We start from the raw sequence: 439,702 nt of genomic DNA, 5'->3' as shown, positions 1-439,702 counted from the left end.
CAACCAGTTGCGAACGAGGCTGTTGTTAAATTCGCAACGTTCGTCATCTGTTGAATTGAGTGCCGTGGTCTTTGCTCTTGGTTCCTGTCGGCACGCTCCTCCATCCTCTCGTTCCCTCTTGAATTTTGATGGGCGACGATTATTGATGCGGACGCCGCCGGATGCGAAAGCAAATTGAGTTACCTTGCCCACGTGTCCTCTCAATTTACCGCCCGGCTCCCAGGTGGCCTCCCCGCTGAAAGGACGGACGTCAACACGGACGACAAACTTTGCCAATAACCAACCCATTCATGGACGCAAAAATAAAAAAGGGCGTCAGCGTTGCTCGCAATGTTACTGGTGGTCACGTTCAATTTTTTAAAACATTAAATCTCTACTGGGAAATAAAAATGTTGTTTGGACCAAAAAATTGGCTGCCGAGGTGCACTGGAAAATGAGACATTATGACGTCATCAATGTGTTGATGTTGAGGCCGTAAATCACCACTGTTGACCTGATTTTCAGACTATAGCCAGTTTTTGTTGCAAATTTTGAGATAAAACATAAATATGCTAAAATAAATTCAGGACAATAGTCGAATAATCTTAATAATTAACTATCTAAACACAAGTAATTGACATTTTCTAAGTGATACCCGGCTTGTATGAGCTTTTAGTAAATTTTCTAATATGTATTTTTCAAGTATATGACAAGTAGTGAAAAAATCTGTGCATCGTATTTCATCGTTGCCTAGAGCCCCAGTGGTTGATTTTACAACGTAGTTTCAGCTTTTTCACGAATACAAGCCAAACTTATTAGAGAATTCAACAAAACCCAGGCTCAAAATTAAAATAAAAATATTTTAACAGGTGAACATTCCTTGAGTTGCTTCCTTTTCAACTTTCAACTGCTACATTTTTCTTCGTTTTTTCCATCTATTTCCTTAATTTTAGATTTGGGAAATTAAATCAAAGCATCTAACCAAAACCATTTCTGTTAAAAAGACAAATTCACGAGATGCCGATAAAAAGTTATCCCTAAATAAGTTATTAAATTAAATTTTAGATAAGTCACCTAACGAAACCTTAAAAAATACAAAAAATGTCCATTCCGAAGTGTTTTGAATAATAGATAAAGACATTTAAGCGTTGATTAATAATATGTATTAATTTGAAGTTATCATTCCAATTATGGAATGATGCTCGGGCCAATAAAGTATGACGTAAAAATATTGAAAAACGTCTTAATTGTTGGTAGATGCCAATGAAAGCAGAAGCAAGCGACGTTGTCAAAACTGTCAGCAGAAATTAAATGCAGCTTCCTCGAATCCTCGGTGCGCAGCGAGCTGCATTTAATATAATTTCTCCTGACAAAAATTTATTATTTGGAGGTGGAAATTAATTTTAAATTTTCTAGTACGATCAAGAAATTAAAATTTAAATGAACCTTAGAAATGGCCTTGCTACAATTGCTACTGTTATTCGTATCTTTGCACAATATATTAAAATTTTCATTTCTTGATGGTTCAGAATATCCACCTTCAACCATTTTTAACTCGGATTTATTAATTCTTTTCGAATTGCTCATTTACAACAGTGATGTAAACTTGAATGGTGAAAAATATCGTTCCCCTCATGCAACCATTAAATCGGCATTACGACAAAGAGGATGGAAGAAAGAGCCGCGAGCAACCAGAATAATTGGACCACTGTAAGAGTCGCAAGGGAAAGAAAGGCCAATTACTGAGCCGACGTCGCGGCCGCTGCTGCACTCGGCGAATCGATACCAATTACGAATTTAATCGCGCGTTGGTGGAGCAAAAAGCTTTTGGATTGCGTTAAAATTGCAGATTGAGTCGGCTCATTGCGGATCGCCAGGCAATAACTTGTGCATAGGTAAATCGACACGGGTCGATTCGCGTTCGCTGGCTCGCCGCTTCGTCGACAGATGTCGTGTGGAGCCTGGTTGCGCTGCACCACTTTTCGCCCTGGACCACCCGGCTCTTTTCATTCGCGAATACTGCTCTTCACTGCTCGGCCCTGCTGCCCTCGAAATTCAGCTATACGCCTGTTGATGAGAGGATGACAATTTAAAATTTGTTTAATTTAAGGCAGATTGTTATCCTCACTAGGCGCCGCTAATATGTGCTGCAATGACCATCTCCAAGTATCGATTTTCTGAGGCAAGTGGAGGCCTGTTGTGAAAAACAGCCTGCAGGCTCTTTTTGACCTCTTCGACTTTCATTAGTGGGGATAAACAGCCCCAACGAAAACACAGGGCTACTCTTGCAGTAAATAATAATATCGCTTAATGAGATCTTCTTGTCCCCTTGCACAGACGGTTTGTTGGTTTCTGGCGAAAGAGGAACTGCGGTGGATGCTCAAGTTGCCTTAGTAAAATTATCATCATTTAACAGACAGTCGTCCTTATATAAATTCGTGAATATATGTTGTGGAATTTATTAATCAAAGAATTTAGACCTAAATTAAATTTAATCTTGTCATTTTTTAAAATATATTAATACATATAAGACGTGATCTTTGCCCTTTTATATAGACAAATTAAAATTGTGTGTATCACTAAAATTAATAAAAGTTGCCCTTTGCAGCTAAAAAGAACCAGCTAATAATTATTGATTAAAAATAGCTTGACTCGAAAATATTTTTTTATTACATAAAAATCTTTCGTTTTTTAATTTTATTTAATTAATTTTATTTTCAAATTATCATCGTCTTATATTTAAACTTAATTTGTATTTTAAATACAGTAAAACTTATTTCTCACGATATTTTTCTTAAAATTTTAACTAATAAAAAAGGAACTGCCAATAGAGAAGTTACTGTATTATTTCTATAATTTCAATAACTAAAATAATTTGTTAATAGTTAGAACATGTTTGTTACATTTAAAACAATATCATTACATAATCATTACAAACTTTTCATTTAAAACATTCTGATAAACAAATTTTGTTAGATCAAATTTTTTATCTCTCCTGAAAATGTCTCCTTCTGTGTTCAGCCGCGTGTCGGAAGGCACTGCAGCGGAAAAAAGCGAAAGAATGAAAAAGATTTGGGCCAAGTGCAAGAGGCCACACAAAAATTCTCCTTTCGTTTGGCTGTCCAGAGCGTGTTGCTGCTCTTTTTTCCCCCAGACGCCACCGACAACACCTTATATTAAATTCTTGAGGCCGCGTTGACGTGGGTTCTTGAAAAGAGTTCCATAGATTTGGCAAAAGAGTTGCCGGTTGGCTCTTGTCGGAAATCTCTTGTGCCCGCTCACGGCGGCTCCTTCATGCCCGCGCGCGCACCGGTACCAGCAGAGGAAGTTGCTGGTTGCACTCCACATGGGCGGAAGAGCGGAGGGAAACGGCGAGCCGCTGCTCTGTGCCCGTCCATTTCTGCACGCCGACAACAAACAAATACTACTGTGATATTTATAGGATAGACTTTTTTCTTTACCTCCAATCGTTGCGAGACTATAAACTGAGCTCAAATCATGCAATTTTAAGTCATCTGAGCGTTCATTAGAATCGTTTAAATCAGCTAAAAAGTCTGTGACCTGTAAAAAATATGAATATCTTTCTCAAAAGTAAAAAAATCGACCTGTAGTTACAAATAAAACACGTCTAAAATTCACAGCACTAAATATAACACTCGATGCGCGGCTCTCGCCCTGGGAAAATAAAAGGATTTATATATGCTCCCAAAGGAACCACTCGTAGAATTTTCATTATTGAAATATATATAAATTCTGCGGTCTCTTTGCCAGAGCCAAGTTGTTGAGCTCTTTGTTCGGCGCGGCGGCAACAACAAGAAGCTGCAGCAGCAGAGAAATTCCACGGCTTTTCTCGCGCTTGCAGCTTGCTTTCGTCTAGGGAAAAGAGGAAATCATAAAAAGGGCCGGCAGCTACGAAGCAACGAGCGAGCGAGCGCACCTTCGCCGCCTGGAGAAATTCTCATTTTGCAAAGGCAACTCATTATTCGGGTCGGCCTTTTTTCCGACGATAGTCAGGGGAGCCAGCCGACCGGCGTTTTATTCTCAGCCCACCCCGCGCCTTATTGCCTGCGACCTGTGAACGCGCGCAATTCGGCGGTGAAGGCGCAAACGGCCGCTTTTTTCCTTCCTTCCTTGTCCGCATGAATCCAGACAATTGTTTGGACATCGCAGAAGGTTGCACGCTGGCGTCTAGAATCCACTCATTTAAATTTCATTAAAAGCAAACGAGCCGGTTCTGTTTGCACATTAGAGCTGTCGGCCGACGTCCTTGTATGGAGCACTTTTATGTTGTTTGCAGCCGGAAACAATGGCATGTTTGGCTTTGGGGTTTTGATGCGCTCACGACGAGCTAACATTGCTGCAGATCTCCTTTATTATAATTTTATTGTGCTATTATTTGCTCAGTTACTTACACTCAGCTCTCCCTCTTAAAAAATTAGGTCAGCACTAACGAGGCTTTTTATTTGTTTAATGTCATTAGAGGCCGTCGACGATGAGGGTATAATTATATTTATTTTTAAAGAAGCTGAAAACTTAGTGCAGCAATTATATTTTAACGCTATTAAAAACAACTTAATGATCCGAACGTGAACCCCCTTTTAAAATTTACCATCAACCCTCAGAATACACTTAAGACAAAAGGATTAATAAAATATGTATATCTCTTTAAATTGAAGTTTTCAAATAAATCGGCGCTTGGTTGTTTGTTGTTTTTGATGGTTTTGTCTCCAAATGAAGCATTAGATGATGTTAAATTAGGACCAAAAATGTTCTAAGAGTTCTTTGCATGTGCTTAATTGGGCGTACAAACGTAAATCAGGCGTACAGGAAAAATATACCTTCTATAATTCTGAACTCTGGATAAATTTTCATTGCTCATTAATTCAAAGTTAAAACTTTGAAAACTGCCAGCGTTTAGATTTGCGGAGTTAATATTATCATTGCCAAACAGGGTGAAGCTAAATATTTGGTAATGGCCATAAATCAAGCTTTCGCCAATTTGCGGTGCGTGCAGTTCAGTTACGCTGTTTGAAATTTCGGCTCAAAGCCGCAAAAGCGTGTAAGTCCCTAATGATGCCCTCGGCAAACATCACTCATCCATCCGAGCTATTTTCGGGCTGCTGTGCTAGGCCAATTTTAGCACAGCTGCGCATTTCGCGCTTTTGGGAATACAATTAATGAGCATGCAGCCGAGCACTCGGAATATGTCGGCACTTTCCCAAAACGGCGCCAGGCGGGAATGTGCAGCCGAGACACACCCTTTCAGTGTCAGACGACACGGGGCCCGTAATTAATCGCGAGCCGCGGCAATATTGGTCAAAAGCAGCGTCATTACAGCAATTTATGCTTGGCACGCGTAAATCACTCAAATGCCCTCTCGCAAGCAACGCAAACAATCGAGTCAGCACTGAAACGCCGCTACCCTCGATCTCGTATTCTGTTGTTGCGCGCTGTGTACTAATTCTGATTCGCTTTCTGTTGCAGGTAAGTCGGAGCCATTAAGCCGGATGTAATCGGCTCTGCTCCTCGGCAGCAGTGGCAGGGGGAGTTTGCGTCTGCATCTTGCCGACTAATTTGCGTGCTGCGTGTCAATGCCCCGAAACTGCGAATTAATCCTTCCGCGTGGTTTCACCCTGCTGTGAGCGTGTTTTAATTGCACCTGCCGCTAAGGTAGATGCCATTCCACGCTCGAGTGTATACATTTCGGGCCTTTTTGCCGCTTTTAATTAGTGAGCTACCAACGGACATGTCGATGAAACGGACCGGGGGAGCCGGTATCGGTTTTAATTTCCAGCTCTGATTTGTTTTTCACAGGCGGTGCATGTTAATGGAAACGAAACGCGCTAAATTGGAATCTAAACTGATTGATACGGTGCGTGCCTGTTGATGGAGAAGCGCACAAACAGCTCGCCGAGATGGGCAAACAGACTGTTTGTTTTAAACGCACGCTATATTTGCGGCGTGCATGCGGATCAGCAGGTTAATTAATCGAAATGTTCGGCGTGTTTGGTTGGTGCACATAAATACGCTTTGCTTAACCCGCAAATAATCTAGTTATGAATAAATACACAGAGTTGTCCATTCTGGAGCTTCGAAGTACTGTGTTTTCCACCTAATTTTGATAAATATATTTTTTAAATTTCTTCAGGAAATGAGGCATTTGACAAAATTTTTAAATTAATGTTGTTTGGACTCTTCAGGATAAGCTTAAAAAATTTAAACCTTTCCGAAACATTCCAAATTTTCAACACGTCGTAACTTTTCAAAAAACTCCGACTTTTTAACACCAAACCTTTTTGGAATCAGCTCGTTTAGAAGAAGTGTTAATTTTTTACATTTTGGGAAACTTTTTTTTTAATTTTTAATTGGCAGGAGCTTAAATAACGCGCAGCAAAAATGGCTCTTAGGAAAGGTTTGATTTTTTCAGGAGATGTTACCAAAGATCCAAGCTTAATTTCGAGTGTCCTGAAATTTTTTTCTAGTTGCTTAAATTTTTGAGAAATCATGTCAACGTTTCGCAGGAATTTGTCCGGGAAAGTGGCATGTGTATTAAAATTTCTAACGATATTGCAAAGATTGGAGATTCCATAGTTTCCTATTAAAGCTGGTGTGAATTTCGCTGTTAGTGTTAATTAGTTATTGCTTGACATTCATCAAGATATCCCTAACAACGTTACGTTACGTGAATTGCCTTTTTTGTCTTTTTGACTGTGAAGCGTGCTGTCTAATTAGCAAGTTTTGGCGGCAGCAAAAATGGTTCGCACGCAGCCGTGGAGAAGCTGCGTGGGCCGGCGCCCCCTGCAAAAACAGCCTCACCGGAGCACTGCTAATTGAATTGCTAATGATTTTTGGAGCAACATCTTAATTTGCTACGGGTCACTTGGTGCAGCGGCTCCACATCGACGCAAGTAAAACACAGAGAGCGGTTGTTTGTTTTCTCGCAGGCACCATGTGCGTGTTTATTTAACATAACCGACGAAATGGGCTCATTCGCTCACTCCTCCGATGATGGAATGCGAAAACGCTCACATACTTATTCACTTACTCAGTTGAATTTGGTCGACAAACACTCCGTTTGAGACGACAGCGCGCCGCTTGCTTTCCTATTTATTCTATGCTCGCTAGGCGACACATATTGATCCACTCCATATGCCCGGAAAATCAGACTTGCAGAATAGTAGTTCCTCAGATGTGGCACTACATGAGGAGAGAGAGTGGGAAAAATAACACCGCAGTCTCGGAGAAACTGAAAACAGAAATTCGTGCCTGCAGCAAGCATGTGGGGTGCCATACTTTATCCTAACTGACTAATCCGAAACTATGCATGTGTCTTCATGACAATTTCATAAAAAATGATTTTTAGCGTTTGTATTTAAATGTGTTCCAAAATTCTCTATGATTTGATTTTCATCTGAATTAAGCAAAAAGTATTTTTAAAACGAGTTTGAAATTTTCAATCGTATTCCTCAAAGTCCAGTAAACCAAATTGTTACAAAGTCATGTAAAAATTCCACATCATAAAATCTTCACAAATTAAATCGTTTTACATCCCTAGAGTTTTCTTGTTAACATTTTTGTAATTTTTCTCCGCCATGCTTTCCATCACAAAAGAGTCTCACACGCAAAATTAAGAAACAATAAATGAATAAATACTCCTTTGCAGAGTAGAATTTTTGTAGAGTGTCACATAATTTGTCATTTGAAAATTTATTTATTTAACCTTTATCTCATTATATTTTTGTTAACCTTTGCTTGGAGTGGAAAGTTAATTCAATAAAAAACAACTAGTTAGTCGAATAAAAAGTAGACATGTTAGTTGAACAAATAACAATTTAAACGAAGGAACGTTGTTTACTTATCACAAAAAATACAAGTTTTCTTCCAACGCCACTCATTTTGCAATCAATCATGCGTTTTTTTCAGTTAAATTACTTAATTTTTTGGGCTTTTTGATGCGATCAGGTAAATCGAATTAAGAAAAATTTGACATGAAAATTGAGAAATTTATTTAGGGCATGAGGTAGGCACCCACGACGTCCACATCATGTAGCGGACTGACGAGATACATTTTGTCACTTCTCAATGGCGAAACGCTCTTATAGGAGAGGGAGGCTTGCGTAATTTCGTGTGGAGAGCGCTCGCTAAGCTTCCGGTTTTGCAGACGAGCGCTCACTTCTTCATCCGTTCTTTCACAGTCAAATTCGCCTCTTTATGCTTGCGTCATGTGCTGCCGAGAGAGGCAAGCAACCGACAACCGACCCTTTAATCTCTATGCACACACACGTTTTCGTTTTTAATTAAAGCGCCTGGGCTTTGCATGTAGCTTATAATATGCATTCGTTTCAAATTCACGCATCAAAATTTTCGCAAGGATTAATCTTTCATGCTACTTGGGCAAAATTAATTAAATATCGTTCACGCGTGAATGTATGTGCCGACGAAAAAAGCCAGCTCCGCGCCCAAAAGCTGCTTTTTATTTATTTTTATTTTCTGCGGCGAGGCTTAGCAAAAAATTTCGTGCCGTGGATTGTTATTTACCGCCAGCGAGCCATTTTTCTTTTCGATCGAGCGGTTCGACGAGTGAGTGAGCGATAATGTGTGGCGTTCGCGATGTAAATTCATTCAAATCCCGGGGGAATAACTGCGATTTACTTTTGCTGAAATCCGGTTCCGGATCGGCGAGGGGAAATAAATATATCGCCGTGCGCGTAGTCGGTTCGGCTCAGGGAAAAGGAGGAGCGCTGCTCGCTAATGTCGCCATCTTTGCGTCTGTCGCGGAAAAAAGAGACTGGATATATTGGCCTATTTTCCAATAAATTCAATAATCCTCCTTTGCGGAGTCAGCCATGCACACCGGCCGGATACAGAGGGAGAAAGAAAGGCCTAATAAAGCCGAATGCTCTTGCTCTCCGTTTATTTTGCCGGGTTCCGCGAGCTAGAAATAATCAGGCGAGTTTGTGAATGGCGGCGGCGCTTAATGAGGCGATTCTTGCTGCCAGATTTTTAATGTTGTTTGCGCGCAGGGCAAAAAATAAGAAAGTTTGGCACTGCTGCAGAATCCATCACTTTCGTGTTTCGTTCTTGAGCACTTTATTTTCATCTCATCATCGTTCCCTTTCATGTGGCGTCTGCGTCGGAGAAAAAGACGCGCCTCTCATTTCCTCCTTCAAGATGCAATGAGTTCACGGCGCAGCTTTTAGCGCCTATTTGGTGCAATCAGCGGATTCTTTGTGTAGGGAGAGAGTGTGTAATCTCCCCGCGTTCCAATTTATGATAAAACGCAGACTTGCCTCTGAAAACTTTGCCCGGCTCTGAGAGCATGATGTGCGTTTCTTTCAATTCAAGGGAAACAAGCTCGGTGCGCAAAGTTTCCGCGGTTTTGAACGAAGCAACGCTCACTGGCCACTTCGCCAAACTCCAGGACTTCAAAATTAGTTTCTAATGCGCGGGGAGAAAATTGGTGTAATTTTGAACTCGGGGCTGACTGAAATCGTTTGGGACGTACTTAGCGGTGTTTGTATAGCTGGAAATGGAGCTGAGGCTATCACTCAGAGGCTTTCATCTTCCTTATCATGAAATGAAGTTGAAAAATCTAATCTGTTCAATTAAGCTGGAAATTTTGTACAAAAGGGAGCCTCTAGAGGCGACCTATTTTGAAGTTTACAGTTTTTTCCCCAAAACTGAAACTTTTTCCCTCTGTTTGAAAAATTCTGAATTTAATAGATTCTAAAATCGCATGAAATTGGCAAAAATTAACCTATTATAAAATCCGTTAAACGTAGTAAGGATATTCAACACTAACTCTATCATTAAATGGGTTGGAAAATTTAAGATGGTTGTTGTTTAATGTATTTGGAGCTTGAAAGCCGGAGTTGTGGAGCAGACTATTACAGTATATTTGCTCATTTCTTTTACATTCGAAACATCAAACAATGTCGTTAACTAGATTTGATGGAACTTGAGTCGAGGTCAATTGATTAATTTAACTTTAGTAGTGTTGCAATTTTGAAACGTATTACTATTTCGATTTGGAATATAGTTTACAACAAAGGTTAATGTCACAATAAGATATATCAAAAGGGATTATTTATTTGATTAATTGGAATTTGATATCGGTAATTAATTTGGTGTCATAATTGATAGTTCTGTAGCTCCAGCTCCACATAGATGTGAGATTGCCAATTTCCTATCAATTATTTCTTACTAATAATACCAAATTTTCAATAGTTAACTTTTTAATCAAGCTTTTCGCTTCTATTTTGAGCTTCATGTTCTAATTCTGATGGTTAAACGAGAAAATTTAGATTGTTTTCGAAGTAAATAAATTCATCGCAATTCACCAATTTGGAAAGTCTTCATTGTTTGAAGCTTTAAATCAGACATGCAGCATAAACAGTCTCAAACCGAATGATAACCAAAAGAACCAAGTCCGTTTTTATTTACTTCTCCATAGAAAAAATAAAACGTTCTCTCAGGAAATCCTAGCCGGAAAGCTTCTCCAAAAGTGAGTTCACCTTTCTGCCACAGGCCCCAAAGGCCATTTTTAGTGCGAAATGAAGGTGGTCGCATCCATCTGAGCGCCACTTAAACGTCTTCTCGGTGCCGTCATTTTTTACAACACGATGTAACTAATCACTTTGGGCTGGGTAAAAGCGCACTTGCCGCTGGATTTTTCATTAGCTGCCGACCGAGATGAAGGGAGATTACGTGGTAAATAATGAGATGCACTCGATCAAGAGACGAAAAAAGCGTCGTCCATTGTGCCCGACGACGGCTTCTCGGTTGCATTGTTTTGTCGCTGCAGCCGGCGAGTCCGCCCGCCGAGTCGGGCCCGATCTCGACGGATCCATTTCTCACGCGGGCCGACGTATAGGTCGGTAATACATCTCGCGCTGCCAGCGTAATGCCTCGTTTCATACGGTTAAGCCGGCTGCGCGCCATAAATAAATATACAGGCACACGGATGGAGATAAGATACACTCGCACTGCACGGCAGATGTGCAAAATCACACGTCTGCACGAGCGGTGCCTGCCTGCCTGCGCGAATTATTTATTACTCCGGCGGCCGCATCATCAATCACGGGCGAAAAGCTTCGTCTTCTTCGCGCATGGAAAAATAAGCGCCGAACACACTTCAGCGGCGCAATTAAAAGATGATGCGGAACATGAATCGCGTTATTAAAAGGTTACCCGTGTTTTTCTTTGCAAAGTTGGCTGCAGCGGCAACGCATTTGACGGCAATCTGCGCCAACTGATGCCGCACAATAACTCGGCGCTCCCCAGAATGCGGCAAATGAGGCGAGGCGAAGCACTCCTCGTTATTAATGTCAACAGAGAAATCGAAGCTTGCTACAGCTCTACTTTGCCGCTCCCAGTTTTAATCATAATGAATTGTTTGCCTCTGCCCTACGCTCACAAAGCTGAAAGCTCGTATTGAATGGAAAAGATAAAGTTGAGCATTGAATTCCGTGCAATTAATTTGAAACTTGATATTGAAATACCTCGTCAGATCGTCCTGGTGCCTAAACAACCAAACTCAATTTTCCTTGTTGCAAGAAAAGGGCAACAATCATTTTGAGTGTTTGTTGAGCAATGCGCAATTTTACCGGCACCAGGACGAAAATAGCCTTTAATTGTTTCATAATTCATTCAATCATGTATGATGTGTAATAAAACGCATCAATGTTTTCTATTCTTAACATCCACATTTGAGAGTTGATATTTGCCCCAGCTCAATCAGTCTTTCTGCGCATTTGTAATGAGTTCTTGTAGTGTTTATTTTCAAAATTGCGCCAAGAAAAAAACACGTGGTATATAAAATAAATAAATAAATCTAGGATATCATGATAGTTAAGTAGATTTAATGATAAAATTGGAAAAAACATTGTCTATTAATTAGCAGAATAACTCACATCAGACATGTTCATAATGGTGAGTAAATGTGCTTTATTTTTCATTTTTTTTTTCATGAAGCTAACCTTAAAAATGGTGAATATAAAACCCACGACTTTTTCAACCAATTTGACTTAATCGACTCAAAATTCCTTCAATTTATTCATGGATGTGTCATGTGCGAAAACCCAGCCACTTTTTATCGGAAAGAATCCCCTTTTCTTCTCACAAGGGTGGGTTTTACCATTCGTGCGGCCGCCTGCCAAACAGTGCCTCCTGAAATGGAACGGAGCGACGCTGCCGCGTTCTCACGCTGTGCGAGCGCCTGCAGCTTCGGCTGTTATGCAGCCCGCGCGACCCGTTTGCCGTGCGGGAAGAGGGCCACTGTTTTCGCAGGCGCTTTCCTTTGAAAGCAGCACTTTCTTCCGCAGAATTTCCAAACACAGGCACCGTTGGTTGAACAACAATTTCTGCTGGCTTGGTTGGTTGCAAGGGAGGGTTTGGCAAAAGGGTAGGGGCAGACAGTCGACACAAAATACTGTCCAGTGGAGTTTTAACCATTTTATTTGATACGGCTAAAAATAGGATTCTGTACTTGAAAATTATATTCATATTCCTCCAACAGTTCTTTTATAGAGAAACGTTATTCTTTTGTTTGAAAGTTCCATCTTTTGCCCTTCATGATAGGCCCAAAATCGTTCTTTGATGTCAAATTACCAAAAAACCCTTTATGAACATTTTTTACGAAGTGCTTGTTTTATCTTTTACCTTGTTAAAACCACTTATCCTTCACGCTTTTCCATTAGTGGTATTTTAATTTTTTTTACCGTGTTGATGACCTTTTTCCAACTCCAGAATAAACAGGGGTTTGATTAGTATTTTCCATTTTCCATGTCTTCGTGAATAAAGTAAAATTACTGAACAGCCTTAATTACAAAAGCCATTGATCTATTTTTTGCTAAAAAAATTGTAAAAAATAGAAAAAATTCCCATCACCTGGAAAAACCAACCATTTTTTTTTTTGAAAAACCGGCCGTGCAAAAACCTGCACGGAAATTGTGCGAACTCTATTGGCAGGGAGGGCTTTTTAAAAAGACGAGCCATTGTGCCGATTCGGCATGGCCAATTTCCTCGCCGCGCTCGGCACATACAAAACAGGCCCTTAAGTGATTCGCGCCTTTCTTCGCACGCATTGACAGACCCTTTTCCTCCTCCGAGCGAGAACGAAGGAATGAACGAACTCAATCCGAGGAAAGTGTCTAAGTTTGCGCAAAGGTGAACTCGAGCGAAAAGGCGGCGGCAGTTGGCTGCCGACATTAATGTGCCGTCATAAAATTTAGTTGGCAAGTATCAATATTCCCCCGCAGCCGGCGCGGCGGCAGCCAGCCAGGCAGCCCCGAGTTGGCCAAGTTAAAACTTTGAATACTTATAAGCGTTAAAGGGCACTCGTTCCTTCTCTGTAATTTGTCTTGCGCACTCTCGAGAGGCAGAGTTTGTCCTCTCGACACACAGGAGAAGGTCGCGCGGGCTATCTCTGTGTCTACACACGAAACTTTTCAAATCGAAAACCCGCCGCCGCAAAGTAGCACTAGAGTAAAAGACGAGGACTTACTCGCAAAACTTGTTATCCGCACGGCTTACCATGATAATGCCTCTTCGCGCGAGGCCGATCGCGGATTAAAACGTTTTCGCCGGATCGAATTAGCGCCAATTTTAATTTAAACGCGCACGTGCACGCACGCGCATGCCACGCTATGATAATGAAAGAAATAAGCCTCCGAAAATTGGAGCACGCTCGCCGAGCAAATGCATTAAAATGGGCGGAAAAATTAATTGAGTCAGCGAAACACGCAGCTCGTGCGTCACAGGCTAAAAATGTTCTTTATTAAAATTTTACCCGGCGAAAAAAATTGGAGCCTGCTGTAAACGGTTTCGCAGAAAGAGTTTTTATCATTGTTTCCACAAGGAGATTACCTCGCCAAAAGTAAGTAGTGTAAACTCGCTTTTTGCCGAGTGAAAGTTCAGTTTGTTATTCTTTACACGGAAATATTGTGAACAAAATTATGAGAAAAAATGAAAGGAGGTCAAATTAGTGGGAATCCTTTTAAAATAGTTCGAACCATAACCAAAGGCTTAGTAACTCTGTCAGTTAGGATTAGAGAAGATTTGGCATTGACATTGTTTGCAAAAACGACAAATCCGTGTTTGTCCACCGTGCAATTTTCGAAAACGAAAAATTTTTATTCAAGCTCAAACATGCATAGGGAATACTTTTAAGAGGCTTTTTAAGTTATTAAATTTTGTATTATTCTTGGGTAATTTTTAATATTTTATAAGCCACGAAAGACACTCAGACTCATTAAGGAAATTATTGCGTGACCTTAGATTTGGTGTTCTTTCAGAGGAAAACAATTTACGCCAAATTTTTTCAATTGGGCCACAAGCAAATGAGACAACTTGCGTTGGATGTGCAAAAACAATCGATTTTAAATCAAAATATCTTATTATTTAAATTGGCGTCGCAGCTCAAATTAATCTATTTATCAATCGATTTTGTGGAGAATGATATTTAAATAATCAGTTTAAAAAAAAACGTTCACAACATTTATTTTGCGAAGTACCATCAGTAACATACAGCAACATGTATGTTTCATTTTTTGGTGGGCTTGTTCCCCGGAAAATTGGAAAGACGCAAAGTTAGAGAATATCGTAATGATTGACGTTTTTCAGAGATTTTCTACTAATATCCTGATGCGATCATCGATTTACTGGTTTAGCGGAAGTAACTAAATTTCAAAATGCGTCAAAAAGCTCATGGTTTGTTCTCATTTGAGCAGTAACATAAATAAAATTTTATAATCGGTTTTGTGCATCCCTAGAATTTTTTTGCCGCAAAAATCTCCTTAATTAACTCTAATAAAACTCTGAATTATAAGTCTAATGAGCGGCAATGTAAAAAAACTGCGTCTTTATCTTACTTTAAATGTGTTTTCGTTTCCCTCCGAAAATCCCATCAGACTTTTTCGCATAAAAAACAACAGGATCGTAAACTCCGGGGCGAAACATCAAGTTTTCCGTGAAAAGGTGGATCAAGAGCACTTTATGCTCTGGCAATCAACATTGCTGAGCAGCGTTTGATGTGTATTCGGCTGCTCGATTTACGCCGGCAGATAAGACTGCAAATTTGGCCGAAATTCTCTGCTGTGGCCGGCCGGCTGGGGGTGGCTTTGACTTTTTTATGCTGCGGCGATGAGGACGGCTCTTCCGCTCTCTCGCCCTGGTAATAAAATGCAGTCGCTTTCCCGCCCGATTTTATGCGCGTGCCGGGCCGAGATAGATAGGAAACACCGACCGACTGCCGCATTCGACAACAATGGGGTGAAAATGGCTGGGTTGGCCGCTGCCGCCGCCGCTGCTGTGAATAAAAAATGTGTCAGTCAGAGAGTGGAAACGCGAAGATGGCTGCTTTTTGTGTGAAATCCCCGACTGAGCAGGTGTTTACCGAAAAGACTCGGCGGCTTTTGCCAAGAAACTGTTTTATTAAAGCCGCCTGCAGCCGGAATGGGATTTACTGATGGTGGCGGCGTTAAAAAATAAATATACGTCAATGCGGGGTAAAAAAAAACGCCGGATTGGCGAGCAAAATGGAGGAAAAAAAGGGATGAAGCGGACGAGTTTTTGTTGCAGAAAATGCGTATAGCCGGGCGCACGCAGTCATGCAGCAATACAATTCTCGCGCGCCGCCTCCCGATTTCGACGGGGACCTTTGCTTCGGCAAATAAAATAAATAACTCGGTTGCGCGCTCTTGCGTGAGAGGCAATCCGTGCCTGCAGGCGCGCAAAATGAAAAACTGTCACCGAAATCATCACTCTGCGAAATTTACAGCCTAAATTCCAGTCGCCCGCTCGCAGCGAGACGAAATTAATTCGCGCTCTATCTCGTTGCAATGCGGGCAGCCGGGCGAATCGCAGATTTGATTGGGTTACGCACTACACAGGCGAGACTAGACGATGATCGTTTCCTCGCCTGCTCGGATTGCATTGAAATCGGTAATTGCGTGATATGCTTGATGGATATTTGCGGCGTGGGTTGATACCACGGGTCGCATCATACCTTAAATAATTACGGACATTTTGCCCCACTATTCTCGCAGGGTTTGACCAAAATTCACCACTTGTTGGAAACGAACCAGTCCTGTGAGTTCTTAATGAGTCATTGGCCATTCTCCCAGCAAAAGTCTAAAAAATAGGAAATTTTCTGGAAAGTATGTACATTTTTTATGGTGAGAATAAACAAGCAACCATCGATCAATTATTTGTCTTGAAAAGTATAAAAATATAAAATATCACCCCGATTGAATGGAAACTGGCTTCAAAATTAGATTTTGAATGATTCCTCATGTTAAATCCCATAAGGATTTTTAACCTTACAACTTGAAAACTCCATAACAAATTCCCCTGGGGATATTTCTTACCTCGTTGGAAACTTCGTAATTTCAATAATTTCGCAAAAAACTTCAGAGCGAAAAGCTCAATGCTGGCTTCAAAGAACAAATATGCGTATCTCGTTGTTTTGATACGTGCAATGAATACTTTCCTTTTTTAATTTTAGCTTTTGCCCAGCCTAAGCTACTTGTTTCTCCATTCTACTTGCTGCAAATTTTACCAACATTCACGATTTTGAGCAAACATTGATTTTTCTCAGGCCAATGGGAATTTTTCTCGTAAAATAACCAAAAACCCGTTTGCTCTTCGCCGAATCAGCACCCACCTGTCGAAGTTTGCCTAATGTGGAAACTGGCAGCTCGGATGTTTTCCAGGAATAAATTATCCATCAACGCCAATCAAGCTTGTAGGAGCAAAAACTGGAGCGACGTGCGTACATTTTTTTTCCTTTCGGCCAAGTGCGTATGTTCATCCAAAGTTAATGAACGGCAGGGTGCAGAGGGCGGGCGGGTGGCCGTGTGCTGGCGGGTTTTTGTATAATTGAGGCGGCGCGCGCGATCGGCATGGAATGGCGCAAACAGCAGCTCGGGTGGAGTCGGGCTCGACCGGTGTGCAGCATCCCTTGGTACAGCGCGCAGCTCGCAGGCCCGGCATCTCTCTCTCTTTCTCTCTCTCTCTCTTCTCCTCAGTGGATGCTTGTCGGTGTGCAGTGATGGTCGCCTAAGCACCAGGGGCTGCGTGCACGTGGCGGCTCAAACCCACCCACACTTCAGTGTTAGCACAAAGATGGATTCTCTGGAGCGAGTGGTCAACTCGGCGCCGCGCGTCCCGGCCCTGCCGTCGCCCGACGACGACGAGTCGGCCGCCGACGCCGAGGTCAGGGCCGCGGCGCGTCGAGTCACCTCGCTGACGCGCGGCGCCGCCTTGCCGACGGCCAACGACTGTCGCGTCTTCCTCTCGAGGGCCAACGGCGCCTCCCCGGGCGACTTCAGTCTGGCGCCCAAGCGGCCAGTGCTCTCCGGCTTCCTCGGCGGGGGGCCCAAGAACAAACACCTCAGCGGCCAGTTCTGCCTCGGAGGAGACACCATGGAGGGCATCATCCAGTGTCTCGTCTTCCTCAAGGCCTTCTCGGTGCGTAGCTGCAAAAATGCTTAAAAAAACACCATTAAATTTTTTTAATTAAATCATTGGCAGGGTAGGAAAAAATGCATTACACTGCTGGAAACCGTTTTATTTTCTTACCAATTTCAGGGACTTGAATTTTCCCTGTTTATAAGACCTTAACAACGCTATTTTTTATTCGTTTGATTCATCGGAAAGTGTGCGCAGAATCCTTATTCTCATTGTCAGATGTTTGTTATCATGCACAAGACCAAAAACTTAGTACTCACAGGGGGACCCCCATACATTCCACCTTTTAAAACACTTTTAGGTACAAACGTTTTTTTATGTAAACATGAACCGCCAGTTGAATTTTTCTATATAATCATTTTTGAGCTCCGGAGGTCACTGAAAATTTTGGAAAATTCAAAATCACTTTAAAAGTTTTTAATCGTAATGTTTTGTGGTTTATGGACTCCCCTTGCTTGACGAGTCAAATCGATTGATGGGTAAACTTTGACTTTCCAATAAACTATTATAATCATTTAATATAAGTCACTTTGCGCATATTAAGGATCATACAAATTTAAAATTATATTGAAAACTCGTATATATTTTTAATGCTTAGAAATTTGGTATATTTTGATTGATAATTAATTTTTAATATAAACAAATTTATTTATATAATATATGTTCTTCTAATGATACAAAAAAACTTAAAATTCAGGAAGTTTTCCTTGTCGAAGGATCGAAATAGTACAACTCATGAGTCCTGATTTATTGGTCTTTAAATGTGTACACCATGTTATTTCTACTGAGTGGATCGTAATGACGAGGAAGAAGTAGAATTTCTCTTCTTTGAAATTGCTTCTCAATCAGGGGGGAAATTGTTGTTCTTGGGTGATTTTGATGTTCGAAAAGACTGTTTTTTCGCATTTTTATTAGCACGTTCATTAAGAAAATGCAGTCAATCGTTTTCAAAGGATGGCAGGGAAAGGCTATCTGCAGTAACGTTAGTTTACGGTTTTTAAATTTAAAGTCCCAACTTTTTGCGCTTATTTTGACAGTCTCCTCCTCCTAACTTTTTTTGTTTAGTTTAATTTATCCAGCATGCAAAATATTTGTCCGGAGCTGTTTTGTAGTTTGCAGCGCCACGCTTTGGGTGAACGCATGCAAGACATGCTCTACAAATTGCCCTGCTGGGTACGCGGCTGCTACTAGTTCGAAATTGTGACAAACTTTGTTGGGAGGCAAACTTTGTCCGGAGTTAAACGGCACGACGCAGTTTTGGCGCGAAATTTTCGGCCGGTTTATTTCTGATAGCATCTCGTTCTTGAGGAGCAATTTTTTCCTGCAGAGAAATAAATGTCACGCCTTTCAAAGGCACTTTTAATCATGGATTATTGTTTCTTTGCACTGACGCAGCAGCAGTAGCTTTTTAACGTGCAAAAAGAATGGAAATTAATATTTCACCTGGGGGAAAACGTCTGAAAGAGGCTGCGAGAGCACTGCTGCCGGTTTTTGTTGTTGCGCATGGAAGGAGCACTGCCACGTCGAGACGGCAGGCAAGGCATTCTTGCCCAAGATGAAAAATTGCTTTTCTCTCTCGTCAGAACGAAAACTGCGTAGCGGCGCAGGCGGGCAATCAGAACCCCTTAAAGCCGTTGTGTAAAGATGTTACAAGAATACTCAATTAAGGAACGGCCTAAATAACATCACATCGGCGAGAGAGAGAGAGAGAGAGAGAGAGAGAGCGCTGCTCAGAGCGGAGAGGTCGATATACGTACGCATGCTAAAGCGGACCTCCTCCGCCGAAATTGCAGCAATGATGAAAGGTCTGGCGAATAAACAGGCCTCCGAAATTAAGAGCCACTTTAAAAAAAATATCCGCAGCATTATGGGAGAAAAGCCAACTGAAGATCCAATCTTGCAAAAGTGATGCGGAACAGCTGATGAACATCTTTTGTAATGAACCTGCTTCTTTGCTGGCTCTGTAGTATATCTGCAATCAACTTGAAAGAGTGCAGAATCAAGAGTTTCTTTTACTTCATTTTTTTTCTATGAAAAAATTACGCTACCGGCATCAATTGGCAGCATTAGACAACATATCGTAAAACTGTTCGAGAACCCCAGGTATTTTAGTTGTAGAAAATAAATATGTTTATTTTTGAACATAAAAAGGTCCATACAATTTTACAAATTTTTTGGCTGGTGCTAAAAAAAAGTCGGAAAAAACCAAAGCAGATTAGACCAAGGAAAAAACATTTTTGAACGTTCTGTTTCACTTCATTTTTGTTCTTTTCTCGATCTAGCTCACTCCACCTCCACAGTCTTGGTATTACATAATTAGAAGTTAAAGCAAAATTTCAATAAGTTTCTTACTAAATTGGTTCGTTTGTTCAGTGTCAAAATATTTTACATTCAACTAACAAGATTATTTATAATTTTAACTACATAATGACACATAAGATTCCAAATTTAGAATACATCACTCGCAGTACGTTTATGCTTCTCACAAAATATTTTTAAAACGTTGATTCTTGTAAATTTTTAAACTTTTTGGCTACTCACGAAGGCCAGAATTGCAATTTTAAAATTTATTGCATTGTCCTCACATATTCAAATATTATATTTTCTGTTACAGCTGGATATTTACAAGGTACCATTTAGAACACGTCACAGTATCTTGATTAAAACTTTCATTGATTTTTTTTTTCATTTTTAACATAAGGCACACAAATAGCTTCTTCAACGAATTTTACTCTTCTATTTGCCGAACTTTCGCCGAAAGTTTATTGTTTATTCTTGGAATCACCTCCTTATCACTTTGCTCTCTAATTTTAAGCCAATATTTTCCTTCAGTTACACAGAAAAACATTATTTATCTTAAGATATTAGTAAAAAACGGTCGATCGAGTAATATTATGAAGCTTTCATCTTGTTTGTGATTTCCTGGTAGGCTCTACTTTTCCAAGCTCCAATTATCCGGATCTGAATGTAATTTATGAAGCCCTATATTGACACTGACTGTGATATTTTTAATTTGAGATAACATTATTACGTCATTGCCGATCTGCGGAAAAGAAGTGCCCTGGAAAAGCTTGACTCCTGTTTGATGTTGCATAACTCGGCGCATGCTGAAAATAGTCTTTTCTGCCTCAGTCCGTCTATTTTCCCTCCATCAAACAGTCGGAGTGACTATGGCTGAGGTCACATTCATTTGATGCGGAAAATCCCGGCTACTCGGAAATGGCAGGCCTGATTTATCGACCAAATATTCAAATGGCGCTCCCCGCAAAGCACATACACACACACACACACACAGATACCTGCGCGCACAACTTTTTCCGCAGGCATTTGCATAAGCACGCGTATGGAAATCTTTCGGCCTTTCGTCCGGTCAAACGAGATCAATTAACGGCTGAGCGGGCGTCGGCTGGTTTAATCTTCGTTACTCTCACGCGGCTGCCTCCACTGTGTGGAATTCTTCACGCGCACAATATTTCACGCCATAAACGTTGACGCGAAAATTAGTTTAGGAAGTGTGTGCATCGTGTTGAACTAATGGTTTTCAGTATACACACACTCTATACATCGGCCGCGATCAATTTATTGTAAAGCGGCCTGGGATGGTGTCACATCGCGTTGACAGCGCGCGGCCCGAAAATTATTGCCGCCGGCACGGGCACACTCCACAGCCGCCATGTACATGTGGGTGGGCTCGTGCTGCATTCTTTGTAGTAGTGCAAATTGTAAAAAACGTCCAGCTTTTTGAGCTAACCCGCTGAATTTTGCTCGGCAACAACAACTGCACGCTCCATTGGTTTTTATGCGACTTGCATGTTGTTACAGGCAAGCAAAATATTTTCTCTCTGCATGCTGTGAATAAGTGAGCACCTATCTCTCTTTATATTTTTTTTAAACTGGGGAGGCGATAAAGTTACAAACTAGCAGGCATGAATGAAAATATTGTCGCAGTACAAATTTAAAATCAAATGTTTGATGCATTTAAAAGCTATTACAATCAAATTTTATCGGGTCAGTGGGCAAAATTGGCATATAAATTAGGCCATATTAGGGAAGAGTGCTTTCAATTCATTTCGCTGAACCCGATCAAACTAATCCAATATTCATAGTGCCGTAGGATTAGGTCAAACGTCACGGCTGATAATTTTGGTTTCTAATTAATTTTTAAAATGGTTATGGTGTTTTAAATCTTACAAAATGTGCTTTAAAGTTGTCTCTCGACACGAATATTACGTTTTAACTTCTGTAAAAATTTAGAGGTGGTATTATAGTTTAGTTCTAAAGTTTAATTTCCAAAATATTGTCACCGTGAAATTTCGGGTTATATCAATCAGAATGTGCAAAAACTGCACACCGTTAGATTCATTTTGACCTCCACTGACTGAACGCATGAAATGTTTAAGGGCTACGGGACATCTCATAACCCCAATAAACCCCCTTGCTAATATTTAATATATAAAAACGTCCTAATTAATCACATTCATTCACCGCCTAAAATATTGATAATCATCCGAAACTCAACCATAAAATTAATGTTTTACGTAAATAATTCAAAAGGATTAAAAAGTTCAAAGTTTTTAGTTTATTACTTTTTTTCCAGGGGGTTGAAATTAGGTAATATAGTGGTGGATTGTAGAGTAAACAGCCATTTTTGGGGTGAAAACTCTACAAACTCGTGTTGCTAACGCAAAAGGGCTTGGAGTTAATAGTGTGGAAAGTTCATAAGCACGCAAAAACATTTAACGTACCTTACCAGCACGGTGTAAATGCAGAGATAAACTCTAGTACGCGTGTAGACAAACACACGCAAACCAAATAAAACTAATTCCGTAAGCAACTATGATTTTGATATGAAGATTTTCCATCGATGCTAAAGCGGCGAGGATAAGGGGGAAGGTGTCAATATTTGGTCAATGGCACGGATTGGTTTTCACGCAGTTTGCTCCTGCGGTGCGAAACCTCTCAAGAAGCCAATCTGTTGAGCCCACACACCGATCTGCCGGACGAGACTTTATTATGCAATGTGGAATTCCGGCAATCTATCATTCGTTGTGTTCAATGCGAAAACACTTTCTGTGTATAATGCCAGTCAAAAATTGTATTTTCTTTTCTTTTTTCTGTGCCAACGTACAGTCACATGGTGAGTGCTTTTCCGGCTCCGAGACGACAGCTTTTTGCTGCAAAGCGATCGATATCTTTCGATATTGATAAGAACGGCGGAAAGAGACTCGCGACCACTTACGAGAAGAAAGTTAAATTGCTCCACGCAGCCCCGTAATGCATCATAGGGCTCGCAACGGGAGTGTGACAGGTGCGCCATCCACGCGTTGCTAATTGATGCACCACCGCCACGCCACACATTTGGGCGAAATTCCCAAAAGACTCGTTTGTTACCAACGCCAGGCCAAATTGTTTTCGTATTACTCGATACTGCTCTTAGCGCGGCGCGTAATCACGCGGCATTAATCATATTCAGCAGTGCCGCACCATTTTTGTACCAAAGGGAGAAAAACATCCTCGCCGCCGCTGCCGACACCGTCAGCAGCAACACAACAAAAATGAATAATGATGCACTTTCATGGCTTTCGCTTCCTGAACATAAATCTATCCACTGGAAATGAACGAATCGCCCTCGTTTTAGCTAAAGGCGAAAGAGAGATCTTCATAAATGGTCGGGTCAAATAACTTTGAATGCGAAATATATCTTTTCTCGCGGCAAAGCTCGTCAATTTTTGCAAGCGTTTTATTTAAAAGAAATAAATCTGCTATGTAGATGAAATTTTGACTACTCCAACTGCAAATTTAAGATTTTCACAGGGAAATATGGAAAATAAATTCATTTCTTGCCCAAGAAATGAGTAAAAATTAAGTGGTAGAAACAGTAAAAAAACCAGTGGGGAAAACCGGATGGTGAGAAAATGAAATCCTAATTTCTGTAAGGTTACAAATCGGCTAATCAAGCGATGAGCACTTTATTATGTGTGTTATATGTTTAACGTAAAATCTTTTTCACAGAGGGGAAATTTACCTCATATTTTGCACACGAAATAAAATATAAAAATAAAAATAATTGCCATTAAATCGTTTAATTTTCTAAGAAATTAGACAAAATATGACACTTACCTAGTAGTACTTGGTCCTGATTTGATTATTGCGTATTATATAGAGATGAACTATTGCTATATTCTACACACATTACATTTAATGGAATTGTCAAGAGATAAAAATTAGATTAATTTTTGTTCTGTAAAGAAACACTTTTATAATTTATTGAACTAATTTTTAAAAATCAAGATATTTAGGAAACAGCTCAACGAGGCCATCCAAATTTTCATTGAAATTGTGTTTTAAAACCATTTAGTCAACTTAAAAACTTGACGATAAATCTTCCTTTTTCCGGATTTGATCGTGGAAATGCGGAACAAATAAAAGTTTTGAAGCGTTTTCCAAAATGAGATGAATGTTTGACTAAACTTTCCGTCGACACTCGTTGTTTCTATTTACTCAGAGGATTAACTGTAATTTTCATTTCGTCATTAAACAGCAGTCGGCGGATGGCTTTTCTCCCACTTTAAGCCGTCTTTCTGTCTCTCTGGCGTGTCATAGAGAAAATCAAAACGCGGCGAGCGGCGTTGTCGTCGCAAATTCGCAAAAGTTTTGTTTGAGGCGAAAACAGCAACTTGGTGGAGCGGCGGCGAGCGCAGATAATAGCGGCGCGGCGCATCGCGAGGAATAGGTTTTTGCACAATAACACACACACACGCCGAGCAAAGTTGGCCCTTTTATGGACCCTCTCTTTCAAAGCAAACATTTGCCATCGCGACGACTATATGACGACGACACGCGCGCTACCTAACTCGGCGTATACATACTCATGTATGTACACCACGTATGTGTGGGGTGGCGTAAAAGCGGGTTGAAAGGAGCGTGCAAGATGGTGCACAAAGCCATCAGCAGGTACCAAACACAATCAGCGCGAGAGGGCCACGCAAAGTCAATAATTATTTTCTGCCCAGCGCCTCTCACGGGGTCGAGAAGGCGATGCGGGCTGACATATTTTCCGCTTAGCACCCAAGAGATTCGCTCTGCCGCTTTCATTCAAGAAGCCGCGTCGCCGCCAGCTGACTGAAACGGCTAATTTTTTAGCAAAATGTTGACAAAGCTGTTCAGGTTGGGCTGTCTGAACCACTAATTTAACATTCGTCCGCAAACAGCACGCGTCACATGAGCGGAAATCCTTGTGATGTTTTGACTTTCTTTTTTGTTGGCAGTGGTATAAGAATTTAATATAAATCGTCAGAGGTTTACGACCTCTTCCTTCCTCTGGATGCAATTTTATCGGAATGTTTGTTTCACAAATAGTAGGGGTTCGTAAACTTTATTACTTGGGTTGCGAATTTTATGCGGATATTCGGGACAGAAAAGCCGACTATATTTAGACTTTTTTGGCCTCAGCGACAATTTTTGCTCATTTCCCAATGAATTTCAAGGTGTTGCAATACACGGTTATGGCTTTTAAAGATGTCAAGGTCAAATGCAGATGATTTACAGGTGAATTGCGATGAAAATTAATCAAATTCGAGAGTTATTCTGGGGCCCAAACATTTACCAATTCAACTGGATCAAAATTAGAAAATGTGTCGATATAAAATTAAATTTTCTGGTCAAATTTGGCTAATAGAAGAACTGACAATATTTGATTGACATAGTGCTATCGTTTCTTGAGGGTCGAATTCGGTTGAACAGCCAAATTACTCGTTCAACTATTCAATAAGACATGACGAAAATCGTGAAAAACGTAAAATCTTTGCGGATATTATTCTGACCCTAGCCAAAAGTAAACAAAAGAACGCCGGTGACCAATCAAAGAAGGGCTTGACAAAGTGCTAGCCTAAGTAATATCGAGACTGCAGCGACACAGCGACAGGCAGCTCAAGCGAATGAAGCGACGTGGCAGGTTTGAGGCAGGTCAACCAACATTGTCGCTTCCGCTGGCTGTCACTATGTTGCTGCCGTTGCTGCCTTCTCGATCTAAATAAAGCCAGTTCTATCAAAGTGCCAATGCCAATCAGAGATCCGCTCGCCTTTCTGATTGGTTGCCGGCGTTCTTGTGGCCTATTTTGCTAGGTTCAGACGAAAACCACTGAAGTAATGGTTTTTACGTTTTTGACATTTTGCGGCTCATCGTGTCGAATTGTGGACCGAGGGATTCGGCTACCCAACCTAATTTAACCCTCAGGAATCGATAAACACAGTCAAAATTTAAAATTCCATTGCTTTGTACTTTAAGGTTATTATCAGACTTCCCTGGTGATTTAGACAGATTTCGGCAGCTATATGGAGGGCTTAAGACAGTTTTAAGAGCGGCACAAAAGGACTAAAATTTTCGGATTCGCGCTAATTTGATGATAAGAAATAATTCAGACGCGAAAATTTTTCGATCGACTAAAATTCTCAACCCAATTTTTAGTCTGCGTCAATGCTGCGCACGGAGCTCTGCTTTGAGATATTATCCAAAATTGGCATTTGGGATATGGAGTTTCGTCGTAAACATCAGGCTCAGGCAGTGTTTACACTTGAAGACAAAGTTTCAACCCCGTACGGCAGCTTTTTTCTTGGTAGCGAGTTAGTTAGCTGGTGTACATAGACAACTACATAAACTTTTAATTAGACTGTGTGAAATTTTTCCAGCGCCAACTCGATCAGTAGGTAACTTGCTCGGAGCACACAGGATTATTTCCACGTCTTGCGCCATAGGGCTTGCCGTTTTTATTTGACGGTAAGCAAAAAGAGAAGAAAGTCCTGGCGGCAAATCAGTCGACCGATTCGCACAGCAGCAGCAGCCGCCGTGGGTGTAATTAAAGTTTCGCCGCTCGTCTGCAGCATGGAAAATTAGTTTCCTTTGTGCCTCCACCGCCGCGCCGTTCTCAGATTTATGCACAAATCCGCGGCCGCCTTTGATCTAATCTGTGCTTGAGAGCTTCGCGCATAAATAAGCGAGCGACCAGCCACCAAAGGGGCAATATATACGCCGGCAAATTGAATTTTATCTTTAATTTGATCTTGTCAAATTCGATGATTACACTGTGATGCTCGTGTGCAAATTCCGCGCGCCTTGTTTCATTACTCCTAGCCTTTGTTGCTCAGGAATTGTTTGAGAAAGTTCACAATTTGCTGTTCCTGGAACGTCGTAAATGAGCAGTGAAGCGTGCTCCGTGGGTTCTCGGATGCAAAGATAATTTGCAACGGAACAATGGCTTACAGATTGAGGAAACAGATTCGTAACTCGCCCCTTGGACTATAAAATTAATTTAATGGCCCTCAAGGGACCATTTCATAGTTGATTTAAATTCAAAGCAGTAAATGACTTTGGTGGTGCTTTGAAGTACTTACTGCTGAGCTTTAATTGCATCTTTCTGTTTGATATTTTCTACCGTCGCTCCATTCAAGAACAAGAAAAATTGTTTAAATTTGTATTTCATTTCATATTTTCATTTTAATTTTTTCATTTTAATTGAATGGTTTAAAATCAAACAATAGAGTTTTGTAAATGAAGTAAAAAAGTGATATAGTTTAAACTAATGCAGTAAATTTCATCCCGCTCAAAAATAATTGTAATCAAGAAAAAATCAGGCAAAAAAAATTTTTTTGCGGCCGAAATAATTGATTTCTTGAGAGGTAAGTTGGTACTGGGAAAATAGTTGATTTTAACATTTGCTCAAGTTGTTTCAAAATCCATAATAAGTGCTCACTTGAGTCTAATATATTGTAGTCCATTGCATTGTAACACATATCTGAAAAAAATAAAAGCGCAAAGGAAATTGGTGCAATCAGAGTTAAGTATTTTCGCTTCCTCTGAGAATTATTTTGCGAGTTTGCTATTTTCGGCGACCCCTCTGTTTGGTATGCAAAGCGGAATCTGAGTATGAAAATAAAAGCCTTTTTAACTGGCAAATTGGAGCCCAAAATCCGGAAGTCGAATTATAAACTCCCCGAACTCTGGCTCCTGGCTCGGTGCCAAAACGAAATTTTAAATTCCGCCGTAATAAGGCATAAAGAGAGCATTTGCATGAAATTTTACGAGACGAAGAAACGAACGACGTCCGTTGCCTCCAGCTGCCCCCTCGTGTCGCCAGCTTTCTCCCTCAGCATCGACGATGACGACGACAAACGCACGCTGGATCGCAGCCTGGCGGTGCCGTCGGGGTAATTTGCATGGTTATGAGTTTTCAATGAGAATTGCAATCTTCTGTGGCCCGAACGCTCTCGAGTGGCTTGGACAGCACGGCCCGGGTTCGAAATTCGGAGGAAACGGTCGCTTTCTCGCACGTGTCGACCCGGTCGTACATTATTATCACGTGCAATCAGCCGGAATGATATTTCCATGCGATTTCACGCCGTTTTTCACTGCTCCGAATCAATCAATAGACGGGCGCCGCGAAATTCGGAATAACTCATCGCGTCATTAGTAAATGGTTCGTCAAATTGCTTAAAACCGACTTTCCTTTTTCCGCGAAATACGGTGGGGTGAATTTGGGGTTTGAAGTTACCCACGGTATTTTTTTCGAAGAAATAAAGCAAAGCGAAGCACAATATTTGTTAAAAAAAGGAATTGATGGAATTTTCCCCTGATTTTCCTGAAAAACCATATAAATGCGCAAATAAGGTTGCTCAAACCTAATTAAATAGAGAAGTGGCTGAAAATATTATCGGTAAGAATTCTTAAAATTTTATGTAAGTGAAATATTAAAATAAAATTTTTACTTTTAAAAACAGATTTGATGCGAAAATACCACTGACGCCACTGACACAAAATTGTTTATTGACTCCAAAACTTTTGACAAGTGCAAAGTTAAAGTGGGATTAAACAACAAATAAGAAGTAACTTCTCGATAAAATGCTTTTAATCCGTTTCTTTATTTTGAAATGTTGTAAGCGTCTTAAATGTATTAATTAAATACCAAATTATTATATAACAGCGAAACGAAAATGTTTTCCAAATTTTCGAAACGTGTAAAATGGTGTCATTCTGGTTTTTAATCCTCCCAATATATCTGGTCATTCCAAGAAAAAATCTAGGCAACGGTCCACCTATCCTTTTGTCACATCCAGGAGTAAATGGAATCACGACTAATGAAAACATAATCTTTACTCTGGCATGCAATCAGATTTGCAAGGGATTGTGCGAAACAAACTGGCAATTCAATCAGGAAATGTTTTATTCATATCGACCCCACGGATGGCAAAGTTTGCTGCGAGGCGGTAACAACCAAAACAGCAGTTTTAATGCGCAGAGAAGCAGTGGGGCCAGCGGTGGGTGGTTGTCAGAGAGAGCGAGAGAACGCGGCGGCGAATGACCTCGAGCTATCTCGGCCAAGGAGCTGGAGAAGCTCCAATTGTCATCGCGCGAAATCTTGGCTGCGGCAGCCAAAAGTCTGTCCGTCCGAACGATCGACCCCCTGGTGCACCCTCCCACCCCCGCTTCTCGGCCGGCAGGCCGGTGTTATTGAAAGCCGCTCTCTGCTGGTAAACGCGAGGCGGGCGGGCGACTGCTCATTTATTTTGGCCCGCAAACGGAAATCGGCTCTCGGGCTCTTTACGTCCGCATTATCAGCGAGAACGGCTCGATATTATTCCGTGTAATGGAATTACGGCAAGGGAGTCGCAGCCGGCTCACTCGCAGGTTATTCGCTTCATGCCGAGCGCGCTTTTGCGCGCTTTTTATTGCGCCCGGGTCGTCCCGAGCCGGCCGGTGAGTGTGTGTCGTGTGTGAACCTCGCCAAAACACCGCCGACGCAACTCGTCTGGCTCTGGCACTTTACTCTTTTTTTATTGTCGCGTCTAACTAGAGACGCATGCTATGTGCCGCACAACGAGAAGACTATACGCTACACGCGTCGATCTGCTGATGAGGAAACCTATTAACCGGATTAAAAAGCAATTAGGATCGGTTTATTAGCAGAATCAAACGTGCAAAGTTCCTTTTATAAAAAAGGGAGCATGGTAATTGTTAAAGTTGTTAGTAAAACGAACAAATCTTGTTTGTGCTCTTTAAGAATGTGCAACAATATGACAGTTGATTTGATGTATTATCGGTATCAAATAATACGTTAACTGACGCTTTTCTCTTTTGCAGTGTCGAAAAATTGATTCTTTTATGCAGAAAATTGCACAACGAAAAGATTAGAAGAATAAACATGCAATTTTTTTAGCCAGTTAAGCCACACTTCAAACCGTGTAAAAACAGTCTAAATTAGTCCAAAGAAAAGAGCAGTACTTAAGAAAATTACATTTTCATCGAAATTATCGAATAAAAACTTTAGATTTTTTTCGTAAAAGTTCCATTTTAATTGAGAATTGTACAAATTTGGCTTAAATGACGTATCTATAAACTGCCTACATCCGACATCAGATTTTTAACTTTGGCAATAGGCTATAGTAGTTAATAATAAAAAAATTATCTACATTTTTTTTTTTTTACTAACGTTCTCTAAATTTAACTGCAGAGTGAAAAGAAAATCAATATTCTACTTGCCATCACAATATTTAATCCAATGATTTTCTGAAAAAAAAAATCAAAATTCAATTAGGAAAAGATAAAACTTCTTGCTCCACTGATGTTTCCTGTTTCAATATTATTTTCATCAGGAAAATCACAACTGGTTGAACAATTTTCATAAAATAATACGCGAATATTCCTCTCCTGTACGAGTGACAGCACGCCAGATATGCTTTTTGTGCGTCCAATTCCAACTGTGCGGCGAAGATTGAGTGGAAAAAGCTTTCAAAATGTTGTTTTCCGCCAGATTAACTTTTGCAGAGTGGCGTCAGGCTAATGGACGCGAATCGCTCGCCGAATTTCCGCGTGCATACATTTCGCCCGTAAATGGACGGTTGACCGTCACAACGATTCATCAATCGCGCCGAAATTCTGGATTAAACCGCAAAAGGTGAATCGAAAATTGAAAATAAAGCAGGAGGCCCGGGCGGCGAAATGAAAAACAGGCGAGCTGCACATGATTCAGACCTGCCTGCTGGCCTGCCGGACTGCCGGCCGGCGCATAACTCGAAATGAAACTTGATGACAAGAGTAGCTACTGTGTGCCGCTGCTACATGATGATGGTACAGCGCAGGAAAGAGCCCGAGTAACCATGGTTACCGCCGTATCAGCGCAATATTATGTAGGCAGCGAGGTGTTCCATTAGATCATGCGGGAAATCGATCAGATGTGTACTCTTAAACCGAGTGAGGAGTGCGCCTCGCCGCGCCGTTTGTTCTCGACAATTATTTCGCAGCTTTTCGCGACACTTGTGACAGCAGCTATCGAATCATCAACGCCGCGCGCGCTAACAATGGCGACGCGTTCGCTGATGAGACTTTTTATCATCAAAAGAGTACCGTGATGGAGGACGCAATTTCCAGCCGTGCCGTTTGAATCGTTGCAAAGTGAAAAAAGATTTGCTAAACAATGAGCACTCCCGTGCCGATTGATTTCCGATAAAGTGTATCATCGCGATAGGGTTGGACTATTTTTTTGTGTATGTCTGATTTAATTTTTTACACCAATCACGAATCATTGCTTTTTAACACTCGTGTGCCACATTTAAACCTGCACAAATCGCTCTTAAACCAACCTTAAAAACGAAAATATGCTAATAATCGTTCACTCTTTTGATGAGATCAATTATTTTCTTTCATAAATCCAATTTTCAAATGATTTTGAACTATTTTTTTGCACTTATTGTTTGTCATCTATATAATAGTAGAAAAATAAAAGAGATTCTTAGAAAATTTTCGAGCTTCTCTAATTTAATTTTTGTCGCGCATTTCCGCGATCGCATCGGTCCTTTTACCGAAAAATATGATATCACCATGTTTAATAAAAAAATTTGATGGTTAATTAAAGAGTTGATTCGAAGAGACAAATTTAGCCAAACGAGAGGTGCGTGTGTGTATAATATAAACTCTATAACTGTCTAAAAATAGTCGTCACATAAAAAACCGTCGTAAAATCCCAATCTTAGCCATCGATATTCAAATAATGCATTGCCACGAGACAGACGGAATTGAACCCAGCTGCTGGAATTGTGTCATCAGATGGCTGTGCACACAAACACATCATGCTCCTCGGTCTGTGCACGTCTCTCGGGGAAAACACCTTGAAGCTGATGCGATCCCTCGCACAGACGCGGCCATATCTCACCGGTATGGTGATTGAGCCGAGTGCTGCTCCCCAGGGTGAATCGACCTTTTGAATTACTGCTGAACACCCGTCCGCTCCACCGCCTGTCCCGGAATAAATGACGGTGCGGTGATAGCCGTAGACAGGTGGTATTTGTCCACGAATTTAATCATTTTTCGTGCGAGAGGGAGAAGTTATTTCCTGAAACACTTAAAGCAATTAATGGAAAATTATTTTGTTAATTTTGTGTCTATCCACGTTCTTAAATGATAAAATCAACAAATAATAAGACCTCGATTTAGAGGAAAATATGATGAGCATCCAAACAATACATATTTATTTTGAATACTTAATTGGTCACGCAGGGATATTTGACGTCATAAGATGGTTCCATGACTGATGGAAGCTCAGAAAAAATTATTGACTCTAACATTCACAGCTCCGATTGTGATCATTAAATTTGTAGTTTTCTTTCCCGTTAAGAAAATTTTGTTAAGCTATTCAAAAGACATGTTTAAGCGCCAATAATAATGTTTTCATCCCTGAAAACGCCGATTTTTAAGCCAAAATAAAAACGAGTAAAATAATAAATCCTAAAAATTATGGTAGAAGATGTTCCTGTTGCTAACACCGATTTTTTTTTGCATAAATGAAACAACATAGGCAACGAAATAAAACAAAAATGAGGCTAAAAGTTGTCATTGACTGAATTGATACCTTGACGTCATAATGAACCGTCTGCTTGCTTTTTTGTCCTGCTGGGCTCGTTTATTTACTCCGCTCGTTCCAACAACGTTTCCATTTTTAGATTTTCCTGCTGCCCTAAAACATTTTCACCGTTCATACCTCCTTCAAAAGCAGAATGAAACCAACTGCACTCGTTTTGCCACGCAAAAAGAACTTTTCCTCCAGCAGGTCCGTCAAGAATATTCTCTTCGCGGAGTCATTTTTCCCTCTTATCGCCTTTCTCCAACAGCAAACGGTCGGAAAAGCACGCTACTTGAGCAGAAAAAAATCAACCCGTTCGACAAGGAAGGCCCGCCCATGCAACATTTCTCACAGGAAAAATTTAATTTTCCAACTTTGAAGTGACAAGGCGCGCGCTATTCTCAATGGAAGCCCGAGTTGGATGGCGGAGAGCTATATAGTAGTCTGGCCTCTCTCGCTCGCTCTCTCAACGGCGTATAGAGAGAGAGCGAGCGCATATTTCAAAGGGGGAAAAGTTAAATTTAATTAACTGAGCCGAGCGGCGAACGAACAAAGGCGACGTGGAAAAGAAGAGGTAGAAGAATACAGTACTTGACATGTGTAATGCAACACACAGTGCGCCACTTCTGCCTGCGCTGAGCACGAGCACCGGCTGCACAATCCGCCGAGAATGGCCGACGATTCATTAACGTGTCAATTTCGGGCTAAACGCACACGGACCCGCCGGGAGTTGTCAGCCGCGCGGTTAGCCCGAATTCCATCTGCTCTGCCTTGTGTCAGGACGCAAACGTCGGGCTTATGCATTTTGCAAACAGCATTGTGCCAGCTTATCTAACCGAACGCAGCGTTTTTAAGCCCGGCCAGAAAGAATGCCGCTTGCCGCCACCAACGACCGAAATAAATAAAAAAGGACAGAAAGAGGAATGGCTTGTTTGCTCTGTGTGTTGCAGTTTGAATTAATCTGCCGGATGAAATGATGAGTCCGCTGCCGCGCTCAAGGGCCGCTTTCGTTTCGCTCGTTCTGCGTTGCAAATGGAAATGGGTAGCGAAGAATCGGTTTGTGTTTTTAGCTCGTTTGAAAACGCGGTACACTTGTGCTGGCTCACGTTAGAGTCCTCGTCATTGTGGGCTTAGTTCAGACTCATTACTCGTGAAAATAGAGAACTCGGTTGGCGTTTAGTGCTGCACAGATTTTGTCCTCTTTTGGATACACATATAATCTGTAAAAGAATAAAGAATTTTAAACGTGTATGACTGTTTTTGGACGCTAAATTTAAATGTGAGTTTTAAAGGACCTATTTTTAAAGTGATCGTTGGGCTGCCCTCCTTCGTTGCTCATTCTAATTAAACCAAACAATCCTCAAGAAACAACAATCTCTTTGACGCTCTCTTTGTCCCAGCGCTTGATGACAAACACAACGACTGACTCCGAAAGTTCCAGAGGTTTTTAGCTGAAAACATACTTTTTTGTCATTGATGTCCTTGAACCATTTAAGAGTCCTAAAATAATTGGGATATATATGCTGAAGTGTTGTAATAAAATTTGCTTAATCTCGACAGTCACTAATTATAATATTCGTTTTGTTTCAGGTAAGCCAAAGCTATCATCTATTCTTTTTTGAAAGAAGTAGCGCCTCAGAAAGTGAGTTTCCGATTCAGTAAACAAAGTGGTAAGAAAAAACAAACGCACCTTTCATGCTACGACTAAAAACGATGAAATTTTACGAAATTTAAATCAACTGTTATGTAATGGTTCCGCGTAAACAGATTAAGCTATCTAGGCTAAATTGAATCATTTAATCTGGCGTAATGGAAGACGTGTTTGAACTTTGGTTTAGCTCGTTTACTCAGGCATTACTCAAAAAGTGCATTAACGAGACGCGATCCCCGCAGTTTCCAGGGTTTAAGTTACAATCTGCTCCGCTTTTACGACCTATTCCCCTGCTCAGATGTTTCATTTAAGCGCATGCACTCGCTTCTGCGCTGATGCTTATTAGACCATGAAAGCGAACTCTTATATTTATGAAAAAAGTTCTTCTCGGCGCGTGTTTTGTGATATGAAAAACGCAAAATACACTCGACTCCCATTTATTTATTAAAGCAGCTATACGAGGGCTTGCGTTTCTCTTGATTTGCGTGAGTGTTTCAAGCAGGAGTCGGTGGAGAGGGAAGGCTGCGGTTTTTGCTCGCAAAACCATTCCGTGTGCATACACACAGGGCGTTTTTTTCACAGTGCTCCTGCCGCTGCACTGCATCAAGGCAAACCGAGTGTGTCATTATACGAGCAGACGCGGATAATCGCGGCGCAGGGACTACCGAATAAAAGGCCGCCGCCACCGCCACAAGGGACGCCCGCCCGCCATGAATATGCACACGGATAAATATTTAGGCATAAATACATAGAGGCTCGCCAAAGCGGCCCATTGTGAGCGGCACGCGTGCTGAATTATTAATCCGCGCGCACCATTCAAGCTGCCGCCGTTTTGTGTACATGCACTCGCGAAAAAATCGTGTGCTGCACCCCAGCCAGCCAGCCACTCAGCGCGCTTCGAGTGTGTATCCAGACGACGAGACGCGTGTACACTGCAAGCTGCACTCGCAGAATTCTTTTCTCCCCTTCCAGGCCTGGCTTGCTGAGACAGAGCGTGCTTTCCAGCCACCTTTTGCACTTCCAATCTTGAAAATGGAGCCACCATTGTCCCGGAAAAAATTATTTATTACTTTATAAGATAAAAATATTTTTTCACTACATAACATTTTTTAAATGTTGCATGCCCAAAATTTATTTTTTCGTCAGGTAAATTATGTTTATTATTCAAAGCATCATAAAAATTCGTGTTCGGGTCCTATCACCACGACATAATTTTGGAATTTGATTAATTTGATAAAATTAATAATGCTCTACTTAAAAAGCGTAAAAATACGTCAAACGAATACATTTAGAAAAATTTTCAACACTAAAAACAATTAAAAATACATTTTTTACGTTTTGATTATGCATGCGAACCCATTGAAATTTAAGTTTAATGTGTTGACTGGCATAGGCTACGTTGCAAATTTTTCTTGCTCTTTGCTTTAGATTTTCACCCCCTATGCTGCAGTTAGTAGTTAAATCGCTCTGGTGAGGTTCACTGCCTGAAGCAAATTTGAAATTCTATCTCATATCGTATTAACACTCAATCAACCGAACGTTCTAACTTTACAATTACCTTAAATATAATCTTGTCAAGCCACATTTATCTATTATTAAAGAGTCCTCACACACCTATTAATATTGACTCAAAGAAAATTAAAGTGTCAAATCTAAATTTATTGGCTATTCAACAGATTCTATTCACAGAGTGGAGATTTATTTATGTAAAAAGTCGCCAACAGATAGCATGACCGTTCATTTAGAATTTTGGGTACTGATTTAGTCTGAAATTCTGTAAACCAAGATTGGTTCAGCCTATCGCGGTAGATTTTTTTTCAAAATTGACTTTTTAGGTATCTACCGCGATTTCCCCAATTTTTGAGTAGTATAATTTCTTCTACATAAAGTGGATATTTATTCAGGTGCTTGAAAAGTTTTATCTATTTAGAAGTTTTCCTCTTTTAATCTCCTAACCTTGTGGATTCGAAGAAAGCGAGCCTGATATTTGATATTACGGCATCAGAAGGAGATGTGGGATGAGGGTGGGTGCGCACAAGAGAAGAGAGAGCTATGCGGCCAGGTGAAGCAACAATAACAAACAATTCCATTATCCGCGCACTCCGCTCCTCCGAGTTTGCTTTTTGCTCTCGAGCTCCGCTCACTCTCTGGCTCAGCATGTGAGTGTGTCTGTGCCCAGACAATTTTCCCCCTTCCGCCCCCGATCACCCCGCGTGCCCGCTCGCTGCGGCTTGAAGCGCGGCGAACGTACACATACAGTAGCTTCCAAAGTTTGGCTATACCTGAGCCGGAACTAAAATTCCACAACGGGCCACTGCACGTGCAAGTTTTAATGGAATGCGAGAGGAAATGAGCCAGAGAGAGAAAGCGCTGGAAATAGGTTTTAAGCAGATTTTTCCTCCGACGCCATTGTTTTGCCAATTATGTTGCAAACTTATTTAATTAAGACGAAACTCTGCTTGGTAATCAGAAATTCAATGACGCCCAGCTACTGGTAAATGTTAATATCACAAATTCTGGAATTTCATTGAAGCAGAGGTTAATTTTTACCGAGGATTAAAAACTTTACATTAAAAAATACGAAAGCAAGTTTAAGTTAAAATTGAAATTAATAATTTCCAAATTGGGAATACATACGCATCACTGTTTTCTCTCCCCCCAATTAGAACAAAGTGCTGTTAAAAAAGAATTACCAATTATTTTTGAATTAAGTGAGAAACAGAACCATTCTACCACTAAGTCGTCAGTCATTTCACCCACGTATTTTCTCACGACATTAGTCAAAGTATCCGTTGTCATGAATAAATTCGTGTCGCTGACACAGGAGGCGCGGTGTTTTGAAAAATTAGATCCCTCGCAGCCACTCCTTGCCACTTTCGCATAAATCATTCACGAAGTAACTTTCCGTTCGGCACCCGTGCTCCCCCGCCCATGAATTATTTTTATTGCCAGAGCCGCGATTGTAATTTAATTCGGCGACACGTCGGCTCACTTGCAGGAGCTCCACCTGTCATTCCAATTTGACACTCGCGTTGCTCGCCAATAATTTATGGCATTTGATTCTGCCGCTCCGCCTCTCGTTCTTCCGTGCAGCGCGAGTGAGTGGAGGCGTCGCAGCCAGAGATGCAGCCAGAGATGAGGACATGCAGATTAACCTGTCACTTGCAACACCAATCTTCCCTCAACAATAACACAACAACAACTTGCTTGACTGACTCTTGCTTGCTGTCCTCCTCTCTCATTTCCCGTTCTTGCCCCTCGGGATGGTTAGCAGTTAATTTTTTTCCTTGCAATCTCAAGAAAAAAGTCAAGACGCTCGGGAACTTTGGAAATGACAGCATATTTTTAAAAATACTTCTACCTTTTGTGCAAGACAACAGACAGAATATCCTGATGAAAGGGAAGAAAAATGTTTTCATGAATTAACGGAATTAACCTTGTGTAGCGTTTTTAAAGATATATTATTTGAAAAGGAGCATTCAGATCTTGATATTGTCTTTGAAATATAACTTGCAAGGTATTTCAAAAGAATTAACGTTTCCTCGGCAACACTTTTCTTTGTTGAAGAAACAACTAAGTTAATTCGACCAATTTCCTAGCCGTTTTTCTCATTAATTAAGAATTATCGCTCATTCATAACTGCGTCTTTTTGTTTCTCTACGTGCCAGTTTGCAAACTCACAAAAGCCGCAGCAACCTTTGCGCTACAAAGCTCGCAGCAGGGCAGAGAGTTATTTCTAAAGGCATTCAGACCGCGTTTTGCCTGAATGAAGTCTACCCAGCAGCGTTATTCGCAGAAATCTCATTAGCAAAAGTCTTTTCCAGCCTCGCGTCTCGCGGAAAGCGACCGCCGACTGCTCATTTTTCACCAGAAAATTTCTGTTTACCCGGCCGTCATCGACACGAGTTGCAGATGCATTATGATTTTCGCCATCAATTTGTCAAAATCACGTCTCCGGCGGTGCGTGGCTAATAATCACCTCACTCGATGCTGCTGCTGCTGTGGCGGCGGCGAAAACAGATTTTCCGCACAAATGAAAAGCAAACAGTCGGTGCGCGCGCCGGAGAATAAACACGGCGTTTTAATTGAATCCGCAGGTGAAATATGATGCGCGTAATGGAAAAATTTAGGACGACGTGCGTGCGAGAAGCAACACCGGCGCCGCCTGCCTGCCTGCTGGGCGGCCGGGCGAGGTCGTAAATTGCGGCATTGTAATTAGCGGAAGGGTTGCATTATAAATTACAGGGCAGACGTGAGCCAAGTGGTTAGACGATTATTTTTTCATTTAATTTACCGAGCTATTGTTTATTGTGAGCCAAAAACGACCCACGGCTTGACAAGAAAGTCGAAAAGTGGCGCCGGTTGGCGCCGATTATTAAACCCGCACCGTAAATTACTGCGGACGCGACCCAGTCCGCCAGATGCCGCGGTTTCTTGCTGCCAGACTGCTGCTACCACTGCAGATTCCATTCTCGCAATCTCAGCATCGTGCCAGGAATGATAGACGAGTTGTCCCTGCGGTTTCTTTTGAAGGATTGTTTGTTTCATTTCCAGCTTTGCTTTCCAACCAGGTTACTTTCATATACACCCGAAGCCCCGGTTCTAGCTGCTCTCATTGTCAGGGCTTTGATCTTCTTAATCTCACAGTTGACTGAGAATGGGGTAAGGAAATTTTCAATTTTACCCAATCAGTAGAGCAACAAAAAATGAACGATGGATTGATTTTTTTAATTCTTATTGATTTATTTCCCTTTCTTTTTTAAATACAAAGCTGGCATCGAATCGTATTTTGTGCTGTGCACAAAATGCAGGAATTAGAATCCACAAACGAACAAGATATAATTGGTGTGCAGCGAACAGAAAAAAATTTTCTTTTCAGAAATTGGTATGAAAAGCAATTATTTAAAAAATAAGCTGCTTTCCTCATTTTTGTATTCAATCGAAGGGGCCTACGTTATTTGAAAATCAAAGAAAACGGGGAAAGGTTTCCACTTGCCCGACTCCGATGCCCGTTTCATCAGCGAGCGCTCAGCTCACAAAAACCGCACCTTCCTCCCACTCACTCCATCGAAATTATTCAGGCAACCGCGAAAATCTGCATACCGCCGCTGCTGGCGAATCTCGAAAAATGTGATTATGCGCGGAAGGTAAATTCGGACCAGTGCGGGTTAAACTGATTCGGTGACACCCACCTGCAGATGCGCATATTTTAGCGTGAAATTGAATGTCGGGCGGAGGGAAAATTGCAGCACCGGGGGCGGGCAGCCAACAAGTCGAGCGGGGAGAGCGAACTAGCGAGCGAGAGATATTTTGTTAGAGCTGTTTCGAGATTGATAGCCCGAGGCTAGGCACAGAGCGAGTGCCGCACAGATGCAAGCGAGCCGCCAATTCGATCTCGGCTTCACGACTACGAGCCACTTGATTTCAATATCTCACGTTTGCATGATACAAACTCGCCTGTCGCACGACCGCAACCTAATTTCACTGCGAACATGTGGATTCCCTGCCCGGCTTGATATTAAATTTTGGGCCAACGCGTTTGCTGATTTTGCATGAGTGGAGGTCTACAAAATTAAAATCGTCAGCAGCCTGGAAAGTTCCATGGAGTTATGGAGTTCATTCTCTCTCTAACAATTGAGTTGGAATATACCGAATAACTAAAATTCAATTTTGACAGCGCTATTCAATTGCTGAGGGTTGAATTAGGTTAGGCAGCTGAATCACTCTGTCGAAAATATGACACTTCGTGCCCACAATCTGTGGAAAATGTAAAAAACCTATACTTTAGCGCCTTTTGACCTGAACTGAAAAAAGTATTACAAGATCGACACTGAGCAATCAGAGAGGGAGCTGTTTTTTATTGTATTTTTGACGTAAAGCTCTGGCAAAAGATCGGGCGCTAGCGACACAGCGACAGCCAGCGGAAACGACAAAGTTGGCTGACCAGCCTTGTCATCCGATCTGCGGGCAGTGCTACGTCAAAGAGCCCCTTTCCTTCTCTGATTGGTCGCTAGCATTCTTGTGGATTTTTTTTCTGGGTTTCATTTCAAACAACTATAGAAACGGTTATTAAGCACGTCGTGTTAAATTGTCCACCCAAGTGATTCGGCTGCCTAATTGCCTATCCTAATTTGACCCCTAGGAATCGATTGGCACTGTCAAAAATGAAATTGCAGTGCTACTTTGTAACTTGCAAATGGATGGAGGTGCCTTCTGTTGTTGGCTTTGAGCAAATCACCATATGCATCGAATTTTATACATATCTATATTTCCCTCATATCCACTCAGATATTTATGCATCATTCCGGCTCTTGAACGAGCATCGGAATGGCTTCTGAAGCCTCTAAATTATCATAGGTCAATATAAAGGGGATAATAATACTGCAGATCTTCATCATTCCGACGGAAATGGTAGCAAACTGGAACCGTTCCAAAAATCGTTCCAAGGACGAGAGAGAAAAATAGTAGATTGCGGCGCCCATTATGCAAAAATGCAGGTAGCTTACGAGAGTGAAACTGCAGGTGTGTCGCCAGAATATTGGAAAACGCCGCTCTCGGAGTGGGCAGCGAGCGGTGATTGGTGGTGCACACCGAGGGTGGCGTTTGAGTTATTACCTTTAGCACCCCGGCAGCAGCGGCGATGTGCCGTTATCGACGGAGTGATTGTGCACGTCGTTCCGCCCGCGCCGCTCCCGCTGCTGCGCTGCAATTTGCACAAATACCAATCACATGCACATCTCATGCATAAAAACGAGAGGCAGCTGTTGCACACCACGTCGCATCATTTGCATGCCGAGCGAGCACACTTAATTGCTTGCCAAACAAAATCTGCATATGCCATCGGGTTTTTGCGTCGATATACAATACTATTTTAGCTCTTTGCGCAAACACAGCAGCTCTCACAAAGCTATTAGTGAGCAAATTTACTGTGAATTTGTGGACGTTACCATGGTGAAATGAGGAGTGCACTCAAAAGTTAATCTCTTTTTCACAGTACGAGAGGACAATTAAATTTCCATGGGAACGGACGGAGATATTGGAAATGATGAAATGAGAATGTTTGCGCAAGAGGTATTAAAGTATAAAGTTATATACCAAATTTTATACCTATCTAGACATGGATCGAGGGATTGTTTTTTCCTCCATAAATCTGATCGTATCAAGGATGGCTCTTAAATTACGATTTTTTTCACTCAATATCTTCTATAGATTTGCCACTAAAGTGGAGTGCTGAATCTTTCTTCACGGGGTGGACGAAAATATCGACAAGTTCGTACATTGGGAAAGTCATTTGCGTTAAAAGCTGTCAACAGATGGCTCCACCGTTCATTTACAATTTTTCGGGAACTCTCTGATTTGAGATTTATTCCTTTTGCTGTGCATTCTTTACGTAAAAAGGTGTCATCTGAATGCTGGAAACCAAAATCGGTTCAGCACGTCAAATGAAAACCTTTTACGTCTAAAATGCAGAGTTGCAGGATAGAATTTGAAATTGCATTGCAAATTATCTTAAAATTATAAATGAGCTGTGGCGCCAACTTTTGGCAACTTTTAACACAAAGAACTTTCCCAATAAGGGCAATTTATTTTGGAACAAGCTCAATTAATATTCTGAACTCTGATGCGGCCGATTTTACCGACTGGAATGCTCTAAACTAAAAGAAAAACATCAAGTTTAAAACAAAACTTGACTTTTTTTTATTTCTTGGGCGTTTCAAGTGTCCAATGAAAAATTGCAAATACTCGGCACGTAGCCTAAAGTTTAAATTGGCACCAGAAGTTGTCCCCCGGTGGTGCGGAATTGAAAAATTGTCGTGCAGGGCACATAGCGGTGGCAACCTGCTGATTTGATTAGCGGCCCCCGCCCGGTAATAAGACATTTGGGTATTCAAGGCAGGATTCGGCCTCATTTTAGTGCGAGGGGATGCGACCGACACTCACTCTCTCGGCTCACTCGGTGAGGGTGGCTCAGGAAGTGCTGGCTGCAAAATCTCATAGCCTCAAATGTAATCAAGATGAGGAGGAGGAGAAGAGAGAGAGAGCGAGATACCCTCTCTCGTCCGCCCCCCGTGAGTGTGTGAGCCTCCAACTCTTTCGCTCTCGAGACGGATAAAACTAACATATAGTCCGTCCTTTGTCTCGCAGCAGCTTTGCCAGCTTGATATGAGAAACGCGAGGAATGGTGGAGATTTGCAACTCGTGTATGTGACACTCTGGATTTATAAGAGAGGAATTTTATTATTGCAGACGTCACCGAGAAAGCTGCTGCTTGTCCTACTTACTATTAATAACTCCCTGCTACTGTGCACAGAATGTTTTGAAATGATTCTATTTTAGTCATACTTACACATAGTTTGAAGAAAAAACAGCCAGTTGACAAAGTGTTTTTTTTTCTTTTTCAGAAATAACCATATTTTTCTACTGAGACTTATAAAAATAGAAAAGCTTATTTTTTTACAATCGGTGTCACATTAAGAACATTTTCATCTAGTCAAACTCCTATTTATAATTTCTATGTCCTACCTGAGAATCCCGGAAACAATATAAACGGAAAAATTACCTAAACACTTGACAAGAATTTTAAAACTGCATTGTTTTTTATTTTGCAAACGGCTCTACTTTTTTAAATAATCACTTAATGACGTTCTTAGATATCAATGGTTTTTTTACAGAGACATAGTTTTCCAGCTCAAAATGTTTTACTCATAAATTTGAAATTAATATTAGTTACACATGCAATTTAAAATACATACATACTTAAATAATGCCCAGAAATGGCATTAATATGATAGAAATCAGTTTAATTATCAACAGATAAAATTTGTTGTACTTAATGCTAAATAATTGGAAGCTTCCAGAATTTTAACAAAAATTACATTAATAGCTATTGCCTTGAAAAACTAGATTTTCTTGCTGTTTTTTTTTCCTGAGAAACAAAACGACAATTCTGCACGCCGTTTGCTAACATTCTGTTCCTGTTGGCCAAATATAGATACAGCCGGAAATAAAAGACATTCCATTTTTCAGTAGAGAGCTGCGAGGAGTTGCAACACTTCCTCCCATTTTCTATTTCCAGCAGCACAGGGAAATGTCTGGGGCACAATAACATTTGCATGCATTTTCATCAGGCGGAGTGTGTTTTTTTGCGCCGCACTACGCTTGGTTGGTGGGTGGGTGGGTGGGTGGGTGGACGTGTGTATGTGTGCGCCAACCAACTCTCCGCCGATGCGAAACAGATGATGGCAACCGAGCAAAAAGCCCCATACATACACTCACTCGTGATAGCAGCCGATTGATTATATTGACCGAACCAACGCCGCCCGGCAGCTTCCCTTTCCATTGTCGAGAAACTTTTGCGAGAGCTGCCGCCCTCGCTCTCTTTCCCTCATTAACATTTTATGTCGGATCCCTGCTCTCTCTCACTTTTCAGGGTTTGCAGTTTTTTCTGCCCGGATTTACCACGTTTTTTTTACCGAAAAAAGCGAGTTTGCCAAACTAAAGAAATTTTTGTTCTAAACTTATTTTTTGTCCTACCAATAAAGTGGGTAAATTGAAAGATTTGAAACTAATTTCGAAAAGGTGTAAGAGATAATGAAATAAAAAATCAATGCGTAAATCTGTTGATAAAAACGTAAAATTACTGTCAGTTAAATAACTTTTTTCAAGTTTTGACCGTGAAAAGTGGGATAAACTCGCATTTATAAAGTGACCTTTTGATAAAACGCTCTAAAACAATTATATTTTTAGTAATTTTAGCGTCTTAAATGTATGCAAAAAGATACAAAATTATTTATTTACTCTGAAACGATTTTTCAGATCGTGAAAAAGTTAGATTGCTATATAGAGTCCAAAAACTGCTAAAAAAGAAATTTGTTATTTCTGGTATAAAACACTGGACAGTTTTTATACCTCTTTTCAAGCCCTGTATTTTTTATGAGATCTAAATGTTCGAGTGTATATAAACAAAAAAGCTGCGATGAGTGCTCAAGACGACTCTGACTTTTTGACACCGGCTCGATTATGCTTTATTAATTTCCCCCTCGCAAAGTTTGCGCCAAACTTTGCGTCCCGAAAAACAAGCCACTTTTGCCGGGGCTTGAATGGCAGTTAGCCATGTTCATCAATTTCGGTCTTCTCTTCTTTCTCAAGAAGCGAACTTGTAAACACGGCATATGGAGTTTGGACAAGGAGGAAGCTCTTCTTTAAAGCAGGCTGTTTTTTTTCTTTTTGGCAAAACAACGCCCACCCTAAAGACTCCATCGAAAGCGAGTTTGGCCTCGTTATTGCCTCAGACGAAGGGGGTTTGCTTTTGCTTGGTGCTCGGCCAGAAACAAAAAGAAAAGGCCGACTGCGCGCAGGTACACGCAGCGAGGGGGACGTTGCAGCCGCGCACCAACAGTCATTACACTTGACGAATGCCCACTCGTCGGCTGGAATTAACGAGATATCGACTTTCCACTTTTTCATCTCTCGGCCGACGGACCCCTCGCTCGCATCGCCTCCCGCTGCCAATTCAATTTCACGCAAGCAAGCAAGCAACCCTTTCCGCGTGCAGTATAGACACGAGTCGAATTTAATTCACGTACTGCGGTCCATTTGCCGCGTTCGAATTCCGGCTTAACAGCGGGAAAAGATCAATCAGCAAACTTACCTTGGCGCGGTAGACGAGGGTTCCGCAGCACCAAATTTATTTCGCCTGTCGTTAACATCGGCCCCAGACGCCCTGGATTACATCTAAACTTTTTCGATTTGAGCACTATTAAGATTTATATTTTCCGAATTTATTACACTTTGCAACTTTGCGCTCAACTTTTGCCTCAAGGTGGCGCCATCGGTGGTAACACTGAAGTATTGCACCATTTGTTCTGGAATTTCAAGCTCGGCACAGAGCGACGGAATGTTTCATTATCTCACTTGAAAAGAAGCTTAAACTGTCAAACCTCCATGCGGCCAGTCTTAGTCCTAACTTGAAATTATCTCGTAACAAAGAATTTCAAGTATTTTAAATCAAACTTTTACTTTCAAAACGACATTTCCAGAAATGATCTAGGACCATATATTTTTAACCTCGCTGCCAAGCACATCCCATGGGCTATGAGCTCACTGGGTGCGGATACAATGGGGCCCAAGCGGCTGCAAAAGTGCTTGGGCCCAAGCTAAATAAAAAAATGGTTATCAATCTAAAGCAAGAGCAGTTTTCAAAATAAATGAAAAAATTAAGAAAAAATATCTGGTTTTTATGTTCAGATTCTTAATTCCTGGAATAATATTCTGATTTGCCAACCATGAACCCTTAAAAACAAATTTTCCCTCTAAAAATGTCTAAAACCGTAAATTTTTACAGCAAAAAGTCAAAATTCTTATTTAGCTTTTTTAAAGACCAGTTCTTGCGAAATTTTCAGTAAGATTTTCCTTTCAAAACATTAATTAAAGCCAAAGCTTTTTCAACAAAAAATAAAAATAAAACGCTTCCCCTACCTGGATGAGTCAACCATGTTGACTCATAAAAATGTTTGCATATTCAGTTTTACTGTTCGGTGCAGTTCTTGCTTTCAGCATAATAAAATCAATTTTACGAGACAGAAGAGCTGTACATTCGCACTCTGATCCTAAAAGCATCATTTAAACGGGTGTAGTACTGCTCAGAAACTTCTAACTTTAGCTAACACGATTTACAATTCAATCGCTAGAACGGCACCTGGAAATTGCAGTAATTTATATGTTTAAATCCACCAAACGAATCAACACGGCAAACAGGAGAAATTCAATTTACTCCGTGTGCAGCCAGAAACTTTAGAGTGCGAAGGAGCACTATTTGCCAAAGCGGATTGTAAACACAGCCGACGAAGTAGTTTGCGCTGAAAAACTTTGCGAGGGAGAGAGAGAAAGAGAGAGAGAGAGAGAGCAATTTAAGTGAATCACGGACTGCACAAAGCAACAACACTCGACGAGTTATATCTCTCAATTTTCCCTCCGTCACAAAACTTGCACGATATCAACGGCGAGAGAGATTGTTTTCACTGCGGGAACATTAAACGAAGGAGAGAGAGAGAATGACGCAATGCTTGCGGATGTGGGAGGCTGCGTAAGGAGCTTGTCAAGGCGAAATTTCTCTCCTCACGGTTGCCTGATCGCCTGATGAATGTAATAAACAATTAATAAAATGTTCTGTTCATTTTCCACTTCATTTAGCGGCGGCGACGGCAACGGCGTAGCGTCTCGTGTGCCTTTATAAACTTTCAGGCCGCCTGCGCCGCTTATTAAATTTGAGACCCTCAACGAAAATATGGTAGCAAAGGCATCGTTTCCCCAAAGAAAGGAACAAGAGAAGAGAGAGAAAGGTCTCTGAAGACGTGATATTAAATTTGTATGTATTGCAGCAACCCCATTGTGGCGGTGGGACGCAATTTCTTTCGACGAAGGGTCTCGTTTTTTCCTGTTGCGTGTAAGGCGATTTCGTATATTATATTCTCGTAATTGTAGACTTGAACTGTCTGCTTCACCCTCCCGATGGACTTAAAATTATTAATCTCTATTGAATTGGGTCATTAGAGAAAAAATAATCACAGCAGATTCTTTTAAACAAATATAGTGTGCTACCGGATTGAGTTCAATCAGTATTGCTACGTTCGTTTAGTGCAAAATTTGCTATCAAAATAGTGATGTGCAAAATTATTTTTACTGGGACTGATATGTTTTTTGGGCCATGAAATGAGTATAAATCATGAGTTTTAAGCTTTTTGACGAATTATTAAATTAGATCCTTATGACCAAGAAATTGATAATTTAATCTGGATTTTGTTACATTTACAATTTACATTTAGAAACAAATAATGAAATTTATTTCAATAGCCAATGTCTCAGATGGAGTAAACATATCCTTCTCTGCAGTGTTTAATTTTTCTCCATAGGTGTGTCATTTGGTTTTTTAAAATTACTTTTCTTCTCAATTTAAAACAGCCTGAAAAAGCTGCCTTTTTCCGGTTTAGGTACCCCCTCCTTTTTGCAACGTTTCAAAAAGAGAAATGAGCACGGGGAAAAAGAAGGCTGAGCACAAGAGCAGATGATTTCCGTCCTCATAACCGTCGGAAAATTAGCATTCATGCGTTAATTCATTCATTTAGTCATTCAAATTGGACAGCGAGAAGGGGAGAGCGGTGCGATGCTGACCCGGCCTAATTATCTGTCAGTCAGCAGCGCGGCGAGAGGAGGGAACACGAAATAATTTCGCATCCAGCACTGCCTTTAACATAAACAACAGCTGGTGGAGAGTAAATAAATCACTGCACGAGAGCGGCTTCCCTTTTACCCTCTCGTCACATCGCTTCATATCTGCATAAAATATTCCTCGGGAGCAGCAGAGATATTACAGCAGCAGTGTGTGTGTGAGTGCGCGCCGCACCAGGCGAAATCTAGTTAAACGCGAAGAAAGGAGAACCTTGCCTTGCGCTCCGGCAACGGGGTGAATGTATAATGTTATGGGACGCTGAATACGAAAGCGAGAGAGAGAGATAGAGAGAGAGAGAGAGAAGGGCATCTGCCGCCCATTATTTCGCACACGCTACTTTTTGTCGCACGCCGCAATGATTTACTCACTTAGTCTCGCGTCTTACTTAATAAATTGTGCCCTGGTCGCGGGGGAAAAGCTGACTGGGCTGCTGCAACCAACCTATTGCACAGCAGCTTTGTGCGTGGCTGTTGAAGCGTGCATTTCTGCTTCTCTCTCGGTCTCAGTGCGGACGGTGAACTCCTCTCAAGATGCACAACTGCAGCAGTCTCTTTGAACAAATTGTCGCTCTGGCACTTTACTGCACTTGAGAGTACGTGATTTTTTTCTTTCCTCGCAAGTCGATTTCCTTCTTTTATTCTCGGCTGGTTTTAATATTTTGCTGCTGGAAATAATTTTTCCATCTATCGGAGGAAATGGAGTTTTCACTCAAACGTCGAGGCTTGGCAGAAGCATTGAAAGTGGAAGAATAATTGATGTCTGGATTCTACACTCGTCGCCAGATTTCAATAAAAGGAATTAACGACGGCTAGGGATGTGGATTTTAGACGGTCGACTGCATGGTCGAGAAGGTGCAAACCAGCAAGTAGACAGCTTTCGCAATCCTCCTCAATCCGCATGGACTTGGCATTGCAACAACCAAATTGAGGCGCAAATCCGCCTGCACTCCACCCTCAAAACATCGCTCGGATTCTAATATTTCAAATTCACGCGAAGCATGCTCTCAACAATGGCTTATTTACGATTAAACTGACTATTTTGCGCAAAAAACGGTGTACAAATATCCCGATAAAATTCGTCTAAAATTCACAGCCCTAAAACGGGTTTCTCGTCTGGGCGGAAAAGTCAAGTCAATGCATTTTTCATTAGCAAGAATTTGCACAGAAATTATTTGAATGATGATCTCTGCGGAGTCGAGGCAGATGCCGTAACTTTTTTCAATTCAATTTTCTGCATAAATCACCGACCCGACGAAAACAAAGTTTGCCGACTTAATTGGAAGCTGGTGGAAAAATGTCAACGCCATTGTGGAGGCGGCGCCGGGCGACTTTTGACGCTTGCTGTGCTCAAGATGTTTCCGAAGACAATGCGGCAGTTATTGTGGAGGTAAATGCGCCTCGTTTGAATGGATTTCCACATGAATAACTTTTAATTAGATTAATTCTCATCTCACAACAAGTCGAAAATGCCTGCGAGACACGCCCCCCACGCAGCGAAATTATTATCGATCATCATCATCATCAGAGCCACAGGCCAAAGTGGGTGCAAACTTTTAAGGGCGTGCAGGCAAGACGCGGCTGCCTTCCCTCTTTGCAATTCAATAAAAGTTGTTCGCTCTCGCACTCGCTTCGTTCGCGGTGCCAGCATATTATATTGGTTTGTTAGCACGACGAGCATTTAGAAAGCGCTCTTCTCGCAAAATACACTTTCTTGCGCGGGCTGCGAGAAAAAGGAGCGGATATTCCTTCCCCCTTTGGATACAATTCAGCCAGCGTGAGTCGAATCAGTGCACACGCTGCAAAATGGATCGTCTGGCTCTTTGATGTGGAGCCGGCAGCTCCCTGCTTTTAGTTTTTGTTTGATATAATTAATCCTCCTTTCATCCCGCCAATATTCAGGCAAAACTGAAGCCGCAGATTGAATTAGGGACGAGCCAGCCGGCTTACACACAATTTGCTCTGGACTAACCGTCTCGTGCGGAAAAATAGCGGCTTTTGCTTTTGTCGCGGCAAACTAGCCGCCTTTTAGCCATCATTGATCTAAATCGCCCGGTGAATAGGCCAAATAAACCTAAATGTTTTTTTTTCATTTTTGCAAACCAAAATGATAATCAACGAGTCTTTATGAAGAAATGACAGAGGGAAAATTTTAAGGCTTCATAGTCAGAAGGTGTAATTTGCTGGGAAATGTGCGTGGGTCGTTTTGTAACTCGAAGATTTCGTAGTGCTTCTTGAATCGCGTTTCAACGCTGCAGCAATGCGACACTGAAGACATCAACTTGTTTCGCAATACTTTATACCAGATTGCACTTTTTATTAAGTCACGGATAGAATTCCACTTAAAGGGTCAAGGTGGAAACTGCAACTTCTGGCACGTGCCTCGATCGAATGAACTAAAAGTGGGATTTATAGCAATTTTTGCCCACGTCAAACTTTAAAAAACCCAAATATTTTCAGGTATGAACAGCAAATTAAAAAGGATTCAGATATTTCAACTAAAACACATTGCCCTAAGAATAAAGCATTACTTGTACTGCCTGAAAATAAACACTCCAACTCTCACGAGGACCGCTAAAATTTGGCTGCTAGTGTTATCCTGTTAAAAAAGGGTGCTTTTGTGATTTTGCTTGCGTCAATGGTCACGATGGCGAGAGAGTGTCCAAAACTGGTGCCTCTGATTGAATTACTGCGACACAACCAATTTCCTGCGACGCGGAGCGTGTACATACACATTTAGTAATTAACCGCGAGTGCGCGCGGCGTCGATTTACAATCAGTTGAAATATTCAGCGTGCTTTGAGCAACAGCGTGTTGCGCAAACACTTGACCCTCCCGGCCGCGCGCACGTGTTCAAATTTATGGAATGGCATATATTATGCAAAGTGGATTGGCACTCGATCCTGTTTTCAGATCAGAGCCGACGCGCGCGCGTGCAATAAAGTGGTTAATGCTGCATTAAGTCCTGATCGCTCGCCATTTAGCTAATACACGGCCGACGAGCTGCATCGATCGCCGCGTGTGCCGCGTGACAGCCGCCGAGAGAGAGAATGAGAGAACGGTCGGAGGGCGAAAGAGGTAATGCGATGCGCCCGCCGTCATGAAAGCATCGCGCCGACAAAATAATATACTCATGAGTTGCCCGCCGCCGCGCCAGCGTAAATTGATGCGTCGCGTGCAGCGGCTCCGCAAACACTCGCGCCATTATTACTACGGGGTTGGGATTTTAAGTCGACTTTTTTCTCTGCGTCTGATTTTCTGTTAGCACGAATTGCACAATTTGGAGATTTAAGAGCCACTCTAAATCACTTGCGAAGCTTTGAAAACGCGGCAGATAGTATCATATTGTTGGTGCAATCATTTTTTTTTAAATTAGGTTATTTTGTAATATTTTATTGATTAATGATAACAATTCTTTTTTCATCATGGTATTGAAAATTTCAAGATGTAAAAAATATGAAAATAAGTGCCTAACGAAATGAGAAAATTTCTTCCTAGATTGTACTGCCAATAAACAAATAATTGAAAAAATATGCAAAGACAATTTTTATAAAATTGATATATAGCTCAAGATAATATAAATAGAAGCTAAAGTATCATGCAAAAAGAACTGCAAAAATCCTGAAAATGTGGTATTTCTAGCATAAAAATGGTAAACACCGTTTGAAACAATCTAAATGCAGCAAAAAACCGTGTAAAATACTCAACCCTAAATTATTACACACTCACCAGTTGTTGCCGGCGGGCAGGGAAAATGCTCGAACCTGTTCGCTCTCAGCGCTGTAAAATTGGAATGAAACAGGCCAAATGGGATCATAATCCAATTTCGTCGCGATTTTAACGGCCTCGTAAAAGCAGTTTTCGAAGCCATACTCGTTTTTTTTGTGTGTAATTCCCGCAATTTGCTCGAGTACCGCACACGTGTGACAACCGGAGTTTTACTTTGGCTTGTCACGGAATTCTGTTTAAACCGAGCTCTTTTATTAGTTCCACTCGGCAGCCAAAAAGCAAAAAGCAGCAACCTTTTCAAACACGCACGCTTGAATGTGGGCAAAAAATCCCTTCCGCCTCCATGCAAACGCTCGATTTATGAGTTGTATTCGCAGAGATTGCGAAATTTCTTTGGCGACTTTTTCATAAACTCATGCGCACGTACAAACTGCAGAACGACCGCATGAATTTTTAGTCCATGATATGTGGAAAAGCGGAAATCCCCGTTTTAAAACTTATTAAATAAGGGAGGAAAAATGAGACTCTTTTCAGAAGAGTGCATTTCCTGAGCAAGAATATTTTTAAAACAAAATACGACGTATAATTTTCCAGCTTCCTTGAAATAATGCAAGACCGAAATTTATTTTTTACTTCTCATCAAATGTCCATCAATAATTTGTAGCAAATTTCAATGAAAATAGAAAATTTGTAATCTTCATCCCTGTTACCCTTACTACCAGGTTTACAGTTTAAGTTTATATAAATTTTAATTTTTTTCTTTCTCAAAAATGACACTTTCTAGATTATTTTTTGTTGTTCAAAAAAATCAACATGTTAATTCCTAAAACAATTTCATCCCCTATTTTTCACACAAACAAGGGTGGACGAAATGACAGATTAATTTTGGACACAAATGTTTTTCCCTCCACAAGTGTTTCTACCCCTAGTCCTGACGGACAATTTTATCCCGCTCGGAAGCTGCAAAAAAATGCGAGAAAATATGAATTCTGCGCTGCCGCCGCTCTTGGCATAGCTGAAAAAAGTGAATTTAATACAATACAAAAAAAGCTGACAGGTTCAACTTGATATTGCTGCTTGTCATCCCTGCGACGCGGCGTAGAGCTTGGGCTCTTTCCATGCACCGCCACCGCGCAGCTCTCTCCCTTCTCATTATTTTTTTTTCATCTCTCGCTCTACAACTGACACGACCATGTTATGTGCGGCACTTCACAAGCAAGCGAAAGCGAGCACGCGCAAACACGCTCCAGCGAAATGGGCTCGAGCGCGTATTTGGAACTCGGAATCCCTTTTTGCAATCAAATAGGGATGAAGTAGCTTTGCAAGTTGCAACTGCTATCTGTTTACTCGGCCCTTTTGCCTCTTAAGAGAAGCGGCGTGCAATCAGAAACGCCGATTAGGGAATTTCCTGCCTAAAACGGCCCGTTTTGTGCTGGGAAAAAGGGGCCGAGAATTTTTTTCCATTTCGTCGCTGTCGCACACGCTAAACTCGGCTACCTGTAGCAAATCATATTCGTCGCCCGGCTGCCCGCCCGCCTGCACTGCCTTTGCTGTTGGGTCGCACCCTTTTTATTCTCTCGGGCATGATAATCAACATACAAAAAAAAGATAGAAAGAAAGGCAAGCAAGCAACGCACTGCACGCTCGCGCTGGAAAAAGTTATCTTTTCCTTGATATATATTCAATTCACGTGATCAGGATGGAGAGGCAGGACAGCTACTCGGACTGAATTTTTATTCACTGCGCCGGCTTGCCTCGTTCTTCACCGGTGGCATATTTGCTGCTGCAAAAGTGGAGGCGCGCCGAAGGCACGGTGGTCCGCTACTTCTTCTTCTTCTTTTCTGCTCCGTTTTATTTTATGTGCGGCGAAACAGCCAAATAATATTGTTGGAGAAGAGAGCACGTTAAGATTCCGCGCACAAAATTGACCTGCCAACGCAAACGAACTGACAATGAGGTGAAATCTCGCGAGCAAGATTTTTTGCTATTGATGCAACGCGAAAGGGGCACCCGAAGCGTTTTGAATAATTTGCTCGGGAGGTTACAAGTTTATTTCACACGCTACATAACATTTTTTAAATATCAAACTTATCCATGCAACGTAACAATATTTACCGAACGAGAAGGAAGTGAAGAATTTGAGCAACCCAATGGTTTTTTTATTTTTTTCCGATCTTTTTATCGTTTCGGGACTTCAATCCTGGAAATGAAAGTAGTTTTAACCAGACTCAAATTGGCTTAAAATTTCAAAAACGTTTGTAAACTGGTTGTAAACCCATGTATAAGTGCAATTTTTGGCTTCAAATGTGGAGTTTTTAGCCAAACATGATGTGTTTTACGGTCTGATTTTTTGCGCGCACGAAAGTAAGTTTTATTGCAAATTTTTAGTCAGTTTTATTCCTTTGTTTGAGAAATAAAATAATACAACTGCATAGATTCTTTCTTGACTCATAGCTTTATCTAATAAACAAGATGTTATAATACCTTAAGGCTCATAATAATTACTGAAGGATAAAAAATTCCCTTTTCTGCTTCTCAAATTGTGATCAAACTCGTCAGGTTTTTTTTATTTTGCTGGGTTTCCAAGTCGTATTCATTCTTGAAAAAATGAATTCCAAAGTAGTGAAAATTGAAGATACTCCCTAAAGAGGGCAATTTACCGTGTGCACAAACAACTGTAAAATCAAATAAAAAAACTTTAAAAAATGACTAATTATATACTCTAGAAAATAAGTCTTTAGAGTTCATTTTTTTCTGCTCAAAAGTCCGTCTAACTTTACAGCCCTAATTAGGACTACTCATCATAAAAAATACCGTCCTGATCCATTTTCAAACCAAATTTGTTCATTTCGACTCAACTATGAGGGTACCATTACACGCTGTTTTAACTCGTTCAATTCACGCAGATGAATAACTAATAAGAAATCCTAATGAGTTTTTTATTCAGTCAGCAGTCGCTATTGACTGAAATTTTCCGCGAAGTGAAAAGTAATAAGTGCAACGCTGCGGCGAGGAAAAGCGTCGCAGGCAACTTCATTATCATGAATAGCGTGCAGTCAACAGCTCGTTAGTTAATTGCGTTTGTAAAGAAAGCTGTGGCAGCAGCAGCAGCTCGTTTTTTTTCCAGCGACCCTTTCTTTCTGGCATTACTATCATCAAAATAATTATTCAAACGCCGCGAGTCAGAAGTGTGCGCGAATTGGCGTGATTACCGCCTCGTTGGGCCGCGCACCAATTAATCAGAAGAAATTATTAATGAAATCGACAGCAGCTCAAACGAGCCGTGCTTTTTGCCAATCGCCGGCTTAATTAATCCGCAGGAACGCAAACGAGCCGCGGTGTGCAGCCGTCGGCGGCGGGCGAACGACCGCACGAATCGCTCTGGTCGATACAGATGAGATAAATTTGCTCTGCTGCTGCTTCTTCCTGCGCGAAACTTCTCAAGACTTGCCTGCCTGGCTGCCGTCGTGCTTGTTTGGCACCGGAGTGGCTCGAGATAAGGGCCGCCATAATGTGTGCAAGGTGAATAGGTTTCAAGTTTTCACGGCTCGAGTGAGTGATATCGCACTTGTGGCGCTTCGTGTGTCTCGTCGACACGAACTCGCGGCGAGAACAGCACGCGCTGCAGTACAGACACGAAAGGGAGAAGGCAACTCCCTGCACTTTGCAACACACCCGATCTGCATAAACTTGTTTGCATGAATTTGACAAACGTTTCCACCCTTCTGATTGGGGTGTGCGAAGTTTTTGCTTTCTCCCCTTCCTCACACATTAGTAAATTTTACATGTTTTGACTGTGACGAATTTTTTACAAAAAGATTTCTTGAGAATTTTGTGGAAAATGAGAATTTAATTATTAATGGAATGTTGAAAAAAATCGATCATATCAGTTAATGTCTTAGCATATAATCATCTGCTTAATAATCAATTTTATGTTTATGGAGAGTAATTTAAAAAAAAAAGTTAGTAAACATTCAAAATTTTGTTCATTTCTTTCGCTAAGTACCACCAGTAAAATTCGGCCACATGTTTCTTTTACACTTAAAACGATGAATAATTAACGCGAGTTAACCGTTGGAAAATACTCAATAGCAATGAAAATTCAATGGAATTTTTCTTATCGAAATGAAGCGATTAATTAATCTGGAAATTTAACGTTTTAACGAGATTTCCAACTTCCTCAGAAAAAAATAATCGATGATCGGTTTTGCACAACCCTAACCACGAAGCTTCTGAAAAACGGAACAAAATGCAGATTTTTCCAAGCTTTGTCTTGATTTTGTTAAGTTTACACATAAACTTTCGCAGATATTTATATTCAATCCCAATAGCGCTGTACAATATGCTGACTGATATTATTACATCGACCGGTTCGTCAAGCGTTATTTATTTTCAATGGCAAACATTTACACAATAAATTTCATTTCTAGTGCTCGCATCAACTGCGCGCAGAGAAGTTTGGGCGAACAGCGTTTCGCTTCTCCGTGCTGTTATCGCGGTTGACGTCGAGTGCAAAAAATAAATAGGCTCTCTAGCGCAGCGCGCGCGGCATACAAATTCGCGAGGCACTTGAACAAAGAGTGAGCCACGCAGTGCGCGCTGCCCTCGCGCGTGACGCCTAAAATTTGCATATCGTCGTCGTCGAATTCGCATCTGACTACAGGTGGGGAGCGCGCTAACGTGGGTGTGGGTGCCGATCAATTTTTGATGAGGCCGAGCCAAGTAGCAAGTAAGAAATAAGAAGTACATATCCGCGGGCTGACAGGGCGGAAAAGTCGCACTAAAAGCCTCCATTTTTCCGACTGTCGCTGTGATTTTGCCCGTTTTAATGCCGGCGGCCCACCAGGGAGCGCAGCCCGGCCTTGTTTGAATGCATTATTCAGAGCGTATTTCGCGCTGTCGTAAAAAGAGAACAGCAGCAGCCTAAAGAGAAGCGAAATAATAAATTTTCGTCGCGCTGTGCTTACTTATTTGCTCTCCGACCGAGTACATTCTCTCGCAGCCAGATTGAAATACGCCGACCCCATCGGAGGAAACTGCCGCTTTAATCGTCTTTTAGCACTCGCCAATCTGCAATTCATGAACGGGGCCCCGCGTTCGAATTCCAATTCACTCAACGCCTGTTAAAAAGCCACTTGTTTTGTGTTTCCTGCGGCTAGCTGTATTGTTCTCTTCGCTAGTGATGAGTTCCAAAACTATTCAAAGTGATTTGATGGTTGGAATTAGAATTAAATTGAATTTCTGTTTTTCGTAGAGGTTGTTTATCCTACAGAGGGCCAAGCAGCAATGAAAGTTCAGAATTTAACACATTCTTAAGTGAAAAATTTTTCATTACGAGAAAACTCCAAGGCACAAATTAAAATTAGATAATTACTCATCATTCGAAAAGCACGAGAAATGTTCAAAATTTAAATTGATTACTAACAAAGGTTTGGCTTGAAATAGCACTGTAATCTCTTTTTTACAGTACCAATAGATTCCTGAAGATCGAATTAAGTTTGGCAGCTGAATCAGTTGAAGAAAAATTCCATACTGAAATCACACAGTATTTATAGCTTTGCAAGATTTTGCATTTAAATATTTTTACATAATTGGTATTAATTATGAATTAATGTTTTATTCATAAAATAGGGCTCTATACTGTGAAGCCGAAACCTGTTATAAAGAAAGATTAAAAGGGGGAAGTTTTAAAGCAACGAGGATGAATTCCGTTTTAATTATAAGATGAAACAACCAACCTCAAGTGTCGACATTATTTTAACTAAGATTATCTTACATTTGCAATTATTTTTGTTTTCAAAACGTTCGTGTTTCAAATGGATTATCCATTTAAATTGAGTTAAAGTATTGTGCAAACAGTTAGAAATTGCTTACAATTGATGTTCCCAAGGAGACATTATACATCTAGTCAGTTGTATAAATTTCACAGGCCTTTAGTCTTTCGCCTAGTCTCACGGGTCCGATGGAAATTATGACTGGGGTTGCCTTGTTGTGTTCTTGCTCGATAAGAGTGCGAAAGGGCTGACCGACCGAGGCGGTTGGGTCTGACAAGTCGCAAGCGGTGCCCACAACGCACTTTGCCTATGCTAACACAGCGCAGACCAAATTGCAAAGGTAAATAGAAAGCCCTCGCTTCGAGATGAGAATAGAAGAGATGCAACTTGTCGCTCCGACCCTTGTATGCTTGCTGTGCTGCCTCGGAATAAACAACACGCACACAGGCCGGCGCTTTCGCAGATAGAGAGAGAGAGAGAGAGAGAGAGAGCGAGAGAGAGAGAGAGAGAGAGAGAGAGAGAGAGAGAGAGAGAGAGAGAGAGAGAGAGAGAGAGAAACACGCCCTTTCGTATTTGCGGACCCGAAAACTCGTCTGTCAAAGGACTCATTCTTGCTCGTGCAAACGGGATAATATTGTCGGAATGCTGACGCGATTCGATGCCCGAAATTCGTTCCAGCTCAAGGGGACTTCACAAGAAGCATTCGGCCTTGGATTAGCCGAGGGTCAAAGTTATGCAACCGGTGCGACACGCCTGTGTACTCGGGTTGCATACCCGGCCAAAAACTTGGAGCTCAGTTTCAATAGGAGATTCTGTTTCAGCTGGGCAGCCAAGTGGGTCCTTTAACGCTAACAAGACCGATTATAAGTCTGTTAGTGAGTGTGTTTAGTTTAATGCTAGCCCCGTTCAAGCATTTACTGAGAATAATTGAGTAGAAGATTTCAGTAGTTTTGGTGAAAAACGGCGAAATTCCTAACTATGTTTCCGATAGTTATGGAACTCGGACTTTTGGTAATTTCCATATCAAACATAAAGAGAGTAAATCGGGTAAGAAATCTTTTTAGCAATTGAATGCTACTGTAATATGCATAACTTCGAGAGATCTTGATCACCGAAGAGTTTACAATTAAATGTTAAGAAAATGTGAAAACGACGATCAATATCGCTAAATTTTTATCGGTCAAAATAAAATATAAATATTATTTTAACCACAAAAGAAGTAGATTCAGTTGTTAATAATTGGCCAGTAAGAAAAAAAGCTAAATAGCATACTTCAAGCTTGATAAACTGCTACCTTAACGTAAAAATCACAACTCAACTAAAATACGTTAAATGTCAATTGTGTTGAAAACATTTATAATTCTTCATGAGAAGCTAAAAATTCTGAAAATTAGAGAACATTTAGTTGGATTTTTTTGTAATCAGCCTCTACGTAAATGCTGGAAAAGCGAGTGGTTAGGACATAATGACTTCATCACTGGTCAGCGTGGCAAAAATTATGATTTTTTAACTTATGGATTTTCGTTTGCTGTTCAAGCTTTCTGAACCAACCAATCGTTACAGGAATAACAGATATGGCGTACCCTGAACAACGGCGGCCATGACACTGATGTCGCTACTATATGGCCGCTATTCTTTGTCCAGTGCATGACGGCTCACGCGGCGGTCGGTTCCAAAAATCCAACGGTACTCTCATTTTCGCATATCAAATTATGTGTATGTATTTTCAACATCCACATCCAATAGTTGCTTGTTTCTGGAATATCAGTCCTGACCTTTCAAGCGGAGTAATTACATTTGTGTGTGCTTCTCAAAGTTTCTGACCTTAAGTAAGAGCGACAGAGCTTATTATACACATCAAGGAAAGCGGTGCTAACAATTAATTTGTTTGACGCGTTCCCATCTCAGTTGGTTGCGGGCGGCTGCAGAGACGGAAATCCAACGCAAACTTTGACCTTTGCGAGAGGAAAAAGTTGCCGATACACAGAACACATTGTCTCGCAACTCGCAACACACCTCGGGCCCTCGCGAGCAGCGGCATTACAAATTTATTTGCATGTCGCAACACATCAAAGCGAAACACGTTTGCACTTTTGCACGGGACGCACGCTGAGCCGAAGGGCGCCGACCTAGAACGCCGCCTGCGCTCAGGGGGGTCGACCGGATTTCTGCTTTTGACTCGGTTTTTCATTGCCGCTGGTTGTTTCCGAGTGTCAGCGAGCGCGGCTTGTTTGTCCAACTTTTGTGCAGAAGCTGCTGGCCTTGCTTTGTTTTGCTCTGTTATGTCGTAATTGACCTTTTTCCTGGGCCGGCTTCAAAGGCCCGCTGCCGCCGCCGCCGCTGCTGTCGTGCTCACAAAAGGGCGAAAAAATCTTGTTGGGCTGCCGGCGCCACCGGACTTTCAATAACTCGAGTGTGTGATTGAGGACGAGTCTTTCTGCCTGTCTCTCCCGCTCTCTCTCTCTCTGTCTCCATACAAAGTACGATGATTGCCTGTTTCTGCGCACAAAGCCAGCAAGCCGTCTGGGCCCCACACTCTTCGCGGGCCGCTCCACATACCGCATCCCTTCAGAAGAAAAGCAATGTTGCTGGTTGCCAATTTTTTCTTTCTATGCGTGGCTCTCGCAGCTTCTTTCCTGTTCTTATCTCCAAATTCTGCTTTTCCTCCTTCGCGTTTTTTTTCAGGGAATTTTGACAAAAGGATTTGCTTTTTTTAGTAAAACATTTGGCACAAAAAATAAATCCACCTATAGAAAGTTATTTTTATTTTGGTAACAGCTACGATTAAAATTACGAAGTTAGAAATAAAATTGGGAATTTTAGACATTGTCGAGAAATAGTACTGTAGTGGTTGCGGAGCCGAGCTCCCATTCCTTTTTCATTTTTAGCCTAGGGTATTGTTATTCATGATTGTTAGAAATTCGTTAATGCAACAGAGAGAGAGATTTTTAATTTAAATTAGTTTTCGCCGGACACACGAGCCAACAAGTCGCATCTTAAGAGTTCCGAGCGTTTAGTTGTGAAGGACCCGGCTCAATCGGATAAATTCTTTTCTAATTTTAAATTGTTCTTCAAGACGAATCTCTTAAAATTGTCAATTCTAAAGTCGTTTATCAATTTTGTTTAAAGGTCCTTGTAAACTGTTAGACTAAGTCGCCAAGTGACTGACGTTTATAAACAGAAGAATTCGTTGAAAATCCCGCAAGGTTTAATTTCCACCTACTACCCTTGAAACTGTTTCAAACCCACTTAAGACGGTTGTTATCTATCTTTCTGGTCCATTTCCTGACTCTAAAATCACGTTTCAAGTTATAGCAATTCATTTTTGTTTGCAAAATATGTTTTTAGGTCAATTTCAGCCAGGGTTCGCCAATTTTGCAGTGGGCACAAATGCACCACTGATTTTTTTGCGTAATAAACATCTAAAATTAAATATTTACGATCTGCTGTAAAAATGCACACATGTGTTTCGGAAAACTCAGCTTTAGAAGAAAAAGATACATTTTCCGAAATGAGAGTTGCAAAATCTTTTATATCAAAGATGCAAATAAGGTACAGCTCTAACGCAAGGGAGGATTGAGCCGAAAGCAATTTAAAATAAAATCAAACTTTCGGAGGCAATCAATATCGACGTTTCTGCGAACGTGGTCGTTCTCAAAGTGATCGACCACTCTGGGATTTGCATGGGCAAAAAGAGCGGCGGCCGAAATAACCTATCCTTGCGAAGTGACGGTCGACTGGTCAAATGCGAGAATAAAAGGCGCATTATCGACGCATTCTGCTGCGTGGGGGTCAACGCGGCGCCGGCTCTCTCTTTAGTGCGGCTCGGCGCACACGACCCCTCAACAGGCAATCAAAAATTCCCCGATCGAGTCGGCCGACTGATCGGGAAACGCAACCCCCTAAAGTGCACGGCTCGCTGCATAATTCTTCTTTGTCCCCCCCGCGTGCGGTTTCCCGGCTGATCGGATGAAAGTGTTTCAAGTGTTAATAAAGAAAGAAAAGCAAGGTCTTGTTCCTTCCGCTCCTTGTGTTTGTTTGTTTTTCCTTCCAGAGCACCATCGTTTTTGCTCGTTGTTTTGACATTACCGATTTGGACGGTTAATGAGACAACAGGGATGATCATGAAACTGTCGTTTTCGGTGGACGCCGGAAATTGGATTTTGATTAAAGGAAATTGATTTTCTCATAAAATTGCGCTCTTTTTTAAATAAATGCTAAGAGATTATTCTCAAACATATGCAACAAGTCAACAACGGCAGAAAAAATATTAAAAATAGTTTTGAATCAAATTTTCTTAAATTTAAGATTTTTAAATAAAAAAAATCACTCACATTGCCAATATAATGACTAAATAAAATAAGCACAGTGCCCAGTGTCATCTTAAAGTGTACTCAATAATGATTTTATAGTATGAAATAGAAAAACCATGCTCTTAAATTCTAAACTTTTCTTGAAAGGAGAGGGAAAGGGTACACCCTTGATTGCACTCTTTACATAATTATTCAAATACCGCTAGTGCAGTTTCAAACCTACTTTATTTTCGAACTGAGTAGCAAATGATAAAGAAAGTGGTCTCCAACCACCACAATTCGTATGCTGCAATCGCGGAGGCATATTTTAATGACGTGTCTTTAAACGCAATGCACCGCAGGGTAAAAGAGAAAGCACCTTGCTTTACAAGAGAATACTAGAGGGCGTGTTGCAGTAACATCTGCTCAGACTCACAGTAGGAAAACAAGCATTGCACGTCCAGCGTGACAGATTTATGCACCGTTTCAATTTGTTCTTTCAAGTAGACCAATTAAAAGTTGTTTTCGCACGAACGCAGCCGCTCTACTTTTTCTTCCTGCCTTGTTTGATCTCACTTGGAGGATGGGCTGCAGCTGCTGTTTGCCTGCTTGCGAGCGAGGCAAGTCTCATTTGCCAAGCGAAATCCAGTGAAACAATGGCTCTGGCGTGCGGCAGCGGCAAAAATGGTGGTGCGTCTAATGAGAGGCTGCTGGTTGTCACGGAGAATCTCTCGGCGCTGGCAAATGTCAACAGGGTGGCGCAATCAGAGGGCGAAATAAAGAATTCCAGCAGTGACACACGACGACGACGACGACGTCGTCGAGAGTTGTGCTGGATGCCGGAGGTTTCTGCTCAAGAAATGCTGCTTTTCCGCGCAGTTGATGCGGCGGTAAAATTGAACCATAAAGAGAGAGCGCAACGGCATCTGATGGCGGCACCCACTGCTCCCCGACGCGCGCGCGGATGCAGCAATTTAATTTCATTTCGCCCTGCTGCCTCCAGTGTGACGAGACGCGAGATTAAATTACCCGCGCGCCGACAATGAGATAAGATTTTCGGCTCTTAACGCTGGAATCCTCTTCAAGTGACGCTCTTTGCACGACGACGTCAGCTTTTTTCCCTTTTTTTCCATCGCCATCGCCACCCCCACGCCTGGCCAGATGGGCAAGGCAGAAAAAAGTTTCATTATCCTCGCTGCTGCCTGGAGTTCGTCATCGCTGAGTTTGTTATGCACGGAAAACTTGGCATTTTTCACGACCAGCCGCTTGTTTATGTCACTTGTAATGCCAAACAGCCGACGACTTTGTACCCTCATTGCGGAAATTAAATAAAGTGGATCCGCCAGCAACGTACAAGTAAATTTGTCTCCTTGCGAAAAATGGCCGTCCCGACAGTTCGCTCCTCTAACAAGGAAACTCTAAGGATGCTTTTCTGCTTCAATTTTCAGAATTAGTAGGATTAGTAATTTTTTCCAACACAGTAAAATTTTGTAAATGAAATACTTCAAGTCTACAAACAAAATTATCCTAAATTGAATAAGATAAAGTCACTTATTTTTAAAAATTGTTGTCGATTTTTCTAATCACTTTATTTTCGAATCGAAATATTTGGTCCAAATCACGCCAGGCTACACGAATTAAAAAAATCATCGCCATCAGACACGTAGCATCCTAAGAGTTTCTTTTTCAGCTTTTAGATTGGATTTAAAAATGTCGGAAAAATTGCTACCTTCTAAAAACGTGAACGCTCAAGAATGCAATATATTTAGAATAAGACCGAAAAACACATTTGCTTTAATTATCCGATGCCACCCACTAAAGTTGAAATAGATTGTTGTGTTAAATTTAAAGTTAGAACTTTTAAAACAATGCTAAAATCTTATTTTTAGGGGAATACTAAATGTTAAATTAGATTTAAAAAAGATGTACAACAGAAGCACTTGTAATTAAATTCGTTAGTTTATAATTGGTGTTAGACGGAAATAAATTGGTGTGTAAGAGAGAATTTTATCCTGCAATTTTTCCTCTGCAAGAGCAGCTCTTTAAATCCCGTCTGTATCTCTTTGTTTCTAATTAGAAGCCATAGGGGAAAGGTTTTTTTATTTTATCAGATGTGCAGCGGTTCTTTTGCGTAAGCGCTGCAAAGGTCAGGGAGAAGCTCGCTCGCTTTCGTTAGTTAATGAGTCGGAGGCAGTTGAAAAATGCCTTGGAACAGACGCGACCCGGCTCATTTTGATTAATTAGCCGCATTATTCAAGCGCGCCGCGAAAAGGCCCGGCCGGTGGACGGAGATGTAGTTGCCGCCGCTCTGATAAATTGTTATTTCATGCCGCAAACAACCGCCGCCCAATGGCCGTTTAATACATTTGTGCGCCAACGTTTGCTGACCGTCTGCGGCTGGATCAGACAAGTTTGCGCGAATTTCGTTCGGACTCAAAAAGCTCCAGCCGCACATTAACATCGCGGTGCTCGATCAATATTATCAGGGCTACATTCAATATTCACCTGAAGCATTTTCATTAATAGAAACGGTGGGTAATTTATTCATTAAAAAAGCTGTTAAATTTAAATAAATGAACACACAAGAAATTTTTGATTTTATTACACCTCTTGTTGCAAATTTTGAACTAGGAATGCGCATATACAAAAAACCTTTGCTCAAATTATTTTAATCGGTGTCTTGGCACAAAATAATCTGTTTAGTTATCGTTTTTGAGGGGATGAATCATTGGTTAACGATCAATTGGTAAATGTTAAAAATTTTATTTATTTTGTCAAGTACCATAAAATATACATCTGTGTGAATCTTTTCCACTGAAAAAGATATACATTTGATTTCAACGAATTATAACCTTGGAAAAATTACTGAATTTTTGATACCGAAATAACGTCTGCAGAATTTACCTGCTATATCAGTGATTACTGGAACAGGGCATAACTTGCGGGAATTGTGATATAATCGAATCTCACAATTCGTCAAAAAGCTTGAAAATTACTATATATTTCTCATTTAATGGCCCAAACATCAAAGTGGTCACAGTAAAGTAATCTGCACATTTCCCTTCCTTTCTTTCGGTTTATTCTAGTGGAAAAATGATTTTATTAGCCAGAGTGGTTATCATTTTTTTTAGGTTTTAAAGTGGTTTGCAATTTTTAGATTGATGGAAATTGAGTTTTGTTAAAAAAAGTTAAATCACTAAACAAATAGTCTGCAAACGATGAATGGCTTAGAACTGAAATATCGACCAATGTACAATTTTTATTGAAAATATCTTACTGGAATTTTACAGAGGGGGAAACTAAAACTAATTATTTCAATTTTATAAGTAGCTTTACTTTTCTTAAAAGGAAAATTTCTTATTATTCCGAAAGAACCAGAGCAGTTATTGAAAGCATATTGAGAATTGAAGTGATTTTTAAAAATACATACGTATTTAATGCAGAGATTTACATTTTTAAACATTTTAGATGGGGTTTGAGCGCTTTAGAGGATTTATCTTTAAAATTCAACGTGATTCATAATCGTACCCAATTTACACTAAAAGATAAATCAGCAAAAAATTCAGAGCCAAAAAATAATGACTACCCACAACCAATGTCCTGCCCACGCATTCCCTTTAGGGCTTTTTTTGCAAAAATTGGCAGTGGATGCAGGGCTGTAAAATTAGTATTTACCAGCAGTCGGCCATTTGAGCGAACGGATACACAATGCGAGCAAATAAATAGATAATTATAACTGGCACTCGTAAAGGGCAAAGTCAAACAATCGCAAATGTTTCCAATCTCGCGACCTGCTCGTTTTAATTATTGCTGAACAACGCATTCAGCGCGCCCGGCACCGGGGCAGCATTTTGTCGGGGCAAATTATGTGCATATATAAATCGGTGGTGAGCGGCTCACTGCATAAATATTGACGTATCGCAGGCCAGGGTATTGATTCAATTTGCATGTGCGGCCGCACACAACAATCGGAAGATTATCGGCCAAAACAGACGCTCGCGCTGGCTGGGCACAAAGGCAAATAAATATCAGCGGGGCTAAGTCTGTGAGACAAGTGATGCGTGACAAATTGCGCGATTCTGCGCTCGTGAATATGCAGAAAGAAGCTGCTTCCTTCCTTCCTTCCCTCTCCCTGAAAAACTAACTCCGCGGCTCCGATCGTGTTCGGCATCAATTTTCTGCGAGCGAAGAGCGGTAGCAGGCTTTTTCTCTTTCTCCGCCGTATATATCTTTAAGATAATGCAGGTCGGGCGAAATGAAGATCAACCCTCGGATTCGTTTATAATGGCTGTGCCTTGCGTCTTCCAGGAAAAGCTGCTTTGGCCTCTCTTGCAAACACGCGTAAGCACAAATATAAAGTGGATTTGTGAAGGATGGAAAATGTGCCAGCAAAGCTCTTATCGTGAAGTAAACCAAGTTTGCGCATAATTTTAAATTGCCGATGAAGGGTTCCGTCGGCGAAAAGTTCAATTCAGTCCTGTGCTCGAGCTTTGCTAATTGTTTGAAATGGAGAGGAAATTTAGCGTAGGAAAGTAGCAAAATTTCATTTTAAACTGTCTACTCGAGTAATTTTTTTATTTCCATTCTAAAAATCAGAAATACTTACCAACTTCTAACCTGGTGCCTCTGCAAGTTTCAAGTAATATGTATAAATAAACAATCCGACAGTAATCACTCATTTTATTCATCATACCAATCTGAAATCGAAATATATTTTTGCCTGTCAAAAATACCCGGCTTTGACGCTTTTAATCAAAAACAGTAATGCAGAGCATTATGTCCGCGGATTGATCCCAAACAAATGGAAACAATCCCCTTTTCAACCTCGTTTCATTTCTGTTTCAGCTGGTCGGAGGCGAATTCGACATGGAACTCAACTTTGTGATCCAGGACGCGCAGAACATCCGCCACATGCTGGAGCTTCTGGACCACTGCCCGCCCAGCTTGCAGGTTTGTTCCGATCTGTTTGCCTCCGCATGTCGTGCGTCAAATCAGCCGGGGCTGCAGCGTGGTCAAAGTTGTAAAACGCCTTTGGCCGCCCCGATTGGCCGCCCACCGCAGGATCCGCGAATTAATAATGAGATTAATGAGACCTGCCGTCCGGCGTCGCGTACCCTCTTGAATATTGTATCGTGCGTGCCGCATGCACGCCGCTGCTCTTTGACGGCGGAAATAATTCATGTTTGCGGACCGAAAGTTTCTCTTGCCCGGCCACCGCAACCGGGACAAAAGGTGGACGAAAACACACTATACTCTGCAGTTTTTCCCCCCGAACGTTTAGGAGTGTTTTATTATATTTTAAATTACTTTTACTTCAACCTTAAATTCTTAGTTTTGAAAGTGAAATCAAGCTTTTTAACTATATTGTTCGGGCAATTTAACAAAGTGTGAAAGCACAGTATTAAAGTAAAAATTGCTGACTCATTCGACATTTTGTAATTTTTTTAATATACCTTTTTCTTAGTCACAGTTTTTCAATTTATTATTGATTATTAGCAAAATTTTCAAAAGTTTTAGCTAGCTTATGCTACAATTGCCTAATTTTTCTCTTGTGATATAAAAAGTGTTTGACATTTTGCCACTAGAAAATTAATACAAAATATTAACAACCTTTTCAATTCAATTAGCAAGTCCACTCGCTGCTCTCATCATAGAATTGTTCAAATAATGATACACCTCGGTGATCAATCAGGCGTGAAATGCTATCAGAGAGCGACGCGTTTCCTGCGCGTGTTAATTTAATTAGCGGCCAGAGCGTGTTAGACGGTCTCGCGATTGATTCAGAGCTTGCGCTGATTGTGCGCGAGCTTTGGTCGTGGCGCCAGACCTGATTGAATTTTGTTGTCAATGCACAAAGGACTGGAATCGAGCACGAGCGCGCGCAAGTTCGGTCTTTGCGCCAATTGGGTCGGAAAATTAGATCCGGCGACAGAGATTTGTCCGAGTTTACTGTCAACTTTTGTGCGCACGAATCCGTTTCATCGGCGCAGCGAAACTTTCGACTACAAGTTTAATCCGGGTTTTTCGCTTTGTTTGACGGAACTTTGCAAAATTCAATCAGCCTCGATAGGAGTCGAGGGCCTCGTTTTTGCGTGTGTGTTGTAAGTTGTAAGCCAGCGCCCGGCCTGCTATTTTTGCTGTAAAAAAGACAGGCTCTGATATGCCGAGTCAATATCCTCTCTGCCTCTCCATGTTAAAGCCCAGTTGTTGACCAAAAAATGGTGGTGACAGCGTTGGCTACAGCAGCAGCGTGGGGACTGGGGACTCTCTCTAGCTGCGGCTAATTCGATTGTGGTTTTTATACTGAAGAAAGTAGCTTTTCGCCTTGAGGCAATTTCGGACGTGCACAACTTTGTCTCTCCGTGCGGTTCGTTTATTTGGCCTGTGCGCGTAAAATTATTAGGCAGCCCGGCCAAGGTGCCACGGACGGGGATTAATCACGCGCCACTACCGCTTATTACATACCCTTTCTCGCCCCGGCTTTGAGGTCCTGGCCAGCAAAATTATGTTCGAATTTCCTAAACTTGTTTGCATCGACCCAACTCGCACTAGGAAAGACATAGGAGACGCTTCTCGATCGCTCAAAACTTTTGCCTGCAACTTTACCCAAAGTTTCAACAAGTAGAAATTTACGGATTTCTGTGAACAGTTTTGAATTCAAGGAAAGATTACGAAGAGAATTGGGATGTTGGGACGATCAACTATTTTTTATGCTTCTACACACCTAATGAGTACGAATCAAGTACGTAATTTTTAGGCTTGCGTCCAAAGTAGTCTTAATTTACTATGAGGCATTGCGAAAGAAAAAACCATATTGCTACGAAATTCATAAACTCAACTCACTACAATTGATTTTATTCCAATTAAGATTTATCTACCGAAAATCCTCTTTGGAGGAGTCTTTTGAGACTTTCGGCAGTCGTTGGTAGCGTAAACAGTTGAAAATTCTAATTTGGCATCCGAGTGGACGTGCGCAATTGCTTGTAAGAGAAACAGAAATAAGAAGAAACGGATATCGAAGGGATAATTTCGCAAATTTTCACCCCCATTGGTTTTTACACGCCGTGAAATTCCCCAATATAACACGCAAGCTCGAGCACGATTTTTTTTCGGCCTAAATCCGTGAGGCTGAGAGCAAGGAGCAGGCTGAAGGCAATTTCGCCTTTGTTCGGGGGGCGAGGAATGGGCGCCAGCCAAGCATTGTCGACGGCGCACCAAAGGAATTCTGCAGCAGCAGCGACGGCGGTGTGCATTACAATGCCTGCGCGATTTCGCCCCATAAATAATGACATTTAATGACTATAATGACACACACTTGATGATAATAGGCGGGTGGGCTGCCGGGCGAGCGGGAGATGTGAGAGGCACCGACCGACAGCGACGGTTTGACGACATACTGCCATTCTGCGAGCACCCATGCGATCCTTAACCCCGGTCTGCGTATTAATTCCAGTCGCCGTCGCACGACAGCAGCTGCTGGTCCGCCAACGCCACCGCCGCTGCCGCCGCGGAGGCTGAGGATCCAATTTTACGGCTGGTCCTTTACGAGGCGGCGCGTGCGGTCAGCCAATTGAAACTACGCCCTAATCGAGTTTCCGCAGGCTCTTTTTCGTGAATAATTTGATTTATTTACGTCCGCAGAGAGGATTTGTTTGGAATTTGATAAAACCCGGCCGGCATCTTCCGCGCTGTGTCTTGCACCCGCGAGCGTGTTGCAAATTAATATTTATAAGCCGGCGAGAATTTTGAATTCATGGAGTGAACCGCGCGTGGCTGAGAGACGCGGAATAATAATTTACGACTACCGACTCGCACAGCCGAGTTAAATTATCATCTCGCGGTCTCTGGTGCCGGCACGCGGATGAAGGGGTGAATTTTTAATGGCGCCGCGCGCAACATCACTCTCTTTAATGCGGCGGTTAATTTCATATTCTGCGAATTCGCGGTGCCACCGGCGCACAAAGTTGCCTCCTCACTTGACCTGATCTAAATTTGATCCGAGCGCTCGCAAGGGAAAAAGTTTCTCTCGTAAAAGATTATTTATTCCAGCAGCTCGGTCGCTCCGTGGGGCACGCATGCAGATGCAGTCACAGCAGCAGCAGCTTCGAGGGTCTCGCACGTCGACATAAATAGAGGGATGAAAATAAAGCCAACAAGGGATGAAGCATTACGCTCGTCGAGTGGAATATAAAAATATATACACACACACACTCTGCACGCGCGAACAACGGCGAGAAATAGTGCTCGAGCAGCGAGCGGCAAAAACGCCTTCACGTGCCCATCACTCATGGCGCGGGAGTAGAAAGGGCCCGCGATTCTGACGTTCATTGTGCCCACCGAAAAGATGGCTCTGCGCACTCTGCTTTTTTGCCCCCTCCGAAAAGCTAAACTGAACGCCAGGATTTTTCGTACACAGGGAAAAAGCTGGTGACAAATTATTAACGCCCATAGTCGGTTTTTACAAAAGCATGCTTTTATCGTTCCGGTCTACATTCTAGGCCTGGAGAGTCTTTCCCACCACTGTCCACTTTCCTCGCGATGGCTTGCCAGGGCTCGAGTCCGGCTCGACAGTTGACGAACGGGCCGCACAGACGGCTTCCGCTCCCACTGCGTCTTCGGCCTGGAGAGCCGGTCCACCCAAGAGTTCCGCGAGGACATCCGCACTTCGCTTTTCTTCCAAGGAGCCGGCTTTGCTACGAACCTCCTCACCATCGGAATGGAAACTCTGGACCGGCGGATTCTGTGCCTGGACAGCCGCTCCCACCAGGGAATGCTGTCGTTTCTGACCAACCAGTTTCGCCGAACTGGTGGAAATTCGAATTTTATCTTTCGCTTGGAAGACTCAGGCCGAGAGATTTTAGTTTTAACAGATTTCGCCGGCTCATCCACTATTTCACTTATGCTGATCGACATTTCGTGCTCTGTTTCAACTTCTGATAATAATGTACTGTTTAGTTGGATCTCGATTTCACTCTCTTCCTCCTTCAAAGTCTGTTCCTCTGCACTTTGGTCCAACACAAGTTCGTCTAAATTCTCAGCAGTCTTCCAATCCTCATTATCAGTGGATGGTTCGTTTTCAACGGTCTCCTCTTTAAAAATTTTGTTCAATTTTGTGTCTGAAGTCACCAGTGACTAGTTGGGAAATTCCTTGCAATTAGTGTTCTGAGCCACAAACCGATAGAGCCACCGTTCATTTACAAATTTTGGTGCTTCCGCAGTTATTTCAGATTAAATGCTGCTAATTAAATGTTATTCTTGGCGTAAAAAGATTTCATTTGTCACACTGACAACCAAAATAGGTTCAGCCAATTGCGGCACAAAACAAAAAAAAATCATTTTTCACAACAAAATGTCTGCCGCCGCGATGGGCTGAATCGATTTTGGTTTCCAGCGCGACAAATTATTTTTTTTCACCAAGAATATGCAGTAGTAGGGTTAAATATTAAAATTTAAAATGGACGGTGATGGCATCTGTGAACACTAAAGAATTTTATATTTGATAAATTACATTTCATACCTTTTACTTCTAAATTCGTCAAAATGACTTCTTTCTTTTCCTCATTATCAGATTCAAGTGACTCAAGAAGTTCGTCTAGACCAGTCAGGGTTTCATTGTGGTCTAATACCCCATTATGAACTTCATTTTCGTCTATTAAAACTCCCTCTATGTCATCTTCTCCCTCGCTCTCCTGCTGTGTCTCTTCCTCCTCTTCAACTTCATCTCTCTCCTCCTCAACTTCATCTCTCTCCTTCTCAGCTTCATCTCTCTCCTTCTCAGCTTCATAGTATTTCTCCTCCGCCTCGCCCTCATTCTCCTGCTCTTCTCCTTCTTCCTCCTTGACCTCTTCTCCCTCATCCTCCCTTAAATTCTCGATAATCGGATGGTCTAAATCATCCTCGGTATCCTCTAAGTCCAAGTCTGGAAAACTCAGGTCACTATGAGATTCTTCCTCCAATGTACTGTTGGCTCTTTCGCATTCTTCTGACAAGCTCATTAGCTCCTCTAAAAGAGAAAGGACGTTCTGTTCAAAATCCTGCACCGGGTCCGTCTCCTCACTATGCCGGACCGCGACCCACCGGCGCTTTTTCTCCTCCTCCTTCTCCGTGCTCTTCAGCATGTCCAGGTACTTGGCGCAAATCTGCTTCTTGTTGATTCGCCTTCTCATTGGCAGCGCGCTCAGCCGGTTGCCAGACTCAACGCAGTGCGCCGCACTCAAGCCGACTCGAGGCTCGGTGAGCTGCATCCCCTTGGGCCGCCGCCGCCTCTTGTGCTCGCAAAGCCGGCGGTCGTAGTCGAGCATCCTGGCCGCCGTCTCGGCCGATTTTGCCAAGCCAACTGGCCCAGGTGGCTTGCAAAGCCAGCGCGGCGGCACGTAGCACAGCCTCTCCCACCACCTGTGCGCCTTGGGGTCCAAAAACTTGACCGGCACCCAGTACTCATTCATGCGGCAGCCGACTGCTATCGCGGGGCGTCCGTTTTCCTTGATGCCCACGTTGGCCAAAACGTCGAGCGTCTGCACTGAGGCCAATCGAGGTGCTCGAGGCGGGTTCACCACCCGCACCGCCATTGCTTGGTCCAACTCGATCTTTTTTCGGCGCTTGCGACAGCACGCTGACATGTCGGCGTAATTTTGCATTATAATTTTTGGTTCCACATCTTAATTCAATGAAGAATGACCAAAATACAACTTAAGCAATTAATCTTGTAATTTTAACATTAATTGTTGTTTTAGCAATTGTTCGTTATTGGAGCTTTAAACAAGCCAAAAATTTACAATAATATGCATTGTTGTCTCTAGCAAGTGATCCATTTGGAGAATCGAGCAAAAATTCAAATAAGGATCAAGTATGTAACAATTAAATTTTAGACTACTCAGCAAAATTGCTCTGTAAAATTAAAACGCTTGTCCATGACATTTTCTTGATTTCGATTCCTCTGGTTGCGATCAATCCAACAATGAGGTGAATTTTCCTATCTGGTTAAATAAATTATATATGATGTGCTCGCTGACAGTGCTCGCTGATTTATCAGCATGAAAACTGAAGCCGATTTACAACGAATTTTAAGCGGTGAAAAACTGAATTGCTTATTTACTCGGCATAGAGAATTAGCTCTGGATGGTCAGCTCTAATAGTGAAAATTAAACATGGACGTGTATTTCTTCTCCGGTTTAATTTTAAACGGCTCGGAGAAAATTTTACGCTCTTCCCAATATTTTAGGAAAAGACAAATGCTTTTTCAGCATTTTGCAGAGCAAACCAACTTAAGGTTGTTCCCAGAAATTAAATTAATGGCTGAGTTGGCTAGCAGCACCAACGTTTCCATAGCGATCCCAGAGAGCTCGTCCAGCCCAGGAGCTATATTTAATTATCTCCTATAATTCTGCTTTATGAAGCAGTAGTAGAATGAATTGATTTAAAAAAAATCGCTTTGGTACGAGTACAATTAGTGCTTGTTAGCAAAAAAAATTGTAGACTCATGCAGCAATAATTCTCTTGTCTAGCTAATGGATTTCGATCTGATTTAACATACGCGCAAAAAGTGCAACTCAAGCAATATGGAGGGCACGGGTGCTTTTTATTGTTACAGCGAAATGCGTATTGCCAGTGAAATTGATGGGATGTGGTAGTTTTTTTCAGTAGATTGGAAAATTCCACTCGCTCGCTGGGTTGTCAAGGATATGCGGTGTTGACAGCCTTTCAAAACTCACTCGAAAATTCGTTTTCCAAGTGCAGACAGCCTGCCACTCTAATTAGCTTAATTGCATCGCGCACTGTTGCATACATGATGTTGTGTGCGATTGCACTTGAGCGTTGCTAATTTCATACATCATGCTTGCACTGGAAAATAATCAGCCGTACTTGGGTCTGCCGCTGTAATTAGTCAAAGGCACCCAGCTAATCCGGTCCGCTCAAGTGGAGGATTTTTCAATACGTGATTTTAATTCGCTCATTGAAAATTTCTATGGATGTGATGATCGATTGTGCTCAATAGATTTTTTGCATTCAAGTTGATATTTTCCACCCCAAAAATTGATTTTTGTCTGTTTTAAGTCAGTATAATTATATTTCCTGCATTAAATATCAATTTTACTACGAAGATATATAAATTTAGTTCCTTCAACAAGAGCCCATCGATATTCATATTTAAAAAAATACGTATCTTAGAGCACGAAAATGTAGAAAAATACCCACAAATTATTTTTAAAAATTCGGTTTAAAATTCTCAACCCTTGAAACATCCAATGCGTGTGTTGTGGAGGTAATAATAATAAAACAGCTCCGTTTTATCCATCCTGTGCCTGGGGATGTTTGTTTTGCGTAATGGACGGATTTCGCCCGCGCCCAAGGCTTTTTATTGGCGACAACCGGCACAAAAACACACCCAGAAGCTGCTGCTGGGAAAAGTTATGCAAGCTCCCATTCCAATATTTGGCGTCATAAATTATTTATCGAGCGACCGCAGGACGGGGCCCGCTTGTAATTACACAGGAGCACAGAGAGAGCATTTGTCTCGCTTGCGGCCGCGTGTGTGTTCGCCCGCGCCGCAAGGGACTAATGAAGCCGCATTTTAAATAACCAGCCTAATTGCCCTCGCACATACTATATTCGTCCTCTGGCGTATTGTTATTAAAACGCTCGACTCGAGTCAAAAAGGACAACGACGATTCTATTTGAATCGTGCCGCTCGCGCTAATTGGGCGCCGAAGCGTCCGACCCACCCGCCTTGGGTCAATAGCGTGTCGCCGCACTAAAGGGCTGAATTATTTGCCGACTGATTATTAATGACTGCATTAAATCGAGGTGGTCCGCCAATGGCGCCGGACCGCGCGCCTGCGGTGTTCCTGCCACTGCTGCTGCCGCCGCCGCCGTAATCAACCCTGGCTGCTTGCAGGGGTTTGCCTGCCTGCTTGCGCTGCAAATTGCTCGGCAAACATTTTGCTACACCGGCTGGGTTGTTGGCCGCTCAGACGTTATGCATGCATTTTACGCGCATTGCTCGCTATTTTCACCGGTCAATTTCATCCCCGTGCCGATCAGTTGAGGTTTCCTTTTGCACTCTTGCATTTCCACTTCGCATTTTTTTTTTAATTTTGTGCTATAGGGAATAGGCCAAGTTAATAATTTTTAATAAGTAAGATTACATGTCAATTTGTAATTTTTCAGAAATATTTTGCTACTTTTCCTAGCGAAAAGCTCTTCAAAATAAAATTTTTAAATAAAGAAAACTGCGAATTGGGTTTGTAGACCAATTATTCACATATTTTATAATGTGTCATTTTATTGATAATTTAGACATAGAGTTCCTGTTGCTAAGAAATTTAGTGCGTGTGTCAGCTGCTAGTGTGTTTCTTTTTTCTTGATCATAATTCGATAGACTGAATCTTCAGCTACGAGTTGAGACCAAACAATCAGTTTTCCGCTCATCAGAGCAGAATGTAAGCGATTTATCATGGGTGAAGAAAGGCGTTCGGCAACTCTTCGAAGACCGCCTCTCTCGTTTTTAAGCTCTCTGCATAGAGTTCATTGAAAAACTGACGGTTAAATTAAAAAAAAACCGCATTTATTTTAATTTTCATTTGGTGAAAATTTCATTTGAATGATTGAGCAAAGTCTACTTATCCTGTGACAAAACTCGTTCCGAGTAAGGAACTTGGTTGGCCAGAAATTCCAGTTGACATTAAACCCCGAGATCGCACATTGTTGGGGCAAACCAAGCATTTGTTCATTTCGTGCGGACGCAACAAGGTCTCCGAAATCAGTGCCGCTGCGGTGCAGAGACTGCGAGGATTCTCCGCAAGCAAGCAAGCAAGCGACGGTGGCGTGTGCACCCCCTTTGGTTTGATTACTGTCCACCCCTGCTGCTTCTCTATTATTCGCGCGGCTGGAACTGCGAGCGGCGTGGTTTTGTGTTGATGTGATATTATGTCAACACGACGGACGGAACACAGATGCAGCCGCAATATATCTGGAGCCGCAATCATCGTTGAAAGCCGCACAAGGGAGCGTTGGCCGGCCGACTCAAACACACACACACCCGCCTCAAACAACATGCATGCGGCAGTCAACTTGTGCAAATAACGCGCCGCTCCTAATAATCCAACTTTATCTTCGCCCACGCTGCCGACGGGTTGCGAGATTTCATGTGCGCCGGCCGGGAAATTGAGTGCCTGGCATGATTTGAAATCGGATCGACCAACTCCACCGCCAAGTTGCGTGCGTCACAAACACTCAATTTGCGTAAATTAGACGCAGTGCTTGTGCTTAAAGTTTGGGCTGAAATTACGATGGTTCTCTCAAACCTAAAATACGAACAACGGTTACCTAGAACATTGCTTTTATTTTCACTTGAGCAAGAGTCACTTCTGAGAAATGCGTAACTCGATAGGTATGCCATGTGAGTAGGTAAAAAGGATTATCTTCTAATCTGAGTTTGCCTTGGCAAGAATGCTAAAGAAGTCAGAGAACTTGGGGTTAGCTTCCTAAAATTAATAACAAAATGGTGTAAGCATTTAACCATTAGTGTGCCTAGCCTTTGAAAATTATTATAACTTTGATGATAAAAACTGCCAGTGCTAAAAAGCGATAAAAATGATGTGACAAAAATTATGTGCAAAATCAAATCATTGTTAAGAAAATAAATGATTTATTTGATCTGCCAGTCTCTGGAGGTGAAAATCTAAAAACAACTCGCTGGTGATAAGACAGTCAGGCCTTAATTTATATGGAAAACTCCCTTCTGACCAAAAGAAGCTGCTTCTTATCAAAATTTAATGTTTCTTACAATTTGTTTGAGCGTTTCTCCGCGAAGTGATGAGGTTATAATTGTTTTAAGTGCTCTAAGCAATTTTTAAAAGCAGAATTAGTGCTGTGGAGATTACCAAGTGATGTGAAAACTACAACAGTGATACGCAAGAGTAAATAGGGAAATTGAAAAGTCGCAATTTGCGAGATGCGGTACGGACGGATTTTTTTCGATATGAATAACTCGTGTTTACACACAGGCACGCTCGGATTGAATATTCAAATACGGTCTTGCGCAGGAATTCATTTGCAAGCTTGCATATGCAAAAATTTCCGCTTGGCAAAAGAAATACTGTCACACGCGTCGCGCAAAGAGAAAAAGAGAAGGAGCGGTGGAAAAACGCGTGGTTGCGGAGCGACCGCGCGCGCTCGAACAAAGCGAAAGCGCTTTGCATGTCGGAACGAGGTAGCCGCAAATTATTTTCCGAGAAATGTACTTGGCTAAAGAGTTGCCGACGCGGTGGCGTCGTCCCTTTTAATATTTCAAATTGTATCTCGACAAAGGTGCTGGAGAGGCTCTCGCTCGGGATTGATGACAGTCGTCGGTGAGATTAAAAATCTCCTCTGCGCCGAGCGAGCGAGTTTGTTTGTTTCGACGCGTCCATACCCCTCCTCGGGTGGTAAAAAACGCCAGCAAGGCGAACTAATCTTGGGCCTGGCTTTGTGTGCGCGTGCGGGCATTAAAAAGCGGGTCTCGAAATATATATCGCGAGGGAAAGGCTGCGCCTACCGGACAGCAGCCACAAAGAACCACCGCACCGACTGACTTTTCGCCCGACTTTGCCGTTAATGAGAGGCCCATTTTTTCTTTTCTGCTCGTTATATTAAAAATCCGCACGGCTCTCTGTGGCATGAGCATTGGTCTCGTTCACTCGCACGGCGCGGATGAACTTGTCGGCTTTCACAAAAGGTTTCCGGCAAGCTGGATTATCCCGCAAAAGTGGACGTTTTCCAAAATGCCTCTAACGGCGCAGCGCGTTCGTTAATGGGAATATGGGGCGTAAAAGCGGCATATAAGTGATTTCATTTTCACCCCGACCTTCCGCATGTATCAAAGCCTCAAAATTGAACGAAACATAATCAATTTGGGGGATGGCAGAGCAGTCAACTGAATTCAAACCAAAACATTAAGCCAGAAACAATTAATTTTGAAGTGAATAAACAGTTATCACTGAATGGAATTAATCCAGTAAGGAAGCATGATATTATCATGAATCAATATGCTACGTTATGCATTGATTTTAAATTTCCTTGAAAATGTAGAAATTCTGCCTCTGTTGCGCATGACTGTTTAAAAACTTGCTTTAAAGAATATCTTTAAAGGGCATTAATAAGCAATATTTTTCATTAGAGGCTCTTACAATTAAGTGGTCCATTGAAATTACTGGATTGTGGATTATAACTCAGCAATTACAAAAATCGTAAAAATGATCCTTCAAAGTTTTGCAGTTCAGATTCACTTTAATACAATTCTATTCAATGGAATGTATGACTCTCAAACGGTAAACAAGCTTCGAGCCGAATTTATCATCATCTGAGTTCCGAGAAATTCGGCTTGATGTAAATTGCCCATCTTCGTCATGTCTAAAAATAAATCCAATTTGATGGTTGGCATTAAGTGTGTGCGTCGCAAATTCATTTTTCAATCGTTCTGTGTGTCACCCAGATGAGTGGAGTCTGCTTTTGACAGAAGAGTTTAGTCTTCAAACACGAACCTGAAGTGGCTTTACATATTTCATACACCGTCTGATTCGCTATTTTCCTTTGGTGGAACTCGTAAGTCCCTATCTGAAATTGATTTTGTCAAAAGTCTCGTAATAAGCGGCTTTTGTGCGTCTCAAAGCATCCACTCTGTGGAAACTTAATACTTTCCTGACACATCGTAGGATAAAATATTCATCCAGCTTGATCCCGTCGCTCGGGCTCAACAGACGCTTCAACTTGCAGCTCGCGTTTTATCTCCTTCCAGCGCGCGTGTGTGTATAAATTTTGCAGCATTCCGCGCACATGTGCGTTTCCTTTGGCTCGAAAAGGAGCGAAAATAAAAGCCAGCCTTTCTTGAGCTCTAATTTCTGCTAAAAGATACGCCCGCTCGCTCCAACCACCCACCTTTATGACTGCAAAGATGCTCGTTCTTTTAAGTCTCGTTTTTACCATGCATCCGCCGGGGAAAAGAAAGAAAGCGGCAGCGGCTTTCTCGCAAATTAACCCTGAAAACGCGGACCGAGTCGGATTGGCTGATTAAAAGTTAATCTCTTGGAAATATGTTCGCGAGTTAATTCAAGAACAAAGCCCTCTGTATGCTGAACTGCCTCCGATACAAATGGAAATGAAGCCCATTGTGCGATGTTATCGATTCGCGCGCGGGGCTTTGTCGGGCTTGTGGTGCGAGAGCAGGAAAGAAACCACCCTGACCGTGTCAGCCAAAATCCCTTTGTCTGAATACGAGGCAAATTGAAAATATGAAACGCGTACGCCACAGGTAAAACATGCATAATGAGATGCTTCTTGCATTGCTAATCAACGTGCGTGCTCATGAGTGGAAAGGAGCCTTTTGAAGATTCGACACATTTTCAGCCAGTGGCGTAAATATCACATAAATTGAATTTTCACGGTTATGGGAGTAAATTTCAGTAAATGCGTTGCTGGGACTCATATTTACGCGGTTAAATTTATTCGAATCTATTCCATTTCTGAAATCGAATCTTTCTCTAGCAAAGGATTTCTTTATAATGGTAAGTTGTAGTTTTTGATGAATTTATTTATTTCAATTACAGTTCATAGATGCGAATAAGATTTCCAGGTGATTTATTTAACTAAAAAGTGTTTATAGCGAGTTTTGGAGCTTCTATGAAGTAACTAATCAAATGCGTTGAAGTGCTTTTATTAAATCTTGATGATTTTAATAGTTATACAGTATATTCGACGAGGCAAAGTGACCAAGGTTTTGTTTTACTCGTCTAGAAACCAAAATTTACAATAACAGTAATATTGGTTCGATTTTAAAAATTCGAAACCCCTGCGAATCGACTACTGAACTTGATTTACACCTGGGGGTATAGCTACACGAGTAAAATAAATTCACTGCACCAACTAAAACCTAAGAGTTTCTTCGTGAGTTCTCCCGCTAGAGTGTATTTGAAACTTGCAAGCTATATAAATTGAAAGAGTCTTTTTCAAATTCATTGCCCGGCACATTTCCTTTCGCGTGATTTACGAGTGGTGCAATCGATAAATTCGGGTGGAATGCTCTGCTCTCTTCGGCTTACACATCCTCCCAAAGCGCCAATCTAATTCCAGGAAGCTTGAAATCCGAGTCAGCACTACCTCGAGAGGGAGAAGCAGGAGCTGCCCACCAATTTGGGCCGACTTAAACGCCACTGCAAGAGTGTGGTGCCGCGCCCCCCGTCAGCCCAATTTATTCACCGCGCCGTAATTCAGTCCGCGGGCGAGAAAAAGTCGAGCCGAATATGTATCATTTTTTATTAGTTTCCTAAGAAAGGAGCACCGGCTCGATTTCGCCGGGAGGAGGGAAAGTTTCGCTCGCTCAGGGTCGATTAGGCACCAAGATTTTCCAACGAAGAAAGATGTTAAGAAATAAAAAAGAAAATTAGAACCTTATCCACGGAAGCTTTTTATTTCTACGTTGAAACAATCGTCCGTTCGAATTTTGAGAGAATCGTGCTAAAATATCAACTTTATATTTTAGATTACCTGATCTTGCAATCGCCACAGGAATATCACATGAACCATTCCAAACGATGCATTAAACGGTCTTAAACTGTAAAAATCGTCTAAAATCCATTTTAAACTCAAAGTTTGATTTGATTTTTTTTTCTGTAGATAAGGAAAAAAGGATATCAACTGCCTCGGTTATTTCTATTGATTTTAGTTTTTTTCTAATCTAGGACACTTAAGTCTTTTAATTTCAGATGCATACCTGTGTTTCAAATAATATCAATCGTTTCAGGACCACATTTAATCCGTTCTGGATTGAAGTTTTAAAAAATAACTGAAATAATGTTAAATTGGGAAGTACACTTTCTGATTCAGATACTCTTTTATTTTTTTAAGCCAAATATGTACAGGGGTGGCTCTTAAAATGCGTCAGGTATGGCCTTTTTTGCTCTTTGTTTAAATATTGTCGACTAATGGTGTTTTCATTCCACATTTAATCCTTCTGACATACATGACATGTAAATAATTCATCAAATAGATATATCATAATCCCATTGTAAATGTGTAAATACGTGTTGAAACGAGTGGCACAGATGACGTTGGTTCCCAGATAGATAAACTTGGTCAGCATTTATCACTAGTAACGCTGATTTTGTGAGTTTGTGTGTGTCATTTAATAGTATCACAGCGCATCGCACGTAGTAACGTGGCATGAAAATCAAAATTCTCGTGCACTGGAGGTGCACATCAATTACCTTTAAAGACCGATCAAATTTCGGTCTGAGAAAATTGCAACCCCTGGCGCTACAGCGACGCTTTTTGCCGACGAACATAATTGCCGGACAAGCCCGGAGCAAAAAGTTTTGCCGGGGTGTAATTATCAATGTGATTGAACTTCTTGCACGCAGGACTGGCCTGGAGTGCTTTTTGTTGCCGGCGACGCGCACCTGCAGGGAATTAAACAGTTGCCACACAATTTATCGACTGAGCGAGCGAGAGCTGTGCGCGATTAAACAAGCAAGCAAGTAGTTCCTGTCGAGCCCTCCAAGTAACTTTGCCTAAACAAACAATAATAATGCACATCGGATTTTGCTCTCCTCCAGCGCGCGAGAGCAAACACAATGTGACGCAACTTTTAATGAATTCGAGCAGCTTTTTGTCTCTGCTCTCTGCAGAAAGCGCTTTTAAATAATTTCACACGGCAACGGCTCCCAAGCAGCTTCTGCTGGGAAATTGGAGATTTATTGAAATGCTTTGTTGCGGAAAGTTGCGCTTCGAGCCAGATGACAAGGCATGGAAAATACAATTTCCTGTTGTTCGTCATGACTCGCAATATGATGAAAGTCAGAGGATGAACTCGTTGCTGCTCTTACACAAAAAAAAACATATAAAAACGTTTTTCAAAAAGCTGAAATATATTTTCTTGGAAAGCTGTGACTTTCTTATCAATCAATAGAGAAATAGTTAAAAAAGCTTTGTTCTTTTCGGTTACCAGTTTAAGGAAAAAAATCATTTTTTTCAGAATTTTAAAAAACAAACCACCAACCAGTTCGTCTCATGAAAAATCAAACAAAAATTCATCTAATTTCAATCTGATATTTTGTAGAACTTTATACATCGCTAAAATTTCTGAATTTAAAAATGTTGATCTCTTCAATCTATTTAGAATTATCAGTGAGATTTATCGTACACAATAAGGGATTTTTATGATTTGGAAAAGCATGGTAAAAGTTCGTGATACTCCCTTAATTTGCCAACAAAATATTATTTACGGGATATTGCATGCAGAACTTTAGCAGTTTGAAGAAATGTTTTTATTTTTCTAAGTTAGTATTCATAAAATATTTCATATTGGCTGTTTCAAAGTTATTAACTTGCTGGTAAATACGAGTCATTTTTTAGAACGGATTTTCCGGAAAATGGGGAGAGGAAAAATGTTTTCAGCATATCTTAAATATTTCACATTATACCAGCTTTTGGAATTTGCAAAGATTTTCGCTCCAGAGCTTTCATAGCCACTGAGTTATAATTTAGAATGCTAAACTTGTACCCCTTACGTAATTAGATAATCTGAAGCAGCTAACAATTTTCAACTTAACTTAGCAGCCGTAGAAAGAGATTTGAGATTTAAACGACTCGAAAACTGAGAATCGTGGAAAACTTCCTTTGGCCAATTTTTATTTTGTTTCCAAGAGCTCTAAAATTTGTAAAAACATAATCATATAATATATGAGACTAATTTGTTGAAAAATATTTTTACGATTCTTTCATAAATTCAATTTCAATCTCTTAATTCAGAAAAAGTAACGTTCCTCACTTCTCCTAGCAATGATAAAATCCTGACTAGCGTGTTAAATTACCCGAAAACGGGGTCACGTGTGTCCCAGCTTGACTACTTTTCCAAGTAAAATTGAATAGTATTCGGGGGAGGGTCGGCGAGCTGTAGTAATTCAGCAACAGGTTCAATAAAGTTCACTCAACGTCGACGGAGAATTTTACGATCGGCATTACGCAGGCGGCGGCAGTGGCGGGGGAGCATGCAAGGCTGATCGAGCCCCGAGACGCCAGCAAGGGCGGGGGGCAAAAATTAAATTTGGCCGCTGCAGGCGCTCGCGCCGTCTTGTTTGCAATTTCCTGCAAATAAGCTGTGATTCCTTATCTGATTTCCATTAAGGAAATTTTGTTTGCCGCCACCGCCACCGAGTGAAACACAGCGCCGGCTGCAGATAAAAAGTTGTCGGTGCGTTAGGCAAAGTTATAATTATCTCGTTTTTCTCTATGTAGATTTCATTGTGCGCCGCCGCCTCCTCTCCATTTAGCGCAGCGAGTGAGAGAGTTTTGAAAACTACATAACTCGGGCGAGCGTATTACGTACAAAAATGAATGGCGTCCTGGGATTATGTGAAATAAAATATCGCCGACAGTACTTAAAACTAATTCCGCCCATTTTTCTGCTCCGCTTAACGAGCAAGAGAGAGAGAGAGAGAGAGAGAGAGAGAGAGAGAGAGAGAGAGAGAGAGAGAGAGAGAGAGCGAGAGAGAAAGAGAGAAGGAGAGAGCGGGTGGTTTGAGGCCGAAATGAAAGAAGAAGCGGTGAGCTTCGGAATGAAAAGCAAAGTTGGTCGTCGGCCGGATTTTCTCCTCACGAGGTGACAACTTGATGCGATAAACGCGCTGGCTCTCTCTCCACTCACTCACTCACTCACTCTGCTCTCATATCGCTCGCCAGCTCTTTCCAAGTTGATAATAATGACGGGGTGGGTCGGTTGGCAGCTCGTGTAGCCGCCGAGAGCGTGCGTGTAGATTAATTTGCATTTAGCCCCTTAATCGGCCGGCAAAATGAAAAGACGAGAAGCCCGTTCTCCCGCTCGCTCTGCCAACCGTCGCCCGCAGGGACGACGCTTAAAACTGAGCAGAATTCGCATCAATTCAACGCACCCCGTTGTGCCCCGCAGTGATTAATAATGTGGCACCTCTCGCATCCAGCCGCAAAACCAGTCGTTTAATGCTTTCAGATGTGGATCGGGCGAGCCGTCATTTAGATCAACCCTTTTGCGTCGGGGAATTCATCTCCGTACCGATTAATTTTACAGGAAGCTGTCGAAACCGCAGAATGCGGGTAAAGTGTGTGCGTTAGTTCTGGTTCGCGCAGACAAATTGGTCCCCTTCCTTTGTGCAAATTCAAATCGCATCACTCCCAAAGACAGCTCAATTAATTTTCTGGTTTTCTTTAAAACTGAACCAAAATTCCCACCTATTTTGTATGAATTACTTCACTTAAATATAAAAACCATTTTTTGACAGCCTAAATATTAATATTTGTTGATGTTTTTTGCCCACGATTTATGAAAAGTATGTTTAAACAATTGGAGAAAAATTCCCAGTCTGGAAGGAGAAATTTCCATATTTCAATTAAATAGTCGTTCAGTTATTCTAGATTCACTAACAATCAGTAGCATCTTCAGTTGAAGAATATCGAGTGCGAGGGTATATTAACATTTCTCCGTCAAGAAGAGTCGTTATATGAATCATTCAACCTGCAATATGAGCTCTGCGCTGCGCAATATAGAATTCAAGCACCCGTAATTGTGCATGATCTAATTGAATTGAAAAAGAGCACGAATGCAGTAAGGTGGATCCAAACGGAGCAAGTAGCAACGCGTCGAATAATCGATGCGCATGCATACCATGCGATGCAAATCGCATCAAACGTACCGCCCAAGCAAACGTGCTAATCAAGGCTCGTGCACCGAGCAATTTGCTGCGATGCGGCTACGCAAAGAGGACGGCCTAATTGCAGCGGAATGTACGCCAACGCGTCGTCATGGCGACGGCTCTTCCTTTGCATCGGTCAACCCTTTGAGTATCGAGATTCGATTATTCTCTACCGCAGGGCGGGACTTCATCCTAAATGAGTCATCCCTTAGTTTATTTATTTGGCCCAAAGCTTAAGTAAAATTTTGAAATTATCTTATAATTGTCAGGTTTAAAAACAAATTAACAATTTCGTAGAACTTTCATCATAAAACGTCTAGCGAAAATTCTAATTTTAACATAGAGTTCACGTGCAATAAATATATATTGCAGTCCTATAAAGTCATCGCGGAAGGAATGATTGGGTGTTCTCGCTGTTTAACTACTCCCGTGTCAGCATGAATCGCAATTCGTCATGAGTCAGGCAGTGCTAGATTGAAACGCGTGTCGCTTTTGCGACAAGAGGTTTGTTCGTTTTCTGCTCAGGCTTGATTCTTCGCATTGAATGCTCGAGGAACTTTTGATACAAAGTAAGCCGCTTTGCAACTCCGGTTACGCCTGACAGCGTTTATGTGCAGCAGTGATGGCGGACGATATTATTAGATCCTTTTTACCAGATATGTCAAAGCACAAATTGCGCTGGAACTTTTTTCACCTCGCTAGTTGCGTTTCTATTGACTTTTCACGTTCCAGAGTTATCAACGCAGCATTGAACTTCCAATCTAAAATATCAAGTTTTAATTGTATGGGCGGAATAAGGTTGTCGTATAACCAACAGAAATACACACTTGTTTGGGCATTAATGTGAAAATCTTGTTTCTAATTAAGTTTTGCAGTATTTTGGTATCCAATGCTGGAAAATCGGATGGAATTAAAAATCCTACTGTTGGGCAAAAAGCTGATAAAATCTTCTAGCTTTTCATTTTGATGAAACTTCTATGTAAATTTCGTTATTTGTTAAAAAAAATATTATTTGAAAATTAGGTTGTTTTTTATAAACATTTTTCAGAGTGGAAATAATATTTTAAAGTGCAATCAATAAATGAAAAAAAACTCGAATGGGAAAAATTATGAAAACCAGTAATGAAGAAAAACTCCAAATGATGCGTGCAATTTTTTATTTGAAGCAATAGCTTTAATTAATGTCATCCTTTGATAATTTTTAAATTTGTTTTTTCAATAAATTCAACGTATTGAAGTTTACCTTTATAATAAAAATTGTATATGATTATTTACCTCTTCTCTAATTATGGACGTCGACATTGATTCACGCGAGTTGCGCTAACTCTAATTTTCGAGCGAAATTTGATTACCGTTTCCAATTTCACGGGCGACCGACTCACAGCTCTTTGAATGGAAAAGAGAATTTCATTAATGCCTGAAAGCTGGAAATTTGCAAAATGATCGTGCACGGATGGAAATTGGCGACTGACATTATGGGCTTAAACTCGTTAGAGTGCTATTGACGGGCGTAAAGCAATTTAGCGACATAGAAATCGCTTTCCTCCGATTTGCTTCAGCATCAATACTTTAAATTTGAGAATTTCCTTACTGGCAAGCATACGCAATGTCCAAATAGACGATTGGCCATTTTTTTCCTTATCTTTTGCGGGATTATCTACTGAGCACAAATCATGCAATTTTAATTGAACCCATTCAAACCTTTGTAAATTGTCTAAATCGACAAAAAAATCAGCGAATTTTTCGGTACTATTGCTGAAATAATGTCAGATCTACTAATGTTTCTTCTCTTCACTTCAAAGATTTCTACCCTTTGAAAGGAATGTCTCTGCTTCATTCGAGGAAGTATGGAGAGAATGTTGATAAATTCCCCCTGCTTTTTATTTCCGTCTCGCTCTTTTTGATCAATCACTTTTCGCGTCGCGAACTCATTAATATCGCCTCCGCCAAACTCGCATCGAAACGCAATCAGTTCAATCTAGAGGCGTGAAAGATGAAAGAGAATATGGAGCAAGACACTTGTCGAGAGAGTATCGGCGGGGAGCAAAAAGCAGCAGCGACGCAAGAGCAGCAGCTTCGTCTGGTAACGACTTGACGACTAGCTGTTGTGTTTGCCTTTTGCCAGCCGTCGTGGCACTACGAAATTATCGCTTAATTTTCTCGGCGCGCCAGCCATTCGTTGGCGGCGTTAGTTTGTTTTCCAACTACTAACTCCTTTATTACTCGGCCGCTCGAGCGGCAAATTTGCATCTCTCTGCTCTGGCTGGGTGTTCATGTATGTGTTCCCTCTCTCTGCTCTGCGTGCTAAAGGAGAGAGAGGAAGAGCTGCTGCCCACGGTAATAACACGGACAATAAAAAGCCCTCTTTCCCCTCGAAGCCGCACTCGCCCCCGCCTGCCCGCAACAACTGCGCGCGTGCACGACTTTTAATCTTAATAATGCAACGGGGGACTTTCCGTGTTGAACACGCGCGAAATTCGTAATTCGGGCTTAGAGTGTCGGGCTCTATTAACCGGCGGTCCTCGCAAAATATGCCTCTTTAGCCTCCGCTGCCGTGAATAATGATGAAAATACATTCATCTACCCTCGCCCTCGCAAATTTCTTGTTTGTGATGTTTAATCTACTAAACAACAAATATTCTTCCTTTTTTAGTCGAAGGACTTCCAATTAATAAGAAATTAGACAAGCTAGATACCTGCAGGCTCATATATGGGCCACAATTAAACAGAGCGTTTTTATTTTTTAGGAAGAGTTAAACCTAAAAAGAACCAATTGAATTAAAAAATTACTTTTTATCGTATGTATTTAAAATTATCATGAAGATCTTCCAAAATATGCAACTTGTTTTTTTTATTTTGGGCGTCCTCGCATTAACTGCTTGACGTATTTAGTTTTATTTTATGTTTTTTATTAATTTTTAAGTGACATTAACATATTAAAAAACAGCTTTTAAGTCTAGAAATGAAAGACCTTTTGCAAATCGTACCAAATATGTATAAGTTCATTTCTTTTTATCGCGTATCAAGCATAATAAGAGCCTTCAAAACTCACCCAATTGTGCACACTGGTCAACAACCAATCAGAATGCTCGATAATAGAGTTGATCTGAGCATTGTTTATCTAAATTAATTTAATAAACACTGAAAGTTTACAACTAGGTATAAGGTTTGATCTTAGTTTGCATTGTTTAAAACAATAATCTCCTTAATTTCAATCGACTATGTATTCCTAATGCTTTGCATTTTCATATTTAATTGTTTTGCTACAACAATGATGTATTGTATTTTCCTACACAACCCAAATCACAGCCATTGCTGCGTGGCCGAACGTAATACTTGATGCGTGCTTTGTGCATTTTTGGCTACAACGTTTCCCTGTGATAATATTTTCATAGCATACATACAGCTCGGATTGTTTTTATTCCATTAAATTCAGGATTTTTCCACATCAGCAGCTCGCACAGCAATTTCAATTTTTCCCTATCAGCCAAGCCAGGCTACAAATTCCCGCCGAGCAGCGTATATACGCGGGGACAAATTTCATTTGGGCGTGCTCTCGCACCAATCTGGAGCCGGCTGGGGCCCGAAATTACGAGTGGCATCAATAATTTAAACGTAACGCCAAGATAACGGCCCGCGGAGCGCAAGGTTAAATTCGGCGAGCTACGTGTTTCGCTTGCTCGATAAGCGAGTGAGTGGCTGCTGCTGCTGCAGCAGCACCAGCACCAGCGGAGCAGGGAGGCTGAGTGCTCTCGCTCGCTCGCTCGCATCTGGTAGAGAGAGCAAGCAACTTTCGCTTCCTCCCCGTGTGCGAGCTATTAGATTAAAGCCAGAGCTAATGTATAACTTCTGAGCCTTATTGTGCCGCTCCTCGCTACCTTGCCACTTTATCTTGCGCTATTTATACATGCGATGGATGGAGGACTGCCGCTGCTGCTGCCGTAATTAAATCATGTGCACGAAAATCAGCACGCTCGCCGCCGAGAGCAGAACACACACAGAGCAGGGTCGACGGGTTTGCCATTGTCGCTCAGATGAACTTATTGCGGTTTATGCCTTTCTACGAGCTAAAGAAACGAGACACCCCCGTAATGGAAAAGGGAAACTAATTATCCTCGGCGCAAACCAGATTAAAAATGGCGTCGCAGGGAAATCACGTTACGCGATAATGCGTCTCCGGAAATAAAACTGGTCTCTCGGCACGGCAAAGTGCCTCTTGTGCAGCTATTTATAGCTTCTCGGGCACAATATTGACTTCCGAGAAAAAAAATAATGATCATGACGAGGTTTGTATAGAGCTTACCCGCTTTTTGTCAATCGAGAGCCACTCAATTATTCAAACTTGGTTTTATTTGCTTGCTATGGCATGGAGAAAGAAGGCTTTTAACAGCGGAATTCCCAGTGAACAAACGCTCATTTCAGCTGCACAAATATTTTCTGAAGGTAACGCACGATGAATTTTACATGAGCTTCAGGATATGGAATACTTGATATTTATTTCCAACTAAATATTCTGAAGAAACAGTTGAAAGGGCTAAAATACTGCAACATTTATTTCTTATTGTATTTTATTTCTTATTGTAACAGTTTAAGTTTCGGTTTTAGCTCAGCTGTCTTAAACCTTTATTTTTAAATTAAAATTATTTTACGAATAACATTATGTGCGTGGGATGTAAGTATGAAAGAATTGCAGCCCCTATTTTATAGCACCTCATTGTCAAAATTCTATATTTTTTTCATAAATCACTTTAATCTTGATTTTACTCACAAGAAGTAAAATGCAGATGTACGTTGGCGCCATTATTCAGCCCAATAATATCAATTTATCCTGCATGAAAATTATTTATGCGTTTGACATCCGTCTCCGGGCAAACAAATCAGGCAGCCATGCACAAATCTGCTTTTCAGACATGCCAACAAATCCGGCTAACATTTTTCCGGTTCTAATGGAGAACGAAATAAACAGGCAAGTCGTGTGTTTGTATGCGCGTTGTCAAAAGCACGCGGCGGCGCGGGCGACGGAGATACGATTGAAGGCAAACAATCCGTCAAACCGGCTCGCAAATGTATAAAAGAACAGCTGTTGGAGCGCGGCGAGAAAAAATAGCGCGCGGGCGAGATATGAATCGTGGCTGGCGAAATGTCTTCTCTCCTTTTTCAGAGGCCCTCTCCTCGTCTTGATGATGAGCAAATATTTTGAGAGCGCCATGTTACGACGCGCTGAATGAGAGAACGGCTGCGCCACTCGTTCTGTTTATAAAACAGCTGCGCCGAAACTGGGGAAAGAATGAAAGGAGGGCTGCGTGAGTCCTGAAAACACACAAAACCGTCGCTCGCTGCTCCTTGACGCACTTGACCATCGCATAAATCTGCTTAGCGACTCGAGATGTGTCAATTCTCGCACAAAAGAGAGAACTTGGGGCCGGGTCGACGACGTGCACGCGTTTTTGTGCAAAAGATAGCGCGCGGTGAGGAGACGTTCTAGAAAGTGTACATTTTCAGACGCTGCCCGTTATTTCAAAGAGATGATTAGATGAATAAAATGAGCTGGTCAAAAAATACAGACAAATATTTATGCTAATTTGTATGGCTGTGAATTTAAGACGGTCAACTCTTTTTTTCTGAGCATTATTATCCTGGAATAATCAATTGAGCTTGTACCATGCAGTAAACCACTCTTGAATTCGTTTTAAACTGCAAAAATATTGGTTTAATAACTTCAAAATTGGCTTAATGTCCGAAGAAAAATGAATAATTATGTTTCGCATCAGAAAAAGTTCCTCACAATTTAATTTTTTGTGGGGTTTTTAGCCAAAATGATTATTGGATCGGTTTTCTAAAATTAAATAAATCTAAATGAACGAGTTGAGAGGATTTTTGAGTTCATCTTTTGTCGTAGCAAGCAACGTGTTTAGAGTGCCAAAGTGCAGATTTGCTGCCTCTCGCTGATGGCGTCATTACAAAAATTGCTCCCGCGGGCGTGTTAATGGGCAGCGCAAAGGCGTCATTCATTTTCGAAATGGATGTAAAATAATTAATTCTAGATGCAAATGCGGCGCTGTTGCTCGGGCACGGAGTAATCTGATTAGCAGGGACAACAACGCTGCAGGGACAGCGTAGGCATTTTGCCGGTCACGTAGGACGAGCTGGTTGCATAGCCAACGAACGCCTGCCAGCAAATGTACACTCCTCGCGTCTCGCTTTAATTTTATTTAAAAATCGGCGGAGCGAGCTAGCGAGGAAAAAGTTGTCGACTACCACAACGGGAAAATTGAAAAAATATTTTGTTGAAAAAAAAAACACAAAACAAGAGCCGGGCTCTATGAATTATGGCAGGGGCAGGCGCCGTGCGAGCGGAAAAGAGGGTTTTTGCGAGCAAAAGGGTCAAATGAAAAATAAACAGCGCACGCTTTTGTCTCGCGTAGCGCGCCGGGCAAATTGCACACAAAAGATGAGCATCCATCCGGGCCCTTTCAGCAGACGACGAGACTTCCAGTCCCGAGAGTGGCAAACTGACGCATGTGTGTGTGTGTGCGAGTGCGTATACCTGCGCGAACCACTGGCGTCCCTCGGCTCGCCCACTCGTCAAAAGCTTCCTCTGCACGCGGCTTTAATTTGGTTAAAGCAGCGAGATGTCATATTTAATTAAAAACTCGGTGCGCGCGCGTGGATTCAATTACATTTTAATCACGCATTCCGCGCCCGCGGAGAAGCCGAGAGGCGCGGCACCATCTTGCTTTTCGCAGCTGCAGTCCCGAGTTGACTATTTTTTATCGCCTCCCCTCACCGTTTCCAATTTGGGAACTCGGAGGATCTTCTCGGAGACGCGCGAGGAATGCTAATTTCGGCTCTTGAAAAAAAACAAGGCAGGCCGTGGAACGTCTTCATGCTTAAATTTGTTCACCACCAAAATCCACTGCATGAGGAATTAATTTTCATGCCAGCCGTTGACGCTTGTAAATTTAATTAAGCTCTTTAAGCAAAAAAAAAAATTATTGTGGAGCAAGCACTAGATGAAAATTAGGTTGGGAGACCGGTCAATGCAATGTGACGTCATCATTGCTCCAGGGAGTCGAGATTTAAGTTGTGGCTGAAAATATCCTTGTTCTTAATAAAAAAGGTTCTTTCTAAACTTCAGTTTTGCTTGATTTCCCTTCTTTTTATTGCATAGCTATTTGTATTAATTTCAGCAGATTTCAGCAAATTTTATACAAAAATTAACGGCTGTCACTTGCGTTTTCGATTTTTCTCGCCTTTCCCTTCTGGCGAAAATATTACAGTTTTCAAGAAGGAAGCAATGCTCGCCGCTTGATTAACATAATATGCAACGTGTTTAGCTCAGTTTCTCAGAAATTTAAGCTCGTTCCAAATTTTCAAAGCACATTTAGGTTAAAATTATTTTTCAGCTAATATCCATCTAAAATAATTTCAACATGTTTTCCGCCATCTGCGTTTTCTAACGATCGCAATATTTGCACAAATTGTCTTTTCCGATCCGTCGGCGAAGTAACATTTGCATTACGCGACGTGTTCATCTGCATGTGCGTGATTAAAACGACGTGTTTGTCTCCTCCAATATGCAAATCGCTCCATGCCTCACTGTGCAAGTGGGCCGTAGAGGGGGTTGGGGGCTGAGGGTGAGGCCGAGGCGCAATTATGCATGCGAGTGCACGCTCGTTCCGTGCGCTCTTCCTGCGAAACAACTCTCTCTCCGTCCGGTGTAAATAAATTTCGCTGCCACTTTTTCACGATGCGGAGGAGTAAATTCCACTCGTAAAACGTACACTCGCGGAAGCCGTTAAATGCACGGGGATCCTCTTTTAGTCGCCGAATTAGAAAAGTACGAAAGCTGCAGGAGCGAGGGGAAGTATCGGACTGCATTTTCCTCAGTACTCTGGACATTTGCCAAGTAAACTGGCTCAGTCGAGTTTTATTGATTTTATTAAAGCAACACTAGCTCCGTGAAATTTTATTGGATATCAGCCGCAAAATTATTTTCCCTTTAACAGTATTGAAATCACGAGTTAAATAAATGTTTAAAAACAAGAAGTTTCATGGGGTAATACATCTCTAAATAAAATAAGAAACTTTTAAAAGATAGGACGGCCAGTATAAAAATAATTAAAAAAAAACAAGCAGGGATGTTAATAAAAAATTTGATTAAGCTCTGATTTGTATGTATGGGAAAAAATATAAAGACGGAACTACTCTGAAGAATTCATAGCCGAGTTTCTCTCAATTCACGGTTTGAGGATTTTTTGCTGGAATTTCATCAGAGAAAAACGAATGATTTCAGCTTCCGCTAGGCTGTATTTTTCGTGTTGCTTAAAAGTAAGCCGTAAAAGTCGCTCGAAAAATATCATATGTCTGCAGGGAGAGCTTTCCCCGAAAAAACTAATTTGATTAGAACACTACTGCGCATCAGCCGTGTTCTAAATCTGATACATATTTTTGGGTCTGACTGACATTCAGCCGTACCCTTTAACAGTGCCAAAAATGTATTTTTCGGCTCAAAATCATTGTTCTGCTTCCAGTAAAGCTGTTTATTGATTTGCATTGATCTATTTACTGGTTTTGCAGAGAACTGATTTAAAAAAGTTTATAATCTAATAAACTCGTATTGAATTGATGGCTGAAAATTGGATTGTGTTTTATTTCTAAAAAGTCTCCTTTCAACCAAAAATCAATAAAATGTTTCATGAGCGAGAGAAGGAAAAAAGGAATGAAACAAACAAACCGCCGGAAATAAAAAGGATTCGCAGCAAAACCACAATTAATTTGCTTGAGTATTTTTATTTGCCAAATACACACGTCGCTGTCGTGACACGGACCGAGACAAATCCGGCGCGCTTACCTCCACATCCTCCCTTTTCGTGGCGTTTGCGGCGACCCCGTTCCCAGTCTTTGTGTGCGTCTCGGGGCAAAGGTGGCGTGATATTTTACAGCGTCGGAGGTTTAGCACGGAAAGGTGTTAGGCCTGCCGCCGGGAAAAACACATAAAATCCATCGCGGGAGCGACAAAAGCCACCCCCGCGCCACACACCTTTTAAAATCTTCGCTCGCCCGCCTATCTCGCGTTGAAATATGCGCGAGCCGAGGGACTTTCCCGCTCGCTCTCTCTACGTGTACACGCAATTTCGCGCGCGCTTATCGGCTGATGCAGCGGCGCAGGCAATAAATATGCCAAATATGCCGGCTCGCCTCGTCCAACAACCTGTCCCAGCCTGTCGACGGTGATTGATTTCGCCTACCTGAGTCGTTTGCGCAAGCATCCGCCGTCGCAAAGCCGGCCGGAACCGCCGCCAACAATATCAATATACCGCGCGCCGCTTTTCTTTATTATTTCGCTCGTTTCCAAAGCTAAATATCCTGTCGAGCCGATTTCTTTTATGTGCCAAAGAAATCGCTTCTCTAAAAGAGCACAAAGTTGAATAGCAACCTGATTCGCTCTGCGGGCTTGGGATTCAATTAATTTATCTTCCTCTGAAACTAGCACAAAAACGTTGTTTATTCTTTTGGTTGGTTCGTGTATTTCTAAGAATTGTTCTTGAAAAGAAAATTGAGATTTTTCTTTATCCGATATTACTGATTTTTTTACTGCCAATAAAAATCCATGTTTCTAATTTAAAGTAGAGCAGTACTCTGAAATCTTTGGCTTGAACTCATTCATATTTTCAGTAGGCTTGAACAGCATCAATTTCACCCCCCCCCCTCTTTACCCCTTTTTGTTAGAAATATCGGTGCCAGTTGGATCATAGTATTGGTTGACAAAAACTACGAAAGGAAATGTTTCTAAATAAAATGCGTATATACTACCAGTTAATTAAAACTTGTAAATATACCTGATTGATTTTCACGCTAAATAAATTTGAAAATATTTGTTTTATCTGACAAGTTAAAACACAAAATTCCTAAAAGCCTTTTGTATGTTTTACGTCAAACGTGGTCCAGACTTCTATCCCCCTCTGAATTTATCGATGCCGTGGAGTTTAAATTTAATAGTTAGAGCCTGTAAAAGTGGTTACCGTGGTATTCATTAAATTTTCCAATTTAATTCATCGTAATTTAAAACCGTTGGCTAGCACAAATTTGAAACACGCTCAGAGTGAAATTCCACGATGAAATGCTTCGGACCCCAAAGCGAAAATTCGGTTTTGTATGTTTATCGTTGTGTTAGTTTGGGTATATAGATGGAATAATAATGAGAGCATCTCATCCTCTTTTCCGCTTGTAGCCTCTAAAATGTTTATTTTACGCGGCGGGAAAAACCAGAAAATCATGGAAATGTATGCGGTGGCTATTGCATCATTATTTGTTTATTTTTTTCTCTCCGTTAGCAGAGGAAAATAGCAATAACAAGCGTCTGGAATCGAGTTTTCGCGTTCGTATAGCAGCCGCTATTTTTATTTTGGCGACGAAAAAGAAATTCTCACCACATGCCGGATAAATTTTTGAGGCAGTGTAGCAGAAAAAGGTATCTTGGCAAGAGAGGGAACCCTTTTTGTAATACGCTTTTCCCGTCGCGCTTGTCGATAACAACTGCTAGCCTACCGCGAATATTATCACAATTTTATCTCCGATATGCGCACGACTGTAGAAAAATCTGAAAAATCCAATAAGCGGGAAAAATGTGACGTGGAAAACCCAAATGCCACTCTTCTGCTTCAACTTTTGACGCATAAATTTCATACAGGAAACCTCAAAGAGAACGGGTTAAGTAGGGCTCTAAAATTTGATGATCGGCTATTTTTTCTAAGTTTCCAGTCCTAAAAGTATCTGACACGTTTTGAATATTCATTAAATTAAATTTGTCAAAATTACCAATTTTATTTTAGAGAAAATGTTTTCCCTTGTTTCATTTATGGAAACTAACAAAAATTCATTTTTTTATATTTTGGACAAAATAATCAATTTAAAATGGTTGAAAATACAACTTTTCTGCCACAATGAAATATGAAAATCATATTTTTAAACTGTCTCAATTTCGCAGCAGTAGCAAAAAGTAATTTTCAAATATTTGCCCAAAGCCTCTTCATTTTAATTGCGACTCGACATGAAAAGCCGGCTTGTAGTGGTGGAAAGAAAGTTTTGCCGAGCCGCACCTTTGTACAGAAAGAGAAAGTGCTGATGAATGAGAAAAACTGTGCCCACGGGAGGCAAAGGACTCGAGAACACTAATGGGAAAATCTCCCTGCAAAAATCGATCGGCGTCCCAATCACGTCCCCGATGGATTTAGCGCGCCGTTCGTAAAAATGAGGAGAACTCCTTTCGTCCATAAACGAGTTTGGTGCTCGGTGGCTGGCTGGCTGGCGTGTGTTCGTGTTCGCCGCCTCATCAACAAATGGCACGTCAGTTGGCCTCGCCGAGGCAGCCGCAGAAAGCGCGAAAAGAGGGGCTGCCGTAGGTTGACATCCAACTTTGCAACAATTATCGATCCGCACGGTCGTCAATAGTGCGTGACCCGAGCATCGCTCAAAATACCGGACATCCAGAAGGGGGTGGGCAAAAATTCGCTGCCAAAAGTTTCTTTTCTTTTGTTTCGCGCTGAATCGGCCATCAAAAACTATTTCATCACGTAATTGACGGGGCGGAGACGCGACCGACGATTTTCTCGCCTTTGTTCGCCCCAACGCCCTTGTTAATGTACAATAATAATACGCCTTTTTGTGTCCGTGTGCACGGGCGTGGAGAGATATTTAAATCAACCAATGAAGAGGAAATTAAAGAGAGAAATTGGAGTGACAATATTGCGAGTTTATTAAATTTAATTTTTGCAGCACATAATTTTATGAAATTTTCGTCGTTGAAAATAAGATCAGCTTTTACGTTAAAAAAATTCGCTGGTAAAAAGAGTTCGGGGTAGTTCATTTTGGCCTTTGTTTCCATTTAAATGATAAAAATAGCTTCACAAAGATGAGTAAAAATCGACTAAATAAAGGCGTCTTTTTCTGTCAAAACCTCCCCAACCAGTGTTCCTTATTTATCTTTATTTTTTTCATGTTTGATATTTTTGACTTCTCGACAACCTTCCAAAATGAGAAAAACCTCTTCCGATCCATTTGATTTTCCACCAAATTAAGTTCTCATTTAAATTAAAAATCTGCTCTCTGCAGGAACAAAAACTGTTTCTGAAATACCCCAGTTTCCGTCGTTGAGACTAATGCAATTCGCCACAAAAAGAGAAAACCGTCTGTCCCGCCGGTGATGCAGTGAAATATCGGCGGGCTGGCTGCCGCTCTGCCGAAATCGCTCGCGGCGCCCAACTTCTTATTTCCGCTTCTTTCCGCCATTGGGGCTCGTAATTTTTTACCGTTCGGCCGTCATTTCTCCCGTTCATTCTTTCTTTTCCGCCATGAGCGATTTTTTTCTATTTAATCGGGGGTAGCAACCCCCGGCCCATTAGTGCTCTACGCGCAGCAAATCAGCCGGGCAGGCAGCGCGTGTTTGCCTCCTTCGCCACGTTCGAACATGACCGGGCATAAAATTTCATCGCGCGCGCGTATATATAATTTGGTCCAAGAAGCGTGGGCGGGCAGGCTCTCTCTCTCTCTCTCTCTCTCTCTCTCTCTCTCTCTCTCTCTCTCTCTCTCTCTCTCTATCTATCTATCTATCTCTCTCTTTCTCTTTCTCTTTCTCCGCTCACTCAACGCAGCTCAATCGAATTTCGCTTCTGCCGCCGCCGCTGCTGCGCGCCGACTTAATTAACTAGAGTGATTCCGGCCCCGCGCGCACCACGGATTATTTTGCACTGCTCCTCCACGAAACTTGGCCGGCCACGCAATTTATGGAATCAACCGGTGCACGGCCCCGCTTGCCAGCTGATTTATACGGAATAAACAAAAGTTTTCACAGCACTCGAGCAAGAAGTTTGCATTTTGTTTGCGAGCTGGAACGGCCCAAGTTCTCTCTCTCTATTTTTTAACAAAGGGTTGAGAGTTTTGAGAAATATTCTCAGCACGGCAAAAAGCCAGTCTTCTCTGGTTTCTCAGGATAGTTTCTTTCATCTCCGGTTTTTCCCGACACATTTTACCTTATTTTAAAAATAAATTTGTCAGCTTGTAATTTCTGACTTTTTTCCTCCGTTCTGAAATTGCAAAACGATCTCATGATATTTTATTAGAAAAACACCGATAAAACGTAAAGAGCAGGCTCGCAAAAGCTCACATAAAGTTTTGTTGGGTCGATATTTAAGGCCTAGAGCCCATAAATTTTGTTGTTCGATTACATCAAGATGGGGTTTTTTATGTTTAAAGTTAATCATGAAGTTCTTGTAGTTTTGATCCTGTAAAGACTCAGGATTTGTTAGTAATAACACTGCTCTTCCTCTAAAGCAGCTTTTATGATTTTTTCTAACAACTCGCTTGTTATTCTGAGGGACGGACGATGTGCAGAAATAATCGATTTTTACTCAAAATAGTCATTTATTTTAATCCAGAGGTCACCCAAAAGTGGTATAGTATGTTAAATTAGGAAAATATTCAATTTTGGTAGATAATCAGTTAATTCTATTCTGTTTGTTTCTCCATAATAGGTCAAACAAACAGTTATTGAACGGTTTAAATTTTATTTATGTTACCAAGTAATATTACGCGTGTTTCTTTTCACACAAAACGATAAATAATCACTTGCTTCGAGTTTGCTGTTCGAACATTGGCCTTTTTTAATTTTTGATATTGAAGCAACGTTTGCAGAATTCTCTGAAGAAAATTGACGGTTTTACCGAGACTTTCAGCTAAAATCCTGATAAGTTGATCGATTTGTTGTTTATGTAGATACATAAAATCTATTTCAAAATACGTCAAAAAACTTACAAACTCGTGATTCGAGTTTCGAGTGCTCATTTGACGGTCCAAAAAACATCATTTCACATTCCTAGTTACAATTTTAACGCTTCAAAATATAAAAAGTGTAGAGGAAAACGTCCTCTGAGTGATTTCATTTTATGTTTTGTGGATAAAGCTTAAAATCTCTAAATTATTGCGTTTGAAATATTTTGATAGTTCTTTTGTCATTGAACGAACGCCAAATATGGCAAAAGACTGATTGAGCTTAATCCTCCAATTGCTCCAAATTCAAATTATATATAATACCAAGACTGTGCAAGCTTGGTGCAGAAATCATCAACATATAATGCTAACCTGTAGTCAAATTTTAGAACTGGAAATTGATGTTTAAGCTTGGCTCAATTTATTCTCAACTTGACATAAAAGCGAGCGACACTTTTCCGGGTAAGTGTGTCAGCTCTGGTGACACTGTAACTCGCACCAACGTGCCTCCGGGCTAATTAATTCAAATTAAATTAATAAGTTGGAAGCGGCGCCGGGGTACACGCTTTCCATTTTAATGCTAACAGCAAGAAGTCTGCCGGTCGAAATAAAACTTTGAAAATGCATGGCTGACTGGCTGGCTGCCGGAGACGCCGAGACTTGCCGGTAATTGCGAAGCGAGCGCAAATATTTGGCCGGAATAATAACGAGAAGCTAGCTTTGATTAATCAAACTCGCTCGGCGCAGCGGCATTAATATTTGTCCCTCTCTTTCTGTCCGTTTGGCCCAAAACTCGTAACTTTATGTGTGTGTTTGTGTGTTACAGGCTGAGATCTGGAGCGTGTTCATCGCCATCCTGCGCAAGAGCGTGCGCAACCTTCAGGCGTGCACCGACGTCGGACTAATCGAGCACGTGCTGATCCGGCTGAGTCGTGCCGAAACCGTGGTCGCAGGTGAGACTCACACTGTTTGTACGCCTTCGAGGGTAGGAAAAAGCGAGCGACTGCGGTGAACCCGCCCGCCAGTTGCGGCCACCCGCTCAAAACTAACTTCTCCACCCCGACGAATGGATAACTAGACTCACGCGTTTGTAGTCAAAGAAGCCGTTTGGAGTGAAATTTTGCCACCCCTTTCCGTCTACAATATGAATAAAATGTCGTTAAAATTAAACTTATCGTATAGGAAATTATTTTTCCATGCTTAAAACTCCAGTGTAATAATTGCAGCCGATAATTTGATGGGGTTTAAAAGTTTCTATCACTGTAAAATTTATTTCAAATTTTAAATTTGTCACTGTGGTCGATTGAGGTTCATCTCATTTAATTCAAACTGACAACTTCGTTTCAACCATTCGTAAAAGCATACATTTTCTTTTCTTGAAAAAAAAGTTTCTTTTCTTGAAAATTTTTACCCCTAGGCATTTCTTAACAGCATGCAATTCCAGGGACGCCTAAATCAAAGTGGCAAAATGATCAAAGGAGCCGCGGCCCATTTGAAGATAAAATTACTCGAACAGTGCCGATTGGCGTCGTGCGCTCTTTTCTTTTCCTTATTTGCCTAAAGAGGTCGTGGCTGCTGATTGTGATTACTTTGAACTCGGGGCTGTGGTGACGCGGGGCGTGGGTGGCGATGGCGATCGATTTCCAATCAGCTGTTGCGACCCGAAATTAGCACCCACGCGGCGTACCTCACGAACGGATTCCGCAAACTTTTTGCGCGGCAGGAATGCACAACAATGTGTTTCTCTCCCGCTGCGTTCTAATCTCTCTCTTGGGCGAGTGAGTGAGTGGGAGAGAGGGCTAGGGCTGCCCACGCAGCCGATTGTTATCAACACTTGTATTGCAATCAACAGGCCGGCCTTTAATTAGATTTATTTCCCCCCTCGTGCTCCGGTGCTCGAGATAAGAGACGCTTTTGGCAGCGCATTTACAATGGCCATAGGGCCCCGTCATTCCACCGCAAACATCCAAACCCTCTCGGTTTCGCCAATTACACTGGACACGCCGCAAATTCTGTTAGTTTATTGAATGTAAATTTTGCCTTTCGCAATCAAAACTATGATTAATTCGCAGACCCTCATCCTCCATCTTTGCTTTGTTGTGGTATCATCCCCGACAAACTCTATGCTGCATTTCAAAACCAATGATAGTAGGAATTTCGCAAGCCCTTTTGTGTGCCTAGTTTTATTTTTAGAACTTAGTCACTGTCCAAACTACCAAATTTAAATAATTTATTTGCCTTTCCAGTAATTCAGGGAGACTAAAGTTTAACGTATAATTTAAAAAAATTCGATTTAATTCAATTTAATTTAATGAAATGTAATGATAATGAACAAATTTGCGTTGATTATAAAAATCTGACCTCTCTAAGATTTAAGCCTTTCAAATTTTGTGTGATTTTGCAATAAATTTTGGTAAAAATCCTATCATCTGGAAAAATCTGTGTATTTATTTACTAATTTTTTCGGAAAAACAGCTTTGGAGAAACCTGGACCGACAATAACGGAAATCTGAGAAAAAATACAGTTTATATTTTTTTTATCAAAATAGCCTCTGTGTGTCAGTTTAAAAAATAATAATAATAAATATATTTCGGGAACAAGGAAACATCAAGAAGTCCATAAATTTATTTTTTCAGGATTTCTCATTAAAAATCGCAATTAATAATGCAAAAAAATCTTCCGATTGAATGTGCTGCAAAGAAGGAATGAACAAGAAATAATTAACTGCTCCTGTTGTATAAATCCTATAAAAGCTCTTTATGAATCTTTAACAAAGCACCATTTTTCCTCCCTTACCTCGCTGAATGCATGATATTTCTGCTGCTCGAACGTAGCGATTAAAGTTTCTCAATAATTCACCGTGGTTTTCATTACCAGTGCAATGTTGCGCGAGATAGGAAACGTAATTAACTGTCTGCTATTCTGGTCCCGATGCCGCGGTTAATTGAACTCTGAGGTCGAGGGTCTCTTATAACAGCGAATCCAATTAAGGCGCGTGTTGTGTTGTTTTAACAAGTCTCGCTGTTTCAGATCTGCTGATTGAAATGCTCGGCGTTTTGGCCAGCTACAGCATCACCGTGAAAGAGCTCAAATTGCTGTTCGGTGCCATGAAGGCAGCTAACGGCAAATGGGTGAGTTAATTACACGCTTCTTCGCTAACTTTTTCCCCCGCTGCCACTTCGAAAGCCACTCTGCTCGAATTTCCGTTAATTATATATTTTCACTGTCCTTTTCACACTTTCAAGTTCGTAACAACTTTGGAGGAGCCGCATAAAGGAAAATTTACCGAAGGCTTTGATTTTTTTTCTAGTCGAGCAGAAAATATAATAGCCACCTTTTCTCGAGGAAGAAAAATGCTAGAGTCTTTAAATATTATTTAACAAATTTAATTTAAAATTGCTTTTGAGAGGCACGAAAACCGAGGAAACCTCATTAGTTTGCAATTGGTTATAATTTTAAGAAAATTTCAGGATTCATAGGGATACGTAACCCTTTCCCAATTTAATTATAATATAGCATTCTGTGTTCTACATCAGGAGCCCAAGACTTAATTAACATAAATTACAAAAACGGCCCAGAACTTTTAACGTTTAAACTGGTGATTTTTTATTTGCACAGGTTTGTTACTTTTTAAACCAATTAACGTTGAGAAATAGACCTCTCCGGTGTAAATTGTTCTGTTTTGTCCAGAGCTTTTGAGACCAAGAATTTTTTAATGTTGAACATTTAAATAACCTGAATAAGAAATTTAAATCCACTTTAAATTCACTTTAAAATATAGAGTATTTTACGTCGACATTTTTTCTAGTAAAATGACTTCAAGACTGAGTCAATATTGTGCTTACTGATTTTGTTTACTAGATCACACAAACCTAAGAGAAATTTGAGCAATTTTAAATTTCATTATTATAAGGTATTTAACAAATCTCCCGGAAAAATGTAATTAAATCTGTGAGAATCAGTTAACAACGATAATTTCACGCATGTCCATTTCGCTTGCAGCCGAGACACTCCGCAAAGCTGCTCAACGTCCTACGACAAATGCCGCACAGGACGGGCCCAGATGTCTTTTTCAGTTTCCCAGGTCGCAAAGGATCGGTAAGCTCGAGTCGCAGTTGCCGGCGAGTGTGGATTAATCAAGTGCGTGGTGCTTCGCAGGCGATCGTCCTTCCCCCTCTCGCGCGCTGGCCTTACGAGAACGGTTTCACCTTCACCACTTGGTTCAGACTGGATCCAATCAACTCGGTGAACATCGAGAGGGAGAAACCATACCTTTACTGGTGCGCATTACGTTTTTTCTATCCTCGTCCTCGTCTTCTTGTCTAACACAACTTTTTTTCCTTTTCCAGCTTTAAAAACAGCAAGGGCGTGGGTTACTCGGCCCACTTTGTAGGCAACTGTTTAGTGCTCACGTCGATGAAAGTAAAGGGTAAGGGCTTCCAGCACTGCGTCAAGTACGAGTTCCAACCCAGAAAGGTGAGAATTCCACGTGTTGATTCGTTTTTTAACACCGCGCTGCTCCGCTGGCACGGAAAATTCAACAAAGCGCGTTGGAAATACTGCAGCGCGGCACAGCGATAGAATGCATTTGAGTTTTACATTCTGCTAAACAATGGCAGTAAATTCATTGCCTTTTGTGAGTGGAGAATTGAATCGTTAATCTCGTGCATATTTCATCGTGATTGCAGTGGTACATGATCGCCGTCGTGTACATTTACAACCGCTGGACAAAGAGTGAAATCAAGTGCTTCGTCAACGGCCAGCTAGCGTCCAGCACCGAAATGGCGTGGTTCGTGTCTACAAACGAGGTGAGTGAGAAATAAAAATAAAGATAAAACTCGGTTGTAACCATGAGGCTGGAACAGCTACTGACCCTTTATTTAGGTGTTTTCTCTCCCTCTTTTCGGGAAACAGTAAACGTGTATAGTTAAATCTTGTAGAATTGTGTATTTTTAAACATTAAGTCGTCTTTAACTTGATTTTTCTTCATTTAGTGTGCTTTTGCTACTTTAATTTAATTTTGAATATAAACCAACAAGAATTTTTGGCATTTAATAGATTTTGGAGCCTCATTTAATGCTCAATTACATATCTCATTTGTTGAAACCCAAATTAAAATTTTTACACGCAGAATAAAAATCTGAAATCGCTGTGAAAGTACTAGAAAATTTTAAATGAACGATGATGTCCTCTATTGGTGGCTCCGAATACTAATGATTTTCACAACTGGTGAATTGAATGCAAAATTTTATCCTACGTTAATTGTTACTAGTTAATCCATATTTTTCTTGTCACTCAATTTTAAAGATTTATGTTTGCACAAAATGACGTTTGAAGGACTATTTAAACTTAAAAAAATTTTATCAGCAAAGAAAATATTAACTTTTTGCTTGAATGCAATCACAATTGCAGCCTTTCGACAAGTGCTACATCGGTGCGACGCCAGAGCTGGACGAGGAACGTGTGTTTTGCGGTCAGATGTCGGCCATCTACCTTTTCGGGGAGGCTTTGACCACGCACCAGGTGTGCGCCATGCATCGGCTTGGACCCGGCTACAAAGTAAGCCTTCGGGATTAATCCTCAGCTCTCGGTATGCACATAAGAACTGCTTCCCTCTGTTGCAGAGCCAGTTCAGGTTTGACAACGAATGCTATTTAAACCTCCCAGACAATCACAAAAGGGTGAGTTTGGACGATGAGATTTCTGTAGATAGTGCTGCAAGCATGACTCCTGAGTTCAACCTTTTCACTGTAAGATTTTGTTTCATTTTTATATTTTTCACTTTACTTGTGAATTTTAAACTGTTTGTTTTACTTTTAGGCAGCGTTTTTACCCACAATTTCAACTTGGTATTCGCACTTTCCGAAAACAAAATTCAGTCATTTCTATTTTAATACAATTTTTAATTGATTTTAACGATATCAATGGATTTTTTAATAAAACTTCATGTTTTTTTAAGTTGATAACGAAAGAAAATAAACCTAAGTGTTGTTCGAATTTTCCCAAGATGTATTTCCAAGTCTTTATTTCATAAATTCCCCTGTACGAGAAATCGGAAAATTGAAATTTACATGTTTGTGTTGAAGTGTTTTTTATATTTTTCCTACTTTTCCTACGTGCAAACTTGAAATTTTATCAAAAACTGGCTTGAGCTAGACAAAATGTACTTATTTCCTGTCATTTTTTGAGAAATTAAATACCCAATTCCATGTATCATTTTTTCCTGTCTATATATTAAGTGTTTTACGTTTTTTTTTTAATTTATTCCTTCTAGGCAATTGCACTTTGATGTAGCAGCGTCGCTCATTTTCTCTTAAATTTCAATATTGATTCGATTACCTCGTCTCACAGGTTCTTTACGACGGCAAGCTATCGAGCGCAATAGTTTTCATGTACAACCCAGTGGCGACGGACAGCCAGCTCTGCCTGCAGTCGGCGCCAAAGGGCAACCCAGCTTATTTTGTTCACACGCCACACGCCCTTATGCTACAGGTACGTTACATACAATCTGGCGTAATTTTCTTTGAGGACCCGTCGAGAAAATCACTGTGCTAATGAATCGTCATTACTTGTGGCTGTGTGTGTGTGTTCGCAGGATGTCAAAGCGGTCGTCACACATTCCATTCACAGCACCCTCAACTCCATAGGCGGCATTCAAGTACTGTTTCCGCTCTTCTCTCAGCTCGATCTTCCCTATGACGGAGGGCCCAATTCAGCTGAATGCAAGAAAGACCCTAATTTGTGGTAAGTGATGCGCGGAAAGGAGGAAGATGCTGTGCTGGCACACTACAATGTTCTTTGAGTGCACTCTGCCTGCTTGTTTCTAATTAGTTGAGACAGTATTTATCAATGCCCTACGCGCAACTGCAATTTTTATATTCGCTTTGATTTATTTTTATAAGATATGTTGAAAATCTTAGTCACACATAATTCAAATTTAACTTGCTTCTTCAAAAAGTTCAAAACTCGAAATTAAGTTGACTTGACAGTCCCAAAATCTATAGAACTTCATAGAAACCAAAACGGTTTGAAAGGGGGTCGATGGTTGGCATCCCATAAAACCACAGCCTATCAGGGTTGAGAAGACAAATCCAACAGTTGGTCGTATTTGTGACAAGTGGAAGCCGAGATAAGCAATCAAAAGGATTCTTCATGTGGAAAATTATCGTGTTTTCCAATGTGAGAGGCAGAGACCGACGAAAAACGCTATTGCGAATTTATCCAGGCCTATAGGGCTTCTAATTACCCTATACGACAAAAAATTGAAAAAGGTTTTGCCTTCTTTGTTTTAAATTTTGTCGTCGAAAATTTAAATTTTGAGAATAGTATATTTTTAGACGATTTTGACAGTTTTTAGTGTCAACAACGAAATGGTTGGGACTAAAAAGTTGCATAGTATGGTGAAAATCTTTTTGGTTTATCTCCATAAAGAGCCCAGATATAGCCAGGTATTTTTTTTTTTAATTCTGAAAATTCTGGTACTCTGAAAAGTATATTAAAAATTTTATCAGCGGACACCTTTTATAACCTAAAAAATATCTGAAAATCACTATTGGGTCCGTTCTACATAAATTATTAACAATTTGTTTCGTGGAAAGACCCTTTTGTGATTTCTGACGGTGCTGAATTGGAACGAATAAAAAATTTCAGTGCTAAACTGCTCGGCTTCATCTGTCACTTGGTGGAAACGTCGCAGACCGTCCAGCAGCACATGATCCAGAACCGCGGCTTCCTGGTGATCAGCTTCATGCTGCAGAAGGCGTCGCGTGAGCACCTGACCAACGAGGTGCTGAGCTCATTCCTGGCGCTCACCAAGCACCTGGTCACCTGCCTCTCGGGGCACAGTGAGTTGATGCTCAAACAGGTGAGTCGATTCTACTCCGAGCTGCGGTGGTGTCCAATTTTTCACTTATGCTGTGCACGTCCAAAAACGCTTCAAAAGCATGCCCGGAATTCTGAGTTGGGCGGAAAACACGCCTTTTTGGTTCAATGATTTGCACTTCAACACGTTCAGTTGGTTACCAGTAGTTAGTCCCATTAAATCTAGCCAGTGGACACTTGCAAGCTATTGCCACGCAGTTGTTTTGCTTCTCGTTCCTCACGTGGCAGCTGCTGGACCACGTGCTCTTCAACCCTGCCCTCTGGATCTACACACCGGTGCCTGTGCAAACTCGACTCTACTCGTACCTGGCCACCGAGTTCCTCGCCGACACGCAGATCTACTCGAACGTGCGCCGCGTCTCAACCGTCCTGCAAACCATGCACACCTTAAAGTACTACTACTGGGTGGTCAACCCCAGAGCCAAAAGCGGCATCACCCCCAAAGGCCTTGGTAATTATAACCCTCCTGAAAAGTTTCTCTTCCTTTTTCTTTCAATCTTGGAAATGAAAGATTTTTTATTGTTATATGGAATTTTAGATGAGTTTTTCTGGGCTAGAAACCTTCTAACACAGCCAAAAACCATCCAAAATCGTGTCTATAATACTTGTGAAGCAAAGCCGTTGGCTCGCATTGTTCAAGCGCATGCTATGTGAGAATTTGAGCTTTGTTAAGGGTCGAGAGCGGGTTTAAATATGCCTAAATTTGATTCTCTTGCATGGCATGGCAATGACGATTCCAATTTGGGAGGATTGCGAAAGCTCTCCGACTCGCTACTTGCTGGCTTGAACCTTTCCAGCATGTGTGAAATAATTTCACGGGGCGAATGTCTAGCGTTTCAATAAGAAGACCCTGGTGCGTGGGCAGTAACACGAGCTAGTCCTTTATTTCTCTGCAATGGATTTCCTCCACTGAGGCCCGTGAGCCCATTATATTCGTTCACGATGTTTTTGGAACGTGGAGTTATTTGCTTAAAGGTTGTCGCCAATCTCAAAAGAGAAAAAAATCGGAAATTGATTTATTATATGCCAAAATTTAATTACTCAAGAACCGCCGTTTCTTTCCATGTCCTCAAACAATTTTTCACTTTGACTGCTGCTAACGGAACATTTTTTTCGATTGCAGATGGTCCTCGTCCGCAGCAAAAGGACATTTTGGCCATCAGAGCGTACATTCTGCTCTTCCTGAAGCAGCTGATCATGATCGGCAACGGCGTGAAAGACGACGAGCTGCAGAGCATCCTGAACTATCTGACCACAATGCACGAGGTAGACCGCAACGCTGCGATCGCCACTGCAGCTTTGATAGTAATAATTGATTTCCCAGGATGAGAATTTACACGACGTGCTGCAAATGCTGATTTCCCTGATGTCGGAGCACCCTTCCTCGATGGTGCCAGCCTTTGACGTGAAGCAGGGAGTGCGCACAGTTTTCAAACTGCTGGCTTCCGAGAGTCAGTTGATACGCCTCCAGTCACTGAAGCTGCTCGGATTTTTCCTCAGCAGAAGCACGCATAAGTATGAGAAAGTTTTGCTTTTAAGACTGCCTCTGAGCTGATTAATCACTGCAGGAGAAAATACGATGTGATGAGCCCTCACAATTTATACACACTGCTTGCCGAAAGACTGCTACTAAATGAAGAGACTTTAACATTACCAACTTATAATGTGCTCTACGAGGTAAACTTTTCCTCTGTCTCTTAGTGTTACAAAATAACTCGCAATAATTCTAGATACTGACGGAGCACATTAGCCAGCAAATTCTTTACACCCGTCACCCCGAACCAGAATCGCACTACAGACTAGAAAATCCAAGTAATATTTTCCCCTCTGTTGAATTCAAAACCTAACTGAGCAAAATTTTTGCAGTGATCTTGAAAGTTGTAGCTACCCTGATAAGACAGTCAAAGCAGACGGAGAACCTGCAGGACGTGAAAAAGTTGTTCCTCTCAGACATGACTCTGCTCTGCAACAACAACCGAGAGAATCGACGAACTGTGCTGCAGATGTCAGTGTGGCAGGTAAGGCTAACAGAGCACAATTAATATAAGAATCGGTGTTCGGTGAAGTGCGGACGATTAATACATTTTTTAAATGATTTTTTGCTATCTATCTTACACAAAATTTGAGAAACATGTAAAAATAGGAAATAAATTGATTTTCAGAATGTGATAATAGTTATATAAAGCCTTATAACTATGAAACAAAATTAAGGAAAAATTTGAGGTTTTTCTGAAAATATCAAAAATGACCCGCCGCTTGATTTGTCTCATTAATTGTTGTTTATTACCAAAATTTAATACAAATTGAGATAAACTGCATTTTCAAATGGATTATTTTAAATTTTGAACATTATCTTCAAATTCCCACAAATCTCAAGGAGGGTTTCATGCTTAAGGTCATTTCTGATTAAAAAATGATAACAAATAAAAACAGATTAGCTATGATCAGTATCCAGTTAAAACCCATACTTTTTTTTCACACAGGAATGGCTGATTGCCATGGCGTACATCCACCCGAAGAACACTGAGGAGCAGAAAGTGTCTGACATGGTGTACTCGCTGTTCCGCATGCTGCTGCACCACGCGATAAAGCACGAGTACGGTGGCTGGCGAGTGTGGGTTGACACGCTTGCCATCGTTCACTCGAAAGTCTCCTATGAAGAGTTCAAGCTGCAGTTCGCGCAAATGTACGAGCACTATGAGCGGCAGCGATCGGACAACATCACCGACCCAGCCGTGCGGCAGATGCGTCCGATCAGCACCATCTCTGGATGGGAGCAGCAGGCAGTCAACGGCTACCAGAGCTCACCGTCGCTGCCCGACGAGACGCGTGCAATCGATCAGGACAAAGAGCAGCAGCAGGAGCCAGACCCGTCACAGGAGTGCCACTGTGACCTGGGCGAGAACGCTGACGACCTGGCCAAATACCAACAGCAGGCCATGAAAATCATCGACGACAAGCAGAGTGACTTCCCAATCGATTTTGTCAAGCCCGGCGAGGGGGCCGAAGCGAAGGAGGAGGTTCTAGGTGGAGGCACCAGCACCGAGTCGCTCATCGGCAGCGGAGAGAAGTCGTCCGAGTCGCCGGTGAGCAGCCAGTCGCCGCAGAAGGAGCCCGGCACGCCCTCGACCGAGACAGAGACAGAGGAGAGCCCCATGAAGGCCGAGGAAAGTCCCGAAAAGTCTGAAGAAGGTCCCGAGAAGGTTGAAGAGGGTCCTGAGAAGGTTGAAGAGGGTCCCGAGAAGGTTGAAGAGGGTTCTGAGAAGGTTGAAGAGGGTTCTGAGAAGGTTGAAGAGGTCTCCGAGACGGTTGAAGAAGGTCTAGAGAAGGTCAAGGAAAGTCTCGAGAAGGTAGAGGATGGTGCTGAGTCTTCGAGTATAAAGGAGGAAATTCCTGAGAGTGTGGATGTCGAAAAGACTGTTGAAAAGGAGGATGAAGTCTCAATTGGAAAGGAGGAGAAAATTGAGACAAGTGAAAGTTTTGAAGATGCGATTGGAGAGCTGAAGGAAAATCCAAAAATCGAGGAACCAGAGGTGCAAACAGAAGTCAAGGAACCTAAGGAAAAGACAGAAGTTCAAGAACCTGAGACCACCCTTGAAGAAAAGAAGGAAGAGGAAGAAATTAAAGAGCCAGAAGTAATAATTAAAGAAGCAGAGGAAACCAAAGCAGAAGCAGCAGAGACACCAGAGCCTGCTGAACCTGAAAAGGTGGAAGAAGAATTGACTACGACACCATCCCCAGAGAGCTCGTCACCGCCCCCGAGTGCAGAGCCACCTGCCGAGGACGCAGGGGAGGTTCCCACTTCACCTACACCGTTGCCTGAGTCGAACCAAGTGCCAAATTCTGATGATCCCAGCTGTGATACGTGTAATAACCAGGACGCGGTGGTGCCCAGTTTACCCTCACCCAATAGTGATCTTGTTTTGCCGCCAAAAACAGTAGTGCTGCAGAAGGAGCCGTCAGTGGAGGAGAATCAAAACGAAACGCCAGAAAAGGAGTTGGTCAGTGTGCTGAGCATCGACGAGCCGGCCAAGGATGAATCGGTGAAGCGTTCTCCACAGAAGCGCCCGCACAGCTCGTCGACCGCCACCCAGGTCGATCCGGTTCACTTTGGTAAGAATTCCCAGCCTTATTTTATTTCAAAATCCTTCAACAGCGGGTGGCGCTTTCAGATTCTAAGCGCTCAAAGTCGGGATCCTCAACCGGCTCGAACAAGGGCCAAGGCGGCCGAACGATGTTTAGTCCTGGACCAACCCGACCTCCATTCCGTATTCCTGAGTTTAAGTGGTCGTACATCCATCAGCGGCTCTTGTCGGATGTGCTCTTCTCGCTGGAGACTGACATTCAAGTTTGGAGAAGGTAACGTAGATTTCTTGAATTGAATTAGTCCACATTTGTCAAAAATTCACATTAAACAATTTTACCAAAATATTTGAATATCAAATGAGTTTAATGTAGTTTTGGTGATGTCTTGTTTGAAAAATTTCATCAACAACCACAATTTTAATGAGTTTAAAAAAATGTATCCTAACTTATAATGCTAATTTAATTCATTTTAAAATTATGCCAAGTTCTCTAATTTAATTTTGAGCACAATAATAGCAATAATATTTTGTTCTTCATTTCCAGTCACTCAACCAAATCTGTCCTGGACTTTGTCAATAGCGGCGAAAACGCAATTTTTGTGGTCAATACGGTGCACCTGATTTCACAGCTGGCTGACAACTTGATAATCGCTTGCGGCGGCCTCTTGCCACTGCTAGCTTCCGCAACCTCACCAAATGTGAGTCTCCATTAGCTACTTGATTTCTGACTCTATTTTTTTTGACTTTGTGCAGAGTGAACTGGATGTGATTGAGCCGACGCAAGGAATGCCTGTCGAAGTTGCGGTGTCCTTCCTGCAGAGGCTGGTGAACATGGCCGACGTGCTCATTTTCGCAAGCTCCCTTAACTTTGGAGAGCTGGAGGCTGAGAAAAATATGTCCAGCGGTGGCATCCTCAGGCAGTGTCTCAGATTGGTATGTTAAAAAACCTTTTTCAAAAAACGAAGGATTTCGATTGTATTTTCCATCTTGTACAAAAGTATAAAATAGAGAATTTTGTACTTAGTGTATTATATTTCATAGTTTTTTTTAGTTTTTTTGGTTTTTAAATTTCCTTAACAATTTTACAAATGATGTCTACAGAGCATTTTTTTCTTTTGCAGTCATTATTCACTTTACACTTCATTAAAGAAGTCCAATTTCGTGCCAAGCTTGATGCATTTTTAAATTCAAATTGAGCCATGTAATATTTTACCAAAATTTTCAATCAAACTTTTTCTAACTGAGGTTACAATCATATTTATCTCTCTATTTAAATTACCAGGTCTGCACATGTGCGGTGAGGAACTGCCTGGAGTGCAAGGAGAGGAGCCGGCCAAGCATTGCCAACGCGTCCTCGTCATCTCTGCCCGCTGGCAGCAAGACGGCGCACCTGCATTCACTGGTGCGCGGTCAGAACTCACCAAAGATCTCCGCCTTCAAGAGCATGGCCGAGAGTCTGAACTCGGTCGGCAGTCCTGTGAAGGACCCTGAAAAGCTGCTGCAGGACATGGACGTGAACCGGCTGCGCGCAGTCATTTACAGAGACGTGGTAGGGTCGAAACTTTGAAGGCCGTGCCAGCTTTGATTTAATTTTGGTGGATTTTTGAAGGCTCAATTTAGACCCTTTTTTATTTTTTTAGTGTCTCTTGGGAATTGCGAAATTCCTCTTCTATTTTCATTTTAGGCTATTTTAAATGAGGAGTTTGTTTGCAATTAATTGTTCCCGTTTTATTTTACCAGAGGGATATTTTCAACCTTCAATGAAACCATTAAAGATATTGGAGCTGTGATTATATATATTATTGTATCTCTGTTGTCTTGATTCCCCTCATTTCTGACGAGCGAAATTGCAGGAGGAGACGAAGCAAGCGCAGTTCCTCTCATTGGCCATCGTCTACTTTATTTCGGTGCTGATGGTGTCCAAGTACCGGGACATCCTGGAGCCGCCTACGACTCCTCCGACGCCAAGCCCGGCGCCCCTGCGAAGCAACGGCACCAGCTCGCACCACCTGCACTCGCACTCGTCGCCAGGTGAGCCCTCCTTTTCTGAGATCGGTACGCACTCTCACGCTCCATAAAAAGGTTCTAAATCAAAACTCGCCTGCTCCTTTTGTGGCCTAACACACAGCATGTCGACTGCTGATTTGCGAAATGTAGCATGCTGGTTGTAACATTTTCAACGTTGCAGATAGAGTTTTGATTTGGAAAATAAAACTCATTAACTAACTATAGAAATCAGTCAGTGGTTTCATAAAACAACCTGAACTGTCTCGATAACAATAATCTTAGCTTTTCACTAATAGATCTTGGAGTATGTTAGATTTTTATGCTCTTCTCTCGTCAGTGTACCGAAAACGATCTCTTGGTCTCAATGTCATTTTATTAAAACTGGTGTACGTTGTGTCCACAATGCGACAGAGTGCGGCGGGCGCTCGGGACGTCCCCTCTTCCCCCAGTGGTCGCACCACGTCCACCCCCAGTTCCTGCCCCCTCATCCCCACCCCCACCAGCCGCCCCCGTCCCGCTCCCATTCTAGACAATACCTGCGAAACCACACAAAACTGCCCCCTCACATGCGGCACACTTATCGAAACAACAATCGCGGGACAGGTAAAAATACCAACAGCTGGATACATAATAATTGATAGCAAAAAAATCTGTTCCTCTTTATATTTGCATTTTGATGTTTTGACTTCTTATTGGTTTTCTCCAGTCTGCTGAGCATTTAGACCCTCCCTTGAGCATTCAGACCATGAATCTCCTCGTTTCTAGCATGGGAAACTGTGTACAGATGTGTTTTTTTCACTCCAGTGTGGTCGTCTGTTGGAAATTCATTTTCGTTGTGTTTTCCTCTATATTTTTTTTAAAGTGGATAAGTTCTGCAAAATTCTCTGAGAAAATCGGCTTCATACTAATCAGTTTGCTCAATGATCAAGTGGCAAACACTGTCTCCGTATTGAATATCACGATTTATCACGCCAGGAGGAAATTTAGCTTCTAATCCACGCACCATTAAATATATCGCAACTAGAGGAATTGAAATCAAGCTAAGTGAAAAATCATTCACAAATCGTTACTTATTCCGAGATATCTGTTGAATTCTGAAATTGAATATAATAATCCGTTTTATTATTAATATTCTAACTAACAATGATTATCTGTTAAGTATAGTCAGGAATTCAAATTAATTGCATGTATCAATCCACTTTAAAATACGTTTTACTGAAAAATCGATGCCCCCTGCATTTATATTATTATTTATCTCTAGTTTTGCATGCTATACTCAGAAACATTGAAAATATACATTAATGTGTGAAAACTCTTAGCGTTTTGACTATCCGTTTTTTTAATGCATTTCATGGAAATTTTAAGAGCCAACCCATATAAGCATGGATGCCGTTTTTGCAAGTTGTCTTTGCGTGTTTGCAAAGAGTGCATAGGTTTTAAAATTGAATTATTCCAGGAGCGATTCACGGAGAGGACTGCGCTGAAGACAGTGAATATGAAGTCATCGTGGTCGATGAAAACAACTCTTCTGTTCTAGATCACGAGTCGTCAGTTGCTTCCTCCATCAAGGTAAAATCAAATTAAAAGTGTAAAAAGCTTTTGTTTGTTGTCATAAAAAACTTCTCCTTTCTTGCATGCTTTTCTTTCAATGTGTAAATTTTTCTGGCATTTTGTAACAATATATTGCACCAATTATAAAAACACTTATTAAAGATTGCATAAATAATCTGCTTGTTTTTTACATTAAAAATAATTTTTGACTTGGTGCAATATTTCTTGTTTGTTATATTTTCTCATTTAACAAAGCATCTGTGAGCCTACTAACAATCTTCGCTCTTTGGTGCATTGGTCTTGTAGGCTAGAGGGCGTTCGGGATCTGCTCATATTGCTCCCATTGCTCACACGTATGATGTAGACTTGCCAGAAAGCGTGCGATATGCTCCAATGAGACCTCGTACTCTGTCTCAACCATTCGAGGTATGCCTGGAGCTAATTTCTGTCTTCAAAGGACTCCTCATTGAATTAAAATTTGTCATTGCTCCCGTTATTTTTTGCATTAAGTGAAATTAGGAGTTGATGCGTATCAGCAATAATTTAAACCTGGAACTGTATAATCTTCAAATAAATAGAAGAATGTCCTGAATTAAAAAAGAACGACCAAAAATACCAACCAAATGACTTATAAAAATAGCACGCAGAATAAATTTTTTTTAAATCCTAAGGGTTGTCAGGAACATCAGGGCGTTTTCGGAGCGCCTTGATGACTTCCACAGGGTTGAATGGCATGTAATCTGAAAGCTTCCAATAATGTACAGAAGTAATTTCAGGGGAATAAACACTTAACTCCATTGCGCATTGAGGTACAAACAACAAAATGCTTTGAAATTTTACATTTTTCAAGGTACAAAAAAGGGGTTGAAGGGTTGGCACTCTTTTACTACTTTTAGGCTATCTAGGGTAGATTCAAGTTGACGCTAGTCTATCGGTGTAAGGTTTTCGAAAATCTGACAATTAGAAGCTAAGATTTGGGCTTATAAACATTTTTTGTAAATCCGAAAAAGCACCAATTTTGTTTTAGTTTTTAACAAATAAACGATATTCCAGATTTGATCTAATCCAACAAGATAGCAAAATATCAAAATTAAAAATTAAATAAATTTATTTTCAAATTAGAGTTCAATTTCGAAAATTTTATTTTAGTTAACTTGACCTTTGACCTACCACTTTTTGGTCATTCGAAAAGGTGTTCCACTGGACGAGATGAGTTCAACGTGTGCGAATTTTTGTTATACGACTACTTTAAACCGATTTAAAGAAATCTTAATAATTTCCAAACTGGAAATTAAAGTGCCAGTACAGCCCGCATATGCGGGAAAGTCTCATCAGTAAAAACAGTTCATCTATAGATCGTCAGACACCTGCCAGAACAATGTGCCTTTCCTATACACGCTATACATAAGCTTGTGTTATAAAATCATCAAAAATATCCGTGTCCTGTAAATTAATTTAATTTTTGCAAGAAATAACAATGAGAAGTCCTTGAATCTTGTAATTAACTTAGTGTTGCTCTATGTAAATAAGTTAAGCTTGCCTTTGTTTCGAAAAAACGGACAAAATAAATCCTGATCCCTCGCAGAGTGTGGACCCTGCTGAGGAGACAAACTGCAACGTGCCGGAGCAGATTCCGACCGAGCTGACGACGCCAGCGCAGCCGCTGGAGCTAATCGGCCAGCAGCAGGTGGAGGAGAGCTGGACCGACGTGAACCTGAACGAGGACAGCGACGCGCTGAACCGCGAGGACCACCACAACATGCACAACTTCTCGCACTCTAACGAGCTAACAGAGCCGGCGGTGTGTGAGCGTGGGGACAAGATGACCGCTGAGATCTCAGTGGTCAGGGTGGTGCCCAACAGTCCGGACGCGTCCATGATGCCGTCGTCGGCGCGGCCCGAGGAGCTGCCCATCAAGAGTCTGGTCAACACAGACAACCTGCCAGTGCCTACGCCGTCGAGGGAGGCCAGTCTCACGCAGAAGCTGGAGACAGCGCTCAGCTCGGTCTGTCCCCTCCTCAGGGAGATCATGGTCGACTTTGCGCCCTTCCTCTCCAAGACTCTCGTCGGCTCGCACGGCCAAGAGCTCCTCATGGAGGGAAAAGGTAGATTTCAGATAAAATATCTTGTTATATTTTCTAACGTTCCATTTTTTACAAATACAACCAGATTTTTTTCAACAGTTTTTGGAATAAATTAACATTATTTTGAAGGATTGATAAATTTTGAAAACATTTTTGTTTTTGATGCAATTTTTTTTTAACTTGGTATATATGATCTTACACTCCTATAAGACTCTTATAAATTAAAAAATTGACGAAGAGCATTTTTTCGAGAGGTCAAACTGATGTGCTATGCCACTTTCCATTAGTTAAATTTTCTAAATTAAAGCAAAGGTGATTTTTAAATATATTACTCTTCCAACTCTAAATAATTTTCCTGACAATATTTTCAGCCACTTAAATTACATATATTTTTGCGGTATTAATTTAACTTTATTATTATTTTTAGGTTTGACGACTTTCAAGAACAGCAACTCTGTGGTGGAGCTGGTCATGCTTCTGTGCTCGCAAGAATGGCAGAACTCGCTTCAAAAACACGCCGGCCTGGCTTTCATCGAGCTCATCAACGAGGGTCGGCTCTTGTCTCACGCCATGAAGGACCACATTGTCCGTGTGGCGAACGAAGCCGAGTTTATCCTCAACAGGATGCGTGCTGACGATGTCTTGAAACACGCTGACTTTGAGGTATAGCTTATTTAGATTTTTTTAATTCAATGTAAAATTAAATTTTCGTTTTTCAGTCGCAATGTGCTCAGACGCAAGTGGACAGGCGCGAAGAGGAAAAAATGTGCGACCACCTGATCACTGCCGCCAGACGCAGAGATAATGTCATCGCCAGCAGGCTGCTAGAGAAGGTCATCAACATTTTGTCCAACAAGCACGGCGCCTGGGGATTCATGGATCCGAAACAAGCTAGGTAGAAAAACTGAGAAAAATGAGTTGAATTCACATTATTTTTGCATTTTATCCAAGACAATGTAACATTTTGTCAACTTTTGGTTAGGTTTTAATTTTTTATCATGGTTTCAAATAATGGTTTCTATGGAAATTTGTTTCCATGCTAAGTGTGTGTTTTTTCGTGAGGAACGTCATCACTTTTTCTCTTTGAGAAATTATCCAACCTCTCAATTTTCAATCACAGGCAAAATGAATATTGGAAGCTGGACGTTTGGGAGGACGACGCGAGGCGCAGAAAGCGTCTGGTGCACAACCCATTGGGCTCCAGCCACCCTGAAGCCACGCTCAAGGCTGCAATCGAGCACGGTGCCCCAGAAGACGCGATTCTGCAAGCCAGGGAGGAGTTCCACGCTCACCTCGCCGTCTCCAGGTCGCAGCAGCAAGCGTTAACCTCATCCGACTTGCTTGATGACTCGGAGTTAGCTGCTGATGATAGAGACCTGGACTGTGATCTCACTGGTACGATTATTTTCTGTTAGTTAGCAAAATATTGACATAAAATCAAAGAAATTTGTGCTCAATAACCAATCATGCGTGGTTGATTTTTCACCTGTGTGCAAACCATGAGATTGAAATTTATTAACTAACTCGGCAGAAAAATAGTGGTAACTGCAGCTTTAAAAATAATTTAGAAAAATTAATCAAACTGTCTGAGTAATTAAATAAGGCCTACATACTGTTTGCTATATAATTTGAAAAGCACTAAATCATTCTGAACCTGAACTCTTCTAAGATTTAAATGTATTGATTGTTATATAGATTTTTTCATTTTTTCTCATAGCTCGAGACAATTTTTCAGCCCAGCAACTAATGTTACTTTTAATAATAATTTCAATTTCTTGATGCTTATCTGCGCCGAGTGTAAATCATTCTGTTTTAATGCCCTTTGACAGGCCCCATCAACATAAGCACCAAGGCGAAATTGATTGCTCCCGGCATCACTGCTGCCGGCATGGTCTCCATCACCAGCACCGAGCTGTACTTCGAGGTGGACGAGGACGACCCTGAGTTCAAGAAGCTGGACGTCGAGGTGAGTACAGCCCGCTCTTTCTATTATTTGTTTTGGTCGGCGGAACGCAATCTGCCAAAAGGCTAATAGGGCCGGGACCAAAGCAATTTGAATATTTAATTAAGCAGCCGCGCAGAGAAAAGGGCTACTTGTAATTAAGAGTTGGGCGGTCGCCACAAAGAACGAAGGCACCGGCGCCGCTTGAATTCCAGAAGCCCTGAACACTGCTCGTTGTAATTATGTTTTCGGCAATCGCTCTTTGCCGCGTTTCCCGACTGAGAGTGCGTTTTGGAGTCGTGGAATTTCAAATAAAGATCAGTGCAACACCTGCAATACATTTTGATATAAAGAAAAGGAAAATAACAGAGTGGTAAATAATATTTTGGATCCTGTCTTTAACAAATTTTACTAAAAGAAATCGAGAATAATTAATTTTTGACTAAATCATGTTAAGAAAGATTTTATTAGTTTTTACGTGTGGTCCGTCAGGCTCTAATAGCCATTAGAAAATATGGATCGTCGTGTAAAATTCACAGCTCTGATTGTGAGTGATACTTTGTGGTCCATTAAGCAGGAGCAAGACGTAGAGCTGTGCCCGTAAAAATAAAAATCGAGAGGGTGGGCACGTCGGTTTGCGCCCACGTGCGAAAAAGGCGAAGGTGGGACTAACTCTGCAGGCCGCAGGGAACTCCGCATTTTGAGTGTACAGCGTACGTTTTAATGTCCAATTAAAGGGGAAAAGAGTCGGCTGGCTGCTTGGAAATATTATTTTAATATGACTTGCTGCGCGTCGGACGCACCGATCAACTCGACACTTTACGGCCGCGAATTTCGATGCTGACAAGTGGAGCTAATAAACTCATTAGGCATGTAAGAATCCACGCACACCTCGCCGGAAAGTGGAGCAACTCGCTGAAATATTGGTCATAAACGTTGCTGCCCCGTTGGAAAAATAAAATAAAAAAATACAAACTGCCGCGGATCGAGCGAGGCGCGTATTCCCTCTTTTTATTGCGAATTCGGTACATAATTTATTGCTGGCAGATAAAATCTTCATCGTTTATTACGTGGTTTTTCGCATAATTCTCGTCCCGAACGTTTATTTACACATGTTGGCTGAAAAGCAAAATTGATTCTTAAACGATGTTGGTCCAACTCTATGCAGATGGCTCTTGTAAAATTTGATTTACGGCCGTATCAGCCTAAAGGTAGAGCTGCTTTTTTAATGTGCGCGTGTGTGTGTGTTTGTTTAAGCAAAGACTCCCCACTGACTCAGGTCGGGTACCTGTACCTGGCCCGGGCAGTGACGTAACCGAGACGGGAGAGCAAGCGCGCCTATCTCGCCACTCTCTCGTAAAGCGTCATCATTTATGGGCAGCCAGCATCCTTTTCCCTCCGACTGCTGACCCCTGATATCGATCTAAGACAAAGTATCAGGTTCGAATTGAAATTAATACCCTCGTGGAGACGGGAACATGGCCAGAGGATTATGTGGCGCAGGGGGAATTCGGAAAATTCAATTTATTCTGTCGACAAATTTGTTCATCATTCAATTAGACAGAGCAACCAAGCTAGAAAAGTGAGGCAATTAATTTGAATGCTGCTAATGAGTTTCGACTGTTTTCCTAACGCGGAAAAATCCTTTCAGTTTAAAAAATGAAGAGGAATTGTTCTTTATTTTTTCTTTTATAACAGAAGAAATGGTTGATTAGAGCTTTTAATGTATGGCAGCTGATTCGACTTCGGAATTAACTGGATTTAAAAAGGTTAAAAAGTTGTTCAATGAATAAAATGTTTCTTTAAAAAGAAAGACTATTTTTTCTAGAGTAAACTCGTCTTGGAGCGTTTAAGGGCTGATAATTTGGACAAACTTGTAAGGGCGAGTAAATTCGAATTTATTATACATACAGAAAATTATAACTGTTTAAGAATCACTGTTTTAAGATGAATAAACAACAAGGTGATCATTCTCCAAAATTTAATGGAGTTCTAATAATTCAAATTGATGATCATTCTTTTAAAAATTCCTCAAGAGAATCGATAAAATAAAAGTGCATGACCTTGTTGAGAGGAATGTCCAAATGGCGAGATGCACAGGGTCTGATTCACCCGCGAGCACAGAGAGAAAATCAATCAAAGAATTGGACATTAGCCGCTGCTGGCCACGCATTAAATCCTAACAAGCAGACGCGGACGCGGTTAGAAGCGCTGAGACTGCTGAGAGCGATATTTGCCCCGATAATAATTGGCCGCGCGGCTCATTAGCGAAATTGAAACATTCATAATCAAGTGCGGCGCGGCTGAACAAACGAACTGTCGGCGGCCGATGAGTTATTCCCGCGCCGGGCGGCTGATATGAAACGAACGAAATAATTGATCGGTTTCTCCGTTTCCCGTCGGCGTGCTGGCTGTGTCGACGCGGACGCGCCACGCCCCTCGTTCGGCCAGCGCAACTCTTTGAACACGCGGCGGCGGTGGCCAATTATCGGAAACCCTGCTGGGTGCTGGGCCGATCCGCGCCCGACAGACGCTGCCCGCCGCTCGGATATTCGTGGAATGATGTCGATATGGCGCCAATTGCATTCCCATGGGCCCACACTCGATAATAATTATTCACGTGTGCGCCTCTTCTCCTGATTTGAACTCTTGTGTGAAGGTCGCGCACGTGAGTTTGGGCCGCATTCTTTCGAAGGCAGCCACTTTTTTACGCTGATCTAAATGTTTGCATTTATTTTCTCCCCGTGATTTCTCACCGCAACTGCCGACTGCTGGCGCCACCAGCCATTTTTACGCTTCATGCTCTGAATTCTTCCTCTTGTTAAAACAAATAACAAAGTTTTTGACTCGCCATATTAATAAATCATGCGAGGAAAGATGCAAAAATCGATAATTAAACCCTCAATTTTCTTTCTAAGTTGCGTCAAATTAAATAAACAAAAATATCCTGATTGCGGAGAGCTATAGCAGCTTGATTCTGCTAACAAAGCCATTTTCTATTCAAGAAAAAAAGGGTCAATCAAACGCGTACCTTCCAGTCTTATCTATCAATGCTGCCTTTTTATGGTGATACAAACAAAGCACAATCGAAATATCCTGGGCCCTTGGTTTGATCGCCAGAAAACAGACGTTTTAATGGTCCACAATTTGGGTGATGGGCCACATTTTTCACCTCGGCACGGCCGCAACCGCGTTCACAATGCACGCGCGAGCTGTGAACTTTTCTTCTCCAGCAGGTAGCGAACGTGAGTTATATGTTTCGGCCACTGACAAATGAGGCGCAATTATAACCAAACGGCAGCTCACTCTCTTGGTGTGTAACAAATGTCGGAATTATGAGCGAGCGGGAATATTAGTTTTTCCTCCGCGATCTGCTCATGCATAATTCCTATCTCTGAAATATCGGAAGGGGGCGCAAGACGAGTGTGTGTGTTTTCGGTGGAGTGGCAAAAAGTGCTCGCCGGCAGCATCTGCTCGATGAATAAAATACTACTATGTGGCCGGTTGGGTAAATAAAATATACAAAATATATAATCGACCGTCTGGCCTGCGAGCCAAGAATGCAGACCTTCTGAATACGAAAATTACGTTATTTGCACACAGAAGCAAGCACAACAAAGAAAAAATTTTCACGCAATACAACAGGACATTTTCTTTCTCTTTTGTATTTCATGTAAATATACATTTGCTCGTTTATTCTTGCTTCCATTTTGCAGTAAAATAAATCAGGAATATTTAAATGAAAAAGGAAACTAAATTTCTAGATGGATGAGGAAAATATTTCGTCGTATACAATCTTGGAAAATTTCCTTTTTAATTTCTTAAAATTCTTATACCAGTCTAGTCTTTATTAAATAAATTCTCTTTTGAGGATAAAATTGAAATATCAACTTCATTTTTACCAACAATATTTAATTTAAAAATCTTACATAATTTATTTTGTTCTAACTATGTATAAACATGCAAGAATCCACAACAGTTAAAGAGCTATTAATTTAATTTATTTCTTGTGCTCAACACTATCTCAAAACTGTTTAAACAGAATAAATGTTGAACTTTTTTTAAAGAGGATTGGAACTTGACGAGAGGAATCAAAGCCTTGCCAAGAAAATATATGGTCAATCTCTGGAAATTTTAGAGAAAATTGGCAAATTTCTGAATTTCAAATGTAGCTAGGTCCTGTTTTAATTATTGGGCGTTGCAGAAAAAATTTGATCAAATGCTAATATATATAATATCAAAAAAATCAGTTGTTTCCCTGTATCAATCAGCCTTAACATATGATTGACTAAAGTATAAACTTTTAAACCTGACACATTCATTGTAAAAATTATTTTGAATAAAGGCGTGTTCCAAATAAGTCTTGAAAATGCTATGTTTGAAGAACAAAATGCAGATCACATGGTGATAGATGCAATCAGCTGGATTAAACTCGCATAAATCAAAGCATTTACCAGCCTCGAATTATTATTTCCCGCGACGTTCACCGATACGCGATGCATCTCAGTCAGTCGAAAAATAAACATGCGCCCCGTGAAAAGCAATAAATTACTCTTTAGAGATGCGGAGAGAGTTTATAAAATCAGTATGCTAATAAATAACGCAGGATGCCTCAAAAATACCCATATTCATGCAGCGTGTGTGTGTGTGTGTGTGTTATCATACAAAAGAATTACACAGTGTTTGTGGCGTCGCGCCACGCCCCCGGTATAAAATAACACTGGACCCCCCAACCTGTGATTACAGTCCAAGTCAGCAATCAGTGCCACCTTAATAAAGGGCCCTCATACATCACTTCAACTCGATTCTCGCCAGCCATTTTCCTGCTCGCGCTCTCTCCGCGTAATTAGATTTATTGCTGTGTAAATAGAATGTCAACACACTGCTCGCTCTACGCCAGAGTTACAACAAAATCAGTAATATTTAATTGTTAATTATGTTTTATTTTAAAAATGTTGATCTAAATCATGGAATTTAATTCTGTTATTAATTAAGCAGTGTTTTCTTTGAGGTAATTGTTTTTCAATTTTAAACCAACCTGAATTTAAAATTTAACAATATTTGTGCCTGGATTCAGCAATTATCTACTTTATAAGGGAAATAAAAGAAAAGAATGAGTTTCCCAATGACATGAAAGCAATAACTCTTTCACATTTCAGAATTAATTAATAAAGTAACCATTTCAGACATTTAGAAATTCTCTTTGAAATGCAACTCGTCAAATCAGCACCGTTGAGAGCTAAAATTCCATCACGACGCCACTTCAATCCCAATTTTCTGCTTTGTTCTTATTGTAATTAATTTTTCCTCTTCATATTTGTTCTATATTTCTGTTTTAAATGCTACCAAAAGCCTCTTTATTTTTTCAGCAAATTTCATCTTATGTCTTTTTAAATAAACATTTCTATTGCTTGAAAAAATATGCGGCCGTGCTTTAGTGACTGTACTTGGCAAAATAAATACATTTTTTACGTTAACTAACTAATAATTTACCAAATTTCCAGCTAAAGAATAAATAATTAAACATAATATTTTGTGCTAAGACTCACCGATTAAAATACCCGACAATTTTAAATAAAATTCGATTATTTTTTCACGTCCATTGAAAAATCCTGTTACAGGATCCGAAAACGCACAAACAGAATAAATGAAATTAAAAAAGGTCTTGAATAATACGACTCATATTTAAATTAAGTTAAAAGACCAGAATAAAAATGCAGGCTTGTGCTCAAACGCCCCGCCCTTTGGACGGAAAATTTCAAAGTCCGATCGGAAGCTGACCTTTTTGCCAAAGGTATATAATTTACAGTGTGCCCGCCGTCTGCAGCGGCAGCAACTGTTGTTTCGGAGCTGCATAATTCCGAGGAGCTCGCTTTTATTGCCAGTTTTATTTCAATACAATGGACGAAGAACAATTAGCCGTGCGGTCGAACGTTTTATTTCGTTCTCTTCTTTGTACGACACAAGGGAACAATAAATACAGCGGCGGTCAATTTAAGAATCGGCTGCGCGGCTAAGCGATCGTTATTCGATTTGGAAATAATGTGGAGCCGTCAGTGTGTGTGCGTATAATGAGCGCGTATATAAATAATAAAATATCGCAATAAAAGAAGTTTACGCGCAATAAAATTAACATAAAATTGTACTTAGCGATTGATAGAAGAGAACAAGTTTGCGTTTTGGCCGCTTTTAATGGACATCCGAGCGACAGCGCCGGAGATAGATGCGAAATTATTTTAAAACGCCCATTTATCACCGCGCGACGACGTCCTCTCGATTCGCAAACACGCCCTGCACGCGGAATGTGTGCGGCGGCGAAAATTAAACTCTGCGTCTGCTGAAACACCATGAGATGTGTATCAACAACAAGAAATCCAGTCATGGAAAATAAACTTGACTAATTTGTATGCATTTATTCTAAAAAGAAATTCAATTTCTTAAAGTGTGGGACATTTTATGCCTTATTAAGGGATAGGAATAAAATTCCTCGCGTCGGAAATTTATATTAATTGTAAAACAGTTTCAGACTGCATCTTGTATACTTTATTGCACATAACCATAAATATTTATTTTCGCTTTCGAGTTTAATGTCGCCCGGCATCGATTTATTTAATTTCACGCGAGCCTTTTAAGATAAACGGCGAGAGTGGGCTCCTCTCTCGTGGTTTTCAGCACCCGAGCGCTCGTTTTATTCTCTCCTGCAGCTTTAATCTATGTCCCCGGTCAAAATACATCAAAATACTCTTTCAACAAGGCATTATAATAATTTCCAGGCAATTCAGATAAGACTTAATGTCGGTAATATCTTGTAGCTCGGCCGTCGTATTGACAAGGCGGCACCTCTCTTCTCCAGTGCTGTGAGAGTTCAAAAGCCTCGAAAATTATGTCATTAAGAGAGCCTCCTCGAGCCGCGCCGCAAAAACAGCACCCACAGCGAGCAGGATCTTCTGCTATGTAACAGAGAGGGAAAAGCATAGAGTGTTGAACGCGAAATCGAAGGAAAAAAATCAACAAGCGTTTCAAATGCTGCCTTACTTAATAACACGGCTACTCGTCACTTTGCTCGACGCTGAATACGCTCGCACACCTTGCAGCTATAACGCGAGCAGCAGGGAAAATTGTTTTCCAGCAAGCCTCTCATTAAGCTTTCAGCACCACCTGATGTATGAAACAAAATTGCCGGAGCACACGTTTTGTTTTGTTTGCACAATGTGTGGGCGGGAAGAGAATTGGAGTGCAAAGCTCATCTAACGTCCTTATTATTAAGAGAAACTATACATATTAAGAAGTGTATGTTTTATTAAACCATTATATATATTTTAGACATAAATTTAAATGAATTATGAATATTTAACATTTTAATTTTGATTTATATACAGTTATATTTTATTTGAAAATATCTCAATCATTTAAAATTAAAAATTCCCCTATATTTTGAAAGTTTTTAAGTGTTCGGTTATATCCGTTAAACCAGAAAATCAACCATTTAATCAACATTTGGATCTAACAATAAGCTGATAATTTCTGTAAGAATGTACAATTTTTCGATTTTCTTGTGCTTTTTTCGATAAGTGCCACACTTTTATTTTTAGAGGAATCATCCCCCTCATTGAAAATTCCCGCGAATTGCGCCCTCTTACAGTTCACATAAAATCCTGTGGACCTTTTTCGATATACAAAAATTTCGAAAAAAATAAGTCATTTTTCCAAAGGTTAATTTTGTAATGACTGTTCTTAATGGAAAGAAATATGCAGTTATGTTTTTCAGATATGTTTGGCTAAATAAATCAACTTTTGAAGCTTTACTAACTGTTTATTTACCTTTTATTATCATCAAAGTTGACTATTAAACATATTATTTTGTACGTAGTCACGGGTGAAGTACAATAAACTATTTTTAATAAAAATCGATCATTTTAACGTCCTCAATTATCTGCCTCAAAATAGTAATTAATTGAGCTCTTTTTTAAACAAAAAAGGCAGAGCGTAGAATTGTAAACAACAAATCTTATTTTACTAATTAATTATTAATTTCTAGAAAATTTCGAGTGAAGTTTGAGGAATGAATAAGATGGAATAATTGAGCGAAGGCGGAGCAGCATGTGCTGGGAAAGGCACTGACATTCGGGTGGCGGTGCAAAATAGCCGCCACTGCTGCTGCTGCTGGAAATTGAAAAGGCGAGTTAATTTCCATCCGAGTTAATTTCCAGCACGCACGCACGGCAATTGTGTCAGAAACAATTGGTGCAGGAGGAGTGGCACGCTCCCTGCGCGTTTGTTTAGAAGAGCACGGCGGCCGGCGGCCGACGGAAAAATATAGTACACAAAATATATTTATAGTGTGTGTGTGTGCCGATCGCCTTGTACAGTGCGCGCCGCACGTTAATTACACCGCGCGAGAGAGTGAAATAGGGCCTTTCTCGCGTATCAGGCACGTCATCGGCCTATCAACACCGGCCGGCCATCCCTAACTAGCAATTAGAAGCCGCGCGGCCTAATGTTGCTGCTGCTTTTTTCGTGCAACCAGCTACACGTCTATACCAACGTGTGCATTTGATACGCGCAGATTATCAGCCCATAAATTAAAAAACGCTTAATTTATTTGAATAAACACTATAGAGATCGATATTAAACCGGAACGGCGTTCCTTTCAGTCTGTAGCAGACTGATAAATTATTATTATGTATTCAATATTGGAATATTTTTTAGTATCTGGTTCGCAGATTAATATTTATGGTAGGATATTTATATATTTGTTGCGAACCAAAAATATGCAATTCATCCAATACAGTGGTAACTGAAAATCAGTTTTAATCTATCTAATTTTAAGATGTTTAAATAGTTTGTTTTAATTGACAACGACGGCCACTTTCATTTTCAAATAATGTTAAAAATTTAGAAAATAATACCGTATTTTAAATTTGTTATAAATAAAACCTTTTATACTTTTACGTCACTAAATATTAATAATGAGTTGCAATAATCAGGAAATGAAATATTATTCAATTTTGAAAAGAGTTAGGATATCTTTGGAAATTTCTTGGCACACCGTTTAGTTTTTAATTTAAGTAAGAGCAAAATTGCAATATAATACTCTTAAATGATCTAGAAAAAATTAGAATATGTAAAAACCAGACAAAATCTACGATAGAATTGAGGGAATTATTTTTTTACATTTAAAAAATCTCAATTGATATATTTATGTCACTAAATAAGTGAATAATTTCACCCAAAATGATCAGGAAATTCCTCAATTGAAAATAAATTATTCTCTGCTCGTCAATATCAGCTCTGGTGCGAGTAAAAATTTGAATACAGAACGCAGTTGTTTTAATCACACACTGCTTTAAAAATATGCAAATTGTGCGACCAACAACATTTGCAATTTATATTATTCTAGTAGGCAGAGCTGGGTAATTGAAAAGACCGAAAATTGAATTAAGCAGCGAGATTCTCAGCGAAATTGCGTTGACGAAACGAGAGAGCAATTAGAAAATAAATCATCGCCGTGCTGCGTTGTAATTACAGGGCTGGCCGTTAATCGCTGATAAACGCGGCAGTTTTGATTTTGATTGACAAATATGGTGAAGCGCAATAACGTGGAAAGAGGCATGCGGAGAAAGGGAAAAACAAACACACACACTGAGTGTAGCGTGTTATTACGGTAATCACTTACATATCGTGATCCTGCGAGCGTAGCCTGCAATTATCTCTTCGCCAGCAGATGAGTTATGAAAGCTGCTTTAAAATGAGAGGAAAAAATCTCCATTTAAGTGGCCGCGCGCTGGATTTATTTGAACAGCGCTTGCATATGATGCCCGAAAGCTGGAGGAGGGAAGGTTATCACACGTTTGCCAGACGCGGCCGCCGGACCACCTAGGAAACTATCATCTCTGCTCGTCCGCCGGACAGATCCGAGACGCGCCGGAATATAAATTGCCCACTAATGCAATTAATTTTTTCAGCCAGCATAAGAACAATGGGCAGAAACCAAAATGACACTCGACACGCTCGTTTGCTCGCCAGCAACGTCGCAACTCGGGTCGCCGTCAATTAATAAAATTTTACTCTTCAAAGTACATTGAAGTGAACAAAGGTGCATCAACAGAAAACAAATGTTTTTGCGAAAATATTAATGATATTAATGGTAAAATTTCCTTTTAAAAATCTGTATCACGTCGGAAATGTACACACTCTTTTATACATTAGTTATTATTATCGACAGGAGTTAATTTAAAAATATTTAATTCTTCTTTCATCATAAATCCGTAATATATCAAAATGCTCATAATTTTTAAAATTAATAGATAAAAGTTGATCTGAGATTGGTGTCATGATACCAAAAATATTCATAACATTAAAATCTTGATAGAATTTATAAAAAAATTAACAGCTTCATTGGCTAATAGTTAATTTAACTCGTAGAACTGTGCAAATGTTCCTTCCGTTGGTGAAATTTCGATAATATTATAGTTTGAGCAAAATAAAATATTAAATAAATGTGCTTAATCTTAAATTAAATAATTTCGAAACAAAATTAAACACTTTGATCTCTTGTCTTTTCAATCCCTGGCGGGCTGCGAATTTCAAGCTCCTCTTTTAATTCAGGACGCGGAGCCGAGCGAAATTTGAAGGCACTGGCAATTAATTTAAATGTATTCTCATTATATGCAGAGAATAACCGGATTACATAAACAGCAGGCTCAGAGAGAAGTCTGTCTCACGTGCTGGCAGGCAGCTTGCTGCCCATCTCTCCTCAGGTATTCTCTCTGGGCCAGGAAGCAGCAGCTTTTTCAATTCGTGCTCTCTCTCCTCATTCATTCAGAAGACGAGCGAGCGAGCAGGGAGGCTGCGCGCGAGATAATTTATTCCACAATAATAACAACCTTAGAGCAAATAAATTTTGATTGCTGTTGCGCATTGTCAGAATCTCTCAGCGTCGCTCTTGCGCGGTGCCCCGCGGAGCTCAGAAATTGCTCGCGCGCACGGCGATTCAATTCAACCTGCACTTTATTTTATTATTTTTCAATGAGCCGACACTAAATAATTAAAAGGCAGAAATTGAAAAAAAAAATTGAATGCTGCAGATGCAGATTGATTTGCTGGAGGATGATGTTTAGTTGTCACTGCAATTGAAAATTATTATCGTTTAGCGATGAAAGCTTCCAAAATTTGACTTAAGTTTTGTTTTTATTTTGTGTAAAGGATAATAGGTCCTACATTGAATGAGCTATTTTTACCGTAGATCATATGACCAGGAATGAAATAATTCCAAAAATTAATTATACTGTAAAACCAATTTTGTTACCATCTCTCTGCGCCATTTTTTTTAACAATATTTCTATGCTGGTTAAAAATCTTGTAAAAAATCTGATTCCATCTAGATTTTTAATTTCCTTTTTCAGCACCGTAAAAATTATGCTACTGGTCTAGACTTCATTTCATTTTAACACCCTTGCGAATGAAATTGGAGTTTATTCCTCGTTTTATAAGAATAAAAAAAATTCAATTGAAACTTTTGATTAAATTTGCAGCTCTTTATTTTTAAGCTTCTAAGATTTGGCTGTGAAAAAAATTAAAAGAGCATACAAGGCATTTTTTTATATTTATATCAGTTTGAAGTTTTCGAATTTTAATTAAACGTGTCTTTAGCACTCCTCACATTTATTTGGTGAGCTGCGCAGAATTTGAGAAGCACAGGCGACGCAGAAAGCTATTAGGCTTGTCAAACCAGGTTTCATTTTCCGTCGTCAACAAACATTTTCTCTGCGGTCGGACCAGCGGACACTTCTTTTTATTGCCACTTGCTCTGGCAACCTCTTAACGAGCTCTCGAGCGCGCTGTACAAAAATAAACCCTCAACTTTATCACCTGGTCTTTAATTGAGTACTTACGCGACTGCATTGTGACGCTTTTTAATTGCGATTCAATTGCGAACCTGCGCCGAGCTGTTGAATTGTGACTGGAAATTGAATGAGGGCGCCGAAGAAGAATAGCTGCGCGAGTTTTCGTGTTTATTCAAATTTTTATTATATGTTGACATGCGACGATATGGCACACAAGGCGTTTCGTTTAATTTATGTATTCGCAGTATGCGGTACAAGCGGGAAGAGCCTTTTTGGGTTGCGTTTCCCATTGTTAATATAATTTAGTGGCGCAAACGCGAACGCACATTCGGGATATTTTATTTATTCAAAGGCTTGCTTCAAATATTTTGCGTTGGCCGCCGCCGGATTTCTCCGATCTAAAGTAGATTGCAACACTGAAATAAAATACAAAAAACTCCTCCCCTATTATTCTAGTGCTTCCCACATCAATTTTCCTATGGTTCAAGAGCGTACAATTCCGGGTTTTTAACACGAGCTTTTAATAAAAAGTAAACCAATTTGAAATATTTTTAATTATTAAAAATTTTAAAAAGCAAAAAAATATCATTTCTGAATTGACCACGATTTTTTTGCATACTCGAAAACAAATTTTCAGACGCAGATTTTGCCTACAAGACTAACGGTTCGTTAATCCGCTTTAATGAATAGCCCAAAACAAGTCACGCATTCATTTTATGGAGTGCTGTGTTTTTGTGGCGCGTTTAAAAAATCGTCCCATCAGAGCGTGCGGCGGTGGGGGAAGCGAGTGTCTCCGCGCCGGGTCCTGAGAAAGAGATACTTTCGGAGACAAGAGATGCTTTGCCCGGTGATAAATTAGTTTTCCTAACATCTAAAACAATTCAAAGGCCATGTTTTAAATTGCCCGAACGCGCAGGCGACAACCGAGAGTGTACCATAAAAAATTACCTGCGCCCAGACTACACCCTCAAGTCGAAAATAAAATCTCCTGCAGCAAAAAACCACGCAAATTTTATTGTTGATCTGATTAATAATTTTTAATATCATCAATTCCTTAATGATTTAAAAACTACGATTTTTTTTAAGTATTTAGTATTAATTTTTTTAGAATTCCAAATAAAAAATATTTTTAACGCCTTTAAATCTGTCCTTCTAGAAGCTTTTGTTCATCTCTCTATTAAAAAAATAAATTAAGTCTGGATATTCATAATTTAAATAGTTTAAAAATACTCTTCTCTTTATGCTTTTTCTGTCTAAATTTTTGAATCTGAAATTCCATCGCAGAGCTAGGAAAAAGAATTTAAACAAATACCAACAGTTCTAATAATTTTCCGATGTTCACTAGCGATAGAATTTTGACCACCAGGGTGGCGCCGGCGATCAAATTGCCGAGTAAATAAAGGCGATTGGGGGCCGAATGGATTTAATGAACGATGAAGAGTTAGAGTTGGCCGGACTCAGGTAAGTGATATCGGCAGGGAAATGGAGAAACAAAGGGGGGTCGACCGGTTGGCGCCGCCACCAACCCGTGCAGCTGGATTCACCTTGCCGGGTGACCGCGCGGCTGGCCCCCTGTCGCTTTTCCGTCTGCGGCGATCATTTTTGGCTACCTATCGAGTGATTTACCTGGGAAAAAACGTTTAATATGCAGGATCTGAACCGATAAACGACGCTGCTCACCACCAGAACGTGATTTTTAAAGAGAGGAAAATTCTTTTGTTAAATAGGACTTCGAAAAAATTAAAGTTTTACCCGTTCTTCCCTTTCAAAAACACCATTGGATGTTAATTTACTGTCCAAAAACTTAAAAAAAAAATTTTTGAGCAAATTCGAAGTCCAAAAATAGGTTAAAAATATATTAATGCCGCAAAAAAGTAGTTGTAAATTTTATTCTTAAACGTATATGTTAATTTATAAGAGCATACCTGCTTTTCTCAAGAAAGGGAATATGCCAGAAGCGAAAAAAATAGAAAATTCACATTATAATCCAGGAGTAAAATGTCATGCTATTTTTTTATTTTGGGTTGGACTAAGGTTTGGCCTTGTCAGTCCGTGATCTTTTGCAGTGCAGTGTCCAATATAATATTTTTTCACTCAATTTTTGATTTCCCGAAACTTAAACTGTTTTACATGCCTTAATTTCATTTTCAAAAGTTTTAGCTGCTATATTCATTACAGAAGCATCTCTTTTCAAATGTTTCGAGTTTTTCTTCCGGATGTATCGTAATTGGAGGTGCTCTTCGATCGCTGGGTGTGCTAGGTCAATTAAAAGTTTACAAGGCGTCCATCGTCAGGGTGCCCAGTTAAATTTACTCCGATGAAAGCCATTACTTATGTAATAAAAAGGCTTAGCGAGTTAACGCGGCGCATTGGGAGCCTATAGTGCCAGCATGGCCCACATCAGAAAACCAAACTGATTCTAATCTCGCGTGGCTCTCACCGAAAAATTTATTTTTTCCTGCTCTCGCGCTCATCTCCGCCTGTGTCTCTTTTGTGTGCTTTTCAGCTGCGATCGACCAGCACAGATAAGCACTAAGTTTTATGACAAACTTGTCCTCTGCCCGCTCGCTGCCTGCCATTCGCCGACCGGCCGGCGAGATTTATTTGTTTTGACCGGCAGACGAAAAGCGGCGAAAAAAGCAGCCGGGATTTTTTTTTCTTTTAATTTTTAATGAGAACGGCTTACACGCACTCCTGAGAGAAACGTTCGGTTTGTAATCATTTTAATAAGGAGCCGCGCGTTGCTCGCTTGAGTGGCAGATGAGTAATTGAATCTAGGCACAAGTGTGTCCGCCCCATTCCGACCTGCGTCCTGCTGGGCGCGCGCATTTTTCTTTCTCCTTCACCTTGCGTACGCGCCACTCGGAAATGTGTGTCTGTGTGAATTATTTATTTTCTTACTCCACTCGTATATAAGTAATTCGGCGCAAATTGCCACCGTGTGTTCGAGTGAAAAATCGCCGACCCAAGTCTATTTGGCTTGAACCCCATTTGTCCGTCAGCCTAGCTGTGCACGCGGACTCATGAGAAATTTAACCTTTGCAGCCATTCAAGCCACTCCAGCTGTTAGTTTAGACAAATCTGAATTTAAAAAATGAATAAATTAAATAACGAACTCTGGGATTTTAAAATAACTAAACAAAGAACCCCCGCATACACCTTTTGAATTTAAAAGTAATTTTTATGTACACTTTTGTGATATGAATATTTGAACCACCATTCACGACCCGTGACATTTTTCGTCACAAACACGTATTTAGACCAACAATAATAGGAAGCTGATTTCACCCCTAAACACAGTATTAGACCAACCCGAAATAATTCCCTTTTGATCCAAATTAAACGTGATTGCCCGTCGTTACGTATCCTTGCACACTTCCGCTTCCGCTGCACTTTGTGAAACCCGTAGAGATGGAGCAATGCATTTCTTGCTTATGCAAAAGTGTCGACACAAGCGTCCGCCCGGTTGCATACACTCGTCGACGGGCGTCCGTCCGCGTGGTCGTGTTTGGTCGCTGATTAGCATATTAATAGAGTTGCGAGGCAGCAGAGTGCAGCGTCATTTGTGCACGCTCCGTGTGATCTTTCATTTCACGCCGGGATGAATAAGATGTCACTCTCCTCGAACACGGCTCATTGCTCCGCTCTCTCCTGCGAGTTGGAACAGCGCACCCCGAAGTAAGCCACCCCCTGGACGCACAAACACGCATCACCCCTCGTTCACAATGGATAAAAGTCATTCCAATCACATTAGAAATTTGAATTTGTCAGTTGGTGTTTCTGCTGGTTGTGTTATTGTTTAAAATATTTGGCTATATTTTAGACAAATTGGTTACAGGATGGAGAGGTTTGTCTTTAATTTATATAAAATTGGGAAGCAAGCTAAAATTTTTCCCACGTTGCCGTTTAGATTTATGAGAAAATCGGCACCAAAGTTTGCTTGATAATCAAGCGGCAAGCACTGTATCTCCTAATTAAAATTCACGATTTATTTCGCTGGGAGGGAAATTTAGCTCGAAATCAAGCGCAAAAATAATTGCTTTACGAGACATTTATTTTAATTACCACTTAACAGTAATTATTTCGTTTCCAAATTAAATCCCATTGAGATTAACATCCAGTCCTTCCTTTTTCGTCCTTTGAAGGCGGTAAAAGCAGAACAAAAAATACATTTCTCGTGTATTTTTTTAGTGCCAATGAAGCGATTTGACGCAGTTGTCGACGCGTCATAATTGGCTGTTGGCAACCATGCTGTTAAGGCAATATCACCATTTATAATAATAGTTGTGCCGTGCCGCGCGGCGGCCGCGAGTGTTGATTATGGGGCAGTCATGGTTCCTGCAGAGTGAGTTCCTTCTTTGTGCGACCGACATCAAAGGCATAGCCGCTGCTGCCACCGCGTATTTATTAGCCACTCCTCGAACTCTTTCTTCCACGCCCTCCTGCGACACCTTTCATAAAATTGTCGCCACAACAAAACACGATGACATTTTCATTTTGTAAAATCCAATGACGTTTTGTTTGAAAGTTTTTGCTATTTGTTTAATTTTTTTAATTTTTTCACCACGAAAAATATACATAATCTTGCCTCAATATCATTTAGAAAAGTTACTTTCAAGTCCAGCGAGTCCAGCCAATTAATTAGACTAAAGCAGTTTTGAGTTTAAACTAAAAATAGTTTTGAAGAAAGTGGAAAAAGATATATAAATATATCCAAGAGAAGAGTTAACCATTTTTTAACCTAGCTGTCTTTTTCACTTCATTTTTGTTTCTGAATTTTTCTAAATCACGAGATAGCTACTTCTTTACAGTTTTAGAATTAGAAGCTAGAGCAAAATTTTTGGTTCTCTTACAGGATTAAGTTCAATCAATCTTGTACCATATTTGTGCGTATGTTCAGTGCCAAAATTACCATCAAAATATCTTACATTTAATTAACTTGATTTTTAAACTATATTAAATTGAAAGAGATCCCTTACAGTATATTGTCTATGCTTTTCAAAACTATCAATTTATTTTTGTTCTTTTGCCGAGGAACATTTTCGTGAAAATTAAAACAAATATATTCAGTCAGTGCCAGAATGACGCCAAGAGGCGGCGTCTTGAAACACCCAAAAGCCCGTCTAGTTTTTCCTCTCGAGCGGTTTTCTTCTCTTCTCTTCCTTGGATGGAGAGAGAGACCTTGTCCACGAGAGTGCACATTTTACGGGCAGATAAGATCTGGTATGTGTCGTGATAGAGGCCGCGGTGTAATTATTATTCCAGCACCAGTCATGCAAACACATTTTCATACGCGACATAATCTGATTATGAATCAGATCTCGGAGACAGAGGACCGCGCGACCGACCCACCGACAGAAGATGGCCCATTATTCATGTGGCGAGCAAAGAGAGCGCCTCGGCCAGCTGGAAGTAATGCGAAAAGTGAAGTAAATAAATCACGAGTACGCCGCCTGCGGTCAAAGCCATTAAATTAGAACTAAACCGATCACTTGTTTGTTTATTTTGAAAAGACTCATTTCAGCTCTCGACAAACACACATTGAGATGAAATACGACACACTCTGGACGTGTGTGTTGCACTTTGAAACGGAAAGCAAACATAAAGTCAGCTTTTTAAATGTAATTAATGGCGCAATTAATATGTCCATTGTAGAGAGATTTGCTCTCGCTGTGTTAGAGCGTATCAAATGTTTCCGCCATAAATTACATAAGCTCGTTGGTACGCAAGTAATGCGGCGGATGATCTGCGGGTTTTGCGGTATTTTCGATTCGCTGTCGGTTTATTTACGTATCACAGCCAACCAGCATGCACTGCACACCGTACGAATACTCTGTTGCAAAATATTTTTTTTCTCCTCTGCAGCGTGCGTGCCGAGAAGATAAAATGCGCAGCAGAAGGGGACCTTTCGTCTGCATCTGAAACGTTAAAATGTAAAAATCGAGGATAATCTTTCGACGGTTTGGCTTGGCGACGCGATTGGTAGCGACGTGTGTTGCGAAGCGTAATTTCTAAGGCGGTCGTGTTTCATTTTTTATTCCTTGTATGTACGTGGCTCAGTCAGCGCCAACAGATTTTCGCCTGCTCCTTTCTTCTTGCGGCACCGCATTAAAACCTTAAACACACACGCGGCTCGGAATTAAGCTGAAATTGAGAAATCTATATACCGCTCCTTACAAAGATACGTGCGCAGGTGTTTTAATCTGTGGAAGAGTTCTTTCCACGAGGAATGTTTTTTATATATTTATTTGAGGTGCGAAATATTATTTGGATTTAGCGTCAGATTTATAGTCATGTGCAAAACTGACGAATATTTTTCTGTGACTGTTATGATGTTCGGTCAATCAAATGAATACGAATCATGAGTTTTTAGGCTTTTCGACTCATTGGAAAATCTATCTCTACTGCAAAACCAGGTAAATCGATCATTTTAGCTGAAAATCTGTGTTAAAACGTAAAATTGTACGATTTCCACGCTTTGTAATACGTACCACGCCTTTAGGGTGGTCTTCAAAATGTCCTTACGATCGGAATAGGACATTTTGAAGACCACCTTTGCGTGGAGAAACGGAACTTAATTTTTTTTTAATTGGACGGGATAACCATGCCCTCATTTTAAAATTCCCGCGAGTTACGCCCTCTTCCAGTGGTCGTGTTTTTTGTTATAAAAATATCCAAAATTAAAAAAATCAATTATTTTTCCATGTTTTAGCCATATTCCTGCTTATAGTGTGTGAAAGAAATCCACCTTAATTTAGCGCTGCTTTTGCGCCAGCTTTTACTTTTTCATATTATAGGCACAATAGCATTCGAAATGAATTATGTTCGCGTTAATCTGCATTTTTTATTATATTCATGTGATTTAAATTTTATACATTGAAAGAGAAACACGCGCGGCAGTAATTTGCTGTGGTTACTTTGCAAAATAAATAAAATTTTGAATGTAAACTCATACTGTTCATTATCCAATTATACACCATTAAATCTGTTACTAAACAGATTATTTTGTGGCAAGACACGCATTAAAATATTTTATTGTTTTGAGTAAATTAGCACATTCTTGCTGACAGATTAATAATAAAAATTGGAGAAGGAATTGACAATTCTTTCTCGATATAAATTTATAAGAAATTAAAATATGGGTTTATCTAAAATAACGTAAATTTCTCTTTTTCCTGTTGTTTTGACTTTGCTCCTGTCAAAATTTTCGATTGAACGCCCAAGTTTGCATCTGTGCTGAAGTTTAATTCCATCGAATGTAATTTATATAAAGTGAAATTTTCAAAGGTTTCTTGCTTTTACAACGTTGAATTGTTCGAGGTAGGATGGAATATTGGGTTTTGGACGAAAAATCGCAAATTGGCCGGGATAATGGCGACGCAGAAGACATAATCATAAAGCCCACGTCGTGCGCGCATAATTCAGCACGCAGCGTAATCAAATAAATAACGCGGAGAGAATAAAATTTCTGGGAAAACGCCTGGGCAGCTCGTTTTCGGATGAGTAAGCGACGAGCGGACGGACTAACTAAGTTGGGGAAAATTCGTCGTGTTGGGTCGTCTGCTCAAAAACAATACTCTCACAGCGGGCTGGCCGGAGATGATCGCGGTTGTGGCGCATAAAACAAGCTGCGAGAGGGCTCCACCTCGAGAGAAAGAGAGACTCACTCGCGCCTTGTGGGAATATAAAATAAAATTTCATGTCACACTGCTGCGCGCCGCGCCGTGCTCATGCGAACTGAGCCAGCGAACGCGCCGAGGAAAAAATTTAATACCAATAAATTACACGGGCAATGAGACGTGTGTCGTCGTAAATATTTTAATTTATCCCCGCATTGTAATTATAGAATTGGCCTTTTTATCTTTTATTTTGACGTTATCACACGCGGCAACTCGGCAGTTTTATTGTTTGCTCAAAATCGGCGCCGCATTCCGCTTACTTTTTCGCCCGCTCTCCTCATTAGCCGTCGCGGAATTTTCAAGCAAACAAGTCCGAATTTCATCCGCGATCGTGATGCCGCTGAGATTAGTGGCCGCGTGTTGGTTTTTTATATTATTCAATCGAGTGATTGATGATTGTAATGACTCTCGACGTCTGAACACGTTCATCGCGCAGGATTCCTTTCAATTTTCACCTGTCATGAGAAAATTTGTAAAACAGCCGCGCCAATTGTGAGAAAATTTCACCATTCCTCCATATTTATTTTTATTTTTTGGATCTCCGAACCATCTGGCGGTAATGCGTTTTATTTTATCTTCCCATGCATCGTTTTTCTTTTCAGCCAAAGGACAAAACGAATCCTTTCCATACACAAATCCACTCGCTGATAAAAGTCTGGAAAGAAAGGCGCGGGGGATTATTTGCAGGAGCTATAGCGTGTAATCTGGCCGTGCGCGCACATTTCCAAGGGGTGGATGGACGGGTAATTACGGCTGATGTAACCTGAGACAACATGCAATGCCCCAGCACACTAAACAAAGAGCCTTTAGCTTGCAGCTCTTGTTGTTTCCCCCTTTGTGCTCTCCGAGTTCATAGTTCACACCAACAGACATTACTTTCGCGGCAGCAAAAATTCTTTTAAATTAAAAATAAAATTAAGACAGGAACTATTCGGATTAGATAAGTTAAGATTAAAATAAGAAAATGTTTTTGAGGATTATATATTTGTTTAGAGTAAAATCCCAAACACATAAAAATACTTGCTAAGCCCGAAATTTTGTCCTGAAATTTTCTTGATGTGTTTTAAATTAATGAATTTTTTGGAATGAAGCGAAATAAAATTTGAAAAAGGATCATAATTATAACAAACGCATTTCGTCGGAAGAGGAAGAAGTTCAGGGCTATTAGTCAAAATTGAATTCCCTCCTGGTGGCGCAGTGGGGACCGAAACGCATTTCGGGGTGCACGCAGAAATTGGAAATGCAATATTTCCACTCGAAAGATCACGCCGCCCCATGATTCATGGGTTCTGCTTAGGATTACACGCGAGTAATATGCGACTGCCGCTGGTATGTTTTTTTTATCCACCCACCCTACCACCCCCAGCGCACATAGTTACTTCGGGGGACGTGGGGAAAGTGCAACCCTCGCGGCGCGACAGCAGCTCTAAACATGCATTAAGTGGACGTTGATTAAGATAGAGATGTTGAGAGAGAAATAAAGCAAAACACTAATACAGAACAAATCAAATTACTTCCACCAAGTGCCACTTTGAAAATATATTGTTCTGTCCGAGTGAGTGCGAGGGTGGCGGCGAATTTTCCGACAAATGTTTGCATTCGATTGGAATAGAAATCTGGCCCCAAAATTGTTTCCATTGTAGAGTTTCAATCTATATTTCTCCCTTGAAGTTCAAATATTCACGATTGGCAAAATCTTGTTTAGTTGGCAGCAAATTTGGACATTTATTTCATTTTTTTAATCTCTGCTCAGCTTTGAACTCACCTGGTCCCAATAACCCCGCTTAGCGAATAACATGGGGCCTGAGTGGACGCGAGTAGAGCGATCAGCATACGACCTGTTTTCGATCAGGCATGTTCTGAAAATTTCTTCCATAGACGAAGTGGGACCTTCAATCTTATTTAGTTGGGGACAAAAATGCCCAAAAGAGACCCGCTTTATGAAGTGATCGGAATGGACTTTTTGTTAAATTTATTTGAACGCACTAGTTATCTGTAGCTTTCTATAAACATGCCTTTTGACATCTGTCAATCAAGGAAATCGAAATGGATTAATATTGGTCCTGCTTGTTGCATCTGGAGAGTAATGTAATTTTTTTAAACTGCGGGAACTGTGCAGTTCATTGTTATCATATCAAAATTGATTCTAATTATTGAATAGTTTCGAATATGCCCCAGGTGCCAATCCCGGGTTGATCTAGATAAAAACCCTGTGGATTCAATGTTAAGTCTCCCTATTCACGCCGCGGAGGATTGGCACCCAGGGTAATTGATCAATCTTCCTCTACCTGTAAAAGCAATGCTATTAGCATACGTATTTACAGTTTTGCTGTCCCGTGTTTTACCCGAAATTTGAAAGCCTGAAAACTTAAAAAAGCTGTTTCTGCGATAATAGTTACCAAATACGTTTAATGTTTTTGTAATCGAGCTTGATCAAGAATCCTGAGTGAATGAATGTATGCCTCTTACGCTTGTATTAAGTGTCGGTGTGGAGAGAAGCACTCCAGCTGCCCTTAAAAATTAGCGGCATTAAGCGGGGGCAATCTGGTTCGATAATGCGAGTTAAGTGATTAAAGCGAGCGTCTTGCTTGCATCGGCGTCCGGAGCGGCGCGATTCCCCGGCGACTGGCTGGCTGGCTTTTTATGAGGCCATGTGTGCATCGAATTAAAGAGCGCGCGCGGCAGCCGAGTCCCAGAGGCCGAGTTTGCCGCCCTCGCACTCACCAGAGTTATTTCCTACAGCACTCGCTGTTATTTCCCCCGGGAGTACTTACTTTTTACTTAACTCCTACTTACCGACCGACAGACATGCGACCAAGAAAATATTATGTCGTTAGATTGGTTAAATGATAAAATATGCATAGGCGAAAAACATGTTTCAATAATATAAAGAGCAGCATGTGTGTGTGCGGCTTTTGTTCCTACTCGAATCGTAAACTAACCTTTGATTCATACACGACGCCTCTTTTGCTACTTATTATTAAATTCATATACAAGCGGATAGGGCGGTATTATTGGATTGCTATTAATACTCTCTCATTTGTATGCTTAATCGCTTTGGCAAGGGGACAGGAAAAGTGAGTAGGACAGCCAGTTATATCAGACAGACATGCAAGCCGTGCGCCAATTGATTTTTTTTAGCCAAAACACTCCAAACTGGATTAAAATCGTGCTGAAGAGCAAATTCATCAGTCAAGTTTTGATCAAATTTGTTGCAATTTTTACAAGTCATCGGTTCACGTAGCGATCCGATTACTTCCGTTGCCATGACAATAGTCAACCGTTTTAATAATTAAAATGAACTCTGAGACAAAAATGACGTTACACAAAAAGTTAAAAAGGTCTCCTATTCTTGCATTAATCTATTTTATATTTTGCAACACTAATTTCGTTTATACATATAGACACACAAGTATATTTTTTATTTATAAATACCTTCAAGAAATTATCATCAAATATCATTTTACAGTTCGTTACATTTTAATTTGAATTATAAAGTTTCGACCAATATTGTAAAAATCATACAATATTAATTCATCACACTATATATGCTCGCGACTTTGTCACGATTGCTTTTTTTAAACTCTTTTGTTTGCACTGCGATCCGATTTTCGCCGACGCCATTATTCAGCCGTGTACGTCTGATTAATTAAAATAATTAAATCTCGCGTGTGCGTTGCGCGCTTGGCACCGCCATTAATTCGTGAGCACGTATATACACATGCAGCGTGTGTTGGTAATTTTATCAGCTGCGTCAGCAATTGCAGCTATATTTCACCCCGTTTGTATATACGTGAACGATCGCTGGTTGCGTTTTCTCTTTCGATTAGCCTGCTAATCCATAAGGCTCGCTGGCTGGCTGGACACGAGAAAGAAACGACGCCGGATAATAATGAGTGATGAGAGAGGAAAGAGAATCCTGCTTCGACGAATATAATTTTCCTCCCCGCTGCTCCCGGCTGCGTTAATATTTGATGTCCCTCGTAATGAATCTTTGATGCAAACAACTTACTTCGCCTTCATTTTTTATTTACCTGTCTCGCCCGCGCACACGGTTTATGCGCTTAATGGGGGATGAAAAATTGCAGAAGGCACTTAAGGAAATCGGTTAATCGACACACTTTGTGCGCCTGCAGAGGCTGCTGCATTTTCCTCCCACAAAAAAAAAATGAGAAGGAAAAATGTGAGCTTGCTTGTAAACAAAATTTAGAAGTCAGGAAAAAATTCATAACTAGCCAATAAATATTCAAAAGTATAGTTTTTTTTTCAATAATTGTTTAAATATTATATTTGAAAATTGCTTCGAAGTACTAGGGAATAAGGAATTAATCAAAATTAGGCATTTTAAACACAAACCATTTTGAGAAATAACCACAAATTTCAGAATACCAGCAAAAGCACTAATTATTTTAATTCAAAAACCGAACCGGGCATTTTTGAATTCAGGGATTCCTGTTATCGGAGTGTGTTTATGTCAAGAAAAAGATAAAATGTAAATTCTGACACCGGCTCTCTGTAGTTTATTATACCGGCTATGAGAAATTGCCAGTTCTCGCTATTACCATTTCCCATCCATAAAACAGCTTGGCTCGCGAGATTTGACGAGGGGGCGTTGCGTATACGCGCGTGTCATAATAATTCCTGTGCGCTGAAACAAAGAACAATAGTAACTTGTTCGATAATGGGCCTTTTTCTGGCTTGTATCTATATGCGGTATAAACTATCCACGCAGGCAGCGAGAGATACGCACCTGCCACCCGAGAGCTCTCAAATTTATAGTACACACCGTTCGTCTGGTGTGTTTCTGGGCCATTAAGACTTTTATTGGCCATTACCAACAAGATCCAAACATTTATTTTAATATGATAAAAGCAGCAGCAGCAGCAGCCATCACTTGAGCTGCTGCTGATATCGCTGCTTCGTCGCCGTTAAGTGGATCACCTAAATTTTCACACTAATTGCAATAAAACGCCGTGTTTTAAAGCTGCACGCGGAGGGGAAAAACGGCGGCCTTCGCTCGGCGATGAATAATTAATTAAGCAAGTTTGTGCGCCGAGCAGAGTTAAGTGAGCAAACGGCAGCGTGAGAATAATTGCTGCCGCAGCTCGTCTTAATGTTTTTCTTAAGAGAATGAGAGGCGAGACGAGATCGACAGTTTGTTTGAGTTATGGTGGTCGTTTTCCAAATGAGCTCTCGCGCCGTAACTCCTCTCTGTGAATTATTGTCCGAATGAGAAACTCCTCTGAAGCTCATTTTGCATTAATCGACCGTTCGCAACACGATGAAAATTTATATTAGTAATTAAACAACCGCATCAGAGGCTTTTAATTTAATAAATAAAAGAGAAAATGAGGTTTAATAGCATTTAATCCTCGTAGTATTTTCTCACGTTTCAACTTTGTTGTTTGAATAAGGAAAATAATATGCGACGTCTGATAAAGATTGAGCAACCGCAATTTCCGTTCTCAGCGAATAAATTACACTCTTGTTAAGAATTGATAATCAAATTTCAGCAGTCAATCGATATATTACTATTTTTTTGGAGCACAGGTGGAAATGAAAAGCCGTCTTGCATTTCCGCCGAGTGTTCTTAAAATTGGAGCAAACACCGCTGCTTTCGCACACTAATCCGCTCTCCCCCCGACCAATTATCAACAATTAACATCATCCAGCAGTGCGTAGACCCGCTTATATGTTTCAATAAAAATGCCCTCAGCACATAAACGTCCCGAAAATTTCGAGCTGCAGCCCTTTTCCCTTCGAAGGAAACCATAATTTACCACGCTCTTTATAAGACGGGTGGATTTGAGAAACGAAAACATACTGTCAGTCCATTTTGAAAACAGCTGCCGCAGCGCGTATATATTCCCGGGCGTGGAATTTGTCATTGTGCCTCTTAACTCGCGGGCGTTTAATGTCGCTGAGCCGAGCAGAGGTCTAATTTTCGTGCTGCTCGCCTTGTCAAAGCATTTTTGAAATATTTGTGCCAGCCAACGGCAAGGCTAAGTTTTGGAGGGAGGAAAAAACGCGAGCGGAAAGGGCTGCCGACGCGCCCCTTTGGTGTCTGCGAGCACCACATAAAAAGCACGGCACTGGGAAATTAATAAAAATGATCGCGCCTAACTTTTAATGGGCCAAGTATAGCTGCAGCAGGAAATAAATTTCGACGTTGCTCGTAAAACACAGCACTTTTACCGCACGACGTGTTCCGAAGAAAAAAGTGACGAATTTATATCAGCAGTTTTGTTAGTTTTATACTTCGTGTGTGGGAATTTTCTTTTTGATGATGGGGGAAATTCAAAGTTTAATCGGCTTCCATAGCAGAGCCAACTTTAATTTTGTTACTTGATGAAAAAGTTATTCCACGCAGGGCTGTGAATTTTAGACAGGATTTCAATTCACACGTAAATGGGGGAGGTTTTAAAAGATGAATTTTCTTGAAAATTCTTATTTTTAAGTAATTAAATTTACGTAAAAATGTTAATTTTATAAAAATAGAGAGACACGACATACAGGAAGAAGTCAATCAAAACTAAGAACGGACCAAAAATGCTCTTTTCAGTTTTACTTGGGATTTTATTTTGAATATATGGTATCAGTATTTTTGTAATCTACATTTAAAAGAGGAGAATATAAATTTTTATTTAACAAATAAATAGCTAGACGCAGTTTAAAAAAAATATTTTAGTTTTTTAAGATCTAAAAATTAAACAATATAAATACAATAATAAATTCGGACCGGTAATTCTGGAAGACAAAAAAATCCTGAAGTTTCACTAAAGCATTCTGCATTTTTTCACGGATTTTAAATTGATTGAAATGGCTTCAGACTTTTTAGCTGAACTGAGCAGTGTTAGATGGTTTTAATTATGGCCCCAGAGTTCAAACTTGCATGATTGGAAACGCAGAACACAATTTGAATGCTTTAATTTTTTGCTGCACTGGCGCAGAAAAGACTTATTAGTAGAAAAAATTGGAGCACACGCCCAACTTTGGCTGTATATATCTGCGGCGATTACCGCTCTCTCGCACCCTCACTCTCTCGCTCTTAGGTAACATGCAACCAACCGTGGAGCCGAAGGTGGCGCCTTATCAGTCACCAGAGTGAGTGGTGGAGTGTCGCAAATGTCGTAATTTTTCTTGTCGAGTCCGCCTTTGTTCGTCGTTCTCCTCCCGCTGAGCTTGGCTTTGTTTTGAGAATGTGTATACATATTCGCGTGCAGAGCGGTCGGAAAAACTTATTTGAACAAACGCTCCAATTTTCTTGACGAGATGATGGCTATTATATTATGGTCTATTTGGCCCCGGCGCCGCGTGATTTAAGCGCGTTACATATACGCGTGTTGTTATTTTAAGCGAATCACCGCGGCTGTCCAATAAGTTGAGAAGCTCGGCCGCTTTTGTTTTAAAAGGTTTCATGCTCGTAAAATAAACAGCGACAGCACGCGGCGGCTCGAGAGAGGGAAGGAAAAAACGGGCCGCTCGCTCGCGAGGGCTTCCTTTGGAATAACATTAAGGAAATTTATTATTTCATTGGTTTCAATACATAACTTAAGAGCCACCGTGATATACATTCATACAAATTCAATGCATCACACGCAAGCGAACCGAATAAATATTTTTCGTAGATGCAAATAACACAACACGCGCCTAACGAAATGAACCCAGCTCCCTGTCATAACAAGGAACCACAATAATTCTATTTCACCAAACGAAGCAATCGCGGGTTGAGTTGACAGCTATTGTATATTGTACACCCTGTGTGTCAAAGTCGCTGATCCTCTGTCAATATCCTTTTGAACTTTTTCATTTTTATATATTTTCGTGTTTGTGAGGCCGGAAAAGCGAGCGCCTAAGTTAATTAGTATATCAGCAGGCGGCAAGAGGGATGCTGTGTGTGTGCTCTACTATAATTTGAATTTACGGCTTCGCTCACTCGCAATGGGGGTGTAGATCTCTTCCGCAACTGCCGCGTCGCCCCTGCCGGCTCCTAAAGTCGTCCGTCCGTGTATATTTCTTACCCTCGCCATGCCACTGCTGCCTGCCGGTAGTGCCGCTGTGCTGTTGATTAGATTCGCTGCCGCACGCTTTGATATGCATGAAAATTGCTGCGTCCGACTAACCCTGAGGATGACTAATGCGATTGCACGCACCCTTTTACGCTTCTAATTAATTGCACCGCTTCTCAATAACTGTCACGCCGCGTTCAATCATCATAAATCTGCTGCTCGTTGTATTTCGTTTACGAAAATTAAAAACAAGCACTGAATAGGGAGATGCAAAATCACTGAAAAGTAATTAAAATGGAAAGATTGACTGAAAAATCTCAATTTCTAGGCTGGTGGTTTTTGACTTGAAATTTAAATTTGACAGCCAAAACATTTACATAATTATTTAGTAGAACTGATTGAAATGAGAAGATAATCAAGCGATTTGCAGCCCACGAGGAAAATAATGTAACTATTAACCAAAAAGAAAACTCGCTGGCGGAAGTCATATGATCAGCATTAAAATCGGATATTTAAATATATCATTGTAATCAAAATTCAAAAACTAACCAACAGATCTATTTATTTATAGTTTTAACTTAAAATTGAATTTTCTGGAGTTAGAAGGAAAAATCACGATGAGCTGGCTCCAGCATTAACATTACCTTAAGGGTGCATTCAACACATTGCAAAACATGCAAGTCCATCAATGTTATATCTGGGCGTATGGTTTTTAAATAATTAAGCGGGCTTAGAAAAGTCAGAGTGAAGTGCGAGGAGAAGCTCATTCCAGCAGCGGGCAACCGGTGCCAGCGCGCCCGTGTAACAATTGAACGCGTGCAGCGGCTGAAAGCTTGCTACGCCTATAATGATTTTCGCTCCTATTTAAATTGATTGAGAAAGGTGTGTGCAATTCTAAATTTAAAAGCGAAATTTGATCTTTTAAGAAGTATGACTCTTAGTCATCTATTTTATTCTGCTTTAATTTACGAGACACATAACTATATATGCGAGTATTATAATCATAGTTGTCACAAAGAAAAAACTAATCATTAAATCAGTCGCTATATTGTTCATTTTAAAAATGTTCGATGTTAACAAACACTGTACAAAAGGATTCGTATTTCATAAGGAAAGATCACAAAATGCTCTAAAGTCGACTTGCTCGGCATCTTTAAATATTTTTCATAATAAAATCAAGCTATAATAGGAGAGAATTGTATATATCTCCTCTCTGCGCGGTGAGACGGGGGCTCTACGTTACCTTCTGGTACGTGTACGCGTGAGTCTTTCTCGTCCACACACACTGCTCACTTTCGGGACATTCGCGCGATGTACATATAGACAGACAATCGAACTGAAAACAACAACTGTCCTCTCTCACAATGTCCGCACAATCACTAAATTTGGGGCTAAATTTGGGAAAAAGTGTCTCTGCGCGGGGCAGCGACTCACAGCTTTTCGAGGGAGCGCGAGTTGGTGAGCAGCTCGCGTGTGAGGCGCCACGCCTGCTTGGCCGCGTTCTCCAGCGAGCTGGGTGACTTGCCCTTGAAGAGGTCGAGGTTGGGCAGGAAATAGTGCGGACAACGGCGACACTGCAGACACGAGATGAGCTGCAGGAAGATGCCGTTGATGCGGTCGCCGAGGCAGCTCTCGTCCCACTCGATCTCCCGCGGGTGCTTCTCGCACTCGTACAGCAGCAGCGTCTTCATGTGGTATGAGGTGACCGGGTTGCCCGGCAAATCGAGGTGCCGGTCGCGCAGGGTCTTGAGCGTGCTGAGGCACTTGCGTCTGCAGCCGCCCTGCAGCAGCCGGTTCTCGGCCTCGGTGAAGCTGAGCACCCAGGCGTCGCCCTCCATGGCCGACTGCTTGCCCTGCATGGCCACGCACTCCTTGGACAGCAGGTCGAAGCCCTCGGTCTTCACCTCGGCCACCAAGTTGGGGTGCGGCCACGGGATGTGCGGAATGGGCCAGTGGGCCGCACTCCGCGGCCACACGCCCGAACATTTGAACGCCGGCGTGATCTGCACCACGTACCGCTCCCTGATGCGCAGCTTCACCTCCGTCGTGTCCGCGATCATCTTGACCGAGTCGCGGTAGCTGCACTTGTCGCACGCCTGCGCCACCAGCGTCTGGAAGCGCGACCTGATCTTCCTGGCCGATAGATAGCCGGACGCCGTGATGAACTCGACCCAGAGGGACATGGAACGCTTGCGGCCGTCGCTCAGCTTGAGCACCGCGCAGCCCGGTAACGTTCCGTCGTCCACGAAGTTGAACACGCCCATTTGGTTGAGGTAGAGCACCACCTCGAATTCGTTGGGCGACACCACGTCCAGGCCCTCGTAGCGGCCGTTGCACTCGGTCAGGCTGCTGATGAAGCGCGGCTCCTGCACCTCCACCTCTTTCAGCACGTCCTGCACCACCTTACACACCTCGCGGATCGTCTTGGCCACGAGGGCCTTGCGGGCGTGCACCCGCTCACCGTAGTACTTGTTCAGCTGGTACATCATCTTGGACTGCGCCGTCATCATGTCCGAGGGCACCAACATTGCTGCTCCTGCCAGCACACCTTCCGACACGCTTGCCGGACCACACTCGAATGCCGGCGCCGGCCGCCCTGCTGCCCGCAGCTCCGCTCTGACGTCACCGCGCCGGCCATTGGCAGACGCTGGCTCCGCCTCGCGCTTTTAAGCCGTTCGATACGGCGCCGCCCCGCCGCGCCGATTTGCGACTCGCGCACGCACTGCAGCCTTCAAATCAATCTCGGCGCCCCTTGGTGCTTTATGCGTTATTTTATTTTCTGTCCCGCGAGCACCACCGAGCGCTCTTCCTGGCGCACTCTGCGGTTTTTCCTCCTCGCTCCGAATAACTCCAGGGCTGTATATTTATGGGACTACACGCAAATAAAGTTATTATAACAAGGGCTGTACTTAAAAGTTTTGTTTAATTAACCAATGCTTGCTGTTAATTTAGTTTTTATTATTAATTTGTAATAAAAGTAACAACATTCATTACTTATGTGTAATTTTAAATTATCATACATATTTAAAAAAAAGAAAAAGTGAGAATCCTTATGGGGAGATTTTAATCATAAATTTATATTATCGTCCGAAACAGCTGTTGTATGGTATGAGAGCGTAAGATATTATTTTTTATACGAATTTATCAATTTTTAGCCTTCCATTCCTTGAGAGGAGCCATTAAAGTCATTTATTAAAATACTTTTTAATGTCTTATCCCAAGAAGAGACCAACTCTCATAAAATTTAGAGTAGAAACGTTAATTTACCTGCCTTATTTCATATCGATTGGATTCAAAACACTATATAATCAACTCTCTTACTTAAATGTCTTTGTCCAATATAAAAATTTGACCATAAATTAGTTTTTAAGCTCAATTCAGGCATTTAATTTCAAATTATTTATACTGTCTCTAAATGAAATCAAATTTTCCAACATCTTTACTCAGCAATTAAAGTATAGCTGTTGATATATAATAAAGTGGATAAACAATGAGAGTATGATAATGAAAAAAAAACTTACTTCATCCTATATAGTTTCTAAATAATATTGTCAATTTTTGCCACAACAAGTTTCAGCGTCAATTATCATCTTTCCTGACAGCTACAAAATAATAATCTGAATTAAAATATACATCCAATAACGAAAACAACAGAAATTTTAAAGACACAAAATATGCTGTCAATTTCATGAGATATTAATTAATTCGCCAACGCAAGGAAAAAATTTAGCTACAAACGGTACAAAGGATTCCGGTTTATTATACAATTTTAAATAAATGCACTCCCTTTATACTTCAATAGATTTTGCTACGCTATAGCACTTTGCTATAGAAGTTTAGCTGACCAACGCATATTTTTTCATAATTCTATATCGCCACGTCTTCCAAAACTATATTATATAGTCTTTTCTTCTAATAGTGGAAAAATTTTTACGGCGTGAAGGTGGAAATGGTGGAATATATAATTCCTATCACACAAAATAATCTTTTCATTTCCGCTTGTTGGTCTATACGTAGTCAGTCTTTTGTCCTTTTCACGGCGATATTGATATAGGTGTAATTTTTTTACAAAGATTTTGTTGCTTTTGGAATTGGATGCTATAAAAGGAAATCTACTTTTTAATAAGTTCTAGTTTATATGTTTTGCTATTAAAATAATAACATAAATGCACATTGTTTTCATCGCACGCTATTATTTATAGAACGGCTTGGTCTCTTTTGCTTCACTTCCAACCTATTTCAAAGAATAAAATTTATATTTATTTATAATAATTAAACTGTTGAAATTAAAACAATTTTCATGTCGAAATTTCGATGAAAAACAATAATTAATTGTTTTGCATCACCATAAACACGCGCAAGCTCATCAAATTCCCATTTCTATTAGGTTAATTTGTTATGCTATATATATAATCGCATGATTCTTAGCATGAACTCTCTTGGAATTAATTTTGGTAATTTATTTTAATCAAAATCTTTTAAGTTTAGATATCCGAAAAAGAAATCTAGTAATGACAACAATAGAAAAAGGTACCAAACCATAAATTTTGATGTTCATGTTGAGTTTTGTCTGATTAACTTCCTCAGACCTAAAATTAAAGAAAATTATTTAAAAAAAATTGTAAACCGCTTGCACCATATTGAATTGCCAAATGCAAAAGATAGTATCAGCATTATTACTCATGCATCGATTTTTTTACTCTCAAAGATGAAAGATCTCGTCGACTGCTTTTACAACATGATATATGAAAGCTGTGCACTGCGGCATAAAAGATACGTCGGTCTGGTCTAATAATACGCGCGGATCACATGTGTTCCGTTCCTTTACTCTCCTTGTATACGATCCTGAATGCATACAAAGAAGCTGTCAAGTATGCCCTTTTATAATTCACTTTGACGAACAACGAATCTAACCGTGTACCATTGGATAAAATCCTTGCTATAGCATCACACAAAACGCGCGCATATATCACACAAAGGAACCCTTTTGCTTTTTATTGCGAGCACAAAGCACTAAAAATGAGAAAGATTGGAGAGTCCTCTCACACAGAGTGAGTCGAGCTCATTATTACATCTGAAGAGGGGAAATGCGCGTGTGATGAAAAGATAGCGAAATTTGGTGAATGGAGAACGATTATTAAAGAGCATAATGTGAAAAAAGAAAAATCCTTTGTTTAATAAAAGGAAAAATGTCTAAGAAAGAAAACTGATAATTTATCTTTGCTTTTTGTCAAGGAAAATTCTTGGAATAATTAATTAATTTATGATATAATTAATATAATTTGATCAAGATGGTGCAGAGGATTTTTGATAATTAATCACAGCTGACGAGACATTGCGCGAGTCGATCGTGCAGAAGAGCAGAGCGTGCTCGGGTGCTGCCGATTAAATTTATAAACCGTTAATTACATGATGCAGTAAATCAATTAATCGCGCGGGCTGATTTTATTTTCTCGAAGCGTCGGTGCTCTCACAGTGCAAACAGCACCAAGCAGGGACGAAAAGAAGCAGCAACATTTTTAGCTGCTGTTGCCGCCGCCGTTCCTCGGCTTGCATGTTTAATTTGCGAAGCAGCAAAAAAGTGATGCTGCTCGTTCGAGAGCTGGCTCGTTGGCTGGCTGGCTTGCTGGCTTGAAATTTAATATTCAACAGTTTTGATTGGACATAAAGATATTCCGCTCAAGTACAACATGGCAAGAAACGTCTCCAGTATAATAATGAGCGCCTGGTGCTGGAGATTTTATTATGCTCGCAGCTTTTCTGCTGATATTTATTTTGTCGAAAAAAGCCAACACTTGTTATTTTCTCTCTTTTTCTTTCGCGTCACGCCGAAATAAAAGCACAGCACACACACCGCACAATAATAAAGTCGCGCGCACTGCACGCACACGTGCAAACGAGAGAGGAGTGAGAAGGAGAAGAGATGACGAAGAATTCGGTCGCGGCAGCTATACGAGACGAACGCTTTCGGAATTAATTTGTCGCTCGTTTGGAAATAGAAGTTTTTCAATTAACGCCACGCACGCACACTAAATGAGCCGCCGGCCGCGGTGCAAATGTCGCATGGCCAAATAGTATCCGGCCGCAATGAGCCTCTTCGCGCACAAAAACAGTCTAATTAGTCCCCAAGCTCGTTCTCGGCCGCGAGAAGTCGAAAAAAACGGGGAGAGAGACGCACACAAAACTATTCTGCGTATTTACCGCACACTGCGACACGATATATTTCAACAGGGGCTCTTGATTCTGGACCGCTTCCAAACACAACACTTGAGCGAGGGTGACACTCGAGTGGCAAGAGATACACAATTAGCCTGTCACTCGCTACAGCCGTAGATAAATTTTTCGAATGAGGAGATGCTTTTGCTTCCCTTCTGCTGGCACGCGAGTATAGACGAACTTATTGTTGGTTTGAAGAACTCAATTTAATTACTATAATGAGCTAGTATTTTCTTTGCACATTAAACAATTGAAGACCAGATCAGTTCTGCGAGTGACTTAGTGCTATGTTTTTTTTTCCATTTTCTGAAGTGCTAAGTTATTTCTGTTCAAAATTATGACTTTATTTTCACTCTTCCCCAAGCTATATTTGAACCAAGAATTTGTTTATTTTGTTGACAACTTAATTTAGTTTAAATACAAAATTTATTATTAAAATTTTTTCATTATTGATAGGCATCATTTTACAAATTAAAAATTTTCACCTTATTTGAACATTAATTTAATGCTTTATAATATTTAGAAGGTCTACCTCTGATACAAAAATAGTAATTTAATAATTTGTATAATTAATTGGTGATCTTATTACTCATGAATCAATTAAGGTTAAAATTAAATCTCGGTTATTTGTTTTAAGAATATATCTTGCAGCAAATCCCCTCAAAATATAAATCAAGATTTGGAATTTTTGGACCCCGCGAAGTTTAGCTGTAATCTCCCAAATATATTATTTAGAAATTTAATTTCTATCAACGAATCAAATAAAATAGCCAGCCCTTTGGCTTGCGCATTGCAAAGGCATTATTCGCTGTGTTAATACACAGGGAATTATTTTAACATTACAATAATGTGGTTGCATTCCTACCCAATGTCAGAGAGATGACAAAGGGTGGTAAATTAAGCGACACGAAATGCTCAAATAGCTCAACAGGCTGGTACTTGCCAATTCTCACACCTTTCTAGCAGCTTTAGGGACAAATGTCTCGCGTTTTGAGTCAAAAACCTTGTTGCAAAGGTGCAAATAATGATTGCCACATTAAGCCCAAGCTCCTCAGCGGCCTTTTGGGCCCAATATTATCCGCTTGGCGGTGTTATTCGGATCCAGTGAGCACATAGCCCCGGTATGTGCTGACCAGAGGCTTAAAAAATAACTACTGTTTCATTAATTATCTTGGAAACAGCTCACAAAATTAAGAATCTCCTTCTAATCGTTCATCTCAACGCACAAACAATCGTCCCGTCGTGAGATCGGGTCAGCTGCTGGAGTCGTGACCTTCTGTCATTTATCTCTCAGCCATATAGAGCGGCGGCATCAACAATTTTCTCGGATGATCTGCGGAGCAACAAATCTGCTGTACCACAAATCGAAATGAAACGTTGTATAAAAACAACCTTTTTCTCCCTAGTTCTCCTGCCAGGCTCTTGATTTTAAAAAGCATTCTTGTTTCGCTTGTTTGGCATGCGCCACAAACAATGTTTTGAAAATCAAATGCAGACCATTGTTGGCGCCCTCTGTATCGAGTGTATCGGATTCTAATCACATTTTTGTTACCAGTACAAAAGCAAACTGGAGCGGTGTATGTTCATCTGCCGACAGACACAAAAAGCAGATTCCCCTTGCATGAAGAAGTGCAAATACGAATTGTAGCCCGGGGGGCTATATAAATGCGATACAAACATACAGCGCAACACAGCACCCCAAAGTTTTGTGTCTGCTCTGAGAGCTTGTTCCTGCAAGCGAACACGCAGCTCATATTTCTTGAAAGCTACCCCCTAATTTTGCACTTATATTTCTTTTCGTTGGACAGTGAAAATTATCTCTATGGAAACATAACAAAAATTCCGTACTACACATATTTCATTTTCTAAAATTATTGCTTCTTACAAAGCCTATAATAATAATTATTATTTTCCACTGTTTTGGAATTTAAAAAAAAAAACCTCTGGGAAAAATACGACCTATAATGTTAAATGCCCCTTGCATTGTGCGATCGCCACCATTTTTTTCTTGAAAATCTGTACAAAAATCATCTATAATTTTGGTTTTCTATAATATGACAATATCCAAGTCAAACAATTATTTTGTTAACTAGAAATGGCATCAATTGCTTAATTCAAATGGCATTTAATGTCATAAATTTGCAGGAAGGTTTTTGCTCAAACATCCACATTAGTTTCTGATCCACTGAAAATTTTGTTTGTAGCTCAACCAGGCAGAGCTTCACAAATAAAATCACTAACTTTTTTTTCCAGTTGTGAGTTTAAGGTCCAAAATATAATCAAAACTTTTCATCAAATTATCAGCAAATCAAACGGAACGAAATGCACAGTTCCTATGATGCTTCGGGGCCGCACCACCCGCCTGCATCTCGCTCGATAAATAATCGTGTGTGACAATTATGCACCCATTAGTGCATGATTCACACCGCGATGCCTGGGAATGTGGGCAAATGTTTGCAGTTCGTGTTGCGGCGTGCGAAGTGCCGATTATTTATTACATCAGCAGCCGGCGGGGCGGGCGTGCAACACTCAAGCTGTGAACTGGTCAAATATTGATAAAAACACATACACACGCACTCGCGGGGGTTGAAGAGTGCATGTGGATGCTGCTGCATGGGGACGGAGGGTGGATGGATGCATGGGGCCGGGGTGATCAGCGCTAATGCACTCTCCCTGGCGCAGCCACCAGACACCCCTTTTAACGCGCGTAAACTAATAACACCCTCGGCGGCGCGACTCAAAGAAATGAGTGCACACTCACGCATATTGTATCCGATTCCGCTTACAACAACCAGACCGTCGACAGAGCGCGTGTTGCTTTATTACTCTTTTCCTGCAATTTTCAGTGGCTTCAGGAATTTTTCTCACGTGAAAAGTGTGGAGGAACTTTTAATTCAGAGTCCTCCTTGAGACGATTTTTATATTACAATTGGAAATTTTGACGTTTTTATTACGTGCAGATGGGATTTTAATTGTTGTGAAATGTCAACGAAGATATCAGGTTTCACGCTGACAGTTTCCTCCTGTCGCTTCACAATTGAATTATCCTTTACACTCTGTTTTGACAATTACCTCGCTTTTTTAGGCGTTAATTCTGGTGTTGCAAAGACGGAAACAGATTAATCTAATGAAAGTAGCTATTTTTTAACTTTCTTGTGTCAATTAATTTTTGTCTCGTGAGTTTTTTTAAATCACGAGGTGACTGGTTTCATGAGGACGTTGGAGCAAAATATTTTATGATCAAACAGGAGTAATTTAAATCAATCTTGTACCATCTTAGTGCGTTTGTTCAATGCCAAAAAAGCCATCGTTATATATTTGAAATTCGATAAACTTAATTTATAAATTAAATCCACTCCAATTTGTAAATGATTTTTCGCACATACAACTCTTCTCAATTGGTCAGAAATAAAGTTAGTTTGTTGTTTCCAATTGAAGTCTAATTTTATATTGTTTTTGTTACCGAATTAATTTTTAGATGAATTCGATTTTCAGTTCTTGAATGATAGAGCCATTAGTTTACCATGATTTCAACCTTAAATCTTTGTCTCTCTTCCTGTATTTAACATAATTATAAATTTTTGTTAAGTTTCGCAAAAGGAGATCACTTTCTGCCGTTGTATATAGTGAAGATAAGTGGCAAAACAAAATCAAAAACTCAGAAAAATATCCAAAACCCGTTTCTACCTTAGGTGCTATTATGGACCATAAAAATTGTATTATCATTCCTAAATAATCGTCTCGCACATAAAAATTTCATGGCCCAAGCTGTAAAATTAACTCCTAAGTACGGGGTGACCTCGCAGTACCCAACAAGATGGCGGAAAGTGTGTATGAGCTTGGTTGGCGCCTGCTTTTGGTTTTGCTCGTTTCGGTGTCGCGCCGAGTGAGTTGCGCGCGTTATTGATCTGCTGCTGCTGCTGCATCTTTGTGCCGAGTGCGCACACACCGAGAGAGCTGTGTTTGCTATGGGTCCACTGGCAGGCCTCACGCGCGCCTTTTGCAACACGACGATTTTATTTGTCGACGACAATTCAACCAACAATCTGCACGTACACTTTATGCTCACTCGCGGTGCGTGTACGAAGCACGTCCGAGTGCGCGCCGCCATGATGTGTCAGCGCGGTCGTCATAAATTAATGATCTAATGGAAAGCGCCGCCGAGTGACACTGCGTCAGGCCGGATCGTTCAGGCAATTAGTTTGTTATTCGTGTTGCGAAAGTGCTGCTTGATCCAAATCGTAGCAATGGCGAGAATGTTGCAGCGCAAAAACATGACTCGTATAAATATGCCCATGGATATGAAAAAAAGAAATCGAATTGTGTCCTGCCGTAATGGTTGGGTTATTTCAATATTCAAAACGATGATAAATCTAATAGGAGTGCGATAGGAATAGAATAGGACATTGGACCAAAACGAATTGCGTATTATGGAGGGCTATCGCCTCCTAACTCTCTTTACAACGAAACACATTTTTCAAATAGAACATTAAAAACTGTTCTGGATAAAACAAACCCATTTCAAACGTATTACTGCGTATAAATTACTTACAAATAATAAATAGCTATATGGGTTTGTGCAATTTCCATTCCTATTAAAAATTAAAAGGAAGAACTGTTTTTCGTGTGTGGTCCAAGGACTTTATTTAACGTTTACCTTTTTTAAATTGTCGGCTATAAGTCGGAATTGAATCCAGCTACTCTGCATTTGTGGAGTAAAATAGTTCATTTGAGGGTTTCAAAACCAAAATCGGTTCAGCCATACGCGGTAGAAACGAAGATTTTTTTATTTCAAAAGATTTATTGCATAGGTTTCTTCCGCCGATGGCTAATCTGGTAATGGTTTTCAGGACGTCAAATGAAATATTTTTACGCCAAGAATGCACAGTAGCAGGATTGAATCTGAAATCGGAAGTACTTGAAAATTTGAAGTGAACCGTGTAGCGCCATGGGTTGAAGGCTCCAAACAATTAAAAAATAATTTTAATGTAAAATTTAAGACGTTTATGAAGCCTTGTTATAATCAAATAAAAATATCAAGAAGCAACAAAAAAATTACTTTTTAGCTTGACTCTAAGAATTAAGGCTAAAACTGCATTATCTAAAATAATTTTTTGCGGCGAACCGTTTTAAATTCCTATACCCTAGCTCAAATTGATTCTTTCGCGGAAAACGTTATTTTTCCCCCTTGTTAATTCTTCTGCTCTGGGCGATTTTTTCCAACTGACTGAACGATTTCGGCTCCAAGTCGGGTTTTTGTCCATTTTATGCGGCAGTTTAGCTGGAAAAGATCGCAATGCTTCAATTAAAGCGGAGAACGCGGCGCAAAAACGGCCGTGGTTTAATCCGGCGGAAAAAAGAGTTATGTCTACCTTGGGAGGAAATTTTAAAATGTCAACGCAGCGGCAAATAATGAATGGCTCCAGCTTGTTTTTTGTGCGTGGAAGCCAGCCAGCCAGTTATTAGACGCTCTCCGTCCGCTTCTTTCGCTGCGGAGAGTTTCGTTTCGTCTCTGCGCGCTGGAACTTTTTTCCTGCTCTGTGTCGTGTGTGCTGCTGCTTTTGCCGGTATCAAAGGACAAAATCAAAAGCCACGCTAGCTATGCGGTTGATTTGTTACTTTTTCAGCATCTCCTGTTTGGTGCTTCTTAATTAATGCGCCCATTCCAAGCGGCAGCGACTTCAACCCTGCGCGCCGGTGTTTATTTAGTGTGTGCTGCATTATCTCGGCCGGCCACCATTAATCTTGGTCTCTTTTCCGTGCCCTTTCGATCACTCTTCAGGCCCCTCTATATACACGTCGATCGCAGCTGCGATATTTTTCTCGCCGAGTGCACACACCATAACATCCCGCGCGTTTGCATTCTTCAAACCTATTACGCTCATTAAGATGATGCTGAGTGGAGATTGTCGCGCCGGTGCTAATTAGTGGTTCGGTGTTGCAGGTGCTCAAATACTGCGACCACCTCCATGGAAAGTGGTACTTCTCGGAAGTGCGGGCCATCTTCGCCAGGCGCTACCTCCTGCAGAACACGGCCATCGAGATCTTCCTCGCCAGCAGGAGTAAGTACTTCAGTCACTTTTTTCCTATCCCTCGAAAAAATAAATAGGAACTCGATATCTGAAAGGTCCTCCTAAGTCGGAAATTCTATGAAAATGAAATGCCCCAAAGGGAAATTGAATGTGAACAAAAAGTCCCAATAGTGAACTGTATTCATGAAACTTGACTGATTTTGGGCGGTGTTTCCCTTTCCCAACAATATTATTTGGTTACTTATCTAAAAATTTAAAAGAAAATCAACCATTCCAAAGCTTTGAAATTTGGATGCTTGAATCGGGAAAGGCGGTCTTTTCATTATTAAGATGGGATTTCTAAAATTTAAATGACCATGATAGTCTTTCCTATTTTTCAATTTACGGTTCAAAACACAGTCATTTTGACTGAAAACAAATGGTTTTTGACAAAGCTTGATAGACTTAATTACGTTTTTTTTTTCATTGAAAAAATGCTAAAATTGCAACCGTCCAAATTGGTCCAAAACTATGTTTGGGCTTCCCTATTCAATTAAAAAATGCTGATTCTAAATCATTGGAAGCCACAAAAAATCAATCTGTGGCCGGCATTCTTTTCCTTGCGGCTGGGCATTTTCGTAATTTTGATTGTTCTTGTTGGACAATTTTTAATAATTCATCACATTTACACCTAATTTCAAAACATTATTTTTTATATTTTGTTTATTTACCCCTATTTTCTTCGCACTCATCTGGCAAACACACATAATTCTGTTTCTCGTCACATTTCGTCGCGATTAAATAATGCACGCGGACATCCTGTGCTCTGGCACATCACGTCAGCTGGTGGGGGCCGAGGGATGGATTAATTCGGCATCTAGACAAATTTGATTCCGCTCTCGAGGGGCACGAGAGCGGAGTGATTACGCTCACTGCAGCAAACATTTTTGCTCGGCGCGGCTTACCCGTCGCGCGGCAGAGATTGAGCATCATCCCTCTCAGAACCCCTCGGATCGAGAGCAGAGAACAAAGCCGGCCACCCCTCGAATTGCACATGCAGCATGTCTATAAATCGTAATCCAACGGCGTGCACACGCATCACGACCATAATGGGAAAAACACGACGAGCAACAATGCAACTCACCACCGACGGACAAAGCGCCGGGCACTTTTCAGCCCTCGATGATCATGATCTATATTATATCTTGATGCTGGCGCCATATGGATTATTTTTCGAGTACCTAAACGCCTCTTGTGGGCCAGAAAATTTTCCTAGCTGTAGATCCAGAGGTCGGAACAAATCACTAATATTGTAAATTTATTATAGAAGAAAATTAATAATTATGTAGCTTATCTGCTGAAGGTTTTAAAAGTTGTATGAGATGATGTAGGGATATATTTGTGCAATATTTTAATTCTACCCCTAGAGGTCATTCCCGCCAAAAGCTCTCCAAAACTCTTTTATCAAAATTGAATTGGCACTGTCAAAAGGAATAAATCTAAATCATTTTTGGTTCTTTATGCTAAAAAGGTATTATGAGACATACCGCCGAGCCTTGTTTATTTTTATTTTTAACTAGGAATTAATGTTATAACAATTTTAGATTTATCCGTAAATTTTCTGCACAAGCTCCCTGACTGTGTCTCCAAATTTGAGCATTTCCGTTCAGCTTCAGGTTTTTAATTTGATACTCTGATGATATTTAAATGGAAGAGATTATTATGAAACAAGACCAAAGTCAATGTTAATAATCAGTCAAATCTATACTAAGTATTTTTGCACTCCCCAAGTTTAGAGTTTTTATTCTTAAAGATTGAATTTTTCACATCGTGGCGTTTGTTTTCATTTCAATTCTATCTGAAATTTTTAGGTCAGGGAATTTCGCAGCAACATTTCCCAACAACGAAAAAAATCATCATCGCGTCTCCAAAGTAAAAAATGCTAGAATCCTTTCCCCCTGGCACAAAATATTCGTTTGTGTTTATTTCGGCGCCCTTTGAAATCCTCTTTTGGCCTCGGCGGTCTCGCTTTTGTCCGGGCTGCATTTATTGGAGTAGCAAACTCGATAAGCGGGCGCCGGCGCTGGCTGCAAGGCAAGAGTGCGCATGTAGCGAGCGCGGATGACGCCGCCCTCCGTCGCATAAATCATCCTGTTTGCCAGCCGAGTGGAGCAGTGCGCGGCCCGGAATTATTTGCCATTTCTCCAGGGACTTTCGACCTCCCCTTTTAATTTCAACTTTTCGAATTACACGACAACTTTATTGCCCCTTGAGTTCCGTGCATTCGAAGCAGCAGAAATTTGTTATTGGCAATTCAAGAAGTGGAAAATCTAACGTGTGGTTTCCTGAAATTCCAAACGTTTTCCTGCGTCCTGGAAAATGCAATATCATAAATTACTTGCCTCGATGATTTTTTACAACTTTGAAATTTTTGGCATCAAAATTTCGATTGTCTAATCAAATGAGAGTTAAAATTTTTGGAAAATCTACCTTTATTATTAATGTCAACTATTAGCTTATAATATAAAGGTTAAAATATTTATAATGAAAGGCGTCAACCAACAATCTCGGTTGGACATTATTTTTAGGCAAGAATGAAAATAAATTCAAACAGATGAACGTATTCAACCATTAAATTCCAGATAATTTTGTACATTAAGTTATTTATTTTATGTAAAAATGATGCTTTATTATATTTTTAATTGAATAACTGGAAAAGATAACAGAAAATTGTATCATGCGTTGAAATAATCAAGAACGCAAAAAATAATCGAAATTTTGACAAAAAAAATCAAGTTTTATCCGTCGGACATAGCAATCTTTGAGGTCGAAAATGGTAAAAAATAACCATAAGCTTGTGATATAAATACTTAAATCAAAAGGTAAAACTATACTAGATGAATGTTTTCTTTTGATTTAAAAAAGAAAATCAGGAAAAACGCCACATATACAGTCTAAAAAATCGAGGGACCCAGAACCGGTCTCGAATTGTTCTGGAAAAAAGACAAAGAAATGGCAGCTGCTGAAATTCGAATCGAGTCCGGCATTCCGCCTTTTATGTCTGCGGCCAATAAATCCGAAATTTCCGATGCCGCGCGCTCACTCGGCGCGCAATTAGAGTTTTATTTCGTTTGTGTGTGCGTCTCTGGGCGCGCAGGGCAGTAATTGATTGTCTTCTGAAAAGCAGGGAGTGGTTTCTCTCTTTCTCTCTCTCTCGTCGAAGTGCGCGAATCGAACCTATAAATTTCCACAACTTTTTTCCACGTTCGTTTTCTTGCCATCTGCGCGTTGGAACAATGCAGATGCGGTGGCCGGATGTTAAATTTAAATTATCAGCAACTGGCCGCAGCAGCCGCGCAATAAAAATAATTCCAGTGCGTGTTTTTTACAGCATTATTGGTCCGCCCGCCGCTTTTCTTTTTCTGAGCTAGATTTATGGCCGCGCCGAAGAGCGAATTTCAATGAGCTCTCGAGCTTTTGTTTCCGCTGCGGTGCCAAATTAGTTTGTTATCACGCGAATTTCGGGCCAAAAAAGCAACCTTGTGCGGAGAGAGAGATAATCGGGACGGCCGATCTGCTGGCTCGAGAGAATTATGAGAGATGCTGCGGGGCCGCGCAGGAATTAAACAATGGGACTGAAAAAATTGAATGTGCGTTGCTTGATGACTTAGTCTATGCGAGCGGTGACGTGAAGTGAATAATGGTCCGGCATTGCTCGCGCTGGCAAAGAAATACTGCGCCGCCTCGGTCACGTGCAATATTTTACTTTTCTCGGAAATCAAGTCGCAAAATATGAGACAGGCCTGGGAGGAAATTGCAGACGTGCCGCCAATTATTTTTAATGAAGTGATACAACTCGCACTGCTGCCCCGCGCGCCAACAGACCGTCGCGTAAACTGCGCAGCCAAATTGCTTAATTATCATTGCCGCGACTCGCCACCGATACACTTTTTATCATTTTCAATTCCAGCAGCAACATGTTCAATCCGTTATTTACAACATTCTGAACAAATTCACCCGTTTTTATCCTCCTCTCAATAAACGGTCTCGCGCGGTCATTAACTTCATGGGGTTTCAGCAATTGATTCCATATTGCATTTTATTCATTTATATTATAGGTTGAACCAATTTTTAACTTGGAAGGAATGCTTTGGTCAGACCAAAACAGACTAAAAATGCAAACTTCTAACAATATATTAACCCAAAAAATTAACCCTTTTGGGCTTTTATATATTCTTGAGGGGGTAATTTATTGCTAAGTTTATTATCATATTTTAGGACTTTAGATCGTTCTAAATAAATTATCATATTTTTCTAATCTTCCCCTTGATCAATTTGAATCTCAAACTGTCGTATTCATTCAGAGGTCCGTTGGACTTTTACTTGTTGTTAGCAATTTTACATCTCTAAGAAGCTCAAAACAGATATAATGCCTAAAAAATTGATACGGCAAATTTTGGGTTACGTGGTCAGCCACAAGCCGCCGCTTAGCTCCGCCAGCCGCACCAGCCACCGGTCAAAAATTCGACAAAAATCAAATAGTTCTGGAGAAAAAATTGGTCTCCGACCTTTAGGGCTGTTTAGCATTATCAAACTTCATTTTTGAAATTTCTAATCCGCTACCAATAAAATGACGCGGCCGAAACCTCGACAACAAAGCATTTAAACCTACGAATAATTCTTAAAATTATCAAAAACTGAATTATAGCGCACGTGGGAACATGAAATATTTTCCTTCGTGTGTGGTGTCTTTGTCATTGATCAATACTTTCTGTAATCAATTTTTTATTTATTTACCAATAAAATATTTTGTTAATTTTTTAAAAATCTACTTAATTGAAATTTACAAAAATCACAATTAATTGTTTTATTTGAAATCCTGGAAGCCAAAAATGTTTAATTTACTCACATGCAGCACAAACCAATAAAAGAACTTAAAATAAATTCTTCCTTTGTTAATTTAGAGTAAATTCTCAACTTAATTATATGTGATAGTTTCCTAAATAATCGCTGAATATTTTTAGGTTAGGAATAAATAAAAATTATACCATAGGTTTATCGCAACAACGAGTAAAAGTGCGAGTATTTATCCTCAATCCCAATTAACACACCACAATTAATAAGTAACAAGAAATTTGAATTCATTAAGTCAGTTTTATGGATTGGTGTACATCAGATATTTTTCATTTTCAATATTGTGCATGTGGTAGATCTTTTCCCAATAATCATGCTAAAAACACTTAATCAAATAACTCTCCGGATAAGCAAAAAACGTAATAAAACCACAACTATTTCACTCCAAACAGAAGTATGAATATTTCCTTAAAAACGCCTAAAACCACTGTAACCACTGCTGCTCAATAAATTTAACTGGCATGAAAACTTCGAAGTGCCTATTTTTAACCAGCTAAGAGAGAGCATTTCAATAATTCCTGCGGTCCACCGCACCTGCTGTTTTGTGTTGACAAAAAATCCACTTCTTGGAAATCGCCTGCTGACCATAATGTTTATTAATAAAGAACGAGTTCTCATCGGAAACGTGCACGCGGTCATTTCAAAAATATCCTAGCAATGTTTTGAGTTTTGGAGTTTATGGCGACACACTAAATACAGCTGTAGCCATTAAATCCATGTAAATGACGAGAGGAGTGAGTCACGTCGGCCGCGCATAATCACTTGTAAATATTATCAAATTTAGAACTTTTACGAGCGCCACCGACTTTTTTATGAAGCTCCCCCGGCGTAATGGAGGAGAGAGCGCAGGGGGCACGTACACGGGAATAAATTATACCTGCTGCCTTATCAAATCCTCGCCGATAGATTGTAAATTAAATTAAATTAAAACCCAGCAGGGACGACTGCATATATAGCGCAGGGATATCGAGTTTCCTCTCTCTTTCTTTCTCTCTCTCTCTCTCGGAAGCACACGCAGTGTTACATGCGTTTAAACGCTGCTTATTCGCCCCGATTTATGCATGACGTCGTGTTTTGTCTGTTGCAGCTTCGATTATGTTCGCCTTCTCGGACCAAACCACCGTGAAAAAGGTGATCAAGGCGTTGCCCAGAGTCGGCGTCGGCATCAAATATGGCATTCCGCAGACCAGGTGAGTGTTGCCAAAATGTCTGTCCACGCGCGCGTGTGTGTTTGCATGCACTCGCCATATCTATCTGCGCTCAAGCTTGCCTGCGCGCGTAATTTATCAATGGCGTGGGTGTGCAAAAACGCCGAACCTTCAGGTCGCTGATCTTGCACCTCAGTCAGAGAGGTTGTCCCTTTCGCATGCAAAATAGTCCCACCACCGAATCACAATCGAGTTTAGTTGTGTGTTTTTCCTGCTGTGATATTTTTATCACGGATGAGGCATCCCAATAATGCTTACTTTTATCGTTCTGAGCTAAATAAATTAAATATAAATATTTCGAGAAATTGAAATCACCCTTATTTAAAGGGAAGAAGTAGCCCCTTGAGAAAATCTATATAGTGTTTGAAGCACCCAACAGTTTTCAGGTATTTTCTTTGTCGTTTCAGATTCAAACCTTCCGTGCATTCTTTGGTTAAATGATATTTAATTTTACATGCTGAACCCCAAAATCGGTTCAGCCAAACGCGGTAGAAACGACAGCAAAGATTTTTCGTCTTGAAGAATTGATTTTTAGGTTGCTACCGCACTTGGCTGAACTGATTTTGGTTTTCCAGCACGTCAAATTAAAATTTTCACTGTAAAAATGTACAGCAGCAGGATTTAATCTGGAACCGCAGTATCAGAACATTAGAAATAAACAGGCGTAAATTATTGTTGGCAGCACCTGTAGGTGGTTTCCAACACTAAAAGGGAAGTGCACCATTTGACCAAAACATTGAAATTTAACTTTCCTCCAAAGCGAATTTCCTGTTATCATCTGGTCAAAAGATATAAAAAATTGGTTACATGGTGCGCTTCCCTTGTAAGGTGAAATTAAACTTTAAAAACTGTTCAACGATGCTAAAATTATAGGCCTGGCTTGACATTAAGAAGTAAAAACTGTGTTTGATAGAATTCCTTATCTTTAACTCATAATTATAGTGGTTGTTGTAAGTTGTAATTAATGATAATTAATTGTTCATCAGGCGTGCGTCAATGATGTCACCACGTCAATTAATGAGGTCATCCAACATGACGCAAAAATGGCAGCGCAGAGAAATCTCCAACTTTGAGTACCTCATGTTCCTCAACACCATCGCAGGTTAGTTTTGTTACAATTTCTCCTAATTACTCCGGAATAAACATAAACATTTTGCCATCAAAATTACATTTCAGTGCTAAAAACTATGGTTAAAAAATTGACCGCTAGGAATATTGATTTTCCAAGTTCAGTAATTTATCGTTTACAAGGTTTGACAAAAGGGCGAACAGTCGACATAAATGAACTCGAATACATTTTGAAAAATCATGCTTTCGCTCAAAATTTACTATTTTTTACTCACATGAGACACCCGATATCGTTCTTTGACGTCAAATTTCCTAAACAAAATGAATATTTTTATTTTAAACTTGGCACAACAAATGCCTCTATATGTTTTAGATATTTCATGTTGTTTCAGGTGTTAAATGTTTTTTTTTTAAACTGGAGGCTAAATTTGAAAAAATCAGTATGACTTAAAAAATTTAAACTGGAAACTTCACTTCTATTTGACGTCATTGGATGCATTTTACAAGGGGTTTTCCTTCCTCTAAAGTGAAAAAATTGCTTTATTAATTTCAATTAATTTTATTTCTTAAAAATACAGCAAAGAGGTAACCCTGTTTTTTTTATATAAATCGTTTTTGGATACACATATTGATAAAAAAAAAAATACCCTTAATAATCGGCTTGCGCGCGAAAACTGTCCCCACGGCGTCTTCTTCTTTCCTTGTGCGGAGGAGAAACATCATCCGGTAATTGTTCTGGTCGGCGCATAAATATTTCGCGGTCGCAAGTGCGGCATGTTTGTTTTATATTTCCGCCGAGCAAGCGAGCGAGCGAGTGAGCGAGAGAGAATATGTTTAGCGGCTCTTTTGGTTGTGATCGTTCTTTTTTGTTTTTCCTGATGAATTGCACTGACCAGCGATGTCACTCGGCATCCATTGTGATGCCAGTCCTCGGCCCGGACTTGAATAAGCAAGCGGCCCGTGGACGCGCAGAGAGAAAGAGCCTCTCGCCTCAGTGACACGCCGATCTGTCACTCTTTTGCCTCTCATATTTGTTAAGTAAGTGCGTTTATCCGCGAATGCATCTCTCGCTCATTGTCAGCCGCCTGGATATATCGAGCCAGCCAGCGTGCCTGCTCAATCCCCTGTTTTTTTGTCGCCCGCCGGCCAAATGTTGCGGTTTCACAGCTACGCTGATCATTATTTTTTCATATCTATTTGCTATATATCAATTCGCCTCCTGAAAATAAATTATATTAGTCTTTTAACGTGCTTAACAATTGAAATAATTTGATGTTTTAAAGACATATACTTAGATTGAGTAAAATTTTAACAATAAACTGAAAATATTTTGTTTCAATTTAAATTGTAAGCTATAACACTAGAGATGACACGCTTCTTTAAATCAGTTTAATGAATCAGTCACTACAATGCGTCTTCGTCATATTATATTGTTTTTAATCATTTAAGTTAGTAAATATTTCGCTTCATAACTGCATGAATCAAATTAATAAGCCAAATTTTAAATTTTTCTATAAGAAGATAAACAAATTAGTTAATTCATTAGTGTTATTTTTATTTAATTTTAATGGGTTTAAGTAATCGAAAGTAAAGAAATTAATTTTTTAAACTTATATTTTCCATTCGTTAGAGATTCAAATAACACTTGAACACTCAATAATTGTTATTATGCTAGCTCTTAATTTATTATTATGAATCAAAATTGTTTCAGTGTGTTTCCTTTTGTTCAAAATTAGTTTTTGCGCTCTTACGATGGTTGATGAAATTTCTCTTAAAAATGGCAATAATCGTTGAATTAGGAGGCCTTAAATAGGACTGGCACTGTAAAACTCCAGGAAATCCTTGTTGAAAAAATATACATAAAATAATCCATTAGAATTTGATTAAAGCCAAACTTAAGCAAATACACAGCAGTGTAAATTTTTTTAGAAAAAATTGCTGAGAAGTTATCAAGCTTTTCAAATGGTGGGGGTCCCTTTTTAATTTAATCTTAAGTCACAACGAAGAGTTTCTCCAATACATACCGTTGGAAATGTCTCAACTAGAGGAATCGAAATCTGCCAAGGAAATACGGTCAAGCGTTGTTGGTTTTGCAGAAAATGGGCGAGATTGTAACTGTAGCAAGGTGCTCTTTAGATTAATGCCCATTGTTTATCAAATAATTTGAACAAACTGCTCCTTACAATCTTGAACTCGAGGGTTCAGTTTTAAAAATATGGCATTTTTCATCCTTTAGATTTTCAAATGCTTTCTATATTTTTTAAGTATTTTTTTTACTTATACATGCAATTCATTATGTTTTAGCATAAAAGTCGTCCAGCTACTGTGATATTGTTATATTCAAATATGTTGCGCAAGTTTTCTCGTGGTTCCCAGCATACCTTTGTGTGTGGGTGCAGCATCCCACAAGCTTTCCACCCGTTTCCGAGCTCACTAGCTCTCTCTTTTCTCTTCTGTCTGTCTCATTTCTCGAGGCAGCCGGGCGGAAGGGCTTGATATATGGACTGGGGATGCGCATTAGTGGCAGCAAGCGGGGTATGTCGTCTCTACTTAGGCACCGTTTCAATCACGATGTCTCCTGAGGGATCAGCGCAGCCGCTCCCACCGACGCTGCCGGGCTCGCGCGCGCAAATAAAAGAGCACGCGTTCGCTGAGATCGGTTTGCTAAACTTTATTTATTTTTTTTATTACTCCTGGACGCAATTATTCGATGCAAAGGAATGGCCATCTGCCCTGACAAAAAGTTGCCAGCCGCCGGATGAGTTCCAGACTCCTCGCGTTCGATGATAATTCTGCGGCCTCTGAGGAGCCGCCGATCGATCGTCTTCTTCTTTTGTTGTTGTTTTCTTTGTTTTGTTTGCTTCTGCCGCGAAATCGAAAACGATTTTATTGTTTTAAAAACAAACGCCGCAGCTAACTGCCAAGGGGATTAAATGCCGGCCGCGGCAGAACGTCTTCCGAGAAGAGGACGAATTTCTGTCACATTGTTGCTAGGCTGATTTTACTTTTTTTACTCGAAATGCGAGGAGCTTGACAAGCCTTCGCAATGTTATGAATAAACTTAGCTGCGATTGGCGATTTTTATATAAATTTTTTCCGATAGTTCTTCAATACATATTTTTATATTTTTAACCAATATTTGATATTTATGAGTTTTAGACGAGTTATAGAAGGCAGAATAGTCGAATAATTATATTTTAAGATTTCCTCGGAGAAAAGTTAAATGAAGAGTGTTTTTACCCTGCGAAGTTGTATGACGTGTCTGTATATTTTTAAATCCTTGAATCAAGAACTAAATGTACTTGATTGCTGACCTGTAAAGCTCTACTTTGAGGTAAATCCGCAACAAAATCAAACGATCAGTTGAAATTGCGTGATTCGTGCTCAATTGATGGTTTTGAGACGATTGGAAGCGCAGAAAAACATCCAATCGTCCAAACTTCACAGTCCTGATTTTAATATATGATTTGCTTACAGTAATTTTAATTTGGTACTTAATAATAATACAAAGATATATTTAAAAAGCGATAAATATTTTTCTATGCAACTCGATTTCAGTGTGCTTTCACAGAAACGCGATATTTTGGCCTTTGTACCGGCTCAAAAGTTGTGACAAGGGCTGCGGCACCTGCGTGTTCCAAAGTGGCGGAGTGTTGACAAACGCCAGACCTAAATGGGTAGAAAAGTGCGTTGTCGGGAAATTTGACAAGACGCCGGCGAGCAGCTGGAGCCTCTCTCGAGAAAGAGAGATAGAAAAAAGAGAGCGCGGGCGGCGTCTTCAATCGTGCCACTCTGAGAAATATTATGTTGTGGCGTCGGGGCAGAACGTTTTTTAACTCCTTTCATCGTCATTCATCACGCACCAATAAAAAATAAAAACAACATCATAACAACATTAAGAGCCGATCCGCCGCGGAGACCATGCGAGAGCAGACATTAAAAGTCGAATAAATAAGCCGATCCCGAGTGGCGCGCATAAATCATACACACGCAAAGAGAGAGAAGAAACTCACTCGCTTGCTCGGTTTCCATTGAGCGCGGCGAGCCCTTTCTCTCCGCAATATTTATTGCCTACACCGCCGCGAGTTTTGCTCTTCATTAAATAAAACTAACAAACGCCGCGGCAGGCGAGCCAGACCGATTAATAAAAATTGAAATTTTGCGGAATTATTAGACGCCGCAGTGCTTGTTATTTGTTCATACTCTGCAAATCGGGGTAATTAGGTACCGATTTATTGCGTTAGTGCGAACTTTGGTTTCCAAGGTGATTTTTAAGGGGGAGGGAATTTGTTTTTAGCTTCATGCTCGGTCTCTTGATGGAGAATTTTAAATATTATTCCAAAATAGTAAAATATAAATGGAAAGGGTGTTTGGATATTATTTTACAAAATGACTGTTCGAAATAACTGGATTTTCCGCAGCACTTTTTGGGATATTTAAAAAACAGGAATACCACTTTTCCATGTTTGGCTGTACCTTATACATTATACTTTTATGATTGCACACATAAAAGACGCTAAAAGCACTCAAAATTAAAAGGATTTAAAAGCTTGTATCGTTGCTTTTTGAGTGTTGTTTAATTACTTTTTGCAACTGTCGAAAATTTCAAGCGTCAGTGTCGTTTTCTCGTCAAACCTGAGATTTTAATCTTAACGACTTTGATAAATTTTCTTGACGGTATTTTCAGCCACTTAAATTTTTAGTGTACAATTTTGTAAACATTGATTTTGACTTTCAATTATTAAAACCTCTAAAGTAATAATTTTTATATTTGACAATCGTCTGGATTTTTTTACTAAAATTTGATTACAAATTCGGGAAAATTGTATATTTTGGCAAAATAAAACGGACAGATAAAACTGCCAACCCTGATTTTTAATTAATTATTTTTTTCACTTAAATCTTAAACCTATCCTCACGACATAACATAGGTTGAAATTCACTTTGGTGTGAGGAATTTTAATCAGCCATGAAAATAATTTTTTAATCCAAACAACTTTGGCACTCTTATTTTAATAATTTCCCGTTGCAAATTTTGATGATTATTGTCGCTTTATTAAAAATCACCATATTGGTTTGGAGTTGCTTCTTTTTTAGGAGGGTAGGGGCTTCATTAAAATATTCACCGCTATTTACGTATATACACAGTTAACAGATTAAAATAATCAACGTTAGAACATCGGTTTTCAGACGCTCAACTTGAATCCTTTTGGTCTAATAATTACTTTATTTCAGTTAAACACAAAAAAGTACTCGCCCAAAATAACCTTTTTTTATCTGCCTGCGGCGGCCGCAAATGAAATTTCAATAAGGTGGAACTCAAACGCACTCTCTCTCTCTCTCTCTTTCTCTCTTTATGATGGGGAGTAAATCAAAGCGCGGTCGGCCGCTGACTGAGTCAGCCTGTCTTCATTTATCCAATTGGCGACAGCCATTTAACATGCTCCGGCTCAAAAGAGGCAGAGAGCGTTTAAATTTAGAACCACCTTGCTTGTGTAGACACGCGATTAAAGAAGATTAGCGGCTTTTAAATTTGAAGTGCCCGCCTGCCTCTCTCTCTCTCTCTCTCTCTCTTCTCTCTCTCTCTCTCTTGTGGCTCGACGCTTGGTGACTTACGCGCGCCAAAAAGTCGTCGCCAAAAAAGTGACAAATTTCCACGGTGCGACACCGCGTCCCGAGATTTATGCAGCCGCATGTGTTTTCTTAAAAGAAACATAACCGCCGTCGCACGATCTGCCGCGTGACACCGGGAATTCTCAAATATTTTCATTGTCGATCGCGGCCGCAGTAAATCTTACGCTCTTTGATGCGCTTTTTTGCCTCATCCGGACTTTTCTCGTGCTCGCAGGACGTACCTACAATGACTTGAACCAGTACCCCGTCTTTCCCTGGGTACTCACCAACTACGAGTCAACCGAACTCGACCTCAGCCTGCCTTCCAACTACAGGGATCTTTCAAAGGTTAGTTGCCCCCCATAAAATTATTCAAATTAAAAAAAATTCCAGTATAATTTGCTTTGAAATTTTCGTCAGTATTTACCGACCCTATAAAAACATTATTTTTGAATTTTTCATTTTAAAATTGAATGATTTTGACAATGTTTAACTTTTAATTTTAAATTAGAAAATCTTGATTTTATATTGTGCTATATTTTCTATACGTTTTTTACTTGAAAATTAAAATTTCCCACCAATTTAAAATTTTTAATAATACCATTTTGTTTCAAAACATCAGATCGAGTAAATTAAAAATGACCCACGTCCCAGAAACATAAAGAGTCCCAACACAACTTTAAAAATTCAATCATTTTTCAATATAAAACGACTAATAGGAACTGTAACAATTTCATTTCTCTTTCTTTCTGCTGCATCAGTGACATCGTCTAATGTCATTTAGTTTTTGCTTTTAAAGATTTTAGAGAAAGAAAGGAAATAAAAATAGCTCATCCTCCTCAAGGGAATTTTACCTCTCTGTTTAATCCCTTTTTGCTTAATTGCTTCACGTTATTTCCAAAAAGGAGAGTAATCCCCAAAAATGTCCCGTTTGTTTTAATGTACGGTGTGCTTTGCAGCCGATCGGCGCTCTAAATCCGAGCCGCAGAGCCTACTTCGAGGAGCGCTACGCCAGTTGGGAGCACGACAGTATTCCTCCGTTCCATTACGGAACTCATTACTCAACAGCTGCCTTTGTCCTAAACTGGCTCATCCGAGTGGTGAGTGAGGCCTCCCTCAGGGCCCTATTCGATCTCACACGTACGCTGCTCTCTTTTCCAGGAGCCGCTCACCACCATGTTCCTGGCGCTGCAGGGCGGAAAGTTCGACCACCCAAATCGCATTTTCCACTCGATCTCGCAGTCGTGGAAAAACTGCCAGAGGGACACGTCCGACGTCAAGGAGCTGATCCCAGAGTTTTTCTTCCTGCCGGAAATGCTGGTCAACTCGAACAACTTTAAACTTGGCCATCACGAGGACGGCGTATCAGTCAGCGACGTCCAGCTGCCACCGTGGGCCAATTCGCCGGAGGAGTTCATCAGGATCAATAGAATGGTTTGAATTTTTTTACAACTAAACCAAGTGTGTATTAAAAACCTTTTATTTAAATTGAATAGTAATTACTCTTTTAAAGAGGAGAGGGAAAATGATTTAGTTTATTAAACAAATTGCAATTAGGAATTTTATTTTAAATAATTAATGAAATATTTTTCTTCAAAGCCTAGAAAAAACTGTTGCTAAAAGCTCAAATTAGTTTTTAAACATTGAAACGTCTTCTTTATTCCATAGAGGAATTTTCCTACTTAATTTGACAAAGTATATCAGTTCAATAATCCATTCAGCGATATTAAAATTAAAAACTATTGTTTCAGGCCCTTGAATCTGAATTTGTGTCGTGCCAGTTGCACCAGTGGATCGACCTGATCTTTGGCTACAAGCAGCGAGGTACGTAATTAAAAACAAAAAATCCCAGCGTGCACTGATTGCAGCTGTCAGTGCCCTTTTGAGGGAGGCTCGCACGCCACGCGGGTGGGGTGGGACGGGGTTGGTAGGAAATAAGACGTTGCGCGCACTCATTAGGGCGGAATTAGTTGTACGCGTTAGCCTCGGCTGCAAAAGACAAATGTTTGCTTTATTCCGGGCCCAGCACATGCCGCATATTTTTGCTTCCTGCCTGGTTTCACTCGCCTGTCATCGACTAACTACCCCGAAACGAGATCCCCCACGAGACGCCGGACGGGTGGCAATCGCGGCAAAAAATTAATTGGGCCCGACTCGCGTGCACAAAAACTGAATTCTCGATTGTCTGAGTAGTTTTAAATGCAAAAAGGGGGTTGAGTGAAAAATTGGCCTCGTTTTTTTTCTCCGTCCGTCGAGAGTTGCATTTTCCGTGAAAGCAGCAGGATGTGCTCGTTGCGCTGGGTGGCGCCTGCCTCTGCACGCGGGCACATGTTGTCTATTAAGTACCAAGCAAAGTCGCGCACTAATTGAAGCCAACACTGCGGAGGAAACGTCAGCCGCAGATCGCGTTCAATTAAGTGTTGGCACCTCACCCGCGCTAGAATTCTTCTTACTACGTCCAAAAATAATATTTTCGCCGCCGCCGCCACCACCGCGACTTTTATTCGAATTGATATTAATTCGCTTTGAAATGGGATAAGGTGGCGATTTATAGCTGACAGTGCGTGACTGTGTTGAATGTTAAGATCAAAAAAGTGTCTCTCAGACGTCTTGTTGCGACGATGAAAGAGCAGGGAATCCCAATGAATTATGCATGCCAGCGTGGAGAGTAGACAACCGGATGGGCTCACGTGCTGCAGTAGTTGCATAAGTCAACAGCAAAAAGCCGATAAAAATATTTAAAATTAAAATTTTGGTGTGTGGGAAGACAAAAGATTCTAACCAAAAATCCTAAATTTTTACTTTGGAAGAAAAAAAATTTCACAGCTCAAAAATATTAGGCAAAAATATTTTGAAGATAGTTTTTGCTTTTCTAATTACTGCATCACTCACTGGCAACTTATGGATTACAAATTTTCGGTCCAGATTAAAAAGTTCAGTTTAAAAATTGTTTTTTATTCATATTTTCGTAGGACCTGAGGCAGTCCGCGCTACAAACGTGTTTTACTACCTGACTTACGAAGGCAGCGTTGACCTGGAGTCCATCTCAGATCCAGTGATGAAGGAGGTGAGTTGATTTGTAATAAAAAAAATCATTCACTTTTCTTACGAGTGTATATATTTTGTACAAAAATTGCCGCACGAGATTCAGACTGCGAAAGTGTTGCAAAGTAATCGGCTCAGATCCTCTGCTGGTTTGTTAAAAAATTTCCTTCCCCTCTCCTTCTCGCCGTTCCTTCTCTGTTCCCTTCTCAATCCCTGTCGTTCCTGGCTCTCTACAAATTTGAATGTCTCCACGGATTTTCGACAATTGTATGCGTGCGCCATTTCCATCACGCTTTCGGCAACCTTCTCGTCCTTCTCGGCCTTCAGCCACTCGTATGGCCGCATTGTCCGTGTTTCCAAATTTTCGTCAGGGTTGCAATCACTCTGTTCCGTTGTGCACAGAGCCTCCTTGTCGAACCGAGGGAGGTATGTACCGCACTCTTTCATTTTCTTCGATTTTTTCTTCGGCTGGGACTGATTTGATGCCAATGCTGGGACATTAATCTAAGAAGACGGGGGAAAACAATAAATTTTGGTTGAAATGTGAACTGTTGTCACAAGATACCACCAATCGTTGTTATTAAAAATAAATTGTTTTTGCAAGTTTCAATTGACAAGAATATTTTTATGAGTATTTGACTTAAATTTTAAATTCACCATTTTGGCTAGTACGTGAGTAACTAAATACTTTACAGAGTGAAAAATTAATAATATAAATAAAACAAGCAAAACATTTCATGTGTACCTCCTCGCACACTTGAATTTTGCGGACAGTTTCTCCGCCCTCTAAATCCTGCATAGACATTAAATTCCTCAACTCTTCACTTATTCCGTTCTCGGATTTACATGGAACGCCCAGCTCCTCGATTCTTTTCAAAACTTTCTGGTACTCCATAACTTTAGGCAAGGCATCTGCGACGATTCCAGCTCCATACTCTGCCACGGCCACTGTTACCAAGCTGTCGAGGCAGCCGAGGGTCTGGTCCAGCAGGGACACGATACCGTCCAGCAGGCTCTTCGTCTCGTCGCGGCAACTTTTGCCGCGTACGCTCTTTCTTATCACTAGGGTCGGCTTGCTTTTTTGGGGGGTCTCTGGGGGTGACTGGTAGCCGACGGTGATCCTCTCGATGGTTTGCACCTCTCTGACGACACCCCCGGGCCCGAGGTCCGCGCCTACAGGGGCCAGATCGCGGAGATGAATCGCAGGCCCACGTGAAGAGTCATGAACACCGCAATCAGTGCAATACTGTCAGAAACGTCGATGTGTCTGCTTTCTTTCGCGTGGTGGTCTACAAAACGTTCATGAAATAGTGGTGTAACTTTTTAAATAATGTCAAGTTTTAGAAAAAATGAACAAAAGGACAAAATAATTATTTTAAGCCCCTTCATGCTTTTTTTCAAAAATATGTTTCTGGCTGAATTTTTAATTACATTAAATTTATGTGATCAGACGTCCTAGATTCATTGTAACAAATTTAAGTAATAATGGTCTTCCATCACTTGGTTAAATTTTTTCTTTCACGAAAACTGTTAAATTTTTCTTTTGACTAAACTCAGCTTATATTTATCCTCTCTTTCTTGTGTTTAATTTTGAAATTTCCTATCCTGACAATCCGAAGAATGCCTTTCAGTAATCGGAAATATTGCTCTAGTTGCTCGTGTTCATGATTAGAAATTCCTTACCCTGCGTTGATCCCGAAGTTTCATTGAATTTTGCGGCTCTCAGGATTTCCAGTGCGTTCTCCGAGCCGATCGAAACGTTCTCGTCGGTGGTCTTGAAGATGTCGGAAGGCACTTCAGAGTTGAGCCAGTAGTCGGGGTTCTCAAGGGTGAACTCGAACGTGTCAGGATCAGTAACTTGCCGAGACTCGTTGGAAAGGTCCAGGGAATCGTCCAGGGTCAGATCCAACGCGTCCAGGCCCTCCAGTGAAGGCATTCGCTCGGATTTACCGGCCACGATGACGTTTGGGTCGTTTTCGTGCGCCTTGCAGAATGACGCTTTCCAGCTGCTCTCGTCATCTTCTGGATCGCTCTCTTCGGACTGGAGTTGGATCTTTTCCTCCTCAGGGTTGTCGCAAGTAGAGGAAACGTCTTCAGACTCGTGGTCTGACATTTCCCCGAGTTTCAGGAATTTCAAAATATATACGACTCAGACCTTAAGTTATGCTGTTGGCAATAATGGAAGTTAAAAGTGCATTTTTACATGGCAACAATTTAAATTAATTTGAATTTTTGAGTACAAGAGTACAATAAGTGCAGAAGTTGATCTAATTTGTATTTTGAATAATAATCGTAAAAATCGGTTTGTCATTTAGTTTCGATTCCTCAGTGTGCAAATTATTAGGATTATGTATGTGTATATCATGAATTTTCAATAAGAAAACAGTGATCGCCACTTAATTAGCATGCACACTTTGGAGACTATTGTTTTCTCAGAAATTAAAACGGCATGAGTATTGGAAAATTTAAGCTTTTTCCCTATTTTCATAGGATACTTAAAACGGGGGTAAAAAATTTCCGAATTTTGTGTTACATAATATCCACTTGAATTTTTATAGAACAACAATTATGTAATAAATTCACCTTAAAATGCCAAGCATCCTTAAATTGTTAAAATTTGATCAGATATAGCAAACTTAAATTGTTCTATAAATTGTGGAAATTAAACCAATTATATTAATTGCTTCAGGCCATTGAAAACCAAATTCGCAACTTTGGTCAGACGCCGTCGCAGTTGCTGATGGAGCCTCACCCACCGAGGAGCTCTGCCATGCACTTGGTAAGATTATTTGAAACAATTAGAGACAGCTATTCTCAATCACTGCCCTTTTAGTCACCAATGATGTTCTCGAGCATTCCTGACGACGTGTGCATGAGCATGAAATTCCTGTCCAACTCGCCAATCTGCCACATCTCCGCCAACACGTACCCGCAACTGCCGCTCCCCTCTGTGGTCACCGTCACGGCCAACCAACACTTTGCAGTCAATAGATGGAACCCAAGCTATGCTGGTAAGCCTAAAATTTGATAACTCCTTTAGAATTTAGAATTAAAATTTGTATTTTAGCTTCAGTGCAATCTCCAAGCTATGCGGAAACGCCTCAGGTCACTGCCACGAATCTTCCCTTGTCAATGGACCCTGTTTTGTGTAAGTTCAAGGAGTAACACGCTAGCCAATATCAATTCTTGCCCTTTGCAGCACAATCAACGAATAGTTCAAGCCCGGCTCTGAAGAGGCACTTGGGAGACAACTTCAGCCAAAAAATCAGAATCCGGTCAAACTGCTTCGTGACAACCGTGGACAGCAGGTTTTTGGTCGCTTGCGGCTTCTGGGACAACAGCTTTAGAGTCTTTTCAACTGAGACTGGTACGTTTAAATCACAAATTAATTCAGAACATTTTAACCAAATAATTTCCTTCAGCCAAAATCGTGCAAATCATTTACGGACACTACGGCGTGGTGACCTGTCTGAGTCGGTCCGAGTGCAACATCACCTCTGACTGCTACATCGCGTCAGGATCGGCCGACTGCACCGTGCTGCTGTGGCACTGGAACGCCAGAACCCAGACCATCGTTGGCGAGGGAGAGATTCCAACCCCGAGGGCTACCTTGACGGGACACGAGCAGCCTGTCCTGAGCGTCGTCATCTCTGCAGAACTCGGCCTCGTTGTTTCAGGGTCCAAAAGTGAGTGATATTTTGCTAAATGAATTCGAATTCAAATTTAAAAAGGTCTTTTTATGGTCTTTTTACGCTTAAAACGTCAAATATTTAGCCTCAAATAAGGAATATTGAAGGGTTTTTTTAAACTTACAATTCAAATAAAGTGAGATCTACCCGTCATATTTTGAGAAGCCTTAGAATTTGTTCGTATGACCTAGTATATTTTTATGTTAAATTAATCAGATTATTTTAACTTTTAAAATATTGAAAAAAATGGGGCTTTAGTTCATAAATTATTCAAATTATAAATTTCATCTGAGATCAACTCAAATTTTTACTTTCAGGTGGTCCCGTATTGGTGCACACGACCTTTGGCGATCTGTTGCGCTCCCTGGAGCCAGGCGCCGGTGCCCACTCGCCGGAGAACATCGCCATGTCACGCGAGGGTTTGATCGTGGTCAACTATGAGAAGGGCCACGTCGCCGCCTTCACCATCAACGGCAAACGGCTGCGACAGGAAGCTCACAATGACAACATCCAGGTTCGTGCCGCGTTTCTGCCTTTCATATTGAAATTTTACAAACTGGGGCTGTTGCAGTGTCTGCTGTTAAGCCGAGACGGCGAATACCTGATGACCGGAGGGGACAAGGGCATCGTCGAAGTCTGGCGCACCTTCAACCTGGCTCTCCTATACGCCTTCCCTGCTTGTGACAGCAGTGTCCGTTCTATCGCACTCTCTCACGATCAAAAGTAAGTGGATTTTTATTTTAAAAGTGAGCAAAGACACAATTCAATACTGCTAAAGCAGTGCATTTTTTAAATTACAACAAAATATATTTTTTAATTTTTAGATTAAAATTAATTAGATTAAAAATTAAAAATAATCAAGAGATTATAAAGAAAATTATCCATTGAAACTATTAATTACTTTTAATACCCTTGATTCAGTAAATACATACATATAATTGTTGACGTTGATTTCTTGCAAGGAAATAAGGTTTCAAAATTTTAGTTTTTGAATTTTGGTAGCATTTTTTTCCTGATGTGAGCCTTGTAAAGTGGTGGGAATTTTCTGAATCGACGATTTTAGCCATTTTTAATCATTATATTATAAAAAAAAATATTTTTATGTCTCTCAGGCTTGGAATATTTTGCTTCAATTAAATCAATTTTATCTGCGTGTCTCTGGTGATTACAATTAATTTTTGTCCGTCAGGTTCTTGCTAGCAGGATTGGCGACCGGCTCAATAGTGGTGTTCCACATCGACTTCAACCGGTGGCACCACGAGTTCCAGCAAAGGTACTGAGTCACTCTGTTAGCGCTCAACGAACTGCAGTGTTTGCCCTCTTTGTTTCCCTCGTCGTGCAACAATAATGATTACTAAAACACACACGCTACACTGTCCTGAGGCGAGCATACGAATTTTTCAGCCGCAGAACTTCCATTCGAGATAAAACTGTACTTAATCGTGCGCGCATGAAACAATTATAACTGTACATTCCGGAAAAGAAAACCCAATTTTGTATTGTGAGTAAAAACAAAGAAACAAACAACAAAAAAGAAGAAGACACGGAACTAAGTATAAGCAAAAAGAGTATTTTGTACCAATTTTAATATAACCACTTAATTTTTGTAAGCATTCCAATTCTGTGATTTTGCTTGATATGAAATTGTCTTTGTCATGTGTACTCTTCAATTTGCGACAGAAAAAAAAATACCAACAGCGAATGCATCGTGGAGTTTTTAAAATTTTGATAACTGCCTTTAAAATGATTGAGATGCAGCATTTTTTTTCTCTCCCTCTTTAGATTCACTCAACTCACATGGAATTACTTAAGTTGTGCTCTAGTCTAACAAGGATGCAAATATATAACTTTAGCCCTTACTGAACGAGTTTTAGTCTAGTACGAAAGTCAACAAAAACACCATGCTGTAAATAGGAAATCTATTTAAAAATACTTATATAGAAAGTTGAATCGGTTCTCGGACGAGTAAATAAATAAATAAATAAATCTTGTTTAGACATGGAAATTGAACACACACACACACTCACAATTTAATCTAATATGGGCGTCAATTGATGTTGGAGCGTTGCCTGCTGTTTTTTTCACTGTTTGCAGTGTGTCAAATCGAAAAACTGACTCTCTAGTCATATAAGCAACTGTCGTACTTAAACGCGTTCCCCGCAACGCCGCACATAATAATAAATATAATACAACTTTGCTGATTTGTAGCCGAAAAAATCACACACTCGAGAGGTGCACGCACACATTACATTTTCCGCTTGATTCCCTCCTTTCTTGTGCAGAATGTTTGCGAAAATGTGGTGAAAATGTGTGCACACGCCGCCTCCATGGTTAGTTGTTGCTATTGCGCAAGTAGAAAAGAGTAATTAATCCGTTCCACTGCTGCTAGCCGCGCTCACGCCGCTTGACTTTTGAGAAAAATAAGAATTAAAAAAAAAAGAAATCCAGATTCTCTCCTTCCATTGCACATTCTGCGATTTAAAGAAAATAAGGTTTGTTAGACACGATGGAAAACTTTGGTGTGGACGAAGTACTGAAATGTTGTGACCGAGTGCCGTATTTTTGTATTCGATTTTGTCTTGCGGACAAACGCTGTTTTCACGAATGTACGAACGAAGCGCCCATTCCTTTCCACGAAGTGTAGACCCGCCCGCCGCCTGAGAAAGTTGAAAAATAATATCTGTGTAGTACTGTACGCAGCAATTAATGGCGCTTTGTGTTTGAAAAGAAGACACGTGATCTTTTTATCGAATTGTTGATTGATTGTTAAGTATTATTAATGTTATTTGTGTTCCCGTATGTATTATTGTTTGTTGTTTCTTTTTGCGTTCCCGTATAATATCGTAACACTGGTTTGGGTTGTAGCATTTAAAGTCGTATATCTTTAAAGAAATATGAATAAAGTCTCAAAAAACTCACAGAGTAGACGATCGAATGTAAGCTTCGATGAGCGTAGATATATTATATAAAATTTAAAACATTTGTTTGGCTTTTAGATTTTTAAACGACGCGCTGACCTTTTTGTCTTTTGAAATCACACAAACACACACACATTCAATCTTTCACGTAGTTGGTGCAACGTAGATATTGATGAAAATCAAATTATTAAACACACACACCCACACACACACACCGTTTGAAGAGGATGCAATTAATATTCCACACCTGACACACGAGACATTCTGGTGTAGCTTTTAGAAGATGAAACTCTCATACATAACTGCATTAACGTTTAAATACACGAGGAAGGATACGCAATTTATGTCAAACGCAGCAGAAATTGTACTTAAAATCTACCGAGTAAAGATGATTATTGTAGATGTTGTTATGGATGCATTAAGTATTAATAAAGATTATTTGAATTGTACTAGAAAAATGTATTTCCGGTATTTTTATTTACTCTCTCTCCAGTGAGCCACAATGACCAATTAATTTGTTTTTACGAAAATATATAAATAAATTAAGGAAATGGCACAAATATGCTTGGAAAATAAAATGGGAATATTTTGCATGGTTATAAATCAGTGAAAATCGAATTAATTTCCATAAAAAAATATTCATTATTTGCAAAAATTTTGCTTCTTATCTTGCTAAGTTTTTTTATATTTAATACATTCAATGGTTTACGGCACTTTGGGCTGTGTTGAATTCTTGATCGCGTAAAAATATTTGCGGCGCGCCGGCGCCTGGTGAAAGTTAATTTGAATTCGTTGCTATGATTACTCTTATCAAATTTGTTATTTTATTTGTTATAGCAACGCAGGGGATATTTTCTGATTATATCCAAGAATCAAAATAATGCAGCTGCCGAATTATTCCAACAACGAAGAAGAACGCATGCTGCATGTGACAAATAAAAATCACGTGTACATATATTGAAGTTTGTTGTAAATCTCATTTTACCGTTAAAAATGTTTTTGTTAATTTAAAAATTGTTTATGAAAAATTTAATTATGAGAATTTTGTAAATAATGCCAAGTATTTTATCTAAAGTTCAGAAGAGAAAAGCTATGAAATTTCATAAAATCTGTTCATTAAATTAACTGAAATTGAAATAATAATTTGTATTCATGGTTGACTCTTATTCTAGTCACAATGGAATTCATTGTCAGTTTAATTGTAAGTATGTGATATGAGACTCATTCTTCCTGGCAGCGGTGAAATTGCGCCATCGTCAACTCAGGACCAAGTAACAGTAAATTTTCTGATTTTGCCAAATTTCTCTAAAAATTAAACGATATTTCGATATTGTTTCTTCTTGATTTCGATTCCTATTGTCGCGATTTCATTTTCCAAGAAATTTTAAATGGTTTTTAACCATGATTTTTAGCTCTCTCCCATTTTTTCCATTTTTTAGAATATTGAATTTATAAATTACGGACATTTTTGCCTCAAAGCTATGTATTAACTTCTTTATTTAGGATTAAGAAAAACGTTAAAAATACTTTTTTATAAATTGAATTCCGCAAATAAATACACAAATAATATTCACTTTAATTTTTATTGTTTGTATCTTTCCGCCTTCCTTTCAAACCAAAATTCAAATGAAGGGGAATAGGCACTTTTTTAAATATAAACCACCTTTTAATCCACAATTCACCCATTAACTAGCTCGCAAAATGGTGTCAGGACGTCATCTCAGGTCGTGAATTTCTGAATATCAATCCCGCTCTTTTGAGCCAAATTCTAGCTTAGTTGTTCCAGCTACCGCCAGAGTCCGCCAACGAACCACTCTGTCTCTTACGAATGTGAAGTTGGCCGCTCGAGTTAGCCGCTCGCGAGAAGATAGCCGCTTTTTCAGCAATGCTGCCAACCTAAAATTTCTAAAACAAAAAGAGGGTCGTACGCATAAATTTAAGGGATGGGGGTGAATCGGATACTGCCCAAGTGAAGTAAAATGCAACTCTTATTCGTAAAATAAAAATTTGAGCAAAAGAAAAGGGTGCAAATTAAGGGCTTAAAATTCAAGGGGTGGTTCCTGAAGGGAGTTCGATCTCCAAACCCTTTTTAATTTATTTAAACCGATAAAAGCAATATTTCCTGCGAGTTTGAATAATTTTCACCGTTCCTAACTCGAGAAAATTAATTAAAACTCCGGAAAAAAGTCAATTTTGAGGGTTAAAAATTCGAGGGGTGGCTCCTGAAGGGAGTTCGATCTCGAAACCCTTTTTAATTTATTTAAACCGATAAAAGCAATATTTCCTGCGAGTTTGAATAATTTTCACCGTTCCTAACTCGAGAAAATTAATTAAAACTCCGGAAAAGGGTCAATTTTGAGGGTTAAAAATTCGAGGGGTGGCTCCTGAAGGGAGTTCGATCTCGAAACCCTTTTTAATTTATTTAAACCCATAAAAGCAATATTTCCTGAGAGTTTGAATAATTTTCAACGTTCCTAACTCGAGAAAATTAATTAAAACTCCGGAAAAGGGTCAATTTTGAGGGTTAAAAATTCGAGGGGTTGCTCCTGAAGGGAGTTCGATCTCCAAACCCTTTTTAATTAATTTAAACCAATAAAAGCAATATTTCCTGCGAGTTTGAATGAATTTCACCGTTCCTAACTTGAGAAAATTAATTAAAACTCCGGAAAAAAGTCAATTTTGAGGGTTAAAAATTCGAGGAGTGTCTCCTGAAGGGAGTTCGATCTCCAAACCCTTTTTAATTTATTTAAACCGATAAAAGCAATATTTCCTGCGAGTTTGAATGAATTTCACCGTTCCTAACTCGAGAAAATTAATTAAAACTCCGGAAAAGGGTCAATTTTGAGGGTAAAAATTCGAGGGGTTGCTCCTGAAGGGAGTTCGATCTCCAAACCCTTTTTAATTAATTTAAACCAATAAAAGCAATATTTCCTGCGAGTTTGAATGAATTTCACCGTTCCTAACTCGAGAAAATTAATTAAAACTCCGGAAAAAAGTCAATTTTGAGGGTTAAAAATTCGAGGAGTGTCTCCTGAAGGGAGTTCGATCTCCAAACCCTTGCCACTTCCTTTAGACTAATAAATGCAATATTTCTTGCGAGTTTGAATGAATTTCACCGTTCCTAACTCGAGAAAATTAATTAAAACTCCGAAAAAGGGTCAATTTTGAGGGTAAAAATTCGAGGGGTTGCTCCTGAAGGGAGTTCGATCTCCAAACCCTTTTTAATTAATTTAAACCAATAAAAGCAATATTTCCTGCGAGTTTGATCCAATTTCACCGTTCGTAACTCGAGAAAATTAATTAAAACTCCGGAAAAAAGTCAATTTTGAGGGTTAAAAATTCGAGGAGTGTCACCTGAAGGGAGTTCGATCTCCAAACCCTTTTTAATTAATTTAAACCGATAAAAGCAATATTTCCTGCGAGTTTGATCCAATTTCACCGTTCCTAACTCGAGAAAATTAATTAAAACTCCGGAAAAAAGTCAATTTTGAGGGTTAAAAATTCGAGGAGTGTCTCCTGAAGGGAGTTCGATCTCCAAACCCTTGCCACTTCCTTTAGACTAATAAATGCTATATTTCCTGCGAATTTGAATAATTTTCACCGTTCCTAACTCGAGAAAATTAATTAAAACTCCGGAAAAGGGTCAATTTTGAGGGTAAAAATTCGAGGGGTTGCTCCTGAAGGGAGTTCGATCTCCAAACCCTTTTTAATTTATTTAAACCGATAAAAGCAATATTTCCTGCGAGTTTGAATAATTTTCACCGTTCCTAACTCGAGAAAATTAATTAAAACTCCGGAAAAGGGTCAATTTTGAGGGTAAAAATTCGAGGGGTTGCTCCTGAAGGGAGTTCGATCTCCAAACCCTTTTTAATTTATTTAAACCGATAAAAGCAATATTTCCTGCGAGTTTGAATAATTTTCACCGTTCCTAACTCGAGAAAATTAATTAAAACTCCGGAAAAGGGTCAATTTTGAGGGTAAAAATTCGAGGGGTTGCTCCTGAAGGGAGTTCGATCTCCAAACCCTTTTTAATTTATTTAAACCGATAAAAGCAATATTTCCTGCGAGTTTGAATGAATTTCACCGTTCCTAACTCGAGAAAATTAATTAAAACTCCGAAAAAGGGTCAATTTTGAGGGTAAAAATTCGAGGGGTTGCTCCTGAAGGGAGTTCGATCTCCAAACCCTTTTTAATTAATTTAAACCAATAAAAGCAATATTTCCTGCGAGTTTGATCTAATTTCACCGTTCCTAACTCGAGAAAATTAATTAAAACTCCGGAAAAAAGTCAATTTTGAGGGTTAAAAATTCGAGGAGTGTCTCCTGAAGGGAGTTCGATCTCCAAACCCTTGCCACTTCCTTTAGACTAATAAATGCAATATTTCCTGCGAGTTTGAATAATTTTCACCGTTCCTAACTCGAGAAAATTAATTAAAACTCCGGAAAAGGGTCAATTTTGAGGGTAAAAATTCGAGGGGTTGCTCCTGAAGGGAGTTCGATCTCCAAACCCTTTTTAATTAATTTAAACCGATAAAAGCAATATTTCCTGCGAGTTTGATCCAATTTCACCGTTCCTAACTCGAGAAAATTAATTAAAACTCCGGAAAAAAGTCAATTTTGAGGGTTAAAAATTCGAGGAGTGTCTCCTGAAGGGAGTTCGATCTCCAAACCCTTGCCACTTCCTTTAGACTAATAAATGCTATATTTCCTGCGAATTTGAATAATTTTCACCGTTCCTAACTCGAGAAAATTAAAACTTATTTTTTCCATTTTCAAAATTTTGACCGGCGGCTGGCGTGCCTGGCGAGCTAGAACCAAAGCGCCTGCATGGCCAAGATTTGGCGAGGCTGGCTGATGTAAGTGCTCTAGTATACGTTTCGATTTTTATTTAGAAGTCAAATATTTAAAAAATTATCAAGAAAAAAATTAATGTCGAACTGATTTGTTCAAAAGGGAAAAAAGGTAATATTAATCTGAAAAAAAATATTTATTGTTCTGAACCTCTGACAAGAGTGAATTTTGAGGAACACACAGATTTTAGTAGCGCAACCATATTCAACTGTCAAATTTTCCCAGTTTTCCAAAATAATGAGGCCAGAGTAGGTCGATTACTGATGTATTTGACGTCACTCCAAACATTTCTGATGTCGTATAAATATACTAATCTACTAAAATACGCATAATCCGTATAATGAAAAATCTGTTGAAAATAAATGGCAGCTTCCTCGATGAATAGCGAGCTTTATATTTTTCCGTATTTCTACACAACAGAAAAAATATCCTACTCAACTAGTTTCGGCTACTGGTTCTAGTCCTAATTCATGAGCTTCCTCTCCCGACTAGGGGCTGAGCAGGACATTATTTCTGTAGAAATGCGGATAAAAGAACAGCTCGCTATCAGGGTTGTATTTGTATTAATAACACCACCCGATTTTTTCAACCACTGGTTTTTAACGGTTTCTACCACCCAATTTTTACCAATTTATTGCGCAAGAAATTCAAGAAATGAATTTATTCCATTTTCCCCTTATGGACATCTAAGATTTTCGGTGGAAAGTGGTCTAATCTTCCTCAACTGTACACATTTTTTTCTTTTAAATTGCCATATTTGCTGCCTCAATTTCTCCAAAAAGTTCCCTAAAAAAATTTTGAGGTCGAGGTCATCAGCAAATAATTAGAAAATTATTGAAAACGGAAATGCAAACATGGCCTGGAAGAAAATGGTAAAAAATTGAAAAAAATAACGTTCTTACCACTGCACTGTTTTTTTTAAATGCCGGTCTTTTGCAGCCCTGCTCTCTATCCACCGAGGAAACTACCTTTTATTTCATTTGAAAATTATAAAAGTTCGGGGAGGGGGGGGGGGGGGGTTAGTGGGCCGCGGTGGCTCGGTGGGCCGCGAAAATCAACAGTCCCCGGTAAAAAATGGTGCCAGTCCGGGCCTGTCTAGAAACCAATTTTCAGATTTTTAGAGCTCATAGAAAAAAAAGAAAACTATTTTTTTGTATTTTCAGGCTTAGACACCTTCCTATTTCCGGCGGCAATATCTTGGGTCCAGGAAGAAAATTTAAAAAATAGATTTGGAGTCGATGAGGAATAGATCTGGAATCTATTTGAGACTAAATATGAGCTGTCATATCAAATCAAAATCCTAGAACAAGTGAAGTTTTGAAGTTTGAAAAATGTTATCTTTTCGTTTTCCCATAATATGGATAACATGGGAAATTATGGGAATTTTTAGTACTAATTATAATTCGGCTACGATTACTACCAAATCGTCTTCTAATACACGAACAATGATGCGAAACCTAGTTAGTATTTTTCTATCCCACATAAGCGAAATATGGCGATTTTTTAAAAGTCGGCATTGCTCTCCACACCAACGAGCAGCACATGGGCGCCGCTGACCTCCTTGGCCAATTTGTTTCCGTTTTGGCCATTGAATCACACTGGGGGAGTAACAAGTGACTTAAATTTACAGTTCAATCATTGGAACTTTGCTAAAATTAATTTTGTGTGTTTTTTTTTGTTTTGTTTTGCGCTCGCGGAGATGATGTGCAGGGTGCAGCTGTAGTGTGCCGTGCACAAGGGCGCGTGTTTACGGCCTGCGCGCAAGCACACCATTTTTGGTTGATTTGTGTTTAAATTCTGCCCTTAGTCCCATCGTCGACCACGACCCCTCATCGGATAGGTCTTTTTCCGACTTTTACCTGGAATACCAAAACGACCTTTTTCAGGGTAACTCGACCGGAAATCCTATCTGCGGCGCGTTCTTAATGCTTTTTCCTGCGATTTCTGTCACATTTGACGATACACTGCGACGATTATTCACCCTCGCCTGTCACCAACCGGTCGCACCACCTGAGAACTGTTTTTAAGTGGTTTTGTCGGTATCATCGCTAATTATTGGCGCCTTTAAGTGGATTTGGCTCTGGCAGAGAGCCGCAACGGTGCGGCGCCGCGCAGCGCCACAGCAACATTTTTCGGTTTCCGCGATTTATTCAGAATTTAGAACCGCACTGTGGAAGGTGAGCTCCCGCAATGATTTTTTGCTTAATTTGGACCCGCGCAATGAACCGCTGGATTGTCCCATAATATTTAAAATTCACGTCATTACATATCATAAGTGTAACATCCCGAAACACCGCCATCAAGTCGCATCTCTGTAGCCAAAATTGCAGGCGGTTTTCGCACAACTCTAATTGTAAGAGCGTTATATTCGGACAAGCTACGGCCGCAAAAACGATGGTTCCCCGGGAATTTGGAGTTGCTTGCGAGCCACGTAATAATTTAAGTTGTGACGTCGCACTGCTGATTTAAAGAAAAGTACGATAATTTTAAAATAAATCAAGTAAAAGGCTACGGACGCAGACTGGCATGTCGGTAAAGGGTGATCCTTTTGGTTAAAGTCAAGTGGAAAAAGCTGACAAGTCGCATCTACCTATAAAAATTGCGAAAACCTTGCACAACGCGATGAACATTTTGAACGTGCAAAAACAGACCTCCGCCAGGTTGGAAGAACATTAGGCAAAGCTGTATATCCGGTATACACGCTTACGAAAATGATATCACATATACTGAACTTTTGGCTCTTACTTTTGGTTAAGGAAGGCTGTGCAAAAGTGTAAACCGATCCTTTATTTTATATGTAGGAGCCAATAATTTATCAAAAAACGTCACAAGATGAATTGATTTTTTTGCTCTTTTTATCCCTGTCCGAGGAGCGGGAAGGGCGCGCACTGCACTAGCACGAATGCTGAAACCCGGGTCCCAATAACAGCGCGAACGGATAACATGGGCGCACCAGGCCGCACAGGGACCCAGCCCACTGAAGGGCCACTTGCCTTCGCACCGAGGACTGCATTGAAACGCTAGACATCGTCCCGTGAAGCCACGCATGCTGGAAAAAGGTGCAAACCAGCAAGTAGCGAGTTGGCGCCGGTTCGCCTCCAAGCCCGTTGAGAAATTTGAGCATTTCGACATTTCGAGTCACTATAAACTAACCACCTTTTTGCCATGTCTGACATTGGGTAGCCAGTATTACATCTCCCAACTGCTCAAATTTACCTCCCATTGCTTTGACACTCCTTTGTTAATCGCACACACTTGAAATTTGCTTCAACCTTTGAATTTGCGGCCGTAACTTGCCAATTCTTTACCGGTACTCTGCGCACCCCTGCGCATCTTCTGAAGGGTGGCTTACAATTAGTAGCCCGTTGAAGGAGTTTTTCCATGTTGGCACTTTCTGCAATATTAACCACCAAGCCCGCACCTGATCCCGTATTAATTTTTTTTTAATATGATTCAATATATATCAGGTGCACGTTGCCCCCTGTTTACAGGGTCGTTCCTTAATACTTTGACATAAAAAACAACCTCGTAGAGCAGGTGCGAAATGAAGTTCATTTCTAGAGTTCAAAAAGGCGCTGAAAACATTTGTTTCCTCTAACAAATTTTTAAATTGATTGAATATCTCGATTTCAGACTATAATATTAATGTAGTAAAACATATACTATTTGTATACCCTCGTAAACAATAAAAATGTACACAATTAAACACTATATTATGTTTCAGAGATATATATTGTTATCTTTTTTCTATAAATTTTTAAAACTTCATTTAATCGCTTTTTTAGCCAATTATTTATTTTCTCGAGTTAGGAACGATTAAATTGGTTAAAACTCGCAAGGAAATATTGTATTAATTAGTCTAAATGAATTGAGTAGAGGTTAGAGATCGAACTCCCTTCAGGAGCCACCCATCGAATTTTTAACCCTCAAAATTGACCCTTTTCCGGAGTTTTAATTAATTTTCTCGAGTTAGGAACGGTGAAAATTATTCAAACTCGCAGGAAATATTGCTTTTATCGGTTTAAATAAATTAAAAAGGGTTTGGAGATCGAACTCCCTTCAGGAGCCACCCCTCGAATTTTTAACCCTCAAAATTGACCCTTTTCCGGAGTTTTAATTAATTTTCTCGAGTTAGGAACGGTGAAATTCATTCAAACTCACAAGAAATATTGCATTTATTAGTCTAAAGGAAGTGGCAAGGGTTTGGAGATCGAACTCTCTTCAGGAGACACTCCTCGAATTTTTAACCCTCAAAATTGACCCTTTTCCGGAGTTTTAATTAATTTTCTCGAGTTAGGAACGGTGAAATTCATTCAAACTCACAAGAAATATTGCATTTATTAGTCTAAAGGAAGTGGCAAGGGTTTGGAGATCGAACTCTCTTCAGGAGACACTCCTCGAATTTTTAACCCTCAAAATTGACTCTTTTCCGGAGTTTTAATTAATTTTCTCGAGTAAGGAACGGTGAAAATTATTCAAATTCGCAGGAAATATTGCTTTTATCGGTTTAAATAAATTAAAAAGGGTTTGGAGATCGAACTCCCTTCAGGAGCCACCCATCGAATTTTTAACCCTCAAAATTGACCCTTTTCCGGAGTTTTAATTAATTTTCTCGAGTTAGGAACGGTGAAAATTATTCAAATTCGCAGGAAATATAGCATTTATTAGTCTAAAGGAAGTGGCAAGGGTTTGGAGATCGAACTCCCTTCAGGAGACACTCCTCGAATTTTTAACCCTCAAAATTGACCCTTTTCCGGAGTTTTAATTAATTTTCTCGAGTTAGGAACGGTGAAATTCATTCAAACTCGCAAGAAATATTGCATTTATTAGTCTAAAGGAAGTGGCAAGGGTTTGGAGATCGAACTCCCCTCAGGAGCCACCCCTCGAATTTTTAATCCTCAAAATTGACTCTTTTCCGGAGTTTTAATTAATTTTCTCGAGTTAGGAACGGTGAAAATTATTCAAACTCGCAGGAAATATTGCTTTTATCGGTTTAAATAAATTCAAAAGGGTTTGGAGATCGAACTCCCTTCAGGAGCCACCCCTCGAATTTTTAACCCTCAAAATTGACCCTTTTCCGGAGTTTTAATTAATTTTCTCGAGTTAGGAACGGTAAAAATTATTCAAACTCGCAGGAAATATTGCTTTTATCGGTTTAAATAAATTCAAAAGGGTTTGGAGATCGAACTCCCTTCAGGAGCCACCCCTCGAATTTTTAACCCTCAAAATTGACCCTTTTCCGGAGTTTTAATTAATTTTCTCGAGTTAGGAACGGTAAAAATTATTCAAACTCGCAGGAAATATTGCTTTTATCGGTTTAAATAAATTAAAAAGGGTTTGGAGATCGAACTCCCTTCAGGAGCCACCCCTCGAATTTTTAACCCTCAAAATTGACCCTTTTCCGGAGTTTTAATTAATTTTCTCGAGTTAGGAACGGTGAAATTCATTCAAACTCGCAAGAAATATAGAATTTATTAGTGTAAAGGAAGTGGCAAGGGTTTGGAGATCGAACTCTCTTCAGGAGACACTCCTCGAATTTTTAACCCTCAAAATTGACTCTTTTCCGGAGTTTTAATTAATTTTCTCGAGTTAGGAACGGTGAAAATTATTCAAACTCGCAGGAAATATTGCTTTTATCGGTTTAAATAAATTAAAAAGGGTTTGGAGATCGAACTCCCTTCAGGAGCCACCCATCGAATTTTTAACCCTCAAAATTGACCCTTTTCCGGAGTTTTAATTAATTTTCTCGAGTTAGGAACGGTGAAAATTATTCAAACTCGCAGGAAATATTGCTTTTATCGGTTTAAATAAATTAAAAAGGGTTTGGAGATCGAACTCCCTTCAGGAGCCACCCCTCGAATTTTTAACCCTCAAAATTGACCCTTTTCCGGAGTTTTAATTAATTTTCTCAAGTTAGGAACGGTGAAATTCATTCAAACTTGCAGGAAATATTGCATTTATTAGTTTGAAGGAAGTGGCAAGGGTTTGGAGATCGAACTCCCTTCAGGAGCCACCCCTTGAATTTTTAACCCTCAAAATTGACCCTTTTTCGGAGTTTTATTTAATTTTCTCAGGTTAGGAACGTTGAAATTAATTCAAAATCTCAGGAAATATTGTTTTCATCGGTTTAAATAAATTGCAAAGGGTTCCAAGATTGAACTCCCTTCAGGAACCACCCCTCGAATTTTAAGCCCTTAATTTGCACCCTTTTCTTTTGCTCAAATTTTTATTTTACGAATAAGAGTTGCATTTTACTTCACTTGGGCAGTATCCGATTCACCCCCATCCCTTAAATTTATGCATACGACCCTCTTTTTGCGTTAGAAATTTTTGGTTGGCAGCATTGCTGAAAAAGCGGCTATCTTCTCGCGAGCGGCTAACTCGAACGGCTATCTTCACGATCGTCTGTCTCTTCTCTCTTGTTTATTTATACTTCGCAATTCACCTTGAGTTTACTTCGGGCAGGCCGCAAGTTTCAATGGCAAAAACATTTTTGTCAGTCGGCAGAAATACCTGGTTGAATTTGCACACTCTTTAGTGGTTTGAGGAAACTAAAAATCGGTGAGTTTTCTTTATAAGCAGGTTTTCTGCATGCTTTTTTTAGAAAATATGGATATTCTATCCAGAATTTACCTTCTTGACCCAGTCAACACATTGTGCCCACGCCCACATTGATTTTATTTTTGTAACACCCAAGACCTAGTTCATCTCCACACAGATGATTACTTTCAGCATCACTAATAATAATCACCTGCCACTGCTCATTTTAAGAGGCGATTTTGCGTTGCGAAGAGGGCTGGAAAATGAGCAGCCATCACCGACTGGGGCCCAACTCGCCCAACGGCGAGGTCGAACACATTCAGGCCCTGTCTGCGAACATCGGTGCCCTGTACCTGAATGATGAATACAGCGACGTGGTCCTCAACATCAATGGCCTTGACAAGTTCCACGCGCACAAAGTCATCCTGGCAGCCAGAAGCGAATATTTCAGGTGCTAAAATTCACCTTGATCGTCACATTCAATTTTAAATCGTTATTTTTTATCTAATCTGATTTGAAGGGGAAGCTAAAAAGTTATCAATTAATGGCCCTGTAGATTCTTAAAAGTTTTTCCTGATAAAAATACCCACCATTATTTTTTTTAATTCATCGCTAGTTTCATTTAAATGTGAAATGTGATACAAAGAGTATTTTGCGATAAATGGTATGTATTATCTTTAATGATGTTTTCACATAAACTCGAATTTCTTTCAAAAATCCCACTGTCTTCCCAAAACACTTAAGCTTTTGCTCATTTTCTTAAACTCGTACTTATGAATAGAAGATAATTATATTATTATAATCATAAATATTTTGTTGAAAAAATAGTGCCACGACTTTCCAATAGGGGATTGATTTTTTTTTAAAATAAATTTCAAATAATTTTTTATACACAGTCCTATCTAGCTGTATTCTTGCAAAGATAACAGTGATTAATTTTTGTGTATTTAATATGTAATTGTGAACTGTGGTTTTAATTCTTTCAAATTGAGAAAGCGTTAAATAATATTTTCAACAGTTGATTGGTTTAATCATGACTACGGCTGTGAATTTGAATATTTTTCCATTGAAAATTTGTTGGTTTTAAGCTCAACGTTTGTAGCATGGTAGCATGATTCTCACATGCTCCGTAAATTATTTTTATTGTAGAAAAATCTTCATTTTTCACCATTCCTTGTAGAATTGTGTTTGGCACATACATGATAAATGGTATTTTTTCTAAATCTAAGGACATTCAAACTACCAAGACTGATGTTTTTAATTTAATTATTGTTTTAAATCCTTGAATAATACGTTTCTGACCCTTCATATCATTTTGAACTGCTGTATTTTTACATCTACTCTTAAAATAGGCCAGAGACTTTTTTTCACTAAAAAATATAATCAAAGTTATTTTCCCTCTTCAGGGCTCTGTTGTACGGTGGCATGAAAGAGTCCCAGCAAGCCGAGGTGGAGCTCATGTGCTCCAACTGCGACGCGTTCAAAGCCCTTCTGCGCTACATCTACACGGGCCAAATGTCTCTGTCAGCCATGAAGGAGGAGACGGTGCTGGAGGTGCTTGGCCTGGCCAACACGTACCGCTTCGAGGAGCTGGAGCACTCACTCGCCGACTACCTCCGGCAGATCTTGAACGTGCGCAACGCCTGCATGATCTTTGACGCTGCCACACTGTACCAGATGCGGTCACTGGTCCAAATGTGCCTCTCCTTCATGGACAGACAGGCTGCTGAAATTCTGCTTCAAGATGGCTTCACTCGCCTTTCTCTGGTATTTAATTTATTATTAACAATTGTAATCATTAATGTGCATTTCTGTTCAGGAAATTAATATTTTTAATGGAAGTTTTCAATTTAATTATCTAGTATGGTGTGTTTAATTCGGAAATAAAAGGGAGTAGTTTCCTTACGACAAATTTAAATTGTGAAATTTTTATAATCTGTTAATTTGAGATTTTTCTGTTTTCAGTTTTCTCTGGAAACGTTGGTGTCTAGGGACTCGTTCTGCGCTCCAGAGGTTCAGATTTTCGAAGCCATCGGTCGATGGGTTCAGAACAATGATGAGGAAATTATTGAGAGGGCGCTGGCGCTTATCCGACTGCCGCTGATCGAGCTGCCAGACCTGCTGAACAAGGTCCGACCCACAGGGCTGATCAACCCTGATGCCATACTCGACGCCATACAGAACCGCACCGCCATGAAAAACACGGACCTCAAGTACCGCGGCTTCATGCGTGAGTTTTCTAAATTTTATTTGCATTCATTTAAAAGTGTTTAATTCATTTTATTGTATAAATTATTTTTTAAGGGTTGATGATTTTAGAACATAAAATAATTGCCAAAATTGGCAGTGGAGGACTCTTAATAGCACTCGCTCATTTTTTTGCGACATTTATGAAAATTATCTTTCCTTTTCAAAATATGTATATTTTATTTAACTTAAACTTCTTGTTTTATTTTTCGTCTCAACTCGAAGGAGGAAGATTTAAACTATGAAAATTTCCCTTTTTAAATTTTAGTGGTTCAATTTAGTTGTTCAAAAAACAGGCTATTTAATTGTGAAATGCGTCCATCGTCATACTGTCACAAATTGTTCGAAATTAATAAAATTAGTGACTGGTTGGGAACAATTTATTTTCAATAAAGATTTGTTGTTTCTATTCGCAGTGCCTAAGGAGAATGTGGCCCATGTAAAACACGGAACGCAGGTGTTGCAAGGTGAGATGCGTTCGGCCCTCTTGGATGGCGACACTACTAACTATGACATGGAGAGAGGCTACACAAGACATGGAATCACTGCCGGCGGCGACTCTGGCATTCTCATCAAACTGGGAATGCCGTGCATCATCAACCATATGAAAATGCTCCTCTGGGACAAGGATGTCAGGTAATATAATCACTCAAGATTTAAAGCAACAGCTTATTTGTTGATGATGATCCTTTCAAGATTTTTACTGATTGTCATTACACGGGCTGTGAATTTAAGACGGCCGAATAATTTTTTCTAAGCTTTCATGGGTCATGGTATACAATTTTAAGCCATTTAAACCTCATCTAAAACTGTCTTTTACTATCAAAATCGTCCAAGAGCATTTTAAAATCGTCTTAAATGCAAATGTTTTGCTCTTCTGACAATGAGAAGTGTTTTGCATCATAATCCTTCTAAAATTTCTTATTGCCTATGAATTATTTTGAACTATTTTTGTGTTGCTGAATTTAGTTTGTCATTAAAGAAATACCTCAAAAGTTACAATAATATTATGAATTTGCAGATCCTACTGCTACTTCATCGAGGTGTCGATGGACACGGTCGATTGGGTGAAAGTGATTGACCACACGTACTATTATTGCCGCTCATGGCAGTATTTGTACTTTGAACCAAGAGTGGTCCAGTACATCAGAATCGTTGGTACTCACAACACAGTGAACAAGGTGTTTCACGTTGTCGCCTTCGAGGCTGTGTACGACAACAAGCAGTTCACCATCGAAAAGGGGATGATTGGTAATTTAAAAACAATCGCCAAAAGAAAAGCCTGTTTTCAAAGTGACTGCATTTCAGCTCCTACTGAAAACGTGGCAGTGCAGACCCTGAGTGCGTCTGTGATCGAGGGTGTGAGTCGTAGTCGAAACGCACTCTTGAATGGAGACACAAAGACTTACGACTGGGACTCGGGCTACACATGTCACCAGCTGGGTAGCGGCGCCATCGTCGTCCAGCTTGGACAGCCGTACATGCTCGATTCTATGAGGTTGGCATTTAAACACAAAAAATATTTTGTATGTGCACAAGGAATACCAGACTCGTGGAAACCTATTCTCAACAGACTTCATTTTTAATTTAATTTTTCTGAAACAAGAAGTTCAAGTAATTTTTTAGTGATTGGACGTTTTAGTTTCTCTTGAAACCTTTAAATTCGTGTTGGCTTTTATAATACGCATCATGTGAACTGGTAAAAATTATTCAGCAATTGAAGAAAATGACCAAAAATTTCAAAATCGATTTAAAAAAATACAGCTTTTGCTCTATATAAGTGAAATTTAGTTCATAGACTTAGGTTCAAGAAGACAAACCGACTAGTGGATCATTTTTACTTAAATTTTCCCTGACGTATTTGTGGGCTGTGTAAATGTTAATTGGCTAACCATAGAGCTAAAAGCTTAAAATATTCTAAAAGACGATGAACTCTCCTATTTTTACACGTTGCTTAGAATGCAACATCAATAATTTCGCAAAAAATGAACATCCCATCACCAGGGTTTTCTCGTGAGATAAATTTTGAAAGTAACTGCCTGTTTACTTGATTTTAAATTGACATTTTTAAATTAAAGAAGTATTTTCTTAGTGAAACTCAAGAAAAAAATAATTTAATTGAATAAAACTTCAGGCTATTGCTATGGGACTGCGACCTGCGAGCCTACAGCTACTACGTGGAGATTTCTGTCAACAACACGGACTGGGTGATGGTGGCCGACAAAACTTCAGAGCAGTGCAGGTCCTGGCAGATTTTGCGCTTCAAGAAGCAGCCTGTCGTGTTCATCAAAATTGTTGGTGTGCACAACACTGCAAATGAGGTAAGGAAAAGTATAACCGCCTTACATATTACAAAAGCATTAAGTTTTGCAAGCTTTTAAAAATAAGAAGAGAGATTTTTCTATATCAACGTTCATTCCCTGTGATTCCAGGTGTTTCACGTCGTGCATTTCGAATGCCCTGCTCAATTGGAAGCGAACGAGGAGCCAGACGCGAGTGTGGAGGAATGCTCAGCCGGCTTAAAGGCCTTGGTCACTGTGAGCAGTACTGATGAGAGCGATACCGAGGAGGCGAAAGATGTTTTCCACTCCACAGAACAATAAGACTTAAACCGTCAAAACTGGATAATTATATAAATGTGCCCAGCCTAGTCGTAAGCGCGGATTATAAATTATTTATACACGCTAAATGAAGTTATGGCAGTGATTTACTGACGCCGGAATGTCATCTTGCTTAAAACTATTTATAATATATTGCAACATTGTGCTACCTGTTAACTCTTAAGTGATCTTGAATCAAACTACCAGCCCGTAAAGTAGGATACGCTATTGATACTCGTCGCCATAACACTAATAAAAATAAAGTTGTTGTTAGTACAAACGCCGTGGGTTTTATAACTCGTTCTTTCCTCATCGCATCGATTGAAACGCAATCACCGCCCGTAATTGATCAAATGAGAACTGGAAAGTCAACACACGTGAACCCAAAAACAATAAAATGAATCGCCTTTATTGCCTTCGCGCACCATAAAAATAAATTTGGTGTAAGACAGTGCTGCCACGCTTTTGACGTGTTTGAACTTGTGCGGGCCATTACCAATTTGTTTTGATTATTTTTTAAGGATGCGCAGCAGCAGAGAGCGGGGATCATGTGTTGTAAAGAAGTTGCCGCCGCTCCAGTACCAAATCCGGAAGAACAATTTCCTTTCTTGGACAGTTGTAATTGGTGAGCAAAGGTTTATCTCGTTTTTACTAAAAAATTTGCCTGATTGAAAGTCAGCGACAGACTTAAGAGTTTGGCCAGATATATATACTGTGTTTTACTAACATTGCGCACATTTAAGTCACCCCTTGTACATTTAAAACCGCAGCCGCTCTTGCTGCGGTAAAATCATGAAAGAAAATGGTCTTAATTTTTACTCTCAAATTTTCTGTTTTAAGGCTGAAATTCTAGACAAAATTTATTGATTTTAATGAAGGCTGGGATTCTTTTAATATATATTAATTATTAGTTTAATCTGCAGAATGCAATAAACTTAGATTTTAACTAATAATTTATTAAAATTAAATCACTGTTCTAGCAGTTTTTTTCACCATGTTAATAACCATCAAAACCATTTTTTATCTTACAGGAAAATGAAATTTAGGTATTAAGATTTAAATTAAATCAGAAATATATTTTCGTACAAATAAAATGCAAAATTTTCCCAATAATTGCATTTTTTGTGGAAATAGCTTTAAACATGTAATGAATATTAGATTAACGTTTTTTTTAAATTTTAAATTAAAATTTGACAGATTTTCCTTGTTAATAAGACTGTTTTAGTCATTTTGAGCTGATATAGATCGTTTTCGACGGTTTTTTGAGATAAATTTTTAGCTCATTGACACTTTTTATGCTATAATATAACATTTTTACTGACAACTCACTCATTTTCAATTACTAAATCAAAAGAGTGTGCCAAATTTTCAAACTATAAAAAACTAAAAGAATACTTTTTTCATGGCCCCGGAACGATTGGAAGCTCAGAAAAAATATTCAACCATCTAATTTCACAGCCCTATATTTACAATCATCAGTTAGTCAAATTTCATGTTTTTTCATTGCTGTATTTTCATTCTGGAATTTTAATGCCACACAGGTCTCCTTCACCGAGTTATGAAAGCAACAATTTTCAACAATGGATAAGAAAGGAGTGAAGATTTTACCCTGTCTCGTCTGCTTCTTTCTCATATTGGAGATAAGCTTACAAGAGGAGCAGGATGTGCTAATTTTAAGGTAAGGACAATTTTAAATATCAAGTATGAAGTGAGGTAAAATCTTTATTAGCACATTTTATATATTCATCACATTCACACCAACACCAAACACACGGGGAATAATTCAATATTTGAGCAAAAGGCAGGCGGCTGGCGCCAGGGAGGCGCCAAATATAAAAGCGTGTACAAAAAATTCAAAACTCAAATCATCATCCCATCATGTAGACGCGGCACTGGAATCAAGAAAATTCAATTAGCGTCGCCGCCACTGGGCGGCAACGCCACAAGCGAGTGCCTTTTCATATATAATTATCGCCACTGGAAGCACTCTCCAAGCTGCTAACTTACACTAAAATGTGTTCATATAAATTAGACAATCATCCCAGCAGTCAGAAAACGCACTCGTCACTAGAAATTAATTGATGAAAAGCGGGATGAATTAGATATATTTTTCTATTAAGGCACAGTGATTGGCAGGAAGTTCTTGCTGTTTCCTAATCTGGGCGCCAGCCTCAAGTGCACGCCCTTATCGTCTTCGCCCACATTCAAAAATGTGTTCAAATCGAGCAAGAAGTAGAAGCCGTTGGGTTTGGGCGGGGGCAGAGTTTCGTCGGGTACCTCGTCGCCGCTTCCGCCGAACGAGCTCTCGAGGTCAGCGATGGACGGCCCGCCGCCCTCGGTGCTCGTCTCCTTTTCCTCGGCGCCGGCTGAAGAGCTCGTCGTCGTGCTCGTTGTTGTGCTCGTGGTCGAGTTTTCAGAGCTGGATGCCTCGTCCTTGGCGTCCTTGTTCTGCCTTTTGTGCACCTCGTTGTGGAAGTTGCTGAAGTCGGAAACTAGCTCTTCGTTTGATAGAGGGTCTGGGCCGTCGTTTTGGTTCAAAGTTGACTGAAAATGGAAAGAGAATTAGGTTACAAATGAAAAGAAAAGCAAAATTAATATTTTAGACTTAAAATTAATATATATAGACTCGGGAATTTTTGCTGTGTGTGAAAAAACATTTCTGAATTTCATAATTTTGTTATTTCCAGTTTCCAGCCAAGAATTTATGATGCATTTCATTTTATGATAACCGCTAAATATTGTTAAAAGAAAATAATATTTAAGTAATTTAGAATATTTTTAGTTTAATGTATTTTTGCTAATTATTTTTAAATTAATGAACGATAGTCAATAGATAAATGCGTTCTCATATTTAAATTTTTTTATTCCTATTCTCAAATTTTAAGCAGCTAAATTACTTAAATAAAGGCAAATTCGACTAAAGTCTTAAAAATTTGACTGTCAAACATTGTTAAATAATCGAATAATTTTGTGATGTTTGAAATTTTTTATAAAAAATAGCTAAAGTTGAAAGTAATTTTTTGTTTAAAAATTGAGTGTGAATTAATTTAGAAGCAAACTTAAAAAGTGTGAAATTTTAAATTAAAAGATGACGTCGCCCTGGACGGAAATTATTTAGAAAAGATAATATGTTCTCCTTTGAGCTCTTGATCTACAATTTTCCGGTTACTTTGTCATGGTTGTAACAATAATTTATAAAAAATATATATATCGTCTGGAAAAAACCGGACATCCTTGCTATTCCCCGGAAAAAATCAGAAGGACACTTGTGTGAACTGCGAACCCTGCTTTAAAGGACAAACAATTTGGTCAGATAAAGTAAAAATTTTCTACCTTCCTGTATTTGGAGATGAGCCTGAGCGCCTGCTCCTCCTTGTCATCCTGGTTGAATTTGAAGTTATTGAGTATATCCTTGAGCTTCTCCTCCATGGTGTCGTTGAGCGGCGACACGTCAGTGGGGTTGAACACAAACTCATGCTGGTTGCTGGAAGAGCGCTCGAGCAGCTCCGGCAGTGACCCTGGCGCCTGGTTGTTTCCCTCCGCGATTTCCTCGGCGGAGATGTGAGGTGCCAGTCCGAGGTCAAACAGCACCCTCTTCATCTCGTTGGTCATGCTGTGGGGGTGCAGAGTGGGGATTTGGTGCGACGGCTCAGTCACGGCCTGCTCCTTGGGGCGGATTTTGAAGTCGGGGTGCTCGGTGGTGGTCTCCTCCACGTCCTCCTTGGCCGGAGGGGTGGCGGCGGTGGTCAGCTGTCTGCTGGAGGTCTTCCTGTCCACTAGGCCGTACTGGGCGAGCAGGTCCTTCATCTCATCGTCCACGTTCAGCTGGTCTGGAATGGGTTTGAAGCTTGAGTAGGAGCTGACATCGGCAGAGGGCACCACCGGCTGGCTGTTGACCAGGTTGTGGTCGTTGTTCTGCAGCCCGTATTTGGTCAGCAGTTCCTGGATCTCAGGGCTGAAGGATTCGGTTGGCGGAGGGGTGGTGGTGGTCGGCATTGCGGCGGGTTGCAGACCGATGGACGCCAGGAGATCCTGGATGTCGGGGCGGATGACCGGCGGCGGCAGCGTGATGTGCACGGGCGTCGGCAGCCTCTTTGGCGGCACCGAGTGCACCACCACGGTCGACTTGGTGTGCGTGATCGGCGCCTCCGTTACCACGGCCGTCGTCGTCTCCACGAGCCTCGTTTCTGGCCTCTGCGTGTACAGCTCCTCGAGGTGCGTGTTGTTGGACGGCGTCAGCGGCATCACCAGCATCAACGACCGCTCCTTCTCCGTCCGGTTGTTGCGGTTTTGCATCTCTATCGGGGCGGGCAGTGTGACCGGCTCGGCCGTCGCGCTCTCCTCAGCGATCAGGTCGAGGCCTGGCTCCAGGTCGCTGTAGAACGGCTCGTCGTCCACCTCCATGTCTCTCGGCCCCGATGGCAGGGCGGCCGCCATGGTCACCCATGCTGCCAGCAGCCACTAAAAATGATAATTCGAGTTTTAAAACCTTGACATATTAATTAATAACAACTCGGCGTTGATGTTTTCTTAAAGTGAAATGAATACTACCAAATTAAGACCTTTTGCTTAAATTAGCATCAAAAGATTGAGTCAACAATTAAGGGAATTTATTTTGTAATCCGCGACAGCGTACTAATTTTTACAAACGTGTTTTATTTCACATGAAAATAAGAAAGTCTGAAATATAAAAAAGACTATCTAAATTAGTTGATGAAACCACTGAAGCTAAAATAAAAAACCTCATTTTTAAGACAAAAAATATAAAATTAATAAGAAATTACCAAAATGTTATTTTTTGGTCAGAATAACGACCTGAGAGTTGGGGGAAAACGTCTAAAACCGTCAACATGGCAACAAAACAGACGTAAAATCATCTTTTTCGTCGAAACAACTGCCTAAAAATCCCAATCCTAATCAAATTAATAATAAAAAAATAGTTGTCGCGTATAATTCTTGAAAAAAGGTAATTTTACCAAATATTAACTAAACTATACATATATTTCATTGGAATAGATCTCACAATTCGTTTAACCTATAATTAGATCATTTTATTGTTCGATTTCTTGCCTAACAAAAGGCCAAATTTTATTTTATTGCAAGTGCTTGAGCAATGCGAAGGAAACAATTATTGGGGATCACCCGCAGCAGTAAAAATGTGTCATTGGCAATCATTTTAATTGGGGTGAGAAAAACAATGGAGAAGGCGTACGAATACAGCTGCACATCATGTGTCGCCAGAGAAAATCTCGAGTGAGTCTGCACGTAGTCGGATGAAAGTGAAACTGTGAGAAGCTGTGTGAGCGGTGAATGGCGCATGTCATCGCGAAATTACTCTTCTCTTTCGCGTTGCTCGCCGGTCGTCTGCCTTAATTTTCGATCGCACAGTCATACCAAATAATTAATGCGGAAATTGTCTCCTGCATGGGCTATAGCGGTGCCGATATAGTTTAGCACTGAGTTTGCCAATCACGTTTTGCATGGACAGTTATTTTCACGCGTGTAGCACCAGCAATTTACACGCAGACAAAAAAATTATCCCAATTTTCGTGTCTCTTTTTTTCGGCGTTCTAATTTTGACAGTTTCTAATTGGCTATTAATTTGTTATTTAAAAATTACAAGACTTAACAGATTCTTGAATGAACCGCATGATTTGCTTGCTCATGCAGAGAAAGATATGGAGCAGAAACAATAATTATAATTAATTAATTAGTGCGTTTTTGTGGACATTTAACACCCTCATTGCGAAACCATGTATGCTGGCAACCAAATACATTTTTTTGCAATTCAATAAGGAAAACTTTCATACCAATTTTGGACTGAACTATTTTTAACCATAGCGAGAATAAAGAAATGTTATTATTTAGTTCAACTTGTTCTCCGTCACGCGTCCTGGAGAAAGTCAGAGTAAACAAAGCGGAGAGCCGCTTCGGTGCTTTTACTAATTCGCGTCTAGCTCTATTAATGAGTACAAAACCAATTTAGAACAAAATGGTTAAATTTCAACTTACATATATCCTCATGTCAAGGGTTCCAGGGGCGTCAGGTTCGGTCCCTGACACAACTCTGTTGAGGTACGAGTCGCGACTGGCGCTGCAAGGTCGCGCGGCCCACTTTGCCGCTCTCGAGCCCCCACCTAGAAGGCCCCAGGCTCTCAAACCTTTGGCTCGCGTTGAAACATTTCTTTCTGACCGATTTGGAATACAAAAATTGTGACGGCACGCCTCATAATCAGCGTAATTAACACCTCTTTACCAGTTGGACCTGATCTTGTTTGTGCGACTGCTCGCCACCAGCTAATACGAACAAAAAACTTGCCGTTTTTAATCTAAGCTGCTTCTGCGATTTTTCGTAATTAAATACTAATTTCATTACCGTTTATTTTGGTTAAAGAATTTCGTCGAAGGCATCTATGACCTAGATAAAACGGCATGTCTGGATTTTCGTCTATCTTATATGGCCGGAATTATTTCTTCTCGGAACTTTATTTATGAATGAGCCTGCGTTTGTTTATACTGTTATTATTTCCGCAGATAAAAAAATTGTCTCGCGGTGAGAGGCGACGTCGTGCAATCGATTGTCTTTGCTGAATTTGAAAGCTATTAATCGCAAAGCATAAAAAAAGGCACGGAGTGAGAAGAAAGTGCTGTTTTGTCGATGAAAAGCCCGTTCAAAACGCGCTCTCGCATGATTCACGCGGCGCATCTCGATCTTGTGCCGCGCGCGGAGCACATTTTTAAGCAGTTAGTGTGACGTTTAACTAAACAAGAAGCGCAGAGCATTGTGAGCCTTTGGCGGAGCGCTGCCGTGGAAGCGAAAGTTTTGCAGCAGAGCGAAACCTCTCGCAGCCGGCAGCAGTCGCGACAGACGGGATCATTACGATAGAGGAAAATGATCTGCTCGGATAATTTCACAAAACGCATGAACAAGGCCAACTAATGACTGAAAGCAACAGCAGCAGGTCCGGCCGTGTGATATGCAAGCTGGAAAGATCTGGTACGTCATTTAACAGTGCTAATTTAATGCAGTCCATGTGTATGAGCTATGATCTTGGCTCGTAAACAAAAAAGAGAAAATTCAGCAATTTTTTTCAAATATTGAGCGTAAAGTAAAGCTGTACAGAAAAAATTCCAAGGTTGCAGTTAAAATTTGCGGCTCCCAAATTTAAATGAAAAAGCGACGACACTGTTCCTTATTGAAAATCATGGTCTTTTTCGCCAGGAGTGAAATTTACCTCTAAATTTTCACAATGTTGGGTAAAACGATACAAGAGGAATAAAAATTTAACAAAAAAATGATTGAAAAACCGTTTATTTCTCCGAGAACTTTGGCATAAACTGGAATTAAACAATTACTGGGTCAAATTTTGCTAAAATCCACAAATTGACATCGTGAACCACCTGCCTTTAGCCAACATTGCAAAATGCTCTTAAATGTTGGCCTGTACAGCTCCTCTTTAGCAAATTTTTCGAAATACTTGGAAAAAAGAAAAGAAATATCCACAATTTTTGTTCCAGAATATATTGATTCTGCAATCGAACCTGCTATCGAGTTACACAGTGCTAGGGGACCTTGTGTGAGGTGGCCTTGCGGCTTTATACACGCCTTTTTACCCGCAAATCTGTGCAAATAAAAATCACGGCGATAGTGAGCGGAATAACGCACTCGCCGGGAACGAGTAAAGGCGAGACTACTGTTGTTGGCACTGAGCAAACACGCAATCCCAAACGACGCGCCGATTGCATTGCTAATTAGAAGTGGTGACCTGATAACTGTTTTTGAATTCCCTAGAGTGATTGATGCTCCTCAAATTATCTATAAAAATACATTTGGCACATTCAGAGAAACCATCAGTCAATGTATCGGTAATTTCAATGAGCGCACTTAACGAATTTTTATTTCATCTGGAATGTGGCGTCTTGGATGTGCTTGTTGATATCGGCGATGGTCTGCACCAGTTGCTGCTCGTCGCCCTTTTTGATGAAGCCGTTCATCCGGTCGAGTAGGTCGATTGTGGTTTGCAAAAACTCGGCAGAAGGCTGCTCATCCATAAACTGCAGGACGGAAGTCAAGGTGCGGTCGACGGCCACTTTTACCACCAATAAGTCATCCTCGACCGCTGGTTGGGCTGGCTGCCCTTCCAAACCGATCATCCTCAGCAGGTTGTGCAGCTGGCTTTGCACGAGGCTCATCAGTTTTTGGAATTCGCCCAGCTGGCCTGCACTGCTGAAAAACAAAAACACAATGTAGCAAAACGGTTGATAATTTATAAGATGTGTAGATTTTTAAGACTGGAAAGGTTATGTCACTTCCAATATTTTTTTCAATCATACCGATTTTAAGATGAAGAGCTGAGATTTAAATACTTCTCAGGCTTTTTGTGTGGTTAAAACAGCCAATTAATTGTTTTTATTTTATTTTAACGTCATTCCTACTGTTGTTCTGTTCCTCTATTATTCTTTCAGAAAAATTAAAGTGGATTGACTAAGATAAGGCAACAAATGTTGAAATATTTGAATTGCCCTGCCATGTGCAATAACGTAATCGGGACCAAGTTTAGTATTAACAGCTAATATTCAGATTTTTCCATATTATTCAAAAAAATAATTGCTTTTTAAATGATTTTTCACTTGATTTCATTTTGTCACGTTGATAACTATCCAACACGGTGTGCAAATATCCTTTCATACGAAATATATCATTATTTTAAATAAAGATCAATAGTGCTTGCCGCTTGTTTAGAATGCAAATATTGGCGCCGATTTTTCAGAAAGTTCAGCAGCAATCTGTGATTTTTTAACTCATTCCTAATTTTCAGAATTTAGTTAAGGTAAAGGCGATTATTTCAGAACGATATTATTTGTAAAAAAAGGAAAATCTAACAAAAGCAAAATTTGGGCATTGAGCGTGCAGAGATTAAAATCTTCTGCCGCTCCAAATTAAAGTGCCTCTTCCGCTGATAAGTGAATCTCTCGCAGGTAACTCAATACCTTTCTGGTTCTTGCACCGATGCATCAGACTGACTTTGAACGCTCGTTCCTCCACCTTGTGCCAGTCGAGAGTTTTGCTCGAGCTCATCGATCTCCTGCACAAAGCTCCTGAGCTGGCTGTACGGACACTTCTGTTCCACCGTCCCTGCGATGGCAGCTGTCAGACCTTCGCACTTTTGCTTGACCCCAGGTTCCGAGACTGCTTCTTGGATTCGGTTTACTCGGCTTATCAAACTTTCAGCGAACGCACGAACAGCCTTAATTAATAAAATCAGCATTTCTGAACATTTTTTCCTATTTTAAAATAACGTCAACCTGAGCTCTCTCCTCTTGAGTCCCATTTTCTTTGTTCACAATTTCGATGGTTTGCCTGATGACGCGCGTTTTGGGCCCGGTTGGAAGGGTAGTCACGAAGGTGACGTCCTGCCCATCTTTGTCTCGCATCACGCAGTCCAGCGTGGAGCAGTCGTCGTTAAGACGCGTCGTCACACGTGTGATTTTGCTCATGTCGGCGCTCAACACGTATTCGTTAGGGTTGATGTTTTCCATTGGGACGACTCTGCCTTGAAAAAAAGGGCCTTTACTAGAGCTTGGACCGAAAGTTGTGAATTTGCAACAATCAGAGTTTGATTCGTGAATCCAAACAATGCGTAAGGAGTTTTGACAGACGATTATTTTGTTATTACAACACACGAGAATTTTTTATAGGCACTGAAAGAAATGACGTTTTTGCTGTTTTAGCATGACGCTTGATAATTCATTGTTTGACCAAACAATTCAAAAGCCAATTGATGAAGGACTAACACAGGCTCACAGCTATTGATACAATGAGTAGAACTTTATAAGTTTTGTTTAATTAAGTGGATCATTGATACTGAAAAATTGTGAACAAAAATGGGACGAGCTCTATAAAATTTCCAAGTTGCTGTCAATTTTCTGAGAAAATTGGCTTCGAAGTTTGCATACTGAGCACTTTCGCACACCTTTGGATAGATCGCGACGAGTGGAACCTGAGTCAAGCGAAAAATCCTTCACAAAACCGTTTATTTTTTCGAGAAATTTGGCAAATCTGCAGTTTTAATTCTTACAAGGTCCTAATTTAAATATTGCACATTGCAGAGCTAATTATTAAAACTAACAATAACTAACAAAACTAAATTGTAGTCAGCAATTCAAATTACTATCAATTGTTGCCCTCTATATGAATCATTAATTTGGTTTAATGAGTGGCGCCTAGTCAGAATAAATCATAAAAACTTTTAATTCAAAGTGGCATTTTTTTAATAAAAATATTTTTTAAAAAATTGTTGAAATAAGTGTTCCAATTTTGTTGTGAACGCGCATTCAGAGTAAATGTGAAAAAACAATTTCAAATTTGAAAATTAATAAATTAAAGGCAGTGGATTCCATTATTTTTTGTTTAAATATTGGACATTATTTTAAATCTAAATATTAACGCCACTAATCTCGGCTATATTTTGAAAAAAAGAAAGATTTGCATTGATTAATGTTGCATCCGAAATTTGTTTGCAACTTAAAACAATATTTATTTTGATTTAACTGTCTTGTTTTCAGGCCAGAGCGCAGTTTATTCCTACAACATAAAGTGATCCTGGACGGCGTGGAGTCAAGCAATACTGGTAAACTTGACTTTGAATCTCGTCAATTTAGCGCACTTTCCCTTGCTGCATTTTATTATTCACCTGCAGCCTTGACATCACGAGTCAATGAACTACGCGCCTGTTGGCAAGCCGATCAAAAAGAAAGTGGCGCTGTTAATCGCATCCTTAAAAAATAAATGTGTTTATTTTGCCACTTTTTAAGATCACTTTGAGGCAAAGTGCGACAGATGCCCGCAGCTCTGTTCACCTGACAAGAGTGCGTGCGCTTGCTTTCGAGGCTTCACCAAAGTGTCTGAGTTTCACTGCCAAGGTAATTTAAAATCATATTAAAAGAAACTGTATCGCAATTTGTCTGTTTTCTATTGCAATAGACGTGGATGAATGCCAGGAGAGAAACATTTGCGGCGCGCACGGCAAATGCATCAATACCCTGGGCTCGTATGTGTGCAGGTGCCAACCAGGATTTCAGCCTCTGCCCTCTGGAAAGTGCATCGACATCAACGAGTGCGCCCTAGCACTCAATTCAAAGCCGTGTGACCAGATTTGCACCAATTTGCCAGGTAGGAATTAACAATAATCGTTTTAACTATTTTTCTTATTATGCAGTGTGGTTTTCAAAATAAGCGCATGTGAAATAATGAAAGCTCGTCTTTATTTACAAAAATATTTATTTTTTAACCTACTGTCAATTTGAAAAAAAAAATATTTGGTCAGCCATGAACCCTAAAAACAATTATAATTTCCTGGTCAACACCGTCTGGATTTTCTTCAGATGTATCCTAAACTAGATTAAATCTCTAAACCAACGGTTAAAACTTAATTGCGTTTAAATTAACGTGAAACGTTTTAAATTTTGCTCGAGTTTGACAAAATTATTGATTGGAAAATTCCATCAAAGAAGATTAATCATCTTACCATGCATAAGTAATTTTCAAGAAAAGCTCCCCTGAAAATAATTAATCATGCTAAATTGTTACCATAATGAAAATAAGTATTAATTTTAGCCTTAAAAACACTAAAATAATTTGAAGGAAAAATTTTATAATAACAAAGCAATTTTTATTTATTTCTAGGCAGCTACGAATGTTCTTGCCACACAGGATACGTTCTGTCCCAGCAGACGGGAAAATGTGAGGACCTGAACGAGTGCCTCGAGGACGACAATGCCTGCTCCCACCTGTGCGTAAACACGCCCGGCAGCTTCATCTGTCGGTGTCCTGCGCCGCTGAGTCTGTCCGAGGATGAAAGAAATTGCACCACTGGGATAAAGAGGCAGAGAAAGTCTCCGGCGCTTTTGTCTCGCACCCCCATAAGACCAGAACCAGAGGACATCCACCGCTGTCCGCACAGGTGTCTCAACAAAGGGGTGTGCAGGGACGCCGCTTGTCAGTGTCCATCAGGTCTCACTGGCAGGGTTTGCCAATACGGTAAGGTTAATTTGATTTTAAATTATAGAAACTAATCAATTACGAAATGGTCAAAAAATCTCAAAGATATAGAGGGCTAATAGTGAAATTTCGGTTAAGAATAACTTAAATGCTGCGGCATTTCTCATAAATATTGCCAAACCTCAAAATAAAATCACAAGCTGCAGATAATTCTAAATCAATGACGCTGTGTGCAGTATTAAATTTTGGGATTTAAAATTTCCTTCTTAAAAGTTTCAATAACAGCTTTTCAGAATATTATTTAGCCCTTTATATTTTTTTAGATCTCATGAACATTCGCTCCTTTTCTTCTTATTTTTGTATCATTTTTTAAAATTTTAATTTTTTTATAGATGTGGATGAATGTGCCCTTCTACCAGACGACATGAAGTGCTCTCATTCCTGCATCAATACATTTGGAAGCTTCAGGTGCGGTTGCAGATCAGGATACGTGTTAGCAGCTGATGGGAAAAGTTGTGACCCAGTGGCATGCAGTCCCCCATGCATGGGAGGTGGGGAGTGCAGAGGTGGTACCTGCGTTTGCTCTGACGGTCTGACCGGCGCAGCTTGCGAAATTGGTAAATAGTTTTTTCCTGCGATCATAAATTAAATCACCAGGAGATGAGTTTTAATTTTTATCATTTTATATAGAACTTTCTTGCAGGAAAAATGGTTTAAAATTTTAGTTTGTTTACAATTCACGGGGGAAATTTTAGTTTTTCACTTGTTTTTGAGAAAAATTTCATTTAAATGATTATTACAGCTGGAAAAATTGAACACTTATTTACATTGTATTGTTCTAGATGTGGATGAGTGTGCAATACGAAAACCTTGCCATCACATTTGTTACAACACTCTGGGTAGCTTTGTGTGTCTCTGCAAGGGAAAGTGGCGACTGGGCAAAGATGGTAGAAGCTGCGAGGAGCCCTCATGCTCGCCAAATTGCAGAAACGGAGGCGAGTGTCGCCAGGGGCGTTGCGTTTGCAAACCGGGATTCCACGGACGCATTTGCCAGCTGGGTAAAATATCATTACTTTATAATTCCATGCCTTTGAAATTTTAAAAGCTAGCGCGTATTTAAGGTATTAAGGATAGGGTTGACATTGACACTTGCACGTAAAAAACGGGGTTTGACTGAAAAACTGATACAAAAATCAAATTAATGTGTAAAAATCCACTCAAAATTAAACCGTGAGATAAATTTCTAGACGTGAGAAGAAAAAATGTTCACTTTAATCCTTGAAGAGTTTTAACATAATTAACTTCATTGAAATTTCTATAGTACTTCAGAATATTTTTTCAGTAATTACATTATACAACACCACAGTTTTTGCTCTATTTTTTTCTTGGCCTTTCATAATAAAAAATCTTTGAAATTTTCCAGACATTAATGAATGTTCGCAACGTGAGTCGCCATGCATGTACGCCTGTGTGAACACGGTAGGCAGCTTCCAGTGCCTTTGTCCTCGCGGCTTCAAGCAGACGTCCAACAGAACGAGTTGCGTTATTGATGAGCAAGCAGTGAAAGACAGCGAGCTCGAGCAAATAGAGGTGGTCATTGAAGTGGTGGTCGAAGACGAACTCCGCTCCAGTTTCACTCGGTATTACATGACTCCTGTTCTTCCTTTGGCGCCAGCCACCAGTCTTGTGCACAAATCTGAGTTCCCTTACCAGCCTCTATATCAAGAGCAGGAGAAAACGTACTTTCACGTTGATCACTCGAAAAATCACATACACAGAAAGCCTTCCTTGCATTCAGTTTCTAGTCAAGCGCCGCAAAGAGTCAAGACTGAAGAAGAAAATCATTATCAACCTGTGATTTTGCCCTCTGTTACTGAGAGCTTTGCTCCTCGAACGTTTTTGACTGACACTAGCCATGAAGACGATTTTGAAGCAATTGAAGATGTCAATGAAAGTTTGATAGAAACCCCAGTACTGCCAACAGAGAAAACCCACTCAACTGAATATATTCAGAAACACACAACATTGGAAACAACCAGAGATACCACTCATCCTCCTCCTCCTCAGACAACTGAAAAGTCCACTCCGATTTTAATTGAGGATAAAAGGGAAACCTCGACGACCACCGAACCATATGGAGAATCCACAACGGAGGCTCTAGACACCACCACTACTACACAAATAACTTTGACAGCTACCTCTGTAGATATATCTGAAGAGCAAGATGAGGAGGTGAAAGAAATAACAACATTTGACTCTGCCCTACTTGAAACCACAACGAAGAGTGCTGCAATATTTGAGCGGACAGATAGTGAATTGGATATCTCAACACAAAGTTTCACTACATCGTCACTCATCCCTACTGAAGAAACTACTTCTAAATTAATTCAGGAAGAAGAAAGCACTTCTGAGCCAATGGAAGTTGGTACGTTGTTGTTGGATAAAGAAAATAATGAGAAAGCTTCATCATTGACAACGACAACAACTACTGCATCAACAACAATATCTGAGTCATCTACGGCTCCTGTTCCCTCAAAGCCCAAGAAAAAGAAAACGAAACCAAAGAACAAGAAAAAGAAAAATTCAAAAAGCAAAAAAGCCAACCAGAGGTCTTCTGTGATTGGAAAGAATTACCGATATTACAATCAGATACTCGACACATTTGGTCTAGACAACCAGCAGCACGACGCGAAACAATATGATTTATTAGACTTTGACGAGATCAGCGCCAATGAGGCTTCAGAAAAGTCAACACTGAAGTCGGCCGGTTTTGATTTGCCAGTGTTGAAGGTTTTGCCTTCAAGCCAGCCCGAACGAGACTGCTACTACGGCCGGATGAAAATCAAGTCAAGGAGTCATTTTTACAGGGACGAGAAAAATTGCACAAGATGCTTTTGCAAGGTAAGAATTAAAAAATAACATCTTGCAAAGTCTTAAATTAATTCATGTTCAAGAATGGTGAGCTTCGTTGCGATCCCCATCACTGTCCCTCGGTTCGGTGTAGCGACCCCATAATTGGAACTTGTTGCAACTACTGCCCTGGAGACTGTGTGATTGACAATCAGGTTTACCAGTCAGGCGAAACCTTCGTGCCTGAGCTTAATCCTTGCCTAGAGTGCCAGTGCGAGGTATTATTATTTCCTTGTCTTTATGATTTAAATTTAATTATTGTTTAATGCGTCCTATTGATTTTTGCGCAGCATGCATGTCTTCAACTTTCTGCTTGAATGCACTTATATGAAAATATAGAACATTAGCGGCGGAGTCAAAATTGTATGACAAATTTTGTTAAAAGAACAGTATTTTGACATAGAATTTCAACCTTTCCCTAAGCTACTCATAAACTGAGATTAGTTTTCATTACATGAATAATTTTTGTTTAATTTAAGAATGGCCGAGCCACGTGCACCGATTTAGTTTGCCCGGCGCTTCCCTGCGCACCAAAGCACCGCGCGCAACTGCCCGACGACTGCTGTCCGTCGTGCGTTCCCCCGAGTCCTGGCTGCTTCTGGAACCAGCAGTTCTTCTACACTGGACAGCTGTGGGTGCAACGGCAGGGCGGATGCCAGGCGTGCCTTTGCAGGGAGGGCGGCTCCGTGGAGTGCAACCCTGTGCCTTGCATCGTTGAATGCACGCACCCCCAATTCTTGACCGGGGAATGCTGCCCGCTGTGCGACGGTTGTCAGCGACAGGACAAGAAGTTTGCCAATGGGGAGACCTTCCGTCACCCCTCTGACCCCTGCAGCTCTTGCACATGCAAGGTAAGTTACATTCAACTTGTAAATTACAAGGCAATTGACTAGAGCGTATTACCTGAAAAAAAATAAAACAAAGATTAATTATCCGGTTATATTATTGCGCAATTCTCACTTTTTCTGATTTTGATTTTCTGAAAAGAGCAATACCAACAAATTCTAACTGGAATTTAGGTTTTTGGTTTTTTCTTTCATTTAATGTGTCAGGAGGAATCATATATCAAAATATGCAAATTTGCAGGATGCCTATATGGTAATATTTTTCAGGAAGATCAAAAAGTACAGCACATTGCTATATATTTCTTGTTTTTCAATTTTTTCTTGTTCAGGGCGTCAATTTATTTCCCTAAATAAAATTAAACTAAATTGACGCTCTTGGCAACAAGGAAACATGTTCAGATTTTTTAAACAAATTCTATGCCATATTATTAGCATATTTCAAGTTGCATTATTTCGCTGCTTTTCCCATTTATAAATTCCATATTTTTCAGAATGGTAACATAACTTGCCACGTGGAAAGTTGCAAGAGCACCTGCAGTCACCCACACAAACGGAAAGGCAAGTGCTGTCCCGAATGTGCAGACTGTTTATTTGAGAACCATCACATCGCCGAAGGGATGACTCAAATTTTCGGTAGAGAAAATGATACATGCTCTGAATGCTCATGCAAGGTATCACCTCCAATTAAAACTCTAACAGCAGAATTAAAAAATGGATTTTCAGGCGGGAAACGTACACTGCTGGGCAGCTGAGTGTTCAACAGCATGCGACATTGGAAACGGCACATTGGTACCGTCGGGAGTGCGATTCGTAAAACCAAGCGACCACTGTACCAAGTGCAAATGTTTGGATGGCAACATAACTGAGTGCCAAACACAGCCTTGCAAAGAGGAATGCGAATTCGGCGTTTTGTTGCCGGGCGCGTGTTGCATACAGTGCACAATGTGTGATTTTAAGGTAATATTGACCAATTATTTTACAAAATACTGAAATCGATTTTAATTAACTGAATAGGGATCTGTTTATCGGGATGGACAGCATTTCAAAGACCCAACGTCACAGTGCTTGGATTGTCAGTGCACAAGGGGAAATGTTGAGTGTGATAATGTGTGCAGCAGCGAGGATGAAGAATACGATGAAGATGATGAATAAAAGTAATAATCACCTGCAGCAGTGCGTTAAATGGTGAAACTGATGTAATGAAAATAAATGTCTTATTTTCCTAAAAATGTTGGCTTTGTTTAAATGATTAATGATATGAAATGACCTTTAAAAATCCACATACCAAAGTTAGCACATTCAAACCAGCAGATTTGGGGTGACAAAATTTGTTAAATTGAAAAGTTCTGGAAAAACTGGGCTCAACTTGCTTCTTTTATAAAAAAGATTGTAAATTCACACGAGTTTTCAATCAATGACAAGGATCACGATCAGGGATTTGAAAAAACAAATTTTTATTGTGAAAGTCGGGGTCTTGAAATAAGCAATTGAATAAAATGTTTTTGCAATCAATTAATATTAAGATTATAAGAGTTCTTCATGTAAAATAATATTTTTTAAATTAAAAGTTGGTTGACAGTGCAGCAAATTTCAGTATGAAGCACCCAATAAATAAATATGTACACATGTATTTCGTTAAAATTTATTTACTTGTACCTATTAACTGGATCACATATTTGAGGTCAAATGGTCAAAATTTTGAAATCTCAAACTTATATGAAACGATACTTCTTCACAGCGGTGAAAACGAAGTTCGATGAAATTAGAAATTTACGAAGTTCTTCACTCAGGGTCACGTCAGGGACAGGCCCTGAAGGTCGATTTCAACCTTCATTGGTCTACACTAAGCCCTCTTGATCTAAGCAAGTGAAATGCGAGAAAAATTTACCTTACGAACGAGAGGCGAACTCGCTGCTCATAGTCTATAATATGCGCGGTCAAGCGGCCTCGAGCAGGTTTTTAATATTAAAATTCGGATTGCAGCGAAACTATCGCGATTGCACCTGTGAAACTTGATGTGCTTGTTCAGAATTTCACGGGCTACATTTCAGCCGTGAACCCCCAAAAATAAAAATCATCCAAGTCACCTTTTCCGTTGGAAAAGGTTGACTTTGAAAAGCTTTTTCTCCTGATCGGGGGAGTGAAAAGGGATGAGAAACGTGGTTCACAACTATTCAATTTGCAAATTCTACCCGTACAAATTCATACTTATTTATTTTCATCTAAAAGTAAAAAATACATTATAATGTACAGGTCATGTATTTACAGATGAAAAAAGGCTACAACGCTAGCGGAAAACCGATGAAACAGACCGACTAAGTCATCGCGATGCGCCGGTTCGAATTAACTATACACTACTAGACGGTCACAAACAATTTAAAACCCATTCTACAGCTGCTGCTTGAGTATATCGGGGAATAGCGCTGCGGTAAAGCGGTATGTCCTTGAGCGCTGAAGGTCCCATTCACGAAAAAATTGAATGGAAAGCTCCTGAGTAGGGAGACAGGAGAGGAGGATACGCTGGGAACTATACTATATACGCACCTTTAGCTCTAACACACATTCTTCAGTTAAAGCATTTCATTCTGTTGGGAAGAACCGGCCAGCTCTGTCGTTTGTCGTTTGCTCGCCTGACGAAATATCAAAAACTTCACGCCGTTTTCATTTTACGTGAGTATTTTTGTGAATTAACTGTTTTTTTTTAACTCAGCGGTCGCAAACATATTATAGCGTTTTAACAAAAACAATAATTACACAAAAAATTAACTATTATAATTTGGATGGTTTGTAAATTTTTTTCGTGTTGCCATGCATGTTATATCGGACTCTAAATTCAAACGGCCCAATTTTTACCGCGTAAAACTACCGATAAATAATTCGACTTTTTAAACATCGAATTGCGAAAATTCTAAATCGAGAATACTGCTTAGCTATTGATAACTGCATTGGTTAGTTTGTTTGTTTGATATTAATGCTCAATTAGGTGGAAATTAAATTGAAAACGATGGTTCTTTTGCCCGTATAATGTGTGTTGATATCAAGATAATAACATGACAATCGAGTCTGCTCTTAGTTAATTAAATTCTTAAAGTTTTACTTTAGGCACGATTGCCGCGAGTCAGTATTCACCCGCTTGAACTGTGACACAGAGACGAGCTTGCAACGCAGCACATTTTAAATAGTAACTTTCAGGTCACTTTTTCTATGCAGCCGACTGCTTTTGTGTGCTTGACAATGATGTTTGCTTGACGCGATGCAGGTGGTCCGTGAAAAATCACGAAAGGAACATTCTCTCCTCTAAACTTTGCTCTTTCTTGGACAAGCTCGCGTCTATTCATTCAAGAGTATATAGTGCTTCCTTTTATTTTGCGCCAATCTATTTTTTTCGTTTGTAATCGGCGTCAACACTTTGGACTTGAAAAAATATAGTTAAATTCTTAGTTCAGAAATTAATTGGTCGTGAACAATTTTCCGCTAAACTAATTATTAACCGAGATATTAATTAAAACACCATTTTTACAACATTTAAAATATTAAATCAACTAAAAATACGACAGTTGTTTATCTAGTAAAAATGTATTGCTTTCATTGATCTGGAAATTACCACTGTCAAAAGAAAATTTTAATCGAAATATTTATATTTTAAATTTTTTATTTAAACTTCGAACGCAAGAATATCAGTTCCTTCCTGATATTTTTACGGTTCAGATTTTGCCATTTCACAACATTTTAAAATTATAAATAAATGTACACACAATTATCGTTTCGTATGGTTGATTGCTAACTTTTTAAAATCGATTTTAATTTAGAATATACTGGTGTACGGCACAAATTTTCCCACGCTTGATTTTCGATTTTTGTGGATGAGAAACCTAGAGCGGTTCTCTCGTGATTTTTCACGCACCCCCAGCATCGCGCCAGTCAATACATTATTGTCAAGCACTGTCAGGAGAGTGATTTACGGCCTCACAACCTTGACAAAAAATGGCAACGATGGGCGTTAAGGCTTGCATTGTACATAGTGTTTCAAGGTCGAGCCAAAAAACGGTGCAGTAATCCGCGCTAGGGTTTTACCTGACGAGAATACGATCAATATTATTTGCAACGAGGATAATCAATGTAAAATAATTGGGCGCCCAAAGGGGAGAGTAGAGGGAGAGTCAGGTGATAAAACCTCCCCTCACGGAGGGGAGCGCTCGCACACACATACTCGCGACGGGACCCTCCTGCTGGACCGGCCAACAATGACCTCTCGTTCTCCCTCTCCTCATCCCTAAGGTAGCCGCTCTGTACACAGTACTGTCGCCGACAGTTCCAACACTCGCGGTTTGCTATGAACCAGGTTCTCGCTTGTCCAATTTTAAACCCTTAATATGTGCGTTGGAGAGTGAAAACATTTGAGTTTTTATCTGTGTTGTATTATTATTACGTATTTTTTCAGAATCCTAAAATTTAATTAATTCCATGTTCCTTGAATTTGATTGTTTTAGTGATCTACGATATTTTTCTGCAATCAACAACAATGGAAAATCAGAAGGAACTTGACTCTGATTATTCTATGCTGACCTCTGCACTTCTGTCCCTCTGCGCTTCTGATGACGAGTCAGAATTGCAACTTGAACTTTGGAGCAATACCGATTTTTATATTTTAAGAGGTAACTTGCAATCCGAGAGCATTCTCAATTGTCAAATTTGTAAACGAGCGGAAAGTAAACTCCCATGCCGTCACAAATTTCTCCTGACCTGTTCTCTTACTTCGGAGTGGTTTGGCTCTGATGTTCAACTCTTAAGTGATCCGTCGGTAGAGTGCGATAATGAGTCGGCTTTGAACGAAAGTTTGACGGCCAGAAAGAACTCAAGACACTTCTCTCTGAACAAGAGGTTCAGGGGGTTCACGGAGCGCACGTGAAATCTCGATGGGAGAAAGAACCCTAATTGTATAAAACGTTGTGCTGTGTAACCTACGTACTGCTATGTATGTATGTACATATTACATATGTAGGAAGGAGATTAGAGATGATACTCTCCTCTCCTTACTGCTCTGGCTGTGCTGCGGTTTTTGTGTTGTGTAGGACTCAAGTGTTGTGTAGCTCACTCACTAACAATAAGCTCCGAAGATCGATCAAGCTGATGCTGCTTGCATTCCGATAGCAGCTCACTCTGCTGCAACGAGAAACGTGACTCCTCACCCCCCTCCCCGTGAATAGTGTCAATCGTGCAACAACAAAGTGAGAAGAGAGTGAGAGCATAACACCAAAACTGACCGCGTCAAGAACCGACAGCCCACAGCTGACACTGACAGACGCTAGACCTAGACCTGAGCCAGACTAATGGATGTTTGGTCAACACACACAAGGCACGAGTCCAAACATAAAGACTCCGTCAGATCTCAGAGCAGAGAAATCGACGCGTATGTATAATATGTGTTTTTAACATTTTTAAAAATAATTGTGCTCAGAGATATCATAATACATACATACCTACATAATATGAGAATTTTTAAAATTACATATAACCATTCAGATAAGCTTTATGTACCATACAATGGTTTATTATTTTCATAACACACACATATAAAGTGTGAATGGAAAATGACAACATAAATGTTCGCTTGGGAAAACAGGGAAAACGCACAATACATAAATGCATAGTCAATCATCATTATGTATATCTACTTACAATGATTTGGTATTTTTCAGCCGAACTGTAGGGATGGCCACCAACGATGGAAAAGAAGAAGACGAAATAACCACAAAGCATTGGGGCGAGTTTGACGCCACACCGATTGTCTCCAATGAAAAGTCGACGAAGTCAATAATTGAAGACATTTTCTACCTGTCCAAAACGCCAACACAACTTAGCAAAGAAAATACACAGTCTTGCATTTCAAAGTTGGTGCTTTTGCCTGATGACCCGTCGACCAAGACATCGTAATGGAGCAAAATAATTTTTGTCGGCTGTAATTTTCTAATTAATTCATAATAACAGTACGTTCGACCTTGACTCGGAAATTGACGAAAATCTCATGAGTTCTGTAAAGCTGATGGAGAAACTCTCAAACTCTGGTGGCTCTAATATTGCTGGAGATGCTGCATTCATCATTGCAGATTTTTCTGAGAACTCTGAACTTCATCCCAAGTACAAAAGGTTTATTGCCAGACAGATATGAGATTGAATTTTGCCATAACACTTTTAAAATATATTAGGCCTCCCCAATCTTCGGGCAGTGCTGCTATTACCATTGACAACCCTGAAGATGCCAGACTCGTACTCAGAAAGTCAATTTCTGTCATTCTCATGCACAATGAAATCTTCCGTAAGCTATTTTCTCTTTATATTGGAATCCAGTTAAATTAATCAATATCTTGTATTTCTCAGAATGCAAGAGATCTGTGTTGGAGTGCCTGGTGGACGTAGCTGGAAAATTCATCAAGAACTTGGGAGTTCAGCTGTCATTAGCTTCATCTTTCGGTGCTGCTTCCAATGCGCCGATCCTCGTGGTGAGCTCTGTGGAGCTATTTACAAAACTAGAAATTCAGTGTCTTATTTGCAGGAAGAAGCTGAGATTGCTCTACACAATGTCGGAATCAAGGGCATTGCAGATGTGGTACATTACTATCGTCGTAACGTCATTCACAGACACTTGTTTGTGGAGGCGTCGGTGAACCGCTTGCTTTCGAAAGACGAAAATTCAGCGTCAGCTCAAGAGAAATGATGAAGACAAGAGACAGTTAATAAAATGCTTCTGCTGTGATTATAGATGTTAAAAATCAACTCTGAAAGTGCAATAGTTCAAGTCTCATTTGAATAAAACTTGAACAGAATAACTTGATGGTCTGAATAATTAATTGAATGTTTGGTTAGTCTGCAAACAGCTAATGTATTGAATTATCATGCTGAAAATCAATTCAAATTAACTTGTCAGCCATAGTAGGATTATGAAGCTATTAATATTCAAAAGCCAAACTGTTCTGATTGTGATAAAAGAGAAGCAGGCCAGTTTAAACTCAAAAGGATATAATTTGTATAGATCGCTATAATTTGAGTTGTCATCTTAAAATTGATTTGTATCTTGAATGCCAACAAAAACTTGCATTATCACTAGAACTCCATTTGGCAAATAAATACAGTGTCTCAATAGAAATAATGTTATATTTTAACAGGCATCCCACCATGCAGCAACAAAATTCAAGTTTATGGGCGATGTCCACTGCTCTGTTCAAAAAGTATTTTTCCTGTGTCAATTTGCTTGTTTTCATTTGCTGTGCTTTAAGCTTGATTGTATACTGCAGCGGTAAAGGTCTTAATTTTATTAGATCATTTTGTAGAAGCAATTTTCTAGAACTTTCAGAGCACTCAATCGAAAATCTGCCTTTTATGTACAACATTCTTCTATCGATTCTGGCAACTTTCTACGCACATTTTGTCACGATGAAATCGAACAGTATTAAAATGCTGAGGAAAATTGCTCTCCTCATGGCTAATTCTCAGGTAAAATTTATATTAAATTAAAATAAATATATAATAATCAGGACATCGTGTAGAATTCAAAATCTAAAAAACTCGAAGCAGTACAGTACTTGGCGATAATATTTATTGTACCTCTGGCTATCATCAACGAATTCTCAATTTTGCTCTACTCGACACCGTACCTGAGTATCGTAAGTGCAGCAGTCATACGCTCTGCCTGCTCATTGGCGCCCTGCTAGAACAACAGTTTATTTCTTGCATGCTGGACTGTCGAAATAACTTTTCTTCTTGCAACGGGAACCTGATATTCATTAGACAGAACCAGAAAAAGCAGATCGTTAAAGACGCAGCTAGGGAACTACGAGACTTGCGAAAATTTCATCTGAAAATTGTGCATCATTTTCGCTCAGTAGGAGAAACCTTTCAAGGTAAAGTAGACATTTTTCGGGAAAATTGACAAAAAAATTGATATTATCGTGATTACAATTAGTTTGAAAGTATTTTTAATTCTTCCCAAACTCTATTATTTATGATTAATCACTAAAAAGAGAGAAATTTGGAAAAGGGTTTCACAAAAAAAGGCAGACAGTGCTATTGACAAAAATTAAGACTCAATTTATTTCGGATATTACCAACCTTTTAGTTTTTGAAACCTGTTGAAACACATAAAAATAGGGAAAATAACTATTTTACAGTGTTATATTTATAAACAAAAAACTCTCAAATTTAAATTTAGCATCCTGCAGGGTTTTTTCATGAGGGCGGACATTAAAAAAATAGACTTCAAAGTGTATTTTCCCGGAAATAATAACCACATAATTATTGACCTTTTCAACCATTATTTAATACGATTAAATTTTGTGATAAAAATGAATGTTGTACGTGGACAACTTGGAAATGCTGCTTTATTGGGATTTTGATCTGCAGTGTTTGGTTATTTTGGAAAAATTCTACCGTCTGAAAAAACCAATCATGGAAACCATCAAAGCATATTCCAGCAATAATTTGTCTTATAGTGAAATTATGAAAATTCCCTAACCTTCATTAAACATGTAGGTGTTCTTCTAGCTCAGATAGTCTACTCGTCCTTGGCAATAATTTTCCTGCTCTACTTCATGGTGAGCAGTGCCCTGAGCCCTGATTTAGATGACGGTGCCTGGCAAGTGACAACATTGATAAACGGCGCTGCGTGGCTTATTCTGCTTTCCCTGCGACTGGTGTTCAGCTCTTGGGTTACCGACAACTTGATTTAGGAGGCAAACATAGTGTTTGAGAAATCTTTTGATTTAATGCTGTTTTTGTCTTTCAATCTTCAGGCAAATAAATGTGGCGCGTTATTACAGAAAATTAAATCTAGACACCTTCCGGAACTTGCTATTAATGAGGTAATTTCATTATCAGTTGGATTCATAAATTGAAATGATGTGCCAGATTGAACAGTTCTCAAGACTAATCCTGCTCTTTATTTTGACATAGAATTTCAACCTTTTCCTAAGCTACCCATAAACTGAGATTAGTTTTCATTACATGAATAATTTTTGTTTAATTTAAGAATGGCCGAGCCACGTGCACCGATTTAGTTTGCCTGGCGCTTCCATATGCTCTCCAAAAAGGGTGGATGCCAGGCGTGCCTTTGCAGGGAGGGCGGCTCCGTGGAGTGCAACCCTGTGCCTTGCATCGTTGAATGCACGCACCCCCAATTCTTGACCGGGGAATGCTGCCCGCTATGCGACGGTTGTCAGCGACAGGACAAGAAGTTTGCCAATGGGGAGACCTTCCGTCACCCCTCTGACCCCTGCAGCTCTTGCACATGCAATGTAATTTACATTTAACTTGTAAATTACAAGGCAATTGACTAGAGCGTATTACCTGAAAAAAAAAACAAAGGTTAATTATCCGGTATTATTATTACGCAATTCTCACTTTTTCTGATTTTGATTTTCTGAAAAGAGCAAAACCAAAAAATCCTAACTTGGCAACAAGGAAACATGTCCAGATTTTTCAAACAAATTCTATGCCATATTATTAGCGTTAAATGGTGAAACTGATGTAATGAAAATAAATGTCTTATTTTCCTAAAAAATTTGGCTTCGTTTTAATGATTAATTATATGAAATGACCTTTAAAAATCTACATGCCAAAGTTAGCACATTGAAACCAGCAGATTTGGGGTGACAAAATTTGTTAAATTGAAAAGTTCTGGAAAAACTGGGCTCCATGATGTATATATGCTCCTTCTTTTATAAAAGATTGTCATTTCGCACAAGTTTGCAATCAATGACAAGGATCAGGGATTTTAAAATACAAATTTTTATAGTAAAAGTCGGGGTCTTAAAATAAGCAATTAAATAAAAAATGTTTTTGCAATTAATTAATATTAAGGTTATAAGAGTTTTTCATGTAAAAAATTATTTTTTTAAATTAAAAGTTGGTTGAAATTACAGCAAATTTCAGTAAGAAGTACACATAATATGTACACACGTATTTCGTATAAATTTATTAATGTGTACCTATTAACTGTATCACACATATATTTGAGGGAGACATTTCAACATTATTTGCGACGCTTGTTCTCATTATTGATATAGCAAAATTACTTTTCCTCGAGGGTGCCATACCAACAAGTTTAGTGGCCGTCGAAAAATATTGCTTTTTATTTAGTGCAAATGCAACCAAAGTATGGCCAACGTTCACTGGAACAAAAACCAGAGCAGAACGAAAAATCAATGTGATAAACTTTGGCAGTGGCGACAGCGTCTTCCAAGCCAAATTAATCCAATGAAAATGCTTGGCAGTTGGATATTCGATTAAATGCTCGTGTCAGCGCTCGTCAGAGGCTCTTTTGAGTGGCCCGTCGAGCGACACCGGCCGAGCGCTCTCTCCGCCGATATAATGGGCCCGGCATGTTCTTCTCACTGTGGTAGTTCATCAGGTGGCTCGAGTTAAAAAATCTTGTCCTTTGCATGCACCACCACTTCTGGGTCAATTAGTAGTAAGTGTTTCGTAACGCCACACACGCCACCTTGGAGTCCAGTCGATAGTACCTATTGGCCGGGCGAGCCTTGTGATTCCCTCACCAAAATCCCTATTTTTTATAATTCTCTCCGCCTCCTTCCTGCTGATAGGCGCGTGGAACCAGGTCTTTGCAGTGCTATAGGATAGTGGCACTGGCTGTCAGGGTTGTCGGAAACGGTTGCATGTCCAAGACGTTGGTGCCGTTGTCCAAAACTTGTCAGCTACATCGTGGTTGACGTATACGATTATAATCGTGCTCCCAGCTCTTCTTGCACACGGGCGCGAAAGCTCTAGGGTGCAGTCGGTCAGGATGCTACTCCTGGCCGGGTGCGGCGCGTTTTCGCTCAGAGGCTGGGGCGGCGAAGGAATGCCGGGCCAACTGCTGCTACTGCTGCTGTGAAGGCGGCACCGAGGGCGCGTGGTATTGCGGAAGGGGCGGCACCGGTGATGGGCCAACGTCCGAAGGCACTTTGCCCAGCGGGTCGTTGTACATGTGTGTACTCCAGGTCAAGAAGTGGATGGCGACTCCAGCTTCAGGCTCTTCGGCTTCGGCTGCCGCATCGCCATCCCCCCGGCGCACGGTTGTGTTGGAATAGCGAGCATTGGCATTTTGGTGGTCGGCGGCGGATTGGGCGTCTTCCTGAAGTAATCCTTGAATCTGATCTCGAACGCCTGTCCCACCGTGGTGATGACATCCTGAGCCATTCCGCCGCCGCACCCAATCAACATGCACACCCACCACTGGTTCATGTCTGGTGTGTGTATTTCATGGAGTCGAGCGTTTCGGGGTCGCCGCCAGACGCGAACGAGATGCTGTAAAACGTTGTTGAATAAGTAAATTTATATATCCTCTCAAAGAAGGAGCTAAAATTTTCCCAGTTTGCACCGTTTCAATATCTGAGAAAATTGGCTCCAAAGTTTGCATGCTAATCAAGTGGCGAGCACTCTGTATTCTTATTGAAAATCATTTTATAATTAATTTTGCAAGGCATCAATCTGAATTTAATCCAGAAAAACTAAAATTAGTACAATAATTACACAGAATGATCCAGCAGGTCCTTTGCTGTTTAAGCGCTTGGCGGTCTAAAACTGGTCATAACGGCAAACTCTGATTAAAAACAAGGAGACTTAGGGTTACTCTCATTAAAAAGCAAAATTTCATTTCTAATTTATAATAAACAGCGCCTAATAACAATCAACACTGCATGGCAAAACAAATGAACTAACAATTAAAAAGGAGCTCTGCATCCCACACATACAATACCGTTCTTAATTTTATTTCAGCCACAATTCATACTCACCGATTTTTTTTTTTTTTTAAAATAACTTTATGAAGTCTGCAACAATTAGTAGCGACAATGCGCCCATTGTCTCCTTGACTCTGTAGCGCTGGACTTTCCATTGCCACTAGACAACTAGACACTATATACTGTATAAGCAGGCGCTATATCGCCGTGTACATTATTTATATCAATTAATCGTCCAGAGTTCAGAAACTTCAGATGTTCAGAGGAGCTAATTTAACAAATTATTAATTACAAGTTATAAAAATTATCAAATCAAACACACGCATTCTAGAACTTTCACTATACAATGAAATGGAGAAAATGCGATTTTTGAACTCAATTTAGAAACGGCAATGGAAGTTACTTTTGACAGTCAAAGAATAATTTTACACGCGTGTGTGTTATATGATCGAATGCTCTTTCCCCTGGTGAGTGAAAAAGGATGAGAAACGTGTGGTCAAACAACCCATTCAAAGCTCCTTTGGGAATTCTACCTGTAAAATAGTTTACAAAACATACACAATGAAATTGAAGAGGGGGTTGCTGTGCAGGGAGAGAGAATAAGCGTGCTACCTTACAGGTTGCACTAAGCCCGGATCGCACTTATCAGTCAGAGTATATGTTTCAGTCGGGGAGAGGCTGCAGCTTCGTTTGCTCATCTGCCAAAATATCGAAAACTTGACGTCGTTTCCTTAGTTAGTTGTGAGTATTTTTGTGAATTAATGGTTTTTACTTGAATTCGGTGGTTGCAAATATAATGGCGTTTTAGCAAAAACAATAATTACACAAATTAATTATTATAATTTGAAATTATTTTCGTACTTCCATAATGCCATATGTTTCTTGATATTAATGTGCAATTAGTGGAAATTAAATTGAAAACGATGGTTCTTTAGCACATAATATATTACCACACCTCAAAATATATTGCCTAAAAGACGTAAAAGCTTCTTAATTTGGTTTTAAAAATAGTATGCCTGCACCCTAGAAATATCCCAAGCATACGCTTTGAGTTTTAAAAATATATCAAATATGGCGGAATGAAAGATGCAAGTGCAAGAGGGCTGACTTGCATGGACTCCCGGTGTGACAATGAGATAGATCATTCTTTTATGCTCCCAACAACAAAATAACAAGTCCTTATAAGGACTCTAAATAACACGTGCCTCATTGGAGGGGGAGGGAGCACGATCCAGGTAGAAACCTCCACTTGGTTACTGCTCCCGGAGCAGGGGTGTTTTATTGAATAGCCATTCATCTTGTGACACGCACCTAGCCATCAGGGGGAGCAAACGATGAATGGAAGTAAAACGCTTATTGTTGGGGCAGGGATTTGGGGAATTTAAACAGATGATTATCCGAGTTACGAACTAGGGGGATCAAATAAAGCACAATACATATTAAGACATTCAATTTCAAGCAAATATTGTACCTTGTAACTCCCTGCTTAACCGTTTAATCTGCTATGTTTATAAGAGCATAATAATTTTTATGCGTCGGGCAATTTTTTCTCACGATTTAATTTTTTGGATCTTAAGTTACTTGGTATAATCGAATTTCCAGCCAAACTATATTGTCTAAGTGTAGTGCAAAATTCGTTTCTTTGTTGTTATTTTCACTATTTAGATATAATTTTAAAGTGTTTGTTGTTTGGGGATAAAGACCAACTCAGACAATGAGAATTTCGATTGGCATACAATTAAAAATTCCAAATAAATGTTAGGATATAACATTTTACTAATTATACGATTGATATAATTATTGTAACTATGATTAATATGATTTAGAACTTGAAAACGCCAGTGCCAAAAATATTTCCTGATTCGAAGCACAACTTTAATCCCTTATTATGTCTGTTAGAAATTGAAAAAAAAATGAGTTTTTATCTGTTGTAATATTAAGTATTTTTTTCAGAATCCTAAAATTTAATTAATTCCATGTTCCTTGAATTTGATTGTTTTAGTGGTCTACGAACTCTTTCTGCAATCGACAACAATGGAAAATCAGAAGGAACTTGACTCTGATTATTCCATGATAACGTCTGCGCTTCTGTCCCTCTGCGCTTCTGATGACGAGTCAGAATTGCAACTTGAACTTTGGAGCAATACCGATTTTTATATTTTAAGAGGTAACTTGCAATCCGAGAGCATTCTCAATTGTCAAATTTGTAAACGAGCGGAAAGTAAACTCCCATGCCGTCACAAATTTCTCCTGACCTGTTCTCTTACTTCGGAGTGGTTTGGCTCCGATGTTCAACTCTTAAGTGATCCGTCGGTAGAGTGCGATAATGAGTCGGCTTTGAACGAAAGTTTGACGGCCAGAAAGAACTCAAGACACTTCTCTCTGCACAAGAGGTTCAGGGGGTTCACGGAGCGCACGTGAAATCTCGATGGGAGAAAGAACCCTAATTGTATAAAACGTTGTGCTGTGTAACCTACGTACTGCTATGTATGTATGTACATATTACATATGTAGGAAGGAGATTAGAGATGATACTCTCCTCTCCTTACTGCTCTGGCTGTGCTGCGGTTTTTGTGTTGTGTAGGACTCAAGTGTTGTGTAGCTCACTCACTAACAATAAGCTCCGAAGATCGATCAAGCTGATGCTGCTTGCATTCCGATAGCAGCTCACTCTGCTGCAACGAGAAACGTGACTCCTCACCCCCCCTCCCCGTGAATAGTGTCAATCGTGCAACAACAAAGTGAGAAGAGAGTGAGAGCATAACACCAAAACTGACAGCGTCAAGAACCGACAGCCGACAGCTGACACTGACAGACGCTAGACCTAGACCTGAGCCAGACTAATGGATGTTTGGTCAACACACACAAGGCACGAGTCCAAACATAAAGACTCCGTCAGATCCTGGTCAGATCTCAGAGCAGAAAAATCGACGCGTATGTATAATGTGTTTTTAACATTTTTAAAAATAATTGTGCTCAGAGATATCATACATACATACCTACATAATATGAGAATTTTTAAAATTACATATAACCATTCAGATAAGCTTTATGTACCATACAATGGTTTATTATTTTCATAACACACACACATATAAAGTGTGAATGGAAAATGACAACATAAATGTTCGCTTGGGAAAACAGGGAAAACGCACAATACATAAATGCATAGTCAATCATCATTATGTATATCTACTTACAATGATTTGGTATTTTTCAGCCGAACTGTAGGGATGGCCACCAACGATGGAAAAGAAGAAGACGAAATAACCACAAAGCATTGGGGCGAGTTTGACGCCACACCGATTGTCTCCAATGAAAAGTCGACGAAGTCAATAATTGAAGACATTTTCTACCTGTCCAAAACGCCAACACAACTTAGCAAAGAAAATACACAGTCTTGCATTTCAAAGTTGGTGCTTTTGCCTGATGACCCGTCGACCAAGACATCGTAATGGAGCAAAATAATTTTTGTCGGCTGTAATTTTCTAATTAATTCATAATAACAGTACGTTCGACCTTGACTCGGAAATTGACGAAAATCTCATGAGTTCTGTAAAGCTGATGGAGAAACTCTCAAACTCTGGTGGCTCTAATATTGCTGGAGATGCTGCATTCATCATTGCAGATTTTTCTGAGAACTCGGAACTTCATCCCAAGTACAAAAGGTTTATTGCCAGACAGATATGAGATTGAATTTTGCCATAACACTTTTAAAATATATTAGGCCTCCCCAATCTTCGGGCAGTGCTGCTATTACCATTGACAACCCTGAAGATGCCAGACTCGTACTCAGAAAGTCAATTTCTGTCATTCTCATGCACAATGAAATCTTCCGTAAGCTATTTTCTCTTTATATTGGAATCCAGTTAAATTAATCAATATCTTGTATTTCTCAGAATGCAAGAGATCTGTGTTGGAGTGCCTGGTGGACGTAGCTGGAAAATTCATCAAGAACTTAGGAGTTCAGCTGTCATTAGCTTCATCTTTCGGTGCTGCTTCCAATGCGCCGATCCTCGTGGTGAGCTCCTGTGGAGCTATTTACAAAACTAGAAATTCAGTGTCTTATTTGCAGGAAGAAGCTGAGATTGCTCTACACAATGTCGGAATCAAGGGCATTGCAGATGTGGTACATTACTATCGTCGCAACGTTATTCACAGACACTTGTTTGTGGAGGCGTCGGTGAACCGCTTGCTTTTGAAAGACGAAAATTCAGCGTCAGCTCAAGAGAAATGATGAGCAACAGTAAAGACAAGAGACAGTTAATAAAATGCTTCTGCTGTGATTATAGATGTTAAAAATCAACTCTGAAAGTGCAATAGTTCAAGTCTCATTTGAATAAAACTTGAACAGAATAACTTGATGGTCTGAATAATTAATTGAATGTTTGGTTAGTCTGCAAACAGCTAATGTATTGAATTATCATGCTGAAAATCAATTCAAATTAACTTGTCAGCCATAGTAGGATTATGAAGCTATTAATATTCAAAAGCCAAACTGTTCTGATTGTGATAAAAGAGAAGCAGGCCAGTTTAAACTCAAAAGGATATAATTTGTATAGATCGCTATAATTTGAGTTGTCATCTTAAAATTGATTTGTATCTTGAATGCCAACAAAAACTTGCATTATCACTAGAACTCCATTTGGCAAATAAATACAGTGTCTCAATAGAAATAATGTTATATTTTAACAGGCATCCCACCATGCAGCAACAAAATTCAAGTTTATGGGCGATGTCCACTGCTCTGTTCAAAAAGTATATTTCCTGTGTCAATTTGCTTGTTTACATTTGCTGTGCTTTAAGCTTGATTGTATACTGCTGCGGTAAAGGTCTTAATTTTATTAGATCATTTTTTGTAGAAGCATTTTTCTAGAACTATCAGAGCACTCAATCGAAAATCTGCCCCTTATGTACAACATTCTTCTATTGATTCTGGCATCTATCTACGCACATTTTGTCACGATGAAATCAAAAAGTATCAAAATGTTGAGGAAAATTGCTCTCTTCATGGCTAATTCTCAGGTAAAATTTATATTAAATTAAAATATATATAATAATCAGGACATCGTGTAGAATTCAAAATCTAAAAAACTCGAAGCAGTACAGTACTTGGCGATAATATTTATTGTACCTCTGGCTATCATCAACGAATTCTCAATTTTGCTCTACTCGACACCGTACCTGAGTATCGTAAGTGCAGCAGGTCATACGCTCTGCCTGCTCATTGGCGCCCTGCTAGAACAACAGTTTATTTCTTGCATGCTGGACTGTCGAAATAACTTTTCTTCTTGCAACGGGAACCTGATATTCATTAGACAGAACCAGAAAAAGCAGATCGTTAAAGACGCAGCTAGGGAACTACGAGACTTGCGAAAATTTCATCTGAAAATTGTGCATCATTTTCGCTCAGTAGGAGAAACCTTTCAAGGTAAAGTAGACATTTTTCGGGAAAATTGACAAAAAATTGATATTATCGTGATTACAATTAGTTTGAAAGTATTTTTAATTCTTCCCAAACTCTATTATTTATGATTAATCACCAAAAAGAGAGTAATTCGGAAAAGGGTTTCACAAAAAGGCACACAGTGCTATTGACAAAATTTAAGACTCAATTTCTTTTGGAAATTACCAACCTTTTAATTTTTTAAACACATAAAAATAGGGAAAATTCCTATTATTCATAAAGTGTTATATTTATAAACAAAAAACTCAAATTTAAATTTAGCATCCTGCAGGGTTTGCATGAGGGCGGACATTAAAAAAATAGACTGTCAAAGTGTATTTTCCCGAAAATAATAACTACCTATAATTATTGACCTTTTCAACCATTATTTAATACGATTAAATTTTGTGATAAAAATGAATGTTGTACGTGGACAACTTGGAAATGCTGCTTTATTGGGATTTTAATCTGCAGTTTTTGGTAATTTTAGAAAAATTCTACCGTCTGAAAAAACCGATCATGGAAACTATCAAAACATATTCCAGCAAAAATTTGTCTTATAGTGAAATTATGAAAATTCCCTAACCTTCATTAAAATTGTAGGTGTTCTTCTAGCTCAGATAGTCTACTCGTCCTTGGCAATAATTTTCCTGCTCTACTTCATGGTGAGCAGTGCCTTGAGCCCTGATTTAGATGACGGTGCCTGGCAAGTCACAACATTGATAAACGGCGCTGCGTGGCTTATTCTGCTTTCCCTGCGACTGGTGTTCAGTTCTTGGGTTACTGACAACTCGATTCAGGAGGCAAATATAGTGTTTGAGAAATCTTTTGATTTAATGCTGTTTTTCTCTTTCAATCTTCAGGCAAATAAATGTGGCGCATTATTACAGAAAATTAAATCTAGACACCTTCCGGAACTTGCTATTAACGAGGTAATTTCACTATCAGTTGGATTCATAAATTGAAAATGATGTGCCAGATTGAACAGTTCTCAAGACAAATCCTGCAAAACAAAATATCCCTTTCACTGCATGGATTCGCCGAACTCAACTTGTCTATACTGCACACAGTGAGCTGATGCTTAAATAATGATAACCACTTAATTAAAATAAAAATAAATCAGATTGCAGGTACAGCCACAACATATTTGATTATACTTATTCAGTTTCAATCACCATCAACCAAGAAGTAAAAAATAAAATATTGGATCTTTTCCTGCGTTAAATTTTTAATCACTCACAATAATAACTTCGAATTATTAGAACTGTCAATTGAACTCTTCACCGCAGACAAAAGAATTGCCTGCACGGCTTTGTGCACTTCCGCAGCAAGAGTTCCCACTTCAGATATCATCTTTTCGAATCGGTCAGGTGAGATGTGGCCTGAGTGGAAAAGCTGGCTAACCTGATTGAAGGTGGGAAGAAAGCCGACTGTAAACACACCGTGGTCACTCTCACCGTCAACTCCCCTAAGACACAGTCTTTCTTCTGCTCCTGTGGGGTCATAAAACTCTGTATCTCCAGTAAAGGCCTGAAATAGGATCACGAATCTAGAATTGAAGTTTACATAAAACTAAAGCAATGTTTACCTTTGACAGACCCACAGGAAGGTCGTACATGGGAACGGCTGCGTCTGCCAGGGCCAAACCAGCACAAGTTATGGCGGCAGCTAAACTTGAACCATCGTCCTGCAGCACCAGCACTTGCACGTCAACTTGGAAATTGGGGAATTCATGCTACAAAATAATTAATAATAATTATTTGTCCACACATTATGTAGATTGAGTTTTACTTACAAGACACACTGCAGGCTCTAATGCATTTTTGAGCAGCAGGGAATATTCTTTGTCGTCAGCCTCTTGCTGGTGACTTCTTCTTTGAACACCACTAAATGATGCGAATTTGAACTCGCAGAAAATTTCGCCCCTCACGGTTTGCTGTTCGACGTTGCGACTAGCTTTTTCTCGTGGATCGAAGACCGAGCAAATCACTTTCGTGTGGTCTAATTCGATGTAGGCTGAACCTTTGGCTTGAGAAACTACTCCCGGCTTCAAAACTGTGATACCAAAATATAAAATTTTAAACACCTAAATAGGTGGAAGCAGGACGAAACATACAAATCTTTCTCTGTTCGCCGCATTTTCTGCCGTCAGCCCGTCTGCCGCCTTTCTTCAGCAGAGCCGCATCAAGATTTTTCGGCTTGCGATAGTCTTCACTGCATTCTGGGCCCTGAATGCGTCTATGGTCCACAGGCATTTTACGAATTTCTTGTTTTGGTATTGGTATCGTTAGAAAAAAACTACAATGTAAGTTATGTAGTTGGCGTTGGTCAACAGCAGATCAACGGTGAGCGATTGTGCCCTGAGCGTGCCGTGCACATGCAACAAAACAAACGGCGCCTCGTGACAAAAGTAGGCGTGGCTATCAGCTGACTCAATTGTCTGTCTTTCGATTTTGGACAGCAACAGCAACAACTGATCTTGTTCGTCTCGGTTCGTCTGATTTTGCATACTTGCAGAACAATATTTTTCCTGTGCAATAATTAAGTGTGTTAACGATTTTATTTTGATTTATCTTTGTATGAATTTCGTTCAGCTGCTCGATTTTTTAAAGTGAAATTGATGTTGAAATATTACACACAAGATTTGACAAGAAGTATTAAAAGAGGTAAAATATAGAATTTCCCTAGATTTTTTTGTCGTAAAAATTACTGTGTGATCAAGTATGTATGAAAAAATAAGTTTCAAGCGGAAATCTATAATTTTATTGTTACTCACTCTACATACATCGGTTTTTAAGTATTCTTGTTACTTGCCAGATTTGCTGCGGGAAGATGTTCTCCTCTGCAGACTCCAAAAAAGGCAGCTTTTTGGAGCAAACAAAGGCTGCCAGAGAAGAGCGAGCTTTTGAAAAGAAAAGAGACACTGCAGCGTTAAAAATCCAATCTTTTATCAAAGGCGTCTGTGCTAGGAAAAGATTTCGCTCGAATGTTGTGTAAGTGAAAAATAGTGATTATTAAACATTACTAGTCTTACTCCTGTTTGCTGACTTTTTGCTGAACCATTTTTAATCTACAAAATTTGGAAGGTACTATTTTTGCACATTTTCTTGTAAAAATACATTTTGGGATTTGAATTGAGTTAAGTTATTTTTTTTTTATCAATTTTCACCTCTATTATTTGATTACATTTTTGCAGCAACACCTATCTCTTGAATAATTTACCCAATCATAAACCAATTTTTATAATATCCCATCCCAAATTCCATCTATATAGTGTTTCTCATTTTACAGCAAGGAGTTTGATTCTCTTGTCCTTAAACCCCAAAATGAAAACGCTAAAATTCCTGGAATACAACTTTATCATTCCACGACAAGACTTCTTTTAATATGGGACAAAAAGCAGGACAAAGAAAGGATAGAGAAATTATGCAGGTAACACATTGATATGCACACAATGCCAAACGCATAGTAATCACACTTTGTACACGTTTAGTTTATTAGTAGACAGCCTGCAAGAAGAAAAGGCACATCTGAGCTACATTGGCGTGGCGCTGAACAGAGAGCACTCGATTTACTGGATTGCCCACATAAAAAAGCTGCTCTGGATATGCTGTCAGTATTTAGAAGACGTTTCGCCGGAGCTCTCGGCAGACGCGCGATCACTGCTTATGTACCTTCGCACGCTAATTGCCTTCACCTCAACCTCCACATGGGCCATGCTAAAAACGCCAGCCATGGAGAAGTTGAAGCCTGGCATGAACAAGCTTTGTGCCAACATTATCGGCGATTTAGTCACCAAAGGATTTCTTGCAACCCTTAAAGTGGGTCTTCTGAAACTTCTTTCTTGAATCACGCTGATTTTCGGTTTTCAGAGAGTTCTTATCAAGGGCCTGTGTGGTGCCAAAGCAAGCTTGAAACAAATTTCTTTATCTGCACTCTTCACATTGGCCCTGCGACCTCTAGTCTTGGCAGAGTTTTCCGACAAACTGCTCTCAATGTTTTTAATCAATATCTTCAGTGTTCCTGCCCTCCTTCTGCATCTTAGTTCGACTTCACCTGAGGTATTAGTTATTTCTATAGTCATTGATGAGTTCGGATAGAGCGTATTCTGAGATGGAAAAACCAGAATTCCTGATTTCTATATTTTCGTCCTCCATGATTTTTTCCGTTTGGTTGACTTTTTGCCCAGATTTTATATATTTTTTTTTAATATTGTATTCTGGAGTCTCACCTTCCTAGATTTTTTATTTTGTGGTTTGATTTTGACAGTTTCATTTCCTTGATTAATTTTGCCTTGTAAGGTCTCATAAACAGCCATGAGGTTTAAGGCTTCGGCTGAAAGCGGTCAATAATTTTGCTCAAGTAATGGTGACCGGCATTAAATTATAATTTTGTTACTGGAGCATGAAAATTTAGAAGTGCTTTCTAGACAAAATCCTCTTTGAATACGCTTTACTTTTGAATGCTTTTTCTATACATCTTTTTTCAAATTCCTGGGACATATTTGTTTTGAGTCTGGATAATCAAATTTTTCCTCTTGCCAGCTTTTTTTTGTTATTAATTAGATTATCTTCTCAGTGTCTTAATCAACTGGTTACAAACGAAGTGTTCAAGAGAAGCATGGTTCTTTTGTCCACTGAGCAAAACCTGCGCATCGTATTTAACACCCTGGAAGGCAACTACGCCCTCTGCCTGTTAGCCAATTTAATCCACATGGCTCACCTTGAGAAAGATTCTTCTCTGAAAGAGCTCTATTTCCCTACATTCGTGGTGAGTCCTCAAAAAAGTAACCCAAATAAATGAGTGAATAACTCTTCAAAATCTCCAGTGTGTTGTATCTCGGCTGCTAGAGTGCTGTCAGAAGTACGTGGGTAACAAAAAATCTGAAGTAACCCACTGGCACCCCGTTCTCGGCTGGTTCGCCCAGGGACTCGACTCTCAGCTGCACTCGTCAATGCCACTGGTGCGCAGGCAGCTGAGCTACCTGTGGGCCGCGCCGTTGGTCTCCATCCTGTTGAGTGACCTGAACCAGACGGTGGAGGAAACAGGTGTGCCAGACCCCGTGGTGGCTGCGGCTGCGAGCTCCTCTGGCCAAAACAACCTCAACGCCATGCTGAAGAAGGTGCTTGAGCGACCAGGCAAAACTAGCAACATCAAGTATGTCAAACTCGGCAGCCCGGAATGCACCAGGGTTGCAATGATGGCATCTCTGTACCAGACAGCTCTGAGCACCCTGACTCAGCTCAAGCTTGACATTCTCACTGGTAATATTAATTTAAAAATTCCACAGCTCAATTTAAATAATTATTGCTTCAGAAATTATGTATTTTTATTATGTGATAAAAATATTTTTGTCTTGAGAAATCCGCAAGAACAATAATTAAATATGAGAGTTTTAATTAATCAATTTGTTTTTAAATGTATCTTTGTTTATTAACAGTTTAGCAGCATGAAAAATTTATTGAATTTAAAAATGACAATTTTTTTAGCCAAATTTGAATCCAAAAGTAAATTGTAATACTAGTTAAATTAAATGAAGAGGAACACCCTGCAAATAAAATATTATTTTTAGGACTCTGTTATCAAAATGGAATTCTGCACCTGCTGTGGCAATTTTTATGGACCTTGGGACCCACTTGCGGGCTCAAATCATTTTTAAGCCTGCTGGATGTTGATTCCCGTGGAACATGCCCAGAGTTTCAAATGCTGACCCTTTTCTGTGACTGCATGAACCACTACATAACGTAAGTTTTTTATTCACCGTTAAATATTTTGGCTCAAGTTTCTCTTCAGAATTCTGGATGACATAGAAATGTATGAGCAGCAAAAACCGTTTAGAATGGGTGACTATGTGCTGATGTCGAATTTCCTCAACCAGTTTGCCTACAAAGCTGTCTTAACGGGACTATTTGGTAAGTTCCAGCCAATGGTAACTACTGAATATATGTTCATTTTTGTTTTAAACGATTTGTAGATCCTAAAAGTCTGAACAGCAATAGTCTCTTCAATGCTGTACACACCTTGCTTCTGAGGCTGTACCAGAGAGACTGTCGGCGCCAGTTTACGCCTGACGGGCACTGGCTCCTCAAAGACATTCGGATCAGCACCTTCATCAGCGACCTGGAAAAGGGAAAGAAAGCCAATCAGGTTGGTTTCGATTAGAACAGGGTTTGCTCAATTGTCTCTGGTTTTTCCACGGCTAGATATTCTGGCAACAAATGTGGTTTTTCTAGACAGTAAAAATTTTATCAACCCTTTGCTAAAAACCGTGGAAAGTTAAAAATTGCAAGTTAAAAGTCTTTCACCAAATTTGTGTATGAACGAGAATTCAAGTGCATTTAAGAAGAAAATTGAAGAAGCAATATTCTCAAGCTACCATTAATTATTACTTCCTTCCAAATGTTGTTCCTACATAATTGTATCATTACTTTATGGATGTGTGCTGATTTGGGGCAGAGTTGCCCTGTCAGCCCATAATAAACTTAAATTTTGAAACTAAAAGCTCAGAGAGGTCAACAAATTAATATTTTCTAAGTTTGCGACTGTATTAAAAATTTTTGAATTTCTGGGCATGAAAATGATTCATTTTTAGGCCATTAAACAGTTTGATGATCAAATTACAGTGAGAACATCATAAGTTAAATAAAATCTCATATTTAGCATTTTAGCTACTTATAATGTGCAGCAATAACAACTCTTGAGCTACTAAGCTCTGGAAAAAATTTGTCTGAGAATGTCATTTCTCTATTTGGATTGATATTAATATTGAAAACCTTGCAAAATCAAAATAAACATTAGCTTAAAAATGTTCTCTAGAGTGAAGTTATTTTTGCCGTTTGTTAAGTTTTCAGGCTTCTCATGTGGAACCCAAGATGCTAAAATTAAATTATTTTGGAGAAAAGTTTTCTTAAGATTACCTACCGTAAAGCAGTCTTTTTCCTATATTTTATTTGCCTCAAAAATTAAATTAGAAAAGGGCAATAATTTCTTGAAAAAAAACTGGACTTTCTCTTTGATATTTGCCCTCCCTTTTGTCAAAGCCATTCATGTGATACATTTTGTTTTTAGATAATTCTCCAGAAGATGCCCCACATCATTCCTCAAGATGAGAGAGTGCAAATTTTCAGAAGAAATGTAGCTAGTGAGAAGTCATCTCTGGGAATTGCGGACAGTTCTTGCCACCATTCTTCCTCTTCCACATTGATTACAGTTCACAGGTAAATCTCTCATAATTAGAGTTTGCGAATATGTATAAAATGAGCACTAATCATGCGATGCAAGCCTCAAATAAAATAGATTTAATTGCCAAAATTTTCCAAAACAATTTAAACCCTACTTAAAACCATCTATGACGATTTAATCAATTCCACGAAACCAAATTAATTGGTTTGAGTGAGGAAATATCTTACTGTTTTTTAAGTCACATTTTCCTGCTCAGTAACGTCAAAAGCATAAATTTTTACTTAAACAATGCCTGTTACTCACAGCCCTAGTTGTCATAAAAATTTATGTTGACCACATTTCCTTCTCAACTTTGCAGATCTCGAATCGTGGAAGATGGATACCGGCAACTAGCTGCCCTTCCTGCCCAGTCCTTGAAAGGGGTTGTCAGAGTGAGGTTTGTCAATGAGCAAGGACTCCTGGAGGCAGGAATTGACCAGGACGGCGTGTTTAAAGGTTTGACCCCTTTTTGAAACATTCCTCTACTGAATTTTATCGATGTTTAGAATTTCTGGAGGAGACCATCAAAAGGGTCTTCGATCCATCGCTGAATCTCTTTCGAACAACGGCAGATGAGCGGCTGTACCCATCGCCGACGTCCTCTCTTCAGGACAACCACCTGCAGTTGTTTGAATTCGTCGGCAGAATGCTGGGCAAAGCCATGTACGAGGGGATCATCGTCGACGTGCCCTTTGCCTCATTCTTTCTGAGCCAGCTGCTCGGCTCGCAGCATCAAGCCTACTACAGTTCCATCGACGAACTGCCCTCGCTGGACGACGATCTCTACCGCAGTCTTACTTACATCAAACATCACCTAGGAGACGTTTCTGAGTTGGACCTGAACTTCTCCATCGACCAGGACTTCCTGGGAAAGCTAGAAACGTTTGAGCTTGTGCCAGGAGGAAAAGCGACGCCAGTTACAAATGAAAACAAGTAGATTTTATTTCACCTTTTGGGTGTGTATTTTTAATCTTAAATTTGTCTCAAGGATAAACTACATCCATCTGATGGCTCACTTCAGGATGCACACCCAGATTCGCGAGCAGACAACTGCGTTCATCAAAGGTTTCCGCTCCATCATCAACTTGGAGTGGCTGTCCTTGTTTTCTACTCCTGAAGTAATTTAAATCTATTAACAAGGAGACTCCATGGTCCTTCTACACTAATGTGCAATTTTTTCATCAAATGTGTACCCTTTTGAGATTTTTTACTAGCATTTTTTCATTTTAAGGAGTGAAAAAATGTTTTAGTTAAAATATCGTTTTTATATTAACTAGTTGAATATCAATTTAAAAATTCAATTTTTACTTGATCCTGATGGTGTTTGTTTTAAAATTTTCCCTTGATGATAGAAATCGATTGGTGGCTCACTTTTGACTTTCCGAAAACCCCTTGTCATTTTCATCGAGGTCACTTCGGGCCTATAAAATTTATATCTTGCAAAAATTTGGGAAGGCGTGTTGGGTTTCCTTGTCAATATAGCTTCCTTGATGTTCACTCTTAACTGTCTAGGTTCAACGACTGATTTCGGGGGATAATGCTCCTCTTGACCTGAAAGATCTGAGGCGGAATACCCAGTATTACGGCGGATTCCACGATTCACACAAAGTGATTGGATGGTTGTGGGATGTTCTCGAAAATGACTTCAGTGAGCTGGAAAAAAGGAGCTTTCTCAAGGTAAATAAATCCTAGCCTGAATCGTTTAAAACTCACGTAAGGACAACTTAGTTTGTGACAAGCTGCTCGAAGCCCCCTCTTCTTGGCTTTACACATCTAGAACCTCCATTCTCTATTCGCTGTGTGGAGGTTGGAGATGATGAGGACACCGGTGACACAATAGGTCAGTCAAGTAATTCCAAGCAGGAAATTAAATTATTTGTATTAAATAATTAAACAAATTGTATCTTGAACCTTCACTGGAATCCCCCTTTTCTTAAAAATAGTTAAATTCCTGAGCTATATTATTTGTTTTTCACATTTTAGGGAGCGTGATCAGAGGCTTCTTTACAATCCGTAAAAAGGACCCCCAACACCGCCTTCCAACTTCTTCAACGTGTTTTAATCTTCTCAAGCTTCCAAATTATCAAAGAAAGAGCACTTTGAGGGAAAAGTTGAGATACGCAATAACAAGCAACACTGGATTTGAACTATCATAGTTTTATCACCAAAGTCTTATGATTTGTATAATGTGATATTTGTACTTCTGATACATTAGTCTGTGAGATTTTCTTCCTGGTTTAATATTAAAATCACATTTATGGAAGTACTTTTGATATTTGATAAACCTGAGATGTGAAATTTCTCATCTAACATACTAACAGAAATTTTGCTTCGTTTTCTCCCTAACTTAAAAATTAAATAGGAAACCATATTTTGGAATATCATTAGAAAATAACCACAGTATACAATACCATATAATTTTATTGGTTTAAAATGTGGTATAAAATTTTATAAAATATTGTCTTGTTGAGCACATAAATTCTTAGAATATCAATCCCCACACCACAGTATAGCTGCCTATAGAAGGCCTAAACCGTTTAAGCCTTAACAAATCCCTGCTGAAGTTTTTCAAGATACGCTTTGCGACTGGTTTCATCGTCAGCAGGTCTGTTGATTGGAGTCCAAACTGGCTCGCCAACAAAGTAACGCTTGGCCTGGATGAAATTCTAGAAGACAGAATTCAAATTGAAAGGCTTTCCAGAAGACAATTCATAGTACCTTTTCATCCAATGTAAAGCGATGGTAGATACCAGCAGGGAGGACGAGCAGGTCGCCTTTGCCGACAGCCACTCTGATCCATCGGTCCTGCGAATCTCGGACATCGAAATAGCCTGATCCATCCAGGACAAGACGGATTTCTTCGTCAGTGTGCAGGTGCTCTTCGTAAAAAGACTTGATCTGAAGTTCAAAAGCGTTTTATTAATATTTAATAGTCCAACGTATATACTAGAAATTATATACTAGCCTTTTGCTCGTAATTGGGGAGTTTCTCAGGACAGCAGGTGATTTCATCTTCATATGAGTAATTTCTCTCCTTGCGTATTTTCGCCAGGAACGGATCTGACAGATCGTCGTCAATCGTTATCTGAAAATATTGTTGAACTAATCAAATTAATTTTTTAAACATGGTTATTCTAGCAATGTTGCAAAATTAAACCTTCTCTTTGGCTTTTTAGGAATACATACATCTCTATTGTCAATATTCATGCAGATTTTCTCTCTACCAGCCTTGGAAATTGTTTTGCATTCAAGATAGTTAAATAATAATCACTACAATAATTTTTTTTTTGAATTTTAAATTGTTACGTTTCCAAATATACAAACGGAGATAAGATGATGTGTATGGAAAAGTCAGTTATCGCCGCCGAGTTACAGTTTTCGCCACCCCTAGTTTAACATGGGATTCTCATAAGAACTGGCGAGATGTGTAACCCGGCAGAAACTGTAACTTTACCATATTATCAATGGAAATATGCCCGTCTTTCTTTGCAGCGCAAATGAGGGAAATTTCAAATGACCTTAAAACTCTCAACTCCTGTAGTTGTTAACAGTTCCTCAACGCTGACAAACTGAGGAGGGTCCGTTTGGTGCAATTTTCTCTGGTCGACATCAGAGCTGTCCATGAACCAAGCCTGAACCATGATGACTGCAAAAAGATAATTATATAATATGTTGTCAACAAAATATTGAAAAATTGAACAATGAATTGTAAATATATGGGATTTCACAATGTCCAAACTTAAATTTATATGAAAGGATAAACATGATGAGATTCACATTAAAAGTGCGCTTCAAGATTTTTTTATTTATGACAAAACGCCTTTATCTATGTAATTATCGTTATTATTATTTATAATATTGTATCATAGCACGACGTTATTGTTAATTTGAGTGATGAGTAATTACGAATTTTTGCGAAAATAATAAGAAAAAACATTATTTTCTCATTTTACGTGTTTATATACTATTATCGTATACATAATGTATTATGTACCAATACTCATCACACAAATTAACAATAAAACTTGTTACAATATTGATAATAATAATATTATGTAGTACATAATGCATATTTTGTTTGAAATAACAAATACGACAAATACATGACAACAAAGCAAAAATGATATAAGTTTACCTAAGATTTGAATTGTTTTGACGATGTATGTTAACTGAAAACTAAACAGAAAGCTACCAATCTGCTTCAGCTGCCAGGGGCCAAGGCCTGTGCCTGTTGCCTGTGTATCTCCTGTCTGTTTTTGAAGATTAAAAAATAAACACGCCTACGTTAACATGCTTCCGGTTAATAGTTTGATCAGAATTAAAACCGGTAATACAGATACATTAGAATTATATTATGTACATCACAACACATACAAGACACAAAACCGTCAAATATATAATATATAGATTGATTAAGAAACAATCAATAACATTTTTGAGTCATTCGTCACCTCCTAAAGTCTATGTACAGTATGTATTTTCTCAAATTTCTTTCGGGTCTGATTGAGGTTTTTTAACCGGTACAAATTTAAAAGTCCTTGACAAACATCTGGCACGCCTGTAACATCCCACATCCCCTCCAACCCTTGTTTTATTATGAATTTTTGTGATTCATCTTACATCTTAATCTTACAAATAATAATTTTTGCTGCAGATAATTATTGTTTTATCGAGTTTGTCGTTGATTAATTAGGATTCTCAAAGACCAAAATCAGTAATTTGTGTGTCGTGTTTATGGATATCAGCTAAGTAAGAGTAAAATCTCAAGTTAACAAGCAAGGTGGGCAAAGTTCCTTTTTGTGTTTACGGTTTGTACATACATCAGGTATCTAATTACGTAAAATTTGTTGACAAATAATCCTCCAATTCTGTCTCAGTGTTTGTGCCTGTGCAGTGAAAACAAATTTTTACGTGTATGTTCTGACGAATGGAAACTTCTGTCAAGTTGGATTGGCATCGGCATCGCCAGCAAAACAGCCTGCATTTATGTATTGTGATCCAGTACCCAGCACCATAGCTTGGGCCTGAAGCGTCTATTTTTATCTCTGCATCTGCACTTTTCCGCAAACCGTTCCTCAAACATAAATGCTCAGAAATTTTTTGACAGTCCGTCTGAAATCGCTGCGCAACAAGACATCGAACAACCCACTCCTTTTCCAACTTGTCTGTCCGCCAATCAACCGACAACTCCACTGTTCAAGCCAGTTAAATAAACGGAAGACAGTTCTTGACAGCGAATTTATGTCAAGAATCATGAGCAATTCCGACAACCCGCCTGATAGTTCGTCTCAGCCAAAGGCTGGAACGGCGAGGGATGACAGAGATGACGATGTCCAAATAGTTAAAGAGATTCCAAGGGGTAAATTGGAACCCAAAAGTGGCAAAGGTATTATAAAGTGCAGAGATGTTAAGTTCTTTTTAAATTAAAATTCTTGCAGCCCTCTATCACCCTCAGAATCCGTTAGTCAGGCGTCATCTGGAATTCACACCTCTTGGGCACAAATATTTGCAGAAAGGTATAATCATTATATTGATTGCACTAAACAGCTGCTAAAAAAATCTTTTCCTTTTTTCAGGAATGAAGCCTGAAACTCACTTTACAGTAATGAGCTACAATGTCCTGGCGCAGGAACTTTTACATCAGCACAGCTACCTCTACAAACAAAACCATCCTGACAGCTTGCAGTGGAGCGGACGGTTCAGCAGATTCATCAGGGAGATTAACTACCTAAAGCCAGATGTATAGATTATCTGAAATTATTTTCAGCTTTTTAACAAATCTTTTGCAGATTCTCTGCTTGCAGGAAGTGCAAGAGGATCACTTCGACTCATTTTTCAAAACTGCCCTCGCCAACATGGGTTTGCCTTATTTCCTTTTAAATTGAGAACAATGTTAACGATGACAATTCCTTGCACAGGTTATGTTGGAACGTATAAGCAGAGGACCGGTGACAAGTGCGATGGCTGTGCCATGTTCTGGCAGGAAAGCAAGCTGAAACTATTAGAGCAGACAACTGTCGAGTTCTATCAGCCTGGAGTGTCCGTGCTGGACAAGGACAACATCGCTCTGGTTTCGCGTCTCCAGCTTGCTGGCCGCCAGGTGGTGGTGGCAACCACCCACCTTGTATACAACCCAAAGAGAAGTGATATCCGCCTCGCACAGGTATGTTCAAAAATTTTTGTAGAATTACTTTGTTTCTCCTCGATTAAATGTCTACAAATTATTTGAAATTTTAGAAAGAAGGATTTAACTTGAAAAGAAGTGTTTTTTTATTTCTAGGACGGAAAGCTTTCTTTTGAATTTGACAGTAATCAGACAAACAATAAAATAGGGAAATGATTTGTGATGAGACATGCGATGTTTAAGTTTTGAAAAGAATCTAAAGGTTATGAAATTGTGCTCTTAATTTCCTTTGAAAACATTGCAAAATTAATTAAATCAACTGAAGTGTATCAGAAAAATTTTATCTCTTTTATCACTGCAGCTCACATCTCTCCTAAATGAAAAACACATGATAACACGCTACTTGTCAATTTACACGTAGAGTTTTAATTTTAGAGCTTCAAATAATATTATTTTGAACAGCATGTTTTTATTTCTCCCGATATCACTAAACATATGTTTTGTCTTGTGAACTGCTGTAGTTTTTCAGCAATTGCTACCAATAACAATTGCTTTTTCAATAATTTACCCCTAGAACTGTGAATCATGCAGCACAAATTTTACTTCCAACCCTTCCAACATATTTGAATTATAATCAAGAGTCAGGACGTGACGTGAAGAGTTTTTATTTTTAATAAATAACTTAAATTTAGTTGGTTTTATTTAAATCATTTTGTAACAACCGGTTACTTCCGATTTAGGTACAAAAGTATCTTACTCACATTCTAGGTTCAGCTTTTGTTGGCCGAGCTGGATCGCGTGTCTCACTGCATTGTTGAAGGCACCGCTCAACACCATCCTGTCGTTCTGACTGGAGATTTTAACTTGGACCCAGGCTCATGCGTCTACCATTTGATCACCAGCGGAGAGCTCCGATACGACTGCCTCTCCAAGCCAAGACTAAAGAACTGCTCAGGGCGCTTGTCTCCTCCTTTGGGAAGCAAACTTGTTCCTTCCCGCTTGGGAGTCACTGATTGCTGTCGACATGCATCTGTATTGACTGATCGAAGTGACTACAAAGAAGGGTGTGTATGAAAGGCTTGCTGAAATTGTTTTTTTTTCGGAATAACTCAATGCGTCGCAAAAAAACTTAAGGTTTTTCCGCAATTCATTCTTAAAATACATGCAGATGTGCAACATGCCGACTAAATATTTAATGACACATGTAAAAAAACATGACAGTGCTATGTACTAATTTCGCAATATAATATTATGTCATCTTTTTTGCGTTTTTCATTCGTCTCTGCATATTTCCAATTATATAACGCACAAGTGTTTGATTTTGGTACATATTAAATAATTTATCAATGTCATCATTGATTTTGGCACACTAGTGCTTTAAAAATGAATTATTGCGGTGTAAAATGTTGCCAATCTAACTGTAAATCAACTCATCTTAATAAATTTTTTATCTTAACAAAGTTTCATGCCTCAAACATGCAGACAGTAATTTTATTTTGTTCACAGGGATAGGAGTGTGGAGGTCGTAAATCGCGAGCTGAACATGCTCGGATTGTACCACAGTGAAAGAAGGGCGAATGACGCAAAGAAAATGACCAAAGGAGAGCATCAGTTTGGAACTGGAGTCCTGAAGCACAACCTGCACCTCAAGTCTGCCTATCAGCATAGGCAGTTCAACAGACCTGAAGCCACCACGCACCAAGATGAGTGGATGACCGTGGACTACATTTTCTACAGGTAATTTTACAACAAAGATAAACGTTAAAATCGGATTTTCATTTAATTATGTAAATAGTCAAATGCCTGAAGCATTTTCTACGCGATCTCTGAAGCTTCTCTCAACGTGGAGGCTGCCTACAGTAGATGAGTGCAACGTGATGGGTGCGATTCCGAATTTCGACTCTCCTTCTGACCACCTGCCCATTCTAGCAGACTTTCTTTTATCATAGAAGATAAAAACAGTGATTCAAACTATCAACACTCATAGCAGTCATGATAAAAATGTAATTTTAAAGAAGACAAAATAAAAAATACTACTTTCATTATATAAAGTAACATTTTATTGAGAAATTTGTAAATATCCACCTGGCCCCTTCAGAATCGTACCGTTGTACATTTGGGGTTCAGCTCCAAGGCAACTTACTTTCAGACTTTTAATATGCTCAGCGAGAACTACAGAGGGATCGTACAGATTTGGGCAGCCAGTGGCCGTAATCTTGGTGATGAGCGGCCTGTGTTTCATCAGGGGTTGCAGGCACATGTCTGTCAGTTTTGGGTTGCACGACATCTTTATGTGCTCGATAGCGATGCCCTTTTCGCTTGCAGAACTGAAAGCCTCGCTGATTAATTTGCGCAATTAAGGTCTGCACAGTAACTCACATTGTGAGGCCCCACAGATCTTGGTCTTCCAAGTCGCAGCCAGAAATGTTGAGCTCTTTGATGACCCCTCCAGGCTCCTCTGAAGCAATCACTTTGAGGAACAGCAGCTCCAATTCTTTAGAAACTGAGGTTTCACCGCTATTTTCGTCCTATGATAGCTTTTAGTAGTGAACAAAAAGCTGAAATATAATTTACCCCTTCATTGTAAGAGATATCCAATTTCTTCAAATTCCAAGCGTTTAATCTGCCAAATATGAATGACATTCCCTTGCAGGAGAGACCGTTGTGGCTAACGTTCAAGTCTTCAATAGAATCCACTGGAGGATTTTAAAGTTTGTAAGTTGTGAGTTGGTTGGAATTTTAACCATTACATGCAAGAAAAGGAATGTCAGAGTAACTCTCAGGTAGCTCTAAATCACAGTCGCTGATGTTGAGTGAAGTGAGTTCCAAATTTTCCAACAAATGAGCTAGCGATTTCAAACCGTCTTCACCAAGCATATTGGAGCTCAAGTCCAACACTCTCAGGGCCTGCAGGAAACAGCAACTCAATCAAAATTTCAACACGTCTTTTCCTAGGAAAGCCTCACCTTCAAACAATTTGACTGTTCCACCCTGTCACCCAAAACAATGATCCCTTTTGAAGTGACATAGTTGCAGGCAAGATTAAGACTTTGTAGGTTCACAAGGGAGCTCAAAGCTGTGCTCAGCATCTACATAGTTAAATTAGTATCTTGCTGAAAAGACTTAAATAATCAGAACAAACCTCAACCCCTGGGTCTTCAATACCGCAGCCTGACAAGTTGATGGATTGCAGTGACGTTTCTTTCAAAATGCATTTAAATATCGGTGTGATTTGCGATCCAAGAGGCAAATTCTTCAACATCAGTTCCATAGTGGCCTGAGATCCTTCCAAACAACGCAAGACGTGGCTATCCTCGCCTGAAACTCTAAACTAAGCACACCGTTTAACAGGGCTCGAACTGCTTACGTATTTTGTCTGCTTTGCACGCTTCCTTATATCTCTTGGACACAGGTGGCAGAATGAGGGATTCCACGATGGCGCAGACCTCAAGTTCAGTTTCATTTGGCCTCAATATAACACTGATGGGGTCTTCTGGAGACATGATAGCGCCATCAGAAGTAGTCAAAGTCAATTTTGGCTCCATTCCTTCCAATCTAGGCAATATAAGAAGTATTTAAATAAATTAAAAAATACTGCTGGGCTTACTTCATGTAGCGTTCAGCGATTTTTTCCGCCAAGGTTCCTAATGATATATTTCTCCCACTTATTGGCACTAGCAAAATCTTGCCCTGGATTTTGGCTCTAACACTGATGTTCTCATCCTGCAAAAATAGTCTCAGTTAACACAACTGCACCACTACTGAAATATCCCTATTTTATAATGTTGTGTTATATTAAGTAACATTTTGGCTTTGGATGTGGGAAAAGTGGCCCTACTGGTCCATAACAATTAACAAAGTTAAACTTAAGTACCGCAGGGAAAAGTTTCTTTGGCGATGCGCTAGTTTTGATCTTCTCGGGGTTGGTAATGATTCGCTGTCTTTTGGCTGGGCTTTTTTTAGCTGGAGAGATCCTAGGCAGTCGTTTTTCAATGAATTTAGGTCCTACGTCCTCTTCACTTGACGATTCAGAGTCAGGACTCACGTAATGGTATTCACGTTCAAACGTTTGTTCAGTCTCTAGGGGGACTATTTCTGGAGAGGATGCACCAGATGAACTGGACGACACCAGACTTTTCCTGCAAATGAATCAGTTAACAATGATTTTAATATATAATGCAACACGCACCTTTTGCTGCGTTTATGTTGAGAATCAGACCTCGTTCCACTCGAGAGCTTTCTCTTGAATGAACCAGCCCTTGAAGTGCTTGCGCCAATGTCGTCCACGAGCCACTCTTGATTGGCAATTTCCTCAGACACTAAAGCAGAAAGTTGCTGATTGTACTTCAGAGGAGCTCTCGGCTGTGTGGGTACGTTTCTCCTTTTCACACTTTCTACAGCATTTCGATACTCGCTCACAGATGAATGCGATTTTTCTCCTCGGCGGCCAAGTAAAGGACTATCATCATCACTTTCAGATGCTGGAAATACATTTAAATTGCCTTGAGTTCAATAAATTGAATATTATGTATTCACCACTTTATACAAAATAAATTTAAGTTTGGTCTGACAAAAACTAATTTACACTGAAAAACATGACAATCAAAAATCCTGAGAGCTGATACACAGAATCTATGCAAAAGCCTGTTTTATTTCATTATCAAAAGCAGTTAAGAAATCATGAGTTCAGGCAGGTTAACCAGGAGACAGAAAGAATACATGGTCACTATTATAAGAAAATATTCACCTCCTCCTCTTCTTCTTGCTGATGGACGAGCGGAATCATCGTCATCATAATCATCATCAGAGTAAAGAATTCTCTGGGTCTCCTTCCTCCTCTTCATGGTGCGCAGCTCGTTATCATCTTGTGAATCCCTTGATAGTCTGCTCCTGACCAGCGCTGGTTGAGTGCCAGCAGTGTTTCCCCTGTTTTGATCGTCATCTGTCCCTATTACAAACTCTGGCTCTGCAGACGACTGCGCCTCTACACTCTCTCCAACTGTAAAGGAATTTTTAAGTCAAGATTATATAGAAATTGAAATAAATTACCTTTCAAGAGAGCTTCAACCATTCTTTGCCGCACAGCCTCACATCTCTCAATTTCGTCCTCTGTTAGTCCAGGTTTATTTCTAGAGTACCATTCATCGAAAATGTTCACAGCATTTTCTCGCTATTTAAAAACTCTTTTAAGAATTGCTAAAAATTTACTTGCAGCAGTGCGAACCTTCGTTGTCTTGAGCTCTACTTTGGCGCCCATATCTAACAGAAGCTCCATAACAGTAACCTGCCCCCAGGAAGCGGCATCAATCAATGGTGTAAATCCATCAACAGCCTTGGCGTCAAATTTTCCCTGCTCATTGACATTTGCCCCGTTTTCAATGAGAAATTTGACTACTTCAGCGTGCCCATGATGAGCAGCCTCGTGGATCGGGGTCCAGCCACTGTTGTCGTATACAGTCACGGGATGTCCCTGCAATAATATGAGGTAAATTAAAGCCAACCACAAGAGAACGTGTCTCACATTTTTCACGAGCGATTGCACTCTGGCCAGGTTTCCCTTAATGCAATTTAAATGAAGAGGAGTTTCTCCCTTTTCATTCTTCGTCATCATTGACCCTGGTCTCCGCCTTGTACGACTTTCTCTCGAAACCTTTGGTTTAAGCTCTGCAGAATATTAAATTTGTGTAAAAATTACTTCGTCTACACTAAAAATCAGGTTCAACTCTAAACTAACTCTAAAGGCATCATTATTTTGTTAAAATTAAGAGAAAGTAAATTTGTTATGTGCAACAGGAAAAAAGAATGAAATGCATGAATAAATCAAGTTTAATCATTTCTGATTTTGACTACCCCTAGAGCCCTTCTCCTAGTTAAAAATAAACTCTGGTCACAACATCTAAAATTTAATAGAGTTTTACTTGTGACTTTTTAGTTGGTTTTGTGCTAAAAATGCGAAAAACATTTATATCTTTGCTCTATGTATTTATTACAAAATTAAAAACAGCTTAAATTCCCTCAGGCTGCGCCGTTAAATTTTCTCAGAAAAATTTAGTACGCTAATCAAGCAGCAAGCACTGCCTCTTTAAATAAAATCATTATTTATTTCATTTGTAGCGAAATTTAACCCATACACCGTTGAATATATCAAGACCAGAGGAATTGGGGTTGCCCATCTCAAAAGAGGTGAACCGATCAAAAAAAGAAAATTTTAGAATTTTACTTTCAACTACTTATAAAATTACTCATCTGATAACTAAGTGTATTCAGCATAGCAAGAATTACAGACATTTAAATCAACTTGGCTTACCAGGAAGCGCATCCAAATCAATGCTCTCGTGGGCTTCGACTGTTTCTACTTCCTCAATGTCCATGGGCTGACTGTCCTCTTCTTGGCTGCCAAGATTACTCCGCAGATTTAGAATTTCATTCTCCAAGTCTTCGATTATTCCTTGGTCCTGCGAGTCGCCGTAATTTTTGTGGTAGTTGAGCAGGAGTTTGATGACATCCACTTGCAACTGCACATTCTGGCTAGACACGGCCAAGGCTCTCGCGTGCTTCAGATGTTCCAGTTGGGCGGCGTTGTCGTTGCGTCTTTCGCACAAATTGGCGAGGTTGATCCTACTGTTGCACTCCTCTTTTGGGCTGTGAGCCCACAGCTCGCGCTCTCTTTCGTAATATTCAATGCCTTTTTCAAATGCCCTCATATCCGCATAGCTAATTGCAATGGAAACCAAGGCAGCGCTTCTGCTTTTCGCGTCTTCGTCCAGTTTTTCTGAATACTGATTTTGTTTTCAAATTAGTCTTATTGAAAATAACGGTTAGAAAAATTTCTTATTGAATTATTTCTAAGAGTGAAATCTATCTGTTGTTGATTATTAAACGAAATAAATTTTATAATTCGCACATCGATAGATTGATCGCAACGAGTACCAAGCAAAAAAATCGTTGAAAATGATAATTTTTTAATTTTTAACTGACTTAGTCCTGATTTGGTTTTTAAACATTTTAAAGATTATGAAACCTAAAAAATTTGATCTGTTAGTTGTACTCAGCAATTCAAATTTAATTCAATTGTTGCTCTTTCAATCCACTTAAATGGCTTCTTGCCGTGAAATTAGTTAAAAAAAATGTTGTGAATATACCTCTAGCATCTTTTTGTAATAAGTGACTGCTTTGGGGTATGCCTTCAAGTCAGTTGAGTAATCTGAAATTTCAAAAATTAAAACTAAGCCTTTGATTCATTTGCGTTTTCACCTCCTAGCAGCTCAAACAGTCTCTTTCTCTCTGCATAGTTTTCTTCCTCCATATTTTTAAGTTCCTCAAGCGTGTTCAAGACAAAGACAACCTTTTTCAAGTGCATGGTGATTTGTTCTTTGCTTTCGTTTGAGTTAACCAAGTAGGCTGCACACAAGCACGCCTTTGCTTGGTCAAAGTCTCCAAGCCCAAGCAGCATCTGTTGGAAAATTGATTAATATCAATCAATTTCACAAGGCAGTTTTAAAAAAATCCCCGAACACTGATTAGTTCTGTTTGTTGCCAAGGTCAAAGAAAATAAATGCGTTTGTTGTCTGTAAATGATAAGTAAAAATTTTCCACCAAAAGTTTGTAAAAATTGACATCATTTCAGATTTTTTTAATTTCAACACTGGCCAACTGGCCATAAAGATTTTCAATTTCCACAATTTCCATAAAAATAATTATTTTATTTTTTAAACATATCAAAATTTCTTCTTTGAGTCTTTTCTGTTTTCCCGTAAATCCATTAATGGCTCAAAAATAAAAATTTAGTCAATTTACACTTTGTTACAAAATTTTTGACAAACCTCAGCCTTCGCCTCTAAAATTTCCAGCTGCAAATCTCTTCCAGTTGAGTCCGAAATGGCCTCAGCAAGACTCAAGGCTTCATTAATCGACTTCATCCCCTCAGCGAGGCTTGTTTTACTCTTGATAACGCCAAACACTTTCAGACATTTAGCCAAGTCGTAATACGAGCAGCTGTTCTTACGACAGACACTGACCGCCTTTGTTTCACAGATTAGATCACGCTTTAACACCTTAAACGTATCTCCTTACCTTAGAAGCACTTTTCTCAGCTTCATCAATTTTTCCTTCTATTTCAAACGCCAAAGCAATGTTCATGTAGATTCTCGACTTCATTTCAGCAGCATCTTTATGAGAAATCTTGTCAGCTTCTTCCAAGGCGATTGCCAATTTCAAGCTCTTTTGATTTGCTTTGTAAGAAAGTTGCAGGAACTTTTTCTTGTCAGACTCTATGTCGGTTAACTGGCTTTCATAAAAATAATATCGAGCAATGGATGCTTCAGCTCGTTGCATTTCGATCTGATCCCCTTCCTTTTCAGCTAGAGCTGTGATAAAGGATTTGTTGAAAAGAGACTGTCATATTATCAAATAAAAATACTACCTAGATAGGCTTTAAAGTGCTTTTCAGCCTGGTGGGCCTGAGTGACATCGTTGGTGTTGATGAGGGCTTCTCCAGTTATCCGATGCGCTAAGGCAACTCGTAGTTTATTCTTGTCCTTCGACAGGTCACCCAAGAGCTCCTGAACAAGTCATGAATTCTAATTAAAATATTCTAATTCTGCTGCTCAAAAACCTTTAGCTCGTCAACTGCATCATCAAAATTGCCAGCTTCTTGCTTTTTAATTGACAGCTCCGATCGGACGCGAAAGATTTCTTCAAAGTTTCCGTCATTTTGAGCTTTTTCCAACTTTTTCCGAAGCTCTGGAAAAGGTTAACCGTTTCATAATGCCATCGAATTAGTGAAATTAATTTTTAAAAAAACAGTGCAATTCATACTTTTCTCAAATCGGTCCATTACGGCTCTGTTTTGAGTTCCAGGATCGTTGACACGCGTCTAAATGCGATTATCCCTAATATCGAGGTGTAATTCTTCCATTCGCAGACCAGGATTTCAGCAGATAGACTTCAAACACGAAGAAAATCGAGAAAAAACACACTGCTCGCTCTACTAGCGTCCGTGTTTTAGTCAGCGAGTGTGGCGCCGGTTTGGCGCCGGAATATCACGATCATATGTTTGTGTTGATGCTGAAGTATTCGCCACGTCCCTCCAGAGGGCACGGCAAGTCCCACGGCAAGGGAAAGATATGCAACCTGTTTGACAGTTATGTCGAGCAAAAAGCCTATCTCGTTTCGCCATGAACAATAATGGTGTTGATTTTATTTATACATATTTATGAATGTATTAATGATTTTTGGTTATGCGTATTTAACTAAATCATACGAAAACTCTAAATAGTTTAAGAAGTGTTTTAAACAACTTGACGATAACTCAACAGCAAAAATATTGAAGAATGAAGACTTGAAGCAACTCGCAACACAAAGCTTTTATAAACGTGCAACGTTGGGATTTTTTTATGGCATTTTTGGAAAAAAACACTATTTCTGTTTCAGACATTTTAAGGCTCTGTTTAACGATTTCAGTCGTTCTGTGAGCCAATTTTACTCATCCTTCAGGTTGAATTCAGACAAAATAAGTTTGCAGTGTTTGCCCAAAATTACATTTTCTGTCTTCAAGCGTGTACAATAAAGAATTATTTATAAACACAAAAAGGAATGTCCAATTAGGGAGTTTATTTCTACGAAAGGAAGATACAATTATATTCTTTTTGGGAAAAATACACTCCATTAAACTATATAATTGTTCTAACTTGTACAACTTGAATATTTAGCTCAACGATCGAGGCTATTTAAAATATTGGTTTCTTCAAATTAATTGTTCGACTAAACATCAAATTATTACCATGGTGACAAACCGGTAAAATGAACGATACGATCGTTTGCGCGACAAAATAAATATTTAAATTAAAAAACGCCCTAATACAGGTGCTAAAAAGAAATTACAAAATAAAATAAAAAAATTGTGCAAAATTAGATTTATGGAAGAAAAAAATATCGAACTGGATAAGTGAACGGTTTTGAGCAAAATTAACGTTTTGAGGTGAGTTTAAGGGTGATGTAGACAGGTATTACACGATTTTTAATGTGGCTCAAAAGTATTTAAATTGCATAGTTCGCACTCACTTAATCGGATGATGGAATGAAAGCAGTTGTTACAAAATCTAAAAATAAAAATTGAAACCGTTCACCTGTAAAATGCGATTTTCCAAAGATTTCCCGCTCGAGCTTAGTGCAGGCGGAGGCACAGCAGCGTGAGAGTCTATTAGCATTGTGCATCAAGTTATTCGACGTACGCGCGTGTTCTATATAGCGACAAGAGAAATTTATTGGTACTCATGCATGCCATTCTTTCATATAAAATAATTGCACCGCTGCCTGCTTTTTCATTAGCGCCTGGTTGGTGCAGTGACAGCTTTAGCAATGCAGTTTGATATTACACTTTTCTGCAGCATCATCCATCGCATATATATCGCGCGTCCCGGTGAAATATTTGCATGCACAGCGTGCGCCCTGGCATTGTTAATTTTTTTCACTTTGATCCCCAGCTCGGTAATGGAAAAACGCTGTGCATTCATCGGATTGCAAAATATGTATTTGCGGCGTGTGACAGCAACAAGCACATAATATTATACTTTTTTTTTGAAACGTTGCACTTTCCGTGCGTATTAACTGTCTGGCAGGTTTGTAGGTCAGATATGTACGCTGATGCAAATCTGCTGGCATTGACGCAGATTTTTTCTGCATAATCGACAGCAATTGCTTGGTTGAGAAATCGAAATTGAGTATTCACATTGCCCGGTTTCCCGAGCGCTTTTCTGACTTTATCAGCTGTATATTTCTGTTGAATTCTTTATTGGATTTTCTTATTTATATCGTTATTTCGCTGTTTGAATCAACATGAATAGACGATCACAACGTTAAAAATACGATCTGAAAATTGCAATAACATATAAACATTATATTTTTAGTGAAAAATGGTTAGGGATGTTAATTTATACGATCGTCAATCGTTTTCTAAATACCAAATCAGCAAGAGACCCCATTATCAATTAAAATGGTTAATTGAATTTATTGTGTTTTTAGTGCATGGAATTCAACAATAATTCTTGTCTACAATGAGCAATAATCAAATCAGGACCAAGTATGCATAAGTCAAATTTCAGAATTTCTCGAAAAAAAAAATGAACGGATGGTCAATGATTTTTTTCACTTCATTTCAAGACCTCTCGTCGTGATTAATCCGACAGTGTGCGAATTATATGGTTAATTTTCCTTACGGTGAAAATAAACATGATTTTCAATAGGGAGACAGTGCTTGCCGCTTGATTAGCAAGCTAACATTTGCGGTTGATTTTCTCAGAAACTTATACAGCAAAAATAGAATAATTTTAGACCCTTTTTGAACTTTTAGAGAATGCTTAAGCAAGTCATAGGAATGATTTTTCACTTTTACGTACAGATCCACTTTCAGTACGAATCATACAGTTTTAGGCCATAAAAACAGTGTTTAAAAACGGATAAAACTGCTAAAAATTAATTCAAGTTTTGGTTCTTGTAAGTTTTTTTTCAAATAATGAATTTAAAGGTGAAAGTTTTTAGTCTATAATTTTGTTTGACCAATACAAAACAGTTTGAAAAAACATTATCACTGCAAACTTTTTAAACAGTTCTTTCTTTAAAAAAAAAAAGGAAAAATTAACCTCTTTTAATGTTAGAAGCAAAGAAGAATAAAATGGAAATCAGAAATAATCATTAGTTTAGAGACGAGAGTAAATAATTACTTTTAAAGTTTGGGGAAATCTTCACATGTTAGCCTATAATTTAAATGATTGACTTATTCAGCAAGAAGTAAGGAAATTAACGAGTTTTAAGAAACTATAAGTGACTTGATACTGACTGTGCTCTTTTATTGAGACGTAATATATTTTAAGAGTCTAAAATAACTCAGAAATTTCTGAACTCTGCTTCGAAAATAATTAGCAGAATATCGGGCAAGCTACAAAAATTAAAATTAGCAAAAAGCGTATAAATTCCGTCAGCATATTAAATTCTAACACAGCTGACGCTGACGGTTTTTAACAATTGAATATCATTTTTAAAAAGACTATCGGTTAACATTATCATATTATTATATGTATATCTACATTGCTTTTAACTCTGTGCCAGTCTTTATTATAAGAGGATTTTCAATGTCGTCCTTTGAAACAAATTACAATAGAGCTATTAGTATCAGATCCCTTTCGTCGTTCAAGGACAAGACGCGGATATCGCGAGGGAGATAACAAAGAAAAGCGAATCTGCATGAGGCGGGCAAATGGCAAAAACGGAATCCGCTCGTCCGCAATTTGCAAAAAACGACGGAGCATTTAATAAGAAGGGAGTGATGGAGGAATTACTGCAGCGGCGGTGGCAGGAAGCGCAATTCTTTTCACTTAGCAGGCACGACAGCTACACTGGATCGCGATTTCCATTGCACGTGCCACGGATAATTCCTTTCTTGCTGTCGAGCAGGAAATTCAGCCCGAAAGAGACACATTCATCCAGGCTCACGGCGCACGCGGCACCACCGCTCCATTCATTTTTATTACATTAAAAAATTGCCGTCATAAAGCAGCCAACTTTTATGTGTCCTGTACTTTGCTTTTTTCCGCGAAACATAATGCCCGTTTTCCCTCTTATTCTCTGGCTTCCATTGAGCTCGCCCGACTCTCGCACACACACACACACGCACTTTATTGTTGCTTTTTGCCCCCGGGTTCGCAACACACAGAGAGCAGGCAGTCGAGTCGGCAGGCTGCTTTACTACATACATTATGTGGGTGTATCTGCCGCGCGCCGAGAGTCTCGCGAGCTCTGCGAGTCAGCCAGCCAGCCGGCAGTTGGCTCAAAATCACGCACCGCATTCAAAATCACAGCAGCCAGCAGGCGAACGCAAACAATAATATCAAATTTTAGCGTTGCGCTTCTTGCATGTTGTGCGCTCGCTTGCTCGCTTCTATTTTGATACACGCACGTCAGCCTGCGGTTTGAAGAGGCCCTCATTAAGGTTCGAATCAGGTGCAGGACCCGGAAGAATTTATTTGTTTAAGCGCCCTCCATCAAATCGGACGTTTCCCTCTGGTGTTGCTTTTTTAACTTGTTTTTGAACGAATTATGACAGCAATTTCAAAAGCTGGCAGGTTTCAGGCTTTTTGTACTGTCACATGATTTTTAAAAGTACAAAAATGTTTCATTCACTTTTTATTTTTAATATATATGTATGCGATATTTTCATTTTGTTCAAGTTTTTCTTTAAAGAAAGCAGTGATATTAAATATAGTTTTTAGTAGCCAAAATTTTAGAATCTTAAGCGAGTAATTACAAATAAAAAACAAATTAATAAAAACATCTTTGCTGACGTTTTTTCGGCGATTATGGCTTTGATTTATTTTTGTTTTAAGCACATAAAAAGAAATAATTCCATGTGAAGAATGTCCAATATAGCACGCTGAAAAGCCCTAGAATCTCACCAAAAGTGCCTTAAAATTGAGTGTAACCGCTGGCTTCAAACAATTAAATGCCCTGTGCTTTCGCAACTATGGTGAATTTGAAGCACTTGATATTAGTGTGGTTCGTATTATTCTTACTTTTAGCTCCAAAAAGCTGAGAAAAGTTAAATGTCAGCATCAAGAAAATCATGAGCATTAATACAAATATTCCCATAAAACAAGATATACCTATTTTTTATTGTATTTCAACATTAAATTCATGGTTTTGAAAAAAAAATTGAAAAAAAATAAAAATAAAAAACACTAAAAATCGTAACAATAATGCATATTCAATAAGATAACTGTTTCCTTAAAATCATTTATTACGCAATTCAATATGAAAGGTACAAAAATCATTATTTCCTCTTGTCAGACCCTTCCCTGGTTTTGCTTGAGTTGGAATTGCGGCGAGAAGCGTCCGCTGGAACCTCTCCATGCATTATTAACGTAAAATTGTATTCTCTCGGGCCACAACTTGTTCTCCGGACTATCGCAACTCACGGGTCTTTGGACACGTCTGACAATTTGACATGGCATCGGGACGGAGGAGTGCACTGACTCTTTTTGCTTTGCAATTTTATACAAATGGGATGCCATCACCGAGTTTCTCGTGCGTAATTTGATGCTGGAGAAAAGCAAAAAGATCTGCGTGGGCTAAAAATATATTCTCCAGTGGTTTCTTTTCTATTTACTACACGAACTGAAGCAAATTCAAAATATTGAGCAAAAACTTCCCTCATCTTAACTTCAAAACAAGTTTTTCGCTTCATTCACAAATTTTTTTCGTCTTAAATTAACTTTTCCACAATGAGACCAAAAGGAAAGCAATTAAATTCGGTGGTACAAAAGAACGAGTTTCGGAAAAGCCAACGAAAGCAATTCATTAGCAATTATTTCTTATTCATATCTTCCGCCTTTGAGTGGCGTGCGCTGGCGTAAGCTCACTCCGGGGACCAATTATCTCGGACCAAACTCTTTTTTACTTCTCTGAACTCGTTTCACCAGACACAGAAGAAGTTACGTATCTCGCCAAAGGCCATAACACACAATCTTTGTTGTTACGAAGCGCAACAAGAAATGCAAACAATCCTGATAGTAAACATTGCAGCTTCTCATATTCCTCGCGATTTGCTCTGGAAATTGACACGCGATATGAAAGCTCTCGGCCGGACTGCCGCCGTGATTGCTGCTTTAGGCTTCAAAGGCAAATTGATGTATTCTTTTGCCGGCTGGGGAAAAAAGACGGAGCGTACGCGTCGGGAGAGCAAACCGAGCGGCTTTAATGAAAATTTCATAGGTTTTTGCTTTATACTATTTCTTCCAACGCAGCAGTTTATGCGCCTTGTTACGACGGTAAAAGACAAATGTTTGTATGGCTCTTGTTACCCAAGCTGCAGGCTATTCCACTGCTGTTTCCTGTTTTCGGATTCAAGAAGCGCGCGACTTTTCACATTTTCACAACATCAACTCGCGTTTCAAGACATTTTCTTGGGTTTATTCCCCATAACTGAGGCGCTTCATTTTTTACACAGGTATATGTGTCAATTCAAGCAAAATGATGATTTCTTTTCCAATTTAGGTGTGTTCTTGTTTGCCTATTGGAAAGTTTTATTTTTAAAAATCAGTAAAAAAATTGGTTTGAACGAATGTGTGAAGATCACCCAGATTATGAGAGTAAGACACAACTTCAAACCATCTTTTATTTAAAGTTATCTGCTCTTCTCCAAAATCGGCTGGACTAATTGCTTTTAAAATTCATATTATGAATATAATAAGTAAAATAAAAAAGGATAGAAAAGCTTCAGTCTTAATAATAACTCATTTTTATATGTAACCCCTGCACACGAAAATTTCATTTTAAAGAGCATCGATAAACACGATGTCAATATCTCTGGGATAGCTTTTTACAAATCAAAAAAATTATATGTGTTTTTGGCATTAACATCACATATATTGAGAGAGTTGACAAAAAGAAATTACCATTAAGTTAATTAATATCAGAGCAGGATCAACAGTGAAGAGATTTAGGATTTTAACACTTGAAACGAGGACAGCGTTATTAATTAATGGCCGGCGGGAGAGCGTGTCCTTGCGGCTCTCGTATCTCATTTCGCAACGGCTGCTCCCGCGGCACTAATGAAGGAATAATTAAAACTTGCGGCTAGATTGTTCCTCGATGCAGCTATCGCTGGCACTCGCTGCGGCGGATTCGCTTGCTGACACGTCACTCAAAATGCAGATTAACGAGACTTACAGCGAGTGCATTCCCGCCGCAGCGAGTGACTTTAGAGAAAAGCACGTCGCAGAGTAAGAGCCAGATTCTCGCTCGCTTGCTCGCTCGCTCTCTTGGTAAGAAAATCCAGCGGAAAGCGAACAGTCGAGAGGGCAAAAACACACACTAAAAACTCTCTCGGAAAGTGCAATCTCCGAGTGCACCCCGACCAACTTACTTTCTCCGCACAACTGCAGATAAATTACGCCTCGGCTGCTCGCCTGCCGCGTGCTCGCTTTTTATCCCGAAAGCACACTGCGCTCTTTTTCTTTGTGTGTTCGAGCTGCACAGCTTTTACTACAATCAAACGAGGCCATTTCACAGCTTTCAAAGACACCGTCGACTCGCTAATTCATGCAAAAATTTATGTGTTTTAATGGATGAAGCGAAAATTTATGTGTTTTAATGGATGAAGCTTTATCTCACGAGTTTCTAAGTTTTTAGTGTGTTGTTAAATTTAATATCTTTAATTTGAGCTTCGAATTCTTTGCGAGTTTATCAATTTCTAGAAAACGGCCCGTAATGACTTTTGAATTTACCAATGACCTTAAAGCAGGAATTGAATCGACTGGGCTTGACTAGAGGAATCCAAAATATGTAAACCATTTTTTTAATTGGACGTCCAGCAGATGATGGAGATATTGCTCCAACATTATCCTGTAAAACGAACGGTGATATTCTCCACTTTTTTCTCTCAGATTCTAATTTAGTGTAGACTGACTGTGTGAATTCCGTGGATTTTGCTTGACGTGGGCCAAAAACTAATTGTGAACCGTGTTTTTCACAAATGTGTGAAATGTATGACTCAAAAATTGAATGCATGCGATTTATCAATTTTTCTGAGCATTCGTTCATTTGAAAATTATCTAATGAAATTTTTAATACGCAAAATAATTTTTAAACCGTCTTGATAGATGCCAATGAAGGCGGAGAAGCATGCGAGGTTTTAATAATTGTCTGTAGCAATTAAATTTCTTAAGAAATATGGAAAAAATTAACAGCTCGCTATACACGCAAAGGTAGCTGAATTTAATTTTCTTCTAACTTTTTTAAACATATTATATTAAATCCCTTCCTATTTATTGTAAAATAAATTTTCTGAGAACGTTTCAAACCGCCTTTAAAAATGGTTGGAATGATTTCACCTTTTGCTCCATCCTGTACAACTGAAATTGTTTCAGAAACTAAATTTACTGATATTTCAAATTTAATTTATCCTTTTCGCTTACATTGGAGATATATGGAAAAATAAATTTCCAGGCCACACACAAAGAAGTGGTATCTTTTCAAAACCATATTTTTCGCAGGTGTGCCTGAAAAATTCATGTTCCCTATAATTTACTCAGCCGTCTGCTAAAATATTAAACCACGTACGGTGGTTTGCCTGGCACTAAAGATGCAACGAGAAACGAGGCGGTGGCAATGCAAATGTAATCTCTGAGCACGCCAGCACAGGACAGTTTCATTTTTCTGCAAAATACATTGTACGTGCATGTGCTCTGTCTGGTGGGACCTTGCTCAGTGAGAATTTTTACTTTATACTGTGTATGCGAGAAGAGGCAAATTTACATCTCGCACCACTAAAAAATTCATACGTATAGAATTACGAAGAGCAGCAGGCGGTGGCGAGAGTGAGTGTGTGTGTGTGTTCTATCCATATCTCTGCGGGGCAAGTACTCATAATATACACAGTCACTTGCGCCGAGGTCGCGTGTGCGAATGCAAAAAGTGAAATAGCGCACTCTTAACGTCGCCGACTGGAATTTAATGCGAGGAGTTGCTGCGAAGTCGAAGCCGTGAGCGTAGTAGCGCAATAAAAAAGCAGCGGAATAGGTCTACCGTGCATTGTGTGTTTATGTTTAAAATATGACGCAGAGTACGAAGCACGGAAGATGGGACGCGCGGCCAACAGGTACAACACCCTCCCTCGCTGGCGTCATTTGCGAAATGTTCTCCGCATGCGATACGACAAGTGTACATCACGCAGGTAATAAACTCAATGCACAGGACTCGAGGGGCGGCGCGCTAATGGCTTGCGAGACGCTACACTCAGCTTCGCATGCATCATCGGAACTTTGTGTTGAGTACAAAAAATCGTCTGATTTTCTGACTGCAAAAAAGAGATTTAAAATATTTTTCGGTTTCAATCCCATCTGAAACAATTTAAATGCAGGCAAAAAATTCTCAGGAGCTAAAATTTTACTGTTGAATTTGTAGTACAATAAAATTGCATGATCCGTCCTACATTTTGTGGTCCAGTGACGATTGAAAACTTAAAAAACACATTTACAGCCTTTCTGATGACGCAATCAACAGGCGAGTCTCAACCAAAAAATATTGACACGGAAAAATAACAAGTTTTATTTTTGTGCTTATATTTCAGTCACTAAAAAAACAAAGTTGAAATATTTCGAGGCACAGGACTTGTTATATTTTTCGTTCCCCAGCTGTCCAAATTAATTAAAATAATTTCCACCAGCCGAATAAAAATGCCGTCTAGATTTCACGAGTAGAAAACACGCTCGTCGAGCTGCCTGCACGCGCCGAAATCCACGTTCATATTAAAATTCTTACGCATATATATAAGTTGAAATTTCCGCTAGCGTCGTTTTCCAGAGGGAAATGTTCTCCTTTGCTCCTTAATTCACCTCGGGAATAGCACGCGCGCGAGCGCGAGAGCCCTGACAGCCGCGCTCGCGCGTGTACCGCACGTGCCGCACGGTGCAGCAAAGAAAGTTTAATAATATCTACTTGTGCTGATGTTCATTCTCATTTTGAGCCGAATTCCTGCAAAGGTTGGTTAGGTCGATGCGACCACTTATGCAACGAACCCTAGCTCATTTCTACTGACACAAGCAACGCGCGTTCCTTAATTAAATTCGTGCCTATTTCGCCAAAAGAGGGAAGTAAATTAAGATTCTTTAATTCTGCAAACTTTTCTCCGCAATGCTCGACGGAGAGAAACAAAAATTAATTTTCTTCCGTAAGGTATGCTGAGGTTAATTGAATTGCCAGTCGTGATGGTTGGTAATTGAATTGTTTCACGTAAGCAACTTGATCTTTTGAAGCAGCACCCCCGGGCAGCAGCATCTACAGCGGATTTTTCTCCCAGAGGAATTGTCGTTCGCGCGCTTCAACGGCCCCCTGAAGGTCACGGCTCATCAAAGTTTTAAATTCCAGCACCTTGACGGCCGTGCAACGACGAAAGCCAACTTTCTGCCTGGAAAGTAGGGGGAAGCACCGCGCCGTGCCACCAGATTGTATGCATAACAAGCAGAATTAGCATGCTTATTCAATTATCTTCAAGCGCCGTAAAAGCTGCAACTTTGGCAACTTTGAATTTTTTTTTCGTAGAGTCGTAAAAAGTGGCGAAACGAGGCGCGTGTCGGTTGGTTGATGAGTGCGTAAGGCAACTAGCCTTAAAAATGCATTAACGCACGCTCGACAGCACGCACGTGTGGCTCTTTAAAAATAAAAATGAAAGTCACATAAAGAAAAGGGATTATGAGCTCCGCTCCGTATCAGCTACAATGATAATGACAGGGATAATTTCCCTTACTTAAAATAATTTTCAGATTAAGTAAAAAAAAACAATGAATCGAGTTAAAAGGCTAGTTGATTTTTACATGATCTCAAACTGCTTAAAATTCCATATCCAAGTCAATTGCAACGTGGCACATTCTAAAAAATTTAATCGAATCACACAGCCCAACCAATTTTGCCCCTTTTGTCTTGCTAATATCCTTAACAAAATTATATTGGCAGAGATAACAGAACAGGGCGGAAATAAATTACGTGCTGTGCACTATCTAAGCCAAAATAATAGCGCCTATTAGCTTTCCCATTATCTTCTGGGTGGGACAAAAATTAAGTGCGAGGCTTGCTTAATCCGCAATAATTACTCGGGGGACTGCTTGCGAAGATAATTGAGAATTTCACTGGTACATAAGGAATGCCAGGCTGGCTTTTTACGCGGCTCATTTCCATGCCGCAATCGCATTAGGCGTAGAAACCACGCGTACACCGCTTCTCTTTCATACATACAAACACACGCTGTGAATAAAAGTGTGTGTGTTCGCCGCACATACGTGTAGTATATTTACTAGTAGAGCTTAATGGAGCATGTTCTTTCGCGGGAGCTGCGGCATTGGTGGTGTGCCTAGCTTGTTTTTATTTTCCAGCCGCGTGCGTGAACACACACAAGCGTGATTCCGAGCTTTTATATCGGTTCCCCTTCATTTAATTGCGTGCTCTCTACGGACTATTTTAAACTGCTTGAATGATCGTTTCATCTGAACGCCGGTATTTCCACCTATACCAAATTTAGACGGATGTATATTTATTCTGAGTTCTCCATTCATTATAGGAATCTCGTTTTTAAACTTGTTTAGCCAAAAATAAAATGTTTTGAGGCGAAAAAGTGTGGAGGCTGTGATGATTTTGTTTTGCGTAAAAATAAATGGCTGCTGATGAGGCCCAAGCCCGAAAACATTCGAGATAATTTAAATTTGTCAATATTGTTGCTCACCCTGGTGAAAATATTTTTAATTTGTAGATTCTTAGTATGGAATTTAAGTATGTATTTAACGCCTACGGCCTCCCCACTGCTTTTGAAATAACTTTGTCTATAACTCTATCAATTTGTTTTCTACGTCTGAATTGAATCTTTACGTAAATTATCCAGGGGTAAATTCAAATCACTTTGAAACTCAGCAATTACCAAAATATTCTCTAGATTATTTTGTTGGGGTTTCCAATGACACAATAATTCTTGTGAAAGTGCGCTTCCTTTTTTTCTGCAATATTCAGTGACAGGGAAAAATAAACAAATTCCATCCAAAACATTTTATTTAAAACCATTTAAAGTACCTTTTCCCTAATCAGCATTTTGTGAAGTGTTTCTGAAATTCAAATTTACTTTTCACTGACTTTAAATGTATGCATTACAATATACCCACTGTCTGATTTACCGCTATGTAGATTTGTATCCTTTCCTCATCTGATTTTTTATTTCCGACAACACGAGGAAAAATATTCTTACAAAAATATTTCTGCAACGTTTTAGTTTTGGAAACGTTCAAAATATTCGTTTAAAAATCAAAACTAACAGAGAAAGAGTAAAATAAAGAATATACGCGGTTGAAGAAATCTTGGAGAGCCGGTCGTATCGGAAATTCGCAGTCCTTCAGACTGAGCGATCTCTGGGCCGACTTTTCCCGAGACACGATAAATTGTATACAAGCCTCTCCCTCTCACGAGTAAAATTCGCGACGCACGGCCGGGAGGCAAGGCGCGAGTAAATCATGTTTGCAATCCCTGTGGGCGATCGGCGGCGCACTCTGTGAAGTGAATAAGCCAGTCCGTTCACAGTTGGCCGATTCACTTACCAATTTTCCCTTCTTCGATGGGACAACGACGGAATACCAGGGTTTGCAGTCCCGTCCGTCTGGTTTTTCCACGTGCGAGTTTTTGGAACAGAAAGAAACGTCAAGAAGATTCTGGGGTTTTCCTAGACTTAAATTTAAACTTACAAGGATACTCCTAGGATTCGATGTTTTAGTTTTTGGTAAGACCATTAAATTTGTGTAGCCTTTCCTGATGTGAATCACGCACAGTGATGGAAATTTTTTGATCCGTCGAATTTAGCGAATGGCTAAAATTTTCGAAGTGTATTTAAAAGTACTGTTTTTGGTCACCATTGAATTTGTGATAACATAGATACCACCAGGGGAAAACCTTTGATTCGACGAAATTTATTACTATAACATTTTGAATTTTAAAATTTATGCTTTTTGTAAATAAATGAATTAATGTAACTGAAAATATTGTCACGTAGGAAATTATATTAAGCTTCCTCGGTATGCAGGGAGCTGTTTATTTATGGTATTTCTACAGGATGTCCTGAACTAATAGTTTCGGATGCAGCCCTAATTCATGAAATCATGAGCTTCCTGTCTTGTCTGGGACACCAAATCCTTGCTTCTAACCACCAAATTTACAAAAACTGTACACCATTTAACTCTTCATGATCTCCCTTAGATAACTAAAGCAGTCAAAGAAATATCAAATTTATAAATTGCAGTTTTTTAAATGTGGTTAAGGGATATTCATATTTTTAATTAATCCAAAAGCTGCCGCACAAGTCCGTTTTATAACAAAAAACTGGACAGTGTTTTTTGTTAATTTTCTGCCCTTTTGCACAGCATCACCTACCGCATAAACTACCAGTATAAACACACAATGTCAGTGTTTTTCCGGGGCGGCAGGCCGAGAGGGGGCGCTCGGCGCGCGCCAGAAGAGACGAAGTGGTGCTCGCCGCGAGTGAGAGCGAGAGAGTCAGTGCTGGTGCAACCGCCCGCCACGAAGCCCGCACCCTCACTCAGCAGTCGCAAACATCCGATTAAACGAACGAACGAACTAACGAACTCCTGCTGGTCGTTATTTTATTTTTTTCCGATTATTTTTATCGAAGCAATGTGCTGAGGGATGCGAGTCAGCCAAGTGCACGTGTTGCTGGCGGCGACGCTGCTGGTCGGCTGCGACGCGTTGGCCGACGCTGGCGGCAACGTCGCCGTCCAACTGCGACACGAGAAGTCGAAGAAGGTGCACCAGCAGCAGAGCAGGCACCACACCAAGCCGCGGGACGACGACTGGAGCACCACCCAGCAGCCGCCGTCGTCGTCGCCGTCGTCCAAGACGCGGCGCTCGCAGAACTCCAAGGTGATGCCACAGTTGGTGGCTGAGGTGGTCAAGAGCTCGAGCGGCGCGCCAAACCTGGAGAACAAGATGCTCGCCTACGAGAACGTCGACAACGAGAGCAACAGCACGGCGGCCGAGCCTAAGAGGACCACCGGCCGCAAGACCTTCGACATCGTCACGCGTTTCCTCAGGATTGTCGAAACGCAGCACTTGATGGGCGACAACTGCACTGCCGGCACCGATCTCAACCTAGGCGAAGGAGTAGTGGACAGGTATGCGTCTGTTTGTGATAGTATCATCAAGATACAGAAATTTATGCTGAGAGAAAAATAATATTTTCACTTTAGACGAAGATTTCAATTCGTAACCTTCATGTTTGGCACAATATTTAAGCATTTAATTACGGAAAAAACTTGTGACATATCAGTTTAATTATATGAATTGTGCAGATTGAATCTAAAATTAAAAACTATGTATGGCAAAAACCACTATACAATTTTTTAATATTTATTTTTCTAGGATTTCACCTCGCGGAATCATATTTTTTTAAACGGATTCAATTTTTGCACATTACTAGTCCTGACAATCTAGACTAATTATCGGCTAGTGCTCGTACAGCTGGTATTTCATACAAAAAACGATAAAATTGCTGAAAAATAGCCTATGGAGAGAAGCCATATTTTAACTTTATATTTCACTACATTTTTGTCTCTGACTGCGAGTTATTTAAAATCATGAGGTAGCTGCTTCTACAGTTTTTGGTAGCTATAAATTGGAGCAAAATATTGAATCATTGTTTTTATTACAGGATTCAATTTAATCAGACTTGTATCACACTTTTTTTCAGTGCAAAAAACCGTATAATTATTTAGCATTGAGTTATAAATTTGCTCCCAATTTTAAAGCTCGCTTTAGAAACAAGATTATTTAATTTTTAAGATGCGTTTTAGACTTGATGATTAACAACTGAAAAGTTCTTCTCTCGCTGCAGTCACTTTCACGTAACTTGAGTCTTGTCTGAAAATAATTTAGTTTCATTCCAACAAAAAAGCAAACGATAAATTTATACAAACTGAAATAAATTACGCTCGGAATAGTTAATTGGAAAACTCTCGAGCTGGGAAAAATTTATTGCCTTTCTGAAGTTTTAACGCTCTCAACTGCTTTAATTCGAAATGGGTGAAACAACCAATAAAAAAGTTGGTCTGGAAAGAAATTAGGAAGTATCCTTTCAAAAGTCACATGCAATCAGTACCTTCTTCAGCCAGGCTGGCAAATTGAACTCGAGTGACTCAGCTGCAACTTTCATTGCGAGTGTACATACATGCTGCTTTGTGCGCTCACCTGACAAGCGGCGCAAAGTTCCACAGTCGCGCGCGTTCTCTCTCACTCACACATAATTTAATACATTTTCCTTGAGCGAAAGAGTGTTTTTCACGAAGAGATGTACGGTGAAAGTGCCGTAGCTAAATAGGATTTTTATTTGATTTTGAAACTTCTGCTCCTGCCGTTTTTGACAGATATAATAAAGGAGCAATAATGAGAAGAGCCCCATTAACAGTGAATTATTAACGGAAAATAAAACCGTGCCCTGACCGTGCCTTTATCAATTCAATTGTATATACTGATTGCTTTTCTGCTCAACAGCCCGAAACGAGAGCATTGGACTCTATATAAAAAAATGGTTTTTAGCTATTATAAAGCCTCTACTGCCAAAATTTCATGAAACAAAAGCAGCCAACAGGCCCTTCAGTTTTGATGGTTTCACGTTTCCACAAAATTTTCATTGTTTAGAGCTAGGAAACCCTTTTTACCGTTTGGTCGAATTTTTTGTATTTTTCACGGTTACAAGCACAAAACACACCAAACTGCCAATTAGAGAGAAAAGACCTAACGTCAAATAATGCTCCTCTGGCCGACACAATGCTAAATTTAGTAGCAAGCAAACCCACAATTTTCTCTGCCTTTAAAAACGCGATCATGCTTTTTCGATCATTTGATGAAACCACTTTAGCACGAACCTTGTTACGTGGTATAAAGCCCTCAAAATGTATCCTGGGAAAAACAATGATGATGGTCTAAAAAAGGAATGATATAATATATAGAGTACAATCTGCGAGAGCATTATTGGCCAATCTCTAAAGATCGAGCTATATAGTCCAATAGTTAACACGACATTTTTTGAATTTATGGCTTGATGGATAGAGTGCTTGTGAAATTATGAACACTGGACTGGAGTTTTAATTTTTATTTCGGAGTCATCTACTTTTAGACTCATCAATTTAAACATTAAATCGTCCTGATCTGGCATATTTCTATTTAATTTTTGCGAAGACATTCTTAACAGTTGGACATTGATTTTTTTTAGCGTGATCGTTTCTGTAAACGAATTCTGATCAGTAACTTTGTTATGTAGCAACTATGTAATGGATTAAAAATCATCTGGCATAAACTTTTTAACTAAACTGTTTCAATTGCATGAAAATATATTGCAAAAAGAGTTCAAGAAGTCTAAAAATGTACCAAAAATATTTGTAATTTAAAGAAACGAATTTAAATGCCTGGAAATAAAAGCCGACCCGTTAAGAAAATTTTTAAAAGGTAGATTTTGTAGAAACTATACCAAAAAGGTGTAATTTTTGTTAAAAAATTTTAGAAAATATAAATTTTTGGAAAAGAACTAAAAAGGAGTTAAGTTGACATAGATGTGAAAAACAGATGAAACAAAAAAGGGCAGAAATAAATATAAATGTGTTGAGCAGGCTGTGCTGTGTGTGGATTTGAATATATCAGGAAATTTAATTTTCAAATTTGTAGCAGAGTCCTAATTTTGCCAGATTTTTATAACCTCATCCTTCCTTCCATTTTATTTTCATTTCAAACAAATTAAAAAAAAAACAGAAAGACATTTTCCTGGATAATTTCTTCTTAAATCTTGCTTAAAAATATTTTATGTAGATTTATTGAAAATCGGTCAATTTTGATTGTAAATTTTTGTTCATTTAAATTAATGGGATTCTTTCAATGGCATTCATTCATATTTTAATTTATTGAAAAATTAAAAAGTCTCGCAGTTAAAATAAAAAATTTTAAGCTTAAATTATTTTTGGCATGTTTTAGGTACGCCCAGGAGCGGTTCAGGGTGGAAGCCGAGGTAGCCGTGAACCGGGCCAACACCCTGACCCGTCTGTGGAAGTACGCGAGCCGCGTGGTCATGGAGAGCGAGTACCTGCTGCACGCGGGTGTCCGCGCGCTCGTCGACTTCGACGACGACATCTTCGCGGCGGGCAACTGTTACGACCAGAACCAGTACAAGGACTATTGGCTCTTCTGTCCGTACGCGTATCGCCTGCCCGAGGGACCCATCCTGGCCAAGGACCTGGCCGTCGAGTACAAGTACCTGAGCAACAGCTCCGAGTGGTTCTACATCGCCCGCAAGAACGCAGAGAGAGTCATCGTGGCCAACAAGCAGTTCAGCAGAGGTAGGATGCTGTTTCCTTTCATTTTCTTCTAAACAGTCGTGGGCACGGTTGTGCGTTTAGTATTTTTTCAATGTAGGATAAAAGTGGTTCCAATGCAACAAATTTAGAGAAAAATTATTCATCTAGAGTTTCAGGGTTCACCAAATATATGAACCCTTACAAATTTTTACCTTAAATCCTTCCTTGTTTTTATTGATTCCAAGCCGTTGAAAAATAAATGAAAAATCGCAAAACTGGCGGTTGAAACATGTTTGTTTTTTAAATGAGTTTAAAAAGGCACAAAACCAATCCAAACTTTACTCAAATTTGGTGAAACTAGGGTTGTTACTTATTTTAAAGTTTCACTTTGAATAACAACTTGTAATTAGTCACCGTGATGATTATAAATTATATCATCCTCCAAATAAAGCAAACTAAATATAAACTAACTATTTCAATGAAAAAATAAAATAACAAAAATAGAGTCTATACTCTTAAAAATATAAATAAATAAAACGCGTCGCCCTTCGTGGGACATTTTTCGGTTTATGGCGAATCGATTCCAGGCTCAATCTTCTTCGAGATCGCTGGAATTTGTTTTATAGTTGCAACGCAGAAACGCATATTTTATGGATGTTTGGGTATTCCGCGTTTTTATGGCGTTCTTTAAAATTTAGGTTCGTGGTTTACCGCTTGCATACTAAAAAGAACGCACCCTGCAAACCGAAATAGAGCACCAATGATGTTTCTATCTACGTGTATAAATTCGATACTCTTGATACGCAATCTGTAGCCTGTAGACCAAGAATAGAGCGGAGGATGGGGATATCCAAAAGAAAAATCTTTCCACTGACTCCAAACGAGCACGTGGCAAGTTAGCTTTAAGACCATACCTGTAGTTTTTAAGACGCATCGGACGCATCTTTATAAATTGGCAAAGCTTGTGTGATTTTAGAAGAACGAACTCTTTCTTTGTTTTAAAAAATATGAGAAATAAAGAAATACACGCAGGCTATTTTATGAAAATCTAATGTGTCGAATGGCTTTTAGCTGATTTACAATAAGGATTGAATTTGCATATTAGAAGAAGCAGAATTTCCCCTCTTTGAAATAGCTTTTTATTACAATGGAGGGCAATAGGAGCTCGGGAATTTCCAGATGGAGGGTTAAATCACAGGAAAAGTTTAATATTTAACATAAAAAGTCCAACCAATCCAGACGAATTTTTGGCTTATGCTCGCTTTTACACACATCTATCAATATTAACAAATAAACATACATTTATAGTCTTATTTTGTATTAACAAACAATTATTTTTTTACAGAAAATGGCTAAAAGAATGATACAATATTCTTATTGCTTATTCAATTTATCCCTGTAAAACAGTAATGCATGTAATGTGAACATCCACTGGACTGAAATGGTTTGTTTTATATTTTGCTGGAGCCGAGCAAACTGATTCTAGCGTAGTGTAGCGTAGGAAATAATGAATGACAACACAACCCGTCTGCAGTCCGGTCTATTGTTCTGAATCAAGCAGAAAATAACAGCTCTATTTGTGCCCATTTGAGATTGAAGTTTGAAAATTTTATGAGTGGAGAGCGCTTTTGTTCCGAATTTTGACAATGGATATTATTAAAATTTATATTCACGAAGCTTTAAATTAAAATGTTTTAGCTTGAATGTAGGTTATGCAACACTTATCCAATGTTGGACGGCTAGTGAAGCGCAACGAATGTAGGTTAAATATGAATTAAAAGACCATCCAGCACACGTTGTCTAATATTTAAACGGAACAAAAGCTTCTGGTTAAAATTGAAATTAATGGTAACAGCAACAGCCTTAAGCAATGAGTTCCGCATATTAAACGCCGCATTTTTATATCGCAAAAAATGCGCAGTATTGTGTTTAAAGCATAGCATAACGGATAATCCATACATAGTTTTGCGCAGCAGAATCTGCGGTTTTCGCGCTCTCACTAATTTTGCGTTTCCATATATTAATACCATTTTTTCGCAACTCGCGCTTTCCTCTCATTGTGTCGCGCACGCCATTCCAGCCTGGCAAAAAGACAATAAAATTTGCAACCGGAGTGTTCATTGTGTCGGAAGCGCGTGCGGAAACAATTATTGGGCGAGACGAGGAGGGAACACACACAAATGCAGACAACACGGTTTTATTTGTTTTTCTCGACTAGAACCATAAATTCCGTCTCTCCCGCAATCCACTTAACGCAGATAAAATGGACGCCATTCATATCGAAGTCCGTAGCGTTTTGTGATCGCCACCGCGAGACCGAGATTGCGATCTGGTCGAGAAAAAAAACATAACATGCACGCAGGGCTGTTCGTTATAAAGCGACTTTTTTTGAAACGACGCCCTGGCAGCTTTCAGCACACTTTACGACCGCCAACTGCAACGACCCGCCAGCCGATTATTTTGCCCCGCGCCGCACACATCAAAAGTGGACCGTGGCTAGAATTCTTGAGAGTGCGGCTGGCACGCCATAACCACATCATCTGGGACTGAATTTTGTCAGTAGTAAATATCCCTTAAAAATCAGAAGTTTTTATTTATTTTTTTTATAACCTCTATAGGGTCCCAATGCACGGGATATGCAAGAAAAGCCGATTCCACAGTGTCTTTAATTAAAAGTTACAGTTTAGCCCGGCATGCATATCCAGGAAAAAAATATTATTACGCTAAGAATGCACAGTAGCAGGATTGAAACTAAACAATAAAGTATCCAAAAACCTACAATTGATGGGTGGCGAATTTTTCAAAATATTTTCTTGCACGACATATTATATAATAAAGCATTTCACACACTGGCAATGAACAATAATAAACTCGCTTTGGGATCCTACTGGATGTCATCTATTTCTCTCTCTTTTTTGTAGACGATTTTTCCAGAAAAAATCAATTGAGCTTTAATTAGAGCTTTTTGAAGATGATTTCTTTTGTAGATCCCACCAATTCCACACAAAAAGCTGGCATTTCCTGGTGGCTGAAGGATTGTTTTATTCCAGAACAATAGAGTGTGCACTGGACTGCTGACAATGAGGGGTGGCGGTATGTCATTCATTATTTCTTGTGCAAGACTCGATTCGCTCGACTCGTCCGACAAATAAATAGGTACACAACAAGCCATGTCAGACGCTAGATTATATATAGCCGTGTTTATTTCCCGCCTGCCGGGCTTCATTTGAGTTCGCCTCAGGGCCTGGCTGCTGCGCAGCTAGTTAAGGACGCCTCTTGACGCCCTCGTCAGGGTTGTCAGCTAGACAGAAATCAGCAGAGAGCAGTGCGCCGTCTTGAAATTGAACCATTGTCGAGTGCATTCCGCTCGCAGGAGAAGAGCTGCCTTTGCAAAAGGAGTAGCGCTCCCATTGTGTTTATCAGTCGCGAAACAGGAGGGAGAAGCTCTCTCTCTCTCTCTCTCTCTCTCTCTCTCTCTCTCTCTCTCTCTCTTGCTAGAGTCGCGTTCCTGCTAGCATAATGACCAAATCAATAACAAGAAGGTTAGTTTTGCTCGCCACGCAAATATCTTACATCGCTGACAACCCCAAAATATTATTGGGGTGCCATTCCACGTCTTTAAAAAATGCAAAATTGAACAGATAATATCCCTAATTTGATTTCTCAAAATCTAAGAAATTATCTCTAACGACCGCAGAAAATTTTTGTTGATTATGTTTAGCTTCTCAGAACAATACGAAATGGCTTTTCCAGAGAGATATTAATAGAAAAATAGATTCACAAAATTAAATTTTATTTTTAACTAGGTTTAAAACACAACCGAACTTTATTTAAATAAATCCAGTTCAAAGAGATAAAAATGATTGAGAATCTAAACAAATAGTAGGTGCTTTCAATTTTTACAAGGCAAGCGCACTAGAAGTTTTCACCCAGACATGGCAGATTGGAGAGCGGTGAGTTTGGGATTACCGAAATTACCCATCCATTTTACGTGCGAAGTGGGCAGTGGAGGGAGATCCAGCTTGCTCTCATCCCCCTCCACTCGCAGCGACACTGACAGAGGCACATTCTTCGCTTTTCTCGCAACTCCAGTCAGATGGAGAGACAAATTGGCGGACGCCTCTGATTCGCTGCCCCCAAATTCCCTTAATCAAAGGGGATTAGACTATTTTCTGCACACGGAACCAAAATGCTCGCGTGTGGTTGGCTTGCTTTTTTAAAGAACGTTAACTCTTCAGCAAAAAGCCCAAATTCACAATTTTGTACAGCTAGAAAGTTGAATGAACTTGTAAAATTAAAAATTAAGACATTTCCTTCATGAGAGTAAAAATGTTAAAAGTTATGTCGTGATATCAAGGAAGGTTTATGACCCATTTTGTAAAAATATGTTCTTTGAGACATCAGGATGGCACCCTTAAAATTCAGAGAGCTTCTCTGACGTGCGTTTTGCAACTCGAACACGCAGCAATCGGATATATATCTCTCTGATCGCCACGTCTTCTCGTTCTTGTTCTAATGATATGCAACTTATGAGTCTCGTGTTGCAGAATAGAAGAGAGATCGTGCTCGGAATATATGAGCTGCATGATTTCAATCACTATGAGCCACATAGTCGCCATACATTCTCACCAGGCCGTTCAAATCTCGGCATTTTCTCCCAATTGATGCGATTGAATTGTTTTCTTATTTTTTTTTTTGTTTCCGGCGAGACGCGCGGCTCAATCTTATTTCACATAGCGTGTCTGATAGAGAGAGGATTGAGATATTCAATTACTTGAAGCGCAAAGTACATCACAAAAAAGCAATAAAATGGGGACGATTATTTGCGCGAACGAGATGGCATGATTCGATTCGATTGTTAATTCAAAAGAAGAGTGAGACGCGCATTTGTGACATTGCGCGCGACGGAGAACGATCATTCTCGGAAGGAATAACAAATAGTTCGCTGAAGATCTGAGTGGAAAGAGGAAAGATTTCAATTAAAGCACATTTGAATAATCTGTTTGCTTTGCAACGCCGACAAAGGAACTCGCTTAATAGGAAATTAATTGCCTACCTCGACGAGGGGAAATTGTGAAAGTCGGCTGAATACACAAAGGCGCGGGAACATTGATAATACATGTATGCTCCGTAATGGCTTTGAGATTCTTGATTGCTGAGGAAAAATAACTTGTGCCCTTTTACCTCCTACGTGAATTCATAACACCAAATTAAGGATTAATTATTTAAATTAATTTTCGGCTGGATTTCCTCCTTGGGATTCTCTGATATTTCGGGAAGATTGCAGAAATCAAAACACAGCGTTGTATATATGAGTCTCAACAGTGAGCCTCAAGGCGTGTGTTTATTTCTCTTCATGTTTACAAACAAAATGCGGCCGCGTGTGAATGTTTTATGAATTACTAATTTCCTAAAATTGCGATTTGCCAATCTAGCACAAATTCCTAACAAGCATCAATAATGCTGTTAATGTACCAGGATAAAATAGCAAATGCACTCATTGCAAACAAAATATTAAGCTTTTGGTGTACGTAGCTTTCCAAGAATTTCTTCATTTATAAATGGAGTATAATCATGCTGTTTTTTTTTTAAATTATTTATTTTAAGAAAAAAATAAGTAAATTCCTTGTTTGTTTAGGTGGAATTTTCCTTCGTGTGCCCAAAATCTCGTTCCTAAACACCCTGATTGCTTCCAAAATGGAATAGCACATGTTCTGAAAGCTCTTGACTTTCTCTTAACTTGCTCTTTCCAACGGTGCGTGTAGATCTTGCAGATATAACCGTTACAGAGACCGTCAGGCGTCGGTAAAATGGGTTCACATATATCTGAATTTATCTTTATCGATCGCTCGAAGTCTATCCTGACGTCAGGGTTCAATTTTTTACCAGTTTTGACGGTCTTATCTGACCTCAGTAAAAATCAATCTATTGAATCGTTTGCAATTTTGATTTTCTCACTATCCACCCGAGCTAAAAAACACTTTTTAACAGCCTTTACCCTAAAACTAAAAGTTTCACTATCCTTAAAATTTCTACAATTTGTTACAAACTTAAGGCAACATTTTATCCCATTAAAAATAAATTAAAAATTATTTAAAGTTTAATGATATACGCAAGGACACTCAAATTTCAAAAATTCAATTTATTTTCGCAAGTAAAAAAGGTGTCAGCCGTATAAATACGCATCATTTGACACAAATTTCGATGTTCTAGCTTTATTGGAACTAGGAAGATACTTAATTTTTAAGCTTCTTATAAGGCTGATTTTCCTAGATTTAACCTGATTTTACAGGAAAACAACACGCATTTTTGTAAAATAACTTCAATTATTTCGATACCTCTAATGCATCATAACAAAATACTAAAAATTAAAACGGTGCTTAATAAAAAGTTTAAAAATCGCAGACGACATTAAACTCACGTAGAAACACCCAAATCGTAATTTAGTTTCAGTGCCTGGTGGCCGCACGCATTTCTGTCATGCAGGTTGCAAAAGCAGCTCTCGTGCTCCAAACCGCTGTCATGCTGGCAGCCCAAGGCGGCATTTCAGGAATGCTTTTTGCTTTTTGCATCTGAATCAAGCCATATCGCATCATGGCAGACGGTTCGTGCGTAATAAGGGCCGCATCCGAACCCAACTCGAACGCGCAATTGTCGGCATGCAAATTGTTACACTAATGGTCTGTTGAAGTGAATAAATAAGCCAGCCCCACTCGAGGCGGAGGCTAATCCTCGCCACCGTCGAATAGTTCAGCACGCGCATATCAGCGGATTAATTGGCCCTCGTGATCTCATTGTGCCAAACGCGCCACTTGTTAGCCTGCTGGCTAGCTTTCTGATTTATCGGCATTTCAGCTCCTTTGATTGCATGCCGCTCTCGGCTGGCTGTTTTCGAACGCGACAATCGAGCTCAAAGCTGGCCGTTTATCTCTTTAACACTCTCTCGCGCTTCAAAGTGCTCCGGCTGGCCTGCTTTCGCTGGCGCAGCGCGGAAAAACGACCGGAAAAATGAATTACGAGCCGCGCGCTACTTTGATCCGCGAGCGCCATATCACGGGGAGATGCGATAGAGAGATGGATGGATGGATGATTCTCGCAGTCAGGTCAACCATAAACAACGCGATCAATCTCTTTGAAATCCGCGAGCCGCGCCAAGATTGCCCCGTGCAGCTCGATATTCTTTTCAAATTGCATTTGCTTCAAAGCGATGGAATTCATCACACCATATTGTGTTTCTCGATTACCATTCTCATATGAGCTTGGTGTCATTCTCCGGGAGCATCCAGCTGTTTGAGAGAGAAAAATGTGTCGGTAATAAAATGCCTTTACAGCTCACAGGGAAAACAAGGTCTCTCTCATTCCAATGAAGTGCAGACACACGGAAAAGATTTAAGATTGAAAATAGCTGTCAGATGCAGGAAATATTAAGAGATTGCCGTTTTTCATTGCGCTATATCGAAGCGTTTCACACGCAGATCAAATTAATGGAAACTCGTTAAAATGCTATTTAGGATTTGAAGGGCAAAAGATTGCCATTATAAGCAAAAAGAGATAAAATATTGGATTTTCTTTAGGTTTCAAACGGTAAAATTAAAAATCTGATCCTATATTAGCATTGATTTTTCTATCTGGGTGGATCAGCGTTAAAAACTATAAAAAATGGACAGTTTTCTAGAATCGTACGTTTATGCATATTTTGCTCTTCTCGATTTATGTCGCTTGGTCCCCTGCAAGAGGAGAGCATTTTTTATATCGGTCTTTGGCACCCTTGAATTTTTGGACAGCGGAAATTTTCGAAATTTTCCCAAACATTGCCTTAAAGCGACAAAACACAAGTTAAAACTGACTGAACTTATATTGCCTACAAATAGAAAAATTTCACAAAATCTCAATTTAAAATTTATCAATCGGTTACTTGCCCACCAGCTTATATTTTACGATCAAATAACCTCTTTTGGCCTACGATAGCCTAATCTTTCCAAGAAATCGTTCTGACCACAGATTTAAGGAGGATTAAATAAATACGATTTGCCGGTTTTCCCGAACAATGAGAAGTGATGAGAAGTGCGGTTGGCGAAACTGATTCTTTCTCCATAGTTCGCATCTTCTTTTTATCTAATCCAATATTGGAATTACGACCCACGGCCTACTCAGAAAAAAAAGAGAAAGAGAAAGAGAGAGAGAGAGAGAGAGAGAGAGAGAGAGAGAGAGAGAGAGAGAGAGAGAGAGAGATCTTATTTTTCTAACAAACCATTCTTAAAATACATAAGTATTTTTGCTTGAAATTATATATCCGCAGAATTTTTTGAAATGCAGCTCATATCTCTAAAGTTAAATTTAATAGCATGTTATGTGTCCCTTGGGGGGAGAACAGTGTACTTAAGTACTTCTAAACTTCAAAGTTATTCTCATGGTTAAAACTGATTAGAAGTTCAGAGAAAGGCACTGCTTTGTTTCCAGAGGAATGATGTTGTGCAAAATGTGAGCAGAACGTCGAAAATTTGCTGACAAAGGAAGACAGCAAACGTCAAATTTGAAATAGGTGCAGGCTGCCTCTGTCATTACGACTCGCGGAGATGCGCATCAGTCTAAGGTTGTGCACACTTTGTTGGCGAAAATTAGTGGAATTGAAATGTGTGCGTGCGCTGATGTAATTTCGCAATTTCGCTTCTGCCGCTTCAATTCGCACGGTGTATTCCGTGTGGCATCGCAAAATTCTATTAGCTGCCTTTCGCAAAAGAGAAAATACCAACAGAGTGAGAGGCTGACAGAGTAGTTGGAGGATATGTGCACACCTACCCATCGCACGTTATTTGCGGTTTCACGATTAAGACGCACACATGATCAAGCTCACTTCCGTTCAGATTCAGATATTCCCCTGAAGTTAGTACACCGGGTTCTAATACCGAAATTTCTCTTGACAATAACGCTTCAATGATCAAAAGGGGATCCAAATAAATGTTTTCATGTGGAATTTGGCACGTTAAATGTTTACTCTAAAGCAGTTTATTTACTCTTTGGTATGAATCGCAGGCGTGCAAAGAAGCTTTGAGTAATTAAGAAGTGTCTCTCAGTGACGGCTGCAAGTTTTTTCCGTTTACCCTTCCGCAAAGAAAGTGTTGTGACAAGCCGAACGTGACTAAATGCGGTGTGCCTCCAGTGTTTGCGTGTTTCGAAACTTATGCAACAGGCTGTACACTTTTTGTGCGGCTGCATAATCGACCATTTTGAGTTTACACCCAAGTAAACTATGTTTACCCTACTTTTCATGGAGACGTTTTGTAAGGTTAACTTTCTGAGAGGTTGTAAATTATAAAAAAGGCATTCGGTCTCGTTTAACAATGTTTATAGTGTACTTTCCAGAAAACACATCGTTCGTATAATACGGTTAATAATTTTCTCTATAATAATAACTCTAAATGAGGACAAATTCAACAGTTATTGTTATACTTTTGAGCCCCTTTTAAAATCATCTAACACCATCCTTGAAACCTAAAACAATTATTTCGAGCCGTGAAAACTCATTAAAAATGTTCTGAATTACTGGCAAAAAGAATCAAGAGTAAATGCTGTAGATTTATTTGTCCTTATTTTTAGCTCTATAAATTCAACTGTGTTGACTGTAAAAAGCTTGGAAAAAAATTGGAAAGTTATTTCTTAGGAAAAATTTAAAATCTCTAATAATGAGCTTAATGCTCCATTTCAAAGCCAACTGTATTTTTTTTAAAAAATAATATTTATTTGTAATCTTTGGAAGTCCAGCCAATTCCGAAGAATTAACGGCTGGTGCTTATACATAGCTGCACAAGGAAGCATAATTAAATACAGTCATGTAGACATAATCATGAAATTAATGCAGTATACGGTCGATAAGAGATTCGATTTCTATAGAACTATGCAACTATTGCTCTGAATATTATCTAAATCTTGTTTCTATAGCCATTGGATTTGCCAATTTAAACTTGTCATATATTGATATATTTTACAATTTTACATAATATTTTTTATCCAAATTAGAGCTTAAGTCGGTAGAATTTCGAACTCTTACTCAATAAACAATTTACTCATAAATTTCAATTTTCTCAAAAGTTGACAAGCTTATTTGATCAATTTTTAAAATCGGTATCATGTGTCCTCTATATATGCAATAAAACTAAGGGGGCGATTTTGAACGTGGTGAAAGACATAAATGAAAGTGCATGGGGAGCAATAAAAACTGTTTATGTCCGGTCGTTGCAGCTGCAAATTTTATTTGGTGCTCCCATGTTGATTCTGACCTACTTTCGGCCGGAGGTAACAGGTACACGCACATTTCTAGCATTTCTCGAGGCGAAAACCACTCTCCCTCAGCGTCAATTCAGGATGCAATGCGGTATTTTTCGGCGTCAGAGGAAAACCGCGAAATCCCATTTTCTCTAGAGAAGCATCACAAAGATACTCGAATTCGAGGCAGGAGAGAGAGTGAATATGTCACAAGCGAATTCGCGAGGCCAATTTAGTATTCGGAGCAGAGAGGCGGCGAGAGCTGCCTTCATTTCGCGGCTGTGCTCTAGCTCTTAAGTCGGAATCACGTAAAATGTGCGCATGGCGGCTGGAGGCGAATTTACGTGTGTAATTTGGAAGCAGGGGAGCATAAATCGAAAGAGCGAGTGGATTATTGAATCAAACAAAATTGATGTATATGAAAAAAGCCGACCGCAATATGCAAATTGATGAATGTGCGGCAGCCACTTCAAATTTTCTTTATTCAGTCAGGTCAGACGTCAAAGAAAAGCCAAACGGATGCCTTTGCCAAAGATTTTCTCGGTTCTAAAGAAAACGGACGAGATTGGTCGAGAGCTACGAAGAAAAGACCGGATATGAAAAAGAGGCAATTTTTTCTCTCTCACTTGGATAAAAAGAAATAATCGCAGCAGCGCAGGACTGATAATTAAGTTAATGGATTCGAGACGGTGTCAACTGTATGATTTATTTTTGGATGGCATATGAGCATGAATCACGTAATTTAAGACTTTTAAGCCACACTTCAATTCATTAAAAACTGTCCTTGAAACCAAAAAACGTCTAAAACCATCTTATTAATTTATTTAAAGCCAAAAGCACATCTTAAAAAAACTAAAAACGAGGAACACGAACTACATTTTGAGTGCATTTAAGTAATTAATCTTCTATTGTATATTTTTCAGATGGGTTTTCAACGAATTAATTTTTGAAACCTGTTTGTACTATGGGGATAGAAAAAAATCAAATTAGTCTTTCTTAGATTTACCGATATTTACTCATTTTAAATTAGGTGCTAAATTTCAAAGAAGTGATATCCATGAAAATTATGATTTTCTTGATATTTGATCGAGTGTTCTAAAAATTTGATGATCTTGTTGTCTGAAACAGATGGTTATAGGACGATCGATTATTTTTTTTATAAAAAAAATATTTTATCCTGTCGAGCAAGCTATGAATTCAGTTACTGATGTCGAAAGAACTTTAGAAAGAGTTTTGGACCAGGAAAAGTTCCCGATTTAGTTTTGTTCTGCTGAAAAAGATCAAAATCAGGTTAAAACCATCTGGATTTGACTATGCAGCTCTTTTTTAGAAGCTATTAAAACTATGTATGTATAGTAATTGCCAGATATTTCGATATTATTTGACAACAAAAACCGTCTAGTTTGACTCCCAACCGTAAAAAAGTTGACATTTTCGTTAAACTCATCAACGTCTAAAATTCCTAACCCATCCAGGTTGTAAACCTCAGCTTTTTACTTGATGCTTTTCGGTTACAGATTTAAATTGCAAATTCACGCAGATTAGGCTGGCTGCCAGATACCATTATTTTTTACGTCTCATCCTGGCGGAGCGGAGGGACCTAATCAAAATTGAGCACCGCGCCTTCTTTAAAACACACGTCAGAATCGATGAGGAACAGGCCGGCTCAAAGAAAAAGCTCTCAGCGGAAGCCGTTTTGCTTCATCGAATGCTGTTTTGCGACAGGGCGCCGGAAATTAGGATATGGTTACGAGCGACATCATGGGGGGATATGATCCCGAGACGCAATTAAAATTTACGACGCGCCTTTACAAAGCAGATCACGTAATTTTATTATGGCGAGACATGCAGCAGGAAAATAATACCTAATGAAAGGAGCATCAACGTGTGCGGATGAATGAGCGGCCGTAAAGCAGCAAAGCACACAAGATGTGCAATCTTTGCGGGCAAAGGGCCGCCGGAGCGAGCCAGCTGAGCATATTGTGTTCTGCCGCCGCGATTGGTTTTCGCGAAATATGGGCCGCCGAGATGAGCCTGCCTTTGCAATAAGACCGCGCGCGTCTGCTTTAGAAACAATTTGCGAGAGAGGCAGCAGTTCACTTGACCTCCATCCTTTGCTTTGGAAAGGAATATCTTCTGCAAAACGTGAATAAAGTCCAAATCAAGAGTAAACACTCGGCAAAAATCACTTTTCCTTTGACTCCGCATAGAACACTTTGGGTATTTGGTAAAATGATTCCACGATATGAAATTTTCATATACGAAAAACACCGTGCATTCCTCGTTGAAAGTCGTCTTTTATTTAGCCTGCTAGTTTGGGCTGTCAACTGTGGTTCTATTTCTAGATATGTGATAAGAATTTTTTGACTGATAATTCTAGGGAGAAAATTATACTATAGATGAAACCGTGAGGAAAATTTCCTAATACGAAGCAAAATAGACACCTCTATACTGGAATTTTACCCAATTTAGACACTTTTGGCGGTTTTAATCAATTCGTAGTCACAGGATGGTCCTGCAATAATTCAGAAAAATAGTCAATAGTTTCAATTTCATAGAACTACTGACATTTTTCCTGCAGTCTCAACTGCACAAAATTATTGCTGAAAAGCAAACCTATCGTGTCAAAAGGCATTTCACGCGGACACGAAGTAAAAGCGGTGACCACCCATCCGTCCAAAAGCGCAAACACGAATTGCGATTTTGCAGCCACATTAGGGCACTCGTCACGTCAAAGTGGGACGAAATGTACTCTATTTTCGTGTCATGGAAAACGCGGAGGGTGGGCTGGGGAAGTGCGCTTTGTGGGCCGCACGACTTGGGCACTGCTTTGCACATTAGCATGTGGTTGGAGCCGGCGCGAGGGAGATGCTCTCTTCTCGCCAGCCAGCAGCCACTCGTCCCTGCGTCGTTGTATGGCGTGCTTAATTTCGGCTATGCCACTAAATAAACAAAACCGAGAGTAGCCTGCACCGCAGACACCAGTCGTTATCCGACTGAGAATTTGCATAAAACATCGCAGTGCAGTCATAAATAAGGGAGCGAGGGCAGCGCGCGGACACGTTCTCTCGGCCTAATTTTGTTTATCATACAGGAGCAAGGTGAAGGTGCCCGTTGCGTGCCTCGAAATTCTCGGAAAACAGCGGCTGGAGGACCTGCGGTGCGTCTGAAAATTAATTCGGTCACCTTTACTGCTCCTCCGTGTTTTCAACCGCGTGTAAACGTGCTTCCACTACACGCTCGCTGAGCTTTGTTGTCAGGTTACACGGTGATTCGAGGAAAAGTTAAATCAGAAATATTCATACGTGTTTTTTTAAAGTACACAGCCCGCTTCAGCGTTAAGGCAATTTAAAATTTTAAATTTTAATTCCATATATTCCACGGTATTTAAAGCTTTACATTAGTTCAGCAATAATATGCCAGATGTCGGCCTATGTGGAAATTATAACAATTTGGTCCCAAAAATTAAGGTAATGGATATGAGACCCAAAAAATTAAGAATTTACGGCTGTGTTGAATTTTCTTCCCAAATACCACAGAAAATACTAATTATTTGCATGCATTCTCCCAGAATATATCACGGGTAAATTCTAAAGCCAAATAAAAAATAAATGTTATTGACGTTGTGAGTTTTATTGTTTAAAATGCGCAAAGTTTGCCCACCTTTTGAAGGGCTGCTTGAAATGGAAATTTTAGTTTGCGTGCCTCTGTTTAAATAAGGGTGTTTATTTGATGCCAAAAAAATATCATTAGGCCGCGCTGGTAAACATGCGGCTTTCAGAAACGTGATACTTTTATGCAGACTCTCATTACAGATTCGTGAAGAGGTGCAAACGCTATTTTCATTCAAATACATGTATCTCATCCTGATTCACAATTTTTTTTAAAGTAAACAACACGTTTTATTCTGGCATTGAATTTTATTGTTTCTAATAATTATTCCCCTTTGAACTTGACAAAAAATTTAAAATGAAAGAGAGGCCTGAGAAGGTAATATCAAAGTGTGAAAAGATTTAAAGGTTCTACAAATTTCATTCAGTCACATTAAAAGGCAGAAAATAGTCGAATAAAATGAAGCAAAATGGACTATAAATTTTTAAACTTGAGCTGCTTGTGCTTAACAAAAAATACACTGGTTGTCAGGGCTACCCGTTTTTTTATTTCATGAGGAAATTTCTACGGAAACGCTGAGTTTCCAGGAAATTCTCCACATTAGCACACAGCGAAATTTTCCATTGATAATGTGGTGAGCTTTGCGGCGCGAATGGATTATAGCCGTAAGCCGTGAGCCGCAACAAATGGCCATTAGGGGGTGTCTTTGGGTATTAATCACCGCGTGCATTCGAATTAACGCACATTTTGCCACTAAGTGTAACGAGGCAGCCACGGGCGGCGCAAAAACATTGATTGATCAGCAGATTGGCGCTTTTTGCGGCAGCCCGCCCGCTGCCTTTCGTGGTTGAACTGGAGGCGATCATTTGCAAGTTGTCCCACACGCCATTTATTAGAGCCACGGCGGATGCGGATGTAATTTCTGGCGAGCCGCGGGGTGCAGGCAAGGTGGGGCTGCTTCCACGCCACCCCGTCCGCCCGTCCGCACGCCTCATGGATATGGATACGTCGTATAATAGATCCAATGTGCATCAGGCAGAAATTGCTGAACACACTCGGCGCACGACACACGCGAGACCTCAAAAGCGAGCGAGCAGCGCGGTGCTTAATTGCGAAACTTATGGAATCGCAGGCGCGCGGCTGTCAGCCAGCCATTCCTGCGACCACACCGCACATTCAAAACACTCGCTCCGGCTCTCTTCTCTAACAGAGAAAATAACAGGGATATATTTATGTCTTTGTGCCTCGAGCTGAGCTTCCAACAATATTTGTATACAAGATTTGTTTTTTTTTAGTGTTTCATATGTTTTTTAGATCTCTATCGTTAACGAGAAAATTTGTTTACCGTATTAATTCAAGGTCTGCTCAGTTTGTGCTCTTTCTGCAATGTTTAAACATAACAATATTTAGAAGTTTGAAATAGTTTGACGGGTCGAAAGACAAAATTGGCCAAGGGACAAAAAAATCAAGCCGTGTTGACTCGCATTATTGAGCGCATGCTTTGCGTGCACGTTGTTTGGGGGCCGAGTGTGGGCTGATTTGCGCCTGTTTGATTCTCTAGCATTGCGACTGTCCATTCGGATTTGAGAGGATTAGTCCGACTCGCTACTTGCTGATTTCCACCTCTCCAGCATGCGTGAATGAATTTCACGGGACGAATGACTTGCGTTTCAATTAAAGACCCTGCTAGTGCAATGCAGTAGGGAGGTCGCCCATCTTAGAATAGATGAACCAATAAAATGACAAAAAAAAATCGATGAAATTTGCGCCCTAATTCATTTCCTTTAATAACGTTTTTACAAGTTCACGAGACAATTTTGAAACATTTGAGACCACTGTACAAACTAAAAATTAAAATTTTATTCAGATACCTCTCACTGAGCCTGGCAGAACTAACACCAAATTTAATGTCCTAGTAGGTTGAAGGTTAATTTTTTTTTGTTTCGAACAATTTCTCAGGTAGTGTCGAAATTTTACAGATGTGTACATAAGTTATCCAATGACAAGTTTGAAATTATTGGAAGATTTCAGTTTTATCTACGTGCTTTGTTATTTCTGAGAATGTCAACTTGATTTTTTTTTTAATTTTGAAAATATTATGACCATCAAATTTATGGGTATATCCATCAGAATTGCAAAAACTGCTCACCACTGCTCACCACTGGTCTACCCTTGAACCCCCTGACCGACTAAAGGTTTAAGGGGTCCGCACCTCTCACCCCTTTCAACCCCCTTGCTACAATTTCAAAAGCAAAAAACGCACTACTGACTAAGAATGCTCTTCGAGAAACTTTCTATTCTAAAAAACGTCACAAAAAGAAAAAAAACGTTATATTTATTTAATGAATTGTATATTGTGCTTCGAACAAATATCTTTTAAACAGGTTTAGACTCAAAATAAAATAATGCACGTAGTTTCATGTTATGAATTGAATAAATTCTAGCAAAAACGTAAAATTTGTGGCATTTTTAAACAAAATTGTGTTCGCGGTCAGTGATCCAAATTCTGAATTCTTTCCCGATACCTCAGTGAGAGTTTGCGTGGCCGCGAATGAATGGCGAACATAAAATGTGTGACAAATAAGGTCGTGTGTTCGCAAAGCAATCTGGGCAAATGCCCGGCGAGAGGCACACGAGAGAGCGAGCAGAGCACGAAGCAGCCGCAGCAACGGATGCCCCACGAGAGAAAAGAGCGCGCGGCCGGGGCGGTAAGAGGATTCGGCAGACGGCGCACTGCTTTAATAAGCGCCGCGCCATTGTTAGCAACAATAAAGCTGCTTAAACGCGAGAGCACCACAACTCAAAATTCCTTCTGGAGGAGACAATATGTAGCTGTTCGGCGGCGGACACCGTGATGTACATGATGCACGTGCAGCCGTGAAGTGAGCCGACGTCTGTCAACGGCCTACACCCAGCAGCAGCTTCCGCCGACGCAAATCTCTCGCCGGTCCAAATTAGCCTTTGGCAGGCCAATTTACTCGCAAAACAAATTGGCTGCAATAAAAACTTTGCTATTGATTGGTAAAAGCTGTTCCAAAAAATACTTTTTATTTTCAGCTGGAATTATTAATGCTCGATATCAGCACACATTTTTAGCACTGGAAATAAAATATCAATGTTTTTTCATTTCGTTTACGATATTTTTGTTCAAATAAAATATTGCACGATTTTCTGTTTGTATCTTGTGTCGTCTTTTTTAAAAAAACTGCTTTAAAATAAGAAGCGACGCCAGATTGAAACAAAAAATCCTGTATGTATAATTTTCATTATTAAAATAATTTTACATTACATAAAATGGTTGAATTCTATCTTATGAAATAATGTCACCATTAGTTTTATTTAATTGCGAATGAAATAAAATTATTACAGATACGATGAGAGATAAAAAATATTTTTATTTGACTTAATTGGATTACCGCGGTATCATGTTAAAATATAAAAATGTGTTCTCCATTTTCTCTAAAGATTACTACAAATAAGAAACAACTCAACTAAACTCTCAATTTTCATTGATCACCAGCCTTTCGAATTCCCAAGTCACACGTAGCATGCGTGACCACGCGATATAATGCGCAAAATAATACGCCAGCCGTTTTGAAATGGCTCTTCACGTTCTTCATTGCCGCAATATTCCTTTTCAAACAATAGCTTGGGCCAAGTTTGTCCTGTATAATGCTACGGTTATTATTTCCATCACGCTTCGCTAAATTAAATACATTTCTCCGTGCTTTTCCGCCATCTAACAATAAAACACAAAATGGCAAAATGGACGTCCGCAAGAGCACTCAATTTGCTGCAACATCACAAAACAACTTAAATGAAACATTTTTATTTCATATAAAACTTGTTTATCAGTTTAGTAGTGGATTACAACAAATATCGAGGATCACAATCAATGTTCACAGTGCTCATTGAATATTCTTTACATATAAAATAAGAAGTTAAAGGAGGTGAGCCACAGAGATTTGCAAGGGTTTTCTGAAAATTAACTCCATCTAATGTTCTTAAATTTAGTGTCAGGAAATCGGCTTAGAGAGAAAAAATAAATAGAACTTATTTCACGCGAAGAAGACGCGTTAGAGGGGCTCTGCCGTGTTTTATTCCTGCTCAGCTTAGGAATAATCCCCAAACCAGGTAATTTAGGACCCACGCAGGATTGAGATAATCGCCGAGACACGCACAGACCCTCTCACTGCTTCAAGAGAGAGGAAAAAACGTGAGGGATTCACCAGGGGCGGATCAGTCAATGCTCAACCCTTCTCGCAAAATATTATTACCTTCTCCACGGCACGAACGCAGACAAAAATGAACTATAGAGTAAAGAGAAACACACGTTTATAACGGATATTTGATCTATACAGATTCTGGGAATTTAATTAATTAAATCTCTGTTAAATGTCAATATGTTTTCACAATTCAGATGAAATAGATTAACAAAACCTACTAAAATGGACTACCACAACCAAAAAATTTCCAATTATAATGATTTTCTGCACTTTTTTATACACTTTTGGTTAATAATCTAAGTAAATTGCTTATTTAGTTGATGGATGATTATGAGAGCATATATGAGGGGGCTAAGGAATAATTACAATTAACATTTTTTGCTGAGGGTTGGTTAAACATTATTTAGGCATTGTACGACTATTTTTTAAGAGATATAAAGCTAATATTAAAATATGGCTATTGCTACTTCTAGTTTTAAAATATTGCCTCAAAGGAAAAAAAGTAATAATGGCCAGGAAATTGACATTGTCGTGATTAAAAACGAGTTAGGAACATAATTTTTGACGGAAAAATCGATTAAATCTCCCACATATTCGTATCTTTATTACCTTTGCCCTAATTCTGTCAAAGGTGCGCGAGGTTCAGAAGCAAATTGATACAAATTAACAATTTAAGGATATCTACATATAATTGATAGAGTTGATAAATATTTCTGTCAGTGTCAGGAGATTTCCTTTCTAGGTAAAATCTTTTTTTAAGACTTTGGAAAAATGAAAAATACCTTGTGAATATTTTTTATTTTATTTGTGGGAGCTAGCAGCAGGGTTAAAAATATTTTTATTTCTAATTTTCCTTATTTTTTTGTGCTTGGATATGAGTGCAGTTGAACTGTTTCAATGGTTTGAACTCTCAGCGGCTAATACTGTGGCATGAATTTTATTTTCGCGAAGGAAAAGTGCTGTTGATTGGGTCGAAACTGTGAGAACGTGGTATTTTATTTTTCTAACAAAGCAATCCCTTGAGGAATATTGTATTGTTGAAATTAAATCCTGACATATGTATTGTATTTCCTCTTTTAATTTCATGGGTAAAAATGGGGCTTCAGATGTAAAACCGAAACTGGTTGAGGTAAAATTTTCGTTCCTCGCAATGGAGAAAAAATGTCTGGTTGTTTTTTGGGGCTATGAGCATACCGGGTCCCAACAACGCCGCCGACCGGAAATCATGGGGCCCGATGTGGCCATCTTATCGCCTATTCGCACCGAGGTCTTTGATTGAAACGCCAGACATTTTTTGTCCCTTAAGCCGCTGGAAAGGTGCGTAAACCAGCAAAGTGGCGAGTCGGCGCCGGTGTGCCTCCCAGACCGTTGAGCTATTTGAGCATTTCGAGTCATTAACCTTAACACCTTTTGCCATCTCTGACATTGGGCAACCAGTATTAGATCCCCGAACTGCTCAAATATCACACACTGCTTTGACACTCCTTAGAACGCCTTAGCAATGCGAGCCATAGGGCTGGTTAATTTCTTCCTGCTCATTTAAATTTTAAATAAATTAAAATTGATATTATCGATAATTCAGAGGTACTTAAGGCTGAGTGCGGAAATGTCAATTTGGTCGATTAGATGTGGAGCACACCAAAGTGGTTCAATTGTGACGCAGGAAGCGTGAAAAAAAGTATTGCCCGAATGGTCTTGAAAGACGTTAAAAGGGCTATTGGTGTAGCGATCGAAAGTCACGAAAAGTTAGTAGTGCGTGTGTTGCGTGCCCAGGCGAACAGTGTCTGAGTCTGAGCGAAGTATCAGATCCAATAGTGTAATATTATAAAGCCTAGTGTCGCGCTCCCTTTTATTCAATCCACCGACAGCCACTTGTCACCGACTCAAACGGCATAATAATGCCAACGACTGACAATTCCATTCCACCCGGCCTCTTCGTTCGCCTCGCTAAAATTGACTCGCGACCGTCTTTGACAGGGAAAAAAAATTTCAAATATTTGCCAGCGGGCGCTGCTGGGAAAGTTTGCAGTGCAGACTGGGGTTTTTTCAGCTGTCTAGCTGTTATATTTGACAAGAAGAAAAAAAGGTTGCGATATCGCTCCGACATTGCATGCATCGCGCGTACGTTGTAGCGAAATTGTTTTCTCAGCATATAAACGCAGAAATATAAGTAGTGCATCGTCAGGAGAGGTGGCCAAAACACACAAAACCTTTGCCTCGAGTGTTTTTACACTCGTGTCGAACAGTTTCAAAACCACACGTTCGTTTTGTTGATATTTTCACTGTCTTTTATTCTCTTACTATTAGGGTTGATCAAGCCAGAAACCGCACGAAATAGGATGGTTAAGAATTTTAGACAGTTTTATATTGTTGTTTATTGCTCATGATTTTACATTACAGTCAGAGAGGTGTTATCATAAAATTACACGAACAAAGGCAAAAAGTGACACACAGAGGATCTGCATAAACGCGCGAAACAAAAAATTGATTCGACGTTGTCACGTGCCGTAGAATAGTTTTTCGAAAGAAAGGACGAATTTGAAGCTAATGGAGGCAGTTGTTTGCCGAGCAATTTTCTTGTCAGTAGAATTAAGTTTGGGGGAGCGCAAAATTATAATGCGCAACTTTAGATGCCAAACAACTTCAAGATCGAATTCAGGATGGCAAATTTTTATTTTGAAAATTCGTATAGTCGTACTCGACAGAATCACAAAGGTCAAAATTTCGTCTGTCTACGGCGGGTTTCTGGGATTCGTCGCTGTCACGGAGAAATAGTCTATTTTCACTTACGATCCGAGGCTTATTATTTATTTTTGAAGAGAAAATCAAGATTTATGCCAAACTGAACAAATTAGACAGGTTTTGGTCACTATATAAGTCGTATTTACGGCAGATTTGAACAGTCCAGTTTGGTTTAATAGGCTTAAAATTGCATAATTCATGTTCATTTAATAAGTGCACGAAGATTTAAAGCTCAGAAATAAATAGACGATCGTCTACAATTTAAAACCTTTGTCACAATTGACATACAAATTAGTATGGATCAACCAACCCTAACAAATATTATCATTTAGTTAGACTGGCAAAATTGCTAATTTTCTTCCTAATTTTAGATAGATGTGCAGTCAAACAATATTCTATTTCATCTTTCCATATACTCTCAATGCCAGTACAAACAGAATTAACAATTTTCCTTCAACTATCCAACAAATCTGAGGAACATGAATCTTTGTGACCCTAACGAACATAAAGTTACGGAAAAGTTAAAAATCAGCAATAGTAAAAAATATTACAGATCTCGTTGACTGGCGCGAACTATTCCTGCGGCTTTTAATTTGGCAGCTTGCCTGTGAGCGGCGACAGGAGTTGTCGCATTTTGGCTTTTTAGCGTATACGCCACCGGAACAGAGTTTTCACTTCAATGTACTTGTGCCCAGCCGCTATCACCGACAGCAGAGCTAAACTTTGAGAAACGGCGTTCTCAATGACAGCCGTCTGGTCTTGCTGATGAGAAATTTGCCGTAGCATAATGGTGTGAGATCAATCGGCATTATTAGACGTAAAGCGCTGAACAGCGCCAGCTGCTGAAACTTTGCCGAGAGAAAAAATGAGTAAGAAGCAAGTTCTCCGCCTCGAGCAAGAGAAGAGAAAGAAAAAAAAACGGAAGCGAGTGGATTTTGCTTCTCTGTCGCTTTTTCTCACTCTCCAGAGATGAAATTTCGGTCTGCTAAGCGGGGAAGAAATCCTGCAGCTGCTTCGTTCCGACCAATTTGATTTTTTTTCTTTTTAATTCCCACCCCACACCTCCATCTACATCTGCAACATAAATTTCCCTCGCACCGTGAGCTCAGCGCACAGCGGCACGCCTGATGCATATCTAATTTACTGCCTGACGCTTTTACGGCTGCTTCTTCCAATCAGATGCACTCTAATTATTCCCATTGTGAATCAAACAAAAGTTTGGTCTCGAAAATTTCACTCTCGGAGGTTTATTCTCTACACAAGACACCTGATTAGGAAGATCAAGTCTTTTAAAAGATTGATTTAAATGTATGCAGTACAAAAAGTTTCTTTCAAATTCAGGAAAGTAAACTCGATATTTTAATACTTCTTACTGACAATGAGAAGTTGATTTTTAAAAAAATCTAGAGCACCACAGTGGCTTTTTTATTTGTTTTAACTTCCTTACTCTAATTCATGTTGTTTAATGTGTTTTATCTTCGAGTAAAAGATAAAATGCATAGAGAGGAACCTGTTTCAAAAACGTTAACTCCCTTATATATCTTAAATAATTTGTATTTTAATTCTTTGGGTGGAGCAAGCAATTTTTAATATTTCCTTTCAGTGAAATCTCGTGAGGGAAGAAACAGATTTTTAAATGAGAACTCAAATGCATTTAAACGGACAATAGAAGATATGATATTTTCCCACTACTGAAAAACTTCTCTTTTATAATGTTTTATTATGAATTTTGGAATTTGGCAAGACAAGTATGGGGCAAATTTGCCCTGCTGACCCATAACAACAAACAAAAGTTGAACCTTATATGTTTTTTTATTATTACATGCAGTTAGAAAACAGGGTGAATTACAGAACTTGTTGGTGCAAATTTAATGCAGCTTTTATAATCTGTTTTTAATTAAGTGAATAGCCATAAAACTTAAGCAACGCGAATAAGTGAACCGTTCCCAAGGAAAAAAAACACCGACTAATGCTCACACAAATCGCATTTCTTTCACCACGGCACGCGGCAGCGTGGAAATGAGCTGCACGACGGGTTTAATGTCCCTGGAAATTGCTCTGTGCCTTTTTGCTGCACACCTTGGGCAAAAATATTCGCTCGTAAATCCGATCGGCGTCGCATAAAGCGGCCGACCGACCGGTTGCATTCGCGCGCAGACGGAGGAAGGAAAAGGTGAAACGGAAAGCCGGCTATATGCAGTCGCAGCTGAGCAATACACTCGATCCTGGGCAGCAGTAAAAATGAACGGAACGTGCCGGTGTTGCAGCGCCAGCACTTTATTGCCCCGGCCGTTTAATTAAAAAGGAAATTGAACTGGAAACGCCTTTATTATCCCCAGAAGCGTACGAACGTCCTTATATTCAATAAGCGCCCTCGCGGCGTCTAATGATTATTCGCAATTATGCTGGCGCGTGCGGCCGCTCCTTGGCGTGGAACTTGGCGTTTGTTGTGTTCCCGGTCCCGCACCAGAGGCGAAAGCAAGCGGAACGCATGTTTGTTTGTTTGTACTTTCTCAGCCAGCCAGCATCCCAAGGCTTAATTAGTGAAGTCGGCGAGAACACATTTTGCAACTAACGCTGACTGGGGGCGTGAAGAGGTCTAATTTCCAAACTCCGTATCGATTCAGAAACTTTAAAGATGTAAAAGTTCAAAATACACGGTCTTACAGGGTCTGTTTGTATAATAACAATTATGTAATATAATCTTAATATAAGCGAACGAATCGGATGGGTTTCCAAATATTGTTGAATTGTTGACTGGGGGATTCATCTTCACCGACCTTTTTTATTATAATGGAAGCAACATTTTTAGATGAAAAAGTAATCTCAACCCTTGATTTTAACCTTAAATTTTGATTTTGAATGAATGAAAAAATCTGTATTAAACACCACGAGGTGTACAACAAACAAAGACAATATATGTATTATAAGGAAATCACAGTTCACTGCTTCTTTTTGAAACGCGATTTTGATTTTCAAATTTAATTATCACGCTATCAGCCTTAAAAAATAGTAAAAATTGAAGCCTCGCAGTTTTTTTTTTTTTTACTAATTAATATAAGCTATTCAAAAGAAATTTCAACGTTATAACACCTATTTTTCAAATCTTTAACTCTCCCATGTTAAATTTCCAGTTCTTGAACGCAGAACTGATTAGCTTTGTCGGCTGGTGGGCAGTGCCAGTGGGTGGATAAGCAGGGAAATCCGCTTCTCGTAAACGGCAGGAATGAAGCTTGTGTAACCAAGGACGAAGGAGCCGGGCGTTAATTCCACAGCAAACATCCGCTAATCGCTTTTGCGAGTGTAGTACAACACCTGCCGCGGGAGTTTGCCTCTCGGCGGGCGACGCGGTGCTTGATTGATTTACTGTTGAGGCTGCTCAAAGATGCTGACAAACCAGATTACCAGCTCTTTAACTTAGCTGATTCAGGCCACATACGCCCCCGCACCCGATAAAAATACTCAACGCAAGAACGTGGGAAAATGTGGGTCGAGAAGCAGCTTCACCGAATTTCATCGATTAAATTGGGGAAATGATACGTTATTAGATTTCAAATTCAATGAACTTTTTCATTAGCAGCTCAGTTGAAAAGTATGCGTAATTTCTGTGTTAATGATTAGTGAGTCAATTATATTTTTTCACCCCTTTTGTTTCGTTTAAAATACTAAATGTGTAACCATTTTTGACATTTTAATTTGCACAGGAAAAGATATTGTTTGGAAAATGGAAACATGCCCAAATTACCAAAAACATTTTCATCAATTGAAGTATACATACAGCAAAATTGTGAAAAATAATTGGCATCATTTTTTAATATACTTTAAAAATTGGAAACGAGCTAAAATTATTCCAGGATGCCCCCTAAATTTTTGAGAAAATTGGCTCCAAAAATCGCATGCCAATCAATCGGCGACACTGTCTCTCTATTGAAAATCGTGATTTATTTTGCAGAGCGCAAACTGACATCATATTTCGCACATCGTTAAACATTTCGCAATGAGAGGAATCGAAATCAAGGGAAAAAATCACTGACTATTTGTACATAACCGTTTCATTTTCTAAAAAGCTCTGCAAACTGAAAAATGTAACTGTTACTCAATCCTGATTTGGTTATTGAACATTCTAGAGATTGAAAATAACACTTCCAATTTATTTGAGCAACTTATTGTAGTACGTAAACAATTAAATTTCGTTTCATTTGTTGCCCTGCATTAATTAATCCAATAAAAATTAAATTTTTTTAAGATTCTAAACAAAACTCGACTGCACAACCTTCAGCACGCTTTAATTGTGTTTAATTTAGTTTATTAAAAATATTATGCAAACAAGATATTTCATTAGAAGAATTAAAGCAGTGGATTACCTCAAACTTTGGTATAGGGTATAGCTTTGAGCGCGCGCACACCCTTTGCTTATGCGTACATGCGTGCGGCTCATTCAAGCGCGGGGTGCTGAATTTGCTGAAGTCAGCAGCATTTGCCTCGACAAAGCCTCTTATTTCACGCTCTCTCACTTTTGGCAGCTTGCCGGGCAATAATGCCACGTAAGGGTTGCGCGTACGCACACATACACGCCGAATATTTTTGTGTTATTAGCTGTGGTCTGACCGATTCGTTGACAAAAATTTGCACAGCATTCGTCGATAGGTTAAAATCAACAAGTGGTGAGGTTGCATTTGTCAATGGAATGGACTTACAGATAGAGAAGCACAGTTGAAAATTTGAAGAAAATTTAACGCATTGACACAAATATTTTAAGAGTTTTTGAAAAAAAATAGTGTCCAATGAAACCTTTTTTGGTTCTGATTTGTGTGACATGATTTTTTAGGATGTTAAAATCAAACCTAAATTCTATTTTTACTAAAGTTTTTTTTTTTTAAATATGTGAGCTTGAAATATGACCCTCCGCATCTCTGCGCGCCTTAATGGTGCTCAGGAATGAGAGTGTTAGAATATCAGAGTGTTTCCTGAGCGCCCTGATTGCTTCCAAAGGGTCGAATTGCTCATATTCTTGAAAGCTCTTGACTTGCCAGCTACAACGGTGTGCGGATCTTGCAGAACAAACCAATACAGGGCTTGTCAGACATCGTTAAAGTAGCCATGTAAATATTACTTCCTTCCAAATGTTGTTCCTATACATAATTGTCTCATTACTTTATGGATGTGTGCTGATTTGGGGCAGAGTTGCCCTGTCAGCCCATAATAAACTTAATTTTGAAACTAAATATCAATATTGATCGCTTGAGGGCTACCCTGACGCCAGGGTTCAATTTCTTAGCTGTTCTTAGGGTCTTTTTGACCTCAGGGGATGCCAAGCAAATTTTTCAGGTCAAAATCAACGGATCATGCAATTTTGATTTTTCTCACTGATCTCCAAGAACTATATAAAATCCTCTTTGTGACCTTTGACACTCCATATCTCACAACTCGAGATATTCTTAATTTTTTGAACGCCCAGAGACATGTTTCTCAAGATTTCACCCTGATATTCCGGAAACTTTTCCAACAGTCGAAAATTTAGAAATTGTGGACGATACAAAAAATCTCGTTTATACACCATGCACAAGATAAATTTTAGCAGCGATATTGAGTGCCGAAAATCTGTTACATTTATTTGTTTTCCAAGTTTTAAGTCCAATATTGCGGTTGCCTCAGGGAAAGTGTGGCTGTTTAAAAAAATGATGCGATTACTGTTCGCACAACTGACGTAAGCCGCATTTATATATTTCAACATTATCGCAGTCTCGCAGCTGATTTCCCGGAATTACAGTCTTCCCGAGGATTTAGAAATTTAATTTCAACCAACAATGCTCAGGCTTTCTCTTTCCGCGAAAAACTGTTTTCCGCTCTTTTGTCATGGTAATTTTACATTCAAAATTGTCTGCGTGCAGTCGTACGTGTTCCCAGGAGTCAGCTTGTCAAAGGACAAAATCGCTTTATGTAAATATCAGCGCGGCAAGCGTTGGCTTTCTAGTTTTCGCGCTTGGCAAAATACAAATCAAACAAAAACAGACACACACACACGCCATGAAGGAAGGGCTCATGTGTTTTTGTCCCGCCGCCGCTGCAGCGGCAGCAACAGCAGTTGTAGAAACAAGGCGCGCGCGCGAGTTAAGCGCGCGGCAACCAAAATAATTAATTAAATATTCTCGCTTCAGCGAAGTAGAAAGCGGTCTCTTTCTGCACCTCCGACAGCAAGCCAGACAGCCAGCCCTTGACGACGCCTTTTGACTTTCCCCTGCGCATGAATTCAAAATTACAAGCCAGCCAAGTCTGCTCTCTCTCAATTATTTATGCTTGCAAGACTGGAAATATGGGACAATTTTATCCCGACTTCAAAGACGGCTTGTTAGTTGACAGTTTCATGGTCAATTTAGACGGTCTTAAAGCAAAATTTCCTCTAGAGTTCGACCAACTGGAAGTAGCAGAGGAACAGTTTTCGGCTAAAACAGTACAGTATGCTATCTAAGTATAAGTAGCTTTAAAATTTGTTCTAAAGGCATATTAGTTCTCATGTTGCCAATTTCCTGACAGTAAAACAATAAGTATTGGTTGGTATGTGTTGACAAAAAAGCTATTCAATTTTGAATTAGTTCATTTATTTAGCATTTTCACGGTCTGCAAAATGAAAGAGCTACAACAAAAATAGCTAATCGTTTTCTACGCCAGGCCAGGGTCAAACAGCGCACGATAAACCTGCAGAAGTTGCATTTTGCCCAGCGATAACCCTTTTAAGGACGCAAATATTGCACATGTGCGGACGAACGATCATTAATACAAACATAAAAGTTGTCCGAGTAGGTGATGTGTGCACTTCATAATAGCAATATTCACGGTGGCTTGCGACAACGTAATTTATTGTTGAATTCTATTAGCACGACGGAGCACTGCTGGAAAGAGGATTTACAGCACAGCCTATTTAATGGGGCGTCGAACAGCGGTTTCTATGCTTATGAGGAGCAGCCCCTCGATTTTAATACTAATTGAACGCGGCACTGGTGCAAGCTTTTCTGTTTCGCTGAACAATGCATAATATGTATAATAAATATATCGGTATAACGACCTTTAGTTGTACGCATCAAGTGCTGTCAGCTGCATAATACGCCACCGCAAATATGGTTTATTTTCTGAATGGGTTCATTTGCATTAGTTTTCCATATGCATCAGAATGCACAAATGCGTTTCTAGGGATCTGCTACGGATGTATAAATTTAATAGTAATAACTCGATATATTTGCCTTTTGTGTAATGTACTAAATAATAGAATTAATATTTGACCTGATTCGAAAGGTCTTTTATTGCGGAGGAATATTACATTACTTGCGTGGCCTACTTATTTATTGCAGCCAATTACAATTTTACTTGTAAATGGCTCTGATTGTGAGTAAAAAAAACTGAAATGACTGTACTGCATCTGTGAAATTAAAGAGAATATTAGAAATATACGTAAATAAAACCCAGATATTTTATACCAAATAAATATATAGCTTAATTTTTTGGGCTCATATTCATTCTTTTGGTATGTGTAAGGATGTGCTTAACCGATTTTCTATTATCATTTCTGTGGCCGCTTTGATGTTCATGCCATCAAATAAGTACGATCCAAATCTTGGGTTTTAATGCTTTTTAATGTATTTCACCGTTTTGTTTTCGCGTGTGTCCGCAAAATCAGTAAATCGACAATTTAATCAGGATTCCAGCAGAAAATCTATGTAAAAACGTCAAATTTTACGACTTTCCCGCGCTTTGTTACACTTGCCTCGCCTTCTCTTAAATTTTGCGGGTAACCACGCTCCCATTTCAAAAAAAAAAAAAAAACCGTGAGCTATACTCACTTCCAGTGTTCACTGTTCACAGAGAGTCTAGTAAATATGTTTGTAGATTTAAAAAATTGTAAAATGTTAAAAAATACAGTCATTTTTCCAACTGTTAACTCGAGGAAAGTGGAAATGAAACACGCCGCCGGTAATTGGCCAAAATATTTAAATTTTGAACGATTACTAACTGATTTTTTAACTATATTCTGCTCAAAATCGATTTATTAACATATAAACAGATTATTTTGTGCTAGAGACATTGATTAAAATAATCGAGAATTTAAATATTTTTAGCATCCCTAGGTAAGTGTCTTTCAGGGGAATTTAATCGTTTAATACATAGGCCTTTTGCAAAATAATCACACATAGAGCCTACTAATTTCCGGAATTCTTAAAATAAATTAGTATCAAAATTGCCAAAGTTTTATAAATTTCCCTGAAAAGCATAAAGGATTTTTACTCTAAGCCATCTCAGCATCATTTCTATTATTGAGGCATTAATTTCAACCAATGTATGCTGTTGTTATAATACTTAAACATAGAGAGGCTGCACAGGGAAACGAAATAAAATAAATTATTTTTGGTTATTCAATTCCATTTTTGCTTTGCTGTATAGCGTGAATTCAATTGTGAAATAGCAATCGTTTAGAGCAACCATAATCATAGAATAAAATCAACTTGCTCTCATTTTACGAAACTTTTTTTAATGCGTCAGTTAAAACTTCATTCTCAATCAGACACTAGTATGCAAAAATTCCCGAGGCAAATTGTTTTTAAATGAGAAACGCGCTGCTATCTCCATTTCGCCCAGAAGCGTTTTGCTGCTTCCAATTACAATTGTGTCAGCAGTGATTTGACATGCAAATACTGGAACTAATTTAAAACTTTCCGAGTGCAGCACAGACCCTTAAAGGAGCGAATTGAAAACAATGCACGCCACTCATTAAAAACGGCCGCGGCGAGCGCGGTGCCCGGAGAAAAGCACTCGCAGAGAGCGAGATCAAATAACGGAGCGGCCGGAAAATACTAATGGAAAATTAAATTACGAGTGTGCGCATCAAGCATAAATAACGGTTTCTGAATTATCTGCCCCCGTCCCTCCTCGCGTCTTGCCGCGCATCTGCGCCACCGGGATTAATTATTAAATTAATTAGCTGATGCATGAATTATTCGCGACGTGCTCTGCGAATTTATTCGCTCGGCTGCCGGGTCTGTGGCCTCGCTCATTATTCACGATGCACTGCGCGCCGTGTTTGAGCGTAAACACGTATAAATTCGTGTATATGTACATTCGCCGCCTCGGAAATTGAATTGTGTGCAGCGAGTGCATGAATTTAACGTGCTGCTCTTAAAATATCGACTGCATGAACGGCGAATCAAGCCACGTGCGCGGTCAGCTTAGTTTATTTTTGCAATGCAATTCTGAATAATTGGGTCAAACATGATGGGCAGTTGGCCAGCAAATCGAATCGGAGAGGCTCGTTGTTTTTCTTTATTTTACCCTTAATGTTTGACGTTAGTTTCATAATATTTACATTTGATGTTTGTCATGCTGATTGCTATTTACTTAACAATTCAGCGTTTTAAGAATAATTCGGATTATTGAAATTTCAACGAGGAATAAATTTAATGATATTCTAAAATCGTTTAATATTAATCAGGCAGAGATAAAATGAATATTTTTATTTCAATTGAACTCCAACTTTGAAGAAATGTTCGTTTCAAATCTTCAATCACGCGTTAATTATTGATGAAATCTTCGGTGACCATATGCGCGTTGAAATTGGTTCTCACCATTCGGTTCCAAGATGGCGTCGAAATGTGGGAAACGGCTGTGAGCTCTCTTTTGCTTATCTATAAATGAGGGTCGCGAGTGCGAGTGTATTATCCTGATCCAACCGGCGTAACACATTAATGTTATGCAAAGTTTATCGCGAGGATCAGGCACCAGGTGGATGAAAGATATTATTTCGAAAAGAATTATTATTAGTTGGAAAATGAAAACTATTTTTTCTGTGCGCGTACAATTTTCAATTAGACATTAAATAAGCATAATTATGCAATGCAAAGACTTTTTAGCAACACTTGATACCCTCTAAATCGCCCCTCAACTCAGCTCAAAACCCAAACTTTGCTCAAAATCGTTCTTTTTTGGTGTGACAATTTTTGTTCCTAAAAAAATTGATTGGCTCAGATTTTATTTTTTTAAATAGTTATATGACACCTGTAAATTCTTAGCATAGGAATGTTGACTTTTATAATGGTAAAACCACTTGGTCGCTTCTATTATGCAATACAAAATCAACTAAGAATTTTACATAATATAAATTTACCAACTTCTCAAGTTTATATTTTGCGGATTTCCACGATACTGTTGGGCCATTTTGCTATATGGAATAAATGACATAGTTTATCGTAAAGTTTTCAATTAAATAATTTAATGTTTAGTTGGCTGCACAGTCAGTTTTAAAGATGGATCAAAATATGTTAACAATGTAAAATTCCCTAAAATTTATGAACGGTTTTAGAAATTCGTCGAGAAAACCACCTGATTTAGACTTCAAACCTCTTTTTAAGGAAAAAAATGTCATATTTGATCAGCAAATCGACTTGAAAAACGGATGCAAAACGTCTGCTGAACGGTTCAAGATGGTATTTACCTGCCTTGAATGATTATGAAACCTTCAATGAAACCTTCAGCCGTCTAAACATTCGTAATTTTCATCGAAAAACCTCGACCATAAACGACTATGAACAATCTATGAGTAAAAAATTTAGGAATAGTAGGAATTCCGACCTAGAACGTATTTTACCAGAGTAAACTCAGCTTCATTATGTTCTTATTCCCTGAGAAAAAGAGAATTAAGAAGCTTTTGTGTACGAGAAGAGAAAATGCAACAGATTGTTCTCTGCTGACGTCTCTCTTCGCAATCTCTTGCATCGTTGAAGAATTTCTAATTTCCTCAAGGAAGTGTTGCAAATAAATTTCTCAAGCGATGAAAAACTTAACTGGGTGCTCTTCTCGCCAATTAAGTCGTGACCCACATTCTCCGGGAGGAAAACAATCGGCGCCTGTCGTGTCGTGTTGTGCGAACGGCCTCCCGCGGTGAAATGTGCAGCGACACGATCCATCCTTGATTTTCATAATGAGCTGCGGCTGCTGAAGATTTTATCTCGTTAGTTTTAATTTTGGCCGGCCGTGCATTGTTTCCGCGCTCGATCGATACACTCGGGCTGAAAGGAGCAGGCTGCCAGAGTGGAATTATGATTACGGGGCCTATGTGCGAGTGTGCTGTCGATGAGTCGAACTATCGATCACGTTGAGAGACGAGCACACGCACGCAATGCTGTCGCGACGAGAGAGGGAACAGGTGCCCGCCGCCCGAGCTCATTTCGCATCAATCACCGTCCGCGACTTCGGAAATTTACTTCCGTAGCTCAGTGTGTGTGTGTGTGTGCTGCTTTCCATTTTGCGGCGCGCCAGGAGTGACTTTGGCGACCTTTCCAACTATCCAATTCCGAGGTTTGTGTGCTTAGGCTCCCTGGAGACAAATTGCTTGCATGCCAGTTTGCCAGCCTGATTTAGTGTGCTGAGAAGGTTTGCTTTTTAAACTAGCCTTTTTGCAATTTGTCCAAACTCTTTTGAAGAAGAGTGAGTTAATACTGTCTCATCCGGCACTTGCAAATAGATTACGGACAAGTCGAATAAATTGTTGGGTAGTACTTTTCAGGAACATGTTCCTTTCAAACTTTAGATGTGTATAATGTTAATGGAAACGAGTTCAAAATACTTAAAAGCTATAGGCTTAGTTGTGTAAAAACCAAAATTTGTTGAATGACTTATGATATTAATATACGACCAATTGTTTACTATTTTAATAAAACTGTGTGGGATGTAAACTCGGCATTTGTTATTTTCGAAATTAACATTTAAAATTACAGTCTTTTTAGGATTACCAAGTCTTAATCCGTAAAATTGGTAAAAATAAAGATTTTAATTGACTTAAAAAATGAAAAAAATGCCACAGGTCATAAATGATTCTAAAATCGATGCGCTCTAAATTTTTCTCAATCATGCTGAGTTTTATTTGGTAGATTATCATAGCGGAAGGGAAAATTAAATTTATAAAGAACGTAAAACATAAATTTAATTACATTCCATGGTGCATACCCCTATCCCTTGATATTAACAAAAATCCGATAATATACCAACTCCTCGCTACATTTACGCTGAGTGCTTGCAATAAGCAGACTGCAAATAATAATTGCGAGCATTGTACGCATTGCGCGTTGCCGCAAAGTTATTTCAATTGCGGAGCCAGGTAGGCCTTGTTAACTTGCAAGGAGGTTCTGGGATCAAGTGCTGCGGCCCGCGAGCTAATTCAAGGGAACTTGGTTTCGCTTGTAACACACCAAAATGAAAATACCGCAGCAGGCTTACTTCATTCATGATATGTACTGGAATGAAACGAAGATTCTGGGAAAAGCCACGTAGGATTAAGCCGCTAAATGCGGTTTTAATTTCCCTGGTGGTTAAAGGTTTGACGAAAATAATCCAATTTGTTGTGGTAAAAATTTGTAACATTTCTACAGCTTTGAACCTTGGCATTTGTCTTGTTTATAATTTTCAGGAATGGTACAATATATGTAATGTTAGTGATTTCTTTAAAATTTGGAGAACGGTATTGTGTATTCAATTTTTTTTGCTCTTTTTATGCCTGTCCTCGAACCGGGAAGGGCGCGCACTGCACTAGCACGAATGCTGAAACCCGGGTCCCAATAACACCGCGAACGGATAACATGGGCGCACCAGGCCGCACAGGGACCCAGCCCACTCAAGGGCCACTTGCCTCCGCACTGAGGACTGCATTGACACGCTAGACATTCGTCCCGTGAAGCCAAATCACGCATGCTGGAAAGGTGCAAACCAGCAAGTAGCGAGTAGGCGCCGATGCGCATCCCAGCCCGTTGATCAATTTGAGCAATTCGAGTCACTAAACTAACCACTTTTTGCTATCTCTGACATTGGGTAGCCAGTATTAGATCTCCGAACTGCTCCAATACCTCCCATTTCTTTGACACTCCTGAGAATGCCTTAACAATGCGAGCCAACGGGCTGGTCAATCAATGTTTTGATATAAATTTTATGTACTGAAAAAAACAGCATTTTCTTTTGCTGGATTTTACTCTGTAAAGCGGAAACAGCCCCAAATGAACAGAACTGACCAAATATGTCTTAAAATAGCTACGAAGCCTACTTTTGCATGAAGAAATCAACAATTAGACTAAAAACCCGATCCCAAATAATTTCGTGCTAAAAGTTTGACTGAAATATGAAATAGTAAACTCCCTATTACTCGTAAATTATCCTCACACGAAATATAGTTCAGCTTTTTCTTTCACACTTTTAGCTGATTTTGATGGTTTAAGACTGTTATTGCATGTGTAGATGGTTTTAGATGATTTTAAGTGGCTTTAAATCGTATGATCCGTGCCTATTTTATGGTACCCTGACGTCTGGAAGCATATAATAAAAGTTGATCGTCAAACATCAAACGCCCGCTACTTATGAATTCATGTATATCCCAACAGTTATTTCTTCTCCTTAAAATAAGAAAGCGAATGGAAGCTTAGTTTTTGAAAATCCACGGCACTGTTGGATGCAATGTATTTTTTTGCATTAACCACGAACTAGAATTTTGCAAACGCGACAAAAGCAATTCAAGGAATACTACATTATAATAATTGCCAGTGCAAGCAAAGACACGAAAGAAATGTATGCCACTCTAGCAGAGATATTCTCAGTCGATTTCGCTTTTATGCAAAGGTGATTGCTTTTCCCGGAAGAGTGAATGCATGTTGGCGCGGTGTGCTCACGTGCAAATTGCTCTTGTGATCGCGGTGCAGCGCCGAGAGAACGCATAGTTTCGTTTTAACCGGCCATATCGAACAGCGCGGCGGATTATGCACGGCTCGACCTGCTGCCTTTCGCGCTCGTGCCGATCAACGAGTACGACGTCAATTTACATGCAATTATTTGCATATATCGTGTGCTGTCGTGGCCTAATAGTTCGTTCTCATGTGTGTCCGCTCGAGCGAACTCTGCAGCGAACGAATAACTTTCTCATCGACTGCTCGCATTATGCAACTTCTCAAACTGCCGTCGTATTCAAATTCGAGCCGACATAATACAGGGTGTAGCAAAGTTGCAGCGTTTTAAACTTGCGAAAATGTTTCCTTTTCTTTAGTTTATTTTTTTACATATAATTTTTTGGAAAAATATTATATAGACCAAGTTGATTGATTGTTAAATTTGTTAATTTTCGTAATATTTTACGACTTTTTGCCATGGTGCACATGATAAATCACGTGAGGAAGATCAATAGGTTGCGAGAAAACTTTTAATATTTTCACGAAATGTGTTCTATCAACCTCATTTTATCCGGATAAACTCATTACTGTTTTTAGCGGAGTTTCCTTAATTATTTTGCGCAAAATGTCACTTTTTAATTGCCAAATTCGGATAAATGTGAAAAATACGATCAAATCCGAAATTTGTACGCAGCTGTATTTTTATTTTGCATTAAAAACAGTTAGCAAATTGAAAAGATAGCGAACACTGGCTAGGACGTCGGGAGCAGTGATCGTTCACTTCTGGGACACCCTGTACGTACAATTAATCTCATGGACGGTGAGATCCCGCCTGCAGCTGCTACTGCTGCCGCGGACAAACGGGAGAGCAATTAGAATAAAGTATATTGCATGCTTGCACGGGCAGGAACAAGCAGGTCAGTCACTGAAATTACGCGTTCAAGAGGAAAGTCATCTGCAAGCGAAGTTGGTGGACAAATAATAATAATTATGTTTGCACTGAATGTGTGCATTGTATAAAAAAGTGCTTTTCATAGCGAGAGTGGTGGGGGAAATAACGAGGCAGGAACGCTGTTTAATGAAGGCAATCAAATCCTATTACAGCTCTGCTCGACGTTCGTTACAGCGCTGCGTTTCGAGATGTCAATTAGGTATCGCGTTGTGCCTGTTACCTGCTCTCATTCAGATTGAAATATCTAAATATGCGCATTTATTATTAGTTTTTATTGAACGGCTTAAATCTTCTATTTTTGTTCGGCATCGTAGTAGGGTGATTTCCATTAAGGAATTGAAGAAACACTTCAGGGAAACTTTGAATTCGATTACAACGACGAGTAAGTCTTCTCATGCATAATTATTATTAAGGACTTTGCAAAGTTAATAATGAGGTACTTAAGAAAGCTACAAATTTATGATTGACGTTAACTTCTTTCCAAATTCCCGGCAAAAGTTTTCTCAAGTACATATGTATTGAGTGCACTCTGTGAAAGTTTTAAGTTTTGATGGAAAAATGTTGTTATTAAATTAATTCATTTCATGTTCCAAAATAAATTTACTGCATTGAATTCAATGATATGATCTTCTATAATAAATAAAAAAGTCATGCTAGCAAATATTGACGATTTTTTTAAATTTATTTACCACTATTGCGTAAAAACCCTAAGAGTGTTTTTAACTCAAATCAGTATAATTTGGTTCAAGATGTAGTCTCAGTCACAAAATGCATCAATGTTAAATATATATATATATATATATATATATATATATTTAAAATCACTGTATTTAAATCAATGTAACTTTTCGCAAAACAAAATTTTTTCGCTAAAGGTTGGGTTTCTTTTGTAAAATTAATGTTTAATTTTTATCGCTCAGCAAAAAAATGTATCTTAATAGCAAACTTCTATGCTTTGAAAAAGTAGCATAATATTAACGGTTTTTTGATCACATGAAATGCCCCTGCCAAAATTGATTTCACGGAGTAGGCAAACTGCCGCACAAACGTGTCGTGCGTATTGCATACGCAGAGCGTCCGCAGGCGTTCCGCCATCAGGAGGAGTATGGCAGTAAACAATAAAGTCTCTCGGCACTTCCATGTGCAAACATACCATTGGACGAGTAAACAACGCTTAAGTAAAATTGCAACGCAAAAGGCAAAAAGAACAGGACGAGGAAGCGAAAATCCCTAGAAGCAATATGCGAGTCGCCAGCCAAGGAAAGTTGTTGTCGTACTCTGTGCCGCCGATATTCTGATGATCCAGCTGCCGAAAAAGCAATGGCACTCTGGTGTGCTTGCTTGATTGTTTGAGTTGGGACTAGATATTCAAAGAGGGATGAGGAATGATTCTTTTTTACTTTGAATCACAAGTGCAACCACAATTCAGACGCTGGGGAATTTATTCGTGCAATTTTTAACCAAAATTATCATAAATTGAGTGTCATAAATAAGATGTGTACAAATATATTTAAACGTTTTATATTTTATTCTAGTTCTAATAGAGTTAAAGCTTTGCACGTTCTTTGACAGCCGATTTATCAGGGAAATTCTAGAGAAAAAGAATTTTTTGAAAGCATTTTACAACTGAGAAATTGGATTTGGAACCAGAGAAACCGCCAAAGATAGGAAAGTTGTTGTCTCGTTGGGGAGCTGTCGATATTCTGATATTTCAGCTGCCCCGAAGTGTGCACTTAGGAAAAGGCAATAACAGGAAGCGGCTTCGATTTGTGCATGCACGCTCGCTCAAGTTGGGACCAGATGGCCGATGATGAATGGAAAAAAAACAACGTGCGTGTGTGTGTGTCGCCCTTGGGTTGCTGCTTGTCTCGCCAATGCATCGTTTTCCGATGCCCATTGAGCAGGCCGGGCTGGCCGGCAGCCGAACGTGCCCCTGGGGACGGCCGAAAAGCTAGTTCTGCTACGGCACAAAGAAACCGAGCAACCGAAAACTTTTCATAAAAGAAGAAATGCAAATGGGACGTGTCTTTCCACCCGGCCTCTAATGAATTCTGTAAACTTGTCGTCTCTTTGGGGAATTTTACTAGTCTGCTCATCGCTCCTGCTTTTTTCCACACAAATTGCATAGAGGCGACGCCCGTATAATAAAGCCTTTCAAGGAATTAATTTTGCGCCAGCAGCATAAAATGCAAAAGTTGGCGGCCGGCCGGTTCGCTGCTGGAGCTAATTTAAATGGCCGCCGGCGCTCTGCTCTTCGTCTAGATGCAAATTAACTCAATGATATATCGCTTGTAAAATTTAACTTTTTCGTCCCAGCAACGTAAACATGCGGCTGCTGGCGTAAAAAAACGGAAGACCGCTTTTCATCTTTATTTTAAGGGTTAGAACTAGAGCTTGTGAGCGTGAAATGGCGTTTATGGTAGCGTGAAACGTGTCATATCAAAGAGACATGAGTGAACTCCCTGCATTTCAAGCATTCGTCACAAAATATTATAATTAAAATGGCCCATTTGGCTCCACGTGTCGCACGATCTACATTTGCAGATTTAGCGCACTTGTTGCCATTTAGCAAGTGCTAAAAGCTGAGAGTAGAAACAGGCTATCTAAAATATGCTTTAAAAGTTTCCTGGAGAGTTTTTTTAATTACTCTTAAGCGAAAAAATATCGTAAGTGCTTTGAATTTTAAATAACTCTTGAGACCACTTTTAAAAATAGAAAAAAAGTTTAAACTAACTCGTTCCAGGATAATGCTCTTTATTCTGACTTTGTCTTCATTTATTTGCTAGAAGATTAAACCAATGCTAGTTGTTTTAGAGAAAAGGGGTTTTTATTGTTCATGTGAATATCAACTATTTAATATGTTTCCAAATAATATAAATAAACTTCAAGCAGGAACGGGATGCTACTGAAAAAACATAAACAACTGCTAAAATTTATTCAATAAATTTTCATTGAATTTCGAACTATATACATAGGATATAAGTGAGAAGAAAATCAATATTTTCCGGATTATAGTTGCGCTATTTAAAAACGAAAATACTGGGTGAAAATTAACACTTCTTTGCCCCGAGAACGGTTTTTATTCGCTGTGTGCCAAGTTTCCTTTTATCGGAATTAGCTGATCGTTTTTTGCACCGCTCTGATTCCAGGCTACAACACGTACACGCACAACGAGTCCGCTCACTCGGCCAGAGAACCGGACGAGATCCTGGCGGTCACATACGAAGACGGCCACTGGAGCAAACCCTACTACGACTGCGGAGGGGCAAATATTTGGATGCTCACCTACACGGTGCCCTTCTTCGGCTTCGACCCCAAGACGGGCAAGTACTACTTCAAGTGAGTCCGCAGATTTGTTTACCATTATTCTCAGTGTTTTTTTTTGTTTTCTCGAAAAAGAAAGATAAATTTCGCCGCAAGAAGCGTCTACAATCAGGCGTAACAAGATTTCGCTCCTCTCGGGCGTGCGTGTCCGATTGCAGAGCAAACAAAGACGAGGCGTTTGTTTGCCATTGCCGTTCGTCATTGATCACCGCGACGGCGTATCAACTTGCCGTTTCCGCCGTTTGATCGCTCGCCGGCTTGGCAGCTGAAATAAGATAGTTATCTGTGCTGCGCCAAAAAGCCATTTATATGCGACGCGCGGGAAAGAAAGTCGGCGCTACCTGCGCTGGAAACAAAAGGACGCGCGCTGACCGGTTGATTGAGCTGCGAGGCCGCACGCTTCCTGATCGGGGTGCCTCACTCTGTCCTAAATTCCATTTCCACAATTGAGTTTGCTGAAATTTTTCCCAAACACTTAAATAATGCTTAAAGTGGACATGATCGAAATTTGGAAAAATAAGACCTTAAATATTCTCTGCAGATTGGGAAAAAGCTTAAATTTTCGCAGTTCTGAGGAGAGACACCGAAATCGCACCTATGGAAAATTTCCCATGTTTTCCTTTGATTGTTTAAAAAAATAATTTGTTAGAAATTGAAGCTAAAACTCCAATTTTAATCACATGGAAAAATGATATAACAAGAGTATAACGGTATAAAAAAATTGTTTTGTCAAATTAGACAGTAGATAATTTCTAGATTGAATTAAAACTTTTTCTAAGATTATTATTATTGTTTATTCTTGCCAAAGTCATAAGATACAAAATATAAAAATTACAGCAAGAAATGGCATACAATGCTAGCAGAATACTGCAAAAACGATCAGATACATTATATAAAATCACGCCGCACTGAGCCAAAAGGAAATCGCACACTAATTATCACAATTGAGCCTGCCACAAATAGTTTTTACACAAGGAGGGGAACTCGGACACTGAGCAGTCTTTGAGCTCGGGCGGCAGGTTGTATGGCCAGTATGCACATAATTACAAAAATGTAATTAAATTGATCCAGCAGTGTATTTTACAATTTTTCACACAATCTGTGATAAATAATTTCTAAACTTTTTAAAGATAGTGAAATAACCTTATTCAACTATAACTAGTTCAATGAATTTAGGACATTAAATTGTGCCCCTTTGATTCCGCGTCCCCACCTGCTGGCTGCGTGCCCTTGATTAAATTTGATGCGGTTCGATTGACTCAGTGGCTGCGAAGCCAACCCCCACCGACAGCCTGTGTGCAGCGCGGTGATTATTTTTTGCACAGCGCGAGAGTGGATTATCTTGCCTTTGTGCGGCGTCACTCGACCGGACCCAAAGGACTGATTATATCCGTGAAATTATTGGTCGATTTGGTTTTTCAAGGATTATTCAGCGGGCAGAGAGAAAGGAATATTATAATAGAAACGCGTGGGCTTGCACAAAAGCGCACTGATTGGGTTTTAGTTGGAGTGCCTCGCAGGAACGGGGACTGAGGTGTTTATTTATTCCTGTTTGTATTAGATTTTCAAGAGGAAAGGCTATTATGGTAATTGGGTTGGAATTGTAAAAGGAGAAGTTGGCTCCAGAGATGAATTTCCAAAAGTTTCCGTTCCCAATTTAAATTGTGTTGTTGTGGTGTAGTGTGACAGTTCCATTAAACCGGCAGAGGAACATACTAAAATTTTGTAAGTAAAATTTGTATCACCTTCTGAAAAAAGACGCAAAGAAGGGTTGTTTTCTTTTGGTTTGAAAAAAACATTTTCTAGAAATCTGTCCAGTTTACTTGTCATGTGAAATTTGGTTCCAATATTGAAAATTACGATCAATTTTTTCCATTTCACTCCAATTATTCTTAAACAAATCTTTGACATTTTCCACAATATGTATGACGACAAAAGAAAATATAAAAATATACACCTCTAGGATAATTTATTAAATAAATAAGAGCAATTTCTTTTGAGATACAAAAAATGCCAATGCTGATATTTTTGTTCAATCTGCAGCTTTCCAAAATCTGGTTTAAAGGACACGAATGTCGAAAATATATAATTTGATTTTTGTTAACTAAAGAATGCCGTTGGAATTTTTGGAATCGTTAACCGCTAAGCGCTGATAAAACAAAGCAGTCATATTGTGACGTCATCCGTATCATGGCCGCTGATGTTCAGGACTCGCCCTGATTGCTATTAAAATGGCAATTTTTCGGTTTAAAATCATGGTCAAGAAAGAAATTCTAACAAGCAGCCCAACAATCACTTGAAAAATAGTCACCTTGAGCAGTGATGATGTAAAAAAGTGACGAAAGAGCCACTCGCCTTTCCAGCGCTTAAAAGCTAACGCAAAGGCCGATTCCAAAAACTCCAATAAAAAATTATTTTCATAATTTTAGGTGCACCAGTCCTTGAAGTTAGTAAGTAAAGGCTTAACATGGCACAACTCAATTCAACTTCATCTAAAAACTGAAAGCCACGAAAAAGTAGAAAATATACACCTCTAACAAAATGAAATCTGAAAGTTAATACCTAACTGAAATTCATAACACACTCCATTGTAATTTGAAATTTGAATTCATGCACATGTCCTTTCATTTAATTGACGAGAGTGCTTCATTAGAGAAGAGATGGAATGGATGTCATCCGCAGTTCACGTTCGAACTGATGGGTAATAAGGCAGAGAGATTGGCAGGAGTGCAGCAGTCGTGACAACGTCACATTGCATTTTCTATTACGCGCACTGCGAGCGGCTAACAACTCTGTCTGCAACACATCATTTTCAATGTATACGAGGCCTCCTAAAACTAATGTATCGGAAAAGCACCTCTGGGCACAATCAACGAGTTTCCGTTTTACCAGCAATGTAGCACAAAAGCATATCCCTGCGTGGCCAAAATTGTCCCTCCAGAATTTGAATATAAGGTAAATAAATCCATGCGCTCACTGGCTGGCTGCGTTGTTACTCTTCAAACGACGACTCCCGGTGGACTGTCGGGCGAATTTTGAAATGTGCGAATGCTGCTCACTTGCACGTCGCGCGTGTGGTTTAATCCGAGTGATGAGTAACTAGCTGTGAAGTGCTCTCGCGCTTCACTGCAATTTCGGCTGGCGGAATATTTCGCTGCTCTCTGAAAATGAATTGCCAGAGCCGGACCAGGCTTGCAATTTCCACGCTCGTCCTTTTCAGCGAGTCACTCGAGTTCTCTCTCTTTCCCAGTGTGCTCGATCGCATTCGTCGTTTAACACAGGCCCTGCTTTTTGCCCACGCCACGCAATCACTTCGGACCAATTTCGATATTAAGGCTGATGGCGGAATGAAATCGGCTTCTGTCAGCCGTATTTGCACCAAGTTCTGTACGCACGCTGCTATTGAAATGCTCTGTTTTTTGTTGCTCGTGTAATCGACAGAATTATCGTGCATGCATTGAACACAAATTTACCTGATTATTTTCATTCAAAGTTAGCAGCCACATTAATTACGCGATATTAATTGGAGATTTTGTCCAACCTGCAAAGCTCGTTAGCTGGAAATGACATCTAAATTCAATCCCTTTACAAGCGCACTGGGAAATTAAACGCAGCGACGAGCATGATTATCATAATTATTTGCACGCTCTCGCTCTCTCTCCAGCAGCAACGCATGCAGAGACGAATCGCATTTCGTTAATTACGTCAGCACAGTTTGAATCAGTGTTGACAAACAGGCGTACGTGCGCGCAGCTACATACACGACTTGTTTACTTTCCCTTCCCAGAAGCGTGAAAAACAGCGTTTGGGCGAGAAAGCTGAGAGGTTTCATAAACAAATTAATGCTCACATGTTTTTGTTTGCTTTTATAAATGCTAAATTGGAAAAAATAACATTAAAAATAATTAATTTTTATATCCATGCAAAAACAGTAAATTTTCATTTTTTCAGTATGATGCAACAAGATCCCATAAATATTTTACTATAGAGATTAACGTCATGGTTTTCAGAGATGAGAGCAATGTTTTGATTTTTATAATTTTTATGTAGCTTTTAAAATCGATTTCTAAGTATGCAAAGATTTCGAAAAGTATGCTAATTCGAACCGGCGCATCGCGATGACTATGGTCTGTTTTATCGGTTTTCCGCTAGCGTTGTAGCCTTTTTTCATCTGTAATTATTGACCTGTACATTGTATATGTATTTTTGACTTAGATGAAAATAAACAAGTATAAATATAATAATAAGATTTTTTAAACCTGCACCCAGGAGAAATTAAAATGAAGAGCATATAATTAATTTAATTTACTAATATCTTGGATTGACTTCAAATTAGCATTTATCATATGTGGTATTTCAAGCAATTTACCGCAGTTGCGAAAGTCCTTAATCTTCGAAGACACCAAATATTAGATGGTGCCAGCGGTTACTTTCGATTTTAAGGCACTCCAGCTGCGATTTCAGACTCGATATTGCCTCTGTGCATTCTTTACTTTTAATGAATTATTTTAATGTGCTAAAATAAAAAGAAATCATTCAAGGTGAAAAATGCACAGAAAATAAAAAAGAGAATACAACGCAGCCCTATAACAACAGTTGAAATTAAATGCAGCTTCTTCAGCGAGCTACTTATTTCTCCGTATTTCTACAGAAACGTCCACCTCTAGAGCATTATTTAACTTCAACTGAAAAATTATGAAAATCTCGGGAGCATCTTCTGTCTTAATTGGTCTTTTCTATTAATCTCTTTGTCAAAATTGTAAAATTCCATACGGCTAACTAAGTTAAACTCTGCATACTCTCCTTTTTATCGTCGCCGCAAAAGCTTTGTACGACAAACCCGAGCACACATCTCCACCGTGGGTCTTGGGAGGACAGGAATCCTTATTGCCGCCAGCAATGAGAGACAGCGCCGAGGATTAGTTTGAGGGAGCGGCAGGACAGACGACGCTGGGGAGAACAGGCAAATGCGGGCTTACATTTCTAATCTGAACATGAAAACTTGTTGCGTCGCCGCTTACTCTGCGGGTAAGATTTCTTCCTATCTTGCAAGGCAGAGAGTAGCCGACTCTGCAAATTAATGTATATGCTGAACTTTGAGCCTGCGTTTTGCCAGACAAGGGCAGCTGAGTTCTTAAAAAGATACAAAATAAATATGCAAGGAGAGAGAAAATTTCCGTTCTGTTATTTCAGTTGGTTTTGCGTCTGTTTACGTTTGAAATTTGCGGAGACTCGCAATGAAATGAAGGTAATTGGTTCAGAAAATGTTCATTTGTTAAAAGGAATTTTATTTAGTTTCGTTAAAATAGAGTGTTTTCTTTCCTCTGTGCTCTCGAGTTGCGCAGTCTATAAATTTCTACCTCCATTAATAATAATTCCATGGATTTAAAAAGGAACACGCAGCAGTAATTCACAATTTCACGAGGTGCAAAAAGTGTTCCTGATTGCGGCGTGTGTACAATATATCTCAAAGAGGGTTTAAGTTGTCGGGAGGCGCACCCTTCGCCGGCCAGAAACTCGCACGCTGTGCAAATTGCGATGGGCTTGTAAAAACAAGCGCGCAATGTGCGTTTGTTCCAGCTCTCACAATGGAATACGCGCCGAAGGTATATTCAACGAAGCTGAAAAGGAAGCGCACTCGCGCACACGCCTTCCCTCAAAACGGGCGAAAATCGTGATTATACAGAGCAGCTTGTGAACGATTCAGGGGAAATGATAATTGCAGTGGGCAGTTGGGTCTCTTGGGCGTCGGCTGTACTTCGACTATATGTGCGGCATAGAAATTGCCCTCTCTCTGTGTCAGTAAGAGTTAATAGGGATATAAAAATATTAAGAATGTAGGTCAACCAATTTACATGGAATATTATGATGTAGCAGAGCTATTTTCCAAGGGATAATATATAATATAATACAATCCAAATTTACATTGTTTTAAAAAGTACATCTCCTGTTCTGTCTGAATGTATACGTACCCTTTGAAAGTCATGAAACGGTATTTTTTTATTCCACTGTAAAATATGAGTGAGTTTCACTATAGTCATAACGTTATAATGATTTATTTCGCCAATTGAGAATGTCCTTTATGTCCAGGGTCACCAACAGATTGCTTTACCGTTGTTTTACAATTTTTAGTACGATTTCTGATTCAATCCTGCTGCTAATTAGTTGTGGCGAAAATTATTTCCCTTTGACGTGCGTGAAACGTGAAACCATAGTAGGTTTTTAGCCAGCCAATCGTGGTAGAAACGACAATGAAAACAATGTTTTCTCGGAAAATAGTTTTCAGGCTGAACTGATTTTGGTGTTCAACACGTCGTCAAACCAAACCTTTCTCGCCAATAATGCATAGTAGTAGCAGTCCGGATTAAATCTGAATTCGCCCTAAATTTTTAAATTAACGGTGGTGCCAACTTGCGACGGCTACTGTGCCAAAATCCACTTTTTATTGCTCTCAAAAATTTATAATTAGTATTATGGAAAACGTTTTTGGTTTATTATATCTTTAAATAAAAGGAGTGGATCAAAAACATTCCCAACCCATAAAAAATTGACTGCGTGAATTATGAAGGCTCCCTTAATATTAATTAAGTTCTTTGGAGTGTCTGCTCCGCAAACACACCGCAGGGTTTTGTGCCAACTGAGAGAAGAATCTTTTATGTGAATTAATTTCTACGCAAAAGCACTTATTCTAATTGTTTGAACGCAAACAAATTTTCTCAATTCAGCAGTTTTAATTTTTAGTTTCAGAAAATTGAATGAAATATTCAAGGATTTATCACTGCAAATAAATTTTATTAACTCTTGCTCGTCAGAAAAATTGCGAACAAATAATTTATCATGTAAGATTGCATCTTATTGAAAAGGCTATTTTGTCTAAAGTCTATTTGAAAAAGCCATTTTCTATTTCTGGTCAACCATTGCAAGGTTGTCATAAAATTCAGGATCAATTTTGTACAATTTAAGTTTACTTTGAATAAATTTATCATAATTTTCTTTGCCAAAGAGAAAATTTAGTCCGAAGATCATCCTCAAAGAAGCGAGAGCGAAAATGAAATATTTTGATTGGATACATTTACGTAAAGAGGCCTATTTTGATATTTTTCTTCAAGAAAGTCAAGTTTGATGTTTATATTAGAAGGCTATACTAATTAGCTGAATTAAGATGGCAGAAAAGAAATATGTTTTTAAAGGGAAATAAAATCAACTCAATAGGCACACAACACAAACCTTTGCCCCCATTGACCTCTATTGGACCTGGTTATTTTCACAAGATGTATATGATTTCGTCACTCATCTTGTCATTCCCTCGGTGCAAAAACACTCATTTCTTTTTTATTTCTGTTGCAGAGGCACGAGCGGAATAGATATCGATCTGCGACGAGTGGACATCGACCAGTGCCCTTTGCCGATGGAGTCGTCCGAACTCAACATTTTCGCCGCCACGGACAAGTGCAAAATTGAAACGACAGAGGTAATTAAAAAAAATTCCCGTGATGATTTTTTTTTAAATGGGCGCCGGCAAAGTGAAATAATCCGCTTTCAAACATGCCGAGGTTGGACCGCCACTTGACAGAAATAATCCGACCTCACCCGGCACATTATCTTGCCTTTTTTAAATAAACAAGCAGCGATTTACGCGATTAGTGGAGGGGTGAACTCGCGCAATAGCACCTCACTTAATTGCACGCTTTGAAAGTGTCCCTGGGACCGCACGCGACCAGACCAAATGAGTATGGGATGCAGATCCAATTTGGATTACGTCAATTAATCTCTTTATGCAGGACCAGATTCAATTAGTTCCTCTATAAATCACGGGGATTGAGAGTCCTTTTGTCGGTCGAGGGACATAATCGAATTGGAATCGGTTCTATTCTCGTCTACGAACTATCCGGGACTGAATTTCATGCTGAAATTTGCATCTGGTTGAGTGAGTTAGCAACTCATTTAAGTTAGTGCAGAACCAAGAGCTTTATTGTACGGCTATGTGGGTTCCAAGACGGCCTTTCCAGCTTCAAAGAATGCCTGTTGTAATAAAAGTTAACTCGTTTTTTTTATAATTATGAACTATTTATGTTTAAAATTTCTGGACAGGAAATGCTCTTCGAAATTAAAGAGAAAATTCCAAGCTTTCCATTTTTGTTGTTGTCTGCTCTTTGAAGAAGTGGCTCACTATTTGTTTCTTTTTTTAGCATTTTGGAGTTCTTAAAAAAAGCACTATCTGTCAGTTTTTGGTTCTTGCTATGATACCAAAAGCTTTACAATATACATATGATGTTCCAAAAACGGTTATAAGAATATACTTTAAAGTCTCCAAAAGAAAGGCTGCAGCTACTAGAAGAATTCCTACAATATAATATACACTACTATGAATTCAATTTAAAAGGAATTGAATCAAATGCTCAGCAGTCTTATTTTAAAGCTATTTTTTAACATCACCGTCAACTTTGTTTTGCAGTGCGTGCCCGTGCCCGGGCTCGGATTTCGCCGTGGAAGCTACAAGTGCGTGTGCCGGCGCGGATTCTATTACCCTGACGTGCTTTCGCAAAACAGATACTTTAACGGCACCGTCATCGAGGAAGAGTACGAGAAATATATGATGGTACGTATTCACAAATCAAAATTGAACAACACTACGTCCTGGGAAAATCTTTAATAACAACCAACAAATCGAAACAAGAACAAAAAGGACTTTTCAGAGATATTTACTACTCTCACAGAAGGAAGGACTATTTTAAATATCCATAAGGAAACTTATTGGCTCTTTCAAATAACAACGGCACGTATGTTTATTACTCTCTAAATTGAAATTCAAATAAGAACCTGGAAGGAATCATATTCTAACACAATCAAACACACTTTCCTAGTCCACGTCCACTCCAAAATGCTCTCAATTAGCAGTAAAAGAGTGAATATAGTAGTTTTTCCTCCTACTAAATCGTTTGACTCGCGGAAACACCGTTGAGCGGGGCCGCGTACACCGAATGGCTAAAATTCAATTCGTTCAGCAGCGTTAATTAAACGCCATGTGCCTGATGTGAGTGAGCCGGGTAAAGTGAAACTGCTTCCCTCGCGAATTGGATACAAGAAGGAAGAAAATTCAATTTCCTCCTCTCAGTCTCTTTGATAAAGACGTGAGTTGAGAAATGGGCCTTTCTACCTGTTCAGGAGCAGGGGGAGGCTGCCGCGAAATCCCCTGGCTTGCTGCTGGTTAGACGCGCAGCAGGGCGGACGACAATGAATGACGCTCGATTATTATTAATCAATCTAGGCACGAGCGCCAAGACACTTTTCCCTGATGCTGACGGCACGCAGCAAAATGCAAATCTTTCACGCCATCTAATTAACTTACTTTTGGGGGAGAGCTAATTCCGTCGCTGCTCACGTAAATTCCTTTCACTAGATTGGAGTTTAAGAGTGCCTCCCATTTGTGCCAAATGTTTGGGTATTAAATTTTCTCCTGTTTGATCCAGCAAATTGGGAAGGTAGAATTTTTTAAGATCTGTCATACGTGTGGGCTCTTAACCTAACTGTTTGAATGTAAATAAATCAAAATACGTTGAAAATTCGATAAATTATCGGTATTTGCTTTAAAAGCACTTATTTACGATCAGACCCACCCATTGACGCCAATCACGGTTTTTGCGCAACAAACTAGAAAAAAATATATAACAGCAGAATGAGATAAGTTTGTGTTTGCAGAATAACTCTGGCAGTCGTAAAACTTTTGTAATGTTCGTAACTTTTCATTAAAAAACAATGCCAAAATTCAAATTTCTGAAACACACGATAAAAAACCTACATAGAATAGAATGCTCAACAAGAGTTCTGTTTTTCCCACGACGATATGCGATTCCACCGGTTTGAGTTCTGAAGTTCAGTAGTGTCCCCAAGAGAAGGCTTGATGTGGGAAGTAAACAGATGTCACGCGAGCAATGCGCAACCAGCCGGTGGGAAATCGCACTCTCTCTCTCTCTCTCTCTCTCTCTCTTATTTCGGCACCCAATTCACCGCATACGTTCCGCCATCGGTTTTCAGCTGCGCAGCACACTGTTTTGATTATTGCCCAAAAGCTGCAGCAGCCAGCCAAGAAACATTATAGTGTGCGCGCAAGTCATAAATTACCAAGTTTCGCAACTATTTCCATTAAAGCACGGCGACCGAAGACGCCGGATCAAAGGGGTCTGGAATTAATAACTTTATTCAAAGTGCTTTGTTTTGCCAGGCTAATGCAGCCAACAAACACCCCCTTTCGCAAACTTACTTTTGACTGTTTGCACTCGATAAACAGCTGCTTCAGACGGGGAGTGTTTGCAATTCTCTGCTCGAAACTAATAGTTTCAAGATTGGGACTCCAGTGGAAAAATTCTGGAGGAAGAAGCCCTAAAGTCGATAATCAAGGCTCGTCAAAAGGCCGCTTGCTAATTAATTTTGGGAAACAGAGACCAGAGTGGGAAAAGCTTTTATGAAGGAAAGGAAGGCGAAAATAAAAATTAGCAATCACAAAATTCCGGCCGCTTAGACAAAACTGAAAGGATATATAGGATATCGGGAATGATTATAATTAATTAGTTTGCATCTAAATGTTTTTTAATATGTCGGTTTTCCTTTTTTAAACCAAAACAATTGGTAATAGCAGTGAAGGAAAGCATGGTGCGTTGTGGTCTATGATCAGTGATGAACAGAATATTTTAGAAACGATGTATAGATTTTTTCTGAGTTACCTATCGCAACAGGTCCGTGAAATAAGCAAAAATCATGCAATTTTATGCCTCTTGAACCTTAATACAAGTTATCTTTGAAAGCCAAAACAGTAAAAAGTATAAATTGGCTTCGAAATTATTGAAGGTCAAAAGTTTTTTTGTTTTGAAATGTTCAACAAAAAGAATTAGTTTAAGAGAAGCAGCAAAGATTTGTAAAAATTGATACAGAAACTATTGTAGGCTTAGTGTTGCGCGCATAAAATTGCGTTTGATAAAATATTCATTCAAAAGTTTTGTATGTGTATAAAGCATGTTTCAATGCATGGTTGATTTTTAGACCAAAAAATGTTGTAATTTGTTGCTCAAATAATTTTAAATAACATATATTATGCATTAAAAATTAAGAAAAGTAATTGTCGAGTCTAAATTTTCATGAAATTAAATTGAATTTACTCGCCCTGATGGTGACAAAACTTTTACAGAGCTTGCGTTTATATATAATTTTATAAGCTCAAACGACGTTTTCGTTATACGCAATGCCATTTTCAAGGGTTTCCAATGGTTTTTGAATCGTAAACTGACAATGAGTGGCAAAATTCCCAAAGGCGGTTTGCAATTTATAGAGTTTCAAAGGCAAGGCCCGCGGTAGCCAATAAAGCTGGTAATGAGTGGTGGAGGAAAATGTCCCATTAATTATACGAGAAGTCGAGCGTGCACTACTACAATCAGCATATTGATGGGGTGGTACTAGAAATTCACGCCGAAAGCGACTATTCATCTGATGGAAGGGACAAATTATCTTTCAATCAGACTGACAGCTGGCACACACAAAGGTTGGATTAACAATTGTCGATCGCAATTTGACAGAGACTAGTATTATTTGCGCAGAGTGCAGCAGTACACAAACAAAAGCCGGCCGCTTGATTAGTCAGAGCGCGCGCGGTGGCGGCGGCTGCTCTAATTGAGCGCGCTCTGCTCTAATCTCGCCTCACTCAGATTTGTTATTCTATTATCGTTCGGCTTACAATTAGCAGCAAAACGGCTTGAATGCAAATTGAATGTTAATAAGACATGCAGCTGCTGCTGCTGCTTCTGCGAGGATCCGAAATGCGAGGAATTCACGAATTATTTAGCGACGTAGCAAGCCTATGAACACCTGGAACTATTCCGAGCACAAATCCTGGGTGCCAAGCGAACTTAAATTGTCATCTAAATTGCAGTCGTGGAAGTAATTCTGTATTTCTGAACAGCAAGTGATCTGAATTAGGGTTTAGAATTTTAGGCGGCTGTTTAGATGGAACTTAGGAGCCAATTGACTTGGTTTTAGTTTCATTCTATCCATTTTTTCCTAGATATTTTCTTGCTAATAATGCCAGGGAATTGCAATTCTTGAACAAGGTATTAAATAAGCTTCTAAAATATAATATTTGTGATCGAATTTAGATTTCAGATAATATCACTGAACAAATTTTCTTGAAACATTTGAAACAGTGTTTGTTTTAAGCAATTTCTCCGCGACCAGGACGAATTCCCTTTCTTTTTTACATCATCAATACATTTTAATTTTTTCAGAAAATTACCATGATTGCCTTAATTGGGTGTCGGCCGATTTAGTCGATTTTGGCAATAGTAATATAAATAAAACAGCTGGAAGCATAGTTTTCAACTGTGTATTTGCTATACGCTTTCAAAGAACGTCTTTGGCGTTGCTAAAAAATCTTTAAGTTGTGTTATTCGTGTTCATTTGGTGCCTAAAAGCTAATTGAACGCACAGAAAAAAATCAATCCTCTTAATGTACCCATCCCTTTTGACAAAATTTAACTATAGATCTTCGCAAAGCTTGTAGATTTTACTGTTCTTCTTATCCGTAACTGTTGACCCCTCGTTCCCCGTTTTCAAAATAGGCAGCATCCCTATGAGACCGGACGCATAGTTGTCTATTAAATGAATTAGGCTGTGTAAATCAGTCAGGAGGCGCAAAAGGTTGCCGCCGCGCAAAGAGGCACGAAGAATTTATGGCTTTCACTTACTTTACGATACCCCGAGCACCGGTTGCAGATAAAGACCCACTGATAAACTGGGACGCGAGCGAAGAGAGTTTACATAATGCCCTGCGGGATCAGAGCGACTCAACTGCTCGCACAGAGCTAGTGTCCTCGTTCTCTCGCTCGCGATTTCTCAATGGAGCTCCCTGGCACTCGAAGGATTTTATTCAGATTGCCGAGCAATAGTGCGAGGAAAAGGTAGAAATTTGCGTGAACGCTCTTCCTCCCTAAAACCTTCAACCAGACGCTATAAATGATTTGCGTGTACATGAATAGCTAGGCAACGTGACGTCATCACGATTGCACCCCCTGCCGAGTTTCATCTACCTGAAACTCAATTTCGCACTGCAGATGACATTTTATATCTTTTATATCAAAATCGCGTCAAACCATGACGTCAAAATATTTTCCAATATATATTTTTTCTTTATAACCGGTCGTGGATATGATCTTTAACTTTTTATCCTTCAGTGCTCATTCATTTTTGATTGAGGAAATATCTTGAAAATTGAAAAGGTTAAGAATATTTTTTCAGCTTAATTTAAATATCTCAAAGGAGCAAATGATGTAACAAAAAGCTGCAATCTCATTACTAGGGCTGTTAAACTTACACAATCGACTATCTCTCAATCGTCAAACCTTAAAATGGGGTCAACCCTGCAGTTTTAAACAATCTAAAAAGTGGCAAAATGTGTAAAATGGTCTAATTGCAGTCTAAAAAGGTTAAAAGCCCAACCAAATAATTCTATTATTGCTGAAATCAGGTACTTTCTGCTCAAAAGGTTAGCATTCTAATTGAGATTTTTCACCAAAAAAATATTTTGTGGCCTGTATTAATATTTTCGGCACTTAAAATTTGATTTTCATGTTTTGCAAAAATTTAGACATTTATTTCTTTGAAACAAGAACCTTGCAATGAAAATGTGACAAAAACTAAGCTGCATCATTGACGATTTTTTTCAATTTCATATAAGTAAAATACTCGTGGATTGAGCTGCAAACGGTTACCTAGAAAAAGCAAACAAGATAGTGATGACATACGATCTGAGAAGCAAGCTCAATAGGAGGAAAAAGACACATTTAGAATTTGTTCAAGTCGTTCTTGGGATTCGAATTCCATTTGAATTGATGCGCAGAATATCGAGACATTATTGCTTTTGGGGTTTTTTTTTGCCAGAGGCAGAGAACGTATTCCGTGACTCACGGAATTGTGTTGAAACGAAATTGGAGATACAAAATTGAATTACGTGGAGCTAATGCAACGTGAATAGAATGCCAGAATAACTTCCACTTTCGCAGAGTGGTGGTTCAAGTGAAGAAAAATTCATTCACTCGCGCGCATTGCGACACTAAAACGAGGGATTTCTTGCGCACCTGCCGCCAGAGTAATATGCGTTCTCAGCGAATTAGATTGAAAAGTGGTATGCACGACGTCGAAAAAGCTCCTTTCTCCGTGGCCATCAAGTAGAAAAACTCGCTCGCCGGCTTCATCAAGCTGGAAGCGCGCTCTTTTGCGATAGCGACGAGCTCCTATTGTCACTCATCCGCCAAGAGCTGCTCTTTTCTCTCAGCCTGCAAAACTTTCTGCGGGCAGCACAAAAACTCGGCATTTGCATCCGACTCAGTTTTCACACTCGCAATCTAACATGACAAGACATGCTGCCGAGTGGAAGGAGCAGTTAGTTGTCTTTTTACAGAATTTCGACAAATTTCAGCGAAAATGAGCCCTAAAAGCGTCTAATTCTCTGATACTTCCTTTTGATCTCGTTCTTTGTAAACATTCATAAATGCGTCATTTTTAAGCTTCTCAGAAATCTCGAGCAACATGTCTTTGAAAATCATCTTTCAAAGAGCTCAGAAGGTTTGGCGTTAGGAAATATTATAATTAGGATCACTCAGTCTTAAGCCATGAGCGCAGATGTGTTCCTTTGATGTTGTGCATATTAAAAATTTGGCCTACTGAAGTCAAGAAAATACTTTGCAATTTTATCAAAGCACATCGAATTAAAGTAAATTTACTGTGTAATTAACGATAATGGTTGTTTCGCTGCCGGAAAAAATGTAGCATTTTCATTGAATGGGATTTTGGTGCGTTTGTTTGATAAGAAATAACATTGATTTTTATTGGTATGAAATCAGATGTTTTTCCCCAAATGTAATTTTAACCAACCAAAACGATTTTTCTTTTCAGGGTGAGGAGAGCAGGTACACGCAGGCCAGCACCTTCGAGTGTCTGAGGTGCGCCGACGGATGTGACGCTTGCATCGACGCCAGCCCCTGCGTATTGGCGCTCAACTGGGCGATGCGTAGCGCTGTGCTTGGACTCTCTTTGGTGCCCGTTCTCTGCTTGCCCGTCGTCGTTTGGTTCACGTGCAGATACGGTCACGTCAAGGTAGGGATAAATTTTGTATCCTGTTATTCATCAAGGTTGCGTTTGAAGGTGTCCTTGGTTGCAAACCGCTGGTTTTGCAGCTTTTATTGAATGATTTAGTATGTTGATTGTAAAATTTTGTCACAAATTGGGTGCAAGACTGATTAAACTTAATCCTGTAAGAGAATAGTAAATATTTTTGCTGTATCTTCTAATCAAGTGAAAGTAGTCCACTTTATGTGTTAATATATGATTCCTAGAGTCAAAATAGCCAAGGCAATCAAATTACATGGCCGAAAATTCTATATGACTTGCCAAAAATCTGTGGCAACATAAAAACCGTTATTTAAATAAGCGGTTTTTGGTCTGGACCTAGAAAAAAGGCCACAATAATATCGGCGACCAATCACAGAAGGGAGCGGTTCTCTGAGTAGGTTTTTGAGGTAGTACTGGCCTATCAGCTCACAGCTAGATCGAGACAACAGCAACAGCCAGCGCAATTGAACGAGCCTAGCAACAAGACAGGTCAGGCATAGCAGCCAGCATGTAGGACAGAAATCGATTGTCAACTGTCAAAAATGAAATTCCAGAGCTATTAAAGAACTCAGTGGACGAAATATTAGTGAAACAGAAAGATAAAATGGCTTTTTTCCGTGTGTTTATCTTCTATTTTTGTTGCAACATCTCTTTTCTAATAAAAAGTTAAATCTACAGAATAAAGCAAACCTTCGATCCATTTAAACAATGGCAAAACAAACTAAAGCTCTGCGTGTTCTCAAATATTTGACATGAAAAATGAAGGAGCTATCTCATCATCATTTGCAATGAAGAAAAATAAAATTTCATCCTTTGACAACGTTGTAAGTGATATTAAAACTGGAATGAGGAAATGAGTACTTTTTTTACATTACTGCAGATTTTCCCTTTGAGATTCTTAGTTGAGATATTAAATCCAGTGCTGCTATTATTACCAACAATGCAAACAGTGAAATGTAAATTATGCACCTTGATCATTTTGAGCAGTTGGAAAATTCCATGAACGGCGATTACTTGCTCTCAACTTGTCAGCTAATGGGAAGGCATCTTTGATCATAATTTCATTGTGGTGCATAGGTATACACACACAACAAGTGACAATGTCGCGATGACATCAAAGGTCCTTTGCTCCTCCAAGCCGATCTCGAGCTTCAAAGTGGAAAACGCGAGTAGGAAAACATACGGAGCTTTTCTGCTCTCCTTTCTGTGACAAACAACGAAATTTGCTCGCGTCACACACACACGCCAAAAACAGCTAAACGAATTTCTTTCGCCGCCGCGCCGCAAAGGGGTGTTTAGTTTACGTTAACATTCCGCCACTTTTTATTACGTCCCCCGCCTCCGGCAAAGACATTTCTCACCGTGTGCTTGGCACTTTGGAACGACATCTCGTTCCTCATGATTAATTAATTGAAATTCTTTTTGCTTTTGTAGCAAGCAACGTACCATTCACCGTACCAAACGAATGAAACGCTTTGAAGCAGCGAAAAGAGAGGTCGCAGAAAAATAATATGACCTGAAGTTATATCAAATGTTTTGCTTAATTGAAAGCTAGCTTAATTGAATTCGAAATAAAAACTCGACACAAATTTAAGTCCTACAATTTTTTGGAATGAAAATTTAAGAAGTGAAATGCGACCTTTTACGTTGACTATTTTATTTAGAAAAGTCTCGAGTCCACACCAAAAATAGTGATGCAAAAATCGAAAACCTGCAAATCCAGTTATTATTAAAGCCAGTTTTTTTTATTTTGTTTCACTACCTGCAACTTTGTTGTAACTCAATTGAAAACTGGCTCCGCAGTCTTGCTTGGTAGTTTACAATTTGGGGCAATATATTTGGATCTATCACAAGGATTTAAGTCCAATCAGTCTTGAAAATAATAGTGCAATTGTTTAACGCCGCAAAATTACCTACAAAATACGAAAAAATTGATTTCAAATATTTTAAATTATAAAAATTTATGAGCCAGGAGGCTTTATACACAATACTTTGAAAAAAAAAAATTGGTAAAAGCAGATAAATTTAAATTGGTTCAAAGATGGTCCGTATAGATGAGGAACATAGTGTATATAAGGCGATTGACTTTAAGTTCGTTCATAACATCGACACATTGCAATGTTTTGAAGACTTTTGGTTAGAGTTTAGGATCTGATCAATCGATCCTTTCCTCAGTCAGCTCAACAACCAATTTTTTCCTTTCACTGCCAGATTCGTCTGTCTGCTTATTTTTCCAGTTGACGTCCTTAAAGTATACTCTTCCGTTATTGTCTCTGAAAGACGCATTGAATATTCACGGCTTTCAGCAGATAAGGGAGAGTGGATCTGGACGAATTTATGATAATATCTTCGCCGCTATCAGAAATGCGTATCAAAAATACGCCGAGAATTTTTTTCATCAAATGCCGGACTACTTTGAATATGAGAGTGATCATTTTTCCAATTTTGAGATAGGCGCAGAACATTTACCGGTATGATATCAACAAAAAACTGAACACGCGTGTCGTTTTTCACATTCGATAATCTGATTCCTGCTCCACTAAATCTAGCATTTTAGGACATTCGGCCATAAAAACAACTATTCCGAACGTTCCGTGAACATTTCCATTCCAATAAATTACCTCCCATCGGCGCACTTGCCGCAGTCGGCTTTTTGTTTCGCCCGAAAAACCTTTTATAACATGCACGACACTCACATACACGGTGCGGCGAGCATTTTATTGAAATTCGGATCGGCGCTCGCTTTCTTTCCCCTGCTCTCATTCTTTATTCGAATCTCGGCTAGTGGCAAAATATATATCGCGTGCTGGACGTCATTCAGCGCGAGATGTTCCTTTGCTGGCCGCAGCACGATAATGAGCGAGAGGCAGAACGAAACAAGAGCGCGGCTCTTCATAATTCCTGCTCTCGCAATCGTTGGGCGTGTCCGCCGCCAGAGAGAATAGATGAAAAGCAGTGTTTATTTTTCTTGGCGAAGGCCGAAACGTTGTAAATAAATACAGCACCAGCAGTCAGAGTAGAGGTTTTCCAAATTTGCCGCGTGCAAAATACGCCAGTTTTTCAATGCTAAAATGCCAATATTCTTGAAGACCATTATTTGTCATGGCTGATTCATTTCAGAAAAATTTAATTTTTCTAATTAGGTATAACGTGCAACGAAATAAATTTTGATATCCAGTGTTTGCCGTTTGCAAAGTCTTCATAAACTTTGCTGCAAATTTTTAAACAATTTAGGGTTTCTATCTCTTAGATTTCTAAGAAACATTTTGTAATTTATTTAACTCTTAAAGAACCTATTATGTAAATATGTAAAAATTCATGGCAAAAATGTAATTTATGTGAAAAGCGGCAAGGGCAAGGAAAATAATTATAATGTCATCACTACTCAGGGTGGCAAAGATAGGGATGCGTTAATTTTTAAAGTTCTTGCTAGGCTGCTTGTTGGTTTTTTCTTTTGTTGTCAATGCTTTTTAAACTATCGGGAAGGAACAACAATCAGGACGTGTCCTACCATGACACTGATGACGTCACGATTTAGCCGCACTCTCTTCATCCAGAAATATCTTGAGCTATCATTTATGTACGAATAGCCTAGAAAGGCACCATGGAATAACTTTACAGCAGTAATTTTCACCAGAAAACAAGTTTACCAGAAAAACAACTCACATTTTGAAAAGTCTGCTGGCATCTGAATGGTATTTTTCCAGTTCCAAAAAAAAACTCGCGTTCTGTTAAAAGCCGTCATTTTGATCTCCAAAAGGCAATGTATTGTGTTGGAAAAATTTTGCTCACCAGACAGAGCAGCAGCGTCGAAGCGTCAAGTGCGAGCTGCTGTTTATTTCCATTCAGATTTAAAACGCATTGTCGCTCCTGTGATATTCCTCACTTTTCCCAGAATAATTGTGAACGCAGCGCAAGTCGTGAAGCTGCTTTGTCATTTCACTATTTTCCTGCCGCATGCAAAGCCATGAGCAGCACGGAGTTTCACCGGGCGAGCGGACGGGCGACACAAAAGTTTTTGAAAAGAGACCGCTGCTCACGTTCAACGCCGAAATCATTATTGAAGCCCGCCGGTTCTTTCGCCGCACGCAGCGAAAAGCAGCCGAGCCGGCGTTTTTTCCCCGGCAAACTCATTATTCGCGATCGGACGGCGAAGCTTCTTAGCCCCGGGGCAAACAATGAGTGCTGATGGCGAAATAATTGGACGGCAGCTGAATTAATTGAACGTAACCAGAGACCTTGTTTAAAGCGGGTTAACGCAGCCTATCAACTGTTGAGCAACTTGCAGCAGCACTATGGTCCCCAACTTCCTCTCGCTAGCTCGCTCGCGACCTTAATTACGACGCAATGATGAGAGCAGGAAGTATATACCGGCAAGTAACATTGGGGCTGATTGCAACTCGTCTCGCGAGAATAATTCGGACTCTAATTTCTCTGGCAAACTAAAGTCATTATACCAACACACGTACCGGATGATTTGCAATCGTTACGGTGATACGTCATTAGTAGAGCTAATGCACCCGCCGATGCTGCAATCTGTCACTCGCGCGTGTGATCAAAGGCCTCCACTCTGCGAGTCAATCAGTTGAGTGCTGCAAAGTTTGTGATATTTTCGTATTCACACGGCGTAAATTTAAATTACCGTGTTTTCCCAAATTTACCGTTGTCAGCTTTCCTTGTCATCAGATGTGATTGTTAGATGGTTTTTTGGAGCAAAATAATAGGCTTTAGGGAGGTCATTAGATGATTTAGATGGTTCTTTGGTGCACCGTTTGTAATTAATTCAGTTTATGGCTGTTTTCGAGCCCGTCTATGTTTTTCATGAAAAAAAGCCAGCGCCACTGTGACGCCGAAACTGTACATAAAAAGAAATGAAGTAACGATGATAACTATACTTCAATAATTAAGACATTTAGTGACTTAAAATAAATTCAATAATGTTAGGAGCGTTTTTATCAGTAACTATTTTAGCAAAATGTTTCACTTTCATGAGGAATTTATTAACCAAAACCGACGTTTTTTAAAATTAATTTTATAATCCCTTGATTGTAAACAGCTTTTATGTTTCTTAATTTGCAATTATTTTGGACAAGAGGTCTCAGCTGTGCTGCTGTTTCATGCGGCGGCTGGCTGAACCGGCTGCAGCCGAATTTTAGCCTGGTGCGGCTGACAAGATTTTAATAGTGAAGTTTGATAGTGCTTAATGGCCCCAAGGGCCGGAGGATATTTAATTTCCCCGGTACTTTACAATTGGCTTATATATATATATATATATAGTTTTGCCGAACTTACGGCAGCCGGCGGCTAACCACGTGACCCAAAATTAGCCGGTTGGCGCGGCACAGTGCGGAAGGCTGAGAATTTAACTCTATTTTGGACCTTTATGTTTTTTCATATAAAAAAATGAGGTTTATATTTTATAATAGGAAAACTGACTCAGTTAAAAAAAATGCAGCGCGATTAGCTGTTTTTCTTATTCTTCCTAAAAGAAGACAATTTTGATTACCATGAACGATCCAAGTAAGTTTTAAAATAATTTTTACATTTTAAGGTAACTTTCAGCATTCAAGAGGACTGAAGATTGGGCCAAAAACCAGTATTTTATTTTACTTTCTAATTTGTTCGAGTTAATCGCATTTTATATTCACTGGTAGATTCAATATTTTGCAATTGAAAAACATATTTTTTCGTTACTTTGATAGCTAATTGTCATTTAAAAAATAATTTTTGTTCGATAATCCACGATAAAAAATATATATTTGCAAAGTGTCAAATATAGGCATGAGCCAACAAGGAACTAAAATTAGATTGTCAATATTGGCAAAAGAAATCTGAGAAATCTCTAAAAATATGAACATCTCATATATATATTAAAAAGAAAAACAACAATGCTCCAAATTAGCTCATTAATTTCAGCTGAATACAAGAGGCAAGTGGAGCAAAATTTGAAAAAAAGAAATTTACAGAGCTAATTTATGCATCCAATACTCTTGACTGTTGAAATATGTATTGATGTGCGGCGCAGAATCGCTTAAAATAGCCGTCGCCGGGCGCGTTTTCTCCAGGGGAAAAGCGCATTTTCGTTATAATAATATTTTATTCAGAAATTTATAACCAAGCGGCTCATCTGCTGCATAATTCAGCGCCGGAGCGGCGCTACCGCAGCGGGTGCGAATTCGGGAAAGGCTGTTAAGGTGCCGATGAGATGCGATCTCCTTCTTCTCGACACAATGCCGCCGCGCCAGTCTAGCGTGCAATAAAACGGCTGCACACGTGGACGTACATAAACACATACATATTTCTATGTGCGTACATACTTACTTAATATCAAGAGCTGCTGGAAGTATACGTAATGTCTTTCGCCAAGTGCCACCCAACAGGCTCCCTTACTTAAAGCTGCAACATCATTAGACGAGGGCGGTGCAACTTTATAGCGCCAGTCAGCGCCGTTTCGCTCGCTCGATGTTGCTTAACGGCCGCCGAGTATGCCTTCCATTTATTCCAAATTAGCCGTCGTCTTTCCGCTTCTTTTTTTTGTCAAACACTTAACTCGAAACGACGGTTTTAACGCTATGCGAACACTGAATGAGTGGCTTAGGCTATTTTTCTAGACTTGCCGATTTTAGTTTCCTCTGCTGATAGCAAAAACCTGTTTGTGCAAAGCCTGAAATGGGCAAACTCGCTCTAGGGCTTGGAATCACGAGCGGAGGCTTTCTTGAAGATTGCATTTAAATTGCCGCAAAGAGAAAAAATAAGGACAACACGTCTTAGCAGAGGAGCTAAAATAAGATCAGGTCTCCCTATGAAAGGGCCGAGATAAAATAGACAGCTTCTTTGGCTACCTATGGTGAATTTTAAAGAGGCAACAAAAATAGGTCATGGAAAATGATCTGAGGTTTTAAATTGATCTTAATGTAGTTTAATAAAAATGTAGAAAAATGCGATAATGTTTGAAAACTTTGAGGCATGATATCTTAATCATAATTAGATTTTTTATTTGCAGTTTTATTACACTACTCATTAGAACAGTCATGATTTTTTTCTTTTACTTTCAATGCTGTCTCCATTGACTCAACACTTTCTAAACAGATATTTAATTAATGAGTGTTATACGTGTGGATGTAATTGATTAATCAAATTTATTGAATGCACAATATTTTGATGTCAAATATTGACACCTAACAAACGCACCAGGTGTGATACAAGACTGATTGAACTGTATCCTCAAATAGAACCAATGATGAATAGTATATGTTTTGCTCTTACTTGTAATTGAGACTTTAGAAGCAGCTGCCTGGTGATTTAAAAGAATGACTCAGGGAAAAAATTACATGGAACAGAAAATGGCTCCTCTCTTCCTCTCTGTTCTTGTTTTTTTTCAAACTTAATTTTTTCGTAGACACAATTAAGCCTATTTTTGTGCACCAATTTTGTTATGTAATAGCCTCTAATTAATCTGAAACTATTTTTTACTCTCCAAAAATTAAAAAATAGGGTCAATTTTTGCAGCAATGTGCTAATAAGTCTACCCATGAGAGAGTCTCTCTTGCGCGGTGATGGCGGCGGCGGCGGGAGAAAATGCTGTGTATGTGTGATGTGCACTCGAAGGCTGCCAGCAGGCCTGTAATAAGTACAAGGAGGACGGGTTCGCCGCTTTTGTTTCGCAAGCTCTTTAATAGTGCCGTTCTCAACCCTTTTCTCGGGTGTAATCGATCAAAACGACGAGCGTGGAGGCAGGCAGGCCAGGCGAGGCGGGCTGCGTATTTGTCCCTTTGGCCGGTTCATCTCTTGTTGCCAATTCGAAGCGTCACTTGCACCCCCAATCAAAATTCGAAGCGGCACCCCACACCACCCTGACTGCTGCTTCTGCTGCTTAATTAAAACGCACGCCTGGCTCATTTTGTCGCCATTAATTATCTCGCTCGGCGCAGCTTCAATTGTTGTTTAGCGTCTTCTTTTCCCTTTCTATACGGGCCTTTGACGCTGGAGTCGCTGAAGAGTTGATCAATTTTAGAACCATCACAAGTGTAACCTTTGTGTTATTTTAATTGGTGATTCAAAGGAACGTGAAAATCGAAGGAAGGCAGCTCATAATTGGAAAACTTGGGCTGTCAAATTTAGAGAAAAATGACAAAGAATTATTTTACATCCATCTTAAGGAGCTGAAATTTCCTTTTTTCATTAAATGAAGCACTCTAAAACTTTTCTTCCTCGTTAAAATTTGTAATCAACGTAAATCTTTGCACTTATGTGGCTCGAATTCAGTTTTTTTTTATATATTATGCTTCATTACTAATTAAGACTGCAGCTCAGAAAGACTGACAAACTAATTCTTTGATTTTGGGGAGATAAATAAAAAGTTAATAACCAATTGTAAAATATATCGTGCTTTTTGATCATTAATTGGCGCGTGAAATTGATTTAATTCGGAATAGCTTTGGAAATTGTAGAAGATTGACAATTTTTTCTGTGCTTCATGTGAACATCATATTTATTATTTGAAAAGTGCGACCACTCGAGGTTGTTTTCATGTTGAATATAATTAAAACCAGGCTCATATTTATTGATCGAATGAGAACATAATTATGCAATCTTAAGGTTTGAATCGTCTAATACCTTCTTTTGAGCTTAAAACAAAAAACCGTCTAAATTACCCTTGAACCTACCTAACAAAGTTTTATATTCGTTCGTTTTATTCATTTTATCAAGCAGAAGACACCCATCTAAATTTTGACTGAAAGATATCTGAATTTAAATATGGCAAAAGTTTAAAAGTAGTAATCCATGAAACTATTAATTTATTAGTCAGAAAATCATCCTAGAAAATGGTTAAAACTTTCTAATATAATTTTTTGTGTCAAAAAATGAACCCTTTCCCGAAACATGACATCAATTCACCCATTTCGCTGAGATTGAAATTTCGCTTTTGTTTGTGTTGCAGGTTGTGCGGGCCGCAAGTCCGGTGCTGTTGCGAGTAATTGCGTTGGGCGCGTTCCTCATTTACTGCACCGTAAGTATGAGTCATGAATATGCATGCATGCTCGCATGGCCATTAATTCTCGTTGGTTATGCAACCGGCTGGACGGGGATGCACGCGGGAAGTATAACTCTCAATGTCACTCGTTCCGGCGCTGTTGCTCGCATGATTTGCGCGAACTGAGTGCCAATTAAAGGCGATGCACGTTTTTACGACGCATATCGTGAAAATGTATTTACTTCGATGGGAAAAACTGAACGAGAGCCATGCTGGAATGCGTTTTTGCGCCAAATCGATGATGCTCCATTACGTTGAATCGGCACGCAAGCTATCAGTGATTTGATTTGAAAGGGAAATTTTCAAATCGTCGATTACTATCACAGTTGGGAGCATGTGGACGCAACCGGGTATAAATTGCAATTCGCGCCTCAATTGCTGGGAAAATTTGTTTCGGCGTAATTCCATTTCGAGTGTTTTTAATATAATATGTATATATTCCATTGACAAAAACAATCATGCATCAACCGTATTCAAGGGATTGTTTACATGTCGTTTATCAAAGGATTAGGCAAGACATCAATAAAATATATTGTCCATTGTTGGCTTCAGCAAATCGGCAATAGATTATAATTATTCAATTTTGGATTAAAGTATTCATTTATACTGCAAAACTCTCTAAAATGGTTTTGTAAACGTTCTCGGAAAATTGTGCGTCCCAGGTTGCCGTTTAAATTTCTGAGAAAACTGGCAACGAAGTTTGCATGCTAATCATTGCATTAATGCTCCTCATTAAAAATCATTATTTATTTCACCAGAACGGAAATTTGCCACGTAATTCACATACCGCTGGATAGGCATTGGAATCAAGCGAAAAAATCATTGAATTTGCGATAAATTGATAAACTGCAAAATGGAAGTCGATAATTCAGATTATTTTCTATTGTTGTCATTTATCGACCCACCTTTATTAAGAAATTTGTCCACTAATTAATCTAGCCAGGAAAAAAACTAAATTTTTACTATTTATCTCAATAATTTTTCCCATAATCAGCAAAATGTGTTCAGTATAGCTTGTGAGGAAACCTCTTGTTATTTTGATATGATAGAAATTAAGATTTTCATCAGGCACAATTTTAAGGGAATTTTTATTTTATGATAGTTGATAAAAATATAATTTAATTGCAAATGAAAAGCAAAAACGGACATTTTAAAATTATTATCCTCAAACATAGGATTGAATTTAATTTTCCGAAGCTGCACTTTGCCCTACTTTCTCCCAGCAACTCATCCCTTCTCGATTCAGTTTAATCTCATTCCCGCCGTCGCAGAAATCGAATTGGTGCAGTGCATTTGGCCTGAGGTTGCCCTTCGGAACAGCAAGCTCATCAATCTGTGGGCAGTATACTTGCTACTAATTGCAGCTGTTCGCCTCTGATTTCATTTTTTCTCTCTCTCTCTCTCGCAACAAAGTTGGCACCACGGCCTGGGGCGCGGTGACGGCGGCATACGTGTGTGTTGCAAACAGAGACTCGCCTTAATTGCACCCAATCGACACGCAGCAGGCAACCGATAATGAGCCCCCAGGGCTGCCGCAGGGAATCTGTGCACTTTGCTGCTGACTTTCCTCCGAATTAGCCACTCTCTTGCTACGACGCAATTCTGAGAGATGAGATTTCCACATCACAGCAGCAGACTTCAATTCAACGCTTGCCATTAAAGGCCAAAAAAACAAAAGAACTGTATTTATTTGGAAAAGGATCTCATTCCGAGGAATAAGATTTTTCGTGTCTCTTCCTATTATTTTTTCGCATAAAAATACAAACAAAATCCTAAAAGGAAAAAATGCCGAGAAAGTCAGAAACACGATTCTTCGGAGATGACAGGAAGATTAAATGAGAAATTCCGATGATTCTAGATGTCAGAAATGTTACAATCCCTCTTGATTTGATGATCAGGAAAAGAGACTATATTTGTCATGATAACAACCTTTTTAAAACTTTCAAAAACTATCCCAAAATCAACTTATTGTTAGAGCCTGATGAACAACTCAAATCACGCGGTAATTGGTCTTAATTTTTTGTTTTTTGAGATAGTAAATTTATAAAAAAAAGATTATATTTTTCTTACAATTGTTCTTTATGTATTAAAATGTTTATAGAGAAATTTAAACATGTCAATTTTTTACATATTAATTTTTTAACAGTCGCTGACAATGAGTTTGAAGGCCAACAATGTTGTTGATGTTCAATAATCGAGTTTGGCCTGTGATTATTTTTTCAAAAGTGATATTACTCCAGAAAAAATATCTGTCAATTGCTGACTGCTTCTAGGGCTAGGGAAAGTTTCGAACTAAGAAATATTCTCAATTGCTATGAACTCTTGTCGAAAATACAATACTTACATTTTTTGAACAAAACCATCTTCGAAGATACGCTCAACCTTCGGTTTTTTCAATTCATGGAGATGTTTCAACCGGGGTTACTCTATTAGTTGCTTTGAAGTGCTGCATCCAGCAAACAAGCTCATTACAGCTATCTGGATCAATTGGTTTAACAGTAGAATTCGATATTCCAGCTTTGCAGCAGGTCTTTGTCATAACGATGCGAGAGACAAAGGAAAAAATGTGCATTGTGCAAACACACACGAAATACTTGGATTGAGTGGCGAAACAATGTAGAGCTGGTGCTTGGAGCTCGACCTGATTGCAAATATAAGCACTACAATTTTTCACTCGGCGGAGCGGTAATTCACTAATTATGCACTCACGATAGCGCTAATGAAGGCGTATTTGCCGTTGGCTGGGGAAGCTACATATGCATGTGAGGATGTGAGTACAAGAGAGCAGGGCAAAAAGCAGTGCGCACTCGAGGTGGAAGCTGCAGAGGACTTGGCCGGGCTTCCCAGCCACTTAGCACGTTTCTATATATGCATATAACGTATTATTTATCATGCGTTTTGCCACTGCAAATGCTATTCGCTCGCTGTTATAAATAGAAAACGATCGGTACTCCGTACAGGGGTGTAAAGTCACGTCGCGTAGTTTTGCTTTTGTCGCATATGCAGTAATCGTCTTATATTCAATTCCGAATCGTGCGTAACGCTCTCACCGACGAGGAAGATTTTGTCGTAAAACGCAGCATTTTTTGAGTTAAGCCTTTCATGCATGCTGCATGACTGAATTACGTTTCTGTTCATTTTACGGGCTTTGGCCAAAGGTTATAAAATTCAGCCATAAAAACACGTGACCATTTGTTTTCTCAAATCCATTCGGATCAGCCCTTATTGCGATACTGCACAAACAGCAATAAGAAAAACAAGCTGCTCTCATTCGGCTGTAATTTATGTTGAGCATAATATACTTGCCTATTTTTATATTTCCTTGAATCAACACGTGAACAATAAACGTCTCTGTGGTGTGGAATACTATCCATTATTTCCATCTTTTCTCATTAAATATTTCAATTGGCGCTCTAAAACTTTGAATTACGTCGCGATTGTTTTTTTCTTGTTCTTTATTTGTCATTTATTCATGGAGGATAGTAAAATAAAAATTTCATCTAGAATGATTCGAGACGGTTCTGGGTGTTGCTCAAAAGACTTCAAATTGCTGGTTCGTTCTCAGTTCGCACAGAACAAAATCCTGCTAAACTTAATTATAGCCAATATCCAATAGTAAGGTTTACTGTATTACGAACGAGGTGCCAATTTATATTATTTTTTATGTTTACTTTTTATATTTCTGCAGAGGTAATAAATTCAGCCGTAAAAATAAAACATGTACTGGCCATTGGTTTTCACAAATCCATTGGGATAAAAGTCCCTAATGCGATATTGCACAGCCAGCAATAAGTAAAACTCATCCAGCCATAATTAAACTCAAGCTTTTATTTCCTTTGAGTCAACAATATGACTGTCCATGTCCGGTCAGTAATTGCTTACAAGGGAAAATATTGTCTCGTTTTCTACTCAATTGAATTATCAATGCTTTTCGCAGAGGGCGTTTTAATCAATCAATTTGTTGGGGTCAAATCATCCGGTCAGTCGTGTGGAACTAGAAGCACTCAATTTGCAGCCAAGTCGACGTTTATTTTTCCGAGCTCATTGCACTGAAAGCATGTAAACGACGCACTTTTCCTCCCGACAAAAGCCATCTCCTGATGCAGTCGCATGCAATAACGGACGACGGGTCAAGATTGTCGATAAAGTCCCTTCGGCCGTCCATCTTTCTTTCTTTCTCTCTCGGGTGGGCAGCAGAGGGAAAAGCTGCCGGCTCGCATCAAAATTAAACTCGCTCATCGCGTAATAAAGGAGACAGAGAAATCTGTTCGGCGCGCCGTCCTGGCGAATTTCATGCGTCGCTGAAGTCGAAAATACACGCGCCGGGCGCGCGTGACTATTGACTCGTTTTTGCCGCGCGCCTATATTTCTTTTTCCGCCCCCGGACGCGGCGTGTGGCTTTGCGAGGACTTTGGAGGCAAGTAAAGGGATTTGCGAGCTGTCAGATGCCTAAAATTGGATGCCGCCAGTCGTCAATGAAAAAGCACTGCCGCTCCTGATGGAAAAATCTCGTCGCTGCACTCCCCATTTTTCGGCGCAAAAGAGGCTCACACTGCTGCATTAAAACTACAGAGTGACTCACCCGCCTAATTAATTGATTGTGTATCGGTTTTCCTCGAATCCCAGCCCATTCATTTTTATACAAGTTTGCAGCACGGTGCGTATATGCAAATTGCCTGCCTTGATCCTCTCTTGGAAACTTCCTCGGTCGCACTCGAAAAGTAATGCCAGCATAATAAGCATCCTGCGGCGAAGAATATGAACCGCAATGAGGCGTAGAGGTTGTAACTTTCAAGTGGGCCAGGTGGAGCGTGCGGAGAAACTTGACGAGGGATAATGATGTTAAATCTGCAGAACAAATCACTTTTTTCTGCAGAGGAATGGAAGAGAGTCTTTTACTTTATATGTTTGTTACAGACTAAAATAAATTTTCCGGCCTCTTGCCTTTTTTATGCAGTGTAGTTTGGTTGATGCAGTAGTTCCAATTATTTTTTCCATGGCATGAAAATGAAATTTATAAAATGGTTTTATAAAGGTGCATGACCAATAGGATTGATTTTGTTGGTGTTAGATTTACATTTGAACAAATTGAAATGTTAAGTACTTTAAATTAAGAGATTCAAAGTGGATCGGTTCTGAAAAGTTCTAAAAAATAATTATTTAAAAAGGCTCCCTGATGTAAAGTATTGTATTTTTTTCAAATCATTCTGGACTTGATTGTCAGAAAATAAATGTTTGTTTGAAAAAAAATTGTTAAAAAGTTAATCCATTTTGTTTAATCAAAATAACGTCAATCGTTCAATTCAGGGGGTCTTTTTGTATTATTGGATAGAACTAAAATTACTCAGGTTGCCGGTTACAATTATGAGGAAATCGGCTCCAAAGATAGTATACCGATCAAGTGTAGAGCACTGTCTCAGAATTTATTTCACCAGAAGGGGAACTTTCTCCATAATTCAGATACCGTTGGATAAATCGCGACAAGAGGAATCGAATTCAAGCGATAAAATCACTGACAGATGTGTAGTAAAAATTTTCAGAAATTTGGCAAAATCTGAAATTTAATTGTTAGTTGGTCCTAGTTTGATTACTGCATTTGTTGAGATAATTTTTATTCAAACTATATAACAATTAGTTTAACAGCTAATCGAAGTCATCAAATCAAAACAATTTCAATTGTTGAACTGTATCATTTTAATTAAAATTGTTTGAAATTAAAAATGTTAAAAGAAACTTAACTTTAATATTTAAATAAAGATTGCATGAAAAGAAATAAACCTGAAAAACAATTTTGTAGAGTGCTTTCTTTGCTGCCAAAAAGGGCACAGACAAACTAAACTCAACCATATTTTGAACGAAGTATGTATAAAACAAATTAATTATAACAGAACAAGCAAAACTTTGTTCACACATCTTGATGCTGATTCATTGGGCTGAAACAAATTTGTAGCGTCGTCATGAAATTGTTCCTCTTTGTGCTAGAAATGTGCGTGCACGGAGCGTAAACAAAAGGCGGTCGGTGCGAAATTAATGAATCCAGGGTGCATTTTCTGCGTTTGCATGTACGCTGGAAAGAATAGACTGGGATTGCGGGTCGCTAGAGCAGTGTTTTGCGCGTCCAAACCTCGTTAAGAGAGTTCAGAGGCGCGTTTCCACTCACAAAAGTCGCGAGATAATGGCCTTGCTAGCTGCCGATGATTACTTTTCCTTTGAAACGCTCGTCCGCTTTCTTTCGCACTCACTTGCACACAAACACGATTATTTATTTGCTGCCTCTGAGTTGTCTGTTGGTGCCAGCGCGAGTGAGAGAATTTTCCGCCTCTGTTCCAGACGATCGTCATGTACCCGCAGCCCAACATGATCACCTGCTCTCTGCGCGTGTGGCTGCGAGAAATTGGCTTTTCGCTCACTTATGGTGCTCTCATGCTCAAAACGTGGAGGTAAGTTCGTGTTTAATTATTCAAGTGGGCCGATTTCCGGCCTTGAAAGTAGATTTCGAAGGCACTTAGCTAATTAACAATTAATATCTGCCGAAACTTTTAACGGCAGAAATTAATGAGCTTGTTTAGTTTCAAAAAATTTAAGTTTATTATGGGCTGACAGGGCAACTCTGCCCCAAATCAGCACACATCCATAAAGTAATGATACAATTATGTAGGAACAACATTTGGAAGGAAGTAATTAATGGTAGCTTGAGAATATTGCTTCTTCAATTTTCTTCTTAAATGCACTTGAATTCTCGTTCATACACAAATTTGGTGAAAGACTATTCCAATGACGATAGCACTGCACTTGGAAGCACTGTTCAGGCACAGTAACATTTACACGCGGAGCCAGAAGCCTCAGTCGATGAGCTCTGGACCTGCCTATCAAGTCAACATCGCGCATGGGGGTAACATAACATTTTAAATATTCAGGGCAATTATTGTACAAAATCTTATGTGTTTGTGTTAATACATGCAATTGACGTCTGTCTGTAATCTTTAAGATACGACACTTTTTATACAAAGATGACAAGTTTTGCCCGCGTTTGACGTCAAATATATACCTCATGAGGTTGTTCTGTAAAACTTGCAGCTTATTCAGTTGCTCCGCGCTAAGGTTACAGAACACGATATCACCATAATCAAAATGGGGTAGCATTAGAGTTTTTACTAGTTTAATTCTTATTTTTTCTGGCGTGACATTTCGAAATTTTTCTACATTTTTAAGTGAACCATAAACTTTTTGAAATATTTTAGAAATTTGACCCACCCACTTCAGATGCTTGTCAAAAACAACTCCTAAATTTTTTACTTTGTCACTATAGTCAAATTCAACACAGCCAGTTTCCACTTCATCACTGAATTGAATTTCAGTGTCGTTCATTTTAACTTTACTTAACTGCGCCAAGTTTAGCTTTGAGTGCGATCTCTCAGAGCCAACAACTAGCACCTGCGTCTTGCGCGGATTGAGCTTTAAACCGTGCTTTTCCGACCAGGCGACCACGTCGCACAAAATACTGTTCACAACCGCAATAGCGTGCTCCAACTCCTCAGGCTTGCAATTAATATACAATTGAATATCATCTGCGTACATATGGTACTTACACCGATTTTGAAAGAGATACACTACGTCGTGGGTATAGACGGAAAACAAAAGCGGACCGAGCACCGACCCCTGAGGAACTCCGGCCTCGATGCGGACCCACCTTGAGAATTTTCCGTCCTTGTCACGAATCGCGTGTTCTCTCTCACTTAGAAAGTTTTTAAAAAAATTTAAAACTGAATCAGAAAAATTTAGCTGCGCCAGCTTCCTGAGCAGCAGAGCGTGATCGACCAAATCAAACGCCTTCGAAAAATCAAGGAAAACCATAAGGGTTACCTCACCACGGAAATTAGAAATCCGCAAGTCCTCAGAGATTTTCAAAAGCGCTGTGGTCGTGCTATGCTGCCTGCGGAAGCCGGACTGGAACTCGTCTATCACGTTATGTATATTTAAGTACGTAATCAGCTGGTCGTGGACGATTTTTTCAAGCACTTTAGACGCAGTGCACAGGACGCTAATAGGCCGAAAATCATTACAAGCAACCGCGTGTCTAACTTTAGGTAGAGGCATTAAAATAGCTTTTTTCCACTCGGACGGGAAGTGACCTGTTTGTAAAGAGGCATTTACAATATTTGTTAACGATGGCAAAATTGAGTCAGCTGTCAATTTAAGCATTTTGGTACAAATTGCGTCCACTCCTTCAGCAGAGGAGACTATTCCGCGAAGTGCGTATTTTACCTCCAGTGGAATGACATGACTAAAATAAAATTTCTCACCGCCCACGATTGCATGAGGCAGGCGAAAGTCCAAGTCAATACGACTCAAAACTTCCGCCCGCCGCCGCACCGTGAGCCCAACAACCAGCTCATCCACTGGAATAGGAAAATCCGCACCTCCCGTCTTTCCTCTCATCAGCCCTAGCTCACGCAATTTGCCCCACATGTGCTTAGTTGAAGCAACCTCATTTAAGGACTGGAAAATTATCGACTTTTTGAAGTTAAGCGTTTTTTGTTTAACCTTATTGCGGAGTGATTTATACTTATTAAATGACTCGAGACACTTGTTCTTCTCGGCTACCTTGCGCGCTTTGTCCCGCTCTCTCGCAAGCTCATCAATGTCTCTTTTTAATTTGGGTTTAAATTTTACCGATTTTACGATTTTCTTTGTGGGTGCGACTTCATCAAAAAGAGAAATTAATTTTTTTGAAAAATTTGAGACGCGCTGATCAAGAGAAGCCACGTCCATTCCCTCATGCCACTCGATCTCATGCGATCTCTGCTGAAGTTTTTCAAGATCAATTTTGTGAAACTCGCGAATGGATCTCACAACTTGATCTTTCAAAACAATCTTGGCGTTTAAAATCGCAAAGAGAGCACTATGGTGAGAGAGTGGATTAGCTAACTTCCCAAAAGCAGCGCATGACAAATTAGACGAGAGAAAAATTGCATCTATTGTGGTAGTCGAATTAAAAGCTACATGAGTATCATTAATTGGCAAACGATTCAATGCGAAATCACTAAAATTAGTTAATAGGCCATCGAGTTGTCCAGACTGCTCCGCGAAGTTAACATTGAAATCACCCATTATTACGCAATTATCAAAAAGTGGAAATAGGCTGTGCAACGTCTGAAAAAAAGCGTCAAAATTAACGCATCTCATGGGGCGACGGTAAACTATGGCTGTCAGTAAACTTTTGGATTCTGTCTTAATTTCAAGAAAAATGAATTCAGCTGAACTAGAAAGTGTACACTCTGACTGCAGCACGATTTTAAAATTAATACCCTCTTTAATATAAAAAGCAACGCCGCCGCCACGTGTTTTAGGCCGGTCATGCCGCACTAACTTGTAACCCTCAATTTTAAATTGTTGGTCGATATCATGCTTTTCTTTTAGCCATGTTTCCGAGATTCCGATTATGTCTACGCAATTATTAGATACGAAGTGTCTGAGCAACCTCATGTGATTAATATTTGCAATAGATTGTGCGTTCAAACAAATGATTTTGATAAAATCGGTAGGCAAAAACTGTTTATCACACTGAAAATGAATTGATTCACCTTTGACAAAGAGCTCAGGCTTCTTTATTCCCCGTCCGACTGGCCGCTGCTGTTCGCCGCCTCGGTGGTCTTCAGCCTCTCGATGCTCCGCGCCGACCTGCCCCTCCGAGGATTGCCCACCGCCTTTGTCTGGCTTTGTTCTGGCTGATTGAGGGGCGCAGTGGCAAAACCCGAATGGGACGGGCCAGCTTGGGGCTCGGGAGGCCCATGCAGCTCTTCAGGAGAGAGCTGCGCTGCTGCACGGTTCCGCTTTTTCCTCTTGGTCACTGGTCGGTCAGCAGCTGGGGCCGACGCACTCTCACACTCGTCTGCATCATCATCATGGTGGAGGACTCCCGGTTGTTTGTACTTTTCGACCCAACCAAGCACTCGCGTATCCTGGACATAAACTTTTTTGCCAGCGACGAGCAGATGGTCGCGGCGCATCTTCACTTGTACGCTTGCTTGGAGGGCCGACTTTCTCGCTGTGTTTAATTCCCGTTTTACTGCTCGCTCTTCCGGTGTGAGATCGTCCGAAATCACCACATTCGTCCCTTTCAACTTGTAGGCAATCCGCAGCGCTCTAACTTTGTATTCCTGACTGAAAAAGCGGACCACAATGGGACGAACACGACCGTCCGGCCTGCCAGTGCGAAATGCAGATTCTACCAGCTGCTCCTGTGGGCGCTTCTCCAGTTCCAGGTGCTTGAACAGAACGTCTTCAAGGGCTTGTTCCAGTGTAACGTTAGACGGGATCCCAAAAATAACCATATTTCGGCGACGACTTTCAGATTCCTGCACGGCCAGTCGCTTTTCCAGATGAACGACACGGCTGGCGAGTTCATTTTTCTCTGCTCTCAGCTCTTCAACTTCGGTCTTGATTTCATTTAGCTGATCGCCGAATCCTTCAACCACGCCGCGCAGATCCCCAATCGCATCGTTAGTCACTTTCAGTTTCTCGTCCAGCAGCTTACTCAGGGTCTCAATCAGTTCAGATGTCGGTCCAGGGTTTCGTTCGATGTCCCCCATTGCGAGCAAGAGGATGAGAAAATAAATTCCCATACCGCAAAACACTTTCACTATAGTAGCTGTTGTTATTATTTTGGCACTTAGCAGGAATTGCAACGGTGAGCGGGTCGAGCGAATTCCAGGAAGGTAAATCATGTCTAGACCTGCACGTAGCCTTGGTAACTCGCACCTGCATTGCCGGCGTCGCCTGCGTGCCATGCGATTTTCTCTGGAATCAAAGCGTCCGAAGTGCAGCAGCAAAATCCAGACCGGAAAACTCGGCCCTCGGACAGTGTCGGCATCAGCCATCCCGTCCGACGGCTGTTTCCACACCAGCAGACGTTCATGGACACAGTTGACACGCCGCACCACCTGGTTAGGTTGAAAAACCGCTGAAATCGCAAGGTAAAGCAGGAGCTGCTTTACCTTGCGTGCTGTAGCCATTGCGTACTCCCCTCCTTTTTCCTGTAAGAGGATTCGATCGTTGAAATCATGCAAGTCCATTCAAAAGAGATAATCCGAATAAACAGCTTATTTTGAGAAAGCAGGTTTGCAGCTGTGACGTATTGATGGATGACTCGCTCATCTCACCATCTTGGCTGTCTGCCGGCTTGATATTGATGATTCCCTGTGACAAAGTAATCGCTTCCAGGAGTCGTTTAAGTCGGCACATCATCTCCTCTCCTAACCTTTGAGCCAATACCATATCCGGCGCATGACCAATTTGTGCTTCTTGAAGAAATTGAACGGTCAACACATGAATATTGCTTTAAAAGGCAGTTAAATAAATGATCTGTGAAATTAAATTGACCGGAAATCACACACACGCGCACCAAGCATATTTTTTAAATCCATCTACCGTCCGTATCTGTGCCAGACAAACGTTTGCGAATGACACATTTCACATGATTGATTCATGTAAACGGTTTGCTGCTATCCGCGAGCAACGAGGATAACATGTTTAATCTAAAAGCATTTAGATTTTATTCCTTTTGGAGATAAAAAAACTGATTGAGAAATGCTTAAATAGGTAAATGCAATGAGTACCAATTATAACTTTTTTGAACACATTGGTTTGTGTTTTTGTTGCAATCAACAATTCCCAAATGATATTCAAACCGTAGAAAAATGTAGAATTCAAATTAATCTAACTATTACCTAACAAATTGGCAGTAAAATGCATCAAATATAAACTATATTTATTTTCCTTGCTAGACTTCGATCATGTCAAATTAGGTTAAAAAAATAATATTTAATATGGCGTTTGTGAAGATTTTGATGATATTTCTAGCCCAGCAACCTTTGAAAAACCCCGACTCGACCATTTTTGCGAATTTTATGAGCACGTGAAAATAAAAATCTCGGGATTTGGGGTAAGACGAAGTTTTCCTTAGGTTTGTCGTAGAACAAAAATTAGGGCACTATTAAGAGCTCGTGTCGTCAATACAAACAACTTTTCTGTTGACCTCAAAGCTGTAGGCCAACGGTCAAAGTCACCTAGGATGATTTAGTAATCAAAGTATTGTAAGGGTGCCACCCTTCAATCCCCTTTTTCCACTCAGGACATTTTTCACTTTTGTATTGCTTACACCTCACTTCACAACGCAGTGGCGTGTTTAAAGCCTTTAAACCACTTCAGCGCATCATAAAATGTGAAAATGAGTCAATCGGAATGTAGTTTTTGTATTTTTGGCTGTTAGAAAATCCAGACGTAGTTGACACACTATACGACGGCCTGCAGAACGTAAAAGACGTTTTTCACCAAATCTCGGCTCCAAAGCATCAGATTTACAAAAACCTCACACCCTTCGACTCTTCATGTCCTCCCCTAAATATTATAAACAGGCAACGACTCAGCCCCTTTTTTGAACCCCATCATAACTTTAAAAAATGCATTTTCAAAGTTTTTAAGCAAACTACGAGACTAATTGAGCGTGTAAACAGTTGAAATGACTAAAATTCAATCTGATCATTCACCTCACAATCTAGCAATAGCCCCTAAAATACAAGTGCACCTACCCAATTGGTTGGAATTAACAAAAATCTGTTTTTCTTCACAATTTTAACAATTTTTTTTAATTTATCAGCTCATCTCAAAACTCTTTTCAATACACGCAGCCTTTTTCAAACCCTATGTGAAATGTGTTTCAGGATTTCGGTCATTTTCCGCGTGCGCTCGGCCAAGGCGGTGCGCATCACGGACATGGACCTGCTCAAGAGGCTGGGCTTCATCGTGGGCGCGTTCGCGGCCCTGCTGCTGATGCGGACGCTGGTGGCACCACCGCCGGTGGTGGTGGCCAAGTCGGCCGACGACCTGAAAGCCTTCCTTTGTCGCACCGATTGGTGGGACCACAGCTTCTCGCTCAGTGAGTACGATATTCGCACCTAGCTGTTGGTCCCTTTTTACTGCCTTTCCGCTCGGCTGCAGTCCCCCGCGTGCTCCGTCGGAAAAGTGAGCAAACGTCACTTTTAAGTTGATTGTCGCCGCGGCCGATGCTTTTAGCCACCGGCGTTAATCAACTTTTCTAGCGGCGCAATCCGCATTGCACCCTTGGGAAAGTCACCGTTGGCGGCAACGGCTTTCGCAGCAGCGCGCCTCCTTTTTTCAGCAAACTCGACAGGAATTTTGATTAAAAACTTGTGCGTGTAATTGGATTGGGAGAGCCTTTCCTGTGTGCCTCTTTACTCTTTGAATTTTCTTCTATTTTTAATGCAATGAAAGCCAAAACTTACCTCTTACGATGATTAAAAACCTTCGCTTCCCAATATATTCGAGGTTTATATTTTGTCAGATCAATTTATTGAATAAGTTAATTTTTCCTTTCAAAAACATTGAGAGATGAGAAAAACCGACTGTCGATTATTTTCCTGTAACCACTTTGATGTTTGAACCATCAAATGAGTACAAATCATGAGTTTTTAATTTTTTGGTGCAATTTGAAAATCGATTATGATTGTTTGTTTCCGCCAAACAAGTATGTTTATTATTTAATCAGGATTTTAGTTGAATATTTCGGGAGAGGCTTTAAATTTTACGATTTTTCCGCTCTTTGCGACACGTGCCATGCTTTCTTTCATCTAACTTTTCAGGGGATCACGCCTCCCTTTCAAAATTCCCGCTTAAGTTACGCCCTCTTCCAGTGGTTGCTATATTTGATAAAGAATCATATAGACGTGTTTTGCTAAATAAAAAACTACAAAATTTGCTAAAAGCTATAGAATCAATCACGAATATCAAATATTCTCATTTATGTCATTTATTAAACAAAATACTTGTTATTATGTTGTAATTTTTCGTGAAAATATTACATACTGGCATGATTAAACATTAAATTAGTGCAGCTTCTTGTAGGTCTAAAACGTTTGCACTAAGAATTACTTCTATTTTTAAATTAATAACTTCTATTTGGTTTTTTGTCTACTGACGTTGACTTTTAAAATGTATGCAACACGCATAGAACATCTGTTGCACAGGTTGCATAGCACATAATTACTTCCTGCTACATGAATTGATTCAAAAGCAAATCTAAATATTTTTTAACATTATTTCTTCCATTTGGCAAATTGACATATTATGTATTTAACGAGTTCTTAATAAAATAAAAGTCAATCATTCTCTATTATTAACCCTCGAAACTGCTTTTATGCACACATTTTCTACGAGATGTTCACAAAGTTTATTGATGTTTATACTCTGCAAGACAAGCATTTCTTGTAGAAGTCTCTGCCTTTTTTACTCGACTGTGAGTAGAGCAAAGTGCCCATTCATCCTTTTGAAATCTGGGAGACGAGCAAGGCGGAACTTCTCGCGCAGAGAGAGATACACTTTACAAATTTGGTCAAGGCAACCAAGCTTTTCACTGTTGGTCGTTTCGTCTGGAGGGGTGAAAAAGTTGGCCGATTTGCCTTCTTTTTTCTGCTGGCAGCGCACGCGGCCCGAAAATGGCGTCTAAAAAATAAATCAGCTATTTATCTGGCAGGCCCGAGTGAGCACACGCACATTCCACTTTGTGTGTGGTGTGCGCCGCGCTATCGGCGAGCTGCACATTCGCACACGCGCGCGCTTCGTCTCATTCTTAGGGTAATATTTCTCTTTTTTGCTTGCACTTAATCTTGCTGCGTACAAAAGATGCCCTATACGCGGCAAAATGCACGAGTTTACATTTTCCCCGAAGCTCGTTTTTTCTCTCTCGCATTTCCTGATTGCCTTTGCTTTGCTCTCGCAGGCTGGATAAACACCGCATCCATGCAATTTCCTCGAATGCACGCGTCGCTGAAAAAATAGGAGCATGTGTTTTTTCAAAAGAGTAAATAAGTGTCTCAATTTCAATTCTGCCTCTCGAATTTCCGCTATCAAAACAAATTAACTTCCTCGAAGCAATTACAATTGATGGGTGGTTTTGTTTGTCTTTGAGATCAAACACTCCTTCTAATGTTTATGATTCAATCAGAAGGCAATTATTATTGTTGATTGCGACTCATTTGAAATAAGACAGTTTACACAAATGTTTACTCAGAAAAACATACCCTCCATTTACTAGGAGAAAAACTTTAAAATTTTGTATAATTACTAGGCTGCTATTTTATTGTTTGATTTTTTCGGTCAAAACATCAATGTAGCTAACAATTTTAAGATCATGGTATTGCCATTTTAACTAAAAAAAATGGGGTGAAATAAAAGTGAGAAAAGGGTAAAAACTCAGTCATTGTTCAATGCTCCCCGTGGAAGAAATGATATCTCACCGGTGCCTCCAACTGCGAGGCACGCTCAGGGTAGGTGCCACCAGCGTGTGCCTCACAATTAATTAATAAATTGATTATACAAAAAGGCGTACACAAAATTTCTGTTCCCTTCTCGAGTGAAATCAACACTTTTTAATTAGTTCATCTCCAGATTGTAAGAAAAGAATCTAAAAGCAACACTGAAAGGCGAATTGACTTTCCTGGCTGCTATACATACATTTTAAATTAAAAAACTTCATGCTTTTCCCAGCTCCAATCAGTCTCAAAATTATGGCGTAGTGGGAAATTGAGCTTTTCCGTTTTTTGCTATTTTTTTCCAATTTTTTTCAACTTGAAATGATCAGCTGGAATTAATTGGTTAAGATATGAGTTTCGGTTTTCAATTATTTTCTCTATTGAAACGAATACCTCGTGTGCATAAACTTCAAACATTTCACATTGTTGCCAAAATGAAGAGGGCTAATTTTTGTTTTTTCCCCGATTGAGTTTTTCCAAGCGGAAAATCGCAGTTGTTGATGACCAAGCACGAACAAACAGCAGTGAGTGTTTTTTCGGCCCACGTAGCGCATACAATTCAAATAAAATGAGAGAGAAGGTAACTCGCTGAATCATTAAATGCGGTGTTTGGACGGTTTAACCGAGCGAGGGTGTTTGCCGAGAGGGCCAGCTTGTGACAGCCAAATGTAAATCACGGCAGACCACTCGACGAAACAATTTGCATCCACGCAGCCCTTTTTATCGCATGTGGCAAACAAGCGCGGGCCGTCTCGAATTATCACATTAATGGCCACACGCTGCCGAGTGGATGCGGCAAGACGCCCGAGTGTATTTTTTTCCCTTCGGCCGGGCGAGCACCGCACCTTGCCATAAATAATTTACACACCCCTCGATGTGTGCAGTGACAGCGGCCAGAGTTGGAGTTGCCGCAAGGACCGAGGGTGTGCAAAGACTTGCCGCCCCCGGAGGGACTCGGCGCGGACTAACTTGGCCAAAAGCGGTCCGTCGCTCCGAAGCCGCATTTAGCCAAAATAAAACAGATGGACTGGCGCGCTGGGAATAAATGGGCTGAAAAATTCAGGTTGCCCTATCGTGCTGCGCGCTCGCCCTTTTATCTCCGCTAATGCGAAATAAAATATGAATCGGAGGTCTCTCGCTCTTCTTTTCGGCCTCTCGAGGCTGACACTCGCGTCACCAAGGCTTTTTGCGAGAAAGGTTCCGAGCTTATCGGCTTTTCTTGCCTCTTGCTCTGAATTCCAAATCTGCTGTGTCCTCTTGTTTCTCTTACGATGGATTTTCCCCAGGAATTATTAACTAATCGGTTTACCAAATACTCAGCACAAAATGAATTACGATTTCTGCTGGAGCAATAAATTCTGATTAGAACGATATAACATAAAAAATCAGATACAAAAATTCATGAAATGCACAAAAAAGTAAATCTTACCCAGTTAAACTTAGCTCCTTTCAGAGCCTCATTTCTTGTCTGACATTTGAAATAATTTCGCAGCACTGGAAGCAAAAACATTTAAATTCCATTCCATTTATTGCAACACCCAAAAGATATCCACAAAACAAACGAAATTAAATTAGAAATTGGGGAAAATATGTCAGTTCAGTATTTTAAGATTTTATAAGATTTCGTTTAAATCTACTCGAGGGATTTAAAGAATAATGAAAAAAGAGATCGTGGAAATGTTTTTATGTACAATTTACTTGTTTTTTTTTCAATATTTTGGCATGAACAGAAACAACAATGATTGTGACTTTCTTCCATATTGAATTATTTCACATATTACCAAAATCTCCCTAAAAAATTTACTGCCGCGTGTGTTCACGCGTATTATACGTTAATTAACAATTCAAGGTAATTCAAGCTAAAAGGGCAAAGATTAAATCGTGTCGTTCACCTGGGAGCACTGTCGAATTTTGCTAAAGATTAATGTTTGTCGCGTGTTAGACATGCTAATCAATTAGTTTAAATTAAGCGACAACATGCTCCGATAGGAGCTAGAGGCACACGCGCGAGCATCAAGGTCGAAAATTCCCTCCAAACTAACGCGGAGAATGCCAGCAAAAATGATGATGTATAAACTCATACCGCACGTGCAACAGCTTCGAGCGAGGGCGAGGCTAATTACATACGGAAAGCCGGATCAGGGTGACCTCCACCCGTGTGTGAATATCTAATAAAGGGGATAAACTCAAAGAGCATTATTCATTCCATTCCTTGTGTTTTAGAATAAATGAATGATTTACAATAACGAGCACACTCGTGGTCGTGAAAGTACGAGAAAATCTATAAAGAGATGATTATTATGTCCAATTTTTCTTTTTGATCGGATTATTTCTTCTGAGATTGACGATGCCTGAACAAGCCTCATTAAAAGAGGCTCAGCACAGTATAATGCTATCCCGTTAGACAGATTTCAACGATAAGAAACGGAAGTATGCTGTCAATGTCAGAGAATTGAAAAAAATCAAAATAATATAAAAATGATCAGAAACCGAAAAAGTACAAATAATTTCCTGAAACTTTATTTCTTGAAAAATAGATGTTGTAGTTACCTAAACCTACTAGAGATACAAAAATTTTGTCTCCAGCGAGATTCAATGATCAGATCAAAATAAATATTTGGTTCAAATAAATGGAAGTTATTAAAGTAGAGCTTTACAGACCGACAATAAACATTTTGTATTGTTTGGTTATGTCAAATAAACAAACAAAGTGATTTATTGAGTCTATTCGTTCCTCAGAGTACGCTTATTATAGGAATTTAGAAATACTTTATCCATAAATATGCAATTATGAAATCAGGACTGAGTAACAGTTAAATTTCGTTAAATATCTCGAACCGTTTGCCAATGATTTTTTAACGTGATTTAGATTTCTCCCGTCGCGATCGATCTAACGATGTAATAATTATTAAGAAAAATTTGTATCTGGTGAAATAAATCCTGATTTCCAATAGGGAGACAATGCCAACCACTTTTGAATACGATTTTATTGAAAATGTATACAGAAAAACCTGTGAAAATTTTAGCTTTTATCCAATTGTCAAACCATATTTCAAATAAAGGCGAAAAAGACTACAAACTATAATTTATTGCTGCCTCGGACAGGGATAAAAAGCACAAAAAGTATCAATCCTCTCTAATTGGCGTGGATAGTTTATATACATATTTCCTGTTCAAAAAGTCCCTAATTGGGGCCAAAGATGGTGAAAAAACGTTCTGTGGCGCGTGCACAATTTAATGACTTTCCTTCAGCGACGAGAGCAGAAATATACGCGATGATTAGTCGGACACGATAAGAAGTTGGCTGTAAGACTCGGGTCGGCTGATTGGCGGAGTGGATCCGGTGTCATTCGCAGCAAAGCCATCGCCGAGATATCAAAGCCAACTCACTGATCCGCGAGAGAAGTTTCCGCTCGGCCGGCCAGTGCCCGCCCGCCGGATGCTGCTGCTAAATAATGCAGCGAATGCGTTCATCAAAACAACTTTATCCCCGTCCCATGCCGTTGGCCTTGTTTGTCCACCTCTTTTCGCTGCGGGCCAAAAAGGTATCGATCAGCCGCCGGCCTCGGCATCACCACTTAAATGCCAAACTCTGCTCTCTGCGAATGCGAATGCACGGAGAGGGCGACGGATTGATATTTTCCCGACCGCCTCGACGCCGGAGTAAATGTTCACGCGTACACGCAGTGAATTATGGCGGAATGCGAGCAGGGGCGAAAGTGCGATTGATTCGGCTTTATAGGGCGAATGGAACGACACCGGCGTTTCGCGGCAAGCCAGTGGTAAAAGCTCGCAAACTTCCTTCCTGCTTAACATGTACCAACGAACCGCTTTTCCGCAACGGTTGAAAGGGAAACATACAAAAAGTTTCCCTTGATGTGACCACTGGAGTGTAAATTTAAAAACGCGTTTGTCGGTTGGAAGTGCAGTTTTGCTTTCGCTTGCAGCGCAGGAAAAATAATCGCCGCCAACTAATGAATGTATTTTAACAACTCAACTGTATGCAAAATTAAAACTCCTGCAAATTAAATTTTTTTTTGCAAATTGTATTTGTTTGTGCTGAATTCTACGAGACTGAAACTATTATTAATGAAAACTGGCGTGGTCCTGATTTTTCTGATAGACATATTTTTACAAGATTTGCTTGTCATGGCTATCACTCTATTTTCTGTAGTAATGCAACGTTTCATCATGAACCTAATTACGATTGTACATGTAATATCTGTGGCGAGACTTTTGAAAAATATCATAATATACTCAAAAGTATACAGCAAGAAAATTGTAGATTTAGTGTTGCACGCATATTGAGTTTAATAAACCATTAATTAATAACGTATTTTACTGTCACAGTTGGGCATAAAAATGCCACTCATTTAATATAGTCTACTTAATATTTTTTGATACAAAACTGTCGCTAGATTCCCTTATTGGAGAATAAAGTCTTATTTATTAAAAATCAAAAAATGGCGTTGCTTGCGGACATATCGTTGCTACTTGTCATTTTATTTAGCTAAATCAGATTGGTCGCTGATTACGCTTTTTAAAACATACATATTTTTACCGAAATGTTCCTTGAATTCTGCATAGAACATAATAACCAGCGTCAAAAATGAGCTTTTAGAATTTAAAATCCCTCTCTCACCACTCCAAATAAACAAGCCCTACGATGCTCATCGAATTGTAATTTCCTCGTCTGCTCATTTCGAGTGGTATGACGAAACAGAGAGAGCAGAAAAGCGCGATGATTGTGATTAAGCCCCGGCATTATATTCAGAACACAACCGTAAACAGAAATGAATCAGCCCTGTGCGGCGACGGACAATCATTTCGGCCTCGCCGAGAGCTCATTATTGATGGCCCCGTGACACGCGGCGGGCAGATTTGTTCAGAGAGAAACAGCGCCCAGGGGATTCGCTATACGCGATAAAGGATTATCTGCGCCTGTTTTCGGCAGCGGTTGCGAATAATGATGTCGAACGGTGACTGACATGACGCTGCGCGTAATTAACCCCAGCTGGTAAATATCGGCGCCGTGGTGCAGTTGACGACTATGACGTGAAGCACATAATTCCATTAATGAGGGGGCTGCCTGTTTTTCCCTATAATAATTTACACTCGAAATGTTCATTGAAATCATGCATATTGATAAATTTCAGATTTTCACTTGAAACATGATTTTGCAGTGGAAAAGGTAGATCGCAAAAAATATTACAGTACTGCCAATATTTCGCTCTAAAATTTATATTTTGGAAGTTTTTGGGCGACCCATCGAACACATTTTTACCGCTTAGCGTGTCAATATTCGGACTGGACATTTTGCAAGCGCCGCGCTAAAATTTCAGCGCGGGTTTTCACCGTCGAAGGTGCCTTTTAAAATGAAACGTTGATACCCAATCATTCATCCCTGACAATTAATAGGCGACCGTTTTCGCATTGGCAAAATTGCTGGAAATGACTTGCATTTCATACTAACTGAACACTGAACTTGATTGAAATCAAACGGCAATTCGTGTTGCTCCATAATTTTTAGATCCTTTTTTTTGGAAAACAAAAAATTAGCATGACTGTGAAATTAGAAAACATTATACGGTATTCAAATATTGGTTAAAATACATCTTCAAGACCTAAATTGAACGAAAATATTGGAAGGATCGTTTATATTTCTATGTGTTTCAAGTAAAATGTGTTAGATTGATCTTAATAAAAAATAATTTCAATGGGTTTGTCCTAACAAGAACAATTCCTAACAAGACAAAAATTCAATCCAGTCTGGAGATTATTGATTTTTCTTGTTTTCCTAAAACAATAAAATTGTTGAACTAATGTTTGGGAGAAGATTATTTTGTAATTGCTTTAAATTGTATGAAATGGCTAAAAATTGACCTACATGATTCAGACCTAAAATGTACGGATTTTAAAAGCACAAAAAAATCACCAGAACAATACCTAAAGCTTCAAACAATATCTGACAGTATTTTTCTCTTAGATGTGAACAGAAACAATATCAGAACATTTCCAAGTTTTTCCGAAAAAGTCCCCAACTTATTCAAATTAGACAAGGAAGTACACTCTTGAAAAAACATTTAGTTTGGGTGCAAAACATTTTCAGGTTAATATTTTTTGCGATGTGGTGATTTTGCACACCTGTTCTAAATATATTTTTGTTTACATAGGTGCATTATTTTCCTGATTATGCATAGCTCTTTTGCAATACAAAATTTGGTTTTGAAGCAAATTTGACTAGATAAACTAATATAGCTAGCAAAGAAAAAAATAATACTGTATATTTAGTATTTGAATCTGTTGTGAGGAAAATTTTGCTCGATTTGCAATTCCTAAATTACGACACTCAATTTGAGGAAATTCGTGGGTTTTGTTATGTTATGATGCTACTATTCTTTTGAAGTTGTTCACCTGGTCCGTTTTCCATGCCTCCGCCGCGAACAAACAGAGAATTTGCATGATTTACACAAAGAAGCGCTCCCCTTTGGTATTTACAAAAAGTGGCCGCTCAGCAGAAACAAAATGCGCCGTCACTCTCGGCCCCCTCACTCGAGTGTGTATCGGCAAATAATATCTGCCAAGTTCGCAAAGTTTCCAACTTTTGCTCTTGTTCGCAGTGGAAGTGGTGCTGCTGGTGTGGGGCATTTGGCTGTGCATCGGTGTGCGGAAGGCGCCCTCGGAGTTCAACGAGTCCCGCTTCATATCCATGGCCATTTACAACGAATTCCTCCTCTCCATCTTCCTCAACATCTCCATGTGAGTATGCATGCGTGAAATAATGTCTCTCTATCCACACCCAATGTGCCGGAATAATTTGCAAATGCGTCAAGCAAGAAGAAATCTCCCCCGCCGCGTCGCCGAATAATGAATCGCTCCCGCGGGAGCGCTAATTTTTTTCTGGTTAATTTCATACCAATAGGCTGTCGCCCGCTGAAAGTTTCCCCGGGCAAGAAAATGATCGATTGCCACCCTTCAAGTTATTGCTCGTTTTATAGCCGTCGGGAGGGGAAAAAGACCTCTTTTTGGCCAGTAAATTTCTGTCCTAAGAGAATAAGACTCTGTTTTGTAGTGAATTAATCGTTAAGGGTGTTTTTGTATGGGTCTATCTTTCAATACAGAGTGTTCTGCAAACATTTTAATGTCCCCTAGAAGGCGTCCAAAATATAGGCTGCCGTCCCAAGAGGCCAATTACTTGCCTGCTCTGCTCAGTTGCAAATTTCTGTGCAGCCACAAGGGCACTGCAGATATGCAAATTATGTTACGGCATAAATACATATTTTACCACGAAGGGACCAGCACAAAAACAACATTTACGACGCAATCTGCTGTTGGAAACTTATAATGCGGCATTGTTTTCCTTATTGAATCTGTTGAGATCATGATTCGAAGCCATTTTTTGACTGAGGGGTAAGGGGTGCATTTCTATTCATTTTCGTTGATTGTATTTGCAGCAAACTGTAAACTCGATCAGTAATTTGATTTTTACTGGAAACACGTCGATTTCCCTTCCTCACAAAAATTCCCAAGCTCAAAATACCATTTTATGTAATGAAAAGTTAGTTTCAAAGAGTGAAATTCCGCTTCTTCTAAGACGAGAATCCAAGATTCCTTGCACTTTTCTTTTATATTTAAATTTTTTGAATTATTAGTCAAACTGCAATTTTTAAACAGGATTTTGTTGACTTTTAAACCTTAGTTGTTTGTAGTTTTTAAGTTTTAACACAGTTCTCTTGTAAAAATAAAACAAAAAGAGATTCATGAAAGCCCTTAACAGTATTTGACTCTTTTGATTAATATGTTATGTAGAGTTACACGTATTTTTAAATACATAACGTTGTTTCCGGGTCTTTGTGTGTATCGATAACGCAGAGGGTGACGGATGACGCGTGTGCTGTGCAAGGGCGTCGTGCGTATATCGATATCTGCTGCTGAATAAATCACGCGACAGCACCGACTGTGGATAATATATTGCATCAACACGTGGGTGGCGGCGGCCGTGGTGGCTGCTTCTGGGCGTGTGCGTGTGATTTATGCACGAAAAAGTTGTGCAATAAAATCCGGCGAGATGGAGAACGAGAATGGAATGCGTTAGTTCTGTGAGAACAGCACGATGGTGCTCATAAATCATGTTGAGAGCGAGTGAGAGAGCACCCCGGGCCAAGGTGTGTTTCGCGGCACTTGTCTTAATTTGCCCCCTCAACAGAATTAATTTTCGCTCTCGCTCCCTTCAAGAGAGAGGAGAGCTAGCTACTTTTCTCTTTTGCTGCTGTTTTGTGCCGTCCAAGGGGAAAGGGAAACGCGCCTTTTGCTCGAGGGTCCTCGCTGGAGTGGCAACTTTTTTCGCAATATTTGCTCACTGTTGATGACACCGCTTCTGGCGTGTTGGAAATATATTTTTTTTTCACAAACAGCACACTGTCAATAATAACTCGTTCCTCATTGGCATGAATTTTGAACTCACTTAGGTTTGGAAAATAATTTTTCAATAGGATTAAAAAAGTAAGAGCTTTTCATACACGTGCAAATTTTGAAATTTTCAGTTTTCTGCAGGGTTGAGATTTTAAGACGGTCAACTATTTTTTTCGCTATGTATCCCTGTTCGAGGACCGGGAAGGTCGCGCACTGTACTAGCACGAATGCTGAGGTTTTCCTTTGCTAAGCGACTGATTTTACGACACAAAATATGCAATTTTGGAGATTTTTGAGTCTGTCTAAAAATAGTCCGAAACTCAGCTCGATCCCTAAAATTTGCTCCAAATTGCTAACTTTTCTGGTGATGTGAACAACGGAATAACAAGAATTTTAATAGATTCAATTTGTGGAGTCAAAAATCAATATTTAATTTCGTTGTCCTTTTGAAGTTATTAACATCATGCAGGTATCACTTTTGGAAATCGAGTTTGAAAATTCTCGCTGGCCGGCAAGAGAGGCTTCATTACCATCCTGGCGCCCGCGTTTATTGAATTTCGGAGCGTTATCCTGTCATAAATCGAGCACGCATATTTTTATGGACGAAGACAGTGATGTCATAAATTGAAAAGAGCAGAACAATTTATCCGCATCAGAAGCGTCTACTAAAAAAGCTTTTTGTCGTCGTGCTGGGAACGAGCTGCTCCGAGAGCGTGTGCTACATAGGCGAAAATTTAATAGGATTCGCGCACTATAAAAAGTTAGTCGGGCCAAAAACGACCGTCCGGTAGCAAAAGTTGAGCAACAGTATACGCATTTGGTTGGCGCTCGTTTATCAACAGGCCCCTTAAATTTGCATTCTGAAAGCTTTCTCACTGATCCCTGCTCGTCTGAATCGACAAAAAGCGAGGATCAACGAATGAAAGAGTGAATGAAATTGGTGTGAAGAGGCATAACTCGACAGCCGCGATGATAATAATTACCGAGGGTCCTTTCACCCGAAATTAGCCCCGGGACGGACGCGAGAGGAGGGGAGGGCAAGCCCCTATGAGAGACCTAATTATGATTTATGCTCCCGGCTACAAGACAAAGGGCGAATGTCACGCCCCAAATGAGACCATGCCCTTTAATAATTCTCTCTAGCTGCTCTTCTTGCGCCTTCTCTTGCGCCGCGCCCGAATAATTATTCGCTTGAAAGTGAAAAAGCGCGTGGGCTTAGCGGGCGAGAACTCTGTTCATCTTAGTTGCCCGACCTCTTCGGTTCTGGCCAGAATAAATGCCCAAAGACATTCTGCGGTAAGCCTTTTTCACCACTGGCTTAAATTGTCAAAAATGCTCAACTTTAAAGTTTAGAGTTGACGATGTCTGCGAATTAAACGAAATTTCACACATTCAAAAATTTGTATAGGTAAACGTTTTGCATATTATAGTATGAAACACCACTTAAGCCATAGAAAAATAGGGCTCTGCATTACAGTGCATTGAGCAAAGTCAACTTGTTTAACTAAGATTAGCTTGAAGTATTTTCAAAACTTGAAACTTTGAATTCGCACAGCATTAACCGTTGAAAACAATCGAAATTTTGCCATAAAGCATATGAAATTCGACTGATATCAACCGTTAAAAAATAAGTTATATAGAGCAAGTAAAAATCCTGACACTAATGGTGAAATCCTATTTCCAATGCACATGAGTTTAAAATGTTTAAAATCGTCCAAACTATTCTAAACAAAATAATTTGAACATTCCAACTACCAATCAAAATTCAAATTATTTATTTTTACAAGATCAGTTCCATTTCATTTAATATCTTGCTAAATTTTTGCTAAAATAAATACGATTTTTGTCTTTAAAATAATAAAAAAATATAATAAAATATCTAAATTAACCCAAAAACAGACTATAATAGGGAGCTCTACTGCTCTCTCTTGACTACTGCAAGAGTTTTGTTTCTCATTATACCGTTCATTAGTTCCAGCCACCCAAACATATATTTTCAGTAATTTCCATTGCTATTTTCATGCACAATGCTTTGTAATTTGAGATAAACCTGATTGAGCTACCAGACATAACCATGCACCCTTATTGTGTCTACAATTTAAAATCTCTGAGCAAAACGTATCGCATATACCTGTCTATTTCTGTCTTAAAACAACATCATTGTTAAGAATTAATTTGACAATTTCTCTTCATCGCAATTTTCTCTTCGATAAATGTCACGGGAAATTGGGCTGAATGCCAGTCGCGCCAGCCGCGCCAAGGGTGTGCTGCTTTAAACGCGAGAGACGCCGCGTGGGAAAAATCCTCGTCGACAACTTCATTTGAAGAAAGAAAGTTTTCGAACATGTGACAATAGCAACTGGCGCCTTTTCTGTTCACAGGCTGTTCCTGCAGTCGCCGGCCAACCCTGACCTCCTCTACGTGATATTTTTCTCTCACACACAGCTGACGGTGACCATGCTGCTCTGTTTCATCTTCGGCAGCAAAGTGAGTAGAGAAGACACGACGACCGTGTCGCATCCCTCTCATCCCCACGTCACCCCTGGGGGTGAAGTCAAAGAGAGAAAGTGCCACTCTGTCCAGCCAAATTGAGCGGAGACGCTTTTTTGATGTCGGACCCGCTTTGCCATTAAATTTGCAGCACGTGCCAAGTGTGACGCAAGTGATATTTCGAAAAAAGCGAGCGAATTCGATAGAAAAACTTTTCCCCACCGGTTTTGTCACTTTTGCTTTGATTAATGACGCGCGGAGGAGATTCGCTGAAAAAGAGCAACTTTTTCCATTTGAAAACGTATCTGAATGACAGCCAATATCGGAGTTTTGTTTTATAGGCCATTCGTTGGTTTACTGGTGTGTAAATTCGAGACACAAAAGCATCTGCTCCAATGTTGAATTGCTTATTTTCCTTTTACTGATCAATTAGCATTCACAGCTAAAAGCAGAACAGGAGAGAGAGAGAGAGAGAGAGAGAGAGAGAGAGAGAGAGAGAGAGAGAGAGAGAGAGAGAGAGAGAGACTCGAGCCAATGCAACAAAAGTTGAAGTTGTTAACTGTAGTTCAATGAGAGCTCTTCAGACTGCAGACTCCTGTTTTCCAATTAAACTAGTTTGTCAATTTCCGAGCTAATTATTCGATTCAGAGCGTTTCTCGTTCCAGAGGCTGAACGAGCGGAGACTTACGATTAGCAATAATCTGAGTCATGAATAAGGTTTGAAATAACTCTACAAAAAAAGGGAAAACGCTAAAAATTTATGGTTTGAGCCAGAATCTAAAAAAAGCATCAAAGTTATGTCCTGTGGTCCGGTAATTTTGCTTTTTTTCTAAAACTTGGCCCTGTTGGTCCGGAAAATTCGATAAACCCAGAAATTGCTAGTTTACGAGCATCAAAAGATAAAAACCCGGGAAGTTTGAGTAATACCTTACTTTGTTTAGGTTGGTTGTGGAAGAAAAATCCGAACACCTCTGAACACGTCTCGTCAAATAAAAACTTTGCTGTTGGCCCTAAAGTCTTAGGCCAAAGTTCAAGGTCACCAAAATCAAAATTATAAATTGAACTCAAATTTGAAAATCAGTGTCTGCTAATTTATATGTCAGCCTGGATTTCATTAATTTGGATACGGAAAGAGCTCTTTTTAGAAATCTTGATTTGGAGGATTCTAATTTATTAAAGTCTTTGAGATCATCTGTCAGCACTGCTTTGAAACTTTTCAATCTTGCAATAGCTCCAATCGCAAGTTACGGAATAGAGGCGATTTGGCCATTTTAAATCTCAAAGACTTTAATAAATTAGAATCCTCCAAATCAAGATTTCTAAAAAGAGCTCTTTCCGTATCCAAATTAATGAAATCCAGGCTGACATATAAATTAGCAGACACTGATTTCCTTGTAAAAGAATTGCAAACGAGATTTTCACTGCCGGAGACTGATTCATTTAAAAAGTTCATGGTTTTCACTATTTGATCTGTAATAAATTGACCTATCACTCCTGCGCGAGTGAGGACTGCGAGTGCAAATTCTGTGATATTAAACAAATTAACTTTTACCATTTTTTTGAATGTGTTAAGAACAATCTGACGTTGTGCCAAGCCGCCAAAGCAAAAACGAGCATAGATATGTGATTTAATTACTCTGTATTTTATGTCTGTTGTACACCTTTTGGTGTTTAATAAATATTTCATTCATTCAAATTTGAAAATGAATTTATTGATATTTTTTAATTACAAACTTGTATAGAGCTTTAAAAAGTTAGGTTTTAACGTCCAAAAAGGCGCTTTACACATTGATTGCATTTAAAAAAAAAAATGTTTTCACGCCCAAATCTCAGCTTGTAAGTAATAGTCGGATTTTCAAAAAAACACTCACCGCTAGACTCGTATTGACCTCCAATAGTTCGCTGAAGTGCCCTCTTCAACCCCTTAATGCACTCCAAAAAAAACGTTAAGTTGTTCAATTTTGTATTTTTTGCACCTCACTTCGCAACGGGGTCGAGTGTTTATCACCCTGAAACTAATTCAAAGCATCATGGAATGTGATAACGAGTAAAATGGTATGCAATTTTTGTTAAGTTAACTTTTAAAACTCGAGATTTAGTTCATACGCTGTTTTTTGTTATTTATTAATAATGCGATGGCCTTACAGGCAGAAAAAAACACATTTTAACTCAATCTCGGCTTCTAAGTATCAGATTTACAAAATCTTCTCACCGTTCGACTCGTCATAACTTCCCCAAAAGCAGTCAGAGGGTGTACGCTTCTTCAACCCCTTTTCAAAGATATTCACGTATATTCTAAATTATATTTGACAGTTAATGATTAGTTCAATAGACTCATAAAATTAACCAAAAGCCCATAGACAAAAGGTTTGTCAATGAAAATCTCCCTGTGAGCAAGAGCAATTTTCCTCCAGGCTAGAAATTTGACGTGTGACCCTTCTCGCCAACGCTTAAATGCCTCTCGCACCCGAATGGGATATCACGCTGCGAAATTTTGCCCAGAGCTAAGTCTAATTGCGCGCCAGCTAAGTGCTCTTATTTCCCGCGGCAAATCAGAAGTGGCGGCGGATTAACTGCCGGACATTTAGCTCCCTTGGCGAATGTGTACTTAGCAAGGATCGTAGCACGGCGCAACTCATTCGCCGCTGCTCGATCAAATTAATGAAAATCGCCGCAACTTGAGCAAACTCGCGGCGCGATTAATTAAGAGCACGATGAATTTCTAAGCCAAACGACCGGATTTGATCTTGTTGCCTCTTGTATTGCGCACGCATTGCACTTCTCTCTCCGATTTCCATTTGGATAAAAGCGGCTTTAATGAGTTTCTCCGGTAATAATGTTTGCTTTATCCAACAGATTTCGAACGATTTTTAATTAACTCTCTTAGACTATTGTGTTTGTATACTGAACTTAAAAACTCTTTGTTTTCTTTGGGAAATCAAATATTTTATTGAAGGATGACAGGAAAAGGTTTAAATAAAAGATATCAAAATAAGCAAATGATTAGGTTGGATATTTGAGACTATTTTTCGACAAATGAGCTCAGAGGTAAAATTCAGAAAGGGTTTACTCGCAATTTTCGGCAAAAACTCTATTTATAACAAAATTTTCTGATCAAACTCAACACAATTGCTTCCGATTACAATAGTCCCAATAACCCAATATTATTGAAAATGTAACAAGAAAATTATGATTTGCAGTCTCATATTTGTCGTTTTTCTTTTTCTGGCACAAAAAGATCTCAAAAAGGAACTAACAAATATCCACGTTTTTTTATCACAATAATTATCAACATAGTTGGAGAAATTAAAATCTTCAGTTGGAAGCGTGGGTTTGATTTAACTTTTATTAAACAAATTCAGAACTTAAGGGATTTTTTAAGAAAATTTGGATGCCATCCTGCATTTTGACGAAATTTTTATAAAAAATAATTGACGGATTATTTTAATTCAAAAATCGTGTTCTTCAATGAGTCTATCGAATGTTATCTGCAATAACTATTATTTTTAATGAACTACAAATTTTCCACCGTTTTACTACTCTTAAAATCAGTCCATCAGTTGAAAATATAATTTGAAACTTGATGCCTGCACCCTAGCAGCTTCTCGTCGTAACAAGCCCAGTTTTATCTCTGCAATTCCGTCAGTCGAGCGACTTGGAAAGTTTTGAATTAATCTCGGCGGAAATCCTGACTGGGGAAAAATTATCACTTTTTCAGCAGCGGCGGAGCGCAATTCGGAGCAGGAGGGTGACAAAAACGCGGGCCATTAGGCGCACCTCGCGACAATGGTGCACACTCAGACGAAGCTATTTGCGAGCAAATCTCTACCGAATTGCGTCTAATTCTCGCGCGGAGTTACGGCTCGGCTGTAAATTTTATCGCGTATCTCGCCGAAATTCCACGACGGTAATGTGTATTTTCTGCCCGAGATATACAAACTGCACTGCTTTAGAGAAGAGTCATTACTTTTTACAATACCTCCAAGCACGTAGTGTACACAGTTTAAAGAACTTATTCTTAAGAGACACGCGCTAAAGGAATAAGAGCTTCAAGTTCAGTCGACGTGTTTCTCTTGCTTGCTCTCATTCCCGCCGATCCGCCTTCGTCGTCGTGCTCGTCTTTTTATACTACACACTCTACTGATGTCACTGCAAATTCGATTCACTGACTTAATTTTAAGCGTCTTGCTATCCAAACATCTTTCAACGACTATTATAAAGGCTCTCTATTATTCTCGTCTGTTTGTCGTTGCTCAGTGGAAATTTGATTTAATTAAATCGTAGCTATAGCCAGTTCAGTATTTCTTGAATTGGAAATGAGTGACGCTGTGAATATTTGATTTTTTTCGAAAGTTAATTGATTGCCTTTAGACTGTTTTTCAGGCAGTCGGTTTCGGCACAGATATGACATGTGGGATTTTACCTTCAATAAGTTAGTGCATTAAAAATGCGGAATTTCTGAGACGGGATATCTACCTAATCTCTCAAATTGATTATTCTTTCCGGTGTATACATGAAAATTTAATTCAGTATTCTACGATACGTCAAAAAGGCTGGTGAACGATTTTTACAAGAATATTGTAAATTCAAACACTCAAAGGACTTGACGGGTTTCCACAAAAAGGTTATTCTGAATGCTGGAGCCTTCGATCCCATTTATTTGACTCCCTGCTACACTTTCCTTCTTCAGATTCATGCGAAAGCTATATAGGTAGGTAAAAAAATTTGAACAGCGAGATGCCTTTTTTCTTCGTTGTACGAAGACGTTTTTCCAGCACACTGATGTGAGAAGATTTTTTGCAAAAGGCAAACTTTTCCATAAAAGAGCAGGTGTAACCATCATCAAGTTGCTATATTATTTAACTCTGCATTAACGCGAAAGGCCCCGACAGACGATTCTATGCGCGTGGAATCTGTGTTTAATCCTTTGTAAGCCACTACGTCACATACTTTCTGAAAAATCTGAGCAGGCTTTGTTATTTTTCCAGCATTATGTGCCTGAGAGTAGGCTTTTAAAAAACGACCGACTTATTCCATTTCAAAGGTACAAAAGCTGCAGGGTTTAGCTTTCGAAATTACGCTGGGAGTGACATTTTACGATTTTCAGAAAGGGATTATTCTGCTTTAAACAGTCGATGAGGCTGTGGGCCCCTTTAATCATGTCAGTTGGGCATTCGTGTCAAGAAAGTAAGCGGAGAAAGTTGTTTCAAAAGCACTAGACACTCAGTGCCAATATCAGGTTTATGACTCCCAACTTTTTTTACAGCCCCAGCAGCTCACGCTGATTTTTTTTTTATTTTGCCTGTGGCGTGCCGGCGTAAATCAAGGTGCGGGCGGCAATCCCTCTTAAAATTTCCTCGGCAGCCGCAAAAATTGCGCGTCCTGGGCGTGGATTTCCAGTCTGTACCGCACAGATAAATTAGAGCCTTATTCGTGCGGGGCCGTAATTCAGCGATGCGCGCGGCGTGGTTGGTGCAGCGATCTGGAGGCTTCGCCCCAGGGCAGATGGCGTGTCTGTTAAAATTGAACAGCGCGCATCATCGGGCCAATTTACGACAGGCCTTCGCCCGACGAGTGTCAATTTTACTCAACTGCTTCTTTCCCAGAATTCAGCTCAACTCGCGGCCTCTGGGGAAGCACAAATAACGTTTGATTTTGTGGATTTTGCAGAGTAAATAAATAGGGCTGTAAATTTAGGATGATTGGCTATTTTTTTCTGAGCTTAGATTTGTCACGAAACCTTCGAGTGAGCATGATTTTAAGCCATCCTAATCATAAATAAATAATTCATAGCTGCCAAAATTGCTGCTAAATTGGCTTAAAAACCGTGTCAAAGTGTAATTTTTAGTCACATTTATCCCATTTGTCTTTCAGGTGGATTTTTATCCGGTTATATATATGTTTAATCTTTTCTAATCCCCAAGGTTTTTTTCTAGCATTCAAATATCGTTTTGTTGCAAATTTTAGACCTGTATTTTGTATCAATTTAATTCTTTAGGTGATAAAAGCAAAAATGCTGTAATTACATCGAGGTTTTTTTAAATTAAATCCACTTCCTGATGAGCATAATCCTGACTGAAAAAATATTGATAAAAAATTGAGTCGGCAAATTTATTCCTTCGTAATTCAAGGGCTTTAAGGTTTGTAATTGTATATCTCGGACAGAAAATACAAATTGCTGTCGCGAAATTTCAGCAAGAAACGCAATAAAATTTACAGCCAGTTGCCTCTTTATAAAAAATATGTACCAGCCCGTTGGCTCGCATTGTTAAGGCACTCTCAGGAGTGTTAAAGCAATGTGAGGTATTTGAGCAGTTCGGAGATCTAATACTGGCTACCCAATGTCAGAGATGGCAAAAAGTGGTTAGTTTAGTGACTCGAATTGCTCAAATTGCTCGACGGGCTGGGAGGCGCACCGGCGCCGACTCGCTACTTGCTGGTTTGCACCTTTCCAGCATGCGTGATTTGGCTTCACGGGACAAATGTCTAGCGTTTCAATGCAGTCCTCGGTGCGGAGGCAAGTGGCCCTTCAGTGGGCTGGGTCCCTGTGCGGCCTGGTGCGCCCATGTTATCCGTTCGCGGTGTTATTGGGACCCGGGTTTCAGCATTCGTGCTAGTGCAGTGCGCGCCCTTCCCGGTCCTCGGACGGACAAGGATAAAAAGAGCAAAAAAAAAAAAAAAAAATGTCAGTTTCGGTAGATTACCTGTCTATTTATTTAAAAAGTATGTATTTTTCCTCTACGCAGCAAATATGTAGATTTTCACAAATACTATATTATGCTTTCAAAAATTGGCGAAAAATAGTATTTTATAGAAATAAGGAAAGTCTGGAGAAAAAAATGCCTAAAACCAACCATATATGCTGGTCAGCAAAATATTCGACTATCCGTCTGAAACTCACAGCAATATAAATAAATAAATTGCCATTTTCAAAAAGTTTTGATTGAGAGTTCTCCCTTCCTTCCAGATTTCTCGGGGCATAAAAATCGATTTTGATAGGGACCTTATCATGCTGTGGGCGAGATTTGTGCCCAGGATTGAGAGAATCCAGGATAGGAAAATTCTGGACGAGCTGTAAACTTCTCTCTCACTCTCCCCTTGCGAACTTTTTACTTTGCGCTCCACACGTACCCCTTTATCGAGGGCAGAGCTGTCGGGCAGCTTTCGCAGATGACGGATCTCACTTTGGCTTGGTCCAACCCTTCTCCTGCAGCCAAACGCGTGGAAATCCCTGGCGGAAGCACGGACGCTTCTATTATCATACAGTAGCACCGCAGCCGTCATCTTGGCGAGTCGGTCGTAAAGAATTACAACTTACAGGATGGACCCTCTCAGCTTTGGTAGCAGGAAAACACGCTTTTCCAGAGGGGCGTTCGCGCCGGATACTCCAAAAAGATGAAGATAACCTTTGGCACTACTCCGGAAACTATCAGAAAAGTACAAGCATTCAGAAATTGAAAATGAGGGGATGGTGAATTTCCATTGGACCAAAATTATTTTTTTTAGAAAAATTTGTGTTCTTGAACACTGCTGAAACAAATCAATCCAAGGAATGAAAATATTTTTTAACTTTCTATTTGACTTCATTTTTTTGTGTCTGACACGGATACATCAGGGATTTGATGATTTAGTTTTTGGTGAAACCGTTGAATTCATAGAGCCTTTTTTCCTGATGTGATATTGATGATTTTCGGGGCAAGTTAATAGCCCAAAATTTCGAAATTGATTTAAAAAAACGTGTTTGCTCAATTTAGCTCCAATTTGGCTTCATTTTTTGTTCAGTGAGGCAAGTCGAACGGTGGACTATTTTGACGTTCCGGGAAAATTAATTTATTGGAAAAATATAATCGTTTCTTGCTGACAAAAATGGAGCTAAAAAAACTAAGTTTGACAATAATGTTATCTTGAAATGTTAATTAACGTTTTGTAAATGTATCTGCAAAAGGTTAAAACCTAGGTACTTTTACCGGGAAACCACCAATCGAATTCGTCTTGTAAAGTAGAGTCTCTCTATCTTCATGTTTGAATGACAACTGGCTTCAAAATTAGAGTTTGAATCATTCAAATGTTAAATCCCTAAAGGATTTCTGGCCTTTGAAACTCCATAACTCGCTTACTCAATCGAATACAAACTTTTTTCCCCTGCGGAAATCTCTTAACTTGTTGGATAATACACAAATCCAAGGACTATTGACAGTTACAATTGATACAAAATGAAATTTTCTTCACGAGCAAACAATATAAGGGGGAAACACATGGCTTCATTAGCGAATGTCCGGCTAATGGAGCAAAAAGCTGACCGCATTGAAATCGAAACGGCCACAGCTGGAGGAAAAAGCAGCATTATTCGATTCGGTCTTGCCACCTCGAGAGAAAAACAAGCAAGTATAGTGCTTATGTATGCAAATAAGGCGAGATCTATACCATTTGGGGCCATATTTCGTCGGCTGCTGCATTATTGAAAGGCCTCGAAGGTGGCTTCGGCCAGCAAAACCCGCAAAGCCGCCGAGGGAGGCGAAATAATGCATGCAGTCCGCCTAACATAAGCACATTAAAATACTCGCACGCTCGACTGTATATGGGGCCGGTCGAGAACATTATCGATTCGTATACACAAAACAAAAAAGGCAAGGGAAACCCTGCCACTTTATTAACTGTGGAGATTCATCAATCATCCTCGTCTCTTCATCATCGGACCTTTCAGGAATTGATTGCGATTGCCAAACCGGAATAATTTCACTCGACACAGACGCGGGAGATTGACAGAATCACAATTGCACATTTTTAAGGGTTGAAGAGAGGAAGGGTCGTGCGATGCGTGGCCTTTTGTTTGGTTTGATTTTGAAAAAGCTTTTTCCAACGTGGTCCGCTGTGAATGCGAAAAAGAGCACAAAAACACTGGCTGCATGGGCGGCGGAGTGGAGCGCGCGCGAGTTTATTACGCCTCTTCCTTTATTATTTCGTGTCCTCGGGCTGCGAGCTTCATTTAAATTCTCGCTAACACATCGGGATTTGGCTTGGCAAAATCCGGAGCATGATTGACACGCTGAATCTCGCGAAATAATGCCAGATGAAAAGCAAATATCAGACAAACATACAAAAAATTGTACTAACCCATGCTGAGTAATTTAAATTTTTTGTCCTGTCTATTGGTTGTCACTTTGGTTGATATAATGTGCAAAGCTATTAAAACCTACATTTGTTATTAAGTTCCAAGCAAAGCTTATGATTTTGCAAAGTAAAAAGTTGTAGCACAAATTAATATTTTACATTTATTTTCCTGTTTGCCAAAATTCGAATAACTATGTTTCTTTAGCAACAAAAATAGTGAGGTTTCCGGTAACTTGGCTAAATTTAAAACAAAAACCGCGTTGCAGAAAGCAATACCAACCCTCCCAATGTTATCAGCATCTTACGTTGAATTTTGTTAACATGAAAAAATTTAATCTTTTATTCCAATTTTACCCATATTTAGAAGGAATGATGGAATGACTTCTTGATAAGTTCTCAAAAGCAATTTATGTATCCCAGATGGAATTGTATGATCAAACAGCAAGTTTTGAAAGAACTAAAAATTTGCAAAGAGATGAGAGGAAAAGAATTGTGAAAGTTACGAATTTTTAATGTGATCCCTTCCTCTTAGCTCTCTTTTAGAAAGGACAATTTTTGGTAAATAATTTAGCTTAATTTTAATACGGTCTTAATATAGATATTTCACTCCAAAGCAATCTCATGAATTAATCACACAGTTTTGCAAAGTAAACGAACAAATGTCCTTTTTCGTTTGCTGCAAATATTGTCAACTCCAAATCTCGGGTGCTAACCATCAGAATTGCAAAAACACGCTGAAACTTGTTTATTAGTTATTGCCTCAAACTCTAAAATAAAAGTTTTGTACTCGGAGAAAGTATGGAGTGGTAATTTACATAAAATTTGGGTTATTCTAAAATATTTTTAAGCGGTGAGCGAGGTTGTGTTTGCTTTTAGAAATGTAACTGGGAAGTTGAAGTACGTTTCCAGGAGACACGATCCTCATTTTTATGAGTCACAACCCCTGTTCCATTTTTAAACCGCAACTTTTTCCTCTCCCGTCAATTAATCATAATAATGTCAGTCATTTTGAACCCGACCCCCGCTCTGTTCGCAGGCTTACATGGTGTACAAGGGCCAGGGCAAGTTGGAGGAGCACGGCGTTGGATCGTACGGCACCAAACCGACGCAGACGGCCATCAAGTTCCTGACCGCGGGCTCGCGACATTCGCCGCGAGGCTCGCCCAACAGGACCATGTACGGCGGGGCCACCCCTCAGGCCTACTCCAACACGCCATCCAGCGCCGCTTTGCCGACGCTCGAGCTGAATGGCGACCCAAATGTGAGTCAAATTAATTAACTCGCTCCCGCAGGGAATACTGCTGGCGAAATTTAACTCGCACCCCTGTTTATTTCTCGCTCCAGTATTTTAAAAACAACTTTAGCTCATCTTTTTGCTCGCAAAGGAAACAAAGTTTAGGTTTTTTTAGAATAAAAATGTTTGTTTTTATTCAAGTCTTGTCAATTCAGTAAATTCAGTCAATTGGTAAGTGCTTGCTCAGTTCCTAATCGCAGCTGTCACGCACCAAAAATAAGGTCTACTAATTAAAAGTGTTTCAAAATAGAGCTTTTAATTGTAGAGTATGTAACAGTCGAAATTTCAACTAAAATTTTATTTTCTTAGTGAGTGTGAAACCAATTAAGCATTCCGAAATTAAAAATAAAATAACTCTCAGATCACAGATTATTTTTCTAAAGCATTTTTTTAAACTTGGCAAATTGACAGAAAATACTAGTGTTTTATTTTTTTAAACGGAAAATTGTTATTAAAATGCAGCTTCTTGTTTGGAGATTGTATTCAAACAAGATCTTTTAAATTATTATCTTTGTTGAGGTTGAAACGCCCCTTTTCATTTTCATTTTGCGGCTGACGTTGAGTTCTCGCCATCAATATTGAACAATGTCTCCCGAAGTGTGTTCTGTCAAAGAACAATATCGTGGGGTACATGATAGATGGGAGGGGCAGTCGATAAAAAAGCGGTCAACTGCTCCACGGAGATCAAACCGCTATGGTGTTTGCTTTTTTCGCTTCAAGTATTTTGCGGGTCAGAAGCAAGCTAGCGCGCACTTGTTGGTGATCGGCAGAAATCAGCGTGTCGTATTTCCGCCTCTTTTCTGTGTAGTGTTTCAATCTATTTTCGACGGAAAGAAGGAGGAAAGCCAAACGTCCTTTTTCTCCCTTTAAACGTGTGGGGATCGATTTCCTGCGCTCCCTCCATTGTTTCTCGCCAACAATGCTTATCTCCCACGGCGCTTTCTGAAGTTTAAATGGCTCACAAGGAGAGCGCAACAATTAATCCGAAAAAATATATTATCAAGCTAAGGAATGGTAATGATAAAACACCACAATCCTTGGATTAAAAGGCGCACTCTCCTTGTCAGTTTTAGAAAATTTATGTGTTTGGAACATTTTTAGTGAAACCTTTAATCCAGACACGAATCATCAGGAAAGATCATCTGCAGCTCTTACATGTCACGCAATCAACAATCATTCACAACATGAGCTTCACCCTCCGAATCCAATTATAATATTTTTGAATTAATTAAAGGGGATATAGAACCACTGTACAGTGAGAGTTTCAAACATGAGCAAACTTTGCAGGATCGGCAACTTTCTCGTCCTTTCTCATGGTCGTCCATTTATTCATTATTATAAACCGTCTAGACACTCTGGCTCCTCATTAATATTTATTTGATTGTTTCAAAGTGTGCAAAGTGTTTAAAATTCATGGTGAGCAGGCATAGTTCAAAGTTCCGAGAAGGTTGGAATTTCACTTTAAATTTATGAATTTTTGTATTTAATTGAAAGCCACTAAACTGGATCATACTCAAACAGTAACCGACACTCCTTTCTCTTTCTAATGTCAACAAAAATTTCTCCAGCACTGTCTGTAATGAAAATATTTCCTATGGTATTATTTAAAAAAGAAATATATTTTTGGTGATTATTTTCAACAGAAATAATATTCAAGCGTATGAAATTTTCAACCCTCCTTGTACTTGTAAAATTTTGTTCAACGACGGTTGCAGGAAAAGAAGTTAGAGAGCTCGACTAAAGTAACATCGCTGCAGAAGCAATAAAATTTGAAATTCCTACGCTCTCCCGAAAGAAGTAAATTCCGCTCTGTTAGCAAATGGTCGCGATGATAGTAAAATTTTGAAAAATATCCACGACGAACAGCGGATGTGCAGAAGGCAAGTGAATTTCGCGCTCCATTTCATCCGCGCGCAGCAAGAGATCTTTCCCCATCACGCGCAGTGCATTATCTCTGGCAGGAAGACATCATAATCACGCGAGTTTGTCACCCTCGAGCGAGAATTCCATCTTCAGAAAGCTTTTTGCCTCGTCTCTCGCGAACAAAGAGCCAAGCGTGCTGCAGCAGCAGTTGTTAACCCTCCGATAACCTTCAGCGGATGGAGATTTTCCCTCTTGCATCAGCGGACGAGAAATCTACACACACACGATCAAAGTCAATTTCCTAATGCAGGTCCGTCGTTCGTCTCCGATGAGCTCATGAAATTCTAGCAGGCCTAATTGAATATATGCCGTGTGCACCCGATAATTTTCTCCTTTGGCCCAGTTGAGATTGATCGACTTTGAGCCGTGTGCTCACGCTGACCGAGGTCATGCAGCGGAGGAGAGTTGCTAGCGGAAAAATAGATTACTTTCCGCTTTTGAAAGCAAAGTTCGCGTGAAAAAAGTAATATAGCATTAGCGGCAGATGAAACTTTCTGCACGAGTACGCGGAGAGCAGGAAATGAGCGGAATTTATTATCGGATCTTAGAGCTCCCCGTCCTGGGGGGTCATACTCGCGAGTGTAATGAAGCTTTAATAACTCAAAGAGCGCACCTTGACGCGGGAAAAAGAGTGCAGCCGTGAAACTTTAATACGCTTTTAGTCTTATTAATGCTTTAATGTTCCGCCGTAAGAGCTAAAACGTCCTCACATATATATTGCAGCAAATGATGATCTGCGTACTCATCGTCAATTTTTAATCGCTTGAGATCCTCAAAGAATTTTGAAAATTAACGCAGGGTTGAAAGCAATTATTTTTATTATCAATTGCAAAAATTGTGGCCGTTCGTATTAATATGCACATTAATGTTCAAAGCCGAATAGAAATGAGGGCGTTTCCTTACATTTTTTTGGGTTTAATTATGTAAAACCAACATTTAAAATGAAGTGCTGATAAATAGGGATGCTCGTTTTATTTAACTTTTACGGTTGAAATTTTTTTAAAGGTTGGTATTTTTCATTAGAATATTTTACGGCACATGAATTTGTTTTGGCGGATTTAAAAATAAAAATATTTACTAAATAAATCTGAAGTTGAAGCGTTAAACTTTTATGTTGACTTAATTTTGCACATTGCTGAGTTTTATGTTCAAACTAATAAGCTGTTCAACTAGCTGCTAATTTTAGTCACCAATTAAGTTCAATTTCCCTTTAAAAATGGGGTCAGGGTTACTTCAGTTGAGGAAAAATGGGAATATGTATTTTTAAATCAGTATGAGATTGAAACTTCTGTGGTTTTTATTTGAGATAATCCATGCAAACTATATGGAACAAACACTGCAGATAGTATGCATGAATTAGATTAAAAGTGATTTTATTGCGGATCAGCAGAGCAACTATGCTCCACATTCAGAATTATCTCAAATAAAAATCCACAAAAGTTTCAATCTCAAACTGATTTAAAAAATACATACAGCAGTGTACCGAGGAATAATTAGACATGATATGATGTAATCTCTTTGCTTCTTGTGAAGGTTGCAAAAAAGTGATGCTTCTCCAACTGTAAATTACTCTTGTCTGACCTCAATTCATGCAGTTACCCATTGCTCATTGCTTGCTTGTTGATCTAAGGCCGCTGCGCAGGCAACACCATTAAAAATAATTAATAACGTGCACCCTTATCCGGAGCAAGGAAAAAAGGAGCGGTCCACGTCCGTAATAGACGCAATTCTTCTCTCCGTCGTGAAATAGAGCTCAATAAAAATGATCAACGCGCCGCCTCGCGGGGCTGCGATGATTTTTCGTTCGTTCGCGTCCGTCTCTGATGGGGTGGCCCGCATGCTTGGTGACCAACGCGTCTTTTTAAAAGCTCTCTTATTAATTGCTGCGGTAAGCCAAGACCATTCATTATTTGCATAATGCGGCGCTGAAAGAGTCACTGAGCACGACTCAAAGAAATACCGCTTTCAAAGTAAACACGACGTGCTCTGCTGAATCGCGTGTAATTATTCAGCGGTGGCTAGCGAAGAGGAAAAGTTAGTAGCTCTCGATTCCCGCACAAACTCTTTGACTTGTTTTGGCACTACTCAGCGACGCACTGCTTCTCGTTTTTTCATCGCTTAGTATTAAAACTCGGCTTCTCAACTTTCAATATATATTTTTTTTAACCCCTAGAAAAGCATTTCTGTTTTGCTCAACAGCTAAAAATTCTATAGGATTAAATAAACTTTGCCTCTCCTGATTTGCTGTGAGAACCGGCTTTTTCATTTAAGACCCGGTTCCTCCAGCCCCATGTTTTCCGTTTGGCGCTGCTATTGGGACTCGGTGAGCTCATAGCGCCAGAGCAGGATTCTCCAAAAAATAAATAGATAAAGCTCTTGACTTATATTTTCACTACCTCATCGGCTACATTTCATTATTATTTACGAAATTCATTAAAAGAAATTAATTTAGTTAAAACAAGATGAATTTCCGTGACCCTGGGAAAGGTCAATTAACCTGCAATCACGTGCACCGGAAATTTATCGCTGCTAATATTGCTGTTGCAGTTGGAGTTGGACAGGCTGAGCTCGCAGCTGGAGTTGCTGCGGCAGCGGCACGTGAAGATGGGCACGAACCGTCGCGTGTTGTGCAAAATCGCGGCCATCCAGCGCGTGATCGGCGAGGTGGACGACGAGGATGGCGACGGCGACGACAGCCCGATCGAGTCGCGCGACGGCCACAGCTTGAACAATGTGATAGCCGCGGTGACGGACAAGATCGTGTGCGCCGCCATGGGTCGCGTTGACAGCGTGGACAATGAGGACGAGTCGCAGGAGCTGGACATGACCGTCGAGTCGGCCGCGCTCAACCGCAGCCTCACCAAGCTGGCCAACAGCACCATCACTCTCGACGACAAAACGCACTTCACCAACGAGATTTCTGTCTAATGTTGTAATGTTGCGTGCTCATTCATGCGGGATGCACTGTTTATAATTTTTTAATACTTCTATGCAAATAATTATGAGTGTTTTTTTCCAACAATTAAATACTAAAGTGTGCAATGGATAAAAAATAATATCTTGTAATATAAGTCATCACGATTTTTTATCATCTTGAAAAATTGTACGATTCAAATTTAATTTTGTGTTGATATTTGATAAAAATTTGGAATTTTTCCGTGATCAAGACTTAGATTCACGGACAATTTTCTCAGAAGTGAGTATTTGGTAAAAATGTATACTCATTGCAATAATTTTTCTCCCGTATATCAGAATTCTAGTCGTCATTGATCTCTTCAATTTTTTCACGATGACATTTATTTATTTGATGTGCAATAGCAATATTATTTCTGAGTTTGCCAAAGATGTTTGAAATATTTTGCTCAATTATTTTCAGCCAAAGAATTAGAATTAGATAATCTTAAGCCGTCAACAGAAGGCGTCACCGTGCAATTATTATTATATATTTTCGGGTACTCTGCGATATCAGATTATATATCCTGCTGCTGTGCCACCTCGGTGTAAAAAGACGTTTTTAAGTGCTGAAAACCAAACTTGCAGTAGAAACCTTAAAACAGTTTTTCACAACAAAAATCTTACATATTTTCTGCAATTTGCGGAACTGATTTTGGTTTCCACCACGAAAAATTAAATATTTTTACGCTAAGATAGCACAGTAGCAGGGTTGAATCTGAAATCAAAGTCGGAGTACCAACAAAATTAATAAATTAATCGTGGCACTATCTGTTAATGGCTTCAAACACCAAAATGAACTTAAAAACTCTGAAAGCCCCCGTTTATAAAAAAATTTCGTGTTCTTCATATACAAAAAATATATCTGAAACTTTGATGGGCGTCATTTTTTAAAGAAATATTCAAAGATTATTGTACATTTTGGTTGAATACATTGTTTTTATTTTTATAATATTAATTTAAGTTTTATGTGGAGATAATTTTATGCATCGTGTTTCCGCCTCGTGAAAATATGTTCTGCAAAGTTTATTTTCCTCTTTGTCTCGCTCTAATTCGACGTCTTCAGCTGGAGGCTGCGAGCAAAGTGAGTTATGCATTTGGTTGTCGTGACGGCGAAACATCATCGCCAAAGTTAATCCAACTGCGCACTCGAAACTCATTTACGGAGCTGTGTGCCAGAAGTAACAGCTGTTGCTTTAAAGACCGAGTTGTTCACTCCTCAAGGGCGACGAGAAATTTCAAAAACATTCGCATCGATTTTGGCGGCTTGCCGAGCGAAAATATCATGCTAACAGTGCATCCTTTGTGAGGGATTAGCCGAGTGAGAGATTCACACAAAACTGAATGTGATATCTAAATGTATAAAATGTTGTTGCTCGAGCCACACTCCTTAGACAATCTTCCACCTGACCGACCAGGGTAATCACTTCAATCGAATTAAATTAGAGACCAATCAGTGTGCAAACAAATTCCAAATAATTCAACGTTGGCTCATTTTAAATCTCGGAAGGTAATCTAAGGTCTGTGATATTTTTTACCGTGTAAATAGCCAGTTCGTGTGAGACGATGTGTTAATGTTTTCCGAATTCTACGGTATGTATATCTATAGCTATAAACTAAACTTTATGTTACAACATCGTTCTCTCTGTGCCGAATTGGAGCAAAGTGTCTGGACAATCCTCCGCAACCTCTGTTGTCCAGTTGGACCGAATATTCTGAGCCCATTCGGTCCAATTCGCACAACAACCCCGAATTTAAACATGCTCATCGGAGACTATTGTTGGACGTTCGCTCCGAACGCAATAAATAAAAATAATTAACCTCAGGTTGGAGACGAAATGGACAAATCTTATGTGATGTAGCTGGAACACACGCACAACTATTGACCACCCAGCCTCTAATTTCCTGGCAGCAATTCATCAATCCACCGCGTGTACAATTTCGCATGTTTGCTGTGTCGTTGCATGGAACCAGAGCAAATACGTCAAAACAAGCACGCACAACAAGCCAGTGCAGCCATTTCACCGTTGTAATTTTTATGCAGGGCACGCATACCCTGTCAAAGCGGGATTTTACATATTTTTTTCCTCTCTCTCTGTCTCTCTTTCTGGTCAAAGCAGTGAGTGTTTTGTGGTTGGAAATTTATCAAAAGCGTGTACTAGGTGTGAAATTATAAATCGCTAAACAATGTTATTGCAATGCGAGTGTTGACGAAAATAATTTTTACTTGTAACCGCTGAGAAAATTCATAATCAAATTTTGATTTGATATCAAAAAACATAATCTTTCCTGCATAATTATGATGTCAAATTATCCGAATTATACTCATTCCTTTCGTCTGTGCAATAGAATTCTCAAAACTGACGGATGTTACATGTTGAATAAAATAAAAGACATGACTACTGAAACAAATTTAACCATCTGTTGACTTCCTTTTAGTTAGCTTCGTCCCCTATTTATCAAAGATGATTTTTAGACAATACCGTGGCATCAACTCAAAGGAAATTTTTAATTTAATGAAATTGTATAGCCAGAAAGATCAGTGTATATTTACAAATGTTTAGAATAATTGCAGAAAATTTCAAAAATAGTTTTTGTGCAATTTAGGTAATTCTGGTTTTATAGGCAGTATGTATTTAACAATAATACTAACTTATTGCTATTGTTCATTTTTTATTTTCCGAGAAAAAATTAGAATTTTTCCAAAGGGGTTAGTTCTGGGCGCTGTATCATGTATACAAATTTACCTTGGAGCAAAGAACTCCACGTGTTTCGAAAGCTTTTTTTATTACCATCAGAGGAGAATTTTGATTAAATTTAATTAAGCTTTGTCTTTTCGACCATGATCTTCATGATCTATTTATAGACATGGGCATTATTGGATTATTGCGGTCTGTGCATGTACAAGTCCCACAACAATCTTCATGCTTACATGGCAAATTATCTCGCATCAAATCTTGTTAAGCGAGCTACAACACTCGCCCTAATGCAACGAACGACATTATGCCGCTGGTCTATCAACCGCAGTCCAGCGGCGAACCGCGTGGGCAACGCTCTGATTAATATCCTAGATCACACACACACTCACTCGCTCGCGTGGTGCGTTGTGTGAATTGAATACGCGTGATGTGCCCGTCTTTCACGATCAACGCGGATTAATTCAATTTGGTCCATTCACCTGCATAAGTCTGGCATTCCGAGAGCCGGCAGGGTTGAAATCAATCCATTGCAGTAAACAAGACCAGAGTGATGGAAATTTGCCAACTCAATATTTCGCTTTCGTGGAACTCCCAATGCTTGGTGGTGCATGCGCGAAATAATGATAATTTGAACCTCGCAGCTTCCTCTCTATTGTGATCAATTTTGCACGCAGTGAATCAAACTCGTCAGTCGTCACTCCGGTGCACTGTCTATTGACGATTAAAGAGGAATGAATCTGCTCGTAGTCTAGTCCAAAATATTTAAATTTTTTAATTATTTTATGAGAACTCCACTTAATTTTAAGATATACTAAATTAAAACCTAGAATAAAACGGAATGGGGTATTCCAGTTAACTTGAGATAATTTTTTAAGGGGGAAAATTATTTCATTAAGCAGAAATTTTTTATTTTTTAGTTTAAAAAAGACAAAAAACATCAAAATCCTAACTGGAGCGACCAAAACTTCACAAAAAGGTACTTGCCCTAATTTTTTACTTGATTTTACGAGTATCATTCCTCTTTAGCTCGTATTTTGCTGCTGTTCCGATCCTCCCATTGTGTTTGCGAGCGCACACGCTTCATTCGATCCAGTTTTCATCGCTTTCAAATTAGAATGACAATGCGTTTGAAATTGAACTTAACTCTCGCGGAAATCACCCCGCTCATCTGCCGTGTATTGATCACGCATTCTCCTCTCTATGCAAGGATAGAGAGCAGAGAGTTGTCGTCGGCTTCTCTTTCTCGCTGGAACTTTTTCCATTTCTTTATCTCCACGCGCGTCACTGTTGCTCGGCGGCTCGCCCTCCCCCGCGTGGAACCTTCGCTTCCGGACGATGTGGTACAGCTCCAAACGACAGATCCAGTATTCTCCCCAGGGTTGGGAATTTTAGACGTTTTTTACAGAAAAGAAAGATATTTTTAGACAGGCTTGGGCTCCATTTAGACGTCTTATTTAGACTTTTTTTGTCCATTTCCCTAGTGGTTTTCTTGCCAATTACACCACATTTTTATAGGTATATGGTATTTTTTTAAGAATTTTTGTTTTAAGGAATAATTCTGACTAATTTTGTTAATGTTTTATGAAAAAATTGACATATTAATGGGATTTCCCAAGATCAACTGGCAAAACCTTTTTTAACAACTTTAATGCAAAACCAACAGTTTTTGTGAATGTGTTTCATTAAACACGATAAAAATTTTCACTATTAATTTTGCTATTCCCTTTACTAGAACAATCAAGTTTCAAAAATAATCTTTTAGGTTATTGAAAAACAAGAAAAAAATATTGTTGTAAAAGTTTAAATGCACCGATTATTTGAATTTTATGTGTTTTTGTTGCTTTTTTCAGACTTTACAAGTTATTGGTTATAGTGTTAGACTATTTTGAACTTAAAAGATGGTTCCAAACTGTTTTCATTTAGGCTGAAAAGTCTTAATATTGAGGCTTCTTTTCGTATGAAAAATAAATAAAGAAAAAGGCGTTCGTCTTAAATTCTCAACCCTGATTCTCTCTTGCTCTTGCTCTGACAGGGTTTGATGGAGAATAAATAAAACGAATGGAATACGTGACAGTGGCTGTTGTTTCATTCATCACGCGGCATGCATGCTCCAGCGAGCTAATTAACTTTCCCTTTTGCTCGCCGTTTCGTTTTATTCTGTTGTAAACATGCACAAACAGGCAGCGCGGAATGGAAGAGGAGTGAGTGAGTTATACATTCCGCTCGTCGACGGCGTCGCGCGGGTTGTATAGATTTCCAGATTCGGTTGTATTCTCTGGTCCCTCATTGCTGCTCTGAAAATGTTTTCCGCGGACAGATAAAATCAATTAAAGTGCGCTCTCTGTGACCGACAGCCGATTGAAGCTGAGTTGCGGGGGCTGGAATGTACCCTCGGCCGCCTTCATCAATCAATAGCTCGGCGAGTTCGGTGTTTGCCTCGAGTAATTAAGCCGGAGCGTGTGGAAAGGCGTGATATTTATCTGCCGGCCGAACAATTAACTGACACTGTTGAAAAGCAAGCAATCAAAGTTTTTAGAAAAGGGACTGCACGCTCTGCCGACCCCAAAGAGTGACCGCAGCGGAACGAGTGAAATGAGGCACAAACGGAAAATTCGGCCAACTCTTTCAGCGTTGTCCACATAAGACAGAAACTTTTGGACCTTTGCTCCGGACTGTTTGACAGACACACACCATTAAACCGATATTTTGCTCTGTGCTATGCAGAAATTAAGACAAACGTGTTCTTTGTTCTGATTTTTACCTTGAAGATAAATTTGTTTGCAAATTTTTATTAAAAATAGTTTTGAAAAATATCACATTGAAATTTGAATTGTATACTTTATTTGCGTATATCTTTGGCACATCAGCAGTAAAAATGATTTGTACTAGACTTCGATTCCTCTCGTCGCTATCTATTCAACGGTGTGCGAGTTGTCAGGTAAGTTCACCTTACGGCGAAATGTATTTTCAATAAGGAGAAAGTGCAGACTTTGGAGCAGATTTTCTCAGGAATTTGAACGGGCAATAGCTATTTCCCGATCTTCAGAGCATATTTAAATGAAAAATAAAAATTGAACTGATCCACTTTAATGCAAGGCGAAGATGAAAAATTTGACCATAGTTGGATTTTTTAAGGACTAAATTTTAAAGACTTCTATCATCTAGAGAGTTAGGCTTAGTTGAATTCCGAAAACGGTTGTGGATAAAGGGATTTTTAATTCAGAATTTTAGTAGATTAATTTAAATAGAGAGGATGTAATTGAATTTGACATAAAATAGTAATAGTAATGGGAAATAAATCCCGTGGGAAAATTACCGGTGCAAATTTTAGATTGAAATATAAATAGGCTAGTAAATCCAAAATAAAAAATTCACGTCATCACAGGTGTAGCTTTCACATAGGGATCAGAATTCAGCATTTTTTCCGTCGGGATTTTTGTATCCCGTTGATTAATTGACAGGTTACATTGACAGTTAACAACCGTGTAATCCCTCGAAACACTGCAATGAGCAGAATTTTTATCTGTGCTAAACGTGCCTAAATAAATTGTCGATGTTCTATGTTGAAAATTTATCTTTAGCCGATAACTTTTATTTGTTGTTATTGATTAAATTATTCAGATTTAAAATTATTACACTTAATGATGTAACTTTTAGCTTATAATTCATGTTTCAATTTTTATCCAAGGATATAACAAATTTACGCTTTTGATTTTACTGGAGCCAGATTTGATATTTTTCGAGTCTGCCATTTACAAATTTTGCCTCTTCTGCGTGTGCCGAATGTAAAAAATTGTTTTAGCGCGCAAAAAAATTTGATTTCGCGGCCGAGCGCCAACGCCAGCCAATTTTGATCCTGCGAATTCTCTGCGTCACCCTCTGATTTATTCGTAGCAGAATTGATTGCCAGCCGAATATGTAACAGCAACGGGTCCGGCCAGTTTTTGCTCCGGTGCACAGTGTCCGATCAGTTCGAATGCGCCGCGCGCGCGCTCCACGTCACAATAAAATTCTTGCGGGCTCAATTAATTTTATCGCTCACCGAGGGTAGTAAAACGGCCAATTGTGTCCCTTTTCCCTGAAGCTTTTTACGACCCGACGACGCTGGTTCGCACGGCAGACCACACATTAATTAATCGTTGCGCGTTAATTTTCGGCCGCTACGGTAAAAAAGGCGGGGAAGCGGCGATAACGCCAAGCTTTTAATCGGCTCCTACACCAAGCACAATTAATATTCAACTGTAATTTTTTATCTTCCTTCAAATTCAACTGCCTTTATTTTCAGCCATTAATTAATGTCTTATTAAGTATACACATGCAGTTAAAAAGAATACACAATGATAAAATTAACTAAAGATCTTGCACAAAATATACACAAAAATATATTAATTAGGCATAACATTTGTTCGGTTTTTCTAATTCATTAATAAAATGAATTTTTCAATACAAGCAGTGAAAGCCATATTGCTGAAATTCATTTTGAATTTGTATATTTTACTGTTGTTTACTGTACTCTTTCAAAAGCAAACAGCAAATTTAAAACGATTTACATTGAAATCCTTAAATTATTAAAAATCATGCAAAATAAAAATTAGTGTTTGGTATAATGTCCGGCAATGGAGACTCTCCGGAAATTTCCAAAATATAAACGGAATTTTTAGAACAGTTCAAATATCTGAAAATAACCATTTTCATTTCTTGCATTAAAAAAGACGCTATTTAGCTCCCCCATCCCCTAAACCCTTCGGCTGGTCAGGAGAGGTCAGGACGAGTCTAACGGTGTGCAGTTTTGACCATTCTGATTTGAACCAGAGATTTGGAGTCAATATTATTAGCAAAACACAAAAAAGGCGAGTTTTGAAATGGAATTTCTCGAAACAAAAAGAGAAACCCACTCTGAAATTTTCTCACAAGTTCACACGAGTCATAGGGCAACTTCAAGGCTTATTTTGAAAATTTAACAAAAACAAATTTTTCAAAATTGGAGTATTTCAATTATTTGGACTAAAAACCAAGCCGAGAGGAGAAAAATTCACACCCTTTAACAAGGTTAAAAGGTGCATAGCGAGACGCAGAATCACAGGTGATAACTGCTATAAAAATAGCAAGGAGCTCTTCTCCACACTCTTGCGGTGGTTCCATCTGCATCGAATGGTGGAACGTGTACAATACACGCCGTGCAATGCGCAGCAAAATATAAGCGTGTGAGTGGATGTGCACACACAAACGCGCGCCTTGCCGGGGTCTCGCTATTTGATCTGGCCTCCTCTCGGCGCCCGCCGCCGCGAGTGTTAACGACGTAGCAGCAGCAGCAGCCAACAGCAAGCACAAGTGCAAATACTAATTAATTATTGAGAGGTGACTCCGTACGTCCACCACGGGCATGTGGCCGCCGGCTGCACAGCCATTTACATTTCAGCTTCAATTCACAAGCAAACAAATACTTCTGCTGCTGACACATGACACACGCCCTTCGTCCCGTCAGCCCATCTACAATTTTTCATCACTTGCGAGCTGCTGTTTTGAACAGTGTTCAAACACATTGAGGTTATTCCTCTTGTACTGAAACTGAATTTTTATTTTTTCAATAAAGTTTAAACCTCTTCGATGGTTTGAATTGGAAAAAAAATAAAAATAGGCTGATTTGAAATGTTGAGACTGTCGTAAAATAAAAAAACAGTCATATATAAGTTTCAAAAATTTTATGATGAGCAAGCTTGTAGTATATTTCTGTTTTGAAATGGTCTATAACGCTTCAAATTGCCGTTTTACTATTTAATGGTAATCTAAAAAAGTGTTTTCCGAGAAAAAGGGGATAGATAATTTTGATAGAACTTTATTTAATTTTCAAACCACGCAATCCCTGAGCGTAACATCCAACCTGAGAGGATGAACATTGACAAGCAAACTCTTTGTTTAAAAAACCCACTAGAAAAAAATCAATGGATTTTGTATCAAATCTATAAACTATTAAAATTTTAAAATATTCATTAGAAAAATTATGATTGAAGAATATCACTTCTTTGTCTTTTTAAGATAATTTAGAAAAAACAGTACACTTAACTTGCTTGCTAAAGAAATGGTTTTTGATCTAATAAATAGTATCTAAGTGACCAACCCGCTTCACGTACAGATTTCTTAAATTGAGATAAAAAATAAAAATGGGTAAGAATTTCGGAACCTAGATTGAAACAAATTAACTCTCTATTCACCTGAAAAGTTTCGATTTAAAGCCAAGATCAAGTGATAAATTTTCGCGTGTCAAAACAAAACTCCTTGCGTTCTATATAAATTTACAATTTATTGTTTATAAATGCGACAAATGGATTTATCAGTACGAAATTGTACAAGCAAATTGATCATACAAAATCAGTGATAATGAAACTGGCATGGTGGTGTGTACGTCTTGGGGTCGTCGGCGGAGGCAAGTTGTCGTCTGCAAATCAGGCAAGCAGCTTAACCGTGGTATCCATATCCACCGTAGTAGGGTCTGCGGTAGTAGCCTCCATATCCGCCGTAGGGCCTGTATCCTCCATAACCGCCGTATCCACCGTATCCTCCGTATCCGCCGTATCCGCCGTAGTACCTGCGGCCGCCCCAGTAGCGGTGCTCAGCTGTGCTCAGGTCATCCCCCTCGGCGGGGGCGGCCTCGGCAGGCTGCTCAACGTCTTGAGCGTAAGCTGTGCTGAGCACAACGGCCAGGGCAACGAGCTGAAACAAAATTGGAAGAGACGGTCAGAAAAAAATGATTCATCGTGATGTAAGAAGAATTTAATTAAGAAACTGCTGACAGATGGCTCCACCATCCATTTGGAGTTTTTTACAGACGTTAAAATATTGTATGTTTCTTGTTGCAGACTAAAACCGGTTCAGTAGATTGCGGCAGAAATGATGCATTAAATTATAATTTTATCCTGTCAAGTGGAATGTTTTTTCCGCGTGAACCACTTACAAATTTTTATTTTATGAAATGTCTCACCTTGAAATGTATACTATCTTACAGTATTACTGTTTTAAATAATTTTTAGGAATTACGAATGACGAAATCAGACTTTAGGTGAGAATCAGAGAGCAGAGACATCAAAGAGCCCTCACTTTTCACGCTGATTTAATTTCCAACCGCAAACTCAGGTGCAAATAACGCTTGCGACTCTCACAAAATCCACAGGGGTCGAAATGCGCGCATCAAACAATTCAAGGAGAAAAGTTGCGAATCGGGAAGCTTTCAGGGTTGAACAATCAGTGGCTTCGGCTGGATTTGTCTTTCTTTCGTGGAGCGCGGGGGCGGCTTTTCGTCACGCCCAAGTGTTCACGCCGCGTGCAATAAGCAGCCGCGGCGGCGTCTCTTGGCGAAGAAAGGAGAAAAAGTTGCCGAAGCAGCAACATCAAAAAGTACTCGAGAGCTATTCATTACTCGCGCCGGCGTTAAGGAAATGTTTTCATAAGGGGTACAAAGGACCGCCGCTTTAATATTAACGCTCTCGCCGAGCTTTTAAGCTCGAATTTAGTTCCAAGCGAAATAATAATCTGGCTGTTGGTCACACGCAAAAAGTTTCAGCCGCACTCTCGACCGCCGAAAAATTAATTAAGCAGGTAGCAAAAGGCCCCATTTTGTAGAATCGCGGTTTATTTGCCGGTTATAAAGATTGAATTAATTTTGCCAGGTTACGCAACGTGGATTAATTAATTTTTGGCTGTAAAAAGCGATATTACCGCGTGCTTATCTCGATTAATTTGCATTCATCCGCAGTCACGTCAGCCGGAGTTTTGCAAATTACGGACAGCAGTGAAATCATCCCTCGAATAAGCAGAGTTTATTCGCTTGCACTTCCGTAAAAGTGTCCATTGGAGGAATGAGAACGTAACTCTCGCACAAGGGAAAGCAATTCGACTGCATTACTGCATCGCAAATGACTTCAGGGAGCTATCTCAATGCACGGTATCGAACGGAAAGCCGGGAAAAAGTGATTTGCAACGCGAATTGCGGTGCATTTACACCGCGGAGTCGTTCGTGCGGATGGCGGTTGAGGAGGAAGTGCATGCAAATACATTTTGTTTGCAGTATGCACTCCACCTGCATGCTGGGGAACAAAATTGCAGTTTATTGGAAATTGCATGCAGATTGTACGCGTAAAATTTTCCATTGTGGCAATGGAAAGATTCCGCGAAGCGAAAATTGGATCAGGGGATGAAAAGATAAATGTGCGGGACGTGGCATGGAAAATCAATTGCGGGGGCGAGAATCGGAGAGCGTGGAAGCAGCTAAAAGAACTCAGAGATAAAAATGATGTGAAACAGAAAAGTAAAAATGGCTTTCCTGTTTTTTCTATTTTTGCAAAAGAGGTATAATAAAAAATGGCATTTGAAACGCCGTGCAAAAAAAAATCCTGCAGAGAAACTCACCAGCAGTAGTGCGAACTTCATGTTTTTGTGTGTTGACGACGAATTTCGGTCGACTGTGTTCTGAAGAAGCGCACCGGCTTCTTTTATACCGGCTTTCGTCGGTCAGGATGGCACAAGCCTCCCCTCTCTCGCACTTTTTTCTGCGTCTTTTCGTCTCGGCCGCTACCCTGGTGTTGGTTCCCCTCCCGGCTGATTCACTTTTGCCACTCCTCCGGTGGGCTGCAAGTTCAAGGATCCAGGAACCACCGAGTGCGTTCGGGTAAAACTGACACTAAGATTATTGTTACTCGCTGCACAAAACTGGCTCAAGGGCTCATTGTGCGAAACGCTATTGACTCTTCCATTTGTGGTTTGCACGATTTCCAGTTGTAAAAAAATTCCACGCGCCGTATATAATGTCCTCATCGCAAAGCAATCAATCGCGTGATTTGTGATTCTTCCTAATTGCTGCACGTTTTTTCTAAGTAATGAATCCGGCTGCACAGTCACCAATTAATACCCCGCCGCTAAGTCATAAAAGTCTCGGTTTTAACTTGTTAGCTTATTACAAAATGGATTTTCACGGCTGAACGCTCTATAAGCCGGCTAATATTTGAGGCGTCGACGTCGTCTGGTAAGTTGCGAAATTTGCAGCCACAAAAATGCTGCTCTCCGCAGCAAAATAATTAATTATCACCCTGCTGGGAGCAACTTTGAGCCCTCCATCGCCACCAGAAAAGGGATGAAGTTTTGCTTCAAAAACAAAGCCGGATGTGAAAAATTTTCCCTGCGCTATAACTGGCAGCAAAGTTTTGCAAAACGCTGCGATGTTTTGATGGATGAGTGCTAATTAAGTGGATGGTTATGAGTCTGACGGGCATGAACTTGTTCAAAGCAACACCTCATATACAACATTAATTTGCGGGAAGGAAGTTTAGTTGCAATATTTGTTATATTCTAAAGAACAAGCGCTGATTTTTATAATAAGAATTTGTGTACTGTTTGGAACGTTAACATTTCAACCAAAAACACGTAGACGATCACATATGATAAGGACACGTATCGCCTAAAAATTACTTATATTATGGAAGAGAAATAGAATCTTCGGTTACAGTATTTTTATTATTTTAGCCATAGGAACATATTCGTGCAAGAGAAGGAGACTCCCCAACATGCTGCAAATTAATCATGTTTAATTATTCGAACTAATTGTTAGTTTTTCTTATCTTTATTAGACAGTGTGGTAAATATTGGAAATTAAATGAGTACATTTTTATTTCATCCTGATAAATTTAAACTAAAAAAATATGCTGATTCAATTGTATACAACAAGAAGGAGAAACGCCTGTGTTAGCACTGCTCGCTTCCTCTCGGATACAGGTTCATGAATTGTATCATCTATCAAAGTCGGAAACTCGCTCTGGGCATCTCAACTAATTGAATTATAATTTGCTCTCAACGCACACAAAGTTCGGCTACTTAAAATAAAGTTTAGGTTCCGTACCAAAAAATTTTACTCTTACTCGCAGGATGAAATGTTGTGAAACTATTTTCAGCATCTAACTGGTGTTGTCAGTGAAAAGTTTCTGGTCATTGCCACAGTGCGAAGGTGAAGTTCACGGAAGACGGAAAGTGCGGCGGCCAACCGATGGTGCGCTATCGCTTGCCGGCGCAATTAGCTAAGTTGTTGTAATTGAATTGTGTACAAAACTTGCTTTGAACACTCGCTTGTGTCTTTTCCTCTTCAAACAAAAAAGTTTCTTCCTTAACTATTTTTAATTTTTAAATGTTGAAAAATTAAAACACGACATTCGAGAAGTTTTTTCGATGAAATTGAATATAGTCTTAGACAAAACGTAGACTATTTAGGAAATAATAAACTATTTTCCTCTAATTCCAGACAAATCTGAAACTGACAATATAGCTCACAAAACCATAAAATATATTGTGTAATTGATGTGATCGTGAAACTGCATGACAAAAATAATTAATGAAGGTCGTAAAATTGCTAAAAAGTATTTGTTGATTTTGTAAGTTATTTAAAACCATACTTTAAACCGATATTCCCATGTTAGTAAGTTACAGGTGTCATAATTAACTAAAGGTTTATAAAATAGACGGTTTGTGGACTCTTAAAATGGTTTTATAAAGGCGAAGAGCAGTCAAAGTCTTTAAATAGCATAAATCGTGCTTATTCGATGCCTAAATGAAAATTGGAAGCTCAGAACAAAATCAATCGTCTTGAAGTCCTAACTCTGACCAAAATGTCTACTAGGCCTTTTAATATTTCATCGGGGAAAATTTGATGTTACACGAAATGAGCACACGTGACCTTGCAATAGTTTGAGCACGATCGCTCCAAGGCACATCAAAAGCGGCCACAAAACTGCTGCCTATTGTGCGTACAATAATTTACAGTAATCTTGGACCAGACAAATTTGGAACAGGGAAAAAACCTTGTTGTCTTTATATTGCGCGCGCGCAGCGCAGCAACAATGGTCAATTTTCCCACACATAAGTGCTTGCGGCTCCATAATATAAGGATGACAGACGATTCTCCGCGCTATATGTTTGCTCAGGAGATGAATCAGAGGAGTAAAAAATTACTGTCGGCATTCCCCAGAGGTCATATAGTGAACACGTGAATTTCGTTGAAACGACTACCGCGCAAATAGCCCGAATCCATTAGACCCAAAACAAAAGCAGAGCAAAAAACGTACAAAATTTTATCACATCGTTAAGATGCTGCGGCTTAATAAAAATTCTGGTCTGTGAAATTAAAAAATAATAGCGCCGTTAATTGAGAGTCCTTATTATGCAAATCCCTAATTAGTCCATTAAAACGCTTCTCCTGAGCGAGAAGAGATGAGCAGCGAGCAGTTAAACTGGCTTTGCCCGCGGCTCTTCTTTATATTTCTTCTCAGCAAAGCCCACACGTTCGGCAGCAGAAAGAATTCCTGCAAAATTGAGAGTGAATTCGAGACTCCCCGCCTGTTGGAAAAAAGACTATACGCTCCGACGCGGCGTGCAACGATAAATAAAGCGTGAAAACAATCACGAACACAAAGAAAGATGAAGCAAAGAGGCTTCGCAAACGCCCGACTTGGTTCACTCGGTAGGGATTCCCTGGCGCGCAGGCAGGCATTGAACTTTTGCCCACTGCCACAGGTCAAAGTCGGCTTTTTTGCGCTGCCTCCATTATCCCGAAGCGGTGCAGACCGGCTGGAAATTACTTGGCTGCACACACAACAGATCAAAGATACATTAAATTGCGATGTTAACTATATTAGCGGAGGAAAATCCCGGAAAGAGAAAATTGCTTGGTCATCTTGAGTAGCGCCAGACAGGCAAAAAAATCTATGGAATGATTAATTAGTGTCATCTTCTGTTATTGCATTATTTGAATTAATCAATACACATAAAGGAGCATGATTCCTTTTTATTTCAATATTAGTTGCAACAATTTAACTAGTCATTATACATATATTTGAGTATGCTTCCAATGGCACAAAGGGAAAATTACTGTGAATCAATTTTGATTGTCACTTAAAACAGAAGATATTTAACGGTCGATTATTTTTCTGAGCTTTTACGGGACTATCAAATAAACACGAATCATGCAAAAAAAATCAATTATCTTAATCTGCGATTTTAGCACTTGTTTCAATTTTAATAAATTCAAGTTGAAATATTCGAAATATTTAGTTACAAAAATATTTTCATCTTTTTTTAGACTAAATTCTGATCCTGTATTCAACAAGCCGGTTTCATTTCAAAATTTTAAGACCTTTTGTCAACTTTTTTACCTAGGGGAATTATATAAAACAAAATGAAAGGGAACACAGCATCATAATATTCTAATCTAATAAAGGTAACTTGACCTCTTTTCACCATTAATAAATGAAAATGTACGAGAATTTTCAATTTTTCTTTTAGCAAACTTCTTACCAAAAATGGTGAAATAATAAAGATTTCCCTTTAAATAAAATGCCATGTTTACATCACGTTTGACTTATTCTACAAAACGATATATGCGCTAAATTAACTAAGAAACCGTCTAATACAGACTATTTCCTTAGATAAACTTTTCAAAAAATTCCATTAAATTTTGTGTAAGAAAGGTCTTCAAAGTCCTGTAATAGTCCAGATCGAATCTCTCAAATCAGAAAAATATTTATTTGTATCTTAGAAACTAATTTTAATTGCGCTTATACGTTTAATTTAATGCAACAATCTGTAGGGGCACCGTGATTGGCCAGCAACTAATGATCGAGGAAAAACGCAAAGGTCAGCGCCTGTATCGATCAAAAATTGTACTTTTGAGTTTTTATCAGTTATAAAGAGTCGGCCTGTGACCTCTTGGCAGGAGCTGTCGGCCACTAAACCCTGCCGTTGTAGTTTGACTCTTGTTAATTGTTGAGCGGCCTCTTCCAGTTTGAAAAATTCTTGAGTATTGGCTGTCTTCATCCAGCGTCTATCGTCGGGGGTCACCAAATATATAAGGAAGGAATTATGATGCGCAGTATTTTCCTATATTATGAATTTTATTAAAGCTGTAGTTGTGGGAATTTGTGTGTTGCAGAATGGTCATTGTTTGACGGAATGTAGGTACCCTACAAATCTGTCACCATAAAGTGCAAAAACTCAGCGCTGCATAAAATTATAAAAGGCAATTACTTTTTCACACGCCATTTAGAGCAAATTATTATTACGCAACACCATGAGCTGCAAGTGCAGCGCAGCGTGAATTTGTGATTAAAAACAATAAAGCAGAACACGCAGCATTGTGTTCTGGATAGCCTAACTCTTTCAGTTTTCACACAAAAGAAAGTCTGGCTCACGTTGGAGAGCTTTGAAGTTCTTTGTACTCCAAAAGGATCAACATTAAAAAGTAAAAATGCACGCAATGAGGGTGCAAAGGGACGTCGGTTTTAATTAACTCGTTCTTTTCATTTCAGCTACACCAGTGCATAATCTGGCTTTGAGAGCTGCTGGAGCTGCGGAATTATGCATTTTAATTAGTGTTTAAGAGCACTTTGCTATATATAGCTTTTAATTCAGTTTACCTCGATTCGTTTTTTCCCATTCACAGCGGCTGTCACACTTTGCTGTCATTTCCAGATTGATTTTTTTCCACCGCCGACAGGTCATAATGGATATTGCAATTTGCAGGGGGCTTGAAAGGAAATTCTCAGAAACGGCAGCAGCAGTGCAGTGCGCGCGTGGGTGTTTTTGTGTGCAGGACAGTAAATCTAATTCGAACTTTTAAGTGGAAAGTTTGTGCGGCCCAGCAAGTTCGAGGACGCATGCACAACCGCATTCAGCTAATGAGAGAGGAGTTAGGAACGCACGATTTGGGGCACAATTCGATCATTTCACGCTGCAAGATTAATTTCACTTCATCAATATTCGTTCACGGCGCCCTTCAGGAGCAAAGTGTGTATTATTGATCTTGCCTCTGCCATTCGCCACACAAGTCAGTTGCTGGTTCTGTTTGCATATATAGTATATAATGGAAGAGGAAAACAGGTGTATCCAATTTCAATTTGCACAGTACTTTGCCAATACTTCAGCAATATGATAGATGGGGAGAAACATCAACCCTCAGCAGCGAGATGAACGAAAGTTGCGGGTATCAGGTTTTTCAACTAAGGCTGTATTTTTATTTCAGGCTTTAAAACGAGCGCACGAGAAACGAACGTTAATTTATTTTTTATTAAATTACAACAAATTAATTGCAGTGCGCTTTTTCTTCATTTTCATTCATCATTTTTTTAACCAAGTGAAAGTATTCTAAAAGTTTTCTTACAATTTAAGAAAAGTGATTGTTTAATCCGTGAACAACACCACACGTATTTGTTTTGGTTTCTAGTTAAAATTTAAAAAATAAGTAAATATAAAGACATGATTGTTATATCCCAAATATATCACTAAGGTATTTCATGTATGTGTGCACGCAGAGAGTACGGAGTGTAAAATAAATTAGTCAGTCTCTAGCAGCCACACAGAGCAGTTCATTCCCTTTCCTACCCGTGCGGCCACCCCGCAACAACTAAATTTCCAGTGGCGACGAGACGAACCAAGTTTTTCCGCCAGGAGGAAAAGGAAAAGGTGACCATACAGTAAGGGATCGGGGGCGCGAGACACGACGCGATCATCGATTCAGGACTCCTTTGCGCGGGTGTCCCGGGGCGGACCTGTCCGGGCACCAAGAAGATAACCAAGCGCATCGTAAAAAGGACAGTGAAGAAGATACAGAAAATCCAGGTACATACAGTTCTCATATTGGCAACATTTACATCAAGAAAAATTACAATTTCGACAAAAATACAAGTTACAACAAGTTTCAACAAGGGAAAAGCAAAAGAAAAATGTGATTTGGAGTCCAACTTTCATTAACATAGAGCAAAACTCTAAAAAACGGATATAACGACTACATTTCAACATTAAATTGGCTATTTCTACTTCTAGAAGCAAAAGGTTTCAGCAATAGCTATAAAATTTTATAATTGATTGAAAAATATCAAATTTTAGCAGCATTAGAAGATTTTGGGCTCCAAAAGTTTTAGACGATTTTAAGAGCGCTGTCAATCAGGCGAAAAGCCTAAAAATTGCATGATTTTTGCTCAATTGTTTAAAAGTTCATCAGACGCAGAGAAATTTCGATTGACTGAAATTCTATTCCCTAAACATATTTGTATTCTCCACCTACAATGTATATATAAACAAGTGCGTTTTTCCATTTTTCCGTTTTACATATACTCAACATTTGCAGTTCACGTGTGTAGATTTACACGGTTTCACAAATCGTAGGCAAATGTTTGCGTTGGCGTTGCGGCTTGCAAAACTCATCCTATGGATGCGCTTTGCACTTGAGGTTTGCTGAAATGCGTTTGCTCCGCGAGTGCAAAGTGCACACATTCCCACATAGGAATTGACCTCGTTTTGCGCTCTTGTGATTACCACGGAGCACTCTCGTCTCGTTTGACCGGGCTGCTGCACTCTCTCAAAGGGAGCTATCTTCTTTTGCACCCTGGGTGCTACTTTAGCCAACACCCGCGAGAGTTAATCGGCATAATTTATTGCAGGAAATGCTACAGCTGCCGCTGCCGCAGTAAAAATGACATCGACGTACACGCTTTGAATGCAGGAGGGATTTAGTGTTAAACTACGCGCAATTTTTCTCTCTGGAAGTTGGCTCCCGGGGAAGAAATCTTGGATTTTGGTTAATCTTGTAAATCTCCTACAGGTTTGATTTCCAGTTTGTTTTAAGAGCAAAAATTAGCCATGGACTGAAATTTCCGCCATAAATGTGAGTTGAAAAATTCAGTTTTGAATTATTATGATTTGTTGGAAAGGCCTGTAAATTATAATAGTTGTTCTAGGGTTTTCCCTCTTTTATCTCTAAAAATAAATGATAGGAAATAAATTATTGAACTTATTTTTCATGCCAACAAAAATATTGTTGGTCTCAAATGCAAATTTTGTTGTTTCTCTTCATTTGAACAATTTTACATCCTATGAGCAGTTCTTACACTAATCCACTTTTACAGTCAAAACTTTTACTGATATTTTTTGTGTAATTATTATTGATCTTAAAGCGAGGGAAAAACTTTTTATTTCCTTATAATTAAGCTACGAGGCAGTTTCCTCTTTTCTTTTACAAATGAAATGTATTTCGACTTTCGACATTGGCAGATAAACGAATTTATTTCCAACAATTTAGAAACTCCTCACGAGGAAATCATTCCGTGGTCTTTGTGCAAAACGAGAAAAAGAAGACACGTCTTGCAGTGCTGGAGCCAAGAACAAGAACACAGCAGCGCCGGCGAGAGTAAAAAAGCCGCGTCAGCACAAAAGAACGAGCAGGTTGCTTTGGGAATTAATCAAAGAGTTGTCGAGCACACATCAACACTTACAAACACAAACTCAGCGCGATTGAGAGCGCAAAAACCGCAACGAGGGAGAGAAAAAACTGCGGCTCACTCGTGGACAACCTCGTTTCGTTTTGTTTGCGTTGTGGCAATTTGCATGGAAAACATGCACGAGCGTCCTGAGGGACGACACAATAAACCTGGCAAGGGCACTCAGGTTGGCGTGGAGAATCAGGTCAGCCATGTAGAACGCAGCTGCTGTCCTTTTCTCTCTCGAGTGCCATCTCATCTCGTAATCCTCCTCCTCGCTCGCTCCCTTTTGTCGCGTGCGTGCAATTTAATAACGAGCGCACCCGCGAGTAATTTCGTTTCGCGCCACTTTTGATGGCTCTTTCGCTGCCAAGGTTTCTACTTTAATTAGCTCCAAATGCACGGCATTTATCGCGAACTGCGAGAAAAAATAATCGCTTTTTCAACCTTTTGAACTGCGCAAGAAGAGGGTTTCCTCAATTAATCAAAAGAGTCACTAACAAGAAGCACTGGGAGCATCCGGTTTTGCTTAATTATTATCTTAATTGCGGCACTCCAGGTGCATGAATTAACTAATACAATTCGAGTAAAGCCCGAGTGTTTTTTTAGGAAAGAAAAGGCGACATTAAATTGCACCGTTCAAGGTAAAGAAGTTACGCCGTCGACCGTTTAGCATTCTGTCTGGCTGGATGGTTGACCGCACATCAGTAAAATTGCCTTTGAGGCAATTTTGGTCTGCGAAATTTATGGGTAAGCGCATGTGATGTGCAAGTGAGGCGGAACAATCCATCGAATGAAGGATAATCGTTCAACTTTAAAATTCTGCACATTTGGTATAAATTATGATAGTTGTTTGACAACAGAGTAGAAAATTGACAGAAGGCTGTCAAAAGGTTTGTTTTAGATTATATCTAGAAATATACGTCTCCTTCTATTTATAATTATACTTTAAACATAATTCTTTTGAAAATAATTTTGGAGAACAATATTGGTTAAATGTTAACCAGAAATAAGAAAACATAACTAAAATTTCACTCTTCTTATCCGACAATCTTCCCTCCGTAATCAAAATAAAATAAAATATATTTAAGACATTTTCACCTCAGTTGTTTTTATGTTTACCAAATCGTTAACAGTTTAAAAATCATGCTGCCAGTCTAGTCTTCATTCCAAAAAGTATTTTTCAGGTTAAAATTGGATTTATGACGAAATTTAAGATTTTCAAAAAATAATAGTTTATTCACAAAACTAATTATTAAAATTTCAATCAAGCGTCAAACCCTATACACAATCAATATTTTGCCGTGACACCGTCTGATATTTACTTAAATCTTTTAAAGGTCAGTTGGATTCATAGAATTGAAACACAAATGTAAATTGTTTATTATAATAAACCTGATGATGAATTATTAAGTCCAAATTAACCCCTTTGAATTTCTGTGAAAAAGTTTTAATTTGTTTGTAATTTTTTCAGGACAGTTGTTACACACATACAACGTTAGGAAAAAATATAATTAATGAATATGAAAATTATATGGAAGAGCCCGAGATCAATCAACTCTTCAATTAGGAATATTAATTAAATTTTTATTTTAATTGCTATTTGCTTAATATCCTTAACGTATATTTAATAATACTGTATTTAATAATCAATTAATAGTAGCCAATGTAAAAGAGATTGCTACTCGCAAAATAAATATAGAGCAGCAAAAAATTTAATCATGCAAAAATTTGGTTTTGGCTTTTATCAACATTGAAAAGACTTTCAACAGAGTCTGGTTTGATTAATCAGATTTCCGATGTTCTATACGTATTTGAAAGTTCACTGCTGTCAATATTTATCGGCTCAACTCGATGCAGACGCCGTGCAAGACTGATTTGACCAATTATTACAGCAATTTCCAGGAGGGGCGCATAATTAAAACTTTTAGGCGCGTTCTGCAGGCAAACAAAGCTTCGGGTTTCCAGCTGCCTCTGCCAGTTTGTGTAAATACCAGTCGATCGTTTATTTTCCTCATTTTCCACCACCAGAAGAGAATTTGATGGCATCCTTGAGCACCTCATGCAGAAATTCGGATATGCAAATCACAGGCAAACTCACTTTTAATTGCTTTGCTGACGGAAAACTTTTTGGTGAAAACTCAACCCGGAGAAAATAATGAAAAATTGCCTCAATAATTTTTAAAAGTGCCTACTAGAGTGTGTTCCCGCACAAAAATTTGAAAACAGGAAACCCGCGGTTATTGCAATTTAAAACTTTTTTCTCGCTTCATGAAAAACTACAATATCAGAACAATACCAAATTTCTCACCTGAATATTGTTTATTAAATTTAGGTAAAGAAATAAAAGCATAGCCAAGACTCGAGACTTAAAACCAATATCAATGGCGCCAGAGGACAATGGACCACATTTCCAATCCTCCGTCTCGATAATTAATCAGAGTAGTCGTCACTTGGGCGTACTACAGCTGATGGTTTGTCCAGGTTTAAAAAAATTTAAGTGGATTGACAATCAACTTATGAAGGTTCAAATCCGCATTTCTGCGGAACCATTCTCGTGGTCTTGGCCCGCCGTGGCGTACACGACCAACCTCCTTCTGCCGAGCTGAGTACAAGTTTCTGCCGGCTTAAAACAATTTCATGAATTCGCCAATACAATTTCACAATCACTCAGGTAGATGGCGAAAACTATACTTTTATCAAATTGTGAAAATATCAATCCACTCGTCATCGTCAGGTAAAACCCTGACACAAATACATTCAACGAGGCTCCTATTACGTAGTGTACTCTACTCGTTAATGTTCCAGAAACAATTTCGAATCAAGACTAAAATATCAGGAAAATACCCTCTAGGCCTCTATTACCAAAAACTCGAAAGGAAATAAACTATATGTGCACACAACCGAAAAAGACAAGGGCTTGGTTTTTACAGTCGATTATGAAACTGACCTTACACCGAATCACCAAGTGAAACGCCTAAAGGTTTGGATGACTGTTTTTTGAGGAAGTGACAAAAGGGGTATTGAGTTGTAAACAATAAAACAAGCAATTTATACACCTGGTTGGTTCCAGTCGACCACGGAAGACACAAGAGACGCATTAAAAGTGAGGCGAGGTCGCGAGAGAGCCTCTCAAATTCTGTGGATTGCAATTCTAATTAATCAAAGGCTGCTCGGCAGCTGCTGACTCGAAACAGGTTTTCGCATATTCTTTGTACAGAAGATGTGTCACAGTGGAAAGCCCTGAGTTGCGAATTAGTGCGCCGGCAATCGTCGTTGCTCTCGAAAAAGATCCCGGCGTGTTGTGAGAAAAGAGACGAGGGCTCTTGTAAATTAATTGTGTTTGCGTGTTTTCTCGGCCGGTCTCAGGAATTTATAATTTAAAATGCTGAGGAGGAGAGGAGCACAAGTGCCTCCTTGTCAGACACTTTTATTTTTTGCACATTGCGGGCCCAGCAGAGACCTGATATGCCGCCTTATTTATTATTCCCTCTTGCACGAAAAAAAACCAAAAGAAAAAATTCTTAATAATACGCTTGTACACATAATTCCTGATGTAGATCAAGTGGATAAGCGAAAGGTGCAAAAGCGTGCTGTATATATAATCACGGTGAAGTGGTAGAGGAGGAATTCGGTAATGAAGCTTTCGTGACTAGCTAAAATTATCGGCAATTTGTGATTTATTGAAAATTTCGCATCAAAGCCTCTCAGAAATAATTTCCCCAGCCTTCAGAAGCTTTTTTTATACAAAAAAATAAATCCTCTTACTTTGCACTTGGTTGATCAGAAACTAATGAACGTTGATATTAAAAATAATTAAGTAGATGAATTTATTTTGATTCGTATTTTCCTCATACTCTCTGTGCTTCAGTTTGCTTTAGAATATGGAAAAATAAAATATTAATTAGTTGTTTTAATATGAGCGGTAAGCTATACATATATTGTTTTTCAATTAATTATTCAATGCCCAAAATTTGACTTCTAAATGCTCCTCCTCATCTGAATATACCATTTTATTAAGAATTTCGATGAGGATAAACAATAATTTGTATCATTACATTAATTCATAATTGAATTATTCTAATCGATCGAATAGGACAAAATGTTGTAGTAAAGCCAGTAAAGCAAAAACTAGAAATTCACAAACAAATTTACAATTATCATTTACAGCACGTTTCCGTGCTGCAACAATAATTTCATCTTCGCAGATGCCAACAGGAAAAAAACACCGCAATTTTTGCGCTGAAATCATCTATTCCCCGTAATTGCATGGTGCAGGCAACACAAGCAATTATCACTTTCAAAATCTCTTCGGCCTGGCTCAAAGCCACCAAAGCTGCAATTTTCTAGCAATGACCTTGACAGACTAGATGAGCAACTGTCGGACTAGTCAGAAAGTCGGCATCCCACCCAATTAAACACCCACGAGAACCTGCGAAATTCCCGTGTAAAAAAAAACCACAGCGATTCCATACCGGGAATACGCGTGTTGTAAAAAACCTCGTCTCGCCTCGAGTGGAGGTATTCGCATGTTTGGACCTAATTTGTTTACGTTTAGCGCTATAGCTGCACGTAATTGAATTCTTTAAACGGGTGTCTGAACAACAAAAACAGCGGAGGAAAAGTGACGAAGACACGCCCAGTGCACCTGCTGATGAGCGGCAGGCAAGGTGAGAGTGAAAGTCAAAGAGAGTGAATCTCGCGTGCTCTGATTGTAACGTGATACTATAACACGTACGCGCCGCACCAACGACGAGTTTGTATAACCTATTAAAGGCGGAAAAAGACGCCTCCGCTCTGGCCTTGACACCTACCTTGGCTCTGAGATTTATTGCACTCGCAAATAATGCCACGCTCGGGACAGATATGATGAATATCGCCGACTTTTTTTATTTTAGATTTTCATACTTCATTGTATGCAAAAAATTTATCAGAACATGATGGACATGTGAATTATTTCGCGCTCGCAGAGAGTTTTTAATATTTATAAAGCCTTCCTTTCAGTTCCTGAAAATAAATTGAATTTTATCTGACTTGTTTAAGATTTAGAGTGCTATTAAAAAAGTAAACACGGCACTAGTAAAGATAATTCATGTGTTATAAACTTCTTCAAAAGCAGTAAACAGCTTTATTCTCTGCACTATCAACAGTAGATGAATAATGAATGAACATAAAGTAACAAACGTGTTTATTAAATACGTTTATTCCAAATTAAATCAGTCTGTTTGAAGAATCCGTGGACGTTACTTCATTATTACTTTATGTTTTGAGGACAAAATCGATGACAAATCCCTCTCACACGCAATTTGTATTATTTGAATTTTGGTCAGTATTTTATGTGTTCAATTTTGCTTAAAATAAATACAATTCAATTCTAAATATATCGATTTTAACTTTAAAATAATTTTACACAGGCTACTACCATGCTAAAAATAATGCTGATTGAATGAATAAAATCACACACTATCCCACTAAAGGCCCCGCAGGCTTCGTTTAGTTACACGCATCACTCTACTTGCCAATGCAAAATCTAATACTGTGTATGATATTTTAAAACACTCTGGCTGTTGAAAATGCTTGACTATACTAAATAAATTATATGTAAATTATTATTAACCATTTTAAAATCTCCAGAAGGTAATTTAATTGAGAATTAAGCTGGCATGCACTTCACATGCAACATGTAAAAAATCGACGAAATATTTGATTTTTTTAAAAATTCAGTGCGTTAATGAATTTTTAAATAAAGGTATTTTACTTAAGTTGCGAAAACGCTTATTCCTGTTACATTATGAAGATGCAAATGAACTTAATTTTGATGCCAAATTTTTTAGTTGCAGCATCCAAACTAAATTTCAATTTCATTCATCTACAGTGAGAAATATTGAGATAAAGTTTTTATCAACCAGAGTTCGAAGATTTCATTTATAGAGGATTTTTCCTTGAAAATTGCAAGCTTTGAGGCGAAAAGGTATTTTAATAAAATTTAGTTTATAGAAATATATTGTCAATAAGGGCAAAATGAAAGTGGAAAATTAGTTGTAAATCAAAACAATCGAAGCAATGATGATTGTCAATAAAATAACCTAGTTGAAAGAGGGGAAAATTGAAAAACTTATTCAATTTTAAAACATGTTTTTTATGATAGTGCCACTGGTGGAAAGTGGTGCCTTAATCCGAGAATATCTTATTCCCTGTTAGCATATTCAAAGTAATGGACTATTATATCTAAATGAAAAGTAAAATTCAAATATTTGAAATATGCGACTACTCGAGGTTATTTTTATGTTGAATATAATTAAAATTCAAATGTTCCAATCCGAGAATCATTTTATGTGTCTTTATTCAATTACAGTCGCATGAAAGATAAAGCATTTTCTAGATTTTCCAACCGTGAAAAATGGGAGTTCTGCTTATAATTATACCAAGACTGGTGTGAAAATGTTGTGGTTAATTCCAGAAATTTCCGGGAAAACCACTGGACAGTCTTTCTGCCATTTTGTCAAACCCTGCTAGAGAGAAGTTGAGCAAAGCTAAAATATAACAGAGAGGTAATTAAATTTTGTTCCCTGACTGACGAAAATGTCAATTATGTTGATATATTTTTCTTTGACAGAGTATACTCTCCGTTGGAAATGGTGAACTGAAGCTTCATTCAACGAATTTTTGAATTTCATATTTCATATGGTATTTCTTTATCAGGAGAACTCACAACTCTTAAAATTCCAAAGATTATTGTCTGCTACATTCGCCAAGGTTACTGAAACCGCAGAATCTCGGGCAAGCACGTCAGATGGCTCATCGATTTTCGTTTTATGGTTTATATCAGTGCAAAAATTGGCTGAGAACGCTGCAAACAAGATTTGCGACATTCCCATCGTCGTCATGAGCTAGGCGTGTTCTAATTTATTCACTCATCCATTTTGCAGGATGGCAATCAAATTGGTATTGAAACCAGAGTCGTGCAAGGTTCACTCTTGTGTGATGTTGATGTTATTTGGGATTCCCGCAGAAACCAGTCTGCACCGGTGCGGTGGCATCGCCCACCAGACCTGAGCGTTTGCCTTCCGCGTGATGCGTCGGCTTTGCTATTAGTATCCGCTTTTTCGCCAGTGCTCCGGGCGAAACACGCGCGCGTACGCTTCTAAAATATACACAAATGCTGCTGAGCGAATAATAATTTGCATTAGTCAGTCTCATTATTCTGCACTGCGATAACAAAGCCGCGAAAAATGCGGATAATGCGCACATGCCGCGCACCGCACTCACTCCAGCAATAATTATTGCTATTTGGGTCGAATGTTTTAGCGGATTTATTTCAGGGTTGAAATAAAAGAGAAAAAAATAGAAGACCTTCTATAAATAACAATTTCCAGGAAAGGTTTGAGCTAAAATGTGAATTGACCAGGAAAGTGAAGATTTAACAGGCCTTGCAAAATTTGTTGCAACACTCATTAATACAGTATATAGATGCAGTCATTTTACGTCAGAAGCTGAGAAGTAGATGTACTTGCTGTCATTTCCGTGTCAGATGCAAGATTTATTTCTCATGCTCTTACAAAGTAAATAAAGATTGATGTTGTGGTGAAAAAGATCTGAAAAATTGATCACGAGAAGCTCTCAACAAATTTTCATTCTTTTCCACAGTAACAATCAATTTTATTGGGTTAAAGTGAGAAAAATTACATTAAAAAACCTGCACTAAAAATAGAAAAACAAGTGACGATTGCCAGTAATCTCCGACACAGGGTTGCGATTTTTGCAACACTCGAATACATATGTGTGTTTCATTATAAGAAGCAGCAGCTACTGACAATCGCAATAATTATGTACAGAGTTTTTAGGCATCACACAGTTTAAATACAATTAAAGCAAATAAAGCTTTAAAGAAAATTTGTGAAAAAAACCTTTGCACCTTATTCACTTGAAATACTATCTAGAAATTAGGAAAGAGCTTAAAATTCCCAGCTTGCCGTTTAAAATTTTGAGAATATCGGTTCAAAGTTTGCATGTGTTGGGGAACTTTCTAATTTTGTGGACCGTTACCACCGCCCGTGGTTGTTTACCCGGGCGCCTGGTCATGGCGCCTCGCCGGTCAGTGGCAGGTCAAAGAGTGTCACGGCAGCATGCTAATAAAGCGGCAAGCACTGTCTCCTAATTGTAAAACGTGGGGAATTTACCTCATAGATCACAACAAGAGGAATCGAAATCAGGCGAAAAAATAACTGGCAAATCTTTCAAAATTTTGGAACATTTGAAATATAGCGGCACCACGGTTCTGAATTTACATTTAGCACACTGTTGATAAATTTCATAAACAATATACTCCATGAACTACTTCTTGTACTTGATATAGTTAACAACGCAATAAATACTTAAAAATTTTTGGTCTGTAAATAACTCTTCTTTAGTTTGTTCGGATTTAAGAAGAAGGATTTTGTAATGTTAAAAATACTTCTCTTTGTCATTCATAAGAAATTATACACAGAAGATAAATAAAAAAGCAAGAAAGGAAAATAATGAATAGTAAATAAATATACTCCGCATTTTCTCAATTGATCTAAAACAAAGTCAGAAATTTTAGAAAATATTCGAGGTCATATTGCATTTAACGTCTAAAAAAACGAAGTCATACGCAGAATTAGGAGTTTTGAAAAATTATGAGTGAATTAGAATTATCCTTTTCCAAGAGACTCTAGAATAATTCCATTTTGCCTAGGTAATACAATTTGAAAATGAGTGTTCACCATGTGAGGTAATTTCATTTAGGATTATACAGTAGTTTTGCGGTGGCGAAAAACGAGAGGAAGCTCACTGTAACATTGTGGGACACATGAGCAGAGCTTTGCTCGGAAATCGCGACAGAGAATGGGCGACAGGCAGCCGAGCATGCGAAACTTTGCCGTGCCTGCCCTTTTCACAAGCGCGTGCATTTTTCTGTGGCAGATTTAATAATGCCACCGCCGCCACCGACTTTTTATGCACGACCGCAGTGCATTTCTGTGAATAAATTTGAATACAAATACGGTCATCCCAGCAGCAAACATACCTGTTGTGAGAGAGAACATGATACACACAACTTGAAATGGCACTGATATTTTATATACAACTACTAGAGGTCTCAGCCATCCGCGTTGCTCCAAGTCAGCCGGAAAATTTCGGGTCATGTGGTCAGTCGCCAGCCTGCACCAGCCAGTTTAAAAGTCGATAAAATTGTAGAGTGCCTGAGAAAAAATTGGTCTCCGGCCGCTAGGACATTCAGTAGTGTCAAAATTTTTTGTCAGCCACCGGAAAAAATCGCTCACAGTCAGCCGCCGGCGCCAATCATTCCGAAGTAGTTTTAGCTAAAGTCACTGCCTAAAATTACGCGGCTGAGACAACAATTCGAGGGTTTGAGTGAGGATTTAATATTTAAAAAAGGATCGATTTGTTGATTTTTCAAACAAGTTTTAATGGGTTTCAAAAATTTTATTTGGAAGCAGGTTAGTTGCTACCTCATTGTATACCTTCCTTGAAGTGGCTTTTTTGCTGCGTGAAGATACAAAGATTATTACTACCACTTTTTGCTCGTTTCCACGCTTTAGCTCGGCATAAAAGGCAAAAGTAATTACATGCACGAGCTTATTCCGATGTAATGGCAAGAACGCAGCTGTTGCATCATGTGAAGGAAGAATTTGGTCGTTGAACTCAGTAAGCCTTGACCCAAGGGCAGCAATCATGGTTAAAATAATTTTAAAAGTAAGAGAGGTATTCCCAAAGCTCTTAAGAAGATTTAATGAAAAATCTGTAATTGAATTGCTGCGTCATGTACATACTCTTCTCTTTACATTGAGAACGAGAGCACATCATGAATTAGAGAAAAATAGCTTTTCCTCTATCATCCTATTCAGAGTTTTAAATTAATAGATACGAGTTTTTTGGATTTCATAGCTCTGCGGCAAATCTAGGCAAATTCATAAAGCTTGTGATGATACTAGCAATTTTTATCATATTCCGGAAAAATTTACTCTTCTTCCCACTTCCCGGAAAGGCCGTTTTAAAAATATATACCCATATTTACCATCAGTCATGCAACCCGTATAAAATTTTAAAAAAGCCAAAATATATTCAGGTTCTAAATTTCTGCACGCGATTTTTCCAGAACAATTTTCTATCGGAATTTTTGAAAAATCACGAACTTTTGCAAAAATATGAAAATTGCTCATCATTGAATTCGTCTCGCTGGGGGTAGATTAAAAATGTAACGTTTAATTCAACCACTTTTCAAGAAATTGTGGCAGTTTAAAATTTCTCTCCCCTTTTTTTGTCAATTTTGTGATGTTAAGAATAAATAGACAATTATAAATATATTATAAACTTTGCAAGATTCCTAACACGGCAAATGGGCTATGAAAAATCCATTTCTAATACTCATATTTAGCCATAATATATTCTCTATTTTCATAATTTTGTGATTATTATTTTGGTACATGTTGAGGAAGAAAAAAATCACGAATTTACTTAATTGCTTACAATTTTGGTATATTAGATGCCACTCACTTGATTCTTCACGGTCATCTAATGAAGTGTACAAACGTAACTGATGCAAATCAGCCATGCGAAGCAACTGCACGAGCCTAGAAAATAATTAGCATGTGGTGTAATTAAATAGAAAAAATCTTTCGTTCGTCATGAAATATGAGAGATGCTCACGATCCACAAGACACATGCGTAGGTATGGTCCTTCAACGAGCGTCAGATCGAATACCTTTTGACTTTGAGAAAAGTCGCGGCTGCCAGTGCGCAGTGGGTCTAATTGTAAGCGACGTGTTTTCAATCTCTTCTTGTATTATTTTTCTCGCTTCCTCGCCATTGACGCAGATAATAATACAAGGTAAAAAGACCGGTTTTGGGTCTGGTGGGCCTTCCTCGCGCTGATAAAACTTGCCTCCCCGACTTGTTGCATGAATTGCGCTACACGAAAAGTGTTTAGCTTCGCCCATCTTACTGGTGGAACTGGACGCCGCAGTTGCTATATATACAAGCCTCCGAGGGTTAGCAGCTCAATCACATCGTCTCCTAGCCAACAACTCCTACTCAACATGACGAAGCTCTGGGTAAGCTGAGAATTATTTCAACTTTTAATTAGAAAAGAAACGCCGACGCCGGCGTTAGCTTTGAAGTCGCTCCTTGGCAAATATTTTGCAGCCAGAGCATCACTTTCCGCTTCCATTACCTTGTTCGTGTATTTTTTTCCAATTTTGCACACCATGGATTAACACAAAGACCACTGCTTTTGAGAGCGTGAGCCACCCTTCAGTCACGCTCCCTTTTTATTTTAGCTTCACATTTTCTGACCGTAACTTTTAATTACATTCTTGATTACACCACAACGGGGTGTGGACGTGATGCGATGCATTGAATTCTTTCAAAGTCGTTATAGAGGAAATCTAATCGGAAACTAAAATGCGGTACGAATACAAAAATAAGGAAAGGTGGCAAAAATATGTGGACTATATTGTGATGGTTTTTGAATGATTTGTTTTGAAATTTCGACCTGGAGCTAGATGATCAGGCGCCACACAGTTGACTGACTAATTTATTCCAAGTAATTTTAAATGTCTAAAAATTTATCATTTCAAAGGACACGATAAATGGGAAATATTCACTCGTCGGTAAAAAAAATCCTCTTTAATTGAGTGTTGGGTGCGAAGGATTTTTTTAAATATACTCAAGGACAATTTGTTTTCTATTATCATCCTATAGAAAAGAATGGTTACTCTGGGATTTTTTTTTTTTTGTATAAAATAGCGAACTCAATTTAACAGAGCCTTGAAATACTCGCTACAACGCCTCGCTAGTGGTCTTAATACTAACTTGAAACAATACCCTTCACCAGCAGAGCCGACGGGGTGACAAATCGCTTTGTGTGTTGGGGTGCACAATTACTGGAAAAGTCGGTGGAATGACCAGAATTCGCTTTGCTGATTCTCGGGCGAGATAGAAAAATAGAGAACAAAGCGCATTATGATGGTCAGCCGCGCGGCGTTCGCTGAAAACCGAGAAGTTGCTCTGTGTGTGTGTGTGTGTGTGTGTGTGTGTTTATATATATATATGATTGATGATCACAAAAGAGCGGGTGTTTTTCATTTCCCATTTGCCGCATAGGTTTGCCTGCTGCTGGCAGCTGTCATGATGGTTGCCTACGTGCAGGCGGTCCAAGATGCCGCCGACGAGACCCTGGAGACGGCTGAGAATCGCGGATATGGAGGATATGGAGGCGGCCGCGGCGGATATGGACATGGAGGCTACGGTGGCGGCTACGGTCGTGGAGGACACGGTGGCTACGGAGGTGGTCGTGGAGGCTACGGTGGCTACGGAGGTGGCCACAGAGGCCATTTTGGCTAAAAAGGAAATTAAATTCTGACCTGTGTAAAATTCTGCCCAACTGAATAAATGAATGCGATGTGTAAATATAAAACTTCTTTGTTTGCGTCAATTTTGTATTTCTTTGCTGCACTTCTCTTCTGACGATAATAAAGAGCACCGAGTGGCACTTGAAAATATTTTTATAAAACTTTCGCGAGCTGTTTCCTTCTCCTTTGCAATAGATAAACGTCGGAGGGGTGGTTAATCTTGTCCAACGAGTTCAGTCAGCACATTAATTGCCCTGCGCCGCAGCGCGTCCTTTGAAATTATTTAGCCTTTCTGAGCGAGCACAGCAGAAAAAGCGGCAACTCAACCAAAGTTAGCACTCGCAGGCAGTGAGCGTAATTAATTTAGATATGCGCTTTTGCTTTTACATATCCGCAGGGGAGCTCTTTGCTGTGCTGTGCGACGAGAGCAAAGAGCGAGCAGCAAAATGCAGTCGGAAAAGGGATGTTCTAATAAAATGAAACCTTGCAAATTCCACTTGCAATTGATCAAGTATAAAAAAACGGATCAAATTTTACTCATCATTTTTTCATGCAATCTTGCACACCGAATTGGAGTGAAAATATATCGATGAAAAGAACCCTATTGAGTACACATATCGCTCCAAAAGGAATACTTCATCATATTGATAAAAGTGATAAAAAATAATAAAGATCATAGGCTATTATTTGGAATGGAGCCTTCTTTGCCACTAGACACACATTCATGTTAGTGCGACACACTTGCTACGGCTAAAAAATATAAATCACGCAAAAAATGGGAACAACATTTGTTGTAGTCACGCTCTTTTAGAACCTCTGATCAGCACATCCAGTGAGCTTTGAGATTACAGAGTCCCAATAACACCGCTGATCGGATAACATAGGCCCCGAGTGGCCGCAGAGAAGCTTGGGCCCAATGTGGCCATATCTTTTAACTTCCCTACACTTTTATTGAAACGCCAGAAATTTGTCCCTGTCCCAATAAAGTCGCTGGAAAGGTGCGCCCCCCATTCCGTTGGGCCATTTGAGCATTTCAAGTCACATAATGAACCACCTTTTGCCATCTCTGACATCAGGTAACCTGTAATAAATACTCGAAATGTTCAAATATATCTCCCACTGATTTGAAACTTTGAAGAATGCTTTAACAATGCGAGTCAATGGGCTGGTATCGCTTTTTAGGTGGAGTTTCCTATTATTGTTATTCGTCTCAAAAACTATAGTACAAGAGGCAAGGGCGGTAATTTTGTGGAATTTCTATAAAAAACGCATTTTTTTGAAATTTCCCGCTCTTTAGTAAAAATTTGTTTACAGCAGTCGAGACTATAGCTGTTGATGTAGTGCGAAATTGACTTAGATATTCAATTATTGAAATGCTAACCAAAATAAAAAATATTTGTTGTTTTCTTAATAGCACGCCTTATTTTAACTATGAAAGCTATTGAGCAATTCTGTGCTATCACTTAAAGATTTATTCAAGCTTTTACCTTCAATACATTTTAATTAATTTCCGATAAAATGAATTTGTAGATAATTATCAGAGCCTGCATTGCTGCTGATGGTGTACAAAGCGAATAGCTATTGTGTCAAATTGCCACTCATGCATTGCATTAGCGCAGGAGGCTACGCAAGTTTGAACAACGGGCCAATAGACAAGAGTATTGCTCATGCATAATAAGTTTCACTGGCGACAACAACTCGTGCTCTCATGATTGTCAATGTCAGTGCCATTAATGTTCATCCATTTATCAAGCAGCTGCACCTCTGGCGCGAGTGATTAATGGTCTCTTGTGGCACAAAGCAGAAGCTCCCTTGCTTTCACTCAACACTTTCCTTCATCCCTTCGACTTAATTATTTACTCAACGTTACCAATCTACTTTAGAACGTAAACAGAGCTGCTAAATCTACTATTCATCCTAAATGCGAGAGATGATAATTACTGTTAAACAATCTAACTAGCATTGTGCATACATAAAATACAGCAAAAATAAAACTCATGTTTTTGCAATAAGTTACAACTATATTTATATATATTGAGGTACAATTTTCATACAAAATGAATTTGTAATACAAAGTTTACAGTGAATATTACAGTCCTTGCAAGAATATCAATCAAATCTGAGTCGCTGAGCTTTGTATTTAATGAACCTTTGCAGGTTGGCTTTGACAGTGGAAACAACAGGATTGTAGCCTTGCGCCTGTCGTCTTTGAGAGTGAATCTGCGCAAGCATAAAACAAAATTATACTCTCAAAATTATTAATAATAAGGAATCAGTTCCTACCTTGTGCTTAAGTGCAGGGACCATGTCTCGCAGACGGGCCACAAGTTTCATTTCAACGCAGGCTGCGTCCGAGCAGTCCTCTGAGAGAGCGTCCATGAGGGCGTCCAAAGCCTCAGCGATGACAACAATTTCAGTCTCTTTGGTGATCTGCTCCAGGAGGAACTTCCCCGCAGTCTACAAGGAAATTTCCATTATAATTAATTTGTTAAACAGAAGTGTTATTAAGCTTACCAAAATGAGAGGTGCGGTTTTCTCAGAGTAGTTTAGGCTAACAATGGCTGAGATGCTCGAAAGGACTCTGTAAATGTTTATCCTGACGCTGGCATCCTGGCAACCCTCTGCTAGTTTGCACAGCTTCTCCAGATCGCCAGTGCTCATTTCCTGAATAAGGCTTGAGCCGCCTTTTTCCTCAGCCAGACGCGAGGACAGCGCTCGCAGCGAGGATGTAGCCGCCTCCATCAACTCAGCGTCACTGTCCCACTCTGAAATCAAAGTTGCACATTTTGGAAATTATTTCATTAACATTGAACTTAACATGATGTATATGAGATTTTAATTTTATATTTGGAAGTCAAAAACCTTTGGAAAACTGACAATAAGAAGGAACGAAAAATTAGGACATTCGGCTTTTTAATCTGAGCATATCCCATCAAAATTGTTTAAATCAGGTCCCTCATGCTCAAGAACTTAGTGATCAAATCGATAATTTTAAAACCCAAAATTTTATGCTCTTCTTAGTCACAAAAATACTATTATCAGCAATTAAGGCAAATTACTTTAGAGAATCCAGCAATTAAATGTCACAAAAACCCAGAGGTAATATTTATCAAAATAACCTAGACTTCTTTTAACTTTCCAATTTAGGCAATTTAGAAATTTTTCTACATATTTTTGGTATTCTAGGTATTGACTTAAAACAATTTTCCTCCTCATTTGGAAACTATTTGGACATTATGACGTAAATATTGCGAAATTGTTACATACTTTAACAAAAAATAACATAATAAAGGCACAAAGTGGCATTATTTAACTATCTGGTCTGTGCTATAGAAATTGTTCAGTTCCAGTCTTGGAATTTAGATTGAAAACTCAAGCGATTAGGAAAAAAACAGCTTCATAAAGTTTTTCAAACTTTAAAACATACCTGTAACAATTTTCACAGCCAACGACCTCCATGTCTCCTGCAGCTGCTGGGCTCCTCCAAGTTCTTCAAGAGGCAAGCCTCTTATCAGGTTGTGCAAACACAACAGAGCTCTGTTCTGCAACTTCTTAAGCCTGTTGGGAATGTCCTCCTCTTCTATGAACGCAGCAAGACGGGACAGGAGCTCTTCGGGCACGGGTTGCGCTTTCTCCATGGTGAGAGCAAGGATGCCATTTTGAAGAATGCTGTTGACCACTTCCGAGGACAGTGTTGGTGGCAAGGTGAGGGATTGGATGTTTGAGCACAGACCCTCCTCAAACTCAGACTCGCTGAAGGCATCCTCGCTGCTCTCGGACGTGTTCATTTCCTCGTCATCATCTGATTAGAACATTTATTAACAGAAATCTTTGAAATATAATGATATTCCTACCATTATTGGTGCAGATGTTGGCGAGTGTTTCGAGGGCGCAAACTTGGGCGTCAATGAGAAGTCCCATGTCAAGGATTTCCTTGACAAAAGGGTCATTTTCTTTTGATTCATCAAAATCCTCATCAATATCCATTTCTTCTTTATCTGTGGTAGGACATTTCTTCATGTTTTTCTCGTCAAATGCCTCTAACTGACTTATCATGTTTATTTTCAAGCATTTGGCAAGTGTTCCGACCACAGTAATAAGAGTAGCAGGCAAAACCCTGCTCATCGTGCAGTTGTGCACATTGACTATAACGCCTGAAATTAGTTAAGCGAAATCAGTACAGGTGAGAGATAATCTAAATGTTGAACTCACTAGCAAACAAAGTTTGTAATTGTATTTTTTCCGCAGCAGTTGATTCAAGAGCCAAGACATCAAGCATGTATTTTTGCCGACTTGTCAGCTGTTGAATAGCCTCTGTGTTGTCCTCAGTGATGGTTTGAAGACACTGTACTGTAAATTAAAATGGTTTTAAAAACGCTGGCTCTAAAATATTGATTTAAATTAATTACCGGCTGGTAATGCCAAATAATCGTCTATACATTCGGCACAACTGATTAGAACGTTCATCGTTCTTGGCTTTGAAGCAAATTGCAAAGCACGTTCGCTGTTCTCACTACAAAATAAATTAATATCACGTTAGTGAATCAAACAAAACGCAATTAGCAAAAATTTACCTAAGGGTCCAGAGCAGTTTAATACAGGAAACTAGTCTTTCCTTTATAATTTTGTCATCCAGCAACGTTTTGCCGGAAAATAACACACCGTACTATAAAAATTACCACAAATTAACTTCTTACATCAGGTTTCAATAGCGATTTTACTTACAGCGGCATACATCACAGTTTCAAGCGGCGTCATGATATCATCATCAATCATGTCGTTGGCCACTTTAGAACCTCCGCTCATAGCGAGCATTCTGAAAATTTACAACCCTTAACATATATATTGGCACTAACAACTGAAGATAGTTTTGAATGAAATTGATATTTCAATATTCAGAAAGTGTAACTAAAATGTAGGGGTTGCTAAAATGGCGCGTTGAACGCAAGCTAACGTGGTTGCACGTGTTGTGTTCCTTTGTAACTGTTTACCTCAAAGCATTTGCCGCAGCAACTTGAACTGTGTTGGAGCTGTCATTGAGAAGGGGCGCAATGGACCTCAAGCTTTGCTTATCCAGGGTTACGTTCTCTAAACAGGATATTCCAAGTAGAGAACGGATTTTATCGTCTTCGCTTCCCTTGGCGAGCTGTAAAGTTTAGCGACAATTATTATTAGTTAACTCATTCACGTCGAAAGTAAACCGAGATGATGTAATTCTTTACTAAAATTTGCGAATAAACCAGTTTGATCCTTAAAAGATCAATATTACCCCCGAATTGAATACATATTGCTATTAGCACCTAAATTAAGGGTCGTATGTAAATACATATTTATAAATTTCGTGCGAATAGAACAAAAAGCATGAAAATAACCCTGCAGCCCTTAAATTCGCCCTTATTCTGTTTTAAAAGATTTGATGATGGTCGGCAAACGTATAATATGGGGGACTCTCGCTTTCCGCCCACTCACACTTCTCGCTCTCTGATGCAATGTATGTAATGCCCTATCCTAGCGAAAATGTTTAACATTTATACGTATTTTTGAATAATTATGAAAGTTTTTAACTTAAGGCGTGTCTGCCGTGACCTTCAGCCCCTATCCATACCCAATTAGATAACATATTATGTAGATATAAGTGCGAATGAGTATGATTATGCGACCCTTGTGAATTTGTTTGGGCAATGAAGTCATATTTTTATGATTTGAAGGCGTGCAAATTAAATCTAACATGATTTTAGGGTACCCGCATGATAAATTCTATTAATCTTAACTACATACAAAGATATTTCACTGACAATTGCGTGCATGTTATGAAAACGAAATAATATTACGAACTTCTTTGAGCAACGTGGGAAGCGTCGTTTGTGCAGAAGGCTTCAATGGCAAGGAAATTTCTCCGGCCGCCGCTTCTTGCCTTTGCCCCGCGGTTGGTCTCCTGATCACCTCGTCGGTCTTCTTCTTTGCTGGTCCTCTATGATTTTTGTATTTGCCCATTTTGTAAACGATTTCAGCAACTAAAGTTCAGACAAAACGCACGACTCCAAACGGCGAAGAGACACGTGCGAACCGCGAACGTCCAGCTGAAAGCGCAGGCGATGGCGATGGAATGAATTGAGAAAGGGTAGGGGGAGTGGCAACACCTTACGACGTTGGGGGATAGATGGCATACGCTGCGCTTCTGGCACCCGCGAAACGAGCATTACTGACCTGCCTTAACTTTGACCCTATTACGCTTTCGCAGGTTTTGACTGCGTGAGCTAATGGCTTTATCATGTAGTCAAAAATTAAATCTGGAGAAAAGAGTAAGCCAGGAATTTCGTTAAGTGACACAAAAAAATCTTAATTTTCTTGCTGCAGAATGAAATTTATCATTAAAAAATTAAATTGTCCCATTTTATTGCTCCTTGCGGAAATTATATTTAATTGGGCAGTGAATGGCTCATTTACTTAATATCGTGATATTCTGTACTTAATATTTAGTTTTGAATAGGAACATCAGAATATTATAACCTTCTCTAAGAGATAGAGGTCTCTGCAGCCAGCAATGCCACGTCAGGCGCCTAATTTTTACAAACCATCGGTTGAAAATGAAAAAAGAGCTAATCATAATACAACTTTTTTTAATTTCTAGCCGCACGCTATATAGACGCTGCGTAAAAATGCTCAGTCAGTGGGAAAAATTAGGCTATGCAGGTTAAGCAAGGCGCAGCCTCAAAATTGCGCGGCTAAGACCTCTTCATGTATGGAGAATCTAAATATCCCCTAATATATTAGATTGAGTTTCAATTACATCCCCATTTGGCAACCTTTTTTATGCTAAATGTACTGCGATAAATCCACAATAACCAAATTAGGTTTCTAAATAAAGCTTTCGTCATTGTTTATTTTTCTATGCCTCTTTGCTAACATAAAACTATAAGCCTGTTGATGAATGGCAATTTTAACTTAATTTAGGTACAAATTTTGTAATTGCAGATTATGATCAAGAGATTCAGCATTGAATCGAAAATAGACTTTGAGCAGCATAAATAATTTCCACGATTTTTTACCAAATTATTCTAATATTGCGCTGAAATATCTGAAAATTCGCTCCAGTAGGCAAGGTTTTGATCGATTTCAACTTATGACTGCTTATAGTGGACAGAAATGGTAACAACCGTAACAACGCAGTTTTACTACATGGAGTTTAACAAATAATCGTTTCATATGACTTAACCTATTGCACAATGACCACAAGTTAATTATCTGGTAACCTAACAGTAGCAGTCAGCAGCTTACTTTATGACTTAGTCGCTAAATCAAGTACGTGTCTAGCCTGGGCTCAGCAAAGCTGGACTAGAAACACATCCATCACAGAATTTTTAGAAAACACTAATTTGGGTGCGGGGAACCAAGCGCAGATCATCATCGAGGGTAAGCAACACCTGAAATGAGAACAAATGTGAAACACAGAATAAAAAACAAGCATTAGATCTGCTACCATGAAGGAGAAGAACATGCTGGCGGCTGAGAGGAAGTGCCAGATGTCGTGGTAGTCGTAGAAGTCGAGCAGATCGCAAGGGTGGTTGTATGTCCTCGAAAGGGCGGGGGTCTCTTGCCACGAGATGTTCTTGTGGAAGAAGTAGAACAGCGATAGCCCCCACAACACGAAAGAGGCCAGGATGTGGAAGAGAGATGGCCAGCTGATTCGTTCGCGGTGCACCAGCTTCATGACTATGTAGAACCAGACGTAGATGTTGAGGTTGGCCATGAAAATAGCCAGTAGGTAGCTGGCGAAATTCTTCGGCCTGAACATTAGCCCAACCACGCTGAGAGCAACGTTGACGAGAATGCCTGAAAGAAAAATTATAATTTAAAAGGTCAGCGAAATTAGAAAAGTTTTGATAGAAAAATTGAGATGTAAATCATGGTATGGAAAATTAATAATCACTTAAAAAATTAACAAGTCAAACAAAAAGGGATTTAAAATGTGTCTGGATACATTTGGACTTTCTACTCTTGAAAATTCAATCAAATTCTTTGTCTTTAAAAAAATTTAGTGTCCAATGTTTTGATTTACACATCGCCGTGGGTTGAAGATAAAATTTCAGTAAAATAATACCTAGTTTTTGGCAAGATCTGGAATTTTTCAGAAAAAAACAACCCTGAAAAAACCTAACCAAAGAGACCTGAACTTAATTGCTTCAATTTTCAAAGCTGTGTTAGTTAAATCTGAAGTAATATTTTATAGTGGTAGCCAGATGGGAGTTGAAATTGGTTTCTGCCTGTTAGATCAAAGATTTAGTTGAAATTTAGGAGACTCTAGACTCTTTTATGCTTTAAAAATTGAAGGTCGCGAGTGTATTTTTCTTATCCAATCGGCATAATTAATCCATTCAGAGTAAACCATATCACAATTATGTCAAAAACCTTTTTTTTGCCAAAGTCCATTTATTGCTCATTTTACCCACTTCAAAGCGCCGTTCCCCAGTCATCGCTTCACACAAATCTGACCTTCAGTGATTTTTACTTTTAAGAGAAAAAAATGTTGAAATAACGTTTTTACACTGGGAAAATAGGATTAATTTCACAAAAAAACGACTGCTCTCAGCAACAGATAAAAACAATTCCTTTGTTTAGGCAGGCATAAAATTTAGAATTGCCCAAGAATGAAAGAAAAATAAAAAATAAGGCTATTTAGCAACCTAAGTTACAATAATGACACTCAAGACAACAACAACAATTATTCATCACTTCCTTAGTATTTGAGATGACAAAAAGAATATTGTGCCTCTTACCTATGATGAGCAGAGCCATTCTCTTGGGATACACAGGCAAGATTCTCGTTTTGAACGAGAGACCAGGCTGGGTGTACGCTTCCCAGACACGAGCTGGAACGCCCAAGTCCAGGTTCCAGCAACCCATGTAGTACACCTGCGCGCTGAGCAGCAGACAAAGGGTCATGTGCACCGCAGTGAACAGGCTCCAGAAAATGACTGTGCCGGTCAGCACGCCAATCATTCCGATCAGGATGACAAAAGCCAGCATTGCGAAGGTTGTGTAGGCGCTGGCATGGATGTCTGGGTGCCGGTTTTGGTAAATCCGCAGCATGCACATCATGGCGATTACGTACATGAAGCTCGTATCTAAAGAAGAGAATTAGTTTTCTATCGAATGAGCCACTCGAGGACATTGTAAAATTTCTTAGTTAGAATTTATCTCCCAATTAATTTAGGTATTACATCTGAAGCCCTATTGGATAGTAAAAATACAAATTTATTTGAAAACTTAAAACTTACAATGGTCAAATTTTGAGAATAATTTTGAAATAAATCAACGCTCCTGAATTTTACTTCACTAAGAAAAATAGCTTTTCACTGAGAGAGTAAATAGAATTTTACCAAATTGGAAATTTTGCTGATTGGGGCAAACGTGGTAACAGGCGCTGAGCACTCCCTCGGAAATCAGAGCGGCGCCCAAAGCATAGAAAAGCCCAAATTGCTGCGGCAAGCCAAGTACTGTGTCACGCGTTGGGTCCAAAGCAACTGCTTTCAGGTGGCGCCTTTCTCTTCGGTACACCAGCATCACGAACAGTAATCCCAGCAAACCATATCCCACGTTGGAAAACACGTGGTTGAAGTCGGACAAAACAGACACAGGATGGGAGCAGAGAAAGTTGTAAAAGCACAAATCCTGTTGAGAGGAAGGAATTTGAAGTAAATAATAATAAATTAAATTCAAGAGGAAAAAATAAATACCTGATTGCCTGTGTTATTGAGCACTCTTTGGTAAGTGATTACCAGCTGGATTACAGGCAAGCCATAGAAAGTAGCCACAGTTAAGATGTTCCACAGATACTTCTGAGCTGATCTCCGAAGTTCTGTGCTTCCAGATCTTGACATATCACTCACAAACACAGGCTCACCAGCACTGAAAATTTAATTTAATTTTAATCATAAAATTGATGCTCAGATACAGAAATTTATCAGGGTTGGAAAAAGGGTGGTCAATAGACAAAAATACTGTTAAGAAAATATCCAATCATTCCTTCAAAAAATGTTTTTTGATTACTAGAACAGGAAATTCTATTCTTAATAATATTGTAGATACCAAAAAATTATCTAGTAAAAACCCTAGAGGAAACGTCACCCTTCCATTTAAAATTAAGCATTTTATGTCCTACAAGAGATGCCTGAAAACTTGAAACAAAAGAGAAAATTGGAGAGAACATTTCAGAATATTTAAAACTGGTGTTTCAATTATTGATTTTGCATAGGGTTATACCTTTAATCAATTAAGAGCATTATCATTATCAGATGTTAGTGGTTTTTATTTTCATACTTTCCAGCTCAAGGTAGTCTCAAGATGTATGGCTAATAAACATTAAAATTAGCTTTTGAAAATTTAAAATTTCTTCAATAAAAATTCTTACTTTGTAATTTGACCATAAATTTGTCAATGGCCTAGGGATCGTAATGTTCATGTTCACAATTGGTACAAAAATAATCTCCATTTAGAAATAAATTGGTTAACCTTCGGTCTTTCGAACTGACCATTTTTTGTAAATTTGTCATCTAGATTTTCGCAAAATCGAAATAATATATAATTATATGTAAAAAAGGATATGGCTTGCAGTTTTTCCCCAGAAAGAAACAGCCCTGATTAGACTCAACAGTTTAAACTCTGGATTTATGCACTGCATTGCATAGTAAAGGTGAAATAATTATTATTAGTGACTTACTTCACTTTTCTTCTAAGTCTTTCCTCTCTGCTCCTTGGATCAGCAACAGTCTCATTCTCCTCTTCTAGACCTTCCAATAAACACTCGTTCTGCACACCAGTAGCAGCTGCATTTCGTTGCCTCCGCCGGCTATTAAGAGAAATCATTGAAAAAAATGGATTCAAATGATAAGATAGCATTACCTCATCTGGTGCAAAACGGCAACTATGAAGGAAATACAGTAAAATACAGCAAACACGCCGAAAGCTCCAAACGTTGCAACAAGGTACTCGTCGTACGAAATTTTCTTCCTCAGACTGAAGACCACATTTTTTTGTCTGGAGCTCGATTCAAAGGGAGTGTTGGTCAGACAAGCAGTGTCATCTCCATGCACCACCAGCACAATGAAGAAACCATCAGGGAATTTTTCTCGCTGGTTTAAAAATTTATTATTAACTTGACTTTAGGATTTATATTGTAATTTACTGAGAGTGTTATGCCTCCTTTCTTGGTCATGGTTTGCCAAGAGCCTTCAAACATTACAGTGCCCTCCAGATCGTACACAGGACACTACAATCATATTTTATTGTCAATTAAATTTGTTGGGGAGCTGACTTAAAGACTACTTGCATTTCGCTCTTGCAACGAGATTGTCATGCAAGTGTTGTCTGAGCTATCCGCCTCAAGAAGCACGGTGTTTACTTCTAAAGGAAACTCAAAACTGAAAAATCGTGGCTGGGACGGTGATACTGTTGTGTTCCTTTCATTATCTATTTTCAGTTCAAAATTTGACTCGACTTCCACCAAAACAGTGAAAGCGACGTTTAAGTGGCTCGATGTCGACACACTCACAATCAGATTTTCCTGCGTTTCAACTTCCGACTTAAACAAGCTAGCCGGGCACAACGTTCTGGAAACTGAGGTGTACGACCCCCTGAAATTTCAAATTAAAATTAATAAACTGCAAAAACTTGTCAATATCATTTTAACCTATCAGTGGCATAGGGAAGCTGCCAAGAAAGCACTCCTCTTTGCTGCCGAACAACAACAAGGACTGGAGAGTCATGAGATGCTTCGCTACTAGATACGCTAATTCTTGCTGGCGCTCGCGCATGAATCTGAAATAATAAATTTTACCGATTTTACCTGTGTTATAAATTGATCTTTTTTTGCACACGTGTCAGAACGGAACATAAAATACACGTATTAAAATATATTGTACTATAGGTAAATTGCGCATACCTGACTGACGTTGGAGTAGAGAAAAATTATTTCTGATGTGGAGTTTACTGACTGCAAGTAGCTGGTATTCAATTGGGCATCAATAACAATCGCAGAGAGCTCGGCAGTGGTAGCTGAGCTCTGGCTGACCGCGAAAAGCAAGGCAAAACACCACAAGATCAACATCGCCTTAGTCTCGACCTACCGGCCCCGAAGTCACTCGAAAACTACTGACTGCTGCCTTTAAAAAGGTGTTTCCCAATTCCATTCAATAATGCGTTGCCTTTTGAACAAGAGGAGTGGTCGTGTTTGTCAGAGGCAGCTGACTTGAGCTGACTTTATCCTTGTGCTGTTTGGTAATTTTGATTGGCTGAAATATCACGTCTCTATGACAACGTGTGCTTTCCTCCAATCAAATGCCGACGTGAAGTTCGAAGAAAGAGGGAAAAGGAATACCGCGAATCCTCTCTTGAAAAAGCCTCTTTCTGAATATCGAAATCATCCCTTCACTCAACTATATTATTATTTCCACTTATCAATTCAATTGTCCTAAACTGCTTTTTTGGTATTGATTTAAAAAAAGTAGTTCAATTGAGTGAAAACGGTTATTTTTTACACTATTTTGGCATCTTTTATTCATGCTCTGAATTTAGCATGAATTTTAGGATTTTAACTCCATTTTTAAGATTTTAATTTCCCTGCTGAACACTGAACGAAATAAATCTACTCATCCGAACAGTTAAAAATAATTAATCCCAAGATAGATCAACACAATGTGTAGGAATTCACTTTAAAACTCACAATCAGGCGAGAAGTTCAAATTTATTTATTTAATTCGACAAATACAGAAGAATGCCATTGTTTGAGGGAATGATGGCAAAAATGGCAAACCAATAAAACTCATCGTGATAATGATAATGTATATTTCATTACTTTACATTTTTGTCTTTTTACTCTCAATACAAAATACAAAAAAAAAATACTAAAAATATAATGCTCCAATTAAATTGGTGATTTGAAAAATTGTAATGTCATATTTATTCCTTTTAAATAAAGTGAATACATGCATCCACGAAATTTCAACATTTTTGTTCGATCGACTGCGCATAATTGTAATTTTATTGATAATTATGTTGGAAGAAGTGCTAAATCATATTTTTAGAAATAGGAGAAATAGCGGAAAGGACATGAAATTAAAGTAAATAAGCAAAGAGGAAAAATAGTGTATTTAGTTCGCAAATTTGAATCATTATTATTTGAAAAATAGTAAAAAAATAGGCTTCCATTATAAGTATACGCATTATATTTGCGCATTATAAAACACCAACAACAAAATCGATCTTGCGACCGACGTGATCTGAAATCTGGCGTATAAAATTATAATAGAATAATAGATAGATAAAGATGTGCTAGACAAGTAGACATATATAATATATTAATAATGTAGAGCAATCTATGCAAGCGAATCAGTGGATTTAAACGGTTCAAATCTAAATGCAATCAGATATCAAAATTAATGCTTTCAACGCATGCACGCTAAAGATGGCGCCAATTTCCCTGAACACCGGAATGTTGGTACAATTTTCAGGGAGGTGGGGCATTTTGTTTATGTTTTGCGCGTCTTGCGGTGCGCCTCAGCGTCAGGTTGCGTTAGAGCGCTAGCCACGCGTCCCAGGTGATCTTCAGAATCTTGCGCGCGTTTTTTGGCCCTCCAAGGGCCCCTTTGAAGTCATGTCTCGGCGTTCAGGCCGGTTAGAAGCGACGAAGGTGAGTGATGGCTTCTAGTTCCCCGCCCAGTTCACGGTCACTCCGCTTTTTGCCTCCAGGACGGGCCAAAGGTCGTTGTCCAGCAGGTTCTGCAGGTGGACCCGCCTGAACCGGAGCCTCCAGCTGACCAGGAGCAACCTCAGGAGGGCCCAGAAGCCGCTAAAAAGCCAGGTGAGGCCACCGCCCCCGTCGACGCCTCCCTCCACGCCCCCAGCCCGCCAAACTGTCCACCCGGCCTCCGCGGTTGCGGGGGTCTGTTTTCAGGGTTGGATCGGTCACTGGAAGGGTCACTGAAAAGGTCAAAATATGAAAAAGGGGTTACTGGCCGGCTTTTCGTCTCCAAATTTCCCAACGAAAACCCTCCTTTTCTGGGCTTTCTCAAATACTTCGCTAGAGGTGCCCTTCAATAAACAGAAAATTATTAAAAACACTACTCAATATTATTAGTATGTATCTTAATATTTAAGAATGCGGTAATAACACCTGAACAAATCATTTTATAAAACATCACAAATTTAATGAACTTGTTTTTTGTAATAGCATGAGAGTGTAGTCCAGATTAAATTGGACGTGAAAATCACGCGGCCAAATATGGCGGGAGAAAATTTAGTATCAAAAATGCTTACCAGCACACGCACTTGCCAAGGAAAGCACTTAATTATCTGAAAACACGAAATGACGCGGAAGTATTAACTTTCTTGATCTTCTTAATTTTATATATTTTGATGGATTTGCCTATGTATTGTTTATTTATATTTTTTGTAAACAAGGTTAAAGTTTTGTGTATCTAGAACCAAACGAGAAATCAAGCTATTTTAACAAGAGAATTCACAAAGTAAATAAGTAAATAATATTCCCCTTGTCCCTTGTATACCTTTCTGACGACTCTGCTGCCCTTTTCAAAATTGGCTAAAATTCATTCATCGTGAATTCTCGTGTTTGTGTAAAGAGTATTTGGACACTCATTGAATTTATTTGTGAAAGATTATAATTATTTCTGCCATCTGTCTGAATGATTGTGAAAGATTTGTGACTTTGAATTTGTGAAATATGTGGTTCTGGTCTACGTAAAATACAACTTGGAATATTTCTCAATCATTCTAACAGATGGCAGAAATAATATCTTTCACAAATAAATTCATCGAGTATCCAAATACTCATTACATTAGAAAAAGCTAAATTGCTTTATTTGAAAAAAGCTTATTGTTATAAAGGCTTGCATATTTAAAGCCTGTAAATTTAATTTTGGTGAGGGAAGGTTAACCTACGTGAAAGGCAAAAGTGTCGTGATTGAAAAGATTTCGTAATCCTCTTTTAGATTTTGCTCAAAATGAGACATGAGTACAGCCGGATCGCTGATTCAGAATTTTCTGCAGCTTATACTGTGGTATTGAATTTTGTTTAGGAGGTCAAGTACTACTGATGAGGCCATGGGGGCCTGAACAGCCGCTGCACAGTAGTGCGAGAGCGTGCTATTTATCCATCCTGAATTAATTTTCGCGCAGAGTATAGTGATGCGTTAATTTTTAATTTAACTAACAATAAATATTAAAAAATTTTAAAATTTTCGTTCGTGTATGTTTATGACAATCAACGTCATTTGAAAACAATTAATTTGTCAAAATATCTCAAGAATAGAAAGAAAAATTTCCGTATAAAATTATATATCTTGTTAATATTTCAGAGCTCAAAACCCGCTTGCGACCCAACCGCTCGTCATGGCGTCAGCGATTTTCACCACCACCTTTGTCAAAAAATAAAATCAAGAGAGAGAGTGATAACGTAATATATATCAAATCAGAAACGATGGAAGAACAAGAGGATCAGCATGGAGAAAATAATGAAGCTAGAGAGGAAGAGGAGAGTGACGAAGTGCAAAATTTGCAGGAACTTCAAGAAGGACAAGATCAAGAAGGACCAGCAGAAGAAGAAGAGGAAGAAGAAGAAGAGACCGAGGAACCGGCCGAAGAAGAAGTAGTGGAACAAACAGAAGTAGCTCCCATGGAAGTGGTTCATCTGGAGGAGCAACACGTTTTGATTGTGCCAGATTCATTGGAGGAGGCAGAGGAGGAGGTAGAGGAGCCTATGGAGGCTGAGGAAGCAGACGATGGCATTGAGCAGACTCAGATCATGGAAAGCATCCCAGAGGAAGCTTCAGAAGCTGATAGAATATGCACTGTTGTCCAACAGGACCAGCTCATACAGCAGTTTGGCCTCAACCTTGCCAACATGAGCCCTAATCCCAACTCCAGGGAAACGGTAATTCAACCTGCATTAATTGCTGTGTTGAAAAAATATATCAGTCACATATTTATATTTTGCTAATAAGGTGTTGGATAATTTATTTGATTTTGATTTATAGTTTCCTTTCAAGGTACTTATTTTCATGTTATTATCAAGTTTGCCCTTTTCTGAAAAAAATGTTTTCCTTAAAGCAATCATTTGATGAACTTTTAAACATTTAAATAATTGAACTCTATTGGCATTGAACAGAACATTTGGGATATTTCGACATTTACAAAGAAATCAAGGAAACAATGCTGTTTGTGCTTTTCGTGCTCGGAACTGAGAAAACAAGAAAACCGGATTCCAATGTTTTTAATTCATTTATTTTTCATTGTGAAAAAGAAAATTAATTCTGATTCTCATCTACTATATTAATTTTTCTAGATTTTGGCTGTATCTCAGAGGATGATTGAACTTGTTCGCCTTCTGATAGCGGCTCAAAGCATTAATGCGAGCATAGACTCTCTTGCTGCCCTTTTTCGCACCGATTATTGGCCAACAATTTTAAGCGCCATCAAATATGTTAGTGGCTACGAAGATGGATTGGCGAAGAATCCGCAATACATTTTTGATATAGGCCAGGTAAGAGATAAATTTTTCCACCGCCGAGGTCATAATTAATATACATTTCTCTTTAAAAGGCATTGAGATTTTGCGCATTTATATTAAAACGGGAAGCCCAGGAAAATGGAAATGATGACTACGAAGGACAAGCACAGCAGTTTTTGGATACAATCGAAGTTAACATGTCTACCATCACCACAGACCAGCCTGTCACCGTTGTTGCAGAGCAGGCTATAGAAACGGAGACTGTCACCACAGAAATTGTCACCGATGAGCCAAACCAGGAGTACAGGGTGATTTTGAGCAACACAACTGGCGAAGAATCGCAGCCAGTCACCCTCAGCTTGCAGGTAAATTTTATTCATTGCTGTTTGCCGCACGTTCTCCAAAATGTGATTTATTTTTCTAGGTTGCCAACGAAGATTTAGCAATGCCAGGCACAGTGCAAGTAGTTAAAATCATTTCAACACCTTCGGGCAAGAAAGGCATCATCATCCCCACACGCATTCTCAGTAAAAAGGTGTGAGACCTGCCAAAAGTACAAACATACTGACTCACCCCAGAGTGTGCTTTTAATTTTTTATTTATCTGTGGCGCTGTTGTTTCGACAGCAAAGTGTAGCAATAAACTATCAGTTTGGGATAATTGTGGAGGTGTGACTCGACAGGTAAGTTCTTTCTGTGTCCTGTCAATGCAAATTACACTACTGCGACGAGTAATTATAAAATCTTTGTGTACTTTGTAAGCGCATTATTCTAATTGGTTTTTTTAATCTACGGTTTGTTGGTTTCTCCATACTTGTAGCTGGAAGAAATTGTTTTCAACTTCTGTAAAACCATTTTTAAGTTGAAGGCAATTTTTTAATATAACATGAGAGCAGTACAGATGAATTTATTGTGTATTATTTAAACCACATACCTTTTCATGAAAGTAGAAACTCAAAATATGTAAGTGACCAACTTAGGCCTCGTAATTAGTAGAATAAAAACACACTACTATCTTATAACATTTTATCAAAGTATTTACTATATTTTTATACATAATAAGCATGTGAATAACCAAATCATTTTCTCAACATGGAAAAATGTTATTAAATGATATTGGAATTCAAATTTTATTCGCGAATTGAAAGATAAAGACTAGAGACCAGTTGCATAATTTTTAAGGTGTTAAATTACTCTTCAATAAACTGCGCGAAAATTTTTGAGAAAAGCATTCTGTCTGAGATTTTAAACTGTTTAAAAAAATTAAAACCATTTTTACTCGTTTTCCAAGATCAGTTGGCATCCCTGCGCAATTTTTCATCTCGTTCTAGTGACTACTCTACTGCGATGTTAATCTGACTTGATAATAAGTTTCCTGTTGGCTGGAGAACAAAGAAGGACTGTTGTACTGACCTGGGCATGGGCTGATGTTATGGTTTCGGCGCCGATGTGCGGCCTCCTGCGATGTTGACCTTTTTCCGAAAACACGTCCCCAATGGTAGAATGATAAAGACGCACCTATTTTGTGTTGACAATTTGGCAATTTCATTGCAGGACAGCCCCAAGTCCCTGTCAAGCAGACGGTGGAGGACCTCCTCAAACAGGAGCCTCCTCCCGAAGCGAATTCCGGGCACTCCAAATTGTGCCGAACGCTGGCAGACGTGGTCGCTGATGCAGGTGCTGTCAGTCTACTGCTGCAGTTCCTGCGAACCAAAGGTTCCGCCCCTTTTTTGCTCTTTTGGACGGAGGCGGCCAGAATGGAGGGCCGGCCACCACCGTGGCCCTCTCCTGCACTCACGGACGACGTCTCTGAAGCAGCTGTCGCAATATTTGAAAGGTTTTTCGCACCGGACGCAACTGAGCGAGTCGCTGCCCCGCGAGGTCTGGTTGAGGCTGTTGAGGCGGTGATCAGGAGGAAAGAAGCTCCACCTAAAGATATTTTTCACCCCCTCCAAGAATACGTGTTTCAAGTCATTAACAAAGAGTAATACCTTTTGTTTCCTAATAAACAGAAGATGTCATTCTAATTTTTCTTGCTTCCAGCCACTTTGATGAGTTTCTGAAATCGGATTTCTTCCACCAACACAAGGTGGAGGTGCTGACCAGTAGTCAAGTGCGTTTGGTCGACTTGCTGCTCAACGAATCTGCTCTCTTTTATTTTACTGAGGTTTGTGGAGCTCCAACTGCTATTGCCAATCGGTTAACTTTAAGAAAGTTTTCCCTCCCAATTTAAATTAAGCATTTTTTGCTCTACACGGCCAGTCAAATAACTAAAAATAATAGAATATTAAAAAGATTTAATCTCATATTTTTTTTCTTTGCTTTGGTTTTTATTCTTTAATCAATCAATGTTGAGGAAAGTCGTTCACGTAGATTATTAGTTATATTGTTTTAGTTCCGTTTGAGCTTATTATTTAAGTCAATATTTTCATTCCGAGGGTTTACATCTCCTTTTTTTGTTAAAGTAGCCATAATTAGAAAAGAAATTTTTAATTACTTTATAAATGCATACATCACTTACTTTTCAATTGCCTAATAGATGAGTCATTTTCATGTGCAGAAGTGAAACTGAATTTACAACTCCAAACGATTTGTTCCCCTCTGAGCTTTTGACCCTGCACTTGTTGTGCTATTTGTCATGGATTAAAAAAATCCTTAAAATACCTCATCTGAAGAATTCTGGACACTTTTTAAAACCCAACAGACAACTGTGTGAACCCTGTTGAAAACTGTTTTAGTTTATGGAACAAGAAGGTCATCAGGCTTTGGTAGAGTTCTGGTTGGCAGCCACTAACTTTCGGAAACACTTGTCCGACGAACCAGCTGAAGCGCAGGCTGATGCTATCGTGCTGTACGACAAATATTTTTCGCTCCAGGCGACCACACCACTTGGTTTCGGAGACTCGCTCAGACTTCAGGTTTGTGAATCTTTAAAAAAATCCAACAGAACCAAACAACTTTGTTTAAGGTCGAGGAGAACATTTGTGGAGAGTTCGGACCATCAGCTGACAGTTTTGAAAAAGCAGCAGCAATTGCATTGCATGCGATGGAGCGCATGTTTCTCCCCGACTTCCTGCAATCACAGTTGTACCTGAGGTACCTTGCTGATTTGCTGCAGGCCAGCAACAGCACCCTGAACTCAACAAGCAATTCCACAGAAAATAATGCACCGACTTGCACCAATTCCATAGACGATTCCGACCCTGACAGCATTTGGAAAAGAAGCAGACAGAAGTGAGTGGAAATCTGCATCTTTTTCGCAATTTTAAATACTTCCTCTATAGTTGACCCAGGGCTTTCCACAGTAAACAACAAAGCAAATTTTTTTGATAGACTCAACCTCCTTTTTTATTCCAGACTAGCAATAATAAACTATTTATGATATAGTGAATAGTTCCTGAAGGTTGCATGCCTAATTTTTACGCTCACATTTATTTCTTATGGGAAGGGATATTTTTAGAGACTGGCGCATTTTATGTAACCCTGACAGGGCAACATACAGAAGAGTTTATTCAATTTTTTTAAGCCAGAAAAAGTACAGAATTGCATACAAAGATCAATTTTCTGTTTTTTCTTCATTAGGAAAACAAATAAATAATAATGATTTATTATTCATATCGCAACACTTGGATTGAAGGAATGAAACAGGATTTATAATTCAATAGCAAATTTATTGACTGTCTGGCATGACACTACGAACAGTGAGTGGTTATTGCCTGCAGTGATCAAATAAATGAGTAAATCAGCGATGCGGTCACATTATCGCTTCCATTATGTGCAAATGCACCAATATGAGCATACTGTTTCAGCAGCGGCCTATCGCTGGGACGCATTGACGAGCTGGGCCGTTTCGAGGCCGACTTTGAGCCGGAGCCTGAGGCACGCCGCGAGTCCCGCCTCAGCAGGGTGATGCGCCGTCTTGTGCGGCCTCACGACAAGGAGGAGCTGGCATGGCGTGTCGCCGAGATGATCGTCCGAGATGTGACCAGCGTCACCCTTGGGCCGAGCAGTCAGGCGCCCAGCAGGCCGCGGCGGTGTCCTAGCACAGCAGACTCATGATGGAGTTGGCATACGCCATCGGCTTCACGTTCGGGTGGGGCTGTGTAACATTGCCAATTGTTAGTTTGTTATATTATATAAATGTCAGACCACTGCAATGAAAATCAACTTGTAGATGTAAGGACGTTAAAAGTGAGTTACCAAAGTGATGCTCGAGCTGTTCATATCGGCCCCAGGGAAATTTGCCGATAGGTGGCCAGTGAATGAATTTATATTATATTATATTTAAGTACAAAACATAGAACAAATAATAAAAATCTTTTTAAACTAAATTCGTCTCTTATTGGATGAACCAGGATGATCAATTTCATTTAAAAAAAATACTTATTAATACAGGTAGGTGTTTGAGCTTTTTGGATAAATTATACATATTAAAATATATCCGAATTGCATGAACTGCCGAGAAAAATTTAATTTCACGTCACTAGCTAAGAAAGTGAATGTGTCAATTCAGGAGTCAAACTTTGGTCGCAAAATGAGCTTACAGTTGTTACTTTTTATATAGAGGCAGGAAATAACATATTGCTGCTTTACTCAGTACCTTGCAGTTGAAATTAACTTGGTGAAAATGGCTTTGGTTTGAGGAAAACAGAAGATTAGATATCAGCAGGGAAGTTATCATACAAAAATGATAAGCATAAATCAATTTCTTTCTTTGCAGTTAAATAATTAAGAATTTGGTACTTACGACTGCTTCATAGGTAGTGAAATTCGGCTTCATGTCCTTTCCGTTGAGAATGATGAAGGCTCCTTTGTTACCCATGGTATCACTGTAAGAAAAATGATCAATCACTGTTCAAAGAACAGATTGAAAGTCTCTTCCTTACCAATAGTTTGGCGCTGAGAAAACAGTGATGCATTTGCCGTCATGCGCGACTTCATAGCCATCTGCTTTAACTTCGTGACTTCTTACAACATAATCCAACCCATTGTCTTTAAGAAATCTGCAATAAAAATAAAATGCATTTTCTAATCTTTCAACACAAGTCAAATCAAATCTTTAAGATGTTAAATAGGAAAATAAATCTCTAAATGGAACATGATTTTTAACCGTGATTCATCGGCTAGTAGTGAAATAGAAAAAAGGGCATTTTTGATAATTCTTTACTGTCAAATTAATCAGCTCTGCGTTGATTTTTCCTTCTGAAATTTTTCAGGCTAGAAACAGAATTTTCACTCTTTGACACAGTACAAAGAGTTACAATGATGGAATTTCGAGCTTGAGAATCATTGTGAGGGAGAGTTAAATCACAGGGAGGGCAAGTGGCGGGGTTGATAAGATTTGGCACTTCCTCTTTTCGACTGTTGCTCAGCAATGAGAACTGCCAAACGTTTTCTAGATTCTGAAATATCTGCAGTTAATAGTTAATACTGTGGTTATCAATTTTGTTTTATATTGTAAGTACTGCTGCTGATGATGATGAGGCCTGCGGGACTGAAACAGCCGCTGTTCAGTACAAATGCGTGTTGTTTAATCTTCTTCTCAAAATTCACTGATAGCTTTCCATCCTTTTTAAATCCGTGCAGAGCCAAACCATTGAATTCTTTAAATTTCAGTTCATAAAAATAAGCAAAAGAGAATAATTCAAAATTGATGCAGCATTTTTTTGTCTCTCTTCGTATCTATTCATTTTATAATTAAATGCTGACCATAAAATCAGAGAAATTGCTCAAAGTATCAAGAGATTAATTTTCCTATAAAAAATTTCAAATATTAACTAGTATTTTCTCATGGGTAACATTGTAGTTTTAGCTTCATTTAAACATATATATATAAAATTTTGAGAAATTTTCTCTACTCGTCATAAAAAATAGCTCATCATAAAACAAATTTTCAACCAAGAAATTAAAAAAACAAGCAGTTTGAAAAGGTAAGTGTAAGAGAATATGCTGAAATTTCAAACCTGTGAGTGACGTCAGGTCCGAACTGGACGCCCACGCCTCTCTTGGAGGGAGCCCGTCCATCCTGCGGCTGAGGGTCTGACCAGAGTAGCTCGCACATAAGCCCGTCCTCAGGAGGCTGTTTGTTCCTCTCGATTACCCTCAACTCATCGAGTTTGACTCCGTCCCGTGAGAAGAGGCCGCCGTGCATGACAAGGACTCTCTTATTGAGACAGTGGCAGAGCGGAAGCCAATTGTACACCTCGGTGAATAGGTGGGCCATCTGCTCTGTATACTTCGACTTAACCTCGCCTTCAAAGCCATACATCTGATTCATTGTGACACTTTCGTGATTACCTGATAATAATAGAACCGTTTGAGTCAAAATGGAGGACAAATTAAAATAAAATCACCTCTAGACATGAAAAAGTGGTCGGGATAGAGCAGTTTGAAGCCGAACAACGTGAAAATGCACTCTACTGAGAATGAGCCTCTGTCTACGAAGTCTCCATTGAAGAGCTGAATTTTTTTAAATAATTAAATTGTACTCAAGAGTTAAGACTAAAAGTTACGTATGGGTTGTCTGGGGATGGCAGACCATTCAAGGTGAAAATGTTCATCAAGTCGTAAAACTGTCCATGTATGTCCCCGCAAATTGTGAATTTCTTGTCATCCGGAATGTGTACCTCGACCATTGATGGCTGTTTCATAAAAAGCTGTTCCACGTCTAGCAAGATCTAAAAAATACTCAGACAATATTTTAACTTTCAAGGTGTTATTCAATTCTTTACTTTGTAGGCATATTTCCTGTGAAGTTTTCCTTGGTTCTTGTAGCAATCCATCAACTTCTTCATAAAATCTAAGGTGACTTTCTCATCAACTAACTTTGGCCCAAAGTAATCGTCTTCGATGGCTGCAATAATTCAAATTATAACAAGAATAACAAATATAATAAGAAGAAACCTACCCATTCCTGCGAGGTCGATAGTGTCTGCCACGTTTTTCTTGTCCACGGCAATTGCCTTTTCGAATGCAAGTTTCCTCACAATCTTGGTACATTCCAGGAACTTCTTTTTGGCATCCGAGTCATTTGGTCTAGCCTTGGTGACAGTCTCAAAATCCCTCAGGGCCAACTTAAACTTGCCAAGGCTCATGTGGGCGGCAGCCCGTCGGTAGTAGCCTTTAACATACGACTTGTCCAGCAGGATGGCCTTAGAGGCGTCTGACAAGGCGTAGCCAAATGCCTCTTGCCTCAGGTTCGCAAAACTTCTGTTGGCGTAGTACACGGCCACATTTGGATTCAGTTCGATGGCTTTTGAGTACCATATCACGGCCTCGTCAAAATTTTGTTCTGGAAATTGAACCACATGAATTTTTGAACTTAATAAAAATGAAAATGATGACCGAAACAAAGGATTATATTATAAAAAATAAATTTCCATCAAGGCTTTCCTTTCACATGAGCTAAGCACAGCTAAGATAACAGCAAGTTTTATCAAAATCAAAAATATAAACAAAAGTTGAGTGAAGATAGTGGGTTCTTGGATTTAGTGCATTCATATGTATGGACTAAGAGCGTTTATAGGATAACAACCTTTGATTATTGAAGGTTAAAATTTAGCGTTTTACGTGGTTATTAAAATTAAAAGGTTGTGCGTCTTGAAAACGAAAATTTTGACAGTGGCTTGTGTCGAAAACAAAGATCACATGGTAACAATTGATCAACCACATTGACCGACGTTTAAGCACCTTTGAAATACTTGTTAGCCGTTTCCTTGCACACTTCCGCCTCCTTGGTCTGCTCTTCGGACACCTCCAGTTTAGAGTCGTCTTCTCCGCTCATTGTATTACTGACATTAGCCGATTATAGGTCGAAAATCCAATCAAATCTGTGATTTAAACGCCGTTTGCTGAAGCTACTTACATGAATGAATGAAGCGGCCGGCTTCTGCAATGCGAGCGCTGACGTCGAGTTGCTTGTGGTAATGATAACTTGGATAACTTACTTCCAATGTTGCCAACAACATGAAGATTTTTAGTTTACATTAGATAGAGTTTGTGCAAGACATATTTGCATTTTAAGTGTGTTAAAAATGCTTAAAATTTATTAACTTTTAACACATTTTTGGAAAAGAATAATATGTAATTAAATTTGGTTAATATTTTTGTGCAGGGAATAGGAGGTGTTCATAGGTTTGTTCATGGAATTAATGTGGTACGCCTGTCACTAAATTTTAAGATAGTGAGTCTGAATAGGAAGCACGCGTCCACTCCACATGTGTACTGGCGCCTGCAGAAATTTTCTAGAAACAACACGTGTTTGCTTCTATAATAATGAGTCTAACAAACAAAATTCTTAAGAGGAAACTTAAGAAAACAGAGTCTAAAAAATTAAAAATTGTTCTACAAAAGGAACAAGAAAGGCTTCATGAAGAAACGGTAAAACCAGGTTGGTATAGAAACAATTTTTGATGTTGTGTCTTGTCCATGGTGTCTGTTGAACCTGTGTGTATGAAATTCCATTGTAGATAGATGCTATGTAATGTGGTTATTAAATTTGACTTGATAACAATTTGAATTTGCTTGAAACGTGATTTCAGAAAATGGTTTAGAAACTCAACAAATGGAAGATGGCGATGAAGACGACATCAGTCAAAAATGTATGGCTTTCAGCTTTTGAATAAAATGCATAAGATTATTTATACATATATCTCTTCATGCAGTGCCAGGTGCAGAGGGTGCCCTGCAGGTTCTACAGGACAGGAGTTTCAGTGGTCTGGAGGGAAGGGTGTGCTCGGAAACCATGAAGGGAATTGCTGACATGGGATTCACGGAGATGACTGAAATCCAGGCTAAATCAATTCCTCCGCTGCTCGAGGGCAGGGATCTCGTGGGCTCGGCGAAAACAGGCTCTGGAAAAACGCTTGCCTTCCTCATTCCTGCAGTCGAACTCATTTATAAGCTGCACTTCATGCCCAGGAACGGGGCTGGCGTGGTGATCATCTCGCCCACCAGGGAGCTGGCCATGCAGACATACGGTGTTCTGCGGGAGCTGATGAAATACCACCAGCACACATACGGACTCATCATGGGAGGAGCCAACAGACAGGCCGAGGCAAAAAATCTAGGAAAAGGTATGAATAAACTCTAAGGATCCCATAGTATGTTTTAGTTGGTGCATAATTTATTGAATTAACATTTTAATACGATAAACCAGGTAATATTTTGTGCCATGGTCTATATGTGAGCTATGAAGCTTGAAAAGAATGATTCCGCCATCGGAATCGTCTAGGAAAAATGAGAGGCTTCTTGCTTTACAATCAAGTTTTCAGATAAAAATGCAGAGCCCAGAACAAATCCTAGAGATAAATTTTTAAAATTTCCTAGAATGCTAAAAGCTAAGCATCTTTGGATTTGGTTACCAACCAAATTTCACTTGAATCAAACAAAAATTATTTTCTAATCTAAACTGTCGAATCAGAAAATCGTAATCATGTTTCTGTGCTTTACAATAGTTGTATAATTTATAAATATTTGCCCACTTTTTCAGGGGTGAACATTATCGTGGCAACACCCGGCCGATTGCTTGACCACCTACAAGGGACTCCTGAGTTTGTTTACAAAAACCTGCAGTGCTTGATCATTGATGAGGCAGACAGGATTTTGGACATCGGGTTCGAAGAAGAATTGAAGCAGATTATTAATCTGCTGCCAAGTAGGTTTTTTTAAATTAACTTCACATATCAATATTTAAAACGTTAATTGTTTTACAGAACGTAGACAGACAATGTTGTTCAGCGCGACAACGACGGCGAAAACAGAGGCGCTGACCAAATTGGCGTTGAAAAAGGAGCCTTTCTATGTTGGTGTTGACGACACTAAGGAAATGGCCACTGTCGAAGGCCTGGAGCAGGGATATGTCGTGTGCCCGTCTGAGAAGAGATTTTTGCTTCTGTTCACGTTTTTGAAGAAGAACAGAAAGAAGAAGGTCATGGTCTTCTTCAGCTCGTGCATGTCTGTCAAATTCCACCACGAGCTCCTCAATTACATAGACCTCCCAGTCATGAGTATTCATGTAAGGCAGATTTTGATATAAATAAAGCGTCGTTTCAATGTCATTTTATTCCTTTGCAGGGCAAACAGAAGCAAACCAAACGCACATCCACATTCTTCCAATTTTGCAACGCAGAGACTGGTATCCTGCTGTGCACGGACGTGGCTGCTCGCGGCTTGGACATTCCTGCGGTCGACTGGATCGTGCAGTTCGATCCTCCTGATGACCCCAAAGAGTACATTCACAGGGTGGGTCGTACCGCCAGAGGGGAGGGAAGCCAGGGACATGCCCTGTTGATCCTGAGGCCAGAAGAGCTTGGCTTCCTTAGGTACCTCAAGCAGGCCAGGGTGCCCCTCAACGAATTTGACTTTTCTTGGAGCAAAATCGCTGATATTCAACTTCAGGTTGGTTTATTTTGTATTCTCAATTTACTTTTATCCAAATTCAACTTCATTTGGATTTACAAACTAATGCTTGAAAATCTATAAATCTAATAATTTGATAAACCATTCATGTTCTGAACTTGAAATTTATTGTTTTTCGAGATTGAATTATTTCTCATGTAGGGTTTGTAATGCTCGAGGTTGCTTTCTCTTACAAATGCGTGTAAACTATGTGGTTAAAAATCATTTTAAAATTAAATACCACACATCTTACACATTACAAGAAGAAAAATGACATGTGCATCATTAATTATTGTCAAATTAATTCTACTCATGAAAAACAATCATGACTGGATGAAAACTGACCTATAAAATTTGGTCTTTATCCATTTTCCTAAAGAACTCTTGAGCTGTTAAATAAAAATTCCTTTGGTATCATATTTAGAACGTTAAACAGTGCTCACATTCATTAAATGCCCAAGGTAAAGCATCTTAACAGTTACCATGTTAGGTTCATTAAACAAACTTTGTAACTTTTTGGCTGTAGGTTTGTTAAAAAAGAAAGTTGGAATAGATCTTAATGCAGGATTCAGCGCGATTCATGTGCTTCAATCTTTGTTAAGACTTGTCAAGCAAGCTGAAAAAAGTTAAATAAAATATCCCAGTGTTCTAATTAATTTTATATCTATATTAAAATGCTTGATTTTTTTTGTTTCAGCTCGAGAAACTGATTGGCAAAAACTACTTTTTGAACCAATCAGCCAAGGAGGCGTACAAAGCGTACGTCAGGGCGTACGACTCTCACTCGTTGAAGAACATCTTCGACATTGAAACCCTCAACCTTCCAAAGGTGGCGAAATCGTTTGGCTTTTTATCAGCCCCTTGTGTTGATCTGAGTAAGTATGACACTTTGCCGTCGCGCCATAAAACAAACAATCTTTCTCCAACTTCCATAAAAGGCTAAGATTAATAGAAAGTTTGCGCTTCGATAATTATCCAAGCACACTAGATAATTGCGATTGTCACAGTGAAGTCTGCAAAGAGGCAATGCACACCGTCATTGCGGGCTGGGGACTCGTGAACAAAACGTGACACCCACGCGCACTCGCGGCGGCAACTGTAATTTCACCTGCCACTTGATTTCGTTCTCACAATGCAAATCAGAGCCAGTGCCACGGCGGTTTCTACGACTCCAATTCTGGCCTGACATTTATCGTCGTTGCTGCCTACAAGACTAAATAATAATAACAACTTCCTCTCGTAATTTCTGCGTCACTCCTGCCTGAAGTTGCACCATAACTCTTAATTGTGCGTCTCAAGGCAGTTTTATTTAACTGGGCAGTGATGTCACTTGATTTTGCTTGTGAATCTTAAACACTGGGATATAGAAAGTGAGGATTTTTTCGTAGAGATCATTTCACATTAGATATTAAAAACATAATTACTTTCACATCTGTTATACATGTTTTTGAAGCTTATAAAATTTGCTAAATTTTTCAGTTTGCTTCAGGATATTGTCAAAATTTCTAAGGTTCTAATATTTTTAAACTCGATGACAGTCTGCACGTTCAAGGCAAAAATAACCATGATTGAGCAGAACGAACCCAGGGTTTCCTTGTAAGCTGGCCTCTCGAGTGAAGAGGCGTTTTAATCTTTAAATTTATATCGCCGTTGGCGACTTTTTTTCGTTACAAAATGTGGGATTGCGCAACCTTTACCTGAATCAGGTACGGAGATGAAATAATTATGATTATTAAGTGTGTTGCTCAATTTTATTATTATTCCGATATGGTTGACGCGAGCAAGTTGCAGGAACGGCAATTATCTCGCCCACACGAATCGAGCGCGCGCGCCGCTGCCGCCTGTGAATGGGTTCTGTTTTATGAATTTACATTAATAATTCAGAGTGACGTAGAAATCGGAATGATTCAACACGCTCGTTCGTAAATAAACACAACGACGCTGCTTCATTGTATTGTTCCGAGGTGGTTGGTTTGTTCACAGTCTGATCGCATTGGTTTTTATTGTCAGTGCAATTATCCATTCAAAGTAACTTATATGTAAATGAGTAGAACAACCGAGAATGAGTTTGTCAACCTTGGATCAGTCAGGATAACTGACCGGACTAATTTAGACTGTGATTGAGAATCTCGTACAGCTGTTTTGACAGATGAAGAGTAATTTCTGTCTGAAGCCGTAGATATCATAAATTTACTATTCTGTTGCTTCATTTGCTAGATCAGAATCGTAGTTAGTCGCTTAATTGATATGTATATTTATGTGCCATTGTCATGTTGTGTTTCAGAGGTGAACAGCAGCAAGGCTAACAGGCCCCGTAAAAAGGAAATGGGCCAGCGACGGGTCAATCCTACGGACCACAAGAAATTCTCCAGGCACTGACGAGACGACGAGAAGCTTGTAATGTAAATCAATGCCTTTCTTTTAAAATAAAATTATTGCTTACAAATGAATTTATGTGTTACTCTTGACGATCAATTATTTTTTCCGTGCGTCTGATTTTCATGTAGGCATCAAATGAGCACTAATTATGCAATCTTGAATTTTGAGCCACGCTTACAATTGCATGAAACCATTTTTAGAGATGAAAAACTGTCTCAAACCGCTCAAGTTTAGGGTGCGCCAAAACTACTGCCGCTGCTTCCCTTTCTTGGGGGTCCGGAGCCTGATCCAACTGAATTTGGCATAAAACCCCCTTTTTATACAGAAATGTCAATTACTCAACACTTACTATTTGGTCAGGAAATTAGCCTTAAAAAACCCGACTAAATTGACTAAAAACAGTTGAAAAATCCCAACTTAAATTTCTTTTGAAACGCTTGGTCATCGAAGCGGTAAATTTTATTACGAGTCACTCTAATGAAGGAAGTGAACTTGACATAAGCAAATTGCAGGGCGTTTTCCCTCAATCTAAAATTTCACTGTCGCCTCAACGCATTGCCCAACGAGCAGAACAATAAGCGCCACGCGAACAAAGCAAACATGGATTTTCTGAGCAGACGCTTTCCCATCATTTATGTTTGTGAGAGGAAAAAAAGGAACACCTCCGCCTCTGATCATCCGTCCGAGAGAGAAACACAATCTCTCTGAAATCTGCGTTTGAGGAAAGATTCCAGGCGAGTGTGCGTGTGTAAAAAATGCTCCTCCCTGCGCTCAGAGCAATAGTAATTTATTCCTCTTCCCCGGTCATTTTCCCCAACACGTCCGATTAAACGCCGATTTAGGGTGTGCGGGGGCCCGCAACGGTCCCGGCGCCGCGTCTCGGGCACCCCTTGTCGCAGGACGAGCGCCCTGGCGAGGGCTGAGGACGCTCCGGGCCCAGGGGCCGACGCTGGGGGCCGTCGCAGCGCCATGTGGGCCGCCCACACCGCACGCGAGGCGCGTGGGCTGGACCAGTTATTTTATTTATCGTGGCCTGCCCACGCGTTGCCTTGCAAGGCTGAAATCTCGATCTCTCTTCTCACAGCCATTATACCGACCGGCCGACCAACTTCTTTCCATTTTCTCTCTCTCTCTCTCTGGTCTGTCCCGGCCTGCTGCAGTGAAGATGCAACCAACTGGCTCCTTGATTAGCACTCCACTCGGTCACACGGCTCTTATAATTTTTTGATAAGCTTTAAAAAATCGTGACGTGGCAGAATTTTAAATAAAGTCGAAAATCTTGATTTGCTCGCCTCGGGCCGCGTATTAATTAATTCCGAACATTGCTAAATTTTTTGCTGTCAAAACGAGCAGGATTTATGAACAGCCTGTCTTGAGTAACTCATAAAATTTAAATTGTGGATTTTCGAAACGAGGTTTGCAGCGTGGTTTTATTTTTAAAAATCGTGTATATAATTTTGTAACTATTTTTCTGGTTTGTAGGTGCTACTTACGGATTAATTTATTCCAAATGAGCACGAATTCTGGTTTTTAATGCATATTTAGCACATGTCAAAATCGACTTATCGTGAGCAGTATCAACACTTTTAAAATGTCAACGAATGTTGCAGTTCTAATATTTTTGTTCGTGAAATTTTCGTTTTTACTCTCACGACGAGCTTCTAACTTTTATTTGATTCTGTTTATATTTATTTACTTTTATTTCTTCAGCACGTCAAACCAATAAATGGCGATAGGAATCAAATTGGGAGTGGGGCAAGGGATTCGAAATCGATCTACGAGGCTTATCGGACCTTTTAACCTAAATTATAGAGTGTGTGCTAATAAAGTGTCGAGTTGACGACCGACAAGCCGCAATTCTACACGTCCTTCCTACTGCGAGGATTGTCAAGCCGAGCGCAAACAGGGCGATTTTCGAAGCCGGTCAGGTTGGTGCCAGTGCAGTAATAAAACTGGCTTGGGATGCAGATTGGTTTGGTGCTCCTCTTCCAGCGCGGTGTCTGATCCCAAGGTCTGCTTGCTCTCGCTCCGAGATAAATCAGGCACGGCCATAAGTCTCCTTTTTTAAAAATAAAAAGTATAACTTCGCCGATGGATCTTGCAGCGAGTGAGCAATAAAATCGAATTTATCGACTTGGCCATTTCCCAACGCCGCTGATTTATCGCGTATTTCAATTAGCCCAGCATTTGTGACTAAATTTACCAAATAATTGAGCCGTTGTAACTCACTCTGGCGTTAGTGGCTCGCACAAAAAAACACTCGGCTCGTGCGGTCGGCTAGAAGTGTTGTTTTATGAACGCGAGTCCGTCATTCACTAATAATATGAATTGCGCGTCGAGAGGCCAGCGCTTCACGAAACGCCGGCCGTTTCCCATTACTCAGAGATGCTGAAGATTAAGGCGCGTGTTGGCACCCCGACGGATGCTGGCTCCAGTCAATGACACGCCAAATGAAGGGTAGATCTATTTTGGAAAGCCGTATTTTTAGTTGAGAAGCGCAGGCACAGCAGCTCAAGCAGCCGGAATTTGATGCACCTATTTCGTCAGGTTCTGAGAGCTTCATACTGTTATGTCTGCCTCTTCTGCGTTTGCGGGAATTAGCTTTTAAATTTAAATGGTCGTATTTGAAGGGCGGGGAGCCGCAGCGGCGATGTTATTACTTCCTCTGGCAATTAATCCAATAGGTAAACATGCGAGGCTAATGCGACCGAGCCTTTAACTTCCGAAGACAATCAGCCCTTTTGCGTTTAATTCACTTACGGCGCATAAAAACACTTCACCCAAAGATTTTTTTTCTCCTTAAATCAAGCTAACCTGGAGATGGAATAAAAAACTTTCCAGTTTTTCTGCATCCCTCCATTATTTGCTGAAAGACGAGCTCCATTTTAATATTTATTATTTATTTTATTAGACACCAACGGTGTACAACACAGAGTACATTATATAACGATATTATTTAACTGCAATTTCTTATATTTAGCAGCTTGAAATAAGGTAGTTGAATTATTTTTACAATTGAGGAAATGATACATGTCTAAACAGATTTCATCGCAGAAGTGGCAAACACAATTAGCAGAAACATCTAGATGAAAACGTTTGTCTAAATAACAGAAAATGATAACCATGGAAAGAGTATCTCGTAAAAACACTTCGATCTTTACAATAGGGTAGCCACCAGTTCTTGTTTGTCACAGCTGGGGTACTGTAAAAATTAGGGTGAATATTTTGTTTTTTATGCATCATATTATCCAAGAATTTAATATACACAGGTGTGTCTGACAGGGAGAATTTTGTCTTTAAGTCATTTACAAAATAATCAGTCTCAACTAGCTCATATACAAATCTTGATTTCATTCTCTTATCGACACATAAGGCTTTCTTAAAAAATCTTGACTTAGCACATTCAAGATTATTTAAGTCTTTTAAAGTCAAGTATTTCCAGACAGCTTCAGTACCATATGAGGCAACAGGAGAAATAGCTAAATCAAATAATTTTAATATCAAAATATTTTTTAAATTATTCAACGAGGATCAATTGAGGCATAAAAATTACAGCAGCCATTGAGACAGTAGTTCAACCTTCTATCAGGGAAATTATAACATTAAAAACATATTAAACCATACGTATTTGTCAATTTTTAGAAAGATAAACGTGTATGGCCTATAAACTAGTCAAATTGCCTAGAAATTTCTAAAATGATGGACGTTTCGCCTCATCTTCTAGTGCAATAAAATGAATTGCCTGCAATCTATCCTCGTGAGCGGCATCATGCTGAAATTCATATAAAATGACGTTAAGGGTGCAATTAACACGATGTTCCATGATGATGACATCAAAACAAACATTAGTTGTTTATTTCTTTGTTAGTTTTGTTCTTTATTTTCGGTTATTTTAAATCGTAAAATTTGGCTACACGATTTGGTAACATATTATTTCACATTGATTTGAGAGTTAATTATTTTTTCTGAGCTTTCAAGCATCAGGGGACCATCAAATATACACAAATAAGCACTTTGAATTTTGAAATCATTTTAAACATACTAAAATCATCCAAATCCATCCATCGTCTTCGAAAATATTGCTTGCGTAAGTACATTTTTTTAATTTTTAATATAGAGTAAAAAATATTTTCAACCCAAATCTGTTCTCTTTTATAAAAAAAATAATAAAACACTTTTTAACTGTTAAAATATAATTTTCATATTTTTTTATTTGTTACCTACTTTGGAAGTTTTGTTTGTTCGAAGTGTCTGTTTTAAAATATATTTAGTGATTTTCATTATTGGGAAGAAAAAAAGGAAATGCTGCAGCTGTGACATTTATCACTAGCAATAACAAACATCATCATAAGCGAATTAAATTTTTCATAAATCTTACAAACCTGCTTCAAAAATAGCGAAGAAAACCAAACAATTAAAAAGTGTAATTGAAAGCCTCAAATTCAAGTATGCTACAAATATTAATTGTACTAAAAATTAACTAGGCACTAGGCACCCGTCTAAAAACAACTAATTGCTATCAAAACCGTATAAATTCACAGTTCTATTGCCTATTAAAAATAAATAACTGGCATACTAAATCTGAATTATAATTTTGAACGTGTAAACCTAATTTGTTAATAATTGACATTAAGGGTTGCAAATTCCCTTAATGTCATAAAAAAACTGAGCATTTAAAAGAGGTAAAATTTCAAAGCCAGGCGTTCCCCCAAAAAATAGTTTGTATATAATCGCAGTCAAAGGAATATATTCCAAACAAAAGTTTGTAGCTGCAAAAATATATAGTCGGTTCAGCGAGAGATTAAAGGCGTTCTCCAGGAGCAGTGTGCAAAGTGGCGTAATCATCAGCGCGAGAAGTTGAAAGCGCGCACGGCGAGGTCAAAAGGGCGGAAGGGTTGCTTGGTGTAACGCGGCAGAGAGAAAAAAGCGGCCGGCACGCGCGCGCGCCCCCCGTGCGCCACTAGCCAAGAATAGCCTCCGGCGAAGCCCTGAATGAAGCGCGCCGCTAAAATTAGGCGTGAGGAGTGATTCACCCCATAAACGCCCACGCGGCCCCCGATTGGGCTCGCCGTATAAGGAAGGGCCCACGCGGGCTACGTCACACTCGCAGGGCGCGTCCCACTCAGGGGCCACTCAGGGCTGAGCAGCCTTGTGCCGCCTCCCACGGCCCCCGACCCACGCGGCCGCTGCCCCCTCACACACGCGTCGCAACCTGCCTACCTGCCTCTCTCTCCTTAATTACCGCCGCGCTCTCTGTTGTAAATTTGTGTTTTGTTCCTCTCGACCAGAGACGCACCAAATCCTACGCCTTATTTGGCAAATTTCGAGCTGCCAGCCGCACTTGTCCACCTGAAGACACTCTCTGCTTGCACGTTGTTGCCAAGCTGTGAATGCTTAAATTTAGAGACTATTTATTTCCCGATAACAAGGAAATTTTCGACACAAGAAATAAGGCACTATTTGTTTTGCAATTTGTTATTTTTTCCTGACAAGATGAGCAGTGTGAAAAACTCCTGATTGGAATGTTGTTTTTCTCCATATTTCCCATTTTTTCTTTAAAAAAATATAAATAATATACATTAGAAGGGAATATTATCAATATTTGCTAATTTTGGCTCAAATTTACTATCAGAACAGTGCTGGTAATTTAATTTTAATTAGATAAATTTAATCATTGTATTTGAAAACACAGCTTTGAACTCGATCGCAAATGTTTCTATAATTCTGACATCTGAAATCACTCGAAAAGTCGGCAAAATCGTCTAAATTTTTTAATTAGCAGTAAAAAAGTGCTAAATCTGACTGCTGTTGCAAGAAATGTTGTAATTTTCCGAAAAAAATGCAATAAAAACCTCAAGTATTATGCTACAAAAACATTGTTTAATAATAATTTATTTTCATTTTGTTTTTACGAAGAAAGAAAGCATCAAGTTATAGCCTGGGGTCAGATAAATTTGCTTATTCCCCCTAAATCTTCGCACTATTTGACCGACAAATTCGTTGTGAAACCCAAAATTCCAACTTTTTGCGGGTTTTACGAGCGTTTATTTATTTCATAAAAAATATTAATCAATTGATGGGAATTGAAAATTTATCCGTACTGCAATTTTTTTGTACAGGCCTATAAATTAATTGGTGTTTATTGTTGCCACCCTGTCATCGACTGAGCTGGAACAACCTTGTCCAACAAGGCGATGAAAGTCTAGATCTAAGATAATTAAAATAAACGACACCAAATGAACTCATCGTGAATGAATGGAAATGTTTCAAGTGCATCAGCCTGTGAAGAGACATCCAATTTAACTTGAAAATTATTGTAGCTATAAAAATTCTTGTAAAAACAAGAAAATTTGTGTCAACTTAAAGCAGCTGTAGGGGATGTGCATTGAAGCGGAGTTTATTTCCCCCGAACATAAATGCTATGATTTATTCTTTATTTCAAAAGGTTTTGTATGTTGAAAGCCTATAACCCTCTCAGTATTGTTAACACATTAAACTGATTAGACGTCGCACGTGTTGTGGAATAGTAATGAGTTTTAATTGCATGTTCTAGCTCCAGTATAAATTGCTTCATTTGCATTGTGAATGTTGGCAGCAAAATTGAAACACACTTATGCAAGGCGAGATTATTTGTGCCAAACCAACGCTGCACACATCTGGAATCTAGAATTATTTATTTTAGTCTTAAAGCCAATCGTTCTGGGAATTGCAACCTACCTCGAACGATGAGTCATTTTTTACAACCTCAGACCCAAATTAAATGGAATTAATCAGTTGAGTTGAATGTCACGCACTCGCCGAAGACAAGAAATGGACCGGCCGAGAATTTCTCCTAAGAAAACAATAGCTCGGTCATTATCGCAGCCAGTTAATTTATAGCTGCTCGGAT

At 39.5% G+C, this 439,702-nt stretch overlaps 22 protein-coding genes across 29 annotated transcripts; 11 read left to right on the top strand and 11 right to left on the bottom strand.

Annotated features, from left to right (window-relative positions):
- Nucleotides 1-17,006: 17,006 nt before the first annotated feature.
- On the top strand, nt 17,007-179,699 carry rg (rugose). 2 transcript variants are annotated; one of them, XM_065491093.1, is made up of 49 exons: nt 17,007-17,448; nt 65,852-65,956; nt 98,297-98,423; nt 100,502-100,602; nt 101,474-101,569; nt 101,630-101,751; nt 101,821-101,947; nt 102,160-102,279; nt 102,884-103,030; nt 103,096-103,152; nt 103,823-103,963; nt 104,067-104,215; nt 105,122-105,335; nt 105,581-105,803; nt 106,476-106,618; nt 106,677-106,867; nt 106,921-107,029; nt 107,083-107,164; nt 107,219-107,370; nt 107,836-109,465; nt 109,525-109,711; nt 109,982-110,135; nt 110,191-110,370; nt 110,720-110,986; nt 111,291-111,468; nt 111,856-112,047; nt 112,901-113,013; nt 113,302-113,421; nt 114,581-115,100; nt 115,507-115,742; nt 115,799-115,974; nt 116,200-116,474; nt 116,909-117,045; nt 156,716-156,833; nt 162,784-162,886; nt 163,891-164,006; nt 169,821-169,933; nt 170,545-170,685; nt 170,747-171,019; nt 171,337-171,409; nt 172,558-172,652; nt 175,320-175,409; nt 175,464-175,641; nt 175,698-175,778; nt 175,830-175,997; nt 176,053-176,316; nt 176,637-176,833; nt 176,891-177,042; nt 177,509-179,699. In XM_065491093.1, exons 1-49 carry the CDS (start codon nt 17,104-17,106, stop codon nt 177,597-177,599), a joined length of 9,369 nt encoding a protein of 3,122 aa, XP_065347165.1. In that variant the 5' UTR covers nt 17,007-17,103; the 3' UTR covers nt 177,600-179,699. The 2 variants fall into 2 exon arrangements, with proteins under 2 accessions (XP_065347165.1, XP_065347164.1); XM_065491092.1 differs by having other exon boundaries at nt 103,096-103,221; nt 105,551-105,803.
- Nucleotides 145,468-147,157, bottom strand: mab-21. Its single transcript, XM_065489990.1, has one exon. The coding sequence runs from the start codon at nt 147,081-147,083 to the stop codon at nt 145,986-145,988; it is 1,098 nt and encodes a 365-aa protein (XP_065346062.1). The 5' UTR covers nt 147,084-147,157; the 3' UTR covers nt 145,468-145,985.
- Nucleotides 172,681-174,857, bottom strand: LOC135944265 (uncharacterized). The gene is made up of 3 exons (XM_065491094.1): nt 174,314-174,857; nt 173,376-173,803; nt 172,681-173,134 (listed from the first exon to the last, which is right to left on the bottom strand). The coding sequence occupies exons 1-3, from the start codon at nt 174,741-174,743 to the stop codon at nt 172,733-172,735; spliced, it is 1,260 nt and encodes a 419-aa protein (XP_065347166.1). The 5' UTR covers nt 174,744-174,857; the 3' UTR covers nt 172,681-172,732.
- Nucleotides 179,700-190,497: 10,798 nt separating the features above from the next.
- BTBD9 (BTB (POZ) domain containing 9) lies at nt 190,498-195,754 on the top strand. 2 transcript variants are annotated; one of them, XM_065487393.1, is made up of 9 exons: nt 190,498-190,648; nt 190,859-191,078; nt 192,034-192,394; nt 192,593-192,857; nt 193,291-193,510; nt 193,896-194,125; nt 194,183-194,372; nt 195,009-195,195; nt 195,307-195,754. In XM_065487393.1, the coding sequence occupies exons 2-9, from the start codon at nt 190,891-190,893 to the stop codon at nt 195,475-195,477; spliced, it is 1,812 nt and encodes a 603-aa protein (XP_065343465.1). In that variant the 5' UTR covers nt 190,498-190,648; nt 190,859-190,890; the 3' UTR covers nt 195,478-195,754. The 2 variants fall into 2 exon arrangements, with proteins under 2 accessions (XP_065343465.1, XP_065343466.1); XM_065487394.1 differs by having other exon boundaries at nt 190,554-190,648; nt 190,820-191,078.
- A 67-nt stretch (nt 195,755-195,821) lies between these two features.
- LOC135941714 (uncharacterized) lies at nt 195,822-212,464 on the top strand. The gene is made up of 15 exons (XM_065487392.1): nt 195,822-195,917; nt 195,996-196,099; nt 197,016-197,152; nt 206,041-206,105; nt 206,290-206,397; nt 206,459-206,647; nt 207,161-207,514; nt 207,868-208,092; nt 208,318-208,533; nt 208,899-210,376; nt 210,430-210,603; nt 210,865-211,236; nt 211,722-211,901; nt 211,954-212,187; nt 212,245-212,464. Exons 3-15 carry the CDS (start codon nt 197,055-197,057, stop codon nt 212,380-212,382), a joined length of 3,831 nt encoding a protein of 1,276 aa, XP_065343464.1. The 5' UTR covers nt 195,822-195,917; nt 195,996-196,099; nt 197,016-197,054; the 3' UTR covers nt 212,383-212,464.
- LOC135941716 (uncharacterized) lies at nt 197,179-201,612 on the bottom strand. The gene is made up of 3 exons (XM_065487395.1): nt 201,487-201,612; nt 198,808-199,935; nt 197,179-198,018 (listed from the first exon to the last, which is right to left on the bottom strand). The coding sequence occupies exons 1-3, from the start codon at nt 201,496-201,498 to the stop codon at nt 197,590-197,592; spliced, it is 1,569 nt and encodes a 522-aa protein (XP_065343467.1). The 5' UTR covers nt 201,499-201,612; the 3' UTR covers nt 197,179-197,589.
- On the bottom strand, nt 202,808-205,139 carry LOC135941717 (uncharacterized). 2 transcript variants are annotated; one of them, XM_065487396.1, is made up of 3 exons: nt 204,781-205,139; nt 204,466-204,722; nt 202,808-203,698 (listed from the first exon to the last, which is right to left on the bottom strand). In XM_065487396.1, the coding sequence occupies exons 1-3, from the start codon at nt 205,012-205,014 to the stop codon at nt 203,371-203,373; spliced, it is 819 nt and encodes a 272-aa protein (XP_065343468.1). In that variant the 5' UTR covers nt 205,015-205,139; the 3' UTR covers nt 202,808-203,370. The 2 variants fall into 2 exon arrangements, with proteins under 2 accessions (XP_065343468.1, XP_065343469.1); XM_065487397.1 differs by having other exon boundaries at nt 202,813-203,701; nt 204,781-205,132.
- A 3,916-nt stretch (nt 212,465-216,380) lies between the features above and the next one.
- Nucleotides 216,381-218,371, top strand: LOC135942585 (uncharacterized). Its single transcript, XM_065488765.1, has 6 exons — nt 216,381-216,640; nt 216,930-217,160; nt 217,219-217,377; nt 217,437-217,546; nt 217,609-217,730; nt 217,784-218,371. Exons 1-6 carry the CDS (start codon nt 216,561-216,563, stop codon nt 217,943-217,945), a joined length of 864 nt encoding a protein of 287 aa, XP_065344837.1. The 5' UTR covers nt 216,381-216,560; the 3' UTR covers nt 217,946-218,371.
- Nucleotides 218,372-225,752: 7,381 nt separating this feature from the next.
- On the top strand, nt 225,753-227,630 carry LOC135942600 (uncharacterized). Its single transcript, XM_065488794.1, has 6 exons — nt 225,753-225,896; nt 226,183-226,413; nt 226,472-226,630; nt 226,690-226,799; nt 226,862-226,983; nt 227,038-227,630. Exons 2-6 carry the CDS (start codon nt 226,196-226,198, stop codon nt 227,197-227,199), a joined length of 771 nt encoding a protein of 256 aa, XP_065344866.1. The 5' UTR covers nt 225,753-225,896; nt 226,183-226,195; the 3' UTR covers nt 227,200-227,630.
- Nucleotides 227,631-229,030: 1,400 nt separating this feature from the next.
- Nucleotides 229,031-230,783, bottom strand: LOC135941732 (exosome complex component MTR3-like). Its single transcript, XM_065487418.1, has 4 exons — nt 230,525-230,783; nt 230,204-230,463; nt 229,997-230,143; nt 229,031-229,938 (listed from the first exon to the last, which is right to left on the bottom strand). Exons 1-4 carry the CDS (start codon nt 230,661-230,663, stop codon nt 229,645-229,647), a joined length of 840 nt encoding a protein of 279 aa, XP_065343490.1. The 5' UTR covers nt 230,664-230,783; the 3' UTR covers nt 229,031-229,644.
- Nucleotides 230,784-230,916: 133 nt separating this feature from the next.
- Nucleotides 230,917-237,870, top strand: LOC135941730 (ubiquitin-protein ligase E3B). The gene is made up of 17 exons (XM_065487414.1): nt 230,917-231,074; nt 231,226-231,401; nt 231,700-231,840; nt 231,902-232,229; nt 232,281-232,469; nt 232,987-233,178; nt 233,237-233,672; nt 233,981-234,152; nt 234,202-234,320; nt 234,383-234,555; nt 235,477-235,625; nt 235,949-236,085; nt 236,136-236,562; nt 236,618-236,747; nt 237,142-237,306; nt 237,358-237,469; nt 237,613-237,870. The coding sequence occupies exons 2-17, from the start codon at nt 231,241-231,243 to the stop codon at nt 237,783-237,785; spliced, it is 3,204 nt and encodes a 1,067-aa protein (XP_065343486.1). The 5' UTR covers nt 230,917-231,074; nt 231,226-231,240; the 3' UTR covers nt 237,786-237,870.
- A 160-nt stretch (nt 237,871-238,030) lies between these two features.
- Nucleotides 238,031-239,874, bottom strand: Adi1 (acireductone dioxygenase 1). 2 transcript variants are annotated; one of them, XM_065487420.1, is made up of 5 exons: nt 239,765-239,874; nt 239,148-239,275; nt 238,595-238,714; nt 238,348-238,527; nt 238,031-238,295 (listed from the first exon to the last, which is right to left on the bottom strand). In XM_065487420.1, exons 2-5 carry the CDS (start codon nt 239,268-239,270, stop codon nt 238,167-238,169), a joined length of 552 nt encoding a protein of 183 aa, XP_065343492.1. In that variant the 5' UTR covers nt 239,271-239,275; nt 239,765-239,874; the 3' UTR covers nt 238,031-238,166. The 2 variants fall into 2 exon arrangements, with proteins under 2 accessions (XP_065343492.1, XP_065343493.1); XM_065487421.1 differs by having other exon boundaries at nt 239,822-239,858.
- Nucleotides 239,875-240,220: 346 nt separating this feature from the next.
- angel lies at nt 240,221-243,804 on the top strand. Of its 3 annotated transcripts, none has more exons than XM_065487417.1 (9): nt 240,221-240,409; nt 240,507-241,015; nt 241,068-241,145; nt 241,206-241,369; nt 241,419-241,488; nt 241,548-241,792; nt 242,522-242,817; nt 243,260-243,490; nt 243,549-243,804. In XM_065487417.1, exons 2-9 carry the CDS (start codon nt 240,715-240,717, stop codon nt 243,700-243,702), a joined length of 1,539 nt encoding a protein of 512 aa, XP_065343489.1. In that variant the 5' UTR covers nt 240,221-240,409; nt 240,507-240,714; the 3' UTR covers nt 243,703-243,804. The 3 variants fall into 3 exon arrangements, with proteins under 3 accessions (XP_065343489.1, XP_065343488.1, XP_065343487.1); XM_065487416.1 differs by having other exon boundaries at nt 240,221-240,454; XM_065487415.1 differs by having other exon boundaries at nt 240,221-241,015.
- LOC135941729 (tonsoku-like protein) lies at nt 243,798-250,766 on the bottom strand. Its single transcript, XM_065487413.1, has 22 exons — nt 250,571-250,766; nt 250,368-250,495; nt 250,176-250,314; nt 249,827-250,119; nt 249,577-249,774; nt 249,008-249,206; nt 248,896-248,957; nt 248,061-248,532; nt 247,275-247,417; nt 246,978-247,223; nt 246,803-246,923; nt 246,501-246,752; nt 245,943-246,234; nt 245,628-245,892; nt 245,361-245,476; nt 245,121-245,308; nt 244,896-245,071; nt 244,720-244,842; nt 244,504-244,660; nt 244,328-244,449; nt 244,133-244,281; nt 243,798-244,080 (listed from the first exon to the last, which is right to left on the bottom strand). The coding sequence occupies exons 1-22, from the start codon at nt 250,587-250,589 to the stop codon at nt 243,813-243,815; spliced, it is 4,128 nt and encodes a 1,375-aa protein (XP_065343485.1). The 5' UTR covers nt 250,590-250,766; the 3' UTR covers nt 243,798-243,812.
- A 13,060-nt stretch (nt 250,767-263,826) lies between these two features.
- Nucleotides 263,827-374,547, top strand: LOC135943245 (uncharacterized). Its single transcript, XM_065489699.1, has 13 exons — nt 263,827-264,462; nt 267,311-267,672; nt 306,263-306,452; nt 313,785-313,908; nt 314,893-315,036; nt 321,375-321,575; nt 330,532-330,600; nt 336,955-337,064; nt 343,347-343,561; nt 352,574-352,712; nt 356,747-356,852; nt 367,003-367,227; nt 371,731-374,547. Exons 1-13 carry the CDS (start codon nt 263,978-263,980, stop codon nt 372,109-372,111), a joined length of 2,751 nt encoding a protein of 916 aa, XP_065345771.1. The 5' UTR covers nt 263,827-263,977; the 3' UTR covers nt 372,112-374,547.
- Nucleotides 374,548-381,115: 6,568 nt separating this feature from the next.
- On the bottom strand, nt 381,116-383,396 carry LOC135943344 (neuropeptide-like protein 31). The gene is made up of 2 exons (XM_065489822.1): nt 383,238-383,396; nt 381,116-381,545 (listed from the first exon to the last, which is right to left on the bottom strand). The coding sequence occupies exons 1-2, from the start codon at nt 383,256-383,258 to the stop codon at nt 381,291-381,293; spliced, it is 276 nt and encodes a 91-aa protein (XP_065345894.1). The 5' UTR covers nt 383,259-383,396; the 3' UTR covers nt 381,116-381,290.
- A 22,119-nt stretch (nt 383,397-405,515) lies between these two features.
- LOC135943367 (HEAT repeat-containing protein 3) lies at nt 405,516-409,509 on the bottom strand. The gene is made up of 11 exons (XM_065489864.1): nt 409,351-409,509; nt 408,507-408,661; nt 408,241-408,331; nt 408,090-408,181; nt 407,925-408,028; nt 407,728-407,865; nt 407,370-407,669; nt 406,943-407,317; nt 406,030-406,280; nt 405,799-405,972; nt 405,516-405,735 (listed from the first exon to the last, which is right to left on the bottom strand). The coding sequence occupies exons 1-11, from the start codon at nt 409,507-409,509 to the stop codon at nt 405,625-405,627; spliced, it is 1,950 nt and encodes a 649-aa protein (XP_065345936.1). The 3' UTR covers nt 405,516-405,624.
- An 861-nt stretch (nt 409,510-410,370) lies between these two features.
- Nucleotides 410,371-415,873, bottom strand: LOC135944700 (SID1 transmembrane family member 1-like). Its single transcript, XM_065491829.1, has 11 exons — nt 415,457-415,873; nt 415,205-415,332; nt 414,845-415,148; nt 414,701-414,784; nt 414,418-414,647; nt 414,236-414,364; nt 413,253-413,424; nt 412,896-413,187; nt 412,293-412,640; nt 410,996-411,348; nt 410,371-410,939 (listed from the first exon to the last, which is right to left on the bottom strand). The coding sequence occupies exons 1-11, from the start codon at nt 415,619-415,621 to the stop codon at nt 410,877-410,879; spliced, it is 2,268 nt and encodes a 755-aa protein (XP_065347901.1). The 5' UTR covers nt 415,622-415,873; the 3' UTR covers nt 410,371-410,876.
- Nucleotides 415,874-416,932: 1,059 nt separating this feature from the next.
- LOC135944702 (nucleolin-like) lies at nt 416,933-420,942 on the top strand. Its single transcript, XM_065491831.1, has 6 exons — nt 416,933-417,202; nt 417,262-417,373; nt 418,887-419,461; nt 419,873-420,070; nt 420,130-420,402; nt 420,462-420,942. Exons 1-6 carry the CDS (start codon nt 417,167-417,169, stop codon nt 420,576-420,578), a joined length of 1,311 nt encoding a protein of 436 aa, XP_065347903.1. The 5' UTR covers nt 416,933-417,166; the 3' UTR covers nt 420,579-420,942.
- A 386-nt stretch (nt 420,943-421,328) lies between these two features.
- Nucleotides 421,329-424,367, top strand: pkaap (A-kinase anchoring protein pkaap). 2 transcript variants are annotated; one of them, XM_065491833.1, is made up of 6 exons: nt 421,329-421,534; nt 421,591-422,020; nt 422,080-422,203; nt 422,775-422,954; nt 423,005-423,270; nt 423,849-424,367. In XM_065491833.1, the coding sequence occupies exons 1-6, from the start codon at nt 421,501-421,503 to the stop codon at nt 424,093-424,095; spliced, it is 1,281 nt and encodes a 426-aa protein (XP_065347905.1). In that variant the 5' UTR covers nt 421,329-421,500; the 3' UTR covers nt 424,096-424,367. The 2 variants fall into 2 exon arrangements, with proteins under 2 accessions (XP_065347905.1, XP_065347904.1); XM_065491832.1 differs by having other exon boundaries at nt 421,330-421,534; nt 423,846-424,367.
- PpD3 (protein phosphatase D3) lies at nt 423,687-427,914 on the bottom strand. Its single transcript, XM_065491830.1, has 9 exons — nt 427,726-427,914; nt 426,944-427,327; nt 426,768-426,889; nt 426,549-426,713; nt 426,390-426,495; nt 426,000-426,333; nt 424,923-425,039; nt 424,784-424,865; nt 423,687-424,135 (listed from the first exon to the last, which is right to left on the bottom strand). Exons 1-9 carry the CDS (start codon nt 427,817-427,819, stop codon nt 424,076-424,078), a joined length of 1,464 nt encoding a protein of 487 aa, XP_065347902.1. The 5' UTR covers nt 427,820-427,914; the 3' UTR covers nt 423,687-424,075.
- Nucleotides 427,915-428,231: 317 nt separating this feature from the next.
- On the top strand, nt 428,232-432,884 carry pit (pitchoune). The gene is made up of 8 exons (XM_065489802.1): nt 428,232-428,425; nt 428,577-428,636; nt 428,700-429,110; nt 429,527-429,691; nt 429,750-430,051; nt 430,111-430,434; nt 431,132-431,309; nt 432,719-432,884. Exons 1-8 carry the CDS (start codon nt 428,311-428,313, stop codon nt 432,811-432,813), a joined length of 1,650 nt encoding a protein of 549 aa, XP_065345874.1. The 5' UTR covers nt 428,232-428,310; the 3' UTR covers nt 432,814-432,884.
- Nucleotides 432,885-439,702: the final 6,818 nt, after the last annotated feature.

Source organism: Cloeon dipterum, chromosome 4, assembly GCF_949628265.1.
Source record: "Cloeon dipterum chromosome 4, ieCloDipt1.1, whole genome shotgun sequence".
In the NCBI taxonomy this organism is placed as follows: domain Eukaryota; kingdom Metazoa; phylum Arthropoda; class Insecta; order Ephemeroptera; family Baetidae; genus Cloeon; species Cloeon dipterum.
This window is presented reverse-complemented; position numbering and strand designations above follow the sequence as displayed.

Coding starts and splice junctions, on each gene's coding strand:
- LOC135941729 (XM_065487413.1), bottom strand. Junction 248,958..249,007: donor ACTGTTTGAGCTGCTAGGAG/GTGAAAACGCAA, acceptor TTGAAATTTCAG/ATTACTCAACTGACTTGAAG. Junction 246,753..246,802: donor GGTTGAAGCTCTCTTGAAAG/GTAATTTATTTC, acceptor ATTCCTTTACAG/TTGGAGAGAGTGTAGAGGCG.
- BTBD9 (XM_065487393.1), top strand. CDS start 190,891: ATGAGCAGCCATCACCGACTGGGGCCCAACTCGCCCAACGGCGAGGTC. Junction 191,079..192,033: donor GCCAGAAGCGAATATTTCAG/GTGCTAAAATTC, acceptor TTCCCTCTTCAG/GGCTCTGTTGTACGGTGGCA. Junction 193,511..193,895: donor CTCTGGGACAAGGATGTCAG/GTAATATAATCA, acceptor ATGAATTTGCAG/ATCCTACTGCTACTTCATCG.
- LOC135944700 (XM_065491829.1), bottom strand. CDS start 415,621: ATGTTGATCTTGTGGTGTTTTGCCTTGCTTTTCGCGGTCAGCCAGAGC. Junction 414,365..414,417: donor GCCGTTTTGCACCAGATGAG/GTAATGCTATCT, acceptor TTCTCTTAATAG/CCGGCGGAGGCAACGAAATG. Junction 413,188..413,252: donor TCAATAACACAGGCAATCAG/GTATTTATTTTT, acceptor TCCTCTCAACAG/GATTTGTGCTTTTACAACTT.
- pit (XM_065489802.1), top strand. CDS start 428,311: ATGAGTCTAACAAACAAAATTCTTAAGAGGAAACTTAAGAAAACAGAG. Junction 429,111..429,526: donor GGCAAAAAATCTAGGAAAAG/GTATGAATAAAC, acceptor CCACTTTTTCAG/GGGTGAACATTATCGTGGCA. Junction 430,052..430,110: donor TCCCAGTCATGAGTATTCAT/GTAAGGCAGATT, acceptor ATTCCTTTGCAG/GGCAAACAGAAGCAAACCAA.
- LOC135942585 (XM_065488765.1), top strand. CDS start 216,561: ATGGATGTTTGGTCAACACACACAAGGCACGAGTCCAAACATAAAGAC. Junction 216,641..216,929: donor CAGAGCAGAGAAATCGACGC/GTATGTATAATA, acceptor GGTATTTTTCAG/CCGAACTGTAGGGATGGCCA. Junction 217,378..217,436: donor CTTCATCCCAAGTACAAAAG/GTTTATTGCCAG, acceptor AAAATATATTAG/GCCTCCCCAATCTTCGGGCA.
- LOC135943245 (XM_065489699.1), top strand. CDS start 263,978: ATGCGAGTCAGCCAAGTGCACGTGTTGCTGGCGGCGACGCTGCTGGTC. Junction 306,453..313,784: donor ACGGGCAAGTACTACTTCAA/GTGAGTCCGCAG, acceptor TTTCTGTTGCAG/AGGCACGAGCGGAATAGATA. Junction 367,228..371,730: donor AGCTGAATGGCGACCCAAAT/GTGAGTCAAATT, acceptor TTGCTGTTGCAG/TTGGAGTTGGACAGGCTGAG.
- LOC135941716 (XM_065487395.1), bottom strand. Junction 198,019..198,807: donor TCATCTCCAAATACAGGAAG/GTAGAAAATTTT, acceptor TTCCATTTTCAG/TCAACTTTGAACCAAAACGA.
- Adi1 (XM_065487420.1), bottom strand. CDS start 239,270: ATGGTTCAGGCTTGGTTCATGGACAGCTCTGATGTCGACCAGAGAAAA. Junction 238,715..239,147: donor CAGGAGTTGAGAGTTTTAAG/GTCATTTGAAAT, acceptor CAATATTTTCAG/ATAACGATTGACGACGATCT. Junction 238,528..238,594: donor TCCCCAATTACGAGCAAAAG/GCTAGTATATAA, acceptor TTTGAACTTCAG/ATCAAGTCTTTTTACGAAGA.
- LOC135941714 (XM_065487392.1), top strand. CDS start 197,055: ATGGATAAGAAAGGAGTGAAGATTTTACCCTGTCTCGTCTGCTTCTTT. Junction 208,093..208,317: donor CGGCGCAGCTTGCGAAATTG/GTAAATAGTTTT, acceptor GTATTGTTCTAG/ATGTGGATGAGTGTGCAATA. Junction 208,534..208,898: donor CGGACGCATTTGCCAGCTGG/GTAAAATATCAT, acceptor GAAATTTTCCAG/ACATTAATGAATGTTCGCAA.
- rg (XM_065491092.1), top strand. CDS start 17,104: ATGGATTCTCTGGAGCGAGTGGTCAACTCGGCGCCGCGCGTCCCGGCC. Junction 116,475..116,908: donor CCTGGACTGTGATCTCACTG/GTACGATTATTT, acceptor GCCCTTTGACAG/GCCCCATCAACATAAGCACC. Junction 177,043..177,508: donor GCACTCTCTCACGATCAAAA/GTAAGTGGATTT, acceptor TTTGTCCGTCAG/GTTCTTGCTAGCAGGATTGG.
- LOC135944702 (XM_065491831.1), top strand. CDS start 417,167: ATGTCTCGGCGTTCAGGCCGGTTAGAAGCGACGAAG. Junction 419,462..419,872: donor ATCCCAACTCCAGGGAAACG/GTAATTCAACCT, acceptor TAATTTTTCTAG/ATTTTGGCTGTATCTCAGAG. Junction 420,071..420,129: donor ACATTTTTGATATAGGCCAG/GTAAGAGATAAA, acceptor TCTCTTTAAAAG/GCATTGAGATTTTGCGCATT.
- mab-21 (XM_065489990.1), bottom strand. CDS start 147,083: ATGTTGGTGCCCTCGGACATGATGACGGCGCAGTCCAAGATGATGTAC.
- pkaap (XM_065491832.1), top strand. CDS start 421,501: ATGTTGACCTTTTTCCGAAAACACGTCCCCAATG. Junction 422,955..423,004: donor GAGACTCGCTCAGACTTCAG/GTTTGTGAATCT, acceptor ACTTTGTTTAAG/GTCGAGGAGAACATTTGTGG. Junction 423,271..423,845: donor TGGAAAAGAAGCAGACAGAA/GTGAGTGGAAAT, acceptor ATACTGTTTCAG/CAGCGGCCTATCGCTGGGAC.
- LOC135943367 (XM_065489864.1), bottom strand. CDS start 409,509: ATGGGCAAATACAAAAATCATAGAGGACCAGCAAAGAAGAAGACCGAC. Junction 408,029..408,089: donor AAACTGCTCTGGACCCTTAG/GTAAATTTTTGC, acceptor TTTATTTTGTAG/TGAGAACAGCGAACGTGCTT. Junction 406,281..406,942: donor GGCTGTGAAAATTGTTACAG/GTATGTTTTAAA, acceptor CTTTGATTTCAG/AGTGGGACAGTGACGCTGAG.
- LOC135944265 (XM_065491094.1), bottom strand. CDS start 174,743: ATGTCAGACCACGAGTCTGAAGACGTTTCCTCTACTTGCGACAACCCT. Junction 173,804..174,313: donor AACTTCGGGATCAACGCAGG/GTAAGGAATTTC, acceptor TGGCCCCTGTAG/GCGCGGACCTCGGGCCCGGG. Junction 173,135..173,375: donor AAATTCAAGTGTGCGAGGAG/GTACACATGAAA, acceptor CCGTCTTCTTAG/ATTAATGTCCCAGCATTGGC.
- LOC135941732 (XM_065487418.1), bottom strand. CDS start 230,663: ATGCCTGTGGACCATAGACGCATTCAGGGCCCAGAATGCAGTGAAGAC. Junction 230,464..230,524: donor CGGCGAACAGAGAAAGATTT/GTATGTTTCGTC, acceptor TTGGTATCACAG/TTTTGAAGCCGGGAGTAGTT. Junction 230,144..230,203: donor TAGAGCCTGCAGTGTGTCTT/GTAAGTAAAACT, acceptor ATTATTTTGTAG/CATGAATTCCCCAATTTCCA.
- angel (XM_065487417.1), top strand. CDS start 240,715: ATGCTCAGAAATTTTTTGACAGTCCGTCTGAAATCGCTGCGCAACAAG. Junction 241,370..241,418: donor TTAACTACCTAAAGCCAGAT/GTATAGATTATC, acceptor AATCTTTTGCAG/ATTCTCTGCTTGCAGGAAGT. Junction 241,489..241,547: donor AACTGCCCTCGCCAACATGG/GTTTGCCTTATT, acceptor TTCCTTGCACAG/GTTATGTTGGAACGTATAAG.
- LOC135943344 (XM_065489822.1), bottom strand. CDS start 383,258: ATGAAGTTCGCACTACTGCTG. Junction 381,546..383,237: donor TGAAGTTCGCACTACTGCTG/GTGAGTTTCTCT, acceptor ATTTTGTTTCAG/CTCGTTGCCCTGGCCGTTGT.
- PpD3 (XM_065491830.1), bottom strand. CDS start 427,819: ATGAGCGGAGAAGACGACTCTAAACTGGAGGTGTCCGAAGAGCAGACC. Junction 426,890..426,943: donor TATCGACCTCGCAGGAATGG/GTAGGTTTCTTC, acceptor GAATTATTGCAG/CCATCGAAGACGATTACTTT. Junction 426,714..426,767: donor ACAGGAAATATGCCTACAAA/GTAAAGAATTGA, acceptor AGTATTTTTTAG/ATCTTGCTAGACGTGGAACA.
- LOC135941730 (XM_065487414.1), top strand. CDS start 231,241: ATGTTCTCCTCTGCAGACTCCAAAAAAGGCAGCTTTTTGGAGCAAACA. Junction 232,230..232,280: donor GATTTCTTGCAACCCTTAAA/GTGGGTCTTCTG, acceptor TTCGGTTTTCAG/AGAGTTCTTATCAAGGGCCT. Junction 236,748..237,141: donor CCTTGTTTTCTACTCCTGAA/GTAATTTAAATC, acceptor TTAACTGTCTAG/GTTCAACGACTGATTTCGGG.
- LOC135942600 (XM_065488794.1), top strand. CDS start 226,196: ATGGCCACCAACGATGGAAAAGAAGAAGACGAAATAACCACAAAGCAT. Junction 226,414..226,471: donor GACCCGTCGACCAAGACATC/GTAATGGAGCAA, acceptor TCATAATAACAG/TACGTTCGACCTTGACTCGG. Junction 226,631..226,689: donor CTTCATCCCAAGTACAAAAG/GTTTATTGCCAG, acceptor AAAATATATTAG/GCCTCCCCAATCTTCGGGCA.
- LOC135941717 (XM_065487397.1), bottom strand. CDS start 205,014: ATGGAAAACATCAACCCTAACGAATACGTGTTGAGCGCCGACATGAGC. Junction 204,723..204,780: donor CTCAAGAGGAGAGAGCTCAG/GTTGACGTTATT, acceptor TTATTAATTAAG/GCTGTTCGTGCGTTCGCTGA. Junction 203,702..204,465: donor TCGGTGCAAGAACCAGAAAG/GTATTGAGTTAC, acceptor TTTGTTTTTCAG/CAGTGCAGGCCAGCTGGGCG.